This window comes from Balaenoptera acutorostrata, chromosome 17 (assembly GCF_949987535.1).
Source record: "Balaenoptera acutorostrata chromosome 17, mBalAcu1.1, whole genome shotgun sequence".
Taxonomy (NCBI): Eukaryota; Metazoa; Chordata; class Mammalia; order Artiodactyla; family Balaenopteridae; genus Balaenoptera; species Balaenoptera acutorostrata.
The window spans coordinates 485,529-991,886 of NC_080080.1; the positions used below are offsets into that span (position 1 = coordinate 485,529).

Below are 506,358 nucleotides of genomic sequence, written 5' to 3' on the forward strand. Positions count from 1 at the left end.
GCTGAGGGCTCCCGAGAGGACCCTCTCCTGCGTCCGACCTCCCTTGGGATCAGTACTCAGAAAGGCCTAGCTCCCCCTGGCTCAGGTCTGCCTAGGAACAGACGAACGTTCTTGGACACTGGATAGGAGACGGGGCTGGTCCTGACCCACCGAGGCTGGGCCATGTGGGCATGCGGGAGGGGTTCTGGCGCCCAGTGAGGGCGGCCCCTTTAGCAGGCTACTCGAAAACACCTGCAAGGTAGCCTCAGCCTGCCAGGAAGGGATGCCAGGCTAGTATCAGCCGCAAATGGTCCGGTGGCAGAAGAACGTGTCACCAGGGGGCCCAGGTGCCTGTCCGTGGAGGTGATGGATCCAGAGCAAGCCCGGCGGGAAGGAGGGCTGACCTCAGGCTGAGCCTCTGGGTTTATTTGCTTTCAGAGAGGTGATCTTCTCAGCCTTGCTTACCTCAGGGGAGTGAATGGAGTGGGTTCTGCGGCTAGGGGTGTTTCTTGGGTAAACCAGGCCTGAGCCCCCCGTGAACCCTCGCATCCGGAAATCCAGGATGCTCACGCTTCATGCTCTTTGCAAAATGCAGGTCAAGCCAAGTGGGACCGGACTTGCCCGCCCACGGTTCTCACCGTGCAGTTGTTATGGTGTATCAGTTGCTTCATTTAACGACTGGATGACTGCAGACTGTGCAATGACACAGAAGCCTCTGGGCCCCCGCGAATTGGCACTTCAGGATCCCCCCGCCCTGGCAAACCTGGCCCGGGTGCGAAACGCGGGAAGCTCTGCAAGTCTGCGGACGAGGGCAGAAGGGGGCCGGGTGGAGAGGCGGGCCGGGCGTGCCCATTGTGGGGGCGAGGGCAGCACCCTTGCCCCGCCCCGTCCTGGGCCTGCAGGGGAGAGGTGCTGCCCTGGGAGTAGGTGGGCCAGGCGGTGGTACCCGGGACGCGGGGCCTGGGGCCTTTCTCTCGCTCCATCCTTTGGCCTGGTGCTTGTCTGAACAACCTAAGCGGAGGAAAAGCGGGGGCCTACGGTAGTAACTAGAGGGCTCGTGGAGCATCAACGCGCTAGGTGTCTGTCTGACAGTAACGCACGAGGCATTTCATAAATAACCTACAACCCCACACCCCGCGCCTGGGCTGAGGCATGAGGAAACCCTGTGTTTAAAGAGCGGGACAAGGGTCAGGCAGCGGTCAGGAGGGGCTTCCAGCTGCCAGGAAGCCGCGCGTTTTCCGCCCCTGGCTGCGCGCCCGCCTGCCTCCGCGCTCCGGCTCGCGCCATGAGACTACAACTCCCAGCGTGCCCCGCGCACCAGCGGACTACAAATGGACGGGCGCCGCGGCCACGGGCCAGTTAGCAGCTCCGGGAGCGACGCTGCCGCGGGCTCGGGGAGGACCCGGCAGGTGCGCGCTGATTGGCGGCGCGGGCTACGGCGGCCGACAGGGGGCGGTGGCGGCCGCTGGCCGAGAGTCCGGAGGCGGGGCCTCAGGGCCTCGGGCGCTGCGAGCCCGGTGGGCCACGACTCCGCCGCGGCAGGGTGCGGGCTGAGGCCATGGGCGACCGCAGCGGCGCGAGCGGCTCCCGGCGCCGGAGGACGGGGTCGCGGCCCTCGAGCCAGGGCGGCAGCGGGCCCGCGGCGGCGGCGGAAGAGGAGGTACGGGACGTGGGCGCCGGGGGGGACGCGCCTGCCCCGGAGAAGGACAAGGACGGAGACGTCGACGTGGGCAGCGGCCAGTGGGATTTGAGGTAGCGGTGCGCCTGACCCCTAACCTTTGACCCCGACGGGGGGCCTGCGCGACCCTCGCTGTTCCCCCAGGCGTGTCCGCCGCAGCTCGGATTCCGAGCCCGAGAGCCTGGCTTCCGGACTTTGCGTGGATAGGTGTGCCCCTTGGGCCTCGGCGGGGAAACTTAGGGGGAGGTTAGGGGTGGAGGGTCGCCTGACAAGGTCACACAGTTGGGGGCGCCGAGGGGAGCCGGCAGCGGCCCAGCTTCCAGACGCCCCTCCCTCTGCACATCTTTAGGTGGGTCCTGAGGCTCTTTCCCAGGGTGAGCCCAGAGCCTGGAGCCCTAGGTGGGCTGGTTCCAGCCACCCATACTGTTCTCTTCCTGGAAAGAGATGGATGGCGTCTGGCGGTGTGTGATGAAGGGGGTCCCTCCTGAGGGCTGTGAGGGGTGCCTTGTGGGTAGATAAGGCTCCCAGAGGAGGGTGGGCTGGCTGGGGAGTGGGCCAGCAGGAGCTTGGGACTGCCTGAGGAAAGGGGCAGGGGGCAGTGCGAGAGGATTTCTCATCCCTTGCAGACCCTCCCAAGAATGGTCTTCACAAAGGTCTCTCATCCTTTACCCAGTGATTGACTGGCCTGGGGTCCTGCTTATATTACCAGCACAAATGCCTGCTCTAGGGTCAGAGATGGGTCCTGTATTGGGACTCTCACCCCTGGCTGGGGTACAGGAGAGGGGTTTGAAGTGGGCACACCCACAGGTGGTCTCCCTGCTTAGCTGAAGGACTGATGGGAAGGGGGTGGGGAGCAAGCTGTGGCTGATGGGGAGGACCTGGCCCACCTGGGCACTGGCTAAGTCCTGCAGCTGTGCCCCCTCCGCCCACCGTAGCCTTCATCCTGGCCAAGGGGCCCTCAGGGACTCTGGCTTTGGAAGCAGCTCCAGAGCTAGAGATTATCAAGGAGGAAGTGGGCAGTCTGTCAGTGGGTTGGCAAGGATTTGCTCTCTCATTAAAGAAGAACCGAGGCTTTCTTCACTGGGTACTGTGGGGAGGGGATGGGCAGGGGCAGCTGCCGCCCAGGCCCTGTCCTTGCCCTTGGGGTGCGCGCAGTTCACCTGGGAGATAAGGTAATCTCAGCACTGAGCGTTGTGAGCAAAGGTCTGGCGCAGAGTTCATGTCGGCACCGTGGGGGAGGAGGGCGGCTGTACTGGGGGGTGCTGGCTTCCGGTGGGCCTGAGGTGGGACTGAGGGAGGATGCGAAGGATAGGAGTGTCCTAGAGTCCCCTCTGCTAACTCCCCACGTTGTCCTCTCCGGGAGGCCGGGGCGTGGCTGGCTCGATCTCCCTCTGGAGGGCGTGGGATTCGGGGTCATTTTGTATGAGATGGGGGGGTACCAGCTTTGGGCCAAGCGGTCACCCTGGGTGGGCAGTCGCTTTCCTGCTCCACACAGGCCAGGTGGCCAGCAGCCTCTCCTGTGCTCCCGCTCGTTGGGCTGAGTGAGCAGCAGCGCTGACTCGCCACCCTCGAGGCCTGGACCCTTGGGAAGAGGAGCCGGTGGCAGGGATGGGCCACAGGAGTCCCCTCTGATCCACAGGACACGCAGGCTACGTGTGCTTGTCCCTCATGCCAGACGCCGCAGGGTTTGGGGTCTCCTGGGGCAGAACCAGGCCTTGCTGTGTCTGCCCTCTTGGCGTCTGGCCTCTGCCGCCGCCCCTCCTCCCCGTCATCATCCTCTCACCTGCCGCCTCTCCTCCCTGCTTGTTCCGCCGCCTTCTTCCTCCCTCCCCTCCCGACACTTCCTGCTCACCTTGGCCTGGCAGGCCCGGTCAGGCTCTGGGTGGGGCCGGAAGGAGGGAGGGCCGCCCCTTGTGCCCTGCCTGTCGGCTCCTTCCTTTCAGGGGCACCGCACTGCCCTGTGCGCCCTCCAGGTTCCTGGGCCCTCCAGGCAGCGCCTTCTTGTCGTGGGGCTCTCCCAGGGCCTTGTCTCTGGGGTGTCCTCTGTTTCTCCCTCTCTAGCAGGGACTGAGGACACGGGGAGCCCACCCAACTGCCCACCCAACTGGAGGAAGCGCCAAGGGGGTGGCAGCTGGGAGGCGAGCTGGCACCCTGCCCCCTCCTTGTTCTAACTGGCCCGGGAGCTGGACCATGTGGTCCTGCATGCGTGGTCCGCACTTGGGGCTGTGCCTCTGGGCAAGCTTTGAACCTCGGTGAGCCTCAGTTTCCCCGTGTGCCCGCCTTCCAGTGCTGGTGTGAGGTGGTGAAAGAGGTGGTACCTGTGATGAGTTAGAATGGCCCTGCTGGCTGGGTGGGACTTGGGAGCAGGTGGGCGGGCCGCTGGAGGGCACAGAGGCGTGGGCAGCGCCTGCAGTAGGGGAGAGGGTGACAGAGCTCTGGGCAAGGCGGCCAGGCCCCGCGTCCATGCCAACCATGCCTGGTGCCCTCTGGTCCACTGCAGCTGACTGCATCGGCAAGGCTGGACTTCTGGGGGGATTGGTGGGTGGTGGGCTTCCTTCCCTGGGTTGGGCCCTCCGACCTCGGGGCAGGGAGCTGCCTGGGTTGGGGATGGTCAGAAGGCTGGTGGAGGGACCTGAGGGGCGGGTGTGGGTGGCTTGGGGAAGGCCTAGGAACCTGACAGGAGGAATCTGGAAGAGCTTTTATAATGTTATTTGTTGTCAGGTTTGGAAAACGCTGCCCTTCCCCCACCCCCATTTTCATCTTAGAGATTGCTGCAAATAAAGTCAGTGTGGTCTTCTCAGTGGCCCAAAGCGGGCAGGGGTCACGCCGTTGTGAAACAGTCCCCTGGGCGTGTCGAGCCGGGCGTGGACATGCAGATGGCGGTTGGCAGGTTGTGGCATGAGGTGGCTTTGGGACGATTCCAGTAAAAGTGAATGGGCTTGAATTTGGGGGAGGGTTCTGGGCAAGCCCATCCAGTGGAGAGGCCCAGAGACTGTCCTTTCTGGGGAGCTGGGCCTTGGAGCTCTGCTTGCCTCTCCGAAAGGCAGGTACAGAAACTCAGGAAGAAGAGGGCCTGGGGTGGAGCGCACAGCCCCACTGTGCGCGGTCCGGCATGGCGCTGGAGGGCAGGTGCAAGGAGGCCAGGCCTGTGACTGGGAGAGGCGGGTGGGCCAGGTGTGGGCAGACCTCGGCCTGGGAAGGCAGAGGTCAGACTGTCAGCACTGCCCTGGCTGAAGATGCTGATTGGCGTCTCGTCCTCCCTGGCCCTTCATCTCCTGGGTGCGGCTGTCTGAGTGCTGACCCCGGCCATAGCCAGGCCTGCCACAGAGGCAGGGCCACCCCCGGAGGCCCTCTCTTCTCCTGTGCCCCAGCTGCCTCTTGAGGTGGAGCTGTGTCCAGGGGAGGGAAGGGGAGGCCCTGGCTTCTCCTCTTGCAAAACCGGAGGCCTTGCTCAACGCCGTGGAAGGCCTCCTGGTGGCAGGGCACTTGGGGTGAGGCGGGGCTGCAGCCAAGGACCAGCACCAGGGCTGAGCCTTGCCCCGCCGTGCTGTGGCCCTTCCACCTCTGCCTCGCCCTGAGGATCAGGCAGGGACGTGAGGCTCTGCGTCTGTGCCCCCCAACCCTGGCACTGGGTGCGAGAGCTCATGGGCGGGGGGCACCGAAAGTGCCTCTGCTGGCTTCTACTGTAGACCTCCCTGCCATCAGGCGCCCAGCGCCTGGGTGCCGGTGCCCGCTGGGACCTGTGTGGGCCAAATGGAGGGAGGAGGCGGTTGGAGTGGGGCCCTTGGCTCACTGGGTAGTGGGCTGGGCCGACTGCAAAGGCAGATTCGCTCCCCCCCGCATCATCTGTCCAGCATTGCCGGATGGGCCCCCGGACCCCTGGGGTGGACTCTTCCTGTGGGCTCATCACCACTCCTTAGCCAGCGAGTGTGGCGGCAGCCAGAGGCATCTGCGGAGGGAGGTGGGCTCCCAGCCTGGGGGACTCCGGCCCCGCGTAGCCAGCTCCTGTCTGTGGCGTGCCCCCGCCCACCTGCAGCGTGGAGCGTCAGGCCTCTGGGTGTTCCTGAGAGCTTGGCATGGCCTGGCCCCTCTTTGGTGATACATGGGGAGTAGGATGTGTGGGCAGATGGGTGCGAGCTGCCCGGAGTGAGGGGCTGGGCGTGGCCAGGTTCCCAGGTGTCTGCCAGGGCTGGGAGGCGTGGGCCTGCTTTTGGCCTTGCCTGAGGTTCTCACTGCCTGGGGCTCTGCGGGTGCCCACTCCTGCTTTCCAGGTGCCACCGCCTGCAGGACTCTCTGTTCAGCTCCGACAGTGGCTTCAACAACTACCGTGGCATCCTGAATTGGTGTGTGGTGATGCTGGTAAGTAGGGTGGCGTCTTGGAGCAGGTGTCGCTGTGACCAGGTGGGGCACGGGCTCTGCCCCCTGGGGCGGGTGGCCAGAGCTTTTGTGGCTGGGCTGAGTGGAGCGGGATCGCGGTGGTGGTCCCTGCAGCGGCTGTATACTGGGCTCCCAGAGGGCACACTCTCAACCCTTGTCCCTGTTGAATCCCAGGAGACGCCTGCAGGGCTAGCGTGGGAGCCTTTGTGCCGTGGGCTGTGCCCGAGGGGCACTGGGGTCTCCTGAGGGGCTTCTGTGGCTTGACGTGGGGGCAGGAAGGAGTAGACAGGCTGATGGGCGGGTGGGCCTTGGGGCTGTGGAAGGGGCGCTGTGGGTGCAGGGCCTCCTGGCAGCACGTGTGAGTGGTCTTGGGGGTCCGTGAAGAGTTTCCTCTTCTGTTCCAAATGGCCCTCGTGGGCGTGGAGCCCCCAGGCAGGCCCGGACTTGGGGGAGCAGGGGTGAGAATACGGTTCCTTGGCTCAGCCCTGCAGCCCCGGGCCCCAGCTCTGCGGGCCGCTGGCCCCCCTCCCCCAGTCTCAGGAGGGTGAGTGCGGGGAGCCCTGCGCCTGCCTCGCGCTGCGGCCTGGTCGAGGCCGCTGCTTCAGGGGGCCCCGCTCCCCCGGCACTTGGCGGGGCTGGGCCAGCAGCTCTGGCCCACAAGCAGCTGGAGTCCAGAGCTCCAGGACGCAGCCTTCGGGCGGGGCAGGGGCCTCTCTGGGCCCTGCCCCCGCCACTCAGGGCCATGTGGCGCGACGCCCTTGACCCTCCACCCAACGTGTCTGCCTGTCTTGGGTGTGGCTCCTGCGGCTGCCCGTGTACGAGGGGCTCCCACACCGTCCCCGTCTGTGGCCCCAGGAGGCTCCCTGGGGAGCTGTGGGGTGCTATGCAGCCTGGTGGGTGAGAAGCTGGCTGGGCAAGGCGAGAGCGGGCCGTAGGCCAGCCCAGACCCAGGAGATGACGTGTCCCTGGTCTCTGGAGGCCATTGCTGGCCGAGGCTGGGTTTGTGAAGAGGGGGTCGTGTGGGGCGGGCCCTCAGCTGCCTGGGCGGCACTGTCTGCTCTCCTGCAGCCCCTGGGCCTGCCTGGCCCTTTGGTGCTGCCCCAAAGCCTTCCCCCTGCTTCTGGTACCTCTGCCACACCCTCCCTGTAGGAGACGCGCATCCCGAGCTGCGTTCCCTCTGCAGCCTGGGCCTCCAGGTGGGTGCTGCCTATTTGCAGCTCCAGCTCTCGCCTGCTGTGAGCTCTCAGGACAGGCCACCGCCAGGTGGGGTGACATTGTAGGACCGCGTGTGTCCTGGTAAGCTGGCCGGTCAGGCGTTTGACTGGGAGAGGGTGTGGCAGGTGGCCCCTGCATCTCTGAGCTTGTCACCTCCTCGTGAAACTTGCCAGGTAAGGGACCCCACTAGTGTCCCCTGGAGAAGCATCACTTTTCTGCAGAACCTTCCGTACCCTGCCTGGGGCCTGTGCCTTGTGGGCTGGGGCAGGAGGTCCCTGTGCCTGCAGAGGAAGGCCAGGCACCCAGCCACCGGCTAAAGGCAAGAGCTTGTCGTGACGGGGGCTCCATCCTCGGCTGCTGGTGCTGCAGGAACGGCCGAGGCGGGCAGGGGCGTGAGTTACAGCGTGACGCTCCAGGCCCAGCTTTCCCCGGCCCCTCAGCGCCCTGGCCTGCTTCTTCCCACCACCCCACACAGGGCGTGGGCGCTCCCGGTGCAGCGCCTGCCACACAGCCCGGCGCTGCGAGGACTGGCCTGACTGGCAGGGCGGTGCCCTGGACGTGGGTGGCAGCTCCGTCTGGCAGGCTTGGACTTTGGGACTGTTGCTGTGGCCTCGGGGCCCTCACCAGCTCAGTGGGATGGAGGCGGGCTGCTGGACGGCGCGGGTCTCTTTCTGCTGCCGAAGACACAGGCATCTGGGAAGTGCCTGGTGTCGGGGTCGGCTCCTTCTCACTGGCGTGCCGGGGGCAGCGCCGAGGGGCTTCCCGTCCCTGCACTGGTGCCTGCGGGGTGGGTTGCGAGTCTCGGAGCTTGGCGTGAGGTCAGACAGGGTGGGGCCTGCAGGACGGAGGTCGCTGCTCGGACCTGCGGGTGCCGGGAGGAGCTGGGGTGGCTGCTCCGGGGCCAGAGGTGACAGGGTTGTGTCCCTCTCTCTTTCTTGCAGATCTTGAGCAATGCACGGTTATTTTTAGAGAACCTCATCAAGTGAGTGGGCCCTGGCCCTGCCCCACCCACTGCCAGCTCAGGCCCCGCCCCTCACCCACTCAGACCCTCATCCCCCACCTGCCCATCCGCAGGTACGGCATCCTGGTGGATCCCATCCAGGTGGTGTCTCTGTTTCTGAAGGATCCCTACAGCTGGCCCGCTCTGTGCCTGGTTATTGGTGAGCTGAGTGCCCAGGAGGCCTCGGGTGGGGACAGGGCTGACCCGGGCCTGAACCTGCCCTGTGGCGCTTCTGTCCTCAGTGGCCAACGTCTTCGCTGTGGCTGCGTTCCAGGTGGAGAAGCGCCTGGCTGTGGTAAGCAGCGCCCTCACGCCCACCCTCGCCCTGCCCGGAGGTCTGCGCCTCACCAGCCGAACTTAGGGCGGGCCAGCAGCCCGTCCCACTGTGTTTCATTCAGGGTGTGGGGCTGTGTGCGGCTTTCCCGGGAGGGGCTGCACCTCGGGGCCTGACGGCCATGCCCTAGGGAGACCCTCTGGCCAGGGAGTGGGGGCCCCCGGCTGAGCGGTGTGCTCCCCCACCCACCCCAGGGCGCCCTGACGGAGCAGGCGGGGCTGCTGCTGCACGTGGTCAACTTGGCCACCATTCTCTGCTTCCCGGCGGCTGTGGCCTTCCTGCTTGCATCCATCACTCCAGGTGGGCCACCCGTCTCACCCCCGTCCCAACCTGTCTCTGAGCCCGTGGGAGAGACCTAGGCGAGCCACAGGGGCTGCCCCTGTGGCCGTGGCTCTCCTGTGGGCAGTGTGGGAGGCGCATGGCCTGAGCTTGCCTCTCCTGCAGTGGGCTCCGTGCTGGCTCTGATGGTGTACACCATCCTCTTCCTCAAGCTGTGCTCCTACCGGGATGTCAACCTGTGGTGCCGAGAGCGCAGGGCTAGGGCCAAGGCCAAGGCTGGTGAGGGGCTGCCTGGGGCTGGGACCACCCGGGGCTGCCACCTGCTGTGGGGCTGGACCCGGGCAGCATCGCAGCCTCACCCCGCCCTGCCACTTGCTCGTAGCTCCTGCGGGTAAGAAGGCCAATGGGGGAGCTGCCCAGTGCACCGTGAGCTACCCTGACAACCTGACCTACCGTGGTGAGAACCCTGCTGGGGCCTGGGGGAGGGGGGCTGCTGGGGGCCGGGCCTCCTCCGCCTGCTAGCCCCACCCTCCCGTTGCAGATTTGTACTACTTCCTCTTTGCCCCCACCCTGTGTTACGAGCTCAACTTCCCCCGCTCTGCCCGCATCCGAAAGCGTTTCCTGCTGCGGCGGCTCCTTGAGATGGTGAGGCTGGAGGCTGGGGGCCTCGCGGGCTGGGGGGCCACCGGGCACTGGGGGGCTCAGCCCGCTGTTCTCTGCTTCCTCCTCCAGCTGTTCCTCACGCAGCTCATGGTGGGGCTGATTCAGCAGGTACGCGGGCTGGGCTGGGGGCTGTGCTGGGCGGGGGTGGGGGGGGGAGTTGCTGGAGGACGGTAGCTCGGGCGGCCGGGGAGCTGACGCCCTGCCCTCTTTGCAGTGGATGGTCCCCACCATCCAGAACTCCATGAAGCCCTTCAAGGTGAGCAGGCAGGCCCTGGCGGGGTGGGGTCTGAGGGCGGGACCGAGGGAGCCAGCTGCACCCTGTCTCTGCAGGACATGGACTACTCGCGCATCATCGAGCGCCTCCTGAAGCTGGCGGTGAGCAGCCTGGTGGGTGGGGGCACGTGGGGGGGTGGTGGTGGTGGTGGTCTGGAACCTGGCACACGCCTCCCCGCAGGTCCCCAACCACCTCATCTGGCTCATCTTCTTCTACTGGCTGTTCCACTCCTGCCTGAATGCCGTGGCCGAGCTCATGCACTTCGGAGACCGCGAGTTCTATCGGGACTGGTGGTGGGTGGCCTTGGGTGTGGGGCCGGGGGCTGGTGGGGGGAGGGCCGTGGCACAGCCCGGTCACCCGCCGTCTCCCGACCCCCAGGAACTCTGAGTCCGTCACCTACTTTTGGCAGAACTGGAACATCCCCGTACACAAGTGGTGCCTAAGGTGGGTGTGGGTGCTGCAGCCGGCGGGCGGGCGGCCGGGCGGCCGGCACGTGGCCCGGGCGCCCGCCCCATGGCCGCTTCCTTCTGCAGACACTTCTACAAGCCCATGCTCCGGAGAGGCAGCAGCAAGTGGGCAGCCAGGATGGGGGTGTTCCTGGCTTCGGCCTTCTTCCACGAGGTCAGTGCCCTGTGGGTGCGTCCTGTCCCACCTCGGATGGGGGTTGCCAAGGGGTCAGCTGACGCCCCTCTCACCCCCACCCAGTACCTGGTGAGCATCCCTCTGCGCATGTTCCGCCTCTGGGCCTTCACGGGCATGATGGCTCAGGTGAGCACCCCACGTGGCCTGGCATCCTCCCCGGGCCCGGGAGCCAGCCCCGTGGTCGCTGAGGCCTGCTAACCGGGCCCCTCCCGTGTCCCCAGATCCCCCTGGCCTGGATAGTGGGCCGCTTCTTCCGTGGCAACTACGGGAACGCGGCCGTGTGGCTGACGCTCATCATCGGGCAGCCTGTGGCGGTGCTCATGTATGTCCACGACTACTACGTGCTCAACTACGAGGCCCCGACGGCCGGGGCCTGAGCCGCTCCAGGCCCGCCCTCCTTGCTGCGGCTGCCTGCCTTGCCTCACTGCCCGCGGCTGGAGCCGGCCCCCGACCTGTGTGCTGGGGAGAGGCCTGACTGGTCGATGCTGCCTCTCTGCCCCTATGGGGCACCCTCCTGCCCCCTCAGGGATGGCAGACTGGGCCCGTGGAGGTGCCAGCACTCCGGGAGCTGTGCCAATCCTGCCCAGGGGTCTGAATGTGTCAATAAAGCGCTGTCCACAGTGAGCTCCCTCAGCCTCCAGGGCACGGGGCTGCTGGGAGGTGGTGGCCGTCCCAGTCCCGCGGGGGCGGCCTCCCTTGGGGTGGACCGTGGGAGGGGGATCGGGGTCCCAGGGCCGGGAGCAGCTGCCCGGCTGTGGCTGGGCTGGGGGGCTGGGGGGGCGGGGGGGCGGGGCGGGCCGTGGCGTAGGAGGCAACCTCCCTGCCTCCCAAGACTTCTTGTTCTGCAAGGTGGGGCCTCAGAACTCCCAGACCCCGTGTGCCTGAGGGCTGCCCAGAAGTGGACTTCAGCTTGGGGTGGGGCCCGAGGCCGAGAGGGTCGAGAATCAGGACTGACTCGAGGGGCCAACAAACAGACTCCAAGGCAAGGCTGCGGAGGACACAAAGGCCGAGCCCACAGGCCGCTGGGGAGGGGCAGCCATGTGCTGGGGTGCCCACCTGGGGTGGGCCCTGGGCCTCTGGGATGAGGCAGGTGGCCTGACCCAACCCTCATCCAGAGCCTCCCTCTCAGTGCCCCCCCTGATACTGCTGGCTTGAGGCCTCCCTGGCCCCTTCCCAGCCCTGCCCTGTTTTCCTGGCACTGACTGGGCTGGATGGTCCACTTGATACATCCTGAGTGTGGCCCTCGGGATACCTTGCTCCCAGAGCTTGCCGCTCAGAGCTTGCCAGGGAGGTGGGGGCACCCCTGGGCTCCTGTTCCCACCTCTGGTGGAACCCCGAGGCTGTGCCGGGCCAGGTGTGCCCTGATGTACAGCCACAGCCCAACAAGGTGGGTGTGTGAGGAGGTGACTGGGCGCTGGTCTCAGAGCCACGCTGCCCCTGCCCCAGCCAGAAGCTGCTCAGCCCCAAGTCCTCACCGCCTCTGGGTCACGGTGGTGGTTTTGGGAGAGGGAGGCCTCCTGGGGGTGCCCTTTGAGTCCAAGGGGTTACAGGCCGCCATCTCCCTGCCCCCTGGGCGGCTGCCAGGAGAATGGCAAGCAGCGCGTGAGCCAGGTGGGGCAGGACAGCGGGTGGGCTGCCCTGGCCTGCCCCCCGTACCGCGCATGTGCTCACCAGCGGCCGCCTGCCCCAGGGGCAGTGCTGTGCTCCCACTCCCTCCCTCCTCTGCCAGACCCCACGCCTCCCTTTTGCCAAAGCCAGCCCGGCCCCTCGTGACATGAGCGCAGTAGAGGTGGCTCTGCTGGGCAGATACACAACGGCGCACCCACCTGTGTGTCCCACCTGGCGCAGACCTGGCAGTGGCGTTCCTAGGGGCCCTCTGACCCCTCCCCGGTCCTTTAACAAGAGACTTCTGCGTGCACATGGCCCAGTGGAGCCAGGCAGGCTCAGGCGTGCTGTGCCCATCTACCCTCCCTCCGGCCCCTTCTGAGACCCCTGTGCCCCTCCTCACCACCCCCCGCCCACCCCAGGACCCCCGCGGGAGGAAACAGACAGGGAGGCCACACGCACAGCCCGTCGTTTATAGATCTCTGTCTCTTCTGTCCGTCCGTGTATATGCCTGTATATCTCTACAGAAGGGGAAAGGGGGGACTCCTCTCGTGTAAAAATTCAAAATACACTTCTATGAGCACCCGTGTACTGGTCAGTCCGAGGCCACTGCTCGTGGGGCTGGGCCCTCGCTGCTGACTGGGGCCATGCCCGCCCAGCCGGCCCGGTACTACTGAGACCAGCCCTGCACTGGGCGGGGGGAAGGGGGGGGGCGCAGGCCGGCCATCCTCCTGGGGCCTCTAGGAGACAGTGGGGTCCTTGGCTTTGGGGGGCTCAGAGCCCGTCAGCAGGGAGATGGTGGGGTCGTCTGTGTAGTCATCTCCCTCGGAGAAGTAGGAGCCCTCTCCCAGCTCGAAGAGCACCGGCAGGTCGCTGCCCCCGACGTCCACGGAGCCCGGGTCCAGCAGGAGCAGGGGCTGGGCCGTGTAGTGCACCAGCTGCTTCCCTGGGGGCGGGGACCGAGCAGGTCAGGGTGCTGGCGCGAGGGCACGGGGCAGGGGCGGGGGTGGGGGCGGGCAGGCTCAGCTCACCTGAGTCAGGGCTGCTGCTCTCTGCTTCAAGAGGCCTGGGGGGCTCCTGGGGAGAGAGGAGCTCCTGGATCTGCTGGGGCAGAGGGAGCGTGGTGAGGGCTCCCGGATCCTCTCCCCCGCCACCCCGCCACCCTGCCACCCCCACACCCTACGCACGCTGGCCAGGCTGCTGTCAAGGTCGGGCAGGCTCATGTCAGGCACTGTCACCGAAGGGCTGAACAACTGCAGGGAAGGGAGGGCGGTCAGGCCGTGCCTGTGGGCGGGGCGGGCGGGGCGGGGCGGGGCCGGGACTCACGTCCAGCAGGGTGCTGGTGTCCACACTGAAGCCGTGGCTCGTCAGCATGGTCTGCAAGCTGTCCAGGTTCGAGTCCATGGCATCCAGGTGGTCGCTGAGCTCGGTCCTGGCCAGAGGGAGGCAATCGGATGAAGCGGCACTCTGGCGTCCCCACCCAGGCGCCTTCCTGCCAGCGCTCACGCCCACCTGCCAGCGCTCACGGCCACCACCCACCCTGCTCGGGCTCACGGGAGGCCCTCCAAGGTAGGGCCCCTCTGCGCTGCCAGCCCGGGCCCGGTGGGGCAGTGTGCGAGCCAGGATCCTTGGCCACCAGGGGGAGTGGCTCAGGCCCCGCCGTCACCAGTCACCGTGAGGCCCCGTAAGGCCTCTGGCAGCATTTTAGGCTGGGCCAAGATGGCAGGAGGGCCAAGGAGGAGTTCAGTGCTCAGAATGGGGCGGGGGCCCAGATTTTCAGGCTCGATAAGCTTGGGCCTTTGCACCGGAAGACCGCAGGAGGAGGAGAGGAGCCGTGCTCGGCGTTGGGTGGGCCAGCCTCTCCCCTGTGCCTACCAGGAAAGAGACCGGGCCTGGCGGCTGCGAACAAAAACACCCTGCCCTCTCCTTAGAGGAGGCCAGTCAGCACAGCACCTGGGCCGTCCTCTGTCAGTCAGCAACTCGGGGTGCCGGCTTGGGCCCCGGAGCCCGGGGGCCAGTCCCTGCTGCAGAGGGCCCGGGGTGCCCGTTCACCAGGCAGGGCTGAGTGCTCCCAGCCGGGCTGGGCTCCGGTCCGCGGCTGGGGAGGGGCCCGAGCTCCGCAGAGCCCTCCTCCCTCCCCGGTGGGAGAGCGCTAACCCTGGCGGGACTCGGCCATGCAGAGAGGAGGAGGGGCAGGGAAAGAGGCGGGCGACCCCAGACATCTGTGGAGCGCGAGCCAAACTGCAAGATAGAAAGACAAGAGCCCCCCGATTGCAGGTGGGGGCCAGGCAGACTCCCAGCCCCCACCCTCGCCTGCCCACCTCTGGGGCGACAGGACGGACACAGAGACCCAGCAGCCTGCTGCAGGAGAGGGCGGCCTGGCCACACGCCTGGGCTCCTGCGGCGGAAGGGCCGTGGGATCACCTGGTTGGCATCTCCCTCCCTCCCCAGCCCTGAGCTTTGTGCTCAGGGCCAGGTCCGAGAGCTCATGCCCAGCAAGCCCGAAGCCGCAGGCCTGAGGGCCGCCCGTGTCCAGCCCTGCAGACGGCCCCCGTCAGAGGCCCGGCCGTGCTTCCAGCGGCCGGCGGGTGAGTGGACGGCACTCACTTGTCCAGGCAGGCTACGCTGAGGCACTTCTCGGGGGCCGAGGCAGGCCGGGGTGACGGGGGGCGGCCCCCGGCATCAGCGAGGGCCGGGGCCGAGGCGGCCGGCGTAGGCTCGCTCTCCCGCAGGATGGAATCAATGAGGGCGGTCGGGGACAGGGGCGTCTCCACCATGGAGGACGGCTGGCTGGGACTGGCATCCTCTGCCTGGGGGCTCCGAGGTGGGCTGGGGGGCTCCTCCTTGACTCGAACCAGGGGGCTGCTGGACAGGGGCCTGCACAGGGGGCGCACGTGTCAGCAGGCGCCTCCGCCAGCCCCACCCGCTCCCGCCTGCCGGGAAGGCGCCTGGCCCACCTCTCAGCTACGCTCCCGCCCGCGGAGGCCAAGGGGCTGCCGGGGGCCAGCTCGGTGATGTCGGAGATGATGGGTCCGGAGCTGGCAACAGCGTCTGGGGGGTAGAGGCTGGAGCCGCTATAGGCCGGGGACGGAGCCTGCCACCAGAGGGAGGTGACCACATGCAGCGCCTGCCGCCGCATCGACCCCCCGCCCCCCCGCGGCGCCCGCCGCTCACCGAGTAGGGCCCCGAGCCGTGGATGTGCTCCAGGGAGTACTGCCGGCCGTACTTGGGCATGGAATGTGCAGAGCTGCCGTCATTCAGCATCAGCGGGCTGTGGGGAGGGGCAGGTTAGCTGCGTCCCCGGCCTCGGCGGCCCCCAGGACGCAGCCAACAGGAGGTGGGCATGCCCAGCGCCTCACATCTTTCTCTTCACCCCCAGGATCCGGTTTGACTGCACCAGCGAGATGAGGAACTGGATGAGCTGCAGGGGGAGAGGTGGTCAGCCTGGCTGCGGACAGGGACCCCGCACCCAGCCGGCCGGCGTCGCACCTTGTTGACGACTTTCTGCTGTTGGGCGTGTTTCTGCCGCAGGCTGGCCACCTCCCGCCACAGGGCCTCGTTCTCGCTGCGACAGACCAGGCGCCGTCAGGACACTCCACCCAACCCGGGCAGGAGCGGGGCGGTGGGGGACTGCGTCTCGCCACAAGCCCAGCTGCCGGCCCATCCCCACCCCACCCGAGCACAGGCTGTGGGACGGTCTGGGGGCCAGGCCAGGGCCCCCGCCCCTCCTCATGCTGTTGTGCTGCGGGGGGAGGACGCGCGGGGGTGTCAGGTGCGGGGGCAGCGGGGCTGCGGTGGAGACCTGGGCAGGGCCGGCTGGTGCGCCCCAGGATCTGGGCCGAGACCCCCGGGCCTTCTCGGTCACGGTCGAGGTGGCAGAGCCTTGAGGGCAGCCCCCACCCTTGGCCGTCTCTCCCTAGACTGAGGCTGAGAATGGGAGGGGAGCCCAGGGGAAGGGGGCAGTACGGCTTTCAGGCCACAGGGAGGCATATGGGGGGTTGTCCTGTGCCTTTACGGGATCAGAGGTGGCCTCGAGGGGCAGAAAGGGCCACCGGAGCAGCCCACGGTCTGCCGCTCCAGGGGGCCAGCCCTGCTCAGCCCCCGGCATGTCCCGTTGACGTGCGAGAGATCCTCCTGGCTTCACCCTGAGAGGTGTCCCTGTCCTGGAGGCCACGTTCGCCTGGTCCCATCTCCAGGTGTCACCCAGCCAGGGGCTTCTGCTGGGCCCTGATGTGAGTAGTCGGGGCCCAGGAGCAACCTCCATGGTCTGGGGGGCACGACGGCTGGCCCTCTGAGCGGCTTTGAGGCCACACCGAGACATGGACAGCCACCCCGGGCTGGGGTTCCTGAGGTCCCCAGGGCCCCAAGTACATGGGAGGAGACCTAAGCCAGCCTCCACAGGGGTCCTGGCTGAGGAAGAGAGGCCTTATTACACATTCTCTGTGATCAATTATGATGATTGGCATTGGGTGAGGAGGGTGATGGAGTTTGAAGGAATCCAATATATAGCATCCTTTCCCCCAACATTTGGAGCACAATCCGGGTAGCATGAGAGACAGACAAACAGCTGAATTTGCAACTTGGGGAGCCAGAAACATGTGAGGCTGGGGGGAGCCTAGAGCTGGTTCTGCAGTGGCCACACATGCCCCAGGGGCAGGGGTTCCAGAAAGAACCCAAAGTGCTTCCTGCTTCCCAGGCCTGAGGAGAGGCGACACCCGTGCCGAGTGATGCCAGGCGCCCGCTCGGGGGTTGTGTGAGGAGCCCGAGGGCGTGGCCGCTGCTCCGGGCCCAGCTCTGCTTGCTGCCGTGGGAACCGGGTCCCACCCCACCTTCTGGAAATGAGTTCAACCTGGCAGGGTGGGAGGCTGTGCAAGCCGGAACCTAGTCCTGTCTGGAGAGTGGAAGACCTGAAGCATCTGTCTCGGAGCCTGCGGGGCAGGACTGGGGGCAGAGGCCCTCCGCTGGCGCCCCCTCCCCCTCCCGCGCTCGCTCCCCAGGAGGCCTCCTGGTCCCAGCAGCCCCCCTGCCTGGCGCCCCGGCACCTACTGCTTCATGGCCAGCAGCTTGGAGTCCATGCTCTCCTGCTTCCCCTTCATCAGCTGCACGTCGGTCAGCAGCTTGGTGACACTGTCCTGGTGAATCTTTATGTCCTCGCTCCTCAGGGTGGACACCTGGGTCCCCAGGGGAGCAGTCACTGAGATGGCCTGGGGGGGGGTGGGATACAGCAGAAAGGGCCAAGGGGCTGCCGGTCTGGAGGGGCCTTCGCTGTGGTGGCCGATGGAGGAGGGGCTGCCAGCAGGAAGAGGGCTCGGTGCAGCCAGGCCAGGCCAGCAGGGCAGGGAGTGGGCGCCGCTCCTGCTGACGGCCTGGAGGGAGGTCCGAGGACGTGGGGGAGGGAGGATGGCTACTCACGCTGGTCACTTTCCTCTTGATGTTCTCGAGGAGCTGCTCCTGGCCGCGCAAGAAGCACGGGTGCTGGAACTCGGTGTCGTCCCTCTCTGGCTTGACCAGGCCGCCCTGCTCAATGTGGACCACCTTCCGGAAGCCATCTGCGTGCGACGGGGTGGGGGCAGTGCTGCCTCAGGGCTGGGGACCCAGCCCCTCACTCCAGCACGGCCACCGCCCCGCTGGAGGACGAGGGAGGCTGGGGGAGCGGGGAAATGCCCAGCACTGCCCTCTTGGGAGCCCTGCCTGAGGTGGCTGGGTGGTCTCGGTCTCAGGGAGACTCCACACCCCCCATGACACCCCCTCCCCCCGCAGGTGCGCGGGCTCCGGGCCATGCCCCCGGGCTACCCAGGGGTCAGAGCCTGGGGGCTGCACCAGGCCAGCGAGCGGGGCCCCGGGGCAGCGCACTCACACATGTTGAGCTGCCGCACAAAGCTGGCCATGTTGCTGTGCTTGAAGTACTTGGGCAGCACCTCCTTGGCGAACTGGCCCTGGTCCAGCACGTGGAAGCTGTTCCCACTCTGCCAGGAGACGCAGGGGTCATGCAGCCGCCTCCGTGCAGGGGCTGTGCCCCCACCCAGGGTGGAGGTCGCCCTGGGACCCAGCACCCTTGCCGAGGCCCGCTCACCCGGGCTGCAGAGGGCCTTTCAGGAAGCACCTCAGAGCACTGCAGGCCCCTCCCTCAGGGGGCCTCGTGCTAGCTTTAATCAGCAAATTTCCCCTAAGAACAGCCAAGACCCCAAACGGAGGCAGCCAAGAAAACAGGAACCTGATTTCAGTTACTCTGGAGGAAAACAACACAGTCACGTTCAGAAACGCAGCTTTGTTTTTCTTTTGGCAACAGAGACAAAAAACAGAGATGAAAAAACTGCTACGCTGCTCTTCCATTTCTTTCCTGACCTCAGTCCAAAAGCTACTGGGAGGGCGACAAGGCAGCCCTCTGTGCTGGCAGGGCCCGGGGGCGGGCGCAGTCCTCCCCTGGGACGAGGGACAGGGAAGAGCCGGAAGATCCCTATGGCAGTGACCAGGACGCAGCAACGCTTCTCAACACAGACACAGACATGACAATAAACAGATGTAAGTGTGAGGTGAGGAGAAATGGTGGAAGAGAGACCTCTATAGCTTTTTTCCTCCAAAGAAGCAATAAGAAAACTAGCAAAAAATGTTTAGTCAACTTCTTCAGAACCCTGAAACTCACCCAAAGGACTGCAGCAACATGGGGAGAATTTATTCAAGAAATGGTTGAATCTCAGTAAGATCAGTGAGCTGTGGCATTCAAACTCGCCCTGTTCCCACCTCCGTTCCCGTAGCTGTGAAAACCAGCAGCTGAAATCGTGGGGGAGCCAGCATTCCGGCAGCCGCAGGGCGAGAATGGGGCTGGGGCTCCTTCAAGGCCTGTATGGCAACTCCCTGGAAGGTTCCACTTGCAAGGCTGTTTTTGTTTGATTTGACTGGAAGCTCTCTTAGTAAAAAAAGCCTTTCCCTAGGGATGTTTGTTGAAAACATCTAGAGGCAATTTTAAAACTTGTGGCTGCCTAAGAAGTGGACAACAGACGGGGAAAAACAAGCTAACCAGAAAACTTAAAAGGAAGAGCTGGGGAATGAGATATCAAGAGGAGCTTTGAAAAGCTCCAAAATATTCCAGGGGATCTAGAAGTCACATGCACATGTAGAGCTGTGTGCACACCTGAGAGAGACCTGAGAAGGCCCTCTCACCTCTGGCTGACTGAGGCTCTGCATAAGCAGGAAGTGGAGGAGAAAGTCAAGGTGTCAACTACCTGGCTGGGAGATGAAGGCACGCCCAGCACATACAGAGTCCCCTGCAGAGGCTGGGAGGGTTATTGTCTCCAGGCATTGAAGGACATTCCTGCTCCCTTTACTCCCTGACCAATGAGCTAACTGGGCAGAGAACTCAGTGACCACACACAACAAAGAACACAAACTGCCCAGAATTAGTTCAGAAAAGTCACTAAAACAGCAACGACAAGAAAACAGTGACAAATCCTGGCGAGCGGAAAAAATCTGATACTGAGTTTAACACATGCCAAATTATATTAATGGAAAGTCCAACATTCAACAAAAAATTACGAAACATGCAAAGAAACAAGGTATGACCCATACATGGGAAAAAAGCAACCGAAAGAAACTGTCCCTAAGGAAGCTCAGATGTTGGACTTACTAGACAAAGACTTTAAAATCAGGTATTTGAAATATGTTCAAAGAACAAAACAAAGTGGCATCTAAAGAAATAAAGGAAAGCATAAGAATGATATCTCTTAGAACAAAGAATAACAATAAAAATAGAAGTTATAAATATGCACAAAAAAAAATCCTGGAGTTGAAAAGTGTAACAACTCAGATTTAAAATTCACTAGAGGGCTCAAGAACAGATCCAAGCAGGAATAAGAAAGAATCAGCAAACGTGAAGGAAGATATTCAACTGAGATTACCTAGGCTGAGAGACAGAAAGAGAAAAGAATGAAGAAAGTGAACAGGCCTCAGAGACAATGTGGTACACCACCAAAGACCAACATATGCATAAAGGAGAGGAGAGAAAGGGACAGAAAGAATATCTGAAGAAATAATGGCAGAAAACTTCCCAAATTTGATGAAAAATATCCAAGAAGCTAAACAAATTCCAAGGATAAACTCAAAGAGATTCACATCTAGATATCCATAATCAAACTGAAGAAAGCAAAAGACTAAGGAAGAATCTTGAAAGCAGTAAGAGAGAATAGACCCATCATTTACAAGGAATCCCTAATAACAGCTAATTTGTCATCAGAAACCATGCAGGCCAGAAGCCAGTGGGACGACATACCAAAAGTGCTGAAAGAAAAAAAACCTGTCAGCCAAGAATTCTATATCCAGCAAAACTATCCTTTGAAGATAAAGGCAAGGTTTCTCTGTCTGTGAAGGCAGCTAAGGAGATCCAGCGAACCACTCCAAGAAGAAAAAAACGAAGCTTATTTAAGTCATCTAAAGTCTCTGGAAATTGTCCTAAAGGCATATAACAAATGAAGAGACATTTATTCAAGAAAACCTAAAACTCAGTATGAACAGTGAGTCTGTAACATTTTAGCCATAACTTATTCCGTCCTCCTCACACCAGTTCACCTGGATTGATATGACACTCTGGGAGGCTATGGCCTAGAGGTGGGGATTCCTCTCCCCTCAGTTTACAACCAAGGCTTTCTGTATCTTACTGAGGGGCAAGCCACCAGCATTTCTCATCTTGTCCAACTTGAAGGTGAAGAGGCTAAATTCCTGGTGATTGCAGCCAAGAGGTTGAGGGTCCTCTTCTCCATTTTGCCCCCACCTATAGAATGGAGGCTCTACCCCAGGCATGGCAGGCTGAGAATACTGGGGCTTCAATTACCCTCACCCCAGTTAGCCTTTAATTTCTTTTTCTTGTCTTAATGTACTGGGTAGGACTTCCAGTACACTATTAGCTAGAACTGGTGAAAACAGACTTTGTGCTTTGTTCTGATCTTATGAGCAAAGCATTCAGTGTCTTACCAATATGTATGATATTAGGTGTAGAATTTTTTTGTGTGTGTGTTGTTTTTTTTTAAAGATCCTTTTGTATCAAGCTGAGGAAGGTCCCTGCTAGCCCTAGTTTTCCTAGTTTCTGGAAGGATTTTTTTTTTTTTTAATATCACGAACATCAAATTTTGTCAAATGCTTTTTCTGAATCAAATAATATGATCATGTGGTTATTCTTCTTTAGACTGTTAACATGGTGGATTATATTGATTTAAAAATCTTGAACCATCCTTGTATTCCTGGGATAAATCCCATTTGTTGTGACATTATTCTTTTTATGTACTGCCAAATTTGATTTGCTAAAATTTTATAGAAGACATTATGAAGGATATTGGTCTGTAATTTTCTTGGACTGTTTTTGTCTAATCATTTGGGCCTGAAAATCTCTTTTTAGGAAGGTTTATGACTAGGAATTCTATTTCTTTAATAGACTCAGGACCACTAATAGTTATGTTTCACCTTGGGTGAGTTTTGGCCGCTTGTGCTTTTCAAGGAATTGGTCCATTTTATCAACTTTACATGCATAGAGTTGTTTGTAGTACTTCCTTATTATCCTCTTGCCACCTGTGGCATCTGTAGTGATATATCCTCTGTGATTCCTGATATTAGTAATTTACCTTTTTTCTTCTGTCAGTCATTCCACAAGTTACCGATCTCAATCTTTTGAAACATTCAGCTTTTGAATTCATTTATCATGTTTTACTGTTTTCCATTTCATTGATTTTTGTTGTCTTTATTATTTCTTTCCTTCTGCTTGCTTTGGGCTTACTTTGCTCTTTTTTACTTTAATGTGGAAGCTCAGAAGCCATTCTTATTTCCCTTTTAGCACTGCTTTATGTGGATCTCACATATTTTCAGACAGGAAGAGTTTGGTGGGCTGCTGGGGAATGCCTGTGGCACAGGAGATGGATATCCTGTCAGATGGAAAATGAGGGAAGAAAACAGGGCTCCTCTGGAGGCTGCACTCTTGCGAGTCTTGGTGGCATCTGCAGGCTGCCACTGTGCCTCAGTCTCCCCACGTGGCATCTACCATTCACCCACACGACCTCAAGCACATCCTGTCTCACCCCACGCCAGACTGCTTGCTGAGCTCTACCCTTGCTGACTGATTGGGTGTCTCCACATGGCTGGCCGTCTGGGACGTACCTCCATATCTCTGAAAAGGAAGCTATAATCTATGTACAGTTTACCATTTTAAATGAACAGCTCTCCATTTCTGACACACAGCTGTTTACTCGCACAAGCGAGGAATAGAGAACATTTCCATCTACCCCCCAAATCACCCCTACGTCCCTTTGCAGTCAACCCCCTCCTTCATCCCCAGGCAACCACTGATCTTTTGTCCCCATAGTTTTGCCTTTTCTGGAATGTCATATAAATGGAATCACAGGGTATGTAGCCTTTTGTGTTTGTATGTAGTCTTTCACTTAGCATAATGCCTTTGAGATGCAGCCATAGTATTGCAAGGGTAAGCTATTTGTTCCTTTTAAATGCTGAGTAGTATTCCATTGTAGGGATGTCCCACAGTTTGTCTTCCACTCACCAGTTAATGGACATTTGGGTTGTGTCCTGTTTTTGGCTATTATAAATAAGTGCTATGAACATTTGTGTCCGGGTTTTTTCCTTCTAGAAGTTATATAGTTTTAGCTCTTATATTTCAATCTATGTTTAATTTTTGTATATAGTATTAAGCACAGGACAGGCTCACATTTGTGCTTGTGGAAGTCCAATTATTCCAGCGTCATTTGTTGAAAAGACAGTTCTTCCTCTATTGAATTACAGTGGCATCTTTGTCAAAAATCAAATAACCTTGAATGGGTGGGCCTACTTCTGGACTCTCTAGTCTGTTCCACTTATTTGTATGTTTATAGTTATGCCAATATCACTCAGTACTGATTATTATAGCTTTTCAGTATGTCTTGATATCGGATAGTGTGAGTCTTCTAACTTTGTTCTCCTTAAAAAAAAAAAAAAAAAGTTTGACTATTCTCTGTCCTTTGCTTTTTCATATAAACTGAAGGTTAGTGCACACAAAAATTTCTGCTTGGATTTCACTGGGATTGTGTGGAACCTACTTACGTCTTTTTCTCAGCCATGTTTTATAGTTTTCAATGAATAAATTATACACGTATATATATGTGTTTGTGTGTGTATGTGTGTGTGTGTATATATATATATATATATACACACACACACATTTTCCAAGATTTACCCCATGATAACTAGCCTACAGATGGCCTCCAAGGATCTCCACCTCCAGGAGTTCACAGCTTGTGCTGTCCCCTTCCATGATCTACCAGGAATGTTCTCTATGACCAACAGCATCCAACAGACATGATGGTATTTGAGAACACATTACAAGCCCACCTTGGGCTCTTGCTCTCTCAGATCGCTTGCCCTGGGAGAGGCAAGGTGACATGCTGAAAGCAGCCCTAAGGAGAGGTCCACATGGTGAGGAACTGAGGCTGCCAGCACCCAGCTGAGTCTTTTTTTTTTTTAAGATTTTTTTGATGTGGACCACTTTCAAGGTCTTCATTGAATTTGTTACAGTATTAATTCTGTTTTATCTTTTGGTTTTTTGGCTGAGAGGCATGTGGGACCTTGGCTCCCTGACCAGGGATCGAACCCACACCCCCTGCATTGGAAGGCGAAGTCTTAACCACTGGACCACCAAGAAAGTCCCCCCAGCTGAGTCTTGAGATGGCTGCACCCTCACAAGAGATCCTGAGGCAGCCAGCTCAGGGCTCTCAGACACTGGGAGGTAACAAGGGTTTGTTGTTTTAGGCAGTTAGTTTGGAGGTGACTGGTTACACAGCCATAGATAATACAACCAGTAAGTGTTCTGTGGTTTTTGTAGCACTGTAAATATTTCCATTTTCAACAGTTCGTTACTAGTACATAGAAATATATTCCATTTCTGTATATTGGCCTTGAATCCTGTGACCTCACTAAACTCATTAGTTCTAATAACTTTTCTGTAGATTCTTTGGGATTTGCTAAGTAAACAATAATGTTTTCTATGAATAGAGAGTTTTATTTCTTGCATTTCAATCTTGATGTCCTTTATTTATGTATTTGCCATATTGCCTGACCAGGGCATCCAATAGGTATTAAGGAAAAGCAGTAAGAGCAGACATCCTTGCCTTCTTTTCCAGTCTTGGGGGAAAGTATTCAGTTTTTCACCATTAAGTATAATGTTAGCAGTAGGGTTTTTTTGGTAGAAGCTTTTTATGAGATCGACGAATTTCCCTTCCTAGTTTGCTGAGCTTTTTAAAAAAAATTATTTATTTATTTATTTATTTATTTTGGGCTGCGTTGGGTCTTCGTTGCTGCACACAGGCTTTCTCTAGTTGTGGCGAGTGAGGGCTACTCTTCGTTGCGCTGTGTGGGCGTCTCATTGTGGTGGCTTCTCTTGTTGCGGAGCACGGGCTCTAGGCGCGCGGGCTTCAGTAGTTGTGGCTTGTGGGCTCTAGAGCGCAGGCTCAGTAGTTGTGGCACACGGACTTAGTTGCTCCGCAGCATGTGGGATCTTCCCAGACCAGGGATCGAACCCGTGTCCCCTGCACTGGCAGGTGGATTCTTAACCACTGCGCCACTCAGGGAAGTCCCTTGCTGAGTTTTTATCATGAAATGGATATTGAATTTTGTCAAATGCTTCTGCCTCTGTTGAGAAGATCATGTGGCTTTTCTTCCCTGTTCTGTTGATGTGGTGAGTTACACTAGGTCTTGAGTGTTGACCAGACTTCCACCTACAGGGCCCCTTCCAGTCCCAGGCCTCATGCTGTCTCTGATCAGAAGTCAGTCTCATTCTTATCCTATTCTTCCGTGTGCAATTTCCTTTCTTTTTCTGGCTGCTTTTAAGATTTTCTCTTCACCACTTGCTTTCAGCAATTTGATTGTGATGTGCATTGGGTATCATTTTTTTTTGTGCTTTATCCTCCTTGGGAATCATTGAAATTCTTGGATCTGTGGGTTTACAGCTTTCAAAGAAAAAAAAAAACTGGGGAAAATTTCAACGAGTATTTCTAAAATTCTCCTCCCTCCTTTACTCTGGAACTTAAATTGTGTGTCAGACCACGTGACATTATCCCCGTAAGGCTCTGCTCACTTTTTTCAGTCTTTTTTTCCTCTCTGTGATCACTGCATAGTTTCTTTTGCTAGTCTAGTGTTCGGTGATCTTTTCTTCTGCAGTTTCTAATCTGCTGTTTAATCCCCTCCAGTGACTTATAAAAACAAGCTTTAAATTTTAGAAAGTTAGATTTACAGAAAAGCTACAGTACAGAGTTCCCACACATCCCATGCCCAGTTTCCCTATTATTAACACCCTGCATTAGTGCATATGCCACAAGTAACGAATCAATATACTGATAGTTTATTTTTAACCAAAGTCCCCATTTTGTTCAGATTTCCTTAGTTTTTTTTTTTTTTTTTTTAAATATTTATTTATTTATTTATTTATTTATTTTTGGCTGTGTTGGGTCTTCGTTTCTGTGCTAGGGCTTTCTCTAGTTGCGGCAAGCGGGGGCCACTCTTCATCGCGGTGTGCGGGCCTCTCACTATCGCAGCCTCTCTTGTTGCGGAGCACAGGCTCCAGATGCGCAGGCTCAGTAATTGTGGCGCACGGGCTTAGTTGCTCCGCGGCATGTGGGATCTTCCCAGACCAGGGCTCGAACCCGTGTCCCCTGCATTGGCAGGCGGATTCTCAACCACTGCGCCACCAGGGAAGCCCAGATTTCCTTAGTTTTTACCTAATGTCTTTCTATTCCAGGACATCATCCGAGACATTACATTCTCGTCTTCTTACGTCATTCTTGACAGTCTCAGACTTTCCTGGTTTCTGATGCCCTTGACAGTTCTGAGGAGGACTAGGCTGGTATTGTGTAGACTGTTGCTCAACTTGGATTCGTCGGATGTTTCTCCCTCATGATGAGTTGGGGTTACATAAGTTTTTGGAGAGGAAGACCACAGAGGTGGCTTGCCCTGCCCATCACAGCACGTCAGGGCACACCCGTCAACGTGACTCATCACTGCTGGCGGAGGCCTGTCTGTCAGGCATCTCCACTGTACAGTCTCTCCCCCCACCCGCTCCTGTACTCCTCAGAAGGAAGTCTGTGTGCAGCCAACACTGAAGGGTGGGAATTATGTGTTACCTCTTTGAAGGGAGTCAACAGAAATAATTTGGAATTCTTCTGCATGGGACACTTGTTCCAGAGATATTTTGTTCAATTTCCTTCCTTTTTATATCTTCCATTTCTCTGTCTTAATGTTTTCTCTCTACTTCTTTGAGCACACAGAGCATTTTAATAACTCTTTTAATGTCCTTGCTCGCCACTTCCATCACACCTGGATCTGTTACTATGACTTTTCTCTTCTTTGTTACAGGTCACATTCTCATGCCAAGTGGATCATCTATTAGTTTTGACTAGATCCTGGACACGAAGAAGTTTACTACATTGTGTCTGAGTTTAGTTGTCTTCCTTTCAAGAGTACTGCACCCTCAGTTCTGCAGGAAAGGATCAGCCAGATCCTTTTAAGGCTTGTTTTTAAGCTCGTTTACACCGCATTTGGGTAGCCTTTTTCTCTGGGGCTAATCCAGCCCCGCGTTCAAGCCGTGGCTGTTCTGAGGTCCGTGAAGGGCTCTGTATGTTAGAGTGGTCTCTCCGCTCTGGCTGTGAGGAATCGATGACTCGGCCAACTCTAGGTGAGCCTGGAGGTCGCGCACCACACGGCTCCTCAGTGGCTGCTCCTTCCCTGGAAGTTCTCGGGCGGCTTCCCAGGCTCCCCACACGGACGGGCGAAGCAGCACTCGACCAAGATCCGCAGGGGCTCACGTGCGGCTCCTCCTCTCTGGTACCAGGCCTTGCAAATTCTGGCTGTCTCAGCTTCTCCGAAGGCCAGGCTCTCGGAGTCTGAACGCTGCCTCCGGATAGAAAGCCTAGGCACCTGGAGGGCTCACCTGTCCCTCCTGTTTAACAATCCTGAACACTGTTGGTGGGTTGAGTCCATGTTGAATGTGTCCTGCCAGCCTGACCTTAAGGTCTGTTAGAAGTCTGAGAGGGCCTTCTGGTGAGTCCATCGCAGAACCCGATGTCTCCTCCTCCTCTGCTGACCACGTGCAATTCTTGCAGGAAGTCTTGGCTTACCCTTGGATATAACGGAAACCAGTGATGGGAAATACGGCAGGACCGGGGAGAAGATGTTGCCCAGCTGCTGGCTGGTGAGCAATGCCCTTGCCCCTGAGATGCAGTTCTTAGTAAATATCAAGTCTTACTGTAAATTCAGAGACTGTGGCCCTATTTCCTACACAACTGTGAACAACCTGAAACGTATACGAAGTTTTGCACGTAAGTACATTTTTACAGAGGGAGGATCTCTGTCTTTGAATATTTTCTCAAAGCACCCACAACTCAACAGGATTAACATCCATGGTAATTCCATGAGAGGCCTACCTGTACTTTTCAAGTATATTCCCAGAAGAAAAGGCCCGTTTTAGTCGCCCAGCCCAAGAGACTGGTGCGTGTGACGTGCTCCGGGAGCAGCGGGCGTGCGGCTGGCACCCATGTGCAGTGTGACCACTAGAGCCGCGTGGACGTGGCAGCAGAGAAACGCAGCCTGGCGGGAGGACACGGGAGGCATAAGGCGGGGTGCAGAGGGGAGCTCGCTTTCGGTCCCCTCCCCGGCCCTCGTCTTGTCCGCAACCGAGAAGAGGACCATCTGCACTGTCTTCATGTCATTTTCTTATTTCTGCTCAGGGTCGCAGCACAGGCCCCAGGACCAAAGCATCCCCGCTCATGTCCAGCCGCTGGCCCCATGCTCGGGTCCCCAGGCCCAGCTGAACATCTGCACACGGGTGACTGCTGACTCAGTAACTGCCGGGGCCTCCCAGTGGCAGGAGACTGTGGGGCAGCTGCCAGCACCTCCAGGATCGGGAAGCATTCAGGGAGCCGGCCTCCCTCCTTCCACGGCCTGCGAGGCCAGCCTCTGCTAGCCCTGCAGATCTCAAGGAAACCCTGCAGCCAAAGGTGCAGGCTCTGGGGTCTTTAGCCCGGCGCCTGTGATATCTGATGGGAGCTGACCGCTCATTCCAGGGTGGGTCCTGTGGACCCTGCTGACCCCTTCCTGGTCCTTTAATAAAGAATTCTGAGCACACATGGCCCAGTGGAGCCAGGCAGGCTCAGGCTCAGGTGTGCTGTGCCCATCTACCCTCCCTCCAGCCCCTTCTGAGACCCCTGTGCCCCTCCTCACCACCCCTCGCCCACCCCAGGACCGCGGAGGTAGGAAATAGACAGGAGGCCACACACATAGCCTGCCGTTTATAGATCTCTGCCCGACTTGTCCATCCATCCATCCATCTATACATATACCTATACATCTCTACGGAAGAGGAAAGGGGGGACTCTCGTGTAAAAATACAAACTACAATTCTATGAGGACCAAGTACTGGTCAGTCCGAGTGTGGCTGAGGTCAAGCTAAGAAAGCAGGTAGGGGCTTCCCCGGCGGCGCAGTGGTTAAGAATCCACCTGCCGATGCAGGGGACACAAGTTCGAGCCCTGGTCCAGGAAGATCCCACATGCCGCGGAGCAACTAAGCCCGTGCACCACAACTACTGAGCCTGTGCTCTAGAGCCCGCGAGCCACAACTACTGAGCCCGTGTGCCTAGAGCCTGTGCTCCCTAACAAGAGAAGCCACGACAATGAGAAGCCCGTGCACCACAACAAAGAGTAGCCCCCGCTCGCCACAACTAGAGAAAGCCCGCACGCAGCAACGAAGACCCAAGGCAGCCAAAAATAAATAAATAAATAAATAAATTTATTTATTAAAAAAAAAAAAAAAAAAAAGCAAGCAAGGAAGCAGGTGGGGTGGAGCCGGAGCCCGGACCCCACAGGTGGAGGCCTCGTGCTGCCCTCTACCCGGGAGACGTGGAATGTGGCGAGGGCAGGCGTGAGCCAGAGCTGGACGCCTCTGGCTCCAGAGGTGAGCGAGAGACCATGGACTTCGGGTCCTGCTCAGCCGTCCCCCAGCTCTTCGTCTGTTTCCTGATGTCTCTGGGACTCAGTTCCTGTGTCTCTAAAAGGCCGGCTGTCACCTCCACGTGGGGCTGTGGAAGGAGGGGAACCGATACCCAAGGGGCTGGGCCTCCCGCTGCGCACAGGGACTGGATAGGGACGGCCATGTCCTGTTTGGCAGGTGCAGGGGGCACCAGGAGCCTCCAGGCCCCCAGTGCCCCTCACAGCCTGCACCGGGTACGCCTCCGGCCTTTCGGGGCCACTGCCCATCCCCGAGGGCGGGCCGGAGGGCCTGCTGGGGCCCACCTGGCTCCCGGGCCGGGAGGAGGAGCAGCCCTGCCTGTCGCAGGAGCCCCGAAAACGGTCCTCGGCCAGCTCGGAGTGGCCAGGTGTGACCAGGACCCTCCTTGAAGGGTCCCACAGGGAGCTGGCGACCTGACTGCAGGCACTGCTCTCCAGCCAGCCCCTCCAGTGGGACCCTCTGACCCTCTGACTGCCGGTGCTCACACGGGCCATCCTAGGCGAAGGAGGCCCTCGCTCTTAGGGCCTCGAAGCGCCTGCAGCCTAAAAAGAAGAGCCTCCTTCACCTACGCACTCCCTCCCCCCATCCCTGTCCCGTGGGAGTGGGGTCAGGAGAGCCGCTGCGTTCGCCAGCTTCCCTCCCGAGGGCGGCGGGGCCTCGGGTCCTGCAGGGCAGCCCCGGCCTCTTCAGCAGTGGCTCCACCCCAAGCGCATCGGTAACCGGCAAGGGGTCTGGAAGGGGGGGAAGCCAACACGACTCTCCGAGCAGCGACCTGCTGGCCGTCCCCTGGGCTGTGCAGAGGACGCACGACACTGCCGGACTGGCCCCCCGGCCAGAGTTTCTGGGGCTGGAAGCCACCCCCCACCCCCCCTATTACTCAGCCTTGAGGGTCAGCCACCCCACTACCGCCTTTCCCTGGTCCCCCGGGTCAAACGCAGGGTCCTCTTGGCAGAATGGGGAGAAAACTTCCAGCACAAGGGGGAAGGCACCGAGAGCACAGACGCCAGAACCTTCCAAGGTCTCTGGAAGTTGGACTTTGGGCTGCAAGTCTGCAGAAGTCTCCATGAGGACTTTCTGACACAGGCCTGGGGCTTGTGTGGGCATCACTGAGGCAGGGGGCTGTCTCCTTTCTCAGGGCTGGGCAGCTCTGCAGCCCCTGCCCAACCCAGCAAAGGGCTCCGTTTCTGTCCTGCCTGGCAGTGCCAGCCCGCCCACTGCCTCCTGCACCAAGCACGCCCTGCTCGGCCTGTGGACAGACCAGGGGGGCTCAAATGCACAGGCTCCAGCCAGCACCCCTCCACCCCCCGGGGAGAAAGTGCCAGCAGGGCCGGCAGGTGGTGCAGCCACTGTGAGCGAGGCTGTCTCAGGCTTGATGGTTCCCGCTTTCCTGCTCCAAGGCCTTGCCCAGAGCACAGGCAGTGGGACCTGGAGAGCTCGCTGGTGGGGCTTCACCCGCTGCCTCATGATCTTTAAGCAGAAGCAGTGAGCAGGTCAAGAGGTGGGGCGATCACCCCAGTAGGACTAAGCTCGGAACATCCCAAAAGATCTCTGATGCCCCTCCCCAAACCGGGTAAGAGTGCTGCCTGGGAGTTAAGGGAAAGGGGAAAGAGAAAGAAGGAAGGATAATGACAGAAGCATGGGGTCATTTCCTTGGCTCAGCAAAGTTCAAGTCCTGCAACGAAGGGATGGTGGTAACAGGACAGGCTGCAGGAAAGCACGGCCCCCTCTTTGGGAATGCTGCCCACCATTACAGAAACAAGCAGTGGGAATGGAGAGTGCCACATGGATGTGTGACTGGGACCAACACAAAGTGTCCCCCACAAGGACGCTGCGGGATTTCTAGTCTCTTTACTCCCTCTCCCCGTCTTGAGGCAGAACTTCAGCAAACAGCCAACCCAGGAACGAGAGGACCCAGCCTCCAGTTCAGGGCTCGCTTCAGCCCTGACTGTTCTTCGTTCCTAAGGGCTTAAGACTGTGAAAGAGAAGTACTTAGGAGAGTCTGAGAAAGCTAGCGTCTGGGCCCTCAAGAGAGCAAGCATGTCTGGAGGCGCCCAGAGCGGCCTAGGCCACCCATCTGCCGGGCCTGAGCTATGGCTCCGGCCTTCCCCGGACACGACGTCACAGTCCGGACGTGAACGGCAGATTCTCAGCCGCAACTCCAGACAGTCTCTGCTGTACCTCTGCAAGCCTGAATTGTCCGGTCTGCAAGGTCAGAGCACGGAAACGAGCCTGCTGCCAGGCAACTGGAGGCAGGGACGCGAATGAAGACGTCCCGAGAGGAACGAAAAACAAAGTCGCTCTTGGGAAACCCAGCTCTGGTCTCCGGACACGGGCTCGAGACCCACCGGAACTTTATGACGTTTTGCTTTCTGTTTTCGCTCCTTTTCCTTTTCCACTAGAGTAACGCTCTCCAATTCCTGCGCCAAGTCCTGATTTCTTCCCAAAGGCTGCTGACCCCACCACCCTGGTAACTCATCTGAGAAGCTACGGGGGCCACCTGGGCACAACGCTCGCCAGCGAAACTGGGCGCTGCCCTAAGGCCAGACGCGCTTCCGCAGTTGTCCCGCACATAGTCGGCGCGAGACCGAGGAGGAGAGGCCCTTCCTGCCCAGCCCAGGGGAGCGCGCGGCAGGAGCGACGAGGGGCGGCCTCGGACGCTCTTTCCCGACGCCCTGCTGCCCGCCCCCAAAAGCCCCGGGCCGGCGCGCCCAGCCCCTCACCGGGCTCCAGCAGATAAGCGCGTCCGTGTCCGGGTCGCTCACGAGGGTCCACAGCTTGGTCAGGAAGGCCGGGACGTTGCTGGGCCCCGCCGCGCCCGGGCCCACGGGCAGATCCATAGCGGGCGAGGCGGGAGAAACGGAGGTGGCGATCGCGAGGAGGGGCTGAGGGCCGGGCTAACGCCGCCGCCGCGCCTCCCGCGCGGGCCGCGCCGCCGCCGCTCGCTGCGCACACACGGCCCCAAGCCCTAGCATGGCCGCCGCCATCTTGCGACGGGCGCGCTCCCGCCGGCGCCGCCCGCCCGCGTCCCCACGGCGCGCGCACGCCGGCCCCGCCCCTCCCAGGGCCGCCCCGCGCCCTCTGACCCTGCGGGCCCCGCCCCCAGGCCCACGCGGTCGTGTCGCTGCCGGAAGTGGCGGCGCGGGTCGGGGCTGGCCTGGAGCATGGCGGGCACGCGGGGCGTGGGGCGCGAGGCGGCGGCGGCGAGGGCGCTGCAGGGGAAGCGGCCGCCGGAGCCGGAGCTGGAGCCGGAGGAGGTGACCGCGGGCTGCGCGAGCGGGACGGGGAGGTGCATCTGGGCCGCACGTGGCGGCTCCTCGGCCGCCGGCCCCGGGGAGCCAGGCCGGGGAAAGCGGGGAGGAGGGTCGCCTGTCCTCTGCTAGCGGTGGCCTTGTGGGGGCGTCCTGGGCAGGGAGTACCCTCTGCGCGAGGGGTAGCCTGTGTGGGGCTGGGCTGTTCTGCGGTTGGAAGAACGTCTGGGCCGGAGAGAGCTAGGAAGGAGGGCTGGCATCCTGTGCGACAGCCTCCCTAGCCCTTTGAATTGTGCTTCCTGCGTTAAAGGGGTTTGAGCGTGCAGTAACTACTTGCCTGTTGATACGTTACTAATACGTCGCATACATTGTAAAAGAGGGTACGAGAATAGTAAGGCAGTGCCTGCTGCACTGGATGCATCGTTTCAACTGGACTTATGGCCACTCCTGCTTTCCAGCTGGACCCCACCTGGGTTGTGGGGTGTCATCAAATCTCCGTGGTAGAAAGCCGCTGAAGGCTTGTACAGTCGCGCCTCTCTGAGCCGGGACTCCACGTTCCTGGGTTGTCAGGCTGCGCGCTCAATTTGCGACAAGTCCTCTTGGCTCTGTACCCATCAGCAGCCATTTGTGCTTGTGCCCAAATCATTTATGCCATTTTCATTTGCTGTTTTAATTGTGTGGCTTACTAAGTGTTGGAGTAGTTAGTGGGTGTCAGAGTCGTTTCTGTGGAAGCTGAGTTGAGTGCTGCCAAGAAATTGGTGAGTGCAGGCTGTCCAATTAGGTGAGAGACTTGTTAACAATTGAGAAGCAGGGAATTCTCCATTCAAATAAATGCTTGTTAGAAGTCTGCACGTTCTTGTTCCACTTCTAAAAGGTCCACACAGTGTGCACTGCGTCCTGTAGACTTAGGGACCGGGTAGTGTCTGGTCAGCAGAGCTCTGCTCGGAGGAAGCTCTGGTCCTACCCCTTGAGGGGGTGAATGGAAACACTTGCTTTTAAGTAAAGCTTGTGCAGTTTTTATGTCTTTTCAACCAACCTTTACAATTTACTGATCAATTGTCGGTCCCAATCTGGTTGGATACAGAGTCTTCTGCTTCAGGTGGGAAAAGCCCCTCAGGTTGTGGTCCTCTGCCTGCCCCAGACCCCGCCCTAGTGCCCTCATAGCTCTGGGGCTGTGAGTGCCAGGGTGGGGTGTGGAGGATAGGGGGCCGGTGTGGGTGATGTGATGGGAACTGAGCTCCTTGAAAAGTCCTTCCCTTGTGAGATGCTAGGAGTTGAATGTCTCTTCCGAGGGCACGCGGCCTGCTGGCGGAGGTGGGTGGTGAGCGAGGCCTGGGTCGGGTGGGTGGTTCTGGTGGAGGTGGAGGCTTGTGGCCTGAGGGCTGTAGCCTTGGAGGCTGGCCACACAGAGCTGTGGGTCAGCGCACGGTGCCTGGTGGGTGGGCTGTGGGCTCATTGACGCCGTGCTTCTTTTAGCCTTCTCTCCTCGGCGCTCCTGCTCCCAGCCTCGGGCCTGGCAGCGATCCTGGCCTCTCCGACAGCGAGGAGAGTGTGTTCTCAGGCCTGGAAGATTCCGGCAGTGACAGTAGTGAGGCCGACACTGCGGCTGAGGAGGAGGATGGGGCCAGCGGCGCTGAGCAGCACAGCAGGACGGAGAAGACCCCCGGGCAGCAGGTGGGTAAGCAAGGAGCCTCCTGGTGGGCTCTCCCCCTGGATGACCATGGCCAGGAAAGTGCCTGCCAGGCATCGGGCTCTCTGGGGGCAGTGCTTTCTCCCGTTCCTTGGGAACCCCAAGGCCCTCGTCCCTCCTCCGGTGCAGCGGGGCGGGGGAGCGGGGTGGGTGTTGCCGCTGGGGGCTGGGTAGGGCGCTTACGTGGAGCTGAGGTGCTCTGAGCTCTAGGGCACCAGTTTTCAAGCACAGTCATGTGCTCTGTTCACAGGAACCCCAAAAATCTACCTGCCTGGGCCCCCCCCACCCCAGTGATTCTCATGTCACTTCTCTTGAGGCTCAGGCCACTTTGCTAGACTCAGCTGTAGGCTGGGTTTCCTAGGGGCAAAGCCCAAGGTGGGATTTGTTTGCAGGGGCCTGCCTGGGGGGAGCTGGTGGCCCCGCACTTACGGGAGCGAGTGGAGCTCCATCCACCTGGCCTGGTTCTGGGGGGGGGGGGGCGCAGGAGCCAGCTGGCCGCCGCGTCAGGCTTTGCCGTCCTGCCTGTTGCTGTGACAATGGGGAAAGGCAAACCCCGCTCTTAAGTGAGGAAAATGACAGAAACGCTTAATTTAGCTAAAGCACAACACTGGTTGTTCAGACCATCCTAAAAACGCTCTTGTAACTATTTATACTTTCAATGGCCGTGGTGTTCTGGAGGTTAGGACCGTGATGGAAACCAAAAGCCGCACTTATTTGATCTGTTTCCTAGGAAGAAAAGATTTTAAATCAGATTTAAACCCTCACCCATTCAAGTTTTAGTTGTAGCGCTGGTGCACAAAGAGAAGATGGTCCACAGACTGCCTTGCCCGTGGTTTGTGGGCTTACGGGCAGATATTTTTCTCCTTTTTAACTTTTTTTTTTTTAAGATTCATTATCTATTTATTTATTTAGTTAGTTAGTTATTTTATTTTTGGCTGCATCGGGTCTTAGTTGCGGCACACGGGCTCTTTCGTTGTGGCGCACAGGCTTCTCTCTAGTTGTGCCGTGCGGGTTTTCTCTCTCTAGTTGTGGCGCGTGGGCTCCAGAGCACTGGGCTCTGTAGTTTGCAGCACGTGGGCTTAGTTGCCCCGCAGCACGTGGGATCTTAGTTCCCTGACCGGGGATCGGACCTGCGTCCCCTTCATTGCAAGGCGGATTCTTTACCACTGGACCACCAGGGAAGTCCCTTAACTTTTTAAATTTACAAAATATTCCCTCCTTGACAAAAAGTTAAATCTTAGATCAACACTGTTCAGTAAAGGACGTTTCCATTCGCTGCCTTCACTCTCCTTGGTGAGCACAGTTCATGGTTAAATTATCTTCCTGGATCTTTTCCTCTTCTTTTAAAATTAAGGATCCACATGCTTAAGTTTTTTCCTTTAGAATAGGATTTTTATCCTCTTTTATAAACAAAATTTTAGGAATGATTTTTAAAAGTTAAATAACTTTTTTTAATAAAAAGAATTTTTAGTTGAAATTCTCTAGGGGAGGTACTGCATACAGGCATCTCGAGGCTGACCACCTGTGCCCCGCGAGCCGCTGGGCTCATGCTGCTCCGCGGAGGTACCTGTGCCGCCGTCCTGGGTCTGCTGTCGGCCGGCTCAGCGGGTGCCGAGCTGCAGCTCAGGAGAGACTCCACGCCCACCCTCTCCAGAGGGCGGGGAGCCGTCCTCGCCCCTGGCCCTTGGCCCTCCGGGGTGCCCTCTGAACCCTCTGTCTGAGGAAGTCGGCCCAGGCCACCTGGGTGGGGGCGTCCTCAGAGGGGGTGAGGCGGCCTGTGGCTCTGCACCCTCCCCAGGTGTCCCCCACTGGCAGCCAGGCCCTCGGTCCCTCCCTTCCGTGCTCCGCTGGGCTCCGCTGGGCTCCGCTCCCCGTGCGTGTGCGGGCTCTTAGGGCCCATCCGCATCTCCTGTGGGTCGTCCTGGAGCCCTGCCAGCTTCCCCGGAACCTGCTTGGCCTGGGCACTCACGTCTCTGGCTTCTTCGTGCTTTAGCTGAGGGGTGTTGGAGTATTTTCTTCTAAAGCGGGGACCTCAGTACGGCTTGGAATTCGTCCAGACCAAGAGAGGGAATTGAAGAGGTGGGTGTACTCCTGACTCCTGGTGGAAATGCCCCGATCTCCCCTTTTCTTCCACCCATTCCTCCAAAGCCATCCACCGCTCCGCCTGGTGGAGCCGGCGATTCTCCACGTCTTCTGTTCACAAACAGGCCAGTCAGTGCTTCCTGCGTGTTCTCCTGTCTCCCCCCGAGCCTGGCCACACGAGGCACCCAGGAGTGGCCCCCCGTGACAGCCCCGTCATGCTGTGCATCGGGGCCCCCCGAGTCAGCCTGTTCCTCTCATCCTGCGGCTACTGCAGGGCTTTCCTACCACGCTGGGGGTTCCGCTAGTTCAGGGCCCTCTCGAGGGTCTGCCGACCCGCCTTCACCTGCCGCAGCCCGTGGGTGGTCCCGTGTCACACCAGGAAGCCCTGCGAGCAAGCTGGAGAGGAGCCCCGGGCCCCGCTCGCGCTCCCCCACTGGCCGCCCACACCCCTCCTGTTTCCACCCTCAGGTGGTGGCTCCTGCCGCCGGGCACCCCAGTCACCCAGGGCCTCTTGCTTCCCTGTGTCCCCCCAGTAGCACTTGGTGTGGTGCTTTTGGGCGGGCTTTTCCGGTCCCATAGGTCTCGCGTCGCTGGGCCTCCCCTTGATTTCTCACCTTGAGTGGATTTAGGTGCTGACGGCCATTTCTTCCTTTTTTTGCTTGCTTAGATCCGTTTTTTTCCTGCTTGTCCTGTTTGGTTTGGTCCTTTCTCATTTGTGTGGGTTTTCCCGTATTTTGTTTTCTTATTCTTTTGTACAGAAGTTCCCATCTTCACTAGTTCAATCTGCTGGCCACGTTCAAGAATGTTAACAAAAGACCTAGGAGCGATGCCTAATGTGCAACCAGCATCTCCCAGATAACTTAAGAGTCCTGCCTGTACCGTCTGTGCACGGAGCTTACCGCAAACCCTTGGGCAGGAGGAGCCCATCTGGGTCTCAGCTCAGCTCTGGGGAGTGGTGGGCAGGGCCGCCAGGAGACCGGTGGTGGCTGTGAGTCCCAGGCCTGTGCACTGTGGGGTCTGGGCGTTGGCTCCTGGGGAGGGAGCGGGCCCACTCAGTGGAGGCCACCTCAGGCAGGACGTGCCCGGGCCTGTCCCAGAGAGCCCCAGCCGTGGCCCAGCGTCAGACACTCTTATTTCTGGGGATCAGAGTTCAGGGCAGGTGGGTGGTGTCGCATCTGGGGTGACATGATCAGTGGGTTTGGGAGATCCCACAGCCCCCCTCAGCTGTGAAGCACATCAGCTTCTCCTGTACCCTCCCCAGGTTTCTGGTATGTTCTGCCCTCGGAGGGTGGTCCCTCGGATCACACCCCGTGTTCTGGGGTTTACTCACACGTCTGGGTGGGGTGACCTGAGTGGCTGGCTCTCACTGGGCAGCTCACCTCTGCCTGCCTGTGCCCTCTCTCGGGACTCGGGGCTCCAAGAGCAAGCCGTGCAGCAGCAGCCTGGCTGTGGGGCTGCTGGTCAGGATGCGAGGCTGCAGCCCCTCCCAGGAGAGGCCCGTCCTGCCTCCCTCGGTCCCCTGGTCTGGGACATTTGCCTACAGAACCCCACTTCCCTCTGGTCCTGCCTGTGGGCCCCCAGCCGTCCACACGGGCACGTTTGGGAGCCCGCAGCACGTGGTGTTGAGCCCGTCTTGGGGTGGGTGCTGGTGGCTCTGGGCAGCCCCTCGCCAGCTGATGCCTGTGCCTGAGGGTGTCGGGCGCCGGCGCTGGGCCGCGTGAGAAAGAGGAGAGAGAGGGCGGCGCCGTGCGAGTTCTGCCTTTTTTCCGGTGGCCACTGCCCAGCTACAGTGCCTCTAAACTTTGAAGGGGCGGGGTTTGTTAGGTCCTCCTGGTCCCAGGAGCTGGGCCACGCCCCGCATCACGGCAGCCCCCTGGTGGCCACCGCCTGCCTTGCCGCGTCACCTCTGGAGGGAGGATGTGGCTTCAGAGCCCTGGTGCGGTGAGGGAGGGCACTCCTTGCCGGCGTCCAGCTCTTTTGCCCAGGAACTCACAGCCCCGCTGCTGGGTGTCCCCTCCCCTCGCTGAGGTCCCGCCTGTGTCTGGCTCCCCAGGCATCGCTGGGGCTGGCCAGGGCCCTGGGACGGTGGCCTGTCGTGCAGGTGGTGCGGGGCTCCCGGGGTCCGGTGCCTGGTGGGGGTCATCAGACTGGCTGGCGGTTGGCAGCCTTGGAGCACCATGGCCTGCACTGCCGACCCTGCTTCAACCAGTGGCCCGTCAGCCACGGGCTGGCATCAGGGGGCTGTTGAGAGACTTGCAAGTGGCCTGGACTGGGGTCCTGCCAGCCCAGGGCCTGGGGCAGGTGTGTCTGCTGGTTGCTGCCATGGGTGAGGACGGCAGGAAAGGTTTGGGCCCCAGGCTGGCCCTCTGCGCCCCCCGCTTGCCCCTGCCCCCAGGCAGTGCTGACCCACTTTCAGCGGGCAGGGCTCCCGCAGCGCACAGCTCGGGGAGCAAGGGGTGGGAGACACGTGGAAACCGAATCTCGCCTTTTCCTGGCCTGGAAAAAAAGTTACTCTCCCACCCTCCTTACACCGAGGGAAAAACAGGCGGGAGGGAGAGCTGCCTTGCGGGCCTTTGGCTCTTGCCCGGGCAGGGGGAGCGGGGCTCTGGGCGGGGCGCCCGTGCTTGGGGTGGGGGGCCCCTGCTACACTTTACTGCCTCTGGAGCCGGGGGGGAGAGGCGGGCTGTTCTCCGCATCAATCCCAGTTCCGGTACACCAGGTCCCCCCGCCCCGCAAGGGGAGAATCCGGTGTCCGGGCTGGGGTGTGAATGCCCAGTGGCGCCACTCACTGGCCCGGTGGGCGGGCTCAGCCTGGGGGCGGGGCCTCCGGCATTCTGAGAGTGGGTGCCTCTCCGGGCCCTTGGCCAGCTGCGCTGAACGTGGCCTCCTCGGGGCAAGGGTCTTGCCCTAGGAGTGGGTCGGCTGTGGCCCCTCTGCCGGTGGCCAAGAGCGAGTACCACGGCCTTCCCCTCGGGGGACCAGCCCTCACCTGCGGCTGCTGAGGCACCTTGCCCCCTGACCCCAGGCTGGCTCTGGGCTCGGCTGGGCCTTTGGGCCAGGAGCCCGGCAGCCGTTTTTTTCATTAAGGAGTGCGGGGGTGGCTAAGTGCTCCTTTTCCAGGTGTCAGCCCCTCCCTGGGGTCCTCCCCCGGAGCTTGGACGTTACGATGGGTCCAGCCCTTGACAGAGGATGACCCTGGGTGGGACCCCCCTCCCTGAAAGGCCCACTTAGACCTGCGGTGTCCCCAGTCTTGTCCTGGCGCCGGGACCAGGTTGGAGCCGCTTAGAGACTGGGGTGTGGGAACCTAGGCCTCCGCGTTGGCAGGAGGGGGCGGGCGTCCTGGACCCGCGATCTGCCCCAGGCACAGGGCGTCAGTGTCCTGACATAACTGCTCTCCCCTTCCCTTCCCAGGCCGGGACCCCTTCCCCGAGGACGGAGGTGGCGAGCGTGCCGGACGAGGACGAGTACGTGGAGGACAGCTCTGACGAGGAGGTAGGGCTGGGGCCGTGGCCTGCTCGCTTGCAGGGTGGGCTGCACTGCCTGGGCAGAGGTGGGTCAGTCCACAGCGAGGCCTGAGTGGGCGTCCTGGCCTGGGGCCCCAGTCCCCGTCTGGAAGAGCGATTTCAGGGTGGGGGACATGTGACTGCAGGAGTGTGTGTCATCGCGGGGAGGGGAGGGCACTGGGCACCTCGCAGCCACCCCTGGGCCCTGAGGGGTGGGCGGCGGGGCTGGCAGGCACCGACAGGCCCGGGGAGGCTTCCCCGACACCAGCCGGCCTGGGCTGGTCTCCAGGGGTGAGGGTGCAGTGACAGGCCCCGCTGGCACCTGTGCTGGGCACTGAGGGCAGGAGACGGGCAGCCCTGGTTCTCTGCCCCTTTCCTCCCTGGCATCCTGGAGGCCTGGGCCGCTGGGGCCCTCAGTGAATCTGGTCGTCCTTCCCACATTTACGCTCTCAAGGGGAAAGCTTGCTGCCAGGCCAGGCGTGCTCGGTCTGGCCAGAGGCTGCCGTGGCTCAGCTGCCCGGAGCTGCCCATGGGTTCTGGGGGGCGCTGGGGCTGAGGAGCTCCCAGGTAGACGTGGCCGCGCTGCTCGCCCCGCCGCCGCCTCCCTGATGTGTCCTGGCCACTGGCCGGGGCTGCGGCCCCCATGCCCACTGCCCTGGCGTGAGCCCTCCGGGTGAGTGCCTCCTCGGGCTGGGGGGGCCTGCAGAGACAGCGGTCCCCGCCCCCCGGTGGCTCTTCCTGCCGCCTGCCAGGGGCTGTCCCCGGCTGGGGAGACACGCGCCCCCTCCCCTGCACAGCTTCCACCCCCATCCTCCGCTCTCTTGGCAGCGGCTGCAGGAGCCTTGGCTGCCCGCCCGATCCGGTCTCTGTGCGTTCAGAGAACAGAGACAAAACAAAATAAATTGGTTTCCTGGCCGGAGCAGCGGGCGTGCTCGGTGAAGGGGGGCCGGTGCAGCGCGGCTCCCGGCCTGTCTCCCCCCCTCCCAGGGGCTCTGGCTGTCGGCAGCCACATCCTGTCGGCTACTTTTTTATATTCGGTATTTTGAGAAATCGATGATGATTGTAAATGGAGTGCAGAGGCCGGGGGAGGGGCTTCGGCCCGCCCGCGGGGAGGCGCTCCTCCCAGCCCGGGCTGTGCTGGAGCCGCCGGGGTGGGGGCTGCTTCCTCCGGCGATGACTATCCCATATGTCGCCTGACTGACAGGGAGCCGTGCTTCTGCCAGCACAGCCGGCTGTGGCTCGAGGGGGCGGCAGAGCTCGGCTTTCAGGGACCAGGCTGGCCTGACAGATGCTCTCCTCCCTGAGAAGTGCTGCCCCCGCCCCCCCCCCCCGACACACACACACTTGTCGCCGCGTCTCTGTCGTCTGTGCAAAGCAGGGTGGGCTTCAGGGAAGAGGCTTGAGAGGTGGGGTGGCGAGCCATCCTGTCGGGGGCCCAAGGGGTGAGAGCACGCGAGGGGCACAGGAGCCTCCCCCACCCCGGGGCTGTGCCCTGGGTGGTTGGCACCTGGGAGGGGCCACCGTCCGCGAACACTTGGTCGCATCGTGTCGGGCAGCGCCTCCTCCACGCAGCGTCCTTGGAGGTGGCCAGTGGTGCCAGGACTCCACTCAGGCCTTGGCCAGCTTCCAGCAGTGGTGTCCTGACAAGGCGTGCTCCCGGGGGAGAACCTGCGGTGTGGCAGTGTCCAGCCTCCCCCTCCCCAGTCCCTGTCCTGCCCACCCCTCAGGCCTGGGCTTGAGGTCCCGGGGGGGGGGTTTAGGCCCTCTGACCGCTGGCCTCTGCCGGGCCTGGCTTTGGGGGACCCCCGCCCCAGGCACTGACTGGTGGGCGACGGTTCTCCTTCTCGGGAGACCTGGGTCCTGTTTCCGTACCTTGGCCTTCTCCGTACCTTCCCCCCAGCTCCCATCCCAGGCAGCAACAGGGCTGCAGCCCCTGGACGTGCTGCCAGGCCACGCGTGGCGGGGGTCCTGGCCACCGTGAGTGGGGGGAGCCCCTCTCCCACAAGTCCACTGCACCCCTCCCCCACAGACGTGATCTCATCCAGCTGCCGCCCCGGGAGGAGGGGCGGGGGCGGGGGGTGGGCGGCCTTCGCAGCAGCGGGGTTCCCCCACCCTGTCTCTGGCCTGGGAGAAGCTGGGAGAAGCTGAGGCCTTGGGCGGGTGGGGTGGGGTGGGGGCGGGGCTGCGAGCCCCGGGGTCCCGGCCCTGCAAGGGTGGGCGGGCGGCGGGCGCATCTGCGTCCGGGCTGCGGTCCTCTCAGCTCTCCCGCCAGGCGCCGCTAATGGCCTCCCGGCTACTGAGCGGCAGCCGCCTCCTCCGGGCCCCGCCCCCGGCCCCGGCCCCCGGCGCGGCCCTCGGCCCTCGGCGCTCGCTCGCTGCTGGCAGCGCAGCCGCGGCTCGGGTTTCGAGCTGTTGTGCAGAGCGTGCGTCTCGGCCTCGCGGGCCGCCGGCCTCCCTGGCGGGCCCCCATCCCCGCGGCCAGGCTCCGACAGCCCCTCGGGTCGCCCCGGCCGCCTGGCCTGGGAGGGGCCCGATGACACCGTGGCCCGTGGCCTCGCAGGTGGCCGTGGGGGGCGGTGGGTGCGGCGACTGTGACCTCAGGGCGCCCCTGGCTGCCTGTGCCAGGCACCACCTCTCAGCCAGGCCCGCTGCGTTTGGGTGTGTGGGGGGTGCCCTCCCGCCAGCGCCGCCCGCCCTGGGTCCACTTGTCACACTTGGGAGACAGGGTTCCCCGTGGGGAGGGCGGGGTGGGCGGCGGAGAGTGTTGGAGGGTAGCAGGGCCTGGGGGCTCAGGAGCTGTGCCGCGGCAGCAGCGGGTGATGGGGGGGCTCCTTCACAGCAGCACCCTGCCTTTCACTGGGGCACGTGGGAGGTAGAGGCCCTGGCCTGCCCTGTGCCCAGTGGAGCCAGTGTCCCAGGCAGCAGGAACCCAGGTGGACGGGCAGGCGGGTGGGAGGGAGGGTGCTGGGCCTGGGGCGGGGCGGGGGTGGGGTGGGTGTCGCCCTAGGGCTGGAGGTGTGGCGGTAGACCCCGGGCTGGCTGGGCAGGCTTGTGGGGCGCAAATTCTGTAGGAAAGGTGGTTGAGGGGCTGGCTGCTGAGCAGGGCCAGTACGTGTCCCGGCCCAGGCCGGGGCTGTCTTGCTGAGGACAGGGGTCAGGGGGTGGGGGGCTGGCCGTGTATGGGCAGGGGCTCGGGGCGAGTCCTCCCGAATGAGGTCTTGGAGGGGCTGGGGCTGGGATGTGAAGCAGCATAGTGGGCCTTTGGCACTTAGCAATGGGGTCCCAGGCCTGTGCCTACCTCCAGCATTCCCAGAGGAGTTTCTGGGAGCCCTTGCCTGCAGGGAGCCGAGATTCGGGTGTCCCACGTGGGAGTGCCCACTGGACCCTGGCCAACCCCAGGAGGGGGAGGGGCAGATGGGTGGGGGGTCTTGGGTATCTGAGGACCCAGGAGCAGGGGCAAGCAACCTCGGTGCTCTCTCCCCCTCCCCCATGGGCCCCTTGGCCGGGGAGTGGACTTGCTTCCCTCTACCCCAGCAGCCGTGGAGGTACTGGTCAGGGGTCAAGGAGTGGCCTTGGAGGGGCCCTGTGCCCACACAACGTCCGATGGCTCAGGGGTGGGTCGGGCCAGCAGCGCTTTTGTGAGGATGGCAACTGGAAGGGACAGTCTGATGGAGAAGGTTTGGGAAGGGGGTTCCGAGTTTCTCGCCCGCCCCACCCTGGCCTGCCTGGCTACAGCTGGTGGGCCCTGCTCCTGACCCCGAGCCCTGCCGGGATCCCCTCAGCTGGCTTTGGCCTTTGGGGCAGGAAGAGGCCGAGCGGGACCTGGCTTTCTCCCCTTGGGCCCATCGACCAGGACTCATCCTGCCAGCACCTTGTGTGGGTTCAGCTGCAGCAGGTGGCCTGGGGCACGTGGCCTGTCCTCCTCCCGCCATGGAGCGCAGGAGAGAGGAGGCTCAGGAAGGCGGGGGGCGGGGGGGGCTCCGTGTCGGGGGAGCTGAGGGAACACTGCCGGCATTGTAATCGGAGAGGGGCAAGGGGAAGAGAGAGCCCGAGCGAGGGCGGCTGACCCCGCGCTCCCCGGGGACAGGTGGGAGAGGCGAACGAGGAGAGAGTGAAGGATTCCAGAGGTGGGCCGGCTTCCTTTCTCTCAGACAGACACGGGAGGGAGGTGGGCAGCGGGCCAGCGCCGTACCTGCAGTTCCAATCTGCGGTCCTGACAGCTGCAGCCACTTTGGGGAGGGGGAGGGGAGGGGGGGTCTGCGAGAGCGGAAAAATCCCAGCCGACACATCAGCCGGTGGCCGCCTGTGTCCGGTGCAGCCTGGGGGGTGGGGGACCCCTGCCGCCCGAAGGCTCGTCCTTGGGGCATGGCGGCCCCCTGGGAGAGCGCAGGCTGGGGGCTGTCTGGGCCCTGGAGGGGTCGGCGGGCTCCCGCCCCCACGGGGTCACATGTGCTTCCTGGCAGCCCGCAGGTGCCGCGCAGGGTGGGGGCCGGCTGGCCTGCGGGCGCAGGCGGCCTGGCGATGGATCACGTGGTGCCGACAGCAGCTCGTTCCCCAGGCTGGGGACAGGGAGCTGACAGCCTGGCCCTGATGGCCATCAGAGCATTTCCAGCCCTGCTTGGCCCGCAGAGGCGGCTGCTGGCCCAGGGTGCGGGCTGGGCCCTCCTTTCGGGCCGCCTCTGTGGGGCACTGGCACATGGAGGCTCGGTGGAGGGCGAGGCTGGCGTCCTGGGGAGGAAGTGGGGTTTGTGGTGGACGGGGGCCCAGCGGCGGCCGTGAGTAGCCGAGTGGACTCCCGTGGGGCCGCAAGGGCTCGGGCCGGCCCGCCACCCCCAGTCTGGTTTGAATTTCTGGAGCGGTGGAGGGTGACGGCGTGCTCCTCCCCGCCCCCTCCCCTCCCTCTCCTGCTGGCTGGCGGGCCAGGCCCTCAGCCTCTGCTGCTACCGGTGCAGCTCAGGGAGCGACCGGGCCCACTGCCCGGGCCCGAGGCTGGCCAAGCTGCAGCCGCTGTCGGAGTCACAGGCCCAGCAGCCGAGGGCCTGGCCCGCGCACCCTGTGCCAGGACCTGCGGCCCCTGGGGACCGTCCCAACGGCCTGTCCTCTCCTACCGACTTGGCATCTCCGAGGCTCCCTCAGCCCCTTCCCCTCTCCTGCACCGGCTCCAAGGGTCCCTGACACCCATGCCCCTCCGGCCTCGCCCTGCCTGTCCCCCTCGCCCCGCACTCTTCTCTCAGGCCTTTGTGCAGGGCATGCGGCCCCCTGCCCCCTGCCCACTGCCGCCCATCGTCTTCGGGAGGATTTGTGAGGGAGGGTGCACTCCCACCCAGCCCAGGTATGGAGAGGTGAGGCCGGTGGGTGAGCGGCAGGTGGGCCACAGACCGTCCCCACAGAACTGCACTGGTGCCCCGGGGAGCAGGGGAGGCAGGCCGGAGACCCTGGGGGGCGTCCCTGCTTGCCCGCGTGCCCCTCCGCGGGTTGCGTTCTCGCAGTGTCCTCAGTGCCCCGGGGCGGAAGGGGTGCCTTTCTCATCCCCCAGGTGGACCCCCACGTTCCTCCTGGGTCCTGGCTCTCCAGGCAGACGGGCGGGGGTGACCAAGCGTGCCCTCTCCCCCCCTTCGGCCGGCCAGCTGTAGGCTCTTGCAGGATTAAGGAGAGGAAATTTGGGGTTGGGTTTCTCTCTGAGTGGAACCTGCCGTTGTGACTTTTTATCCTGTTATATTTCTATCAGATTGGACACAGCCCCCTTCTAGTCCTTAATGGCTCTGGCTTTGAGAATTTCCTCCAAAATTACACCATCGCTTCCGGTTTCTCGGTTTCCTGGAGCCCGTCTGTTCAGAGGAGGGGGCAGCTCTAGCCCTGCCCTGTTGGGGTGCCCACGTGGGCCTCGGCACCTGCCCTCTCCCGGGGTCCCTGAGCCTGCGCTGAGGGCTAGCAGGGCCCGGGGCCGGCACCTGGCGTTCTTGGCCATTCCCCGCCCACTGGCCGGAAGTCAGGCTGCTGGCCAGCCTGGGGGTGCTGGGGTGGCCTGCACAGAGCCGCCCCCGTCTCTCTTCTCTGCTGTGCCCGTGGAGCTCACGCCACTAGTCTATAATTGTCACCTGCAAGATTTTAATGGCCCGCCAGCTGTGCACAGCTCGGGGAGAGGCCTGAATTGCCCTCCTCATGGGCAGGTGGGGCCTTTGGGGGAGTTGGGTGGGCAGGGCTGGGGGCAGGGGTGGGCCCCAGGGGTACACACAGGCAGCTGCCACCTGGTCCTTGCCCTCAGGCCTGGGGACTCACTCTGCCAGACAGTGCTCCTCGCTTACCCTCCCCTACATGCCCACTTCGTGGGGCTCCGTGGGCAGAGGCTGAGGTGCCGAGGCCCTGAAGACTGACGAGCAAGTTGCATGCCGCAAGCACAGAGGACCCTTCAGGGCACCGGGACACCTGCCAGGCTCTCGGAGCGGGGGTGGGGCGAGACTGCTCCCAGGCCCGGGCTGCCTGTGTCCTGCTCTGTCCCTCGCTCTCCTCTCCCCTCACAGCTGGTCGTGGGTGCTGGGTGCGCTGGCCCTGAGCCCTGGAAAGTGGGGGGCTTTCCCCGAGAACTGGGTACCTTGGCCCACGGAGCGCTGAGGGGTGGGAGGGTGGGCTCGGGCTCCGGCTCAGGGTGGATTCTGAACTGCTGGAGAGGACAGTGCGTCCGTGTTTAGAAGATAATTGTTTTGTTTTTAATTATACAAAGTTTCCAGACTTTATATTATCATATCAAAGACACAAGATGCCAGCACATAGTGACCAGAAGAAAACCAGGTTGGGAGCCAGCACGGAAAGTTCCAGTGGGGCTGGGCAAGTGCTGGGCCAGCTCCGAGTCCCACCGCCTGTCTGTCCATCGGCCCCGCTCACAGCTGGGGCAGGGCTGGCCTGGGGGGTGCCCTCAGGGAGGCCTGTGCCCGAGTCAGGTCCATGGGGGCTCTCCGTGGATGGCCCAGCAGCATCCGCCTCTAACTCCGAATCGCCGTCTTTCTGTCTCGGTCCTTGCTCTGCAGAGGGGAGGGCAGTGTCAGGGCCCGCGCAGAGACCAGTGCCAGCCTGCACCTCTGGGCTTCCCCACTGGGTGCTGTCTCGGGTGGTGGGTGCTGAAAGCACCCCCCCCTTCCACGCTCAGCCCAGCTTCCCCAAGCGGCTTGGGGAGGAGGGTACGCTGCTGCACAGCCGAAATTGTAAAATTAAATTTCCCAGATGTTCAGGCCCCAGGAGCTCGCGCGTGCCGTCTGGAGAGGAAATGGGGATTGGGGAAAGCCGCGCCGTATTTTCTCCCTGCTCACCCTGCTTTTCCGGTGCCACCAAGCGCAGCAGGAGCTGTAAATCACAGCCAGCCAGCGTGGGGCCTCTCCTCCAGCCCCCAAGTCTCCTGCCAGCGGGTCCCACAGCTGCACTGGTGTCTGAGTGGGCAGCCCCAGGGGCAGGGGCCAGGGGAGGGCAGGTAGGTGCCCGGTAAGCCTTAGGCCAGTGGCAGAGCAAGTGGATCCCAGAGGGGTCTCCTTACTGCCCCACTGCCCCTGAGTCTCCTTCCCCTGGGGGCAGGGTGGGTGGCCAGAGTTGCTTGGTCCAACCCTGGTTTGGTCCCCTCGCTTCCAGTTGGTGCCAGCCCTGCCTTGGTCTCTTCCCCCATCTGGCCCTGGGTGGGCTTCTCTGGTCCCCGTGGGAGCCTGTGTCCAGGGGACTCGTGGGGAGAATGTCCAGGGAAGGCCCAGCCCCGCCTGCTCCAGCTGCGCCCTCCTCCTCGTGCTCCTCCCTCCCTGGGCTCGGGGCTGCGCGTGGGTTAACAGGTGCTGCTGGGGAGCTCTGCCTGCCTCTGGCCCCGCCCTCTCTGCCAGGCAGGTGTGGGTTGCACGGATGGTTTGGAGGTGGGGGGCGCCCCATCCTCCTCGCCTCCCTTTCTGGGGACGACCCGCGGCCAACACTCACCAACTTTCTCTGGTTGCTGAGGCAGAAGGTGCAGATCTGTTTGGGCTGCGCGTTCTCGCCGTCGCGGGCGGGGGGCGGGGGCGGCGGCGGCGGAGGGCTGCCCGAGCGCGCCGCGTGGAAGAAGGCGGGCCCCGAGTGGCAGGGTTGCCCGTCGCCGCAGGCCTCACCCACCAGCAACACGTTGCCCAGGTGCGAGATGTAGCTGGAGGCCAGGCGCAGGGTCTCGATCTTGGAGAGCTTGCGGTCGGCCGGCTCGGTGGGGATGAGCGTGCGCAGCGCCGTGAAGGCCGTGTTCACGCTGTTCGTCCGGTCCCGCTCGCGCGCGTTCGCCGTGTGCCGCTGTCGGGGCTCGCGGCCCGGCCGCCCCCCAGGCCCCGGGCCTCCGCCCCCCGCCCGCCGGCCCCCGGCCCGTCTCCGGGCGCCCTGGAGGCCGCAGCGCGCCGCGTGCACGCGGCAGGGCTTCTCGTCGGAGCCCGAACTCTCGCTGCCGCGGTCCTCGTCCTCCGACAGCGGGCTCACCTCGGGGTACAGGTAGCGGCCGGGCGGTGCCGAGCGCAGCATCGCGAAAGACATGGGGCCGGCGGCCGCCGTCAGCTCCGCCGCGCGCCGTGCATGCCGCCGCCGCCGCCGCCGCCCAGGCCAGGGGGGCGCGGGGTCTCAGGGCTCCCGCGGTGGCGGCTGCGGCGCCGCGCGCACGTGTGCGTCCCGGGCTGGAGCAGGGCCGCGGGCCGGGCCTTTATAGCCGAGGCGGCCCCTCCCCCGCGCCGACCCGCCCTCCTCCCCGCCTCCCAGCCCCTGGAGGCCGCTTGGAGCAGGGGCCCTCCGTCCCTCTGCCTTCTCGCGCCACGGTGAAGGGGCCTGGAGCATCTTGCTGTCTTTGGGGGATGCGGGGGAAGTGGGAGCCCCCTTCTGGGTGGTACCAGGGCTGTGCCGCCTCCTCTCCTCCCTCTTTGCGGGGGGCAGGAGGGTCAAGCAGGACCCATGACCCGGGCCTTCTCGCTTGGCATGACCAAGTTAACCCAGCTGCCCTGGCCTCAGCGCCTGGCCACACCCTGTCTGTCTCTCCCTCCCATGTACACTTGGGCCTTCTGTGCCCGGAGGAGGGGGCAGAGAACAGCTTTGAGGGGCTGGAGTTCAGCCCCAGCTCCCTCGGCCGCCCCCCCCCAGCTTTGTGCCTGGGGTCGCCTGATGACACAGCCTGTCTCTCCTGCACCTGCCCCCTCCTGGCATCAGTCTCCAGGTCTGGCCCAGGCTGTGTGTGCCCTCTTTACCGGCTCCTGCCTGCGCTCCTGCTCTGGAGAACCCCCCACCAGCACCCCGTTCCCCTACTGAGTGCTCCCGTGGGCCTTTTCTCTGGGCCACCGACCCCCCAACTCCAGTCTGTCCAATTCAGGGATGGCTGTGTAGACTTGGGGGTCACAGGAGAAGGAAGGGCATTCCTAGCAACGGCAGGGACACGAGGGCACACCTGGAGGATGGGCAAGCTGGGAGAACTAAAGTTGGCAGGTTGGGGGTTGGGGGCAGGTGCAGAGGGGCAGCTCCCAGAGGGTCCTGTCCTGCTGTAAGGGGGAGGGGTTCCCAGGCTCCCGGCCGTGCTGTCTCATCGGGGCCACTCCTCCCGTGGCTACTGTTGCAGGAAGCGGCCGCCTGGGCAGCAGTCTCCGTGCTGGGTGGAGGGAGGGTGGCGGCTGGCAGGGGCCTCGACCAGGAATGTGTGTCCAGGAATGTGGCTGCTCTGCCCGCTGAGGGTGGGGTGGGGGACGGGGCTGGGGGGCTGGGGAGTCCCTGAACGCTTGCAGGTCACAATGCGGTGGGTTCGGCCTCCCTTTGTAGTGGGTTGGTGGGGTCTTCCCTGAGTCCCTGCCCGTGGCTACCCGGTTTTGCCTAAGGCCCCCCGCCAGGGGAGGGAGCCCACGGGCGATGAGGTCACCCTTGCCTGTGGCTGCCCAGAGCCCTGGCCAAGGAATCCAGGGGGGAGGCTCTGGGGTTGGCACCACTTCAGTGGAAAATGTGAAGGTACAGCTCCGGCGCCTCTGAGGGTCAGGGGGGTGGTGGGGGACAGTGCTGGCCGCCCTGCCACGTCACACCCCAGGGAGAAGGCACGAGTCAGGGTGCCCGGGTGCTGCCCCTGGCTAGCCTTGAAGCCAGTCCCTTTGCTCTCACCTTTCCCCCTCGTCTGTATCTTTTGGGGGGCTTGGAGGGACGGGTGGGCACAGTGGGTGTCCAGTGCCGATACGCTGGCCTCCTGCCCCAGGACATCCGGAACACGGTGGGCAATGTGCCCTTGGAGTGGTACGATGACTTCCCCCACGTGGGCTACGACCTGGACGGCAGGCGCATCTATAAGCCCCTGCGCACCCCTGACGAGCTGGACCAGTTTCTGGACAAGATGGACAACCCTGACTACTGGTGCGGGCGTGGGGCGGGGACTGTGGGGTGGGACAGGGCCGGTGGGCTGGGGCGGGGCGGGGTGGGGCGGGGCGGGGCCTCGGCTCTGACGGGCAGCCCCTAGGCGTACGGTGCAGGACCGGATGACGGGGCACAGCGTGCAGCTGACAGATGAACAGGTGGCCCTGGTGCGGCGACTGCAGAGGGGCCAGTTTGGGGATGTGAGCTTCAACCCGTACGAGGTAAGGGGCAGCCGCTGGCCCCAGGGTCTGGGGGCACCTGCAGGGCCCGGGCCCACACCCCTCTGCTCGTCCCCCCAGCCGGCTGTGGACTTCTTCAGTGGGGACCTCATGATCCACCCGGTGACCAACCGGCCTGCTGACAAGCGCAGCTTTATCCCGTCCCTGGTGGAGAAGGAGAAGGTGGGTGCGGCCCCATCCTCCGGTCCGCCCCCGGCCACCCGCCCCCGCCCCCACCCCCACCCTGACCCTGCGGCCTCTGCAGGTCTCCCGCATGGTGCACGCCATTAAGATGGGCTGGATCCAGCCTCGCCGTCCTCGGGACTCCACCCCCAGCTTCTACGACCTGTGGGCCCAAGAGGACCCCGACGCGGTGCTGGGCCGCCACAAAATGCACGTGCCTGCACCCAAGCTGGCCCTGCCGGGCCACGCGGAGTCCTACAACCCACCTCCCGAGTACCTGCCCAGCGAGGAGGAGGTGAGCCTGGTGCAGGCTGGGGTCTGCCTGCCCCCGCCCGCCCCGCGCTCCGGGCTCACTCCTGCCTTCACAGCGCATGGCTTGGGAGCAGCGGGAGCCCGACGAGAGGAAGCGCAACTTCCTGCCGCGCCGGTTCCCGAGCCTGCGGGCTGTGCCCGCATACGGCCGCTTCATCCAGGAGCGCTTCGAGCGCTGCCTTGACCTCTACCTGTGCCCACGGCAGCGCAAGATGAGGGTGTGCGGGGGCTGGGGGGGGGTTCCTGGGCGGGGGCGGGGAGTGGGGGGTGGACGCAGCTGACCCCGCGTGCTCCTCTCCCAGGTGAACGTGGACCCTGAGGACCTCATCCCCAGACTGCCCCGGCCACGCGACCTGCAGCCTTTTCCCACGTGCCAGGCCCTGGTGAGCAGACAGGGCGGGGCGGCCGGGAGCACACAGCTCCGGGGCTCCGTCCCTCACTGCCCCTTCTCTGCAGGTCTACAGGGGCCACAGCGACCTCGTCCGCTGCCTCAGTGTCTCCCCGGGTGGCCAGTGGCTGGCATCAGGTGGGCCTCGGGTGGGGCAGCCCTGCCATGGGGGCTGGGCGGGGGGCCGGGTGCTGAGAGCCCATCCGCTGTGCCCAGGCTCAGACGATGGCTCGGTGCGGCTCTGGGAGGTGGCCTCCGCCCGCTGCGTGAGGACTGTGCCCGTGGGGGGCGTGGTGAAGAGTGTCGCCTGGAACCCCCGCCCTACCGTCTGCCTGGTGGCCGTGGCAGTGTGAGTATGAGGCCCGGGGTGCCCGGGCTGGTGGGGGCGGTCCTGTGCCTGGGGGCCTTCACCGGGCTCTGGCCGCAGGGAGGACGCAGTGCTGCTGCTGAACCCGGCCCTGGGGGACCGGCTGGTGGTGGGCAGCACGGACCAGCTGCTGAGCGCCTTCACCCCGCCCGCGGAGCCCGCTGCGCAGCCCGCCCACTGGCTGGAAGCCTCAGAGGAGGAGCGCCGGGGCGGCCTGCGGCTGCGCATCTGCCACGGCAAGGTGTGGGGGCTATGGGGGAGGGCGGGGCGGAGGGGCGGCGGGGCGGGGTGGGGCGGCTCAGCCCACCTCGCCTTCCTGCAGCCAGTGACACAGGTGACCTGGCACGGTCGTGGCGACTACATGGCCGTGGTGCTGGCCACCCCGGGCCACACCCAGGTGCTAATCCACCAGTTGAGCCGGCGCCGCAGCCAGAGCCCTTTCCGCCGCGGCCGCGGTCAGGTGCAGTGCGTGGCCTTCCACCCCGTGCGGCCCTTTCTGCTCGTGGCTTCCCAGCGCAGTGTCCGCCTCTACCACCTGCTGCGCCAGGAGCTCACCAAGAAGCTGACGCCGAACTGCAAGTGGGTGTCCAGCCTGGCAGTGCACCCGGCAGGTGAGGGGCCGCCCTGGTTGGGGGGGGGCAGGTGAGGGGGCCACCAGGTCCCTACCACCGCCTCTTCCCCCAGGCGACAACGTCATCTGTGGCAGCTACGACAGCAAGCTGGTGTGGTTTGACTTGGATCTCTCCACCAAGCCGTACAGAGTGCTGAGGTGAGGTGCTGGCAGGTGGCGGGCTGCTGCCTACTCGCTGCCCCCCCCGCCCCCCTCAACCTGGTCCCCCCCCCCCTCAGGCACCACAAGAAGGCTCTCCGGGCCGTGGCCTTCCACCCCCGGTACCCGCTCTTTGCATCTGGCTCCGACGACGGCAGTGTCATCGTCTGCCACGGGATGGTGTACAAGTGAGTGCCGGTGCCCGCCCACCCGCACCCCGTGGGGCCCGTGCTGCCCACGTCCTGAGCCTCTCCCTTCCTCACAGCGACCTGCTGCAGAACCCGCTGCTGGTGCCTGTGAAGGTGCTCAAGGGGCACACCCTGACCAAGGACCTGGGGGTGCTGGACGTGGCCTTCCACCCCACCCAGCCGTGGGTCTTCTCCGCCGGGGCTGACGGCACCCTCTGCCTCTTCACCTAGGTGGCCCTGCTTCCCGGGCGGGGCAGGTGGGGCTGGGCTGTGTGTGTGCTCAGGACACTCAATAGAGGCGTTTCTCCTGCTGGCGTGACCTTCTCTGAGTCAGGATGCCTAACGGGGGAGGGGGCCTGCTGACCTGCCCAGAAGGAGAGGCCACGGCATGGCGGCACCTGCTGAGCGGCAAATGGCTTTATTGGGAAGGGGGGGACAGCGACTTGCCCACCCTCGCGGCCCCAGCCCTCCCTTGCTGTGTGGGCCCGGGGGCTCCCCTCGGGTAGGGGGCTCCTTAGGGCCCCATCTCGGAGGTTTGGTTCGGGCCGGCGAGGCCGGTATTGCGTGTAGGGGCAGCAGTGCCACGGGAGCCTCAGGCGAACTTCACCAGGCGGCCCAGAGTCTCAGCAGCTTTCACGCGCACCGCGGGGGCCGGGTCCTTGAGCAGGAGCTGGAGCGCTGGGGGACAGGGAGCCGCTGCGGGGGGCTCCTCTGCGGCCCTCTGAGAACTAAAAGTCTGAGCCCGTGGTCCCGCCCACACCCCGCTAGCAGCTGCGGCTAAGGCTGAACCCCCCTTCCTTGGCGCGCTGAGCCTGGGGGCCAGGACCCCGAGGCTCACACCCCACCCTGTGCGTGGGGGCCGCCCGCCCACCGCCCTCCTAAGACAGGCCTCTGCCGGGAGGGCTCAGGAGCCAACGGAAAGATAGTTTTTCCTTTTTTAGTGTTTTTTAAGCTCTTTTGGAACAGTTAAGAAGTTTCCGTGAATTACTAGAGACGATGAGGTCACCAGTGACAGGGAAAAAATCCTTGAAATCCAGGAAAATCACTTAGTCCCCCCAGTGCCCACAGGGTCAGCGCGGCCCAGCGCGCCGTGGGGGGCGGGGCCCCCAGGACTGGGGCTCACCCGCCAGGAGCTGCTCCAGGTCCACCTGCGGCCAGTGCTCAGCCTCCACGTGCAGCACCAGGAACCCTGCGGGGGCGGGGCCGGGGTCAGGGTCCGCGTGGCGGGCAGCGGGAGGGGGGCCCAGGGCAGCCTCACCTGTGAGCATGGGGGCCGCAGCGCGGATGTCCTCCCAGCTGCTCTTGAAGTAGAACAGGCTGGTGCTCAGCAGGCGGCCCAGCAGGTCGGGGAAGTGGTGCATCTGCAAGAGGCCCTCAGTCTCAGGGCCCGCCCCGGCCCTGCCGCCCCGCCCCGGCCCGGCCCTGCCGCCCCGCCCCTCACCAGGTGCTTGCAGGTGGTGTTGAGGAACTCTCCGAAGTGCAGGCCCCGGCCCTCCTGCAGGTGCTTCTGGAAGATGGCTGCCAGCTCCTCACACTCCAGGTTGGGGCCGCACATGCGCAAGGCGAACCTGCAGGCCTGCAGGGCACAGGCTGAGCTCTGAGTCCCTGAGTGAGTGAGTCTGGCCCGGCCTGCCCATCCCCCCTGGCTACTCACAGCAGCCACTGGGGGCTGGGGGTCCTGCAGGTGCAGCAGCAGGGGCGCCAGCCCGCCAACAACCTGCTCCAGGAAGACATCCTCGCAGTCCCCCTGGCAGGCTTTGTTGAGGTGCCCGAAGAGGCGGATGGACGCAGAACGGAACTCCATCTTCTCCTGGGGCGGGGTGGTGGGCGGCAGGTGTCACCCCATGGGGCCCTCCCCAGAACTGCCCATCCGTCGACCCAGGGGCCCGGCCCCGAGGGTGCGGTGGTGACACGGCTCGCGGGGCTCGGAGAGGAAGGGGCAGGAGCCAGGCTGGCATGGCCAGGGGCAGGGCTGGCGGGGCCTACACTGTCGAAGAAGGGCCGGATGCGGATGGCAACGTGCAGCAGCACCGCGCGCAGGTCCCAGGCCTCCACCAGGTCCAGCAGCCTCGCGAGGCCCAGCATGGCCTCCAGGGCCACCAGGCTGTGCGGGTCATCACCGTCGTCCAGCCCACCGATCATGGCCGTCAGGAGTTGGGGGCCATGGGCCCGTACCTGGGGATGCCACACACACCTGTGTGCCCAGGTCATGCCGTGGAATGGCCCAGCCCCCCACCCTCCCGGTGCCATCTCCATGCCCATGCCCACCGCCTGCACCGCGTCCATCTGGGTCTCCTCACTGGCTGCAGCTCTGCTGTCTCTCTCCCGGGGACAGGGCCCCAGAGGGCCTGGCCAGCCCCTCACCTTATCCGGGGAGCCCGAGGCAATGTTGGCCAGGCCCCGGAGCACCAGCCTTCGCACACAGGCGCACGTGTCCTTCTGCCGTGCCAGCAGGTTGTCCAGCAGGGACTCCAGGAGCATCAGGTCGTTCACCATGTTGCTGCTAAGCAGCTGGGGGCAGAGGTGCTCTGACTACCGTTGCCCCACTAACCCCAGGCTCGCCCCGCCCCCTCCCCTCCACTGCACTGGGCAGCCCTCCCAGTCGCAGGTCACTCTGAGTGGGCGTGGCAAAGGCCAGCTGAGGCCTGTATGCCAAGCCTGGGCTCCTGGCCTCCCCGGAACTCCTGACCCAGCCCCACCCTGGCCCCCGCTGCCATGGCCTGGGGCAGGTTTCCCAGGGGGAGGCCTGAGCCTGCCTGTGGGGGAGGGCTCCCCGCTGCCCCGCCAGGCCCCTATGCGTGATCCAGAGCACGTGGCTCCTACCTCGGCCAGGAAGGCTGTGGAGCTGACCCTCTGGATCTCGTACACACTGCTCTGTGTGGCGAAGAGCGCCTTCATCATCAGGGGCAGCCGGGGGCCCGCGAACTTGGCCATGGCGCTGGGAAGGAGGCTACACTGGGCAGGGCTGGGGCCTCAGGCCTCCCCCGAGCACGTCCCACTCCCATGTGGGCCTGGGGGCACTTCTGCCTCCCAACCTGCACTGTCTGTGCCCTCCAGCCCGTGAGCCCCCCACCCAGCTGCCGGGCCCTGCACGCCCTCCCCTTCCAGATGCGCCCCTCCCAGCCCGCCGCGCCTGGAGACCACAGCTGCCTTCACGGCCTCTCCGCTGCCCCCACGCACCTGCTCCTCATGCCGGGCCCCTCCCAGGTGCCACTGGGGGCCCCCGGATGGTACCTGAACGGGACCTGGCCTGTTAGAGCCCAGCCAGCACCAGAGCTGGGGTGCGTGAGCCCGGCCTGCTCACCTGGCCAGCCGGGTGACCCCCTCCTCGTGCCCGGCCGAGGTCCTGAGCAGCTGCCAGCCCCCCTCCAGCTCCATGTGTTGCACCACATCATCGTTGCCGCCTCGGAGCAGCACGGCCTGCAGCGCATCCACTGCGGAGCTGCGGAGACACGGGTGCGGCTGTGGCTGGCAGGGCTCCCAGCTCCGCACCCCACACGCGCAGACACGCACGCGTGCATACACACACACACACACACACCCCTCCCTCTGTGCTGTTGGCAGACACGTCCCGGGGCTACCCAGCCTGCTCCCTACCAGCAACATCCTATGGGGCGCAGGCTCTGGGCTCTCCCCTCCCCCTCATCTGGGCACCACTGTGGACCCTCTGGTCTCAGGCAGACTGCTCCTGTCTCCCCAACCCCCAAGAGGGGCAGTTGGGGGCTCTGCAGGTAGTGTCCCCAAGGCCCTCTGGAGCAGGCAAGGCCCTCAGATTAATTTTAGGATAACAATCAGCTGCTCTTTACACCTGCCTTAAAGACCTTCATTTAATAAAAAAAAAAAAAAAAAAACATGAAAAAGAAAATGGAGAAAACCCTTCATAAAAATGAACTCAGAAGGCAAATCAGGGTCTGACTCCTGCCTGGGCCAGGCAGCTCTGTCTGCCACGCCCAGCTGGCCCTCTCTCCTGTAGGAGGGGCCCAAGGAGGCAGAAACCAGCTGGAATTGCGCGTCCGGCCTCCTCATTTGATGAACCCTTCCCCAGCTCAGGCAGAGGGTGCAGGGCTGCCAGTGAGCAGGCAGCAGGGGCAGGACCCCACAGACAGGACTGGGGACAGCAGTGCTGGCCCAGCATGGACCTGGCAGAGACTCACACCACAGCCTGCAGCCCGGAGAGACAGCACATCAGGGTCCCCAGGGCCGCACAGGGAGGGCCTCAGGACCGCAGCCCCCACCCCTGTGCTGATCCCCTCTCTCCTGACATCGACCGCCTCACGTGTCAGGCCCCGCGTGGGCCCTCAGACGTGAGTGCGCGTCAATGTAGGAGCCGTCCCTGGGGCTCCTGGCCCAAGGGCACGTGCCCACCCCCAGGGCAGTGCGCTGGACCCTCCACAGGGCTGTCAGGCGTCAGCTGCACAGGGTCTTCCTGTGACCTCGATGGCTCAGCTGCTAGGGTGCAGGGGCAGCCGGGGGCCTAGGCGCTTGGAGCGTGAGGGCCAGGTCTTGCCAGCTGCACAGTACAGGCCTCACATCTGGGGAGGGGCGGGGTGAGCGTGGGGGAATCTGACGTGCTTTTGGAGGCCCCGTGACTGGTCCTGGTCCAGGGGTCCTGGCAGCCCAGGAAGCAGATGCTGGTAGACTCCCCCGAGCCCAGCAGTATGCACACAACCCACTGCCCCCACCTCGGCCCAGCTCCATCCTCATGGTCATCCCGGGGTGGAATGAGGGCTGTGGGGATGTCCCTGGTGGGGGGGGGGCGGGGTCTGGTGTCCACGACAGCTGGACAGGCTCCCTGGCTGTGTGTCCACAGACTGTACCCAGCTGGGTCCCGGCCCCAGGGAAGACACTAGAAGGTGGCTCCCACTGTCACAGGAGCTCTGCAATCCCAGCGGAGGCCCAGACACTGGGGGGCCCCTGGATGTGGGGCGCCCACACCGACTGCAGGCACAGAAAACCATTCCAGCCACGCGGTCACTGGGCAGATGCCCACGGTGCCCGCCAAGGAGTCCCGCACGGTGTGGGCCGGGCTGGGCCACAGCTAGGGCCCAGCAGCTCTGCCCCTGGCTCCACACCCTGCTCCAGGCCTCAAGGCCCAGAAGAGGTGCCACCTGGCTACAGCGAACGGGCAGTGGTGAGGGGCAGGTCTGGCCGAGGAGCAGGTCGACAATCCAGACGAGGTGCCTCCCCGGCCTGTCCGCCCTACTGCCCAGGCTTTCTGGGGGTGTGGCGTTTGCAAGGGTCTGACTTGCTGGCTAGCGGCCTCCGTCAGAGCCGAGGCCTGTGCCCGGCACTGCACACGTCCCAGCTCATGGGTGGCCCCCCCAGAACCCCTGGTTGGGCCATGGTGCTGTAGGCCCCACAGCTCAGACCACGGCGCTGGAGCCAGTGTGCTAGGCCCGGGGTTGCTTGGGCCACGTCAGCTGGGCCGTTCACATTTCCACCGGTCTGCGCAGTCAGGCCAGGCCTGACACACGGCCTTCGCTGGAGTGGACGCGTCAGTTCTGCGGTGGGGAGGCCCCGCAGTGGGGCGGGGCGAACTGACTGTCCCTCGGGTGTCCCCAGCCAGACACCGGGGAAGGGCGGGGAGGCGGCCAGGCCGACAGCCACTCAGGCTCCGGTGGCCCCAGACAGCTGTGTGGAGCCCTGAAGAGCCACCAGGGGGACCAGGAATGTCCCCAGGAGCGGAAACAGCTCCACCCCGCCGTCCCTGGCGGCTCCTGCCCCAGGACCCAGGGCCCCAAACCCCAACGAGAGGCAAGGGGACGGTGCCCGCATAGGCCAGTGGCACCAGGGGCCTGGCTCTGAGCCAACCCGGCATCACCCGCGTGGCAGCTGGGCCCTCCCCAACGGGGCTGGGGGCCGGGGCCAACCCGGGTGAGAGGCCGCTCAGGGGAGGCAGGGAGGCTGCTGCAGAGTTTCCGTCCGAAGGTGGGGGGCCCCAGTCACGTGTAGGAAGAGCTGGAACTTGGAGCTGAAGACTGAGGTTGCAAACACAGAGTGGGCTCACGCAGACCCTGCTGTACCCAAGCATTCCTCACGCTCCGCCCTCCCAAAGAAGGCGCAGTTCACGACCCGTCTGATGTCCCCAGGAAGCCCCGCCCTGACTGTCCCTATCCCTCCTGCCGCCCAGGGAAGCTGCACTCCCAGCAGGGACAACCGCCCACAGACGAGGGTGCCAGGGGCGCAGGGGGGGCCCGCTTACCTGCAGGGCTCGAGGCTCCGCGAGGCCAGGCCTGAGCTGGCGCTCTTCCTCTCCTTGGCCTGCAGGTTCCTGGGCAGCTGGACACCCACGGTGCAGCTGACCCGCAGCAGCAGCGCCGCAAACAGCTGGGGGTAGAGCTCCAGCACCGCCGGCCCAGACGCCGGGGCAGACGCGACCTCGTACAGCGCACAGGTGGCCTGGGGACGGTGCCACCTCAGCCTCAGCCCTCCCCGCCCCGGGCCAGGTCTAACGAGGCCGGCCACAGCGAAGGCTGGACCCTGCACCCCAGCACCCAAACTAGCCTGAAGCCCCACTTCCTTAGCAGGTACCCCATGTCCCCAGAGGTCTTGGGCCCTGGGAGGAGGAGGAGGTGCCTGAGGGGCGGCCGGGTGGGCGGGACGAGGAGCTCAGCCCTGCCCAGCTTGGTCCTCGGGGGCAGGAGGCAGGCCCAGGGCAGTGTGGCCGCCGGGGGACGGGCTCCCAGCATCTGCTCTCGGTGCTTTAGCGGGAGGAGGAGGAAACTCGCACAGCTGCTTTACTGTGGAAACGTTGCCAAGCTGGGTTTATTTTTTTTCCGCAGGATGAAACAGAGTGCGCTCCCTTGGGGACCAACACCTGCGGGGCCTTTACAAGCCTGGGCCCCAAGCTCGCCTGCTCCGGTGCCCCAGTCAGCCGCCAGGTGCCTGCGGGGCCCTCCCGCAGCGGCCACGCGGCCCCTTACCAGCCTCCTGGACCAGCAGGGGGAAGGGAGGGCGGGCCAGGCGTGCCGCCCCAGAGCCCACTCACCGCAAGGGGCGGCAGGGTGGCCACGCGGTCGGGCGTGCTGCTCAGCAGGAAGGCCCGGCTCTCCTTGAACGGCACGTCCCTGCTCATCTTCTCCAGGAGCAGCCCCAGGACCTGTGTGGCGAGGCCGGGCTCCACGGCCAGCGCCCTCCACAGGGTGCAGGTGTGGCTGGAGCGGGGCAGGAGGATGGTCACCCCGAGGCCACTGCTGGCCCCTGTCGTGCCCACCAGCCTCAGCTCCAGCCAGGCCACGAGTGGCACCCTGACGTCAGACCCGAACTCACCCCTTCCTCTGACCCAGTGGCCTGTAATCAGGCGGCCCGGGGGTGAGCAGAGCTGGCAATAAAGGGCAGAAGATCTCACTGGTACGGGGGCAGGGAGAGGAGGCATCCCCTGGGCGCTGCCAGAAGCAGACACTGGGCTTCCTTGGAGGGGGGCAGCGCCACCCCAGGCCTCGGGGGCACCTACAAGTCACTTTTCCCACAATGAGCAGCACGTGGCCAAGGCAGGCAGGCATGTGAGTGAGGTCAGGCGGAGGCTGCAGGAGGCCCGAGCAGCCTGCAGACCCCGGGTGCTCAGACACGGGGAGGCGGCTGTGCGTCACACGTTTACAGAGAGAAGTGACAGCCTCCAGATAGCTAACCGGACCCGGAAATTCTAAAAATGGAGCATATTTGGAAGCCGACCAACAGCCCTTTAGAAATGAGACACCGGGACGTCCCCGGCGGCCCAGTGGCCAAGATTCCGCGCTCCCAATGCAGGGGGCCTGGGGTCGATCCCTGGTCGGGGGACTAGATCCCACATGCTACGTGGTGTGGCCAAAAAGACAAAAAAAAAAAAAGAATTGAGACACCTAACCCTGCACTCAGTGACATATTTGGCACCAGCCTGGATACAGCAGGAGAGAGAAACGATGAACTGGAAGATAAACGGAGGGAGTTACCCAGAACCCAGCAGAGAACAATCACGGTGGAAATTCAGAACCAGACATGTAGGGGGTGGGACGAAAAGGTCTGGCAGACATTCGAGAGAGTGTCTGAAGAGGAGGGCTGAAAACCGGTCAGAGCTGATGACAGACACCAGCTCACAGGCTCAGGAAGCCCGGCAGCCGCCTGGCGGGACGAGGAATGGACACCCATGCCCCCCACCCCCCAAAGGTGCAGAGCGCCATAGACAAGGGGCACCTGGTGCGTGTCCCTCGCGACCTTGGCACCACCTGGACTCACAGGAGCCAGAAAAGGACACGTCCTCTTACTCAGACTCCAAGAAAGCATGCACCCAGCTCGAGTCCCAGACTCTGGCAAACAACCTCCGAGAAGGACAGCTGAATAAATGCGTGTTCAGACGCACAGAAGTGGGGCTTGTCGCCCCCAGGAGCCGCACGGGGCTCTGGAGGGTGCACTCCAGTGGGAGGGCGCCAGGGCCCTTCGCCGCCGGGTCTGTGCACACCAGGCAGCTCTGCTGTGACGCGGCGACGGCAGCCACGGGCACGGACGAGGAAACGAAGGTGTGCTCACTCCCGGAACGCCGCCACGGACACGGACATTCCAGTTGCATATGACTTTCCGGACATGAAATATAATTCTTTTGACTTTTCCCCAACCGTTTATAAGTGTAAAGCCCATCGTTGGCTCAGAGGCAGCGGGTGGTGGGCAGATTCGGCCCTGGCCGCACTGTGCCCACCCCGCCCTGACGACCCCGCTCCTATGAACACGCAAAGCGCTGGCACAGCAGGAGAGGAGGGGCAGCAGCGCCCGGCACCCCGAGGACAGCAAAAGCAGCAGGAGAAAGTCCCGAGGGCGCCACTGCCACCACGTTCACGATCAGGCAAAGCACACCTCTGGCAACAGCCGTCAGACGGCGGCGACCTTTCAGGGAGTTTCGACCGAGCGGGCAAGGAGCCTAGCGGGGGCTGGATGCCTGCCCCGTCTCCCTCTGCGCACGGCTGAGGCCCCCGGGCCTGCGGCAGTGTGCGTGCTCCTCTGCGTGAGCTGCACCCGTGAAAGGCAGGGACGCAGAGCCGAGGGGCGGGTGCGTGGGCAGACTCACTGCCTGCACAGAGCAGCCGTGACAATGACGGGCAGGGCGGGGGGCCGCCCCTGCAGAGGCCTGCACTGCCCAGGGACGCTGTGCCCACGCGGTTGTTCTCAGGGCCACCGTTGGAGAACACAGAGTGTGCAACTTCCAAACTAATTGATTGGAAGATGAAATTGTGAAAAAGACCCTGTCAATCTAAAAAGGACAATGAAGAAGATAAAGAAAAAAGACCCAGAGAAGACAAAAAATAAGACAGTGGGTTTAACCCCAACTATGTCAGCAACCAAGAGCGTCTATTTACCCTGGAAAAGGAACACACCTAAACTGCGAGGGCAAAGAAAGGCTGACAGTGACGGGCCAGGAGAGGCGACGGCGGCAAACGCTGACAGACATGACCTGGGGAGAAGCCGCACACGTTGGAAGCGGGGGCCCCGAGCGGCGCCGGCATCTAAGTGAGAGCAGAGCAGGCCGCGCGAGCCCGCGTCTTGACGGCAGGTGCAGGCGCGTCCGGCCACTCGGGCCGTGGCCACGGGGAAGGGCTGTGGTGCCTCCCCGCACGGGGGCCTCCAGGAGGCCACGGGTGCCGGCCTCCACCCGGGCCATGGACAGCAGAGGCAGGAGCGGCGGGCCCTGAGCTCTGGAAGCGCTGGGGCCCACAGCAACGGCCACCGAGGGGAGGGGACCCCAGGGGCTGCGGTGCACAGACAGGGCCGGGCACAGGCCCTGGCGCGGAGAAGTCCCGCCCTGAGAGCCCGAGGTTGGCAACTTGAGGGTCACTGATGGCAGCTCGGGGGCTGGGGTGCAAGTGTGGGACGGACCAGAGCTCCCATACGTCGCCCCGCCCCTGGCAACCACGAATCCCCCCTTCCCCCCACGAATCTCCCCCACCCAGGAGGGGGCCTGGCCCCAGGGGTCTGCTCACAGATGATGGTGGACGCCCTCCAGAGAACCAGCCCTGAGGACTGGCCAGCACAGCCCATGAGAGTGAGCCTGTCTCCACCCAGTCCGGGGCCGGGGTCTCCAGGCTCCCACGCAGAGGGGCTGGGGCCCGTGAACACCACACCAGGGTGGGAGTGACCCCGGAACGTGGAGCTCAGGTGGCTGGAGCCCCGTCCACCCCCACAGGCTAGTGGGCACCACGTACCTGTCAAAGGGCAGGGGGCTGCCCAGAAGGCTGGACACCACGGCGACGTGGTGCCGGGCCGCCAGGACGTACACGCTGTGCTGTGCGGCCTGCAGGACGTGCTCCCCGCGGGTCTCCTGCAGCTTGGAGCGCAGCACGCTCACGATCTCGGGCACCTGCGGGCGGGCAAGCAGCCGCGGTGAGGCCTGCAGCGGGGACACACCCTCACCAGGGGCCAGTCCCCCGTGGCCAGGGCGCAGGGGCCCCGGGGAGGCTGGCTGGCCGAGGGGAGGGGAGGGAAGTCCTGTGAGATCAGAGCTCCCTGCTGCCGGCGCCCGATGGAGAGCAGGAGCCCAGAGCCCTCGGGGCCGAGGGAGGCAATCCCACATTCCACACGGGAAGCGACAGGGACCCAAGAGGGGCCTGCTGGGAGGAGGCGCTGAGACAGACACAGGCGTGTGCAGGGCAGGGCGGCAGGGGAAGGCCACCGGGGTGCGCGCTGAGGCTGACAGGGGGACCCAGCCTGTCCCTGGAGGCAGGACACACGCGGGCTGCGCTGCTCCCACACCACCTCCCGTGCAGTGTGCTGGAACAGGGACAGGGGCGTGGAGCCCTGTGCCCAGACTGAGGCCACGGCTGGGCTGGGAGAGGGCCGGCAGCCTCAGGCAGGCTTCATGGGCTGCAGCTGCTGCAGAGGCCGCAGACGGGCAACCAGGGCACGGTCGCCATCGTGGGCCCCGCGCCACGGGGGTGCCGCCCACCACGGTGTGGGCTGCGCAGCTGGGAAGCACCCTGGTGCAAGGTGAAAGCTGATGACAGAGCACTGGACACGGCCCCAGGGACGGGCAGCTGGCAGTCCGTGGGCTCCGCCAACCCTGGGCTCCTGGGCAGGGCTGGTGAGGAACCCGCCCGGGGGCCTGGGCCGCAGGAGCAGCGGGAGGGACCGGTGCGGGGGCACGGGCCATGGCGCTCGGCAGGGGAGGTGGCGCTGCATGTCCAGTGCTGCCTGGGCCTCAGGGAGAGGCACTGCCGCCGCCATTTCTCAAAGGACTTGTAAGCATAATGAGGCTGTTTTCTTTTTATGACCTCGAGTCCAGAGGTTGATAGCCCAACTCACAGGCATCCGCACCTCCTTCTAAGGACCTGAACCTCTTTGCTTTGCCCCCGCCCGCCTGCCCAGACCCTCGGCCGGCCCAGCTGCGTCTCCCTGACAAGACAGGCCGCCACGCTAAATAGCCTCCCCGTGTTCCTGCCTGGGGACCTGGGCGGGAAGGTGGTGCTTTGCTGGAGCAGCCTTCGCAGCCGCTGGGCCAGTGCCGCCCGTTAGCCGTGGGCGCAGCGACATTCGCAGACAGACGCGCTGGGACCTTCTAGGCCACGGCTGCCACTGAAACGGGGCGAGGGGCACGGCTCCTCTCCAGTCTCCTGGGCTTTCTTGGCCACAAGGGGCACTGGTCCCCTGAAGGTGTGCAGGCCTGGCGGACTCAGGCACTTGTGTGCCTCCTGCACAGACACGGGTGAGAGCGGCCTTCCTGCGGAAGCCTGTCCCCGTCACCCCAGGTTCTCAGGTGCATTGGACCATAGTGGCCCGTAGATATGCTTCATCGTATGTCGAATCTCTTATGTATATGTTTTCCCCTTTCTCACTTTGCTTTCTTGGATGTTGGTTCTCTTTCTGTGGCTTGTCTTGGCAGAGCTTTATTCCTAATTGTTTCACTGGGCTTATCTATCTTCTTCTCTAATGTCGTCTTTGCTGTTGCATATTCTTTTCTTTTCAGCAGCTGTACCCGTTGGCGCCTGTGAGCAGCTTGAATCTGCTTCTGGCGAACCGTGATGGCAGCGCCCAGGCGCTCCGGCGTGGCGGGCTCTGGGGCTGCGTCGGCACCGGGTTCTAGGCTTCCCAGGACTGGTGAGCCGGGGCCGCACCCTAGGCCTGCAGGGCTGCTCCAGACTTACCTTCACCAGCCCTGCTCCCGCGCCTCTTGGTGGCGAGCCCCGCGGGGGCCCTTTAACCTTCCCTCACACCTGGTCTAGACTGTTTCCTCACAATAGCCTCACGGAGCTATAATTGCGCACCACATACTTCGCCCATTTTAAGTGTACAAGTCAGTGGTTTTTCGTATATTCACAGCGTTGTGCAGCCATCAATTTTAGAATATTTCCATCACCTGAAAAGAAACCTCATTTCCACGAGCAGTCACTCCCCAGTTCCCCCGCCCCACCCCTGGCAACCACGAATCCACTTTCTGTGTCTGGATTTGCCTCTTCTGAACATTTCAGAGAAATGGAATCACACTCTACGGGGCCTTTTGTGACCAGTTTCTTTCACTTTGCCAAGTGTTTTCCAGGCTCCTCCATGCTGCGGCAGGAATCAGCCCGTCACTCCTTCCTGCTGCTGAGTAGTGCTTCACTGAATGGACAGATCCAGCTACTAACTGATGGGCGTCTGCGTTGTTGCCATGGTTGGGCTGCCAGGCGCGTGTCCGTACAGGTTCCCATGGGCATGGGCCCGCCTCTCCCGGGTACACGCCTAGGAGTGGAACTGCCGGGTTGGGCGGCGCCTCTGTGTTTACCGCCTGCCGGGCGTCTCTGCAGCAGCGGCTTCACTTCCCATGCCCGCTGTTTATTGAGAGGGCTCTGGTCTTTCCCGGCATGCCCGTCCCGCCCTCCACCTGACCAGCCTGGCTTTGCTGGCAGAGGGGCTCGGCCCGGTCATGGGTCACCTGCTAGGACCACGTTTTCTGATTTAGTGTCAGACAAACTCAAAGTCCAACAGTGTCCAGGTGTCTCTAGGGGGTCCCCCTGCCAGGCTCTCAGGGTAGGAAAGAAAACGGTGGCCCGCCACGGCCCCCATGGGTACTGATGCCAGTGGCCATGTCACATGAGACAGAGGTGGCACGTTGCAGACAGGCTGAAGGTGTAAGTCAGGAACACAGCACCCGGGGTGGGTGTGCTGAGTGTGTCTGGGAGCCTGAGCCAGAAGGAGACAGCCCAGCAGCTCCCTGAGAGGACAGCAGCAGGCTCGGTGTGTTGGGCCCAGGGAGAGGCACCTGGATTTATCAAGGACGGGTGGGATCCGAAACTATTAAGGAACTCCTGGAAGAAAACGGGGAAATCTTCAGGACATTAGGCTTGGCAATGATTTCTTGGATGTGACACCCAAAGCACAGGCAACAAAAGCAAACACAGGCATGTGGAACTATATCAAACTTTAAAACTTTGATGCATCAAAGGACACAGTCAAGAGTGTGAAAAGACAACCTATGGAATGGGAAAAATATCTGCAAATCATATATCCGATAATGGGTTAATATCCAGAATATATAAAGAACTCCTACAATTCAACAACAACAAAAAAAATCAAATAACCTGATTTAAAAATGGGCAAAGGACGCAAACTTCTCCAAAGAAGACATACAAATGGCCAACAAGCATATCAAAAGATGCTCAACGACACTAATTACGTGGGAAGTGCAAGTCAAAACCAACATGACATACCACCTCACACCCATCAGGGTGGCTACTATTAAAAAAACAGGTATTTAAAGGAAACCATGATTAGAGAAACAGAATACAAGTTAACATGGTGACACTTGATATACAAAAATATTAAATGAAAGAATATTACCAATATTAATAATTATAGAGGTCTGTTAATTTCCTCTTTTAGCTAATTAAAATAATACGCCATATTGTACTTCTGAGGCTTAGGGGAAAATGTCCATTCCTGAAGAACTTTCATTATGTAAAATATATATATATATATATATATATATATATATATATATACACACACACATATAAAACATTAAAAAAAAGAAAACAGGTATTAACAAGTACTGGTGAGGATGTGGAGAAATTGGAACCCCTGTGTGCTGTTGGTGGAAATGTAAACTGGTGCAGCCACTAAGGAAAACAGTATGGCAGTTCCTCAAAAAATTCAAAATAGAACTACCATATGATCCTGCAAATCCACTTCTGGGTATTTACCCAAAAGAAAACAGGATCTTGAAGAGATATGTATTACACCCATGTTCATTGCAGCATTATTCACACTAGCCAAGAGGTGAAAGCAGCCCAAGTGTCCATCCACAGCTGAACAAGCAAACAAAATGTGCCGTGTGTATACACACACCAGGACCACCAGTGGCCACTGCCTGCGGCCTGGTCTGTCCCCTCCCCCCACACAGAGCCACCAGGGCACCTTTCTACCACTCCAATCTGACCTGGAAGCCCCACTGAATGCAAAATAAGATCCAAACCTTGGCCCATCAAACCGCGACTAGGACTCACTGCTGTGCCCCGCGCCTCCCTCCCCCTTCCCCAGCCCCCTTCCACTCCCAGGAGGAGTGGCCACGACGGCACATGTTCCCCTCCAGGCACCACACCACACACTGCTGCCTTGGCATGCGGCCCCTCCGCCGGCAACTCCTGCTCCTCCCACCCTCCCTGGGATGATATTTGTGATATATCCATCCAATACAGGACCTGTATCCAGAATATACAAAGTACTTCTGCAAATCAATAAGAAAAGCACAGACAACCCAGAAGAAAAATGGGTAAGACTGGGGTCCTCACAGAAGAGGACGTCTGAATAGCCAGGAAATGTGCAAAAGTGTTCCACTTCATAAGCCACCAGAGAAACGCAAACAAAACTCGACCATGAAGCCGTTACACACCCACTGGAAAGGACAGAAACGGCGTTGGCAGGGGCGTGGCATGCGGGAGCTGCAGGCGGTGCTGGTGGGAGCTGAACGGCCTGGAGCGCCATCTGACAGCCCTGGGACAGCTGCACGGGGGCCTCTCCTGCAGGCCCCAGTCGCTCTCCTGGGTGTGTCTCCAACCAAAATGTACCCTCAGGTCCGAAGGACCCGCACTCTGGCAGCACTCTCGCTGCTCAGACTGGGAGCTGCCCCAGCGCTCACGGAGGTGGGTGGGTGAGTGACGTGGCCCTCGCAGCGGGAAGGAGCAGTGCTCGGGCCAGGCCGGGAGACGCGCCGGCTCACAGGCTGCCGCCATGCGGGGCAGACACGCGGCCGCTCTACGTAAGGTGCGTGCCGAGGCGCGCTCTGTGCTGCAGGGCGTCTGCGGGGTATAAGGGACTCGAGTCGGAAGGCCCTCTGCTCCTGCCTGCGCGAGCCCCCAAGGCCGTGCGCTTAGGACAAACCCCCTTTTCTACTGCTATGCTTCACTTTAATGGGGAGCTTAACTCTCCCTCTAGGCACATGGGACCCTACCTGCCAGGCCATCGGCTCTCCAGGATTCACGGACACGCATTCTAGAAACCCCCTGACCCTTGGAGCCTGCCTCAGACCTACACCTACGAGGACCTGGGCACGTCTGTCATGGTGGTTGCCGATGCATGTCTGGGAACTACGTGGACAGCCACGTGCGCTCACGGCCAGAAGGACTCAGAGGCGATGGGCAAGGCAGCACCCGAGTGTCCCGGGCACCTCTGCTCTGGGCCAGACCCGCCGCGGAACCCTCTGTGCAGGCACCTGGGGACCCTCTGGACCTGCGTCTTCACCAGCAATGTGAGCAGGGAGCTCAGCCAGTGCTGGCTCGGTGCCAAGTGATAGCCCCTGGCACTGGCATTTCCCTCTCAATTGCCTTTCTACCCTTAAGTTCTCAGCAGTTACTTTCACTTAATTCTGTCTTCAAAGAGAAGAGAAAGATTTGTCCAAATCAGGCCCACAGGGAAAAGGAGCAGAGCACTGAGGGCCAAACCTCAACAGAGCAGGGGTTGGGGGTGAGGGAGTGGGGTGGGGTGCCCCAAGTTACCCAGCCCCGCCCACCCACACTCTTGGCCTGTCCCAGACAAGACCACGCCCACACCCGGCCCCTGGCGAGCCCCGCCCCAGCCCTGGCCACGCCCATGCCCGGCCCCTGCCAATCCCCGCCCCGGCCTCGCCCGGCCCCACCTTCTCCAGGAGCACGTTGGCCCGCTCCTTCAGCAGGCAGTTGATTATCACTGTAGCGGCTCGGGAGCAGTTCTTGTCGGGGTCTCCCAGGCCCTCAAACAGGGTGAGCAAGAGGCTGATGAGTTGATCTGGCGGGAGGCGCTTGCCAATAATCTAGGAGGACAGTTACGTCAGGAAGACTGAGAGCACAGGGTCAGCACACCTTCCAGGCGTAACATCCCAGGGGCTCGAGTTTCCGGGGAAGGGCTGACAACATTTCCGCCTCTCAAATCCCTCCTCCAGCCTTTCCCACCCTCTTGCAAGCCCTGTAAGACTTCGGGAGCTCCTGCCGGTGCAAGGGTGGGGTGGCCCATGCACAGGAGCCCCCATCCCCAGACTGAAGCCTGGCCGGGTCCAGGAGGCAGCCTCCAGGGCCTCCAGGCCCAGGCCCCTGGAAGGGGGGTTCCTGGGCAGCTGCAGGGCCCTGGTCAGTGTGCCCTCCCTGAGGTTCCTCCTGCCCAGTGGGGTGGGCTGGGAGTGGCCCTGGTGGTGCAGCCTCTCTAGAACTCTCTAGAATACAGAGAGTCAAGGGCAGATGGTGGCATGTTCTACCCTGGACAGCCTGGCCACCAAGACTCTATGGACCCTCAGCTCCCCCTGCAGCCCCTGTCCTTCCCTCCACATGAAAGAGCAACCAGAAGTTAAAGCAGGTAAACTTCGTACAAAGAAGAAATAAAAGTGCTTGAATATCCAAGCAGTCTGATCCCAAACATAAAGTTCCGCTCTGCCTGGACTCGCCCAGGGCGGGGTCTTTGCTTCCCAGTGTCTGAGCCCGCCACCCCCCAACCCCCACCCCCAACAAAGGGCCCTGTTGACCCCCTTCCCTTCCTTCTTCGGCAGGAGAGAAAGCCTCCTGACCCCTGAGGGCCATTTCCAGTCACCAAATGGAACAACAGCACCGCCCTGGCTTGGGGGCTCACGGGGTGGGCTAGGGGCAGCTTTCTCAACCCTTTGGAGCCAGGAGCTGAGCTCCCGCCCACACCCTCCCCACTGGGCCTCGGAGGGAGGGGGGAACCCAGCAAGCACAGGAGGGGGCGGGAGGCGGTGCTGACACCGAACTCTCTGAGTGAGACCCGTCCCGTGCCCAGCCCGGCCCAGCCCCCGTGGAGCCCATGCGTGAGAGGAGGTGCTGCAGAGGCCCTCTGGGCCCTGACGGTGCGGCCCCTCCTTCCCTCACAGAGGCCCTGGCAGGTACCTGGGCTACGCTGTGGCAGGTGTGGAAGAGGATGGAGGGCTCAGGGTGCCCCAGGCCGTCTCTGAGGGTGAGGAGCTGCTCAACCGCATCGTCCCGGTAATCGCGGGAGAAGCCTGCAGAGGCGGGAGGGAGCGCAGGGCTGGGGGGAGGCCTCCCCGGCCTCCGGAGGCCCCGACTCTGCTCCCTCACCACACCCCCTGCCCCTCTGCCCAGCCAGGGGCTCACCCTCGTAGCCCAGCTGGAGGTAGAGCAGGGAGTAGACACAGCTCACAGCCTCCTGGCGGGTGGCAGGCCGTAGGTCCGCGCACCGTGGGGAGAAGAGGCCGAGCAGGAGGCCCAGGTTGTGGAAGGGCACCAGGGCCTGGAGAGGCAGATGTGCGGGTGCTGTAGGGGCACGGGGGGCAGATGGCCAGAGATGGGGGCTGGAGCTCAGGAGATGCTGCGGTGGGCAGGTGCCACCTGCACCCAGATATGGGCAGGGGTGTGACTAGAAGGGCAGCCCCTGTCCATCCCTTTGGCCAGCATGGCCCCTTGTCAAGCTCCTCCTCCTGCATGGCGACCCTCACCCTCCAAGTGCGGGTCCCCAAGAGGGGAGGAGGGCTGGGCGAGTAGGTGTGTGCAGGCAGAGGGACGGTCAGGCTCTGCTGCCTCAGCAGACACATGGGAAGTCCCTGCCCCAGAAGGCAAACCCCCTATCAGGTAAGGGGGCTGCTGCATGAGACCCCTCTCCTCCTAATTGGGTCCTGGTCCCATCTTTCAGAGCCTTTTCTGCTCTCCTCAAATACTAAGCCTTCCCGACCCTGCTCTTAGCAAAGGGCCTTGCTTCCTACGCCCTGGACACGGGGACGTCAACTACCGCCCCCGCCGTCACACAGCCCTCGGCCTTTGTGGCTCCACCAGCGGGCTGTCAGCCCCCCACACGAGAGGCCTCCCCAGGGAAGCACCCCGCCCCGCCCCTGTCCTGCACAGGCTCCTCAAGGACGTGTAGGGCTCCCAGGCTGCTGGGAGTCACCAGAGGGGACTTCCGGAAGGCGGGAAGGTCGGACAGAGGACCGCCAGCTGCTGTTCCTCTTAGTGAGGGCAGAGCTCTGTCTCATCACAAACAAATGTGAACTCTGGTTGGACCAGGGTTACATGAAAAACAGGCCACAGGAGAACCTGGGTGGGAAAAGCCGTCTAAGCGAGCAAACAGACAGATGCTTCTGGAACACGACGAAAAATAAATACTGCCAACCAAATCAAACATCGTGCTTAAGAGTGAGACCGTAAAGGCTTGGGGCTGCCGCCAGCTTTCACCTTCCTGCTAACGGCAGCACGAACTAACATGCATCAATATCGGGGGAGAAAGGCCAAACTCGCGGCATTTGTAAACTATGATGACTGTATCTGAAGAGCACAGAGAATTAATCAAAAATTCATTAGAAGTAACAACGGAATCTTATAAACTACCCAGTTCCTAAATACCCAATAATCCATAGTTTTCCTGCCTACCAGCAATAAGCAAATTATTAAATACAGTGGGAGAAAAAGTCACGCTGACAACAGCAACAGAACCTGTGACCCAGAACCTGCTTCTGAGGGACCCAGAGGGACCTGGATGGAAAGGCCCATTATTAAAAGATGTTACTGCTCAACACACGAAAATGTGGGGTGCATGCCCCCATAAAGCCGTGCTGGGAGCATTTGAGGACTGTGTCCAATCTACCCTAAAACCACCTGATTAATGGCCTTGAAAGAACTGTGAAATTCTGAAAACGTGAAAAGGAGCTGCTTACTCTTAGCAAATATTAAAACGCATAATAACCGCACGGTTCTTGGACCAAGCTCCTTCCCACCCACTCCAACCACCGAATAATACTTGCCTTTTCCGCAGCATTTCGTGGGTTCAGGTCCCCCTGCCTTTGCCCAAACTGCTGCTTCTGCCGCGAACGCCCTCCTTTTCTCCTTTCACACCCAGGTCCCCGTCACCCTTTCCCTCCTCTGGGGAGCACATCATGCGTTAGTCCCGGCCCATGCTCCCGCTCCCAAGGACGAGGGTGCCCATCAGATCGACACAAAGGCCAGCCCTGAGGACAATTCCTGGCCCTCATGGTCCTCCGTCCACGGCCCAGAAAGAGGACGGTGGCACTCACTGGGATGCGGGATGAGCCCAGGCAGCAGCTGGGCGAAGGGCAGAGAGCGTGCTGGCACTCAGAGACGCAAGGGCCCCAGGCAGTGGTGCCCAAGCCGAGGGGCCAGGCATGGGGACAGGGCAAGGGAGTGGCCATGCGGGTCGCCACCTGGGTACTCACGCTGATGTGCAGGTGCTTCAGGAAGTACTGCAGCAGGCAGGCGCTCAGGCCAAGCGCCCGCACCCGCTCGTGGCCCCTCGGGGACTTGATCCATGGGCTCAGGTGCTGGGGAAGAGGGGGGCTTCATATAGGTGCCCTGCCTACAGCCACCCTTCTGGGTGTGGGGGCCAGTGTGCCAGGTCAGAGCAAGCCCCCTGTGCAGTGCACCCTGCCCCGTCACTCCGTCCTGCTGGCCTGGCTCACGGCCACGGCCACCCAGAGCAAGTCAGGCATACAGAGGGACAGGGTGTTCCTAGGAGTGGGTCGGTCCTGCCCCAGCCCACTGCGGTGCTGCAAGGGCAGGAAGCCATGCCGCAGGCCACCGCAGGCCAGTCTGCCATTGCGATGGCCCCAGAAGGTCAGGAGTGCATGTCTGGGGCACCTCAGGGTCTCTCCATCCCGGCACCATGTGATGGAGGGCAGGGGAGAACCAGCTCGGGGCCCCCATCTGGGTCGGGGACCGCACCCATCTGCATACCTGCCCAGGCAGGAGAGGGTCCCCCCGCCGCTCACAGACCGCCTCCCCCCCCCTTGCATAGTGCAGCACACTGTCCCCACGGCGTCCCTGCCCCGGGGAAGCGCACACCCACCGCACACCTCCACCATGACCTGCAGGCCCTGGGGGGTCATGTTTCGCTGAAGGAGGCTTGTCAGTAAGTCCTTGAGGGCCTGCACGGTGTCCAGGTACAGGGGCTGGAACGAGAGAAGCGGCCGGTCCCGCAGTGACCCTGCCACCCGCGCACGGGCACCCGCAGCCGGGGCCATGCTTTTACCTCCTGGTGGCCGTCCACCCCCTCGGGCTCAGGCAGCACGGCCATAACGCCATGCAGGCAGCTGTGGATCAGGTCCGCCTGCGCCTGCCCCTCCAGCGCCGGCTCCAGGGAGCTGAGCCTCGAGTTAAGGGCCCAGCGCTCACACAGAGGGGCCCCCCGGCCAGGCCCCCCAGCCGCCGGAGGAAAGGATACACCAGGTAAGTGCAGGCGAGCATGGCCTTTTTCCGAATGGGCGTCCTCAGGGAGTCCGGGGGCTCGGCCTTGATGAACTCCTGCGGGAGCAGCCGCCGGATGGCCCTTGGCCACAGCACCGGCTTGCCTCCCAGCCAGCCGCCCGCTCAGCCGCCGCCCCTCAGCCCGCTCGAGCACGCAGGCCCCTGCCCAGGCCCCGCCGGCACTCACCATCATCTGAGCCACCAGCTCCGGCTTCCTCAACAGCTGGAACGAGCTGCCGCGGGAGCTGCTGCAGATGGCCTGGCTGGCCATGCACACGCTCCGCGCGAGGCACAGCCTCAGGGCCGGGTCCTGCGGGGACGCGGGGCTGCGGGAAGGCACCAAGGCCCGAGGCGGCAGCCGCTCCCTCTAGGCCCGTGGGGCTGAGCCAGGACGGGGGCTGCCCACAGCAGCGAGACCAGACCACCGGCCCGCTCTTCCCGCCAAAGCCAGAAACGCCCCCCTCCACTCTGGGGCTCTTGGCCAGCCCTCCACGTGGGCCACGGGGGGTCTGTGAGGGAACCCGGGGCCCTCGGCTCTCTGCCCGGCCTGGGCCTGGGGGGCCCCGGGTCACGGCCCCGGGCAGACGCCGTAGGCAGACGCCCGCTCCATCCACCAGTGGGGTGGCTGGAGGTGCTCCCAAGGTGGAGGGGAACCTGCTGCCCAAGAAGAGCCCCGGCAGCAGGGGGCTGCCCCCCACTCAGTCAGAGCGACCCCTCTCAGCACAGCCCCGCCGCCCAGCTGGCTGCAGGGGAGCCGGGGCGGAGGGGCTGCTCCTTCAGGGGAGGCCCAGCCGCTCCAGAGGGGGCTGCCAGGTTAGTGCCGCAGAGTCCAGAGGGAAACACGTTAGTGAGGCCAGAGGCCACTGTCACTGGCTGCAGAACTCACCCCTCCCCGGCGCTGGCCAAGAGGGCAGCCGTGAGCGTCAGGGAGCAGAGCCAGGAGAGGGGCTGCAGCCGAGGCCCCGCGCCCAGCCTGCGAGCCCTCACCTCCCCCTCCTTCCCACCCGCCGTCCGGGGCCTGGGCCAGAGAAGGAGCTCCTGGGCCCCCGTTCTGCTCCGAGGTGGTGGGGACAGGCCCCGGAGGGGTGTCCCGAATGCTCTGCCCTTGGACTGGGACCAGGAAGCCCCAGTGAGCACCCCTGGCTGCCGCCCCGGAAGCTCACGGCCCCGCCCGAAGGCGAGAGGAAAGCAGAGCTCCCGCTCCACTCCTGCACACTGTACCTTGGTCTCTACCTTTATCCCCAGAACCTGAACGACAGAGGTGACATGAGTTAGCGCGTGAGGCCCCAGTGGCGGCACCCCTCCCTCTCTCCCTCCCCACGACACGGCCGGGCACCCACCTTGGTGCTGAAGCACTGGGACATGTTCCGGAAGATGTCCGACTCCACCCTGGCCAGCAGCAGCTCGCGGGGGGCCCGCGCTGCCACGTGCCCGTAGCACAGGATCAGCGTGCTCTTCACTTTCTCCACCTCGTTCTCACTCCGATCCTGAGAGGCCGGAGGCTTCAGCAGGGCTCTGTGACACAATCACCCCCCCACCCCCGCCAGCAGCCAAGCACTCCGACCCCACGTGCGTGGGAAGAAGGGCACAGCTGGTCGGGAGGAAGAGAACCCCAAGGTCGGGAACAGCAGGACGGGACAGGACTGGGCAGGCTCGGGCCTGCTGGGGACCAAGGGGTAGAGGGGAAAGGACGCAGTAGGGGACCAAGGTGGGAGGGGCAAGCAGGAGGAAGAGCTGGGGGGCTGAGAGCAATGGAAGGGCCAGAGGTGGGGTCCCTGCCTTCGCTTGGTGGCTGCCCAGGAGCCCCCCTCCGTCCTCAGGGCCTGTTCACACTACACAGCCCTGAGATTCTGTCACCGGCTGACCCAGGCACGGAGACTGAAAACCTAGGGGCAGGGCTGGGGTGGAGGCCTACAGCGGGGGTCCAGCCCCCAGTGGGGCTTCAGCGAGCACGCAGCCTCCACTGGCCACCAGGGGGCAGAGGACGCACAGATAGGCGGTGGGAGAGGAAGGTGGCCGCCCCCATCCCTGCTGCCCAGAGCCCCTCTCACTGCCCCAGTCACCAGCTGGGAGGGAGCCCTCATCCGCCAGCCCCGCCCACGACCGGATGCCAGCTCCCTGACCCACCCCCAACGTGCGAGGCACCAAAGCCCAGGAGGCGCCAGGACCAACCCTCCACCCCACAGAACCTCAAAATGCAGGGTACCACGGCTAAGACAAAATCACAGGCCAGGCCCACCCCAGACCTCCCCTTCAGCTGTCAGCCTGACCTTTGTACCTTAAAAATGTTGAAAATGCCGGCAGATTTTCTGAACACATCTGACTTTACAAAGTCCTCCAGCTGGGCCAGGGTGTCATCCAGGTGGGAGCTGGCACAGATCCCCAAGCAACAGGCAAGGCCCTGGGGAGGTACACAGGTGCACTCACACCTGGGCAAGGTCGGGGACGGAGAGGAGTACACATGCATGTGCACACCATCCAGTGCGTCTGTGCACACCACACACACATACACACAGGTACACACGCTGGCTGCACGTCTGAGAGGACAGAGAGTGACCACTGCCAGCAAGCCTGCGGGCATCCGGGCCTCCCGTGGGGAAGGGGCGGCCACCTCACGCTCGCTCTCCTCCTGGTATCTGGCGGTTTCCAGCAGCTCCTGCAGATGTTTTCTCACCACCTCCTTACTTGAAGCAGCACCCAGGGTAGTTCCTATGCATTTATACAGGAAGTTCTGCAACGAAGTCAGAGAACAGGGTTGTGCCTGGCTCCCGAGTAGAGGGACGCCCAGCACTACCAAAGCGCTGCCCCTGGCGGTGCCCGCGCTGCCAGCGGACGCGGGAGCCCACGATACTGACCACCGCAAGGACCAGAGGAGTCCTGGGCGGCGTGTGAGGAGCAGGAGGGGGTGCGGAGCCGCTGCACCGCCCCGCCGTCAGCCACTACGAGGGGGCTCGCAGGCCTTCTCGCCCAGCCTCTGCCAGGACCGCAGGGGCCACCAGAGACAGGCTCAGGGAGCAAGTGACACGGAACCAAGGAAAAGGAACTGAGGACCATGCCCACAACACCCCGGCAGGTTGTCCTCCCACACCTCCTCCTAGCAGGGGGTCCCCCTCCCCCTGCACCTCCTCCCGGGGCGTTCCCCCCTCGCCCTGCACCTTCTCCAGGGGCGTCCCGTTGTAGTTGGGTAGCTGCTTGCACATCTCCAGGCTCAGCTGGCAAATCCATGTGTTGTCAGACACAACAGCCAGAGTGTCTCGAAGGAACTGCGGGCAGGAGCTCTACCAATGAGGGGCCGGAGCTCGGCCTTTCACTGGGCTGGCTGGGGAGGGACCCAATGCCTGGGGGTGTCACAGGCAGGGACCTCAGGGTCCTGTGCCATGGCTCTGAATAGCTGTAGATCACTTTCGAGCCCAGACAAAACAAATTCTGGGTGGTCAGGCACGTACCACAAGGGGGCACAGACAGCTCTGAGCCAAGCAGGGGAGAGGAGAGAAGGCTCCAGTGGCCAGAGCAGCTCAAAGCCCCTGTAATGTGACTCTGTCACAGCAGGGTGACAATCTGTGAGGTCAGTAGGCAGTGCTCACCCCCAGAGACACCCACCTATCCCTCTGCCCCTCGCCCAGCCACACCGCTAGGTCAAGGCAAACATCGCAACCCTGGGGAGGTGCAGTTCCCCTAGCATCTGCTGCCCCAAGCTCTCCCCACCCGGGCCAGAAAAGGCCCCTGGGTCCAAGACAGGCTACGCTCTCGCCTCCTCTCCCTTCTCTCACCGTCAGCAGCTTCTCCTCCCATTCCTTCCGTGACAGGGTTTCCTCCGTATATCCTGAAACGACCAGTCATCCGCTCAGCCCACAGGCAGGAGTGCAGTGCTCAGAGCACCGCCCCCCGCACCGCCCCCCGCCTGGCCCCGTCAACTCTAGCACAGCGGAAGAAAGGGCTGCGTCCACGTCCAGTGTGCCCCCAGGTGACAACCAGCAGGGAGCATCTTGTCAGCCCTGCTGTCCAGGCCCTTTCCTGAACCACAGCAGAGGCCATTTCTTCCAACTTTCAAAACCCTGGTCCCCACTGCCCGGGCTTGGTGCCGACTGGCTGAAAACACGACATCAGAGGAGGACCAGCGCCGCCCACCTCTGGGCCTCACCGTCCAGGTGCTCCAGCAGCAGGGGGATGGCGGTCGCCCACCGCTGACCCAGCATTGGATGGATGTCCCGGTGAAGGGCGCTCAGGAGGCGCAGCGAGGCCGCCCCGCGACCGTCCCCCAGGTAGGGGCTGGAAGACACGGCCTGGAGGAGCCAGAAGCGGGTTCTCCACCGGCGCCCAGGGCCACAGCGCCCCAACGCCCCACACGAGGCCGAGCACGGCCACCCAGGTGGGGCAAGAAGCCCCCAGAGACGCAGCTCCCCAAAACCCCGCCTGGAGCACCTGACAGTCCCCACTGCGAGACGGTGTCCTTCTCACAGCAGTGACAGGGTGAGGACGGGGACAAAGGAGAGGGCCCACTCCTCCCCGACATCCCCAGCGTGCGCGGCTGCCCAGCGGCCACCTGCCTGGGGAGGTGGTGCTTCTGGGAAAGCAAGCCCCCCAGTGCACTGCTTACCAGGAGCCTGGTGGTCATGGCGTAGGGAGATGGAAGGGTCGCTGCGGGGGAGACAGACGTGCAACACTCAGGGCCGCCCGCGCCCTGGGGTCAAGGTGGGCTGGGGGTCCGGGCCAGGGCCGGGGGCGCACCGTTGCCGTTGTAGTGAATGAGGAGGGCGTGGGCCCCCGCCTCCTGCCTCTTCTGGGCCAGGTGCACGAGGCTCCTGCAGAGCGGGGTCAGCGCCCCGGTGAAGCGCACGGGGATGAGGAACTCGAGCAGGTATGGCCAGAGGACCTGGGGGCAGCAGCACAGGAGTCTGCAGGCACACGCAGCCTCCCTGCACCCGCTCCCGGGTGTGCGGGCAGCAGACCCCCGGGCCGAGGGCTCAGGAGGGGCGCGGTGGGTCCCAGGGGGTGGGCGGCACTCACGTCGCCCATCCTGTCCACGGTGGTGCTGACCAGGTAGAGGGTGCTGACACTGATGGCCCGCACGCTGTCTGCCTCCGGGGCCTCGCTGTCGGCGCCCAGCTTCTGAGGCTGCCGGAGGGGAGGGCAGAGTGTGTGCTCTCTGCTCTCCAGGTCACACCGTCGTGGGCTCCGGCCCTGAGGAGACGGCCTGAGCGAAGCAGGACAGACCCTGCCCAGCCCTCACTGAGGGGACGCCCATGTCACCCGTCACAGGCAGGAAGCTCACTCTGCACTAAAATCGCCCAAGGAAGCCGGCTCAGCAGGCTTGGTTCAGCCACCAGAACAGAGGGAACCGTGACTCTGTCCTGATGGGCAATGTCGATGTCCCCAGAAACCGGAGGCCCTTTGTGGACCTGATCATCGGCGAGAAAACGGCATTTTCTACAAAGAACAGAGACAAGCTCTGGAACCCGATGGGCCAGTGGCTTCTCTCAGACCTGAGGAGACAGTGCTCCAGGGCCCAGCTCCCTGGGAACCTTCCATGAGGGAAAGGACTCTGCTCTCCAAACACTCTGAGTCTTCAACTCATGCTTTGAAATACCAAAAAGCAAACACTGAAAACCAAGAGAAATTGGGAAAACTGCAATGACTGTAGGAGACATTTAACACCTCTCCCTGAGAAATCAAAGATGGAGTAGAAAAAATAGAGGTATTTAATAGGGCCTAAACAGCAATTTTTAAAGCATGCTCTAAAAATACAGATAAGTCTTAATACCAAATACACACAAACAACTTTTAAAGTCTGACCACCTATTAGGCTAAAAAGAAGATCTCAACAAACTCTTAGAAGCAAAAATAAACCTGGCCAGACTCAATGTAGAGAACGCAATAAAATTACAAACCCACAGTAGCCATGAAAAGCAAATCACCTAGAAAACTTTAAACATCCTAAAAGAAACTTTGGGTTAATAAAGAATCCACACAGAAACTGCAAACTATCCAATAGTAAACACTGAGGACACATACAAAGCCCAACAAAAGTAGAACTATTAGGACACATAGACCAAGAACATAAACTTAACCTGAAAAACATACTATAGGTGGGAAAATATTAATATGAACCAAGAACAAGAAAAACATGTGAAAGAGTATAACAGTTAAATACAGAATTTGATTCAAGAAATTAATAGTGAAATGGTTGCTGTTAAGAAAGAAATTACTGACTTGGAAGAACAGATTGAAGACTTCAAGGAAACGAAAAAGAAAGATATTAAAGAAGTGCTAACATTCAGATAACAGAAGTGCTGGAATGAGAGAGAAAAATGGAGAGCAAGAAAAAATTAAAGAGATAGAGGAGACAAATTCCCCTCAGAAATAAAAGATAAAAAGAGCTCATCTGAAAAGTGTCCACAGAGCTAGAGGTAAGGACAGGTCAGGTGAGCCTGGAACATCTTCTTGTGCCAGAAAACAAGGAAAGGCTCACTCAAAAAATGATGGAGACGTGCCTCGCCTCAAGGACACAGGAACCCCCTCCACAGGGGCTCCCACAGGCCAAACTCAGAACAATTTGACCACCAAAACCAATGACAGAAATGCATGAAAGAGTAACCCATGAATCCACACTGAGATGTTATATATGAACATAAAAATAGCAAAAAGCTCTTTGTCACAACAAAAGGCCAAAAAAATAAGTATAGAAAATTAATGGAGTTAGAAAATGAACAACTGATGCTAAAACTAGTAGAGAAAACTTTAATCAGCAAGTTATCAAAGTTTACACATGTTGTAACATGTGTCCAAATCTCCCTCCTTTTTAAGGTTGAGTAACATTCTACTATATAGGTAGAGCAGACTGTGTTTACCCAGTCATCCCTTGATGGACACTTGGGCTGCTTCTACCTCTTGGCTATCGTGAATGACGCTGCTACAAACATGGGTGTGCAAGTATCTCTTCAAGATCCCGTTTTCATTTCTTTTGGGTAAATACCCAGAAGTGGAATTGCCAGATCATATGGTAACTCTGTTTTTAATTGTTTGAAGACCCACCATACTCTCTTCCACAGCACCTGAAACATTTTACATCCGGGAACTCGTCTTTTGAAACTTCCCTAAGTGAGAAGTAAGACTGTTTTGGCTGCCTGAGCACTGAACACGGGCTCCCCTGGGAGTCTGGCATTTTGCTGGCTGTGGCAGAAGATGCCTACGTCCAGTAACAAGCTTGACTCAGGCTGTCAGATGGGCTTCCCTGGGCTGCATCTCTCTGATGCAGGAGGGAGTGTGCTCTGTGGGGCCCCTCCCAGGAGCACACAGGAAACGTGCACATGGATTTTAGCTGCGAGTACAGTTACCTCTGAGTCCTACAAGTCCTTCTAGTGAAGCACCAAGCATGTAGGTGGCCTTAGGACCCTTTACCCAGAGACAAACCATCAAAGCTTACTCAAGAAAACAGATAACCTAAAGAGTTCTTTGTCTATGAAACAATTCATGGTTAAAAGCTTTTCAACAAAGAAACCTCCAGGCCTATGTAGTTCCACTGACGGATTCTACCAAAGATTTAAGGAAAAAATACCAAATCTTCACAAACTCTTCCATAAGTTAGAAGAGGAGGGGACATGTCCAAACTCACCTAAATGAAGGATCACCAGAGAGAGACATTACAGGAAAGTATAGGCCAATAACCCTCTTGAAGAGGTGCAAAATCTCTCAACAAAGAATCAGGAAATCAAATCCAGCAATATATTAAAAACATTATAAATCATGACCAAGTGTCGTTTATCTTGGCACTGCAAGGAATTCAATACCTAAAAAGCAATCATTTATGTCCATTTCAAATTCAAAAGAATTGAAAGCAGAATCTTTAATATTAAAAGACTGAATGTGTTCCCCTTAGAATGGAAACAAAGCAAGGATGTCTGCGCTCATCACTTGTACTCAGCATTGTAATGGAGATTCTAACCAAGGCAATAAGGCCAGAAAAAGAAATAAAAGGCATTCAGATTGGAAAGGAAGATTGAGCTGTCTATTGGAAAACATGGCATTCCATGTAGAAGATCTCAAAGAATCTATAAAAAGTAAGGCCACAGGATACAAGGTCAACATGTAAAAATCAACTGTATTTCTACACACTAGCAATGAACAATTGGAAATTGAAATTAACAAAACTATACTATTACAATAGCACTAAAAACATAGTTACAGATCTAACAAAATATGTGCAGAATCTATACGCTTAAAATTACGAAGTACTGACGAAAGAAATCAAAGATGACCTAAGTAAATGTAATGCACCATTTTCATAGATGGGAAGACAACATCAATTCATCAAAAGACATCAATTCTTCCCGAAGAGTCTACAGATTCAACACAATCCCAGTCAAAATTATAGTAGGTGGGCTTCCTTGGTGGCACAGTGGTTAAGAATCCGCCTGCCAATGCAGGGGACACGGGTTCAAGCCCTGGTCCGGGAAGATCCCACATGCCGCAAAGCAACTAAGCCCGTGCGCCACAGCTACTGAGCCTGCGCTTTAGAGCCTGTGAGCCACAACTCCTAAGCCCGTGCGCCACAACTACTGAAGCCCGCGCGCCTAGAGCCCGTGCTCTGCAATGAGAAGCCACTGCAATGAGAAGCCCGTGCACCGCAACGAAGAGTAGCTCCCACTCGCCGCAACTAGAGAAAGCCCGCGTGCAGCAATGAAGACCCAACGCAGCCAAAAATAAAAACAAATAAATAAAATTCTAATAGGTTTATTTTTGTAGAAATCAACAAGATGATTCTAAAATTTATATGGATAAGTGAAGGAACTATAATAGCCGAAAGAATTAGAAAAGAAGACTGAAGTTAGAGGACTCATGCTACTTTGCTCCAGAATTTACTGTAAAGCTTCAGGCAAGACAGTGTGGTCCCGACAAAAGGACAGATGCAGACCAGTGGAGCAAAAGAGAGTCCACAAAGTCACTTGATTTTGACAAAGATGCAAAGGCAACTCATCCACGTGGAAAGAAGAGTCTTTTCAGCAGATGGTGCTGGGACAACTGCACATCCACGTGCAAAGTAATGAGCCTGAACAAGCACACCTCACATTAAAGAAAATTAACTTAAAATGGATCACAAATCTACGTGTAAAACCTCGAAGTTAAAACTTCTAGAAGAAAACACAGGAAAACATCCTTGTGACCTTTGGTTAAGAGAGGATTTACTAGCTAGAACACCAAAAGCAAGAGCTATAAATAAAAACCTGATAAAGTGGACTTCTAAAATATTAAAACATCTGCTTTTTGAAAGACATTGTTAAGAAAATAAAAAGATAAGTATGACGCAACAGACTTGTCAGAAAATATTTACAAACCATAAATCTGATAAAGGACTTGCATCCAAAATATATAAAGAACACTCCGTACTCAATAATAAGAAAGTAAACAACTCAAAAATAGGCAAAAGCTGTGAACAGACACTTAAGGAAGACATGGGGATGGCAAACATTGGTCATTGGTGAGATGCCAGCCTGTCAGGACAGCTTGAGAAACAAACAGCCCGGACCCGAGCCTGCCAGTGCCCACAGGGCCTCTCATGCGCTGCTGCTGGGGCCATGAGACGGCACAGCCGCTTCAGAAAACCCTTTGGAGATTTCTTATGAAATTAAATGCACACTTTCCAATCGTGCTTGCCCAGGTGTACAAACGCATGCTCCCACAGAAACCTGTACCCACACGGTCACTGTGGCTTTTTTCGTAACTGCCACACTGCAGACAACTGGAGTCTCCTTCCTCTAGAGAGTGGATGACAGACTGGCATGTCCGCACCACGGAATGCTACTCAGCAGTAAGACAACAAATCACTGGCCCATGTGACAATGCCCCCGACGGAGGTGGGGGATCAGGGGCCCAGGAGCAGGAGGGTGAGGCGGCGCCCTTACCTCCGCCTCGGGGGGCAGCGCGCACTGCTGCACGATGTACTCGATCATGGCCTCGCCTCCAGGCTGCTCCAGGTAGCCGTGATGGGCCATGGCACTGATCACCTGCACCACGGCCCGCTTCACCTGCCCGGACCGAGGGAGAGCGGCAAGGGCCTCAGAGGAGCGCCGGACAGCACGACGGCCCAGCTGGGCGATGGAAATCTCACCCTTCCCTCTGCCTGCGCCTGTACCTGCCCCCACCTGCTCCCCAGAGCCCTGCTACGAAGGCCAGCCTGCGGCCACGCTCACATCCCCAGGGGAAGGCCTCTTCCTCCTCTTTCCCCCAGCCCCTCCCCTCCCGGGCGCCAGCCCTGCTGCTCTCTGGCTCCCGACACGGGCCGGCGCCTCCTTGGGCATCTCCCAACCCCGTTTTGCCCTTCTGGGCAAGGTCCCCAAGTCTGCACTTGTCACCCAAACACTCCTGAGAGTTCTGAGCCTGCTGTCCAGCCCCTTTGATAACTCTGTCTGGCGCTCCAAGGAATGGCTGGGCCGTCGTGGCCGGAAACAGCACCCTCTTCCCGGGGCGGGTGCCTCCTCCAGGGCCTCCTGCTCCCACACTGCATCCAGACAGCGGCCCGATGCCCCTCCCTGGGGACCCTCCCCTGTGTCCCGGTGACGCCTCTCCGCCCCCGGATCTCAGGTCGCACATCACTGCCCTGTGCCCCCAACTACACGTGTGTCCTGAGTGACCGTGGGGCTGACAGGTCTGGAGGGAGTGAGCGATGTGGGAGCATGAGGGCCGCTCAGGCTGAGTGCGTCTGGCCACTGACACTGTTGGCGGCACGCGGTGTGGCCCCTTGGGGGTGACCCAGGGCACGGGGGCCCTGAAACAGATGCAGGTGGTTTGGGGTCCATTTCAGTAGCTTCTGAAACTCTCACAGAAGGTCCCAAAGAACAGGGTGCCAGGATGGGCGCAAAGGCTGGGGCAGCCCCAGGACAGAGCTGAGGGGCCCTGCTGCCGCTGAGCCCGAGGAGGGAGGATCAGCCCTGCCCTCGGCTCTGGGCATCGCCCCCAAGCCCTTGGATGTCCCCCCTGAGCCCCGGGTCCTCGTTTCCCTGAGGCTTCGGCCACGCTGAGTCACCTAACAATGTGATGGTTGAGGGTGGGGGCTTCGGGCCAGGAGGGGCTGGACGCTGAGGTCTCCGTGACAGAGGACCAACAGAGACCCCAGACACAAGGCTGGGGGCTTCCCTGGGGGGCAGCCAGCACAGCACTGCCAGGGAGCCCAGGCTGCCCACGGCTCCGCAGGGAGAGGAGAACAGCGGTCCGACTTTGGAGCCTCCTGGGCCTGCCCCTTGTGCCTCTTCTGTGGCTGAGGTTAGTCTCCGTCTTTTTGGTGTAATAAACCATAACGTGGGTATGACGACTCTTGTGCGCTTGGGGGTTCTTCTAGAGAACGATTGAACCCCAAGGTGGTTTTGGGGACCGCTTCCTAACTTCATACTTGGTTAACTGCATCAGGAGGAAGCTGGGGGTCCCAGACACACAGCTTGGCAGGTGCCCAGGCCTGCACGCGCCCACTGAGGTCTGGCCTGGCTGAGAGGTGGCCGCCGGGTCAGTGGCGGCCACACTGCCCGCAGCTGCTCACGGCGGAGCTAGGGCTGCCCGCTGACTTACCTTGCTATTGGTATCCAGAAGAGGAAGCTTCATGGAGGAGAGAATAAAGGGTTGCTTGACTTCCATCTGAGCAGCTGCAGGAAACAGACAGATGGCTCAGTCTGCCCCCCACCACAAGGCCCAAGACCACATTGCCGGGGTTCTGGCCTCAGTGTGGCCCTCCACGTGGCAGGAGGAGGAGACCGCACACGCACAAGCCCACCCATTTCTCTCCGGCAGGCGGGAGGGGGAAATGACCTTTTTCAGCAAGTAACATTACTTCACCCAATTAAAAAGCTAGGAGGTTGGTGGTTTAGGGCAGCAGAGAAAGAGCGGGCTGAGCAGGTATCCCAGTTCAAGTGCAAGGGTCAGGGGGTCTCCTGGGGCATCAGAATCACAGCAGGCTCGTTAAGCACCACCAGCCGCCGTCCCCTCTCCCCACTCCAACCTGCAGGCCCGGGCGGGCTCAGGCATTCATTTTTCACACATTCCCCGGTGAGCTGACACTGCCGGTCTGAGGACCCCACTTTGAGAACCAGCAGTATAACCCTTCCCTTCCTGATATTTATTTATTTTAATTTTTTTTGAGGGGGGGGCCTGCACCACACCACATGTGGGATCTTGGTTCCCCGACCAGGGATCGAACCTGGACCCTCGGCAGTGAGAGCGCAGAGTCCTAACCACTGGACCGCCGGGGAAGTCTCATTCTGATATTTAAATGGGGGTAAAAAGTGACTATCAAGAAGTGGTCATGAGATTAATAAAACTAAAAACAAAGAGGGACCTCCCTGGCGGACCAGCGGTTAGGACTCCATGCTCTCACTGCTGAGGGCCCGGGTTTGATCCCTGGTTGGGAACTAAGATCCTGCAAGCCACATGGCGTGGTCAAAAAAAAATTTTTTTAATGAAAACAGAGACTGGGAGCACAGTGATGGCGCTGTCATTCCAAGGCCAGCCCCAGGGGAGGGGTGTGTCCTGATCCCACCTCTCACGGGGAACTGGAGGCTGGGGCAAGAAATATACACCATGAGCTTAGTTCATCATCAAAGGACTCAGAACTTGAAGAAGTCTCCCCACTCCCCGGAGATGACACAATTTGAGCTCCAATAATGGTAATAACTATAGATAACAAATAAGGACCTACTGTCTAGCACAGGGAACTCTACTCAGTGCTCTGTGGTGACCTGGATGGGAATATAATCTAAAAAACAGGGGATATACGGATACGTGCGGCTGATTCACTTTGCTGTACAGCAGAATCTAAAATGACACTGTAAATCAACTATACTCCAATAAAAATTAATTTAAAAAATAATGGTAAAAACTGCAATGAACTGAAATTTCTCGAACATGTTTGAATTCATGAGTCCCTATGATATTTTTAAAGAGCAATGATCACCTTTAGAAGATGATAGGGGACCAGTGTATTATCTTGAAAACTGACAAAACAAAGGAGCCAACAGCTGAGCCTGCAGTTCCCCCATGAGCCACACTTCTGCGTGGCTGAGTGGCAGGTGAAGAGCATCTCTTCATCAAGGCACCCAGCGAACCGGCGCAGCGCCAGCCGTGCCCCAGGCGGCGAGCGCCAGTGCTGCCGAGGCCGCCCGGTACACACTGTGCCCCCTACAGCCTTGCCAAAGGGACTCGACTGGAGTCTGAGTTCTTGCCAATTTGCAAGAAATCCAGACGGACGAGAAAACCTCAATCTGCACCTCAAGAACACAGCCCGCCAAGCTGACCGTGTGAAACTCCACAGGTCCAATGGCCTAGGCTCTTCCACGGACAAATTACAAGAGAAAGAAAAGAGCACAGGAAACCTGCGGTTTAAAAGGGACTGAAATGTGGGGAGTGTTGTTTAGTGGGGACAGAGTTTCAGGTTTGCAGGATGAAAAGGGTCCTGGAGGCGGCTGCACAGCGATGTGAATGTACTTAACGCTGCTGAGTGCACACCTACAACGATGAGCATGGAAAATTTTATGTTATGTGTATTTTACCACAATTGTAAACAAGCAAATTAAACCACCAAGGGCCAAGCCCCCCAAAAGGGAGAGATTTAAATATGTATATATATATAATTTTTAAAAATTTTACTTTTTTCCTGAAGTAGAGTTTACTTACAGTGTTGCTGGTGTTCAGCAAAGTGACTCAGTTACACATATACGTATCTTTTTTTTTTTTTTTGACTGCATTGCATTTGTTGCTGCGCGCAGGCTTTCTTTAGCTGTGGTGATCAGGGGCTACTCTTCCCTGCGGTGCACAGGTTTCTCATTGCGGTGGCTTCTCTTGTTGTGGAGCACGGGCTCTAGGTGTGTGGACTTCAGTAGTTGTGGCTCCCGGGCTCTAGAGCACAGGCTCAGTAGTTGTGGTGCACAGGCTTAGTTGCTCCACAGCACGTGGGATCTTCCCGGACCAGGGCTCGAACCCGTGTCCCCTGCATCGGCAGGCGGGTTCTTAACCACTGTGCCACCAGGGAAGCCCTATGTATCTATTCTTTTTCAGATTGTTTTCCATTATAGTTTATGACAAGATACTGAGTATAGTTCCCTGTGCTATACAGTAGGACCTTGTTGTTTATCTATTTTATATATAGTAGTATGTATCTGTTAATCCCAAACTCCTAATTTATCTCTTCCCCCCAATTTTCCCCTTTGGTAACAAGTTTATTTTCTGTCTGTATGTTTCTATTTTGTAAATAAGTTCATTTGTGTCATATTTTAGATTCCACATAAAAGTGATATATTGCATATGTCTTCTTCTTTCTGACTTACTTCACTTAATATAATAATCTCTAGGTCCATCCATGTTGCTGCAATGGCATTATTTCATTCTTTTTATGGCCGAGTAGCATTCCATTTTTTATATGTACCACGTCTTTCTTTTGGCCACGCCGCGTGGCTTGCAGCATCTTAGTTCCCTGAGCAGGGATTGAACCCGGGGCCTGGGCAGTGAGAGCACCGAGTCCTAACCATATATACGTATCTACACTTATGGCCAGAGAAATAACTTAAAGGAAAAAATGAAAGACAAGTGGATACGAAGTGACTTTGGAACATCATCGCGAGAGAAGAATTAACAAAGGAAAGGCAAGCGAGGCTGACTGCGCAAAAAACGTTCAGCACCACTAATGACCACGAACAGCAGATCAGAGAGGAAGCGAGGGCCCGGCCGAGGCCCAGACAAGGCCCGCAGGCAGCTGGGCTCCCGAGGGCGCTGTGGCGGGTGACAGGCCTTGCTCTCGGTCCCAGCACCACCCTTCCCCAGGGAGCCAGCCGGCCACCAGCCACGCGCTCCTGGGCTCACGGCAGGACCCGGCCCCGCCCACCAAGTGCTGCCCCCTCACTCCCCAAACCCGAGAGCTGCCAAGTGCACAGGCGCCACCTGGTCCACACGCTTGTTCCACAGAGGGTCAGACAGAGAACACTTAGGCTTCCAGGGCCACAAGTGGTCTCCGTCACATATTCTTCTTTGTTTGCTTGTACAACCCGTTGCCATGTGAAAACCACTCTCGGCTCACGGGCTGTACAAAAGCAGGCTGCAGGCCTGATGTGGCCCACGGCCATGGCCACTGTTTAGCAACCAAGACTCACCGGAAAAAAACAGACTTAAGTGTGAAAACTGTTCAAGCTTATTGCTGATTAAATTAGCCTTAAAAGCAAGAAACCTGAATTCTTCCATCCAATTGTGAGGAAATCATCAGACACATGGAAATCGAGGGACTGTCTACAGAACTGGCCTCAGCTCTTCTCAAAGGTCCACATCTAAGACACAACTAAGCAACATATGCCTGGGCACAGACCCCACACTGAGCGGCAGCCGCGGCAGACAGCGTGACAGGTCAGCGGGACCCTGAGCCACCAGAGCAGCGGGCACGTGGCAGCTGCCGGGCCCAGATCAGGGGCGCTGTGCCCCACTGCCTGCAGCCAGCTGGCCAGGGCAAATGTCAGTGACGGACACCTGCTGGGGGGCAGATGAGCACTATTGCTGCAACTTTGCAAAAAGTTTGGAGTTTTACAAAATAGAAAGTTGGGGAAAATATTTAAAGAATTCAAAGCAAGATGTTCCTTTTCACCTAAAAGCTGGACAATGTCTGCCTTTTCCATCTCTGCGCCACCGAGGGCACTTACCGGCCGAGTTGATGACGTGCCTCACGACCTGGAGGGTGCCCACACGGGTCCTCTCGTTGCTGGTGTCCAGCTTGGGCAGCAGGAAGGCCAGCAGGCGGTCAGGCGAACAGCAGGCTGTAGGGCAAGCGCTCGTCAAAAACTGTTTGTAACGCGCTGTCCTTCGCCCCCTGCTGGCTGTCTGCACCTCCAAGACAAGCAAGGCCCGGTGGCCAGCGAGGCCGGACGCTCGGGGCTGCGGCCCAGCCAGGCCTTGGCTGTATGCTCCCCAGAGACACAGGCGGGCAGCACACTAGACAAGGGGCCCCCCGCCCCCCAGAGCAGCCAGGCCGCGGCCTCATACCCAGCACCGTGAAGCAGCGCAGTACCTCCTTCTGGTTGCTCACCACCAGAGGGCTCGAGGACTCGACGGGCACGCAGACCTGCTCCGGGAACAGAGGGCACAGTCACAGGGGCCCAGCAAGGCCGCGGGAGGGACAGGTCCCCTGAAGATGCTGGGCCCAGGCCCCACCCCAGCCACCGCGCAGGTGCAGGTCCCTCAGGTGCTCTCTCACCTGGGTGCAGGAGCCCCTTGCCTGTGACCGGAAGCGCCCTGGGGACCTCAGCCCACAGCTTATAGTTGGCCCTCTCAAGGGAAAAGAGTCCTGGCTCCTTCTACACCCCACCCTTCCCACCACCAGCCAGGAAACAAATTCCCAAGACACATTCCTTGATGAGAAAGGAGACAGTTTCCCGCTTTCCTGGGCATGACACCCTGGGCTGGAAACCACGGACCTCTAGAATACAGAAAGCACTGGAAACCAAAATACCTGGAGTCCATTCGTTCAAAATTGTAAAAGAAAAAGAAGCTGCACTAGTAAAAGCAAAAACAGAGGCTGTTGGCAGATGTGTCTCTGGGCTCCACTGCACCTCAGCGGGTGACACTCACCGGGGGCTGAGCCCTGGGTGGCACCCCAGTACCCACTCAACCCCTCAAGGTCACAACAAAGGACACCCGCAGGGCCTCCGGGCACAGGGCTCTAAGGTGAGAAGTGACCAGCGGTGCAGGACCAGGTGAATGCCAGGCGGCTGGGCTCTGCTCCAGGCCCCCAGGGTGCTCCTTGTCACTTCCACTGCAAAGACCTAACCTGGCCATAAAAGGCACCGCGGCTTCCTGCCTGCTCCCGGGCTCACTCAGCTGCCAGCCCTGAGGACGCTCAAGCAGCCCAGGAGCAGGGAGCCGGCTTGGAAGCAGAACCCCCCACCCCCCCGGGAGCCTTCGGAAGATGCGTGACGTGACCACGTGCGAGCCTGAGCTGCTCAGGACTCCGCAGTGACTCGGAGAGAGTAAACCACTGCTGTTTTCACATGCTAAGTTTTGGAGTGATCGGTCAAAGGGCAATAGGTAACTAGTGCAAATGGGTAGTCATCTGGAAAAAAGATAAAACTAGATTCTCACTCTTTCCCTAAAATAAACTCCAGACGGATTAAACAGTAAAAGTATAGGGGAAAATGAGAGAAGCTAAAAATTAATTGCAGAACTCGAAAGCCTTTTCCAAGTATAGCAAAAGCTGAACTGTAACATAAAAGATGGATAAATGATGGTGTAAAAACTAAATAATTTTGCATGGCAAAAAATACCATAAACAGAGCCACAGATAACGGACAAAGTAGAAACAAACATTTATACATACATGATATGAGACTATAAATAACTGCTAAAGATCAATATGAAAAAAAAACCCTAAAAACCAATAGAAAAACAAAAGACATGAATGGAAAGCTCTAAGAAAAGGAAATATCACATTTTTTCTGCCTTTTCAGCTTTTATATATTTATATTTCCCGTTTAAACCCCACCCCCATCCCATAGATAATCATTGTTTGTTTTTACAGTTTTATGCAATCACTTTTATATTAAGTAAATGATATTGTGCTACATCTCTCATTTTTTTCCTCACTTTTTTCAGAGTTGTAAACTTTTTCTCCATAGAGATCTTAGGCATTCTTCGTTAGGTGAATTCCCAGATACCTTACGATAAGTTTCTGTTGCTATTGTAAATGGTCATTTTTTTGTACTTTCTAGTTGGTCACTACTGATGGAAAAGAATGCTCCTGATTTTTACAGGGTGGTCTTGTAACTGGCAACCTTGCTGAACTTAGTTCTAGTATTTGTGAACCGATTCAGTTCATATATGAGTGCATTTCTGGATGAATAAATCAACCATCCATAAAACAAACATCTACTGAGTGCTCATGAGTTAACACGGACCGGTGCTGGGACAGCAGGGAACAGAACAGAGCAGACTCTCCCCCCCACGCCTGTGCCTTCTTGCTGGGGAGACCCGAGTGGCAACCCACCCGTTGCTGAGTGTATTAAGAGGAGCTCGGGGACTCGGGAAAGGCAAAGCGGGGACTGGGACGGAGGGTGGGTGGCCGGGAGAAGAGGAACGACAGGTTTGTCCTCGCTCCCCCCATTTCTGTTCCTTTCCCCATTAAAACTGAGAGTGGGGCTCCTTCCTGCTCCTGACACTAGAGGAAACGTACCTGTCTCCCATTCACTATGATGTATGCGGAGGGTTTGGGTATTTAAACTTCATCAAATTAGAGAAGTTCCTTTCTGATCCTGGTTGCTAAGAGCTTTAACGACAAATAGGTGTTGAACTTTATCAAAAGCTTTTTCTGCATTGATTGGTATCAGAGAATATTTTCAGGAATCTCGTTCCATGATGAGGTGAGCTGACAGGCCTCAGTGCTGTGCAGCCCCCCTGGCTGGGCCCTACACCCCTCGTGTACTGGGAGAGCAGTGCTGAGGGTGCAGTGCTGAGGGTGAAGTGCTGGGAGCGCAGTGCTGAGGGTGCAGTGCTGAGGGTACAGTGCTGGGAGAGCAGTGCTGAGGGTACAGTGCTGAGGGTGCAGTGCTGAGGGTGCAGTGCTGGGAGAGCAGTGCTGAGGGTGCAGTGCTGAGGGTGTAGTGCTGGGAGAGCAGTGCTGAGGGTGCAGTGCTGGGAGAGCAGTGCTGAGGGTGAACTGCTGGGAGCGCAGTGCTGAGGGTGCAGTGCTGAGGGTGCAGTGCTGGGAGAGCAGTGCTGAGGGTGCAGTGCTGGGAGAGCAGTGCTGAGGGTGCAGTGCTGAGGATACGGTGCTGAGGGTGCAGTGCTGGGAGCACAGTTCAGGGCAACTCCCTTCACTGAGCACACGATCCTCACATCTAGCCTCACAGTAGTAGACCTAGATTTTTCTGTGTGGTCCTGATTTGGATTTGGAATCAAGACCAGCCTCAAAGAATCATCAGGCAGCTCTGGATATCCTTTTCTCATTTCCAAGCCCACCTGTGTAGGGTGGAAATTAGCTGTCCCTCAAAAGTTTGGAAGAACGCAACCTTCAAACCACGTGGGTCCTGGGTTTGCTTTCAGAAAGGAAGGGCTTGGTATGTTGTTTCCATTTCTTTCTTGGTTTAGTCAAGTTTTCTATTTCTTCTCTGCCAATTTTGACATTTTTAAGACTTTTCTAGGAATCTATCCACTTCATACAGTTTTTCAGGTTCATTACCATTGCTCACACACTAAAATTACTATTTAATCTCTCTACCATAGCCAGACCCCCGGCCCTCGCTGGGAGCCGTCCGTGTGTGTGGCAGGTGAGGGCTCAGGCCAGCGGGTCCGGGGGGCCAGGCTGGCATCCCAGCAGGTGTGGGAGTGGAGCAGGCCCAGAGATGCCCCAGGGGGTGGGGGAGCAAAGAAGTAAGTCCACTCTCCCTGCTTCTCTTTCTCAAAGAGCCGCCTGCCCACGCTCTCTCTAGTTTTCCGCCCCTCTTCTCTCCCACTCAGAAAGTCCCATGGACGCAACGTCCCCACCAGAGCTCCCCGTGACCTCCACGCTCCTCATCTGACCTGGGGGGGCAGGGTGTGCACGGCTGAGGAGCCTCCTCGAAGCCCTTTCGCCATCAGAGCCTTCAGGACCCCTGAAGGGGGTCTCCACCTGAGCCCGGGTCCTCGGGACGCACGGCCAGTGCAGATGGCCCCAGAGCTGCCCCTGGCCTGCTGGCTGCCTGCTCCGGTCCCCGCACACCGGGGCTGTCCTGTGTCACGCGGCCCGAGCCCCAGCGTTGGGCAGACAACAGGGGGCCTAGCCCCGAGGGAAGCCTGCACTTCAGCCCCGCCTCCTGCTCCCTAACCCTCAGCAGGCACCTCCCCAGCGTGCTCCCACCCCTCCCTGGGCCCCCAGCCCACCTGAGCGTGCAGGGCAGCCAGGAGTGAGTCAAGCTGAACGTCCAGCGTGCGGCTGCCCACGCTCGCGGCCGCCTCGAGGATCTGGCCCAGGCTCTGCTCGAGGAGGGAGGAGAGGGGCCGTCAGGGCCTCCTCCTGTCCCAGCCCCACCCCTGCTGGCTGCAGGAGTCTCCCAGCCCTCCGCCCTAGCGCTCGCAGGGGAGGGCCGGGACGGGGGCGCGTGGCGAGGCCAGGTGGGCCTGGCTCCCCGGCTCCCGTCCGCGCCCCCCGCTGAGGCTGACTGCCTCGGGGGCTTCCCACCCCGACCCCGCGCCCCCTGCAGCTAAACTCCTGAACGCACCTTGGACACGTGGACGGTCTCGGCGTGCTTCTTGTAGAGGCCGAGGAGTCCAGGCAGGAGCTTGGGGAGCTGCTCCTCCAGCTTCTCGCTGGGCAGCAGGTGGCTCATGGGCCCCAGGGCCTCCACCACAGCGAGCCGCAGCTGGGGGGACACAGGGACAGGCGCTCACGTGCAGAACGGCCGGCAATGCCCGTCAGCCCGGGGCAGAGGTGTGCAAAGAGCCCTCCACCAAGGACCCCACAGCCGGACTCGAAGACCCGGGTTACCACGAGCGGGGGTCCTAAAGGGGCGGAGGGAGTGGGCCCAGGGGGAGAGGTCCAGCGCTGGGGCCGCAGAAAACTAGCCCTACTCTGTGAGGACCTGCGGGGCGGGGGAGGGAGGGGCACGTGTAGACAGATCTACCCCCCCCCCCACCCCCAGAGAACCCGCAGGACAGCAGAAGAGGCCCAGGTGACTGGAGCAGTACCTCCAGGCTGGGGGTGGGAGAGGAAAGCCAGCTAGGCGAGGGCACAGGTCCCTACAGGCCGCGCATACCTTGGCTTCCCGGCTCTGCAGCCAGTGGTGGAAGAGGATGTCGTAGGCGCTGAAGATGTCAGTGGCGAAGGCATCCTTCCTGACCGTGGGGTCGGGGGCCTGGTCCAGGTCGGCCAGGTACTCCAGGGTGCTCTCGCTGAAGCGCTGCAGAGCTGTGGCGACCCACGCGGTAAGCGGCGGCCGGCCGATGGCCGCACAGGCTCTGCGCAACACCTGCCCCTTCTAACATGCCACACCGCCCGCGAGACACCCTCCGAGCACCCGGCCAAGCTCGGGACCAAAGCGCTGTGCGGGCGTGAAGGGTCCCCCAACTCGTGTGCTTCGCAGAAGCTCAGAACGTGACCTTTTTCGGAAATAGGGTCTTTGCAGATGCAATGAGTCAAGATGAGGTCACAGTGTGGGGGGTGCCACTACAACAGGACCGTGTCCTCACAAGAAGAGAGACAGACGCGCGGGGACAACGGAGGCAGAGCTGCACTGCTGCAGCCTCGAGCCAACGCGCCAGGATGCACGGGCACCTCCAGACGCCAGGGGGCCTGGAAGGTTTCTCTCCAGAGCTGCAGAGGGCGCACGGCCCTGCCAACACCCTGCTCTCGGAATCCTGGCCTCCTGAGCCTTAGAGAACACATTTCTGTTGTTTTAACCCCCCAATTTGTGGTCCTTCGTTAAGGTGGTCCAAGGAAACCAGTACAGGCACCAACCTCCCCAAAATGCCCCCAGGCCACCACGCCTGGCCCACTCCAGTCTGCTGTGCCCACCTCTCCCCTCACAGAGACGCATGCCACGCGCTTTCAAGGGCCGCTGTGCCGGGCAGGCGTGGGCCCCCAGGACATGTGTAGGAAGAAGACCCGGGGGCACGGTGGCGGGGTGCCGAGAGTGGGGAGCGCTGGCCTGGGGGGCTGTGTCCGTGGAAGGGACTGTGCCTGGGCCACCAGGCGGGGCAGCCTGGGGACTCGCTTTGGTGCAGACCTGCGAGTGGTCAGCAGGGCCTGGACCCTGGGTCAAGGGAGACGATGGGGCCACAAAGGAGAGTCGGAGGCCAGGACCTGGCCACGGGGCCTGGGCAGTGGAGGGGGAGATGAGGACGGAATGGCCCAGAGAGGTGGCGGCTCCCGGCCGGGGATCCCGAGGGCAGAGCCCGGCGCCCAGGCAGGGGCTGCAGCAGCTGCCCCGGGGGTCTTTACTTGCCCCAGCTCACAACCTCAAACCTGGCCCACTTGTAAGGCTAATTTCTTACCTTGGGCTTTGCAGCCCAGCAGAAAGACTAACCCTAACCCTCCATCTACAGGAGGGCAGCCATGGTCACACGTGCTCAAGAGAGAACATAAAGAAATCCTGAAAGAAAACTACCTCCTGGGGGAAGGTTTCTGTGTCATGGGCAGCCTTTCCACTGAGGATGGGCCCCTGGAGGGTCTGGTGAGGTGGGCTCTGGTCCCCTACCCGCCACATGGCTGCTAAAACCAAGGCTTCCGGTGCCCCGAGAACCCTCAGCTCCTCTCTCAACCCCCCGCTCCTCCACGCCCCCTTCGTCCCCCCTCCTCTTTTGCCTCCTTGAGCTGTTCAGTCAGGCTGTTGGTCAAACTGATCAGGGATCCTAGGTATTTTGCATGGGAAGGTCTTTCAGGATAACAGGCTACTATATGGCCAGAAGCAGAAACCCACCCTTGAATCTGTTACTAGGTTTGAGTTTTTCATCAGGTATACACACAGGCATAAGGTAAAAGAGCAATTCTCATACACCCTCTGCCAGCCCAATTTCCCTTTCTCCAGAAGCAAACATGGGGTTTGGATCTATCTCTCGATAAATAACGCGTCCACGATGTTCCTCACCTACTCCCCCCAAGGCCAGGGCCAGTCCTTTCCATCCATCCCTCCAGACCCGCGCTGCCAGAGCCCACCCACTCCCTCCATGAGCAGCTTTGTTTCCCAGAGTAACCGACCACCTGCGGTTTGAGTCTCCTTGGCTCTCCAGGCACGAGTCACTAAGGCAACCTCCACATCTCTTGCCGCACACCCTGGGGCTCCCTTGGCCCCGCCATGGGGGACCGCACCCTTCCTGATCCTTGCTTCTCCAAAAGAGTCTTTACCCTCCTGCTCAAGTAGCATCTGGGCAGGGTTCTGATTCTCAGAGGGTGCCTTCCACTGGAGCTTTCTGACGCTCTCCCTTGAACGGGAGAAGGCAAGGACACCTATTTCCTCAGCTTCCCCTTGGACCATCCCTGCCCCACCCCCCCGCAAAGTCTTCCTGGTGTGGTGCTTGGAGGGCCTCTCCATCAGGAACAGCTCCTGCTCCAGGGCGGGTTCGGGGAGTACTGCACGACTCCCTCACTCCACTCTCTCTGTTCGTTCTTTCCAGGGTGTCTTATTCGAATGCTGGCTTCATGGCCTAGCCTGCTAATTCTTTTCTTTCTCTCTTATTTTCCATATATTTGCATTTTTGCTCTATTTTCTGGAGGATTTCCTCAACTTTCTCTTCCATTTCTGCCTTCCATTTTCATCATGTTTTTAATTCCCAAAAGCTTAATTTTATTCTCCGAACGTAGCTTCTTCATAGCAACATGCTCGTTTCCTGAATGCATCTTCTCTTAACTCCCTGAGAATGTTAACCCCAGATTTCCTTTCCTGCCTGTTTTCTCCTTCCTGAACTGTCTGCTTTCCCCAAGTCTCGGTTTCTGTTTATTCTGCTGCCACCTTTCCTATCAGAGACTTTCCTTGTGGGCAGTGATTTTTGGCCGCCTATTGGTGCTGGACAGTGTGGCCAGGCCAGCCGTGCACCCTGCTATCTGGGACATGTCAACGCGGTCTCTGGGTCTCCCTCCCCACTCTTCCCCTGCCTGGCCACAGCCTCCTGCAAACTGGACAAGCACCTTCAAGTGTGCACGTGCTCCTGTTCTTGGCCCAGCACCGCTGCCCACTTGTGCCGCCTTCCTGCAGTGGACACAGACATCTGCCCAGAACCAGAGGCTGTCTGGAAGGACAGGAGGCCCCAGCCCTCTCGTGGCCCACCCAGGCCACTGATGGGCTCATGTGGACCCTCCTGGCCCGACTGAGGCCACTCCAGTAGGCAGGGCCACTCTTCCCTCCAACTGCAGACCCTGAACGTCCTATCTGTGGTGAGGAGCGCACACCTCAGCAGGAGGGCGGCCTGCGGGCAGGTCTCTTGGCCCATGCACTTGCTTCATACTCGACATACCAACAAGGTGAGAACTGCAGGGGCCTTTGGCCTGGGAAGGGCAGGGACCAGAGCTCTTGAGAACTGCGAGTCAGCTCTCTGTGCAGGGCCCCGCGCTTCCCGGAGCGAGGCCAGTACTTCCCAGAGGAGCTGTCCAGGGCCAGTAACTAAGCCCTCGGCTCCGACACGGGCTCTTCTTGTTCCCCCACCGGCCTGGACGCGGGCTGTCCTAGGCTGGTCTTCTCCCCGTGTGCAGCGCCCCCGAGGTACAGCCCCAGCCCCTCAGCTCTGCCTCGGTCCCTTCTGTGTCCTGCTCCTGCATTCCCAGCTCAGCGGTGATTCCCGGCCCAGCTGCTCGGGGATCCTGTCACAAATTCCCTTTTCAGCCAAAACTAGGTCAAGGAGGGTTTCTGCCCTTCAGCCCAAGCAGCCTGCCAATCACACACAGGTGGGAGGAGCCTGCAAGAGGAAGGCACCAAAGAGACCGTGGCAGGGAACGGAGAGAATGGGGAACGCGGGGGCTGTGAGGAGGGCTGGCAGGGGCTGGAGCCCCTCCTAGGGCCCCCTGAAAGCAGGGGAACGCTGAACCCAAAGCCACTGTGAACAGCGAGGGCTGGGGCCCAAAGCTCTAGGCCCCGGCTAGGAAAGTCCCCAGGTGTGTGCAAGATACGCAGCTTCCCTAGGAACCCTCCCCAAACACCAATGCTCTAGCTACCAGCCCCCAACCCCAACCCTGAGCCCTGCCCAGTGTGGCCACGCCCTCACCACATGCTCCCTAGCTGGCAGCCTGGGGAGGAAGCCCAGCACCTGCTAACAGGCTGGGCTGCGGATTAAAAAGGGTCCTGTCCTCGTGGGGGCCTCAGATGGCCCAGGCGCTCCCTCTCCCTCCCCTCAGTACCAGCCAGCAGTCTTCCTGAGACTGGTGGGGACACTAGGGTCACCAGGAAGCTGAAGGACAAGGGCAACGTGGTGGCTGCTAGAAGAGGCCCAGGCCCCCTCAGTCCCCGTGTTTCAGGACCCTCTGCTTCCCTCCCACATGAGTGCCCTCCCCTCCCATCAAGAGTCATGCCGCGAGGCGCCGTTCCCCTGCCCAGGCACGCAGAGGGCTGCACACAGAAGGTGGGAGAGTGAATACCCCATCCCAAGATGCCCATGGAATGGTCACTCTCCCAGCACGGAGCAGGGAGAGAAATGGGAAGCAGCTGCAGCTTTGGGTAAGTCTCTTCCCGCCCCGCATCAAGCGTCCAGGGCTCAGGGACTGCAGTGTAAAGTCCTGGGCAGGGGGGTCCCCAGCAGCAGAGAAAAGCAGTCAGATGGCAGAGGCCAGGTCTCTACCTGCAGCAGTGCCCACCCAGCCCACGCCTGCAGTCACCCTTCCTCTAAATGTCCCGCCCTCCTCCTGCAGCCTGGAGGACCCGCAGCCCCACAAAGGGGCACTGGAGACAAAAGGTCCAGGAGTGGACAGGCTGCGCCCAGCCCCTGCCCCGCAGAGACCCACCCGCCCGCAGAGGCCCCCCCCCGCCCGCAGAGGCCCCCCCGCCCGCAGAGGCCCCACCTTACCACAGCAGAGCCCCACCCGCCCGCAGAGGCCCCCCCGCCCGCAGAGCCCCACCTTACCACAGCAGAGGCCCACCCGCCCGCAGAGGCCCACCCGCCCCGCAGAGGCCCCCCTGCCCGCAGAGGCCCCACCTTACCACAGCAGAACGCCACCCTCATCGAGTCGGGCTTGGCTGCACTCAGCATGGGCAGCATGGTGTTCAGGATGGGCGTCAGGAAGGGCACCATGCCGAACACTGCAAGAGGGGTACGTCACGGGGGCCCCACTGCCATCCCCACCCAGCCTGTCCTTCCCTCGGGCCCTGTGCCCCAGGGGAGGCAGAGGGCACTCCGGCCACATGCCTTGAGCTCCTTCTGCACAGCCTGGGGCTCACGGTGGAGCTGCTGGGACACAAGGAACCGAGGCCGGCGGGCTTTCAGAGGTCCTCACGACCGCTGAGAGCACGGGCCGAAGGGGGCCGGGCCGCCACCTACCATTGGAAACTGAGAGGTTGGCGAGCGTCTGCACGACAAAATGGTGCGGCAGGACCCCGGGCTGGAACTTGCTCAGCATCTCCTCCATCACGCTGCTGATGAAACGCTTTCCCACGGCCACCAGGACGTTGCTGGCAGCCTGCTGCCAATCACAGACCAACTCCTACCCCACAGAAGATCTGAACTGGCACCCAGACCGGAGGAGGCTGAAACCGCCCAGGAAGCGAAACGAGACACTCTGCCCTCCGTCACGCCAGGGGACAGGCTGCCCGTCTTTGGGACGCGGTGCTGCTGCGAGCAGGGCTCCCTGCTGAGCCCAGCGCCCCCACACACCGGGCACCACTGCCCCTACGTTTGCCCTGAGGGTTTGGGAAGTTTGCTCTCTGCTTCAGTTTCCATCGGAGATTGTGGGGTGACCCTGCCCACCCCAGGAGGGCAGTCAGTGCACAGGACCCAGGGGCCAAGCCCGAGGCAGCCGGGCACAAACCCACACCCTAAAGGCACGTGGGAGGAAAGGCCTCGGAAAGCAGCTTCCCTCCCAAGCCGGGGCCTGGTCAGCCCCACAGACCTTCACTCTGGTCATCTCGCTGGAGGCCAGGAGGATGCTGGCCCTGGCCACGTCCTCGCCCAGCTCGCCGACGTGACCGCTCACGACCGTCTCCATGACCCTCAGGATCATCGTCCGGTACGGACGCGCCAGCTGCGGAGGGACGACCAGGACTTGCTTGTCGCTCACGGCTCCTCCCTGAGCTTGAGAAAGCCCCGGTCTCCTGACAGCATCGCTCTGGGTGGCCCGCCTCCTGGGGAGCTCTCCGTATGTCCTGGCGCAGCCCCCTCCTCAGCCACCTCCCTGCAGCGCCCCCGTCCAGCACGCGTCGTCCTCGCCTTCAGTGAGGACACGCAGACCACAGCGGAGGCTGTGACAGGTGGAGGGCATGTCACGGTGATGACAGAAAACCCCGCGACATGAGCAGAGCCCAGCCAAGGGAAGGGCTTCATCCTGCCGGAGTCCCGGGCGTCACGGAGACCGCCGGTGAGGGCAGGAAATACTCAGGGAGCCAGGAAAGACCAAGAGCCGCCGCTCCCTGAGGACCCTCCCCCCTCCCCCCGCGAACGCAGCATCCAGACAGGGGGTGCAGACCAGGGGGCACAACCTCAGTGCAGCTGGAGTGCCCAGGCCACGTGACGGGAGGAAAGAGGGCAAGAAAGGGTGCGACTCAGGCTGGCTGCACTCTGCAGAGCTGCTCAGGCCTGAGAAAAGGCGCTCGTGACCCTCGGGCGAGAGCCCCCCGCCAACGACGTCCCCACCACGCTCCCTCCTGCAGAGGCCGCTGGCAGCCCTCACGGGGGTGGCCCACACTACCCAGTCACTCAGCCCTGCAGGCGAGAGGGGAGGGCAGGAACCCTTCTATTTCAAGTAGAAACATACAGCTTATATCTGGGGAAAGTACCAGTGTCCTACTGATGGGGTCATTCACAGCTGCTGGGTTTTTAAATTTTATTTATTTATTTATCTTTGGCTGCGTTGGGTCTTCGTTGCTGTGCGCGGGCTTTCTCTAGTTGCGGCGAGCGGGGGCTCCTCTTTGTTGCGGTGCATGGGCTTCTCATTGCGGTGGCTTCTCTTGTTGCGGAGCACGGGCTCTAGGCACGCGGGCTTCAGTAGTTGTGGCTCGCGGGCTCTAGAGCGCAGGCTCAGTAGTTGTGGCGCACGGGCTTAGTTGCTCCACAGCATGTGGGATCTTCCCGGACCAGGGCTCGAACCTGTGTCCCCTGCATTGGCAGGCGGATTCTCAACCACTGTGCCACCAGGGAAGCCCTACTGGTTTGTTTTGTTCTGTTTTTCGCTTTTTTAAATTGTGTTAAAATACACATAACAAAGTTTACCATCTTAACCATTCTCAAGCATGCAGTGCAGTGGTATTAAATACATTCAGCTGGTGGTGTGGCCGTCAGCACCATCCCTCCCCATAGCTCTTTCCATCTTATAAAACTGAAACCCTGTCCCCATTAAACCCTAACTCTCCATTCTCATCCCCCCAGCCCCTGCCACCCACCTTTCTACTTTCTGTATCTGAATTTGACTATTCTAGACACTTCATATAAGTAGAAGTATACAGTATTTGTCCTTTTGTGACTGGCTTATTTCACTGAGCAAAATGTCCTCAAGGAGGTTCATCCAGGGGCTTCCCTGGTGGCGCAGTGGTTGGGAATCTGCCTGCCAATGCAGGGGACACGGGTTCAAGCCCTGGTCCGGGAAGATCCCACATGCCGCGGAGCACCTAAGCCCGTGCGCCACAACTACTGAGCCTGTGCTCTAGAGCCCACGAGCCACAACTACTGAAGCCCGCGTGCCTAGAGCCCATGCTCCGCAACAAGAGAAGCCACCGCAATGAGAAGCCCGCACACCACAACAAAGAGTAGCCCCCGCTCGCCACAACTAGAGAAAGCCTGCACACAGCAACAAAGACCCAACGCAGCCAAAAACAATAAATAAAATAAAATAAATTTATTTTTTTAAAGTCCTATGTATCCTTAGATCAAAATATTAAAAAAAAAAAAAAAGAGGTTCATCCATGTTGTAGCATGTGTCAGAATTCCCTTTTTCTTTTTTTTGGCAGCACCACGGCCTGTGGGATCTTAGTTCCCCAACCAGGGATTGAACCTGGGCGCTTGGCAGTGACAGGGCTGAGTCCTAACCACAGGACCGCCAAGGAATTTCCAGAATTCACTTCCTTTTTAAGGCTGAATATTCCGTTGTGTGGATGGACCACATCTAGCTTATCCATCATCCACTGATGGGCACTTGGGTTGCCTCCACCTTTTGACTAATGTGATTAATACTGCTATGAACAAAGGTGTGCAAATATCTCTTTGAGACTCTGCTTTCAATCTTTTGGGTATATACCCAGAAGTGGAACTGCTGGGTCATATGATAATTCTATTTTTATTTTTTGAGGAACCTCCATAATGTTTTCCATAGCCACTGCACCATTTAACACTCCCACCACCACTGCACAAGGTTTCCAGTTTCTGCACATTTTCACCAACACTTGTTTTCTTTTTTTGATAGTATCCATTGTGATGGATGTGAGGTGGTATTTCACTGTAGTTTTTTTTTTTTTTCTTTCTTTTTTTTTAAAGAAATTCACTTTCTTTTATTTATTTATTTATTTATTTATGACTGTGTTGAGTCTTCGTTTCTGTGCGAGGGCTTTCTCTAGTTGCGGCAAGTGGGGACCACTCTTCATCACGGTGCGCGGGCCTCTCACCATCGCGGCCTCTCTTGTTGCGGAGCACAGGCTCCAGATGCGCAGGCTCAGTAATTGTGGCTCACGGGCCCAGTTGCTCCGCGGCATGTGGGATCTTCCCAGACCAGGGCTCGAACCCGTGTCCCCTGCATTGGCAGGCAGATTCTCAACCACTGCGCCACCAGGGAAGCCCCTCACTGTAGTTTTGACTTGCATTTCCCTAATGATTAGTGATGCTGACCATCTTTTCATGTTCTTATTGGCCATTTGTATATCTTTTTTGGAGAAATGTCTATTCAAGTCCTTTGCCCATTTTTGAATTGAGTAGTTTGGTATTTTGTTGTTCAGTTTTCAGAGTTCTCTATATATCCTGGATATTAATTCCTTATTGGATATATGATTTGCAAACATTTTCTCCCATGCAGTGGGTTGCCTTTTTACTCTGTGGATAGTGTCTTTTGATGTACAAATTATTAAAATTTTCATGAAGTCCAATTCGTCTATTTTTTCTTCTGGTTGCCTGTTCCTTTGGTGTCACATCCAAGAAATCATTGCTAAGTCCAATGTCCAGGAGCTTCTGTCCTATGTTTTCTTCTAAGAGTTTTACAGTTTTAGGTTTTACGTTTAGGTCTCTGACCTCTTGAGTTAATTTTTGTGTATGATGTGAGGTAGGGGTCCAACTTCATTCTTTTGCAAATGGATATCCAGTTTTCCCAGCATCATTTGTTGAAAAGACTATCCTTTCCGCATTCAATTGTCTTGGCACCCCTGTTGAAAATCATTTGACCATATATGTGAGAGTTTATTGCTAGGCTCTATTCTACTCCATTGGTCTATGTGTCTGTCTCTATGCCAGTGCCACACTGGCTTGGTTATTGTAGCTTTCTAGTAAATTCTGAAATCAGGAATTGTGAGTCCTCCAGCTTTGTTCTTCTTTTTTAGGAATGTTTTGGCTATTCAGGACCCCTTGAGATTCCCTATGAATTTTAGGATGGGTTTTTCTATTTCTACAAAGTTGCAACAGCTGCTTATTTTTCAAGATTTTATTTCCACTTTATGTTGCTCTTGAGAGTTCAATGAGCAGAACAGTAAGCACAGCAAAAGAAGACGTGGAGCACTCCCTCTGAGGGCGGGGTTTTCACCCAGGCCCTCATGCAGAACGATGTAGCCTCAGCCCCTGGCAGGGAGCACACTGGGAACGGAACGGGGTTGGGGGGGCAGCTTGCTGATGATACCTGCCCTTGGCAGGTGTGTGTGAGATTTCCGGCTCAACCGTTCTGACGTGTTGGTGGGTGGCCAATGAGCCCATCACCCCTGCTGCCCTTCCCCCACCCCCAGAACTGACTGAGTCCACTAAATGGATGAACTGGATGACCAGGCTATCTGCGGGCAGGACGACGTTAGGAGGCAGGGCCTTTGGGATGTGATTAGGCCACGAGGGTGGAGCCCTCATGAATGGAATTTGTGCCCCTATAAAAGAGACCCCAGGGCTTCCCTGGTGGCGCAGTGGTTGAGAATCTGCCTGCCAATGCAGGGGACACGGGTTCGTGCCCTGGTCTGGGAAGATCCCACATGCCGCAGAGCAACTGGGCCCGTGAGCCGCAATTACTGAGCCTGCGCGTCTGGAGCCTGTGCCCCGCAACAAGAGAGGCCGCGATAGTGAGAGGCCCGCGCACCGCGATGAAGAGTGGCCCCCGCTTGCCGCAACTAGAGAAAGCCCTCGCACAGAAACGAAGACCCAACACAGCCATAAATAAATTTAAAAATAAAAAAAAAAAGAGACCCCAGAGAGCTCCCTCATCCCTTCTGCCAGGTGAGGACAAAGGGAGGAAACATCCGTCTATAAACCAAGAAGCAAGCGCTCACCAGGCACTGAATCTGCCAGCACCTTGATCTTAAGACCTCCAGCCTCCAGAACTGTGGGAGACACAAGTCTGCTGTCTAAAAGCCACCTAGTCTGTGGCATTTTGTCATAGGAGCCAGAGGGGACTAAGACAACTATTCTTGCCTCTCTTCCCCAAATCACTTCCCTGCCCACTGGCCTGACAGCCCTTGTGAAGGAGCCTGCTTGTCCCTGGGTTCACCTTTCCTATGCTGAGACTTGGTCAACAGGAAGGAGACTGGATCTGTCTAAAACTGTGCGGCCCACCACCGTCCAGGAACACAGACCAGGACCAGCTGGTGGAGCGGCAAACATGCCCCAGTGCCCCCGGCACACTGAAGCCTCTAGAAGCTGATATCTACAAAGTATTGCATGCATCTCAAAATGCTGCACTGACCTACGATGACTCGATAGTGCTGTACACCTTTCTTCTGCTATCCCACATCTTTTTGGAGAGAGAATCAAGGGGATTCGAAATGTACATGCTAAGATGCAGCCCAATAAAGTCTGATTGTGAAGAAACACGAGTGAGTGGCACAAAGCTGCTAGCAGCACGGTGTGGACGAGGCAATGGTGGTGGCTGGGGGTGGAGAGGCACTAGGAAGGGCTCCACTGCGAGGGGCAGAGCTTCCAACTTCAGACACGCTTACTATAAAGGGCCACTGTGAAGGAAGTTGGTTTTTAAAGTTGGTTGAAGAAACTAAAAAGGCTAGAAAAGGGGTAAAATCGTAAGTGTGCTAGAAAATGACAGGTATGAAGCACACTTAAATTTTGCTATGAATTGTTAAAAATAACAAAGCCTTTTTAGCCACCTTTAGTACTCTTTGGCCATTTCCTCAAATAGCCAGGGCAGCCCTAATCTTTGTCTAACAATCAGACACTGAATTCAGCAGGTCACGATGATGGAGCCTCTCGGCCACGAAGAGAAGGGTCCTGACACCCAGCATGCACCACCGTGAAGCTCCATGAGCCGAAGAGCCTGGGTAGACACACACGTGCCCAAGCATGAGGGTGCCCTTGCCGTCCTATCTGCCCCCAGTCCCAACAGCAGTGCACGAACACGTAAAAGGCCCAGGACAGCTAGGACAGCGGGGCAGGGGCAGGGGACCCTCCCCACGAGAGGAGAGGTCATCAGGCCGCAGCACAAGCCGCCCAGCGGCCACTCAGCAGGACGCGGCTATTTCCCCCAGGAAACGGCAGTTGACAGATGAGAGAGAAATAACTCATATTGTATAGGGATCCTCTTTTACTGATCAAATGTCAAAAACAAAAAGAAAAATGGTCTTTTGAGACCGAAAGTCTAACTCCCAGGAATGAGCCTAAAACACGCACTGGGGAAAACTGAAAGAACTTCCCACCGCAGGGAGCCGAGAACGTCACAGAACCGTGCAGCCGAGACCCAGGAGAGGGGGAGCCGGCAGACCCCCTTCTGTTGTAGTCGGCGGGCCTTGAGCCATCTCTGCAGAGTCCAGTCGGCACGCCCACCCAGCCACAGCCCCTCTCCAAGGCCCGTCCACGTGTTCCCGTTACCGCGGTGGACGCGAGCTGCCCTCTCTCGTTGGCGAGGACGGCTGTCCAGGCTCCAGCGGGTCAGCGAAAGGGGACGGCGGCACCGGGCCTGCGAGTGAGCGGCTGGACGCTGCAGTGCTTACCACCCCGGCCCTCCACGACAGGATCAACCCACAGGCCACGAGGCAAAGAGGGTCGGACTTGCAGGTATGATTTTCTACCCACAGCAGCACGGCTCTGCACTCCGGACCCAGCCGGCCAGCCGGCAGATCCCTGGCACAGACCCCGCCCCACAGGCCCCTTCCCTCAGGCCCCATCCTGCAGCCCGGCCCCCGCAGACCCCGCCCCATCCCGCAGGCCCCGCTCCGCAGGCCCCATCCCGCAGCCCGGCCCCCGCAGACCCCGCCCCATCCCGCAGGCCCCGCCCCGCAGGAGCAGCAATACCTTCTCGTGCAGCCGCAGGTGCTCCTCGCAGGCGCGGAGAGCCTCCACGGGCTGCGACTCTCCGAGGGCACACAGGGCGCCACACACCTGCTCCTGCACCTGAGGGTCCTTGTCGGTGACAGCGTCCAGCAGAATGGCGAACAGCCCTGCCGTGACAAAGCCCAGTGGCGTGGTCAGGCCCGGCCCCGACCCCACCGCCGCTGCGCTCAGCCTCTGAGGACTCGGCCCCGGAGCTGGAGGAGACCGCCGCACCGGCCTGGCCGCTCTGCAGCCTCCACTGCGCTGGCCGGGATCTCTGGGACCCACTGGCCGCCTGCTCTGAGGTCACTCTGGCCACCTGTACCTCGACCTTCCAGCCCAGGCCGTGTCTGCTCCACGTCTCCGGCCCCGCTGGATCCAAGCTCCTATAAAAGGCAGGCGGTGCAGGCTCAGGGCCCCTTCGGAAGCTGCCCCAGGCGGCCCTCTGGCCCACACTGTGCCCTGTGCTTGCCGGGCGGCACCCCAGTCCCACCAGCTGCTCTCGCTGACTCCTCACCCTGGCAATTCCCCACACTCAGATCCAGGCCTCCACCCCACGGACAGGACCCCCATCCTCAGTGCCCCGAGAGCTCCGTGTGCCTGCCAGCGGTTCGCAGACCCTCACCCCGGGGATGGAACCTGTGGGGCAGGAACACCATTCCCAGCCTCTGCCCCGCCCTGGGCCATGCCCTCAGCAAACAGCCGGCCCTGGCGGCAGGCAGAGTAGCCAGCCAGAGCGGATGCTGGCCCTGGGGCTTTTGTAGGAAGGGACGAAGGCACAGGGACCCTCCCACACGGAGCACGAAGCCCTCTGTGCCAGGCAAACGCCGTCCCCCACACCAGACTGAGCCTGTGGCCAAATCTGGACCTCTGCGTCAGCATCTGCAGAGACAAGAGCTTTGTTTTCTTTTTTTTTTTTTAATGAAAACTTAGAGAAAGTGTGTTCGTGCGTCATTCCTTTCAAGCACGTTTACTCAATGCCACGGGCTCCTCTGTGTCCCAAACTCAGAAACCGGCAGGCATGACACGGAGGCCTGCCAGGAGCCCCACACACTCACTCTTCACGTATGCCTCGCTCATTGCTGCGGCTGTGGCTTCCTCTCGCCCGGTGTGCACAGGGACAGCTCTCTTCAAACCTGGAGCAACCAGACGTGCAGCATTTAAGTCACAAGCCTCCTCAGTTTACGAGCAGTTACTGTGCTTGTGTAAAACACAAGATTTAAACAATTTCGTCCTGGGGGAACTGTCTCTGCCACAGTTTGGCTGAAAGGCGTGCGGAGGACAGGAGGCACCGTCCCCTCAATGGTACCGGCTCTCCTCCACCCCAGCAGCTGTCAGCCCCGCCGACGCATGGCCGGCCCGCCAGGGCTCGTCCTGATTGGCCCACGGTGGCCCGGGCAAGTGTGTGACCACCTCCAGCTACAGCATCTCCCTTCACCCCGTGCGCGTCAGGCCTGGTGTCGCTGGCGGTCTGTGCGGAGCAGGCACACCCTCCCCGAGAGCCGAGAGCAACTGCCTTGGTGGCTGCGGGGCCGGGACTCGCCACGCCTGAGATCCTAGCACGGTGTTAAATGAGCCTCCTGCTGGCCGAGAGACTGGGCGGGCAGCACAGGGATCTGGTGGGCTCCCTGGCACCTGAAACCAACCATCCAAACAGCACACGGGATCCAAACAGCACACGCCTCGAAGCACCGCTTGCAGCAGGTGGACCCAAAGGATAAAGCCCATGAAATACGCGAGCAGCTCCCCACTTCACCACGTGGCCACGTGCTCTGCCCTACGGCGCACTCTCCGAGGACCTGTGCGGTGCTTTCTCACACTAGTGTCCTCGACTTGCTGGTCACCACCCTTCATTCCCCAGTCACCACCCATCCAGAAAAGGGTGAAGGTGGAGGTAGCAAAGGAGAGATGCCTTGACCTGCTCCCGAGCAGGGAGGATATGCTCATTTGGCTGTGGCCACACGGGAAGGGGGCAGTGAGAAGTCACCTAATGCGGGGACGGGGTTAGGGGGTGGAATTAAAAATGAGTGAGAATTCTAGGGCTTCTCTGGTGGCGCAGTGGTTAAGAATCTGCCTGCCAATGCAGGGGACACAGGTTCGATCCCTGGTCTGGGAAGATCCCACATGCCGCAGAGCAACTAAGCCCGTGTGCCACAACTACTGAGCCTGCGCTCTAGAGCCCATGAGCCACAACTACTGAGCCTGCATGCTGCAACTACTTAGCCTGCGCACCTAGAGCCCGTGCTCCGCAAGGAGAGAAGCCACTGCAATGAGAAGCCCATGAACCACAATGAAGAGTAGCCCCTGCTCTCTGCAACTAGAGAAATCCCGTGCACAGCAACGAAGACCCAACGCAACCAAAAATTAATTAATTAATTAATTAATTTTAAAAAAATAAGTGAGAATTCTAGATCAAGAAGGCACACTGGTCCTAAGCATTCACCCATCCCACCAAAACCTCAGTGAAATGACAGAAAAGATGCATGTTTTAAAAGAACAAACCCACAAGAGCACTAGAAAATAAGAAAAGATAAAATTAGCAGACCAGAAGCTTCCAGGAATCCCAGGCAGACAGAAAGCAGATGGAGAGGACTGGTTTGAAGCCCGTGGCATCAGCAAGGTGTTTCCCCTTTCTTCCTGGAAAGCATCTGAAAATAACAAGGAAAACAAGAAATAAAAACACATATTCCATTGGCAGCAGAGCAAGAAGGTGGCAGAGAAACCCCACACCCCGAAAAGCTGAAAGGCGGAAAGCGCCACAGCTGGCAGGCAGGTATGAGGTGCACTGGCCATGGGCTTCAGAAAGCCCACAGGACACTTCTCAGAGGCAGGCACCCCCGCACATGGAACCCACATCCTGAGTTCCCAGAGCCGGTCTGAGTTTACAAGGCAAGCAGCCAGTTCCTGGGGCAGAGGCTTTGCCCTGTGAAAAGCTACAGCTATGTCCACGCCTCAGAGAAAAGGGGCTAACCAGCTCCAGCTGGAACATCCTTCACACAAGTGCAGACAGATGTGCTCACTCGACTCAAGCAGCAGCAAACGCAAACAAGCATAAAAGACGTCAGCCCCTGGCCCACCTGGGAGGGATGGACCAGTTTGCCATCTCAACCAAAACAACTAAGAAACTGAACAAAACACGTGAAGCCATAGTTCTCAGGCTGTTGGGCAACAGGAAACGAAGGGCAGGGAACCCCGAGTCACTCCAGCTCATCACCTACAGGGCACATGCAGCTGAGGACACTCAGGAAGGCCCAGAGTTAGGACGGGGAGCATCTTGAGAGGCCTGAGTCTTGCTGGAGTTTGCAGGTCTAGTACTAGAGAGAAGTCCAGCGACCTGCAGAGGGTCTCCTGGTCACTCAGTTGACTTACTGGCCAGCACAGGGGCAACAGAATAATGTCCCCAAAGATGCCCATGCCCTCATCCCCAGAATGTAAATATGTTACCTTATCTGGCAAAGGGACTTAGCAGATGGGATTAAGGGTACAGACCTTGAGGTGGAGAAATTACCCTGGATTATGTGGGTGAGACCAGCCTAAGTTCTTAAAAGCAGAGAACCTTTCCCAGCTGTGTCAGAGAGATGAGATGGAAAAAGGGGGAGAAAATCAAAGCATGGGAAGAAAACCCACCATGGCTGGCTTTGAAGATGGAGGAAGGAGGCTCTGAGCCAACGAATGTGGGCACCTATAGAAGCTGGGAACAACCCTCAGCTTACAGTCAGCAAGAAGACACGGCCTTTGGTCCTACAGCCATACAGAACCAAATTCTGCCAACAATCTGAAACAGCAGGAAACAGATCCTCCCCAGAGTCCCCAGAAAGGAGCACAGCCCTAGCAACCCAATTTTAGCCCCATGAGATCCATGTCAGCCTTCTGACCTTAAGAACTTTAAGATAATGAATATGTGTTGTTTAAGCCACTAAGTTTGTAGTAATTTGTTACAACAGCAATAGAAAACCAATACAAGCACCATGTTTAAGAAGAAATTACGGGGGCTTCCCTGGTGGCGCAGTGGTTAAGAATCCGCCTGCCAATGCAGGGGACACGGGTTCGAGCCCTGGTCCGGGAAGATCCCACGTGCCGCAGAGCAACTAAGCCCGTGCGCCACAACTACTGAAGCCCGCGCGCCTAGAGCCCGTGCTCCGCAACAAGAGAAGCCACCGCAATGAGAAGCCCATGCACCGCAACGAAGAGGAGCCCCCGCTCGCTGCAACTAGAGAAAGCCTGCGCAGAGCAATGCAGACCCAACACAGCCAAAAGTAAATAAATAAATAAATTTATTTAAAAAAAAAAATTACCAGGCATGCAAACAGGCAAGAAAACTCAACCCATAATGAGGATGAATCAATCAATAGACACTGACCCAGAAATGATGCAGAGGAAAGAATTAGTAGTTAAGGACATTTAGATTATAATTGCAATTCATATATTCAAGAAACCACAGGAAACACTGAATATGTTAACACAAAGAGGCTAAAGTAAAAGAATGGGAAAAGAAAAACAAGGCTGAAAACTAGTCATAAAAACGCTGGAGTGACTATATTAATATTAGACAAAGTGGATTACAGAGACATAACAATTCTCAACATTTATGCACCTAATAACAGAGCTTCAAAATACACAAAATCAAACCTAATAAAAATGCAAGGAGAAATAGACAAATCCAAAATATAGTAGAAATTCAGCACCCCTCTATCTGTAATTGTTAGAACAAGTGTACAGAAAATCGCTAAAGATACAGAAGACCTGAACAATACCATCAACCAACTTAAGTAGTATTTATAGAACACTCTATTCATTAACAGTAGAATATGTATTTTTTCCAAAATCACATGAAACATTTACCAAGACTGACCATATTCTGAGCAATAAAACAAGTCTCAATAAACCTAAAAGAATTCGAGTCATACGAAGTACGTTCTCTGACCACATGGAGTTAAATTTGAAATCAATAAGAGAAAGCTATCTGAGAAATCCCCAAGTATTTAGAAACTACTTAATATGCTTCAAAATAATGCATGAGTCAAAAAAGAAATCAAAAATGAAATTAGAAAGCATTTTGAAGTGAATGAAAATGAAGACATCAAAATTTGTGGGAAATGTATAGCACTAAATGTCTGTATTAGAAAAGAAGAATGACTTTGTGATTTTGAATAAAAGAAACCTCATTTAGCAGGGAGTGCGGAGGCCAGAGTGGGAGCTCCTGTGCACTACCACTCCAGGTGAATCACAGACCCAACAGGAACAGTCACGACTTGCATTCCCAGCAGGAAGATGTCTCTACTTTAGGACCCCGGCAAGAGGAAGGAAGATCTCTCCTTGCCCAGCAACAAGCCCAGCAGATGGGAACCCTCTCTGCTCAGGCAGTGGAAAGCCATCACCATCCTGAACTCTCCCTTCCCTCCTGGGGACTTTCCTTCAGAGCAGCCCCTCCCAAATTCCTCCTTTTTCTCTGTAAAGTAACTTCCTCTCCTTTGTTTGCTGGACTAGCCTATAGTTTTTGCTATAGCATGGTTGCAATTCTCTGTTATTCCCAAATAAACATATTTTGCTGGTGAAATAACTGGCTGTTTTAGTTTTAAGGTCAACAACATCAAATTCCACCTTAAGGGACTCCCCTGGTGGCGAAGTGGTTGAGAATCTGCCTGCCAATGCAGGGGACACGAGTTCGAGCCCTGGTCCGGGAAGATCCCACATGCCATGGAGCAACTAAGCCCGTGCGCCACAACTACTGAGCCTGCGCTCTAGAGCCAGCGAGTCACAACTACTAAGCCCGCGTGCTGCAACTACTGAAGCCCGTGTGCCTAGACCCTGTGCTCCACAAGAGAAGCCACTGCAATGAGAAGCCTGTGTGCAGTAACAAAGAGTAGCCCCCGCTCACCGCAACTAGAGAAAACCCACGTGCAGCAACGAAGACACAACACAGCCAAATAAATAAATAAATAAATTTATTTTAAAAAAAAATTCCACCTTAAGAAACTAGACACTCAAAAGAAGCAAAAGGAAATAATAAGTATCAGTATATAAATCAAAGAAATAAAAACAGAGAATAGAAAAAAAATCAAAGTACCAAAGGCTAGTTATTTGAGAAGATCAATAAATTTGATAACCTCCAGCCTGACTGATCAGGAAAAAGAGAGAAAACACAAATTACCAATCTTAAGAATGAGAACAGTGACATCACTACAGATTCTATAGATATTAAAAGGATAGTAAGAATATATTCTGAATAACTTTTTGCCAGTAAATTGGACAACTTAAAAGAACTAGACAAGTCAATTATACCTCAATAAAAAATTATAAAAATTTAAAAAATAAGAGAAATAGACAAGTTCCTTGAAAGACAGACTATCAAAGCTCACTCAAGAAAAAACAGATAACCTAAATAGCCCTATATCTAATAAAGAAATTGAACTTGTAGTTAAAAGCCTTCCCACAGAGAAAACTCTAGGCCTAGATGACTCCCCTGGGGAATTCTGTCAAACATTTAAGGAAGAAACAATACCAACTATACACAAATTCTTCCAGGAAAACTGAAAATAAAAAGCTCTTACCAGGACTTCCCTGGTGGCACAGTGGTTAAGAATCCACCTGCCAATGCAGGGCACACGGGTTCGAGCCCTGGTCCGGGAAGATCCCACATGCCACAGAGCAACTAAGCCCGTGCACCACAACTACTGAGCCTGCGCTCTAGAGCCCACGAGCCACAACTACTGAGCCCACGCACCTAGGGCTCGTGCTCTACAACAAGAGAAGCCACTGCAATGAGAAGCCCGTGCACCGCAACAAAGAGTAGCCCCCGCTCTCCGCAACTAAAGAAAAGCCCACGCCCAGCAACGAAGACTCAATGCAGCCAAAACTAACTAACTAAATAAGTAAATAAAAACACTTACCAACTGATCCTCTGAGGCCAGCATAACTCTGATAACAAAACCAGACACAGATACTACAAATAATGAAAACTATAGACCAATATCCCTCATAGACACAAAATTTCTTGACAATATTTTATCAAATCATATCCAACATGTAAAAAGGATAATACATCATGACTAAATTGGGTTTATCCTATGAATGCAAGGTTGGTTGAGTATTTTTAAGTGCAGCCAATGTAAGTCACATTAACAGACCAAAAAATAAAAACCATATAATCATCTCAATAAATGCAGAAAAAGCATTTGCCACAATCCAACATCCACTTATAATAAAAATTATCAACAAACAGGAGTAGAAGGGAACTTCCACAACCTGACAAAGAGCACCTAAGGGAAACCTATAAGAACATCCTTAATGGTAAAAGACTAAATGCGATCCCCGTAAGATGGGGGACAAGGCAAGGATGTCTGCTCTCACCCATTCTATTCACTATCAGGCTTTAGCCTATGCAACAAGGCAAGGAAAAAAACAATATAAGGCATCCAAATTGAAAAAGAAGTAAAACTGTTTTTATTCACAGATGATGTGGCCGTCTATGCAGAAAATCCTACAGAATCTACAAGTGGAACCAGATCAATAAGTCAGCTAGCAAGATCACAGGATATAAAATTAACATTAAGAAAGCAACCGTATGGGGCTTCCTTGGTGGCGCAGTGGTTAAGAATCCCCCTGCCAATGCAGGGGACACGGCTTTGAACCCTGGTCCGGGAAGATCCCACATGTCACAGAGTAACTAAGCCTGTGCACCTCAACTACTGAGCCTGCATTCTAGAGTCCACAAGCCACAACTACTGAGCCCATGAGCCACAACTACTGAGCCCACGTGCCACAACTACTGAGCCCACGTGCCACAACTACTGAGCCCACGTGCCACAACTACTGAAGCGCACGCACCTAGAGCCCGTGCTCCGCAACAAGAAAAGCCACCGCAGTGAGGAGCCTGCGCACCATAATGAAGAGTAGCCCCCGCTCGTCTCAACTAGAGAAAGCCCACGCGCAGCAACGAGGACCCAACACAGCCAAAAATAAATAAATTTTTAAAAAATTAACAAAAAAAAAGCAACTGTATTTCCATATACTAACAATAAACAAAAATTGAAAAAGCCACACCATTTGCCACTGAGCAAAAATTATATGAAACATTTAGGGATAAATTTGACAAAAGATGGACCTGCTGAGAGATATTAAAGAAAACTTAAATAAATGGAGAGAAATACGGTACAAGGATATCAATTTTTTGCAAATGGATCTACGGATTGAAGGCATTCCCAATCAAAATCCCAGAATGCTTTCTGTAGAAATTGACAGACTGATTCTAAATTCATATGGAAATGCAAAGGACCTAGAATAGCCAAGACAACTCTGAAAAAAACAAAACCAAAACAAAATTGGAGAACTTACACTACCTGACTTCAAGACTTATATGTCCAGTTTTCAACAAAGGTACAAAGGTACAAAGGCAACTGAGTGGAGAAGAGATAGTCTTTCAACAAACAGTACTGAACAACTGGACACCCACATACAATAAGTAAACTCCAATCTATACCTCACACCACACACAAAAACTCCAAATGACTCACAGACCTAAATGTGAAACTTAAAACTATAAAACTTCTGGAAAGAAACAGAAGAAAATCTCCATGACTGACACCAAAAGCAAAATCTATAAAAGAAAAACTTGATAAACTGAAATTGTCCAAGCATTGCTCTTTGAATATGCTGCTAAGGGAGTGGCAACTGAACGGGCGAACACCTCTAAGGCCGCCACTCAGTGACAGACATGCCATGATCAACGTCAGCAGCCCCCCCCAACCTCCTCACTCCACCCCCACCCTGCACATCAGGCAGCAGGTGCCCTGCTCCTTCTCTGAGAGCTGATCCCTGGTGGCCGCCTCACCTAACCCTGCCTTTGGCCACTTCCTCCACGCTGAGTGCTGGCCTTTGTCAAACGCAGGTCACATCACGTCACACCGCTTCTCACTGATCTTCACTGTTGCCCACAGAATCAAACCAACACCTTCAACGAGGGCTGTCGCAACCTAGACCCAAGCCCCTCTCTACTTCTCTCTCGCCCCTCACGCTGCAGGTGTCCAGCACCTGAACACCGTGGGCCAGGGCTTCGGCTCTCGTGCCTCTGCTTCTGCTGGTCCCTACAAGCACCCTGCCCCGCCCTGCCCCCTCCACCCCGGGAAACCCACTCATTCCTCAAGGGCCAGTCCCTTAGCACACCCCTCCAGCGGGTGACCCAGTGTTCCTGCAGTCCTGGCTCCTACGGGGACTGTGGCATCAGTTCCAAACAGTGACAGTTGTGTGTGCCAGTCTGCTCCAGCACACTGTGAGTGGGGAGAAGAGTTGTGGTTTATATCCTTAGTATGCATGCAATTTCAAAAAACAAACAAAAGCTGTTCATTGAAGGAAAAGACCCAAAATCCTCCCATAAGACTCAATATTATAAAACTGTCAATTTTCCTTCATCTACAAATATGTGATTCAGGCTACTGGAGGGTGCTTGATAAAATGGTTCCAAAGTTCATATGGAAGAATCAACATACAAGAGTAGCCAACTAAATTTTGAAAAGTATGTGAAAAGGATTTGTCCTATGTTATGTTAAAACGTATTAAAAGGCTACCGTAATTAAAACTATGCTATTGTTCTAAGAAGAGGTGCACAAATCAACAGAACTGTATAGAAAGTCCAGAAATAAACACCAATAAGGAAGAAAAAGAAAGGGAGGATTTTAAATAATGAAGACAGATTAGCCAATAGCGTTGGAACATCTAGTTGGGCACTTAGGGAAAAAAATGAGTCTTCCCTACATCTTTCCTTACCCCAAAATAAATGCTAGATGGATACAAGTGTTACATGTAAAAATGACATGTTAAGTCCTAAGTAGAAAATACAAGTACACATTTTATAGTCTTGGAGTAGGAAAGGACTTTCTAAGCCAGACACAAAAACCCACACACCTTGATGAATGTTGTTCAGCTGACTATATAAAATTTTTTAATTTCTGAAAGTCAAAAACATACATAAATTGAAGACCATATCCATATCCATACACCTATGCCCACAACCCTACACTCTCACAACTCACCCCATCCTCAGTGGAGCATAAAGTAAATACAAGACGAAACAAGTCAAACCATTCATAACAGGTATGACAAGAGGCTAATCTGTCTAATATTAACATGCAAAGGAGCTCATCCGCATCAACAAGACAAACAAGAAGGCGGGCGGCAGGCAGACGGCCAGTCCAGCACTGGGCTCTCCCCGCGTCACGAGTGAGCGGCTGGGAGTGAGGCCTGCACACAGCTGCGCTCCGCCAGCACCAGACGTTGTCAGTGCTGTGGCCACCACACAGGTGCGTACAACCAGCAGAGCCCGTGGAGTGTCCCCCACAAGCCCAAACGGTCGCACTGCGTGACGGGATCACCCACCTCTCGACATCCGTCTACAGAAGCCCTCCCGTGAGTACAGAGTGTTAGAAAACACACATATGTCAATCAGGGATCTGGTTAGACTTTTTAAAAAACAAGCACTGGAAAAAGGTGGTAGCCAAGTAAGTATAAACTACCTGGCTGGTGGATGAGCCGGGCTTGACCGGTTTTGTGAGTTTCCACCTGCTGCCCCTGCCCCAAGGCCAGGAGGTTTGTGCAGCAGACAGACCTGTGAGCACAGAGCTGATGGCAAATCAAGGTGAACACGCTGCAGGGGAAGGGGGTGCAGAGACAGGGAAGGGTCTGGGAGGCTTCCTGCGTCCCACAGGATGCAACGACGAGGCACCATCTCCTTTAATCTGCACGGCCAAGCAGGTCTGCGAGGGACGTGCTGTCAGCAGCTGGTCAGCAATGGGGCGGGACTCCGCCAGGACTGGCTCCTGCACTGCCCTCCACACCTGCCCAGATGCTCCCAGCACAGGGCACGGAGCAGGGCCAACAGGGTCCTCCTTCCCATGCTGGACACGCTGTGGGTGAGTGCAGAAGCAGCTCCCTCCTCCCCCTCCCACCCCTCCTCCTCGCTCACCTGTACTCAGCATTCATTCAATGGCATTTAGTAATGCCCACCAGGTGCTGCCCCCACCCACAGAGCCCCTGGCCTGAAAGATGCCCACTTGTATCATGGCTGCCACATGAACTGGCACACGCTAACAGAGGTGCTGGTCCAACTTTGCTGAGCCGGAGGGGGTTTAGAAGTGGGTGTGGGAGGCCAAGGAGGCCACACACAGCCCAGCCCAGAGGCAGCCAGGAGCTGGTCTGGAGGATAGGTGTGTGAGGGGAGACTGGGAAATCAGGAGGCCCTGGGGGGTCACGGGAACACCCCACCCCCACCCACGCACAAGGCCCAGGGTCTTCCCCTCTTAGCACAGGAGCTAGAGAAGGAATCAACTTCCACAGTCACCGACAAGAACCCGGGCAGATGACCCAGGAAACAGTCCCTTGAGAACACTGTTTCGCAGCACAAGCCATGCCCGGCAGTGTCACCCCCGAAACTGGGCGGCCCTCCAGCTCAGTGGAGAAAGCGCATTTCTCATGACGCCCAGTAGCCAACATTCCTTGAGCGCTGAGCAGGAGCTTTCCTGGAGGCCCTACCTCAAGAAGATCAAGTAACTCGGCTCCATGAAGGGGCTCACGAGGTCTGGGGCTGCTGATCACAGACCAGCAGCGACCCGGCTGTTCACCTGGGCCTGGGGGGACCCTGGGTCTGAACTAAGCACAGACACCTGCTTCCAGGCACAGGCGACAGCTGTGAAGGCGAGGGAGCAGGCAAGCACCCACGGGTTCCACCTCTGATCCACTGAGGGCCCTCAGCAGGCAGCAAACAGCCTTGGAGGAGTGAGAAACAGCAAGACGCAGGTCCAAACAATCCACCGCAGCGTGGACGTCGGTTTCAAGGTAACCAAGACAGCTCAACTCCAGGTGATGCTATTCTGACACCAAAGAGAGACGAGAGACGCGTGCTCACTTGACCCTGCTGACAACAGCATCCCCAGGCCCTTTGGCTGCCAGGACCATAGGGGCAACCACGTCACAATCATGCCACCACTCAAGTGTCCCACACTGATGATTCCCGCTTGGGTCTCCTGGGGCCCAGCGCCTGCTGGCCATCTCCATCTGGACCACCATCGCCACGCACACTCAACAGCTCTAACACCATCGTCACCCCGACTTCTCCCCGACCCCCACCTCACCTGCCTCTTTTCCTGTGTCATCATGCACTCAGCTACATGGGTCAGAGGTCAGCATCACCCCCTCCTGTTCCTCCATCTCCCTCCCCACACCCTTCGGTGACTCACTGACCACCTTCTTCCCCACCTCTACCACCATCCCTTTCCAGAGTGGTCCCCTCAAGCCAGCCTCCACCCCAACCCCACCTGCCCCCCCACCAGGCAGCCGCCCCCGCTTACATCCCCACACCCGCCCCCTCTGCCCCCCACACCCCTTTGTGCCTCACTGCCCTTGAGCTTACCAGTCAGCCCCGCCCCCACCCCGGCTGGGCCGGCAAAGGGGAACCTCAGGCCTTAGCTGTGCTGGCGCTCCAGGAAAACCAGAACCCCAAACTGGGCCTAAGAGCCCAGGGACTGGGAGCCAGCCCTGGCCTAGCACCACCTAGCTCTCACCCGGATTGCCAGCGGGACTTCCTGCAGCCCTCCAGCTTCACGCCTACCTTACATGGCCAGTAATCCTCAGGACTGTGGACAAAGTACCTCCCTGCTCGACAGTCAAAGACAAAATGGAACGAATACAACGGCCCCTGCGCGTTGGGACTCTTCGGGTTTAGGCTTAGCTTCCCACAGAGAGGACCCCGTTTTCCCCCCCGGGGGAGCAAGGACGTGGACCACACGCCTCAGGAGCGACAGGCGCTAGGACTGGGGACCGAGCGCCCCCCAGGGAGGAGACGGGCACAGAGACCAGGTACCCCGAGTCCCACCCTGGGAGGGGACGGGCACGGGGGCCGGGCTCCCCATGCCGTTGCGAGGAAGAATGTGAGCGGCTCGGCTCCCAGGGCGCTCTTCCGGGTTGTGACGCGGCAAATCCGGCTCCGCGCGGGGCTGGGCGCACCTGAGCCCGGGGAAGGGGGTGGTCTCGGCCCCGCGACGCCCGGGACCCTTTCCGCGCTCGCCCGGTGACCTTGGAGAGGCTCCCCCTGACTCGGTTTCCCGCGGCGGGCTGGCCCAGGGGGCGGCCCGAGAGTGCGCAGCCCAGGCTTCCCCGAGGGGCGCCTCGCCGAGTGACCGCCGCCAGCCCCGATCCCCGGCCCCGACCCCGTTTACCTGAGGAGCCGCGGCAGCCGCAGCCCGGGCGCCGCCCTCCCGCCTGCCGCTGACCGGAGTGGGCGGGGCCACGCGGCGAGCCCACCGCCCCCCCCCGCCAACCGTGGCCTGGCGCGCGGCAGCCCGGCTCCGCCCCCAAGCGACCTCTGCGCTCACTGGTCGGAGGTGCGTCCCTCTCGCCCTCTCCACCCGGCCCCCCCGAACCCCAGAGAGTCAGAGTGCGCAAACTCCGCCTCCCGCTCGGCCCCGCCCCCGGCCGCCCCGTGACCGCCACACCTGACTGTTGGGCGCCAGTAGGGCCGCCCTGTCGGCCTCAGGGCGTGCCGCCGGCCACTGCGCAGGCGCGGGACCCGGCTCCCTTCCCACTCTGCTGTGTCCTCGTACGACGTTTACACCGCGATGATCTCGGCACACAGACACCGCCCCACATACTGGGAGAGGCATCGGCGACGCCGGCTCGGCGCGTCAGTGCGCCCAAAGCCGGTCTTCTCACAACCACATACCTGTCCGGGTACACACGCCACGTGGGCCTGACCTGGACACACACAGGCACTGTCATGCCGTATATCTCTCACACATGAACACACACTGAAAACCCAACCAACACCCCAGAGACCCCAGGGCCGAGGAACCCTCCGCAAACAGGTACACACACGCAAACTGGAGGCGCACGTCCAGTATGCCCACAGACCGTGGGAATCAAGATGAGCAGGCATCAGTGAAACTCCTAGGGACTTCCCCGGTGGCCCAGTGGTTAAGAACCCACCTGCCAGTGCAGGAGACACGGGTTCCGGGTTTGAGCCCTGATCCGGGAAGATCCCACATGCCGCGGAGCAACTAAGCCCGTGCACCACAACTACTGAGCCTGCGCTCCAGAGCCCGCGAGTCACAACTACTGAGCCCGCGAGCTGCAACTACTGAAGCCCACGCACCTAGAGCCTGTGCTCCGCAACAAAGAGAAGCCACCACAGTGAGAAGAAGCCTGCGCACCACAACCAAGAGTAGCCCTCGCTCCCCACAACTAGAGAAAAGCCCAGGCCCAGCAACAAAGACCCAGCGCAGCCAAAAATAAATAAATAAATTTAAATAAATAAATAAATTTATTAAAAAATAAAATAAATTTTAAAAATAAATAAAACTCCTAAAAAAAAAAAAAAAACTCCTATAAGAGAACATAGGCAAAACATTCTCTGACATAAATCGTACCAATGTTTTCTTAGGTCAGTCTTCCAAGGCAATAAAAGTAAAAGCAAAAATAAATAAATGGGACCTAATCAAACTTAAAAGCTTTAGCACAGAAAAGGAAACCATAAACAAAACAAAAAGACAACCTATGGAATGGGAGAAAATATTTGCAAATGATGCGACCAACAAGGGCTTTATTTCCAAAACATACAAACAGCTCATAGAACTCAATAAAAAAAAAAAACCAATCGAAAAATGCACAGAAGGGACATCCCTGGTGGCACAGTGGTTAAGAATCCGCCTGCCATTGCAGGGGACACGGGTTTGAGCCTTGATCCGGGAAGATCCCACATGCTGCGGAGCAACTAAGCCTGTGCGCCACAACTACTGAGCCTGCGCTCTAGAGTCCGCAAGCCACAACTACTGAGCCCACGTGCCACAACTACTGAAGCCAGCATGCCTAGAGCCCATGCTCTGCAATAAGAGAAGCCACTGCAATGAGAAGCCCATGCACTGCAACGAAGAGTAGCCCCGGCTCACCACAACTAGAGAAAGCCTGCATGCAGCAATGAAGACCCAACTCAGTCAAAAATAAAATAAATAAAATAAACAAATTTATTTTTTTAAAAATGCACACGGGGCTTCCCTGGTGGCGCAGTGGTTGAGAGTCTGCCTGCCGATGCAGGGGACACGGGTTCGAGTCCTGGTCTGGGAAGATCCCACATGCCGCGGAGTGACTGGGCCCGTGAGCCACAATTACTGAGCCTGCGCGTCTGGAGCCTGTGCTCCGCAACAAGAGAGGCCGCGACAGTGAGAGGCCCGCGCACCGCGATGAAGAGAGGCCCCCACTTGCCACAACCAGAGAAAGCCCTCGCACAGAAACGAAGACCCAACACAGACCAAAAAAAAAAAAAAAAAATGCACAGAAGACGTTTCTCCAAAGAAGACATACAGATGGCCAATAGGCACATGAAAAGATACTCAACATTGCTAATTATTAGAGAAATGCAAATCAAAACTATAATAAGGTACCACCTGACACCAGTCAGAATGGCCATCATTAAAAAGTCTACAAATAACAAATGCTGGAGAGGGTGTGAAGAAAAGGGAACCCTCCTACACTGTTGGTGTGAATGTGAAGTGGTGCAGCCACTATGGCAAACAGTATGGGGGTTCCTCAAAAAACCCAAAATAGAGTTGCCATATGAGCCAGCAATCCCACTCTTGGGCATATACCTGGAGTAAACTATAAGTTGAAAAGATACACGCACCCCAGTGTTAACAGCAGCACTATTTACAACAGCCAAGACATGGAAGCATCCTAAGTGTCCACTGACAGATGAATGGATAAAGAAGATGTGGCACATATATACAATGGAATACTACTCAACCATAAAAAAGAATGAAATAATGCCATTTGCAGGGACATGGATGGACCTAGAGATTATGATGTTAAGTGAAGTTAAGTCAGAAAGAGAAAGACAAATATAACGTTACCTTCCCCTTGAAATACCTGGAGCAGCTTCTCTTTTCCTAACCCCCAGGTCAGTAGCAAACCAGTTAGTTTGTCCATATTTTCTATACTCCAGGCAGTTTGCTAGACAAGGGTTGTGGGTGAGCAAGGGAATGTCAAACACCAGCCTTGTTCTCAAGCAGCTCACAGTCCGACAGGGATGACAAAATGTGTCGCAGCAGTTCAATTCCAAGCATTCTAAGGCTCTTCCTGCAGCGGGAGCACCCCATGGACTGGATCCCAGTGGGGACAAGTCCAGTCCACAGACACTGCCAGGACGGCAGCCCCCAGCCACTGTGCCATCCAGCTCACAGAAGAGAGACGACGACTTGGGCCTCAGCTGTGTCGTCTGGAAAGGGGGCATTGCTTGGTGGTGCTCAGATTTGAAATCCTGGCTGTGAACTGCCTACCACAGGACAGGCACGTTGGGCGTGGTCTGTGCACAGGAGCAGGACTCTGGGAGCTGGTAGTTGCAGCTTAGAACAGCACCTGGCTCACAGCAGGCACTCAGGAAACACTGGCTGCTACTCCCCATGGTAAAAGCACTCACAGAAGACGCCAGGGGCCAGGAGAAGGGAGGGACCGTGTTGGCTCATCTCTCCTGGAGCTGGGGGTTTGAGGTGGACCCAGGCGGGGGCGAGGGTTACTTGCTTGCTTGGGAACGTGTCATCAAGTGTGTAGAGAGCTCTGGGGGAAAGGCCTCTGCAGCAGGTCTTGGCCTGAGCAGAAGCTTCCAGGCCTCAGCAGAGGAAGGTTGGGTGGCTTTGGGAATTCTCTGGCTGGCCAGTGTTTTGTTTGTTTGTTTATGTTTTTTGGCTGCGTTGGGTCTTCACTGTTGTGCGTGAGCTTTCTCTAGGTGCGGCAAGCAGGGACTACTCTTCGTTGCAGTGCGTGGGCTTCTCATTCCGGTAGCTTCGCTAATTGTGGAACAGACTCTAGGCGCGTGGGCTTCAGTAGTTGTGGCTCATGGGCTCTAGAACACAGGCTCAGTAGTTATGGCGCACGGGCTTAGTTGCTCCATGGCATGTGGGATCTTCCTGGACCAGGGATTGAACCGGGGTCTCCTGCATTGGCAGGCGGATTCTTAACCGCTGTGCCACCAGAGAAGTCCCCAGGCCAGTGGATGTGACTTGGCACTTTCACTGCCAAAGGCCTGGGTTCAATCCCTGGTCAGGGAAATAAGATCCTGCAAGCCTCACAGCACCGCCAAAAAAAGGCCTCTGGTTCTCACCCCAGAGAATGGGCCTCACGCAGGGCAGGGCTGGTTCCAGCAAGATGTTCTTAGGGCAAGCAAGTCCTGGGGGATAGGACACCCCCTTCGAGGGCACAATGCAGGTACAGCTCTAGAACCTTCCATTCTAGAATCTGCCCCTGCTATCCCAGAGCCTGCCTTCCCCCATGCCAGTCCATGGTTGTGCAGCTGTGTAAGCCTCCCACCCTGGGCTCTTAGCCCTGGTCCCTCCCCTGTCTCTGCCCCAGTCTCAGCAAGACTTCAGAAACTTGGCTGCAGCCTTGAGGGGGCGCAGGTCCCAGCTGGCCTCCTGCAGCCCCATCACCCCTATCCCGCTAACACATGTCAGGCCTCAGCCATGCCTCCTGTCCCCCATCCCCAAGGCCCTGCGGTGAGCTGGATGGCCCCAACCCCTTCCGCAGTGCCCTGACCTCCAGAAGGTCCGACCAGACCTTCATGGACCAGAGAGCCTTCATGGAGCAGGTGTGCGAATGCAAGGACGATGGCTACCTGCCTTCCTCCAAGAAGATCGGCTCTGGGGCCTTCTCCAAAGTCTACCTGGCCTATGCCATGCAGGAGCGCATACAGCACAACTCCAAGCTGGCCTCTGACCCGCGGGGCAAGCGCCACACCACGGTGAGGCAGGCCGCCTCCTCCCCATGGGGTGGGGGATCCGTGGTTCACCCTCCAGCCCAGCCCTGAGGCCCCTGTCCTGACCCCACTCAGGCACTTCCCAGGTGCTCTGGCTCCCTCCTGGTCCTGCATCCTCCCTGAAGGCCAAAGCTCAGGCAGGCTGATCGCTCCCAGTTCCTGGACCCCTTGAACACCTAAGTGCCTGGGACAGGAGTGGGCAGGAAGACCAGAGCTGCCCCCCGAGGACGCTGCTCACCGCGCCTTGCCCCGGCCAAGTTCAGCAATGTGCACAAAGGCCACAGGGTCTGTTCTGCCACATCCCGCCCCCGAGGAGCTGTGGGCTTCGCACGGTGGCCACCCGCCATCCCCGCAGGTGGCTATCAAGATGGTCTCCACCTCTGAGGCCTCTGTGGAGTTCTCCTGCAAGTTCCTGCCCCGTGAGATCTCGTCACTCAATGCTACCTACAAGCACCTGAACGTGGTGGGCAGAGACCCCAAGACATCCTGGCCCCCTCCTGCCCAGCGCAGGCCTGCCCCCTTCCCCTCCTGGGACCCTTCCGCTTGAGCCCAGCCCCATCCTGAGACCCCAATCCAGTGTGCCTGACGGCCCCTCCTCGGGCTGATGGCAGGCAGGCGGGACCCAGTAGGTGCAGCTCTACGAGACCTACCAGAAGAGCTGGCGCGCCTACTTGGTGCTGGAGCTGGCGGCCCGTGGTGACCTGCTGGAGCACATCAATGCCGTGTCTGACCACTGCCGCTGCCCGGGGCTGGAGCAGGAGGAGGCCCACAGGCTGTTCTGGCAGCTGGTCAGTGCCGTGGCGCACTGCCACAACTCAGGCATGGCAGTTGAGGGCGCCGCCCAGCCCACCCGCCCACCGCATGGAGAGACCCGCCTGAGCTCAGGCCCAGCCTCACCTCCGCTTCCCCATGCAGGGACCTAAAGTGTGAGAGCATCCTGCTAGATGACCGAGGCTTCCTAAAGCTGAGCGGCGAGCCTGCGGCCCAGCCCCCAACCCTGCCCCCAGCCTGCGCCAACTCTGACCGAGGTCGTCAACTTCTGCGGGTCACACATACCCGACTCTTGCCCCAGCCAGGCACCCAGCGTCTACACTGGCTTGCTCCAGACTTCTGACCCCAGTCTGCCTTGTCCTTCAATCCCCCTAGGAGGCCTACACCCCACCCTCGCCCAGAGCCACACTTGCAGTCACCCACACGCCCCATGTCCACCACACAGCCATCCCGCAGGAGCCCACTCTCTTACACCCTGCCCCTCACCCGCCACCCCGCCCTCCCTGTATGCGCCCTGCAGACTTCGGCTCTGCCAATCGGTCGGGGCTATAGAACTCGCTGCTGAGCACCTTCTGCGGCTCTGTGGCCTACACAGCCCTGGAGGTCCTCACGAGCAAGAAGTACAGCGGGGGGCAGGCTGCCCCGTGGAGCCTGTGAGCGCCACCTCACGGGCTCCAGGACCCCTAGGGAGGGGCAGGGAGTGGCGGGGTGGGGAGGGGGCACGCCCTGAGAAGCCCATGCCCCCAGGGGTGTCATCCTCTACGCCACGGTGACCAGGAAGCTGCCCTTCAAGGAGCATCAGCCCCACCGCATGCTGTACCTGATGCGCTGGGGCCCCACCTTACGGCCAGGCCTGTCCCCAGGTGAGCGCCTCCACCCTGCGTCCCTCCCCCGTCCCAGCCCGCACCCAGGTGGGCGGCAAGGGAGAGCTAGGTCCGGAGAGGGGGAGATGGGTTGGCGGCCCCGCTAAGCTTGAACCCTGCACTAGCCCAGGGCAGGCCGCCTCACCTCTCTCTGCCTGTCTCCCCACGTGTGAAACACGGACACCCTCCGGCCGTTTGGGAAGACAGAATGGGACGACCCCTCCGAGCTGCCGGCATTGTTGGCCGTGATGGCCGCGGGCTGGGGTGCGAGAGGGGCGGGGGGGCAGTGGCATCTGTAGGCCGCATCCTTGAGCCCTCACCCGCAGAGCGCCAGGACCTGATCCGAGGCCTGCTCCAGCTGCGCCCGCGAGCGCACCTGCGCCTGCAGCAGGTGGCCGCGCACCACTGGATGCTGCCTGCCGCGCATGCGCTCTTCCCGCACAGTGCTCAGCGGCGTCACTCCAGGTGCTGCATGCCCACCAGTGTGTGCAGGTGGGCGGCTCCTCAGCGCCCCACGTGACCCTCCCACCGCGGTCGGTTGCAGAGAAGACTGAGGAGTCCCAGCTCCCAACGTCCCCAGACAACGTGCAGCCCAGCGCGGACTCAGATCCCCCAAGGCCGCTCCTGCACCTGCAGCGACCCCAGCAACAGGGCACCCACCCCTTGAGAGCGCCTGTGGTCCGGCGCCCGAGCCCAGGGAGTCTCCCCTGAGATGAGGTGCGATTCTGCCGCGCTGGGACTCTGGAGCACGGAGACGGCCAGTCGCGCGGTGGGCCCCTCCAGGCGTCCGCTGTCGCTATGCTCCGTGTCTGCCATCCGGAGCGTGCCTGGGCACTACTTGGTTAACTGAGGGCGGGTGGGAGGGTGGGGGCAAGGTCAAATAGAGCGTTTATTCTGTGGAGCCAACGGTGTGGACTTCTCAATGCAGGAAGAGGGCCGCGAGCCTTGGGGCATCTGGAAAACAGTCCACATACCTCCAGGCCAGAGCTTTAATTTGTTTGGGGGGAGCAGGGGAATAGAGAGGGGACCGCAGAGGAGGGAGACACCCGGCACCCATGAAGAAGCCAGCCTTGATGGGCGCGCCAGTGGAGCTGCCTCCAGCTTTGGAGGGTGGTCAGGGGAAAGACGAGCCAAGGGCAAGGCTGCAGGCACATTTGGGAGGCTCTCAGCTTGGTAGGCGAGAGGTTCTGGGGAGCTGAGGCTCAGGCAAGCCGACCAGGGAGAGGGCCTAGCTAGTGGGGGAGAGCGAGGGCATCAGGTCAGTCCAGGACTGGGAAACGGGACTTGAGGAGCGTGCAAAGAACTGAGGGTAGGTTTAGGCACAGGTGGAAAGGTGGGGAGCATGAAGGGGAGGCGACACCCAGCAAGTGCTCCGAGGACAGGGTGTGGCTGGTGAAAATCTCAACAGGTGAGCCCTTTGAGGCTGGGTCTCAGGCAGGGCCCCAGGATGGAGGGGCCTGGGGTGGGACTGGTACCAAGGGGCACTGCAAGCACCTGGGTGCCCCCCTATGCCCAGACCCCTGTAGCACCCTTGGGACTGGGAAGCTCCAGCTAGCCCCTCGGGCTTGCAGTGTTTTTCTGTCCAGCCCTGCTGGCCATCCCCCTGGAGATACCTGAGCAAGTCATAGGGTTGGGCCAGCTCTGGCTGAACAGTCCTCCTCTGAGCAACCAGCATTCTTGCTGGAGCCAACAGGGCACAGGGAGGTGCCCTCAACCCTCAGCAAAGACCTGGCGCTTAAGAACAGCTCTGCTTCTCAGCAGAGCAAGGGGACCCAGAGCAAGGGGACCCAGAGGCCTGCCAGCGGCTGCAGGCAGACCTGGTCGGGGAGGCCTGGACGGATGGCGAGCAAAGGTGGGCCTGGAGCTGGTGGCAGGCACCTCAGGTGGGTGCGGCTACCTCTGCCTGTGTCTCTGGGGCCAGCTCCAGCGCCTGCTGCACCCGCTCGCACTGTTCCTGCTCCTGGCGGTCCTGCTGCTGCAGCTGTCGCTCAACATCCTCAGGTACTTGCACCTCCAGCAGGTTTTCCATGCCATGCTCTGGCTCATCCCCAATAAGAACCTGCCAGCAGGGCAGAGGCAGGGGAAGCAGGTGAGCAGCTGGCTGGCACGCTGTGGATATCCACCACTCCCCCAACCCTGCACCCACCTGGATGAGTTTCTCACAAGTCACCCGCACATCGGGCTCTGGCTCCCAGTTGTGCAGCTCGCGCAGGATCAAGTAGGCTCCCTGGTCCCTCACCTGCTTCCGACCAGGTGCCGTGGCCGTCAGCTGGGAGAGGGCAGAGGTTATCCAGACATCAGTGTGCTAATATATAAGTGTGTGTGTGTGGGGGGGGTGACGTTAATGTAGCAGTACTCCTGCTCACCAGCATGATGGCCTCAATGAGCATCTTGCGGATGTCGGCATCAGGATCTCGCTGCTTGTCTTGTGGCAGGTATTGCAGGTCAACGGGCAGCCCTAGGGGTGAATTCACTGGGTCCCTATGCTGGCCCCTGGACTGCTAGGCAAGACCCTGCCATTGTAAGGCCCATCTGTGCTCAGCAACTCCCTGCTAAAAGGTTTCAGAAGGGGCCCTGATCTGGACACCTCCTTCTGCCTCTCCCCCCACTGGCCTCCCCTCCTGCCAGACCAACCCTGAGGCTCGACCCAAGCCACTCACGCTCCATCTCCTCCTCGGAGAAGTCCTCAGGCCCAGCCAGGGGCAGTAGCAAGAAGGGGAGAATGTCCACCTCAGGCCCAAGCAACCACTCATGGTGTCCTGGGGAGAAACAGGAACGGAGGCCAGTCCAGAGGGGTCCCAGGGTCCAGTCTATTCCTCCCATTCCCCGACACGACAACTTCTCCACCACCACTCACGGTGCTCGAAGCAGCAGTTTCGCAGTGTCCCCACCACCCCGCCCCTCCGCACCGAGGAGTCCGGGTATTGGGTAAGGGGCAGCAGCCGCTGGACCACGCACCTGGAAGGAAAGACCACTCAGTGCCGTCCCTGCTCACTTCCACCCCCTCCCCGCGAGCGCCCTGGGCTTCACCTGTCGGGGTCCAGCAGGAAAGCGCGCGTCGCAGGACGCTGGCTGAGGTTGGAGAGCATTGGCCCCAAGTAGTGCAGGGGCGCGCGGGCGTTGTAGCCGGGAGTGCACAGCGCGCGCACCAGCCGCTCCAGGCCCGACTCCCCGGGCTCAGCGGCCGCCAGCGCCGCCATCAGCGCAGTACATGGCACCGGCTCGCGGCTGAGGTTAGCCAGCACGGCGGCCGCCTCCTCGGCCCAGGGCCACTGTGGGTCCAACGCGCAGCCCAGCAGGCGGGCAGGTAGTCCGGGCTCGGCCGCCAGCAGCGGCTCGTGCAGGCCGGGGTAGGCGGACAGATTGACTAGCGCGCGAGCGGCGTCTCGGGCCGGGGCGGGAGCAGGGGCCACCGCCAGCTCGACCAGAGCCCGCAGCAGTGCCGCCTGGCCGGCCAGCAGCGTGCGGCCGGGCCCCGAGCCGGTCAGCGCCAGCACATGCTGCGCCGCCGCCGCCTGCAGGTCAGCCCGCGCCCCGAGCGCCAGGAAGGGCAGCAGCTTCGCCGCCTCCGCCTTCGGGCCGGCTTCCAGCATCGGCGACCCTACGGAGACGAGGCCACCGGCTGACCCGCCCACGTCCCCTTCGTCCTCCCGCATGCCGCTCGGCGTGCTCCGCTACGCAAGCCCAGCTATGCGGTCCGCCTACAGGTGGGCAGCGGCCCCGCCCACCAGGGTACCGGAAGCCACGGCGACCAACCCGAGGCTACCGACTCTGCGCAAGGGGCGGGACCGGCGCGCGGAGGCGGGGCCACGCCAAGGCCCGGGGGATTGTGGGATTGGGTGCCGCCCGGAAGCTGGGGACCTCGGGCTCTGCGCGGTGGTGGGGGTCGTGCAGGGACAAGCTTTGGGCCCCGGCATGGCACCGTCCCTTGGGGGTCCTGCCAGCCGCTGATAGCGGACCGATTACATTCCCTCTTCCTTCGTGATTGGCAGACATCCGTCTTCGCGGGAGGAAAAGCAGGATCAATTACAGTGATTGACTTTCTAGTGTATTCCTGGCATAATCTCAGTTTGATCGTGATATATTTTCGTTTTTATATATGGTTGTATTCAGTTTGCGAAATTTTTTTTTTTTTTTATATTTTTGGCTGTGTTGGGTCTTTGTTGCTGCGCGCGGGCTCTCTCTAGTTGCGGCGAGCGGGGGCTACTCTTCGTCCCGGTGCGCGGGCTTCTCATTGCGATGGCTTCTCCTTGCGGAGCACGGGCTCTAGGCGCGCGGGCTCAGTAGTTGCGGCTCGCGGGCTCTAGAGCGCAGGCTCAGTAGTTGTGGCGCACGGGCTTAGTTGCTCTGCAGCATGTGGGATCTTCCCGGACCAGGGCTCGAACCCGTGTCCCCTGCATTGGCAGGCGGATTCTTAACTTCTGCGCCACCAGGGGAGTCCCGGTTTGTGAAAGTTTTGTTTAGAATTTTTGCATCTCAGTCTATGAGGAATATTGGTCTGTAGTTTTCTTTCCTCATGATGTCTTTGTCTGGAGTTGGGTAGTATTGGCTTCAGAGGATTGGGGAAAGTATTCTTTCCTTATGAATTTTCTGGAAGAGTTTGTAAAACTAGTACTACTTCTAAGACCCTGCACAGCCTAAATTAATTAATTAATTAATTAATTTAAAAAAGAACATCTGGGTCTGAAATTTTCTTTCTGGGAAGGTTTTTCAATTACAAATTTAGTTCCTGTAATAGAAACATGGCTATTCAGGTTGTCATTTTCTTCTTGGGCTACTTTTGGTAGTTTGTGTCTTTTAAGGAATTAGTCCATTTCTTCTAAATTGTTGAGTTAATTGTTATAAAGTTGTTCATAATATTCCCTTATTATCCTTTTACTAAATGTAGAATCTGTCGGGGTGTCAGCTCTCTTGTCTCTGATATTGGTAATTTGCGTTCTCCTTTTGTCTTGCCAGAGGTTTGTCAGTTTTATTGATTTTTTTTTTTTAATAAATTTATTTATTTATTTTTGGCTGAGTTGGGTTTTTGTTGCTGCGCACAGGCTTTCTCTAGTTGTGGCGAGCGGGGCTACTCTTCGTTGCGGTGCGCGGGCTTCTCACTGCGGTGGCTTCTCTTGTTGCGGAGCACGGGCTCTAGGTGCGTGGGCTTCAGTAGTTGTGGCTCGCGGGCTCTAGAACGCAGGCTCAGTAGTGGTGGCGCATGGGCTTAGTTGCTCTGTGACATGTGGGATCTTCCCGGACCAGGGCTTGAACCCGTGTCCCCTGCGTTGGCAGGCAGATTCTTAACCACTGCGCCACCACGGAAGCCCTTATTGGTCTTCTTAAAGAACCACCTTTTGGATTCATTTCTTTATTGTTTTCTTTTTCAAGTTTATTGATTACTACTTTGACCTTGCTGTTTCCTTTCTTCTGCTTACTTTGAGTTTAATTTGCTGTTCTATTTCTAGTTTCTTAAGGTAGAAGCTGAGGTCATTGATTTGAGACCTTTCTTCTTTTCTAATATAGGGGTTTCCCCCCACTTATTACCTGACTCATGGGTTATTTGTTATGTACTTTACTTTTACATAGGTTATAAGCCCCTTAATAGATTGATACTATTTTTGTTTCACACTAAGGGCTAGGACGAAGCCTCTAGGGGCAGTGATGCCCAGAAGAGCCACTTACAGGGAAAAATATGCCCCTGAAGTCAGGAGGTCATAAGGTCCAAGAGCCAGGATTTGCCCCGCCTGAGACCCAGAGCCTCAATCCCAATCTAAACTTTCCTGAAAGTCCCATGGAAATTGAGGAAGAGGATGGATTAGTCCAAGCACGTGCCACCTCTCCAAGGCAACCACATGCTCAGGACACACAGATCCCGGCCAGGCCGTAAGAGCTGAAAATTCCTCAAGGTATGGAATTAGAATATTGTGGATAACCTAGGGAAATGATGCCCTCTGGTGGGTACTTTTGACTGAGACAAAAACGTGCACCTTCAGGGCCCACTGGCATGAGCAGAGGACTGATGAGCAGGCCCGTGATTTGACTGGATCAAGGAAGTGTTTACAGTAATCACCAGCTAGGGAGCCTTAAATATGCCCACGGTGAGTTAAAAGATCCAAAGTGTTTGGAAGTGATTTCAAAGTTAAAGGTACAAGAACTGTACAAAGAACCCCCATATAGCCTTGACCCAGAGACCTCAGTCAAATTCCCAGGTCACCCCAGTAATGACCTTTGTCTCACCTCTTGTGTCCTTCAGGTGGGAACAGCTCTTCATGCCCTTGATACAGACCACCAGCCAGCTATTGTGTAGCATGTTCCTCGATTTGCATTTGTCTGGTTGTCTCCTGATTAGATTCAGGTTGTGCATTTTTGGCATGAATGCTCTGGAGGAAATCCTGGGTTCTTTTCATCCTGTCTGATCAGGTGGCACAATGTCAGTTTGTCTCAGTGCGAGAGAGGCTTATTTTGATAACTTAATTAAGGTCGAGTGGCCCAAGCTTCTTCCCTGTCAGGTTACTCTTTTTCTTTTTGTATTTAATAAGTATTTTATGGGGGGATACTTTGAGGCTATGTTAGCACTCCATTCCTCATCCACCTTTCACTCCCTAGTTTTTGCATGTATTGTTTTTTTCTCTGAATTAGTTATTACCGTGTTGGTTACCAAATGGCTATTTTCTAATTTTATCATTTATTGTACGGAAAAAAGCTTTCTCTTTACCTATTTATGTCAATGACATCTCATGGATTCCTAGTTTATTCAAAGAAATATAATACTTTACTGTCATTATTTTGATCCTCAATTTGGTCAGTGGAAGCCCCTTTAAGGAGGCTCCCATGTGTTTTTATTTATTTATTTATTTTTAAAATTTATTTATTTATTTATTTTTGGCTGTGTTGGGTCTTCGTTGCTGTGCGTGGGCTTTCTCTAGTTGTGGTGAGCAGGGGCTACTCTTTGTTGCGGTGTGCAGCCTTCTCATTGCGGTGGCTTCTCTTGTTGCGGAACACGGGCTCTAGGCACACAGGCTTCAGTAGTTGTGGCACGTGGGCTCAGTAGTTGTGGCTTGCGGGCTCTAGAGCTCAGGCTCAGTAGTTGTGGCGCATGGGCTTAGTGGCTCCACGGCATGTGGGATCTTCCCAGACCAGGGCTGGAACCTGTGTTCCTTGTATTGGCAGAAAGATTCTTAACCACTGTGCCACCAGGGAAGCCCTTCTGTGGTTTTTCTTTTTTTAATTTTATTTTTATTTATTTTTGGCTGCATTGGGTCTTCGTTGCTGCACGCGGGCTTTCTCTAGTTGTGGCGAGCGGGGGCTACTCTTTGTTGTGGTGCATGGGTTTCTCATTGTGGTGGCTTCTCTTGTTGCAGAGCATGGGCTCTAGGCACACGGGCTTCAGTAGTTGTGGCATGTGGACTCAGTAGTTGTGGCTTGTGGGCTCTAGAGCGCAGGCTCAGTAGTTGTGGTGCACAGGCTTAGCTGCAATGCGGCATGTAGGATCTTCCGGGACCAGGGCTCAAACCCGTGTCCCCTGCATTGGCAGGCGGATTCTTAACCACGGCGCCACCAGGGAAGTCCCTTCTGTGTGTTTTTAAAAATAGCTTTATTTGAAACCAAACAGGACCCTGCAGGGCCTTCCTGGGGACAGACACCCCCTCCCACCGCCACGTCCCCCACCTCTTGTTTGTAGAAGAGCTTTAGCCTCCTAGGCCGTCCCTGAGTTCCAAAGAGCAAATTGAATCAGAGAAGTGGGAAAACGTAGCAAAAACGGGAGAGCAGTCTAGACAAAGTAATAATAGTTTATCCATAAAACAAAGTCAAGGACCTTTAGTTCTACTTGAAGGCTATAGATAATATCCTGAGCCATATCCTTGAGTGGTTTTGCAGATACTAAAGCCCCCAGCAGGTGGAAGAAGTTAACTGCATGCTGACCACCAGCACTTAGACCCCAGAAAACTGATAATTGAGATTTCCGAAATACCTAGTACCCTGTTACCTCACCATCAACCAACCAGAGAACTGTGCACGAGATGATCACGAAACCCATGACCCTCTCCCTCACACTGTCTTTAAAAGCCATTCCCTGAAAGCCACTGGGGAGTTCAGGTCTTTTGAATATGAGCTGCCAGTTCTTCTTGATTGGCGCCTGCAATAAACGCTGTACCCTCCTTCACTACAGCCAGGTGTCAGCAGATTGGCTTCGCTGTGCATCAGGCGAGCAGACCCAAGTTCCGTTTGGTAACATATTGAGATATAATCCACATACAGTACAGATCATCCATTTAAATTCAGTGGTTTCTGGTGTGTTACATTAACTGTTATAAATGGTTGTAAAATACATGTAACAAAATTGACCATTTTTTTGGCTGCGTTGCGCAGCTTGTGGGATCTTAGTTCCCCAACCAGGGATTGAACCCTTGCCCTCGGCAGTGAGAGCGCCAAGTCCTAACCACTGGACCAACAGGGAATTCCCCCATTTAATTATTATTAAGTGTATAATTAGTGGCATTAATCACACCCACAACATTCTGCCACCATCCCCACTGTGTATTTCCAAAACATTTTCACCCCCCGCAGCAGAAACTCTAACCTCCCAACCCCCCCCCAGTGACCTCATGGCTATTTTCTGTCTCTACAAAGCTGCCTGTTACAGGTTCTTCAGTGGTTACTCTTATGAGGCTATAATACAGTGTCAAAATGAAATTGTGTGTGTAGATCCGTGCCTCTTTTTTTTTTTTTTAAGATTTATTATTTAATTATTTTATTTATTTTTGGCTGCATCAGGTCTTAGTTGCGGCACGCGGGCCCTTTTATCGTGGCACACGGGCTGTTCGTTGTGGTGTGCTGGCTTCTCTCTAGTTGTGGCATGTGGGTTTTCTCTTCTCTAGTTGTGGCACGCAGGCTCCAGGGTGCACGGGCTCTGTAGTTTGAGGCACGCGGGCTCTAGTTGAGGCGCGCGAGCTCAGTAGTTGTGGTGCACGGGCTTAGCTGCCCTGCGGCATGTGGGATCTTAGTTCCCTGACCAGGGGTCAAACCCACGTTCCCCGCATTGTAAGGCGGATTCTTTACCACTGGACCACCAGGGAAGTCCTTCCATGCCTCTTTATCCCCTGTGTAGATTCGTGTAACCAATATCACAGTCAAAATAGAGAAGAGTTTCATCACCACAAAGATCTCCCTCCTGCTCTGCCTTCTCCTGCCCATCCTTAACCCCAGGCAACCACTAATCTGTTCTTCACCTCTATAATTTTGTCACCTCAAGAATGTTATTTAAATGGAATGTTTTGAGATTGGCTTTTTTCACTCAGCATAATTATCTGGAGATTCATCCAGGTTGTTGTGTTAATAATTTATTTTTATTGCTGAGAAGTATTCCATGGTGTGTCTGTGCCACAGTTTGATTAGCCATTCACCTGTTGAAGGACCTTTGTGTCATTGCCAGTTTGGGGCTGTTAAAAATAAAGCTGCTATAAACATTGGTGCATAGTATGGTTTTGTGTGGACATAAGTCCTCATTTCTCTGGGATAAATGCCCAGCAGTATGATTGCTGAGTCCTGGTTTTCAAGAAATTGCCAAATTGCTTTCCAGTGTCTGGACCATTTACATTCCCGCCAGCATCGTACACAGATCCAGTTGCTCCACATCTTCTCCAGCATTTGGTGGCGTCACTTTTTAAATTTGAGCCATTCTTAATTTACACTACCCTAATGGATGGTGATGTGGAGCATCTTCTCATGTGCTCATTTGCCATCTTCATCTCCTCTTGGGTGAAATGTCTGTTTTGTTTCTTTTGCCTGTTTTCTAATGAGATTGTTTGGTTTTTACAGTTAATTTTGAGAGTTGCCTATATATTCTGGGTATGTGTCCTTTGTGGATATGTCATCTGCAGATATTTTTCTCCCAGTCTGTAGATTGTCTTTTCATCTTATTAACAAGGCCTTTCCTTAAAATTTGATAAAGTCCAATTTATTGATTTGTTTTCTTTTACATATGGTTCCGTGGGCGTTATGTCTAAGACTCTTCTTCGTCAATTGCTAGGTCCAAAGGATTTATGTTTTCTTCCTAAATTTTTATAATTTTACATTTACATGTATGATCTGCTTTGAGTTTTGTCTTTAATTTTATGGTGTCTTTTGCCATAGTTTTTTTTTTTAAATCAGCAAATATATGTCTTTTCTGAGTTTTCTAAGTTAATTATTTTTCTAAATTACCTTCTGATATATTTATAGTTTTATTTTCTACATTCCAATCTTCAACTCATCTGAAAATTACTCTCATAAATGATGTGAGGAAGGGTTCCGGCTTTGTTTTCTATCTACCTATGCTGTGCTCAGCACTGTTCCTAAGTGCTTTAGATATAACAATTCAGTTAATCCTCACAGCAGTCCTGTGAGGTATCATAGCATTATTATCCACATTTCATAGATTGGAAACTGAGGCTTAGAGAACTTAGATAACTTGCTTAATGTCACACAATCAGGAAGTGGACAAATATATATATTTATGTTTGCTATATATATATTTGGTATTTCAACATCTATAGTGGAAATCCCATTCTAGCTTTTTGTACACTTAATTGGGTTGTGTGATTTTTTAATTGTTATTAATTTGTAGAACTTCTTTATATATTTTGGAGATAAGCCATTTTTAGTTACATGTATTTCAAATATGTTCTCCCACTCTGTGGCCTGACTTTTTACTCTCTTAATGGTATATTTTGATTAATATATTTACTAATTTTAAAATAGTTATATATTAATATGTATTAATAAATATATTAGTGTTTTCCTTTATGATTAGTGGGGATTTTGACCTGTTTAAACTTTTGCCCTACTTTCTCATGTTTGTATGTTCGTGTTTTTTTTTGGCCGCACCACATGGCTTGCGGAATCTTAGTTCCCCAACCAGGGATCGAACCTGAACTCTCGGCAGTAAAAGCGTGGAGTCCTAACCACTGGACTGCCAGGGAATTCCCATGTCTGTATTTTTTAAAGCATTTATTGCTTCTGTAATTCGAAACATAGAAATACCAGTAGGTGCAGACTACTACGGGCCTCACGGTCCTTGTTTTAGCAGGTGCAGTTCCTTTTATAAAAATGTCAAGTCTTTCAGTTATCTGGACCTGGCACTTCTGGCCCTCCTTGGCCTAGGAAAGAGCTGACCACTCAGCAGCCCTGTAACAAGAGCCCCTGCACAGGTTAGGGGCTGTGGGAAAGGTGTGGGAGACCAATTTTAACCACAAAGCCATTGAGCAGAAATGTCTAAAGTCAGAGGCTGAAAATACAGGAAAGAAATTGCTGCTCAGGCAACCCAGCAGCAGGATATAGAAAGCTAGAACAGGCCCGTCACAAAAGCCATCCTAATAGCCAGTGCGCACGTGGGCTCCACGTGTGGTTGGGTCAGTGCCCTTTGAGGTCATGGCAGTTCAGAAGAAGGCCGAGGCCCCGAGACCCTGTGCTTCACAGGCAAGGTCAATCTCCCGGTGACTTTTAGGTTGAAAGGTCCAGAGAACACTGCCCCTTTACTGCTTCTTGGATAAAGCACACGGGGCCTCTTCATTAATTTTTCTCCTTTCCAGCCTAAAGGTAGCAAAGCTCCGACGGACTCCTGGTTTCACCTGCATCAAATGACTGCAAGTTCCCCCACACACACCTGCGACCACCCAGACCCTCCCCTCTCCCCAGCCCACCCGTTAGTCTCCCCCTCCCCTCCTGACCCCAGTAATTAACTGAGCACCGTGGCTGAGTGCCTGAGCAGGGCCACGCCCATGCAGCGGGTTCCCTCTCTGGGCAGACAGGCCCTCCCCCACCGAGAACACTGCCCCACCACGTGCTGACCCGAGCCCAGACCCTGTCCCATCCCAGACCCCACCGGTCCCCCAGCTCCTGCCTCACACATGCAGCTGGCCACCAGCAGGTTCGTGACACACCAGCCAGACCCCCCTGCCCACATCAGTGGCCCCCAAAGGTGAAGGTGGCATCCAGTGTGCTGGCCGTGGCCTCTGGACTTTATTCCAGCCCTGGGCCTTGGCTGGGGTGAACAGCCGGCTGGAGAGCCATGTCCTGACTCCATGCTGGAGGGAAGAGGGGGAGGCAGGGTCAGGCCAGGGTCACCAGCCAGGTCAGCTGTAGCTGTCAGGGTCCGTGTCGTCTGGCAGAAAATAGCGTTGCAGGGCAGGCTGCAGGAGCTGCGGGGGCAGCGGATGGGCAGGCCTGGGCCGGTCTGGGGGGAAAGGCTGCAGCTCCACCCGGGGCAGTGGCAGCTTCCGCCTCCGGACAGCACCATCCAGGGTGCGGCCCGCCCAGAGCCGGGACAGCATTCGGCCTGGGGGCCAGCAGTATAGTGAGGCCTTGGGGTGGGGTGAACGCTCCGCGGGAACTGGGGTGGGGTGGACGTCAGGGTCCGATTTCTACCCCTGCCCCTACTCACCCCTCAGTTTCATTGGAGACCTCTGGACCTTGGCCTCCTGAAGCCGGAGGATGGAGTAGTGCCTGGAGGATAAGGAGGCAGGTTTGGCTGGGCCCGCGCCTCAGCTGTTCCACACAGGCTCTGCCCCAGCCTCTTCCAGGGACGCGTGGCGTGCTCACCGGGGTTCCCGGGGCTGTAGCACCACCATGCCGGGCCTCCGTGGGGGCGGGCAAGGGGGCAGGGTCTTGGGCTCCTCCTGCAGGGGGCCCTGCTGCCGAGCCCGCTGCTGCTCGCAGAAGAAGTTGAGTGCGTCGATGGGCCCCAGGTCCAGCATTTTTGACTGTGACCAGTTCGTCTGCTCCAGAGGCAGCAGCTCATCAGGCAGTGCGGCTGGCGCGGAGGATCGCAAGTGGGCCTCAGGCAAGGGGCAGAAGTGCGTCAGTGTTTCAGACAGTGCACGTCGGGTCCGCCCAAAGCGCATCTGTGCGAGCGTCTGCTGGGCCTGTGACTCCAGGGCGGCCGAGTCCGGCTCTCCGGGTGAGACCACCGGTGAGGGCGTCCGGGAGATGCTTGAGGGCATCACAGAGATATGAACAGTTGCCCCAGAGACCATGGAAATCTGCGACAGGGCCTCCTTCGAAGGAGGGTGAAGTGCTGAGGTCTCTGAGACCTCGGGCAGCATCTCTGACAACTTGGCTACCGGCGGCGGCGGCACAGTTTCCATCTGCTGGGGAGTTGGCCAGTGGAGGCCGGAGAGGTGCTGCCCTTGGCTCCAAGCCTGAGACCCCACCCCAGGCTCCCTCCTGGGGAGGCGCAGGAAGATCCCAGGAGATGGGGAAGGGGTGAGGGATGGGGGAGGATGGAAGAGGCGCAGAGCCAGAGCGGGGCAAGGAGACTTTTGGCCTCACCTGGCTCTCCGCTCTGCACTTGGGAAAAGCCTGGGGAGAAGGCGAGAGGCTCTGCGGGCAGGTGGCCCGCCCCCGCCCCGCCCCGCCCAGACCTTCAGCTGCCAGATCATTTCCTCCAGCTTCTGGCAGCAGCACTTGCGCAGTGCGGCCTTGGAGTCGAGGTCCGGGCCCTGGACCCAGGTCATCATCTCCTTGAACAGGAAGCCCTGCGGGTCCTGAAGGCCGAGTCCATCCAGCAGCTTCCTGAGCTCCGGCCTGGGACAGGTGTGGGAGGCTTCTGGGCGGCCTCCCCGGCAGCAGCGGGGAGGGGGGAGGGGAAGGGAGCAGGACTCACCGGCAGGAGGCTGGCGAGTAAAGGAAGTAGCACAGGAGCTCCAGCACCACCTCGCGGGACTCCAGGGAGCAGGCCAGGAGCAGCTGCAGCGCCAGCATCACAAACCGCTTCTGCATCCCGTCCTGAGCGCAGGGGGAGCGACACTGCGGCCCGAGGCCTGGGGCGGGGCGGGGCCGCTCGCGGGACTAGGGGCTCACCTGGAGGCTGGGGGGCCGGTCCAGGTTGAGCAAGCGCACGAGGATGCCCTGCAGCCGGCTACAGAGGTCTCTGCTGACGTCGGGCAGCAGCCTCAGCAGCGCGTGCAGGATGTGCACGCGGTCTGCCCAAGAGGCCTCGTCCAGCAGGTCCATGAACAGCAAGGCCAGGCCCTCCACCGTGCCCACCTCGGGGTATGCCTGCAGGGATCTGGTGCTGAGGCCTGGCCCCCTGCGCCGCACCCGGGCGCTCCAGCCTCCCCCTCCCATACCTGAGCCTGTGCTTCCAAAACTCCCCCGAACCTGCAGAGTGAAGATGGGGAAGAGCTTTTTGAACCAGTTCTGGCCGATGAAAACATGCAGGAACCTAGGCAGATGCCCGTAGCGCTCTTCCCAGAGCGAGTGCCCATAGTGGAACTGGGGGCAGTGAAGACCGGTCTCGGCCCTGGCGGTGTCCTCGCGGGAGCCCATGGGCTTCGGGATGAGACACTCGGGGCTCTAGGGGCAGCGGCAGCAGCTGCAGACCCTGCCCTCCCCAGGCAGCTCCTGCGCCGCTGCCCAGCCCAGCCCCGGACGCCCACCTGCGCCTCCTGCTCCTCGGACTCCAGCAGCTGGTCAGAGAGCTGCCTGTGGGGGCCCAGCGAATCCGAGGCCCCGTCCAGATCCTCCTCCCCCTCCTCTCCCAACGACTGGATCAGCTTCTCCCGCCGCTTGGCGCGCTGCCGCGGCAGCCACAGGTCGTCCTGGCTCCCGCCTGGCTGCGAAGTGGAGAGCGAGGCCGTGGCCACGGGCGCGGCTTGGAGCCGGCCCCGCCCCCCGCAGACCCCGCCCCGCCCCTTGCCTTGCTCTCGCAGTGGCGCCTGAGCGGGCCTAGGGCTCCGAGGCCGCTGACCTCCACAGGCTGCCACATCTGCTGCAGCACCACGGAGTTGGGCACGCAGCCCGGGAAGCGGATGGGCCGCTGCCAGTACTGCAGGTGGAGCACAGCGGGGCAGGTTGAGGGCCTGGACTCCACCTGCCCCAGAGACCACGCTGGCAGGGCACCCCGGCCCCCAGCCCAGCTCTGCCCGCCCGATGTCCAAGAGCTGAGTTGGGCTCACACGCCCTGCCCATGACACACAGACAGGAAGAGAGAATCTCTAGAAATCAGGCCGAAGGGCAGGCAGTGAGTGTGGCATCAGCTGTGGTAACTGAGGAGGGAAATCTGGGTTAACAGCTGGCCTTTGGGGAGCCCTGACACCCACATGGTCTCCACAGGACTCAGCCCCGGTCCTGGAGCAGAGACGCTGATAAGAAGGGGGCAGTAGGAGGGACTTCCCTGGCGGTCCAATGGTTAGGACTCCGTGCTTTCGCTGCTGGGCCGGGGTTCAATCCCCGGTCGGGGAACTAAGATTCCACAAGCCGCGCAGCGCGGCCAAAAAAAAAAAAAAAAAGGGGACAATAGGAGCTCGAGGGGGGCTATTGGTGGCTTGGGTAGATGGAGTAGCAGCTGGAAGGCTCCGTTACCCACCTGGGAAGGTAAGAGTGCCAGATGTGTGGGGAGAAGGGGCTGGGCCTGTCTGGGCATCTGGAGGGGGAGAGAGTGGGAAGGCTGGCTCCCACTGACTCTGCTCCCCTCAAGGGAGGGGACTCTGGTCTCCCAAAGTCCACAGAGGCCCCAGCCTCCCAACCCTTGCGCCAGGGAGCGGCTGCGGGAGCGAGCGCTGGCAGAGGCTCTGGCTTTGCCTGGCTCCTGCTCTGAAGTCCCTGGCCCTCTGGCAGCCAGTTCCCAGGGAGCGAGGGGTCAGGGCACACAGAGAGCAGCCGCAGCAAAACTGGGCCCAGGGGTGAGGGGCGCAGGTGGGCCTGGCCCTTGGGCCAGAGTTGGGCACAAAGGCTTACAGCAAAGGGAAGGTGGGGTGCATAAGAAGGGCCCCCCCGGGGAGGGAAGGGCCTCAGGACAGCGAGAGGCTCTCACCTTATAGGGCTGAACAGCGGCAGGGAAGAAGCCCCTGAGGTGGGAGGAACGCTCCTGGGGCCGCCTCTTCAGCAGCAGGGGGATCTGGGGATGGGACAGGGCTCAGAGCCAAGTTTGGACTCCAGTGTCCCTGTAGTAATGCCTTCGGGCGGCAGCCTCCACCCGCCTGGGCCCCTCACCCTGCGCTGCAGGTGGGAGGACAGTGGATCCGGGGCCACAGGCTTCTCCCCATGGAGCCGCTCCAACTGCAGCTGCAGGTGCAAACTGAGGCCCAGTTCGTGGCTCGGGGAGGAGCGGGCCAGCAGCTGGGGTGGAAGGAGGAGTCAGGGGGTGGGGCAGGAACCATGAGGTGAAGGCAGAGGGGTGGGAGTGGTGGTAAGCCTCACCTGGGATGCTCTGCTGGGCAACCTCCGGTGGGTGGTGGGGGGAGGCAAGGGGACTCGGGGAGGGCGGGCAAAGCGCTGGCCCAGGGTCCCAAGGTCCTGTGGTGGCGAAGCTTCAATGCCCCCAAAATCGGGGACATCTGTGGGCAGGGCGCACACGTCCCAGGTCTGTCTCTCCACTGTCAGGGTCACGGTGCTCCACTGCTGGGACTCTCCTCCGGAATACTTGCCTTGGCAGGGAGGGCAGGGCAGACGGGCAGTGTCAGCGGCCCCGGGTGAAGGGAGGGACTGGGGAGGCCCCACACTCACCAGCAGACCAGGGCCGTAAATCAGACGGAGGTACTTATCAAAGGCCTCCTGGCACTGCTGCCAGGAGGGTGGGGGCCGGGCGGCAGGGCCCCCCAGCCCCAGTTTCAGCTGCTGAAGGTCTTGGTCCCGGGCAATGAAGGCTTCCAAGTCCTGGGGTGAGGGTCAGGGGTCAGCGCATTCTTCCTTGAGCCTTGCTGCATGTCCCTAGACAAGCACAGGGATCCCAGGCCTGCCCCAGGGACTGAAGGGGAAGGGCCTGAGCCGGGGTTGGGGGGCAGGGCTGGGGCACTGCAGTGGAGAGGGGGTCAGGAGCCACCCCACCTTCTCCACCACTGGCTGCTGAGGTGTGGCCGTCTGGCGATGGATGAAGGACGAGGCTGCGCTGCAGACAGGGAGGGACACGGGTGGGACGCTGGGTGGCATTACCAGTGGGACAGGGCAGAGGCTGAGACAGGGACCCAGGGGTGGTGGCCAGGCCCCTGGTGGGGAACCACGAACAGCCAGGAGTGGGAAGGCCGGGACTGGGACAGGATTGCGGTGGGTGGCCAAGGGGCCTGGGAGCGCTGGGGTCTCAGGCTGGGAGCACTCGGCCAGGCCCTGACCCAGGGGAGCCAGGCCGGGGCCTCCGGGACGGCTCGGCTGGGCCTGCCGGCAGACCTGAGGCTGGCCACCGCACGCAGGTTGGCGAGCCTCTGCAGCTGGGCTGAGGTCAGCGACTCCTGGCTGGTCAGCGGCAGTGCAGGGGCATCCACCACGTCAGGGGCATCCTGGCACAGCTTCTGAGCAGGGGAAGGGAGCCTGGAGCCCTGGCCTCGGTGGCTTGTCTGCCCACCACAGCCCCAGCCCGCCTACCTGTGCTCAGTGCACACCTTAATCAGGTAAGACGTGGGCAGGTAGAGCCTGTGGGCCACCAGGCAGAGGCAGGAGCCCAGGGCCAGCACCAGGTCCCCACTGTTACTACAAGAGCTCAGGGCCTGAGGGGCACCGTTCAGCTGCAGGAGCCTGGAGAGTTGTTCAGACCGACAGTCCGGCCCTGCTCCTCGGAACAGAACACGGAGGCAGCAGCAGAGGCACCCCACCCCTCCCCTACCCCCAGCCCACCGCAGCAGGCGGTTCTCCGCGGTCCAGATGCGGATAGTGCCGTCCAGGCTGGAGCAGGCGTACAGCTTGAGCGTGGGACAGCAGCACAGGCCTGGGGGGCGAGGACTCAGGGTCAGGGGCCAGAGCCATCTGGTGGCCCGGACTTCACCTCTGCCCTGCGCGCTCACCGGTGATGTGGTCCGTGGGGTCGTCCTGGGGCCGGTGATCAAAGCGTGGGCTGTTGCCCAGGCCAAACTGCACCAAGCCATAGGTGGCACTGTTCCGGTCCTCGAAGCCCACGGTGATGCGATTCCCGAGGGCGCAGAGCACCACCGCCGCGTGGCAGCAGGAGAAGGTGCGCAGGAGGCTCAGGCTCTCCTCGGCATACGGGAAGACGCGCCACATCCTCACGGTCAAGTCTGCCCCTGTGGGGGCGGGAGCCACGGTGGGGCCTCTGGGGAGGGAAGGGGTTCCCAGGCCGGCCGTGGAGGGAGGAGAGGTACCCACCCGAGGACACGATGCTGTTCCAGGTGGACGCAATGGCGGTGACGGGGCCTGGGCCGTGCGCCTCCGTACGGAAGACCGTCTTCGAGGAGCGCAACTCGAGTACGGACAGGGTGCCATCAGTGTGCCCCACCACGAGCAGGTACCTATGGGTGACCACAGCCTGTTGGTGTGGGCTCGGCCGCCTTGCCCAGCCCTGACTGGCTCCGGCACCAACCGGTTCTTGTCCTTCCAGGCCCAGGCCACGTCGCTGCGGCACAGCTCGCCCTTGTACTGGCGCACTATCTCCCAGGTGGCGAACGCACTACCGGGGTCCGTGAGGTGGCTGTAGAGGTGCAGGCAGCAGGGCCGGGGCGCCGGGGGCGGCGGCGGGCACAGGCGGCGCAGCACGCGCATGGGGCAGCATGCTGCGTTGGCGCAGAGCAGGTGCCCGGCGCGCGTCAGCAGCCACAGCACCTCGCGGGGCAGGCAGTAGGCCACGGCGGCCACGCAGTCCTCGGGCTCCAGCAGAAGCACGCTCACGGTGCGTCCGCTGGAGACCGACACCAGGTAGACCGAGCCGTCGGCGCAGGCGCACACGAGGTGCGTGGGCAGCTGCGCTTGCGGGGCTGTGGGCGAGGGCAGCGCCGGCGCCACCTGCAGGTGGAGCACCGGCGCCGACAGCTGGGCCAATGGCGAGTAGAGCTCCCGCATGCGCCACAGCTCCACGCTGCGGGCGCGCAAGGAGAGCAAGGGCCAGCCGGGGCCGGCGGGAGCCAGCAGATGGCTCACGGTCTCCGACGGCATGCTCGGGCCCCAGCGGCTCAGCGCCACCTCACCCACCTGCGCCGCTGCCTGCAGGTCCCACGTGCGCAGCGTCCCGTCTTGCGAGGCCGACAGCACAAGGGCAGTGTTCGGGAGCACGGCCACCGCAGTCACCGGGCCTGCGGGAGGGGCGCGGGTCACTCCTGCGCACCAGGGACTGAGGGAAGGGGAGCCGTCGGTCAGGGTCATGACCAGGGTGGAGAAGCTTGGCCAGGAGCCCGTGGAGATCCTGTGCCCGGAGCTCTCGAAGGCAGGGCTGTGCCCAGGGTGAGGGGAGACCAGGCCTCAATAGCCACCGTGGCACGGCGCACCTGTGTGTCCCACGAACACCATCCGGATCTGCCAGTCAGCCTCCCACACCTTCACTGTGCTGTCCCGGGAAGCTGTCACCATGGCCCCCACCTCTCTACAGTACGCCAGGTCGGAGATGGTGCTGAGGGGTGAGAGGGAGGCCCGTGGACTCAGGACTGCAGTGTGTATGTGCGTGTGTGTGTGTGTGTGTGTGTGTGTGTGCACGCGCCGGCACCCCTGCCACGACCGGATTTCTGTCGTGGACTTACCTCATGATTCCCCCCCCTCTCCCACCAGCCCCTGGGCCCCTCCTCACGTTTTGTGCAGATCCCGACGCACATCTGTGAGAGCCCAGGTGTGCAGATCAAAGGTGAGCACGGCCGAGCCGTAGGCTGCGCAGCAGCGTGGGACGTGAGGGGGATGCCGAGGCCCCAGAGCCAGGCGCGCAAGCGCACCTGAGAGGCTTGGCGGCAGCCGCAGAGGGGACCCATGGGGAACCAGGCAGCGACCCCCTGCACGGAACTTCCAGAGCGCCAGGCTTCCGCCCGCCTCCGCCACCAGCAGCAGCCCGGGGTCGGGCACCGGCAGGCAGCAGACTGGCTCGCGGCCCGGCACCCTGCGCTCCACTGGCTTACTCTGCCACAGCAGGCTGAGGTCGGACCTTAGGATGGCCAGCCCCGCTGGGCCCCAGCCCACAAAGCGGCCCACAGTGCCCAGCTCGCCCAGCACTGCCACCAGCCCTGTAAGCGCGACCGGAGCCAGCAGCTTCTCTTGCGCCCAGCCATCCTCTCTGCGCACGTGCAGGCGGCCCGCACCGTCCAGCACCACGAAGCGTCTGCCCACGGGGTCCTGTGCCACCGAACACAGCCCGGCTGCCACCTCCAGGCGGCGCAGCGGCTCTAGCCCGTGCGTCAAGCGCGCCGCGCGCAGCTCAGCTCTCTTTTCCTGCGGACCGGGACCAGCGGTTGGGGCGGGGGGCGGGGGGCGGGGTTGTAGGCAGCACCCACCTAGGGGAGCCAAGAGGATCCGGGCTGGGGTCCTGCAGGGGACCCCTAGGGGAAGAGCCAGGCCGGAAAGAGGCCTTGAGACAGATGCCATGGGCAAGCCGCACCTTTTCCACAGAAGTCTGGAGGCCTGTACGCAGGAGCAGCCATAGCTGGCGGGCACGGGCGCTCGGGGTCACGTTCTGCCACCGAGAGTTGCCGGTAAAAAGCCGTGGGGCCGGCTCCTTAAACGATGACTCTGCGAACCGGCAGCGGAAACCCTGTCACTGTGGCCTTGGGCCCCTAACCCTGGAGGTCATGGGCAGCCAAGGCCCCTCCTGAGGGCCCTGCCAAGTTAGGGGACTGCCCGGGGAGTGCTGCATTCCCAGAGGACAGAACCAGCGCTTGAGTGAGGCCTGCGGCCAAGCGGGCCGTCTGGGGGTCGAGGCCCGGCCACCTCACCATCCTCTTCGTTGAGCAGTCCCGGGTCCGGGACGTCGTAGATGTCGGCATCATACAGGTCCAGGTCTGGAATCAGGTGGTCGCCTTCTACGGTAAAGGGGTTGCTTGCATCCAACACTTCTGGCTCCATTTCAGGAGCTGCGGGGTCCAGGCGGCTCAACAGCCCGCTAGGACCGTTGCTAGGATACCGGACGCAACAGGCCCCGCCCGACACAGGCCCCGCCCTCACACCTCGTGAGCCTCCGTCCACACTGAGTCACAGAAACTTTTATTGGAAGCAAACCAGCTGCAGCAAAGTGACACTCAGTGCACGCTGCCCGATGGGCAAGGTGGGGAGTACAGGTGGGCGGATGACCCCTGGGGACCGCCTGCTGGGTCTCCGGCCCTTTGGGCTGGAGTGTGCAGGTCCAGGCCTGACCCTGCACAAAATACAAAAATAAACTCTGTGGTCCAGCTGTCCCTGCCCGTGTCAGTTCGTTTGGGCGGGGCAGTGGCTCTTCCCACCAGGCCCTGTGCCGTTGCTGTCCAGTCCAGCCACAGCGTGGGCAGCGGGAGTCTGTGGGGCTGAGGGGACATCCACAGGCTACAGCCAAAGGGCTAGGCAGGTGTGGCCTGGAGTGGCGCTGGTGCTGTGGCAGCGCCAGGATCTGGCCAGCAGCTGTGGAGGCCCTGGGGCCCCTCAGGTGGGCAGGTCCAGGCACTGTTTGAAGCTGGGTGAAGCTAGGGCCTCTGTTCCGCCTCTTCACATACAGATCACCGGGACCCTGGGCAAAGGGTGGCACATGGTGAGTTCTGAGGAGCCCACACTCAGGAGACCAGGGAGAGGGGGCCCCACCCTGCCCTGCACACCCCAGGCTCCAGGGAGGGAGGCCGCTGCAACCGTCACACACCTGTCCTCTTCCATGGTGCTGGTCTCCTCGGGGCCGCCCTCGCGGCCTCCACCTCCACTCTCTTCCTCCTCCTCCTCCTCCTCTTCCCCGAGCTCCATGTCCAGCTCATTGCCTGCCTCCGAGGGAGTGTAGGTGGATCCACTGGGGGTGGGGGGGGACCAGTCTTAAAACCGCCTACCCCCAGCCTGCTGCTAACCCCAGGGAGGGTGTCCGGGGAGAACAAAGTTAGGAATGGGGTGGGCCAAGCTGGGGAAACGGTGTGTGGGCCAAACAGGGAGGTAAAGGAAGGGAGGTGGACAGGTGCCAGCCAACCTGATAGAGCGGCAGCTGAAAAACACAATCCGTTTCAGCCGTTTGTTGTAGAAAAAGTAGTTGAAGGACCAGAGGCTGCCATCTTCCCCAAAGGGGTCTGAGTCCAAGTCTGGGTTATAGCTGGGGAGTGCGGGGCGAGATGTGGTGTGAGGTCCCAAGTGCCACACAGACCCAGGACCCACCTGCAGGGATGCCAGCTCACCTGTAGATGTCGCACTCAGCCAAGCAGATCTCCTCATCCACCGCGTTCCACAGCTGTGGCTTCAGGGCCTTGAAGTCCTCGCGGACAGCCGAGAACAGACTGCAGTTGACTGCGTTCACCACCTAGGATGGTCACAGTCGGGGCTGACTAGGACCCAGGACAGCAGGCGTGAACTGGGCCGAGCCCCAGTAAGTTAGGGAGGACACTGGGGATGGTTGTGGGCCTGCAGGTCCCTTCCCCGACCCGACCCTCACCCAGCTGAGGCTGGGCTCCCGGCTGAACTCGTGGCTCCGGGCTGTGCTGAAGTCATAGTCCGGCCGGAAGGACTCGTTGAGCGTGGCAATCAGGTAGAAGAGGGTCTTGCGGCTGCACTTGTCGCTGAGAGGGCCCTCATCCTCGCCGCCTTGGCTCTTACTCAGTCTGCACAGAGAGAAGCGTCAGCCTGGCACTGCCCCGCTTGCCAGTCCACAGTGGGCAGGCCCTGCCCGGCTCACCTGCTGGGGCTGAGGCCCGAGGTCTGGGGTGGGGACAGTGCCTCCAGGACATGTGGCTGGCCCTCCTGGCAGAACTGCTTGAACATGTGCTTGTCGTCGCCCGCCATCTTACACGAGTAGCTCTCAATCCTAGAGACGCAGGCAGGACCATGAAGATGCCACCCGCCCCAGGCTCAACCCAGAGACAGGGCAGAGTGACCTCTGAGACGCCAGCCCCAGAGCCCCGGCCTCACCTGCCAATGATGTGGGCATCTCCTGTCTCCACGGTCAGCTGCGAGTTGATGGCCTCGAAGCTGGAGTTCTCCAACAGCTTCATGTCCTCGGGGAGGAGGTCCTGTGCTCCGAAAGGCTAGTGCTGCCTGAGGATGGAGATCAGTCCATGGGTGTCTGGCCCTTGGGTCTCCACCTTCAGCCCTCCTCCCAGTAAGTGGCGCCGCTGTAAACAACCTGGGTCCCTCCTGCAGCCTGCTCCCAGGCCTTGAGCACTGGCGGGAGAGGTGATGAGAGCGGCATGTCCAGGCCCCAGATCAGCCACACCTCTTGCACCTCACAGGAGTTCTTGGGCCAGGCTGGGGGACCCACCGGGGATCCTGCTAACCCCGGGGCTGCTGGGTTAGTCTCTCCCTCAACAACCCCCATCCCGACACAAGAGCCCTACCCACCAAGGGGGGCCCCGTGAGCCCGCGCAGGGACGTGACTCCTGCAGTGCCCCTCCGGCCGGGATCCTCAGCCCGGCTAAGAACCCGCACCCAGTTAGGAACCAGGGAACCCGGGGCTCGGCCCTGCCGTCACCTGGAGGCGGCGCTCTTTCCTGTTCTACAGGCTGCTTTCTAGTGAGCTCCTCCGTTTTTCTCCGAAAGTACGACAGGGAGCGGAGGGAGGCCCCGCGACCCCCGAAGGGCCTGTCAGCCGGGCAACTAGGGCGCTGCAGCGTCCGCCGAGTCTAAGGGGAACCCCAGCCAAGCCGCGCGAACTACAAGTCCCAGGAAGCCGTGCGCCTTCGGAGGCGCGCGTGCGCTCCAGCGCGGAGCCTGCTGGGGGTTGTAGTTCTGGAGGGCCCGAGTCGGCGCCGGGCACAGGGCGTACACCTACCTACCTGCTTACTCTGCGCTCAATCGGGCCGGGCCGGACCAGGCAGGGTCAGGTCGATTGGCGTCGGTGCGAGTGAGAAGGCAGTGCAGGCCCCGGGCAGCGCGGACGCCTCAGGACCGGAGTGCGGCGCCGCGGCCTCCGCTCGGGCCGCACTGTATCCGGGGAAAGAAGCTCCGCAGCGACGTCCCGTTACTCCCGGCCCCGCCGGCCCATCCGGGCTGCCACCGCGACATAGCCTCGCCCGTGCACGGCGCCCGACTATCGCGACCGACCTGCCCGCCGACCGCCACAGAAGGCCCGAGCAAGCGAGCGAACGACCTCTACCTCCCCGGGCCGGACAACAACAAGCGTCCGCCAGGCCCGGCCCCACGCGTCTGAATGGCCCGCTCCAGCCGCCGGGACCGGGAGCTCGCAGAGCAATTGGGGACAGTATCCGCCGCTCAGTCCTGTCTTCCACTCCTACTGGCTGTGGCGCCTGTCCGTCATCTTCTCGGCCGTGCGAACCCGCCTTCCTCCCTGGCGCTCATTGGTCGCGGCCCCTCGCCGGCTCCGCCCCGGGTGCTGTCCGGGTTCCCCGGAGGGAGTAGCGGACTATCGAGGTGTGGGCTGGAGGGGGTAACAGAGTGTTCGGTGGGCGGCGAGAGGCGGGCGGCGGCCCAGAAGGAGCCTGGGGGCGCGTCCGGCTCCCGCTGGACGCGGGGGTCGACAAGGGCCGCTGGGCTGCAGCCCCCACCCGAGCCTCTAGGGCCTTCCAGTCGTGGCCGGTGCTTCACTCCCTGACGCTTTGCCCAGAGTACAGGCCTCAAAGCCCAGCCTCGCCCGCCGGAGTCCGAAGACCCTCTGGCCATGTCCATCGTGGGCGAAGTGGGAGGGTCAGACGGCTCCAACGCTAGGGCGGCGTCCGGAACCCCAGGCTCGCGGCTCCAGTTTCCGGCCGGTGGAGGCGCTCAGCGGCCCGAGGCCACGGAAGCGGGCTCGTGGGGCCGGGCCGGGACCGGACCGGAGATGGCGCCGCCGGCGGGCGGCGCGGCTGCGGCCTCGGACTCCGGCTCGGCCGCGGTGCTCCTGGCCGTGCACGCCGCGGTGAGGCCGCTGGGCGCGGGGCCGGACGCAGAGGCGCAGCTGCGGAGGCTGCAGCTGAGCGCGGACCCCGAGCGACCAGGGCGCTTCCGGCTGGAGCTGCTTGGCGCGGGGCCCGGGGCGGTGAGTGGGGGCGGCGGGGGCGCGCGGCCTGGCCGCTGAACCCGAGGCCATGCCCTTCCATTCGCCAGCTGCGTGCTCTTGAGCAGTTACCTTTTCTTTGCTTCTGTTTCCTCGTGTGTAAAATGGGGATAATGCTGGTACCTCCCTTCGTAGGACTAGTGTGAGGGTTTCATAAGGTAATACGTGTAAAGGGCTTAGGACAGTGTAAGTGGTCTACAAATGTTACCTCGTGTTCCTTTGATCTTCTTCATGCAGCATGTGCTGGGGGGAGGCACTGAGCCCGGACTCTCCCCTTCCTCAGGTCAGTTTGGAGTGGCCCCTGGAGTCCGTCTCCTACACCGTCCGAGGCCCCAGCCAGCATGAGCTGCAGCCTCCACCGGGAGGGCCTGGGACTCTCAGCCTGCACTTCGCCAACCCTCAGGAAGCTCAGCGGTGGGCAGCCCTGGTCCGAGGTGCCACCGTGGAAGGACAGAATGGTCAGTGCCCTGGAGTGAAGGTTCACTGTGACTGGGGCAGTGTTAGTTCTGCGAGAGAACAGGGGTAGCCCCACCCCCCAGGTCTGGATGGGGGGAGTAGTGGGGAAAGCTGAGCCCACCTTACCCACTGTTGGGGTTCTGGGAGGACTCCCAGGAGGGAGGAAGTAGAGAAAAGGAACAGAGACCGAAGAGCTGGAGCCTGGAGTGCCAGACAAGTGCGGAGGGGCAGAGCACGCAGGCCCTCAGGACCTGGGTGAGAAGACGGACTCTATGGAAAGCTATGGGAAGGTATTCAGTGCGAGAGTGACAGGCTCAGATTCGAGCTACTGAAGACTGGTTGAGACCTGCATTCGTGTGGGTGGTGCAGATAGGGCCGGAGAGAAGAAGGATGTTTCCAGAGATGCTTAAGAGATGGAATTGGCTGATTTCCTTGAGGTTTAAATGGAAGAGTGAGTGGTTGAGACAGAAAGCTGCAAGGAACAGACACTGGGGAGCTCCCAGATAGAGGGCCTTTTTGGGAGGGCATAGAGGTGGTCAAGTTCTTAAACATGTGGGAGGGAAGGGAGGGAGGTGGATCCGGACTGGAGCTGGGGCTCTAAAGAGGTAAAGGTTGGGGGTAGAAAAGGTCAACCAAGGTCACCAGGAGAGAGAAGTGGGAAGAGAAGAGGGTCCGGAAGGCAGACACACACAGTGCATCAGGGAGAGTCCACAGATGCATCAGAACAGCTGTCAGAGGGGTGAGAAGAAAACCACACACTGAGATGAAAGAGAGGTCCAGACAACAGCATCTGCAGAGAAAGAAAGCCCTTTTTCTTTCGTTCATTCGTTTGTCCGTTGGTTCACCAAATGTGTGTTCAGCACCTGTAGTAAGCACTCTTTTAACGTCTTAGAGATTTAGCATGAATAAAACTTTAAATCTCTGCTCTCTTGGAGCTGGCATTTCCAGAGAAGAGACAGACGTATAAAATAAGTAAAATAAATTCTGTGAGATGGTGGAAAGGATGGGAGCGCTGGAAGGGAAGGGTTTGCAATTTAAAATAGGGTGGCAGGGAACTTCTCATTAAGGTGACCCTTGAGTGAAATTTAAAGATCATGGGGTGAACGATGTGGCCTGGGAGCAGCAGGTACAAAAGCCCCAAGGCAAGAGTATGCATGAGATCTTTCGGGCTCAGCTGAGGCCAGGCCAGGCCTGGTGCTGGGTGCTCGGGAGCCCTGCTTATCTCAGTGGGAGGACAGCTCAGGATACTGAGGCCACCACAGGAGCTGCATCAGCACCGCATGGGCAGGGCCTCAAGTGGGTGGTAAGAAGCAGAGACGGCAGCATGCCCAGGGCAGGCATCGGCTGGAGAGGGTTTGTTTGGCATGGGAGCAGCCCAAGGTGTTCTGTGATGATGGTAGAGCCAAGAGAGAGGATGGAGGTCCCCAAGGACAACAAAAGGAGGCTATCTTGACTGCAGGGTTCCTGGTGAGCAGGATGGGGTGGGCTCCTTCTGAGGACCTCCTTTGGTTCTGTTGCGAGGCCAGGGAGCCTCCTGGCCGGCTGAGAGGGCCTGTACAGGCCAAGAGAAGTGGCCTGGCCTCTGTGGAGGAGGGGCACGGGTGGGACTGGGCAGCAGAAGGGACCAAAAGGACTCCAGAGCCCAAGGAAGAGCCAAGTGCAGCTCTGAGTGGAGTCAGCCGGGACCTCTGGGGTTTGCAAGGGCCAAGGCTGGGGAAAAGGCCTGGCTTGAAGTGTGGCCAAGACGGGACCCAGGCAGGGGCTGAGGTGAGGAGGGAGGAGACGAAGGTACCGGAAACCTGAGGTCAGAGAGCAGAGGCCTGGGTGAGTACTCAGCTGGGGGCTAGATCTCAGAGGAGACCACCAGCCCACCCCACATCTTCCCTCCTAGGCAGTGACAGCCAGACCCCAGCCCTAGGCTCAGAAACGTGCCCTGTTTCCCCGCCCAGTCTCCTTGAAGTGCCTGCAACCAAGGCCCCCCAGCCCAAGGTGGATCTTCCTTGGCGCCCCGGAGACTTGATGGAGAAAGGTAAAGGCAGGGGGCTGGAGGGGCTGGGGGGGCAGCCCGTGGGGGGCTGTGACGGCCCTCTCTCCCCTGCAGAGGACCTAGCAGGGCACCTGACCCGGGCCATAGAGAGTGGGGATGAGAAGCGGGCAGCCCAAGCAGCAGCCATCCTGGCTCAGCATCACGTGGCCCTCAGCATCCAGCTCCAGGAGGCCTGCTTCCCTCCTGGCCCCATCAGGTAAGGCCTGGGACTTCTGTCTCTCCCTGACCTCCCAGCCCTCTCCGGTCCCCGGTCCTTACCGCTGACCTACATTCTGGCCCAGGCTGCAGGTTACAGTTGAAGACGCTGCATCCTCCGCCCACGTCTCGCTGCCAGCCCACCCCCACTCCACCATCGCGGCCCTCCAGGAGCAGGTGAGCACGGGGTCTGGGGACCCTGCTGGGGGGACCTGGGTGACATTCCGACACTCTGGCCCCAGGTATTCTCGGAGTTTGGCTTCCCGCCGGCTGTGCAGCGCTGGGTCATCGGGAGGTGCCTGTGTGTCCCCGAATACAGCCTTGCTTTCTATGGGGTCCAGCGGGATGGGGACCCTGCTTTCCTCTACCTGCTCTCAGCCCCTCGAGAGGCCCCAGGTCAGTCCTTGATTGCAGTGGGATGAGGAAGGTGGGGTGCAGCCTGACATGGTCCTGAGTCTCATCCCCTCTATGGCAGGACGCAATCCTCAGCGCCCCCAGAAGATGGATGGGGAACTAGGCCGCCTGTTTCCTCAGTCACTGGGGCTGCCCCAAGCCCCTCAGCCAGCTGGCTCCAACCTGCCCAACCCCCTTCAGGTGGGCAAGGGACTGGGCAGGGAGGGCCTAGGAGGCTGTGGGCATCGAAGGAATGGGTAAGCAGTAACTGTGTCCTCACCTCTCCAGCCCGGCTGGCCCTGCCCTTCCTGCACCTTCATCAATGCCCCAAGCCGACCCGGCTGTGAGATGTGCAGCACCCAGAGGCCCTGTGCTTGGGACCCCCTTCCCACAGCCTCCACCCAGCAGCTACCAAAGGTACCAGGAGCAGAGGCAGAGGCAGGGGAGGGGATGGGGGCAGGGGGGCAAAACAAGCAGAACGACCCATCTTCTCCCCCTGCCGCCAGGTCACAAGAAGAGAGGATGGCCCTTCTCTTCCAGGCCCAAGGTCCCTGGACCCCCTCCTGAACCTCTCAGGGAACCTCTGCTGACTGACCGCTCGCTGGAGACAAAGCCGGGGTTGCTGGGGAGGGGCTGTGAGCTGGAGTCATTAAATACACTTGTGAGCCAGCTGGGTGCCCCTTCACTGTGCCCTTGTGCAGACTGGGCTGCTGGCAGAATGGAGAGCAGGGCACAGCCCCACTCAGATGAAACTTGGCAGAGAGGCAGGGGTGGCGGCTCCCCAGCTGGGCCCAGTTGGCTCCTGAAGAGCATACTTGGGACGCAAGTCCCCTGAAATCCCCCAGGCCCCAAGGGTGCTTAGGACACCCCCTGCCTGCTGACCACTGGGCTGGGCCCTCTGAGCCCCACCCAGCCCTCAGCTGACTGGTCCTCGTTTTCCAACCAGAGCCTTTCAGGTACACACTCTCCCTCTGCCTTTCTCCTCTCTGCTCTTGCCCTCCCCACGCTGGTCCCCACTCCTCTGGGCTATTCCCGCCAGGCTGCCTCTTACATTCCCTGCTTGGGAACAAAAACAGCTCAAGATAAGAGCCCTGAGCCAGGGCCCAGGGCTACTACTAAGAAAACACCACCATGGGCCTCCTGCCACTGACAGGTCCACGGCTGTGTGAGCCTGGCCACTGTCTGGCCGTGTGGCCTGAACCCACTCCCAGCCGCCCTGTAGACTGCGAGGAGGTACCATCCCCTCACAAAGACCGTGACCCTTGAGTCAACAGCGCCTCTAGCTGCCCAGCCAAGAGACCAGAAGCACCTTCCGGGTGGCCTCCGCCTGCCTCTCTGCTTTCTTGGAGAGGTTGAGCACTGCCCCTCCTCTCCCGGCCACCGCCCAGCCCTGCCTGCCCCTGAGCCCCAGGAACAGCTCCTGCAGCTCCTACTTTAGGCCAGCCTCTCCCTGGTTGAAATGCTACACAGGGCTCTCTGCCGCCTTCAGGATGAAGGCCAAGTGGTTCAATACATGGACACGGGTGGGTTACTGCAGCAGGGCCCTGGGCCCCTGGGCTGTGTCCAGCCAAGCGAAGCCTTTTCCACCTGTAACCAGGTTCTCCACTCCAGTCAGTGTTGCCACTTTCTCTAATAGCTAGGTCTCTGCTTCCTGTCCCACATTCAGTGCTGACTGGACTCCCAGCATGCAGGGCAATGTTGGCCACACTGCACTGGACACCCCTGGGAGCTCTGAGGGCAAGGGTCTTAGTCCCAGAGTCCTCTGCAAACCTGTATTCCCATCACACAATAGCTCAAATGGGTATGTTGAGAAACTTAATTTATTTCCATGATGGGCGCTGAACGATCTGGAGCTGGAACCCCGTCTCCTGCCCCTTCCCCTCTTGTCCCAGAGGAAGAGGGGCTTGGCCAGGAGGGCCAGCTGGGACCTGAACAGGCCCAGGGTGGCTCCTTGGCTTGAGGACCCATTCAGGCAGGACAGCAAGCAGACACTGGGCAGGGTCACTTAGGTGGCCGATATGCCAGCTTCCGGCTCTTCAGGACTGACCACTTATGCCGCTTCATGGCATAAACCAGGGGCAAAAGCAAGCCCATCATCATCAACATCTGGGGAGGAGGCAGGCTCAGAGGAGGGAGGCGGAAAGGACCCCTGCCCAGCTCCCAGCCCCTCCCCCAGGCCCACTGTGCCCCTCCGCCCAGCCCTTTCACCTTGAGCCCCATGCGTTTGCGATGGTCGTGTTCTGGTTCAGATGTCCAGCGCAGGAAGGTACACACGTCCTTGGCTACCTGGGACATGGTAGCTGGGGTGCCTGGGCCAAGGACAAGTGGTACGAGCTGCCCGTGGGTGTCCCTGCCCAACGTGGGGTAGCCCGAAGACCATCCTCCACCATGGGGCAGAGACGGGTTCCTGCCCACAGCTTCAAAAGGGATGGGACCCACCCCTACCACCACCCAGCACACAGATGGCCTCAAGGCTGCCCATGAGCCTCCTCAGAAACAGACAGACAGTGTCCCAGCCAAGGAAGGTGCAGGCACTCTTGGGCCAAGAACACAAGGAGCGCATCCCTAGCAGTGGGGAAAGCAGGACCCAGCTTGCCCACCCCCAGCGTGGGGGCCTCTCACCGTCGTCAAACTCCAAGACTTCGTTGTAGATGGGAGGCGCCATGCCAATGGCCTGGCCCGGAAAATAGGGGTTGAAGTGGAGGCCTTCTCGCAGCGGCACCCCAGTGGGTGGCTCACAGTAGCCCGTGAGTAGGGAGAAGACGTAGTCCTCACCACCGTGCCTGGGACCAGATCGGGGTCTCCTCAGCCCCTGGCATGAGGCAGCCCTTCCTCCCCCAGCACCCACCCCCCCACCGCAGGCCAGTACCTAGCTCGCACGACGTAGCTGAGGTCAGGGGGCAGTGCTCCGTTGTTGGCCGCTCGCGCAGCCTCAGGGTTGGGGTATGGTTTGGGGAAGTAGTCAGACAGCTTACCCGGCCGCATGAACATCTCCCCGTTCTCGTTGGGGCCGTCCTGAACCTCCACCTGCCACCAAGAGCCCCATCACAACCCTGCTGTCCAGCACAGCAGGAGCCCCCATCTGTGGGGTCCTCCGCGTCCCCACGTCCCCACCTCCTCAGCCAGCGCCTTAGCTTCATCCTCTGTGTAGCACACGCCCACCAGGTGGCGGTAAGCCACGTAGTCCATGCTGTGGCAGGAGGAGCACACCTGCTTGTACACCTGGAAACCCCTCCGGATGCTAGAGACATAGAAAGGGTTAAGGGCGCCGAGGATTCCACCCCACCCGGCCCACCCAGAAACTCCCCCAGCCGGCCACACACCTGGTGTGGTCCAGGGAGGAGAGGAGGCCGCGGTGGGACCACGGATAGCTGGGGGGGTGCAACTCCAGGTCACTGGCACTCACCGCAGAATGCAGAGCCACAGCCAGCCCTGCACCCCCTGCCGCCAGCATGCCCAGCGCTGACAGAATCACTTTCCGGCCCCGGGACGGGCCAGACTTCGACGACAGGGACACTGCCTGCAAGAGTCCCGCTCAGCGCCTGCCAGAACACCACCCAGCCCTACCTGGGGATCTGACTCTCAGCGCCTACCTCTCCCAACTCAGGCACCCAGCACCGGCCACCTCTCGCGCCACTGCCCTCCCCACCCTCCCCGCTGCGGACCCCTTGACCGGAATTCGGCCCTGAAGGGGGGAGTTTGTGAGGCGTGTTCTTAGATCCTGGGCCAGGAATCGGGCCGAAGTGAGCAAGGGTGCTGGGGCAGGCCAAGGTCACAAGCAGCTGGCCGAGATCAGGCTGAGGTCACTTTAGGACGCGGGCCCAGTCTGGAAGGCCGCAGCGGGAGCGGGCCTGGGCGCGCCCCCCGGGGAAGCGCCCAGTCCCGAGCCGGCAGCGAGCCCGCCCCGCCGCCCCCCACGCTCGGCACCAGGTGCCTGTGCTGCTCGGAGGGGTGGGAGCCCAGCCCTGCTCCCAAGGTCGGCAGGCAGCGGGGGTCCGGCCGGGGCGGGGGCCCGGGTGCGGAGGCTGCTCTCGCGCTGCCTGGCCCGCGCCCGGAGCCTCCCAGCAGTGACCTTCACTGGGCTGCGGGGCCGCGCGGCGGCCAGGGTTAGGACCAGCTCTCACCTGGGGTGTCCGCAGTGGGAGCTGCCCGGGCCGCGCACCGCTCAGCAGACCCCGGGCCCGCGCGCCCGGCAGCCCCGCGCCCCGCGGGCCCAGCACCAACCCGCGAAGCGAAGCCACCGCCGCTGCCGCCATATTAGCCCTCTTCAGCGCGGCCACCGCTACCGTGGGCCTCTGCGCCGCCAAAAGAGCTTAATTCTCGCGAGAACCGGGGAGTGAGGGAGGGGGGCGGGGGCGGGGGAGAGGCGGGGCTCTGTCCTTCAGGGCCGCGCACCGCCTCGCCGCGCTTCTCCGGTCGTCGTGGAAACCAGCGGTTGGGCGGGTCCTCGTTGCGTCTCTCTGTTGCCATGACAACTCCCAACACCCTGGTTTTCCTGATCCCGCCGCTGGTCTCCGGGGCTCAGCGGTGCTGCGCCCCCCACGCCCGGACGCCCCCAACCCGGGATCCACCGCTTTTCGAAGCCATCGCACGCTTTCGTCCAGCAACATTTCCAGACCTGGCGCGGTGGCAGAACACCCTCACTGCAAAGCGTTGATATTATTTAACCAGTCAGATGACCCCCTGGAAGTCCCCTCTTGCCGAGCCCACTCAACTTGCCCAGTCCTAGTAGCCTATTCCCTGAGGCTGTTGAAGGCAATTACGGGCAAGTGTTGTAGTTTCAAAGCTGTAATCTCCCTGAAGCAATGGAGAACAGCTGGGGCAAATAACAGACTAACCAAAAAGCTTAAAAGGAAGAACTGGGGATTACACTGTCCACAGGGGCGTTGAAAAGCCCTACAAATTTCCGGAATACAGATGGTCAAAAACATAAGTAGGGCTGTGCATATACTCATGAAAGACCTGAAAAAGCCCTAAGTGCTCACTTCTGGCTGACCTTGAGTCTCTGTGCACAGGTGAAGCCTAAAGTAGAGTTGTAAACTGCCTGGCTGAATTCCGAAAGCATGTCCCACATACACACAGAGCCACCTGGGAATGACAGAGATTTATTGGTTCCAGACACGTAAGGAAATTTCTGTCCAATCATTTATCTGACCACTAAGCTAACCAGGTAGAGACTTCAGTGGCTACCCATGACAAATAATAGACTTGACAGAATTAGTTCAGAAAAGCCAATACACAAATACAACTACCATAGCAGCAACAGCAACAAAACCTGGAATCTGATTTCCAGAAATGCCACATTATATCATTTAAAATGTCTAGTTTTCAACAAAAAATTATGAGACATACAAAGAAACAAGAAGGTCTGGCCTATAAATAGGGAAAAAAAGAACCAATCAATAGAAACTATCCCTGGGGAATCTTAACTATTTAAATATGTTTGGGGGGGATAAATTGGAAGATTGAAATTGACATATACATACTACTATGTATAAAATAGATAATTAATGAGGACTGAGGACCTACTGTATAGCACAGGGAACTCTACTCAATACTCTGTAATGACCTATATGGGAAAAGAATCTAAAAAAGAATGGATATGTGTATATGTATAACTGATTCACTTTGCTGTGCAGCAGAAACTAACACAATATTGTAAATCAACTATACTCCAATAAAAATTTTAAAGTAATAAAACATTTTAATAAAAAACTAAATTAAATTTTAAAATATGTTCAAAGAGCTAAAGGAAACCATTATGTCTAAAGAACTAGAGGAAAGTATGAGAATAATATCTCATCAAATACAGACTGTCAGTAAAAAAAAATTATAAACAGGCTCCAAATGGAAATTATGGAGTTGAAATGTACAATAATGGAATTGAAAATTTTTACTTACAGGGTTCTACTGCAGATTTGAGCAGGTAGAAGAAGGGATTAGCAAACTTGTAGTTAGGTCAGTTGAGATTGTCTGGTCTGCAAAACAGAAAAAAAAAATAGAGAGAGAGAAAAATTAACAGAGCCTCAGAGACCTGTGGGACACCATTAAGCATACCAACCTATACATAATTCTCAGGAGCAGAGGAGAAAGAGGGGCAAAAAGAATATTTGAAGAAATTGTGACTGAAAACTTTCCAAATTTGATGAAAAACATGGATCTACACATCCAGGAAGTTAAAAAACTCCAAGCAGGATGAAGTAAAAGAGGTCCACACCTGTACACATTATACATTGTTGAAAAGCAAAGAAAAGGAATCTTGAAAGCAGCAAGAGAGAAGTGACTCATCACATATAAGTGGTCCTCAATAAAATTAACAGAAGATTTCATACCAGAAGCCATGGAGGCCAGAAGGCAGTGGTATGACATATTCCAAGTGCTGAAAGAATAAACTTGCCAACCACGAATTCTATATCTGGCAAAATCATCTCTCAAAACAAGGGGGCAGGGACTTCCTTGGTGGCGCAGTGATTAAGGATCTGCCTGCCAATCCAGGGGACATGGGTTCAAGCCCTGGTCCAGGAAGATCTCACTTGCCACGGGGCAACTAAGCCCATGTGCCACAACTAGGATCTCATAAGCTGTGTGGTGGGGCCAAAAAAAAAAAAAATCTATGGGTATAGACACAGAATATATGAGGTGGAATAGGTGGCAATAAATAAGGGGGAAACAGCTATACAGGAGCAACATCTTTTAATACAGTTAAAATTAATGTAATGTTAATCTAAATCAGATTGTTAACAAATTAAGATGTCAGTTGCAATCCCAAGGGTAACCACTAAGAAAATAACTCAAAAAATATAGTCAAAGAAATAACAAAGGAATTAAAGTTGTACACTGGAAAATAACACACACACACACAAAGACAATAATGAAGAAATTGGGGGGGGGAAAAAGATATAAGAAACATAGAGAGCAAATATCAAGAGAGCAGATATAAATTGTACTGTATCATTAATTACATTAAATGTAAATGGATTAAAGTCTCCAGTTAAAGGGCAGAGATTGGCACAGTGGATTTTTCTTTTTAAAGTCATGATCCAACTATATAATGCCTATAAGAAACACACTTTATATTCAAAGACACAAATAGAAAGTAAAATTTGGAAAAAAGGACACCACACCAACAGTAACCAAAACAGAGCTGGAGGGGCTATACTAATATCAGACAATATAAACTTTACGACAAATGTTTATATTAGAGTTAAAGAAGGACATTTTATAATGAAAAAAGGATCAATTCATCAAGAAGAAATGACAGCTATAAAGATATATTTGCCTAACAGAGCCCCAAAATACATGAAGCAAAACTGGACAGAATTGAAAGGAGAAATAGAAAATTTAACATAAGAGTTGGAGACTTCAGTACCCCACTTTCAGTAATGGATAGAACAGCTAGACAGAATATCAGCAGGGAAAGAGAAGACTTGAACAACACAATAAGCCAACTAGACGTAATGGGCAGCAATGAAACACTCCAACAACAGAAGAGTACATATTCTTCCCAAGTGCACATGGAATATTCTTCAGGATAGATCATATGTTAGGCAATAAAACAAGTCTCAATAAATTTAAGAGTAGTAAAAGCATACAAAGTATGTTTTCTGACTACAACAGAATGAAATTAGAAATCAATAACAGAAGGAGAGTAGGGAAATTCATAAGTATGTGAAAATTAAATGACATACTCCTAAATAAACAATTAGTCAAAGAAGAAATAACAGGGAGGGACTTCCCTGGTGGCTCAGTGGTTTAGAATCTGCCTGCCAATGCAGAGGACATGGGTTCGATCCCTGGCCCAGGAAGATTCCACATGCTGCAGAGCAACTAAGCCCGTGAGCCACAACTACTGAGCCTGTGCTCTAGAGCCCGTGGGTCACAACAACTGAAGCCCACGCGCCTAGAGCCTGTGCTCTGCAACAAGAAAAGCCAAGGCAATGAGAAACCGCGCACTGCAATGAAGAGTAGCCCCTGCTCACAACAACTAGAGAAAAGCCCGTGTGCAGCAATGAAGACCCAACACAGCCAAAAGTAAAAATTAAATTAAAAAAAAAAGAAATCACAGGGAAAATTAGAAAATACTCTGAGATGAAGAAAAACAAAAACACAACATACTAAAACTTAGCACCATCAAGAGAGCTGCTAAGAGGGAAATTTAGAGCTTTAAAAAAATAATAAGATCTTAAATAAATAACCTAACATTCTAACTTTAAAAACTACAAAAAGTAGACAACCTAAACCCAAAGTAAGCAGAAGGAAGGAAATAATAAAGATTAGAGCAGAAACAATTGAAATAGAGAATAGAAAAACAACAGAGAAAATAAACTAAAAGTTGATTCTTTAAAAAGATCAACAAAAATGACACACCTGTAGCTTGACTCACTACGATAAAAAGAGAAGACTCAAATTGCTAAAATTAGAAATGAAAAAAGTGACATTACTACCAACCTTACTGAAATAAAAATGATTATAAGGGAACACCATAAATAATTTATGCCCCCAAATTAGATGACCTATATGAAATGGCCAGATTCCTAGAAAGACACAAACTGCCAAAACTGACTCAAGAAGAAGTAGAAAATCTAAATAGACCGATAACAAGTAAAGAAACTGAACTAGTAATTAAATAACAACAACAACAACAACAACAAAAACTTCCCAGAAAGAAAAGCCCAGGATGAGATGGCTTCACTGGCGAATTCTACCAAAATTAAGGAAGACTTAACTCCAATACTTCACAAACTCTTCCAAAAAATAGAAGATGAGGGAATACTTCCCAACTCATTATTTGAGATCAGTATTACCCCGACACTAAAACTAGACAAAATATCATAAGAAAGAAAGCTACAGGCCAATATCCTATATGAATATAGATACAAAAATCCTCAACAAAATATTAGCAAACTCAACCCAATGCTTGAAAAATGCAGTACATCTTTTTCCCGGTGGGATTTATCTCAGTAATGTAAAGATAAATCAATGCAAACATCAATCAATGTATAAAAAAACACTCAATATAACACATAATAGTAATAAAGGGAAAAGGACCACATTTTATCATTACAATAGACACAGAAAAAGCTTTTGAAAAAAAATTCAACACATTTTCGTGATAAAAACCTCAAAAAAGCAGGAATACAGGGCAACTTCCTCAACCTGATAAAGGACATCTATGAAAACCTCATGGCTAATATACTCAATGGTGCAAGACTGAAAGCTTTCTTAGTAAGATTAGAAGGAAGAGAAGGATGTTGGTTCTTGCCACTTCTATTCAGCATTATATAGGAGGGTCTATCCAGGGCAATTAGGCAGGAATATGAAATAAAAAGCATCTAAATTTGAAAGGAAGAAATGAAATTATATTTGCAGATAACATGAATTACATACAATTGACCCATGAACAACATGGGTTTGAACTGCGCAGGTCCACTTATACTCAGATTTTTTTGCTAAATACACACTACAGTACTACACCATCTGCAGTTGGTTGAATCTGAGGATTCAGAACTGCAGATACGGAGGGCTGACTGTAGTGTTATAGGTGGATTTTCAACTTTGCAGAGGGTCGGCGCCCCTAACCCCTGCATTGTTCAAGGGTCAACTGTGAAATCCTAAGGAACACACAAACTATTGATATTAGAGGTAATGGATGAGTTCATCAAGTTTGATTGAAGATCAATATACAGAAATCAGTTGTGTTTCTATACACCAGCAATGAACAAACTGAAAATGAAATTAAGAAACTAATTATATTTACAATAGCATCAAAAAATTAAATACTTAGGGGACTTCCCTGGTGGCGCAGTGGTTAAGAATCCGCCTGCCAATGCAGGGGACATGGGTTCGATCCCTGGTCTGGGAAGATCCCACACGCTGCGGAGCAACTAAGCCTGCAAGCCACAACTACTGAGCCCGCGTACCACAACTACTGTTTCACAGCTGACCCTTGAACAATGCAGGGGTTAGGGGCGCCCGACCCTCTGCAAAGTTGAAAATCCACCTATAACTCTACAGTCAGCCCTCTGTATCTGCAGTTCCGCATGCTGCAACTACTGAACCCCGTGCGCCTAGAGCCCGTGCTCCACAACAAGAGAAGCCACCGCAATGAGCAGCCCACGCACCACAACAAAGAGTAGCCCCCTCTCGCTACAACTAGAGAAAGCCTGCGTGCAGCAACGAAGACCCAATGCAGCCAAAAATAAATTAAAAGAAAAAATTAAATACTTAAGAATAAATTTAACAACCTTTGTACACTGAAAATTATAAAACATTACTGAAAGAAATTAAAGAAGATCTAAATAAATGTAAGGACATCCTGTGTTCACAGGTTGGAAGTCTTAATATTGCTCACATGTTAATACTTCCCATACTGAGTAGAGTGATGAAATCTTGCACCCGCCCCTCTGTCTTGCCTGGGACACAAATGATCCCTTTGTCCAGTATATCCTGCCAATTAATCACTTAGTAGCCATCTGGGTCATCAGATCAACTGTGGAGGCATCACAGTGTATAAGTGACCCTTTTATTTTATTTATTTGTTTTTTCACATCTTTATTGGAGTATAATTGCTTTACAATGTTGTGTCAGTTTCTGCTGTATAACAAAGTAAATCAGCTATACGCACACATATATCCCCATATCCCTTCCCCCTTGCATCACCCTCCCACACTCCCTATCCCACCCCTCTAGGTGGTCACACAGCACGGAGCTGATCTCCCTGTGCAATGCGGCTGCTTCCCACTAGCTAGCTGTTTTACATTTAGTGACCCTTATTTTACTTAAGAATGGCTTCAGAGTGCAAGAGTAGGGATGCTTGTGATTCAGGTACACCAAAGAGAAGCCTTTAAGTGAAATGAAATGCTTCCTTTAAGCGAAAAGGTGAAAGTCCTCAACTTAATAAGGAAAGGAAAAAAATTGTATGCTGAGGTTGCTAAGATCTATGCTAGGAACCAATCTTCTATCCGTGAAACTGTGAAGGAAAAAGAAATTCGTGCTAGTTTTGCTGGTGCACCTCAAAAACTGCAAAAGTTATGGCCGCAGTGCATGATAAGAATTTGGTTAAAATGGAAAAAGCATTAAGTTTGTGGGTGGAAGACACGAACAGATAGGATTCAGTACTATCCAGGGTTTCAGGCATCCCCTGGGAGTCTTGGAACACAAGCCCTGAAGGTAAGGGGTACTACTGTACTGCATGAATCCATTCATTTGAAAGTCCAGATTCGGCAAATCTATAGCAGCAGAAAGTAGGTTAACGGTGCCAGGGGCTGGAAGGGGAGGGGGAAGTGGGGTACAGGGTTCCTTCTGGGGGGCAATAAAAATGTTCTGAAGAACAAGGCAGGAGTTGGCCAGGCAGGCCTTGGAGACCAAGGTAAGGAGGCTTGATTTTATCCTGGAGGCGATAGGCATCTCCTGAAGAGAGACAAGGTGGACCGCAGGGCCAGGATTGGGTGAGGGCACCAGGGGAGGAGATGCACGCGGGGTGGGAGGTGTTCAGGTTGGGAAGAGATGACTTAAAGGTGACCATAGCACATCCAGGAGGCGGAGGTGACAGGACGTGGCCTCAGGGAAGAGGTCTAGAGGAAAGACAGGATCTGAGTGCAGGCATGAGGGCAGCTGGAGCCTGCAGGGGCGGCTCACAGAGAAAGGCCCCCAGGGCAGCCCTGGAGCCCCACCTTGAAGCCCGAGGTGGCATGGGGTGACTTGGCAAAGGGTCTGAGAGAAGCACAGAGGAAACCTGGGACAGCCAGCCAATTGCAGGAGGACGTCTGCAGAGGGTCTGGTCGTGAGGAAGCTGCTGGGTGTCCTGAGGTGGGTCCTGCCTGGCTCAGGACCTCCCCAGTCTTGCACCCTAAACTCCCGGGCCCTCACCCCATACCATAAGACAGGAGTCCCTGTGGAAGCCAAAAGGTCTGCCCCCTGGACTTCCTTCTGGACCTCCAGAAGGGCTCCCTCTGATTCTTTCCTTCTTTCATTCAAGAAATACGTATGAATATTCCACCACGTCCCTGGCTCTGTGCTGGAAAAGAGGCAGGAAGAAAGACAAAGCCTTAGGACTGCTCTTCTGGGGCATGGGAGGCAAGCGACCAAGGAATGAGCACTTACTACCAACACAATAGACACACACACTTCTAGATGCACCCGGCTGCTCACCGCCCGAGAGCCCCATGTGAGCTGGGCTCAGCAATAGTCCCTCTTGCATGAACTAGACTGAGGTGTCAGAAAACTCCAATAACAACGACTTAAGCACAGTAGAAGTTTGTTTCTTTCTTGCAAATGAAGCCCAGTTTAGCAACCCTGGGCGACGGCTAACCCCAGTTTAGCAAGGGCTTTGGAGGGTCAGGGAGCCCCTCCTCATCTCCACCCCAAGCCTGGGCTGGAGCTCACGTCCCAGATGTGCTTCTGGTTCCACGTGGCCCCGGGCAGGAGAGAGAAGTGGCTCAGAGGGCCATCCTCTGTTTGAAGTCTCTGCATGGAATTCACCCTCGAAGCTTCTGCTCAGGTCCTGTGGGCCACAGCCGTCACACGACCACACCAAGCTGCACAGAGTCTGGCAGTGTGCCTGTGCTCATGTCAAAAGTAGGGTGCCCTGACTAAGGAGAAGGGACATGGGGGCCAGCAGCAAGCACCCTCAGAGTAAAGCCTGCGGGGCCTTATACTCACCCCCTGTACGTCTCATCTGTACCTTTACAGCCTGACGTTTCCTTTCGTTTTAAAATGTATTGCACAAGCGACATCAATGAAAATCAGAGCAGAAATTCCACTTCCCCGACATATCAGCTTCAAAACTCCCAAGGCTCCCCTCCACCTCTTGTGTGTGGGTAAGCTCAAAACAACTGATGATCGGATAGCTTTTGTCCCCACTTGTATGTTTCATGATGTAAGGTATCTTCATGATTTGCGTTTTAAGTGGCTGCCTAAGTCCAGTTAAAAATGACTGACTGGCGCCAAAGGGCAGGTAAAACGTGTGGAAGGGATTTTGTATTAGACGCCAGTCCACCAAGACAGAGACGACAGGAGACCACAGCAGAGCAGAGGCCTCTATGCGCCTTGGAAGACGGGAAGCCACAGGCAGGCGGTGCCTGCCGTATCAGGGGAGGCTTCCGAGAGAGGCCAGCCTGGAGGTACTTCTGGGGGTGCAGGGTGTGGGGCTGCAAGTCCTCCTCTGGCCTCAAAATGCCTAGAAGACAAGCAGACCAAAGACAGGCTGCTAGTCACGGTGGGCCTCCAGCACCCTTGCCCCACCCCATCCCTAACACTCTGGACACAGAGCACACGTGCCCTCAGCAGTGAGAGGCCCCAAAGTGAAGCCCTCCAGGTGCTGCCCCCCACTGTGGAGTCAGGGAGCCCCAGCTGTTAAGAGCCCCCCAGGAAGATGAGCCCCACCACAGAGGCGGGCCTGGGCGGGGGCCGGGGGCGAAGCTTCCTGCCTGAGACTTTCCGGCCACCCCGTCCCGGGACGCGGTCCCGAAGGGAGGGAGGCTGGTCCTGAGCTGATGCTCCAGGCACTGCACCTCTGCCTCCCTTCCAGCTCTGAGGCCTGCAGGAGGTGGTACCGGCCTCGCTGCCCTGTGGGGCGCTGGCAGGGCCACCTTGGCCCTCCCGTGAGATCTCTTAGCCACATGTGGCCGTGGCATCACCAGAGGGCTACACTTTGCTTTTCTCCCCTCCCAAATGGACACTGGACACCCCAGTCCCTTTCAGGGGTCTTGGTACAACCAGTGACCTCTCTGTGTACCAGCCCATCAGTGCCCCCCCCAACCCCTGGGGCTCAGGTGGTCCCTGTTCCGTGGCCTGTCTGCTCTGGGTGGTGCTGGGTGGGCATCCGGCCTGGGCTGGTTTGGCCCCCAGGAAGCTGGGCCGGGGGTCCTCCTACTCCATCCCAAGCCCACACAAGGCTCTGGCCTTGGCTGGGGTGCCATTCTCCTCCTCTGGAGGGAGCCAGCTCCAGCTCCTTTGCCCTCTCAGCTCCAGCGCTGAAGACCGTGCTGTGTGGTCTCTGGGTGTCTCAGCTCCTGTCAGGCCCCCAGCCCTGCCTGTTGTGTCTCCTCTCGCACAGCACTGGACCACGACGCGCAGAGACCTCCGAGGCTGGGCGAGCGCGCCTGGGGCTGCGGCCAGGCCTGCCTGTGCCACTTCCACACCCCGAGCATCCATCCAAGGGCCTCTTCCCAAGGCTGATGCAGCTGCGGCCCTCCCTCCTGCCATCAGGAAGTAGACCAGAAGGAGCTGAGCAGGGTGTCTAATCCTGCAGGCAGAGCCTCCTGCTACAGGCCCCGGGGCCCCACATACACAGCAGACAATGTGACCAGGAGCCCGAAGGGCAGCTAAACAGAACTGTTTATTTCCCAGGAAAGAAAGAACGTGGGACGCGTGGGGGATTCCCACCTGCCTTCATCACTTCCAGAAGAGCACATTCCAGAAGAGCAGCCAGCAGGGGTAGAGGCCCAGCGCCAGCAGCGGGAAGAGCAGGGCACCGTATGTGTGGTGTTCCAGCACGCCCTGAGCCAGCGCGGCCAGGAAGAGCCGCCAGCCCTCGGCCGGGGAAAGCGGGGCCTCCTGCAGCTGCTGCCACAGGAACAGGCCGCCCAGGAGTGTGGCTGCTGGGCTTGTCAGCACCAGCAGGGCAGCACACAGCGGCCTGGGTGGAGAAGCAAGGTCAAGGGGGCCTCTGAGGTGGGGGAGGGGGAGGACTGACGCGTGAGGGGGAGTCTGTGGCGAGGGGCAGAGGCCCTGGACGGGGTGGGCACGTCACGGCGGGCTCTGTGATGGGGACTGACCAGCACATACCGGGGCCCGGAGGGCTTGGTGAGTGCAGCGCCGGGCACCATGGTGGCAGCCAGCAGAAAGCCCAGGGAGAAGTTGGTGAGGGTGATGCAGGCCAGCTGTAGTGCCAGGTAGATCAGGGCCACCAGCTTCAGCGCCATCCAGCTCCTGTCCGGGGCCTGTGTGCTCGCCACCCTGCAAGGCAAGGGGCTCAGGGGCAGCCGCCTGCGTGTCCAGGGTGCACCCTGCCCATACCCATCCAGCCCAGCTCCTCACCAGTGGGTGCTGTGTGGAAGGGCCAGGCCGGCTGCATAGACGGCCAGCAGCGTCAGCACCACGGCCTCCGCCTCAGCCACGGGGAAGTGCTGGGCAGCCACGTGTTGACCCAGCACTGGGAGGACGTAGAGGGCCAGGCCCACAGCCTGGGAGATCAGCAAGGGTGCCACGAGCGAGGCCAGCCCCACGCGCTGCAGGGCACACGGGCACTTGGAGACAGATCCCGGGCCAGGGGCGTCCCAGGGATCCTCACCATCCCTCCACCAGCTGAGACTGAGCGGCAGCAGTAACCACCACCCGGGGCCCCAACAGCAGGAGTGGGGGCCCGTCACCTGTGTTGCAGGGAGGGGAGGACTGGACCCAGAGGTCCCCCCAGCCTGCTCAGGACCCACTCCAGCCTCATGCAGCTGCATCCACAGTTCCAGAGCGTGGCTGAGTCAAGGACCCTGACGAGGGGTGTGATGGGCTCTGCCCAGTGGGGGACCCAGGGCTCACTCCCACTCCCCCGCCCCGAGGTTGGAGAGCTCTCCCCAGCCTAGAGTGGGGGGGACCTGAGGCTGGCCACAAACGGACAGCGGGCAGCAGAGGATATCTTGAGACCGAGGACCAGGAGCAAAAAGCCGGCGGCAGGCATGTAGAGGCCGATGGAGACGAAGCGGGAGAGCGCAGGGAGCAGGTAGAAGAAGAAGGACTGGTGCAGGCGCTCCAGGAGGTGGTTGAGTTTGCGGAACATGCCCTCCAGAGCCCTGCCGGGCATGGGCTGGGGTCACGGCTGGCCAGACACCCCCAGGCACCCACAACCCCGCCCCAAGTATGCAAAGGGGAGGCCAGAAGACACTTACTTGCCTACTGCCACCAGGTCATACTTATACTGGCGAAAGCTATTGATGCCACGGAGCGTTAGGGCTTCCACGCGGTAGCGCAGAAAGAGGCCATGGGCGCCGTGGGGGTGGCCAGAAGCCTGCTGCAGAACCATGAGCAGCAGCGTTTGCACACCCTGCAGTGGCCCGTCCACTGACGGCCAGTCCTGGGGCTGCAGCTTAGAGAGTTTGAGACAAGGTCAGACAAACCCTGCACACAGGCCCTGTGCTCCCCAGGCAGGTGGCCCTACCTTGCCCTGCAGCGTGCACAGGAGCCCCCCTTTCTGGCAGAAGGTCTGGCAGAGGTTGAGCAGGTCCAGGTTGGGCAGCTGTCCGTTGAGTCCCTCCACGGCCACGTCAAGGCTAGTGACCACATCACTGCTCAGCTCCAGGGCCACGGCTGCCTGGATGGCCCCAGCCCGGCCCTGCAGAGGGGATGACTGCATACCTGCAGAAGCAGGTGAATGAGCTGCCAATACGGGGCTAGTGAGGACAGGGGCCCTGTGGGGGCCAGGGCAGGGCAAGAACACCCACCAGTGACATTGACGTCGTGGTAGGCTTCAAGCCAAGCCTCAGAGCCCAAAAGGTCGTGTTCTGTCACCAAGAAGATGATGTCTTTGGCCCAGTAAATCTGCCCTAAAGACCAAAAGCAGGGTCAGCAAAGCCTGAGGCGGTGGCCAAACCCTCCCTTGCCAGCAGTAGCCCCTGAGCCTCACCCCGGAAGTGGGCAGCAAGTGCCAGCATCAGCCCCACAGCCTGGCTGTTGGTAGACTCAGGGCCACAGGGCACGGTGAGCACCAGGGACTCAGTGCTGGCAGCGCGCGGTGCCCGAAGGATGCCGTACACGTTGATGCCCGACACCATCTGCATGCGGTATTGGGGAAGCCTCAGCACGGCCCCACTCTAGATGGCTGAAACCCCTCCCTTTCAGCCCTAGAACGCCCACCAGTGACTTCTCTGGCCCCAAGACATCCCCCCGCCCCCAATGAGCTTCCTGGCCCCAAGGCCACCCCCTTAAAGTGCTTTTTGGTCGCAGGCACACCCCCCTCCCACCCTCCTAACCCCCCACCCCCCCAGTACATAGCGCTCGTGAGTCTCATCTGGAAAGGGCAGTTTCCGGGAGAAACTCTGTGTGTAGACCTCCAGCCCCACTGACCGCATCGTCCGCTCCAGCCAAGCTACTGGCAGAGCCCTGGAAACACAAAAAGAGCTTCTGAGCAGAGCTCTCTGGCCTTGACTGGCATTGCTTCCCCCATACCCACGGCTCTGTCGCTCACCCCGACTTCCTGCGGTGGGCAGCGAAGTCCCGGGCAAAGCTTCGGGCACGGTCTCCGCCCGCAAACTGCTCCTCCACCATGGTGGAGCCCATGGCGTTCTCCGACATGTAAGTGCGCTGGGTCAGCGGCGGGAAAGCCAGCGCCAGGAACCAGGCGATGCCCGCCACGTAGCTCAGCACGCTGCGGGGAGAGGGACGGAGGGACCACCAGAGCGTTAGCGGGCCGTGGCACCCCGGCCCGCAGCCTCTACCTCTGCACTGGGGGTGGAGGAGGTATGTCTGCGGGCGGATTCTGGGACCTGGACCCAGAGTCCCGGTACCCGGGACGCCGGACGGGAGAGCTGAGCCCCAGGCCTGAGGCCCCGAGTGATGCCGGAGGAGACCGGCACGCGCTGCCGTAGGGGGGCCCCCTTCCCCGCCGCCCGGGCCCCGCCCTCACCAGAGCGGCGCGTTGAGGCGCAGCACGAGGCGGGCAAGCGCGCGCCGGCGCACCGGGTCCGACAGGAGGCCCATCCCAGGGCCGGGCGGCTCCGGGACCGCGCTCCCGCTGTCAGGTACGGCCGCCGGCCGGGCACGCCTCTCCTGTCAGACCCGGGGCTGCACGCCGGCCCCCACTTCCGGTCCCGACAGCCCTCACGCCGCTGCGCCTGCGCCGTCCCCCTAGTCACCCCGCACCGCCGCCGCGCATGCCCAGAGCAGAGCCGCTGTGGAGGGACCGGGACCCGGGTCTGGGTTTCCCCGCCTGCGGAGGGCGTCCTCCAGGCAGGCCGACGGCATTGTGCAACGCCGGAGGGCAATGAAGACGACGGGCCGCTCGAGAAAGCTCGGCTCGAAGGGGAATCAGAGTAGGATGATGAGTAGGGCAGGTGGGAGGAAATCCAGAAGCGGCGACCAGAGCATAGACGCCGGAAGATTCCCGAAGGTGCTGCCACTGGCAGTGACAGGTCTGAATGCCGTGGTGGGAAGTGAGGGGGCTTCCGTGGACTGAGAGACCAAGGCATTGGCGTACCCTTTCCTATGGGTGTCGGTCACCAAAAACAGCCGAGTGGAATCACAGCGCGTGCCCAGAACCGAGGTCGTTGGGGTCAGATGACCACAGGGAGGAAGGTGCGTGATACTACTGGCCAAAGGGGTGTCAAAGGAGCTGGGGTGTGTTAAGTAGAAAGTGGGGTGCATCCCTGTCCAGGCCAGGAGGTGCCTGGGATATTGGAGGAGAAGCAGCCCCTGGGTAGGCTGCAGGGGCTCGGGCAGGTCTGAGGGCAGGAGGTGGGAGAAGGGGAGTCTGAAGAGGGAGTGGCAGTGGTGGGGCAGCAGGCAGTGTCTGTGTCTGACTGAGAAAGGATCAGAGCTGAGAAGACTGCAGGCTAGATCATGTGTCTGTTGTACTTTTGGAGCCCAAGGTAAGTAGCAGGACAGGCCCAGGGGATTCCTCGGGGGAAAGACAGCATTCAGTCTAAGCCATAATCCAGAGGATGTGGGATATGGGCCCCTACATCACCACGGGGGATACCACAGCCAGCTGAGTTCTCCCTCAGCACTTGTGCTCAGGGCCCTGGATGTGCCGGGGTGAGAATGACAGTCTCCACGGTCTCAGGACTTGGCTCATTACACCAGGCCATGTCTCACTGCTCAGCTGCCTTGATCCCTTCCTGGCCCAAGCTGCTCTCCTCACCCAGGGACATCCCCTCCTTCTTCAGGCTTTGACTCCTGAGGCTGCAAGGGGTACGCAGTTCATGTGTGGGGGAGCATCCTTAGTCATCCCTGGAGCCAGCACCAGGCCAGGCTCTGAGGGCATGCAAGTGCTGCGGGGAGAGATCAAAGTACAGTGGAGTGTGCGTGGGTTTTATTCTGGCCCTGGGTGGCCATGTGCTCAGTCCCCCAGCAAGATAGAGGCCTCTTGGACGTGCTGCCGGACCACACGGTCCAGTAGGGTATGTACGTCTCGGGCAGCGTGGGCAGCAGCCTCTAGCACCTGCTCCAGGTGGTCCTCGTGCAGCCTGGCATCCATCTCAAGCAGTGCAATCTGGCCTGAGGACGGTAGCAGGGCCAGGGCCAGCTGGGGGCCACCAGCTGCTTCCTCCACGTGGCTGAGGTCTGCCAGGGCTGTTCCATCCACAAAGCCAGCTGAGCAGGCACACACAAAGTCCCGCATGGGAATCCCTGCATCCAACACTGCCAGCGTGGCTGCATTCACACAAGCCGCGTAGGTCCCACCATCTGCCTGCAGCACCTGCAGGGACCCCCCCAAGTGGCATCAGTCCATTAGGCTGCTGACCCCATCCCCACCCCCACCCCCCACACACCCTCCTCCTCTCTCCCCTCCTTGGGTTGAGGGCTGCTGTCTGCTCACCTGCACATAGATATCAATCTGGGAGCGTGGATGCAGCTGCGTAAGGACGGCTGCCTCGAAGGTTTGACGCAGCTGCAGGCCCATCTCGCAGGATTTACGGTCCCCATGTGGCCGCCGCTTGCGCTCGCCTGTGCTGAAGGTCGCAGAACTGTACTGACAGTTCACCAGGGCCCTGTCAGGCAGGGCTCGTGCCCGGGAGCCCCGGATCTGGGGGAGGGTTGGGGTAGGACACGTGAGCCAGGCCCACTCCTCCCAGCTCACACTACCCACCCCTTCCTCTGGCTCTTGCCCTGAGCCTTGGCCTCCCTCCCTCCCCTCCCTCTATCTGCAGCATCTCAACAAGCAACTACTTTACCTCCAAAACATAGCCTGGGGGAGGGCCACCCAAGCTACCATCACCTCTGGATCTCATCTCTCTCCTAACAGGCCTCCCTGTTTCCATCCTTGACTCATCTTCTCCCAACCCACTCTCTGTTTGTATCAGAGTCTGTTTACAAATATCAAGTCTGATTCTGCCTTCTCTAGGCAATACATATACTACTTACCTTTAAAGGCTTCCCACCACGTATGAGACCAAAATCCTAAATCTTTTCCCTGTTCTACAAATCCCTCAATCTCATTTGGAAATACTCCCCATCCTCCCCACCGTCAGCCTTTCTGATCTGCAGGCGTGTCATGCTTACTCTTCCTCCCCTCCGGCCTTACGCCTCCAGCGCTGGGGTGCCAATATACCCAGGCGGCTTTATTTACAGTTCCTGTCCTCACGGAGTTTGTTCCAGTGGGGAGACAAACGGTGAGAAATAAGTTAAACTGATGTCTGAGGAGGCGGGTGCAGAAAAGCAGGGAAGTGTGTGGATGTAGGGGAGGGAATCTGACAGGTGAGTAAGGTGATCTGGGAAAGTGTCACCGGAGGGTGACGTCGGAGTAGAGCTGAGTGGTGAGGGAGCGAGTGGGAGCGCACCTGGCGGGTTTAGGAATAGCAAAGAGGAGCGGAGGGTGCAGGGGACAGTGGCCGATGAGAGAGGCAGGGACCATCGTGCATCACACTGTTAGGACTCTGGCCGCGGCCCCACACGGAGGCGCGCGCCGGCCTCACCTCCCGAGCCTCTGCTCAGCCTGGCGGCCCCACGCACCCCGCAGTTGCCGCCGCCGGATTTCTCTGCCCGCCCCGGAGGAAGCCCAGCTCGCGCGCGCCCACTCGCCTCGTGAGGCCCGTAGACCACCGCTAGCGCCTTGGTGTTGCCCTGCTCGATGTAGGCCGAGCCGTCGGCCTGCGCGAATACACCCATCCGCGCCTGGATCTTACGCAGCTCCCCGGCGCGGCGCCCGTCCACCCGGTAGCCCTGGTCCGACAGAAGCTCCAGCCCCGCCATGCCGCCCGGCCGCTAGCCCCGTTTCCGCTCTCTGGAGAACTACAGTTCCCGGCGGTCCGGATGCCCCACTTCCGACCTCCGGGGTCCTACGGTTTCCGGAGCGCCGCCTCCCATTTCCGGTGCCGGAGAACTACGGTTCTCCCAGGGTTCCCAGCGGCGCCACTTTCCGCACTTCCGGTCCGCGGGGAGGTGGGGCTGCGGCCGTTTGGGATGACTGTCCCGCGGCTGCCAGGGTTGGAGACCCGCTGGGCGTGGAATCCCTATGTCGTTTCCCCCCGGGTTTGTCGTGGGGGCGGTTCCCACGACCTTCGGGGCCTACCCGCCCTGCGTCGCCCTGGTCGCCGCCGGCGCGCGCCTTCTCCCGGACCCAGGGTCCTGGGCCTCCCAGTGCGCCCGCGACCCGCCGGCCCTGCCGCGCCTCCGCCTCTCCCTCTCCATCTGCGGCCGAGCCCCGCTCGGACTCCGCGCAGCCGGTGCGCCTCTGCTTCTCTTTGACGCCAGGCGTCTTCCTCGAGGTTCGCGGGTGAGAGCCGCGATGATAGATAGAATGATATCTAGATCATTGATATCTAGATATCTAGAATGATAGCATCGTTTTGTCTGACGGCTTCTGTTCTTCCGCGCTCGTAAATGCATTCGTTTTCCCAAGCTGAGACACATTCTCTGTTCTCTTGTTTTTTACCGTTTAGTTTTAACAATTGTCCATTAAAAAAAAAAACCCACATAGTTTATACTGTACATACACGTGGTTGTATTTTTTAGAGCAGTTTTAATTTCCTTTTCCATGTTGCTTTCGTTCTTCACTCCGTACGACCCCACGCCCCCCAGCATCTGCCGTAGCTTAAATACTGGTTTTATGTTTTTCTCCACACTCACATAATTACATACAAGTCACAACAAATGTGCAGTTGTACAGATATATAGGGGCTGTTGGAACTCTGGTTATGTTTTTAAATGGTATTTCATACACACTTTTCTGTTTCTCACTAAAAAATATGTAGTGAAATCTGTCCAGATAATCCTGTGGAACTCTAATTTTTTGCTTGATACTCATGGGGTGGATGTACCAGAATTTACCCATCTACTGCCCCACTGTGGGCAGTGGGTGTGTGTCCAGGGGCTTGGGAGATGGAACCCCAGGGTAGGGACTAACTGGGTGAAGGCTGTAAGTGTGGGTTACATTTTCCCTCCTTTCCCACCAAGAAAAAGTGTTACAGTTTTTACATAATCCTTGCCAACCTGCAGAGTGTTATTGACATGCTGTAATCACTCTTGCATTTCTTTGCCTGATGTATTCCAACATCTTGTGTCGGTCAAGTCCCCTGGAACTGTTGAGGGGTCTACAGAAGGGAGAAATAAGATGCTTTTCTCCCTAGCTGCCTCCTGTTTCCAGGTACCTCTGTTTCTCAGTGGTCAAGGTTACCATCAGGGAGTTCATCCCCCTCGCCACCGCTCCCCACTCCCACCAGCTGCATTATTCAGCCCCTCTGCAGTGCTTAGGAAGCCAGATTGCATTCTTCAGATTTGAACGTGGAAGGATGAACCAGCAGGGTTACAACACTCACCAAGAGGAGGTGACATTCACAGGGGCCTAGGAAAGGGCACAGGCCTGTGTCCCAGCACCACCTGCACGTAGTGTCTTTCAGGTCCTCTCATGCTCCCCCATTACATCCAGCTCCCACATGCAATAAAATGGGCCTCCTTTTTCCGTTTGAGAGTGAAGAGATCCTCACCCTTTCCAGAAGGGAATTGTATGGGATTGTGTGTCTGTCTGTCTCTTGATGCATGGCCTTAGTGCCTTCAAATAACAAAAAATAAATATATTATTGAGGTAGGAGGTAGATGGGCCCCTGGACTGAGCAGCTGGAATTTGTCAAGCTGAGTAAATTGGAGTTTGTCTTCCCCTGACATTTTCAAGGAAAAAGTTAATAGCAGGAGCAGAGAGGAGTTGAGCTCTGCTGGAGTAAAGAGACAAGATGACCACATCTATCATTCTTGAGGTCCAGGAGACCTCCCCAACTGCCCATGCACAGAAAGGCTCTTCAGGGGTCAGAAAGGGAGGGGGCACTATCCCATAATAGGTGCTGTCAATCTCCCAGAGACCCTCATGCTGGAATCCATCTTGGCTAAAAGATGCATGCATATGTTGGGGAGGGCCCTGGTCCAATCAGTTGTGGGAAATGAAGCAAGATGGTTGGCCAGAGGAAAAGAAAGACCCGGAAAAACCGCCCCTATAGAAATGATTTAACTGCCTCTTTGGTGCGCTCCTCATTAGGGAGGACACCCACACATCTTCTTCCCTGGACGTGTAACTTTGCTTTGCTTCTCTCTTAAAAAAACTGCTTCTCTGTGCGCTCTCCCACATGTGCTGTGCTTCTAATAAACTCTGTGTCTGTTTTATAGCCTTTGTCTATTTGTTTATTTATTTATTTGGCTGCGTTGGGTCTTTGTTGCTGCGTGCTAGCGTTCTCTAGTTGTGGCTACTCTTTTTTGTGGTGTGTGGGCTTCTCACTGCGGTGGCTTCTCTTGCTAAGGAGCATGGGCTCTAGGCGCGTGGGCTCAGTCGTTGTGGCACATGGGCTCTAGGGCACAGGCTCAGTAGCTGTTGCTCCGCGGCATGTGGGATCTTCCTGGACCAGGGATTGAATCTGTGTCCCGTGCATTGGCAGGTGGATTCTTTTTTTAATTAATTTATTTATTTTTTTTAAAATTTTTTTTAATTTTTATTTTTTTGGATGTGTTGGGTCTTAGTTTCTGTGCAAGGGCTTTCTCCAGTTGCGGCGAGCGGGGGCCACTCTTCATCGCAGTGCGCAGGCCTCTCACTGTCGTGGCCTCTCCCGTTGCGGAGCACAGGCTCCAGACGCGCAGGCTCAGTAGTTGTGGCTCATGGGCCTAGCCGTTCCGCGGCATGTGGGATCCTCCCGGACCGGGGCACGAACCCGTGTCCCCTGCATCGGCAGGTGGACTCCCAACCACTGCTCCACCAGGGAAGACCGGCAGGTGGATTCTTAACCACTGTGCCACCAGGGAAGTCCTGCATGGTGTTCTAAGACCTAGCCTCAGAAGTCACGTAGTGGCACTCTCGCCAAATTCTGGGTCAAGGCAGTCACAAAGGTCTGCCAGGCTCAAGGGGAGGGGACATGCCCACCCCCGCCATAGGAGCAGTTCAGCGTCAAGCCATGAGAAGAGCAGGTGGAATGGACATACTGTGGTGGGCTTGGGCCTAAGTCCTAGGCAGAGCGTCCCCTCCAAGGCGGTGGTCTCCTAGAATACTGGGGCATGAGGCCCTGCCACTGTGCCTGGTCGAAGGCCGTGAATGATGGCCGTCATTCTCTGCCACTAGCCATCCCCCATCCCCTCACCCTTGACTCTTCAGCTGGACTGAGCAGGCCTTCTTCCCTCAGCAGTGTGGGCTCTTACTCTCCCAGTTCTTACTAGGTCAAGATTGCTGTAGTCCATTGACGCAGGTGGAAGCCCCCCGGGTGCCCCGCCCTCATTGCATGGTTGGCCCTAGCAGCTCAGGATAATTAGGATAATGTTGGTTCTGGGCCTAAGGAGCCCAGAGTGACTGGGGGACGGCTTTTCCTTCCAGATCAGTGCAAACCTTACTGTGTCCCCTTGTGGAAGTGTCCCCCCACCCCAGGAACTAAGATCTCCAACCTGGCAGCATCTCTGGTTTAGGGGATGGGCTGTTCAGGAATGAGAACCGCTTGGTTCTCTGGCCCTTGTGTTCTAGCCACAGGGTACACACATGGGTGGATTCACGTTTGGGGGCCTAAAGCTTATACACATTTGGGAGCTGTGTTGAGGATCCCCAAGACCAGCCCTGGATTCAGTGATTTACTAGGACTCATAGAATTCGGCACATACAGTTGTACTCATGACCAAGATCCAAGGGAAAGGATGTTAATCAAAATCAGCAAAGGGAAAAGACGGGTGGGGCAAAGTAAGAGGAAACCAGGCCCCAGCTTCCAGAGTCCTCTCCCTGAGAAACCGCTCAGGACATACTCCATCCCCCCAGGAACAAGTTGCAACAATGTGTGTGAAATGCTGGCCACCAGGGAAGCTCACTGGAGACTCAGGGCCTACGGCTTTCATAGGGGGCTGGTCACGGTCATGTAGGCACCCCTGCCTGGTATGTACCCAGAGTCCTGGGAGGAAAGCAGGAGTTTAGCATAAACCATATTTGTTTGTACAAAGAGTTTAGGTTCAGTGAGCCACTCTTATTGGGGAATGGTAGGAACCCTTCTGAAACCTAGGTTCCCAGACGCCACAACTTTGCAAACATCGTCTGAAGGAGAGCAGTCTCAGGGCCCTCTTTAAGAAACAGAGGACAGGGGTTTCCCTGGTGGTCCAGTGGTTAAGACTCTGTGCTCCCAATGCAGGGGGCCCAGGTTCAATCCCTGGTGAGGGAACTAGATCCCGCATGCCACAGCTAAAGATCCCACATGCCACAATGAAGATCCCGTGTGCCGCAACTAATTTTATTAATAAATAAATAAATATTTTTTTAAAAAAAGAAACAGAGGACAAAATCATATATACAAAATTAAGTGAATAGAGGAAAGAAATCCCAACATGCAACACAAATTTTTAAAGTCGACTGATATCACAAACATCACAAAACACAGGAAACAAACATAATGTCATCAATTAACTTCCTGACGTATTTCTCTAACATGTTTCCCCTGTGCTTTTCAGACACAAAATCTGTCACCTCTTAAGATGATGACACTTTCATGATGTCACCTTCTATATAGAGAGGATAATTTAGTCTCCCCTCTAACAAACATGCTTAATCAAAGTTTACTTTATTTAATACATTTATTTTTATTTATTTATTTTGGCTGCGCCGGGTCTTTGTTGTGGCACATGGGATCTTTTCAGTTGCAGCATGCGGGCTTCTTAGTTGCAGCATGCTGACTTCTTAGTTGCAGCATGCATGCGGGATCTAGTTCCCCGACCAGGGATCGAACCTGGGCCCCCTGCACTGGGAGTGCAGAGTCTTACCCACTGGACCATCAAGGAAGTCCCATCAAAGTTTATTTTTATAACTTACAGCTTAGGAGAAAAGTTGTTTTCAGGTAACAGCACCTTTAGCTAATATTGTGTAAATAATTTTTAGAATTATTAAATTTGAGAAAACCTCTATCAAATTTCTTTTACATATGAGCCCTAAGATTTCAGGGCCTTTGGGGGCCCTTGTCTGTGACTAACTTAGATGGTTTTCGAACTGACGACACTCCTTAGCCAATTCCATTAGCTTGATGTGTAGTGACACAGAGCACAGAGGGCGGGTGTGTTCCTGGCAGCCACTTCTATACCAGAATGAGAGCAATAACTGAACTACACCAGGAAGTGAATGTTCCCCCAGAATCACACTAAAGCTCTCCCGACTCAGCCTCCCTGAGTGGAGCCCACGACGCTCCCCCCACCCCGTTCCGTGTGGCAGGGGAGGAAATGAACCAAAGCGGGTTGCATTGGGAAGAGACAGCATTAACCGACTGTGATTAAATTATGTACTTTTGCACATTTTACAAAATGTGCGACCCTGTGAACACTTTGCTGGGGCCCTGGTCTGGAAGAGTCCCGAGCTGAGCCTCATGACTTCGCAGTGAATCTGTCCCCAGACCCCAGACCCCTTAGGCAGCACAGATGCATCTCAGCAGCAAGCGTCCCATCCCAAGAGGGGTCAACAGCCAGTTGGAAGCATGGCAGGGCCTTCAACAGACTGTCTCCATTCTGTTAGGCCGATGGGGAACCTGGGAAGACCAGTGATTCCCGGGGTCATGAGCTCATTGCCAGGGGCCGTTGGCTCTCAGATGGGTCCTTGGTGTGCAGCAGCACCCAGCGGGAGGTAAGGCGTTTGGCAAGCCTGGGATGAAGGTGCTGGGAGAGGAGCTGTCAGGGAGGGCAAAGCCGTGTCCAGAATAGGGGCTGGTTTGGGGCAGAACAAATAACTGCCCCTCCAGGTGGAAGGGGTGCGAGTGAGGTTGTGGGTCTCTGCTGCTGCAGGCGGGGTATTTGCAGTGGCAGAGGGGCCCGCCGCCACCTGCCACTGCAGCCACCCCTTTCATGGGCCTTTGTGTAAGCGAAGCTTTGATGTCTCTGTCTACGAATCCAAAACCTGGCCCTTCAAGGGCAGTGACTGCTGCATCCCTCTCCTGTGCAACCATCACCCTGTCCTATTTCTCTGCACGTCTCAGGGTGTTTTGCTGAAAACTGGACGTTTTAAATGATCTGTTGTAGCAACTCTGGGTTACGTTTAGCTGGCCCCTCCTTGGGCTTGTTGCTGTTGCTGTTAATTAGTCCAGTGGCTTGTCTGCAGCAGTTCTGTGAAGTCTGTTTCTCCACAGTGTGCAGCTTATGACGTCACTACTCAGGCCCCCTCCCCCCCTTCCTTTTTTTAAAAAATTAATTAATTAATTTATTTATTTTTGGCTGCGCTGGGTCTTCGTTGCTGCGCACGGGCTTTCTCTAGTTGTGGCAAGCGGGGGCTACTCTTCGTTGTGCTGCGTGGGCTTCTCCTTGCGGTGGCTTCTCTTGTTGCGGAGCATGGGCTCTAGGTACGTGGGCTTCAGTAGTTGTGGCTCACAGGCTCCAGACGCGCAGGCTCAGTAGTTGTGGCACACAGGCTTAGTTGCTCCGCGGCATGTGGGATCTTCCCGGACCAGGGCTCGAACCCATGTCCCCTGCATTGGCAGGCGGATTCTTAACCACTGTGCCACAAGGGAAGTCCCCCCCCCCCTTCTTATATTTAAGCCTGGCTGCCCAGAAGTTGCATCTGAGTCAGCATAGCTTAGGGTTCAGCCACCGACTGGGCAAAGGTTGTGCTTCAGCTCCCAAGCCAGTGACGTGCTGCCCTTTGCTGATGAATCAGCGGCTGAGGAACACTTTCAAGTCTGCCCCACGTCCAGCCAATGTAACAGGCTGAAGAATAGCCAGGTCCTAATTCCCAAAGGCTGTGAATGTCACCTTCTATGGCAGGTATGATTAAGCTACGGGTCTTGAGAAGGAGAGAGTGTCCTAGAGTATCCAGGTGGGCCCTACATGTAATCATGAGTACCCTTTTAAGGTAGAAGCAGAGGGGTATTTGGCTGCAGAAGCAGAGGAGGAGGAGAGGTGGCCTTGGAGGCAGATTGGAGTGATGCAGCCACAAGCCACGGAGCGCTGACTGCTGGCCGCAGCAAGGAACGGATTCCCCCCGGACCCTCCAGAAGGAACTGTCCTGGCTGACATCTTGATTTTAGCCCAAATGACTCAGTTTGGACTTCTGGCCCTTAGAACTGGAAGAGAATAAATGTCTGTTGTTTTAAGCCTTCGGGTTTGTGGTAACGTGTTTGAGATTTTTTTTTTTTTTTTTGGCTGCTCAGTGCAGCATGTGGGATCTTAGCTCCCTGACCAGGGATTGAACCCACGCCCTCTGCATTGGAAGCAGGGAGTCTTAACCACTGGACGGCCAGGGAAGTCCCGTTTGGGCTCCTTAGTAATTCCTCACCACTAGGGTCTCCGCCGTCCTCCCCAACCCCACACTCAGCGTCCGAGGAAGCTGCTTGGCCACGAGTCCTTCCGCCTCACCTCCTCACCACTCGGCGGGGCCCGGGGGAGCTGGGGCGGGTGGGAGCCTGCCCCTCCCAGAGATGCCCCGACCCGCGGGTGTTGCGGGGGAGGCCTCGTCTTTCCCAGCTTCCTCTGCCCTCGGCTGGAGCTGAGCACAGGGTGCCCTGTGCTCTTGGCCACAGCCTCTCGGAGCCGAGCTGTCATGATGCAGAGCAGGGCGGGGAGGGGCAGGTCCCGCTCTTCTTACCAAGAAGTAGTAGACCTCCACGAATGACTGCTGCAAGCCCAGAGTGACAATCTCCAGAGTGACAGGGTCACTCCCGGAACTCCTGCCCCTGCCAGGCCTCTCAAGGTCACGGCTCCGCACGGGAACACTGTCACTTCCACCACGCTCTTCCGGTCAAAATAAGGCAGAAGGCCAGTTCAGAGTCCAAGGACTGAGAACTGGATGCACCTGTTGAGGGGAGACAGCACGTGCACTTGCAGTGGCAGCAGTGGTCGGCGGCCCCCTAGTGCCCAGGGGAGGCCACTGCCCGCTCCTCCAGCGAGGAAGGAGGGGCTGCTTCTGCCGGGAAGGGGCTCGTGGGAGTTTGGCAGCCTAAGATTCAAGTGTATCCGCTCAAAGTTCCCATCCCAGGTCTCAAGGCTGATTCTGCCCCGGGACAGCGCACATGCCATTTCCTTTGCAACCCAGCTACTTGTATAATCGGCTCCTGTGTTTCCTTCAACACAGGAGGCTATGCTAGTTTCCACTGCTATGTAATAGGTTGCCCCAAATGCAGTGGCTTAAAACTACATCCGCTTGTAAACTCACAGCTCTGTAGGTCACAAGTCTGGGTGCAGCATGGCTGCATTTGGGCAATTGGACTTGAATGACTATTTCATGTGACTTCCTTTCAGCTTGAAGAACTTTCTTTAGTATTTCTTGTAAGGTAGGTCTGCTAACAACAGATTCTCTGTTTATTTTGGACTGTCTTTATTTCATCTTAATTTACAAAAGATCATTTTCCAAAATATTGGATTCTTGCTTGAGTTTTTTAATGATTTGAGTTTGTCATCCCATTGTCTCCTGGCCTTCATTGTTTCTGATGAGAAGTTAGGTGTGAATTTTATGGTATTCACTTGTATGTGATGAGTTATTTTTATTTTGTGACTTTTGAAGTTTTCTTTTTGTCTTTCAATACTTTGGCTATGATATATCAGGTCCTAGGGGCTTCCCACATGTCCTGCCTCATGGCCCCCCAGCAGTGGAGAATCTCCCTTGCGTGAATCTCTCTGGAGCTTTGCATCCTTCCTCCAGGAAGAAAACTGTCCTTATCTGGGATCTCCTGATTAAGCCAGGTTCGCCCAGGATAATATCCCTTTATACCTCAGCTGTGTCATGTGACACGACACGATCATGGGTGTAAAAGCCATTGCACTCACAGTCCTGGAAGTATGCAGGGCGTGTGCGCCAGGGCAGGAAAACCTGGGGGCCTTCTTAGAATGCTGCCTACCACGGTCCACCCTCTGGCCTCCAGAGAGTGTCTGAGTTGGAAGTTGACTGCCCTGAGCCTGTCGTTGTTTGGGGGTAAGATCTCTAGTTCTGTCGTAAACACTCTACTTCATAATCCTTAGAATGAGGATTATTTCCCACTTACGGAAACTATTACAATTGACATCACTTCCATCGAGATTAAGTGTGGTTGCTCCCCAGTCTCCCGGAACACCGCTCTCAGGACTGTCCCCGGACGCTCAGCACCGGTGAGAACTTCCTGCCAGCGTGCCACCCTGGAGCAGTGGGGAAAGGACATGCAAATCCCAGGAAAACTACTGGTTAACAACTGGAAACAGCAGACCCGCAAAAAGGAAATGATGATGTGAAATAAACAATAATCATAATGGAAGAAATGACACAAAATAATGGCAACTGCACAGAGCCGTCCCATTAGAAGGCACACTGGGTGAAGGAAAGAAGTCCTTTGTATGATCTGAAGTGTCAACCCAATTGCTGTCCTTGAGGTGGCTCCTCTGTCCCCAGGAAGCTGCTGTCCTCAGTGTCTCCTGGGGCCTCCCTGCTCCCTGCCCTCCCCGCCACCATTCCCTGAGCTTGTGGCCCTGAGTGTGGCGCCTCGTCCTCCACGTGACAGTGACACTCCCTGCCACCCCAACAGCAGGACCACCTTTGCCTCCAGCCTTGCCCTAAGGTGCTCATTGGCTTACCCCACGCCCCCAAGCTCTGACCCACCTTAGTCTCTGCAGTCCAGCTCCCCCTTGCTGTTGGGCCAGACATGCCGCCTCCCTCAGGGCAGCTCAAACATCCACCCTCCTGACCCCTTCAGATGCTGTGCTGGCCACGACCGCCTCTGGGACTGTGCCCAGTCAGCCAGCCCCACAACCTGGCACGGGCAGCTGGTGGCCAGCGGGTGGCCAGATGGGTGGGGAAGGATGCCTGAATCTCGCACCCCGCTACCTGCAACACCGCCATCCTAGGCTGGGATGCAGAAGCTTCTGTCCTCCAGGAGGGGCTTCCTAGGGGGACTCCAGGCCTGGGGCAGGTCTGGGCTCCTCTAGTCATTCAACCCTCAGGGGGCCAGAGGTCAGAGGTCAAGTTCGCCCTGCTCCAGGTACTGGGAACCGCTGGGCCCTGGCTCTGAAGCCCTGGAATGCGGCTGAGGCGTGGGGGGAGGGGCAGCGCTGACCTCACAATGGCAGGGTCCGCTGCCCCTCGACAGCCCGCCGGCTGCCGGCAGCTGCCGCCCACCGCTGCCGGGCATGTCCCTCCTCAGCAGCTACGAGGGCCTGCGGCAGGAGATCCAGCGGCTGGCACAGGAGAACCAAGAGCTGCGGCGGCTGGTGCAGCTCATCCAGGAGAACCAGGAGCTGAAGCTGGTGCTCAGGAACCGGGGCAGCAGCCTGAGCTTCTGCAGCTCCGGGCTCCTGGACGAGGTGACCACCAGCCCCCGCTTGCCCCGGCGCAGAACCATCAAGTTCAAGGATGCTGAAAGAGGTGCGTGGGCCAGGGCCATGGGGGTCTCCTCAGGGACCCACAGGCTGCACTCGTTGAGCCGTGCAGGACAGCGAAAAGTGGGAGAAACCCCTGCTCCCGTGGGGCCGTGTCCTGTCAGGTGCTGACAGGTGCTGTGGAGGAAGGGGTGAGGAATGGAGTCGGGGGGCTCTTTTAGGGGTGCAGCAGGGAGAAGGTGACATCTCTGAGAGAGTGACCTCAGAGCAGCGCTGGACTGAAGTGAGGGAGCCGTGAGGCTGCTCTTTAATCCCCCATCATACAGAGGATGTGAGGCGGCCAGAGGCCACCAGTCCGTGGGGAGCCCTGCTGCAGCCTGGGTTGCGGCCCAGACACTGTGCTCTCACAGCAGCCCACCTCCCTCTCTCCTCCTGGGACCAAGCGGGCTTCAAGGGCCAGCAAGGCTCAAGGAAGCAGGAGAGCCTGGGGTGGGATGGGGCCAGGGCATGCACAGTGTCCCTGCCTGCCTGGCCATCTGTCTGCCTGGCCCGTGAGGTGAGGTGACCCCTTCACCTGCTGTTCCTCTGCTTGGGAAGCCCCCTGTCCCCCACCGTTCCTTTGCGGGAGCCCCTCACAGCTCCAGCCCACCTGAGGCCTGGGCAGGCACCCGGGCAGCTTTCAGCTCGCGGGGGAAACAGGCCGGGGAAGAGCAGCCACCCGCCCCGTGGTCCCGAGACTGACCACAGCGTCCGGCGATATCAGCCCGAGTGTCGCGCGGTCGGCCTGGGAGGGCGGTGTGGCGGGCCCCCAGCCCACGGCGCCTGGCGCGCCCACGGGGAGTGAGGGGTTTCTCCAGGGCGCCCCCTGCCGGGCCACTCAGTTCTGCCCTCCCGCGTCACCCACCCCCCACCCCGGGCCGTCACAACCGCCGCACGCTGGGGGGCGCGGTCCGAGGTCGTCTGGGCAGACGGCTCCGCCTGCCCCGCGGCACCTGGAGGAGGGTACCCGGGGCGCCCGCGCTCAGCGAGCTCCGGACCGGCGCAGGGCCGGGCGGCCGCAGAGCCCAGGTGCCCGGGGGCCAGGCCGCGGGGTGGGGCTGCGCCGGCACAGCGCCGCCCCGCCGGGGATCAGGATGGAGACGCCTGCCGCCCGCGGCCCAGCTCCGGCCCCGCCCCGCAGTCCTCCGGGCAGCTCGCGGCCGAGGGAGGGGGCGGCTCCGGGCCACCCGAGCCTGACGCAACCGGAGAGCCCGGCGCGCCGGGACCGGTCGCACTAGCTCCGGGGCGGGCGCCGCTTCCGGGCTGGGGGCGGGCGCGGGCAGGGCCCGGAGCTAGTGCGGCCGAAAGGACGGCGAGCGACCGGAGCCGACAGGCCAGGTGGGTCCCGCGCCAGGATCCTCCCCGCTCCCCTGTCCGCACCCACGGCCCCCACTCGCCCCCACCGCCCGCTCCCCTTCGCCTCCCGGCCCCGGCCCCGCCCCGTCGTCTGCACAGGCTCCTCCCCATCCCCGTGTCCCTCTCGGCCTATGCTCCAAGGTCGAGCCGTTGGGAAGTGGGCCTTTCCTCACCTGCCCCCAACCCACGTGCCTCTTCGTGCTTAAGGGCCCAGAAACCCCAGCCCGAGGGCTCCCGCCACGCCTCCTCCTTTGAAAGGCCTGCTCCAGGCCCTGGGGTCCCTTGCAAGCCTGCGCACTGAAACTGGGGAGTGGGGGTCATTAGGCCCTGCCGGACTTGCCCAGCTCTGGCTCCACCCAGGGCCCCTCATGGGCATGGAATCCCTGTCTTCTCCCCATCCCAGCTCTGCCCAGGGCTGCCCGCCTGTGGATGACCCCCAGGCCTCCCTGCTGACCCACTGCCTCTGTCCAGTGCTCCCAGGACTGCCGGCTGAAGAGTCGCTGCTGGACTCCAGCCCCATCACCATGGGCAGCCCGGAGGGGCGCTTCCATTTTGCCATCGACCGTGGAGGCACCTTCACAGATGTCTTTGCCCAGTGCCCAGGGGGGCACGTGAGGGTCTTAAAGCTGCTCTCAGAAGACCCCGCCAACTATGTGGACGCACCCACCGAGGGCATCCGCCGCATCCTGGAGCAGGTGGTCAGGGCAGAGTGGTGGGGTGGGGAGGAACCTTGGGGCCAGAGGCCTGATGGCTGACCACGTGGTTCCCAGGAAGGGGGCATGCTGTTGCCGCGGGACCGGCCGCTGGACACCAGTCGCATCGCCAGCATCCGCATGGGCACCACGGTAGCTACCAACGCACTGCTGGAACGGCGCGGGGAGCGGGTGGCACTGCTGGTGACTCGCGGCTTCCGAGACCTGCTGCATGTGGGCACCCAGGCCCGTGAAGACCTCTTTGACCTGGTGAGTTCATCTACGCCAGCAGGCGGCCAGCTCTGCAGCGCACGTTTTCCCTGGAGTGCCGTGGCCCCTCGGGAGAGCGGTCCTTGGAAGGGTCAGTGCCAGCCCAAGGCCACCAGCTGATAGAGAGGAGGCTCCGGGCACTCGTAGTGGGACGCTGCGTCCCCCTAGCCCTGACTGGTCACGTGTTGTCCTGTGCCTGTCTGCCGCTCCGCCCTGTCTTGGACCCTGACCCTCACCCCCACTGCTGGGTTCTGGGAAGGAGCTGCTTTTGTGGGGGTGGGGCAGTTGGCTGCACTCAGAGGCCTGGGGGCAGAGAGCCGCCCCCTGGGTGGGCCTTCCTGGGGCCACCCGCTCTGACTGTGTCACCCTGTCTCACTGTGTCTCCTGGGCCTGTGGACTGGCCTGTTGGGACACATCCCCTCGCTTGCATTGCCCCACCCATGCAGGGCCCCAGCAGGGACCCTCAGGCCTGGGCCTCCTCTGAGCCTCTGCTTGCCCTCAGGCCGTGCCCATGCCCGAGATGCTGTATGAGGAGGTGCTGGAAGTGGACGAGCGTGTGGTGCTGTATCGAGGGGAGCCAGGTGCTGGGACGCCCGTGAAAGGTACGGATGCCCGAGTGTTGGGGCGCAGGGCAGCAGGCCCAGATGGGCCTTTGACGGGGCAGCGGCGGGCTTCCCTGCAGGCCGCACAGGGGACCTGCTGGAGGTGCAGCAGCCTGTGGACCTGGGGGGCCTGCGAGGGAAGCTGGAGGGGCTCCTGTCCCGAGGCATCCGCAGCCTGGCCGTGGTGCTCATGCACTCATACACGTGAGTGTGGGCTGGCTGGGGGCACGGGCGGCGGGTGGGCCAGCGGGCGGGCGGGTAGCTCAGCGGCACTCGGACGTCATTGTAGGTGGGCCCAGCACGAGCAGCAGGTGGGTGCCCTGGCCCGGGAGCTGGGCTTCACACACGTGTCGCTGTCCTCGGAGGCCATGCCCATGGTGCGCATCGTGCCTCGGGGGCACACTGCCTGCGCTGACGCCTACCTCACACCCACCATCCAGCGCTATGTGCAGGGCTTCCGCCGTGGCTTCCAGGGTCAGCTCAAGGTGAGGCCCCCCGCCTGCCCGCCCCTGGCCATCCCCGCCCCGCGCCGCCCCGCCCCTCACTGCCCCCCTGCCCGCCCACAGGACGTGCAGGTGCTGTTCATGCGCTCCGATGGTGGCCTGGCGCCCGTGGACTCCTTCAGTGGCTCCCGCGCTGTGCTCTCGGGCCCTGCTGGCGGCGTGGTTGGTTACTCAGCCACCACCTACCGGGTGGAGGGTGGCCATCCTGTCATCGGCTTTGACATGGGAGGTATGAGGGCCCGAGGGTGGGGTCCGGGGGAGCCTCAGATGCCAGGCTGGGCCATGTCAGGCATCCAGGTCTGTGGGATGACTCCTTACCACCCCGTCTCCTACCAGGCACGTCTACCGACGTGAGCCGCTATGCTGGCGAATTTGAGCACGTCTTTGAGGCCAGCACAGCTGGTGTCACCCTCCAGGCCCCCCAGCTGGACATCAACACCGTGGCAGCTGGTGGGGGCTCCCGCCTCTTCTTCAGGTCAGCCCCATCCCGCACCTGGGCGGGACCCCCAGCCCTGCCTCCCAACCCGCCTCCACCTCCATTTCCCCTCTCCAAAGGTCAGGCCTCTTCGTGGTGGGGCCAGAGTCTGCAGGAGCCCACCCTGGCCCCGCCTGCTACCGCAAAGGTAAGAGCTGGCACGTGCTCTGCCAATCCCCTTCCCACACGGCCCAGGCCCAGCCGACCCCTCCAGCCCCACCCCCACTGCCCGCTCCCGGCGCTCACCTCCAGCCCCACACCGTGCACACCTCCCAGGAGGCCCTGTGACCGTGACGGATGCTAATCTGGTCCTGGGTCGCCTGCTGCCTGCCTCCTTCCCCCGCATTTTTGGGCCGGGAGAGGACCAGCCACTATCCCTGGAGGCGTCCCGAAAGGCCCTGGAGGCTGTGGCCACTGAGGTCAACAGCTTCCTGACCAACGGGCCTTGTCCGGCCTCCCCACTGAGCCTGGAGGAGGTGGCCATGGGGTTTGTGCGTGTGGCCAATGAGGCCATGTGCCGGCCCATCCGTGCGCTCACGCAGGTACAGCCGCCTTCGCCCTCGCCCGGGGGTGGGGGGCAGGATGGGGGAGGGCCGGGCGGGGCAGGGTAGGCCACTGATCCCCCTCTGGCTCTCCAGGCACGAGGCCACGACCCCTCGGCCCACGTGCTGGCTTGCTTTGGGGGAGCTGGTGGGCAGCACGCTTGCGCCATCGCCCGGGCCCTGGGCATGGACACCGTGCACATTCATAGGTGTGTCTGGGTGTGGTGCGTGTGTCCTGGGGCTGGGGGGCCACTTTGGGAGGCACCCCACCCTTTCGCTGTGCGGTCCCTGTCCCCCTAGGCATAGTGGGCTGCTGTCAGCACTGGGGCTGGCCCTGGCAGACGTGGTACACGAGGCGCAGGAGCCCTGCTCCCTGCCCTATGCTCCCGAGACCTTTGTGCAGCTGGACCAGAGGCTGAGCCGCCTGGAGGAGCAGTGTGTGGATGCCCTGCGGGCCCAGGGCTTCCCCAGGTGGGGCTCCGGGGGCTGCCGGGCCAGGTGGAGGGCCTGCCACGTCCTAGCCGCTTCACTTGGGGCCTCTTCGGCGGCAGTCAGGGAGGGCTGGACTAGGTGTCCTCAAGGGTACCCTGTGCGAGTGCCCTGCCTGTCACCGTTGCAGGGCCCAGATCAGCACTGAGAGCTTCCTGCACCTGCGCTACCAGGGCACGGACTGCGCCCTGATGGTGTCCGCCCACCAGCACCCAGCCACTGCCTGCTCACCCATAGCGGGCGACTTTGGGGCAGGCTTCGTCGAGAGGTATGTGAGCTCCGCGTCTTGGGCGCCCTGGCCGGGGTCCGCCGGCCTGGCTGCCCGCCCTGATGGCTCTCCGGGACCTCCGGGTGTGCAGGTACATGAGGGAGTTTGGCTTCACCATCCCTGAGCGGCCAGTGGTGGTGGACGACGTGCGGGTGAGGGGCACTGGCCACAGTGGCCTTCGCCTCGAGTTCGTCCCGAAAGCCCAGAGTGGGCCTCCCCGGGTAGACAAGGTTGGTGGCCCTGCCTGTGCCCGTCCGCCCACACCCACTGGGACACGGGGACAGGTGTGGAGGGGGAGACGCAGGGAGGCCCCGGCCCTAGGAACTTCGCTCACCTGACACCCTCCTCAGATGACCCGTTGCTACTTCGAGGGGGGCTACCAGGAGACCCCCGTGTACCTGTTGGGCGAGCTGGGCGATGGGCACAAGCTGCAGGGGCCCTGCCTCATCATTGACAGCAACAGGTGGGGTGAGGGCCAGGGCCATGGCTGCCGGGGCTGGGGTGACCTGTGGGGCCCTGGCGGGGGGTTCTCTGGCCCAGACTGCAGGAGTCTGAAGGACTCTGGGGTCCCTTCATGGCTGGGCTGTTTCTGGGCCTGGGCACAGGGGGTCCCTGGTTGGGAGGGGTGTGTGGCCTGGCTCCTGCAGCCCCTTTGCTCCCTGCCCCCAGTACCATCCTGGTGGAGCCAGGCTGCCAGGCAGAGGTGACTGAGACTGGGGACATCCGCATCTCCGTGGGGGCTGAGGTCCCCAGCACGGTGGGTGCCCAGCTCGACCCCATCCACCTGTCCATCTTCTCCCACCGCTTCATGAGCATCGCTGGTGAGTGGCTTCCACCATCCTGCTCCCCCGCCCTGCTCCCTGCGGCGTGCCCGGCAGGGGTGTGCAGAGAGAAAGCGTGACCCGGGGGAAGGGGCAGACGCGGAAGCCCTCCTGCGGTGGTGCAGGCAGTGTGGCCCTGGCCCTGGGATGGCACAGCCCCGCTGCACTGCAGGCCTTGGGCAGGGTGGGCGCTTTTCTCCTCCCAGCACCGTGTGATCTGGGCTCTGCACAGTGAACCCAGGCTCCGAAGCCTGTGCCTCACGCATCAGTTTCTTAACGTACGAAGCAGGGCGTAGGGTTGGTGGGGGCGCCGGGCAGGGCTGGGGGGGAAGGGGGTGTCCTTCACATGAGCAAGATGTGGCTTGGCCATGGCCTCACTGTGTCTAGGTGGACCATCACCCGCTTCGGGTCCTGGGTCCGGGACTCGGAGGCCTTGAAGGCGGTGGGCCCTGTCTCTCCGTACCCCGGGAATGCTCTGTGGATGGGGTGGGGCCAGCGGGCATCTGGTCACTCTGTGTCCCCAGAGCAGATGGGCCGCATCCTGCAGCGCACGGCCATCTCCACCAATATCAAGGAGCGCCTGGACTTCTCCTGTGCCCTCTTTGGGCCCGACGGAGGGCTGGTCTCCAACGCGCCTCACATCCCCGTGCACCTGGGTGCCATGCAGGAGACGGTGCAGTTCCAGGTTCGGCGGGCCCCTCTCCCTGCCCCCCACCCCTCGCGCCGGCCCCTCCCGACTCTGCACCTGTCTCCTGGCTTCAGACCCAGCACTTGGGGGCTGACCTCCGTCCCGGCGACGTGCTGCTGAGCAACCACCCCGGCGCGGGGGGCAGCCACCTGCCAGACCTGACCGTCGTCACACCGGTGAGGGTCGCTGCCCAGGTACCTTTGGTTGTAGGGCTGCCGGTGCCCCTGACCGTTGCCCTCACCCCTAGGTGTTTTGGCCGGGTCGGACGCGGCCTGTGTTCTACGTGGCCAGCCGCGGGCACCACGCGGACATTGGGGGCATCACACCGGGCTCCATGCCTCCCCACTCCACCACCCTGCAGCAGGAGGGCGCCGTCTTTCTGTCCTTCAGACTTGTCCAGGCGGGTGTCTTCCAGGAGGAGGGTGAGTGGGAACGGGTCTGGGGTGGGGCTGAAACACCTGGCCGCTTCCTGCAGCCAGGCTGGGCCGGACACGGGGATGCAGCCCCCACTGACCCCCTCCCCCCTGGCCTAGGCCGGCCTCCAGGCTGAGGGAGCCGGGCGGTGACCCCCCAGGGTGGTTGCAGATCGCCTCTCAGAGGTGATCAGACCAGCTGAGCTGAGCTCTGCCTGGGCCCAAGAAGGCCTGGAAGGTTTGGGGGTGGGGAGCTGGCCAGGATACCCAAGGGATTGGGTGCAGGAGGGGGAGGAGCCTATTTTAAGGTGGGCGGCTGCTCATGGCGTTTATGATTTGCACTGGGTTTGCACTGGGTCTGGGGGCTGCAGAGACACGGCAGCACCAGCGGCCAGGGGCTGCATGCTCTCGGAGAGCTTTCCTGGGCCTGGGTCAGTCACTGGGCAGTGGGGCGGCCGGGCAGCTGTGAAGGGCTTCAGCTGGGCCTGAGCTGCCTGTGCACCAGGCAAGTCCCCTGCCTACGTGCAGGGCGCATGGAGGGTCCCGGGCATGGAGGGTCCTGCAGGCCAGGCAGGGGGAGTGGGGTGGGGGCAGCTACGCTCGCCCCGGATGATGCTGAGCCTCACACCGGGAAGCAACGGCGAGGGTGCTTTGGAGGTGAGGTTGGTAACTGGTGGGAGTTGGGCAGCTGTAGGATGAAGGTTCTGGCACTGCAGTTGCCAGGAAGGTGGGGCAGAAGCTGCAGTTGGACCTGGGGGTCAGGGTCAGCTGGTGTGAGGCTGCAGGCGTCTGAGAGCCTTGGGGGCATCCCAGAGTGAGAATAGGTGATGTGGGCGGGGTGGAAGGTGGGGGAGCAGAGCCATGGGCTGCTGTGGGTGCTGAGAACACGAAGAGAGTGACTGAGGCCTGGCTGCTCCCTTGGTCAGTATGGGGTGGGGGCAGAGGGCAGGGATCACTGAGGGACCTGTGCAGGCATGTGGCAGAGGACCCAGTGGCCAGGGAGCCTGAGAGGACCCTGATCCAGACTCAGGAGGGGAGCTTTCCCGAAGCAGGGAGTGGTCCATGGGTCCAGAACCTGTACTGCTTGCCCGAGGTGGAGGCCTTGTCCAGATCTTTTGGGGGCGGTGGCGGGGCGCACAGGCAGCCATGCTGGCGCTCTTTCAAAACGACTGGCTGTGGCGGTGAGTTCGGGGCCCCAAGGCTGAGGGCAGTGTGAGTGTGGGAGGGTTAAGGGAAGTGGTTTTTCCTGCTGGGAGAGGGGAGGGGGGCCCAGAAAAGGCTGGAGAGTGTGGGCCAGGTGGTGGGGAGGTAGGGCAGGAGGAATGAAGGAGGGAGGAGAGTTTGCTGAGGGAACCTGCCCCCTGCCCTGCCCCCTGCCCCAGGTACCTCCAGCCCACGTGAGATCATGGTCATGGTCAAAGCTGCTTGTCCCGTCCTAGGGTGCCCTGGGGGATTGGGGTGTGGGAAGAAGGTTCAGTAGCTGATGGGGGGAAGCTGGGGGTTTTCAGGGACCTGGGAGAGCCATCAGGGTAGTGGGGAGCCAGTGATCGGCCAACATGTGGTCCCTGCAGTGCCCCAGCAGAAGTACAGCAGGTGTGGAGCAGGGCACCAGGTGGCCCTGGGACTTTGAGAGTGGCTCAGTGGCAATCCCATTCATTCAGCGGTAACTGAAGCCCTGCGGGCACCAGGCAAGATTCCAGGCTGCAGCGGAACACGGAACCTGCATGACAACCTGTCAGATCTGCGTGCCCAGGTGGCAGCCAACCAGAAGGGCATCCAGCTGGTGGGCGAGCTCATTGGGCAGTATGGTCTGGATGTGGTGCAGGCCTACATGGGCCATATTCAGGTGGGCCTGGGGGAAGGAGCAAGCGGGCAGCTCTGTGCCTGCCCCAGGCAGGTGGACGGAGGTGGGGGGCACCTGGCCCACCTGGAAGGTGGCGTGGCCGTTACTGAACGTACTTCCTACCAGGCAAACGCTGAGCTAGCTGTGCGAGACATGCTTCGGGCCTTTGGAACCTCCCGGCAGGCCCGAGGCCTGCCCCTGGAGGTGTCTGCAGAGGACCACATGGACGACGGTTCTCCCATCCGACTCCGAGTGCAGATCAACCTGAGTCAGGTCAGTCTTGGGAGGAAGGATCTCCCCAGGCATCAGGGCCGTGGCCACCTGGCTGCTGACTTCTCCCCTCCTCTCTGGCGGGCAGGGTAGCGCGGTGTTTGATTTCAGCGGCACGGGGCCCGAGGTGTTCGGCAACCTCAACGCGCCTCGGGCCATCACGCTGTCTGCGCTCATCTACTGCCTTCGTTGTCTGGTCGGCTGCGACATCCCACTCAACCAGGTGCGCAAGGGTGTGCTGTGCACACGGACAGCAGGTCAACCCCAAGCCCCATGTCACCCTGAGGGAGCCTGGGGCTAGGTCAGCCCAAGGTCGGACTGATCCTAGGGACTGATGGGCCTGGGGGAAGCGGGTGGTGTACCTCCCAACTGTTCTTGAGCGCTGGCCCCTCTCCCCACAGGGCTGCCTGGCACCGGTGCGTGTTGTGATCCCTAAGGGCTCCATCCTGGACCCGTCCCCAGAGGCGGCGGTGGTGGGCGGCAACGTGCTTACGTCGCAGCGGGTGGTGGACGTCATCCTGGGGGCCTTTGGGGCCTGCGCAGCTTCCCAGGTGTGGTGGGCCGGTGGGCACAGCTCTGGGGCTGCTGGGGGCAGGGGGCGGGGGGAGGGCTGCGGGCTGCGACCGGCAGAGAGGGGACGCACCCCCAGCCAGCGCAGCGGCCACTTGCCCCTGCCAGGGCTGCATGAACAACGTGACCTTGGGCAACGCCCACATGGGCTACTACGAGACGGTGGCGGGCGGCGCGGGCGCGGGCCCCGGCTGGCATGGGCGCAGCGGCGTGCACAGCCACATGACCAACACGCGCATCACCGACCCCGAGATCCTGGAGAGCAGGTGAGCGGTGCAGGAAGGGGTGGGGCTGAGGAGCGGGGCCTGGGGTGGAGCGGGGGCGGGGCGGGCTGGGCTGAGCCCCTGGCCCCGCGCAGGTACCCAGTTATCCTGCGCCGCTTCGAGCTGAGACTGGGGTCTGGGGGGCGCGGCCGCTTCCGGGGCGGCGATGGTGTTATCCGCGAGCTGCTTTTTCGTGAGGAGGCGCTACTGTCGGTGCTGACCGAGCGCCGCGCCTTCCAGCCTTACGGCCTTATGGGTAAGCGGCTCCCGTCCCCTCTCCCCCCAGCCCAGTCTCCCCCATCACGGCCATCAGTTCCCCACCCACCTCCTGTCCCATCTACCCCCCTGTTCCCCCACCAACCCCCCATGTCTCTCACTTCCTTGCCTCCTGGGCCACCCCCACCTTGCCTCTCCTTGCAGGGGGTGAGCCCGGAACCCGTGGCCTAAACCTACTGATCCGGAAGGACGGCCGGACAGTGAATCTGGGTGGGAAGACCTCGGTGCCCGTGTGCCCCGGGGTAAGGATTGCGGCCTGGCCTGTCCCATCCCCGCCCCCACCCCCAGCTGCCCTCATCCCACAGAGTGAATGGAGTTGCAGAAATAACTAGAGACGGAGTTTAATTTGGCTCCTGAAGGATGGGGGCCGCAGACCGGCTCTCTGGGGTCCCAGCTGGCTGCTGTGGATGCACTGCCCCACCGGGGGTGGGATTGCGGCAGCGGACAGGCAGAGCCCACTCCCAGGCTGAACCTCCCCTCTGCCCCACAGGATGTGTTCTGTCTCCACACACCAGGCGGCGGGGGCTATGGGGACCCAGAGGATCCCGCCCCACTGCTGGCGTCGCTGCTGCAGCCCAAAGCCTTCCCTGAGCGGGGCAGCGTCTATGAGTACCGCAGGGCCCAGGAGACTGTGTGAGGGAGGGCCCCGTACAATAAAGATCCCTGAAGACGTCCTGTTCCAGTGGCGGCTGGCCAGGCTCACGTTCTGCGTCCCTGTCTGTCTTTCCACCCGTGCTGGCACCTGTCTCCTCCGTACCTGCCTTAGGAGGGCTTGGAAGTCCCACAGCCAGGTGGTCCGTAAGCCCCGCCAGGGCGGTGCTGAAAGTCACCTGTTCCACCTCTTGGGGGCAGGAGTCAGACTGAGGAGTCGCCCCAGCGCCAGCAGGCCCAGCACCCTGAGCTCTGGCACTTCCTGGGCTCAGAATGCCCCCGGGTCCTCCCCGGTAGGTGACGTAGTCCAGGCGCCGGCGGCGCCCTTCCCCCTGCTCCAAGGCCCTGAGGAGGGTGGCGGCGTCGGCAAGGTCAGGGCAGCCCTCCTTCCGGGCGTTGCCTGGCCCCCAGGTGGCCACACCCCTCAGCATCTCCGCGGAGCAGGCCACGGAGTGGCGGAGATTGGAGGTGCTCAGCCGCGTTCCTGGGGAGGGCGGGCAAGGGCGGTATCAGTGGGAGCCTCGGCCCGCGAGCCCGCCCTAGGTCCGCCCGCCCCCAGCCCCGACGCGTCCCCAGCCGGCAGGGGTCCCGGAAGCGGCTGAACTGCTGGTGCGCCGGCTCCTGCGCGTGGTCTGCGGAGAGGCCGGCGCTCGGTGGGCGGGGCCGCCCGCCCCCCCGCCCCCCCGCCCGCCCCCCCGCCCCCCCCGCTGCAGCCTCCTCTCAGCTAAGCGAGCTGGTGTCGAAGTTTAGGTCACCCAGGCGCACACTGAAGGCCACGGCCTCGTCACTTTGGCCGCTCTCAACCTCGGACCGCTCGGCCCAGTCCAGCAACAGCGTCAGCTGTTTGCGGCGCAGGAGCCCGTCCTCTGCGGGGCGGGGTGGGTTGGAGGGGAGGGACGGGGAGGGAAGGAAGGCTCAGTCCGAGGTGCCATTCTGCCTCCTGGACACCCAGCTGCGCCCGCACCTTCCCCCGGCCCGCCCAGTCCCGATCTGTGAGCCCACCGGCACTCGAAGGGACTGGCGGCGCCTGGGGCAGTGAATAAACGGTGGGGGGAGGGGAGGCGCAGACAAGGGTTGGGACTCTGCGCAGAGAGAGTGAGAGGGGGCGGCCCGCCCACGAGCCTACGAGCAGCCAGTCGGGCTCACTGCTCGGCGCCCGCAAATGCATGCAGTGCAGGAAGCCCACGATGCGGCGCCCGTCCGGGATGCCCAGCTGCGCTTGGGGATCTTCGCGCGTTCGACCCCATGCCCCGCCCCCTCCCGGGAGCCGAAGCGCCGCGGCCGGTGGGCGGGCACCTGTGCAGAAAGTAGTCCCTTGGAGGCCAGCGCATCCTCGCGACGTGCGTGAGGAAGGACTGCAAGGCCGCGCGTAGCAGCGGGTAGCGCGAGGCCAGCAGCAGCCCGCTGCCCAGCAGCTTCAGGTGTAGCCCGGGCTGCAGGCCGAATGTGCCCACGTCGTACGACACCGGGCCCAGATTGGGTGCCAGGCGGCTCACCAGGCGTCGCTCTGCGCGAAGATCGAACAGCTCCTGCAGGCACGTGAAGTCCAGACTCGCTGGCATGGCGCCTATCAGCACCCCGCACGGCATCCCCTGCACTGGCGAACTGCAGCCGGTAGCCCCATAGGGCGAATGCCGCAGGCCGGCGAGCAGCACGGCGCCCACGGTCTCGGCCCGCCGCTGGCTGTGCGGCAAGTTGCTGAAGCGCGCCAGCCCGTAGGGGAGCAGGCACAGGTTGGCGCTGAAGAAGCTGAAGCTGCGCGCGGGCTCAGTTGGGGGGCGCCAGGGCGTGGGGGGCGCCCCGCACTGCGGAGGGGGCTGGTAGCAGAAGGGACGGCGCCAGGCTTGCAGCAGCAGCCAGAGCAGCAGGTCCGGCAGCGCCAGAGGCGGGCCGACAAGAAGCAGCAGCAGCAGAGCCGCTCCGGCGCCCGCTGCGGCGCTCAGCCAGATCTGGTCGCTTGGGCGTGCGGCCGGCGCCCAGCAGCCCAGCAGCTGGTCCAGGGCCCAGTAGGCCGGGAAAAGTAGCGCGCGGGCCAGGCCGGGGAGAGCGTGCAGCACAGGGTGCGGGAAGGGCGAGGGCCGTAGGGCACAGGGCGTCGGGGGCCAGTCGGGCGGGGATGGCGTGGCGCGCGGGGCTCTTGGTAGCAAGTCTCTCCGACGACTCACTGGCTTCCAGCGTGCGAGTCGACTCGTTCGTGCGTGCCCGGGAGCTGCAGGGGAGTCACAGGGGTCAGGGCCACGTGGCACAACTTGTGCGCGGAGCCGGCAAGGTGCTGAGCCCCCGCGAGCGTGGGGGTATGGGCACAGGCGGAGCCACCCGGCAAGCCTCCCTCTCCTCACCCGCGCGGAATCTCGGCGGCGGTTGGAGAACAAAAGGGAAAGCGAAAGAGACCCTGGTCCCGCCCCAGATCCTTCTCGCCCCGCCCTCCTCTGAGAGCCGCTGGGAGAACCCCCAGACCCACCCGATGGGAGCAACTTCTGGGTGCAGCCCACACCAAGTGGAGGGCGACACTTTTTATTGCGGGCCGGCGCAACGACAGGGAGTGGAGCGCGCTGCGCGCTGCGCGCTGCATCCGCCTCTCCCTCCTCCCGCAAGTCAGAGTGAAATGGCCCCGGCGCTCCCGCTGCCCAGACTGCGGGATCTACCCAACCCCGACCTGCTTCCCCCAGTCCGAGGAAGGGGCGGACTCGGAGAGGCCTAACCAGCCACCGGCTCAGCGCCCGGCAGAGCCCACAGTGGAGGCGGCTCTGTGACCCTTCCCCAAGAAGCTTCCAATCTGGGGGAAGGGCCGTTGGTTCGGCTCTGCGCAGCAGGCCGGGCCACCGGGGCACGCGAGCCAGGTGGAAGCCAGCTCCCCATCCGCGGATCCCTCTTGCACCCGCTCTGTTGCATCCCAGGACCGAGCTGCCTCGCGCTTGCTCAGGCGCTGCCCTGCCCTCCACCTTCCTAATTCGAGCTGTGAACCAGTTCCTAGAGCTCTTAAGGTTGTCTCTTAAATTGTCCTGAAGTTTGGGCCAGGGCTGCCCTTCACACCTACAGACATGGAGGAGAAGGGGCTTCTGCTCTCCCCCACCAGCCCCCAGTTTTCCAGAAATCCCTGATCCCCTTTACAAATCAAGATCTGGTGCTGGGTGTGCTCGTTGCTATGGGTTTGTCGTATTGCTAAGCCTTCTCAGCAGACAGAGCTAGAAGGTCTGTATGTATAGCTCTCTAACATATCTATACGCAGAGGCCTTCCCTGCCTTTCCCAGGGGTCTGGCTTCATCTCCTGAAGTAGCAGGCCTGGGAGTGAGGGGGGCAAGAAGGCAGGGAGCTCTGGGGCCAGAGCACCCCAGCACGCCCTACACCCCCTCTCCTCTGCACCCCTTGCTGGTTGCTGACATGATTCCCCTGTTTGAACCCAGACCCAGGGGCTCCTCTGTTCACTTGCGGTCCTCAGGCTGGCAGGCAGCGGTGCTTCCAGAGCCTCCTTGGCTGGGGTCCGCATCCCCACCACCTCCTCCCCTTCTTCAGGCAGGCCCTCTGCTCTGCCCCACACTGCTCTCCTCTCCTCATGCACGTCCTGAAGGGACAAGCATCCTGGCCTACACCCCTCTGCATCCCGCACTCTCCACGAGCGCTTCCCCCTCCGAGTCTACAGGTCACCTCCAGGTATCCCATCCCACCCCACCCCCACTCCAGCTCTCCCCTGCTCTGTTCGGTTTTCCATCCGGCCTGTGCTCCTCAGCTCTGCCCCTGCAGTAGGTGGGATCTGCCCTCGCCAGCTCTGGCTCTCCCAGTCCGGTCCCTTCCTGCGGGTGCCTTTGGCAGGGACCCCGTCTCCCTGGGCTGCCCGGTGCCCAGGTTCCTCCTGGCTCCCCTCCCTTTAATGTCCTCCTGCCCTCAGTGAGGTTCCAGAAACACTTGTCCGCACCCTCCTTGTCGCTGCCTTGTGCAGAGGGAGGAGCTCCCAGGCCCACATCCTTCTCTTGACCCCGCCTCTGCCTCCTGCTCTGTGCCCAGGCCTCAGTTCCATGCTCATCACCAGGCCTGCTGGCATACCCACGACCCTTCTCCGCCAGCTCGGCTCCTTCCTGCTTCCTGCTCTTCCCCCTCCAGGACTCAGGGGCTCCTGTGCTCCCACTGCCAGGCCAGCTTTGGGGCCTTTGGAACATCCCCCTTGGTAAGACAGCTGCTGAGCTTTGGTCTTGGGGCTCTCTCCAGGGGCCCCGGAAGGGGCATGAACCCACAGGGCAGGCAGGACTGAAGGGGAGCTGGGGAGGGGGTGCTGGCGAGCCCCCCAGAGGAGGCAGCACCACCCAGGAGTACCAGCGCAGGCCCAGAGGCCAGCGTCTGAGGTGGGCTTTAATGGCTGTGCGCCCAGGTGCGGGCCATGGCGAGCCAGCGTCACCAGATGAACATGGGCTTGCCGTCGTCGTGCGCCAGCTGGCTGAGGCAGGAGAGCAGCAGCAGTGCGTCAGTGAGCATGCTGGGGTGCACGGTCTCCACCAGCACACGCTGCAGGAAATCCACGGTGTAGGAGCCGCCCTCGGACGCAGCCAGCTCGGGCCGCTCCCGCAGGATGCCGTAGGCGTTCACCAGCTGCTCGGTCAGTGCCGGGTGCACCCGCCCGTTGTAGCCCAGGCTCTGCAGCCGGTTCATGATGCTCGTGTAGCGCTGTGTGAGGGTCTGGCACAGCTCCTCGTCCAGCTTGTGGTCGCTGGGCTTCAGGGAGGCCTGAGGGGACAGCAGCCGTCAGGGACCCTCCCGCCCCACCGCAGCACAGAAGCAGGCAGGCCGGTGAGGGGCGATGGAGGCCCAGGGGCGTGGTTGTGGGAGGATCGCCATCAGAGGGAGTGTCCTCAAGGGAGGTGTCCTGGAGGCCCTGAGAGAGACGCCTGTGGGCTCTAAAGTGAGGGGAGCCCTGTGGGCTGAGCCTGAGCAGAGAGGTTCCAGACGCCCCATCACCTGCTCCATCCACCACCAGGGATTCGGACTGAGTGGGGGCCACAAGGAACTGGGGACAGAGAGCATGGCTGGGGGTGACGAAAGACGAGGGGGCCTCCCAAAGCCCCCAGGGTTGCCCGACCCAGAAGACACCGCCGCCTCCTGGGTCCTGCCCTGCTTCCTCTCAGTCTTTCCTCCTGGCCCCCCGTCCCAGCACCCCAGGCTGCCTCCTCAGCACCCCGTGGCCTGCACACCCCCCTGCGGGAGTCCCTTCCCACCCCTCATGCTGCACCTACGACCCCAGGCCCAGAGCCAGGGCCCTGAGTCCCAGCGCTGGGGGTCTGCTGCCACCAGGTGCCTGCTCCCAGCGCCTGGACCCGGGGTCTGCCAGCAACCGGGTTGTCTTTGCCTACGTCTTCATCACCTGTGACCTCCCTGCTGCATCCTGCAGCGTCAATCCCTCTTCCCAGTCCCTCCCTCCACTGCCTTCTGGGGCCCTCAGCTTAGTCTCTGCTGTAGCCATCTTGAAGTTCTTCATAATTTTGAACAAGGAGCCCTGTGTTTTTGTGTGCACTGGGTCCTGCAAATTAGGTATCTGTCACTGGTACCGCTGCCCCCAGGCCTGCAAAACGAAGGTCTGAAGTGTACGTAGTGGGACAGGGTCTTCCCCGCTAGAGCCCTCATGCAGTTTCCACTGCTCCAACTCCCAGGGCCAGGGCGCACCCGCAAGGCCCGGATCTGGCCCTGCTCACCCTCTTCCCGCAGTTCCCTAGACGTCCACCAGGCTGGCTCCCAACCTGCTAGGGATGCCGGGACAGCCTGCTCAGACATCGCCTTCTCCAGGAAGGCCGCCCTGTCTGCTCCCTGGATGGTCATGTGAGCAGAGCATCAGGCTGATGCTTGGGCTCAGCCGAAGTGAGCCCTGACCTCTGGCAGGGGCACCCCGAGCTCTAGGCTCAGCACCTTTGCTGTCTGGTGACACTAGGACAGGCCTGTCTTCCTGACCTGGGCACCTGAGTCTTCTTCTTCCATTTGCCTGTTTCCAGGCCCCGGTGGGACAGACTGCAGGAGCTCAGCCAGCATCTGTGGGTGAGCAAGCGGACCCACAGCTGCTCACACCAGGGCGACCCAGGGAGCAAACCGGTGGAGAGCATTAAGCCTTGGCCCCCGCGGGGGCATCGACAGCCGTCACCTGCTCACCCCCGGCCGTGGCTGGGCTCCTGCTGTGTGCCAGGCTGGGCACATGGAGCTTAAGACATGAGCAGGGGTCTGACGGGGGCACATTTACGCTGAGAGACAAGGCCAGGGCTGCCCCCAGGAAGTGACCCGTGAGAGTGGAGGGCGACAAGGGGGAGGGAGGGGGGAAGAGCAGGACGAGCACCCCCACAGCACGGGAGCAGCGGGTGTGGGTCCCCGGCCCCAGTCCCCTCAGGCTTCCCCTGAGAAGCTGCAGGCCTGAGCAGAGCACGGGGCTGGGGTGGGTGGGCGAGTGGAGTGCCCTGTCCAAAAGGGTCAGAGACGCCTGGTGGGCTTTGTGGTTTTAAGCGATCATGCTGACCGCTGGCAGGGGATGGACAGAAGCCGGCAAGAGAGGGTGAAGGGTTCCGTCCATCCATCCTCACTCTGCACATCTCCTCCGAGCCCTCCCGGTTCAAGTGTGAGCAAAAGGCCCTCAGAGTTTACAGTGAGGACGCGGCCCAGGAGAGGGATGGTACTGTGAGCGCTGCCACTGGGGAGGGGGTCCTGGAGGGAGAGGTCGCTGGACCGAGGCCTGAAGGACAAGGACAATGGAGGGAAGAAACTTCCAGGCTGAGGAGCAGCATGCATGGCATGGAAGGTGCCAGGACGCCGGGTGCAGAGCAGGGCCCCGGGGAGAGTCGGGTTCAACGGCCGCCACCACCCTGAGTGCGAGCCTCGTGTTCCCTGCTGGGACTGCAGGAAGCACAGCACCGCCCGACAGCGCTGCTGTGAGGACAAAGGAAACGTCTCCGGGGGCGTCGAGCACAGCACCCGGGCCGGTCAGCTCTGCTGCATGGGGGTCACGTCTACAGGCGTAGGAGTAGGGAAGGAGGGGCGCCCAGGGGTGACAGCAGTTTGGACCACGGGGTAGGAGTGGAGGAGAAGAGAACGTAGATGTGGATGTGGACGTGGAGAAAATCAGAGTGGATGGGAAGAATCTTTACAGTGCGAAGCCGCAGGACCTGGTGTTGGAGGGGATACGGCGGGGGGCGGGGGCGGGGGGAGGCACAGAGACTCACACCTGCGAGACCCAGCACACGTGCTCGTCACGCAGTCTTTCCATCCTGGACCACATGCAGCATCGACCATGTGCTCAGTGAAAGGGGAAATGGCGGCAAATGTCAGAGAATCAGTGTGGCACGGCCCTCATTCTCCAAACACAGGGCAGGTGTGTTAGAAGCCAACACTCACATGCAGCCAAACGCCCCTCAGATGGTGGTCCTGACTGACTCAGGGGTTAGAGAGGAAATGCAATGCAGTTCGTGAGATATTCAGACCTGAACAGCCCCACACCCACCCCTCTAGCCTGCAGGGCTGCAGCCAGAGTGCCACCAGAGTCAGGCTGGAGCCTTGGCAGACATAGCCGGGGCTGCCAGGAGGCTGTTGCTTTTCCCAACCAGCCTTAAACAGCAGAAGCCTCCCGCTCTGCCTGGACCCTGGAACAGGATCCACGCTGGCTGGTGCTCCCCTGGTACCGGTTGCTGAATATTTTGAATATCTCCCTGACTAGAAGGAACTTCCTTGTCCTAAATGTAGAAACAAAAGAGATGTAAAATAAAATGATTTAAGAGCTCAACCCAAGAAAGAAAAATAAAGCAAAGCTAAAGGAAGGAGAAGGAAAGAAATAATAAAGAGCAGAGATGAGGAAACACAGTCTGAAGGACCAACAGGACGAGCAGAGCCCACACCCTCCGCTGAACAGGGCACCGCCTCCCCCTTCTTTTAGGTAATGAAATGCCCAGCTGAGACCACCATGTGTCCCACCATCCTGCAGGGGGACCTGACATCACTAAGCCTCGGACTTTGAGCACCACCCCCCAGGCCGAGTCCCGGGACGCGGGGACCCTGGGGACCCTGACGTGTGCGAGGGGCCGGTCAGCAGGGCCCGACACCCCTGTGGAGAGATAAACCTCTGGCTTATTGAAGCCATGTATTTCTGTCACAGAAACTTGGCACGATCTCTAAAAAAGTAGCGAAGCTGCAGAAGTCATAAACAGCAAACAGAGCAGCCCAGCGCATTTATAAACACAGGGATGCGGCGTGGTTTATGAGCGGAGCATCTTCTCGTGTGTATCAATATGTTACCAGAAAAGGGAGGGGGAAGAAAACTGTGTGATCATCTCAGTGAGAGAGAGAAACAGCATTCTAAAAAAATCAGTATTTGTTCATTAGTAAGAAAAAACCCAACTCTGAACAAAGGAGGAAGAGGGAACTTCTTCACCTGATGTGGCAGATGCTGAATGTGGCTCACCTGGCTTCTGTCCTAGTGCGTTCCAGCACCTTCCTGAACTCTAAGAGGCTGGACACTAAACATCACCTATCCCAGACTCCCCTGTGGCTTAGGTACCCCTCTGACCTGGGTTTCTGCCCAGCAAGTGCAGGTGGGTGGACCTTGTCTCCTGGAGGAGACAGTGCATGCAGGGGACTGTGCTCTCTGGAGAGTGCACTGGCTGTGGCGCTGGTTCTTCGGGGCAGCTGTAGCAAACTGCAGGCATCCGACTAGGTGTCTGCATGCTGTTCCTGGGGCAGCATGACAATGGCGTGTTCACTAGGAGACTCCCTTGCTGTGCTGGCATTTTTACTGGCTGTATAGCAGGCAAGCCCAATTTGGTGTCCTTCCTGGAGCCTGTCTGAACACCTAAACATTTATAATAAACCCCTTTCTGCTTATATCAGCTTGTGTGGATTCTGTTATGTGCAGCCAAGGACTCTGACTGATTTGTCGAAAGAAGATCTGGCAAAAAGCCTGGAACACACATCATACTTAACCGGAAGACTAGAAGTGTGTGTTTGTAATCAAGTCAGAAACAAGATGAGGTTGCCTTACGATCTGCTTTTAAAAAGTGCTATATGGGACTTCCCTGATGGTCCAGTGGGTAAGACTCTGAGCTCCCAATGCAGGGGGCCCGGGTTCGATCCCTGGCCGGGGAACTAGATCCCACATGCATGCCGCAACTGAGTTCGAATGCCGCAACTAAGAAGTCCACATGCCGCAACTAAAAGATCCCGCGTGCCGCAACTAAGACCCAGCGCAGCCAAAATAAAAAAAAATTTTTTAAGTGCTATATGATATGATTGTCTACAGAGGAAAGCCAAAATGATATGCAGGCTATCAGAACTAGCGAGGGCGTTTGGCAAGGTAGCTAAATAACAAATCATTACACAGAAATCAAAAATGTTCTGGGCAGGCCAATGAGTTGGACTCCAGAGAGCATCCGGGGGGGACCATGGGCAGGACTGAGGTACCACCCTCAGTCACCCTCACACTGATGCAGCTGGACTCAGGGTCTCCTAGGACAAGGGTGCAGAAAGGAAGGGAGCCAGAGCATCTCCCATGGAGCAGAGCTTTGTGTTTGGGTAGAACTGACAGGCATGAGCACTGGGGTAACTTTCAGTTGGGCTTAAAAGGTGGCATAACTGTCTGCGAACTTACAAAAAAGTAGATAGCCACGTTCTATGCAAAAAGTCCGCGAGTCCTTATCGAATATCGGGTTCCATTACAGTTTTCAGCGTTAAAGCTGTACGCCATTCGGGAAGCAAAGGACCCCGGTTGGACGACACTAGGTTTCACCTGGTTTGGTGAATCTAGGTAGAACTTAGGGGTTCTAGCAACCACCAACACTGGAGTTCAATGTGCAGAGAAATAAACAAGATGCCTTGATGAAGGGAAGTAAAAGGCTGGGCAAAGTGGAATTAAATGCAGATAGGAATCAACAGATGATCCAGCCAAGTAGGCAGGATGGCTCGAGACCAGGAAGCATCTTTAGGATCCTCAGGTGGGACCAGACCTCAGTCAACCTGCAGTGGGCCCTACAGAAGGCCAGCCGGGGGGTATCCTGAAGACAACTTCTGTGCGGGTGGGCTGCAGTGGAGCAGCTTCCTGGGAACAAGGGCAGCAAGTGTATGATCCTGGCAGCTCTGGTCATTGCTGGATGGAAGGTGAGTGGGGCCAGAGGCTGTGGAATTGGTGACGGTGGCCGATGGGCAGAATGACCAGATGAGTGTTGTGGTGAGAACCGCCAGCTCCCCAGAGGCTGCCAAGGTGAAGGCTGAAGCACAGGCTCAGGGGCACCAAGCTCCTCGACCTCCTTAAATACCAAAAAATTTGCCTTACGTACATTCTGCTTCCTTTTCCTGCCTCTTCTCTAAAGAGTCGCCGTTTAGTGCCGTGACTTAAATTCTCTGGCCTAAGCAGTAACTCGCAGGCAAGGGGAAGAGCAGCGTGGAAGGGGAGGGCTTGCACAGCCCACGCCCTCCCGGAAGGTGTGTCTTATCCTCCGAATAAACAGCAGATTCAAACAACCAGAAACCTCTCGCCACAGTTTGATGTCTAACTTCTATGTGGGCAACTAGACTTTCACTTATGATTAAGTGTAGTCTTTGCCAACTAGATATCGGATGCAACATTTCAGAGACATAAATATTGTGCTTCTCCCGCGTCATCTGCCAATTTTTAAATAGCCGCTGCCAGGCTGCGCTCATGGCACAGGAGTGGTGGCGGTGGTCCAGGATAAGAGTCAAGGGTCGTAAAACCCAACATGGCCAAAGTTGGCCCCGCTGACACGAGCAACACAGGGATAGCCAACATGGCAAAGATGGGAAACTTCCCCAGTTCAACCTATAAACCAATGAAAAACTAAAAATTTGAATTAGGTTTTTCTTGGAACTTGACAGACTGATCCTAAAATTCATATTGAAGAGTGAAGGGCCAAGAGGAGCGATGACGACCTGGAAGGAGAGACGCCCAGGCTCCCTGGGCCTCCCAGGATTAGGACACTGTCACCTGGGCAGGGCCAGACCTGCAGACCTGGAGCCCACACTCGTGGGACTGGGAGAGGGGACCGAGGCGGGGCTGGCAGCTCCAGCCTTAAATGGGACTCGAAGAGTACAAACAAAAAAGGAAAACGTGGGACTTCCCTGGCGGTCCAGTGGTTAAGACTCCGCGCTTCCACTGCAGGGGACGCGGGTTCCATCCCTAGTCGGGAAACTAAGATTCTGCATGCCGCGTGGCGCGGCCAAAAAAAAGAAGAAGAAGAAGAAAAAAGGAAAAGGTGGATAAAAAAGGTGGATAATTTCGGTCTCATTAAAATTAAAAACCTAACCAAAGGACACCTTAACAAAAGGAGAAGGCAAGCTCAAACCGGGACACAGATGAGCCCACTGTAACTGGACGTGACTCCTGCCCACTCACAGACCCAGAGCCACAGTCTATCCACGGATAAGGACGGCCAGAGAGGAAGGGGCCGGGAGCACCGAGGGCTACTTCGCGAGGGAAGAGTAAACGGCTGAAGGGCCAGGGCGCAGACGCCCGCCCCCTGTCCCCCCTCCCCCGCTCGACCCGAGTGGGCGTGTCGGTGGGGAAGGGCGCGCCCCAGCTCATCCTGCCCCTGCGCAGCCCAAGCCCCCGACGGATCCCACTCCTCCGTGCCTCCTACACGTGGTGGCGAGGAGACGCGCTCAAGCGTGTTTGGGAAACACCGCCCTCCGTGTCCCTCAGTGGGAGCGGGCTCAGTGGACGGCATGCTGGGAACACGGAACGAGCCCGGCCTGAAGACCCCGGCCACCTGGCGGCCAGCTGCTCAGAGGCTCTGAGACCTGCCTCCCCTGCGCCCCCCAGTGACACTTGAGGACTTGGACAGGGTGAGGGAGAAGCATAAGGCGTCAGCTCTGCCAGTCTGGGGAGGGCCCGTGGGAGCGGGGCCTGGCAGACCCGAGGCCATTGCAGTGGCAAAGTGGGAGCTCACAGGCCTGGCAGTGCTGGGGCCCCTCTGCTGCTCTGCCCTCTGGGAAGGCCGCCCGTGTGGCTGGGACCACAGACTCCTACTGCCAGATGCCGTGGACACCTGCTGGCCACTTGGACTGAGCGCGGTGCTTCCTCCGTCCCAGGGTGCCCGCAGATTCTGATGTGCTCTGCCTAGCGGGAGTGCAGGGGCGCCCAGAAGGCCGTCCCCATCCCTGCAGGTGGCGGGGCAGGCCCTCAGGCGGTGAGTGGCAGATAGGCACAACACACCTGGATGATCTTCTCCGGAATGTTGGAGACCGTGAAGCCGTAGAGCCGGACACGCTCGGGGAAGATGCTGGACAGGATCCTGCGGTCCAGCTGGAAGGCGATCTCCCCCACCAGCCTCTCCCAGGCCAGCTGCTTCGACTCTGGGGACAGCAAGGGGTGGAGGGAGTGGTCACTGACCGTGGTCAGCAGCCCAGGGGGGTGCCTGGGAGGTCTCCAAGGGCAGCCGAGGAGACCCCAGACTCGTGCTGACCTCGGGAGCTGTCAGGGAGCTTGCCGCTCTTCCGGGGGGCTAGCTTCCGCTCCAACTCCAGGATGCCTTTCCGAAACGGCTCTGCCACGCGTGGAGACCGGGTGTCGTTGACTGAAGCCGGGGACGACGAGACTCGAGGCGGGGAGTGGGGGTTGTGTGCAGGGCAGTGGAGGGTGGGCGAGGGCCGGGTCGGGGAGCGGTGCGTGCGGGCGGAGGGGTGCGGGGTGCTTGAGGGCCTGTAGCTGGTGGCAGCTTGGGGGGTGGGAGTGGGGGCAGAGGCGAGGACGGTGATGCTGTGGGAGGTGGCCGAGGCAGGGACAGAGGCAGAGACCGCTTGTCCCTGGGGGCCACCAGGCTGTGTCCGGGCGTCTGGGGTGCCATAGGAGAAGGCTGTCGCGGGGCCGGGTGTGCCCGTGGGACCGACGGGCGTGGAGGTCTGGATGGGCGCACCCACAGACGTCATGCTGAGGGGCTCCGGCTCCTGGGCGGGCTGGGGGTGCTCAGCGGAGGGTGGGACTAGCGACGTGGGGGAGGGGCAGAAAGGAGAGGAGGAGGATTAGAGCGAGGCAGGGCCAGGGCCTACTAGCCTGGCAGGAGCCCCCTCCCCCTGGGCCCCCCGCTGCCCCTCCCCCCCGCACCGGTTACCTTCGGCGGTGGCAGCAGGTCCCCCACCCGCTGAGGGATGGGATCCAGAGGGGCATCCTTGGAGCGGCTCTGCCAGCCACACCCTTGGGGCCTCCGACAGCACCAGATTGCTCATGGGATTGGCCGGAAGGTTCTGAGAGACACCTAGGGGAGCAGCCGTGGAGGGGAGCAGGGGGCTGCTCAGAGAGAGGACCACCGAGCCTGTTATAGGGGCCGTAAGGGGGCTGCTTGGAGCCAGGGAGCCAGTCGAGGGCAGGCCCAGGGAGCTGGCCGGTGTGCCCGCCAGGGGCACTGCCACGGGGCTGGCCAGGTGGCTGCTTGGATTCAGGGGGCCAGTCGAGGGCAGGCCCAGGGAGCTGGCCGGTGTGCCCGCCGGGGGCACTGCCACGGGGCTGGCCAGCTGGCTGCTCGGGGGGCCAGTCAGGAGGCTGGTGAGTGGGCCGCTCTGTGAGGTGGGCCCCGGGCCGGGCAGCAGCGTGTTGAGAGGGCCCATCAGGGCGCTCACGACGGGGCCTGCCGCGGGGCTGGGCTGCGGGCTGTTTAGCACGTCGGCCAGGGGCGCCAGAGCCACAATCCCCACTTCTTCCAGGACGGGTTCGTTTGCTGCTGCCGGGGACGGGGGCAGGAAGACACCTGGGGGACACAGAGAAAGCACTGAGACCCCAGGCTCTCTCCGCACCGTGGCAGGGCCTGGACCGAGATGCCCACGCGCCTCTGATGAGCTGACTGAGTCTCTGAGCCTCACCTGTAGGCGGGCGTCTGTGGGGCTGCTCAGTGGACCCCACGTGAGGGTCTGGCCCCTCATCCCTGTCCTCCGAGGGAGCCCGGTCCCTCCCAGGATCGCCTCTGTAAACACCGGCCCCCCAGCCACCAGGACCTTCCACGCTGCCTGTCCCTCAGACGGGCCCACTGCCTTGAGCCGCTGGCCCCTCGCTGAGGAGAGGAGGGTCTGAACACGTAGGTCGCCAAGTGGACCCCTCTGTTCCCAGGTGGTGGGGGAGTGGGCCCGGGCCTCCTGACTGCCGTCCTCTTGGGGACAGCCGAGCCTCACCACGTGGGGGACCCTCAGGGAGGCCAGAGCTCAAAGCTGCTGGGAGCCTCCCGTGGAGCCCAGGGTGTGCCCGGCCCCGGTACAGCGCCCCCACCTGCCTGTCGCCGGGGATGCAGGCGCAGGAGGGGGTGTTGCTTCTCCCCTGCGTGGGGCCTGGGAGCCCGTTTGCCCTTGGGTTCCTGAGGAGACCCCTCGGATGACTGAGTGACCGCTGTTTGGGGGAGAAGTCCCCTAGGGAGGGTGCAGGAAAGGTTTCTGTGAGTGTGCAGTTTGACTGAAAACGTCCACATTAAAAAAAATAAAAGCAGTACACGCTTATTATAGGGAAAGAATGGAAATACAGAAAAGTCAGAAAAGATGAAAACCACTGGTGGTCCTGTTATCCCACCGTCTGTCACATAGCAAAGCTCCGCAAAGGCTTGAAGACTTTCTCCACGTGTTTATGTCGCTCAGGGGCTGGCAAACCCCTCTGTAAAGAGCTGGTGAAAAGAGCTCCAGCTTTCCTGGCCATCCGGCCTCCACTGCAGCTGCTCCGCTCTGCTGTCACGGCTCCAAAACAGCCGCAGACAGCGCGGAAACAAATACACGTGGATGCTTGGCGACAAAACTTTACTTATGGATGCTGATATTTGAATTTCATGGACTTAGTGCATGTCGTGAAATAGCACTCTCCTTTTGATTTTCTCTCAGCTGTTTAAAAAGGTAAAATCCATTCCTAGCTCCCAGGCCATGCACACACGTGTGGTGACTGTGTATGTTGCCCGTGTCCTTATGTGCCCCGCCTCTTCGTACTGGGCCTGCACCATGGCTACCTGCGGCATTACCGTTCTTGGAAAACAGCGCTTATTGTGGCTGCGGTGGTGTCCGTCTTGTGCACGTGCCATTGTTTATGGAGCCTATTTCAGCTGTTGGGCGAATCGATTGTTTCCAGTTTTCCCAGTGACAAATATTCTACTATATAAATCTTTATTATCTTTCCCCCCGAAAACAGACATTTTAGAGGTTCTTAATGCACACTGCTAAATCTATCCACTTTAAGGCCCCTCAGAAACATCTGACATTCCCTGAGAAGTCCGGGACTTGTTACACTGACGCTGCCCTGCACAGTGTGTGCCAGGATGTCCTGCCATTTATTTTTGTTTTAAGTTTCGTTATTTTTTCCCAAACAAATAACTTAAAATTTCAGAATCAAATCAACCAGTCTTGTATGATTTCTTAACTTGGCTTTTTTGGATTTTTGCTTTAGGATTGAAGAGACAGTGAAGCCTGTGGCCCAGAGGGAAGTGTCCCACGGAGAGGACCAGCGTGAGGCAAGGAGCAGCCGGCGTGGCACAGAGGGGCGACGGGGCACGGAGAGCCGCCCGGGCCGTTTGTCCTTCTCAGCCTGTCTCCTCTTGGCGGAGCCTAGGGTCCGGATGACATGGGAAAGGACCACTCGGGCAGCGTCTTCAGGACTTGGGAGAGAAGACGGTCCCTGCATGGCCAGGTGTTCATGGTCTCTGAGACCCAGGGGATCTGGTTTCCATCTCACTGATGTCCCCACCTCCACTGGTGTCCTCAGTGTCCCTCGAAGACGTCCCTGGGCATTGTACCAGCTCACCATCTCAGGCCATTTTCTCCTCCTCCGTCCCTCCACCCAAACACCAGTCGAGGGGCCGGTGACCCCGCGTTGCAGAACCCAGCGCACGCTCCACGGGGCTCTTCTCGCAGGTGGCGGGTGGTGTCCACGCGGCGGGACGTTCCTCCCTGTTGAAATCCCGTCTTGGTTTGGCATCCAGGTTCCCGGTCACCCGGCTTCCTCCAGGTGCTTCTGGGCCCACATCCTCTGGCCCTGGGGGCAGCCCCAAGGCCCACCTAGAGTCTGCTTCTCAGGAGCTGATGCAGCTCAGACGCTCGGGACCGGCGCAGCCTGCTCCGTCTCCGGCTGCGCTCCGACTCACATCCCAGCGGCCTGACCCCCTTCTTCCCGGGGCTCTGCTGGGGACTCTGCCGCCCTGGCGTGCCGGCCGCCGACATCTTTGCTCTTTCAGTGGCTCAGGCTTCAAATGGTGCAGCCTCAACACTTCTCTTTCAGGAGCCCCGAGCGTCCCATCCGTCTGCAACACCTTCAAGTACGTATATCCAGAATTCAGCACGTGTGCTCCCCCCAACTCCGGTGCATACCAACATTACCCTGCCTGGATTATTGCAGGAGCCCCCTGGCTTGCCGCCTGTTTCTGGCCTTTCCCCTCAAACATCAGCCAGACTGTTCCAGTTAAAATGTCCCCCTCTGGTTAAAATGCCCACCAGCTAGCTCACCGTCTCATTCTGAGCGCTAGGCTGTTCCGTGTCCCCCGTGGCCTGGCTTGTCATCTCTCTGTCTTTGTTCTCCCCCTGGCACCTTCTGCTTCAGCCCCTCGGACCTCCTTGCTGTTCCTCAAATGCTCCGGCACGCTCTTGCCTCTGTCTTTGCGTTGCTGTTCCTTCTGCCTGGAACATTCTTCCCATGTGCACAGCTGGTCGCGTACTTCCACCCGTCCTTTCAGTTGTGACCTCTTCAATGAGCTCTTCCATCCCAAATCACCAGTTTCCTTCACCCCACCTGTTCCTTCCCCTTCTTCTGGACTATTTCCTCCTTAGCACTTATCTCTCTCCAAGATACTCTCCATTGACTTATTGGTTTGTCCTGTTTCCCTCAATTAGAATGGAAGCTCCGTGAGGGCAGGGCTTTGTCTGTTTGCTGCTGTTTCCCAGTGCCTAGAACAGTACTTGGGCCACAGAAAGTGTTCAATAAATATGAAGAACATGATGTATATATGAGCACAGATAAAACTTGATGATTAAAAAAGGTCAGTATAGGATTATCCATAGAATGACCTTATAAACTGTGACCACTGAGACAGCCATGTGAGATCCAAAACTCAATCAGGTAACAGGTAACTATCTGAAGGAGTTGCGTGGTCCTTAGAATACAAAGAGTGCAAGATTCATCGGCGGGGTCTACAAAAATCAATTGTATTTCCATACACTTGCAATGAACAATCTAAAAATGAAATTAATAGCATCAAAAAGAGTAAAATATTTAGGAATAAATTTAACAAAAGATATGCAAAACTTATGCTCTGAAAACTATAAGCATTGTTGAAAGAAATGAAAGAAGATCTAAATAAATGGAAAAACATCCTGTGTTTATGGATTGGAAGACTTAATATTGTGAAGATGGCAATACTCCCCTAGTGATCTACAGATTCAGTGAACTCCCTATCAGAATCCAAGCTGGCATCTTTGTAGAAACTGGCAAGCCAATCCTAAAATTCGTAGAGAATTGCAAGGGACCCAGAATTGCCAAAGCAATATTGAAAAAGAAGAAAGAAAACTCTCACCAAAGTGTACACCAGAAATTAACACAACACTGAAAATCAACTATACTTCAATTTTAAAAAAAAGCAAGAAAAGAAAAAGAAGAAAGTTGGAGAACTAACTTTCAGATTTCAATACTTACTACAAAGCGACAGTAATCAAGACTGTTTGGCACTGGGATAAGGAGAGACAGACAGACCGATGGACTAGAATAGGGAGTCCAGAAACAAACTCATGTATTTACAGTCAACTGATTTTCGACAAGGGTGCCAAGAAAACTCAATGGGGAAAGAGTAACCTTTTTAAAAAATTGTGCTGAGACTACTGGGTATCCACATGCAAAAGAATGAAATTGAATCCTTACCTCACACCTTATACAAAAGTTAACTAAACAGATCAAAGGCCAAAATGTAAGAGCTAAAACTATAAAATTCTTAGAAGAAAACATAGGGATAAATCTCCATGACCTTGGATTTAGCAGTGGATTCTTAGATATGACATCAAAACCATGAGCAACAAAAGAAACAATAAGTTGGATTTCATCAAAATTAAAAGTTTCTGTGTTTCAAAGGACACTATCAAGAAAATGAAAAGACAGAATGGGAGAAAATATTTGCAAATCATATATTTGATGAGGGACTTATATCCAGAATATATAAAGAACTCTTACAACTCAATAATAAAAAAAAGACAAATAGTCCAATTAAAAAATGGACCAGGGACTTCCTTGGTGGCGCAGTGGTTAAGAATCCGCCTGCCAATGCAGGGGACACAGGTTCGAGCCCTGGTCTGGGAAGATCCCACATGCCACGGAGCAACTAAGCACGTGGGCCACAACTACTGAGCCTGCGCTGTAGAGCCCACGAGCCACAACTAATGAAGCTTGAGTGCCTAGAGCTCGTGCTCCACAACAAGAGAAGCCACTGCAATGAGAAGCCCATGTACCCCAATGAAGAGTAACCCCCGCTCACTGCAACTAGAGAAAGCCCGTGCACAGCAGCGATGACCCAACGCAGCCAAAAATAAATTTTTTTAAAAAATGGACCAAAGGTCTGAACATACATTTCTCAAAGATGATATACAAATGTCCAAAAAACACATGAAAATTTGCTCAGCCTCATTAGTCATCAGGGAAATACAAATCAACACCACAATGATATACCACTTCACATCCACTAGGATGGCTATAATCAAAAAGTCAGCTAATAAGTATTGGCAAGGGGTGGGAGGGAGGCTCAAGAGGGAGGGGATATATTTATATATATAGCTGATTCACTTTGTTCTACAGCAGAAACTAACACAACATTGTAAAGCAATTATGCGCTAATAAAATAAAAAAAAAAATAAGTATTGGCAAGGATGTGGAGAAATTGGAATGCTCATACATTGCCGGTGGCAGCGTAAAGTTGTGTAGCCCCACTGGAAAACAATCTGGCAGCTCCTCAAACAGGTAAACATAGAGTTAGCATATGATGCAGCACTTCCTCTCCTAGATATATAGTCAAGAGAAATAGAAACATACGTCCACACAAAAACTGATACATGAATGCTTATGGCATCATTATTCATAATAGCTGAAAGGAGGAAACAAAAGTCCAAGAACCAATGAATGGATAAACAAAATGTGGTAATCCGTTAACAGAATATTATTCAGCCATAAAAACAACCTTCCCCACATCCCGCGTACACGCACTGACTCATCTACAGCATGGATACACCTTGAAGACATTATGCTAAATGAAAGAAGCCAGCCACAAAAGCCACTTATATATGAATCCAATTATATGGACTGTCCAGAACAAACGAATACATAAAAATAGAAAGTAAATTAGTGGTTGCTTAGAGTTGAGGAGGGTTGGGCAGTAGGAGTGTGATTGCTAGAGGGTTTGTTTTGGGGGTGATGAAAGAGTTCTAAAATTGATTGCGGTGGTGTTTGTACATATCTGTGAATATACCAAAAAACGTAAAATTGTACACTTTAAAGGAGCGAATTTATGGTATTTGAATTATATCTTAATAAAGTTGTTAATTAAAAAGAGATTCAGGGCTTCCCTGGTGGTGCAGTGGTTAAGAATCCATCTGCCAATGAAGGGGACACAGGTTTGAGCCCTGGTCCGGGAAGATCCCACGTGACACGGAGCAACTAAGCACGTTCGCCACAACTACTGAGCCTGCGCTCTAGAGCCCACGAGCCACAGCCCAACCACTGGACCTCCAGGGAATTCTCATGAACAGGAGTGTTCTGAGCCAACAGGAGCCCCAGGTCGAGCCTCGGTTTAAGAGATTTCAGTCCTATAGCTTTGTATTGTAATGCAAAATGTGCAAGTGATTGTTTTAACCTTATAATTTATATTTTGCTGATTTAGATTTATGAGTTGAAATGTTCCTACGTACTTTACTACATACAGTATTAGAAACTTAAAAGAGAACTTAGATTCACTGCATCTATATGGGTTTTTTTTAGCTTTTTAAAATAATTAATTAATTATTTTTTTGGCTGCGTTGGGTCTTCGTTGCTGCGCGTGGGCTTCCGCTATTTGCAGTGAGTGGGGGCCACTCTTCCGTGTGGTGGCTTCTCTTGTGGAGCATGGACTCTAGGCGCGCGGGCTTCAGTAGTTGTGGCTCACAGGCTCTAGAGCGCAGGCTCAGTAGTTGTGGCGCACCGGCTTAGTTGCTCCGCGGCATGTGCGATCTTTCCGGACCAGGGCTCGAACCCGTGTACCCTGCATTGGCAGGCGGATTCTTAACCACTGCGCCACCAGGGAAGCCCTATATGTTTACTTTATGCATAAGAATTATTTGGGTCCAGGAAGGTTTGTTTGTTACATCAGACTATTGAAGCTAAAAAGAAAAGCAAATGTCTTAGATCTACAAATGCAGTTTACAATGTTTTAACCGTTTAAGTGAACTTGTGATTTCCTCCCGCCTGCTCCTCACAGGGGCAGCTCCATCCTTCCCGCCGAGGCCGAGGGCGGGACTCTGGAGGGGCCCCACTCTGGTCTCCCGCCCCTCGTCGCGTCGGTCAGGACGTGGCCGCCACACTGTCCTGCACTCGGCCGCGCCCTCGCGCCTTCTCCCTGGCCGGCCCTCGGGCTCCGGGCTGCAGAGCCTCCCCAGCGGTCCCTTCCGGGCCTGCCCACCGCCCGTGACCCCTCCGGCCTCGGAACCCTCCCTCCGCGAGGACGTCGGCCCCGCGAGGGACAGGCCGGGCCCACACCCGGGCAAGGGCGGCCCGGCCACCGAGACCCCCCGGTCCACGCGGGGACGAAGGCTAGGGACAGTCAATGTGGCGGGGGTCGAACCTGGCGGTCGGAGGAGGCGGGGCGCCAGGAAGGGCCCTGACGGGGCGGAGCCCGAGCGTAGGGGCGGGGCCAGAGTTGCGGCGCCGCTCAAGGGGCGGAGCTAGCGTAACGGGGCTGCCCTGAGGGGCGGGGCCTGAGGGTCTGGGCGGGAAGGTGTTGCTTAAGGCCGGGCTCGAGGAGGCGAGACGGGTGAGCAAAGGCCGCTAGAACCCAGGGTTCCAAGAGGTCTGGGGCGGCGGGAGGTGAGAAAGAGAGGGGGGATGGTGACAGGTACTGAGGAGGGGACTGGCCCTGAGGTGGGGGCGGGTTCTGAGGGGGGACAGAGGTCCCAAAAGGAAGGTGGGTCCTGAGGGGGGATGGGGTCCCCGGGGGGGTGCGTTCTGAGGGGGGAGCAGGGTCCTAAGAGGAAGGCAAGTCCTGAGGGAGGGCTGGGGTCCCACGAGGGATGGATCCAGGGGGCTTAGGGTCAGTCCCTGGGGCGGGGTGTAGGGTCCGGGGTGGGGGTTGGGACTTGGGGGAGGATGGGTCCTGAGGCGGGGACAGTTCCTGAGGGGAGGAAGGAGGCCCTGATGGGGTAACAGACCCTGGGGTAATGAAGGCTCTGGGACTGGGGGGAGGGGGAGGGAGGCGGTGAGGCGCAGGGCTGGCAAAAGCCCTTCGGAAAAGAGGAAGAAGGCTGCTCCCCGCCTGAGGAAGCTTCCACCAGCCTGCAGCCCCCAAGAGGAGACAGAGCGGGCAGCAGGGCTGGCGGCCTGGGAGGGGGGTGGGCTTCGGTGAGGAAGGAGGGGGCAGCGGGGGAGGGTGCCCAGCAGAAAGGGCAACAGAAGCCCTGCTGCCCACCTGCCCTGACAGCCTTTCCCAGCCTGGCCGCCTCTGCAGGGAGGAGCCAGCGTGGGGGGCGGTCCCTGTTTTAGTGGCTTGAGCCCTCAGCGCAGCCCTCCTTTCCTCTCTGCCCCAACGGCCCCGACTCCCCACGCATCTTCCGTCTGCGAGACTTCCCGGCACGGGCCGAGTGAGTCCCTGAGCCCTCAGGAACAGGAGGCCCTACAGCCCTAAGCCATCCTGGCTCCACCTGCCACCTGCCGTGTTCACAGGGCCAGCGCCTGAACCTCATGGCCTTTCTCCCCTGTGAAATGAATCCAGCCAACAGCCAATGTTTGCCGATTTCCTGCCGCGCAGGTCTCCCGCTCTGACCACAGAGGGGTGCCGTCTGCCATCACTGCCAGCCTCTCCAGATCTCTGGTACGCTGGCCTCTGTATTTTCTTCTCATGTGACAGCCCGGCTGGCATCCACTTCCTTCTTCGATGTGCCCAGGCTCTTGCTGACTGGCCCTTAGCTCCCCCTGCCTGCCTTCCCCATGTCGGTCCCCACCCCCGCCAGCCAAATGCTGCTGGAGACGGTTGGTGGCTGCTGCCTTCATGGTCCACACATGCCGGCTTCATTTGGGCCCGTTACACACCTCCCCGGTTCCCCTCTCAGTTCCTCCTGCCATCGTCACTCTATTTCAGACTTTCCCCATCTTTTTCTCTCCACCCTGACTCTCAGAGCATGACGTTTTCCCAGAGAAAACTGAAGCCATGGTTCTGGAGTTTTTTTAGCTTCCCACCTGGCATTCTCACTCACCCTTCCTTCCTCCTTCCTTTCCCAGACAGTGGAGGAGATGTTCTTCCTTCAGTCAAGGCAGCCTCTGCTCTATAAAGTATTCCTTTTCTCTTTCGTATCTTCCCTTTCCATAGAAATAAACTCAGGTCTCTGCCATCAGGAAAAGCAGCTCTGGATGCCAAGCCCCTCTCCAGCTAGTGCCCCCCTCCAAGCCCTACTTCATGAACGAAGTGTCAGCCATCTATTCTCTCCATTTTCTCACTCACTCTTCACCTCACTCCGCGGGCCTTTCCTACTTACAGTCGGGTTGAAGCTGCTCTAGCCAAGGTTACTAACGCCAGGTCATTAGCACTTTGCTTGCTCGACCTCTCAGGCAGCTTTTATTTTGCTGACACTCTGTCCCCTTCGAAGCTGCCTCGGCTTCTGTGACATTACACTTTTGAGGTGTCCCTTGTCTCTCTGAGTGCCCCTTTGCCAGCTTCTCTGCCTGTCTTGACTCAGGACTTGTCCCCAGTCTCTTCTCACTGTTCCTCTCTCTTTCCAGATCGTCTCACCCTTCCTGCGGCTTCAGTTATCAATGACTCTTCGATCTTTTCTCTCTAGCCCTGACCTCTCCTTTGAGCCTCAGGCTCATACCTCCACTGCCTCCTGGATGCTCCAGGTGGATGTCGTGAGAACGTCTTAGAGTCAGTTTGTCCAAAGTACAACTTGTTCTCTTCCTCCAAGACTGAATTTCCTTCTCCCAGGTTCACCCTGGCCAAGAGCACAAGTGGAGGCTTACATATGATATGTCAGTTAAAAGTTATCAGTCAAGCTAACGAACTGTTAAATTATGTTCTATCTGCTTACCTGACAAATAAACCTTTGTAACAACCTGGAAGGTCAGGTTTGATTTTAGGACTCTTGTACTCCCTGGCGTTCTGTGCCAGAATGTGGTGGCTTGGGGAGCGCTGGTCCCTGGCCAGCTTCTGTGTGAACGCCTCTAACTTCTTTGCCCACTCTTCTGTCTCACCCTGCCCCATACCTCCTCTCCAGCCCCAGGGCTGTCACACACTAATGATTTCAAACCTCAAGCTTCAGTCCTGGTTTCTCTCCTTGGTTTCTAGACTCCGGCGGTCAATTGCCTTCTGGCCACCTCTGAGTGGAGAGGGACGGGGCAGGGTGCTGAGGGGGGGATGGGGGGGAAGCTGAGGATGGGTGCCGTATTGGGTCCAGTGGGGCAGCACCTTTGGATTCCAGGGCTGGGAAATTCTCAGTCTGTGGAGCTGCTTGGAAGTTCACCTGAGGGGAGGCGTGCGTGGGTGGGCAGGGACTCCTGCCATCAGGTGAATGGGGCTGGTGCCTAGTTTTGTCCTTTTATCCTGGTTGTCCTATGTCCTCGCCCTCCCCTCACCCCGTGTTTGTTGCTATCTCCACCCTTCTCTCCACGATTTCCCGAGACCCCAGCACAGAGTCTCTCCTCTCGGGTGCAGCCTCACCCTTCCCTCCCCGCTTTTCTTGAACTCAGGCCTCTTGCAGTTACCCTGGTGTTGAGGAGGGCCGGTCACTGCCTCGCCCAGCCTGCTGCTGAACCCGCTGATGCCCAGGCCACCCGCCTGCATCTTGATTGCCGACTTGAGCTCGTGATTCTCCCGAATGAGCCACACCAGCTTCTTCAGTTCCTCGTTTTCCCGCACCAGCCTCTCGATCTGATGCCGAAGCCCCTCATAATTGGTGAGTAGAGACATGCCCCAGGGCAGCGGGAAGGGTGCGGCCCTCAGCAGGGCGCTGCACCTGGAGGCTGCCCAGGGCCCGGGGCCTCGCCTGGGCTGGAAGAGGGCACCAGAGTTTGCAAGTTGCAAGGCTGGCCCGTGGGCCTGGGTATTGTGAGGTCAGAGGCTGCACCTCCTCCAGGCCTCTCTGCTCTACCAGGCTCAGCTCTCCGTGCCTCCAGGCCTGAGCGCAGGCCCTGCTTCAGCCTGGAACATTCCCACCCCTTCTCTGTCCAGCCGGCTTTCCTCTGTGGAGCTTCGCAACCGCCGCCCTCTAGGCTTCCCCGCAGGCGTGTCCTCCATCACAGCACTTACCTGGCTCTGTGCAGTTAGCTCTCTAGCACTGTTTCACTCACTTCACATCCCGGGCAAGGATTGTGCGACTTGCCAGCATCCAGCAAAGGGCCGGGTGCCGTGTAGGTAGGTAACCAGTGAACATCTGCTGAATGAAGGGTCATCACCTGCCTTCCTGGAGAGGGTGCCCTTTCCTTGGGATCTTGGGCACACCTGGATTTAGCTGTCAGCCTTCTCCTGGGGACTAACATCTTGGACAGCGGGACACTGGGCTATGCCTTCTTCTGACCCCAGGTGCTCAGAGCCTTTCTCTGGCTGCTGGCCCAGGGGCTCCCTTGTCTAAGCAATAGGCTCCCTATAGCTTGGAGTTTCCATTTCTGATGACTCAGGTTCCCCTATTCCAAATTCCCCAGCGGTGCCCCCTCTGTGCCCACTATTCTCTGGCTTCTTGAATTTTCCTGACTGTAGTCCTTCAAGAACCCAAGACTGCATTCCTCATCAGGTTCCGAGAACTCATATCTCTGAGTCCTTATCGCACGCCCCCTTTTTAGAGCCGTCTACACAGAGAAATTCGCAGGCCTGACCTTGGGAGTTGAGTGAGGCCATGTCCTTGTGACCTCCACTGGCTCTGTGGGCATCTGCTCTTGAACAGGAGAGGGTGGTGACGTCCTGGTATAAGGCAGAGGGCACCCTCCTGGCAGGAGGGTGGGGGTGAGGATGGAGTCGAAGATCAGCCAGGGCTGGGGCCAGTCTGAGTCGAGCATTCTACCTGGACCTCACAATGGGGGGCCTGCCCTCACCTTCCTCTGACGCCCCAGACTGTAATCCTGGCTGAGTCACTCTGGCCCTGGGGACCAGGGCTGAGATTTCTTCAGTGGAGGAGATCCCCTCTCCACACCCTCTGCTCTTCATAGAACATCTCTGCTGGGTTTTCCTCCAGCATGTGAAAACAAGCTTGTTGCGGCCCTCTCAGTCCTCTTCCACTGTCCAGTCTTACCTCGCTGTTGGCCTCTCCTTGGGTTGATGCCCTCCTTGCCATCTGTGATGGTTACATTTTCTGTGTCAGCTTGGCTGGGCTATGGTGCTGCCCAGGCATTTGGTCAAACACTAGCGTAGCCATTGCTCTGAAGGTTGACTTTAAGTAAAGCAGATTATTCTCAGTCATGTGGGTGGTCTTCATACAATCATTTGAAAGCCTTAAGAATAGAAAACTGACGTTTTCCAGGGAAGAAGGAATTGTGCCTCAACGCTGTCCTAGAAATTCTGCCTGAGTTTCCAGTCTCCTGGTCTGCTCCACAGACTTCGGACGTGCTATTTCCCACAATTGTGTGAGCCAATTCCTTAAAATAAATCTCTTAATATACAGGAACGCTGACTGATACACCATCTGTATTTCCCATTGTACCAGTGCTGCTTTCCTCCAAAAATATATATATTGAGCACCAACCATATGGCAGGCGTTGTGCTAGGAATTGGGGGTTCTGTGCTGGGAACTGGGGGTTCAATCCTAGTCGTAATCAGGCATTGTCCCTGCCGTATCGGCCATATCAAGTACAGTGGGGAGCAGCCGTGAATCGAACAATCACACATAAAAGTCGAACTACCACCGTGACGAATGCTGTGCGTCGTGCCGGGAGAAGGTGCGGCGGGCAGGGTGGACCCAGTCAGCTCAGGGCAGCCTTCCCTGAGGAAGTGATGGCTGAGGTGACACGAAGGAGGAGTCTCTGGTGGGAGAAGAGCTGCCAGCCGGAAGAACAGCCCGTGCAGAGGCCCCAGGTGATGGCCCGTGTGATGGACCCGGGGGCGGGGCGCGGGGCGCGGAGGACAGAGGGCCCAGGTTGTGATGGGGCCTGGCGGCCGCAGGGCTCATACTAATCTTCATCCTAAAGGCCTTGGGAAGCCTTAAAGGAAGGGCTTTAAGAAGGGCGCGAATGGATTGGATGGATTGGAGAGAAAGAGCCGCTGAATGGAGCGCAGTAAGGAGGCCGCCACAGTCACGCAGCAAGCGGCGCGGGTGCCTTGGACGCAGTGGTGCCGAGGAGGTGGAGAGAAGTTCAGTGGGCACCCGGTGGCCTGGGCTTGGGCACGGGCGTCAGCAGGGACAGCCTCACAGCTGCTGGTGACCCCAGCCCAGCAGGAAGCAAGACCAAGTTTAGAGCAAAGACCCTGAGTCAGGTTTGGATGCGCTGCTGAGAGCGGGTGCCATGAAGCCTCTGAGGAGAGAGTTCAAGGAGGCCGTGGCTACCGCTCGGGTCCCCGGGGAGAGCCCGCTGCGTGGACTGGCAAGATACCACTTGGGGTCATCAGCTTCTAGACGGCAGATGAAGCCACAGCGGTGGGTGAGGTCACCAGGAACCAGTAGGTCACGAAAGACAATAGGCTTTAGGCCTCCTGGGCCTTGAAGAGCAGGACAAGCCTGCAGAGAACACAGGATGGAAATGCCACAGGGACACGATGAGGAGCCCGAGGGGGCTGGGCTGGCACAGCCACAGGCTGAGGGAAAAGAATGGCGCCGAGAGGCCAGATGACAGGAGGGCAAAGTGTGCATCGGCCTTAGGGACTTGGAAGTCGCTGGGGACTTAGGGAGGGCTGTTTGGCTGGAGCCATTTGGCCAATGCCGGGTTCCTGAGTGTGAGAAGTGAGTGGGAAGGTCACGAGGAGATGCGGGCACCACAGCTCCCAGGAGGAGGTGGTGCGGAGGGCGGGGTGCAGCGGAGGGCTCCCCAGCCCCTTCCAGCTCTGGAAGCCCGGGGCCGGGCCAGATGCTGTCCCCACTGCCTGGCTGCAGATCACTGTACCTCTGCTGCCACCAGCCTCTCCTCAGAAGACCCGGCTCCCCCAGGCGCTGAGCTGCAGCCTCCTGCCCTTTCCTTGTACTCACCCTCTTCAGGCTTCATTCGCTCTCTTTAATTTTCTCATCTTTTTTTTTTTTTTTTTTTTTGCTGTTATATCACATAGACAGTGTCCTTTGGTATCCAAATCTGTTAGGTTTGAGCTTGGGATTGAGAGTAGCAAAAATCTGGCGAGCAAGGGATTCATCCAAAAATTGACCCGCGTTAATTTGGATCATGTGTTTGGGGGCAAGAGTTTGGGGTGTGCACGCATGGGGCCACCCCTCGATGTCTTCTGTCCTGCTCTTCCGTCTGAGCTCCTGGCCAGTGTCACTGTGGAATGGTTCTCAGGTCCTGCTACAGGGAGGCCAGGGCTGCAGGAGTGACGGGAACCTCCACGCCTCTACTCTGGCTTTGCATTCCCCGCGGGCTCATCAGGGATTCACTGCAGACAGACCTTCAGTGTTTTCCCGCTTGCTTATGCTGAGTCAGACCCCCCCCGTCTGGTCTCGGGTCACTGGCTTTTGCACAGTTTGTCCCCATTCAGATTTGCCTCATTAGATTCAGCTCGGCGTGCCAACTTGGCAAGGCCTTCAGGGATCTTTGCTCCTGTCTTGGCTAGGGATTCTTTGTAGGTTTAGCAAACTTCGTTTTAAAGCCATCTTCTCAAGGCACTAAGTTGCTGAAGAACAGGGACCTTCAACCTGGAGCCCTCCGTCCACACCCCGTTTTACTTCCCATCCCCTCCTGAGGAGGGGCCAGTCTGCATGTGGCTAACGCACATTCTCGCAACACCGGCCCTGTGATCATTTCAGTCCTGTTTAACCTCAGGGTCTGCGGGCTCGCAGTCACATCCTGGTGCTGGCAAGGCGCTCCTGGGGGGCTTTGCCCAGTCTGCGCTCCCACGGAGTCGGCCAGCACCCTCCAGGCGCTGCTGTGACAGTCCCAGCACCCGCCACCCCAGGCGGATGTACAGTCACCTCCTCCTATGGGGGGGGCACCGAGACACAGCCATGCCAAGTGCCTGGGCTTTCCAGGTCCCCACAACTGGCCCATGCTTCCTGCGTCTTCCCGGCTGTCAAGGTTGGGGCTCGGGGCGGGCTGCCTGGTCTCTGGTCTGCTCTTCCTGCGTCCAGCCTCACCCTTTCTGCTGCAGCCTCTCTGCACAGCTGCCAAGGGGTCGTTCTGACCCACTGCTGGATCCAGGCTCCACTCAGAGGGAGGACTCAGGGTGGCGTCCCGGAGAGGACAAGGACCACAGCACACTCTGCATCCCAGAGCCCAGTACAGGCCCTGGCACACAGTAGGTGCTCAAGAAAAGTATCAGTCAGCGCATCTTTATTCAACCTTTTCTTCTCTTTTCTGAAAGAATTCCCACCATGAAGCTGGAGAAGACGCGTTGGCTAGCGGTAGAAACAGGCCAGGTGCTAGTTGGCCTTCTGAGTGTCTGAGGAGGACGTGCCTCTGGGTTTCTGAGGGGCCGGCTGTGCCCTCCCTGAGTCTGGAGGGCCGTGGGGAGGCAGCCGGCCCTGGGGGCAGCAGGGGCACCTGCTCACCTGCCTGGGGCCCTGCCAGCCAGAGTCGGGAAGAGCAGCCTCAGAGGAAAGACTGTCCAGGTCTCGGCTAGAGGCGGAATGTTCTAGGAGTGAGACCTTGGTCACCAACCCCGGGGCTCGTCCATCACCCCTCGTGAAGGGCTCGGGGACTAGAGGCCAGGGCAGAGGCCAGGAGGGCTCTGGCAGGCTCTGGAGCCTTGGCCACGTCTCCGTGTTGGTAGCAGGGCCCTCTCGGCTTTTTGAGAAGTGTTATCTGGAGGACAGCAAGGAGGAGGAGGGCTGGTCAGCCCGAGAGAGGGGAGGGGGCTAGGAGCCAGGGCTGCTGGGCATGTGTGGTTGGGGTTCAGGGCCCCAGGCTCCACAGACCCCACGTCAGACCCGTGTGCCCCCTACCCTGACCCTCAGTTGATTCCTGCTCCCACTTCACGCCCCAGCTTGGGAGACCCCCTCAGGGTTCCCCTTCAGCAGCATCAGAGGGGTCACGCGTCTGGTCTCCAGCTTTGCTGTGTGGGCCCGGGGCAGCCCGCATCCTCTGTGCCTCTGTTCCTTTGTCTGTCAAGTGGGGTAATAACGCTCCCTTCTTCTACTGTTGTTGTGAGGCTTAGATGAGGTAATGTGTGTAAAATAGCGAGGCAACGTCTGGCACAGAGGGAGAGCTAAATGCGTTTTCTCATCAGCCCAGAGATCTTGAAAGCCTGCCAGGCCCCGTTGCGGGGGACAGCAGGGAACAAACAAGGAACCTCTGCCCTCTCTGGCTCCATTTCTATGGCCAGGAGCTGCCCAGAGCAGGCTGGAAGCTGTTGGCGGGAACCCCAGGCTCCCCAGCCCCATTCCTTGACTGGAGGGTGTTCTCAAAGTCTGGGTCGGGGGCACAGAGGGGCGTGGAGGTGGGGGGGGCCTGAGATCTGATGGGCCCGAGCCAAGGACCGCCCTGCCAGCGAGGGCTAGGGTTAGGCCAGAGGACACGTGGCCCTCTGATGCCTCAGTCTCCCCCTCTTCCATGTGGGCTTGCGATGCGCTCTCGTGGCTTCTGTAAGGACCGTACGTTTGGTCGTTTGCTCCACGGCAGCCACCGACGCCATCTCTCCCTGGTGCAGGGAACACAGCAAAGGCCTGCTGCCTCGGAGCTGATGTCCCGGCGGGACCATGGGCAGTCGACAGAGAGAAGGATGACGAGGGTGGTGGTGATGCAGGCCGTGGGGAGGCGTAACGCGGGCAAAGGGCGAGCAAGCGGAGGTGAAGGCCTTCAGTACAGAGTGGTCGGAGGGCGTCCCTGACAAGGCGACACTTGGGAGGGGACTCGAGGCGGGGGCAGGACAAGAAATGAGGATGTTGAGGAGCAAGCCTTCTAGATAGAGGGCCAGCCAGTGCAAAGGCCCTGGGCACATGAGCAGGCCTGCCGCACTTTTGAAGACCATCCAGGAGGCCTATGAGATGGAGGGGAATGAGCCGCAGAGAGAGAGGTGGCAACCGAGTCAGAGAGGCAGAGGGCGGTGTGTGGAGGTCACACAGGGGTTTGGATTTTACCCCCGGTGGGACGTTAAGGCTCGGAGGCTTTGGAGTGAAGGGAGGAGCTTTAACCACCCGTTCACGTGATTGCATGACCTGTGACCCCAGGGCTGCAGGACTCTCGTCTCTGTTGGGTCCTCGAGTCCACTCCCAGCGCTTCACGGGCTCTGGGTGAACCCCGCAGGGCAAGTGCATGGGCCCCGCCTGGCCCTGCCACTGCCCCTGCTCCTCGGCTCCAGGTAGGGTCCAGACGTCCCTGCCGGCCCCCTCCCCTCCGCACCTGCAGCTCCTCAAAGCGCACGCCGACTTCACGCCTGATGATGCCGGCCCTTCCACTGCACGCTTCCCTGGTCCTCACACGTCTCCCATGAGCCGGGCGCTCTGCCATCCCGCCTGCCACACCAGCCTGCCCACCCCCCGGCTCCGGCTCCCGGTGCCTCTGTGTCAGACCCTTGCCGGCGCTGCGGCCAAGGGCAGACCTGCCTTCCCAGCTCTCAGCGCAGCCCAATCCGAATAGAACCTTCACGAGGGATTTTCATCAGGAATCTCTGTGCACACAGAGGGAAGTGGCAGGGGACAGAGGGGCCTGGTTTTAGGCCTGAATCTGGAGAGCGGTGGGAGAGGGACTGTGAGGTCACGGCAGGCTGGGCTGTGTCATCTGGGGAGTGGGTTTGTCTTGAAGGTCAGATGACCCTGAGGGTGAGAGCTGAGGTCCGGTAGGGGCCTGCACGTGGCGCTCAGCACCTGATTGTAGTGACAGACTTCCGACACTTGGGGTCCCATCTGCCCACGCTCAGGGCTGGCAGAGGGAGAGCTGCTAGAAGGGGAGCAGCTCAAGGCCAACAGGCACACGCTAGGTTGGCCTGATAAGGTCACCAAGACCGGGGGTGTCAGATATTGGGATTGGCACAGGATTAGAGCCCAACCTGGGGGCATTGGCCACCCCCATCAGCAGCCACTCAGGCCTTCCTGCCCTTGGCCCTGAGGCCGCCCCGGTCCCCATGCCTGCAAGTGAGCCCTGGGTGGGGCTCTGGGCTCCGGTTGGATCAGGGGGGCAGAGTTGCCCCCACTTCTTCCTGTGACATACTTGGCCAGCCTTTTCTGCCTGGTCCTAGGAAAGTGTCTCTTGTCTCCTCCCTTCTTCAGCAGATCAGAAGTAAAGACGTTCCCCAACCCAGTCTCCTTAGAATCTGCCGTTTGTGCCCTGGGTTTGTGACCCGAGGACTCTCTAGAGCTAAGCTCATTTGCTTGCTGGTGCTGATGGACACCTGCTTGGGCTGACCAACGCTTAGACTCCCCGTGACGATCCTCTCTTTCTAGTGTCTTGCACCACAGTGCTTAGGCTGACGTCCCGCAGGTGGGAGACTCTGACCCCAGAAGCCCTCTTCGGCCAGTCTGGGTCCTTGAGCCCCAGCTTGAGGAATTTCGTGCTACAATTTATGACGTAGATGAGTACGCTTCTCTGGTGCGGTCTCTTAATTTGTCGTGTTACTGAAAACTCTGGTTATAGGAGGGAATCCGAAAAAAATACAGTTTGCTAAAATGCTTGTTTTGAAAATGTGAATTTGTTTCAACATGGTTGATATATTTAGGAACAATTTGAACATAAGGCAAATTCCGTTTGTTTACTTGCAGTTTTGTTTATGAGAAATGGGTGAAAACAGAAAGCAAAAACCGCACCCAGATGAATGGACCACAACAACATAGGACCGTGCAAAGCGCACACACCTCGGACACCTGCCAGCACCGCAGCTCGCTGCACCTCCCTGTGCTGAGCCACGCCTCGCCACATCCGTGTCCCAACCTCCCATCCGCTTTCAGGCGACTCGCTTCACAGTAACCCACAAGCCACGGCCCTTCCCCCGCCACTTCTATAAACTGGCTTCAGGTCTTCTTCAAGGTAAATGCCATATTTATTGTAGTATTTTTGGTGTTTCTTAACCATGTAACATATGTAACACTGTGCTATCGCTTTTATTAGGTTGTTGAGACTTCTTAAATGTTTCACTGGTGCCGTTTTGAGTACTGTGCCTCTAGCCTCATTTTCCTCGAAAGCCTTGTGGCTTTCCTAGTGCTGCTCGGACACACCTGAGCTGCCGCTGGACTCTGGTAGTTACTGAACCTCCGAGAGCCACGGGCTCCTCATCGGTGAAGCCTCCCGAATGTTCATGTGTCCATTCGGCACCCGAGGACTCGGGCACGTCTGTCTGTGTGCAGATGCATGCCAAGCTCTGGGCACGTGGTGTGGACGAGACCGGGGGTGCTGCTCTAGCAGAGACGCATCGAGCAAGGGCCACAGAGGCATCAGAGCAGGTGGTGGGATGGGGGATGGGTGGCCAGGGAGGACTACAGGGCCTCTGAGGGGACATCGTGGCTGAGAGCTGGGATGAGGGGCAGAGCAAAGGTCCTGAGGCAGGAACCGGCGGGCCACGTGGAAGAAGAGCCAGAAGACTGGGGGGCAGGACAGCGTGAACCAGGGGAGGGGGCCGGTGGCACGCATGGGGCCTGTACACGGGATGTAGGCAGAGCAGGTGACTGGGGAGCCATGTGACAGGAGGTGTGTAAGCTCATACCCACCGCTCTCTAGGCGTCAGCCGCTGTTTGACCCTGTGCTGAGAGCAGGGTGAGGCGGAGAGCCAGGACTGGGGAGAGTGGAGGACAGGCTGGTAGCAGGGCTGCTTGGTCACGCCGAGGTCCATGAAGTGTCCCTGGGAGGACACCAGGCCACCTTGCCCTGTGACTGTCCTCCAACCTCGGACTGCCTCAGGATGGGCTGGGAAAGGCCCGTCAGAGGGGGCTGAGCCAGGGTGCGAAGTGGTGGGACAAGTGGCGTGGAGCAGGCCCTGTGCACCTGGGGGAGGGAGGGCAGACAGGCCTAGGAGGCGGGAGGGAAGCAGGGTGGGGTGGGAGGGGTGAAGGGCTTGAGGGCTTGCCAGTTTGCACCTGGCCGGACAGGAGGAGCAGGGTGAGAGGTGTGTGGCCGGGATGCAGTGGTGGGACGGTCAGTGCCCCAAACGGTGAGGTCCCTAAGTGGGAGGCTGGTCTGGTCCATTCCCAGAGCACCCGGGCTGCGGGGAGCCTCAGTGGGCCTTGGTTTGGGAGCCTGCCGTCAGGAGGTGAGCTCACTGTTGGGGGAGGAGGGTGAAATCCTGCGGGGAAGTGAGCATGCAGTGCCGCAGGCTCCGGCACTCAGCGGCTGAGAAGCAGGGCAGGGCTGGGGAGGGCTGGGTGACTGCTGCCGGCAGCACGGAAGTGGGGAGAATGAAGGAAAAGAAGGGTTAGCGGAGACTCGGTGAGTGGGACCTTCCAAGAAGCACGTTGAAGGGCCTGCGCCCGCAGAAGTGGCAACGGATGACAGACAGACACTTGGAGACGATGTCAGAAATGGCAAATTCAGAGGGAAGTGAGAGCAGGGCACAGTCAGCGGGGAGGTGTCTCGCCCACCGACACAGTGCGGGGGATGGAGTGCACTTCCGGGTGGCCCGGACGCTCCCCGAGGCCCCTCGAGGGAACCACCCATGGGAGGGCTAATCCTTTTTCTTCCTGCGTCACCTGCGCCTCGAGGGAGCCCTCCCATTCCCACATTACCTCCACGTTGGACTCGGGCAGTGCTGTGTGCTCTTTGACACACAAGGCGATTCAACAGGGACTAGATTTATTGGGCACCAGTTGTGTGCCATGCACCGTGCTGGGTCTCCAGGTGGCCATGGCGGCACCACAGCATTACAGAGAATTACAGTAAGTGGGGCACACAGATCGACAAACAGACAGCGACCACACAGTGGGCGAGGGCTTTGCTGGGGAAGCCGAGGCAAAGGGCATCTAGCCCTGGCTGGGGGTCAGGGGCGCGTCCCAGGGGAATGACTTCTGAAGATCTAACCCCTGGAAGGAGCCAGCCAGGTTAGAGGAATGTCCAGTGGGGACAGGGAGGGGAAGGTGCAAAGACCCGGAGTCGAGGGAGTTTGGGGCAGCTGAAGTGTACAGAGCAGGGACAAGAGAGGGGGAAGCCAGGCAATCATCAGGGCCCTGAGGCCCCATCAGAGAGCCTGGACTTTATCCTGGGTGCTGGGTGGTGGGTGGAGGGGCGGGCAGTGGTTGTCACCCAAGGGGGCTGTCCATTTGGAAGTGCGTGTGGGCTTTCTCGTGTCACACGGACGGTGGGGTGTCAGTACCAAAAATGCTAAGCTCTCCTGTGCTGCGCAGGGCAGTCCAGCACCACATTTTTTCTGCCCAAACGCAGGAGTGTCTCTATGAGAAACACTGCGTCTTCAATGGGCAGCCAACAAAGAGTATTTTAGTTTCCAAACGTACATTTTTAATCTTGTTGTTAATTTAAAATTTTGTTACCTTGTGGTCAGAGAACAAATTTGTTACAATATTGTTCCATGTAGCTGCCATTCTTTCATTTCGACTGTTGGACACTCTTCCCTTCTGTGCATGTACCACAGTTTATACATCCATAATCTTGTCTGTGGACGTCTGGGTTGCTTACAGGTTTTCGCTAATATGAACAAAGACACTGTGAACATTCTTATACATGTCTCCAGGCATACAAGTGCAAAAATTTATGTTGGGCATACCTAGGAGTAGAATTCTGGGTTGTAGAAATGTAAGTTTCCAACTTCACAAGATAATGTCAAATTGATTTGCTAATTGACTTGCTCACCAGCAAAGCGTCAAGTGATCCTGTTGCTATATATCTTCTCCAACACTTGATATTGTCAGAATTCTTGATTTTTTTCCCATTGGATGGATATTAGCTGGTATCTCATTGTAGTCTTGATTTCATTCAGCCAGTGCCAGCCACTGCTTTAGGACTAGACTTGCATCCCCTTGATAATTTATAAATTCATTTAATTTATTTTTGGCTGCGTTGGGTCTTCGTTGCTGTGCGCGGGCTTTCTCTAGTTGCAGCGAGCGGGGGCTACTCTTCGTTGCAGGGCGCCAGCTTCTCATTGCGGTGGCTTCTCTTGTTGCGGAGCACGGGCTCTAGGCGCGCGGGCTTCAGTAGTTGTGGCGCACGGGCCCAGTTGTTCCGCGGTCAGTGGGATCTTCCCGGACCAGGGCTCGAACCCGTGTCCCCTGCATTGGCAGGCGGACTCTCAACCACTGCACCACTGGGGAATCCCCCCTTGATAATTTATGAGGTTAACAGGTCATCCGTCATACGTTTCACGGCCATTTGTCTTACTCTTCCGTGAGATACACACTGCAGTGTCCATCGGGGGATCTTCTTAGTCTACTAAACACCCAGCCCCATCTGTAAGATGACCAAGGGCCACCCTTGGCAACCATCTGCTGAGACGTGCAGGAAATACAGCTGGCCAGCAGGGGAGCTACATCTTCTTTTTCTGAAGGAATCATGGAGTGATTTATATAGCCATCAAGGCTACATCTTTGGACCCACAGGTGACAGCCCACACGCAAGGGGATGAGATTCACGCTGGGCAGGGCTTCCAAACCTTACGCCTCACAGGAACCATACATCTTGCGACAATTGCATAGGTGTAGCTTCCAGGGTCTCCACAAGAGACATGCTCTGCTTCAAGAATCACTGTCCTCCAGGAAGCTCAGAGTTATGGCTTCTCTCATGCATTCACAGTTCATTTCTAGTTCCTCCCTGCCCACATGCATCTTCCAATAGGGGTGATTGTTACCATACGCAGTGTTGCCTAGTTCACTCGTTGACACTCTACCTTTATCTGGTTACCAGGGAAACATAGCTAGAGAATTAACCAAAGGGCAAATTCTCAAGCAGAAGAGGAAGGGGTTTTGTTATACTTTTGCCTACATTCATTAAAAAATTCAACTTTATCAAGGTGTAATTCTCATGCAATAAAATGTACCCATTTTAAGCAAACAATCTGATGAGTTTTGATGAACCTGTATACCATGTGAGCACCACTGCAGCAAGGTATAGAATTTTTCTATTACCCCGAAGTTTCCCTGTGCCTCTTCCTAGCAATTCCCACCTCCCATCCCTGGTCCTAATAGATTAGTCTTCTCTGGAGTAGTAATCATACAGTATATATTCTTTTGTGTTTGCTTTCATTTGTTCGGCATGGTGTTTTTGAGATCTGCCCTTGTAGTTGTGTGTATTACTAGTTTGTTCCTTTTTTATGGCTAAGTAGTATTCTGTTACATGACTATCACAATTAGTTTATTCCTTCACCCGTCGATGGACATTTCAGTCATTCCCATTTTTGGTTATTATGAATAAAGCTGCTATGAACACTTGCGTATAAATCTTTGTTAAAAATCTAGGAGTAGAACTGCTAGGCCATATAGTAAATATGTATTATAAACTGCCAGATTGTTTTCCAAAGTGGTTATACCATTTCACTTTTTCACCAGCAGTAAATGAGAGTTCCAGTTGCTCTACATCCTTGCCAGTATGTTAATATAAATCTTTAAATTTTAGCTATTCTAGTGAATGTAGAGTGGTATCTCATTGTGGTTTTAATTTGCATGTCCTTGATGGCTAATGATTTTGAAAATAATTCATGTGCTTACTGGCCATTTGTATATCTTCTTTTATGAGGTTCCTGAAATCTTTTGCCCATTTTAAAAACTTAGGTTGTGTGTCTTCTAATTATGAAGTTGTAAAAGCACTTGTATGTCTGGATACAAATCCTTTGCCAAATATATGTATTGCAAATATTTTCTCCAAGTTGTGGCTTGTCTTTTCATTTCCTTTTTATTTATTTATTTACTTATTTATTTGGTTGCGTTGGGTCTTAGTTGCAGCAAGCGGGCTCCTTATTTGGGGTTTGAGGGCTCCTTAGTTGTGGCAGACGGGCTCCTTAGTTGCAGCATGCATGTGGGATCTAGTTCCCAGACCAGCGATCGAACCTGGGCCCCCTGCATTGGGAGTGTGGAGTCTTAACCACTGCGCCACCAGGGCATTTCCTTTTGAAGAGCAAAAGGTTTTAAGTTTATCGAAAAAAATTTGTTAAATGGTCTGTGCTTTTTGTGTCCTATCTAAGAAATCTGCCTGCTCTAGGGCCATGAAGATATTCACCTACATTTTCATCTAGAAGTTTTTGTAATTTTAGTTTTTACGTTTAGGTCTATGATCCATTTCAAGTTAATTTTTGTGTATGACATGAGGTAAGGGTTGAGGTTGTTTTTCTTTAATATTGATATCTAATTTTTCCATTACCATTTTATTAAAAAATTATTTATTTATTTATTATTTTTGGCTGTGTTGGGTCTTCGTTTCTGTGCGAGGGCTTTCTCTAGTTGCGGCGAGTGGGGGCCACTCTTCATCACGGTGTGTGTGCCTCTCACTGTCGCGGCCTCTCTTGTTGCGGAGCACAGGCTCCAGACGTGCAGGCTCAGTAGTTGTGGCTCACGGGTCCAGTTGCTCCGCGGCATGTGGGATCTTCCCAGACCAGGGCTCAAACCCATGTCCCCTGCATTGGCAGGCAGATTCTCAACCACTGAGCCACCAGGGAAGCTGCCCATTACCATTTTTAAAAGAAATATGTGTAGGTCTATTTCTGGATTCTCTATTCTGTTCCACTGATCTACATGTCCCTCCTTAGGACAGTATCACACTGTCTTGATTATTACAGCCTTAGAGTAAATTTTGAAATCAGGTCTTCCAACTTTTTTCTTCTTTTTCAAAATTCTTTTGGCTTTTCTAATTCTTCTGTATTTCCATATAAATTTTTTTAAAAGGATTTTTCATTTACCTTTGCATTAGCACTTAAAATACACAGGTCTATTTCAAAATGCCATTTAAAAATTATTCTGATATAACAGCAGCAAACTATAATTCTGCAATTACAAAAGAGCTAAATGGGGATCTACAGTTAAGTTATTCTCATGTTTACAACTATGATTCTAAAACAGATACTACTTCAAAGCAGCTGTTACCAGCTCTTTAGGTTTGGTTTAAAAACACACACATAGTTGCCGGGAGGTTTATAATGTTGTATTCCGTGCACTATTCTGAAAGGGTTCTTCAAGAGCCAAGCAGACCTTAAAAACAGTACTCAGTCCACAAGGCAGTCAGAAAGAGTTAAATTAACTGGGGTAAATAGGATTCCTACATTACATCAAAAGCATATGATATTCTGCAGCAACTGGGAGCATTTTCAGGTTTGGCATGTTGTCCTCTTTACAACTAATTTTATCAGAAGAGTTTAAGAAGGTGGACATTGTACTACTATCAAGTGCATTTAAAAGTGACATGTTTTTGTGCTAATCTGACTCCCCTGAATGACCTAGCTAGTGAACTAGTCACTAGGCAAATCAAGCCTGCAAGAAAGGAAGCCAATATTCAAATTACCATGTTATTGTCCGACCCACAGAATTTATTTTCAACATAAACACATAACCTCAATATGAGATGTCTAACTAAAGCAAGCACCACCAAGACCAAGACAGCGTCTCCTCTTCTAAGGTTTAGGTTTTGCCCAGAATTCTTGCTACATGGAATAGCCCATACCAAGAGTCATTGCTCCCACAACAAAGCCTTGGGCCGCCACGCGCATGTGGATCAGGTGAACAGACATTTTAGTATCGCCCCTGCTCTTCCATTTATGTAATCCATATGCAACGATTGCTGCAAAACCTGCCGTTCCAATGGGGACAAATGGTGCCTCTCTAGCTTTTCGGATAAGTTTAGATCCCTGATCTTCATCATATGAAGAAAGAGAAACATCTGTGTCACTTGACATAGTGATTGAAGAATAGACAACTGCATGACGTCGCAGGCTCCAACCAGCTTCTCTCCATATAAATTTAAGGTGTTTGTCAATGTCTACGATAAAGCCTGCTAGGATTTTGACTGGGATTGTGTTGAACTTCTAGATCAATTTGTAAAGAATTGCCATCACTATTGAGTCTGAGGCACGAATTTGGTACATCCCTCTATTTATTTAGGTCTTTTAAAATTTCTCTCAGAAGTGTTTTGTAGTTTTCAGTAGACAGGCATTGTACATATTTGTTAAGTTTATCACTGTGAAGAAAAGAGTTAACACAGCAGGCCTGAGACTGCTGTCCTTAGAAAGGTCTGCTTGGAACAGAGGCAGGAGTGGCAGCTGCCCCCTCTCCCCTGGGTATGCAACCCTTAGAGATTGCCTCAGAGCCCCCTCCCAGCCAGCGGGGAGATGGACCCCTCCCTTGCTCAGTGCCTCCTGGGTGGGGCCCCTCACCCCAGGGGGTCTATATATACATTTGGTGAGCCCACCCCTCCCTTGTTGCATGCATGCTATACTCTAGAGCCAAAGTATAGCCCCTCCCCCTGTAGCCTCTGCCCTGCCTCCCCCTGCTGGGGTGGTGAGGGGATGACTGAAGTGTCCTCCTAGGTGGATTTTGTGGAGGTGGGAACCGGGGCATTGAGACTCTAAAGCAGTAGACAATTCCCAGATACCATCAGTAGATTTGGAACTGCATTTATTTTTAATTTTATATGCATATATTTTAGGGCTGTAGATTTACTTTCCTAATTTGTTTTCCATAGCTTATTCCTGAGCACAAAATGATAGTAATCGATTTATACATCACCTTTTTGACTTTTCAAAGCCCTTTTACAACTATCGGCATTTTCCTCACCCCGGCCTTTGCCGGTAGCGTTATCTTTTCTGAGAGACCAGAGGCCGAGAGAGTTCGAGTGTGAGCTAGGACTAGAGAAACTTGGACCTCCCACGCAAGGCTGGGAGGCAGAAGTTTGGCTGAATGAGTGTTAGTTCCACACGGGGCGGGTGGGCGGGCGGGACACTTAAAACCTGCAGTTACTGAATCCCTTCTCCAGGCGGGTCCTGCCGCAGCTACAGGGGTGCCGGCCCTGCTCTGTCCTTAGGCCTTGTGGATAAGGGAGCGTGGACTATCGAAATCCTCACGTCCTTTTTTTTCTTTTCTTTTTGTTTGGATGTTTTCACAGGTCTCACTTATACCAAAGGGAAAGAATCTTCATTAAAGTCCGTATTTCTTCAAAAAAAAAAAGAAAAGTCTGCTTGGCCTTGGTTGTCATCTGGACATTTGACTTCGGGAGAGTTCCCATAATTCTCAGAACTGATAAACTGATAAGAATGGCTCACTGTGCCTAAACTGTTGGTTCAAACAACGTGGCTTATGCTGAGCTTCCGAGTTCCTTCTGAGAGTCTGGAATTTTGGTACCTGCTAGGCAGAGGGTGCCTGTATGATCAGCCCCCTATGAGAACCTTGGGTGCTGAGTCTCTAATAATCTTCCTTGACAGACAACATTGCACGTGTGTGGCCCCAACTCATTGCTCAAGGAATTAAGTTCGTCCTGTGTGACTCCACAGGGAAAAGACTCTTGAAAGCTTGTGCCGGGTTGCCTTCACATTTTGCCCCACATCTATTTTCTGTGCTGATCTTGCTTTATATCCTTTCTCTGTAATAAATCGTAGCTGTAAGCAGGAGTATATGCTGAATCCCCTGAATTGTCAAACCTGGGAGTGGTCTTAGGGAGCCTCTGCCATAATCCCTAAGCATTTAAAAAAATTTATTTATTTATTTATTTTTATTTTGGGCTGTGTTGGGTCTTCATTGCTGCGCACGGGCTTTCTCTAGTTGCAGTGAGCGGGGGCTACTCTTCATTGCGGTGCACAGGCTTCTCATTGCAGTGGCTTCTCTTGTTGCGGCTTCTAGGCGCGCAGACTTCAGTAGTTGTGGCACATGAGCTCAGTAGTAGTTGTGGCTTGCGGCTTCTAGAGCACAGGCTCAGTAGTTGTGGCGCACGGGCTTAGTTCCTCCGCGGCATGTGAGATCTTCCTGGGCCAGGGCTCGAACCCATGTGCCCCGCATTGGCAGGCGGATTCTTAACCACTGTGCCACCAGGGAAGCCCTATTTATCCATTCTAAATGTAATAGTTTGCATCTACCAACCCCAAACTCCCAGCCTATCCCTCCCCCCACCACCACTTGGCAACCACAAGTCTGTCCTCTATGTCTGTGAGTCTGTTTCTGTTTTGTAGATAAGTTCATTTGTGTCATATTTTAGATTCCACATATAAGTGATATCATATGGTATTTGTCGTTCTCTGTCTGACTTCACTTAGAATGATAATCTCTAGGTCCACCCATGTTGCTACAAATGACATTATTTCATTCTTTTTTATGGCTGAGTGATATTCCACTGTATAAGTGTATCACATCTTCTTTATCCATTCATCTGTCAGTGGACACAGGTTGCTTCCATGTCTTGGCTATTGTGAATAGTGCTGCTATGAATGTTGGGGTGCACGTATCTTTTCGAATTAGAGTTTTCTCTGGATATATGCCCAAGAGTGGGATTGCTGGATCGTATGATAACTCTGTTTTTAGTTTTTTAAGGAACTTCCCGTACTGTTTTCCATAGTCACTGCACCAATTTACAGTCCCATCAACAGTGTAGGAAGGTTCTCTATTCTCCACACCCTTTCCAGCATTTATTATTTGTAGACTTTTTAATGATGGCCATTCTGACTGGTGTGAGATGATACCTCACTGTAGTTTTGATTTGCATTTCTCTAATAATTAGCAATGTTGAGCATCTTTTCCTGTGCCTACTGGCCATCTATATGTCTTCTTTTTTGTTAAGTGGTTTTTTTTTTTAGAAATTTATTTATTTTTTATTTATTTATTTTTGGCTGCGTTGGGTCTTTGTTGCTGTGTGTAGGCTGTCTCTAGTTGTGGCGAGCGGGGGCTACTCTTCTCTGGGGTGTGCGGGCTTCTCACTGTGGTGGCTTCTCTTGTTGTGGAGCACGGGCTTTAGGCGCATGGGCTTCAGTAGTTGTGGCATGCCAGCTCAGTAGTTGTGGCTCAAGGGCTCTAGAGCACAGGCTCAGTAGTTGTGGCGCACAGGCTTAGCTGCTCCTCGGCATGTGGGATCTTCCTGGACCAGGGCTCAAACCCATGTCCCCTGCACTGGCAGGTGGATTCTTAATCACTGCACCACCAGGGAAGCCCCCTATATGTCCTCTTTGGATAAATGTCTGTTTAGATCTTCTGCCCATTTTTTGACCGGATTGTTTGAGTTGTATGAGCTGTTTGTATATTTTGGAAGTTAAGCCCTTGTCGGTCGCATCATTTGCAAATGTTTTCTCCCGTGCCGTAGGTTGTCTTTTTGTTTTGTTTATGGTTTCCTATGCTGTGCAGAAGCTTATAAGTTTGATTAGGTCCCATTTGTTTATTTTTGCTTTTATTTATTTGGCCTTGGGAGACTGACCTAAGAAAACATTACTATGATTTATGTCAGAGAACGTTTTGCCTATGTTCTCTTCTAGGAGTTTTATGGCGTCATGTCTTATATTTAAGTCTTTAAGCCATTTTGAGTTTATTTTTGTGTATGGTGTGAAGGACTGTTCTAACTTCATTGATTTACATACAGCTGTCCAGCTCTCCCAGCACCACTTGCTGAAGAGACTGTCTTTTTCCCATTGTATATTCTTGCCTCCTTTCTCTAAGATTAATTGACTGTAGGTGTGTGTGTTTCTTTCTGGGCTGTCTATTCTGTTCCATTGATCCATACATCTGTTTTTGTCCCAATACCACTCTGTTTTGATCACTGTTGCTTTGTAGTATGGTCTGAAGTCTGGGAGGCTTATGCCTCCTGCTTTGTTCTTTTTCCTCAGGATTGCTTTGGCAATTCTGGGTCTTTTATGGTTCCATATAAATTTTAGGATTGTTTTTTCTAGTTCTGTGAAAAATGTCATGGGTAATTTGATAGGGATCACATTAAATCTGTAGATTGCTTTGAGTAGTATGGCCATTTTAACAATATTAATTCTTCCAGTCCAAGAACATGGGATATCTTCCCATTTCTTTGAATCATCTTCAGTTTCCTTTATCAGTGATTTATAGTTCTCAGCATATAAGTCTTTTGCATCCTTGGTCAGGTTTATTCCTAAGTTTTTTTTTTTTTTTTATGGGATTTTTAAAGTGATTGCTTTTTTACTTTCTCTTTCTGATATTTCATTGTTAGTATAAGGAATACAATAGATTTCTGTATGTTAATCTTGTATCCTGCTACCTTGCTGAATTTGTTTATCAGTTCTAGTAGTTTTTGCGTGGAGTCTTTAGGGTTTTCTATATATAGTGTCATGTCATCTGCATATAATGACAATTTTACCTCTTCCCTTCCAATTTGGATACCTTTTATTTCTTTTTCTTGTCTGATTGCTGTTGCTATGACTTCTAATACTATGTTGAATAGAAGTGGTGAGAGTGGGCATCCTTGTCTTGTTCCAGATTTTGGCAGGAAGGCTTTCAGCTTTTCGCCATTGAGTATTATGTTGGCTGTGGGTTTGTCATAAATAGCTTTTATTATGTTGAGATATGTTCCCTGTACAGTAAGTCTCCTACATACAAACCTTCAAGTTGTGAACTTTCAAAGATGCGAACGTGCATTCACATGTCCAGTCGCGTAAGTTAGTTCACATGTTTGGCATACTTTGTCATGCGTGTGCATCCTCTACAAATGGTTGTGCTTTTGTGCACTTTACTGTACAGTACTGTATAAATTATAGTAGTACAGTAGCTTTATTTCAAGCCCAGGATGTCTGGAAGCAACCGTAAAAACGACGGTGTGTAGCTGGTACTGCTATGAAGTGCCAAGCGATAACGATGGAAACAAAAGTGAAAATAATTGAGAGGGTGGAGTGACAAGAGGAAGAAGAAGTAACTGAAGAACCAAAGAGATTCACAATGCAGGAAATGGCAAGGGCATTTTCTTTATTTGAGGAGACACTGTTAGTTTTTGAGGCACAGGACCCGAACGTAGAATGGTACACGAAGGTTGTAGCAGCCGTTCAGAATGCAATCCAGTGCTACCGTGTCATCTATGATGAGAAAAAAAGAGCTGGATCACTGGATCGTTTTTTCAAGAGGGTAGATAGAATTGAATCCAGCAAGGAACCAGAGCCTGTGCCATCAATGTCAGGTGTGAGTGAAATTGCAGCTTGCCTTCCATCTCCTATTGCTGACGATCCTTCGGCTCTACCATCTCCCACCTCCTCTCCCTCCTCCAGTCAGTAACTCTTCTTGCCTGTTCACTTGATGCCAGCCCCTGTATGCCAGCTGTTGTACTGTACTACTGTACTTTTCAAGGTACTGTACTGTAAGATTAAAAATGTTTTCTTTATTTTTTGTTTGTTTTTTAATGTATTATTTGTGTGAAAAGTATTATAAACCTATTACAGTACAGTACTATATAGCCAATTGTGTTAGTTGGGTACCTAGGCTAACTTTGTTGGACTTACAAACAAATTGGACTTAAGAAGGCGCTCTCGGAATGGAACTCGTTCGTATGTAGGAGACTTACTGTGTACCCACTTTGGTAAGAGTTTCTACCATTAATCGATGTTGAATTCTATCAGAAGCTTTTTCTGCATCTATTGAGATGATCATGTGGTTTTTGTCTTTTCTTTTGTTGATGTGGTGTATCACATTGATTGATTTGCGTATGTTGAACCATCCTTGTGACCCTGGGATGAATCCATCTTGATCGTGGTGTATGATCTTCTTTATGTGTTGTTGGATTCAGTTTGCTAATATTTTGTTGAGAATTTTTGCATCTATATTCATCAAAGATATTGGCCTATAATTTTGGTAATGTCTTTGGTTTTAGTATCAGGGTGATGGTGGCTTCACAGAATGACTTTGGGAATGTTCCTTCCTCTTCAATCTTTTGGAATAGTTTGAGAAAGATAGGTATAAGTTCTTCTTTGTATGTTTGGTAGAATTCCCCAGTGAACCATGTGGTCCTGGACTTTTATTCGCAGGGAGTTTTTTGTTTCTTGGTTTTTTTAAATTACAGATTCTATTTCACTTCTAGTGATTGGTCTGTTCAAATGATCTATTTCTTCTTGATTCAGTTTTCATGGGATGTATGCTCCTAGAAACTTGTTCATTTCTTCTAGGTTGTCCAATTTGTTGGCATATAATTGCTTATAGTATTCTCTTATGTTTTTTTGTATTTCTGCAGTATTGGTTGTTATTTCTCCTCCTTCATTTCTTATTGTGTTTATTTGGGTCCTCTCTCTTTTCTTCTTGGTGAGCCTGGCCAGAGGTTTGTAAATTTTGTTTACCCTTTCAAAGAACCAGTTCTTGATGTTATTGATTTTTTTCTGTTGTTTCTTAAATCTCTATTTTATTTATTTCCTCTCTGATTGTTATTATTTCCTTCCTTCTGCTGACTTTTATTTGTTTTTGTTTTTCTAATTCTTTTAGGTGGTAGGTTAGGTTGTTTATTTGAGATTTTTCCTGTTTTTTGAGGAAGGCCTATATTGCAATGAGCTTCCCTCTAAGGACTGCTTTTGCTGCATCCCATAGATTTTGTATGGTTGTGTTTTCATTGTCATTTGTCTCAAGGTATTTTTAAATTTCTTCTTTGATTTCATCATTGACCCATTGGTTTTTTAGTAGCATGTTGTTTAGTCTCCATGTAATCGTTTATTTCTTGTTTCTCTTTCTATGGTTGATTTCTAGTTTCACGCTGTTGGGGTCAGAAAAGATGCTTGAAATAATTTCTATCCTCTTAAATTTGTTGAGGCTTGCTTTGTGTCCTAGTATGAGGAAGTATGACCATATCTTAATTAATTATATCTGCAATGACCTCATTTCCAAGTAAGGTCACATAATGAGGTACTGGGGATTGGGACTTCAACATTTGAATTTTTAGGGGACACAATTCAATTCATGACAGTGGGCTCTTAAAAAATTGGAAAATTTTAGAAGTAAGCATAACCTTTTTGTGTCAGTTTTGGTAGATTGTGGGTTGATGTCCTATTGCTTGGGGAAATTTTCAGGCGTTATCTCTTCAGACATTACTTCTCCATTCTTTCTCTTTTCTCCTCTGGGACTCTACATATGTGTATTTTTTACTTATCTCCCACCTATTCTACTATTTCCTCTATCCATTCTTTTTTTCCCTTTGTAAGTTTGGATATTTTCTATTGACCTTTCAGTTCACTAATCCTTTCTTCTGACTTGTCTAATTGGCTCTTAAACCCATCTATTGAATTTTTAGTTTCAGTTAATTGTATTTTTCCATTCAAGATGCTCAGTTTGATTCTTTTTATAGAATTCAATTCTCTGGGAAATCTCCATATTATCTTCCATGTTTCTCCATTTCCCCCTGCATTTTGCTTAACATATCAATCATATTTATTTTAAAGTCCTTTTTTGCTATCTCCCGTCTTTGAGTCACTTTTAGGTCTGTTTCTGTCATCTCATTTTTCCTCTTGGTTTTCAGTCATATAGTTCTGTCTTTTGAAATGCCTAGCAATTTCTAACTGACAGTTTGTGTATTAAAAGACTGTAGAGGTTCTGGGTGATGTTATCTTCTTACAGGAAGATAGAGTCCGCAGATAAAGTGGGGCCAATTACGTTCAACCCTTGGGGCAGAGCTGAGGCAAGTCCGGGTTATGGCTTTGGTAAGGCTGTTCTGAAGGCTCCCTGATAGTTGAGAGCCTGCGGTTTCACCAAGGCTCCTTCCCCTGGTAGGTCCTAAATGCTAATTCTTGTTTCCTCAGCACAACCTCTCTAAATCCCATAGCTGTAACTCTTCCCTCACAGCCGCAGGGTCTCCCTTCACATTTATTTCTGCTTTCCGGCTCAGTTATTTAAAAGTTTAAAAGTATTTTATCTGGCAGTTTTATGTGTTAAGAGTAGGAGTCAGGATCCTGGGTCAGTCAGTCCGCCATCCTGATGGGAAGTCCTCTGAAGGTATTTAAGCAGGGACATGCCATCATCTCTTTGTCTGTGGTGCTGAGGATGGTTTGGGTCTGCTCAGAGGTGGTCATGGCCTTGACTCGAGAGAAGGGCATAGGTGAGAGAGGCACTTGGAAGATACCACCCAAAATGCCCCAAAATGCCCCAGGGTCGTCATAGCAGTTGCGGTGGAGAGGAGGATTCTGAACCTGGTGCTAGAGCCCTCCCATGTCCAGGAAGCTGCTGGATACCAGCAAAAAGCAGACTGGAGTGGGATGAAGGAGAGGAGAGGGCGCAGGTTTCAAAGGAGGAAGTTGCTGCACAAGAGCCCGAAGGTTTGCGGGGGTGGACATGTGGGTGACCTTGTGAACTGGGTCCCGGGGGATGAGGGCCCACGGGGAGAAGAGGCCTTTTTTAGCAGTGAAGGTGAGAGTTGAGAAGTTGTGGGTGTGCATGTGTGTGTGTGTTTGCGGTGGGTGTTGTTTGCATCTGGGGCGTTCTGAAAGGTCTCCAGTGCCTGACAAGCCTGAGACGAAGAAGACACTCAGGAACACAGAACGTTTGGTGGCAGATGGGCCAAGCCATGCTGCTGCCCGGGATGCAGCGTCTAGGCCCCGATGGGGAAGGGCCGCCTTGGGAGCTACAGCCCCGGGACCAGGCCTGCACCCATGCCTCCCCTCCCAAGCGCCCTCTGCTCCCCAGGCCCGGCCCTCCCTGCCGCCCCATCACTGTGGTCCTCGCCGATTTTCCTGCCTTTATTCAAGCCACTTCTGGGCTCTTCCCTGGAAAACTCCAGTGGCTTGTCACTGCCTGAGAAAGAGTTCAGACTCGAGCTTTACATCCACAGCTGTCACACCCGACCTCGACCCCTCAACTCTCCCACATCCTCTTTCCTCCACCTGGCTCCCCCAAGTGGGCCTCCATGCATGTCCTGGGCTTTCAGTTTTGCTGCCTGCACTCCTGAAGTGCCTCCTGCTGATGCTGATGCTGAGCCAGAGTCCAGAAGTCTGCAGCGTTCTCTGCCCCGCTCTTGGGGCAGTTGGTGGCTGTGCGGCTCGTGCCACGTAGAGTTCATCCGCTCGTTCCACGGTCGACACCAATGGCACACCCACTCTGGACTGGATGCTGGCCTGGGTGTTAAAAGGCGCAGGTCACAGTCCCCGTCCTGAAGGCACGTCCAGCTCTGAGATGCCGACGGTAGCCCTGGTGAGCAGGGCAGGTGGCACAAGGCATCTGTGGGCGTGCTGAGTGAGCTGGGGTCCTGGGCTGGCCTCTCACCGTGGTTTTCAGCAGGCACCAGTGATGGTGTTGCTTTTTTGCAGGGCAGGGAATGTGACGGAGACCTTGTGCCGTTTAAACTTTTTTTTCTTTATAAATTCATTTATTTTATTTTATTTATTTTTGGCTGCGTTGGGTCTTCGTTGCTGCGTGCGGGCTTTCTCTAGTTGTGGTGAGCGGGGGCTACTCTTTGTTGTGGTGCGCGGGCTTCTCATTGTGGTGGCTTTTCTTTTTTGTGGAGCACGGGCTCTAGGCGCGCGGGCTTCAGTACTTGCAGCACGTGAGCTCAGCAGTTGTGGCTCACGGGCTCTAGAGCGCAGGCTTAGAAGCTGTGGCGCATGGGCTTAGTTGCTTCACGGCATGTGGGATCTTCCTGGCCCAGGGCTTGAACCCGTATCCCCTGCATTGGCAGGCGGATTTTTAACCACTGTTCTACAAGGGAAGTCATGTGTCGTTTAATCTTGAAAACAAGAATGGACTTAATGATTACTCATGTAAATAAACATTTTTGATTGAAGAATAAATTAGTCCACCTCATATAGTGGCCTTAGTATAGCGAGCTGTGTCAAGGCTCCAGAGGAAGCCCACTGGACAACCTGTGGCTGAACAGGTCAGGCTTACTGCTCACTGCGGCAAGGTGGGGGGACCACAGGAAGGGCGATTGGAAGGACTTCCTGTGGGACTTGGCTTGTTTGGGTGAATTGGGGTGGGCTTAAAGAAGCAGTGCTTTGCTTGGGATTCCATGCTGTCCGGAAGGGGAGTCATCCTGTGACTGGGTATCTCAACACCTCTTCTTTGGAAGGGGGATGGACTAGGGCCCTGCTAAAGCTGTCCATTCTGAAGAGCCAGCGGCTGCTCAGATTAGGCAGGACAGGATGCACGCAGTAGGTCTTCTTTATGGCTTGGACAATGCCTGCCTCTGGTCTGTGTTCAGACATGATTACAGAAGAGTCCTCTCCTCTTGACCCAATCCGGCACAGAGGGGCCTTGCCTGATGCAGATCTGCATGTGAAACTGCATATTCTAAACAGGAGGCCACCAGGGCCTGTATCTGAGTGTGCCAGGCTGGCCCCCACGACACCAGGGCCTCGCTGATAGGACCAGGGCAGCTCCTGGGTGTTGGGGGCTGTTTCTTTCCTCATCTGAACAGTCGCCCCTGCTGACCTCACAACTGCTGTGGCCCCTTCTACCCGCTCACCCGCCGGTCAGATCACACGCTGCCCCTTGTCTCCTTCCCGGGGGACACAGCAGGCAGCAGGCCAAACTCCACTGGCAGAGATGCCCTGCCCGCCTCGACCGGGCCCATCCTGAGCCCTCTGTGGCACTGCCGGCTGCCCCAGCCCCGAGCCCCACCTGATCTGCTCCTATCTGCACATCTCATCTGCTTCCTCCCTGCTTTCTTCTGTTGGCACCCACCCCTTCTCGGGGACATTCTCTTGCCGGACGCATCTTCCTGAACCCACAGCCAGCTGTGGATCCCGCCGGAGGCCCCTTCACCGGCAGGACAGGTCCAGGCCCTCACCCGTGTGCAGCCCTGGCCTCCCCTCCCACGGCAGCCTCCGCTCTGCGTGCGTCCCCCAGCTTCCCGGCCCCGCCCTGGCCCACACCTCCAGCCCCTGGTCGTCCCCAGGGAGCCTCCCCCAAGGATTAGCTCAGCCAAGAGTTTGTCCCCCTTGAATTCCCTGAGAAAACACTGTCCCTGCACATTTCGCTTGGCATTTGTCCTGAGCTGCTTCTCTTGCCTCTACTGGTGTTTTCTTCAACCACATGACTGCTCCGTGTTTTCTCCCCTGCGTGAAATCCTCACGGTCTGTGAGCTACCACGGAGCGGGGTCCCGTGCGCTTGGAGCGCCTGCAGGCAGGGCACCTTGGATGAGGAGCCGCACCTGCTCGAGGAGAGGTGGGGGAGGGGAGCCGCGTCGCCTGCCCGGCGCTCTGGCAGGCGAACAAAGCAGAGTGACTAGGGGTAGCCGTGTAGCATGAGGTGGTCTCCAGGAAGGGCCCAGGTGGCTGGGAAGGCGGTGTGCGTCGGGCCTGGGGAAGTGGGGCCCGCTTGTGGCTCAGGCCGAGCAAGGTCAGGCCTTGGGTTGAGGAGCTCGGGGACAGCGGAAGGCCATCAGGGAAGGTGGACTTCATCCCGCTGGTAACCATCAGGCGGGTGGTGTGATCAGTGTGTCGGAAGCACACCTGGCAGCTGGGCAGAGGCTTGGTGGAGGTGAGTTGACAGGTGAGCACGAGGAGGGTGGGGCAGGATGAGCGAGGGCAGAGAGGACAGACCCGTTTCCGGCCCGGGGGTCAGGTGGACGCCGACGGAGCTCACGCAGGAGCAGCAGGTACGGGGCAGGCCACAGCCGAGGTGCCCGCGGGCACTGGCTCGCAGTGTGGGGTCCCTTCAGAGATGCTGGGGCGCCCGCACCAGTTAAAGGAGTGGGTTGATGGGCTGGCGGGGAGGAGGTGGGAGAGCCCTGGATAGCGGGCCCTGTGGGGGAAGGCCACAGTCAGGAGTGTCCACTGGGGGGCTAGGAGCTCAGGAGAGCTCAGGGCAGGGAGGTGCTCAGAGCGACTGAGCCCCGGGCAGCGGAGGGACCCCTGTGTGGGAGGATGAGGATAAGGACAGCTGGCTGACCTCCGAGTGCACATCCCAGGGCCGGGGGCGGGGCCGGGGGGCGGGGCCGGGGGGCGGGGCTCCGGAGTTGGCACAGCAAGAGCCACAGGGGAGGACGCGCGCAGGACCAGCTGAGGCTGAGGGCCACGGGAGGGTGGGGCCTGCAGAGCTGCGGAAGGTGCCAGGGGCAGGCCAGGGGCCCTCAGAGTCTCCAGCCCGCTCTCCCCTGGGGACTCCGGTGTGCAGGTTTCTCAGGGGGAGGGGGGAGGGGTGCGGAGGGCCTTCATCTGAGCCAGGCCTGGGCCACGCGTCAGGTGCCCGCTGATGGGCTCCCTGGGGGCCCTTTAGAGCCAGAGGAGCAGGACAGGCCTGCCTGGGGGCGGTCAGTGACCTGTGCCGCTGCCCATCAGGCCCGAGGCGAGATGATGAGGGTGTCGCGGCCCCCGCCCCATCATGCCGTGCAGTTCCCAGGCACGAGTGGCAGACGTCGTGTGACCCAGGCACCACGCGTAACCACCGGGAGCCTTGGGGTCCCCGTCCGTCAGCTGCGAATCCCGGCATACAGCTCCTGACGTGGCTGGGAAGATTGCAGCAACGGAGGTGGAAGCGCGGCGAGAGGAAGATTAGCTGCTGTCGTTAACCTCCACCACCTCCACCCGGAGCCAAGCCCCACCGTCGACGCCGGTCCTGCTCACTGCCTCACTCTGGCAGTGCCCAGACCCCTCCCCACCTTGTGGAGGAAGTGGCAGTGACGAGAGAGTGACGAAGGGAACACAGAGTGCGGCAGGTCCCATTTATTGTAATTTTAAAGACAGCAGAATGAGAGGAAGGCGTCCTCCTCCCCTGAAACATACCCGTCCTCTCTGCCCTCAGGGCCCAGCACAGGGACGAGACCCTCACACCCCGCAGGTCCCCCGAGGGCAACACTCCAGTGTGGGGCTGGGGAGGGGAAAGGGATACTTTATGCCAGGCGGGGGAGCTGGGACAGGAGGGGAGACGTGCACCCTCACCTCTTGGCTCCACCCCTCTCCCCTGGGACCTGGTGTTGCCCCCAGACCTGGGGTGGGCTGGCAGACAGGGCTCATGCAACACTGAGTGGGCAGGAGGTGGCACGGAAACCGGGCCCCACTGCCCTTTGGCAGGGCGGGAGGGCTAGAAGGGGCCATGCTGGCCACAGCGGGTCCAAACAGAAGTGTCTGCAGTGTACACACAGGAGGGTTGGAGAGGGGCTCCCTCTGTCCCAGGCTGCGCACAGGGATGAGAGAGGGGAGGTACAGGGGAACTGCCACGCTGGGGGCAGGGTCCAGGCCAGCCATGCCACCTGAGTGGGGCCCCGCGTGTGCCAGGCGCTCGGGCTACTCCTTGGCACGGCCGATGAGGGTCAGGATGTACAGGAAGATGTTGATGATGTCCGTGTACAAGTTCAGCGCGGCAAACACGTACTCCTCCGGGCTCAGGGACAGCTGCTTGTTCCCCAGCAGCAGCTGGGTGTCCACTGCCAGGAACTGCGGGTGGCAGCACGGTCACGTGGAGAGACATCCCCCCCGCCCAGCCGCCCGCCCCCACCGCCCGCCCCTGCCACTCACGCAGGTGAAGAGCAGAGCGCCGAGCGAGGCGTACACGATCTCCAGGATGCGGTTCCGGACAAAGATGCAGAGGACGGCGAAGACGACGAGCACCACCATGCTCACCAGGAGCACGCCCATGCACGAGGTGAAGTCGTAGCGGGTCTGAGGGCACAGGGGCGGACAGGAGGCCCTGCGTGCCGCAGCCCCGCAAGGCCTCTGGGCCCCCGGGGCCGGCGGCCCTGCCCTGGGGGGCCCCTTACCTGCATGGAGAAGATGACCACCGTGAAGCAGACGGTCGTGGTGATGCCTACGGCCATGATGACCGCCTCAGTATTGTAGAAGCTGGCGATCATGCCCACCATGTAGGACAGGCTGACGGTCAGTATCGACTGAGGGGAGACGGAGCCTTGAGCACGTGGAGCCGCTGCCGCACTCCCACCCCCACCCCCGTCCCCCTCTGTCGCTCCGAAGCGTGAGTCATGGGGTGTGAAGGCCTGGCCCTGGGGGCCAGGGACTCAGGGTCTGGGGGTTACCAGTGCAACGAGGTTCCAGGGGTGCTTTCGCCGGAAGTCCCCACAGCAGCTGAGGACAATGAGGGAGATGAAGAAGACGGCGTAGGAGACGTAGTAGGTCCAGACGTTCTCCCGGACAAAGCCCTTCACCTCCCCGACGAAGGTGAACACGGCCACGGTGGACAGAGTCACAGACAGCTGCAGCGTCAGCACCAGGAACACCTGGGGAGGGAGGCGGCTCAGAGCTCCGGCCAGCACAGCTGCCCACGCCCTCCCCAGCCCCTGTGGCCCACCTTCCGGATGAAGGCCTGCCGGATGCTCTTGTCATCCCAGTTGGTGGCAGGGAAGTCCTGGTTGTCGTAGTAAGATGGGGGACCCTCCTCGTGATAGTTCCCATGCTGAGGTGCTGAGGAGCAGGACGGGCTGGGTCAGCGCCCCTTACTGGTGCCAGGAGCCCCTGCCCTCCCCCTGCCCTCCCCTGCCCCTGCCCCTGCCCCACTACTCACAGCCAGAATCCTGTGCCGGGAAGGCCTGTGGTTGTCCATAGGGGTTGGGGGGAAAGGGGCTCTGTGGATACGGCCCCTGAGGGTAGCCCCCTTGGGGGTAGGGGCCCTGAGGGTAGCCTCCTGGGGGATAGGGGCCCTGGGGGTAGCCTCCTGGGGGGTAGGGACCCTGAGGGTAGCCCCCCTGGGGGTAGGAGCTGGGGCCCTGGGGATACCCTGGCTGGCCATAGGGGGAAGGCTGGAATGGGGGCTGTGGGTAAGGGGCCCCTGGGTAGGGAGGCAAGGAGGGCTGTGGCCCCCCAGGGTATCCAGGGTTGGGGGGAGGATAGCTGTCCCCGGACACCAAGAAACTCTTTTCATGGGACATGGCCTCAGGTTCTGTGGTCTCCCCCTAGAGGACAGAGAGAGAACAGTTAGCCCTGAGGTGACAGGAACCAGCCAGGGGCCTCTCCACCTGCTACCAGGAAACGGGACGGAAGGAGGGGGTTTCGTGACCTTTGCCCCAGGGCTGTCTGGAACCCAAGCTGGGGGGCCAGGAGAGGCGGGTGGGTATCGGGTGGCTGGGCGTGCGGCTTCAGGAGGGGCCAATACAGGCCGACCCCAAAGATGGAGGAGGGGATGGACGAGGGGATGACTTTGGCAGCCTCGGGATTTTGGGCTTCTGCCGTTTCCTGCAAGCAACTGGAGGGGCCGTCTCACCGCGGCTGGCCTCTCCGGGTCAGAGCTCAGCGCGGGTCGGTGCCGGGGGCGCGGTCGGGGAGGTGCGGGGGTGTGCCCGGACCCTCCCCTTCACATCCCGCCCCTTAAGCAGCTTTAAGGGGCCAGAGCCGGCGGCTATTTCTATCCCAGGAAATCCCCACGCCATCTGTGACCAGCCAGAACCCTGACCCCCCTCCAAGAGCAGGGCCCGAGCGTCCCTCGCTCCCGGGGTGGGGGCAGCAGGCCTGGATCGGCTGACGGGGTGCCTGCCAGCGGGGTACGCCAGGAACAGCGGGTTGCGGGGGGGTGGGGGATGGAAGCGACCAGAGGGCGTGCGGGGGAACAAAGCGGACGTGGGGGCGAGGCGGGCGGTGGTGGCGGCCACGGAACCCGCACCGAGGGCGGGGTGGGCCCTCCTGCCCGTTCGGGGAGCGCTCGGACCGCCCGTCCGCCTGTCGCCGCAGTGCGCCGCCCCCGCCCGCCCTGGGCCCTCCGGCTCCCCGGCCCCGCCGCCACCGCCCCCCGGCCCCCGCGGGCCGCGCGCCCGGCCGGACCGACCGACTGACCCACCGCAACGCCTGTCTGCTGCGCAGGGCCCGCGCGGGGGCGGCAGCGGCCGGCCGGCTGAGCGAGTAGAACCGCTGCTGGGCTTGGGCCGGGGACTCACCAGTCGCGCGAGTCGCCTCAGGCCTGGGCGCCGGGTGTCCGCTGCGCGGCCGCGCGGTCGACGGCCGCTGTGCCCGCGCCCGCACCCGCACCCGCTCCGCGGCCGGCTGGGCTGGGCCTGCGCCTGCGGCTCGGGAGACGCAGCGGGGCCTTGTGACGGGGCGGGGCCGGCGGCGCGGGGGCGGGGCCGTGGGCTGGGCTCCGCGGGGAACGCGGGGGCTTCTCCCGGATGGACCCTGCCCGACTGGGTCGCCCTGCTGGCTTCTTTCCGAGCCCTAGGCCCGAGACCCGCGTCCCGTACTGTCCGCTGAGGGGTGGCCTTGGGCCGTGAGGTCTGTAGACCTCTGGAGGCTGAGACCTAGCCTCTCCAATTTGGGTCAGGGAATTTTGAGAAATTTATTCTTAAATCTAGGATTTGCTAAGTCTGACAAGCACTCTCCATCCCTCCTTGGCCTTAAAACTCCGCTTCCCCTTTCATCCAAGTCTATTCCAAATCAAGAGGCCTAATTGTTTAAATGCTCTATCCTCTCTATGAAACCAGTCCAGGTCCCTACTAGACCGGTTATCCTTACTTGTCTTTATCACAGAACCACAAAGCTGTAAGGGTGGCATTCTTAGCCCTGTTTCGCTGCTAAGGGGCTGAGGCTTAGAGATGCCCCAGGACTGGAGGCCAAGTTAAATTCCCTCGGCTTCAGCCGTCTTGAGGAAGTGCTGCCTGCCACCGCCAGGGACATCCCTGCAACGTGGTCTCCTGGAGCCCTCTGCAGGAGTGCCTCTCCACCTGGGGCCTGGGGATCTTACTGTACTTTCCGGCCTTTCGGATAGTGGCCTCTCCCAGGCCCAGCAGTGATTGGGAAGAGGCTCTGTCCTGTGCAGCTGGTGTGTGCTGGTTCGTTGTTGAACAGCAGGCCCCAGGGAGGGGAAGCCCTGATCTGTACCTTTGCACTTGTCCCTCACATAAATACCCCATCCTGGCTGATTTCAAGCGACCCCCAGTTTAACAACTGATTCACAAAGATTCCTGAAAATTGAACAATGTAGTCATGATGTGAGTTGCTCCAGCACACTGCCGCCTGTGGTAGCAGGGATTGGTGTAATAAGTAAATTATACAGTATGTTAGAAGATGATGAGTTCTGTGAGAGGAGAAAATATAGAGCAGGCAGGGGTGACTTCAGGTTTTGTAGAACTAGATGCTCATACAATCTGAGGGGTCTTTTTTAAGAAAAATAATTTAAGATGACAAATGTGAAGTTGAGGCCAGGGCCCTAGGAGGGGCCCGTGCAAGTCACAGTTCCTTGAAGAATTTTAGGTTCAACTTGAATCTGCCACCAAGAACCTGGTAAGGCGAATCAGGGGGAGGGGTGGCCAGGTGGCTCTGTAGGAGAGGCTGGTCTGGGAAGAGGGAAGGGTCAGTGCAAGGGCATTGGGGTGGGAGGGTCTGCTGCACTGGATGACGGCGGACGGGGGATGCAGGAGGGATGCGGCAGAAGGGACTGGGGCCCGGTCAGTCCAGCCTGGCAGGTCCTCCAAAGGACTTTGGCTTTACTGTGGACCCAGCTGTAGCAGCTGTCGGTGCCACTTATAAGGCTCACCCTGCCCTCTGTTGAGGATGGACAGTGTGAGTGGGCAGGAGTGGCAGAGAGAGATCAGTTAAGAGGTCAGAGTAGTGACCCAGGCAAGAGATGATGGAGGCTCAGATCAGGGTGGGGGCAGCCAGTGTGCTGGGTGTACAGCTCGGGGCACAGACTGCACAGGTCCTCAATTCCTTGGAGAAGTAGCAGGGGCAGAGGCTGGGTTTTAGGGGCTGAGGGATAAGTGGGAGGTGTGAGATGGAGAGCAGTGGGGGGCACAACTCTCTGAGAGGCTGGAAGCCAATGGAGCACAGGCAAGGGGGGTACTTGGCGGCGGGAGGGATTGTGGATTGTAAAGGTGCAGCCGAGCATGAGGCTCCGCGTCCCCTCTGTCCCCTCTGTCACGGGGATGCGCTGCAGCAAGGCCCGTGAGCACAGCATCAGCCCCTTCTGGGGTCAGCCTTGGTGCCGCCGCCACCTCTGAGGACAGCGTAGGCTGGGGAGGCGGGGGTGGGGGTGGTGGTGGTGCGGTGGGGGCGGGAAGGAAGGCTGTGCTGGGATGGAAGCTCTCATAGATCAGGAGTGGGAGCTGCCGACCCACCCTTGCGGGGTGGGAGGTCGGTCACCTGTATGTTGTTTAAGGGTGAGTGCGGTGCAGTTGCCCAGGTTGCTGGGGAGAGTTGAAAGCCAGTCTTAGCCGGGCCGGCCAGGGCCCCAAGGTGCTCGTGCAGTGGGGGAGGGTAACACGGAGGCTTGAGGTCTTGAGTGGAGGGCGATGATTCGAGTCCCCCGTGTGGATATACTAGGGAGGGCCGTACTGAGGTTCACAGGGAAGGGCCGGTGGGAGTGGAGGACCGCGAGCGGACATTCCCCCCACCCTACCAGCCGCTGGGCTGAGGTCAGACAGATGGGGCGGGTGGGCTGGGCAGAGGGCTGAGGAGCTGGGGGTGGGGCTGGAAAGTTCTGCAGGAGGGGCCTGAGAAGGGAAGCACCTGAGAGGCAGCCACTCGGCCCCAGCACTGCGGGCCCCTCCCTCCCTCCGACGGTTTCACTTTTGTTTTCTTGTCCCAGCCCTTCGGCTTCAGGGCGAAGGGGAAGGAGTCCGGCGGAAGGCCTGGGCTGCGGCGGCCCAGGCAGCCGGGGGAGCGTGAGTGCGGGATGTGGGCCAGCCCCACAGTGAGGGGGGTGCCAGGGAACGCTGCCCAGGGGCCTGCGAGGGGTGAGGCGGGGCTGTGGGCTGCTACCCCACCTGCTCCTCCGGCCCAGGCTGTGATGATGGACGAGGAAGAGGCGGAGCTGAGGGTAGCAGTGGAGCTCAGAGGCCTGCCCCCCGACGTCCCAGATGAGCTGCTCACACTCTACTTCGAGAACCCTCGAAGCTCTGGGGGTGGCCCGGTGTCGAGTTGGCAGAGACTTGGCCGCGGGGGCATCCTCACCTTCCAGGAGGCTGCAGGTGAAGGGACCCACGCAAAGGGGCAGCCTGGGCCCCCATCGGCCGCTGGCCCTGACACCCCTCCCCCTGCCTGCAGATGCAGCGAGGGTCTTGGCCCAGGAGGAGCACATTCTGCACGGCGCTCGGCTGAGCCTGCGGCCAGCCCCACCACGCGCCCCTGCGCGCCTGCTGCTCCAGGGGCTGTCTGCTGGCACGGGACCCCGGCGCCTGGAGCAGTACGTCCAAGCCCTGCTTTGTGCCGCAGGGCAGCCAGTGCAGCCGTGCCGTGCCCTGGCCAGTCCCCGACCAGACCGGTCCCTGGTGCAGCTGCCCAAGCCCCTTTCAGAGGCAGGTGAGAGGCGGGATTGGGGCGGACGTGCCTTTCAGGGGAGATGCCCCGAGCTGACTTGCACCCTCCCCACAGAAGCCCGCGTCCTGGAGGAGCACGCCCAGGCCCTGAGCCTGGAGGGGGCCGAGGTCTCCCTGGCCTGGGTGCCCCAGGCCCGGGCGGTGCGTGTCGTGGGGGGCAGCCCCCCTGCAGACCTGCTGCTGCTGGAGCTGTACCTGGAGAATGAGCGCCGCAGTGGCGGGGGGCCCCTGGAGGGCGTGCGCAGCCTGCCAGGGCACCTGGGCACCATCGCTTCCTTCCAGCAGTGGCAGGGTGAGTGGGGCTGGGCAGGGCAGCCCACCCTCCCTATGCCTTGGAGCCCTGACGACTTCTGTCCTTTCCCTTCCTCCAAGTGGCCGAACGGGTGCTGCAGCGGGCCCACCAGCTGCAGGGTTCAGAGCTGAGCCTTGTCCCGCACTACGATGTCCTGGAGCCCGAGGAGCTCAGCGAGCACACCAGTGGAGGGAACCGCTTGGCCGAGTTGGGGCCTGGGGCCCCCAAGCATGCTCTCCTGGAGGCTGGAGGGCCAGCAGGGGCACAGAATTGTGCAGGGAATGTGACATTGGGCTCTGAGGAGGCACCGGGGCAAACAGGAGCCTCTCTGAGGACAGGTCCTCTCTGGGACAGGTCCTCGCTGGGACAGGCCAGGCCAGTCAGCTCAGGGCCCGTGGGGTCTTCAGAACAGGAGGGGCTGGTGAGCCCAGGGCCTACGGGGTCTCCAGGCCCAGTGGAGATCGCCATGGAGTCTCTGGAGCAGGTGGCGTCGATGAGCCTGGGCCCTGTGGGGTCCCCGGGGCAGGAGGGCCTGGTGGAGACAGTGCTGCCGATGGAGCTGGGAGCAATGCGCTTCATTCAACTCTATCATGAGGACCTTCTTGCTGGCCTGGGAGACGTCGCCCTCTTCCCGCTCGAGGGATCAGATATGACTGGATTTCGGGTACGCGACCCCTGAGGATTCCTCACCTCTACTACTGGGGGCTCTGGCTGCCTTTCCTGTGCCCTAAACCTGCCAACTGCTCCTCCTCACCCTGCCCCATGGTCCTGCAGCTCTGCGGAGCCCTCGCCCCATGCCAGGCAGCCGAGGAGTTTCTGCAAAGTCTGCTGGGCAGCGTTAGCTGTCACGTGCTGAGCCTGAAGCACCCAGGCAGCGCCAGGTTCCTGCTGAGCCCAGAGGGGCAGCACCTTCTGCGGGGGCTGGAGGCTCAGTTCCAGTGCGTCTTTGGGACAGAGCGTCTGGCCAGGGCTGCCCTGGACACAGACCTGGGAGAGGTAGACATGGAGCCCTCCCCTCCCCTCCCCTCCCCTCCCCTCTTTCACACCTCAGTCCCCCGTACCTCCTCCACCCTTGCTCAGAGGCCTGGGAGGGGTATGTGTCCAGGGGGTACTGGCATTCTTTCCCAACAGGTGGACCCCACTGAGGCCCTACAGGCCCTCCCTGGCCGCTCCCACACCCTGTGGCCTCCAGACAATACGGACGGTGCCCAGGAGAATATGAGCCTAGGTAGGGCTCCCTGGGGACCCTGGCACATCCTGCGGCCCTTTCTTGACCTCACCCTCCGCTGCTCTGCCCTGTGACCATATACCCTCTAACCCCCCTCCACCTTCCACGCGTCCCCTGACTAGTCCTCTCCTCAGCCCCATTCTGGCTGGACTTGACCCCTGACCCGGTGCCTCTCCCTGTCCCCAGAGGAGGTCCGAGAGCTGCTGGCCGCCCTGGAGGGCCTGGACGGGGAAGACCGGCTGCCCCTGGAGCTGGGGGAGGAGGAGCCTGAGGGGCAGCCGGAGGAGGAGAAGACTCCCAGGGCTGGGGAGGGGCCCGTGGCCCCCAGCACCGGGGCGCCCGGGCGGCTGGAGGAGGAGGCCGAGCTGCAGCTGGCTCTCTACCGGTCACTGGAGCCACAGGGCCAGGCGGCCGAGCGGGAGGAGGCGGTGGCGCTGCAGCGGGCCCTGGCCCTCTCCCTGCTGGAGCCGCCCCCGCTGCAGGAAGAACAGGAGCTCCGGCGTGGGGGGCCTGGTAGCTGGGCCCAGCTGGAGGTGCATGCGGCCTTTGAGCAGGATATGGATGAGCTGGACCGGGCCCTAGAGGCGGCCTTGGAGGTGCACCTCCGGGAGGAGACGGTGGGGCCCCAGGGCTGCGTGCTGCCCGCGGAGCTGTGCGCCCGCCTGGAGCGGCGCCACGGCGTGAGTGTTGCCCTTCGTGGTGACCGCGCCGTCCTCCGTGGCTTTGGGACCCAGCCCACCCGTGCGGCCCGCCACTTAGCAGCGCTGCAGGCTGGCCCCTGGGATCAGAGCTTGGCCTTTCCCTTGGCGGCTTCGGGCCCCACTCGTGAGTCTGCAGCCCGCGCAGGGGAGGGCAGGGTGGACCGGTGCCCCGGGCATGGCGCGCACCCCCTTTCTCTCTGTGTGTCAGTGCCACAGCAGAGGCCGAGGGAGCCCTTGGGCAGGCTGGAGTGCGTGGCCGAGAGCAGCAGTGAGTTCCAGACGGTAGTGCAGGCCTTCTGCGACACACTGGACGCTGCCCACGGCAGGATCCGTGTTGTCCGGGTGAGTCCACGCCCTGCCTTGCCAGCCCCTGGCCTCCTGGGCTCCTGGCACCATTTTTGCCTTGCAGAGCCTGTGGGCTATCACTCTTGCCTACGTCAGGATCGGCTGGCCAGAAGCTGCCCAGCAGGCTGAAAGCTGTCGGGGGCAGGGGAGCAGCAGGGCTCCGCAGCCCCGTTCCCTGCCCGAAGGGTGTTCACGAGAGTGCGGCCCGGGAGGCAGAAGGCTGTAGAGCTTAGGGGGTCCCAGTACAGGCCCCCACTTCGCCGGTTCCAGCCCGATGCCTCCACAGTTTCCTCCTCTAGAGCATGGGGTGGTGATGCCATCTCGTGGCTACTGTGAGGATGACTCATTCCAGCAGTTGTTCCGGGTGCTGTTCTGGGGCCCGTCTGCCTCCCAAGGGGTCTGCTCCAGCAGGAAGAGGGCTGGCTGCAGCGAGGCAGCCTCTTCGTACATTTTCACTTGTTGAATGTGGCAACTCTGAGCACGGTTGGGTTGCGGAAAGGGCTGGGCACCACGGGTGGGGGACCCGAATGAAGCTCTGGGAGCCCCAGGAGCCCTGGCCACCCAGGCAGGTGGGAAGCAGAGGCTGAGAAGGAGGGGCTCGGAGGCGGGGCGCTGGAGGCAGCGAGGGCCAGAGCGCCTGCAGGGCCAGAAGGAAGGACTGAGGAGGGGCCGTGTGCCAGGCAGGGGCGGAGAGTGACTGGGAGGTGAGAGCTGGGCTCACGGCGCGGGTAAAGCCAGGTGGCCCTCTTGACTGTTGATGCACCGACTTGTGGGTGGGTGGGCCTGGGGGCAGGGGGCGGTGAGCAGCAGTAGCAACCCGGATCTGGTCAGATACGCAGAACCTCAGGCCTTTCCCAGACCAGGCGCAGTCCGCCACCAGCACCGCCACCACCGCTTTCCTGGGGATGACCCCTGTAACTCTGGGTGGACTTAGCAGCTGTCACTTCTGCACTTGGCGAGAGGAGGACGCCCTGCACTCATGCCCCGTGCTCCTCCCGAGGCTCTGTTAGTCACGTGCGCTTGATTCTTCTAGCAGGACCTTTGTGACTTTACGTGGTACACTTGAGTCTTTTTTCCACTTAACGATTTTAGAGACTGTTTCTTGCCTCTCTGCACGGAAGATCAGGAGAATGGGCTTCCCTTCCCCCCTTTCACCTCCTCCTCCCTCTTCCATCTCACAGTTTGGCCAGTGACATTATTTTGAAGTTGGCAAGGTTGACAAACAAACGTCATCTTCTATTCTGCATGGCATGCTTCTATTCCAAGCATGAAGCTCCATGCTCGGGCCATAGGTTGATCGATATATAATGACAATGAAAAAATATTTACCACTGGACCAGAGAGGAAAGGGGGAAATGAAAAACCTAGTTATTTAAACCATGTTGCATGAAAGAGAATATTCTAGGATTCAAGGACTAATGGCTCTTTTTTTTTTTTAATAGCCTTATTTTATTTATTTATTTTTTAGGCTGCGTCGGGCCTTCGTTGCTGTGTGCGGGCTTTCTCTAGTTGCAGCGAGCTGGGGCTACTCTTCGTTGCAGTGCACGGGCTTTTCATTGAGGTGGCTTCTCTTGTTGCGGAGCACAGGCTCTAGGCCTGCAGGCTTCAGTAGTTGTGGCATGTGGGCTTCAGTAGTTGTGGCTGGCGGGCTCTAGAGCACAGGCTCAGTAGCTGTGGCGCACGGGCTTAGTTGCTCCGCGGCATGTGGGATCTTCCCGGACCGGGGCTTGAACCCGTGTCCCCTGCACTGGCAGGCGGATTCTTAACCACTGTGCCACCAGGGAAGCCCAACTAATGGCTCTTGATTTTGTTTACTTTCTTCCTTTTTCTCTGTGGTGCTTGGCTGCTGGCTTACTCTTGGTGACCCTGTCACCTTCTTGCATAGATTCCTTTTCTGTGTAGTAAAAGTATCTCCTTGAGTGAGTAGTCAACATTTTGAACTTTTAAATGGATTTTGCCTTTTGCAGTTAGAAGTAATTTGCAACTATAATTTGATATTGGTATTTTTTTCAAACAAAAGATGCTATGTGTTTATTAAGACATTTCTGTTAACTTAAGCACAGCTGGTTCTTGCATACCTTAATCTGTCCTTATTTTGTCCTCACCATTAATAGTTTGGCTGGATATAGGGTTCAAGATCAAAATATGTTTCCCTTCAGATCTTTGAAAGACTTAACTCTTTTTCTTTCCTCCTTAAAATTTTTTGTTCTTGGAAAGGCAAGAAAAAAAAAATCCTTCTATGGTCTCTTAGCATCCAGTATCGCTGGTGAGGACCCCAGTATGAAAACGTGAGGTTTTTTTCCATGTCTGTATGTCGACTTTGGGGTGTGCGTGTGTGTGTGTGCATGCGTGCGTCTGGACGCTTGTAGACTTTTCTTTCACTTTGAAGGTTGAAGTTTTCCCAGCAGGTAGGTGCCTTTCCACATTGTCTTTGGCATTTTATGGCAAGATCCTTTCCATCTGAAGATGCTGCCTTCAGCTCAAACTGTCTTCCATTAAGTCCTCACTTGCTCCCATCACCTGTTGGTTGTCTTCTTGTGGAGTTCCTACGACTCAGATCTTAGAGCTCCTCCCCCCTCCCTCATCTGTCCTCTCACAGTTCCCAACTCTTTTCTTTAGCTCTGCACTCTGAGTCCCTTCCTGAACTCCATCTTCATCATCTTATTATTATCCACACCCACTGGATGCAGTTCAGCAATTCCATTCTCAATGTAAGAACTCTCTAATTTTCAGACTGTTTCTTTTTCACAGTAGGTAGTCTTGTTTCCTGGATATAATATTCATTTGCATCCCTCTGAAGTGACTAGTTAGAATTTCTTTAGAAACTTTTTGGGTCCCTGAGCTGGCTCCTCTTCGGTTGACTACTGGGTTGGTCACCTTGATCTCCCATCACTGAGAGGTCCGGGGCATCTCCTGGCGTTGGGAGTGAAGTCCTGCAGGCAATGCAGGCGGGGGGCTCAGCTTTTCTCTGCAGAGGCCTGGCTGTGGGTGCAGGGTTCTGGTGAGTGGATGGGTTGCCTACCTGCAGACCCCCCTGGAAGCCCTCCAATGCCACTTGGGGCTCGGTGGAGGTGGCGAACGTCCGCCTAATGTCTGCTACTGGGCAGAGCATGACAGGAGCTGTGAGGTCTCCCCAGGCCCTGAACTCCTCCAGGAGAGGGCTCTTGATTTCCGGGCTCAGCCCTGCCCTGTGGCCCAGGGGATACAATAGCCTGGCTCTGACCAAGGCCGCCCGCAGGTGGAGCGTGTGTTGCACCCGCTGCTGCAGCAGCAGTACGAACTGCACCGGGAGCGCCTGGAGCAGTGCTGTGACCGGCGGCCGGCCGAGCAGGTCCTGTACCACGGCACGTCGGTGGCCGCCGTCCCAGACATCTGCGCGCACGGCTTCAACCGCAGCTTCTGCGGCCGCAACGGTGAGGCCTGGGGCCCCGAAGGGGCGCGGTCTCTGCCCACCGTAACCACCCTGACCCCCGTGCCTCCCTCCCCCCGCCGCAGGCACGCTCTACGGACAGGGCGTGTACTTCGCCAAGCGCGCCTCCCTGTCGGTGCTGGACCGCTACTCGCCCCCCGACGCCGAGGGCCACAAGGCGGTGTTCGTGGCGCGGGTGCTGACCGGCGACTACGGGCAGGGCCGCCGCGGGCTGCGGGCACCCCCCCCGCGGCCCCCCGGCCACGCGCTCCTGCGCTACGACAGCGCGGTGGACTGCCTCCCCCAGCCCAGCATCTTTGTCATCTTTCACGACACCCAGGCGCTGCCCACCCACCTCATCACTTGCAAGCACATGTCTCGGTCTCCCCCTGGAGACCCCCCTGGGCTCTTGAGCAACTCCCCAGCCACCTAACCCTAGAGGCCCCGCCCCCTCGGCCGAGCCGCTGGCCTCCTGCTCCCCAGGCTCCCCGCTCCGCACAGCCCCACCGCACCCTTCCCCGCCCGAGCTGCCCCCGGGGGCGCCCCTGCCTCCTGCAGTGGTGCCCATACGGGCGGCCGGACGAGGAGGGCTTGGGCAGGGTTCCCCGCCCCCCCACCCTCGGGCCGGCCCAACCACCAGGGGTCAGCAGAGCCCAGGAGGAGGAGGGGGGCCGGCCCTCGCCCGAGCGCGACTGTGTTGTTTAAATAAATGTGTACGTGAAACCAGGCGGGGGGATCTGCTGGAGCTTCGGGTCCGACCTGTTTGGGGGGTGGCTAGGGGCGGGGGCCGGGGCGCAGAGTCCGCTGGTGCTTTGGGGCAGCCCTGGTCAGTCGGCCGAGGCCAGACCCGGCCCGCACCCGAGCGACCCCGCGTCGCCTTAGTGTCACGCACGCTCCGCTCCCCTAACGACGTCTCCTTGCCGACCGGCCCGCCCTCTGCGCGCGGGGACGGGGCCGTGCCGGGCGGTGGGGGTGCGCGCGGGGGACGGTACCCGGGAGAAGCCGCGCTCGCGCTCCTGCCCCGCGCGCACTCGAGCTCAGGGGCCGCACGGGCGGCGCTCGGTTCGCGGCCGGGGCGGAGCTCCGGACTCGCCCCGCCCGCGCAGCCTGCGCAGCTCTCCCGGCACCAGCCGTCCGGCCGCACTGGCCGAGCCCAGCGGAGCTGAGCCACCGGGCACGTAAGACCGGGGCCGGGACAGAGAGGCGCGCGGCGGGTGGGAGCCGCGGGGTGGGGTAGGGGCTCTCCCTCCGCAGGCATCGCGGAACCAGAGGCTGCGTCGCGGCCCATCCTCCCTCGGGAGGACGCCACCTCCGCGCGCGGAGACTGCGGAACTGGACGGGCGGTGCCCGGGGTGTGGGCAGGAAAGGAGGCTGGGGTGGTGCGGCTGGCGGCGGGGCGCCGGGCGGGGGGCTGGAGCGGAGGCGCCCTGCGGACGGGCTGTAGGGGGCGGGGCAGGGTGGCCCCCAGCTCGGTGCCCGCCGTCTCCTCCCCAGCCCTTAGCCTAGGGGCGGAGGCACAGAGCCCACATTGTGCCCCTGCGCCAGCCCGGCCCCGCCGGGACAGAGCCCCATTCACCTCCTGCACGCCAGCGCTTGTGGGGCCCGGGAGCTGAGGGGCGTGCACGCGCGGGTGTGGGTGCCCTTCGGCAGCTCCGCGGTGCGGTGTGCGTGCCGCGCAGGGTGGGCCGCTGGAGGGGCAGCCCAGGCTGCCACCCAGCTTGCCGCAGCAGAGCTCCCGCGGCCCACGCTGATGCGGCTCCGGCTATTTATAGGCCTTCACTGCGGAGCCCGAGGTGGGACTGCGCTGGGGCTGGGCTGGGGTAAGGCGATGGCGAGCGCTATTGGCTCAGACAGCTTGGAGGTAGAGCCAGTGTGCGAGGTGCGGGGTCTGGGTCCTTCCCTGAAGGCCGCTGAGGGGAGGGGCAGCAGCTAGTGGTTCCTCATGGCCTGGCTTGCTTGCTGACTCGAGGAGTAGAGGAGATGGAGTCCAGGTTTGGGATGGAGGGATCGGAGGCCAGTGTCCGAGTGACGGGGTGGAGGGGGGGATCAGTGTCCTCTAATTGGGTGAACCCCTGGGTGACAGCGTGGAGGGGTCAGTGTTTGGGTGACTAAGAGAAGGGAGTGGCAGTGAATGTTGGGGGGTGGGGGGTATCAGTGTCCCAGTGATAGACTGGAGGGAGTGAGGTCAATGTGTTGGTGTGGGGGGGGTCACCGTGTGGGTATTGGAGGAATGAGCTGGAGGGGGTGAGGCCAGCTGTGGATGGCTGCAAACGGTTGTCCGTGTCTGGGTTGAGAGGGTCGGGGTTCAGTATGTAGATGAAGCGGGACATAGGAGTGGTGTGGGTGTCCGTGTCCAGATGACAGAGTGGATGGGGTGGGGTCCATGTTTAGGTTAAGAATGTGGTGGGTCAGTATGCAGTATCCCCCCCATACACGGTGGTGTGACATCCCCCTCCCTCTCCAGGAGGCCATGTCGGGCGAGGACCACGAGGTACGGGCAGTGGTTGAGGATGGCTCCAACGGAGGCAGCGGATCGCCCAGCCCTGGGGACACACTGCCCTGGAACCTGGAGAAAACACAGCGGAGCCGGCTAAGCGGAGGTGGCCCTGGGGGGAATGGGAGTGTCTTGGACCCTGCCGAGCGGGCAGTCATCCGCATTGCAGGTAACGACGCTGAAGAGCTTCGTCTGTCAAATTCATAAACATTTGCTTGTTGACTGAGCACGTGCTGTGTGCTCTGTACAGGTATAGGACTGGGATGAGAGACCTGAGGGTGATCTGCGGGTCCGAGGGGGCCTCTCCTGTCCCAGGTGATTGCATACCGCACAGCGCCACCTGCTGGCTCCACCCAGTCAGCTGCATGAGGCCTGAGGTTGAGCTTGCTGAGGTGGCACCATCATTGGTCTCAGGACAAGGGTCCAGTGCCCAGATGTGATGATGACACTTTCTTGGGATCCTGGGGCAAAGCCGCCTTCGAGGCCCCTGGTCTTGGCTGCCACCATGGGGGTGGGGTGGGTAGAAGCATATAGGAGCAGGAAAGGAGGGGCCACCTGTTTGGCGAGAGCCCCAGCGCCTCCCTGAGCCAGAGTCTGGCCGTGCCCTCTAGTAGCTGCCATTCTTGCGGGAGGATGGGGAAGGCCCAGTGCGAGGCCCCTGACAGTGTTGGGCTGGCAGCTGGACGATGGCTCCTCCCTTTGGGAAGTAGGTGACCTAGGGCTTGAGGCTATTGGGCAGGGCGTGCTGGGAAGGGAGGAGCCAGCTGAGGGTCTCTGGATCAGTCTGTGGACTACTGACCCTGTCTCGTCGGCTAGGACAGAATGATGATGAGGGTCTGGGGGACGGGCTGGCCCTGCAGGAGACCGGGAGGGTGGACCGAGGTGCGTGGGAAGAGGCCTGGAAGCCCAGTGCTGGGCGAGGATGGTGGTGTGGGCAGCGAGGAACTTTGTGGGTGGAAGCACAAGCAAGAGCTTGTGGGGACGCAGGGGAGCAGGACAGCGTGAAGGGAAACCTCACCGTCTGCCCCACCCCCGGGGGCCAGTGTGGACATGGCACGGGACCGCCAGTCCTTTTCACATGTCACATCCGGATGTTAAAGGACGAGGCTCTTTTTCACTCATATGAAAGTGAACCCTGAATGTCCTCCCGCAGCCCTGGACCCTCTTCACTATCAGCCCCTGGGGGCGCTCTTAGTGTGCGCGCCTGGTGACCCTCTTGGCCCTGAGCGCTGGAAGTGGGGCTTCTGGCCACAGGGTTTGCGGCATTTCCAGTTAGAGGAACATTGCCCGGGGCATTCTGGAGAGGGCATTTCTCAACACTGGGAGATAGGGGATTGCCAATCTGATGGGTGGCAAAGAATTTGTCTTTTTTTAACCAATCATTTTTTCCTTCTGTAAATTTCAGTCCTTTTATTCGTAGTTAAGTTTTTGTGTGTAAGGGTTTCATATTGAAGATACCCACTCTACCTCCCAGGTGGCAATAGAAGGATCCTAGGTAGCGGCGGTTGGAGCAGAAGTGGGGGGGGGGCGGCCAGGTGAGGTCGCTGGGTCTGGCAGGGTGGCGGAGAGCTCGCGGCTGGGGAGGGTGGGGGCCCCTGCAGGGCCGGGCGCGGAGAACTCGGGCTGTCGGCGGGCTGGCGACTGGGGCGGGGAGCGGGTGTGCGCCCGCCGGGACGGGCGCGGGACGCAGACTCGGAGCCTGCCAGCCCGCTCCGCTGCGGCTGCCGAGCCGACGCCGGGAGGCGCCCGGGCGCGCTGCCGCCTCTCCCCCGGGCCCCGCCCGCCCGTGGGGCATCCTGGGTGCTGGGCGGGGCGGGGGCGGCCCCTTTAAGAGGCGCGCGCGGCCGCAGGGACCGAGTGGCCGCCGGGGGCAGGAGGCCCGCTCTGCGCCGCAGCGCCCCGCCGTGTCCCGCGCCTGCCGCCGGCATGGCCGCCCTGCTGCCGCCCGGTCCGCCGCCCGACGAGCAGGACTTCATCCAGGCCTACGAGGAGGTGCGGGAGAAGTACAAAGGTACGGCGCCCCCGCCTCCCTGCGGGCTGCCTGCCGTCTGGCCGGCCCTGACAGGTCCTCCGGCCGGACAGTCCGGCCTCTGACACCTCGTCCGCGGTAGTCGTCCCGATCGGAGCCCAGCCCAGCCCCGCCCGCCGCCGCCAGCCTCGCTCGACCCGCGCGGCCGCCGGCGCCCGAGGAAGAGGCAGCGCGATCGGCGGAGCCCCATAGTCATGTCCTTAATAGGGCATCGTGTGGCGCGGGTGGGTGGCGCGGGTGGGTGGGGTGGGCCGCCCCGCCCTGGCCAATGTCCTGTGTCCGGAGTCTGTGCACAGCAGACACGTGGGTCAAGGCAGAGCTGTCCCCTGCCTCTCAGCTAGGTGCTTCCCCCAGGGGTGCGGGTGCCACTGTCTGGCAGTGGGTCGCATAGTTTCTGCCTTTCCTCACCTCCCCCAGTGGGTGAGCACCTAGGCCACCACCCGCCTTGGCAGGGACTCCTGTTACGCCCCTTTACTGTCCCCTGGGGAGCAGCTGTGGGCTGGGGAAGTCAGGGCAGCCCCTCCTCCTCTTTAGAGGAGCCACTCTGTGGCTTTGGCAGACCCCCCTGGCCCTGCTCCACACCCCCTGGGGCCTCTGGACCTGCCCAGGCCTTACTGCTGTCAGCTGCCCACAGCCCAGCTGCCTGGGGCGCTGGGCTCTGAGCAGGAGTGGACACAGCCCTGGCTCCTGGCCCGCAGAGGCTTAGAGAGGGTCGAGGTGGGGCCCTGGGCAGAGCTGACCCAGAGCAGGTCCCAGCTCCACATGGCTGGTTAGGCTGGCTCTGCCCCCAAGGGCAGGTCAGGGAGAGAGGTCCTGCTGGGACCTTGCCTGGAGCCTGGGCAGCCGCTGTCCATCCACTGACCTCGCCCAGGCAAGCAGGGGAGGTTTCACGGGGCCCAGGGCTCGCCTCCGCCAGGCAGTCCTCCACTCACAGCTTTCGTGGGTCCCGGGCGGGTGGATGTGCTGTGTGCTTCTCCTTGTCAGCTTCTCCTTGTCAGCACTGTGGTCGCCGATCCATTGCCTCTGTGACCAGTTCGCTGGGGCCCGGTAGAGACACTCGTGACAGTGGGCTCCTGAGCCTGACCGCCGCACCTGCAGGGAGGGAGGGTATGTCTCTGGAGGGCTGGCCTGGCCTGGGAGGGTCCATCTGGACAGGTCCAGGGCAAGGAAGCAGCTGCCCACTGGGCCACAGCTCTCCTGGCAAACCCCAGCACGGAACTGTTTATGAACTGGCCACTCTAGTGAAAGTGGGGACACCTACACAGAATAACTAGTGCTTTGTTCCAGCATCTTCCTCGGTCAGATCACGTCGCAGGGCCATGTGTGGTTCCAGGGGCTGTCAGGGCATCAAGCTGAAGCATCCCGGCCTGAGGAGCCGTGTCTCTCTGCTCCCGGGAGGCCGGCCCACCTCTCAGGAGTGAGTCCTCACAGGACCCTGCGGGCTTCCAGGGCTGCTGTGAGGGCACACAGGGCTGCCGTGGCCCGTGCCCCCTCTCGGGCTCGCCTGGTTCCTGCCTGCAGGTGCTGGGGCACGTGCCCAAAGTGGACCGGCCACCGCCACGGTGAAGCCCCCCTAGCGTGTGGCACTGGCCCGAGGGCGGCTGAGAGTTGCAAAGTGGGAGCGTAGGTGCCGGGGACTGCCGAGCGGGGCCGAGGGGAGGGGAGGCTTCTGGGGCACCCCGAGTCACCTCCCCTCCTGGCTTGAGGCAAGGGAATGGGGGGGCGGGGCTGTGCCTGTGGCTGGGCTGGGGCCAGTGCCAAGGCCCAGGGGTGGCCCAGAGGAGCAGAAGCGGTCAGGCTATGGGCCGCGGCCTGATCCTGTGAGCCCCTTGGGCCTACTGGAGGCCTGAGGCCCTGGCCCGTGCTGCCCCGGAGAGGAGGCCGCCCCTGGTGAGGGAGCAGGGCGAAGCCCCCGATCCCGCCGCCGTCGGGTGCCTGCTGGGGGCTGGGGGGGCGCAGCAGGCATTAGCAGGCTCTGCCCTCGGGGACCCCTGCCCGGCTCTGCACACCCACTCCTGGCCCGCCGCTGGGCCCACGAAGGGCTCTAGCTTCTGCCTCCTGACTTCTTCCCCGCACCGGCACTCGCCCCCAGCCCCACCTTCGCCCTGCTCTCGCTCGTGAGATGCACTTGCCCGTCTGCCTCCAAAATCCAGCTTCTTCGCCCCTCACCTTTACGTCCCCCCACCCCACAGCAGTGGAGGTGTCACTCCCCAGCTCTCCCTCCGGAAATCCCCAGTCCTCCCCACTGGGCCCTGCTCCTTCCAGAACAATCTCCACTTCCTGTCTGCCTGAACCCCTTGCCCCTCCCTGTCCTCCCTACCTTCGCTCCAGGACAAATTCCTGCGGGGCTGAGGCCACCTGGGCCTGTGGCTGGAGAGCTCCCTGTGGGCTGGCGGGGGTCTCCAGAGCCTGGCCTGCGACAGTTATGGAGGCGGGGCCGCCCGGGGGAGCCCGGAGGGGCCTGTCGTCCCGGTGCACGGGCAGGGCTGGGGGCGGGGGCGAGAATTCGGGTGCGGGGGAAGGGTGCGTGGGGAAGGAGCCCCCCAAGCTTCCGAGGCAGCTCTTTGCACGCGGGGCCAAAGGCCTGTCCAGGCGGACAGGGCATGAAGTACAGGGCAGGGCGTGGGGAGCGCCGGCCCGGAGGGTCTGGGCAGCTTGTGTAGAGACTTCAAGGTTGTGTCATCAGGGCTGGGAATAGAGTCAGTGTGGATGGAGGTGGGGAGGGGAGGGCTTGAGGGAGGGGCAGTGGGTGTGGAGAGGGGAGGGCAGAGGGGAGGAATGTTGGCGGGGGCGGGGGCTTGGGGGGGCAGGTGCTCCAGGCAGGGTTGGGGTAGGGAGCCTGCAGGAGGCACCCACCTGGAAGGCCTGCGTTGGTCTAGAGAAGGTGGGGCTGGAGAGGCGGGCGGGGTTGGGGAGTGTCAGCGCATCTGCAGGGCACGTGCTTTCTTTAAGGCTCAGCTGGAAGGGTTCCCCCACCTCCCTGTCAGGCCCTGGGCCTGCCTGGTGTCATTGCGCCTGACAGCCTCCTCACGTGTCCCACTGTCTCCCGTCCGGGACTCTGAGCTTGGTTATCTGTGTCCCTGGCACCAGCCCCAGGCCCTCAGCCAGCACTTGCGGGGTGCTTGCATGGGTGAGTGGATGAGAGCGTTGGGTGTCATCTTTGGTGGCCAGAGCTCAACTGGTAGGATCGGAGGCTGGCAGTTATTTGGGGCTCTTTGAAGAGGGCTTTTGGTCTGTGTTTATGGTCAAAAGCAAAATGTGCTGGGACTTCCCTGATGGTCCAGTGGCTAGGACTCTGCACTCCCAGTGCAGGGGGCCCAGGTTCAATCCCTGGTCAGGGAACTAGATCCCACATGCTGCAGCTAAGAGTTCGCATGCCCCAACTAGAGACCCCGCATGCCTCAACTAAGACCCAGTGCAGGCAAATAAAGAAGTAAATATTAAAAAAAAAAAAAAGAAAGCAAAATGTGTTAAAAACAAACAAACAAGCACTGTGGAAGTATATGAAGAAAAAAGGTGAAAGTCACACCTTGGGCCCCTAGTCTCGCTGGCTGGGGTGCCCATTGTGTGTGTGTGTATATGAGAGAGAGAGAGGGAGAGAGGGAAAGAGAGGGAGGGAGGGAAAGAATTCAGTGGGTTTTAGTGTATTAATAGACTTGTGAAATGGTCAGCACAATCCACTTCAGAGCATTTACATTCCCCAGACCCTGGCAAACACTGATCTACTTTAGGTCTCTATGGATTTGCCTATATTGGATATTTCATATAAATGGAATCATACAATTTTGTGTCTGGCTTCTTTCACGTAGCATAATGTTTTATCCATGTCACAGTGTGTACTGGTTCTTCATTCCTTTTTATGGAATAACATTCCATGGTATGGATAAACTACATTTTGTTTATCTCTGGATAGGTTGATGGCTATTTGTGTTGTTTCCACCTTTTGGCTATTATGAGTGTGCTGCTATGCACACTTGTGTGTCAGTTTTTGTGTGGATGTATGTTTTCATCTCTCTTGGGTATATACCAAGGAGTGGAATTGCTGGAACATGTGATAATTCTATATTTAACTGTTTGAAGAACTCTCAGATTGCTTTCCACAGCAGCTACACCATTCTGTGATCCCATGAGCAGTGGATGAAGCTTCCAATCTCTTCACATCCTCACCAGCACTTATTATCTGCCTTTTTGATTATAGACATTTAGTCCTAGTGGGTGTGAAGTGGTCTCTCTTGATTTTGATTTGCATTTCCTGATGACTAATGATGTTGAGCACCTTTTCTTTTGCATATTGGTTATTTCTATATCTTCTTTCCAGAAATGTCTATCCAGAGGCTTTGTCCATTTTTAAATTGGGTTTTTAGCTTTTTATTATTGAGTTGGAAGTGTTCTTCATGTATTCTAGATATAAGTCCCTTATCAGATAGATGATTTGCAAAAATATTTTCTGATTCTATGGGTTGTCTTTTTATTTTTTTGATGGTGTCCTTTGGAACACAAAAGATTTTAATGGTGAGTCCAATTTACCTATTTTTTTCTTGGTTGCTTGTGGTTTTGGTGTCATATCTAAGCACTATTGCCTATTCCAAAGTCATGAAGATTTATGGCGATGTTTTCTTCCAAGAGTTTTATAGTTTTAGCTCTTACATTTAGGTCTTTGATCTATTTTGAATTAATTTTTGAGTATGGTGTGAGGTAGGGGTCCAACTTTATTCTTTTTTTTTTTTTTTAACTGTGCCTTGAGGCTTGCTGGATCTTAGTTCCCTAACCAGGGATCAGACCCGGGACCCTCAGCAGTGAGAGTGCTTAGTCCTAACCACTGGACTGCCACATAATTACCCCAACTTTATTCTTTTGCACGAGGATACCCAGTTGTTCCTTCACCATTTGTTGAAAAGATTATTCTTTCCCCATTGAATGGTCTTGGCACCCTCATGCTTTTTAATGGGTACTAAGTGTTCCATTGCATGGAAGTACCTCCGCTTATTTATCTGGTTCCTTTACATGAACATGTGGGCTTATCATTAAAAATGATTGTATTTCTAAATTGTCCTCTGGCGTAGAGCCAGCAGATACAAGGCAGACTAGTTCCAATCCCTTGCCAATTGATTGATGAGAAAATTCTAATTTGTTTTAATTTGCATTCTTTGACTAAATGATCATCATTTCATAGTTTTTCACTCTTTGTATTGAAAAGCATTGTTCATTTCTCTGTAAGGTGTTTTGTTTTGAATTATAAGAGTTCTTTATTTATTATGACTATTAACTTCCTTGTGTGTTATCAGTGTTTCTAATTTTTCTTTCAGTTTGTTACTTTTTTTTATAAATTTATTTATAGCTGCATTGGGTCTTCATTGCTGCTCACGGGCTTTCTCTAGTTGCGGTGAGTGAGGACTACTCTTCATTGTGGTGCGCAGGCTTCTCACTGCGGTGGCTTCTCTTGTTGCAGAGCGCAGGCTCTAGGCGCACAGGCTTCAGTAGTTGTGGCACATGGGCTCAGTAGTTGTGGCGCAGGGGCTCTAGAGCGCAGGCTCAGTAGTTGTGGCGCATGGGCTTAGTTGCTGCGCGGCATGTGGGATCTTCCCGGACCAGGGCTCGAACACGTGTTCCCTGCATTGGCAGGCAGATTCTTAACCACTGCACCACCAGAGAAGCCCAACAAAGAGGATTTTAAATATCTTCTCTCCCACCTAACTCAGCTTCCCGAGGGCAGGGTTTGTGTCCTGTTGCACCTCGTTATGTGGTTTGAAAATAAGCAGGTGAATGGGAGGGAAAGTGGACCCCGAGCTGAACCCCTGCAGAAACCCAGACCCCAGACTGGGCTGCCATAGGGTGGGAGTGGAGGTGGGGGTGGGGAGCAGCGGGGGTGGGGGTGGGGGGGGCGTGTGGAGTGGCGCCTCTGCAGCAGGGGCGGTGGAAGAACAGGAGCTTAGCTTGGGGGCAAATAAACAGATGATCGTTGAGCTGGGCAACATGTGAAGACTCGAGTTGCTGGGGGGACCAGGCTGGGCACCGTGCTTGGGGCCCTCGCAGTGGAGGGGAAGAGCCTGGGGCAGAGGGGGAGCCTTCCCCAGGGGGTGGTCCGGGCAGCCCAGTGAAAGGGAGGGAGCGATGAACCAGGAGCCGGCTGCCCTTAGAGCGCCTGGCGTGGTCATAAGGGATATCGGGACCTTAGGGAGACCTGTTTGGGGGCGTGGTCAGATTGGGGGTGCCAAGGGGTGTATAGGAATTGAGAAGGGAGGTGGAAACGGTGAGGGGTCCAGCAGTGTGTGAGAGGGAGGCCGCCATCCAGGACGGGGCAGTGACACGGAGGCCGAGCTGTCAGCAGAATGCAGCCTGGGCAGAACACTGGCTGGCGGGGGCCTGGGTGGCCCGAGTGCTGTGTGACCCCTCTCATTTGCCCAACCGCACATGCTGGGTGTGGGCGTGACAGCCCCTTGCCACTCAGGGCCCTGTGGTTCAGAAGGGATAGAGGCTTCTACAGGTGTGGGGCTGAGAAGGTGTGGGGGATGGGAAGGTGTGGGGACGGGAAGGCCTGGGGGAGGAAAGGTGTGGGGGAGGGGGAGGCGTGGGGGAGGGGGAGGCGTGGGGGAGGGAAGGTGGCGATGGGAAGGTGTGGGGCTGGGAAGGTGTGGGCGATGTTGCCTCCTGGCCTCAGTTTCCCCAGTGAGACCTGAGGGGAGCCGGCAGCGGGGCGGGGGTTGGCGGCAGGATCTGGGCACCTTGGGAACAGATGCGATGAGGCTGGAGAGCGATGATGCAGGTGGGGAGCCAGGTGCCCCCGCCCGGCATGGGGCCAAGGGCAGTGGCCAGAAGCAGGCCCACACTGGACAGGGAGATGCAGGGCTGGGGGAGCTGGTGCTATGGCTGCCTGCAGGGGCTGTGGGTGGTGAGGTCGGGGACCTAAGAGGGGCCATGGGCTGGGTCATCTGGTGGTGGCCCCAGGTGATGGTGGCTGGGTGGAGGGGGAGTCAGGAACCCCTTCTCAGGTGATGGGAGGCGGGTGCCCGCTTGGAGGACTCAGGGCACGGCCTGCAGGGCTTCCTCCCCTCTCCCTTCCTCCCATCCTCCTCTGGGGGAGCTTGGGTCATGGTTTAGCTGCGGAAGGGTCTTCCCAGCTGGGTGGTCAGCTCTTGGCAGGGACCTTTCCTTTCCTGCTGCCCTGGGGTCAGGAAGAGGATGGGGGGACATCTGCTACCCACGCTGGTTCCTGAGGTAGGGGCGGGTCCGGGGCCAGTGCTGCAGGAAAGGAAGGCCCTAGAAGGACGTCCGGTGTGGCCGCCCTGGAGTCTGGGAGATCTCAGGCAGGCTGGTGGGTCAGGTGGGCTGGGGGCTGCATGGGTGCCCGGGACAGTGGGGTTTGGGAGGCCCTCCATGGCAGGCATGGTTGGGGAGCTGGGGGTACAAGACTGGAGGATGCAGGTGTGAGGCCGTTGGCAGCAAGCCAGAAAGAGGTGTCTGCATCAGGTGTCTCTGGCTGGGTGGATGGCTTGTATGGTCTTTATTCAGGTCTTTTTTTGTCTTTCAAGTGAGTGTGTATTTTGAACTTTTGAAATGTACCTTTCTTCTCCTTTCTTATTAAATGAATGGCTACGTGGGAAGCTTATAGAACAGGCACAGGGTTAAGCCTCAAGCGGCACGACTGAGCTTCACTGTTGTTATTACCACAGGATCTCATGGATGTTTTCAGAATACAAATAGCCCCCACTTGCCACACTCTGGGTGGCTTAAAACAGCAGAAATGTATTCTCTCACAGTTTAGGAGCCAGAAGTCTAAAATCAAGGTGTCAGCAGGGCCGAGGCTTCAGGGCAGATTCCGCCCCGCCCCTCCCGGCTTCCCGTGGCTGTCAGGTTCCTTGGTTTGCGGCTGCATCACTGCAGAATAGGCCTCCATCTTCAACACGCCTCTCCCCTGCGTCTTCTCTTCTGTCTCTGGTGAGGACGCTTCTGACTGCATTTTAGGGCCTTCCTCACAGTCCAGGATGATTCTCAGCTCAAGATTCTTCACTAAGTTACAACTACAAAGACCCTGTTTCCAAAAGAGGTAACTTTCCCGGGTTCTAGGGATTTGGAGGTAGACATGTATTTTCAGAGCTACCATTCAGCCCACTGCAATCTGCCCTCTGGCCTCCTAAAATTCATGTCTGTCACATGCAACGTGCATTTGCCCCAGCCCAGCATCCCCAAAAGTCTTACAGCAGCAACCCTCAGTCCAAAATCTCATCAGCTCAAAAGCCCAGTCTCATCTAAATTCTCTAAATCAGGTATGGGTAAGGTTCTGGGTATGGTCCACCCTGGGGCAAAATTGCTCTCCATTTGTGGACCAGTGAAACTAGAATGCATGTTGTATACTTCCAAAATACAATGGTGGGACAGGCATAGAGCAGACATCCCCTTTCTCAAAGGGAGAAAGGGAAAAGAATAAAGGGGTAACAAAGAGAAAAGAATAAAGGAGTCCCAAGCAAGTTTGAAATCCAGCAGGGCAAGTTCAATAGGTTTGAAGGCCTGAGAATACTCCTCTGGGGCTTGATGCTTTGCTCTGTACACCTTCAGCTCTGCCGGCCTCTGCCTCTGTGCCCATGGCTCCACCCTCTGGGCCCAAGGCTCTGCCCTTGGAGTCATTTTTCCTTTTTCTTGCCGGGCAGCATATGTTTGAAGCTGAGTAGCTCTGTCACCCCATTTCCTGCCTGCAGTATCCCAGAATTCCAACAGCTTTCCTTCCTTTCATCCTGTCTCTATCCTCTTGCATCCAAGCTGGCAGTGTTTCTGCTGATACAACATTCTCATACACCTTGTGGGTCTCCCATGTATGACACAGGGATCCATGCCATCAGGTTAGAGGCTTCTCCACAGAGCTTTCCTGGATGACCCTCTCTATCCCCAGCTTGTGCTGCGAGGTTTGAATGCATCTGTGAGTCAGAGATCAAATCTCTTCAGAGGAAGATTGTCCAGTTGCATCCTTGTCTTTCTCTCCAGAGCACTCTCTCCTAACAGTGAGTCTCCCCACATTAGCATCTTCTGCAATCTGAGCAGGCCATGAGTTTCCCAATCACCAGTGCTGGTTCTTTTTTTGCTTAACAGTTCCTTCCACAGTTTACGTCTTTCCTCCTGCACTTTACCGTAAGGAACAGGTTAAAACCAGGTCACACCCTCCACACTTTGCTTTGAAATCTCCTCAGCTAAAGATCCAAGTTCATCACTTATAAGTTCTGCTTTCCACCCAACAGTGGAACACAGTTCAGCCACATTTTTTGCACTGTTTAATCGGGATCACCTTTCCTCCAGCTTCTGGCAATATGTGCCTCATTTCCTTCTAAGTCATCACCAGCAGCATCTTTAACATCCATATTTCTTCCAACAGCCTGTTCAAGGCAATCTAGGCTTTTTCTATCATGCTCCTCAAAATTCTCCAGCCTCTGTCCATTACCCAATTCCAAAACCAGTGCCATGCTTTTAAATATTTGTCACTCCTGGTAAAAATATCTTCATTAGGGCTTCCCTGGTAGCGCAGTGGTTGAGAGTCTGCCTGCCAATGCAGGGCACACGGGTTCGAGCCCTGGTCTGGGAAGATCTCACATGCCGCGGAGCAACTGGGCCCGTGAGCCACAATTACTGAGCCTGCGCGTCTGGAGCCTGTGCTCCGCAACAAGAGAGGCCGCAATAGTGAGAGGCCCGCGCACCGCGATGAAGAGTGGCCCCCGCTTGCCGCAACTAGAGAAAGCCCTCGCACAGAAACGAAGACCCAACACAGCCGTAAATAAATAAATAAATTAATTAATTAAAAAAAAATCTTCATTAGTTTCCTGTGTCTGCCATAACAAATGACCACAAACAGGTGGTCTACAACAACACAAGTTTATTCTCTCATACTTCTGGAGGCCAGAAGGCCAAAATCAAGGTGTTGGCATGGCCGTAGTTTCTGTGAAGGCTCTAGAGAAGACCCTTCCTGCCCCTTCCAGCTTTTGGTGGCTGTTGGTGTTCCTCGGTTTGTGGCTGCACCATTCCAGTCTCTGCCCCATCTTCACATGGCTTCTCCTCTGTTTATCTCTCTTCTGTCTCTTATAAGGACACTTGTCATTAGATTTAGGTCCCACCCAGATAATCCAGGGTGATCTCATCGTGACATCCTTAACTTAATCACGTCTGCAAAGACCCTATTTCCCAATAAGGTCACAGTCACGGGTCCCAGGGATTTAGATGTGAACATATCTTCCAGGGGCCACCGTTCAGTGCTTTCCCCTCAAGCTGCCCTGCGGTGGTTGATTGGTGTTTTGTAAAACCTCCACATCTTTTTGTTTTATGCTTGTTGTTTTATTTTTTTTTATTTTTTAAAAAAATATTTATTTAGGATGTGCTGGGTCTTAGTTGCGGCAGGCGGGCTCCTTAGTTGTGGCAGGCGGGCTCCTTAGTTGTGGCTCACCAGCTCCTTAGTTGCAGCTTGCCAGCTCCTTAGTTGTGGCATGTGAACTCTTAGTTGCGGCATGTGAACTCTTAGTTGCGGCATGCATGTGGGATCTAGTTCCCTGACCAGGGATTGAACCTGGGCCCCCTGCATTGGGAGCATAGAGTCTTAACCACTGCACCACCAGGGAAGTCCCTATGCTTGTTTTAAAAAAATGTGCACAGTATTTTATAGTGTAATTTAATTTATTTATAACTTTATAATCTAATATTATGAAGTATTTTAGGCACGTGTAACTTCTTTTTACTTAATGTTACAACAAATACATCTTTCTATGACATCAATTTATAATATAATATTCTTTTATATGGTAATCATATCCAATTTAATCTCTTCCCATGGAACATTAGGTTTAGTTTTGTTTCGTTTTGTGGGTTTTTTTGGTGTTGTAAACTGCTACATAGAAGAGCTTTGTGGCTGGATCATTGTGTGTCTATGGCTATTGTTAGAAATAGAATTTCTGGGTCAAGTAGTATGCAAAATTTAAGCTCTAGCTACACCAGGGTGCCATGTGTTCACCTATCAGATCGGTAAAAATCCAGAAACCCAGAATTTCTGGATTGCATTAGTGAACCGGTGGAAACCAGGCCAATGAAAATGTCTATCAGGCCTAAGAACGCAGTGTGTGTGTGAGAGCCAAGGATGGCAGCCAGCGCCCTGAGGGAGGGCGGATGCAGGGGTGCAGCGGGAGACCTCCCAGGTGTGGGGTCAGATGGTGCAGGCGAGGTGTCACTTTTTTTTTATTTTTTTAATTAATTAATTTATTTATTTATTCATTTATTTATTTTTGGCTGCGTTGGGTCTTTGTTGCTGTGATCAGGCTTTCTCTAGTTGGGGCTACTCTTTGTTGCTGTGCAAGAGCTTCTCATTGCAGTGGCTTCTCTTGTTGCGGAGCACGGGCTCTAGGTATGCAGGCTTCAGTAGTTCTGGCACACGGGCATAGTTGCTCCGCAGCATGTGGGATCTTCCCGGATCAAGGCTCAAACCCGTGTCCCCTGCAATGACAGGCGGATTCTTAACCACTGTGCCACCAGGGAAGTCCCGAAGTGTCACTTTTGGTGTTAAAATGGGGAAAACCAAGGATCATGTTTGTATTTACGTGACTTTCCACATAAAGAAATTTCAGAGGGATAAAGAGGAAGCCAGTCCTGACAGTGATTTCCACACTGTGTGTGGGGTGGAGAGGGGACAATCTGGGGGGAGACTTTTCCCTGTATGGCCCATGTTTGCGTCTGGGGAATATTTTTAAGAAGTTCCTAAGGTGTTTGCTAGGTATTACAGCAGCGCCCGAAAGGGCTCGCTCCCTACACCTGCCCAGCACCCAGTAACAGGGTTTCAAACAGACAACAGAACCTCGCCGATCTGATATAAAATCATGTGAGTGTCTGAAGGAGGCAATTATTAAGAGTCGGGGCGGCGGGGCTTCCCTGGTGGCGCAGTGGTTAAGAATCCGCCTGACAATGCAGGGAACACGGGTTCGAGCTCTGGTCCGCGAAGATCCCACATGCCACAGAGCAACTAAGCCCGCGTGCCACAACTACTGAACCCGTGCGCCTAGAGCCCGTGCTCCGCAACAAGAGAAGCCACCGCAATGAGAAGCCCGCGCACCGCAACCAAGAGCAGCCCCCGCTCGCCGCAACTAGAGAAAGCCCGCGCGCAGCAACAAAGACCCAACGCAGCCAAAAATAAATAAATTAATTAATTAATTAATTTAAAAAAAAGAAAGAGTCGGCGCAGGGCTGGCAGGGCTGGCGGGGCCGGCGGGGCCGGCGATGGGGTGCGGGGGTGGGTCAGAAGTGCAGTTCTAGCTCAGGGCAAGGTGGTCCTGCGAGGTCGGACCTCTGCATTGGGAATGTGAGTCTCCCCATGGGTCTGGTTCTTGCTTTGTGCTTGTGGGGCTTTCTGAACTTAAGTTCTGACTAATTTTTATTTATCTTGTTCCAGAGTAGTTTATATCCTGCACTGTGAATGAAGGTTTTTCCCACCCTCTTTTTCCAACTCGTTATTATTGACCTGTAAGAAATCTCTTGGGTCTTTAGCAGGGTGTTGAAAGTCGGCCACTCTAGTGAGCGCCGTTGTTGCTTCTGGTGGGTGGTCAGTGGCACTGGTTCAGGTGCTGAGGAGGTGCAGACTCAACGCTTGTCAGTGCTCTGCATCCGGAGCCTGGGTTCTTCCCCCTCACACGCCCTGGGCCAGCCTTGCCCGCGGCTGAGCCTGGAGGCTTGCCCTGGCCGCCTGTCGGCGTGGCTTTGGGGGTGTCCCGGCCACCACGCTGAGCCTTTCAGCCCCGCTGCTCCTGCTCCCAGTACTTCCGAGAGGCCCCTGGGGCGGTGTCACGGTCAGATTTGGAGGGACGTCTGTTCTCATGTTAACGATATACAGCCAGCCCTCCCCATCCACGGTTCTGCAACTGGGGATTTAAGTAATAGATCAAAAGTACTACTGAGGTGGGACTTCCCTGGTGGTCCAGTGGTTAAGATTCCGTGCTCCCAATGTAGGGGGCCAGGGTTCGATCCCTGGTCAGGGAACTAGATCCCGCATGCTGCGACTACAGACCTGGTGCAGCCAAGTAAATAAATAAATAAATAAATAATTTTTTAAAAAAGAAGTACTATTGGCGGGGGGGGGGGGATTCCAGAAAGTTCCAAAAAGCAAAACTTGAATTTGCTGTGGGTGCTCAAAGACAGCTATTTACATTTACATTGTTTTTTTTAAAAAAATAAATTTATTTATTTATTTTTGGCTGCGTTGTGTCTTTGTTGCTGCGCGGGCTTTCTCTAGTTGTGGCGAGCGGGTGCTATTCTTTGTTGTGGTGCGCAGGTTTCTCATTGCTGTGGCTTCTCTTTTGCGGAGCACGGGCTCTAGGTGCACGGGCTTCAGTAGTTGTGGCATGCAGGCTCAGTAGTTGTGGCGCATGGGCTTAGTTGCTCCGTGGCATGTGGGATCTTCCTAGACCAGGGCTTGAACCCATGTCCCCTGCATTGGCAGGTGGATTCACTGCACCACCAGGGAAGTCCCTACATTGTGTTTACAACTATTTACATAGCATTTGCACTGTATTAGGTTATATGCAAATACTATTCCAGTTTTTATAAGGGACTTGAGCATCCGAGGATTTTGGTGTTGGCTGGGGTCCTGGAATCAATCCCCCTCAGATACTGAGGGTGCCTGGACCTCCTTTCCCAGTTTACTGGGTCACTTTGTAAAAATCAGAAATACTGGTGAGTTTTTATCAAATGAGTTATCAGCAGTTTTGAGATCAATATACAGGTTTTCTCTTTTAATCTATTAATGAAGTAAACCTCTATTAATAGCGTTCCTGGGAAGTACCTCATCCTTGAACTGCAAGCATCCACTGCTTGGTTTCCCTGCATGAACGCCTCTGACCAGGCCTGGGGTGCAGGGGTGCTGAGACAGGCGTCCCTGTGTGAGAGCACTGTCCCCACTGTCCCTGCTGGAGGAAACCACAGAGGGGTCTGTGCAGCAGGACGACACAGGGCAGGACAGGATCGGGAGCCTCTCTGTAGCCCTGAGATGGAGCAGGTGTGGCAGCGGGGCTGTAGCCGCTGAGCGCCTGGAGGTAGAAGGCAGCGAGGAGGCCAGGGCTGTCTCCAAGGGGAGGAGGGTGGCGGTGGAGACAGTGGGAAGAGGACAGGTTTGAGAGATATCTGGGGGGGCAGAATGATGGGACCTCCTGATGGATGGAACATGGGGGTGGGACCCAGGATCCCTGCCCGAGGTCTCTGGCGGACACCTGGTAACGGTGCAATTTTTGAACTGGGCTACAGGGAGAGAGAGCTGGGTGGGGCCCAAACGGGGACACTCTATGCCTCCTGGGCCATCACCAGGACCCCTGGGGCCCTGGCGGCACCCACCGCAGTGCTGTGGACCCGGCCCTGCGGGGTGGAGCCGCACGGGGTGGCTGGTCTAGCTGAGCTCCCGCCTTCATCACCCAGTGGCTGCCCACGTGGAGGAGCGTTCTCCTCCTGCCCAGCCTGGTAGCTTCCCCAGAGGTCAAGGCCAATGCCAGGCGACGGCTGTGGGGTGAGGCCCAGTGGTGCAGGTGAGATGGCCCCCTGTTCCCACTGCAGGGAACAGGCACAGTCCGTAGCAGGGTCTCACTGGGTGATGATGGGGGACCCTGTGTGGAAGGTGTCTGCCGGCAGGGCCAACAGCTGTCACATGTCACCCCTGCACAGGATCACCTGCCCACCAGTCACTAGTGAGCCCCGCTAGGGCAGGCTGCCCGGGGCTGGGCACAGGCGTGAAGCTGGGGAGCCCTGGTGAGGAACATGGACTGGAGGGCAGACAGGGCCTTGGGAGCAGTGGGGTGGTCTGGACGGCAGGTGGTGTGGCCTGGGGCCACACCTGCCAGCGTCTCAGGAGGCTTGTGAGGCGGGGTGCTTTGTCCCAGACAGAGGGGCTGGGAAGGAGGGGGCCTGGCTGTGGCGTGGGGGCTCAGCTTGGGTTGCAGGGACCACAGGGGTGTAAGCTGCCTCCTGGAATTTGCAGTAAAGCTTTAAGAGTGTTTGGCCTTGCATGATGCGAGTCCCTGGTGCAGGCGACCTGCCAGGGCCCCAGCTGGGCGTGGGGAAGCCGTGCTGGGTCAGACAGCCTGCTTTCTTGAGGACCCTGGGACTAGATCTCCTGGGCAGTGAGGCCGTGAAAGCTGAGGACTGTCGGGAGGGCCAGGGCCGTTGCATCTCACCCACCAGAGCCACGCTGCCCCCATCTCTTGCCCCCAGGCCCTTGTCCGCCGCAGTCTGAGGGGCCTCCCTGGCCCAGGGGAACCCCGCCTACAGCTCTGTGTCCAGGCGCCCTCCACGCACACGTTCTCTGGGGTTGGCCAGACTCCTCTTCTCTTGACCTGGGGCCTTCGTATGTGTGTCCGCCTCCTTTGCTGGCTAGCTGCAGCCTGTCTTTCCACGGCCCCACTTTAGCTGCCCCTTCCTCTGGGAAGAAACCAAGGAATGGGCTCAGTGTGTCCCGTGGACTCTATCCAGGGGCCGTGGCCACAGCCCACTTCCCAGGCCACACCATGTGGCTGCCGTTTGGGGCAGACTGGGCAGGGGCAGGCCGAAGGCATCTTCACTGGGCCTTCTGGCTGCCACCCCTTCTCTGCGAGCCCTTGTTTGCAAGTGGCTGCTGGTGACTGCAGTGGCCACTTTCGGGTGGGCAGCGTGACTTGAGGGGGCAGTTAAGGGCCTGGGACATTCCTTCTCTGTCCCCATGGTTCTGAAAAGTTAGGAAAAGCCACCTAATTGCACCTGATCCTTGTGTTACCCCATTACTTGCTTTCTCCCCTCATCTTTTCAGTAGCTTAAAATTATAATCTTATAAAATTCAATTATACGCAGTTTTGTTTGTTTTTTTGGCCGTGCCGGGTGGCTTGTGGGATCTTGGTTCCCCAACCAGGGATTGAACCCTGGCCCGCGAAAGCGCTGAGTCCTAATCACTGGACCGCCAGGGAACTCTCAATTATATGCAGTTTTAAAACTAGAACCAGCACTAATTTTGTGTGTGGGTGACTTTTCCTATAGTTTTTAGTTCTGTTTAAGTATCTATCAGTTTCATTTGAGATTTAGTTAGGAAGTACTCTTCAGTTACAGTTTGGATTTAGGTTCATCTGGACGTGGCTAATAAAAAAGTAATAGGAATTCAGGTGTAAGGAATCACAAAATCCTCTATTAATTTCTCATATTCCTGTTTACCCCAGGTCTGCCGCTGTTTTTTCCTGAGACCTGCCTGTGCCCCGCACTGGCTGAGTCCTGAGAGGGACAGGGATGGGGTTGTGAGGACCTAGAACATCAGGCCTTGAGCCAGTATAGGGCCGCACCCGCTTCTTTGCTCATCAGCCAGTACCTGTGGGCACCGCCGGCTTCCCAGCTCTGCCATCATCACGCGCTCGCCCCAGTCCTGACCCGACACACGGTGGGCCTGCCTGCAGGAAGAGTGGTCGCCTAAAGGCAGCGGCCTGGCTGGGCAAGGTGTGGGCCCCACGGGGCCAGGAGGGGCCTTGGGGTGAGGATGGAGGAAGAATCTGGATGCGGGCCTGGCAGGAGACGAAGGCTGTGTCTGTCCCCCACAGCCCAGCACAGAGGACCAGGGTGGGGCGGGAGGGCCCAATCCTGGGGTTTACGTTGAAGCCGCGCGTGCGCATGCCCAAGGTGTGGGCAAGGCTTGCGCATTTGTTTACGGCTTCCTGCGGCACCGTGAGGGGGGCAGAGCTGACCCCACCCCGGCAGTGCCAGTGCTGTCATTCTCCCCAGGGGGCAGGCAGTGACAGTGTCCAGGAGGCTGATCCTGTCAGCAGTAGGGGTGGTGGTGCGAGGAGACTGCTGGGCCGGACAGTTGGTGGCAGGTGGACAGCCTGGAAGGCGGAGCCACCAGGACCTGTGGGGCTGACCCTTGGGGGTGAGGACCCTAGGGTGTTGGCCTGAGCTGCTGGGTGGTAGATGGTGCTACATCCACAGAGCCGGGAAGACAGGAACTTCCCAAGACAAGCCTTGTGGGTATTTGCTGAGTTGGAGAGGCAGAGGCTGAATGTGTCACCTTGGGAGTCAGAGTGTCACAGGACCGGGTGAGGTGACCCAGAGGCACGTGTGGGTGGAGGAGGGCCCCCAGCTGAGGGGAGAAGGCGGAGGGCATGGAAGGGGGGGGAAGTGAATGGTGGTGACGAAGGAGCCTCCAGCCTCTGCCCAGGTGGGATCTACCTTCCCTCCTCACCCAGGGTGCTGGCTGGGGAGGTCGCCAGGAGGTCCAGACCGGTGGGTGTCTCCTGCAGGGAGTGAGTGGCCATGACTTCGAGGCCAGGAAAGCCATGTGCAGGAGCGGCTAGGAGGGCACTCTGAGGGTGGTCAGCGGCAGAGGCCCGGGGACTGGGGGGTGGGGTGGGCCGTCCAAGCACGCCTGGATCCAGCCTGATGGCCTGGCAGTCCGGCTGGAGTTACCGGGGTCACCTGACCCGGAGCAGGGGTCTGGAAGGGTGGGGGCGGTGTAGACGGGAGCAAGCTTGTGGCGGCCTTGCACTGCGCATTGATTAGTTGAGGCTCCGCCCCGGCTGGCAAGCCCCGCCCCGCGCCTCCCGGCTCCTCCCCCAGGCTGCGGCTCTGGCCTGGGCAGTGCAGTGCGGGGCTGGACTCTGCGTGGCGGCCCGCGCGCCGCCCTCAGCCCTGGCGGAGACATGGACCCCTCGAGAGCCATCCAGCATGAGATCAGCTCCCTCAAAGGTGCGGGCCGGGCTTGGGGACCGAGCCGGGGGGTGGGGAGTGTGGATCAGGCAGTGACCTCTGGCTGGGTGCAGCCCCCACAGGGCAGCGGTCGGGGTCTGCCGCCTTGGGAGCAGCTTTGTGGGTGGGGAGCCGGAGCCGCAGGAGACCCCATGTCCGTGTCCTGCCGGGACTCCACCTGGTGCGAGGTCCGCCCGGAGCTGGCGGGGGTGACTCCAGCCGCAGCCCCGCAGCCCTGCAGCCCTGCAACCCTGCAGCGAGTGTCGGGGGGCGGGGCGGGCTACTGCGGCGGCGGGGGCGGGGCGGAGGTGGGAGCCGGCCTCCGCCACCTCTCGGATCCGCACTTTTCTCTCCTCCCGAACTCGGCCGAATCCCCGCCCCGCTTGTCGGCCTGCCCCCCAGCGTCGAAGGGGACAGGGCAGGGCCTTGGGGATCGATCACTGGCGGGGGAGGCGCCAGGCGGGCTGGCCCCGGGCAAGTCCACACTGCGGTTCTTTGTTCCGGAATGGGGGGGGGGGTTCTGGGGGCTGCCCAAGGACCCCGACTGGTTGCCCTGGAGATCCGGAGGGGCCTGGAGTGGGGTGGAGGGGGCCGCCCTGTCTGTCCGCCCCAGTCCTTCCTGTGCTGAATCAGCAACTGCGGCTGCGGTTCCCGCAGCGTGGGGGCAGGGCAGAAAGGGGTGTTCTCTCAGCCCTGGGACCTGGGGGTCGCGGGGGTGGGGGGATGGGGTAGAGGGAGGCGTGCCGAGGCTGGCACCGCGGGCCAGACCGGGACGTCTCGTTCTAGGCTCCTGCCTGCTCCTCCCCTCAACCCCCGAGGGCGGGGCTGGTGGGAGGGAGGGGGATTCCCCTTCGTGCCCCGCCCGCCCCCCCTTTCTTCAGCGTCCCAAACTGCTGCCCTCTCCTGTGGGGATGGCGTGGGTTGTGACGGGGCTGAGGGGCTTGGCCAAAGACCCGTGCAAGTCTGTGTGGAAGGAGGAGAGACCTTAGGTCTGGGGGCTTTGTGTGTGGCTTGGAATCATTTTGGGAGGGGGCATGCTGTGGGGTCGGTTTGGTAGGAGGCTTGGGGGTTGGGGGGTTAGGTCGGGGAATCAAACCAGAGAAATGTGCGGTGGATGTATGGGGTGGTTAGGAGGGAGAGGAGGTCAGAGTGGGGCTGTGGGGTGGGCAAGGGGAGTGCACGGGAGATCGGGGTGGGGCAGGGGGAGCGCAGGAGGTCCGGGGGAGGGCTGAGGGTCAGGCCAGGAGTGGGTCTTCCGTGGGCACAGGGCCGGGCCGGGCCACTAGCCTGAGTGCTGGCCTGAAACCACAGCTGGTGTTGGTTCCCGAAGCCACAGCCGTGGTGCCCGGCAGGGTCCGCAGGCGCCGCTAGGCTGAGGGGGCGTGGCCGTTGCCCACTCCAGCGCCTGCTGGGCGTCCTCCCCGAGCCGGCGTCCCGCCCTCCCCGGCCGGTGTCCCGCGGGGCTGGCCCCCTTCCCGCCGGCGGAGGGAGAGCGGCGCCGCAGAGTTGGCTGTGCCTGCACTTTCCTCTGCCGCGCGCGCGCGTGCGTGCGTGCGTGCGTGCGTGTGTGTGTGTGTGTGTGTGTTGGGAGCCGGCTCTACACTGCCATGGCAACGGCCTCATAAACCCGCCCCCACGCGCCGCCTGTTGGCCTCCTGCCCGCGGGAGCCTCCCACCTCGGGATCCCCCCCCTTCCGCCCTATTTATAAACAGTTCCCGAGTTAGCAGTGCTGGGAATAGGTGTGTCCGCTTGGGGGAGGGGAGAAAGCGCAGGTCCAGGTGTGAGTGGTGCAGCACCAAGTGGGAGAGCGGGGTATTGGGTGGAATGGGGAGGCGCGCGATGTCCGTGGTTGGAGCCTCAGCTGTGAGGGCTTAGGGGTAACTGCTGGGCGTGGCCGGGCCAGGCTGCAGGGTGTTGGCATGGAGCACACAGCCCCTTCCCCCCCTGCTGCTGGTCCCCCTTTCACTGGGGCCCCCGACCCTCTTCTAGCCTGGTGCTACTCTCCCCTCATCTGTCCAGCTGGCTCAAAGGAGGCACTCAGGCTGCCAAGGGTGGGGTGTCTCCTGGCGGCAGGGGCGCTGGGCCGCGGGTGGCTTTGGGTCCCTGTGGCAGCTGAGAGCTTCTGGCCTCCAACAGCTGGCCTGGGGCGGTGGTGGATGGAGGCCACTCAGAGCCCCTACCCTGTGCCCTGCGGACAGTGCTTGGACTCTGAGCCGACTCCCTGTTCCTGGCCCACCCTTGATCTGGCCTGGCATGGCAAGGGTTAAAGAGGGTGGCCGCTCTGGGTCTGACACTTGGAGGTGGACGCTCTGTCCCTTTGCCCGCTTGATGGACAGCAGCCAATGGTGCCTACAGCCTGTCCATGTGCTGCAGCAGCTGCCCCTGCCATTCCCCTCAGACCTCTGCCCCCCCAAGACCCCAGCTCTCCCCTCAGCCCTTGAGTCCCCACAAGACCTCAGCTCTCCTCCCTTAGACCTAGAGGACCCCCTGCCCAGACGGCCCAGCCCTCCTCTTCAGGCCCTTGTGAATCCCTGAGGCTCTGAGACCACAACCCTGAGTTGGGTCCCCGGCCTGAGGACCCTCCTGCCCTCTCGGCTCCGGCTTCCCTTCTGCCAGCCTTTTAGATTCTGGGTCCACAGCCACTCCCGTCCACCCTCCCGCTAATCTTAGGAACCCTGAAGGAAGTGTTTAGAAACTGATGTAATTTCTGACGTGGAGCCGCGGGCCTGGGAGGGGAGGGGGCCTGCCTTGGGGATGGCCGCTGCTGCGAGGTGCCCCCGACTCTGCGAGGGGCCCTGTTAGCTGAGGGTGGGAGGGGCCGCCCTTGCCGCTGAGTCAGAGGGGGCCGGCCTGGGCGTCCTGAAGGGCGGGCAGGCGGGAGGCTCGCGCAAGCGGTGGGCAGGCCGCAGTGTCGGCAGGAATCGCACGGAGCCAGAGAGCCAGGCGCCGCGCGCCACAAGCCCGGAGCCCGCGCCCTCGAGCTCAGCGCCACGGCCTGCCTGCCCCTCGGCCCCGGTTGCACCTTGTGCCGAGGGCGTCTCCTGGACCTCCTCCCTGTGCCCCGCCCGCCGCCCTCGACTCGCCAGCGCCCTCGACTCACCGGCTCCGGCAGCCATGGTGGCCGGCATGCTCATGCCGCTGGACCAGCTGCGTACCATTTACGAGGTGCTCTTCCGCGAGGGTGTGATGGTGGCCAAGAAGGACCGGCGGCCCCGCAGCTTGCATCCCCACGTGCCCGGTGTCACCAACCTTCAGGTCACGCGCGCCATGGCCTCCCTTCGGGCGCGGGGCCTGGTGCGGGAGACCTTCGCCTGGCGCCACTTTTACTGGTACCTCACCAACGAGGGCATTGCCCACCTGCGCCAGTACCTGCACCTGCCGCCGGAGATCGTGCCCGCCTCTTTGCAGCGGGTGCGCCGCCCTGTCGCCATGGTGATGCCTGCTCGCCGCACCCCCCACGTGCAGGCCGTGCAGGGTCCCCTGGGCTGCGCGCCCAAGCGGGGGCCACTGCCAGCCGAGGACCCTACCCGTGAGGAGCGGTGGGTCTACCGCCGGAAGGAGCCTGAGGAGGGGGCACCTGAGCCCCCTGTGGTGCCCGCCACCACCCCAGGGACCCTGGCGAGGCCTGGCCCGGAGCCTGCCCCAGCCGCAGGTAGCTGTGTCCTGGCCCCAGGGTGGGGGATGGGAGGAGGTGCTGGGGCCGGGGCCTGGGCCTGGTGGGCAGGGGTGGGCAGCGAGTGTGCAAAAGCTTTGCTCCCGCCAGCAGGTGGCGCCGTTTCTGCCTGCGCGCTCTGGTCAGTGGACCCACAGGGCTCCTCCTCCTGGCTTGAGGACCTTGGGGTGGGTAGGCCAAGGAGGAGCCAGTAGGTTACTGCCAGCCCATCCCCAGGCACACCCCGGAGCTAGGGGTGGGGCTTGTGGTTCTTGGACTGGCAGGACCAGCTGTTAACACAGCCCTGGCTGGCACCCTCAGCCCTCTCCCCAGCTTGCCCTTGTCCTGGGCCCTGCTCGCCCCCCCCCACCCTGGTGACTTGTCTGCCCTGAGGCCCTCTCTGCAGGAGGTGGGGGCATGCAGAGGAGGTGCTGGGATGGGACAGCGGTGTAGCTTCTCTCCAACAGTGTGGGTGACTACCTGACCTTTCTGAGCCTTGAGTTTGTCCAGTGGGGGTGACAGCTGCCCCTGTGGTTGTGTGGCACAGATGTGATATTGTGACTGGCTGCTTGGTCGGCTTGGGGTTGGTGATGGCCTAGCGGGCAGCCCTGGGTTGGGGCGAGAAGAGCAGACCCTAGGTAGGAACATCTGCCGCTGGGCCTGAGGCCAAGGCATGGCGGGTGCAGGGCCCAGCCTGGGGTCTAGGCAGATCCTTCCCAGCGGGAGCCAGGTCTCAGAGGATGGAACAGGTCCTCTTGTCCCAGAGGTGGCCAGCAAGCCCTTGCTGTGTCCCTGCTCTGTGGCATCCCTCTGTCCCTAAGCACCTGTGCTGCAGGACCCAGGTGGGCAGAGGGTCCCGTGCAGCTCGAGGCTCACACGTGCGCTTCTGGAGCTCATTGGCCTTGGCGTTGAGGTGGGGCAGCCCGCACCTGCTTCCGTCTCTGTGTCTCACTACCTGAGGAGGAACTTGGTTTCTGAGGGGTGGACAGGGGGCCTGGGGTGAGGCTAGCAGGGTGGGTAGGAGTTTGCCAGGTAAATGACTGTGGTCTGGGGACCCAGGCGCAGGCCCAGGTGCTGAGCGGAAGCGCCGGCCCTGGCCTGGTCTGGGTTGGACCCGCTAACTCGGGCCTAGGGGTGGGAGCCCATCTGGGAGGATCAGTGAGGCTGTGGGCAGAGGGGCAGCCTCGGGCTCACCACACGGCCTCTCCAGCTCCTGTCAATGGGGTGACAGTGACACCCACAAAGAGACAGTAGTGCTTCGCTGGGTACTTGGTCAGCTGTGACCAAGCACCCGGTGGCCGGCTCTCAGCCTGGGCCTTCTCCCCCAACCTTCGCCTCGCTGCTGCCCCTACCCTGCTCAGTGGCTGGTGGACAAGCCTTCTCCCCCTTCTTGGGTCGGGGGTGTGGTGAGCGCAAGCCCCTCCCTCCCCTTCGCTCCTTCCTTCCCTGTCTGTGGCCTGGCTGGGCTGGGCAGGGTGGCTGGGCGGGCAGTTGGCCGTGGGCCAGGAGTGGGGGCTGGGTGTGGCTGCAGTGGGCAGAGTGGGGGTGGGGGGGTGGGGGGACCCCCAGCCCTGACGGAGGTGACTCAGTCTTCCCTTCCGGGCCGCAGTCGCCGGTGGCAGCTCAGAGTTTCCAACAGGAAATGAGCTCCAGCTCCAGGCTGAGTCAGGGCCGGCGGGTGTGGGCTCCCCTTCCCCTTGGTCCCTCAGGCCTAGCATGGGATCTGAGTGCCACTCTGGGTACAGGAGGACGCCTAGGGCGCCTTGGGTGCTGGGTGTGGCACGGGGCTACCTCCTGGTCTGCAGGGGTTCTGATGCTCCACACTCCGGCTAGGAAGGTTCTGATGACATTTAGAACCATCGACTTCCCAGAGTTTTAAAAATTACCAAGTGATGAGCCACACGGCCGCCTTCCTTCCTCACAGCCTCACCCTCCAGTCAGCTTGCAGAAGGACGAGGTCAACAGCCCCTGGGGCCAGCCGCCCTGCTCACCAGAGTGGCCTTGGTCAGGTGGGCTGCCTGTGCACGTCCAGCCCCGGCTGGGGAGTGACGGACGCTGCAGGGCAGTCAGCTGTGCCTGCCGCGCCACGGTCCCCACCCTGAGGCCACCCGCCCACCCGCGCCCTGCTGGTCTGCTCATCCGAGTGGGAAGGTGTCCACTCGCTTGTTCAGCCACTTACCAGCCAGACCCAGGCCGAGTCCCGGGCTGGGAGCCCCCAGCGGCTGGGGATGGGCTGGATGAAGAGCTAGCAGGGAGGGCCCCTGTGTGGAGTTGCCCTGAGCTGAGCCCTGGCTGATGAGGACCACGCTTGGCCAAGAGCCGCCTGGCGGAAGGAGGGACAGAGGGAGACCAGGTGGCGGGAGGGCGAGGAATTTGGGGTTACTTTGTGTGATAGAAAACTCGTGGAATGAATTTTTATATATGAATTTCGTTTATGTTTCAAGTGGTAATGCTTGGCGTGGCTTAAAATTCAGAGTGAACTGAAACTTCTGTAGAGAACAGGTACCATCTGAACGCCCTCAGCACCTGTGCTCCAACAGCATCTTACACGGCAGACGCAGGTGGCCTTCGGGGTCTTGCTTCTTCTGACCCCGCTGTGCACCTGGCTTTCCCACGCGGCTTGTCCCCCACGCAGGGGAAACAGAGTCAGCGCCCAGAGCTGCCATGCTCCTTTTCACGGCGCGTGGTGCCCCAGCCAGCCCTCCGTGAGTCTCCAGCTTTGTGTCTGGGCTGTCTTCGGAGAAACCTGCAGAACTCTGGCAGGTTTTCTAAGCAGGGTACAGCAGGATTAGATTTGTCTTTTACTGGGTCCTGCGGTGGCTGGGCAGGCCAGCGCCCGGGGAGGAGCGCAGAGGCTGGGACTCAGGGAAGAGATGTCACCTTTGTCAGGGCTGGAGGCTGCCGTGGCTGCGCCTGAGCTGGTCATGGGGGACATGGCGGGGAGGGTCCAGGAGGGGCCGGGGAGGTGCAGGCTGGTCGGGCCTGTGCAGCAAGGGGGAGGCTGCGGGGTGGGCCGGGCAGGCACAGGAGGGAGACCAGCGGCCCCTCCGGCCCCGGCCCCGCCTGAGGGCTCAGGGATTGCAGGCAGGCTGGTCCGACCTGTTGATCCGCTGGGCTTCGGCTCTCCTGGGCTTGCTGACTAAGGGGTGGCCGTGAGGAGGAGCCACGGCTCCCAGGGCTGGGTGGGGAGGCCAGGGCTCCAGTGAGCCTGCCCTCCGCCTCCCATCCTTTCCCTCCTTCCTGCCTTCCCTTCCTTTCCTGTCTGCCGGCTCTTGGAGCGGCCTGGCCCGTGGTGGCAGCCATGGACAGGTACAGCATGGACGAGCTGATTCAGCTGGGCCAAGGTAGGGCAGGGCTGGGTGGCGGCTGCAGGCCTCTCCCCTCCAGCCTAGGGCTTGGGCCCTGGAGGGGCAGGACTCGGGACTTGGGACTCGGGGACTTGGGACTCAGGACTCGGGGATGAGCACGGCTCCCTCTCAGAGGTGCCCGGGGGTGTGTGGTGTGGGATGGAGGCTCTGGGAGCTGCAGGGCCTGCCCCAGGTCCCTGGGGGGGCGGGGGGTGCTGCCCGCCACCCTCGAGGGAGGGACACCCTTGCCTCTGGGAGCTGGTTCTCCCCTGGCCGTTGACTCCTCTGAGAAGCTCGGTCCCAGTCCCAGCCTCCAGAGCTGGCCGCTGCAGGCCAGTTTCCTTCAGAAGTGAGTTTCGGAAGCACGGGGTTGATGGGCAGGAGGCTTGGGTGGCCTGGCCCTCCACCCCTTCACCCCTCCGGCCCTCTTCTCGTTGCCCCTGGCCTCCCCACGTGGACCAGGGGGCCCCTACCCCGGCGGCCAGAGGCCAAGTGTGGTTTGCTGTGCTTTGCTGCAGGCTGACCACGCACTCCAGGCAGACCGCCGGGGCTGACATCACAGCCTTGTGTGACCGAGGGTGAGCCCCTCACCCTTTCTGTGCCTCGGTTTCCTCATCTGTACGATGCAGTAATACACCGGGCTTACTCCGTAGCTTTCTCTGAGGATTGGAATAGAATGGTGCTGGACACAGGGGAAGCGCTACAAAATGGGGTACAAACCCCAGTGCTCTGTCTGCTCGGGCCTGAGGGGTCCAGGCTGCTGGGAGGAGAGGGGAAGGACCGTGACCCCCACGTCCTGTTTCCTGAGCGCGCTGAGGCCTGGGTCAGTCCAGGATGTGATGTGGGCCGGTACCTCAGCCCCAAGCGTTCTGCAGACCCGCCGCTGCTGGGGTCTGGGTGGGGTCAGCGTAGACACTGGGACTGTCCTGGGGTGGGGAGGCACGGCCCGAGCTGGGGGGCGGGCGCTCACGTGGCCCAGCCTGACTTGGCCTGAGATGTCACCTTGGGGAGGCCGTCCCGTCCCTCTGGGCCAGGTGTTGCGTCCTGTGACTTGTGCAGGGGGGTGGGGGGAGCCCTTGCCTGTGTGGCCTTTCCCAGTGCTCCCCCACTGCTGTCCCTACCCCGCGAGGCCGGCAGGGCGGGGCTGTGCCCCATTCAAGGGGGACGAGAGCCCCCAAGGCCCACGTGCCAGTGCTCGGCCTGTTCCAGGAGGCTTCTTATTATTAGAATCGCCCGTGGGAGCCTGGGGGGAGCGTCAGGTGGCGCTGCGCAGTCAGCCTGGGCAGTCAGCCTGGGCTCCAGCGAGGCTCTGGGCCCAGGTGCCCTCGCTCTGCACGTCATGTTCTAAGTCTGGACACATGACGGGCCTCGCTGGCCCTCCTTGGATATTTATATCCCCCGGGCCCCCTGCCCACCCCTCCCCTCCCCCACGGACACAGGCACTGCTGCTGTCAGCGGCACCACCGCCACTGCCGGGCTCACTGCTGCCTCCGAGGGGCCTGTGACCCTCCTCACACCCCGCACCCACTCCCTGTCGGACCCGTGGGCTCCCGCCGCTGTCCCCAATGAAGATTGTGCCGGGTAGGTGGGGCAGCCTTTGAAAGCCCGGCTGGGGCCGCGGGTGGGAGGCTCTGTCCTTACCTCTGTGCACGGTCTGCTCTCCAGGCCGGCACCTGGGCCCCTCCCCCACGCCCTGTCTGTTGCCCTGTGGGGGGGTAGGGGCGTCGGGGCTCTGGCCACTTGTCTTTGAGGGTGGTTGGGTCAGCTGCCAGCCTGGGAGGCCAGCGAGGGCTGGGGCGCTGGCAGCTGCCACCAGAGGGTACCCTCGGAGGCAGAGTGGGGTGCTCGGGCACCACGGTCGCCCGCCCGGTGGGGGTGGGGGCAGGACTGCGCTGAGGCCGCGCAGGGCCCAGGCTGGGGGGGGCTGCCGCTCGGCCTGGCTTCCCCGCAGGCCCCTCCTCCTGGCGGGTGTGGCCGAGGGTGGGCAGGGGTTAAGGCTCCCGCTAACCTTGAGCGTGACTACGTGATAGCTGCGCTGGGACAGCTGAGCCGGCGCCGCCGTGGGAGGGTGGGGAGCGCGGAGCGGCCGGGAGGGGGAGGGAGGGGGGCTGGAGGGAGGGGGAGGGAGGGGGAGGGAGGGGGAGGGAGGGGGGCTGGCGGGAGGGGGAGGGAGGGGGCTGGCGGCAGAACAGTTGGTGCAGCAGCAGCAGGAGCAGCAGCAGCGCCGGGGCTGGTCTCTGGGCGCCAGGCGGACGGCGGTAGGGCGGTCCTGCAGGGGGCGGTCCCTGGTCCCGGGGCACCCCCCGCCGTCCTCTCCGCTCGGGGAAGGGAGGGGGCTGCCCGGCCTCGAGCAGTCCTTCCGAAGGGCGATTCCGCCTGCTCTGCTCTCCAGAGCCATGGAGCCCTCGGGCAGCCTGTTCCCTTCCCTGGTGGTTGTGGGCCACGTTGTCACCCTGGCCGCTGTGTGGCACTGGCACAGGGGGCGCCGGCGGGTGCAGGATGAGCAAGGTAAGGCCGCTGGTGGCTACTGCCCGGGCTGCAGTCACCAGCCGCCACCCCGTCAGGGGGCTGAGGGCGGGGCAGGCAAGGGGCCGCCTCCCTCCCGCCCCTGCGTTTCCCTACGCCCTCCCCTTCCGTCCTGGGGGAAGCAGCACCGGCACGTGGTCAGAAGCGGTGTCGCCTCCGCCTCCTACCCTGCTTCTCTGGGCAGGGCCGGGGCTCTGTGGCTTCATTAGCCTGGAGCCCCCTACTGGGCGAGGGGGGCTCTGGACAGGTGGGGAGTGGGCGGCAGGGGCAGTGCAGGAGCGTCCAGTCCGGAAGGGAGGCCCCTCCCTAGCAGTCAGGGACAGGGTGAGCACAGGTGACTGTCAGCACAGAAACTGCAGCTGGCAGGTGCAGGTCGGGTGTCCTGGGGCAGGTCTTGGGAGAGCTCCCGCCCAGGACTGAGGTGGGGTTGGGCCTGGGCAGAGCCTCCCTGCCCTTGCACGGAGGTGAGGCAGGTGCCTGAGCGCCCTTGGCCAGGACCTAGGAACGCCTGGGACCGGCAGCCTGGCTGTGCTCTGCCCTCCCCCTGCTCCAGGTCACCCGCTCTGGGCTGTAGCCCTTGGCAGCAGCTGCGTGCAGCCCAGGAGGGTGGGGCCTCCACTCAAGTGAATGAGCTGGGGGGCGGGGGCATGGGGACTGGGGTTCTGGCCAGAGGGACTGCCCCAGCGGGGACCTGCCGGTCTGCACTGGGCATAGCCTGGAGTGTGGAGGCTTGCCCTCAGTGGGGGTGGCCAGGGCTGGCCCCTGGCAGGGGTGCTGGGCCCGCTGGGCCCTAGGTCTGAGTCCGGATGGGGCTTCTAGGCGTGGCTTTGGGGGCTGGGGAGCAGCTGGTGACTCAGCTGCGGGGACGGTCAATAAAACAAACGCTCGGGCCAGGACTTCCTTGCTGTGGTTTGGCCCCCCCTCCCTCAGCCTGCTTCTGTGCGCCGTCCCCACGTGGGGAAGGGGCTCCCCTCCGGCCGCTGTCCTGGCCGCTCCCGGTCCCTGCTGCCCTCGGTGCCCCTCGAGGCTGCGGTGCTCCTGCTGTGTTCTCAGCTGTTCTCAGCTCCCTGCTCCTCGCACTGCCCCCAGTCTCTCCCTCGAATCCTGCAGGGAGCGTCATCCCGGGAACAGTTATCTTAGGGAGTTCCCAGGCCTCTTTGTCCTCGAGGGCAGCCTCCCCCTGCCCCCAGTCCCCCAGGCCTAGCCGGGTCCTCTCCCTCCACGTAGGGGCGCGGCTTCCAGGCTCACATTGGGCGGGGCGCCCGCCAGGGGCAGATTCTCAGCGTCTGGCCCGCCGCCGCGGCGGGGGAGGGTGTGGAGAGAAGAGCTGGCGGCCCCGGCCTCACGGGTGGGCTGGGAAGCAGACGCTGCACTGTCCTGTTTGCTGTCCCCAGGGCGCCCAAGCTCATGGCTGCGCCTGGCACACAGGGGGCGGGAGTCGCTCTTGCCGCGCAGAAGGAGGTTGTGCTGGAACGGCCGTGCTGGCTGGATGGGGGCTGCGAGCAGGCCCGCAGGGGCTACCTCTACGGGCAGCTGTGCTGCGTAGGTGGGTGCGTGCGGCTGGAGGGTGGTGGTGCGGGGGGGGGGCACCTGCCTCTGTCTCTTTGTCATCTCCGCTGGGTGCTGCCCAGCCCAAGTGCAGCCCCACCCGCAGGCTCAGTTCCGGAAACACCTGGGGAGGAAGGCGGAGTGAGGTCCCCTCTGCCCCTTTGTTCCCTCTGGAGAAGGGGAAGGGGGAGGTGGGCGGGGCGGCTTGGGCCTGGGCCTCGGCTTCTGGGCACCAGGCAGTTGGCAGTGGGGCGCGTGAGGGGAGAGGGAGGAGCTGGGGGCGGGGCTGCAGGCCCTCTGCCTCCCGCCTCTCCTAGGCCGAGGTACCCTTCTCCGTCTGCAAGCTTCCTGTCCCAGGAACGGCTTCGCTAGTCGTGGGGGCTTCCAGCCTTAGTTTCTATATCTGTAGAAGGGGGCATCGATACTCTTCAGAGGCCATGGGCAGCTCTAGGGGACGCTGGGCTGGTGGACAGGACAGGGGTCAGGCAGATGTGCAGGCGCACCAGTGCTGGGGAATGTCCTGGGGAGGGCCGGCTGAGATGTGCTGCAGCCTGGCCTGTGGGGAGTCAGGAGGGGCAGGGCCGGCCTGGGAGGGGTTGTCTCTGGGTTTGAGGGCCCGAATAGGATGGACAGGGGAGGAAGCATCTACAGCTAGGGGCGAGGGGCTAGCAGGCAGGGCTGGAGGGAGGGGCTGTGGAGGGGGGAGAGGACAAGCCCTGAGACCCTGGGGGGAGCTCAGAGGCAGGAGGGCGTCCAGGGGGGCCGGGCGCTGGAGCCAGGCTTGGGAGGAGGAGGTGGAACCCCATCCCAGACGGTGAGACAGCATCCTTGGAGGCCCCTTGGTGGCAGAGAGAAATCTGGAGAAGGAGCTGGGGCTGGGGCCTGGGCTGGGGGCTCACCAAGTCCTGTGGGTCCTGCTTGTCCTGGATTCCCTGCTCCAGCTCCTGACTCATTCCCACGGGCCTCGTGTGTGTGCCCCTCCCCAGAATGACACCCCTACCCCTGCAGGCAGAGACCCCACCTCCCTGTTACTGCTGGACTAGCCCCGAGCCTGCATACAGCAGGTGCTCAGTACAGGCTTTTTGAAGTTGGGCTAGGACAAGCGGCTCTCTGAAGAAGGCGTTTCTGCAGGATCCAAACCTGGGGAGGAGCAGTGGGTGTGACACGTTCTCGGTGACCCTGTCCTGGGAGCGCTGGCCAGCGTGGGGTCAGATTTGGGATTGTGGAGCGCCTCTGGAGGGTGAAGAGCTGATGTCCTCGCCGCCTCTCCAGGCCCTGCACAGAAGGCTGCGGGGCGTGTAGAGCAGATTCAGAGTCTGGGCTTGGGGCCTGAGGGGCCTCTCCAAGGTGGGGGGGGATGTGACATTCGGCAGAGCCCCGGAAGTCTGGCTGTGCCCCTAGGGCCGGGGGTGGGGTGTAAGCAGCTCCACCTGGCTTGGGCACCCCCTACCCCATGGGGTTTGGGCGCCCTCCCGTGGTTACAGAAGGGCAAGCGGGGACGGGGTGGGGTGAGTTTTCCCTGGAGCCGAGGCTGGAGGTGCTGTGGGCATGGGGGGGCAGCGCTGACAGCTGGCTCGCATCCCATCTGACTGGAAAATTCTGTGGTTGGGGCGGTGCATTCTTTCCTGAGGTGGTCGGGCAGCCTGGGCAGTCCCCACGCTTCCAGGGGCAGCTGTGTGCGAGACCAGAGGAAGCAGGCTCAGGTGGCACCCCCGTGCCCTTTGTCCTCCCACCTTTACAGCCCAAATAGCTGCTATCTGTGCACCCCGCCCAACTGCAAACTGCCCCCCACCCGTCCTGCCCCCACTGCCCCCAGGTGCGGCTTCCTTTCCTGTGAGTCACCGTGCGGGGGGGGTCCCCTCCCCATCCCTGACTCACTGGCTGCCGCCCCCCGCCCCGTGCTCCCCTCTGGCCCCAGGCCCCCCCCCCCCCCCCGACCGTGGGGCAGAGTTCCTGTGGCTCAGGGCTGGGCAGTCCTGCCCGGTGAGTCAGCGCTCGGCTATGTGCCCCCTCCCGCCCTGCTGTGTACTCTGCCTTCAGATGGGGCACTGCTCCAGGACGTGCCTGGTGGGCAGCTCGGGAAGGGCCCACCTGGCACTGGACCATAGTGGCCCTGGAGCCAGGGGCACAGTGGAGCCTGGCTCCCACCCCACAGAGGGCATGTAGGTCTATGAGAAGGGATGATTTAGGGGGGCTGCAAGGAAGGCACGGGCACTTGGCCCCCCCAAGCCAGGTGTCACTCAGCTTGGGGGTCCCTCCTTAGAGCCCCTCCAGCAGGTAGTGTGGGCAGGCATGGGGGTAGCCCTGGGCTCGGCAGCCCTGAGCCGGTGCTTGCCCAAGAGGTGTGACCCGTGGGCTCCCTGGGCCCAGCCACACTCAGGTACCCTCCCTGTGGGGGGCCCTCCTTTAGAGTGGCCATGAGGAAGGCGTGTGGTTCCCTATGATCCCGGCGAGGTGCCAGGTCCCCTTGTACCCCCGGGTCCCGCCAGGGGCTGCAGCGGGCAGGGTGGGTGAGGAAACCCCAGGGTTTCCTGTTTCTGTCGGGCTGTGGGTGTGGCCATGGGGGAGGGGCCGCCTTCCTCCTTCCCGCAGGGACACTCCCTCTCTGGGGGGTGTGCAGGGCGGGGTGGGGCTCCGGGGGCGGGGACAGCAGCTGGGGAGTACTGCGGGCAGGGAGCGGCCCCACCGACTGGGCTCCGAGCTGAGCTGAGCTGAGCCACTGAGCGAGCACCTTCGCCTTCGCCGCTGTGTGCCGCCGCCTGCGCACAGCACCTGGGGACTGAGGGACAGAGCGCCGAAGGGGTGGGCGCGGCATCATGTCTCAGAACCGGCTCCGAGTGCCCGAGCCCAAGGGCCTGGGTCACAAAAGAACCAGCTCGGAGGACAACCTCTACCTGGCTGTGCTCAGGGCTTCAGAGGGCAAGAAAGGTAGCGGGCACTCCTCGCTCGGTGGGGCAGGAAGGGCCCAGTTCCTGCCGTGGGAAACGTGGCACTGGGTGGGGTGGGGCCCAGACTCTGAGGGCCTGAATTTGGGGGACAGACTCTGAGACGGGTGGCTGACGCCACGGGGAGCGTGCTGTGTTCTGGGCCGAGTGCAGAGCCGCCGGGGTCGGTGGGGGGGGCAGCCACCTGCGCCTAGCACAGAGAGGCCGGCAGTGGCCTGTGGGCCTCGGGTGTCGGGCAGCGTGTGGGGGGACAGCTCTCTGTGTCCTGGGAAAGGCCCACTGCCCCGTGGGGAGGACAGAGCTTCCCCCTCGCCGCATCCCTGCCCAGCCCGGGGCCCTGGGAGGCAGCCCGTGGGGGGGAGGGGCAGGCCAGGACCTGTGTGCTGCGGCTGGCTCCAGACCCTGCCAGCTTCAGGGGGAGACAGGAGGGAGATGCAGCAGTGGGCGCCGCGTGCCTGGCCCCTCCCCTCCTGTCCAGGGCTGAGGAGGGCGTCGTTGGGCAGGGGCGGGGAGGCTGGGTCGCCTTGTGAGGCTGAGGCCCTCTTCAGGCGCCAGCCACTGTATCTGCATGGTGGTCACCTCCTGGGGGCTCGCAGGGCTTCTCCCAGGCCCCAGGTAACCTGGCCTTGTCTCTCCCAGATGAGCGGGACCGTGTGCAGAAGAAAACCTTCACCAAGTGGGTCAACAAGCACCTCATCAAGGTTGGTGGCTTGCGCACACGTGGGTGTGTGTGCAGGAGTGCCTGCGTTGGCGTGCGCGTGGTCGCAGGGGCTGAGGAGACTGCAGGTGGGGGTGAAGGAGCGTGCCCCTGGCCCTCCAGCCCGAACAAGGGCCCGCGCCCCTCCTGCCACCCAGCCGCTCGGGGCCAACCCTCTCCGCCCTGGGAACTCACCTCCCACTTCTGAAACCTGTCCTTTTCTCTCTGCTTCCTCCCCTCGCTCGCTCCTGCCTCCCGTCTCCTCCTCCTCCTCCTCCTCCTCCTCCTCCTCCTCCTCCTCCTCCTCTTCGCCTCTCCTGGTCTCTCTGTGTAGCACTGGAGGGCAGAGGTAGGTGCCTCATCGGGGGTGGGTGTCTTCTGTGGGCCTCTGCCTCATGCCCTCTGGGCCTGTTGGTGGTTCTGGGGGCCTGCGGCCAGCCCAGCCCTCTGTCCCTGCAGGCACAGAGGCACATCAGTGACCTGTATGAAGACCTCCGTGATGGCCACAACCTCATCTCCCTCCTGGAGGTGCTCTCAGGGGACAGCCTGGTACGTGCGCCCTCCCGCCTGCCCCCTCCGAGGCCCCGCCTGCGTCCCCTCCTGGGGTCTTTCCTCGTGCCCTCTCCGTGTCCAGCCTGGCCTCGCCCCCCACTGCGCCTCCTGGTCCGGAGTGTCGGGCCGGGCCCGGGAGCGGCCCCACCCCTGTGCCGCGGCGGCGCACAGCCCTGCTGTCCTCCGTGCCGGAGCCTTGATACCGTAACCTCACGCTCTGCTCTGCTTTGGTTTCTCTGCTGCTTGGACTCTGAACTTTGACCTCTGCCCTTTACCCTTTGCCCTGCTCTGGCCGGGCAGCCAAGAGAGCGGGACGTAATCAGGAGCTCGCGCCTGGTGAGTGGTTGTGCCCGCTGGCCACGGCGGCACGTGGGCTCCCTGAGACCAGGAGCCCAGCTCACCCGGGGCCGATGGCACTTGGGCTGGCAAATGGCCCTGCATCCAGCTGCCTGCCATCCTGCCTGCCGCACTGCCTGGGGCCGGGCCTGAGACCCACCGGGGCTGCCACCGCCGGGCAGGAGGACCCCTCCCCCAAAGCCACTGCCCTCCACCCGTGGCTTCCTGGCTATTGTCTCCTCCCCTCCCCCTCCTTCCTTCCCGCAGCCTGGTCCCTGCTGGGCCTGGCCCCTGGGCCAGAGGCCCCCCCTTCCCAGCTGGGGCGGGTGGACCCGGGTCAGGGAAGGGCTGCTGCCCCGCTGGGGAAGACCCTCACTGTAGATGCCTTGGGGGTTCTGAGGGTGGGCAGACGCCGCAGCCACAGGACGGGCTGTGACCGGGGTCTGGGGCCGCTGACCGGCCCTGCTTCCCCTCCCAGCCGCGGGAGAAGGGCAGGATGCGCTTCCACAAGCTGCAGAACGTTCAGATCGCCCTGGACTATCTCCGGCACCGCCAGGTAATGCTGCCCACCTGGCCGCAGGCCCCGGCCCCCTTTTCCGGCCGTCTCGGGGGCATGACTGAGGGCAGCTTGCTCGTAGGTGAAGCTGGTGAACATCAGGAACGATGATATTGCCGATGGCAACCCCAAGCTGACCCTTGGCCTGATCTGGACCATCATCCTGCACTTCCAGGTAGCGTGGCCGCCCACTGACCCTCTGCCGCCCCCGGAGTCTCCGGGGCTGGCCTGGCACCTGGCTAGTTGTGCGGCCTGGGAGCTGGGGCCCTCGGCATCCTGGCACTTGGAGCCTTCCTGCCAGCCCGTGCCGCCGCCCTGTGCTAGCCCTGTGCTAGCTCCATGGCCTGAAGGCCCAGGCCTCTCTCCAAGGCCTGCCTATCCCGTGCCCTCTGGCCCTGACTGGGCAGGCCCCGCAGAGCCTCCCTGCAGAGGAATGCATTCTCTACTCTTGGTGTGGCCTCCTGCCCCAGGGAAGGTTCTAGAGAAGCACCCGCTGCACGGGCTGACTCACCCACTGCCTGCCCGGCCGCACAGGAAGCTGCAAATCTGAGAGCTGGGCAGGCAGAGCCTGGCTGGCACAGCAGCTGAGTCACACAGGCGGGCAGGCCGACAGACAGACAGATAACTAGGGCCAGGCAGGCGGGGGAGCAGACAGGCTGGCAGACCCAGGCCTGAAGCATTGGACCGAGTGCAGGGCCTGGCCCGTTGCTGTGGCCACGCATGCTCAGTCCCCGGGACCTAACCCTGGCCTGCAGCCAGGGAGGCCCTGCCCCGCCCCTTGCCCCGCCCCCTGCCCCTCGTGACAGCCTTTTCTAGGCCTGGGACTTTTGGGTGAGCTCCATGCACCCACCATCCACCAACTGATCCATGCCTGCCTTGCGGGGTGCAGGGTGTGCCCCAGGAGGAGGGAGCCCAGGGCACCCACCATGTGGCAATGGCAGGGGCTGGGGGCCTGACATTCTGTGGCAGCTGCCGCCTAGAGTGGCCTCGGCTTGTGACACTGAGGTGTGGCGGGTCCCTGCGGCCCCAGCCTGCCTCAGCTGGCCTGGCAGCTCCCGTGCACCTTGACTGGGCGCCGGGCAGGTCGCTGGCCGTGGCTGAGCTCCCGTCTCCCGCCCGCTGTGTGGGGCAGATCTCAGACATCCAGGTGAGCGGGCAGTCGGAGGACATGACCGCCAAGGAGAAGCTGCTGCTCTGGTCCCAGCGCATGGTAGAGGGCTGCCAGGGCCTGCGCTGTGACAACTTCACCACCAGCTGGCGGGATGGCCGCCTCTTCAACGCCATCATCCACCGGCACAAGTACGCGGCCCGGGGCAGGGAGGGCACTGTGGGTCGGGGGCGTCCCTGCAGCCCCTCAGCTGGGCAACTTCAAACGAGTGAGGGTGAAGACTATGGCAAGAGGCACCTGCCGCTCACGGGGACAGGCGCACCAGCGCCAGCCCGCCTCCCTGGGAGGCTGCAGGCGAGTAGGCCCAGCCCTACGCACGCCCTTCCCGCCTCCTCCTGGGCCCTTCCTGAGGCCTTGCCGGCTTCCTCGAGGCCAGAGGACAGCAGGCTGCTGGTTTTCACAGCCGTGAGCGCTGGCCCCACGTGGACACCCCAGAAGGGGCCTGTGTGGGGTCGGCCCTGCGGAGGGCCCAGGCCGACCGGCACCCCACCCTGTGCCTGTGCCCACCGTAGGCCCCTTGAGCTCCTGGGGGCAGGGCCCAATGTGCGCAGCACCTGCAGGTGGGCTGCCTGGGTGGGCGGGACTGGACGCTAGTGGGGTGGGGGTGTTTTTCAGGACGAGGGTGTGCTGGGGGTTCTGTGTCTCTGGGGGGCCTGTGGGGGGCGTGTCTGTGCACTGACCTGCCCGGTGGGCCTGGCTGCTCCTGTGTTCCCGCCTGCCTGCCCCACCCGCCCCTTTGCCCACAGGCCTACGCTCATCGACATGAGCAAGGTGTATCGTCAGACCAACCTGGAGAACCTGGACCAGGCCTTCTCCGTGGCGGAGCGGGACCTGGGGGTGACAAGGCTCCTGGACCCTGAGGGTACGTGCCGCAGCCCCTGCCTCACTCTCTCCTCCCCTGCCTCTCGCTGGGGCCCCTCTGACCCTCCTCCCCTGCAGATGTGGACGTCCCTCAGCCCGACGAGAAGTCCATCATCACCTATGTCTCATCCTTGTATGACGCCATGCCCCGGGTGCCCGACGTGCAGGACGGGGTGAAAGCTAATGTGAGTGCCGGCCGGCAGGCCCCGGGCGGGCGGGGGGTAGGCGGGCCCCTGACGGCCCGTCGTCCCCCTCCCCAGGAGCTGCAGCTGCGCTGGCAGGAGTACCGGGAGCTGGTGCTGCTGCTGCTGCAGTGGATCCGGGCACACACGGCTGGCTTCGAGGAGCGCCGCTTCCCCTCCAGCTTTGAAGAGATTGAGGTGGGTTTCCCTGCCTAGCCAGGGTCCTGTGCCCGCTGTGGGGCCCCAGGTTTGGCTACTGACACCTCTCGTCCCCAGATCCTGTGGTGCCAGTTCTTGAAGTTTAAGGAGACGGAGCTTCCAGCCAAGGAGGCGGACAAGAACCGGTCCAAGGGCATCTACCAGTCCTTGGAGGTGAGGGGGGTCCTGGAGGGAGGGGAGCGGAGCTGCCCGGGAGCCCGGGGCCTGTGGGGTCCCCTCCAGCAGGCTTGGCCCGGCCTTACCACGGAGCTGGGACCAGGGCTGTTCCAGGTCGGGTGGGCCGGGGGCCCGGGTGACCCCCAAGCCTCTGCTGGCCCCGGCCTGAGCTAGGCCCCTGCCCACAGGGGGCGGTGCAAGCTGGACAGCTCAAGGTGCCCCCCGGCTACCACCCGCTGGACGTGGAGAAGGAGTGGGGCAAGCTGCACGTGGCCATTCTGGAGCGGGAGAAGCAGCTCCGCAGCGAGTTTGAGAGGTGGGCGGGCGCTGGGGTGGACGAGGCAGCTGGTGGGCGGGTGGGGCCCTGCGGTGGTAGGGAAGCCACCCCGAGGGTGAGTCACTGCCTGGGGAGGAAATCCCCCCTCCCCCGAGGCTGGGAAACCCGCACTCGGGGCCAGCTCAGCTGTGGGCCGCAGGCTGGCGGGCAGGCCGGGAGCAGGAGGGGAGCTGCGCCCTGCGGTGGGGAGCCTGGTGGGCTGACACCACTCACCGCGGGTCCCGTGGCTGCTCTGGGCCGCAGACTAGAGCGTCTTCAGCGTGTCGTGAGCAAACTGCAGATGGAGGCCGGGTTGTGTGAAGAGCAGTTGAACCAGGCCGACGCCCTGCTGCAGTCGGTGAGGGGCGGGGACGAGGGTGGGCCTGGGCGGGGAGGCTTGGGGGAGGGAGGCGGGCCCTGAGCGCTCCTCCCTCTGGGTGTGGAGCCGACTCTGACTGCAAGCTTTGGGCAGAGCTGGCTTCTGGGCACCAGGCCCGCCCTGAGCTGCTGCAGTCTGGAGGGACCCAGACCCGCGGGGCCCAGAGTGGCAGGACTGTGTGGGCCTGGACAGGGGTCTCTTGGGGAGAACTTTCCAGGGGTGGGAGCTGGAGGGCAAGACCACGAACCGTCTGGCTCCTGGGCCCTAGCGGAGGCCTTTGGACCTGGTCCTGGGTCCCCCAGAGAGGTGGGGGCTGGGGGGTTTGGCCAGAAACATCAGAAGGACGTACCGTGGTGGATGGGGAGGAAAGGGAAAGGATGGGGGTGGACCCGGAGGCAGCGGGGGAGCCCCATGCAGGCAGGTGGGAGGCGGGGTGGCCAGGCTCTGAGTCGGGGCCACCACCTTGCAGGATGTCCGGCTGCTGGCCTCAGGCAAGGCACCGCAGCGGGCGGGCGAGGTGGAGCGGGACCTGGACAAGGCAGACGGCATGATCCGGATGCTCTTCAACGACGTGCAGACTCTCAAGGATGGGCGGCACCCGCAGGGCGAGCAGATGTACCGCAGGTGGGCCAGGCCCCCCCCCACCCCCAGGGCCTGGGGAGGGCACCCCAGTTCCGCTGACCCCTCCTGACCCCTGCCCCGCCCACAGGGTGTACCGCCTGCACGAGCGTCTGGTGGCCATCCGCACCGAGTACAACCTGCGTCTGCGGAGCGCGCCGAGGCGCCCCGAGCTCGAGGACTCCACCCTGCGCTACCTGCAGGACCTGCTGGCCTGGGTGGAGGAGAATCAGCGCCGGCTGGACAGCGCCGAGTGGGGCGTGGACCTGCCCAGCGTGGAGGCGCAGCTGGGCAGCCACCGAGGCCTGCACCAGTCGGTCGAGGAGTTCCGGACCAAGATCGAGCGGGCGCGCACCGACGAGGTGAGTGGGGGGGGGCGCGGGCGGCGGGCACACTGACGAGGTGGGCGGGGGCGGGCACTGGGCGCAGGCCAGGTCCCGGCCACCGCAGGCCTCACCCCTCCTCATCTCCCACAGGGCCAGCTCTCCCCGGCCACCCGGGGCGCCTACCGAGACTGCCTGGGTCGGCTGGACCTGCAGTACGCCAAGCTGCTCGTGAGTGGCGGCCGGCTGGGAGCCGGGGTGGGGGTGGGGGTGGGGGTGGGGGAGGGGGGCGCGGGGCTGACACACTCCCCGCCTGCCTGCTCACAGAGCTCCTCCAAGGCCCGCCTCCGGTCCCTGGAGAGCCTGCATGGCTTTGTGGCCGCCGCCACCAAGGAGCTGATGTGGCTGAGTGACAGGGAGGAGGAGGAGGTGGGCTTCGACTGGAGCGACCGCAACACCAACATGGCCGCCAAGAAGGAGGGCTACTCGGTGAGGCAGGTGGCCGGCCTCCGGGCCCTCCCCTCCCACGATTGCCCTCCCCAGTTCGGGTCCAGCTCCAGGCCCCGGGTGGTGCTTGGCGGGAGACGGGTGGACCCCGACGTGGCCCTGGCACCGCCCCTGAGACCCCTTGCCTCCGTGTCAGGCCCTGATGCATGAGCTAGAGCTAAAGGAAAAGAAAATCAAAGAGATCCAGAGCACCGGCGACCGCCTGCTTCGGGAAGACCACCCTGCCCGGCCCACAGCGGAGGTGGGGTGGGGATGCGGGGACCCCCCTGGGCCCCCCTGGTGTGGTGGGGCAGGGCTGCGGGGATCCCCCTGGGCCCCTGTGGTGGGGCAGGGCCCGACGGGGCCACGTGCTGTGCTGCAGTCCTTCCAGGCGGCCCTGCAGACCCAGTGGAGCTGGATGCTGCAGCTGTGCTGTTGTATCGAGGCGCACCTAAAGGAGAACACCGCCTACTTCCAGGTGAGAACTGGGCTCCCCAGCCCCCGCCTCTGCTGCAGTGACCTCGAGGAGCCCCTCGACCACCGCTGCAGATCTGGGGCCCCTCCCCGTGTCCATGGAGACGTGGATAACCAACCCCACGCGCTGTCCCGCTGACCTCGTGTCAGAATCCTCCCCAGTTGTTGGGCCCAGCCCCTCCGGCCCGTACTGGGGCAGCTGTGGCCGGGGGCTCTGGGCTGTTGGCCTAGCGTGACCCATTTCTGCCGCCCCAGTTCTTCTCAGACGTGCGGGAGGCTGAGGAGCAGCTGCGGAAGCTGCAGGAGACGCTGCGCCGGAAGTACACCTGTGACCGTTCTATCACCGCCACGCGGCTCGAGGACCTGCTGCAGGACGCCCAGGTGAGCCGACCACCCGGGCCCCCGCCGGGCCCAGGGCCGTGCAGCCCGGCTAGAGGCAGACGCTGAGGCCTGGCCTCTTGGCCTGCGGGGCTGGAGGGGCGCAGGCAACGGCAGGCATTGAGGTGGCAGGGTCCAGGGCCAGGGGAGGACAGGGAGAGGCTGGCCCGGTGTCTGGGCTGCATCGGTGCTCTGGAGAGGTTCCTCTGGAGGCGGAGAGTGGTGACTAGAGGTGCCAGCAGGGGTCAGGAGGCACGACAGGGGCTGGAGGTCAGCACAGTGGGGCGGGGGTATGGGTGAACCGAGAGCTTAGCGGCAGGGTCCTGGCCTGGGCGCAGGTGGCTGGCCAGAGCTGGTACGAGCCCCCCCACCCACAGAGCCCCTGGAGGGAGCAGAGGCCTGAGTCAGCTGCTCTGTTGCCAGCCATGTCACCACGGGCAGGTCCGTCAGCATCTCGGGCCTGACAGTCTGGGGCAGGCGCAGTCGGGAGGGCTGCGGAGGACACAGAGGCAGCTGGGTGTGCTGCCAGGTGCCCTGGGGCAGGGAGTGATGGAGGAGAGAGGGGGCCGGCAGGCCCTGCCGCCTGGAGCTCCTGCGGTCAAGAGCGGGGGTCAGCGAAGCCTGGGGTCCAGGAGGCCCCCTCAGCGGCAGCATCGGCCGGGGAGGGGGCGGGAGAGGTGCAGGCAGCTCCCGCGTGGACTCTTACCTGCAGCCTTGGACGGTCCCCCGTCCCTCGGAGCGGCTGGGTGGGAGGAGGGGGGCCACCTTCCACAGCAGGACAGGGGAGGGCAGAGGGGGGAGGACGCTGTGGGGCCCTCCGCTGAAGGACGCCACGTGTGACGGGGGCCGGGGAAGGCCGTTCGGTCCTGACTGGGAAGGAAGGAGTGTCGGTGGGACCGGGCGCCTGTCCTGGCTGAGTGCCCAGCCCCGCAGCATCCTGGGGGCAGTTGGAAGGACACCTGATCTCAGGGCATTGCGGGGGTCCAGGGGTGCTCGTGCATTTCCCGGGGTGGGCACGTGGGTCCTCACAGACCCTCGTCCGGGCGCTCGGTGTCCGACACCGGATGCTGGTCTCTGAGCTGCCCCTCCTCGGCAGGACGAGAAGGAGCAGCTAAGCGAGTACAGGGGGCACCTCTCAGGCCTGGCCAAGCGGGCCAAGGCCGTCGTGCAGCTGAAGCCCCGCAGCCCAGCGCACCCCATGCGGGGCCGCGTGCCGCTGCTGGCCGTGTGCGACTACAAGCAGGTGGAGGTGAGGGCTGGGCCGGGCAGGGTGGGCCGGGCAGGGTGGGGCGTGGGTGTGGGTGGGGCCACGCTGCGATACTCTGACTGCTTCAGGTGACCGTGCACAAGGGTGACGAGTGCCAGATGGTAGGCCCTGCACAGCCGTTCTACTGGAAGGTGCTGGGCAGCTCCTGCAGCGAGGCCGCCATGCCCTCCGTGTGCTTCCTTGTGCCCCCGCCCAACCAGGAGGCCCAGGAGGCCATCGCCAGGTGCGTGGTCCTGGGTATGCAGCTGGAGAGGGTGGTGTCGGGCAGGTCCCCAGACCCCTCTGACTGTGCCCCCGACCTGCCAGGCTGGAGGCCCAGCACCAGGCCTTGGTGGCGTTGTGGCACCAGCTGCACACGGAAATGAAGAGCCTGCTGGCGTGGCAGAGCCTCGGCCGCGACATGCAGCTCATCCGCTCCTGGTCCCTGGCCACGGTACGACTGCCCCGCTGGGCACTCTGGGTGGTGCCGGGCGGCAGGGGCCTTCCTGCGGCCGTGCTCAGCCCTCGTGCCGTCTGCAGTTCCGCACACTGAAACCAGAGGAGCAGCGCCAAGCCCTGCGAAGCCTGGAGCTGCACTACCAGGCCTTTCTGCGGGACAGCCAGGACGCTGGTGGCTTCGGGCCTGAGGACCGGCTACAGGCTGAGCGCGAGTACGGCTCCTGCAGCCGCCACTACCAGCAGCTGCTGCAGAGCCTGGAGCAGGGTAGGCAGGTGCCGCCCGGAGGTGGGGGGGGGCGGCAGGGGGGCAGTGGTGTGTGTGTGGTGGCGGGAGGGCGTGGCCGGGGCAGCCTGTGAGCAGGACGTGTCCTCAGGCGAGCAGGAGGAGTCCCGCTGTCAGCGCTGCATCTCAGAGCTCAAGGACATCCGGCTGCAGCTGGAGGCCTGCGAGACACGCACCGTGCACCGCCTGCGGCTGCCGCTGGACAAGGAGCCCGCGCGGGAGTGCGCCCAGCGCATCACCGAGCAGCAGGCAGGCCCCGTCCACTCCCCCGCCCCCGCCCCCGCCCCCTACTGCACCCCACCCCCGGCCTTCCATGCGGGCTGTGCGCTGGGCTCGCGGGCTCAGCTCGCCTCCTGCTCCGTCTCTCGTAGAAAGCGCAGGCTGAGGTGGACGGGCTGGGCAAGGGGGTTGCCCGGCTCTCTGCCGAGGCCGAGAAGGTCCTGGCCCTGCCCGAGCCGTCACCCGCTGCCCCCACTCTGCGTTCAGAGCTGGAGCTGACCCTGGGCAAGTTGGAGCAGGTCCGCAGCCTGTCCGCCATTTACCTGGAGAAGTGAGTGCACCCGACGGCGGCCGGGGGGCTGTGACCGAAGGGGCGTCTTGGGGAGTGTGGCAGGGCAACGGTGCCAACGAGGTGGGGTCCGCTGCGGGGTGTGGCCAGGGGATGGCCGGTGTGGACCAGGGTGGGGGTCGCAGAGGTGGCCGGAGGGGTTCAGTCCTGGTGTGCCTTGGAGGTAGGGCTCCCTGATGACTGGATGTGGGGTGAGAGGGGTTGAGGGGGCTATTGGAGGAGGACTTAGGGCCCCCCCACCCGCGGGAGGGTGGTAGGGGAGGGTCACCGATGTGGAAGGTGTGTGGGCAGAGGTGAGGGGCCGGGGCACATCGCGGGGTAGGTCAGGACCGGGCACCTGGGGGCACTGGCAACCTTGGGGGAGGGGTTTCTTGGCAGAAGGTGGGGATGAGGTCCTGCGGAGAGTAGGCAGGGTGGGCAGTGGATGAGAGAGCAGAGCGCCAGGGTGCTGAGAGGGTCCCGATCCCCTCTCCCACAGGCCCTTCCACCCCAGTGCCTCCCGGGGAACACGGAGTCCTCACCAGGGCCCCTGCCTCCTCCTTGCCCCCTGCCCCCAGACACGGGTACCTCTTTTTCCCTCACGGTTCATTTCAGGGTGTACACTCACGTGGCTCAAAGATCGCTTTCGGAAGCTTCGTGATAACCCTCCACTCCTCCACTCTCAGTCCCAACGTGATCCGCCCTCCAAGGCCCTGGTCTTGGTTTCTGTCTCTTACCCAGCCTTTCTGCACGCGCCCCACGTGCTGTTCGTGAGGAACGTCCCTGTCAGGCCCATGGCGTCCCCCTCACCCAGTCCGGGGGCTGGAAGGCTGACGGGGGCTCCCTTGGCCAGCACAACCTCCCTCCAGGCCTCAGGCTGGAGCTGGAGCATCCCCGGGTCCGAGGTCCCCAGCCACCTTCTGCCTACACCTCTCTCTCCCTGAAGCCCATGACCACAGGGGTCAGCTGGCCACCAGGTCTGGGGTTCCACCGTGGTGGCCTTGCTGCTCCCTCCAGCCCACGCCAGCCCCGCTCTGAGCCCTGCTCTCCCGCAGGCTCAAGACCATCAGCCTGGTGATCCGCAGCACACAGGAGGCCGAGGAGGTGCTCAGGGCCCACGAGGAGCAGCTCAAGGAGGCCCAGGCTGTGCCCGCCACCTTCCCAGAGCTCGAGGCCACCAAGGCTGCGCTGAAGGTACTGCCACAGGCCCGCGCCCTGCCGTGAGGGCCCAGAGACGCCGGGGCCAGTGGCAGGGGCCTCGGGCTGCAATGGCACCCTCTTCTCTGACCCAACAGAAGCTTCGGGCCCAGGCGGAGGCGCAGCAGCCCGTGTTCGATGCCCTGCGGGACGAGCTGCGGGGGGCGCAGGAGGTGGGCGAGCGGCTGCAACAGCGACACGGCGAGCGGGACGTGGAGGTGGAGCGCTGGCGTGAGCGGGTCACCCTGCTGCTGGAGCGCTGGCAGGCCGTGCTGGCCCAGACCGACGTGCGGCAGCGCGAGCTCGAGCAGCTGGGCCGCCAGCTGCGTTATTACCGTGAGAGCGCGGACCCGCTGGGCACCTGGCTGCGGGACGCCAAGCAGCGGCAGGAGCAGATCCAGGCCATGCCACTGGCCAACAGCCAGGCCGTGCGAGAGCAGCTGCGGCAGGAGAAGGTGGGCCCCGGCCAGGCGGGCAGGAGCGGGGCAGGGGGGGTGCTGCACCCTCTGGCTGCTGACCACCCTGCTCTCCCAGGCGCTGCTGGAAGATATCGAGCGCCACGGGGAGAAGGTGGAGGAGTGCCAGAGGTTCGCGAAGCAGTACATCAACGCCATCAAGGTGAGGCCTTTGCGGCCTCGCGTCCCAGGGGAGACATGCAGGTGGTGGGCCTGGGACCTCAGGGGGGCCCCCCAGACCAGGCCGTGCTGGGGAGAGCCTGTGGGCAGGTTCAGGGGCAGGGTGGGGAGGGCAGAGCTGGTGGCCAACCAGTGTGTCCCTGCAGGACTATGAGCTTCAGCTGGTCACGTACAAGGCACAGCTGGAGCCGGTGGCCTCGCCAGCCAAGAAGCCCAAGGTCCAGTCGGGGTCCGAGAGCATCATCCAGGAGGTGAGGCTGACGAGGGGCAGGGCTGGTGGGTGGGCTGAGCCTGAGTCAGCAGGGGCAGGGCTGACTCTGGGTGCCTCCTCCCTCCCGCCCCCCAGTACGTGGATCTGCGTACCCGCTACAGTGAGCTGAGCACGCTCACAAGCCAGTACATCAGGTTCATCAGTGAGACTCTGCGGCGTATGGAGGAGGAGGAGGTATGACCCGCCCGGGTGGGGAGGCCATCCTGCTGCCCACGTTGCCCCAGATGTGGCCCCTAGGAGCCTGCCTGAGCTCTCCCCACTCCCTCCTGCCTGGTGCTGCCGGCGCCCCCTCCCCCTGCAGCTCCCCGCAGCACGGCCTGTCCCCAGGCTCGCCTCACCTGCGGCCCAGCCCACCTTGGCCCGATGCTGCACTGCTCCTCTCCCTGTGGTGGCTGGCACCTTCTCTTTCTCTTCTGTGTTGGCACTTCCCCCCACCAGGCGTCCCACCAGCTCCCTTGTGTGTGTGCCTCCTCGGGACTCTGCATTGGCCTCTTTACTTGGCCACTTGCTCTGGAAGAACTTTGGGCTGTTGGGTCATGGGGGCTGGGGAGGGGTGCCCCGAAGTGCTTGGGTGAGGAAGGGTGCCTACCCCGTCTTGTTCCTCCTGCCTCCTGGGTGACCCCTCCGTCTGGCCTACCTGCAGCTTCCTCTCTGCTCAGCACCGCAGGCCATCGAGTCCCCCTTCCGAGCTGGCTCAGATCTGCACGATGTCCCACGCTGGCCACCCCACCCTGCCGGGTCAGGGAGAGGGGCCCCATGGCCAGAGCCAGGCCGCCGGGCATTCAGCGGTGCTCAGGCAGGGCTGCGTGGTGGGCGCGGCTCCCAGGCCCTGCGAGCCTCCTGCTTTGCTCTCTCTCTCTCTCTTCCTGTCTGTGTGTCTCCGTCGCCTGTCTGCGGGAAGAGGGGAGAACACCTGGGTCTCCTTCCCCGGGCTGGTGAGCACTCTGGGGCCAGGCTGCGCTCGCTGCCCCAAGTGCCCTGGGTGGGTGCATGCAGCCTCCCTAGGCTGGGCCGGGACCTCTGTCCCCTCCCAACCCCTGCACCGCGCTGTCAGGGTGAGCTGTGGTGGCACTGTGTCGCGTGCTGGGAGCACCTGCTCCGTGCTCACCCCTCTCTCTCCGGTTTTCTCCCTCTCTCTGCTGCGGCCACAGAGGCTGGCTGAGCAGCAGCGGGCAGAGGAGCGGGAGCGACTGGCTGAGGTGGAGGCCGCGCTGGAGAAGCAGCGGCAGCTGGCCGAGGCGCACGCACAGGCGAAGGCGCACGCAGAGCGCGAGGCCCAGGGGCTCCAGCGGCGCATGCAAGAGGAGGTGGCGCGCCGGGAGGAGGTGGCAGTGGAGGCGCAGGAGCAGAAGCGCAGCATCCAGGAGGAGCTGCAGCACCTGCGGCAGAGCTCGGAGGCGGAGATCCAGGCCAAGGCCCGGCAGGTGGAGGCGGCCGAGCGCAGCCGGCTGCGGATCGAAGAGGAAATCCGCGTGGTGCGCCTCCAGCTGGAGGCCACCGAGCGCCAGCGCGGCGGGGCGGAGGGTGAGCTGCAGGCACTGCGTGCGCGGGCGGAAGAGGCTGAGGCGCAGAAGCGGCAGGCCCAGGAGGAGGCGGAGCGCCTGCGGCGGCAGGTGCAAGACGAGACCCAGCGCAAGCGGCAGGCGGAGGCCGAGCTGGCCCTGCGCGTGCAGGCGGAGGCTGAGGCGGCTCGCGAGAAGCAGCGGGCCCTGCAGGCGCTGGAGGAGCTGCGGCTGCAGGCGGAGGAGGCAGAGCGGCGCCTGCGGCAGGCAGAGGCAGAGCGGGCACGCCAAGTGCAGGTGGCCCTGGAGACGGCGCAGCGCAGCGCCGAGGCAGAGCTGCAGAGCGAGCACGCCTCCTTCGCCGAGAAGACGGCGCAGCTGGAGCGCACCCTCAAGGAAGAGCACGTGGCCGTGGTGCAGCTGCGGGAGGAGGCCACGCGGCGGGCACAGCAGCAGGCCGAGGCCGAGCGCGCCCGCGCGGAGGCCGAGCGGGAGCTGGAGCGTTGGCAGCTGAAGGCCAACGAGGCGCTGCGGCTGCGGCTGCAGGCGGAGGAGGTGGCGCAGCAGAAGAGCCTGACGCAGGCCGAGGCGGAGAAGCAGAAGGAGGAGGCGGAGCGGGAGGCGCGGCGGCGCGGCAAGGCGGAGGAGCAGGCCGTGCGGCAGCGCGAGCTGGCCGAGCAGGAGCTGGAGAAGCAGCGGCAGCTGGCGGAGGGCACCGCGCAGCAGCGCCTGGCCGCGGAGCAGGAGCTGATCCGGCTGCGGGCCGAGACGGAGCAGGGGGAGCAGCAGCGGCAGCTGCTCGAGGAGGAGCTAGCGCGGCTGCAGCGGGAGGCGGCCGCGGCCACGCAGAAGCGCCGGGAGCTGGAGGCCGAGCTGGCCAAGGTACGGGCTGAGATGGAGGTGCTGCTGGCCAGCAAGGCGCGGGCCGAGGAGGAGTCACGCTCCACCAGCGAGAAGTCCAAGCAGCGGCTGGAAGCCGAGGCCGGCCGGTTCCGTGAGCTGGCGGAGGAGGCCGCCCGCCTGCGTGCCCTGGCGGAGGAGGCCAAGCGGCAGCGGCAGCTGGCCGAGGAGGACGCGGTGCGGCAGCGGGCGGAGGCAGAGCGGGTGCTGGCCGAGAAGCTGGCCGCCATCAGCGAGGCCACGCGGCTCAAGACGGAGGCGGAGATCGCGCTCAAGGAGAAGGAGGCTGAGAACGAGCGCCTGCGGCGGCTGGCAGAAGACGAGGCCTTCCAGCGGCGGCTTCTGGAGGAGCAGGCGGCCCAGCACAAGGCCGACATCGAGGCGCGGCTGGCGCAGCTGCGCAAGGCATCGGAGAGCGAGCTGGAGCGGCAGAAGGGGCTGGTGGAGGACACGCTGAGACAGCGGCGGCAGGTGGAGGAGGAGATCCTGGCGCTCAAGGGCAGCTTCGAGAAGGCGGCCGCCGGCAAGGCGGAGCTGGAGCTGGAGCTGGGGCGGATCCGTGGCACCGCCGAGGACACGCTGCGCAGCAAGGAGCAGGCAGAGCAGGAGGCCGCCCGGCAGCGGCAGCTGGCGGCAGAGGAGGAGCGGCGGCGCCGCGAGGCCGAGGAGCGGGTGCAGAAGAGCCTGGCGGCTGAGGAGGAGGCCGCGCGGCAACGGAAGGCCGCGCTGGAGGAGGTGGAGCGGCTCAAGGCCAAGGTGGAGGAGGCACGGCGCCTGCGCGAGCGAGCGGAGCAGGAGTCGGCTCGGCAGCTGCAGCTGGCCCAGGAGGCCGCCCAGAAGCGGCTGCAGGCGGAGGAGAAGGCGCACGCGTTCACGGTGCAGCAGAAGGAGCAGGAGCTGCAGCAGACGCTCCAGCAAGAGCAGAGCGTGCTGGAGCGTCTGCGCAGCGAGGCCGATGCGGCCCGGCGGGCGGCAGAGGAGGCGGAGGCGGCGCGGGAGCGGGCGGAGCGCGAGGCAGCGCAGTCCCGGCGGCAGGTAGAGGAAGCGGAGCGGCTGAAGCAGTCGGCGGAGGAGCAGGCGCAGGCACAGGCGCAGGCGCAGGCTGCCGCGGAGAAGCTGCGCAAGGAGGCCGAGCAGGAGGCGGCGCGGCGGGCGCAGGCCGAGCAGGCGGCCCTGCGGCAGAAGCAGGCGGCCGACGCTGAGATGGAGAAGCACAAGCAGTTCGCGGAGCAGGCGCTGCGGCAGAAGGCGCAGGTGGAGCAGGAGCTGACGGCTCTGCGGCTGCAGCTGGAGGAGACCGACCACCAGAAGAGCATCCTGGATGAGGAGCTGCAGCGACTGAAGGCGGAGGTTACGGAGGCGGCCCGGCAGCGCGGCCAGGTGGAGGAAGAGCTGTTCTCCTTGCGCGTGCAGATGGAGGAGCTGGGCAAGCTCAAGGCCCGCATCGAGGCGGAGAACCGCGCGCTCGTTCTGCGCGACAAGGACAGCGCACAGCGCCTCCTGCAGGAGGAGGCGGAGAAGATGAAACAGGTGGCGGAGGAGGCCGCGCGGCTGAGCGTGGCGGCCCAGGAGGCGGCGCGGCTGCGGCAGCTGGCGGAGGAAGACCTGGCTCAGCAGCGGGCCCTGGCAGAGAAGATGCTCAAGGAGAAGATGCAGGCGGTGCAGGAGGCCACGCGGCTCAAGGCGGAGGCGGAGCTGCTGCAGCAGCAGAAGGAGCTCGCCCAGGAGCAGGCCCGGCGGCTGCAGGAGGACAAGGAGCAGATGGCACAGCAGCTGGCACAGGAGACGCAGGGCTTCCAGAAGACTCTGGAGACGGAGCGGCAGCGGCAGCTGGAGATGAGTGCCGAGGCGGAGCGGCTCAGGCTGCGCGTGGCCGAGATGAGCCGGGCTCAGGCTCGGGCGGAGGAGGACGCCCGGCGCTTCCGGAAGCAGGCGGAGGACATAGGCGAGAGGCTGTACCGCACGGAGCTCGCCACGCAGGAGAAGGTGACGCTGGTGCAGACGCTCGAGACCCAGCGGCAGCAAAGTGACCGGGATGCCGAGCGCCTGCGGGAGGCCATCGCGGAGCTGGAGCACGAGAAGGACAAGCTCAAGCAGGAGGCTCAGTTGCTGCAGCTCAAGTCTGAGGAGGTATCTCCCCGCGCGCGGGCAGGGAGCTGGGGCGGGGTCTGCTCTCAGCCAGGTGCTCCCGGGGGCCCTCCTGCCCCTGACCGCCCCCTTCCCCCTTCGCAGATGCAGACGGTGCGGCAGGAGCAGCTGCTGCAGGAGACCCAGGCCCTGCAGCAGAGCTTCCTCTCCGAGAAGGACAGCCTACTGCAGCGCGAGCGCTGCATCGAGCAGGAGAAGGCCAAGCTGGAGCAGCTCTTCCAGGACGAGGTGGCCAAGGCGCAGGCGCTGCGTGAGGAGCAGCAGCGGCAGCAGCAGCAGATGCAGCAGGAGAAGCAGCAGCTGGTGGCCAGCATGGAGGAGGCCCGGCGGCGGCAGCACGAGGCCGAGGAGGGCGTGCGGCGCCAGCAGGAGGAGCTGCAGCGCCTGGCGCAGCAGCAGCAGCAGCAGGAGAAGCTGCTGGCGGAGGAGAACCAGAGGCTGCGTGAGCGGCTGCAGCACCTGGAGGAGGAGCGCCGGGCTGCGCTGGCACGCTCGGAGGAAATCGCCCCCTCTCGGGCCGCGGCCGCCAGAGCCCTGCCCAATGGCCAGGACGCGGCCGATGGCCCGGCCGCGGCGGCAGAGCCGGAGCACACCTTCGACGGCCTGCGGCAGAAGGTGCCAGCCCAGCGGCTGCAGGAGGTGGGCGTCCTGAGCGCAGAGGAGCTCCAGCAGCTGGCGCAGGGCCGCACCACCGTGGCTGAGCTCGCCCAGCGGGAGGACGTGCGCCACTACCTGCAGGGCCGCAGCAGCATTGCCGGGTTGCTGCTGAAGCCTGCTGACGAGAAGCTGACCATCTACGCGGCCCTGAGGAGGCAACTGCTGAGTCCGGGCACAGCCCTCATCCTGCTTGAGGCCCAGGCGGCCTCAGGCTTCCTGCTGGACCCCGTGCGCAACAGGCGGCTGGCCGTCAACGAGGCCGTGAAGGAGGGCATCGTGGGCCCTGAGCTGCATCACAAGCTGCTGTCGGCCGAGCGCGCCGTCACTGGCTACAAGGACCCCTACACCGGGGAGCAGATCTCCCTCTTCCAGGCCATGAAGAAGGACCTCATCGTCCGGGAGCACGGCATCCGCCTGCTGGAGGCTCAGATCGCCACGGGTGGCATCATCGACCCCGTGCACAGCCACCGCCTGCCCGTGGACGTGGCCTACCAGCGCGGCTACTTCGACGAGGAGATGAACCGCGTCCTGCAGGACCCGAGCGACGACACCAAGGGCTTCTTCGACCCCAACACGCACGAGAACCTCACCTACCTGCAGCTGCTGGAGCGCTGCGTGGAGGACCCCGAGACGGGCCTGCGGCTGCTGCCGCTCACAGATCAGGCTGCCAGGGGTGGTGAGCTGGTGTACACTGACTCGGAGGCCCGGGACGTGTTTGAGAAGGCCACCGTGTCCGCGCCGTTCGGCAAGTTCCAGGGCAGGATGGTGACCATCTGGGAGCTCATCAATTCCGAGTACTTCACGGCCGAGCAGCGGCGGGACCTGCTGCGGCAGTTCCGCACGGGCAAGGTCACCGTGGAGAAGATCATCAAGATCGTCATCACTGTGGTCGAGGAGCGCGAGCAGAAGGGCCAGCTTTGCTTTGAGGGCCTGCGTGCCCTGGTACCTGCTGCTGAGCTGCTCGAGGGCAGGGTCATCGACCGGGAGCTCTTCTGCCAGCTGCAGCGGGGCGAGCGCTCCGTGCAGGAGGTAGCCGAGGTGGAAGCCGTGCGGCGGGCCCTGCGGGGCTCCGGCGTCATCGCGGGTGTGTGGCTGGAGGAGGCAGGGCAGAAGCTGAGCATCTACGAGGCCCTGAGGAAAGATCTGCTGCAGCCAGAGGCGGCTGTGGCCCTGCTGGAGGCCCAGGCCGGCACCGGGCACATCATCGACCCCACCACCAGCGCACGGCTGACTGTGGACGAGGCGGTGCGCGCCGGCCTCGTGGGGCCCGAGCTACACGAGAAGCTGCTGTCGGCCGAGAAGGCTGTGACAGGCTACAAGGACCCGTACTCAGGGCAGAGCGTGTCCCTGTTCCAGGCCCTGAAGAAGGGCCTCATCCCCAGGGAGCAGGGCCTGCGTCTGATGGACGCCCAGCTGTCCACAGGTGGCATCGTGGACCCCAGCAAGAGCCACCGTGTGCCCCTGGACGTCGCCTGTGCCCGGGGCTACCTGGATAAGGAGACCAGCGCCGCCCTTTCAGCACCCGAGGACAGCGCCAAGACCTACCGTGAACCCCGCACGTGGCAGCCAGTCACCTACAGCCACCTCCAGCAGCAGTGCCGCCCCGACCCGCTGACGGGGCTGAGCCTGCTGCCGCTCTCGGAGGAGGCTGCCCGGGCCCGGCAGCAGGAGCTCTACTCCGAGCTCCAGGCCCATGAGGCCTTCCAGAAGGCCACCGTCGAGGTCCCCGTGGGCAGCTTCCAGGGCAGGACGGTGACGGTGTGGGAGCTCATCAGCTCCGAGTACTTCACGGCCGAGCAGCGGCAGGAACTGCTGCGGCAGTTCCGCACGGGCAAGGTCACCGTGGAGAAGATCATCAAGATCGTCATCACCATCGTGGAGGAAGTAGAGACCGTGCGGCGGGAGAGGCTCTCTTTCAGTGGCCTCCGAGCCCCTGTGCCGGCCAGTGAGCTCCTGGCCGCCGGGGTCCTTGACAGCATCCAGTATGAGCAGCTCAAGGACGGCAAGACATCGGTCAAGGACCTTTCGGAGCTGGACTCAGTGCGGACACTTCTCCAGGGCAGCGGCTGCCTTGCTGGCATCTACCTGGAGGACTCCAAGGAGAAGGTGACCATCTACGAGGCCATGCGACGCGGCCTGCTCAGGCCCAGCACAGCCACTCTCCTGCTTGAGGCCCAGGCAGCCACTGGCTTTCTGGTGGACCCTGTGCGGAACCAGCGTCTGTATGTGCATGAGGCCGTGAAGGCCGGTGTCGTGGGCCCTGAGCTGCACGAGAAGCTGCTGTCGGCTGAGAAGGCCGTGACGGGCTACAAGGACCCCTACTCAGGCAGCACCATCTCCCTCTTCCAGGCCATGAAAAAGGGCCTGGTTCTCAGGGAGCACGGCATCCGCCTGCTGGAGGCCCAGATCGCCACGGGCGGCATCATCGACCCCGTGCACAGCCACCGCGTGCCCGTGGACGTGGCCTACCAGCGCGGCTACTTCGACGAGGAGATGAACCGCGTCCTGCAGGACCCGAGCGACGACACCAAGGGCTTTTTCGACCCCAATACGCACGAGAACCTCACCTACCTGCAGCTGCTGGAGCGCTGCGTGGAGGACCCCGAGACGGGCCTGCGGCTCCTGCCGCTGAGGGGGGCAGAGAAGGCAGAGGTGGTGGAGACCACGCGGGTGTACACCGAGGAGGAGACCCGGAGGGCCTTCGAGGAGACACAGATCGACATCCCTGGGAGCGGTGGCCACAGTGGCTCCACCATGTCCCTGTGGGAGGTGATGCAGTCGGACCTGATCCCTCAGGAGCAGCGGGCCCAGCTGATGGCCGACTTCCAGGCCGGCCGCGTGACCAAGGAGCGTATGATCATCATTATCATCGAGATCATCGAGAAGACCGAGATAGTCCGCCAGCAGAACGTGGCTTCCTACGATTACGTCGGCCGCCGCCTCACCGCCGAGGACCTGTACGAGGCCCGGGTCATCTCCCGCGAGTCCTACAGCCTGCTCCGGGAGGGCACCAGGAGCCTCCAAGAGGTGCTGGAGGCCGAGTCCGCCTGGCGCTACCTCTACGGCACAGGCTGTGTGGCCGGCATCTACAAGCCCGGCTCCAGGCAGACGCTGACCATCTACCAGGCCCTCAAGAAGGGGCAGCTGAGTGCTGAGGTGGCCCGCCAGCTGCTAGAGGCACAAGCGGCCACGGGCTTCCTGCTGGACCCGGTGAAGGGCGAGCGGCTGGCCGTGGATGAGGCCGTGCGGAAGGGCCTGGTGGGCCCCGAGCTGCACGACCGGCTGCTGTCGGCTGAGCGGGCCGTGACCGGCTACCGTGACCCCTACACGGAGCAGACCATCTCGCTCTTCCAGGCCATGAAGAAGGACCTGATCCCCACCGAGGAGGCCCTGCGGCTGCTGGACGCTCAGCTGGCCACGGGCGGCATCGTCGACCCGCGCCTAGGCTTCCACCTCCCGCTGGACGTGGCCTACCAGCGCGGCTACCTCGACAAGGACACGCACGACCAGCTGTCAGAGCCCAGCGAGGTGCGCAGCTACGTGGACCCCTCCACGGACGAGCGCCTCAGCTACACGCAGCTGCTCCGGCGGTGCCGCCGCGACGAGGCCAGCGGCCTGCTCCTCCTGCCGCTCGCGGACGCCCGCAAGCTGACCTTCCGCGGCCTGCGCAAGCAGATCACGGTGGAGGAGCTGGTGCGCTCGCAGGTCATGGACGAGGCCACGGCGCTGCGGCTGCAGGAGGGCCTGACCTCCGTCGAGGAGGTCTCCAAGAGCCTGCAGAGGTTCCTCGAGGGCACCAGCAGCATTGCCGGCGTCCTCGTCGATGCCACCAAGGAGCGGCTGTCGGTGTACCAGGCCATGAAGAAGGGCATCATCCGCCCTGGCACGGCCTTCGAGCTCCTGGAGGCGCAGGCAGCCACCGGCTACGTCATCGACCCCATCAAGGGGCTCAAGCTAACCGTGGAGGAGGCTGTGCGCATGGGCATTGTGGGTCCCGAGTTTAAGGACAAGCTGCTGTCGGCCGAGCGTGCTGTTACCGGCTACAAGGACCCCTACTCCGGGAAGCTCATCTCCCTCTTCCAGGCCATGAAGAAGGGTCTGATCCTGAAGGACCACGGCATCCGGCTGCTGGAGGCCCAGATCGCCACGGGCGGCATCATCGACCCCGAGGAGAGCCACCGCCTGCCTGTGGACGTGGCCTACCAGCGCGGCCTCTTTGACGAGGAGATGAATGAGATCCTGACCGACCCCTCGGACGACACCAAGGGCTTCTTTGACCCCAACACGGAGGAGAACCTCACCTACCTGCAGCTGATGGAGCGCTGCGTCACTGACCCCCAGACGGGGCTGAGGCTCCTGCCGCTGAAGGAGAAGAAGCGGGAGCGGAAGACGTCCTCTAAGTCCTCAGTGCGCAAGCGGCGTGTGGTCATCGTGGACCCGGAGACGGGCAAGGAGATGTCGGTGTACGAGGCCTACCGCAAGGGCCTTATCGACCACCAGACCTACCTGGAGCTGTCCGAGCAGGAGTGCGAGTGGGAGGAGATCACCATCTCCTCCTCGGACGGCGTGGTCAAGTCCATGATCATCGACCGCCGCTCGGGCCGCCAGTACGACATCGACGAGGCCATCGCCAAGAGCCTCATTGACCGCTCGGCGCTGGACCAGTACCGCGCCGGCACGCTCTCCATCACCGAGTTCGCCGACATGCTCTCGGGCAACGCCGGCGGCTTCCGCTCACGCTCGTCCTCCGTGGGGTCCTCCTCTTCCTACCCTGTCAGCCCCGCCGTCTCCAGGACCCAGCTGGCCTCCTGGTCCGACCCCACCGAGGAGACGGGCCCCGTGGCTGGCATCCTGGACACGGAGACGCTGGAGAAGGTGTCCATCACGGAGGCCATGCACCGCAACCTGGTGGACAACATCACCGGGCAGCGTTTGCTGGAGGCGCAGGCCTGCACCGGGGGCATCATCGACCCCAGCACCGGCGAGCGCTTCCCCGTCACCGACGCCGTCAACAAGGGCCTGGTGGACAAGATCATGGTGGACCGCATCAACCTGGCCCAGAAGGCCTTCTGCGGCTTCGAGGACCCTCGCACCAAGACCAAGATGTCGGCCGCCCAGGCCCTGAAGAAGGGCTGGCTCTACTACGAGGCGGGGCAGCGCTTCCTAGAGGTGCAGTACCTGACGGGCGGCCTGATCGAGCCCGACACGCCAGGCCGCGTGGCCCTGGACGAGGCCCTGCAGCGCGGCACCGTGGATGCCCGCACCGCCCAGAAGCTGCGCGACGTTAGCGCCTACTCCAAGTACCTCACCTGCCCCAAGACCAAGCTCAAGATCTCCTACAAGGATGCGCTGGACCGCAGCATGGTGGAGGAGGGCACGGGCCTGCGGCTGCTGGAGGCTGCCGCCCAGTCCAGCAAGGGCTACTACAGCCCCTACAGCGTCAGTGGCTCTGGCTCCGCGGCCGGCTCACGCTCCAGCTCGCGCACCGGCTCCCGGGCTGGGTCCCGTCGCGGCAGCTTCGACGCCACCACCTCGGGCTTCTCCATGACCTTCTCTTCTTCGTCCTACTCCTCCTCGGGCTATGGCCGCCGCTACGTCTCGGGGCCCGCGCCCTCCCCGGGGGGCCCCGAGTCAGCGGCAGCCTGACCCCTTCCTGCACCCCGCCTCCCGCTCTGCATGTGGCCAGACTCCCCACCCAGGCGCTGGGGTCTTTAATGTTTCAAGGTGTCTTCCTCCCAAGCGGTGCCTAAAGTTTAACCAAAAAGTGCAGACTAACATGTTAATATATGTCTGTTGTCCAGACGGCCTGTCTCTCGGGGGCCGGGGCCAGTCCAGCCCCACTGACCACCTCGCCCGCCTCCCCCCAGGTCTCCCTGCTCCTCTTTACCTGCCACTCACCACAGCCAGGTGCCTTGGAGGGTCCAGAGCTGGGCCCCCAACTCAGCCCTCTCATCTCCCCAGGGGGGTTCCACCTGGGCGAGGTTCCCCCAGCCCTGTAGGGCGGCCCCACCCAACCCCCAGCCACCTGCTCGGGCAACGGGCATCGGCCCCGCCAGTAGCAGGGCCCTCAGCGCCAGCGTTTTCTCCTGTTTCCGGGACTGACCTGCTTGCTCGGTGGGCCTTGCTGGGGAGGGAGGGAGGGAGTCCTGGGTCAGCCATCTCTTCTAGGCTGCCCAGGGAAGCCCCTTCCCCATGGGAAGATGAGGGTCCAGTCTGCAGACCCAGCTGGCCCGGACCAGGCCCCAGCCTGTTCCCGGCTCCATTCCCAGCCCCCCACCTGCGCCCGAGACCCCACGCCTCTGGCTTCAGCCTTCCAGCCTCAGCTCCCTAGTAAGTGCCTTCTGTGTCCCCCTTCGCACCCCAGGCCCCAAGGACCCAGACCTGGGGTGGGAGACAGACCCTCCTGGTGAAAGGCTCACCACTGCCCAGCTCTCGGGCGTGCCGGCCGGGCGTGACTGGGCTTCTGCAGGCCTCTTCCCCTCCGTGGGCCCAGTGTCCCCTGGAACCTGTGGAACCCCACCCTGGGTGCTGCCTGCCTGCCTCTCCCAGGGCGCCTCCGCCCCTGTGTTGGGCCTGGGGACAAGGCAGCCCAGCCCCGGGCCCTGGTGGCTTCCGCCTCCGCCTCTGCTCTCCGACTGAGCTTCGCGTGTCCCACTAACCCAGGTAGGTGGCGGGTGGAGGCCCAGGCTTCGGCTGCCTCTGAGGACAGAACACTAACCCGACCACGGCGGGCCTGCGGCGCTCGCCCCAATAAAAGCAATTCCAACCTTCCCGCGGGTCCTGTCTCACTCTTTGTCCTGAGGTCAGCTTGTGTGTTGGGCTAAGGGGGTGCTGCAGCCCCAGGCTCTGAGCTTGGCCACTGGGTCCTGGCCTGGGGCAGAAGAGCGGGGCCTCGTGAAGATGCTGGCCGGGGACTGCATCCCTCAGAGAAACCCAGGCTGAGCGATCCAGAGCATAGTGCAGGGTGGAGGCCGGGCCAGCTGGGGCCTGCTCGGTCCAGGTGGTGACCTGTCCCTCGGGCCAGCCCCTCAGGCTGGGTTTGTGATTGGCGCTTACGTCTGAGACGGGGGTCTTACGTGCCCTTCAGTCGGTCGTTGACTGTGTGGAAGAGGCAGCGTGACCCCTGGGTAAGTTGGTCTGTGTCGGCCAAGGGTAACCCTCTGGAGAAGGATGCGGTCACGATCCTGAGCGGCGGCCGGTGGAAGAGGGTGAGTGGGGCAAACCACAGCCCCGGTGAGCCACTGGCTCTGAGGCCGTGAGGCCCTGACCGATGCCATCTCCCTGCTTTGCCCCAGAGGGTGGTCCCTCATCCTTGGGGGTCTAAAGTCCTGGTTACCGAGCCCTTGTTGGGCTCTGCTCTCTTGCCCACTTGCAGTTAAACCTGGGCGTGGAAATACCGAGGTGCCCGGGGCGGCAGCCCTGCCTCCATGGGTGGTCATGGTCCTCCCGGCCAGGATGGTGCCCGCCTGGCCTGCTGGTCTACTGCAACGAGGAGCCGCCTGGCCAGCTGGTAGCCGTGGCTGTGAGTTGAGTGGGACGCTCCCGCCACGCCCCGGGTGGCCGTGCTTTCCTTCGCTGACCAGGACCGCGAGGGTCTCACAGCCTGAAGTTGCAGGGACGAGAAGCGTCTGCGCCCCAGCAGGTCCCGGAGCCCGTTGGGGGTGGGCCGCTTCTGCTTCCACTCCTGGGTTCCCAGGCCTGGTGGGCCGCCTTCTGGGGTCATTGACTCAAGCTCACGCCCCCATCCGGAAGGACGGTGCTGCAGTCCCTCAGGGTGTCAGCTACTTCCTTATGAGGCCGTCCAACATTCTGCCAGGCCAGCAGCTTCTGGAGGGTGTGGTGTCCTGTAGGCCTGGACCCCTGCGGTGCCCCCTTGCCGGAAGAGGGGTCTGAGGTCCAAGGTGATGTTTTGCAGGAACCCATAGGGAGACTGAGAGGCAAAGGCAGCCGAGCTGAAGTGATCCATCTCCCTCTTGTTGCTGCTTGGCCTCGGGCCAGGCTGGGAGGGGACGTGTCGCCAGCCCGTGCTTACGGGGCCACCCCGGTTGTGAGCCCATGTGCTGGTCAAGTCCGTGGGTGGCTCAGCGGCTCCTCATGGCGCTCCCAGCAGACGTCAGCACGTGAGGCAAGACCTCACTCCCACGTCCCCCCAGCACCTCCTTCCCGTCTGGCACTCCTGCTGCTCTCAGGCCCTGCGCAGCCAGCCAGGCCACTCCTCCTGGCCGCCCGGGAGCCGCTGTCCTCTCCACTCCGGGGGCTACCCAGTGCACCGCAGAAGCTCCGGCCAGGGTTTCCCCGGCCGCTGTCGGCAGCCCCGAGTGGGGCTGTGCCTGCGTGCAGCCCGACACACCACGCGGGCCACGGCGCACCCGGCCAGGCCTCCTCCTCCGTGCCCTCGTGGGGACCCCCTGCAAGGCTGTGGTCTGGCAGCAGTGCGGGACGTGAGGGTGTGGGCCCCCTGCTCGTGTAGCCCTCTGGCTCTGCGTGAGCCAGAGCCTGGCGTCCACTCCCCCTTACCCTAAGCCCTCGCCCAGCCCGCCAACTGTGTGTCGGTGGGTCTCAGGGCACCAGCTCCTGACGGGAGCTGTGGTCGCCCGGTCACCCATGTCCTGTGGTCAGTTGTGCAGCCCCCCAGCCCCAGGAGCACTCTAGGAACAGCTCTGTGGAGTCCACACGTGCTCTGTCCTCACTTCAGAGCTGGGGCTGTCCTTCGGGGCCTCGCCGGAGACCCCGCATCACATTCTTGCTGCCAGGGCTGCCGCAACAAATACCACAGGATAGGGGCTTTTAAATGACAGAAATGTACTTCTTCTCGGTTCTGGAAGCCGAAGTCTGCGATCAACTTGTCAGCAGGGATGGGAATTCCCTGGTGGTCCAGTGGTTAGGACTCCACGCTCTCACTGCTGAGGGCCCGGGTTCGATCCCTGGTCGGGGAACTAAGATCCTACAAGCGGCGCAGAGCAACCAAAAAAAAAAAAGGCAGCAGGGCTGGTTCCTCCTGAGGCCTCTCTCCTTGGCATGTGGACGGCCGTCTTCTCTCTGTGTCCTCATGGGGCCGTCCTCTGTGCGTGTCTGTGTCCCGACCTCCTCTTCTTATGAGGACACCTGTGGGATTGGGTTGGGGCCACCCTCGTGACCTCATGTACCTTGATCACCTCTTTTAAAGATGCCACCTCCAGACACAGTCCCATCCTGAGGTCCAGGAGTCAGCCCTGCAGCACGTGGATTCGGGGCACACGGTTTGGGCCACGCCCCCGCCATGGTACCTGTGCCCTCCCCCCACCATACGCGGCACGTTTCACCACATACGGTCTGAGCACCAGTCCTGCTCTAGGTGCTGGGACTAACAACGTGCACCGCCGCCGGAGGTGAGCCGTGGGCGTCCAACCCCAAACCCCGCTGTGGAGGATGCTTCCGGGGGCCACGCCCGGCACCACCTGCCTCAGATCAGTTCCCCAGAAGCAGAGCCCACGACGGCGGTCCAGGTGCACCTGGTTGACGGGGCGTGTGCTCTCGGGAGAGGGTGGGAGAAAAGCACTGGGCGAAGGCGTGGCTTCGGCGAAGCCCACCACGCGTGGCCTGATCCGTGGGGTCTTGGGACTGTGAGTTTCACCTCAGAGGGCTGTTTCTCCAGCGACAAGGGGTCTAGGCTGCTATCGCCCCTCCAGCCGTGGACTACGGGCTGCCCTGGGTGGGGGCAGGCGGCTCCCAGGCACCTGTTAGCCGGGCAGCTCGGTCATCCCAGGGCGCCTCTCGCTGAGGGTGCTGGCGTGAGTCCACAGCAGCTGGGGATGGGCACACCCACCCCCCCGATGGGCTCTGAGTGGATCACCAACTGCACCTGCTGGAACGACGACACCCGCGCAGCGGCAGCAGCACGACAGACCCGGACGCCCCGGAAAACCCTCCCACTGTAAATCTCCCAGGTGAAAACTAACAAACACCTTCTCAGGTACCTGAGGTCACAAGAAAGAAAAGGAAATCCTCAGGGGTGAAAAATGAAGCAGAACCTCAGCGTGGGGGCTGACACTTCCCTGAGGAGCCTGCCGGCCCTAGGAACCCAAAACCTCGGGCTCCAGCAGATCCTCAGCAGCAAGAACGAGGGCCTGGGCTGCACAGGCAGGTACTACACGACACCTGTGTCCCCAGTGGGCTCTGCTTAGTGAGCACGTGCACTAGCGACACCCCAGCACAGGCAGATGCTGACAGAAGGAACCTCCCTGGATGCAAAAAAAAGTTTCCACTGGACATTTGTCACCTCAGGTCTTCTGCCTGTACGTTCTGGGGAAGCCCACGTGGAGAAACTAAGCCCGCATGGCCCCAGTTGGGCTGTGGCTGTGCCTGGCGTGAGCGAACACAACCTTCTCTGGGGGTCTTGCCCGCAAGGCCTCGCAGGATTCCCAGAGATAAAACCCAGTCTTTCAAACACGATCTCACAATTCAAAATTACAAGGCAAATGAAAACAAACCATTATGAATAAGTCAGCATAAACAAAAGCAGAATTAGAACCCAAGGGACTTAGGACATTGGAATTATTCAATATAGAATATATAGTAAGTTTGTTGAAAATGTTTATGAAGTGAAAGAATTTATAATATGAGAAATGAGACTCCATCTAAAAAACTCAAGAAGATTGTAAAGGAATTTAGTTGAACTTCCAGGAATAAGCCATATAATAATGTTTAAAACTCAGTGGATTGATTCAGCAGTGGATTAGACACAGTTGAAGAATAGTAAATTGGAAGACAGATCTGAATAAGTTACTCAGAATTCATTCCAGAGACACAGGGAGATATGAAAGAGGTTAACAGACAGCATATAACAAAATACTCTAACATTGGTCTAACTGTAGTTCTAGAAGAAGATCCTGAAGGAAATAGGGAGATAATTTTTGAAGGAATAATAGGTGATAATTATTTTCCAAATTGATGAATCATTATATCCAAGAAGCACAATAAAATCCAATCGTGGCAAATGAAGTATCCATATCAAAACACACTGTAGCAAAATTATAGAAAACCAAAGACAAAGATAAAAAATTTTATTTTATTATGATTATTTTTTTGGCTGCACTGCTTGGCTTTCGGGATCTTAGTTCCTCGACCAGCGACTGAACCTGGGCCACAGCAGCGAAAGCACAGAGTCCTAACCACTGGACCACCAGGGAAGTCCCTGAGAAAAAATTTTAAAGCGGTTAGAGAGAAAAAACAGATTACCTACGAAAGGATGACATTTAAACTCATTAGCAAAAGTGGAATCTTCTTAAAGTGTGGTCCATGCATCCTGGATCTTTTGGAAATGCAGGATCCTGGGGCCTGGCACAGGTCCACCGAATCACAATCTGCATTATAACAAATATGCACATTAATGCCATTTAAAAATAAACTTTAAATTTTAGAATAGTTCAAGAGTTACAGAAAAATAGTGAAAATACAGAAAGTTCCCATATACTCCATACTCAGTTTCTCCTATTAACATCTTATAGTAATACGGTACATAAAATCCCACTCCTGGACATGTATCCAGAGAAAACTCTAATTTGAAAGGATACATGCACCTCAATGTTCACTGCAGCACTATTTGCAATAGCCAGGACTTGGAAGCAACCTAAATGTCCATCCACAGATGAATGGATAAAGAAGATGTGGTACATATATACAATGGAATATTACTCAGCCATAAAAAAGAATGAAATAATGCCATTTGCAGCAACACGGATGGACCTAGAGATTATCATACTAAGTGAAGTAAGTCAGACAGAGAAAGACAAATATCATATGATATCACTCATACGTGGATTCTAATTTTTAAAAATGAAACCAATGAACTTATTTACAAAACAAAAACAAGGGGCTTCCCTGGTGGCGTGGTGGTTGAGAATCTGCCTGCTAATGCAGGGACACGGGTTCGAGCCCTGGTCTGGGAAGATCCCACATGCCGCAGAGCAACTAGGCCCGTGAGCCACAACTACTGAGCCTGCACGTCTGGAGCCTGTGCTCCGCAACAAGAGAGGCCGCGACAGTGAGAGGCCCGTGCACCACGATGAAGAGTGGACCCCGCTCGCCGCAACTAGAGAAAGCCCTCGCACAGAAATGAAGACCCAACACAGTCAAAAAATAATAATAATAATAATAAATAAATAAATTTTATTAAAAAAATACAAAAACAAAATAAAAACAAAAACAAACTTACAGATATTGAAAACAAACTTATGGTTACCAAAGGGGAAACATGGCATGGGGGGAGGGATAAATCAGGAGCTTGGGATGAACATACACACACTACTATATATAAGATAGATAATCAACAAGGACCTACTGTATAGCACAGGGAACTGTACTCAATATTCTGGGCTAACCTATATGAGAAAAGAATCTAAAAAAGAATGAATAGGGACTTCCCTTGTGGTCCAGTGGTTAGGACTCTGCACTCTCACTGCCAAGGGCCCGGGTTCAATCCCTGGTCAGGGAACTAAGATCTCACAAGCTGTGCAGTGTTCCCCCACCCCCCCCAAAAAAGAATAAATGTATGTATATGTATAACTGAATCACTTTGCTGTACACCTGAAACTAACACAACATTGTAAATCAATTATACTCCAATAAAATTAAAATAAAAAAAGGAAATTTATAGCATTAAGCACCTATATTAGAAAAGAAGAAAGGTCTCAAAGCAATGACCTCAGCTACTATCTTATGGAACTAGAAAAAAAAAAAGAGGAAATGAAACTCACAGTAAGAAGAAGAACAGAAATAACAAAGATCAGAGCAGGAATCAATGAAATGGAAAACAGAAAAATAATAAGGAATAGGGAAAAATCAATGACACCGAAAGCTATTTTTTTTAGACAATAAAATTACTAAATATCTAGAAAAACTAACCAGGAAAAAAAGAGAGCAGATAAAAATTACCAATATCAGGAATGAGAGAAGTGACATCACCACAGATATTAAAAACATGAAAACGGAATGTTATGAACAAGTTTGTATCAATAAATTCCACAACCTAGATGAAAGACACAACTTTCTTAAAAGGTAAAAACTACTAAAGCTCACCCAAGAAATAGATAACCTGTATAGCTCTGTATCTGTGAAAGAAATTGAACTTGTGGTTTAAAATCCTTCCCACAAAACAAGCTCCAGTCACAGATGGCTTCACTGGGAAATTCTACCAAACATCTACGGAAAAAAATAATACCAATTCTATACAAACTCTCCCAGAAAACTGAAGAGGAAGGAACTTCCTTAACGGGAAAAAAGGCGTCTAGGAAATACCCACAGCTAATATCATATTTAATGATGAAAGACTGAATGCTTTTCCCCAAAGATCAGGAACAAGGCAACATTGTACTAGAGGTTCTAGCCAGTGTCAGTAAGGGGAAAACAATAATAAATAAATAAAAGACATCCATATTGGAAAGGAAGAAGTAAAACTGGTTTTATTCACCAGTGACATGATTGTCTATGTAGAAAATCTCAGAGACTCTACAAAAAAGCTGCTAGAATTAGTAAATGAGTTTAGCAAGACTGTGGGATATAAGATCAAGATACAAAAATCAATTGTACTTCTGTATTGTAATAATGAACAATTAGAAATGGAAATTTAAAAGATCATTTAAAAATAGCATCAAAAGCATGAAATAGGAGTAATTCTGACAAAAGACGTGTAAGACTTGAACACTGAAAACTACAAAACATTGCTGAGAGAAATTAAACAACTAAATTGATGGAGAGATAGACCTTGTTCATAGATGGGAAAACTCAATATTGTTGAGATATTTCTCTCCGAATCAAACTATAGAGTCAATGCAGCTCCGTCAAAATCCCAGCAGTTTCTTTTTTTTAAAGAAACTGACAAGCTAATTTTAAAATTATTATGAGAAAGCAAAGGACCAAGAATGACCAAAACAACCTTGAAAAGGAAAAGCAAATTTGAAGGACTTATACTCTCTGACTTGAAGACTTACTGTAAATATATAGTAATCAAGACAATGTGGTATTGATGTCAACATAGATCAATGAAGTCCAGAAATAGAACCATGCATGTATTGTCATTTGATTTGAAATAAAAGCACAAAAGTCATTCAGTGCAGCAAGGGTGATCTTTCAACAAATGGTGCTGGAACCACTGGATATCTCTATGTAGAAAATGAACTTCACACTGTTACAAAAATGAACTCAGAATGGATCAAACTGGAATCTTAAAACCATAAAAATCTAAAACAAAATAAATGAGAAAAGTATTTGTGATTTTTGAGTTAAGCAAAATTTCTTAGACCTAACACTAAAAGCATGATCAATAGAAGAAAAAATTGATAAGTTAGATTTCATCAAAATTAAGAATTTATGGGAATTCCCTGGCAGTCCAGTGCTTAGGAGCCTGTGCTTTCACTGTCGAGGGCCTGGGTTCGATTCCTGATCGGGGAACTAAGATCCCACAAGCCAAGAACTCTCAATACTCAGTAAAAGAAAACAGACCAGTTTGAAAATGGGCAAAAGTTTTGAACAGACACTTCACCGATGAAGATATAGGGATGGTGAATGGCCCATGGAAAGATGCTCAACTTCACTAGTCATCAGGGAATAAAAATTAAAACTATGATGAGAGAACATTGCACACCCACTAGAACACCTAAAATAAAAGCACTGACCACGTCAAGTGTTGGTGAAGATGTGGAACCACGGGAGCTCTTAGATGAAGCTGTTGGGAAGGTAAAATGGTTCAGCCACAGTCCTAGGTATTTACCCAGCAGAGAGCAATGTGTCCATGCAGAGACTTGGCTAGTCATAGCAGCTTTATTTGTAATAGCCAAAAACTGGAGGGTAACCGGATGTTTATCAACTAGTTGGTGGATAAACCAATTGTGGTCTAACCACACCATGTAAAACAGCTCAGCGATAAAAAGAAGTGAGCTACTGATGGCTGCAACGCCATGGATGAATCTCAAAATAATTATGCTGAATGAAAGAACCCGGACAACAAAAGAGCACACATTGTTTGATCCCATTTATATAAAGTTCTGGGCAATGCACAGTAACCTAGAGTGATGGAAAGCAGCTCATTGGATGCCTGGGGCTGAGGGGTTGGAGGGGGTCGAGGAGACTCAGGAGGGCCTGGGGAACCCATCAGCCAAAACCTATTTAAAATCAACCCCTGTGATCTGGCTTTTTCACAAATAGGTCTCTACAGTGAGAAATCTCACACGTGCCCAAGGAGACATGGCCAATTTGCGGCATTCTTGGACAGAGGGTAAAGTTGGAAGTAAACCACTATCGATGAAAAATTAATCAGTCGATCTGAGAAAGAAATGGAAAATTTTATTTGAGCCAAATCTGAGGATTATAACCCAGAAAGAACATCTCAGAAAACTCTGAGAACTGTTCCCTGGTTAGAAGTCAAGACACAGTTTATATAAATTTTTTGAGACAGAGGGCTGCACATCAAATGAGGTATTACTGACAGTTTACACAATCCAGGTCTAAGCGTCATGCTGGTGGGTCATGTGCCCCCTACCAGATGGAGGAGGAATGTTATCTTTCAGGAGTCGTCTTGCTGATGCTGGGAGAATGTCCTCTTCACGGTCGAGCAGGTATTTCTGCCTCTGGGGAGTTCTGGTCCGTGCGCAATGCAGATACATGATTCACGGTGGGGGGAGAGGGGGCCAAAGGGCAGAGACTTTTTGTTTACAATTTTCTTGTCTTGCCAGAAAATATGAGTTTTATTTCACACCACGTAACCCAAGTTACTTCCAACGGGTGAGATATTCACGTACTGTGATAAGTAGAGGTTAAAATGAGAAAGAAAAGGTGGATTTCAAATATCAGACATGAGTAACATGTAAAATAGAAGGCACGCCTGGTCTAAAACATTTTAATGCCTTAGTGTGTTTCAGGACGAGGATGTGGATTTTGATTGATTCTGCACTTTGTTAAATATTCATGTTAAAATTGACCCTTAAAAGAGTGGAAACACAGTGTGTCTGTGGTCCGGAGTCCTGACATGAAACAGGGGAGGTGACGAGCGTGGTGTAACAAAGGGGTCATTGACAAAGATGTGGGCGGGAAGGCCTCGGGCTGGGGCCTGGGTGGCCTCAGGCCGACCTGGGCTGGGAACTGCTGATACTGCTGTTGACTGAAAAGAGTGCACAACTGAGAACCATGAAAAAGCTGAGAACCATGTTTTCTCTGGCAGACAAAACCGAGGGCTTGCGCCCGGAGGACAGCCTCTCAGATGGCTCTGAGGTTCTGCTCCAAAGAGGTCACGGAGGGGCCGAGATACACAGCAGTTTCTGCGACAAAGATCAGGTAGTCGGCACTTCAAAAGATTACTGTTCATTAAAGAAAACCAGACATCTCAGGTTAAGGAATTTAGCGCTTTTCTATGTATGGGAAGATGCAAGAGCCTGGCTCACTGAAATTCCTTGGACGTACACCTCAGCTACCTGGGGGCTGTATCCTGTGCTTTCTCATCCTGAGTCTCCTCAGGACGCACCGTGGCAGGGTGTGGGTGGCCGCAACATCCTCTGTTTACTGATATGTCAGGGGATATTCTTCACCCACACTGTTATGGCAGAACGGGTTTCTCTTTCCCCTGTTTCTAAGGGGTCTGTCTGCTGTTTATTAGCCTGGTTCTGCAAGGTCCCTGGGTGACCACGTAATATTACAGATTTTATTGTCAAAACAGCTGACCCCAGTCAGGGAGCACAGGGGTGCCCAGAAGTTCTGGAAACCCAGTGACTGTCACACTCGTGCTGCCAGCAGGTACCTCCTGGTCAGGCTGCTGGGCCCTCTTCAGTCTAGGAATGGACTGAGGTGCAGCCAGACGGGGCCAGAGCCCCTGGCACACATGGGGGTCCACCCTCCAGGGACCGAGGCAGTGCTGCTCCCTGGCATGAAGCTGAGCCCTTTGGGGACCACGCACGCTGCTGGCAGAGGGCCTGGCATGGGGCGGGGGAGGCCTCCAGGCAGGAGGCAGTTTCCCACACCCCCTGTGTGAGGAGTGGACAGTCTTTTCAACAAACAGCCCTGGGGAAACTGGGTGTCCACATGCAAGGAAGGAAGTTGGATGCTTACCTCACACCGTATACAAAAATTAACTCAAAGTGGTTCAAAGATTTAATTTTAAGACCTAAAACTATAAAACCCTTAGAATAAATCATGGAATTAAAAAATGCATGACTTTTGATTTGGCACTGACTTCTCAGGTATGACACCAAAGGCACAGGCAACAAAAGAAGAAAAAAGACAAATAAGACTTTATGAAAATTTGAAAATTTTGTTTATCCAAAGACACTGTCCTCAGAGTAAAAAGGCAACCCACAGAATGGGAGAAAACATTTGCAAATCATATACCTGATTATTATTCAGAATATATAGAGAATTCCTAAAAACAACAACAAAACAAACAACCCAGTTCAATAATGGGCAAAGGACTTGAACAGACATTTCTCCAAAGAAGATATTCAAATGGCCAATAAGTACACAAAAATATGCTCAACACCACTAATCATTAGGGATATGCAAATCAAAACTACGAGGTACCTCCCCACATCCATCTGGACGGCTACTATGAGAAAAACAGAAAATAACAAGTGCTGGTGAGGATGTGGAGTAATGGAACCCTTGTGCCCTGTTGGTGGGGATGTAAAATGGTACAACTGCTGTGGAAAACAGTATGGAGGGTCCTCAAAAAGTTAAAAATATAATTACCATATGATCCGGCAATTCCACTTCTGGGTGTATACACAAAACAATTGAAAGCAAGGATTCAAATAGATGTTTGTACACCCATGTTCAATGCAGCATTATTCAGAATAGCTAAAACATGAGAGCAACCCAAGTGTCCACGTATGGATGTGTGAATAAGCAAACTGTGGTCTGTACATACGACGGGACATTATTCAGCCTTAAAAAGGAAGGCAGTTAAGACATGTGCTACCACCATGGATGAAACTAGATGACATTATGCTCAGTGAAGTCAGCCAGTCACAAAAAGACAAGACTGCAGGATTCCACTCGTATGAGGCACCTGGAGTCGTCAAAATTATAAAGACAGAAAGTAGAAGGGTGGTGTCAGGGCTGGGGGCGGGGGAGAGTTATGGCTCCATGGGTACTGTTTCTGTTTACAAGATGAAGGGCTATGGTCATGAATGCACCTAATGCCACATAACTGTGCTCTTCAAGACATGGTTCAGGTGATAACTTTTATGGCATTTGTATTTTACCTCAATAGCAAAAAAAGGAAAGAAGGGAATAATTGTGAAAAATTGGAAACGACTTAAGTATCCAAGATTTGGAGAATTATTAAATTGAAAAAAAAAAAAAGAATCAAGCATTTATCCTGTTTTTGCTACACAAACAGGGACACTGGGTAACCAAACAGTAGGAGACAGGAGTTTCTCTCTGCAGAGACACTCCAGCCAGTGAGCATGGATGGGCAGCAGGCGGGAACGTCTGCATGGGACAGTTACCACCCTGAGCCTCCTGACAGGAGCCCAGACCACGAGCAGACCTGCCAGAATCCCAGCTGATTTCACCCGTGTCCCACCCTGAGACATTTCAGAGCCGGGGGGTTCCCAGGGGGCACCGAGGGGCCGTGACTGGTGCTGGACAAGGGCCCTGCAAAGAGGGGAGTGGGCTGATGGGTTGGGGTCCTGAGCGCCCGCTCCCCCCCCCAGGGGCAGCCGCACCCTGAGGGACCACAGCCAAGGGGAGAAGGAGGGCAGAGGCTGGGAAATGCCACCCCCCCATCCTGGAGAGGACAGGGGCTTCTCCGATGGCCTGACCTGAGGCCACTGGACAGAGACGGTGCAAACACGGGTTTGCCCTGACCCTCTCTGGGCAGCGGCGCTTCCCTCCCTCGGACCGCCTTCGCGGCCCGTCGGGGAACCAGGGCGTGGCGGTGTCTACATCTGGGTGCTGGTTTCACTCCGTCTGGTCCTCCTTGGTCCGACTCCTTCTTTCTTCATGATTGGTCCAGGCCGGGCGGGAGGAGCGGGGAGACTTACGGGCTCCCTGACCACGAGAACGTCCGCTCTAAGGAGGCACCGGCACCTTCTTGATTCAGACGAGCGCTTCTCATTCTCATTGTAACATACTTCAGTTATGGCTTCGTGGCCTCCAACAATTGGTGGCAAAAGTGGATATTTATTATGAGAGTTTTCCAGCAGATGGCAGCAAAGTGTCTTGTTCTAACAAAAAGTAGTATTTTACTCCAGCTTTCTCTTTTTTAATCTTTCTCTTTCAGTTACCATCCTATGTTACTTAAGAATATATATATTGAAATACAGTTGATTTACAATGTTGTGTTAGTTTAAAGTATACAGCAAAGTGTCTCAGTTATACAAACATACACAATTTACCCCAGCTTTCTGACAGAGAAAGGGGGTGTGGTGTTTGGTCTGGAAGGCTCCACACCAACGCCTGAGGAAGAAACAGTCCAGTCGCCGAAGGGGCCGACGCTCTGACGTCGTCCGGAGCAACCTGTGCTTCTTAACAGGCAGGGGCTGCTCAGCTGGAGGACCGACCAGCAAGCCAGGGGCTCCTCAGCTACAGGACCGACCAGCAAGCGTCTTCAAGGAAATCCCCCACTGAGAATATCAAACACGGGACACTGGTCTTGAAACCTGTCTTCCGCAAATACAGATTTCTAATCTCCAAAACAGCAGCCACAGGTAGGACGTTTTTGGAAACTTATTAAACATGTATTCTTCCAAAAGGTGACATTTTTAAAAATCTAGAGCCTGGTTTCTTTATAATATATGACACTCAAAAGATTATGTATTGGGCTTCCCTGGTGGCACAGTGGTTGAGAGTCTGCCTGCCAATGCAGGGGACACGGGTTCGAGCCCTGGTCTGGGAAGATCCCACATGCCACGGAGCAACTATGCCCGTGAGCCACAACTACTGAGCCTGCGCGTCTGGAGCCTGTGCTCTGCAACGGGAGAGGCCGCGACAGTGAGAGGCCTGCTCTCCGCAACTGGAGAAAGCCCTTGCACAGAAACGAAGACCCAACACAGCCAAAAATAAATTAAAAAAAAAAAAATCTAATTCTAAAATAATATTTTTAAAAAATTATGTATTTTGCTTTGATTTCAACCTCTTTTGGCATGAAAAAAATGAACTGATGAGTGAGGATGGGGACAAAGCATTTATCCACAATCTTAGTAAATGTGAAAATGTGATTTGCACATCACTAATAATAACGAGTGTGAAAAGTTTTTTTAGAGTTTGAAAAAGATAAGCTATGCTATGGAATAGACATTATATGAAAAAAATTTAGGCCGTGTACTGTGACTGACTGATCACACACAGGCCTCTTCCCTTTAATGGCAGAGAATATTCCCAAGAATTAGACATTCTCCACAAAAATATCAGTTGGACATCTACGTGGGAAAAATTATAATGCAACTAAAAGCCAGTCAGTACACATACATATAAGTGAGTGTGAAGTGCTAAACACACTGCTTCCCAAACACAGCAACGAACACGGACGCTAACAAGTCCACCTGCAGGGACGTGGCTTCTTTTCGCCCCACCCCATCCCACCACGCACACGAACACTTGCTGACCCCCGAGCTTTGCACACACCCTCGGGTGGTGATGATCATCTAGCCATCGTATCTGAGGTTTCATTCAAGATTTCCCCTGCACACTGTTCGATTAAAGTTCGTTTATTGATTTGGGGTGATGTGAATATCAAATGTTCCTGTATAAATATTGCTAGAAAGAGAACTGAGTGATACACATGTTCTATGAAGTTCAGGTATTAAACCCCAAGTTGTTCAATGGCAGAAATGTTACCTTGTAGGTGATCTCCGGGCTGTGCCTGTAGTAGGTTCAGCTTTGGGCGAGGCACTATCTAGGGGTCAGAAGAGCATCCAAACAACTGCACGCATGAGATAAAGTCAATAGTTTTCACTCAGCAGAAATCATAGGAAACTGTCATAGCGTGACGCCAGGTCACTTAAGAGGAAAGCAACCATCAGTGTCAAACAATGCCACTCATTATTTAGAGTAGGGGTCCCCAAGCCCCAGGCCGCGGACAGGTAGTGGGCACGCGAGTGATGATGCTTCACCGGCCACTCCCCATGCCCCCCATCGCTCGCATTACCCCCTGAACCATTCTTCCCCCTCCATCCCCGCATCCGTGGAAAAACTGTCTTCCACAAAACCGGTCCCTGGTGCCAAAAAGCTGGGGACCGCTGATTTAGAGGATGAACTACAAAACTGAATGACTAAATCATGACCGGTGGGATAAGTGTGATGGTTTTGAATGAGGGGTTGTGTGGTCACGAGTACTGTTCACCAGCGCTACGCCATCCACTGCACAGGAGGACTGCATTGCCACCCGTTGTGGTCAGGGGGACCATGTGACCAGTGCTGGCCAGTGGGGTACGAGAGGAAGTGGCACGTGGCCCCTTCACACCAGAGCATTTAGCTGCCAGTATAAGACCTTCCCAAGTTCTCACTCCTTAAGCCAGGAGGACCAGCGATATTCCAGATAATGGTAATTTCATCAGCCTGGGTCCTGAAGTGAAGGTGGCAGAGCGGAGCCTCAGCCAGCCCCTGACGTGCAACATGAGTGAGGGTAAGCTTTCAGAAAGGAAAGACGAAGCAACCCAAGTATCCTCCAACAGATGAAAGCATAAACAACATTGGGTATATACATACAAGGGAATATTGGGCAGCCTTTAAAAAGAATGAAATCCTGATGTATGATACAGCCTGGATGAAGTTTAAAGTTACTACGCTATGTGAAATAAGCTGGACACAAGAGGACGAACATGGCATGATTCCACTTATATGCGGTCCCTAGAGCAGTTATTCATAGAACAGTGGTAACCAGAGCTCCAAGGAAGGCACCAGCTCTGGCTGGCCAGGGACAGCCCAAGGGCCTCGGGAGCAGGACAGTCACCCAGGCTTGCCCCCCGGGAGGGCTCCTGGAAGATCTGAGCTGGAGGTCACCACAGGGAGCTAGAGCCACAGGGCGAGTAGCCGGAGGCATGAGGACCAGTGGGCGCGGCTGGGGCAGGGGCGGCCACACGCAGCCTGCCCACGCCTGCAGGTGAGGCACGGGCAGGCATGCTGCCCACCCCTGGGCACAGAGAGACCCAGGCCCGGGCAGCCTCACGCCTCCTTCCCACGGCGAGGAGCCGGCCCACACCTGGGTCTCGCGGCCTGGCAGCAGGGCTGCCTGCAGCGCCTGGGCCCCGTGGGGAAGAGGCTCCGGGCTGCACTCCCGGCCACAAGCCGCAGCCAGCTCGGGCACGTTTGCCAGCGGGACCTCGTGGGCGGTGTCCTGGCGTTTGGTGAGCAGGGACGGGACGAAGGCAGCTGGCCTGACACGCCTTGGGGGGATAGGGGCCCAGGCCGGAGCTCACTTCTCTATCAGGTCAGGCCTCTCCAGCGGCCAGCAGCAACCACGTAGCATAGCCAGTGTGGGGTACGCAGACAGGGACAAGGACACAGGCGGCCAAAGGTCGGCCCAGGGTCCAGGAAGCCTTGGTGAGCAGGTGTGAGCGTGGGCCTGGGGGGTGGGAGTGAGGACAGAGCCACGGGAACCAACCCTGGCACCCTCTACCCTGGAAGCCCGGCCCCCCAGCCCCTGTGCCTGCGCAGGTGTCTCGTGGTGCCCTCACGGTCCGTGTTGGAGGTGGCTGGGTGGCCCTGGATGAGTATCTGGTCGAGAACGACCCGGAAAGAGGTGAGGCCTGGGGAAGGGGAAAGACTAAGTCCTCAGGGCCGGGACTGGGGACAGAGGAGGACAGGCCTTGGGTCCTGACCCTGGGGGTCAAGGGGCACCTGCCCCTCCCCGTCCATCTGGGACCTCTGGGCAGCAGAGGGGAGGACCAGCCAGAAGATCCAGGAGTGGTTCCCGTCCTGGGCTGTGGCCCCAGGCTGCCAGGCTCTGGGCCTTGTCCCTCAGCACCTCCAGGAGTCCCCGCCCCGGAAGGTGGGTGCTGGGACGGGCGTCTGAGAAGGGGCCCAGGTCCTCCTGGTGGACAGAACACCTGCTCCGATCCCAGGTGGAGGTGCTGAACCCATGGGGCAAGGCCTGGTCATCCCTTCCAGACACACTGGAAGCCTGCTGGGGACAGAGACCCCATCTCTTCCACGGTCAAGGCAGGGAAGCCACTCGGTCATGGAGGCAGCCTCTGAGGACAGCCTGGCCCGGCAGCCCCAGGACCGAGCAGCAGCGCAGGCAGCCGGCCCCGAGGCGGTGAGCAAGGCCTGGACGACCAAGGACACCGGACAAGAGGGGCACCTGGGTCGAGGTCAACGCCTGCACCAGCGGCCCCATGGCCCCCCTCGTGCAATAAAGTCACGTTTGTAAAGCGAAACTGCTCGCGCGGCTGGCGGGGCCGCATTTACCTTGCAAACTCCGTTCAAAGGCCGTCAGGGCGGCGCGGGACGCACCCTGCTCCCTGCGGCCGCCCGCGTTCCTTCGCGGTGACTCTGGGGGAGCTGACGAAAGGGGCTGGGTAGGAGCGAGAGGACCTTGCTCCTCGGCAGCCGCCCTCCTCCCCGCCTAGGGGTGTTCACAGACCTTGCGGCCGAGGGGCGCGCGCGGGGGCGTCGACCCGGCTCCGCGTGTGCTTCCCGGTCCCGCGCCCGCGCCCCTCCCGGCTTCAGGGCGCCCGCAGCCGTCGGAAGCACCACGTGCCGCCCCCAGACCTGGGCGGGGCCGCCGAGGGGAGGGGCCTGAGCGGGTTTAAACCGGGAGGCGCCGGTCGCAGGCACAGCAGCGGACGGAGGGACTGTGTACGGAGTGTTGCGGGAACTGTCCGGGCAAGTGGGACAGCCAGGCCGGCGCGGGCGGGGCGGCCGCCGAGCGAAACCGAGACACCTACGGGGGCTCTCGGCCCGGGGCCTGCAGAGGCTGGGGCGGGGGCGCCACGCCCCCGGAGGTGGCCCGGAGTTCTGGGCTCCGCTCCGGGCGAGCGGGGCGCTGAGGCCCGGTTCCCTCCCAACTAGCCCTGGTGCGCGGGAGTCCTGGCAGTCGCCCCCGAGCCTGGTTCCCCGCACGGGCGTGGGAGACGTGGCAGGGGTCTCGCCTGCCCAGCGGTTTCGGGGCAAGACTGGTGCGCGCCTGGGTGGGGCCGTGCAGGTCCGATTCCTTCCTGCCCCGCCCGCTGCTTTGCAGCTGGAGCCGGTCCGAGCGCCCAGGGCGCGAGGCAATTAGGCTGACAAATTGAGAGGGTGGGACGGCTCCTGGCCCGGTGCTGGGGTGAGGGAGGCCAGTGCTTACCGACGGAGGGAGCTACCTGCCGTCGGGGGTGGATGGGCACCAGGGACCCCTGCGTGGGGCCATCTCGAGACCCTTGGGAGGTAGAGGCGGGAGGGGCTCTGCCACGGGTTCCAGCCTGCGTGACTCTGCTCTCTCCCTTAGCCACCCATCGTGCCGAGCTTCTGTGTGGCCTTGACCTCTGCAGTCTGCACCCAGTGCGGGCGGGCGGGATCTTTCTGCAGCTGCTCAAAGTGGGCCAAAGGCCAAGGTCACTGCCTCCATGTGTGAGCCTGAGGCAGCCTGGCCATCCGGTTCTGTTCTGATTTGGCTCAGATGGACAGCCAGAGAGGCCCCTCCGCAACCCCCAGACCAGCCTGGCGTGTGCGGGCTGCCCTTCAGGGTACTGATAGGTGACGCCCCCTCCCAGGGATGTGGACCCACCCTCCTCAGGAATTGCCCTCCCACCGCTTGTCCCCTTGGGCCACCTGAAGTGGGGCTGCTCCCAGGAAGCCGCAGGAGGGGCCTCTTCTCAGAGCCCCTTTCCAGTCCTGGGAAATCCGTTCGGTCCCTCCCCCCAGCCACGAGGCCACCCTCCCCTCTGGCCACATGCCACTGCCACTTCTGCTGGTAGCCGCCTCTCTGGGACACCTGTCTTTTGGCTTCTGTGCGATTGGGCTCGTCTGTGTCTCCCACTCCCCAGGCCCTGGACACCCCTCACATGCCCTGGTCTGTCTCTCCCGAGCTCCAGACCCCTCTGTCCAGCTGCTTCCCCAAGGTCCCCACTTCAGACTCAAGGCACCCACTCCCAGGCCCCTCTTCATGTCCTGCCTGGTCAGGGACCAGGGAGGCTCATACCAGGCCCAAGGTCGCTGCTGACCAAACAGGCCATGGCCCAGCCACGGTTACCCAGCTGCGTCAGGCAGACCCGCAGGCACAGGGCCTCTCCCAGCCCCTCACGCCCTCCCCCCACAATGGCCCTCAGGGCCCCAGCACCCTCCCTCCTACGAATCCCTTCTGTGCAGGAAACTGGAGCCTCCTGCTCAGGAGTTTGTCCTGCTCCTCTGGTTTTCCTTGCTGGGCTCCCCGGCCCGGCACAGCCTGCAGGGCGCCCCCCCCCGCCCCGGCTGCTCCTGACCCTGTGGCCCAGAAAGCCCTCCCGCCTTTGCTGGGTAGCGAAGTGCCTTTTTTCTTTCCCACGCTGGTCCCCTGCCACACTTCAGGTGATCGGCTCACTGCTCCAGCCACCCCGGTAGCCCTGTTACCTGAGGCTTCCTCTGGCTCACAAACCCTCTGAAGGCCGTCCTGGGACGAGGCACACCATACGAAGGAAGCAGGCTGGTCACTGGGCAGGCGGGCAGCACAGCACGCGTCCAGGTCAGCTCGCGGAAGCGGAGGCTGACACGGTTTCAGGGAGTGGCCTCGGGAAGGCTCCTGGGGAAGGAGGGGAGGAAGCAGATGGCAGGGAGACAAGCTGGCTGGTGGTGCGGTCTCAGCCGCCCCTAGAAGGAGATCAGGGCAGCCTTGCGTCCACCACGGTCACACCGAGTCCTGGAACCCCGCTCAGGCGTCCAGCTGGTCACTCGAACAAAGCCTTTTGTGTTCTTTCCCAAGGCCTGGATCTTAACAACGCTCCTCTCTCCCCACCCCACGTCCTCTTCCCATCTTCTCAAGGGCCTGATGATGTACCCTGCGCGCCCGCACTGCATGGCCTGCTCGCTTCGGGAGAGCTGAACAAGTGCCATGCTTCCTGGAACCTGGCCGGGGGCGGGGGCGGGGCCGGGGCGGGGCGGGGCGGGGGCGGGTGAGCGCCAAGCCACCACCTCCACGTCTGCCCGGGCCTGGGACGCACTCCGAGACTCTGAGCAGCAGACTAGCTGCAGGCGCCCCCGGGGGTCTGGGCCCAGCATCCGGGCAGGGAAAGGGGGCAACAGGATTTTGCCCAGGGGTCTCAGCAGGCACAAAGGAGCACCTCTTGGGCCCGGCTATGGGGAGAGAGGGGCCGTGGGGGGATTTAGGGTTCAGGCTCTGCAGAGCGGGTGACGGAGAGCTGCTCACAGCCAGCGCCTCTGGGGGCACCATGGAACTTGAGGCTCCTTGCGAGGCCGCTGGGCGTAGGTGTCCGGGAGGCAGCTGGACACGCGGTTCCACGACCCCAGGACAGGCTGGGCTCCAGCTGCCGTCAGGGGAGCTCTCCGGCTGAACGGGGAAATGTCACCAGGGAGGAGGGTCCCCCATGCCCCGTGACCCAGAGGTCGGGAGGTCAAATCGGAAATGCGTTTGTGGGGTTTGGCAGTTGGAGTCCGAGGTCACCTCAGCAAGAGCTGCGGAGCGGGGGCGAGGGCGCGTGGGGCCGAGCCTTCTCCCGAGACCCCGTGTGAGGCTTTGGGGAGCTGCGGGAGGCGAGGACAGGTGTGGAAGCAGGACGTGGACTGGCTCCTGAGGCCGGGAGGGAACAGTTACCGCAGCCTGGGAGGCTTCAAACAACAGACCCTTATTCTTCCACAGTTGAGGGGCCAGAATCTGGAATCAGTGCTTTTGGCGTTTGGTGGCGATGCTGGGTTTTGGGACCTGAAGCTGCATGCCTCCAGTCTGCTTCTGTTGGCTGGGCATCCTCCCCTGTCTGTCTTCCTGTGAGGACACAGTCGTGTTGGAATAAGGGCCTCTCTACACCAGTGTGACCTCACCTTAACCTTAACTTAATTACATCTGCAAAGACCCTATTTCCAGAGGCCATGGCCCAGAGGACACGGGGCCAGGGTGGGCAGAGGGGGACACAGCCGGGCTGAGGTGGGAGACTTAGGACAGAGGGCAGGGATCTGGCTGAAGCCCGGTGGGGAGCCAGGAGGGAGCAGAGGCCAGGGCAGCAGTGGGTTAAGGTGGGGGAGGATTTGGAGGGGTCACTGGGAAGGGGGAGGGAGAAGAACACGAATACATGGAGACCGCCCAAGGGCAGGGTAGGGACGGGGCCTTTGGGGGGCCAGGAGGAGGGCCGGTCGTCGGTGTGGGTACTGAGGCCAAGGGTGGGTGGAGGCCGAGCCTCTGCACCAGGACTCTGGGGGGAGGGGCGAGGGTGCGGGGTTGAGATGGAGGCCAGGGGATGGCCTATAGGAGAAAGCAGAGCCCGCACCCCCCAAGGCTACCGTGGGGTCCCTGTGCTCACATGGTCCCTCCTGGGAGCCGCAGGGCAAGGGGAGGGACCGAAGCTGGATGTGACACCCCTTCCCCAGGAGGGCCGGCCGCACTGGAGGTGGGTCCAGGGTGCGGGGTTGACCTCCTGGCCGTGTCTGCCCTCCCACCCGCCTGGGCCGTCTCGGGCCCCTCACAGAGCCTCTCCGTCCCCACAGGGAGCACAGTGGACCCTGGCTGAGCACGTTCTGCGCGATGAGCAGCCACACCTCTCCTCTCCACCTCCTGGTCACCAGTGGCACTGAGACGGCTGTCGTCCCCGAGACCGTGACGGCCGTGCTGGGCACCGGCACCCCGTCCGGGCCCCAGGCCAAGGCAGCCACGTCCACGCAGGCCAGGAGCATCACGGGGTGTACGTGGAGGCCTCGGGCCAGGCCCAGCGTCTCTGCGCTGTCATGAGGCAGGGTCTCCTGCCCTTTGGGCTCGGGCTGGCTCTGCTGGAGGCCCAGGCGGCCACCGGGGGCCGCACGGACCCCGGGCAGGGCCAGCTGCTCCTCGTGTCTGAGGCCCTGCAGCAGGCCTGGTGGGCCTGGAGCGGAAGGAGAAGCTGCTGGCCGCTGAGCGCGCCGTCACCGGGTACCCTGACCCTCTGGGGGTGGGAAGCTGGCCCTCTTCCAGGCCATAGGGAAGGAGGTTGTGGACAGGGCACTGGGCTGGAGCTGCGGAGGCCCAGCTGGCCACGGGGGGCCTGGTGGACCCCATCCAGGGCGTGCGCGTGGCCCCTGAGCTGGCCTGCCAGCAAAGCCTCTTGGCCCAGGAGACATGGTGTGGGTTGCTGGAGCTTGGGCCCGGCTCAAGTGCCCCAGGCTTCCTGGACCCCAACACGCTGGAGCAGCTGCCATACCGGGAGCTGCTAGGCAGGTGTGTGCGGGCCCCCAGCACGGGGCTGGGCCTGCTGCCCCTCAAGGTCACTTTCCGTGCGCTGAGTGGGGCACTGAGCTTGGCCGAGCTGCTGGAGGCGGGGGTCCTGGACGGGGAGACGGCCCGAGGCCTGCGGGAGGGCAGGCTGGCGGTGCCGGATGTGGGTGCACGCACCGAGGTGCAGCGCCACCTGCAGGGCACCGGCGGTGTGGCAGGGGTCGTCCTGCTGCCTGCAGGGCACAAGAAGAGCTTCTTCCAGGCCACGGCCGAGCACCTGCTCCCCATGGGCGCCACGCTTCCGGTCCTGGAGGCTCAGGATGCCACCTGCATGCTGGTGGACCCAGCCACCGGCCGGCAGCTGTGGGTGGACGAGGCGGTCAGGGCAGGCCTGTTTGGACCAGAGCTCCACAGGCAGCTCCTGGCAGCAGAGCAGGTGGTGACGGGGTATCATGACCCCTTCAGTGGCACCCGAATCCCCCTATTCCAGGCCATGAAGAGGGAGCTGGTGGACCGGCCTCTGGCGCTGAGGCTCCTGGTTGCCCAGCTGGCCACAGGCGGGCTAGTGTGTCCTGCCCACAGGCTCCGGCTGCCCTTGGAGGCCACCCTGCACGTCGGCTGCCCGGACAGAGACTCGGCAGCATCTCTCGCAGGCGGCTGGCTTCTCGGACCCCGGCATGCAGGAGAGCCTCAGCTACGGGCAGCTGCTGGCCCACTGTGTCACCGACCCAGAGACGGGACTGGCCTTCCCGCCCAGCTCAGTGGGGAGCCCTGGAGAGGAGCCACAGGGGCCCCCGTTCACTGAGCACAGCACCCGGCAGGCCTGAGAGCCGCCGTGGCCACCGTCTCCACGGGCACGTTCCAGGGCCGGCCCGTGTCGCTCTGGGAGCCGCTGTTCTCCGAGGCAGTCCCCGTGGAGCAGAGGGTGACGCTGAGCCAGCAGCACAAGGACGGGGCCCTCTTGGCGGAGGAGCTGGCGGCTGCGCTGAGGGCCGCCCACAAGCAGGCTGCCGCCACTGCCAGGACCACCTTTGCTGGGTGAGGATCCCCGTGACTCCAGGAGAGCTGCTGAGAGCGGAGATCATCAACCAGGGCGTGTACGAGCAGCTGGAACGAGGCCGGACCATGGCCCAGGACGTGGGCAGCCTGGCCTCGGTGCAGAGGTACTTGCGAGGCACCGGCTGCATCGCCGGCTTGCTGCTGCCCGGCTCCCAGGAGCCCCTCAGCATCCACGAGGCTTGTAGGAAGGGGCTTCTCAGGCCTGGCACGGCCCTCACCCTCCTGGAGGCGCAAGCAGCCACTGGTTTCATCACTGAAAGAAAACGAGGGGTATTCGGTGGAGGAGGCACTGAGGGCTGGTGTCATTGGGCCCGACGTGTTCGCGAGGCTGCTGTCGGCTGAGCGCACCGTGACCGGCTACACCGACCCCTACACCGGGGAGCAGATCTCTCTCTCTTCCAGGCCGTGAAGAAGGACCTCACCGTCCGGGAGCACGGCATCTGCCTGCTGGAGGCCCAGATCGCCACGGGCGGCGTCATTGACCCCGTGCACAGCCGCCGCCTGCCCGTGGACGTGGCCTACCGGCGCGGCTACTTCGATGAGGAGATGAACCACGTCCTGGAGGACCCGAGCGACGACACCAAGGGCTTCTTCGACCCCAACCTGCAGCTGCTGGAGTGCTGTGTGCGCGACCCCAACACAGGGCTCTACGTGCTGCAAGTCGTAAAGAAAGGAGAAACCTACATGTATGTCGATGAAGCCACAAGGCAAGCCCTGCAATCCAAAACTACCAGAATGCACGTGGGGAGGTTTGCCGATCAGAGGGTCTCCTTCTGGGACCTGCTGTCCTCTCCATACTTCACAGAGAAAAGGAAGAGAGGGCTTGTCCAGGAGTACAGAGCCTGGAACTCAGCCTAGAGCGGTTGCTGGAGATCATCCCCATAACAGTCAAAGAAACAGAAAAGCAAAACCAGGTCATCAAGGTGGCAGCCATCGGAGTGGGGGGTGACAGCTGCAGAGCTGTTCAGCTCGGGAATCATCGGTAAGAAGGCACTGGATACACTGCACAGCGGGGGGGGGGGGTGGCTGAGGGGCAGGGCCTCCAGCAACTGCAGCACGTGAAGACCTACAGCCGGAAGGCAGCAGCTGTATTGCAGGGGTGGCCACACCCTCCACCCAGGAGGTGATGAGCATCTATGAGGCCAGCAGGAAAGGACTCATCCCCGCGGGGTTTGCGGCCCAGCTGCTGGAGGCTCAGGTGGCCACAGGGTTCATGCTGGACCCCCATGGCCACCAGAGGCTCTCTGTGGACGAGGCCATGGCTGCCGGCCTGGTGGGCGAAGAGCTGCAGGAAAGGCTCCTGAACGCTGAGAACGCCGCCAAAGGCTACACAGATCTGGCTACAGGACACACAATCTCGTTCCAGGCGATGAAGAAAAAGCTATTGAAACAGGACTTGGCACTCAGACTGCTCGAGGTGCAGGTGGCCACGGGGGCATCGTGGACCCGCTGCACCACCACCGGCTTCCGCTGGACACGGCCTACAGACGCGGCTCTCTGGACCAGAACACGTACCCACTCGCTGAGGAGCAGAAGTGCATGCATAAAAGGTTTGTGGATCCCAACACGCAGGAGAAGGGGACTTACCAGGAGCTGCAGGAGAGGGGCCACCGGGAAGAGGGCACGGACTGGGCCCTGTTCCCCAGGGTCAGCGGCAGATGGGACTCCAACTTCATCAACAAGGCAACCAGAAGGGCCCTCAAAGCCGAGCAGGTGGATGTCACAGTGGGAAGGTTCAAGGGCCAGAGACCATCGGTCTGGGAACTGCTGAACTCAGAATACTTGACAGAGGACAAAAAACGTGAGTTAGTAGTAAAATACAAGAAGAACACGACACGTGCACTAGAGAAGGTAGTAAAAGTTATTTTCGAGACAACTGATGAGAAGGAAAAGAGCAATAGACAGTTATGGTTCAGAGGGGTCAGGAGGCAGATCACAGCCTCTGAACTCTTCCAATCAGGCATCATCACTGAGGAGGACCGGAGGGAGGGCGGGCCACCGTGGAGGACGCCAAAAATGCCAGGGGGTAAAGCGCTACCTGGAGGGCACCAGCTGCATCGCGGGCATGCTGGTGCCTGCCAAGGACGAGCCCGGGCGCCAGGAGAAGAGCATCTACCAGGCCATGTGGAAGGTCGTCCTGAGGCCGGGCACAGCCCTGGTGCTGCTGGAGGCACAGGCAGCCACGGGCTTCGTCATCAACCCCGTGGAGAACCGGAGGCTGACTGTGCAGGAGGCGTTTGCAGCCGGGATGTTCAGCAGTGAAACCTACCAGAAGCTGCTGTCAGCCAAGCGCAGCGTCACCGGCTACACCGACCCCTACACCGGGGAGCAGATCTCCCTCTTCCAGGCCGTGAAGAAGGACCTCATCGTCCGGGAGCATGGTATCCGCCTGCTGCAGGCCCAGATCGCCACGGGCAGCGTCATCGACCCCATGCACAGCCGCCGCCTGCCCGTGGACGTGGCCTACCGGCACGGCTACTTCAACAAGGGGATGAACCGCGTCCTGGAGGACCCCAGCGACAACACCAAGGGCTTCTTCAACCCCAACACACACGAGAACTTCACCTATGTGCAGCTGCTCCAGAGGGCTACTCCTGACCCAGAAACAGGCCTCTTGTTTCTTCTCTGTCTGGAAAGTGAGTGGGTATTCTTTCTAATTGGTTGTTTTTTCCAACCCTGAAAAACATATGACAATATTTTTAAACACTTTTTAGTGTGCCAGTATCTGTGTGCAATGTGTTCAACTTACGTGTACAGTGACATTCTACTCTCTTCCATCCTTTTTTGCTTCTGGTTCCTCATTGCATTAAAGGAAAGGCATTGTCCTTTATGATTTTTTTCTTTTCACCCTTGGTGTTATCAGTTGTGAATTTTCAATTAAAATTTCACAAGTGGCCATTTCTGATAGACTCTGATGCATTTAGAGTGAAGGACTTTCCTTTGTTTCCTTGGCCTATCACACTGAAGTGTATGCATCAATTTGTTATATTCCCATTTTAATTAAATCCGTTCTTTTCAGTTATCGATTTTTCTCCTGTTTGTTGAGTAAACCATTTCCCATCAATTTCTCGCTGTAGTAAGTGCCTTTTGGGTCTCAGTTTGAGGTCCACCTGCCATTATTTTCCATCCTATGGCTGTGCTTTGAGGAGGCAGAGGCTGATTCTGTCCCCTGGTGCAGCTCTCCCAGTTGGTATGACCCCCTTGGTTTGCGTCACCAGCTTTGTTCTGGAGGTATGGCCTTTACAACGTACAAAGAATTGTTAGTATGTCAACAAAGCTTTTTTCTTTGATTTCAGTGTTTTGAAGGTTCATCCACAGAACTCTTTATCCTTATTGTAGATATGAGGTTAATCACGGGAGATAAGCATTGACAACCTAGGTTGGCATACAGTCGTATCCAGAATGGTCTCTGCTTACACTGCAGTTCAGGTGTCAGACGCTCGGATGAGCCTGGAACTTCAGACACTCATTGCACAGTGTCTGGCTGGGGCAGGTGACAGAGGGCCAAGTCTTGCTGGTCCCTCCTTTGCGACACAGAGCGTTCTGAGCAGTGTGAGTGATGGTTTCACAGGATCGCCTGAGGTGGGTGGAGTGGGGAGTGCGGGGGCTATGCTGGTCCACCAGGATGACGGCAGTGGAGTTATGTCTATGCAGAAGGTTGGGAGGAAGAGAGGTGTGCAGGGGACTCTGAGAGACCAACAGGCTGAAGGCCTTTGAACCCGGGGGGAGGAGCAGGAGGTCAGGGTTGTGGTTTAAGTTTGAGAGAAGGCACACACGTGTCCACTACTTTTCTCTCCAGAAAGACATAGTGAAGGGAGGGTGAGTGCTCAGCAGGTGTGAGCGGGAGGAGACTATTGAAAGGTAGAGGGGGTTGGGGATAAAGGGGGTTTTAGACAAGAATTCTAAAGCACATCCCCTGTTGACATGGCTGGAGAGTGTGGGGGGCCTCTGGGGTCGGGGCTCCCTTCTGATGGCTCCACTGTTCCTGAAGAGCCATCAGCAGAAAGCGGAGAGAAGGCCATCCCGGAATGTGGGAAGGTGGGTGTGTGGACGTGAAGGGGAAACACCGAATTGCAGGCCAGTGGGAGGTCTGTGGTCACTAATTAAAGTCCACCTGCTTGCGTATTTTTGTCTCCTTCGGGGACCCTCCCACGTGTTCCTTAGGGGAGGGGGGACGTGCCGGGAGAGCTGGCCTCCCCGACGCCCATCCCTGGCCTTCCCCCAGACCCTCGCGGTGATCCCCGGGCCGAGCGGGCTGCGCCCGGCCCGCTCCACGCTGGGTTCACCCCAACGCGGGCGCCCGGGGACTGGGCCGGGTTTCAGGATGTGTGTGGCAGGAGTGTGGTGGGGAATCGGTGCAGGAAGTACCAGCGGCTCCCAGGGCTGGGCAGGGCCAGTCGGCGCAGGCCTCTGCGCGCCCGGGGAGGCCCCGACGGACCCGGCTCCGGGCCGCCACGGAAACCCCTGCGCCCGGGCCGCTCGCCTCAAGCTGGTGCCGGGGCAGCCGAGAGCAGCGAGTCCCGGGAGGAGCCTGGCTGGGACCAGGCAGCTCCGCCGGGAGGGGGCCTCGGGAGGGGCGGGGCCCTAGACGGGGAGGGCGGGGCCTCTGACGGGGCGGGGTCCGCGAGGCGGGGCCTTCGTGGGTGTGGGCGGGGATCGTGGGCGGGGCCTCGGCCGGGGTGGGGCTCCACGCGGTGGGCCCCTGGGCGGGGGACAGGTGGGGACTCCGCCGGGCGCCGCAAGGGCTCTACCTTCTACGGGGAATCTCCGCTCGGGCTCCGGCCAGGGGAGGCGGCTCCGGCGGGGCAGGCGGGCTCCACCCCCCGGCTGGCCGCGCGCCCGCGCCTCCCAGTTCCCGGAGCCCGAGTAGGGGCTCGAGGTGGTGGCGGCGGCGGCTCCGCTCCCAGCTGGGCGTCTGGGCGCGGGGCCAGGACGGGAGGGGAGCGGCGGCGGCGGCGGCGGCGCTGGGCGGCGGATAGCGCGGAGGGCGGTGGCCTGGACCCGCCGAGCCATGGCGGCCCCGGAGCCGGTGCCGAGGCGGGGCCGGGAGCGGGAGCGGGAGGACGAGAGTGAGGACGAGAGCGACATCCTGGAAGAGAGCCCGTGCGGCCGCTGGCAGAAGCGGCGGGAGCAGGTGGGCACGGCGGGGAGGGGCGGGTCGCCACCCACCTCCGGCGGAGGGGCCCTTGAGACCACGCGGGGCCGTGCGGACTCTCGGGGAGCCAGAAAGCCGGAAACCTCTCCGAAGCGTCGCGCAGGCGGCCCCCTTCTTGACGGGCCCTTGCACTCCTTTAGCCTGGCGCCCACGCCCTGGTGAGGAACCCCCGATTCCCTAAGTCTCCTCCCGAGACCACCTCCCCATGCCTCTGGGACCAGCTGTTAGTCCTCTGGGGACCAGCCTCAAAAACACCCGGAGCATGCCCCAGATCCCCTCAGCCCAGCCCAGGATACCAAGCCTCTGCTCCTGGGTGCCCAGCTTCCCCCCAGAGCAGGCCAGCGCCTGCCTCACATGCTCGGGCTGCTGGAAGGGAGGTGAGCGGAGACCTAGCCCACACCCTCTTCCTCTCCCCCACGCACCAGCTCACTCGTGCCCCCCCCCACCAGGTGAACCAGGGGAACATGCCCGGCGTCCAGAGCACCTTCCTGGCCATGGACACGGAGGAGGGGGTGGAGGTGGTGTGGAACGAGCTGCACTTCGCTGACAGGAAGGCCTTTTCGGCCCACGAGGTAAGGCCTGCTGCCCCCCACCCCGCCCACCCCTCCCCAGCCTGGTGACCGCCCCCCCTTCCCAGGAGAAGATCCAGATCATGTTTGAGCAGCTGGTGCTGGTGGACCACCCCAACATTGTCAAGCTGCACAAGTACTGGCTGGACGCCTCGGAGGCCCGAGCACGGGTGAGCCCTGGGCACACCACGGGGAGGGGGCCGCCAGTGGGTGGGGCGGCTGTGGGCACCCACCGTTGGTGGAGCCCGTGAGCCTGCCGCCTCGCAGGTCATCTTCATCACAGAGTACGTGTCATCGGGCAGCCTCAAGCAGTTCCTCAAAAAGACCAAGAAGAACCACAAGGCCATGAATGCCAGGGTACAGGGAGTGGGCTGGGTCAGCGTCAGGGACAGGGTGGGGTCGGGGTGCACTGGGGACAGAGGTGGTGAGGGGGTGCTGGGCGGCCCTGGGCACAGGAGCGGGGCTGGGCCGGGGCACCTCGGGCCCAGCTGCCTTTCCTGCGCTCATCCCACGGAGTCCGTCCGCCGCCAGGCCTGGAAGCGCTGGTGCACGCAGATCCTGTCCGCGCTCAGGTGAGGGCCTGGGCTTGCCCGAGCACCTGCCCTCGGCGCCCCCACCTCCCTGGCACCCCTGACCCAGCTCCGCCTGCTCTCTCCTCCTCCCCAGCTTTCTGCACGCCTGCAGTCCCCCCATCATCCACGGGAACCTGACCAGCGACACCATCTTCATACAGCACAACGGCCTCATCAAGATCGGCTCTGGTGCTGGCGGAGCGGGGCTGGGCAGGGGCGGGGGGTGGGGCTGGGGGACCTGTCTGGGCCGGAGGTGGACGACGCCCAGTGCCCCATCACGCTGACGCCTGCTCTTCCTCCCCGCGGTGACCGGCTCAGTGTGGCACCGGATCTTCTCCAATGGTGAGTGGGGACCCTGGGGGGACGGAGCGTGGGAGAGAGGTCCGGTCTGCTCATCCCGCGCTCTCGCCATAGCGCTCCCAGACGATCTTCGAAGCCCCATCCGTGCTGAGCGGGAGGAACCTCGGAACCTGCACTTCTTCCCGCCAGAGTACGGAGGTGAGTCTGGGAGGTCCCCCCTCACCCCCGGCATCCGCCTTACCTGCCCTGACCTGCTCTCCCCTTTCAGAGGTTGCCGACGGCACTGCCGTGGACATCTTCTCTTTTGGGATGTGCGCACTGGAGGTACTAACCCCGTGGTCTCTGGGCCCCTCCCAGCTAACTCCTCCCATCCCACCTGTACTGTCCCTTCCCCATGCCTGACCTTGCCCCGCCCCCCAGATGGCTGTGCTGGAGATCCAGGCCAACGGGGACACCCAGGTCACAGAGGAGGCCATCGCTCGCGCCAGGCATTCTCTGAGTGACCCCAACATGCGGGTAAGCAGCTGGCCCTGCCCCTACCGGCTGGCTCTCAGTGTTCCAAGGAGGGCCGGTGCGGTGCTTTGGGCAGGCCTGGAGGTGCAGCAGGTCAGGGCCAGGCCCGCTGCGCAAGCCTCCACCCCACCACCCCCGCAAGGAGGGCCTTACTGGGCGTGCATGTTGAGTTGCAGACGTGAAGGCTCTGAGGGCACATTCTCAGCACAGCGAGACCGGAGAGATACTTGCCGTGTGGGCACAATTTTTATGCCTATTTTATAGATAAAGAAACAGGTTTAGAGAGGCTTTAGAGCGAGTGGTGGAGCCGATGTTTGCATCCAGGTCTGCCCGATTCCACATCCCAGCGTGTAAGCCTTCAGGAGACCACTTAGAAAGGGCGTGGTCCTAGCCTGTGTTGGGGGCAAGGTGGGTGGGGAGCCGGCAAAGGGCATGCGGACGGACAGAAGCTGCAGCTGCAACCTCTCTGGCCAGAGTCTGGCGACTGTCTGGCTTCAGCGCATGACCTCTGGGGATGGGGGAGGGAAGTGACGGGGCCTGGACAGGACTGACGAGGAGGTGGAGCCAGGATGGACCGGAGAGGCAGTGGAGGGCATGGATGTGGGGCAGGGCAGGGACACTTCAAGGTCATCTCCGGAATCGGGCCTGACCTGAGGCAACCAGAAGAGGGGCAGGCGGTAGGTAGGCGGGCTCTGGCTGGGCTGCACTGACCTCGAGGCCCGTGCTGATCTTTCAGCACTCTGCCCAGCCCCAGGGCTGCGAGGCGGGGGCTGGTGTCCTCCCCGAGCAGTGCAGCTTCACCTGTGAATTGGGGACGACAGTGCCAACTCTCCACGATTTTTGTGAGGGGAGCTGGAAGTAGAGCACGGGCAGGTCTGGGCCCGGGGGCAGACTCAACTGCCCTGTTTGAAGAATCAGGTCCTGGCTTGGCTGCGAACGGGCTGCCTCTTCTGTGCACGTTGCTCCACGAAGGCTCCCACGGGGCTGGACCCTGCAGGGGCCCCTACGCCTCACTCAGTGGGGCCAGAGTGGAGGGGCTCCACCGACTGCAGCCCCCTCTCCACACCCCAGGAGTTCATCCTCTCCTGCCTGGCCCGGGACCCTGCCCACCGGCCCTCCGCCCACAGCCTCCTCTTCCACCGTGTGCTGTTTGAGGTGCACTCGCTGAAGCTCCTGGCCGCTCACTGCTTCATCCAGCACCAGTGTGAGGGGCAGGCCGGCCTGGGGGTGGGCCAGGGCCTGGGGTCGGGATGCAGAAGGAGGCCCCGCAGGACCTCGTGCTTCAGGGCCCACTGCCCTGTGTGCTCCCACGGCCCGCAGACCTCATGCCTGAGAACATGGTGGAGGAGAAGGCCAAGGCGACGGACCCGCACACGGTCCTGGCAGAGATCCCCCGGCCGCCCCGGCCCCCGTTGCAGTGGCGGTGAGCGGCCTGCAGCCCAGAAGCCTCCCCTCTCCTCCCGGCCACGCCCCCCCAGCCCTGCTCCCCCACCCCCACCCCCCGGCAGGACCGCCGCCCTCATGTTCTCTTCACACCCATACTAGGTACTCAGAGGTCTCCTGCTTGGAGCTTGACAAGTTCCTGGAGGATGTCAGGTGAGGGCTGGAGTGAGGCTGGGGAGTGGGCGACTGTCAGGCCTGAGCCCTCAGCTGCCACCACCCCGCACTGTGTCCCTAGAAATGGGATCTACCCACTGATGAACTTCGCTGCTGCTCGGCCCCTGGGGCTGCCCCGTGTGCTGGCCCCACCCCCCGAGGAAGCCCCAAAGGCCAAGACCCCGACGCCAGAACCCTTTGACTCAGAGACCAGAAAGGTAAGCCTCTAGCCTCCACAGGCCTGCCCACTGCCCAGACGGGTGCCCTTATCGGGGGTTTCAAGTCCCCCAGCCCGGCTCTCCTCCAGGCTGCCAGGAGAGACCGGGTCCTGGCTGACCCCCTTTGTGGGGCTTGGGGGGCAGTCGTACAAGCTGGGATACCCCCTTTCCCAGAGGCTCCACAGGGGAAGACCCCTGCAGGCCCCTGTCCCATACACGCTGCCTCTCGGATCCCACCTCCTTGGCTTGCTGATTTGCTGACATCTGTGACCTGGTGTTTCCGCCAAGGCCCCCAGGCCCTGTGTTTCCCCCGTCCCCTCCTCCTGCTAGGCTCCCCACTGGCCAGGGGCCTCCCCGGCCACCCTCTCCCTTTCCTTGTCCACACCCACTGGGCTCCAGAGCCTCTGGCTTTGGCCTTGGGTGTGTCTCCATGGTTACCTCCCTGATCTGGGCCCCCTCTGTTCCCCACTTGGATGCTGCACCAGCCCCCAGCCTGGCCGCCTTCCCCGGCTTCCCAACCAGAATTTATGTTCTAATAGCCACAGCTGGGGGTCCTCAGCGCACGCCCCCAACCCCACCCCTGCCCGGCACACTGAGGCCTGGTTTTGCTGGCATCCTGTGCTTCTGCTGTCATATCCCTGCACACCTCGCTCCTCCCCCACCCCCTTCCCACAGCTCTCTCTTTGTTCAGGTGTTCTCTTCACCTGTGAAAACTCCTATTCATCCTTCAGTACCCAGCTTCAATGTCTACTCTGGAAGTTTCCCTCAACTCGCCAGGCTCCTAGCAGTGAGATGTGCTTCCTAGGCTCCCCTTGGAGACCGTCCTCATTTCCGGTCTTTACGACCCCTTTGTGTCTGGGCCCCTTCGACACAGCATCTGCTTTTGCTGCCCAGTTGCTGAGTTCCAGCCTTCGTGGGTGACCTTGGCCTCCCCCTTCCCCCAGGTGATCCAGATGCAGTGTAACCTGGAGAGAAGCGAGGACCAGACACGCTGGCATGTGAGGGGGGGCCCCGCCCACAGAGGCGCGGGAGCGCGGGAGGGGCGGGGCCGACTCCCGAGCCCACCTCGCCCTCCCGCCTCCCCAGCTCACGCTGCTCCTGGTGCTGGAGGACAGGCTGCACCGGCAGCTCACCTACGACCTGCTCCCAAGTAGGCCGCCGGGCGGGACCCCGAGCGGGCGCGGGGCGGGCGCGGGCGGGCGGCGCTGCGGCCTCACGCCCGGTCCCCACGCCCCTGCCACAGCCGACAGTGCCCAGGACCTGGCCGCCGAGCTGGTGCACTACGGCTTTGTCCACGAGGTGAGGTGCGCAGCCGGGTACGGCCAGCCTGGGAGGGCCGCAGGGTGGGCCGCGCCCCACCATCCCCCATGCCTTCCTCCCGCCCTGCAGGACGATCGGCCGAAGCTGGCCGCCTTCCTGGACAGCACCTTCCTCAAGTACCGTGGAGCTCAGCCGTGACCCTGATCCCGCCTCAGCGCTCCAGCTCTCCAGCCCCCCGGAACCAGACCTGGTGGCTCCCATGGGGAAGCTCGGCATTGGCCCAGGCGTCTGGGTGGGGGACCAGGGGCCCCCTCGGCCTGTGTGCCTGCTAGTGAGGACCCTCCCCCTTCCACAGCTCCCAGCAACCCTGCGGTGGGGCTGAGGGTGGTGGGGCCAGGCCCGTCAGGGGTGAGGGAGCCAGGGCTGGGGCTGGGGGGCTGGTTAGGCCCCGCATGTCCTTAGGGTCAGGATCCCCCCCCATCGGCCAGCTTCCACAACTCAGCATCCCTCCCGTACCCTTCATTTCCACCCCCGACGCCGTCTGGTCATGAGGGGCTGCCCTGCAGGGAAACACGGCACAGTGCTGGGGGGCTGAGGGGCGGGGGTCGGCCCTGGACGGATGTGTGCCCAGGGAAGCGCTCCATTCCAAGTTGCTACCGCAGAGCCACACGAGGCACCGGAATCGCCGCCTTAAACCCATGGTAAACCACCTGCAGGTGTCAGGCGTGGTGCTGGGCACTGGGCAGGGCCATGGCCCTGCAGCTCCATGTGGCTCTCGCACCCCGCCCCCCGGCCAGTGCAGACCCTCCAAAGGGCTATTTTCTGTCCTTGTTCCCTGGCCTCGAGTGGTCAGGGTCAGGCACCCTCCCTGCTCCTCCCAAGCTCACCACCCCTCCTGCTACCTCTCTTACCTCCTCCTGTGGCAGCTGCCTTCCTGGGTCCTAAGGCTACCAGCCCCGGCTCCCTGTCTCCTTCACCCCTACCCCCCATAACCCTAGCCTCCGTTCACTTGGACCACCTCCCTTCATTTTCAAATGTAGTTGATCACTCTTAAAGATTTTAAACTGCATGTATAAATTTAGCACATTCAGGTTTCTAAGCATCTCAAATGTCAAACAAGAAAAGCTCACCACTGTGTTAGTTCTCTGTTGCTGCTGTCAGGGTTTACCACAAACTCAGTGGCTTAAACCAGCACACTTAGATAGTTCTGTAGCTCAGAAGTCTGGCACAGATCCCACCAGACCAAAATCAAGGTGTTAACAAGACTGCGTGTCTTTCTGGAGGTTCTAGGGCAGAATCCATTTCCTGCTTCTTCAGGTTGTTGGCCTGCAGGTGTCAGGCGTGGCGCTGGGCACAGGGCACGGATTCATTTCCTCGCAGTGATGGGGCCGAGGTCCCCACTTCCTTGCCTGCTGTAAACTGAAGGCCACTCTCAGCTTCTAGAGGCAGCCACCTCCATTGGCTCACGGCCCCGTCCTCTGTGTTCAAAGTCAGAAACTTCGGGGGGAGTCTGTCTCATGAACTGTGTGTCTGGTTTTCTGCAGCCAGGAAAGCTTCGTGTGACTAGGTTGGGTCCACCCGGATAATCCAGGATGATCTCCCCATCTCAAGGTCCTTCATCCTAATCACACGTGCAAAATACCTTTCACCAAGTAAAGTAATATTCACAGGTTCTGGGGGTTGGGACACGGACATCTTTGCAAGGGGCAGGGGGCGGGTGTCATTATCCCACCTACCACATCACCCTAGCCAAAACCCTAAACCAAAACACCTTACCAAGATGTATCAAATGAAATAAATGCACCAATATGGTGAATCTCAAGTTATCTTAAACATTCCAATACTCTTTACAAAATTATTCAAGTTCTCACACCTTTCAATTTAAAATTACTATCTAAAATAACTTACACATCTAGTTGGAAACGCTGATGCTGTCTGATTCTGCGTCATCTTAAACAGTTTGAGTGTCCAATGCATAACAGATTGTACCAGTGATTAAACTGAACTCAAAAGGATCAATACTATCATTGCTTCATTTAATGCCTATATTGAGGTTTTCATTTTAACTTTTATCTTTTCAAAGTTATATACACATTATTTTAAAAGTGGAATTTTTTTAGGCCAATAATAAATAATAAATACTGTCTCTAACCCTGACCCTTTCCAAATTCAACTCTCTTAGCTGTTTCTTCAGGCATTTAAAATGCATGTTTCACAAAATCGAACGCATGCTTTTACTGTCTTTTTATTGGTTTTTGACATCACATGTCACCTGCTGGTGTCCTCTGGGGGGAAGGGGACCACTGGCCTCAATCCCCTGACCCAGCGTCATCCCCGTGTGATGGGTAGTATTACCGCTTCATTCCCACAGGTCTCAGCAGAGAACAAGGTGTCCTAGGATTATATTTGCTTTCTTGCACAACTTTTTGTCTCCCCTGGAGTTAATCATTGCCTTTTGGGGGGGCTTAGTTTTCTACGTGTCTCATTCATTCCTCCCTAGATTCTCCCGCAGAAGTGTGAACCTACTCTGTCTTGAGATTTGTTGCAGAGCTGCCTGCTGTGTCATCTTTTCCTGGAGCCCCCAACCTGCCCACTCTCTGCCCCAGGCTACTTGTTCTTGGGTTTGTGACCCAGCTGTCAGCATGGGCTACGCCTTCACCAGCACCTCCCTCCTCTGGTCTCTGGAACCCATGCTTTCTTCTTCCTTCCTTCAGTGTCTGTTTGAGGAGGAACGTCCTGAGCGAGGATGCATGGAGAGTCACGGAGTCGTTCCTGTTTGCCCTCACTACTCTCACATCTGCTTGTTCGTGCAGCTAGGGACAGTGTTGGGCTGGTGGAAGATTACTTCTTGCCAGGACTTTGAGGGTATTCTGTCATTTTCTTCCAGTCCCAAGAACTCCCATGCCTTTCTGAGTTCTGACCCTTTGTGATTTCTTCTCTCTCTCTCTCTGGATCTTCTCTTTACCCAAGTGCTTTGGAAATTCTCAACGATGCGTCCTGATGTAGACCTCTTTCTTTTATTTTGTTATTTTTAACTGAAGTTAGTTGATTTACAATGTTGTGTTAATTACTGCTGTACAGCAATTTCCATTATGGTTTATCATAGTATATTGAATATAGTTCTCTGTGCTATACAGTAGGACCTTGTTGTTTTGTTTTTTAAATATTCATTTATTTATTTGGTTGCGCCAGGTGTTAGCTGCAGCTCGAGGGCTCCTTACTTGTGGCATGCGAACTCTTAGTTGCAGCATGCATGCAGGCTCTAGCTCCCTGACCAGGGATTGAACCCGGGCCCCCTGCATTGGGAGCGCAGAGCCTTACCCACTGTGCCACCAGGGAAGTCCCTGGACCTTGTTGTTTATGACCTCTTTCATCTATTGTCCAGAGATCCCAACCCTTCAGTTCTAGGAAATTTTCTTTGCTTTTCTGGTGGTTTCTCCCCTCTCCTTTTCTGGAATGCTTACTTAGATGTTGGACTTATTTTTTGACAGGTGCAATATGTGCTGGTTAAGGGCATAGGCTCTGGAGCCATTCTGCTGCTTCCTGCTGTGTGACAGTGGTCTGTGACTCCACTTTCTCACCTGTAAAGATGGGGATAATAATGGTCCCCACTTCATGGGGTGGTTGTGAGATCGCACAAGTTAACTGTGAAAAGTAACGAGAACAGTGCCCAGCACACAAGCACTCTGAACGCAGCAATGCCAGATTTTCACAGGGGAAGTTGCCACCAGGGGGTGGTGCTTTTGCCCCCCACAATGGTGGTGGCAAGTCCCAGCTCATCCACCCCTTTATCCACCCCCTCTGTTATGGAGGCCTCTAAGGCACCCGGCCAGCTCTAGCACTGGGGAGCACTGACAAGTGTGACAGTGACTCCATTGTCTGCTTTCTAGCTATATGGTTTTGTTGTTGTCATACATTCTGGAAAATTACAGCTTTATCTTTCAACCTTTCTGTTTAACTGTTCGTTTTCCTCTCATGCTTTTCATTTATAAGTGCTCTTTCTCGTTTGCTGAATGTTCTTTCTTTATGGCCTCTTGTTCATGTTTTCGGATGCAACAGCCTCTCTAATCTCCCTGAGGATACGGTTTTAGCTTTGCTTTTTTCCTCCTTCTTCTGCTCGCTTTATTGGCTGTGTTCCTTCTGAGTCCCTTTTCCTTTTGCTTTTTTGTTTTTTCCTCTCCCTCAGCTGTCTGGTGATCCTGGGTTGCCCAGTTGCATTTAATCTTAGTGGCTGGGGCTTATTGCCTGGTGAGCTTTGAGATCAAGGATCGAGTCAGGCCATTCTCCTGACCACCTCCCAACTGCCAGGCTTTTCTTCCGTGTTGGGAGCTACTGCAGAGATGAGCTCTTCTCTCTGAGGATTGTGGGTGCCACATGCTTGGGGCCGGACTCGGAGCCAGGGGTGGAGGTGGCAGAAAGGCAGGAATCTCACGTATTCCCCCACTTTCAGAACAGGGCCCTGCCCCCGACGGCCAACCCAACGGAGAGCGCCTCTGCTGGAGCTCACCTCCCAGCCACAGCTGGTAGGGGCTGAGCCCTGGAGTCTCTCTTCCTTTTCACAGTTGCACTTGCGTGAACGATCTCCTGGACCCCGACCTCCAAGATGCGAAAGCAGCTGCCGCTGTCCACCTTTCTTCAGCTCCACAACATTCCACCCCTTTGTCTTCATGGGTTGCTTCCTTTATAAAATCCTTTTCCTATCATTTTAGAGGGAAGGGAAATGAGGCAAATATTGTTGGGTTTAACCAGGGGTGTCTGTATTTCATGTCAAACTCTCCCAGGATGGAGAAGAGACCTGCCTAGTTGGGGAAGACACCTTGCTGCCTCAGGCAGGCTGAAGTTGCTAAGCTGACAACCTCAGGGCCTGAGCCTCACTGAGTGAGGGTCTTGGGACCGGGTGGGCATGCAGCAAGCGTCCAGGGTAGTTCAGCACCAGGGATGGACACCAGGAGCCTTTAAGAAACAGTTCAGAACTAAGGGGACTCTGAGTGCATACCCTTCCCACGGGATTGGTTCAGAAGCCTGTCTCTTGGGTTGCAGTTCTACCGACTGTATGTCAGTGACTCTACGACGCCATCAGCGCAAAAGATGCAGTGTTTCATGGGTCAGTAGGAAAGAGAAAATGCGGCCATTAGGTGACAGCACACCATGCATTGGTAGGCGCATTCGGAGATGTTATGACGCAAAGATGCATTTCGACATCTGAGTCCGAAATACAGCGATTCTTTGTCACTGCTTTCAACCGCAGCCCTGGAGAGGATCGGGCCGTCTGTGCCCTGCCTCGGGTTTTCCTGCAAAGCAGGCAGAAAACCGACCAGAGGCCGGAGGGCGGCAAAGGACGAAGCGAGCAGTGGACTGGGACGCACAGAGGCCGGCGGAGGGCGGGGCTGGCGGCGAGCGGAGGCCGGGCTGCAGCGCGCGCGCCCCCAACACGCCCCCGGCCCCGCCCCTTCTGTCCGCCCCTCCCGGAGCGTTAACTGTTTCTCCCCTCACCGGAAGCGCACTCCTTTTTCCTTCCACGTCGCCGGGGGAAAGGGTCTTAATCGCGAGAGTTCCGTCCTCTTGAGAGTTCCTCCGCCGGCACCCAGATCGCGCGAGACCGCGGAAGGAGCCGAAGCGTGCGGCGCGCGCGCGCGGCGGCCGCGACGGGCGCAAGATGGCGACGGCGACCATAGCTCTAGTAAGTGAGCACCCCGTGACCGCGGGCCGCCGCTCAGATGGCGAGAGCGGGTTGTCGGCCCGGCCAGGGCGCCGAGGGTCCCCCGGGGATGTGGCGGTCGCTCCGGGGCCCCGCGCGAGCTCCCGCGTCCTTTGGTCGCGCGAGGCGGGGGCGGGGCGGGCGCGAGGCGGGGGCCGGCCTGCGGCCGCAGCTTCCGGCCCGCAGATTGCAGCTTCCGGCGGCCGGCGCGGTAGGGCCTGGCGCGGTGGGGACCCGGGGCGCAGCTGGGGGCCGTGCCGCGCGCCGAGCCGGGTCCCTTCGCGGTGAGGCCGGTCGGACCCCGGCGGCGGTCATCCCTTTCTGTCGATGGGGTGCGCCTGTGTCCCCGACTTGAAGGCGGGGCTCCTGGGAACCGTGGCGTTTCTTCTCCCGCTAGTGTGAAAGGGGCCGCTGGGCGTGCGGGGGCCTGTAGGAAGCGATCGGGCCCGGTGAGGAGGGAGGCCTTGGCTTCTTGCGTACACAGCTGTGAATTTGTTCTCCGCTGATGCTCAGCGGGGGAAGAGGTTTCCAGCCAACAGGGACTCCGTCCTGCTATCCCCACTCAGGAAGGGAAGACAGGGTTTCTCATTGCATGTTTCCTGAGCAATCACATTGTCCCAAGCGCTGTGCGAGGACTTGGGGGAACAGTGGGGAACCAGAGGCAGTCTTGCCCTTTTCCGGGGTCTGGTGGGCACTGGAGACCAGTACCCACCCAGGGTGCTTGAAGTGCTAGGGGGGTGCGGGCACCTAGAGGAAGAAACTCCTCCTGCCCTGCTTAGTGCTCGCCTCCGTCAGCCACGTGGAGCAGTTAGCATAGATGGACAACCCCTCCTCACACAGCACTTCCGTGGTGAAGTCTCCCTTCACTCTTCTTGCTCCCAGGCGTGTGCGACTGACTCCCCTCCGGGACCCTTCACACAGCGCATCCCTTTCTTTACCTGCCACTCTCCCCCGACCTGTACTCAGACGGATGTGGTGAGGTCTGTCTAAGAAGGCAGCTTTTGCAGGTAGATGGAGGCTGGACTGATAGGGGAGATGTCTGAGGGTCAGGGGGTGTACTTAGACTGCCTTGGCCATGCTCTCAGCTGGGGGCTGATGCCCAGAGAGGGGACCGAACCTGTCGCACTGGGGAAGAAACTGACCCCTAGTGAGAGAGAGGCCCCAGGCTATGAGGGGGGCCCAGTGTGTGATTCTCAGGCCTAGCTAGCCTCACTGTCCTCTTTCTGCCATGTCCTGCTTCCTGTTGAAGCCAAGAGAGCAACTACCTTTGTGAGAGGGACGTTAGAGAGAAAAGAGGTGAAGGTGGAGGCTTGGAGGCCACCAGAACTCCTGGGAAGGTGTAGGAGCAGGAGAGGCCAGTGAGAGTCATGTCCCCAAGCGTCCACAGACCTGCGTCAACACCATGCCCCAGCCTTGCTCAGGGGGACTCAGCTGTGCTGTGGCAGAGGGCCAGACGCAGGTGGTGTCGTAGTAGAGGTGGGGGGGGGGGGCACTGAGTCTGAACCCTGTAAGCTGAGGTTTTCGATAAGGGTCTTCACTGGCCGTCTGACTCCTTTCAAGAGGTTAATATATGTATGTTAATAGGTGTATGTAAACTGTAAAGGCCCGGGCTTACCTTATCAGCTTGTGGGAGTGAAGTCCAGCTTGTGGTCCAACACCTTCCTCTTCCTACCTTTTGAATGGATGGGTTTCTAGAAGGGTTCCCTGTTTCCCTGCAGTCCTTTTGGGGCATATTGAGAGCTTGGTCTCTGTCTTCTGGTCCATGCATGCTGAGCAGTGCTGGTTTGCTGTCCTAAGCTGTGGCTTCAGCTCTTGTGGGAGGTGGAGTGGAGTGGCACAGTGATCTCGTGGGGAAGGACCCAGGAAGATACAGCAGTGCCTCTTCTGACTTGGGAGTGCCTTCCACCTGGTGGCTGCAGAAACGGGCCATAGCCCCTTCCTCTGACACTCGGACTCACTCCCACTTGGGACCATCATCCTTGGGTTCCATCTGGCAGGAGCGCTGGGACCCTCTCCCCTCCCCGGGGCACAGTTGCTTTTTTTCTCCTTCTGTGGGTCCCAGCCTGCATGTCAGTTCACAGAGAGGCCTTTTCCCTGGATGCTACGGCCCAGTGTGCCTCACGGCCCCTCTCTGCCCGCCCTGTGCTTGGTGTTCTTCTTAGCACTTGTTAACTGCAGAAATAATCTCACGTAGGTGCTGGCTGGCATGTCTCTTGTCTTGTCTTGCTGCATCTGCAGTGCCCTGCACAGAGCCTGGCCATGCAGTGGACAGCATGGGACCATGTGAAGGGGCACTGAGCGGAAGGCAGGCAGTGTCCTGCAGTGGCCCTGCTGTGGTGACTTGGCTCTGGATGTTGTGATAATACGAATGGTCGTTGAAACCTATGGATTGCTTGCCATGTGCAGGTGGATTGCCTGAAGTACTTTATGTGGAACCACTCACTGCCTCTTCCTGCCAGCCCCAGGAGACAGGCCTGAAGAGCCTGAAGCCTGGAGATGTTAAGTAATTATGTAACTTTTCTTTTTTTCTAGTGGAAATAATCCTTTTGCCCTGGGCTGTTGATCACTGGCAGTGCTGGGGTTTGGGTCCCAGAATCATGGGGCAGCACTGCGCCCCACCCCACCATACACACACGCCTGCCAGAGGGGGATTTGCACCCCTCAAGGCACTGCTGCCTGGTGGGGGCGGGGTGGGGGGCTTTGTGAGCGCAGGGCGTGCTGCATTCATTGCCAGAGGATGACAGCATGGGACTGGCTGTAATGATAAATGACAGTTTCCTTTAAGCTGTCTTAGCATCTGCTTAGAACAGAACCCTAGGCTCCGTGGGACTGGAAACTTTGTTTCTGCCATGAATGGGGTAGGATGTGCTTCCTAGAGTTCCTGGTGAACTGAATTTTCCTGGGAAGTCTCTTCTGAGCTGTGCTCTGATCTCAGCCCTGTCCTGGTTCCTGTGTTGGCTATTACAGTAATTTGGGGGAGTGGTTTATAAGTGTGCCCTCAAGTTGACTCTGCTCACAGGGGTCTAAAGGTTGGATTGTATCCCCAGACCTGAAGTGATCTCTTGCTGTGGGTCTTAAGAGGCAGCCTCTGCTCTGGGTGTGTTCTGGGGGCTGCCAGGGAACTTGGGGCAAAGCCAGACTCTAACCCTGTCCCCAGATGCCATGTACCCACTGGGTGGGGCCTGTGTCAGCAGGTCCCCCCTTTCCTTTGTCTCTCTCTGGGGCACAGTTTCTAAGCAGCAGTGGTGCCGAGTTCAGAGGGGTTCCAGGGAGGCAGCAGGGCTGGGTCGGCCACAGCTTCTGTGCCCACTGGCCACGTCTCTAGTGCAGTCAGGTTTGTGCTGCTGTCTCTCCTTTGAGGCTGGAACTCCTGAGACATGCTCTGGCCAGGTCGGCCCAGCCTTTGGCTTTGTTTGTGCACGGACCCTCGAGGGTGGGCATGGCTGTCGCCTGTGTTCAAGATATCTGTGGGTCTCGTCCTTGATCTGGGAGCGGGTTCCTGCTGTGCGGCATCTGAGAAGGTGGGGAAGTCTCAGGGCCCTTCCACTAAGACCCTCACCCCTGTGACGTTGCCCACCTTCTGCCCTTGGCCTGCCACCCTTCTAAGCCTGGTCGGGAGCTTCTCCTTCCATTGGGCTGGCTCTGCACGGCAGTGCTTCTCGGCCCCTCTAGGCGTGGCCAAGCTCTCATCTGCCCTGAGTTAGACAGCCGTGGACAGTTTGCTGGGGGAGGGAGGCTTACACTTACACATGCAGACCCCCTGCCCGGCCCTGCCACTCAGAGGGCAGCCCTCCTCAGAGCTGTCTTCAGGAGGGGCCTGGGACCTGCCCCAGGGGCTTGGCCAGAGACTGTTGAAGGCATTGGGGCTGGTGCTGAGCTGTGGGCTGGCCCAGGCATGTGTACAGGGTGCTAAAGAGGTGCCTCTGTTTGCCTCAGGAGGGAGACGGCCATCTGTCCTCCTTGTCGTCTTGTCCTGCGCGGCCTGGCCCAGCCTGCCAGTAGGAAAGGAAGTGATCTTTAGGACCTCAGCTGTGTGGCCAGAGGGCAGCTCTCGACCCACTCCTGCCTTTTGTTGGCCTGGGGCAGGAGCACAGCTCAGCTCTCTGCCGTGTCTCTTTCTGGGGACTCGTTGCCAGCTCGGGGCTGCCCCAGATTCTGCTCTGGTTTCTGCCAGGCCAGCCCCTTGTGCTGGGCTCTGGGCAGCTGCAGGTGTGCTGGAGGAGTGGGCAGGGTGAGGTGCAGTGAGGCAGTGTCAGGAGTGTTCAGGGGCCATGTCACAGCTGGCTCCTTCCTGGGCCCCTGCCGGCCTCCCTTCTTGGTCCGTGCGGAGCTCAGCTCTTAACCAGGAAAGACGAGAGAGGGCCTGGGTGGCTGGGTCTTGTGAATGTCCGTCACATCATCTCCTTCCTGCCTGCAGCAGGTCAATGGCCAGCAAGGAGGGGGGTCCGAGCCGGCGGCGGCGGCGGCGGCGGCGGCGGCGGCGGCAGTGGTGGCAGCGGGAGACAAATGGAAACCTTCACAGGTACTGACCTTAAGCATCCTCGCCCTCAGGCCCGCCTGCCCGCCCGCCCGCCCGCCCGCCCGCCTGCCTGCCTTCTCGTCCCTGGGCCCAGAGAGACCTGGCAGGGGGTGGGGCGGGAGGAGCCCGAGGGACTCTTCTCTGCCTTCTGGGCAGAGATGCCTGTCCTGCCCTCTCGCCACCCAGCCTCCAGCCTGGCTCTAGCCTCCTCCTCCCTGCCTCTACTTGGCGTCCTCCCTGCTTCTGTGGTGGGTTGAAGCCTCATGTGTCTTCAGACACCAGGCAGATGGTGGCTGTGGTCAGGTGGGGTGTGAACCTCAGCCGGTGGGAGCCCTTCACCGTCGGGGTCATACAGAAGGGCAAACGTGTTGTTCCAGAACGTGCAGAGTATTCTTAAGAGCCAGAGATACAGAGTTTCACTTTAGATCTCTGATTTAAGTAAAACGTGAAAGCAGAACCATGTGTAAGTCAAAGTACAAGTCTGGGGGCCTCGGGCAGGGCTTCAGGGTAGGCGTGGGAGATCTGGCCAGTTCTGGTCACCGAGCCGGTGGGAGTGTGGGAGGGGGAGCCGGGTAAGAAGTTTCTTCACGCTTCTCCACGGCAACGCCTGCGTCCAGAGGGTTGGGCGGCTGTTCGGCTGGGCCCCCAGCACGCTCGGGGGAGGGCCATGGCACTCAGCCTGGACCCTAGGAAGTTACGGGGACTGAAGCTGGTGGGCCCCTCTAGCCAGCCCTCCCCGACCCTGGCTGGCTGTCTAGCCAGCCATTGGTTGGTAGGAGAAGGGCTTTTTGTTTATCAAGACAAAGAGGAGATTGAAAAGTTTCTAAGGGGCTGAAAGGGGGTAGCATTGGTTACCATGGTGACAGCCTGCTCTGGAGTCATAGCCCCAGGCTCTCGGGCCTCTCTCCCTCTATGGAGAACTGGGCTTGGAGCCAGCGGGAAGGAGGACAGCCTCGCAGGGGCCAGACTCGGTCGCCAGGGGAGGGGCTTCCAGGGCTTCCTGCCCTTTGACCCTGTGCTGGAAACCCCGCACGCCAGCTGGTCAGGATGGTGGTTCTTGGGGTTTGGGTCATCCAGCCCCTTCCTGCCCCCTTTGTACCTCTGTCCTTGCTCGTCACTCCTGTGCTGGCGACCTGCCTCTCTTCTCTGCTGTCCCTCCCGAGGCTTCATGCTGGGGGCTGCAGAATACCCCCTCTGGAGCGGTTGCTGGCCACCCAGCAACTGGTGGATAGGCAGGTGTGTTCTAACTCCCGACACACATGCTCTTCTGGGTCTGGTGGCCGTGCTTCTCTTCCAGCTTACACAACTGTTTTCTTCCCCCTGCAAACAGCTTAGAAATGAGTTTTGATAGAGGGCATGTAAACAATCGTAGTAGCATCCACTGTGGTCTGCAGCAGGCTGGGACACCGCCACCGCCACCAAAGCGTCTCCTCGTCCCTGTGCTCGCCTAGGGTGCTGGTGGGTGTCCGCTTCTGTCCCCCTGTGGCTGGCCTGCTTCTGGCTTCTCTTGCCAGGGTGCTATGCACAGCCCAGGGAGGAGTTTGGTGGAGGCGGGTTGGAGCCCTCCTCGGGGCTGCGGTGGCCTGGGAGAACAACTCTGGGCTCTCCGGGCAGTGTGCACAGCGTGCAGGGATGGGTTACCGCCTGGAGCTGTGCTGGGAGGGAGCCCTTGCCCATACTTTTCTTTGAGTGGCCCCTGGATCTCGTCCCGAGCAGGGAAGCCGAGTCTGTGGCCATGGCTGGGGCCATGAGAAAGTGTGGGTGCCAGGCAGTGTGGGAGCGAGGAGTCCCAGGACCTCCAGAGAGCCCTGGCCCCTCCCCTTGTCTTAGAGGACAGCTGAGGCCGGCTCTCTTGTGCAGCATGGGACGGGGGTTCTGGGGTCAGGCTTGCCATGAGGGCTGGGCCCTTCTTACTACTTGCTACCTGTCTTGGTGACTCCTGCAAGCCTGGGTCCTGCAGCTGCTCTGGGTTGGCCAAGGGCCCCCAAGGTGTCTGTCTGCCTCGGTGTGTGTCCTCCCAGTGGGTCCTGGAGGAGACCGGCCTGGGACAGGCATAGGGATGTCAGGTGGGCAGACCCACGTCCAGGCCAGGTGGGAGACAGTCTGTGTGAGGACCTGTCTGCCCCTGGGAGCGGGCTGAGCTGCAGGCCACGTGCGGTTGTCGGGGCAGAAGGTGGGGTGGGCTCCTGGGGCCGTGTGAGGGAGGTCTTGAACTCGTTCTTAATGATTTCCCTGCTCCCCATCACCAGGGGACAGACTCCATCAAGATGGAGAACGGGCAGAGCACAGCCGCAAAGCTGGGACTGCCTCCCCTGACGCCTGAGCAGCAAGAGGCCCTCCAGAAGGTGAGCGTGTGCGTCCTTCCCCGGGGCGCTGCGGCAGGGAAAGCCGCTGGGCGGGGGAAGGCCCGTCTCCCCGCGGGCCGGGCGCCCCGTTGCTCCTCAGCACCTTCTCCCGCAGGCCAAGAAGTACGCCATGGAGCAGAGCATCAAGAGCGTGCTGGTGAAGCAGACCATCGCCCACCAGCAGCAGCAGCTCACCAACCTGCAGGTGAGCTGCCCCCCCTCCGCCGCCGCCTCTGCCTTCTCTTCCTCCTCTCGTGCCTGCGGCTGTCCCCGCAGGGTGGCGTGCTGCTCGGTTTCTCAAAGACTCCTTGGGACACCCAGGTTCCTCCCTGAGGCACGAGTGGCCCAGCCTGACCCACCTGTTGAGAGCCCACGGCCCCCCCCCAACCCTCCTCTGCGCCCCACCGCCCTTCCCGAATCGGCTCCTCTTCTTGGACTTCAGACTGTGGCCCTGAGCCCATGTGCCCCCAGGCGGCGTGGCTGGTGTTGCAGCCCCTAGGAATGTTCCTCCCCGCCCCCATGGCCTCGGATGAGAGCAGTCAGGGCCCCCTGCAGGGAGTTCAGTCCTCGGCTTGGGGCCCAGGACTGAGAGGACAGGCTGGGGACGCCTCCACGGGGCCCTGCTCTAGGCCTGTGGCCAGAGGCTGCCTCGGCTCTGGGGAAGAGGACAGGGTGAGGCTGACAGGTGCCTGGGCCTCGAGCCCCACCCCCACCCCCCCGCCCCCTGCCCCCCGCCCCCTCCCTCTCAGATGTTCACGCTGCCAGGAGATGCCCTGGCTCTTCACTGTGCTCCATCAGTTCCTCCCCTCCCCCCTCCCCTTCCCCCCCCTCCTCCCCCTCCTCCTCCTCCTCCTCCTCCTTCTCCTCCTCCTCCTCCCCCCCTTCCTTCTGCCCCGCCAGCCAGGCTGCGGGGCGGGGCACCTGGGGCTCTGAGGCCCCCCTGGGCAGGTGCCGGCGGCTGGCCGCTTGGCTGGCAGTGTGGGAAGGCAGGCGGGCCTCCTGGCAGGGCGGGGACTCCGGGCCTTGCCGCTGTCTGCGTGAGGTGTGACGAGAGCGGAGACTGCTCGGCTCCAACAGACTGAACTCTGTCTTTACTGTCTTTCAGATGGCAGCAGTGACAATGGGCTTTGGAGATCCTCTCTCACCTTTGCAATCGGTCAATAGACATGCTCACTTCTTCCGGGGCTCATGTCCTTAGTCAGGGCTAGAGGGGGGCAGTGCGGCCTGCGTGCTGGGGACCTTGCTCCCCGTAGCCGGCCCTGCCCGCCAGCTCGGGACGAGCGCAACAGAGCGCCAGGCGTGGCGGGGCCAGTGGTGTGGGGGGCACCCACCCCGGGACCGCCCCTGGGGAGGCCTACATCTGCTCTGAGGGCCCGCCTTAAAACTAACCGGCCAGGTAACTGCGGAGGGCAGCCGGCCAGGAGGGTAGCTGCCCACGCCAGGCCCGCCTGCACCCATGCCGCCTGCACGCACGGGGTGCACCGCCGGGCCTCCAGCTCCGCCGGTCTCCAGGCTGCTCGGGCTCCTGGCTTGGGGTCAGGCCCCCGAGGAGAGAAGGCTCTTAACTCATGGCCCCATCAAACCCTGGAGGGAGGACGGATGGATGGGGTGGGGGGCTGGGGGGACCCAAGCGAATGAGAGAGGGAAGGACAAGGACCGGGCCTCGGGCCTGGCTGTCAGCAGGGGGCGGAGGCCACGCGGCCGGGGAGCAGGCAGAGGCGGTGGCCGTGGCCCTGGCTGCTGTCAGCAGGAGTCTGGGAAGGAGAAGGCCCTCCATCGCCCAGAGGCAGGCTGAGGAGGAGGCCAGGCCCCTCTGGGGAGTCTGAGGGGGAAACGCGGCCTTCTCGGGGGGTCGTCCCTGGGCGTGCCGCTCTCGCAGGGGAGACGCAGTCCTGAGCTCGGGGGCCAGACAGTCGCTGTGTCCTCTCTAGGAAGCGTCTGTCTGTGGGGACAGGTCAGGGAGAGGGCTCTTGGCACACCTGCTGTTGGGGAGCCCACACTGAAGAGGAGACGTGCTCCTATCTTGGAGAACTTTGACCTGAGGGGCAGCTGGTTTCATGTCTGGGGCGCCTGGTGCGAGAGGGGACATAATTCTACTTTTTTGGGGGGGGTCCTTGGTCTCAGCAGGGAGCCTGAGGCCTGTTTGTTGAGAGCATAGTTTGAGGAGGGGAGTCCCATTTGGGGGGGGAATTCTAGTCTGGGGGAGATGTGGGCCTCGTTTGTAGGCCCCTTTCTGAGGGACGGGGGCCCGGCCTGTTCTAGGCCAGTCGCTGTATCTAAAAGAAGCTGGCCTCTTGGTTATGGGGAACCTCGTGAAGGTGTGGGGCTCCCCTCTTGAGGGGCTAGAGCCAGGGCCCCGTCTCCTTTGCCTGCCCTGGGCCTGTGGTCTCCTCCCTGGGCCCAGCTCCTCCCGGTGGCCCATGGCGTGAGGCGCTAGGACCCTCCCTACCAGGCATGTCATACGTGAGGTGGCAGGGGGGGAGCTGTCTCCTTGCGGGAATGGGGAGGTCCCCCGGCACAACTGCCAGGCTCGCCCCAGCGTGGAGGCGGTGTGTCTGCCCAAGCAGAGCCCAGGGGCTTCTCCTTTCGGCGGCTCTGCCACCTCTTGCTGTTCCCGGGGAGTAGCAGCCCTTTTTTGTGAGGGTTCAGGCCCTGGGGCCCTGCGCGAGCGGCTGCTGGTCGTCTTCTCTCCGGGGAGCCCCGTCTGGGCTCCTCACCTCCTCCCCGGGGGCTCTTCTGGGCGGTAGCTGCCCTGTCTTCTGTCCCCTCTCTCGCCTCCACACCAGTGGGTCCCTGCAGCCTGGCGGCTCCCCCTTCCCTCTCTGTCGGAGTGCACGGCCAGGGCCCTGGGAGGACCTCTCAGCCCACCCGGGTGCCCGGCCCCAGACTGGAGGGCTTGCGGCCCTGCCTTGCGACCACCTGTCAGCTTCGCTGTCAGTCTGCCCGGGACCTGGGTGGGCCGGGGTGCGTCCGTTTCCTGCCTCCAGGCCTGCCTTTCCTTCCTGGGGGTGGGGTCCTGCCGACCCCCACCACCCTGACTGCAGGGGCTGAGCCTGCACCACGCTGCCGTGTGGGGAGCCCTCCCCAAGCGGAGCCGGGTGGGTGGGCCAGGAGGGGAATGGGCTGCCCAGCCTCCCACCACCCCCTCACAAGGCAGTGGCTCTCTCTCCCCTTGTGTCCTGCTCCAGATGGCAGCTCAGCGACAGCGGGCACTGGCCATCATGTGCCGGGTCTACGTGGGCTCCATCTACTACGAGCTGGGGGAGGACACCATTCGCCAGGCCTTTGCCCCCTTTGGACCCATCAAGAGCATTGACATGTCCTGGGACTCCGTCACCATGAAGCACAAGGTGAGGTTCCACCTGCCCTGCCTTGCCCCACCCCCGGGCTCTCCAGGCCTAACAGCGTGTTCCTGCGTCCAGGGCTTTGCATTTGTGGAGTACGAGGTCCCAGAGGCCGCCCAGCTGGCCTTGGAGCAGATGAACTCCGTGATGCTGGGAGGCAGGAACATCAAGGTGAGGCCGGGGGTGGACCTTGGGGTCAGCGTGTGGCACGGGTGTGCTCTGTGCTCAGTCCCCCCGAGATGCAGAGCAGCCCCTCCAGGAGCCTGCAGCGACCCGGCCTAGGCTGACTGGGCACTCTTCATCCCTGCCTCTCCCCCAGGTGGGCAGACCCAGCAACATAGGGCAGGCCCAGCCCATCATAGACCAGCTGGCCGAGGAGGCGCGAGCCTTCAACCGCATCTACGTGGCTTCTGTGCACCAGGACCTCTCGGACGACGACATCAAGAGTGTGTTTGAGGCCTTCGGCAAGATCAAATCTTGCACACTGGCTCGGGACCCCACGACTGGCAAGCACAAGGGCTATGGCTTCATTGGTGAGCTTGGGGAGGCGGGGTGGCGGTGAAGCCCACCCGACACCGTGGCTGGCCCTCACTGCCGCTCCTGCTCTGCAGAATATGAGAAGGCCCAGTCGTCCCAGGATGCCGTGTCTTCCATGAACCTTTTTGACCTGGGTGGCCAGTACTTGCGGGTGGGCAAGGCTGTCACACCCCCTATGCCCCTGCTTACGCCGGCCACACCTGGAGGCCTCCCGCCTGCTGCTGCTGTGGCCGCAGCTGCCGCCACAGCCAAGATTACGGCTCAGGTGAGGGCTGGTGGGATTGCGTGGGTTTGGTGGTGGGCACCAGGCCCCCCTGATCCTGTGCGGACTGGCTCTTTGGTCTTGAGTGGAGGCAGCCAGACCGGGGACTAAGCACAGTGGCCTTGGTTGCAGGAAGCAGTGGCTGGAGCAGCGGTACTGGGTACTCTAGCCACACCTGGACTGGTGTCCCCTGCCCTGACTCTGGCCCAGCCCCTGGGGGCGCTACCCCAGGCTGTCATGGCCGCCCAGGCCCCGGGAGTTATCACAGGTGAGCCTGGGTGGGTCGAGGTTTCCCTCCTTCCCCTGCCCCCTCCTCTGGGCTTGATGCCTTCAGCTGCCCTTAATGAGCTTCCTTAGTCCCCTGTGCCCCGGGCAGTTCAGCCATGCTCAGCGGTGCTGTGCTCCTTCCTGGGAATGGTGGAGGTGGGGGGAGTGACTGCTGGACCTGGTGGGTTTGCTGCAGGTGTGACCCCGGCCCGGCCTCCCATTCCGGTCACCATCCCCTCTGTGGGAGTGGTGAACCCCATCCTGGCCAGCCCTCCGACACTCGGTCTCCTGGAGCCCAAGAAAGAGAAGGAGGAGGAGGAGCTGTTTCCCGAGTCGGAGCGGCCAGAGATGCTGAGCGAGCAGGAGCACATGAGCATCTCTGGCAGCAGCGCCCGCCACATGGTGATGCAGAAGCTGCTCCGCAAACAGGAGGTGGGCAGCCGGGACCGGTGGGGCGGGGCGGGGCAGGGCGGGCCAGCCAGCCACAGCTCTCAGCTGTCCCCCCCCCACAGTCCACAGTGATGGTTCTGCGCAACATGGTGGACCCCAAGGACATCGATGACGACCTGGAGGGGGAGGTGACCGAGGAGTGTGGCAAGTTTGGTGCTGTCAACCGTGTCATCATCTACCAGGAGAAGCAGGGCGAGGAGGAGGATGCGGAGATCATTGTCAAGATTTTTGTGGAGTTTTCCGTAGCCTCTGAGACTCACAAGGCCATCCAGGCCCTCAATGGGCGCTGGTTTGCTGGCCGCAAGGTGGTGGCTGAAGTGTATGACCAGGAGCGTTTTGATAACAGTGACCTCTCTGCGTGACCTTAGACCCACTCCCTGGACTTGCACTTTCTCCTTGTTTCCTCTGGGTTTTATAGAGTGATTCGGTGGTATCTTGGGCCCAGCCGCCCAGCCTGTGGATAAAGGTGCAGATGCTGCTGGCCCTGAACGTTCCCGTCTGACAGTGGTCTTGTGCTTATTGGCTCCCGTTGGGGCGCGGGCGCGGGCGCGGCTCAGGGCAAGCACCCGGGTCGTGTGGAGGCACTGGGCCTTGGCGGCCGAGACCTGAGTGCCGGGAGGAGGGCATTCGCCGGGGTCAGCAGGGGCTGCTTGGTTACTTGGTGACCGCATGGGGCCGCGGAGGAACGTGGGGGTGGCTTTCCTGCTCTGTGGGGCTTCACTGTCACCTGCACAGGCAGTGCTGCGAGAAGGCTGGCCCAGAGCCCCTAAGTCCCGGGACAAGTTTAGTCTGTCAGGCAAATGAGCGCCGCCTTGGCCCGGCGCCCTACCCTCCGGGAGCCCACGTCCCTGTGAGAGGGGCGGCGGGCAGGATCGTGGGGTCTTGAAGCCAAGCCTGGGGAGGGGGCCTGGCGGGCGGGAGGGGCGGCAGGAAGCCTCGGTCCCGGGAACGGTTGGGGCGCTGGCGTGCGGGAGCTCAGGCTTTGAACGGACTTCAGCTCCCACCATGCCTTGCGCCAGGGGGAGGGAACCGAGCTTCCCGACAGACCGTGCGTGGTGCCGCTACGAGTCTTCGAAGGCACCGGCGCCGCGAGGCCTTGTGGGGGTTGCAGTTCGGGGCGGCGGGGAGCGGCGAGGGCGGGCCTCGGCTTCCCGGCGGGCTGCGCGGCTGCCGGCGGTTGTCGGCGGGGCAGTCCGGCGGGTAGTGGCGGCGGTTCCGGCTGCGGCACAGCGGCGGGCAAGCGGACGGGCCGGGTCAAGTGGGCCGGGCGGGATGCGGGGCCGCCGCCGCCTCCTGAGAGTCTGAGCGTCGGTCGGGCCGCGCCCCCCGCCCAGGCCGCCGCGGTCCGAGCGTTCCGAGCGCGGGCCGGGCCCAGCGCCACCGCCGCCGCCGCCCCGGGCCGCCCCCGGCTCCTCCCCCGCCCGGGCCGGCCCGGCGCTCATGCGGGCCGAGCCCCGCCCCCCGCCCGCCGCCTGAGCCCGCGCCCGCCCGCACCATGCTCAAGTGCATCCCGCTGTGGCGCTGCAACCGGCACGTGGAGTCGGTGGACAAGCGGCACTGCTCGCTGCAGGCCGTGCCCGAGGAGATCTACCGCTACAGCCGCAGCCTGGAGGAGCTGCTCCTCGACGCCAACCAGCTGCGTGAGCTGCCCAAGGTGAGTGGCCGCTGGACCTGCCGCCGGCCCAGCCCTCGCACCGGGTCGGCGGGGTCGGCCTGGCTGCGACAGTCCGCTCCTCTGAGCCCTCAGCAGGCGCTGGCCCGGGCGGGACACTGCAGTCTCCAGTCGGCCCTGATGGTTCTTACTGGCCAGAGCCCCACCCCGGCCAGCCCCACCCTCCTCACCCACCGCCGGCGCTGGCACCAGGTGGCAGCGGTCATCAGGTGCCTGCCTGGGGGCGGGGATGGTCACAGCCTAGAGGAGGAGCTGCAGATTGAAAGCCGTGGGGGAAGGTGGATGGGGTTGGAGTGCATCAGGGTGGAAGGTGAACCCGGCGTGACTGACGGATAGGAACTTGCTGGACTGCTCTGGAGGTGGGGAGGCCAGCTTTCTGTCCGGACTGCTCTTCTCTTCCTCCTGGGTGCTGGGGTGCAGTCGGGGGTAGCCGTCTTGAGGTGTTTGTTCCTGGCAGGTCTGTAGTGCGTCTACTTCCCGCTGCCTTGTTCCTTCTGGACAACTTATTTTTCTTCTCTTAAGGCCACTTGGGAGAGGAGGTTAAAGGAAGCAGGCCACAAAAGGATTTCCGTTTTGGAGATGGGGTGCAAAGTGGCCTAATGCTTGGGGGCTGCATGCCACAAAGGGTGCGGCTCCGCTCTGGGCTTGGACCAGGGCTCCTCGCGGTCATCTCCAGGTCCCACCACACGCTGCCGGCAGCCCCTGCACGCATGCGGCCCGTATCTGTGGCCCTCTCCTATTTCCATTATGCTTTGTTTTGGTAGTTGCCAAATACTTGTCACGGGCTCAGGCTGGGGTGGTTGCTGGGGTGCAGTAGCAGAAACCACCACAGGCCTTGGAGGGCCCACTTGCTGGGTGGGTGGAAGAGGTGATTCAGGTGGTGGGTGGAGCCTTGAGGGAACACAGGGAACAGGGACTCATCAGGTCAGAAAAAAAAAGTGACTTTTCAGCTAAGACTTGAACGCGTAAGGTAAGTCACGTGGCAGCGTTGTATGGGGTGGGGGGATGACTGTGAGGTGACACAAGTCAGAAGTGCGGGAAGATGTGTGTGCATCTGTTTTTGTTTTCTTGTATTTCTCACTGCAGACCAGGGTGATGGGACAGGATCCGGGGTTCCTGTGTGGCCTGGAGCAGGGAGGGGCCTTCTGCTACAGGGCCCATCACCCCTGACCCTACCCCCTTGCCCACAGCCCTTTTTTCGGCTGCTGAACCTGCGCAAGCTGGGCCTGAGTGACAACGAGATCCAGCGGTTGCCCCCTGAGGTGGCCAACTTCATGCAACTGGTGGAGCTGGACGTGTCTCGGAATGGTGTGGAGCCTGGGGCGGGTCTCGGGTGGAATCTGAAGGTGGCAGGAAGGGCTTTGAGCTCCTGGAGGCTGTGGGCATCTCTCCACGGTGACCCCTCTCTCCTCACAGACATCCCTGAGATTCCCGAGAGCATCAAGTTCTGCAAAGCCCTGGAGATTGCAGACTTCAGTGGGAATCCTTTGTCCAGGTGGGTGGTGGCCATGGCAGGGGTGGTAGTGGGGCTTGGGAGGTCCTGCAGCCTCTGCCTGGGCATCTGAGGACCCCTTGCTCCACTTAGGCTCCCCGAAGGTTTCACTCAGCTACGCAGCCTGGCTCATCTGGCCCTGAATGATGTGTCCTTGCAGGCGCTACCTGGGGACGTGGGCAAGTGAGTGCATTCTTGGGGGGTGGGGGGGCTCAGTAGAGCCCTGTTCCTGCACCTCTCCCCACCGTCCTGCCTTTCTCACGCCCGACCGTGATCTTTTTCAGTCTCGCCAACCTGGTGACCTTGGAGCTCCGGGAGAATCTGCTCAAGTCCTTGCCTGCGTGAGTGGGCTTGGCCCTGCCAGCGGCCGGCCTAGGCCTCTTGGCCCCAGGGACCACGGGCCGTGTGGCCACGACAGAACTTGCTCTGTTTTCTTTGCAGGTCCTTGTCTTTCCTGGTCAAGCTGGAACAGCTGGATCTGGGAGGCAACGATCTGGAAGTGCTGGTGTGGAGAGGGCGGGGCTGTCGTGGGTGGGGCTGGGCCAGGCAGGGTAGTGAGCCTTGGCCATCACTCTGTCCCTGTCTCTTCTTGCAGCCTGACACCCTGGGGGCCCTGCCCAACCTGCGTGAGCTGTGGCTGGACCGGAACCAGCTGTCGGCCCTGCCCCCGGTGAGTGAGGGTGTGGCTGCGCCCGCTTCACGCTTGTCCGTCCCCTGACTCTCTGCACCTCCCTCCAGGAACTCGGGAATCTGCGGCGCCTGGTGTGCCTGGATGTGTCAGAGAACCGGCTGGAGGAGCTGCCTGCGGAACTCGGGGGGCTGGTGCTGCTCACCGACCTGCTGCTCTCCCAGAACTTGCTGCAGCGGCTTCCTGACGGCATTGGTTAGTGCTGGGAGGGGTGTGGCTGGTGGTGAACCCAGGTCTAGAGAGGGGTCCTGGGGTAAGGACCCTGATTTTGCTGGGTCCTGGGACACAGCCCTGAGGAGGGGGAGACTGGCTTGAGGCCGGAGTGGGATGGCTGGTGCTGTTCCTGAGGAGCCGAGGCAGTTTGTGGTGGCAAGTGGGGATGGTGAGCTCGTGAGGGCACGATGGCAGGTCGGGGGCAGCGGGTGCGTGGGAGCTGGTGGGCATGGTCAGGTTGGCAGCAGGATGGCAAGGGTTGGGGGGTGAGCTCTCAGTGTTCTCGAGGCACAGGAGGCAGGGTGAGGGGCAGGCTGTTTCAGTCGTGTGGGTGGCTGGGCTCCCTGCCTTACTGAGCCCCGTCACTGTGTTTTCCTAATGCCAGGTCAGCTGAAGCAGCTGTCCATCTTGAAGGTAGACCAGAATCGCCTCTGCGAGGTGACGGAGGCCATTGGAGACTGTGAGAACTTGTCAGAGCTGATCCTCACGGAGAACCTGCTGACGGTGGGGCCCAGCCCCGCTGGTGGCTGGTTTCAGAGTTAGCATGGGACGCAGAGGGGGGGACGTCTGGAGGCGTGCAGAGTGGCGGGAGACCAGCGGCTGGAGGGGTCGGGGCCCCGGAGCAGGGGCAGAAACCGCCCCCCGAGAGCATTCATCTCCCTCCTCACGCTACCTGGGGGCTTCTGCTATCTCTGACCCTCCCTCCTCCCGGCCAGGCCCTGCCCCGCTCCTTGGGGAAGCTGAGCAAGCTGACCAACCTCAACGTGGACCGGAACCGCCTGGAGGCACTGCCGCCTGAGATTGGGGGCTGCGTGGCACTCAGCGTCCTCTCTTTGAGGGACAACCGCCTGGCTGTCCTGCCGCCGGAGCTCGCCCACACGGCCGAGCTGCATGTGCTGGATGTGGCAGGGAACCGGTGAGTAGCCCCCATGCCCGCCCGGCCGGGCTCCCACTGAGCTGACCGTGCCCGCTGTGCCCCCCCCACCCGGAGCTAACCGTGCCCCCGGCCCCCAGTCTGCAGAGTCTGCCGTTCGCACTCACACACCTCAACCTGAAGGCCCTGTGGCTGGCGGAGAACCAGGCGCAGCCCATGCTTCGGTTCCAGACCGAGGACGATGCCCAGACCGGCGAGAAGGTGCTCACCTGCTACCTGCTGCCCCAGCAGCCCCTGCCCAGCCTCGGTAGGTTGCTGGGGGGCGGGATGGGGCGTGGCCTCGGGCGGGGCGGGGCTTCCCCTTGATGCGCGCTTCCGCAGAGGACCCGGGGCCGCGGAGCAGCCCTTCGGAGAGCTGGGGTGACGCCCCGCTCAGCCGCGTCAGCGTCATCCAGTTCCTGGAGGCCCCCGCGGGCGACGAGGACGCAGAGGAAGCCGCTGCCGAGAAACGGGTATGGGGGGGGTGGGGTCCCCGGGGGGCTCCCTCCTCCCCACCCCCGCCTGACCCCGGCCCCGCCCCGCCCCTCACCCCTGTGCCCACTGCAGGGCCTGCAGCGTCGGGCTACGCCTCACCCCAGCGAGCTCAAGGTGATGAAGAGGGGTGTGGAGCGTCGAAGCGAAGCCGCCTCCTGCAGGCCCGACTCCGCACAGCGCTCACCCTCACCCCCACCCTCGGAGGAGGTGCCTGGGGGGACCCGCGGGGCGTGGGAGGGATGCCCGCCTTACGGGCTCTCCTGCTCGGGAGCCCCAGGCTGGGTGCAGGGTTCCGGGTTCCGGGTCCCGGTGTGGGCATGGGGAGCCGGCCAGGAGAGGGTCCAGGTTGCAGTGGGGCGGCTCAGGGCCAAGCGCCCACACCCTCCCGCAGAGCAGACCGCCTCCGCCGAGGGCTGCCGGGCAGACACGGGGGGTCGTGTGGCGTGGACGTGCGGGCAGCTACAAGAGAGGAGCCAGAGGCAGCTGGGTCCTTGGCAGAGGGGACCGAGTAGTGGGCCCATTCCCTGTGGCATTTTTCTTGGGCGCCTATGTTGTCAGCTTTTGTGAAGGGGGCTGGGGCCAGAACCAGGCAGGCCTAACTCCACTCATTCAGGAGTTTTGGTAGCAGGGTCAGGGGAGGCTTCAGGGCCCCTGGGGTACAGCAGGGCAGCTGGTGCCTGGGGAACAAGTGGCACGGCCTGTGTCTGTGACACAGAGCCTTCCCCCCTGGGAAGCTGCCACAGCTCGTCTGCAGAGGCGCGCTCACGTGGGGGTGCCTGCCCTTCCCCGTGCTGGTGTCATCGTGGGTACTCGCAAGACCTTCGAGGGTCCGCGACACAGAACAGTGGCTTTGTGTGCCCATAGCTGTTTGGTGGAGCGTGGCTTCCCTGGGGGTGGGACAGTGGGCACCCCAGAGGGCTGAGCACAGGTTCCACTCCCTGCAGGGGAGGGAGAGCCCACGAGGTGCTGTGGTCAGGCAGCAGGGAGCCCCGGGGTGAGTGGCCTGCACTGTGGGGTCCCCCGGTAGGCGGCCTGACCCACCACCTGACCCCGCCACAGGAGAAGAGGCTGAGCACCGAGTCTGGCCTGAGTGCGGACTCGCACCTGTCTGCCAGCACAGCCTCCCAGGGTGAGCCCGAGGGCCCGCTGGCCGAGGTGGCGGGGCCGAGCCAGCAGGAATCCACGCCAACCACCCAGGAGGAGGTCGTAGAGGAGATCTATGAGGAGGTGAGACTGGCCTTGGAGACTGCTTGCCCAGGGGTGGGCCTGCCTCCCCCTGCCCCCCCCGCCCCTCCTCCTTCCCGAGCAGGTTGCTGTCAGGACCAGTCGAGGTGCAGGTGGGTCCCGCAGGTGTGCTCTTTCCTACGTGGAGCCCAGCAGGGGCCGTGCTGCCCCAGGCAGGGGTGAGGGCCTGGGGATGAGGGCCTCCACCCCATGGCCAAGTTTGGCATGGGCCCTGCCCTCCCACATCCGTCACCGCCTCACATCCCCCTTTTGGGTTGTTCCCAGACCCCCCAGGGACCTTTATCGTGGCCCTGACGGGAACCCCAGCGTCAGGCTGCTGAGAGCACAGTGCACGGGGTGGGCAGAGCCTTCTGGCGCCCCGATCCCCATCCTTCTCTGATCCGAGCGGCGGGGAGCCTCTCAGAGCCCCTGTCTGCTGCCACCTTCCCTGGGCCCGAGTGGGGTTGAGCCAAACCGACGTCCTCTCGCTCGGCCTCTCGCAGCCCACAGTGCGCTTCGCAGAGGACACGCTGCTCCTGCCCAGGGAGGATGGCGAGAGCGAGGAGGGGCAGCTGGAGGCCCCCTGGCCCCTGCCGGGTGAGAGACAGAGGCTGATCCGCAAGGACACGCCCCACTACAAGAAGCACTTCAAGATCTCCAAGCTGCCCCAGCCCGAGGCCGTGGTGGCCCTGCTGCAGGGGACACAGCCAGATAGTGAGGGCCCAGTAGGGTCTGGGGGCTGGCACAATGGCCCCCACGTGCCCTGGGCTCCTCGAGCCGAGGAGGAGGAGGAAGAGGAAGACGAGGAGGAGGAGGAAGCAGCGGCAGGAGCCGAGGAGGCGGACGAGGAGGAGGAGGAGAGGGAGGAGGCCGTGGTCTCTGCACCCTCTGTCAAGGTGGGTCTAACCCCACGCGCCAGCCCAAGCCGGGCCGGCCAGGCCCCTCGGTCTGCGCTGGCGGGATCTCAGGTGACACTCGAGGCCCGTGTCTTGAAACCAGCTGGTGAGGGAGGTGCCTGTCCCCACCTGCCCGCCCTCCTCCCCAGGCTGGCTGCTGACTCCACCCAGAGCTCCCTGCTGGCCTCGCAGCCCCATCCCAGGGCTCTGGCGGCCACTCTTTCTCTGCCCAGGCTCCTCTGCCTTCCCTGGCTCTCCTGAGGGCTGGCCTTCAGGCCAGCCGTGGGGCCCTCACCCGCCTCCTTGTCCTGGTCCTCAGGTGGCTCTCACGGGGCTCCTGGGGTCCGGTCTCCTCCGTGGGCTGCCCCTCTGCCGCAGCGCCCCTGTGTCTGCGGCGTCAGTGATTCTGCCCTGAGCACGGCGGCACGATGCCGTGAACAGCCGAGAGGGCCTTGGACAGTCAAAACCGGGACAGCCAGGCCTAGGCTCAGCCCGCGGTGATGCCCCCCTGTGACCCTGTTTGGCAGGTTGGCAGAAGCAGCCAGGCCTCCAGACTGGAGGGGACCCCGCGCCTGGGGGCAGCGCCAGGCACAGGCACAGGCACAGGCAGGAAGGGCCCGGCACTCAGGCTGTGGGAGCTTGGTGTGGTCTTTTCTCTCTTTCCTGCTCGCGGTGGGGCTGGGCAAGGCGGTGGCGGGGCTGGGCGTGGCTGACCTGCATGCCCTTGCTGGTCCTGTCCTGACAGGGGGTGTCGTTTGACCAGGCCAATAACCTGCTGATAGAGCCCGCTCGCGTTGAGGAAGAAGAGGTCTGTACTCGCTTGCCGCTCTGTGCTCTGTACCCCAGGCTGCCGCTGGCCTCGCTTCCCGGGCTGTGGGTTCTGCGTCTCCTTCCCCCGCTCCTGCGCAGGCCTCCTCCTGCCACCTCAGAGCCAGGGCCTGGGGCGCCTGACGGCCCTCTGGCACAGATGGGGGGGGCCAGGGCGCTGGCCTCCAGGTGAGGGTGGCCGATCTCGGGGGGGTGCTGGGCGTCTCCCACCTCCCTGCCTGCGGCAGCCCGGCCCTGGCACTGTTAGGCAGCCTCGTCACCCTCAGGCGAGGGCTCTCTCCGGGTTGTACTCCCTCAAGCTCCGGCATCACCCGCCCCGTCCAGCTCCTCTGTGGCCCGAGCCAGCCCTGGGAGAGGTGGTCGGTGGCTGGAGGGGACTGGGCCCTCCCCGCCTCCCACTGAGTCCACCGGCAGCCCCGCTCCCTCGGCCCTCTTTGGACACCGTGTGTCTGTTCTGCTTCCAGCTGACGCTCACCATTGTGCGGCAGACGGGGGGCCTGGGCATCAGCATCGCGGGCGGCAAGGGCTCCACCCCCTACAAGGGCGACGACGAGGTGAGGAGCCGCTGCTGCCCTGCCCACTCCGTCCTGCTTGCACCGCTTGGTGGCCCTGAGGACTGTGGGGTCCCCGTCCCCCAGAGAACGAACGGGGATCTGGAGGTCGGGGCTGCCCCGCCTGCCCGCAGTCTTCTTCAGCCTCGCCTTCTTTCGCTAGTTGCCGCTGTGCTGCTAGGCATGGGGTCAAAATTCTCTGGAAGCTTTTGACCGGCACTTTCTCGCTCCCTGACACCTGGGACCTCGCGATGGCCCGCACCCAGCCCCTCTGACCACCCCAGGCCCACTTCTGCTTCTCCCGCACCCTTGGGCGTCTCTGCAGCCCAGACTGGGGGGCCTCTGGGCCTCGCAAAGCTGCCAAGGGCCCCTCCCCCAGAAGGGCAGGGTGGAGGCCCCTCCGTGGTCTCTGCCAATGCTCTCGGGCTCAGTTCTTATTTATTCTCCAGGGCATATTCATCTCCCGGGTATCTGAGGAGGGCCCTGCGGCTCAGGCTGGGGTCCGAGTAGGCGACAAGCTCCTCGAGGTGAGTTGGCAGCCCCCGGCCCCTGTCTGAGTGAAGTACTGGGCTCTCGGGGCCTCACATCCTGGCTGTCGGGTGCTCGGCTGCTTCTCCCGCAGCCAGCTCTTCTCCTGAGAGCCCCAAGCACAGGACCCCTGGTGAGGCGTGCAGCTCATTAGCCAGAGCTTCAGGGGGCCCAGATGCCAGCCCCTGAGGCAGAGACCCCCGTCTGGGCGGGAGGCCTGGTGGGGTGGGGCTCTGGTCATGCCAGGAGCAGAGATCTCAAGGAGGGATCCGCTCCTGAGGGCTGGTCTAGGAGGGGCTCAGACTTCTAACACGTCTGGGTGGCGCGTTGGTTCCTGCCCCTGGAGCCCCTGCCTGTGCACCTGGCCACCCAGCCCTGGCAGGTGAGCTCATCATGGGAGGCCACGTGCCGGTGCTCACAGCTGCCACGACAGGGCAGGGTCTGGGGGCAGTGTGCCCGGCCCACGGGGCAGGGGGGCCAGTGGACAGAAGGCTGCAGGGCCAGGCGGGGCTGCTCCTACACCCGAATTTTATGGAGGAACTGCTGTACCCCGATGTCTGGGAGAGCCTGAGTCAGGGTCAGGGTGGAGGCAAGGGGCCAGAAGCCCAGAAACCACGGGCACGCTTGGCTGTGGGATCGCTCAGACGAGAACGTGGCAGGGGTTTCCAGATCTGGGAAGCCAGGTGTGGACCAGCAGGAGGGGCCTCCGCCTGCTCTTCTCGGCCTGCTGGCGCCCTGGCCCTGGGCTTGCACAGGTGGTGGGCTCGTAGATAGCCAGTGCCCACAAGCAGGGGCAGTGACGGCCCACCACTTGCCTTGTGGCCTGTCCCCTGCTCTGCCTGCCCGCCCGTAGAGGGGCCTGCCCTGACGAGCGCTGTGGCCTGCAGGTGAACGGCGTGGCCTTGCAGGACGCCGAGCACCAGCAGGCCGTGGAGGCGCTGCGTGGGGCGGGCACCACGGTGCACATGCGGCTGTGGCGGGAGCGTATGGTGGAGCCCGAGAACGCGGTCACCGTCACGCCTCTGCGGCCTGAGGACGACTACAGCCCCCGGGAGCGGTGGGGAGGCGGCCTGCGCCTGCCCCTGCTCCAGCCGGAGCCCCCCGGGCCCCTCCGCCAGCGCCACGTGGCCTGCCTCGTGCGCAGCGAGAAGGGGTTGGGCTTCAGCATCGCTGGGGGGAAAGGCTCCACACCCTACCGGGCTGGAGACCCGGTGAGGCGGGTGGGCGGGGCCAGGGAGGGGTGCTGGGGGGCAGGGCCAGGCCAGCCTGCAGTAAAGAGCTCTCCTTCCCTCTCTCCTGCAGGGTATCTTCATCTCCCGCATTGCTGAGGGGGGCGCCGCCCACCGGGCGGGCACCCTGCAGGTCGGCGATCGCGTCCTCTCCGTGAGTGGGGGCAGAGGGGCCCTCCCAGTACCCAGCTGCCTCACTCACCCCATGGGGCCCCCTGACTGGCCACACTCTTGCAGATCAACGGGGTGGACATGACGGAGGCCAGGCACGACCACGCTGTCTCCCTGCTGACCGCTGCCTCTCCCACCATCGCCCTGCTGCTGGAACGGGAGGCCGGGGGGCCATTCGCCCCCGGTCCTCCGCCACACTCCCCCCCACCCCCGGCTGCTACCACCACCACCGTGGCCACTGCCACCCCTGGGGAGCCCGGGCCGCTAAGGCTGGCCCCCAGTTTGCTGGCCGCTGCCCTGGAGGGGCCGTACCCAGTGGAGGTGAGACCCCAGTCCCCACCCTTAACCACCCACCGGCCCCCTCCTCCACGTCCACACGGCTTTAGGTATGGGGTGCTAGCCGCACCGGTGGGAAAACAAGTACTTAGGCCCTCTGCGGCTCCAGGACACCGGGGCATCGTTCAGTGGCGGGTCTCCTCCTCCTGTGGTCTCTTGTGCACTGCAAAACGGCCTCCCTGCAGTGGAGCGCCCTGATCCCACACACTCTCTGGGCTTGGAAAGCGCCCCTTTGGTACTTTGCCAGGCCTGTTCCAGCCACCCCTCCCACCCCTCCATGTCCCCAGGAGATCTGTCTGCCGAGAGCTGGGGGCCCCTTGGGGCTCAGCATTGTCGGGGGCTCCGACCACTCCAGCCACCCATTTGGTGTCCAGGAGCCCGGCGTGTTCATCTCTAAGGTAGAGCGGACCTCGCAGGCATCTTTGTGCACAGGGGGCCCAGCCCAAGCACAGGCTGGCCAGAGCCCCAGCCCACTGCGCATCACCCTCCCCCAACAGGTGCTCCCCCGGGGCCTGGCTGCACGCAGTGGCCTGCGGGTTGGGGACCGCATCCTGGGAGTGAATGGGCAGGATGTGAGGGACGCCACCCACCAGGAAGCGGTCAGCGCCCTGCTCCGGCCCTGCCTGGAGCTGGTCCTGCTCGTGCGGAGGGACCCGCCGCCCCCGGGCATGCGGGAGCTCTGTATCCAGAAGGCCCCTGGAGAGAAGCTGGGCATCAGCATCCGTGGGGGCGCCAAGGGCCACGCAGGGAACCCCTGTGACCCCACAGACGAGGGCATCTTCATCTCCAAGGTGAGCGCCCTGCCTCGTCGGCCCCGCTCCACTGCATTCCTCGGGGCAGAAGGGGGCTCCGGCATGGGCTGGTCCTGAGCTCTGGGGCCGGGTCTCCCCACAGGTGAGCCCCACAGGAGCAGCCGGGCGAGATGGCCGCCTGCGGGTGGGGCTGCGGCTGCTGGAGGTGAACCAGCAGAGCTTGCTGGGCCTGACGCACGGCGAAGCCGTGCAGCTGCTACGCAGCGTGGGCGACAGCCTGACTGTGCTTGTCTGTGACGGCTTCGACACCAGCGCCCCTGAGGTCAGTGCCCCCGCCCGGCCGGTGCTCTGCCACGGGGACTGGGTCCTTCCCTGGAGGGGTCCCGGTGACCTGACCCTGTGCGGGCCGGGAGAGCTGACCCTTTCCGCCTCCAAGCCTGGGAGGCGCTCGGCCATTGTGAGTCAGCCCCAGGGGTGACGAGGGCGGTGCCGGGCCCTGGTCTTGGCCACCGCTCATGGCCTGTGGCGGCTCTGGCCCAGGTTGGACGAAGCATGTGCACAGACGGCCTGGTCGTGTCTTGAAAGAAAAGGCTGAGTCACCTGCCTCCAGGTGAGCAGTACCTGTACCGTGTGGCCGCTGGGCCAGGGCAGGATGGCGCAGAGCCGGGCACACGGCCTCCCTGCGGACTCGCACAGGACCCCATCCTGCTGGCCCGGGTGCCGTCCTGCTCTTCCTGGCAGCGCCTCAGCAGGGAGCTCGGCGCCCAGGATCCCCCCATCCCAGGTGGGCCTGTGGCGGAACCCAGCTGTCCTCCCTCCTAGCCCCCTGGAGAGTGTCTGGGCTCTGGAGGCCTGGTGCCTGGCCCGGTCTGTGTCCTGGACAGGCCTGGCTTCCGAGCCTCAGCGTCCCCTCTGCTCGGGAGGGTCCCGCTGTCCTGCTCTTTTCCGTTTTGTTTTCTCCACGGCTGTCCCCGGGCCCCCGGCATAAGCTGATGCCTGCCTGGGCCTCCGAAGGCTCATCACCTGCAGTGGCTGCCAGCTCCACCCTGAGGGTGCCCTTGCTGGCACGACCTCTGGGATGGGGCAGTCACCTTGGTTTGGCCTGCAGTGGATCTTTGGGATGGTGACTTACTGCCCCACTTTCCCTGCGCTGCCAGGGAGGGGTCACCCTCATTCTGTGTGTTGTCTCCTGAACGGGGAAGGACTCTGCATTCGTGTTCTTTGCTCCAGCGCTGGATGCTGGGCTGGAGGCCCCACTCCCGGGGTTCTGGGGCTACCCTCTGCGGGCTTCCGTGCCCACATCTCTTGTGTAGTCACTGGGACCCTGTCGTTTCTGGGGAGCAGTCTCTCTCAGGTTTCCAGAGAAGGCTTTGCCTTCCATTTACTTAATTAAAACGTGTATTTAAGTGTTTTAGTCCATACGTTTACTTATTTTAAAGCTTTTTGTACAAAGAAAGAGAATAAATACAGCTTCATGGTAAAGGGTAGGGGCTGGCGTGTTCCAGACTTTACAGGGGGCCTTCACTGTGTTCTGCCGGTTGTTCTTTGACTTCCTGCATCTGGCCTTCTCTCCAGTGTTGCTGTATCTGTGCTGTTACCAGCCAGAGCGCCCAGGAGCCCATCTTTATGCTTCGGGGGGAGTTTCTGCAGGAAAGAGTCCTGGAAGAGTGGGTGCTGGGCCAGAGGCCACAGGCTTGCCCCGCCCCCCCCCTCCCCCCCCCCCCCAGCCTCAGGCAGCACCAGCTTCTGTTTCTGTGGGACCTGGCAGGCAGTGCCATCTCGTTTTCTCATCCTTTTCCTTTTGGGAGTTTGTCTTTAGTCACTAATTCATGTAACTCGTGTAACTTGCAGTTGCTCCTTTGTGTTGTAAGTTTCAGTCTTTTATTACATAGGGCATGAGTGGTTTTGTCTTTTGCTGTTTAGGAACGGCCTCTCTGGGGTTACAGAAATGGAGACTTCTATGAATTAAGTCTTCCAGACTTCTTTATGATCTCTGGGTTTGGTTTTTGCTTAGGAAAATCTCTGTTGCAAGATTGTCAAAGCACTTTTGTAGAAAACATACAGCTCTGTAATCCACCTGGAATTGCTTTTCAAGCAAATGGATCTTTTGTCCCAATGGTATGCACTAAAACATCTGTCATTCTCCCACTGATTTGGGGAAATCTGACTTCCCTGTGGGTCAGATCCGCATTCCTGTGGCCCAGGATGGGGCCCTGGGGAGCCGGACGCGCTCTTGGGCCAATGCTGCTGTCCTCAGTGTAGCCACTTTAGACTGTGCTTCAAGACCTAACCGGTGAAGTCACCCACTTTTTTTTCTTCTTTTGAAAAGTTTTAGTCTGTTTTCATGTGTTTCCTAAATGGACCTGCCAAGTTCCCTAACAAAAGTTGGTTGGGACTCAGGGATTAGCTTTGATCTCTGACTGTGTAAGTTTTCCCCAAGCACATTCATAGGTTGCTCGTTTCCTTATCCTCGTCAGTGACTTTCTTTCATCCCCTAGCGGAAGCCCTGCGTGCGGCCCGATTGGTGGCTGCGGGTCCCCTTTTCCTGGGAGGTCAGGCCCCTCCGTTCCCCCGGGACCCGGTGGTGGTGGTGGCCAGTAGCCTTCCCTTGTGCCGACTTCCAGGCTGTAGTTTATATAACATTTTTTTTAATATGGAGGGCTGTTTCCATTTATAACCTGTAAGAATTATTCTCTGAAGTGGATGTTGAGTTTTCTGAAGTCCCTTCATTGATGGTTTTTATAGCCCTGTGCCAACTGGGGTTGAGGCTCAGCGCACAGGTTTCCTCTGGCTGGCTTGGTGCTTGAAAGGAAAAGGGGTAACACCATTCGTCCCCCCACCCCCATTTCTCTTAACCTCGGCCCACCTGACTCATCTGCATTGACCCGTTCAACCCCTGTAGGAATCAGAGTTTGCAGCCATTTCCTCGAACTTTGATTGGATTCTGCAGACCCACCTTTGTGTCAGCCCGCGCCCTGCCCCTCCTCCGCGGCGCTCTGCATGGTGTGGGGCGGACTGTTGTCAGTACCTGCCTGTCTTGCTCTTGGGCCGCAGCCCCTGGGGGCTCCTGTACAGCGGGCCGGTCTCCGGCTGCAGGGCCTCGGGGGCCGCTGTGCGCTTTCCAGGACACCTCCTCGCTGTAGTGCTCAGCACGTTGGTGCAAGGTTGGGGATGTTCTCTCTCCTCCGCCTCTTCTCTTCTGTGGTCCTGTCACCTTTTTGATCTGATTTCTGTTGCCTCTTCCTTTTCATCATACTCACCAAAGTCCTGTGTATTTGAACGGACTTTTCAAGTAACCAGCTTTAGGATTTTGATCAAGACTGCCTTTCTTTTTCAGTATTTCCTCGATTACTGCTCTAAGGAAGAATGCTTCAGTTACTCCTTCTACATCTGTTGCTTTTAGTTATTCTACTGACCTTTCTGTAAGGAAGAAATTTTCTTTATCAGCTATTTTTTTAATCCTAAAATAAGATTTTATACAGGAGAGGTGTGATAAATACTTTCTTTCCTTTCATTTGTTGATTTTTTAAATAACAAGCTGGTGCCTTGGAAAACGCCAAAGACGGCTACAGAGGTGTTTTTCTGTCTTTGTTTTTAGGGTCTGTGTATTCTCGGTGTGCCGTCCTCGTTGGGCAGTGTGGCTCCCGGGTCCTTTGAGTGTGACACCTGTCGTTCGTTAGCGCCCTGCTCTCTGGTGTGACCAGGTGTCCATGTATTTCCTGCCCCAGCCCTGGGCGTGGGGTTCAGAGCTGTCATGGGCCTGGTGCTGTGGCTCTGAGCTGTCGTTGCTTCTGGGCCTCTGCGGCACATGAATCCTGGGAAGTGGATATTTTTGGAAGGAGAAAAATCATGAATTTGTACTGTTACTTTCAATTCATATTTAAGGTTACAGCGTTTTGACTTTTTTGATTTTATATTTGTATTTCTTTTTCTCATCTTAAAAACTGTTTCAGTAAATTAAATAACATTACCATAATTATAATTTCAAAAAGCAATATCAATATTATTACTAATAATGAAACCATTAATAGCATCTTTTTTTTTTTTTTTTTTTTAATTTATTTGGCTACACCGGGTCTCAGTTGCAGTTGCATGTGGGATCTTCGTTGTGGAACGCAGGCTCTTAGTTGCAGCATGCGGGATCTAGTTCCCTGACCAGGGGTGGAACCTGGGCCCCCTGCATTAGGAGCATGGAGTCCCAACCACTGGACCTCCAGGGAAGTCCCCATTAATAGCATCTTAAATTTCTTCATGTCCTTAGGGTTTATCCACCGAGGAGGCACAGTCAAAATACTGTGTGTTTAAGTCACTTTAAATAATTCTCTGAATTGTTCTACTGCTAACTTGACATACAGTTAGGCTTACTTGTTTTCCGTTTTTAGAGATGACTTTAAAAGATGTTTCTTATTATAAGTCTTATGTGGCCCCAAAGCCAAAACTACGGACACGCACCTTGAGGAATCAGTCCCGTCTCCGCCCCACAGGCCATCATCTGCCTTAGTGTTGCTTTCTCCTGCCATTCTTTCTTTCTGAAAGATATAAGCAAGTATATAAAATAATTTTAAAGTTGTAGGAAAGCGTCAAGAACACTCACTCAGAGGCCCCATGTGCGTCCCACCAGCGGTCTTGGGGCAACGCCAAAGGCCACGGTCGGGGGCATGCGGGTGTCTGGTTGCCACACCTGCTCACGTCTCCCTGACTCTGGCCTTGAACTTCGGACGAGCACAGGCCACCACTGTGTGCAACAGCCCTCGCTGTGGGTCTGTCCAGTGTTTCCTCAGGACGGGCTTCGGTGGATGCCTTTTTGGCAGGGTTATCACAGAGGTGACACTGTCTTCAAGGGCCTCCCACCAGGACGCATGGATGGTGGTGTCCTGTCAGTGACCCTCTCCACGGGGGCGTCTCCGGGTTGCTCCACCGCAAAGTGACTCTTTCCCCTTGAAATTAACAGGTGCTTTGTGGGGAGGTGCTGTGAGACTGTGTAACTGCCCTGCTCTTCGCTGGGCTCCCCCCAAGGATCAGCCCCGCTGCTGTCCATGCCTCGGTCCCTGGTGGTAGCTCGTGCGCCGTCCCCGTTGTTGCTTCCACGTGTATTGGGTGGCTTCCTGCCCTGACGAGGGGTTTTCCCTTCTTCCTTAGCATAGATTTGCCAGTTTCCATTTTACTTCACGGGTGATAGTTTGTCACTACTGCTGTTGACTTTGCTGCTCAAGCCACCCCAGACTTGGCTGATGAGAGAGGCTTCTGGCTGGCCCTGGCCCTGTTAGCATGACCCACCTTCCTTTAAGCAGCTTACTTTCTGGCACACGATGTCTGGGGTCATTTCATACTTTCCCACCCAGGAGCACTGGCTCCTTTAGTGGAAAGTGATACTTAGAAGCCAGAATCTGGGCCCTGGGCATGCCCACGGCTGTCGGGGTGTCATGGTCTCAGGACCTCTCAGTGGCTGGAATCACACCTGTGAATGTAGGCACGTTTGCATCCGCGATTATCTCTGTAGTTCTGGAAAAGCGTGTGTTCACATCATGCCTTTATCACTCATTCCAGTCAACACCACGGATCAGCTCTTCCATATTCGAACGGACTTTTCTGGTGTGAGAACCAGTGTTGGCCTCCTTGCCGCCTGGACTTCCACCTCAGTCCCTCTCTGTGCCGTCAGCCACGTTGCTGCTCCATGACCCACCCCCGCCATCTTGTTGTCGGTTCTTTGCTCCCCGGGCTGATTGTTACGTGGCCAGCCTTTTCCGCCCCATGGCCCAGCGTCACTGCCTGGGAATCCTGCCCCGCATCAGAACATCCTCTGGTGCACGCAGTGTACAGACGTGACTTGTGGGTGCCCCGAGTCACAGACAGGATGATGGCATGGTGTCCTGAGTGGGCGGCGGCGCTGCTCACAGAGCCCGCCCCCAGAGGCCACCTCAGGTACATGTGGTCACTCAGCCCGCTCCTCCCGCAGGTGTCCCCAGGCGTCATCGCCAACCCCTTTGCAGCGGGCATTGGCCGCCGGAACAGCCTGGAAAGCATCTCCTCCATCGACCGGGAGCTGAGCCCCGAGGGCCCCGGCAAGGTCAGAACCGCCTGCAGCCAGCAGCCCCAGGGCTCGGGAGCCTGAGGCCGTCAGTGCTGACCACTGTCTCTGCTCACAGGAGAAGGAGCTGCCTGGACAGACCCCACAGAGGGGGCCGGAGGCCGTGGTGAGTGTCCGGGTTGTCCCTGCCCTGCACGGTGGGCTTCTCCGCACGCGGGCCCGTGGCTCCGAGCTCTGGCTGCCCACCCCGCCCCCCTCGCAGCTGCGCGTCCCACACTCGGCGGCAGGCACAGCCCCTGGTAGCCCTGTGTCCACTCTGCTCCCCAGGGTCGGAGCCTGGAGAGCCTGAAGCTGGACTGCCGTGCCCTGGCCGCCACACCCAGCGCCGGCAATGTGCAGAGGGTCAGTCCCTGATTGTCACACCCCTGTCCTGGCCTCTGTCTGCTTACCTGTCCGTCAGTCCTGCCCCCGTCTTAACCTCCTTCCCTCCGCCTGAGACCCTTGCAGGGCAGGGGCAGCTTGAGGCCACCGGAGTGGTCAGGGTGGGATCGGGCCCCAGCCACGGTGGGGAGGACGGGCTGGAGCAGCTGCCGGAGCCCCGGAGACTGTGGCTGGCGAGGAGGCCCAGCGCTCCCAGCTGGGGGTGGGGACGCCGGACGGGCGGCGTGTGCTTCTCATTCCTCTTCCAAAAGCTAGAAATAACCCCTCCCGGAGGGTGTGCCCCACCAGCTGCTGCTGGGAGACCCCGCAGGACCGACCGTGAGTGGTCGGGAGGAGGCTCCAGGAGTTGCAGTGGGGAGGCTGCGCTGGGTGAGAGGCCGGGTGGGGCCTGGGGGCTGAGGGAGCCCGCTCAGGGGCTTTGTGAAGACCCTCCCTCCCTTGGCCACAAACAGGCAAGAGCAGGAAGTCCCCAGGATGGGTGGGAGCCCAGTGTCCTCTGACCAAGAAGGGGCACAGCTGCAGGGGCGGCTGGCAGCAGTCGGGGCCTCCCTGGCTCATGGATCTCTGCGGCTCACGGGGAGGGTGGGTGGCCCCGCTGTGGGGAAAGCCCGCCTGTCTCGGGATGTTCCCTGGGCTGGTCAGGTCAGGGAGCTGAGGACCAGCCTCTGCTACCAAAGCAAGCACCCCACCCCCCAGGTCCTCCTTGTGGGGCCCCAGCCCTGCCCAGCCCTCATCCCACCCACCACTTGGCTCCTCCAGGTGCCGTCTGGGGCAAGCGGCGGGAAGATGACTGAGGCCCCCTGTTCCCCTGGCCACCAGCAGGTGAGTGCACACGGGGTGGGAGGGTGGAGGACTCCAGAGGGGTGCTGCCTGCAGAGCCCCCTCCTCTGGGAAGGGGGTTGCCAGGGGACAGTGCCTCCCCCCAGCTGCCATCCGTCACTCTTGAGGACACAACCTGTGGGCCCCTTCCTGGCAGAGCTGGGTGGCGTGGGGCTGGGGAGCTCCTGTGGCTTCCCTGGGCAGATGGGCTGTGGGTGGTCAGGGCGGCCTCACCCCCATCTGTCCTCCCGTCTGGGAGCCCCTGGGGGCCAGCTTGGCCCTGCCCCCACCCCCACCTGCTTGCAGAGGCTCCCCGGTTCTGCTGTATGGGGAGGGCCAGGCCGTGGGCACCCCCGTCTCGCCTGGTGGCAGGGTCGGGGTGGGCACTGGAAGTGCCAGCTTGGAGCCCAGCTCCCAGCCTCTGCCCCTTCCCGACACGGCAGATGGGTGAGTGTTGGCCTCACACCCTGGACACCCACCCAGCTGCCCACCTTGGCTCCATCTCTCTTTTTTCCCCGCCCTCCCCCCCATCCTCGCATCCCCTCACCTGAACCGCTTCCTCCTTCTGGCCCCTGCATCTGCCCTTTGCAGACAAAGCCTGGGGTGATCCAGCCAGTGGCTCAGGCCTGGCCAAGGGGCTCCCCAGCTCTCAGGGGCAGAGGTGACCCCCAATCCGTGAGTGCCCTGACCCCTGGGGGCGGGGGTGGGGTGGGGGGGGCGGGAGGGGAGGCAGTCAGCAAGGACAGCTGGTGGTGGGACGGGTGGTGGCTGCAGCCAGGACAGCTGCCACCACACAGCTCACTGTGCCCCGTCTGCCAGCCCCCCTCCCCGCCCTCCCCGCCCTCCCCTGACGAGCTGCCTGCCAACGTGAAGCAGGCGTATAGGACCTTCGCTGCCGTGCCCGGCCTGCACCCGCCCCTGGAGGCCCCTGCCCAGGTAGGTGGTGGGCGGCCCACCGGTCCCCTGCTGCGTGTTCCTGCCGGGGTGCGAGACCCGAGGGACCGGCTCTCAGGGCGCGCTCTCCCCAGCCCCCCACGCCTGGGCCCACGGCCTCCCCGGAGCAGCTGTCCTTCCGCGAGCGGCAGAAGTACTTCGAGCTGGAGGTGCGGGTGCCCCACACGGGGGGTCCCCCTAAGCGCGTGTCGCTGGTGGGTGCCGACGACCTGCGGAAGATGCAGGAGGAGGAAGGTGAGCAGCCGACTGGGGGGGGGGGTCGGGGAGGGGAGCACCGGCTCGCGGCCTGACCCGCCCCTCCCCTACCCCCCCCCCCAAGCCCGAAAGCTGCAACAGAAGAGGACGCAGATGCTGCGCGAGGCGGCGGGGGACGCGGCGGACGCGGGGCGCACGGAAGGCGAGGCCCCCGAGGACGAGGAGCCCGAGGAGGAGCTGCCCTGGGCCGGCCGGGGCCCCGCCGCAGGGTGAGCGGGGGGAGGGGCCGCCCCCCAGCGTCGCCCCCTCCCCGCTCTCCGCCCGCGCGGCGCTCCTCCACCCGGCTCTCCTGTCGCCCGGCCCAGGCTTGGCCCCGCGTCCCCCCCGCCGCAGGGAGGCGGCGCTCCGGTGCGGACGGCCAAGGCCGAGCGGCGCCACCAGGAGCGGCTGCGCGTGCAGAGCCCGGAGCTGCCGGCGCCTGAGCGGACCCTGTCCCCGGCGGAGCGCCGCGCCCTGGAGGCCGAGAAGCGCGCGCTGTGGAGGGCGGCCAGGTGAGGCCCCGCCCCGCGCTGCTCCCGCCCCGCCCCGCCCCGCCCCCTCCCCCGCCCTCCGACCCTGCCCAGCCCGCCCTCCGCTCCCCTGCCCGCAGGATGAAGTCTCTGGAACAGGACGCCCTCCGCGCACAGATGGTCCTCAGCAAGTCTCAGGAGGGCCGAAGCAAGCGGGGGCCTCTGGAGCGCCTGGCCGAGGCCCCCTCGCCCGCGCCCACCCCGTCACCCACCCCCTTGGAAGGTCTGTGCGTCGTGGGGAGGCGGGGGGCTCAGCCTGCGGCGCGGACCTCTCCCGACGTCCACTTCTTGTCCCTCCAGACCTCGGCCTCCAGACCGGCACCTCCCCGGGACGCTTGGTGAGGAACCAATGGCTGTCACCCTTCCCTGCACTCCTCCCCTGGTGGGGGGTAGGGATCCAGACTCCCCCACCCCTCTTTCTTCTTACGCTCTGTACCTCTCTCCGCACGCTGTCCTTTCAAGACCTTGTCTGGGAGGAAGTTTGACTACAGGGTGTTTGCAGCCCTCCCTTCTTCCAGACCTGTCTTTGACATGCAGGTACCGGGCCCTCCTGGCCCTTCTGCAAGACAGCCCAACCAGCTCTTGCCACCTTTCTGCTGTGCCTGTAACCCAGCCCTGTCCCCTCCTCTGGCACCCTCCCTGTCTCTCTGTGGCCCACCCCCCATCCTCCAGCCAGGGCTCAGCAGGGACCCACCCAGGCTCAGGTGGGTGGTTTCAGGCAGGTCCGGGGCGGAGCCCTGAGCAGCCCTTCTCCCCATGACAGTCCCCAGATTTTGCTGAGGAGCTGAGGTCCTTGGAACCGTCTCCGAGCTCTGGTGAGTCGGCAGGCGCGGCCCCGGGTGCCCCCAGGGTGCCCAGGGCCCATCAGCTCACTCCCTGCCCCCGTCGGCCAGGTCTGCCAGAGGAGGATGGAGAGGTGGCCATGGTGCTTCTGGGCAGGCCTTCTCCAGGCGCCGTGGGCCCCGAGGAGGTGGCCCTGTGCAGCAGCCGCCGCGCCGTCCGGCCGGGGCGCCGGGGCCTGGGCCCGGTGCCCTCCTAGAGGGTCAGGGTACCTCCCCCCGACTTGGGGTGGGGGCCCTGCCAGCTCCAACACCACCCTTGCCTCGAGTCTTTTAACCTGGTCATTAGCATTTTAAAGAGGTCCCCTCAGGAGTTCTGGCCGCTAACTGCCCCCTCCCCAGCCGGGACCTCCTGGCGAGACTGTAACTAGTGATGTTTGTACAACCAAAGACTCTATTTTGTGGTTTAAGGAGAATAAAATTGACTACGTTTTACCTCTAGTCTGTCTGTCTGTCCACCCGCCGGCACAACCAACGCCCACCCCTTCTGCTCCTCCAAATGTGGGGCCGGTGCGGGGACCACGAACTCCCACGTCGTCCCGACTGTGCACTGCCTCACAGCGGGAGGAACTGATTGGGCCCACCGGCCGGGGTCCCCCAGCTGGGGCTCCCGGCCGGCCCCCTCCCCTGCACGGCGCACGCCCAGAGCCCTGATGCGGACGCGTGCATGTTCGCGGACCTGGCGCCCTGGGGCGCAGCGGCCACCGAACCTTGGTGCCGGAGAAGAGGCGGAAGTGCCCCAGGCGCGCCTCCTGGCACTGGCTGGGGCTGTACTCGGGCCGGTCGGTCGGCGACAGGTTCCTCTCCCGCTCCAGCAGCCCGAGGCCCAGCAGCTCCTGCGCCAGGCCCAGCTGCACCGCCTCCAGCTGCCGCTGCGCCGCCGGGAACAGGTCCACTTCACGCAGGTCGGACACCCGCGGCTTCCCGAACCTGCGGGGAGGGCGGAGGGCGGGGGGCGGGGGCGGGGAGGGCCGGGGCGCCCCGCCTTCCGCCAGCCTCACCCGAGCGCCCCCAGCAGCGCCAGCCTGATCCTCTCCTGCCTCAGGTGGTCTGGGTTCACGGTGTCCACATAGTTGGTGTCCTAGCAGCGCAGGAAGGTGGCCGCCTGGCCCGAAGGGTCGATGACAAGAGGCCACCTGGGGGTGGCCGCTAGGTCACCGCCGTCGGCCCGAAGCCTCGGCTCACCCTTCGCCCCTCGCCGGCCGGGACCAATGACCTGCCGTCAGCGCGGATGCGATCACCCACGTCCTTCAACAGCACGTCGTGGAGCTCGGTGACCTGACACTTCAGCCGGGGCGCCTCCTCCTCCCCTGTGGGGATGTAAGTGGGGGGCCAACCGGAGGGCTCGGCGCCCGATCCCCCTCCCTGGGCCCCTCTGGCCCCCAGCCCGAGCCCCGCCCACCCTCCTGGGCCCGCCCCCCGCACTCCAGCCTGGCCAGGGCCGGGGTCTCCTCCGCCTTTTGGGACTCCTACCGGAGCCTGTCCACTCGGGCCTCCGCGTCCTTGACGGCCTGGAGGAGGGGCCCTACGCTCCGCTCAGGGCAAGGCCGGACCCCCACCCCCGCCTGCCGGGCGCAGCCGGGACCCCTAAGGAAGGGACTGGGAGGGGGGCCGCCCCGCCCCCGCTACGCGGCTGCGGGAAGGTGACACCCCGGGTTTGGGAGTCTGGGCCGAGGGGGAGTAGCCAACCTGCTGAGTGAGCTCAGCCATGCCCGTGCCCCTCCGTTAACCCTTGTTGTGCTCGTCGATCCTCGATCCTCGATCCTCGGGTTGAGCTCGCGGTAGGCCTGCTGCTGGTTGGGGCGGGGGGTGGGGGCCGGGGCCGGCTGAAGCCCTCCGGACAAGGTTGGGGGCTCGAGGGGCGCCTCTCAGCACCCAGCTCTCCCTCCTCCCACCGGCTCCTTCCGGGGGGCTGGCTGCACACGTGTTGGTGACACTTGCTGCTCCTTGGGCAGCTGTTGCACTTTGAGGTTCATGCTGGGGTGGGGGGAGGCGGGTCAGAGGAGCTCCTGGCCGCCTCCCCCCACCCCCACCCCCCTCTTCAGCACCACTTGGCCTCTGCCCCCCTGTGCTGCTTTGTCTCCTGGCCCCGGCGCTGCCGCTGGGCCTCCATGTTCTGGAGCATGGCATCTGTGAGGCTCGGGTCCCAGCACTGCAGCATGCTGACCACTGCGTCCAGCGAGGCCACCTAGCGACAGAGGACAGTGGTCAAAAGCCCAGGGTGTGTTCTGTGTCCTCCCTGACCTGGGGAGATGCTGTTACACTCCCACTTCAGAGAAAAGGACACCGACTCACAGAAATGTGGCCCTCACAGCTGGCCAGGGATGAGCCCCGAAGCGCTGACCATCATGGTGCTGCGCCCCCCAAAGCCAAGCCCCCGAGGTCCTTGCAGTCCCCCTGCCAAGACCACACAGGCCTCCACCTTCCTCTCCTGCCCTCCTCCCTCCACACCCCTGCCACCGGCCCCCGGGGCTCCCTGCTTGTGTCCACTGCATGCAGGTCCCTGGCTGCAGTTCCCTGCCTTCGTGGTCTCCCTACAGACCTCAATCTGCAGGACACAGCCCTTGGGGCCACACTTATCCCAAATCTCACCACTCCTGTTCCTCTGAAGTCCCCCCACCCCGGAGTGATAAAGGGGCCACAGGAAGCAGGGTTCTCAGCAGGGAGGGATAGGGTTCTCCAATATTTTATTTCTTGACTCAGGAGGTTAATCCAGGAGTATTTCCTTTGTCATTTAATCGAGCCACACAACTTTGATTTGTACAATGTTCAGTATGTGGTTTGTATTTTAGAAAGGAAAGTTCAAAGATGTGTAAAATCAAGGATGAGAGAGGAATGGATGGATGGAGCAGATAAATGAATGGAAGAGTGAACATAGGAATGGGTCCATGAATTATTAACTTAAGGAACTGTGAATACCTACTTAAAAGAATAACAGCTACCATTTATTGAGCACCGTGTGCCAGGAATTGTGCTAAAGAACTCCATTCATTGTCTCATTCGTCTTCAAAATATAGGAACTGTTATTAGCCCCATTTATGAATATATGGAAGCTGATATTCAAATAAGTTTAAAAACCTGCCAAAGGTTAGTTTGCAAGTAGAAGAACTGGAATAAATGGAAAACTAAATGAGTGAACAGATAAAATAATAATGTAATGGGTGAATTTATGAATGAGTTAATGAATGGACAAATAATGAGTAGATGAATAAGTTGATGAATGAATTAAATGATAAAAGAATGAAGGATTCTTGGATTAATTGAATGAATGGATGAAATATGAATTGATACATGAAAAATTAATAGATGAAGGGATTTAATGGATGAATAACTTAGATAAGTAGATGGTTGGTTGAGCAAATGGATAGATGAATTGATGGGTGAGTTCAATCATTCACAACTTTTGAGTGCCTTTCATGTGACAACCAAAATGTATGACATTGGAGAATACAACTGTGGAGTGAACTAACATAGTCCCTGCTTTCTCGAAATTTTTTCTCAAGTAAACAGCATGAAATGTGTATATGAAAGCACGGATGAAGAGATGTGTGAATTAACAGTAGTTAAATAAATGAATACATGAGGATGACTTACGATGGTAGTAAGGCTAAAGTGGATACAGTAATGAGGGGATAGACTGGCAAGTTTATCAATAAATGATTCATAAGTTAATGAGAAAATGTGTGAACTGATGAAACAGTAAGTCAAGTACTGGGAAAAAAGATTGTATTCAATGGATAAACTTATGAAAACAATGATAGATGGGTAGATGAACGATAAAGGGATGATGGAGGGAGGGACAGATAATGATTGATAGTTATTTAATTCTTCTACATCATTACTGATTTTTCTGTCTACTTGTTTCACCAATTATTGAGATAGGGATGTTGAAATCTGCTACTATCATTGTGGGGTTAGTTCTCTTTGTAGTTCTATCAGTTTTTGCTTCATGTATTTGGAAGCTCTGTTAGTAGCTGCAAAAACATTTAGGATTCTTACGACCTCTTGATGAAATGATCCCTTTGTCCTTACGAAATGATTCTTTTATTCTCAGTAATATTTTTTGTTCTGAAGTCTACTTTTTCAGATGTTAATATAGTCATTTCAGCTTTCTTATATTTAGTGTTATACTGGCATATTTGTTCTATCCTTTTAATTTTCACCTATCTGTATCTATTTTATTTTTTTTTTTTACTTTTTGGCCACATGGCACGGCACGTGGGATCTTAGTTCTCCGACCAGGGATCGAACCCATGCCCCCTGCAGTGGAAGCACAGAGTCTTAACTGCTGGACCACCAGGGAAGTCCCATATTTTAAGTTTGTTTCTTATAGGCAGAATATAGTTGGATTTTTAAAAAATTTATCTTTTTTTTTTTTGGCTGCGTCGAGTCTTAGTTGCAGCACGCAGGATCTTTCATTGAGGCACATGGGATCTTTTTCGTTGTGGTGCGTGGGCTCTTTGCTGCAGCACTCGGGCTTCCCTCTAGCTGTGGCCTGCAGGTTTTCTCTCTCTAGTTGTGGCATGCAGGCTCCAAGGTGCATGGGCTCTGTAGTTTGCGGCTCTGCGGGCTCTCTTGTTGAGGCGCGCAGGCTTAGTTGCCCTGCGGCCTGTGGGATCTTAGTTCCCCAACCAGGGATGGAACCCGCGTCCCCTGCACTGGAAGGTGGATTCTTTACCACTGGACCACCGAGTAAGTCCCTATAGTTGGACTTTTTAAATCCGAATGACAATCTCTGCCTTTTAATTGGGGTGTTTAGACCATCTACATTTAATGAGATTATTGATATAGTTGAGTTAAAAATTACCCTTTGCTATTGTTTTCTACTGGTTCCATCTGTTCTTTTTTTCTTTTCTTTTTCTTTTTTTTAAAATATTTATTTATTTATTTATTTATTTGGCTGTGCCAGGTCTTAGTTGCAGCACGTGGGATCTTCGTTGCCACGTTCGGGATCTCTGTTGTGGCATGCAGGATCTTTAGTTGCAGCATGCAGGATCTTTAGCTGTGGCATGCAGGATTTTTAGTTGCGGCATGTGGGATCTTTTAGCTGTGGCATGCAGGATCTAGTTCCCTGACCACGGATCAATCTGGGGCCCCCTGCACTGGGAGCGTGGAGTCTTAACCACTGGACCACCAGGGAAGTCCCTGTTCTTTATTTTCCTTTTCTTCTTTTTTTGCCTCCTTTCTGATTGCATATTTTTTAGAATTCCATTGTATCTCCTTTATTATCTTATTAACTGTAACTGTTGATATTTAGTGCTTACTTTAGGGTTTACAGTACATATACACTTATAACTTATTACAATCTACTTTCAGATGATATTGTACCACTTCACATATAGTATAAGAACCTTCCACAGTATATTTCCATTTCCCCCTGCCAACCTTTATAATATTTTTGTCACACATTCAAGCCAAACAACTATAATTTGTGCAGTTTTCAGTATGTGTATCTACATGTGTTATAAAATCCCATGACATATTGCCATTATTTTTGTTTCTTCAATTACCTTTTCAATAAATTTAAGTAATAAGTCCCTATCTCATATATTTACCTAGGTAGTTACCCTTTCTAGTGGTCCTCACGTCTTTTGAGTGGATCCATATTTACATCTGGCATCCCTTTCCTTCTATCGGTAGGGCTTCCATTAACATTTCTTATAGTGTGAGTCTGCTGGTGATTGATTCAGCTTTTGTATGTCTGGAAAGGTATGTCTTTATTTTGCCTTCAGTTATGAAAGATATATGCACTGGGTATAGAACTCAAGGTTGACAAGATTTTTTTCCCCCTTCAGTACCATTAAAGGTGCTCTCCACTGTCTCCTCACTTGCACTGTTTCCAACAGGAAATCTGCCATAATCCTTATCTTTGTTCTTCTGTCTGTAACATGTCTTTTTTTCCTCTGGCTGCTCTTAAGATTTTCTCTTTATCACTGGCTTTGAGAAATTTTATCAAATTGTGCCTTAGCCTGATTTTTCTTCCTGCTTCTTGCTGAAATTTGATGTTTGTTGAGATTTTGGGAATGTGGTTTATACTTTTCATCAAATTTGGAAACCTTAAGGTTATTATTTCTTCAAATATATATTTTTTTCTGTTTCCTTTTTTTAAAAAATAAATTTATTTATTTTCAGCTGCATTGGGTCTTCATTGCGGTGCACGGGCTTCTCATTGCGGTGGTTTCTCTTGCTGCGGAGCACGGGCTCTAGGCGCACAGGCTTCAGTAGTTGTGGCGCATGGGCTCAGTAGTTGTGGTGCATAGGCTTGGTTGTTCCACGGCATGTGGGATCTTCCCGGACCAGAGCTCGAACCTGTGTCCCCTGCATTGGCAGGCAGATTCTTAACCACAGCACCACCAGGGAAGTCCGTCCTTTCTTTCTTCTCTCCTCTGGAGACTCCAATTACATATATATGAGGCCTCTTGAAATTGTCCCACGGCTCGTTGATCCTCTTTTCGTTTGGAGGAATTCCTTTTTCTCTGTGTAGTTTTATTTGGAGTAGTTTCTATTGTTTAGCCTTCAAATTCACTAATCTTTACCTCTGTTCTGTCTAATGTGACATTAATCCCATCCATAGTTTTTTGTTTGTTTTTCATCTCAGACACTGTCATTTTTACCTCTAGAATTTAAGTTTTTTATACCTTCCATGTCTCTATTCAATTTTTCAAGCATCTGGAATACAGTTATAATAGCTGTTTAAATGTCTTTTATGCTAATTCTAATATCCACATCAGTTCTGGGTTTGTCTTGATTGGTTGAGTTTCTCGTTATGGTCATATTTGTATACATCTTTGTATGTCTGATAATATTTAATTGGATGCCAGACAATGTACATTTTGCCTTGTTAGGAGCTGTATATTTTGTATCTCTATATGTATTCTTGAATTTTGTTTTGGGGTACAGTTAAATTACCTGGAAAGTTTTATCCTTTGGGTCTCGCTTTAAGGTGAGGCTGTACCAGAGCGGCATTTACTCTAGGACTAGTTATTCCTCTGAGGCAAGGTCCTTCTAAGTGCCCTACCCAGTGCCACGTGGATTGTGAGGTTTCCTGCTTGGGCTGGTGGGAAAAGGCTAGGCACTGCTTCCTTCCCTCCTGACAGATGCCTCTGTCCCCAACCTTGAGACATTCCGTCACACACATGCGCCATTGAGTACTCACCTGAATCCCCAAAGGGGTCCCTACACACCTCTGGAATGCTCTTTATCTTTTTTTTTTTTTAATTTTATTGGAGTATAGTTGATTTACAATGTTGTGTTAGTTTTATGTGTATAGCAAAGTACATCAATTATACATATACATATAACCACTCTTTTCTAGATTCTTTTTCCATATAGTCCATTACAGAGTATTGAGTAGAGTTCCCTGTGCTATACAGCAGGTCCTTATTAGTTATGTATTTTATATATAGTAGTGTGTATATGTCCATCCCAATCTCCCACTTTATTCCTCCCCCCATTTCCCCACTGGTAACCATAAGAAGTTTGTTGAATACATCTGTGACTCTATTTCTGTTCTGTAAATAAGTTCATTTGTACTATTTTTTTAGATTCCACATATAAGCGATATCATATATTTGTCTTTCTCTGTCTGACTTACTTCACTCTGTGACAATCTCTAGGTCCATCCATGTTGCTGCAAATGGCATTATTTCTGAAACGGTGTTTCCCTTTGCAGCTCTCTCCTCTCTGGCACTTGCAGTCTGACTGCCTTGGAATCCCTGGACTCTGAACCCTGTCTCCTTAACTCAGGGAATTGACCAGGCTCTGCCTGGATTCCCCCTTCCTGCACCACAGCCTGGAAGTGCTCTCAAGGTGGTTAGCTGGGCAATCAAAGGGCTCATGTAGTTTATTTCCAGCCTCTTGGGGATCACTGATTATTCCCTGATGCCCAGTGTCTTGAAAACCATTGTTTCATGTATTCTGTCTGGGTTTTGTTGTCGTATTTCAGGTGGAAGGATAAATCAGGTTGCATTTACTCCATCCTAGAAGCAGAAATCTCTGTTCATTTTTTTTCAACCTTCTTTCTGTGTTTCATTTTGGGTAATTTCTATTTCTATGTCTTCTAATTAATTTTTCTTTCAATGTCTAATCAGCCATTAATCACATCCAGTGTGTTTTTCACCTCCAACACTGCAGTTTTCAGAAGTTTAGGAGTATGTACTAAAAAATACAGACAGATGGATGTAGAGGTGTGCTGTGTGAGATACAGCTGTAAGTTTTAATGCCCTTGTCCACTTATTCTGTGATCTGTGTCATTTCTCAGTCAGTTTTGATTGATTTTGCTCTTCACTATGGGTTATATTTTCCTGTTTCCTTGCATGACTGGTAATTTTATTAAGCTTTTATTTGCAAACAATTACAGATTTACAGGAATTTGCACGTACCCTTAACAAGTTTTCCCCAATGATGGCATCTTATACAACTATAGTGCAAAATACAAAGCAGGATATGGACATAGTACAATCCACAGACCCCACTTACTTTGTTTCAACAATTTTACATGTATCCCTTTGTATGTCTACAGTTACATGCAGTTTTATCGTATGTGTAGATTTGTGTACCCGCCACCACAGTCAAGATGCGACCTGTCCCATCACCACAACGCTCCTCTGTGTCACCACTTCTAGTCACATCACCTCTCTCCCCTTTCCTTCCCTGCCCCTATTCCCACCCCACAAAGCACTGATCTGGCCTCCATCTCCATAATTTCATCGTTTTGAAAATGTTATGTGAATGGAATCAGACAGTATGTAACCCTGTGAGATGCGCTCTTTTTTCACTTGGCAAAAGGCCCTTGAGACCCGTCCAGGTGTTGCTGTATCACTAGTTCCTTCCTTCTCACAGCTGAGGAGTGTTCTGAGGTGTGGACTGGCCTGAGTTGGCTTAACCTTTCACCTACTGAAGAACATCCAGGCTGCTTCCAGTTTGGGGCTGTTACAAGCAGAGCTGCTGTGAACATGCGTGTGCACACTTTTATGTGGACACAGTCCTCGTTTTGCTGGAATAGAACGCCCAGCAGTGTGTGCTGAGTCCCATGGGAAATGTATGTTCAGTTTCTTAAGACACAGCCCCACTGTGTTCCAGAGCAGCTGCACCCCTTTACGCTCCCACGAGCACTGGGTGAGATCTGGCTTCTCTGCACCCTGTGCCATCCTCAGTGGTTTCCATTTCAGCATTTCTACCAGGTGTGATGGTGTTGAACAGCTTGTGTTTATTGACATCATTATATCCTCTTCAGTGAAATTTCTCTCCATGCCCTTTGCTCACTTTATAACTGGATCGTATCACTTACCATTGAGTTTTGAGAGTTGTTTGTATATTATAAATATGGGTCCTCTGTCAGATATGTGGTCTGCAAGGATTTTCTCCCTCTCTGTGGCTTGTCTTTTCATCCTGTTAACAGGGGCTTCAGCAGAGCAAAAGTTTTACATTTTTAGGAAGTTCAATTTGTTGGGGTTTTTTTTTTCTTTTATCGATTGATTGTGCTCTTTGTCTAAGAACCCTTTACCAAATCATAGGTCCCAAAGATTTTCTCCTGTGTTCTTCTAAAGGTTTTACAGTTTACATTTTGCATTTAAATCCTAATCCATTTTGAGTTCGTTTTTTATAGGGTGTGAGGTTTAGGTGAAGGTTCATTCCTTCGCCTGTGGACGTCCAATTGCTCCAGCACCAGACTGTCCCTCCTGCAGCCAGTGGCCTCCCGCCCCCCCCCCGCCCCGCCACCAGTGTGCTGTCCTCTCAGTGCCCCCTGCCCCACCCTCAGGCACCGGCGGGCTGGACATCCTCCTCAGCACCCCTCAGAAGGCCGCCTGCATGCTTCTCCAGCCTTCATGCCCCGTGCCCACCACCCGGGCCTGCCCCAACACGACCCGCGGAGAGGTGGGCCTCCCTGTGCCCCATCCTCGCTCCAGCCCCTCTGAGGCCATGGCCAGGCCCTTTGGTCCTCCTAGCCTCACATTTTGCTCCTTTGAGGAGGAAGCAGGAGGAGTTTGAAGCCAAAGGCTCTGCTGGTATTTTAAAACTTGCCCTGTTGCTTATTAAAGAGGAGAAGCCAAGAAGAGCAGAGGGGATGCCTTCCAGGACAAGGGGGCAGCACCCTGAGGAGGCAGCTGGGGGTGAAGGTGGCGCCCGGGACACGGGGTCCCCAGGTGGCAAAGGCCCTGGCACCCCACAGGTGGAAGCAGGGGCTCAGCAGCAGACCCGGGCCAGTCCCACATGTTCCAGCCAACACCTCGGCTCTACAGGCTGGGGTGGAAGGATGCACGGCTGAGATGGGCGAGGGCCTGAGATTCCAGCCAGACTCATTTAAAGAAATTAAGGCCGTGGCATTAGGTGATCCAGCTTCACGGCTGCTCCCACAGGCCCTGGGTCAGCCTCATCTGACCTGGCCTCCTGGGCCGGGGAGAAGGCCAAGCACCCGTGTCCCCAGCCTGGCCCAGGGCCTGGGAAAAGGCCCCTTGACATCGTTCCCGGGCGCCATGGAGGAACTGCCAGGCCGAGCCGCCTTGCAGGGTCATGGCTCCGAGCCCTAGGGCTCAATTTTCTCAGAGACGTGGAAATTCTGAGTGAGGGGCCAGGTGGGCGGGCCTAGTGCTGCCCTCAATGCCCCAGAGCTCCCGCACTGGCTCGCGAGGAGCCAGTCTGTTTCTCCACCTCCCATGGTAACACTGCTTCCAAGGTGGGCTGAGGGTCCAGGGACGTGAGTAGAACCCCGGCCACAGGAGGCCCCCAGAAACCGGGAGCTGTGGTCTTGATCGCATGTGCCCGGTAAGGCTCATAGCGAGGACTTCGGGAAGGGAAGGGCCTGCAAAGGCCTTGCTGGTGGTTCTGGGTCCTGGAAGGTTCGGGACCAGCCGGGGCGGGCCCCCCAGGCTCCTGACAGCTTTGCGGGTGAGGGAGCAAGCGCCCCGGGGGCTTCTGCCCACGCCCGCGCACCTGCTCGGGGGTGCTTCCGTCATCCGCATACACCTGGGGGTCAGCTCCGAGCTTCAGAAGCACCTCCACGGCTTCCAGGTGGCCCCCGAAGGCCGCTCGGTACAGTGGCGTCCGGCCGAAGGCGCCCTGCTGGACGCGCTCACTGAGCACGGCCCGCCCGGGCGAGGCGCGGGCCCCAGTCCTCGCCCGGCGCCCACCTTGCTGTTGCGACTGGCGCCCTGCTCGGCTAGCAGCTGGATGGCCAGGGACTGCCCGCCCGCCGCCGCTGTCCTCGAAGTCCACCAGGGCCAGGCGCCGCTGCAGCCGCCGCGCCGCCCGCGCCGCGTCGCAGCTCACGCCCTCGCGGTTCAGCAGCGCGTCCACCTGCTCCGGGCGGCACTCAGCGGCGCCGCGAGCTCAGGGCCCGCCGCCCCGCCGCCCACCTCCCGCAGGATCGCCTGGATCTCGCCCAGGTTCCCGTCGAAGGCCGCCTCCAGCAGGCGCGCCCCGCGCTGCCGCTCCTCCTGCCGCCGCCGCTTCTTCCCACTGCCGCCGGGCCGCCTCCTGCTCCCGCCGCAACAGGGCCACGAAGGCCTAAGGGCGGCCCAAAGCGGTCACCGCCCCAGCCCTGAGCCCCCAGCCCCGGTCCAGACCCGGGAGCCCTGCAGTTCCCGCCCCTGAGCCCTCCTTCCCCGCCCCCAGCCCTGCGTCACCCCGCCCTAACCCTGCGTCCCCGCCCCCAGCTCTGCGTCCCCGCCCCCAGCCCTGCGCCCCCGCCCCCAACCCTGCAGTCCCCGCCCCCAGCCCTGCGTCCCCGCCCCCAGCCTTGCGTCCCCGCCCACAGCCCTGCAGTTTCCGCCCCCCAGCCCTCCTTCCTCGCCCCCAGCCCTGCGTCCCCGCCCCCAGCCTTGCGTCCCCCACAGCGCTGCGTCCCCCACCCCCCCCGCCCTAGCCCCGCAGTCCTGACCCCACTCCGACACCCACCCCCGTAGATCTCACCTCCCTCTGCAGCTTCTCCATCAGCTCCAGGTAGTCCTGGCGGTCCTGATCACGTGGGCCTGCTCCTTTCTCGCCAGGAGCTTCGGGAAGGCTCACTGGATGGTGGTGGCTGCTTGGTCCTCCGCGGCTGGCCCTGCTAGTGGGGAGAGGGCTTATGGATCACAGTGCTCCCCTCCACGCTGCGGTCCACGCGGCTGCAGGACCAACACCAGGTGTGCCCGAGCTCCAGGTTAACAAGGCGAGCGGAGCAGGCGCACTCCCTCCTGACCTGACGAAAGGATCAAAAATGTTCTAAAATCCACAAACACGACTAAACCAGAGTAATCCACCGGCGGAGAGCAAGTGAGGAGGTACAAGGAGTGGCAGCCGAGAGCGGAGAGAGGAGCTGGGTCTCGGCACAAAGTCTCCTGCCCTTCCCCACCCCAGATACAGCTGGGACCCTGCGAATACCTTCTGAACCCCCAGCCTGGGAAGATGGTCTGGAGATGTTGGTGGGAAACCCGAGGAAGTCTGAGAAAAAAGGCTTCTGGCAGAGAAGCCCCTTGTGGATCCCCACAAGACCCCTTCCCTCTGAAAGCCAGAAGGACCTCTTCCGAATTCAGGCACCCGCATCCATAGGCGGGGCTGACTGGGCTGAACTGGGGGTGTCTCAACCCACAAGCCCACTGGAACTCAGAATAGGGAGCCCAAGGCCCCTGAGAGCTGTGATCCACTGGCGGCACACGCGGCCTCGCCCCAGCAGCGCCCTTGGCTACAGGGAGGGTCCGAACGCCTGCCCTAGGAGAGACGTCCACACCCACCTGCCACTCTCTGCCCATGTGATGAGGCGACCAGTTAGCCTCTCTGGGCCTCAGTGTCCCTTTCTCTAAAATGGGGTGATGGTAGCTGCACCCCACAGGGCTTTCCAACACTCCAATAATAGAACACTGTGAGTCCTGAAAGTAACTGCTCAACCTATGTTTCCGTAATTGAGACTCCAAGCAGAGGTGAGCCAGACCCAGTGGCCATGCTCACCATGAAAGAACTGGCAGGCGAGAAGGTGCAGACATGCCATAGGGAAGGGATGACATGGCTTTCAGAAGACGCTGGAAGAAAACAAGCAGAAAAGCCAGCTGTCCAAAAGCACCGCAAGCTAGGGAGGAACTTAATAAAAACAGAAATTCAATAGAACAAGGGATCAAAGACAAGATGGGAAAAACAGAATGAGGAGGTAAAAGAGTCATCACAGAAAAGAAGACAAATGGAAAACAATACTCAGTTCTGCAGACCAACAACTAAAGCAGGACCAGCTGAAAATAGAGCCGATGTGGTGCAGAGTGGAGCTCGGCGCAGGAGAGAAGGGTTTGGGAGGGTCACAGTGAATGCTAGCAAGGAGATGGAAACCGGAAGGAGGAGACACAGATGATGACAATAAAACGTGACAATAATTAGTGTCTCTAGAATGCGGAGACTAGTGATGGGGAAAGTATTTAGAGATAAAATACAAAAAAATTTTCCTGAAATGAATCTTAAGACAAAAGGGACAAAGAATATACCAGGAAACAAAACAACTGGCAGGTTGTTTTTAAGGTTGCTGACTCTTAAAAAAAAAAAAAATGTTATTGGGATTTCCCTGGTGGTCCAGTGGTTAAGACTCTGTGCTCCCAATGCAGGGGGCCCGGGTTCGATCCCTGGTCAGGGAACTAGATCTGGCATGCCACAACTAAGAACCCGCTTGCCACAACTAAAAAAGATCCCACATGCGGAAATGAAGATCTCACATGCAGCAATGAAGACCCCGCATGCTGCAGCTAAGACTCGGCACAGCCAAATAAATAAATAAATATTATATATATATATAAAGTTACTCGAGGACCCAAGCAGAAAAGAAATCAAACTACGCTCTCCTAGGACTTTTTTTTTTTTTGATAAATTTATTTATTTATTTATTTATTTATTTATTGGCTGTGTGGGGTCTTCATTGCTGCGTGCAGGCTTTCTCTAGTTGTGGCGAGCAGGGGCTACTCTTCATTGTGGCATGCGGGCTTCTCATTGTGGTGGCTTCTCTTATTGTGGAGCACGGGCTCTAGGCATGCGGGCTTCAGTAGTTGTGGCACGCAGGCTCAGTAGTTGTGGCTCGCGGGCTCTAGAGCACAGGCTCAATAGTTGTGGCGCACGGGCTTAGTTGCTCCGTGGCATGTGGGATCTTCCTGGACCAGGGCTGGAACCTGTGTCCCCTGCATTGGCAGGTGGATTCTTAACAACTGCACCACCAGGGAAGTCCCTCTCCTAGGACTTTTTATAGCAGCATCAAATGTAGAAGTCGATGAATCAGTATTCACAGAATTCCAAAGGGAAAAGAGTAGCTCCAGAAGCTCCTGCACGTGGTTCTGCTTCTGCCATGTCAATGAAGGAGGTTAGGACCAGTCTTCCCAATGACAGCAATAGAAAGGACGGACAGAATGAATATGCTGTAAAACGTGTCTGAAGGCACTGCAAAGACGAAGGAGGTGAGCTCAGGGCAGGAGAGCGCAGGAGTGGCCCCAGACCAGCAGACAGGTTTCCCCTGGCAGCAGCCACCAGCACCAGAAGCACAGCGCCGGGGGGGGGGGCAGGGGCACAATGTGAGCAGGGCTTCTGCAGGTCTCAGCAACAAGGGGACAAAATCTGTATTCCAGAGCACTGGGTAAGGGCTTAGGGTTGCCAGGTTTAGCTAATAAAAATACAGAACATAATCCTGAGGACATACAGTAAGAAAGGATTTATTGTTTATCTGAAATTCAAATTTAAATGAGTGTCCTGTATTTTATCTGGCAATTCTATTGAGTAAGAATCCTGAAGAACTCCATCCTTTGGGAAATAAAGCAACCCTCGTGGGAACGGAATCCTCAGCTTCAAATCACTCAACCCCCTGACTAGATTAAGGTAATCTGAGTTGCCTCTAGCCTTGGTGCCTACCAGAAACTAAATAAGTCTCCTCTGGAGGAAGATGTCATTGTCCAGGACTTTAGCATACCTCCAACATTTTTAATAGGCAATGTACAGCAACCAAAAAATATCAGGCTAATGAGGAACCAAGATATGAGTGAAAAACAAGAAAAAAGATGAACAATAGAAACAGACCCAGATGCAGCCAATAATGGAGTTCTTGGACATAGACTTTAAAATAATTATGAGTGACATATTCAAGGAATTAAAAGACAAGACTGAAAAGTTTGGGCAGAGAACTGGAAACAATAATAAAGAACCAAATGGAAATTCTAGAATGTAAAAATACAAAACATAAATTGAGAGTTCAATGGCTAAGTTTAACAGCATAATAGACATAGCTGGAAATAGAATTAGTAACCTGGAATACAGTACAAATGAAAATATCCAGATTAAAGACATAGAGACAAAAGGAAAGGTCTGAGGCCGATGTCATGGGAGTTGCAGGCATGAGGGAAAGAGAGGATGGTAGCAACGTTCAAAGAGAATTTTTCAAAACAAACAAGAGATCAAGTCAGAGCTTTGATACGCATGAAGAATCCCAAGTAGGATGAGTACAAAAACAAGCAAGCACACACAAAAACCAGAGCACACCATAGTATAATTGCCAAAACCTAATGAAATGAGAACAATCTTCTTTACCCCTTCAAAGGGGTAAAAAAACAGTTTTTAATGCAAAATAAACACACCTTTGGACAAACAAAACTTTAGGAGGATTCAGTAGCAGCAGACCAACAATGAAGAGAAAGACAAAAGAGAAAGAAAAAAGGCAGAAGAGACAAAGCCAAATGGGACATAGAGGTGCAGGTAGGGAGGGTGCATTGGAAAGAATACACATAAGAGTTGTGCAGAACAGTAGCACCAACATCACAGATATATGAGAGCTAAAACACACACAAAATAATAGCATATCTATTGGAAGAGGGTAAGTGTAGTTAAAAAGGGCTAAGATTCTTGCATTGTCAGAAAAGTAGAGAGTTATAGTAGACTTGAGAATTCGAAGATATGTTGTAAACTCTAGGGTAACTACTAAAGATTAGTAAGAGAACGTTGTGGCAGACACACACTAAGGTAATGCCCTGTGGCTTATGCCCTGTGTGAGCCCTCTCCTTGAGTGTGGGTAGAATCTGTGAAGTAGCTTTAATAAGGCAAAGGTGATAGGCTGTCACTCCCATGGTTATGTTACATTCTGGAAGATTCCATCTTAGCAGACTGACTCTCCTGCTGGCCTTAAAGAAGCAAATGGCTGTGTTGAGAGCTGGCTGCAGAGGGGCCATGTTATGGGGAGCTGTGGGCGGCCTCCAGGCCTGCAGAGCACCTCCAGCCAATGGCCAGAGAGAAGCCAGGACCCAGTCCTCCAAGGAGACGGATACTGCCAACAACCCAAATGAACTTGGAGGTGGAGCCTTCCCCACTCAAGCCTCCAGTGAGACCACAGCCCCAGCTGACACCTCGACTGCAGCCTGTGAGGTCCTGAGGGGCACCAGGTGGGTCACCCTTAGATGCCCGACCCACGGAAACAGTGAGATAGTAAATATGTGTTGTTTTAAGGTGCTAAGTTTGTGGTAATTTGTTATGCAGCACAGAAAATACAAATTTATACCTAACTGCTAAGAGTAGAAAAAATTGGAATAATAAAACATTTTTTTTTTAAACTTTAGTCTTTTTTTTTTTTAATGTATTTTTTTAAACGCATTGTTTACTTTGTTTATTTATTTATTTATTTTTGGCTGTGTTGGGTCTTCGTCTCTGTGCGAGGGCTTTCTCTAGTTGCGGCAAGCGGGGGCCACTCCTCATCGCGGTGCGCGGGCCTCTCACTATCGCGGCCTCTCTTGTTGCGGAGCACAGGCTCCAGACGCGCAGGCTCAGTAATTGTGGCTCACGGGCCCAGCCGCTCCGTGGCATGTGGGATCTTCCCAGACCAGGGCTCGAACCCGTGTGCCCTGCATTGGCAGGCAGACTCTCAACCACCGCGCCACCAGGGAAGCCATAATAAAACATTTTAACAGATTAAAAGAAGGCCAAGAAGGAGAGTAAAAAGGGACACCAAGTAAATTGAAAATTATGAAGTAAACACTAAGATGAGATTTAAACACACATATGTAATTGATTACATTACATGTATTGGGTTGGCCAAAAAGTTTGTTCCGGTTCAATATCTGCAAAGCAATCAGTGTGCTACACCACATTAACAAATTGAAGAATAAAGATCATATGCTCATCTCAATAATGCAGAAAAAGCTTTTGACAAAATTCAACATACATTTATGACAAAAACTCTCCACAAAGTGGGTATAGAGGGAAGATACCTCGACATAATAAAGGCCATATATGATAAGCCCACATCATACTCAATGGTGAAAAATTGAAAGTGTTTCCTCTAAGATCAGGATCAAGACAAGGATGCCCACTCTCACCACTTCTATTTAACATAGTTTTGGAAGTCCTAGCCACAGTAATCAGATAAGAAAAAGAAATAAAAGGAATCTAAATAGGAAAGGAAGAACTATCACTATTTGCAGATGACATGGTAATGTATGACTTTAGGATAGAAAATCCTAAAGATGCCACCAGAAAACTACTAGAGCTCATCATTGAATTTGGTAAAGTTGCAGGATATGAAATCAATATACAGAAATCCGTTGCATTTCTATACATTAACTATGAACTACTGGAAAAAGAAATTAAGGAAACAATCCCATTTACCATTGCATCAAAAATAATAAAATACCTAGGAATAAACTTACTAAGGAATTAAAAGAACTGTACTAGGAAAACGATAAGACACTGATAAAAAAAAAATTGAAGATGACACAAACAGATGGTAAGATATACTGTGTTCCTGAATTGGAAGAACTGAAATTATTAAAATGACCATACTACCCAAAGCAATCTGTAGATTCAATGTAATGCCTATCAAATACCATGGATATTTTCCACCAAACTAGAACAAATAATTTTAAAATTTGTATGGAAACACAAAAGACCCCAAATAGCCAAAGCAATCTTGAGAAAGAAGAACAAAATTGGAAGAATCACACTCCCTGACTTCAGACTATACTACAAAGCTACAGTAATCAAAACAGTATGGTACTGACACAAAAACAGAAGTGGAGATCAATGGAACAGGATAGAAAGCCCTGAAATAAACCCATGCACCTGCAGTTAATTAATCTATGACAAGGGAGGCAAGAATATACAATGGAGACAAGACAGTTTCTTTAATAAGTGGTGTGGGAAAACTGGACAGCTACATGTAAAACAATGAAATTAGAACATTCTCTAACACCATCTACAAAAATAAACTCAAATGGATTAAAGACCTAAATGTAAGACCGGATACCATAAAACTCCTAGAGGAAAACATAAGCAGAACACTCTTTGACATAAATCACAGCAATAACTTTTTTGAATCTGTCTCCTAAAACAAAGAAAATAAAAGCAAAAATAAATAAATGGGACCTAATTAGACTTAGAAGCTTTTGCACAGCAAAGGAAACCATCAACAAAACAAAAAAACAGCTTACAGAATGGGAGAAAGTATTTGCTAATGATATGACCAATAAGGGGTTAATATCCAAAATATAATAAACAGGTCATACAACATCAAAAAAATTTAAAAATGGGCAGAGAACCTGAATAGACATTTTTCCAAAGAAGATATACAGATAGCCAAGAGGCACATGAAAAGATGCACACTATTGTTAATCATCAGAGAAATGCAAATTAAAACCACAATGAGATATCACCTCACACCTGTCAGAATGGCTATCATCAAAAAGACCACAAATAACAAACGTTGGTGAGCATGTGGAGAAAAGGGAACCCTGGTCCACTGTTAGTGGGAATGTAAGTTGGTGCAGCCACTGTGGAAAACATTATGGCAGTTTCTCAAATAACTAAAAACAGAACTACCACATGACCCAGCAATTTCACTCCTGGGTATATATCTGAAAAAAATGAAAACACTAATTGGAAAAGATACATGCACCCCTATCTTCAGAGCAGCATTATTTATGATTGCCAAGATATGGAAACAACCTAAGTGTCTATCAACAGATGAATGGATAAAGAAGATGTTCATCTATATATATAACAATGGAACAATACTTAGCCATTAAAAAAGAATGAAACTTCATCATTTACCACAAAAAGGTTGGACATGTCCAGTATTATGCTTAGTGAAATAAATCAGAGAGAGAAAGACAAATGCTCTGTTATCACTCATATTCAGGATCAAAAAAAATAAAACAAAGAAATGAATATAGCAAAACAGAAACAGACAAACAGATATAGAGAACTAGCAGTTACCAGTGGGGAGAGGGAAGGGGAGGAACAAGATAGGAGTAGGGAATTAAGAGGTAAAAACTACTGTGTATAAAATAAATAAGCTACAAGGCTATATTGTACAACACAGGGAATACGGTCAACATTTTATAACTATAAATGTTTTATGGGACTTCCCTGGTGGTGCAGAGGTTAAGAATCCGCCTGCCAATGAAGGGGACACGGGTTCCAGCCCTGGTCCAGGAAGATCCCACATGCCGCGGACCAACTAAGCCCGTGTGCCACAACTACTGAGCCTGCGCTCTAGAGCCCGCAAGCCACAACTACTGAGCCCACGTGCCACAACTACCGAGCCTGCTCCTCTAGAGCCCGTGCTCCACAACAAGAGAAGCGACCACAATGAGAAGCCTGCGCACCGCAACGAAGAGTAGCTCCCACTCGCCGCAACTAAAGAAAGCCCGTGCGCAGCAACAAAGAGCCAACACAGCCAAAAATAAAAATAATTAATTAATTAAAATAAATCAATAAATAAAAATAAATGTTTTATAATCTATAAAAATTGTGAATCACTGTTATACACTTGAAAGTAATATAAATATTGTAAATCAACTATACCTCAATTAATTTTTTAATTAATTAAATTTTTTAATTTAAAAATAAATAAAATAAAAATGCAAAACTATGTACCTCCTACAAATGTTATTTATTTATTTATTGCCATGCCCCACGGCATGTGGGATCTTGGTTCCCTGACCAGGGATCAAACCCAGGCCCCCAGCAGTGGAAGCGGGGAGTCTTAACCACTGGACCACCAGGGAAGTCCCCCTCCTTGCAAAATTTAAAGTTGACATCTAAGATTTTTCATAATAAGTTTAAATAGTTGCAAAAGATCAAATTTGTGGTATATGATAAAAATTTAAAATAAAACTTTTACTTTGTCAATGGATTACATATACCATAACCATTTCATACCCCTCATCACCCTTTTTAAAATATACACAAGCAACTTCTTTTATAATTAGAAATGGCACCTAGTGACTTTCTCCTTGAAATTTTATATCTATCCCACTTTCTTCAAAGATTTATATCCTAATATATTTCATGCCTTTTACTGATAATCCTGTAATATTTCCTATAATATATAGTCATAATAAATTCTTTTGAAATTCAGTTTTAAAGTTTTCCCTGTAAGTACAAGGCTCTACATTTAAAAAAAAAAAAAATTCTCCTGTATTGAGTTGTCATTACTGTTAGTGTTAGCACACAATTGTTCAAAATGACTAATATATTACAAAATTTGGCTGTGTAATCATTGAACATAAAGAATGAACGCTGTGCAGGAAAGGCATACTGTAGTGAAACGAGTGGGATTTGTATCCGACGCACCTAGCAGCCCGGCCGCCCCCCCGCTCCTGCCTGCGCCCCTCTGCGCCCCCTTCCTGCTCCCTGACTCCCCGCTTGGCGCGGACACCTGTCAATCACGCTCGGACTGCTGAGCCCACGTGGCTCCGGACAGCTCCCACGGCCGTGAGGTCCACCTGCCCTCTGGCTCTGCGCGACCCCACCTCTGCGCTCTGCTCGTGCGCCCACCGCCCCTTCACCGTCAGGCACCTGCCCTTCTGGACCGTGCCCGGACGGCTCAGGAGAGGTCAGGCCCCCGGCGACCCGTCCTCTCTGCCCGCTCGGAGGTCAGAACAGCCGGGTGAAGTTCCAGCAGCCCGGGCTGCGCTGAGCTGACCGCCCTTCAGAGCACGTTCCCGGCCCCCACGGGCTCCCCGACAAGCTTCTGGATTCTGATCTCCCCAACAGCTTCTCTTTCTTCCCGTGGTAAAGGAGATGGCTGTTTCTGAAAGGGTCCCTGTGCCTCTGTGTCCCCTTCTTGGTTTTTTTAGACTTCCAACAGCTGTTCAGCCAACTCTCATATTAAAATCCGTCTTTTAAATTTCGTTAGTCTCTTGTTTTCCTGACTGCACTCTGACAGGTACCAGAAGGTGCCAGGAAACAGACCCTAAGAGGTACTAGCATGCAGTCTACTCAGCCATGTTTTTGTCCTTGACCTGGCACCGCGCTCCCTACCAATGGGAAATGAGATGCCCGTAATCCAGGCGAGAAGTGGTAGGTGTCACAGCAAACCAAATTCGCACCTGCATCCCTCCGGGAGGGAGCCCACAACCCACCCCGGTGTGAACAGATCTGCCTCCCAGCCTCCCAAAGGGCCCTGTCCACTTACTAGAGTGACCATGCCCTGGAGGAAGGGCAACAGCCAGACTTCTCAGGGACTAACCTCCGGTTCTGAATCAATTCCAGGGGCCCCCAAACACCACTGTGGTCCACTAGTCAAAGTGGGGACTTACCATGCGCAGGAGAAAATGGAATTTGGCTCCAAGTTCACATTGTATTGGTCCTGGTAGTTCTGCAGACCCACCCTATGGTTGTTTCCCCGGTTCCTAAATGTGTAAGTAAAAGATACATTGTCAGATGCCCTCTGGAGAGGCCCACGTAACAAGACCGAAAGCCAGCAAGAAACTGAGTCCCTCATCCAAGGTCCCCAAGGGAGCGAACCCTTCCCCAGTCGAGCCCCGAGGTGAGACCACAGCCCCAGCCAACGCCTGGTAGCAGCCCGTGAGACACTGAACAGAGGGCCCCGCTGAGCTGTGCCTGGATTCCTGACCCACAGAGACCACGCGGTAACACCACAGCCACTAAATCTGTGATCTGTGAATCAGCGCTAGGTAACTGACACTGGTGCTCCCCCAGCCGAAGGACTTGCCAGGAGCCAGCAGGCAGAGCGGAAGCGGCTTCTCTCGCTGTTACGTCTAATGACCCACTGAAGGTATTTTTGTTTCCTCTCTCCATGACTCTGAGGTCTGCTGGTTGAGAAGTCTTAGTTCCCAGGATAGGAACACTTCCACCAGGTGACATGAGGATGGTTTGAGTTGAACACTGAGACCTCTGCCTGACCACTAAATTAGCAAAGAAGGGAGTCACTGCGCTGACTGGGGTAATAGATTCTGACTACGCAGGAAGGTCAGTTCACTGCCCCTCACGCGGGTAAGGAGGACTGTCTGGAACCCAAGGTATTCCCTGGGGAGCCTGTCACTCACACATCTGATAGTAGACGTCAACGCAAAACTAAAGCAACTGAAAACAAACAAACAAATAAGCACCGATGACGATTCAAATCCTTCAGGTAAAGAGCCCAGACCAGCAGGTGTCCTAGCTGAGGGCAAAGGGCACATGGAATGGGCAGTGGAGGGAGGGAGCCCATGGTCAGTTACGGAGATGAGAACAGCAGTGGCTGTGTCTGTTTGTTCCATGTATTTGTATATATTGACTAATTTCCTTTTCCACTCTGTTTTATTCTCCTATATTTTATGTCAGGTTTGTTGGTGTTGGTAAGCTTTACAATTTTGTGTTTAAGTTTCAGGAAATCCAGGTTCCAGGTGAGACGTGAATGAATTTAAGGCGCAATTAATATCACCCAGGGATGTAGAGGCCCCAGGGACACTGTTTTCACTTTTTGGAAAGACACTGAGACCATCTTCATCCACACCCAGGACATTTGCACCCTGTCAGGCAGAAGCACACGCTGCCGCGTGGAAGCTCACACGCGTGGGAAGGGCGTGTGTGGAGGTCACAGCCCAGGGCCGAGAGCGTCGGTCAGCACGCCTTCCCTCTCAGCATCAAGCCCACCCTTCCATGGTCCGCTTTGTGCTGCTGGGGCCGCAGCAAACCACGCAGCTCCTGTGCCAGCAGGGGGCACGAGAGGGGACCTGCAGGCAGGAGGTAGCAGAAGGACTCCGCTCTTCTGTCTCCTTGACGCTCTCGTGCTGCCCCGGCAGTGGCCACGCTCGCCAGCATTAGCTGCTGGCTCCGCACCAGAAAACGTCTCCTGCCCCTTTGCCAGAGGAGAGAGGTCTTTGTGAACCACGATGACCTCGCCTGAAGTCCCTAGGTCCCCCTTTGCTGCACGCAGGCCAGCAGTCAGTCAGGGGTCGGAGCAGGCGGAGTGGGGAAGTGCAGGTCGGCTGCAGAAAGAGGTGGACTACTTCCAAACAACGTTTGTTTGTTTGTTCTTACAGGAAATGGCTAATGTTAGCCTTGAAGCCTCCACCTGACTAGGACCCCTGGGAAGGTTCAGAGGGCACCCCTTCATCAAAACAATGAAAAAACACACCCGTGAGCTCAGTGGTGGCTCTCCTCTGGAGGCTGGGCTGGTACTGGGGAGGCCAGATTCACTGCCCTAACATCAATGGGGTGACGGGATTCCAGAACAGAAGAGGCTAAGCAGCAGCACTGAACTCTCGGAGGTAAGATGGTATCGCGATAGGCAGCAGGCAGGGTGGTGGTCAGGAGGCCTTGACCCGGGGCGAGATGCAGGGCAGTCTACGGGATATTGCTCAGTTTGTGTAGTCAGAGAAACACCAGGCTCTGCCAACCAGAAATCTGACATCAGCCACTAGTGTCTAGTTCCCAGACATAAGTCAAGGTCAAAGATTCACAGCTCCTAGATTGAAGAAGAGGCCAGATGCCCTTGGAGAAGGACCGTGCGATGCTTCTACAAGTGCTCTCCCAATGATGACTGTTCTCCCAAGCCTTCCCTGGAGGGGTCGGTGGCCTCTGCCAGCATCCATTGTGCACTGGGAGATTGGGATTGACATATATACACTATTGATACTATGTATAAAATAGATAACTAATGAAAACCTGCTGTAGGGCACAGCGAACTCTACTCAATGCTCTGTGGTGACCTAAATCGGAAGGAAAGACAAAAAAGAGGGGATATATGTATTCATATAGCCGATTCACTTTGTTGTACAGTAGAAACTAACACAACGTTGTAAAGCAACTACACTCCAATAAAAATAAAAATAAAAAGTCCATTAAAAGTATTAAAGAACAAATAAAAATAGCAAGGAATTCCTGGGACAACATCTAGGATAAGGCAGAACCCAAAGAGATAAGCCCAACATTCAAAAGTTGCTTAATCCTAAGGGCATTTGCCAAATATCAAGCAAAAGCTATAAATCCAAAAAAAAAAAAAAAAAAGAAGAAGAAACAATTGATAAGCGGGACTTCATTAAAATTAAAAGTTTCAGGACTTCCCTGGTGGCGCAGTGGTTAAGAATCCGCCTGCCAATGCAGGGGACACGGGTTCGAGCCCTGGTCCGGGAAGATCCCACATGCCGCGGAGCAACTAAGCCCGTGCGCCACAACTACTGAGCCTGCGCTCTAGAGCCCATGAGCCACAACTACTGAAGCCCACGTGCCTAGAGCCCGTGCTCCGCAACAAGAGAAGCCACCACAATGAGAAGCCCGCACACCACAACGAAGAGTAGCCCCCGCTCGCTGCAACTAGAGAAAGCCCACGAGCAGCAACGAAGACCCAACGCGGCCATAAATAAATAAATAAATATTTATTTTTAAAAAAAATTAAAAATTTCTGCTCCGCGAAAGACTGGGAGAAAACATTTGCAAAAGATACAAATGATAAAGGACTGTTATCTGAAAGATAGAAAGAACTCTTAAAGCCCAACAGGAAGAAAACAACCTGATTTTAAAATGGGCCAAACACCTGAACAGACACCTCACCAGAGAACATACACCGATGGCACATAAGCGTATGAAAGCTGCTCCATATCATCTGTCATCAGGGAAATGCAAATCAAATCAACAGCGAGATACCACTCCACACCTATTCCAGACACTGACGACGCCAGATGCAGGAGAGGGTGTGGAGCTGCAAGAACTCGCATTCATTGCTGGCGGGAACGCAGGGTGGCGCAGCCACTTTGGAAGACAGGCAGTTTCCTATAAAACTGAATATACTCTAATGATTCGGCAGTTGTGCTCCTTGGTATTTACCGAAAGGAGCTGAAATTTTATGTTCACATCAAATCCAACACACGGATGTTTATAGCAGCTTTATTCATAATTGCCAAAACTTGGAAGCGACCAAGATGTCCTTCAGTAGGTGAGTGGATAAATAAACTGTGGTCCATCCAGACAATGGAATGTTACTTAGCACTAAAAAGAAATGAGCTATCAAGACACAAAAAGACATGGAGGAACCTTAAATGCAGATTACTAAGTGAAAGAAGCCAATTTGAGAAGGCTATAATACTGTATGATTCCAACTATTTCACATTCTGGAAAAGGCAAAACTATGGAGACAATAAAAAAGATTGGTGGGGACTTCCCTGGTGGTGCAGTGGTTAAGAATCCGCCTGCCAGTGCAGGGGACATGGGTTCGATCCCTGGTCTGGGAAGATCCCACATGCCACAGAGCAACTAAGCCCGTGTGCCACAACTACTGAGCCTGCGCTGTAGAGCCTGCGAGCCACAACTACTGAAGCCCACGCTCCTAGAGCCCGTGCTCCGCAACAAGAGAAGCCACTGGGGCTTCCCTGGTGGCGCAGTGGTTGAGAATCTGCCTGCTAATGCAGGGGACACGGGTTCACGCCCTGGACTGGGAAGATCCCACATGCCGCGGAGCAACTAGGCCCGTGAGCCACAACTACTGAGCCTGCGCGTCTGGAGCCTGTGCTCCGCAACAGGAGAGGCCCGCGCACCGCAATGAAGAGTGGCCCCCACTTGCCGCAACTACAGAAAGCCCTAGCACAGAAACGAAGACCCAACATAGCAATCAATCAATCAATAAATAAATAAATCTTAAAAAAAAAAAAACTGGTATTATTAATATTTAAAAAAAAAAAAAAAAAAAAAGAGAAGCCACTGAAATGAGAAGCCCGCACACAGCAACAAAGACCCAACACAGCCATAAATAAATAAATTAATTAATTTAAAAAAAAAAGATTGGTGGTTGTGAGGGATTGAAGGGGGTAGGAGGAACAGACAGAACACGGGAGAATTTTAGGGCAGTGAAAATACTGATACCACAGTGATGGATACATGTCATTATACATTTGTCCAAATCCACAGAATGTACGACACCGAGAGCCCTAATGTAAACTATGGACTCTGGGTGATGACGGTGTGTCTGTGTAGGCTCATTACTTGTCACCAGTGTCCCACTCTGGTGAGGGATGTTGATAATGGGGGAGGCTATGCATGTGTGGGGACTGGGTATCTATGGGAAAGCTCTGTGCCTTCCCCTCAATTTTGCTCTAAAAAAATAAAGCCTAAATTTAAAAAAACGAACAAAAAAAAAAAGATTTGAGGAAAACAGGTGTGGTGAGGCCCATCACATCTCCATTAAACTCACCTGTCTGGCCTTTGCGAGAAACAAATAACCGTGGAAGATGGTGGATGACAGGAAACTTACACAGGCAGCAGAAGCAATCAGGGCTGCCAGGCTGGAAGTGGCGTCTCCACTGCAGCAGATCCACACAGCCTCTGGCACTGTGGCGTGTAACGGCTGACTGGCCATGGCTTTCTCCTCCTGTCCGTGCCTGCAGAGTGTCCAAGCAGCAGGCCTTCCCTGTCCTGTCTCAGGACCACGGTTACTCTCTGGCTTCCTGTCACAATACAGTTCATAGGGACCGCGGTGGGCAGAATGGCAGCCCCCCGACGACATCCTTGTCCTGTTCCCGGGAGCCGGTGAATCCACTGTGTTACATGGCAAAAGGCAATCAAGATTGGAGATGGAACTAAGGTTGCCAATCAGCTGACCTTAAGATATGGAACCCCCCCGGGATTATCTGAGTAGGTGCAATGTGATCACAAGGGACCTTACAAGTGGAAGAGGGGGACGGGAGAGACGCAGAGGGAGCTGTGACTTTGGAAGAAGGTTGCTGATTTTGAAGGTGGCGGAAGAAGCCACCAGCCAAGGAATGCGGGCGCCTCTAGGAGCTTGCAGAGGACAAAGACACAGATGGTCCTCTAGAGCCTGCAGGAGGCATGGCCGGCTTGCCGAGACCTCGATTTTAGCCCACTGAAGCCCATGTCGGACTTCTAACCCACAGACCCGCAAGATAATACATTTGTGCTCTTATAAGACGCTAAATGTGCGTTCATTGTTCTTATAGCAGCTACAGGAACTAATACAGGAACCTGGGCCATCCTGACAGTTCACTGATCCGGAAGTTCCAGAGGGTGGGAGATAAAGCCACGCTAATGAAGTTTTTAGGGTTCATAGATCTGGGACATGCCAGGGCACCTTAAAGGAAAAGATAAATTGCTACGCCTTGGACCTCCTTCCGTCAAGAAAGAGGCCCAGTGCTTGGCAGGCCTCTCAAGACCCTGGAGCAGCAAGTGCCGTATTCGGGAATAGCACCCCACCCACGTCCTGGGAGACCCAGAAGGCTAACGCTCAAGCCCAGAGGTCATGGCAGAGGCGTGGGCTGCCAGGCTGCCGGGCCAAGTGGCCAGCAGGTCTGATAAGCTGGAGGTATTTGTGGGGAGAAGGATGCTGTGTGGGACCTCCGGCCAACCCGGCTGGAGGGCCGCGGCGCAGACTTCAGGCTCCAGAGCAAAGCTGTGCCTTCCCTGGTAGAACACAGTTCTGGGTCTGGAGAACAGCTCCCGGGATGCCATCGGCCCCAGTGGAGCCTGGAAGTCCAAGGGAGGCACCGGAGGCGGTTCGGAGCCGGGGTCAGCGGCCAGCAAGGCGGGAGGGAGAGAAGGAAGCCGGAGCACAGAGAGCCGGCCCTGGGGGTGGGGGCTTGGGCACAGGCTCAGCAGCGAGCAGTCGCGGGAGACCAGGCACGCGAGAGGAAGGCCGCGACGGGTGTGCGCTTTGGATGCGCTGTGGAGCTTGAGGACACGCAGGGGAGGGCTGGGATGCACCTGAATGTGGGTCTGGGCCGCAGGAGGAAAGACTTGGGTAAAGATTTTTGGGTAAAGATTCGGCTCTGGAGGCCGCTGCCGAGAAGCCACAGCGGAGGCTGCGCGCTGAGAGGACAGGGCCTGGGATGCAGGGTGCCCACCGCCGTCCCCGGGGTGCCCGCGCCCCGAGGTTGGCTCCCGCCGCGGCACGCAGAGCGGCCGGCGGGGCGGACCGGGCGATCACCTGGAGCTGGAGGCGTCGGGGAGAGGGGCTCCGCACACACGGCCCGGGCGCCCCCTCCCGCCGGCCGGCCCGAGAGCGCAGCCGGGGCCCGCGGGCTCTCACCTGTCGGGGCCTCGGGGCGCTCCTGGGGTGCGGGCCCCGTCGCCAGCTGGCGCCTCTCTCCCGGCTTCCCGGGGGCCGGGGGGCGGTCAGCGCGGCCGAGGTGCGGACGTGCACGGGCCACCGGAAGAGGGGCCGCGTCCCGGCTGTGCAGGAGCGGCCGCCTGCAGCCGCATCGCGAAGCCACCCCGACAGGGCCACGGCCTCCGCAGCAAACACGGCCTCCGCGGGGCGCCGCAGGGGGCGCCCGCGAGCGCCCGCGGGCAGGACCGCCCCGCACCTGGGGCCCGAAGCCCAGGCTCGCGAGCCGAGGTGTGGAGAGGCCTCCGGCGGGCGGACCCTCTGCCCGCCCTACCCCACCCCTAACACTGCCCCCCTCCCCGTGCCACTCCCTTGCGGGGCGCCCACCCTGCTCCCCGGGGATGCTGGCTGTCGACCTCCCCGCCAAGCCTCTGGGGAAAGGGCTGAGCGGGAGGGGGTGCAGCAGGCAGGGCTGGGCCAGGCAAACCAGTCGAGCCAGTGTGACAGAGCTGGCTGGGATGGGGCCCTGGGCGTGGGTGTGAGTCAGCGGCCCCGGGCTGGGGAAATGCTGGGGAGGAGTCGGTCCCAAGCCTCCCTCCCACCAGGAAGCGGGAGGTGGGGGGCACCAGCACTCAGGCTGGCCCTGCCCCTCCTCCCCCACTTGCGTCCCCAGGGCTCCAAAGGCTGGCCGGGTGGGGTCTCCTTGGGCCCCTGCAGGCTGAGCAGCCGGACCCCCCAACCAGGGCGTCCCCAAGAGCCCTGCCCCACCTCAGGGCAGGCCGGCTCTTCCTACCCCCCCATCTCAGTCCACAAAATGCCACCTGGGCCTTTCAGGGTCCAGTTTCTTCCACCAGCCCCCGGCGCAGCCTGGCCCCCAGCAGGAGTCCACCACGAGGGGGCGAGTGGGTCCATCAACGCCACAGAATGCCCCAGACAAGCTTGGGCGCCCCAGGCTCCTCCGAGCACGCTGGCTGGGGGCTGAGGTGCTCAGCGTGGGCTGGGCCAGGGGCTCCTGTGGTAGTTGGGTTAGGATTGTCTGTGGCTGGTGAGCGTCTTGTCTGGATGGCCAGTGAGGCTGGGGAGGCGGCTCCTAGCCCTGTGGGCTGCAGTTGGAGTTTCCTGCGACCGGGGGTGGACGGGGTGGGACAGGGGTGGTGGGGCACTGGTGCCCGCCCAGGGCAAGACCAGACTCGTCGCTACACACAGCCGGCGGTCTGGCTGCCGAGAGTCACCTCCTCCAGTTTCTCTCAGTCTCCCTCCCAGTCTGGCCAAAGAGGCCCGTGCCCATACAGTCCTGCGCTGTGTCAGCCCATCAGTCAGCCTTCACGCCGGGTGAGCCACCGCGACGCCGAGTCCCTATAAACTGTCTGGCGTGGCCCAGCCTGCGTGCAGAGTGGGGCTGTGAGGCCCACAGACAGATCCCAGGCCAGAGCCTCGGCGCTGTGGGCACCAGCCAAGGGGAAGGGCAGACACGAGGGGCTGCAGGAGCAGAGGGCCCACCGTCGTGGCCTCCCAGGGATGCCCTCTGAGCCCGCCTGATCGAGGCCAGCCAGCCGATGAGCCTGGGCCCCCGGGGAGCAGACACCTGGTAACACAGGCGCCAGATCAGGGCCATGTCTGGCAGACGAAGTCGAGCTCGCAAACCCCGGGCCAGGAGGACGGGCAGGGCACAGAAGACCACGGGCCAGCAGGGCCCTGAGGCCAAGCCGCCGCCCCCTGCCCCAAGGGGCCCTCGGGACGAGGCAGGGGTGGCCCCTGCGGGGCACGTGACCGGCAGCAAGCTGGCTCCCCAGGGACACACCAGAGTGGCCAGACCAGAGCGGCCACAGGTAGCCAAGAGGCCGGAGAAGGCCACCGCTCTGGGGTCCGAGCTGGTGCCGGTCCCCGCTGCGGACGTGGAAGGCTGCGGGGCGGGCGGCCTCACGCTGGGCTGGGGCCCCGAGCCGCTGAGGCTCCGCGAGGTCCAGCTGTGCCTGGCCCAGGAGCAGCTGCTGCTGGAGGACCGGCGGCGGCGGGTCCAGCTGCAGATGCAGCCGTGGCCGCAGCAGCTCCGGGAGGAGCAGGCCTGGGTGCAAGTGGAGGGGCTGGAGCTGGCCATGGCCTTGGAGCAACTGCAGAGCGAGGGCCTTGAGGCGCTTCGGACCCAGGACCGGGTAAGGCCTGGAGGGGGTGTGAAGGTGCGGGAGGCTCCGGACAAGCCCCAGGGGCGTGGTGACCCTGCGAGCCACCTACAGGTCCTGCAGGGCTCCAGGAGGCCACAGCCCGGTGGATGTGTACCGCGGCACACCTGTGGGCCCGCTTTCACGTCTGCGCAGTGAGGCTGGTGCCCACCACACAGGGCATGGCAAAGACCGCTGCACAGGAAGCCCTCTCGGGCTGGCCCAATGCTTGACAGGTAGAGGGAGCCCAAGGAGGGAGCTTGTTTAGGGAAACTGAGGCAGAGGTGTCTCTGCAGAGAACCCAGGCATCCTGGCCAGGTGGGCCGGGGCGGGAGCTACCCAGCACAGTGCTCGGAATGTGTGGGGTGAGGGCTGGGTCCAGGGCCCAGGTGGACAGTCAGCAGGTAGCAGAACTGAGGTCCGTCATCCCCCCTCCCTCCCCGACACAGTTTCCTGGCCCACCGGCCGGGCCTCCTGTCTACTGCACAGCCTGTTCCTAGGGCTTGAAATGGCGGAAGCCGCACGTGGCGCCTGAGCCTGTCATCCTCATTCCTGGACAGCTGCCGCCTCAGATGCAGCTGGGGCTATTTTGGGGAGCTAGGGGCTAATCTGGCTTGGTGTGAAGAGCAGTCGCCACCCTCCCTCCAGATCTTGGGATCTGGGAGGCCTCTGGGGTCCAGGCCCACTCCAAGCAGAGGGGCTGCAGCAGAGCAACAGGGTGTGGGGCTCTCTTAGCAAGCACAGACCCCAGTACAGGCCTGGGCGCTGGGAGGACCTGGAGCCGCAGCCTGGAAGGTGCTGGCAGCTTAGCAAAGAACTCGGATGAGTGTCGTGACGGAGAAGAAATGGGACTCAGAGAAGAAGAGTAACAATGGGTAGGAGTGGACATGGGACGAGATGCCCTTCCTGGCCCATAGCAGGACCAGGAGGCCAAGGACAAGCTGTCACGTTTCAGCCTGGAAGTGGCTAAAGAAAGGATGGCCTTAGGGAGCGGCAGCAGACAAGAAAAAGCACAGGATAGACTAGGTGGAGCAGAGGGTCAGAGTGGACCACATGCTTAGTCTGAGAATTCCCAACATGAACTCAAGCCCTGCCCTGTTTCAGAACCTATATTCAGTCCACACGGGCCTGCTTCCCATCTCCATGTGTCCTAAAGCCACGTTCCTCTGAACACTGTCCCCGGGACCCCAACCCCAGTCCCAGCCCCAGGGGTACAAGACTCAGGGTCAGAGTCTGGAATGGACATCTGAGCTCTGAATTCTCAGTCTACCACACTCAAGCCTGACTCAGAGATCCCCTGAAGGCCATTCTCAGAGAGAAAGGTCTTCCCGGAAGGACTGTCCCTGGGTGGCTGCATAGCATGTGTCACAAGTCAGAGTTTGAGCAGGGTTGGACGTCAGAGGGCTCACACTCACCAGCAGCGGCTCTTGGCTTGGCTCTGCGGAGGGACGTCTGCCACTTCCCTGACGCAGCTTTGGGTCCCGGCTTCTTACTGCTCCTTCTCCTGGGGGTGAGTAGGAAAGGTCAGGGAGGGGGTGGTCAGAGTGGCAGCGGCTGTAGGGCCAGCATCACACACTGGCTTGGACCTGTGTGGACGGACAGCAGGTGCCGAACTGGGGAACACAGGATCACCCCGACAACACAGCTTCCTGCCGGCTTCCTGGCCCACCCGCCTGCCCCTGGTTCTTGGGGTGTGTGTGCCCAGCAGCCTGAGTGGGAATGCCTGTCAAGAACATCTGGCCACAGCTTGTCCCTCTTGCCCTCATTCCCCTGGCCCCTCCACCCTGGCTCACCCATCCTCACCCCAGGGTCGATGTCGGGTACCCATCTCCCTGCTCCAAACTACTGGGCTGCCAGCTGGACCAGCTTCATCCTAAACACAAGCCTGAGCCAACCCTGCCTTGCTGAAGCCTCCATGCCCCCACTGTCCCCAGCACCGCCGCCAGACACTGACAAACACCCCCCCCCGCCCCCCGCCCACACCAGGCATGCCCAACCCTCTCTCGTCTTGGCCTCAGCAGGTGGTGTTGTCAGGGCCTGGAAGCAACACCCCTCTCCCTAGTCCACTCAGTTGACCCCAGAATTCATTTCCTCAGGAGGCCAGCCCCAGGCGGTGGGTTCTGAGTAGGGATCTGAAGTGTTTGCGGGGGACGCTGGGGGGACCGAGGCACCTAGGGGCAGCTGAGGGCTTCCGTGTGTGTCTGTGCATGTGTGTGCACACATGCACACGGAAGGAGCATGTGGGGCTCAGAGTGCTTGCAGGGTCCCACGTCTGTGTGGGGGTCGGTAATGCAGGGTCCCTGGTTCGTGAAGGACTCTCAGTGCTCATGTAGTGTCCTGTATGTTGCAGGGTTCTGTGGGGGTCAGTGCATGAGGGAACCCCCGTGCATGCAGAGCATCCTGTATGTGTGGAAACTGGCATGTGCCCGAGTATGGCAGGCACAGGACTTGGTGTGCTTGTAGGGTCCTGTATGGATGCAGGGTTCTATGTGCACGGGGGGGTCCTATGTATGTGGGCGCTCAGTGTGCGTGTGGCATCCCTTGTGTGTGCAGGTCACTGTGTGCCTGTAGAGTCCCCTGCCCACAGGTGTGTGCAGAGGACCCCGTGCAGTCAGTGTCTGTTACGCGTGAGCGTGGGCGTGCCAGTGGGGTCCAATTATGTGGAGGGGGCTCGGTGCCGGGATTGGTCTGGGAGGGGACTGGTGTGGGGTGGTGTCCACACGTGTGGGAAGGAAGGTCCCTTGGGTGCAGTGCTTTTCCTACACGTGTGTGAGGTCGGCGTGTGTCGGGGATCTGCGGTCAGGGTCCCTGTGTGCCCGGGGCGGGTCCCAGGTACTTATGGGCATCCGAGTATGGGGGCGTGTCTGCGCGGGCGTCGGGGTGGGGGACGTCCGGGTATGGTGCGGGGCCCCTGTGCTCACAGGTCCCCAGGCCCTGCCCTGCCCGGGGCTCGGCGCCGCCTCCACCGTCTCACCTGCTTCACCTGCCTTCCGCAGCCAGTAGGCGAGGCCAGAAGCGCCGCCCCCCGCGTGGGGCTGGCCCGTTTCTTAGCGACTGAGCCGGAACTTCCGAGTCACCCTGACTTCCGGGGCGAGGGTTCAGGGGTCGGGCTCAGGGACCTTAAGCCTTCGGCGAACAGATGGGCGTCTGGGGGCGCGGGGCCCTGGAAGTCGGGGCCTTAGCGGTCTCCGGGGGTAGCGGGCCGGGGTGCCGGGGTGCGCCGCCGGGGGGCACGGCCGGGGCCGGGGCGCGGGCGGGGGTCCGGGGGAGCCGGGGCGCGGGCGGGGGTCCCGGGGGCGGCGGCGGGCGGGCGGCCGGCGGAGGAATGCGGGCGCGCCGCGGGTGGGGCCGCTCCGCCCCCAGGTGCTGCCCGGGCAGGCAGACAGCAGGGACGGCGGGCGGGGCGGGGGCGGGAGCGTGAATCAGGCCGCGCGGCGGGCGGACCGCGGCAGGGAGTGGCTGCCGGACCGACCGGACCGCGAGGCCGCTGGGCGGCGGTCGGCTCCTGCTGCCCTTGTCCCGAGACCCCGCGCACCTGGCCAGGTAGGGCCCCCTCCCCGGGCTCCAGCCGGGCGGGGCGCGCGGGAGGGGGAGGCCGCGGCCGGGCCGGCAGGGTGGGGCGGGGTCGGCGCCACCGGCGCCCCCCCGCGCGGCCTCACCTGGGCGGCCCGCCGGCCCGCACCTGGGCCGGGTCCTCGCAACCCAGAGCGGGGCGGTGGGAGCGCAAGCGCGGCCGCGTGCACGGGGGTCGGGCGGGTCTGCCCGAGCTGGGGGCGAGGGGGCGCCGCGGCCGCGTGTGCCGGTGTGGACGCGGGCGCCCTCGCTCGACGCCGGCCCAGGAGGAGCCGAGCGGGGAAGAGGCGCCGGGCCCGGGTCGAGCCAGCCCCGGCTGGCCCGACTTGCTCCCGCCCTCGCGGCCTAGCTGGAGTCTGGAGAGTCTGCTGGGCCTGACCGGGACCCTTCCCTGGGGCGCCCCTTCTAGGCCGCCATGGCCTGTGGGTGGCCCGAGTGGCCAGGGCTCGGTCTGGTTCACACCGTAGGGTGCAGGGGAGAGCGGAAGGCCCCTATTCCCTGGCGCCCAAGTCCCTGGACTGGGGTGGGTGGATGGGACACCCGGCCCAGTCAGCCTAACTCCCTGGGGTTCAGTAACTCCCTTTGGCCCTGCAGTGTGCACCGGAAAACTGCAGCTCACCCACTTCCAGACCATGAGCCTCCCCTGCCGGGATCTCACCCCCATCCTCCTCCCCTCAGCCTAATGCCTCTGTCTCCGTGGCGCAGGGTCCGTTCACCTTGTGCGCTCGCCCCAGATCCTTCCCTCCGGATGAAACCCCAGGCCTGCCCTGTGGGAAAGACTTCCGGTGGAGGCCCCTGGTAAGGGAGCCCACTAGAGCCCTGAGGGCCGTGCCTGGAGGCTTTGACGCTGTGTCAGAGGTCAGAGGTCAGCTGCCAAAGCGCGGGATTCCTGCTGAGTCATCGGCCTGGGTGGGATAAGCGCCCCTCCCTCCCTTAGGGCAGGCATTTGGTAGGCAAATGTGAGGGGAGGCACGCTGGTGGCTTCTCCACAGCTGGCTGGGAGTGGCCACTGCCCGGTCCACAGTTCAGGGGTGTGCAGACCCATGAAAGGAAACAGGCAAAGGAATAAAGTCTTCGGGATCATGGGTATAGCTGTGTGGGCCAGGGCCACCTGGCGGGCTCACTCACGACGGGCGCCCCTTCCTGACCAGTCCTGTCGGATGAGAAGGTTCCTTGCCCACCCTGGGATCCCCTGTCCCCCCACTGCATGCAGCCTGGGCAGTTCGTATTGATTCCCTTCCCCAGTGAAGTAGGAGGGGATGACCTCCCTTCTAGCAGGTCTCCCCGGCTTGGGAAGCGGCACCCTCAAAGGCTGTCAGCGGGATAGCGCCCCCCCCCCACCAGTCACATACAGTTGGAGATCACACGCACACCCTGCTGTCAGATACGGGGGTCCCCCGCAGTGTGGGGGGAGGTGGGAGGAATTGGGAGTTTGGGATTGACACATATATACTACTGATGCTATGTATAAAATAGAAAACTGATGGGAACATATCTATAGCACAGGGAGCACTGCCTAACGCACTGTAGTGTCCTAAATGGAGGGGATGTGTGTATACGTGTGGCTGGTTCATTTTGCTGTGCAGTAGAAGCTAACACAACATAGTAAAGCAACTATACTCCAATAAAAATTAAATTTAAAAAAAAGACAGTGTGAGACACCCCCCCCCCCCGAAAAAGTGTCATCAGGTACAGGGTGAAAACCTAGTACAAACAGGCCCACAACTCATACCCGCGTGTGCTCAGCCGCAGTCTGGTCCTGGTACAATGAGGCCATGTGTAACCAGATACAGTCAGGGTACGGTGCCCCCTCTAAGAATGGCAGAGCAGCTTTTCCTCAGACAGACCAAGTAACATCTCCGCCAGGTGTGACTGAATGACACACGGGTATGTCCCATCCCCACCTCCATGTCACATTCAGTAGCCTGTCACCTCCCAGGGAAGGCAGGCAGGAGAGGTTCCCCAGGTCCTCCTGACCCCCCAACTTTATCAGGCAACAGTTTGCAGCGGGCTATGGACCCCATCCAGTCAGCTTTGTCCAGCGGCACCTGCAGGGCGCGGGGGGGCGGGGGGCACTCTGGGTTGTCTGGCAGAACCGCCTCCCCCGCCAGGACCGACGTTCAGGGAGCCGCAGGCTAGGCAGGATTGGCTTCCTGCGGACCCTCCTTCCGGGCCACGGGGAGGAGCATCCGGGTAGTTCAGGGATCCTGGGGAGATGGGCCCTGGGAGCCAAATAAAGACGCGCACCTGGCCTTCCAGGACCGATGACCGCTTTTACCCAGGCCAGGCCCCCATGCAGGCCCTTTGGAGGCAGGTGGGCTGGAGTGGAGCCAGTGGGGCGTGGCTGATGTGAAGTTGAGGTGAGCGGTGAAGGTGGAAAGGCACCTTTGGAGCCCAGGGCGAGCCCAGTGGCCACAGCAAAGGGCTCTGACTTCCTCCGGGGTGCGGCAGGGAGCCAGGCAGTGACCAGAAACTTGGAAAGGTTGCTGCTGCCACACAGGGCCGGGCTTGGCAGGGACAGGCCTCTAAGCTCCTGCCAGGATTACAGGCCTCGGGGAGGGCTGGTGCCTGGGGTGTGGCCCAGGGAGGTGTCTGAGATGGGATGGTGGACAGGGGCAGAGAGCAGGGGTCAGGGTTCGGAGGGCTGAGAGGTCAGCAAGTGGATTGTGGGGCTCAGAGTGTGTGACCCTGTAGGGCAGGTGCAGGAGTGGCCAGGGTCTGTGGATGGGGCTTAACGCTGCGTCCCAGGACAAGCTCTGTGTCCTGGGCCAGGTGTGCTATCAGGTCAACCCTGACAGCTGCATTGAAAAAAAAATGTTTTAATACAATTTTTAAAGGTTACATTCCACTTACAGTTACTACAAAATATTGGCTCTATTCCCCCTGTTGTACAAGGCATCCTTGGGCCCATCTTACACCCAATACTTTGTACCTCCCCCTCCCCCACATCTGAGTCTGCTTCTTTTTTATTATATTCACTAGTTTGTTGTATTTCTTTTAGGTTCTACATACAAGTGATATCATACAGTATTTGTTTCTCTCTGACTTGCATTGTACAGTGGAGGTAGCAGGCCAGAGAGGCACGGGGCGCAGGCCAGAGAGGCACGGGGCGCAGCCCAGGTTCCCCCGGCACTGGGGGCAGAGACACACAGGCAGCGGCCCAGCTTGTCCAGCACTCACAGTGCCAGGGGCCACGAAAATGCATTCAGGTCATAAAATCAGAAGAAAAAAGTAAATTTAACAGTAAAGCCTGGATTATATTTTCTTCATTCCAACTATCATAAAATATCATTACTGTTTTCTTTTTTTTTAATGGAGGAAGGGGTCCACAGAGGCCATAAAGTGACCTGAGTGGGGTTTGTGTGGAGCCAGAGCCCCTGGCAGGAAGCTGGGGCACCAGATGCTCCCTGGCTCCTGGTGAAACCAGGGGCCTGGCCAGTACAGCCAGAGCGACGAGAGACAGCTGGGATGCCTGTGTCGGGGCGTTCTTCTGATGTTCCCCCAGCTAGGGGGCATGCTAGGTTCTGGGGGTGCCCTGGAAGACCTCCAGGCACGGGCTGAACTCCACAGCCCACGCAAGGTCACTGACAGCCCCTTCTATGATGCGTATCCACGTGGGGGGGGGGCGCCCAGAGCCCCTGCCCCTGTAACGCGTCTCCCTGCCCTTCCCCCAGCTCCCTGGCCCCGACATGGCCCGTCGCTCCCAGAGCTCCTCGCAGGGGGATAACCCCCTGGCACCCGGGTACCTGCCACCCCACTACAAAGAATATTACCGCCTGGCAGTGGACGCACTGGCTGAGGGCGGGCCAGAGGCCTATAGCCGCTTCCTAGCGTCCGAGGGAGCACCTGCCTTCCTGTGCCCTGAGGAGCTGGAGCACGTGAGCCGCCACCTGCGGGCCCCGCAGCACGTTGCCCTCGAGCCCCCCGAAGGCAGCCCTCCCAACATGGACTTCGATGGCTCCTCGGGCACCTACTGGCCTGTGAACTCAGACCAGGCAGTGCCTGAACTCGACCTGGGCTGGCCCCTGACCTTCGGCTTCCAGGGCACTGAGGTTACCACACTGGTGCAGCCGCCGCCACCTGACAGCCCCTGCATCAAGGATGAGGCTCGAAGGATGATCCGCTCTGCCCAGCAGGTGTGCTGTCAGGCTCAGCGGGCAGTGGGGAAGGGCAGCCTGAGCTGGACCTTGAAGCATGAGTAGGAGTGTGAGGGTGAAGGAGAAATAGCATGCCCAGCTTAGGGGGCAAGGGTGGGGCCAGGGCTGGTTGGCCAGGCCTCTCCAGGCTTCACGCTGCAATGAGGCCTCCCTGGCAGACTTGCCGGGTCATCAGGGGTTTGATTATTGCAAGCTGCAGACTGCACAGGTTTGCTTGCCCAGGGTCATGGCCAGTGCCCAGAAACTCAGGGGCTCTGGGGTGGTTGGGGTTCCTCCTTGCCTGGCTTTACTGTTCAGAGAATTCTCTCTAGTTCTGCCCTTGACCTAGCTGATGGCTTCTTACCCCTGTGCCCTCAGCACCCCAAACAGTTGGCAAATAGCAATGGGAGCCTGTTAAACCATGGACCCTAAGGCAGCAGGTTCAGACGCTAAAGACCCCTGCCCCTGCCCACTGCCCCCCGCCCCCCACGTGGGAACCCTCTCCCAGGGGCAGAAATGGAGCCTGGGGCTCAGCCCCGATACCTGCCCTGGGATCCTGGGAGCTCAGCCGTCTGTAAGGCAGTGGGGTTTGGGGGCCTCATCTGCCTTGCCCCCTGCGCCATCAGGGCTCTCTGCCCTGGGCTGAACACGCACCCCTAGCTGAAGGACAGCCCGCCCCTAATAAGCTGCAGGCCCTGTGCCTGCCTCAGGCTCCATCATGGGCCACCTAGCAGACCAGCAGCCCCATATCCCCTCTGACAGCCCCCTTCCTTCTGACCCCCATTCCATGACAGGACCCCACTCTCCCCTGGGATGGGCTAGTGGCCATTGTTGACATCCAGAGACAACCTGCCCTGGGGGCGGGGGCGTGGAGGTATGGCTAGAGAATGGTGGGGACCGCGGAGGGGTCTGTCCTCCGTCCCTGATTCAACCCCCCGCAGGTGGTGGCCGTGGTGATGGACATGTTCACCGACGTGGACCTTCTCAGTGAAGTGCTGGAGGCCGCTGCGCGCCGCGTCCCGGTCTACATCCTCCTAGATGAGATGAACGCACAGCACTTCCTGGACATGGCCGACAAGTGCCACATCAACCTGCACCACGTGGACGTGAGTGACCGGAGGGCGGGGAGGGGATGGCTGGGAGGGAAGGGGTAAAATCCCTCTTCAGAGACGTAACGCCTCTCCTGCCCCAGTTCCTACGCGTGCGCACTGTGGCGGGCCCCACCTACTACTGCCGTACTGGGAAGTCCTTCAAGGGCCACGTGAAGGAGAAGTTCCTCCTAGTGGATTGTGCCGTGGTGATGAGTGGGAGCTACAGGTGCGCCCAGCCCCGTTGCCCCCCCCACCCCAGCCCCAGCACCTCCCCATTAAAGGGCCTCCTCTCCAGAAGCCCTCCTCCTGGAGCCCCTGACACAGCTCCACCCGGTCCTGCCGGGCCTGGGTCATTACTCGGCCCCGCCCCTTCCCCCTAACCCTGGCCCCGCCCTTTCCCCTGACTGGTCACGCCCCCTCCCTCTGACTGGCCCCACCCTACTCCCAGCTTTATGTGGTCCTTCGAGAAGATCCACCGGAGCCTGGCACACGTGTTCCAGGGCGAGCTGGTCTCCAGCTTCGATGAGGAATTCCGCATCCTCTTCGCACAGTCCGAGCCGCTGGTACCCTCCGCCGGGGCGCTAGCCCGCATGGACGCCTACGCCCTGGCTCCATACACGGGGGCTGGGCCCCTCATGGGTGGCCACGTGACCGGGGCGGTGACCCCTTTCTCCTTACCCAAACGAGCCCACCTGTTCCCACCGCCTCGGGAAGAAGGCCTGGGCTTCCCCTCATTCCTCGACCCCGACCGCCACTTCCTGTCGGCCCTCCGTCGAGAGGAGTCACCGCGGATGCCAGGGGGCGCCCTGGAGCCGCACGCGGGGCTGTGGCCACTGTCGCGGCATCTGGACGCCGAGGCCGGACCAGGCGGGGAGCTCTTGGGCCCGCGGGGCTTCTTTCAGGCGCGGCACCCAGAGATGGACGCCTTCAAAAGGCACAGCTACGCGGCTGCCGACGGCGCGGGAGCCGTGGAGAATTTCGCCGCTGCGCGACAGGTGTCGCGGCAGACGTTCCTCAGCCACGGCGATGACTTCCGCTTGCAGACCAGCCACTTCCACCGCGACCAGCTCTACCAGCAGCGCTACCAGTGGGATCCGCAGCTTGCACCGGCGCGCCCACAGGGCCTGTTCGAGAAGCTGCGCGCCGGACGCCCTGGCTTCGCGGACCATGACGACTTCGCGCCGGGCGCCGGGCAGCGCTTTCCGGAGCTCGGCCCGGACGGACACCAGCGGCTGGACTACGTGCCATCCAGTGCCTCACGGGAGGTGCGCCATGGCTCGGACCCTGCCCTCGGGCCCGGGCCCCGCGCTCTGGAACCGGCCGGGGCCCCACGCCCCAACCTGGGCCAGCGCTTCCCTTGCCAAGCGGTGACGAGGCTAGGCCCAGAGACTGTGCCCAAGCCAGAGCCCGAGCGCAGAGGCCGGCCCGAGGGGCGGGCGGGACTGCGGCACTGGCGCCTCGCCTCCTACCTGAGCGGCTGTCACGGTGAGGACGCTGGCGACGAGGGCCTGCCCGCACCCATGGAGGCCGAGGCCTATGAAGACGACGTGTTGGTTTCTGGGGGCCGGGTGGCCGCCGGGGACCTGCTGACCTCGAGCTTCCGTGCGCCCGCGTCCTTCCCGAGCTCCGGCAGCGGTGGTGGTGACGGCCCCGAGCCCGAGGGCCTGGAGGCAGGCCTGGCCAAGCAGGACTCTTTCCGCTTGCGCCCGAACCCGTTGATCCAGCGCAGCTCGCGGCTGCGCTCCTCGCTCATCTTCAGCGCGTCCCAGGCGGAGGGCACGGGCGGAGCCGCTGCGGCCACCACGGAGAAGGGGCAGCTGCCGCCCAAGGAGCAGGTGGCGAGCGAGATGCCGGCGTCCGGTGGCGAGGCCATGCGCTCTGCTGTCTCCACCAAGGTGGCCGAGCTCCTGGAGAAATACAAGGGCCCGACTCGAGACGCCGGCGGCGTGGGGGCAGCAGTCACGGTCGCCAGCCACAGCAAGGCTGTCCTGTCCCAGGCGTGGCGGGAGGAGGTGTCGGCCCCTGGGGGCGGTGGCAGCGAGCGCCGCAGCCTCGAAAGCTGCCTGCTAGACCTGCGCGACTCCTTCACGCAGCAGCTGCACCAGGAGGTGGAGCGGCAGCCGGGAGCCGCCGCTCTCACCGCCACGCAGCTGCTGGACACACTGGGCGGGAGCAGCGGCGGCGCTGAGCGGCTGCCCTCCCGCCTCCCCTCCGCCCGGGGCCGCTCCGCCTCCCCGCGAGGGCGGGACAGCCCCCCACCCGAGCGGCCCGGGGCGCACCAGACGCCCCACTCTGAGCCAAAAGGGAACCCCACCTCAGCTTACCCCGAGCGGAAGGGAAGTCCCACGGCAGGGCTTCCCGGCCACAGAGACAGGCCCACCACGGGATTCACCGAGCAGAAGGGAAGTCCCGCTTCCGCCTGCCCTGAGCGCAGGGGGAGCCCGGGGCCCCCGGGGCCCCCTGTGCCGGAGCGCATGGGCAGCCTCACCCTCCCCTTCTCCGGGGAGTCTCCAAAGACCGGGCCCACGGAGGAGGCGCCTGGTGGCCCCATGGAGATCCTACGCAAGGGCTCTGTGCGGCTGCGGCAGCTGCTAAGCCCCAAGGGTGAGCGGCGCGCAGAGGATGAGGGCAGCTTCCCGGTGCCACAGGAGAACGGGCAACCTGAGAGCCCCCGGCGGCCATCGCCAAGCCGGGCTGACAGCACCGAGGCTGCCACAGGAGATGAGCGGGGCCCGCAGGCGCGCGTGGCCTCGGCCACGGCCAATGCCTTGTACAGCAGCAACCTGCGGGATGATACGAAAGCCATTCTGGAGCAGATCAGCGCCCACTGCCAGAAGCATCGCGGAGTCCCCGCGCCGACCCTGACCCAGAGCAGCCCTGAGCTGGGCCACCCACCAGCTGCCGGCGGCCTGGCCCCTGACATGTCCGAGAAGAACAAATGTTCTGCCATCATCCTCTCAGACAGCCTGGAGACCCAAGGCCGGCTGAACCGCGCGCTGCCAGCCAGCGCGGAGGAGCGCGACCGACTGCTGCGCCGCATGGAGAGCATGCGCAAAGAGAAGCGCGTCTACAGCCGCTTCGAGGTCTTCTGCAAAAAGGAGGAGCCCGGGGGCCCGGGGGCCGGGGAGGGCCCGGCAGAGGACACCAGGGACAGCAAGGTGGGCAAGTTCATGCCCAAGCTCCTGGGTACGTTCAAAAGCAAGAAGTGAGTCTCCTGGCCCACCAGCCCGGGTCGGGGTGCCGGCATCACGGTCAGGCAGAACACCTGTTCCTCAGCCAAAGCCTTCGGAACCTGGTTGAGCCAGAGCTTGGCTCCACTTGAGGCTCACCTGGTGGTCCTCCCTGCCTCTTGCCCCTTGGTCTCTCCTCCCTAGGGGCTCCAGCCCCTAGCTGCCCCCTGCCCTACTTCCCCAGTTCCCACTCTTCTCACACCTCAGTCTCTGGACCCTCAGCACCACCCGCCCTTCTTCTGCATCTGACTCCACCATTTCTTTGGGCTTCAGGTCCCCTTTGGATCACCTCAGGGACCCATCTCTCTGTGCCTCAGTCCCCCAACTTTCTGGGGGCCCGCCTCTGTGCCTCAGTCCCCCATCTTTCAGGGGGCCCTCCTCTGTGCCTCAGTCCCCCGTTCTCTGGGGTCCTTGTGTCTCAGGGTGTCTGTGTCTCAGGGGTCCCCTCTGCTCATAGCCTTCTGGCTGTGCTGCGGCCTCTCCTCTGTGCCTGGCAGCCCCATTCTCTCTCAAGGCCTCCCACCTTCTCAGGACCTGTCCTCCCCACCTGCATCCTAGGTCGCCGGGTTCACTTCCTGCCCTGCCTCTCTCCACCCTCCTGGCACCTTTCCTGGCGGCCCATCCCTTCAGCGTGGGGAGGGGGCCCCTGAGGGGCTGCCCTGTCGAGGACCGTGGCGCTGCTCCCACGGGGCGCCGGCGAGGAGCGAGCGCGCCAGGCTTTGCGGCACAGTAGTCAGGTGGGTGCTACCCTCACAAAAGGTCCCTGGCAGACGCGTGTTCACAGGTGCCATCCCCAGCCGCGCCGCAGAAAGGGGCTGGATGCGGAGCTCCTGTTCTGTGAGGGCAGAGGACAAGGCGCAGTGGCACCTGAGCCCCAGCCCACCGCTCCGAGGGGTCTCCGTGCCCCGTGAGGTGGGAGTGGTCCTTGCCCTGCAGGTGCCCAGCAGACCCCAACTCCACCTTGTTCTGCATTCTTTCCACCTTTGTCACCAACCCCCCAAAAATCTGTCCAACGTTCCCCACTTAGCTTTCTTGTATCTTTTTTTTATCTCCGGACAGTAGATCTGGAATGACACGTTTGGGCACCAAATGCTTAGAAAGCCTCCCACAGTAGGTGCTAGTACTGTTAAATTAGTGTTTGCGCTATTTCTTTTTAAATAGTTTTTTTTTTTTTTTTAAGTATAAGGAACCCCAATTGCTCTGGCTGGGAAAGGATTTAAGGAACAAGACTGCTGAATGAGGCAGCAGTTCTGACTGAGCAGCTGGAAAAGGGAGGGGAGGTGGGGTAGGGGGACACCTGCTCCCTGGCGGCTCGCAGTCCGGTTACCAAAGCCACCACCCAGGGACCACAGCAGAGACTTTGGTTCGAATGGAAAAGGTCACTGGGGAGCCGGACAAGCTGGAGCATTTCTGGGCCTTGACGTGCTTGTTGACGAGTTTGGTTTTACCTGGCCTGGTGCACAGCTGTTCTCAGCAGACCTGGCCGAGCCTATCGCTGAGGGAGGCCCTCGCAGGAAGTGGAGGTTCTGCCCAGGGAGAGGCCAGAGGCCTTCAGAGCCTCCCGTCTGCATCCTCCACATCGTGCTCAATAAGACATCTCCTCAAATGTGATTCTGCACATTTTGGTGTTAATAATAAAACAATGCACAAAATATTCCAGCATGTTCCCAAATATATGTGTGTGTGTGTGTGTGTGTGTGTGTGTATATATAATTATATGTATACAATCACCCAGTTATATATTGCCAACTTTAGACTTATGAACTTCTCAGATTCCCTCTGGACACCACCACCCATCCCTGTGGAGTGTACTAAAGACCCCTCCCCCTCTATACTGCCATACCTCTACCCGCATCTTCTAACCAACACAGACCCCTTCCACCTCTCAGCCCCTTCCTGTGCAGGCCTCACTTCACTGCCACACTTAGCTGCCTACTGCCCATCCTCGCCGCCACCTGGCCCTCTGTGTAGGCACAGCCCCTGGTTGCCTAGCCCAGCAGACACTTCCCAGCCTCGTCTCGAAGCTCCCGTTGACCTGGGGCTTCCGCTGTCCTGGGTGCCAAGCAGCCACTTGCCCAGTTGTTTGGGCCTCCCTAGCGCTCCAGCCCCAGCAGCACTGCCTCTGCGCTCAGGGCTGGACTTCTTGGGCCCCCTGCCCCTTTCTGGGCAGTGGCACTCATCCTACAGTCTCATTTGTCCCCCTTGTTTATCACTTGGGGCTATGCCTCAGGCTCTAGAAATGCAAACAACTGCCCCTTGGGCAGTCCCCATCTCGTGAATAGCTCACCTCCAAGCCAGAACTGTGGTGGCCCCATCCTTGGCCTTCCCCCAAGCCCTGTTCTCTCTGTCTTTGAATCTCTCTTGTAGCTGCCAGGTCTGGGTCCACCCTCTGCCCAGCTCTCCTTGCCCAAGCCTCGCCCTTCCCCCTCAGCAGCCCGTGTCTTTTACAGTAGGGCAGAGCTTCCTGCTCCTGGCTTCACCGCACAGGCCGAAACCCTTAGGCTGTGAGCTCCTCCTGCCAGGCAGCCGAGAAGTGGCCTCCCTGTGTCCTGACCGCTACCCAGGGTCAGATGCGGTGTGAGGCATGCATGGGACCAGGAGACACCTCAGCGCCCACTGGGCCCCTCCCACCTCCTTGCCACCCCCCACCACCCCCCTCCCCGGCCTGGGCTCACACCAGGCCCTTTGCCTGGTGATGACCAGAGGAGGGAGCCTTGAGCCCCGCAAGACATTTCCAGCTGTTCTCCCCCTCCCCCAACCAAGGCCTGGAGACAAACTGGGTGCCAGTCACTGTGTTGCTGGGGCACGGGCTGGGCTCGCTGACAGTGACTCCAGTCAGGGCCGCTGCCCCATCTTGTCCCTTTTCCCGCTCTGGCTCAAGACCACAAATGTGGTCACACGGTAGCTTGCACCCAGGCAACAGATGCACTGCACAAGACCCTCTCCTGCCAGGACCACCCTGGGCACAGCCTGCAGCAGCCCCAGCTGGGATCTGATGTGCTCAAGCACCAGGCAGGCCTGCTGGGGACAAAGGTGACCAGACAGGAGCCCAGGGTGACAGCATACGGTGCCCACAAGGCTTCTCAAGGGCTCTGTCCTCGGAAAGGGGTGGGCTGCAGGGAGCCGAGGAGGAGAGTTGGGTAGGCAGGCTGGCACAGACCATACTTTATCGGAGAAGGTGATTGAGGCTGGAGTGCGAGCCTCATCTACTCCCCCAGAGGCCTGGACAAGCTCCAGAACTCAAACGTGGCCAGGAGAGGGCGGGTTGGGGAAAAGGTGGGTGGAGAGCACTGGGGTCTCGGGCGGGGGGGCGGGGGAGGGGGGCGCGGCCTGGAGGAGGGGCAATCCAGGGACTGGGGGAGGGGCGCGAGGCTGGGCTCCGGGGATGGCCGGTTGAAGACCCGTAGGGCGGCTCAGGCGCGGGGTCCAGGGAGCAGAGGCAGGCAGCCCAGCGCCGAGTGGCAGACGGTCCCGTAGGCTTGGGAGTAGCCCCCGAGCGCGGCCCGCGCGCCCCCCTGGCCCCCTGCGAGGCCGAGGCGCTGAACATCCTCCGGCCGGGCCGGGCCTCCCAGGGAGGCCAGGTAGGAACCTGCAAGCAGACGAGGATCATCGTAGGAGGCGTGGAGGGAGCGCCCTGAGGCGAGGGAAGCGGACGGGGGAGGGGGAAGGAAGGGGGAAGGGGGGGAGGGGGAAGGAAGGGGGAAGGGAGGGGAGGGCGGGAGGGGCGCGGGCTCACCGGTCGCGCGCCGGCCGCGTTGCCACCACGGCCCGGTTCCGGTCACTCCGGATCAAGGCCTGGACGGCCACCTGGGCGGCGGCCTGCGAGGGCAAGGAGGGCGCCGCCCCCCTCCCGCTGGGCTTCACCTGGGAAGGGGCGTGTCGCAGGATCACTGGCACCGTCGCGAAGGATCTGCGGGAGGGGTCCTCCCGTGCCCCCCTTCCCGCGACCTACCCAGCAGGATGCCGAGGGGAGCCCTGCCGTCGCCCAGCGGGGCCCTTTCCCTCTCCCAAGACCTCCTGGGGGCGGAGGCTGGTGCAGGGGGGCCGAGCTCTGCCTGGGAGGGTCCTTGGCTCCGCCGGGGACATCTGTGGGGTCGGAAGATCAAGTCCCGGAGTTAGGGGTCCCGCGCTGCTGACGGTTGGTGGTCCCACACAGCAGGGACCCCAGCAGCTCCGCGCGGGCGGCCGCCAGACCACACACCGTGCGCGGGGCCGTGACCGGGGTTACTTCGAGGCTGGCGTCCGGGCTTCCGCGCAGGCGAGCCCGAGGGCAGCTTGGCCGCGGCTCTGGGTTTGCGAGGGGCCGCCGGGGGCGGGGGGACGCCGCCCAGGCCCGTCTCCCTCGGGACGCGGCCGTTACCCCTGCGCTCCAGGATCATCTGCGAGAGGCGAGGGGGCGCTCGGAGGTGCGCGGGGTGGGCGTCAGGGGGTTGGGGGTCGCTGGGGCAGGGGAGGCTTCGAGGGTGCGTGCACGGGGGATGATGGGGGTCGCGGGCCGGAGCACCTGATAGAGGCGGCTGCGATACTCGGTGGCCGAGACCTGGGCTCCTTCGTACACCGGGGGCCGCACGTCCGCCTCCAGGGCGCACTCCCGGGCCGGGCAGTGGAACCTGCGGGGGGCCGGCGAGGCGGGTGCTGGGGAGATAAGACCTGGGCTGCCGGCGGGCGAGGCCCTGCGACCTCTCCGGCCCACGGCAACCCCTGCCCGGCCGCCGGGCCTCCCCTACCTCTGCACGTAGGGGTGCTGCCGGGCCTGGGCCGCGCTGAGCCGCTTGTCGGGGGCAAACACCAGGAGTCGCTTGCGGAGGTCCAGGGCCTCTGCGGGGGTGTCGGGGGGCAGGAAGGTGTCCAGTGTCTGCCCCGGCCTGTGGGCAGCCGGCCTATCCGCCGCTCCAGGGTCCGCCCCCCCCCCTTCCTGCTCCGTGCTCCCTCCGGAGCACCACCCTCAGGCAGCGGGCAGGTTCGCCAGACCCCTGCTTCCCTTCAGGTCCCCTCCTCTCCAAGGCCCGGTGCAGCTCCTGCCGCCGGCCCAGGGCGAACTGCGCCCACACTGGGGCCTCCTCGTTTTTAGCCTGACCAACAGTTTCTGGGCTGGGGAGCCTGAAGGTTGCGGGAAGGGCGCTGGGGCCGGCTCCGAAGCCCCCGCACTCACCGGGACCCCAGGCGCTGCACAGCCGAGGAGCCGGAGCCAGAGCCGAGAGCCAGGAAGTCTGGGAGTGGGCGCAGAAGGCGGGGCAGCTCAGGGGGGTCGCCGGCCACCGCTTCTGACCCGTTGAGCGACCTCCTCTCTGCAGGGCCTCGGCTCTCTGGCAGGGCTCAAACCCCGAATACCGGGTCGTGTGCCGCCACTCGTGCATAAGCACACCCACACGTGCGCCAGTCCTTACACACTCCTGCACCCTCCGTAGGCTGCACGCTCACACGTGCACACGTGTCCCCCATACCCTGTGCTCCCACCTCCACAGGGGAGCCCCTTGCCTTCTCCATCAGCGCAGAAACCCGGGGAGAGGACAGGGCTCCTCCAACGCTGTCCTTCGTCCCCCTCCCCCAGGGAGAAGGAAGGACCCCTGCGGCACCCCACCCAGCCGCCTCCCTCCACCTCGTTGCCAACATCCCTGTCTGGCTTCCAGCACAGTGTGGGTCGCTCCTGTCACCCCTCCGCCGAGCTACTGCCCTTGTCCTGACCCGGATGGACCCTTCATGAGCACTCTTTGACCCTCGTGGACCCTGTGGCCCTGGTGGACTCTGTCCAGTTGCTCCCCGAAGCCCCCAGCAGCTCCTCTCTGGGCCCACCCTCGGCAGGGCCTGCCCTTTCCATTCTTCCCAAGGCTTCCGGACGCTCCTCGTCCCTCCACCTTCACGTTACCACCCCCATCCCCTCCCGGCTGTCCTGCATTCTCAGTCCTGGTCCGGCAGGTGCTGTCCCTCCCACAGCTGTGTGCTCTGACCCTCAGTGTCCCTGGTGCCCGGCGGACCCCCGCACACATGCTCACCCTCCTCAGAGGGTGGTGGGATGGCCTCCAGAATCAGCTCCAGCTGGTGGAGCGTGGAGGCGCCGGGGAACAGGGGCCGCCCTGCTAGCATCTCCCCCAGGATGCAGCCCAGACTCCACATGTCCACCCCGGGGGTGTACCTGGGGCAGGGAGGGGTGGAGCTGTGGGGGGAGCCCCAGAGGCAGAGGGGGGGGTGGGAGGAGGTACTTCTGGGGGGTCTCGGACACTGGGGGCATAAGAAGGCCCAAGGGCCCTGGCGGGGCAGGAGAGCACAGGGGGACTTGCAGGGGGAGGTGGCGGCGGGGTGGGGGTAGGTCACCGTTACCAGCTCGAGGACAGCAACACCTCCAGAGCCCGGTACCATCGCGTGGCCACGTACTCCATCAGGGCATGGCCCTCGGGCCCCTCAGGGAGGCCGCTGAGGGAGTGGGCGAGGCCAAAGTCACAGAGCTTCACCAAACAGCTGGCGTCCAGGAGAACGTTGGATGGCTGGGGAAAAGAGGTGGGCTGAGGGCTGACATGGGTGGCGGCTTGAGGACCCTGGAGTAGGGGTGCGGGCCGTGGAGCTCAGTGGATGGGGCTTGGGCGGCACCTTCTGGTCCTGGTGGATAACTCGTCCTGAATGAATGAACTTGGTGGCCCGCAGGAGCTGGTAGAAGATGTAGCGCTTGTGGGTGTCCTTTAGCAATGTGCCCTTGCAGATGACGGCATTCCGGTCGGTGTCTGGGGGGGTGTGCAGGTCAGTCTGGTGGGCCTGGGGAGAGCGGGCCAGTCTGGCCCACTTTGAGCCCTCATGGGGGCGCCTCAGCCTGCCCAATGCCCACAGACCCCAGGTCCCACCGGCCAACCTCAGAGCCGTGTCCTGGATGCGCGCACTGCCCAGGAGCCCCTGATGGCTTCTCAAGCTTGCCCACTGTCTTTGTTGGCACAGCAATAAAAGTTTGTGGAATTATTTTTATACTTTATTTCATGTTGCCTTTGCTTTATCAAATGAGTAGAAAAAAGAAAATGCAGGGCTTCCCTGGTGGTGCAGTGGTTAAGAATCCGCCTGCCAATGCAGGGGACACGGGTTCGAGCCCTGGTCCGGGAAGATCCCACATGCCGCGGAGCAACTAAGCCCGTGTGCCACAACTACTGAGCCTGCGCTCTAGAGCCCAGGAGCCACAACTACTGAGCCCGTGTGCCACAACTACTGAAGCCCACATGCCTAGAGCCCGTGCTCTGCAACAAGAGAAGCCACCGCGATGAGAAGCCCGCGCACCGCAACAAAGGGTAGCCCCCGCTCGCCGCAACTAGAGAAAGCCCACATGCAGCAGCAAAGACCCGATGCGGCCAGAAGTTAAATAAATGAATAAAAATTTTTTTAATTAAAAAAAGAAAAGAAAATGTAGCTGCAAACAGTGGACAAAGCAGAAGCCTCATAGACAGGGTTCAAGATATTTGCCACCAGGCCTTGGGGGCTGACACTCTCCAGCTCCACAGGGACATTGCCCAAGCTGAGTGCACTGGCTACTGCAGGGACCCAAGCAGCAAAGGAACATACAGAGGGAGCCAGGCCACTGGGATGTGGGTGGGAGGATCCTGGGCCAGGACAAAGGTGGGGCTGGGGTCTGAGGAAGGCCTCACTCACCCATAGACTCAAACAGCAGGTAAATGTCCCTATCATTCTCTGCCCGGATCACATCCAGGAGGTGGACGATGTTGGGATGGTCCCCAAATTCCTGGGGAGAGAGCGGGGGCTGTGCCCTGGGGGTCAAGGGGCCAGACTTCCCCTTATTTGGAGAGACTACACCTGGAGAAGCAGGCAGACGGCCTTGGCCACTCACCTGGAGCAGCATGATTTCCCGGAACGTCCTCTGGAAGGAGACAGAAATGTGAGTGTGGGTGCAGAGCAAGAAGGAAGCCCGTGTCTGGAGAGGATGTGAAGGGACTGATGCTCGCCACCTGCACACCCGCTGGACCATGAGGTCACAGGGGGCGGTGCTCTGAGAAATGCCAGAAACCTGCTGTGATTGGGCTTCAAGTTGTGCCTTCCAGACACAAGGCAGCAGGGGGGCCACCCCACAACCCTGCCTCATCCTTTCCCACACCGCTTTCCTATTCACTTACTTGGGCATCCGTCTTATCCTTGAAGGCATCAAAGATTTTCTTGATGGCTACAACCTCGCCACTCCTCTGACCCACCGCCTTCCACACGATGCCGTAGGCCTGGGGAGGAGGGCGGTCAGCCTGCTGGGCACAGGGCCATCCCCTGCCCGCCAGACCGCCCCCTGCAGGCATGAGCCTCCTCCTTCCTGCTCTGGTTCCGGGGAAGGGATGCTGTGTGGTGAGGGGCGAGGCCCCCGAAGCTGCAGGCCTCCAGAGGAGGTTGATAGGAACAAAGGGGGGTTGGAGGCCAGAGAGCATCTGGGGAGGCCCCAGGAGGATATGAGGTCACAGATGGGAGGGAGCTCCTGGGCAGGATCTGAAGCCTGTCCCTTCTCCGACAGCCTTTCATCCTTTCAGTCACCCTGAGCCCTCTCTCGTATACCCCATCCAGCCTGTCAGCAAATCCTGTTGGTTCCACCTTCAGGATTCATCAGAATCCGAAGACTTTCTACCATCTCTGCTGCCCCCGCCCTGGTCTGAGCCCCTCGCACCTCCAGCCTGTATCACTACACTGACCTCTTAACTACTCTCTCTCACCCACTCCCACTGTTCATCCTCAACAGAGTGGGCAGGCTGAGCCTTGTAAAGTGGTACCAATGGCTGCTACCCTCCCCGTGTCACTCACAGTAAGAGCCAAAGTCCTTGCAGTTCCTCAAAGCCCCACCTGATAAGACTGTCCCCCCAGAACTCCTATCCAGTTACCTCAACTCTGCTGTTTCCCAACAGCCCAGCAGGTCCTTGCCTCAGGGCCTTTGCACGGCTGCTTGCACTTTCTTTTCTCCCCTCCCTCATCACACACTTGCACACACCCAGTGACACACCTTCACACATACACTCTCACACAGTCCCACATGCTCACACAATCACAATCACAAATGCACATGGGGGGCTTCCCTGGTGGCGCAGTGGTTGAGAATCTGCCTGCCAATGCAGGGGACACGGGTTCGAGCCCTGGTCTGGGAAGATCCCACATGCCACGGAGCAACTGGGCCCGTGAGCCACAATTACTGAGCCTGCGCGTCTGCAGCCTGTGCTCCGCAACAGGAGAGGCCGCGATGGTGAGAGGCCCGCGCACCGCGATGAAGAGTGGTCCCCACTTGCCGCAACTAGAGAAAGCCCTCGCACAGAAGCGAAGACTCAACACAGTCATAAATAAAGAAAGAAAGAAAGAAAGAAAGAACGTGAATTTCTCTAAAAAAAAAAAAAATGCACATGGGCTCACACAAGGTTCTGGCCTCCACTCTGCCCACTCCATTTACTGGGATAGTAAATGGAGTGGGCAGAGCCCTTCTTGGGCAGAGCCTGGGATCTGCCCTTCCCCCTTCTTGGGCAGAGCCTGGGATCTGCCCTTCCCCCTCAGCGACTGGATGACGTGTGCCCGGTCTCCCTAGAGCATTCTGTGGGCACGGGAGAGGCACCCCGGGAGCCGGGGGTGGTGGGTGGGGACGGTGGGTGGATGGGGCACCAGGGTCCGAACTGGGGCCTTAGGGGTCCTGGCTGTCACCTGTCTCCCAGAACCAGGTGACAAGTTCCCTGGGAACAGGCCACACCTCCAGCTCCTGGGGGAGGCAGGACCCAAGCCCAGGAGTCCCTGGCAGAGTGGAAGGCCACAGTCCTCCGACTGGCCCTGCCCACGCCCTGCAGGTGGCCTGGTCCGGCGGACGCCCGGGCGCCTCCCCGAGCTCACCCCGCTCCCGAGCCGCTGCTTGAGCAGGTATCGCTGAGCAACGTGACGGTCCATCTCGGCGGCGCACATGCCGGCTGGTCGGCGCCAGGAGGCCTCCAGACACGCGCTGGGCTCGAACTGTTGAAACCGGTTGCCTTGGGAACCGACGGCGAAGCCCTCCCTGCGCCTGCGCCGGGGCGGGGCAGAGCGGGGTCTGCAGCCCAAGCCCCGCCCAATCCGGGGCTGCCGTGGAGCCCCACCCCGCAGTCCCGCCCCCTGGGCACCGCCCCCGGACCCTCGCCGCCTTGGCGACTGCACTTCCGCGTGGCGCAGGCCAGAGCCCAGAAGGTGCCCCTCTCCGCCCTCCACCCCCCGCCCCACCTGCGCCCAAGGAGCCTGCTGCAGCCTCCAGAACCTCTCCACCTATCCGTGCAGTGCCCACCGCCCGGGACGCTCTTTCCTCCCTCCGCCTTGCTTCGCCGGTCTCTGCTAAGGGGGTGCCGACGGTTAGGGTGTCATTCGCAGACAGCCCCTCCACTCCTTGGGTATTTGGCAGCAGGGACCGGGCCATCCCCAGCGGGTGCGGGCGCTTGAACTGGGCAGGTGCTGAGGCACCGCCAGGAAACTGGGGGTCAGTTCCAGGGCGGGGGTCCCGGCAAGCGGCTGGGAGAGCAAAGCTGGAGGGGGTGAGAGTCTATGAGACTGGCTGAGAGGGGGCTGCAGTGCGCAGAGGTCAAGCGCCAGACGGTGACCAGAGCCTTGCAGAAAAAGGAAGCCACGTAAGGGGGCTGACGGGCGGGGGTAGCCAGGGAAGGAAGTGGGAGCACAGCCCCTTGGACGCTGGAAGAAGAGCATCGAGGGGACAGCTAGGCAAAAGCCCCGAGTGGGAGTGTGCCTGGCGCGTTGGAACCACAAGGAGGCCCCGTGTGGCTGGAGCCCTGGGATGGAGACCAAGGTATCAGCAGAGGGCGGTGGGCAAAGCTGGAGGGGAGGGCCGTGATTGTGAATGAGACCCGGGCTGTGGCAGGGTCTGATCACGCCGGGGCGGGGAGGAAAAAGGGGAGAGGAGGACACGGTGGAGGTGAGAAAGAGTGGTTCTGGCTGCAGTGGAGCCCCTGGATTTGCTGTGGTGGGGGGCTGTGGGTGTGAGAGAAAGAGGAATCGCAGATGACAGTCAAGTTCATGGTGGGGGGGGGGTTGTCTGCAAGAACAGGGCTGAGATGGGAAGGCAGCTGATAGACCAGGTTTAGAGAGACGAGGAATTGGGACACTTTAAGAGGCTGATAGGACATCCAAGTGAAAATCATAGAAAGACCTGACTGTGGAGTTGAGGGATGAAGTGACATGCACTGGGGGTGTGGATGCAGGAGGTGCTGATGATTTAAAGCAGTGGCGAGGCAAGACCGCTGGGCCGAGCCCTGGGCCCTCCAGCACTCAGGGTGAGCTCCCAAACTGTCTGGGGACCAGAAGTTTTAAAATCTTTCAATCTGTTGTGGACCCATAATTATGTAAAATACAATAAAAATGAATTACTAGAAAAAATTTTAACCATAGATATACATAAAAGTCCAACATTTTTATTAGGTTCAACAGTCATAAAATTACTCTGTCCTATAGCTAGCTATGTTTCTCAACTCTTCCTTGTTATTTCTGAGTTACTTCATTGTAGACCTGTCACAGTTTGTGAGATGACGCTATAGACCGAGGAGGCATCTGGGCGGTGGGATGAAGGCCAGGGACACGTGTGCTGTCGAGTGGCCACGTGAGGACATAATGTCTGAAATGGAAAGAGAATGCAAATTAGGACTTGAGATACACTACATCCTAATGGAATGGCTGCCCTTAAGAAGACTGGCCCCACCAAATGTTGGTGAGGGTGTGTAGAGACTGGAACACTCATACTCTGTCGATGGGCGTATAAAATGCTACAGCCACTTTGGGAAACCATTTGGTAGTTTCTTAAAATGTTTAACAGAAATTTACTGTGACCCAGGCATTCTACCCCGAAGTAGTGCAGGCTCAGTAGTTGTGGTGCACGGGCTTAGTTGCTCCGTGGCATATGGGATCTTCCCGGACCAGGGTTCGAACCCGTGTCCCCTGCATTGGCAGGTGGATTCTTGACCGCTGTGCCACCAGGGAAGCCCAATAAGCATTTGTTAAGTTAATGAATATTATGTGCAGAACTAAATTCGCAAGTTCTTTGAAGGAAAAAACTACTTTCTGTATCTTTCAGCATCTCCTATAGCATTCATAGAGTGCCCTATTCTTAGGTCCCAATAAATATTTTTGATAGATATAGGGAAGAAGATGCTTCGTCATATGATTTTATATAGCATGCTGAATGATCTTTCTAGAGGATATAATGTTTTACAAGAATAATTTCCCAGTGATATGTAATAGAGCACTGAGTCAACAACTAGTAGTCAAGAAATGGAGCCTCTAATCCCAATTCTGGAACGGTGTCACTGTGTGACAATGGACAAGTGACATAACTTTGCAACTCGGCAGCATCCTCATCTGTAAACAGGAATACGAAAAAAATCAGAGCTAGAAGGACCTGAAAGCTTTTAGTCACATAGAAATACTAGCACATTGTCCAAAATATACAAGAAAGTTCATGGCAGTATTGCTTGCAATAGTGAAAAACTGGAAACAACCTATGAGTACATCAAGAGGAGACTACATAAATGAGGTCATGAAAAACAAAGGAAGACAGAAATTGTCACAGACCAGAGAACACTAAGGAGATACGATAACTAAATGCACCGTGGATTGGATTCTGGAACTGAAAAAGGACAGCAGTGGGAAAACTGGTGAAATTTGAATCAAGTCTGGAGTTTAGTTTATACACAGGCTATACAATGTCCCAAGAGGACTTATGATGAGAAAAATGTCAATCACAGCTTTAAGCCCTTGGTTTGGAAGGAGCCAATGAGAAAGCGGATTGGAAGGGGATGTATGTACAATTTCATTCACAGGAAATCGGTAAAGGATGATACTTTCCTTGCACTATGCACCCCAACAATAACTTTGTGCTCCTGGTGCTTGAAGAGTCTCCATATCCTGGTGAAGAGAATTCCCATGCTTGGGCAGCTGACCCCCTTTCCAGCCACCTGGGTGACCTGGACACCCCCAGCTCAGGCTGAAGCAGGGGAGGAAGACGTGCTGGAGCCGACACCCCTGCTCTGCTGCTCCTGCACTGGCTGCTGGCCAGCCTGCTAGGAACCAGAGGGAGGCGAAAGGCCAGGCCTCCCTGCCACACACGTGGCCCCGACACTGCCTCTGGGGCGCCCTTCTGGCTTGCGGACGTTGCCTCCATGTTATCTGCAATGAGCCTCACAGACCACTGTCCTCCTCTAGCTCAAGTGACTTGGCTTGAAATTCAGTAATTCATTTTTCTGATTGATCAAGTCTGCTGTTGAAGTTCTCCACTGGGTTTTTAATTCTTCATTTCTATTGTATTCTTCAGCACCACAATTTCTGTTTGGTTCTTTTTTATGATTTCTGTCTCATTGTTGAAATTCTTGTTTTGTTCATGTGTTGTTTTCTTGGTATTGTTATCTATCTTTGTTCTCTTGTAGCTCACTAACAATTTGGCAATCTCTATAAAAAATGTATAATGCATGTATCGTTTGATACAAAAGGAATTTGTCATACAAAAATCTCACAAGCAGGCAAAAATAGTTTTCAGTAGCATTGTCTTAGTAGGGAAAAGTTGGTGACAAGGTAAGTGTTCATCAGTATCAGACTGGTTAAATTAATCATACTTCAATTATGCTATACAGCTATTATTATATATAGAATACCACATAGCTAGTAATGTGTTTTATAATATTATATCTATATATACTGCCCTGAAAAAGTTACTGAAGATATATTGTTAAGCAAATAAAACATTTACAACAAAAAAATAAATAAATAAAAATAAATAAAATTATGGACAAAGGATTTGAATAGACATATCTCCAAAGAAGATACACAAATGGTCAGCACCACAGGAAAAGATGCTCAACGTCATTAGCAATCAGGGAAATGCAATCAAGACACATGAGGTCACACTCAGTCACTAGGATGACTTTAAAAAAAAAGTCTTGGCAAGGATGGAGAGAAATCAGAACTCTCATACAGTGCTGGTGGGATGTAAAATGGTGCAGCTGCTGTGGAAAACTGTTTGGCAATTCCTCGAAAAGTTAAAGATAGAATTACCATATGATCCGGCAATTCCACTTCTGGGTATATATCCAAAATAACTGAAAACAGATATTCAAACAAATACTTGTACACAAGTGTTCACAACAGCCTATTCACAAAAGCCAAAAGGTGAAAACAACCCAAATGTCCATCAACTGATGAATGGATAAAGAAAATATTATCTATACAGACAATGGAATATAATTCAGCCATAAAAAGGAATGAAGTACTGATATGTGCTACAATGTGGATGAGTCTTGGAAACATGCTAAGTGAAGTAAGTCAGATACAAGAAGTCGCATATTATATGAGTCCACTTAAATGAAATATTCAGAATAAGTACCTCCATAGACACAGAAAGCAGGTTGGTGGTTCCCAGGGGTTGGGGGGAGGGGAGATGGGTAGTGACTGCTTAATGGGTACAGGGTTCCTTTTTGGGCTGATGAAAATGTTTTGTAACTACATAGAAGTGATGGTTATACAACATTGTGAAAGTACCAAATGCCACTAATGTGTATGCTTCAATATGGTTAATTTTATGTTATGTGATTTCACCTAAAAAAAAAAAAAAAAGTTACAAGGCTTGGGAGGAAGCAGGAGAATGGAAGCCGTATCCAGGAGAAAAATAAGCTGATAGAAGCAGACCCATAAATGACAGAGATGATGGAATTGGCAATGACTTTAAAAACAGCTACTATAAATATGCTCATGGATATAAAGAAAGCATGAATATAGTGAAATAAAAAAGGCAAATTATTTAAAAGAACCAAATGGAATTTCTAGAGCTGAAAAATAAAATATCTGAAATGAAAAACTCATTGGATGGACACAGCATAAAAAATGATCAGTGGGGCTTCCCTGGTGGCGCAGTGGTTGAGAATCTGCCTGCCAATGCAGGGGACACGGGTTCGAGCCCTGGTCTGGGAAGATCCCACATGCCACGGAGCAACTAGGCCCGTGAGCCACAATTGCTGAGCCTGCGCGTCTGGAGCCTGTGCTCCACAACAAGAGAGGCCGCGATAGTGAGAGGCCCGCGCACCGCGATGAAGAGTGGCCCCCACTTGCCACAGCTGGAGAAAGCCCTCGCACAGAAACGAAGACCCAACACAGCCAAAAAAAAAAAAAATCCCTATCTTTAAAAAAAAAAAAAAAAAAATGATCAGTGAACTCAAATACACAGCAATAAAAACTATCCAAATTGAAACCCACAGGAAAAAAAACACCTCACTGACCTGTGGGACAGTGTCAACAAAAGGGGGGTGCAGAAAGTATGTTTGAGAAAGTAATGGCTGAAATTTTTGCAAATTTAAAGAAAAAATGATATATTCACAGATCCAGGAATTTAAATGAAGCCCAAGTAGGAAAAACACAAAGGAACTCATAACTAAATTGCTGAAAAACAGTGATAAAGAAAAAATACTAAAAGTAACCAAAGAAATTTACATGCAGAGGAACAAAAATAAGCATAACTGCAGAGTTTTTATCAGAAAAAAAATTAAAGCCAGAAGAAAAAGCAATGACATCATTAATGTACTCAAAGGGAAAAAAATGTGAATCTAGAGTTCTTGAACCAGTCCCTAAAAATGTAGTGTATAGAAAGCATACAGAACAGATTACAAATGAGAAGCTGGGTATGGTTAAAGTGGAACCCAGTGTTAAAAAATTAGAAGAGTGGCCAAACAGAAGAGGTGATTCTTCAGGCTGGAAATGAACTAAATCTGGTGAGAAACATGGTACCATGGAAACCACTGGAGCCTTTAGTGGAAAAGCCTCCTGCCAATGGAAATGGCTGATATAATCATCATTAAATGACTCGTGCATTGATGGGAAGAGGATGTAATTAAACGTTCTGTTATATTAAAAATGTTTTCATATTATTGACATCTTGTAATCAAGAAGACTGATACAGAACATAAAAAATAAACATAAAATTAGAAAACTAACACAGGAATTACTAGTGTCAGGAATGAAAGACTACATTCCTACCAAATCCTTCAAACATTGAAAATAAGGGTTTATTGTCAACAACCTCCCACCAATACATTTGATAACTTAGATGAGATGGCAAGTCCATTGAATGAGTGGGAGTATTCCCCAAATATAATCAATAATAAACATGAAGATAAACTGAAAAGCTCTATGCCCACAAGGACGGAGAGAACAGAAGGCCCACCGATGGAAATGGAGGAAGGACTGATAACCACTTGGGCCGAAAGGGATGACAGCTGGACTCACCACGGAGGGTCCGAGGTGAGGAGCGGGGCTGAGAGGCCAGGAAGGTCAGCACACTTGACTCGGAAGGCACAGCCGGGCGTTCCCCCAGCTGCAGGCAGCAGCAACGGCAAGTGGGAGCCTTAGTAAACTCAGTCGACAAGAGCGGGGCCTGGTGGGGGCGGGCGCGGAGCAGTCCAACGCAGCGGCTGAGGGCAGTGGGACCTCTGGCCTGTGGAGCAGCAGGGACGAGTGACAGCTAGCAGGCCAGCCCCTCTTCTCCCTGCCTTCCCCCAGGAACCCGCAGCCAAAGGAGGTCTCAACCCTGCCATTCTGCCACCAAGAACGTGGCCCTAAGCAGAATTATCCCCAAATCAGTGAATTTCAGCAAAAAAGGAATTCTGCAGCATGAACTTCATTACATTTACTTAATTATTAAATCAAATTTTCAGTGGACATTTGATTCATCCATTAGTTATTTCTAAATCTGCTATTATGTGTTTTCTCTTGGGGCCGTTATTTCTACCCAGTCCAACTTTCCCTTGTCCAAATATCCTTGCAGATATAAATTTTGTCAAGAGGTTTTTATTTTCTCATCAGTTGTCAGTTGACAGTCAGTTTTATTGTGTGCAGCTGTAACCTTCACCTTAGTTTTGAGTGCATTATTGACTCGGGGTATTTATTATGCATTGAGAAGAAGTGAACTGTGCCTTTTATTTTTAGCTGACCCGTGGGGAGATCATGTGCAGTTTGGGGGGCCTCATCCAGGAGGCCCAGAGTTAGGGGGAGCGGGCATGTGGCAGGTCAAACCCCCCAGGTTGAAACGATTTGGCCTAAACCTCCTGCTTCATCCATCACCAGCCTCCTTATGACCAGGAAGACCAACTCACAGGGATCCCACCTCCCAGACTGCAGAGTGTCACAGTCTGAGTGTGGGCCCTGCCCCTCCCTGTGTGTCACAGTCTGAGTGTGGGCCGTGCCCCTCCCTGTGTGTCACAGTCTGAGTGTGGGCCCTGCCCCTCCCTGTGTGTCACAGTCTGAGTGTGGGCCCTGCCCCTCCCTTCCCCTCAGTGTCCAAGTCTGAGTAGATATCAGCTGTGTTCCCATGTGTGTCACAGTGTAGCCCACCGCCCACCCTGTGTCCGGTGCAGCCCCCGACCCTGTGGGGTGGACCTGCTGTGCTCCCCTGCACCTGGGTCTCCGAAGTTGGGCTCTCCTCTCTCCTGCTCCCAGCGTGGGCTATGGACCCAGGTACCCCAGGTCACTCCGGGCACCTGCCTGCGCCCCTCCCAGGAGAGCACCTTGGGGCTGTAGCTGTGGTTGTCTCTGGATCATGTGCCCAGACTTGGAAACGGGGGCCCCCGAGGAGGCGCGCCCCCCAGCTGGGCGCCTCGTCGTGGCTGTCTCTCAGGGGCATCTCTGAGCCAGCCTGTGGAGGGGGGCGCTGGCATCGCCACCGGGGCCTGCGCAGGGCTCTGGACTCTGGGCGTCCTTCTGTTTGTCATCCTCGTCCTCACGAACAGAGGTAGGTGAGCACCCCTGGGAGGGGGGGGCATGCAGACCAACCTGGACCACACCCCGAGGCCCAGCTGCCCCAGTCTGGCCACTCAGGGAGGACCAGGGAGCCGAACCCACAGGCCCTGAGCTCCAACGAAGCCTCTCCGGAAGCTGCGGCCCCGCTGACCCTGAGCAGGCCAGGGCCCGGGTCACCACGGCAGCACCACCGCAGAGCCCCAGCCGGCCCTCACGTGCTCCGCACATAACACGCACCCCGGGGCTCCCGCCGGCTCCCACCTGCCTTGGCTCATGGGACTCGGGTGGTGGTGCCGCCGTGTCCCTCGCTGCACCGCGTGTCTGGAGAGGGCACTTCCTCCAGGGGCAGCCATGGCTGTGGGAACTGACGCACATCGTGGTCTGGATCTGGTCCTTCCACCTGGGGCTGACCGTGAGCCTGGTGTGGGTCTGGCACCGATTCCAAGGTACTTGGCTGCGGAGGGGCCGCCACTTGAGGAAGGGTCCTCTCTGAATGCCCAGCCCAGGGCCAGCTTAGGTTGGGGTGAGGGGAGGGGGTGGGGCAGGTCTGCAGGCAGCACACAAGCTGGGATATAGGGGAGGGGACAGACTTGGGTCCTGCCCAGGGCACAGAGAACAGCCAGGTCTGGGCTTTCCAGGTCTGACCTCAGCCAGAGGACGCACTGGATAGACAGGCTCTCCTGGACCTCACTCACATTCCTGCCCATCCTCCCCTTTGCCATGGTGATCGCCATCAGCGCTTCGCTTCTGATCAAGGGACAAGGTACTGGGGTGGGCTGAGGCAGCCCGACTGCCAGGCCCCCAGGGTACCTTTGTCTGACCTCTGTTCAGCATCTGGCCGCCTCTGTGGGTCTCAGGCTCCCACCAGGGCTGAGCTCCAAGGACAGGGTCTCTGGCATCACCTGAACCCACCCCCACCTCCACAGGTCCACTTGGCCTTGGCAGGTGGAAGGGTCATAGGCACTGGCCATGTGGCCTCAGGCTGCCATGGAGTGGGATCCAATAAACGCAGCTGGCTCCTCCCTTTGCCCCAGGGCACAGGGCAGGGACAGGAGAGGACTCACCCAGAGAGGCAGCGGACACGGTGGGAAGAGCCCACCAAGGTCCAAGTCACAGACCCAGTGATTTCAGGAGTCCTTGGGCAACTCACTCTGTGCCTGTTTCTCTGTCTGTGAAATGGGAGCAGAGGCCGCTGAAGTGCTCACCCCCCGGGGTCAGACACACAGCCCAACCCCACTGGGACTCCTGAGAAGGGGCGCAAACCCCGAGTCTCCGGAGCTCAGCAGGGAGGGCTCCGAGGCAGAAGGAACCGCAAGCGAGGGCGGCAAGGTGTGCCCTCCGGCGGCCTGCCCAGGGTTGGGGGCAGGGCTGAGTGGTGAGAGCAGCATCCCAGGAACAAGCCGGCGCGACATTCTGCCGCAGCCTTCAAGGTCCTCGCAGGCCCCTAGCGGAGCCCGCTGCGGGGAAGGGGCCGGGGTGGGAGGAGAAGGGGGACGGGAGGGGGGCAGCCTTGCCAGAAGCTGAGCAGACTGCTGGCCCTCTCCCTGCCGGTGTCTTTCCAGCTCGGTGTCCCTGCCAAGAGATGAGTGACCCTCCAGACGCCTCCCTGCCGGAGTCTGAGGGAAATGTAGCCTTGGCCCCGGGAGGGACAAAGACCCCCACGCCATTCACGAAGGGAGGGGGGAAGGACCCCAAGGGTGGGGAGAAGCATCAAGAGTAACACTTGGCTTTGAATCTGGGCCCTTGGAGGTGAGTTCCGTCTCCCGTGGGCGGCGGTGGGACCTGGTGGACACCAGGCACCGCTTTCCCAACACAGAGAAAGCCACCAGACGTCCGGAGTGGCGGGCATCTCAGCCCGCTTGCAGGCCGGGCGCCCCCCTCTTCCCTGGGAGAGGGGCTGCCCTCGGAGACACCCACGCGCCCCGTGGCTGTCGGCGGGGAGCGAGCCCGAGGAAACGGAGGGGACAAGGTCCCGTTCTGCCCCCAATCGCCGCGGGGCAGAGGCAAAGTGCAGCCTCTGCGGCCGGGCTGGGCTGGGAGCGCAGAGGCGGACGCTTGCGGCTGGTGGCGGGGGTGGGGGGGGGTGGGGGGGGCGGACCGGGCCAGGGGCGAGGGACCGGGAGGGAGCCGAGCCCGGGTTGGGCGTGGTTTGGAGGTCTTCCGGGCAGGACCGGGGCTGGGGGCGGGGCGGGGGCGCGGCTTCCCTCAGGGCTCCACCTTCGATTCCATCCGGATTGCGTAATCGGGAATTGCAGCGCCGGGAAGAACCCGGTCTCGAGGAATCCGGAGACAGAGGAGAACGAAACGCTCGCCAACCTCTTCTGGGAGGAGGCGTTTATGAGCTTTAACGCGAGGACACATCGCCGGGGAATCGGGAGGCCCGGACGACTTAAAATTTAAAAACCTCTGCCCATCGATTGCCTTGCTTCGAAACAGAAATTAAAAGACCCAGGTCGACCTAGACACTCCCGCGACAGATGTGTGCGGCGCAGAAGCCCGGGAGGGGCAGGGGCGGCCCACGGTGCGGTGTGGTCTGGTTAGGAACAGGGTCCGAGACTGCAGAGGACCGGCCGGGCCTTGAGAGCAGGCCCCGACCTCTCGCAGTCTGTTTCGCAATCTGTCAGATAGGGACAGTGGGCCCAGGAGGGCCTGAGGGTGGCGAGGTGGAGAGCGTTGGTGGCTGCCCCGGCAGGCAGAGAGACCCTGTCTGGAATGCCAGGCCAGGAGAAGGAGCGGTACCAAATGGTCCCAAATGGGACTACGGGATCATGGCTGATTCTTCCCCTGGTTCTACTTGGGCTTTGCCCTGTTTTCTGTAAAAAGCCCACATCATTTAAGGCCAACACTCAGATGCTGTTTTAGGAGTTTATGATTCAGCGTTTCTTTAAAAATGTTTAATGTGAAAACAAATGGAAATTCTGCATTGTCTTGAAGTTTATGTCATTTTATTTTTATTTACAAAATACATTTTTATAAGGAGGAAAATGCCTCAAATGTGTTCCTAATTTTAAGAGGCTCTGCCACATCTTCGGTGCAGGTGTAGCTAGCTAGACCAAGTCCAGCCAGACCTCCTAAGATAGTTTTCAACACAAGCCTTCCCACACATGTGGTTTCCTAAACCGTGCTCCTCACAAAGTTAAAAGTCAACAATTCTTGAATCTGTCCATATTGCAGCAAATGTGGACAGACCTGGATAGAAACCCAACTATACGATGACAGGACCGAAATAGGTATAGATTTAAGTTACTTGTCAAAGGCATCAGACAGGATGGGAGGCTGGACCAGCCATACTGGCCGGCTGGGAAGCGAAGCCGATCAAGCCCAGGTCGCTGGGGTGAACTGAACAGGTGCCTCACGGGCGGGCTTAGAAGCCTCAGAGAGGAAATCCCAGAGAGAAACTCGCTGGACTAGGGGATGGCATCCGAATGGGCTTGACCTTCCCAGTCACCCTAACTCCCATGAGGGCTCCAGAAGGAGAAAAAGGAATCACAAAGTGCTTCGAGGAAAACTAGGTTTCCCAAGCGATGAAAAGCTGTGGGGAAGCGCTCTGTCCTGACAAGATATACGGGGATTTCACACGTGTGTGTGTGTGTGTGTGTGTGTGTGTGTGTGTTTGCGCGTGTGGTGGAGGAGGCCAGGAACTTGGCGAAGCCTCTCCCCTTATGGGGACACCTGGGGGAAAAGCCCGCCGGTGGAGAGGCTTCAAAGGGCCCAAGTCTGGCACGTGGAGAGTGGGGGCTACTCCGGCTGCTGCTGGGTGTGTTAGATTCGGAAGCCAGCCCAGCATCGTCCTCCGGGGAAAGCCGAAGTGCTGCCCGTCTGGGGTCCGACCTCTGCCGGACGCGCACACAGGCCGTCACACACAGACTTCCAGTGAGGGAGTTGTGGGGAACGGAGGAAGGGGAGTCGGGCCGTTGCGCAAGCAACGGGGCGGGAGTTGTGGAGGGCGACTAAGTTCTGTTTCCAGGGAGACCGTTCGGGCTGACTGCCAACACAGCTAAAGGTGGACAAACCCCGACGCACGGCCAAGGTCTGAAAGGAGCCCTCTAGTAAAGGTTGGCGACGATGCCCTGACCCTTGATTGACCCCAAACTCCTGATTCTGCCTCTCCCAACCTCGTGACCCTGAGACGCGTCGAACCCCGCCAGAATCTTCGGGCTGGTCGACGGGAAGGGCTGAGCTGGAGGAGCGGGCTGGAGGCCTCGACCCATGGTGCCCAAGAGGAAGCGCGGGCCGAGCGCCGGGCGCCGGTCTGGCGCGGCGGGAGAGGGCACCGAGCCGCCGCTGTCGGAGAGCGCTCAGTCCTTGCAGCGAAAATACAAACTGCTCTCGGAGCAGCTGGACGCCTGCGAGGAGCGCGTCGACCAGGCGCTGCAGGAGAACGCCTTCCTGGAGTGCGAGGCGCAGCGCCTGCGCGAGGAGAGCCGGCTCTACGCCAGCTACGTGAGCACGCGCGCGCAGCGCTGCGCCAACGCCATCGTCCGGCTGGAGGAGCAGAACCGCGCGGACCTGACGCAGATCCACCTGCAGCGCGCAGAGCTGGCGTCGCTCTACCGCGGGCGTGAGGAGGGGGTGCGCGCGCAGCTGCTGGAGATGGAGGCGCGCGCGGCGCAGGTGGCGCGACAGGTGCAGGAGCTGCAGCCCTACAAGGCCAGTGCGCGCCCCCGCGGGAGGGCCGGGCGCGGGCAGGGCGAGGTGGGTGCACGCCGCGGCCCGGCGCTAACCCGCGGCCCCGCCGCAGGAGCTGCAGCTGGAGCAGCTGGCCCGGATCCGGGCGCTGGAGCGCGAGCTGCTGCGTATGCGCGTGGAGCACATGCAGCTGCTCCACCGCGAGAAGCGGCGTTTCCTGGAGGACAAAGCAGCCTTCGAGCGCGAGGCGCGCCAGCGCGTGCAGTCCCTCGCGCGGCGCGCGGAGCGGGAGGCGGCGCGCGCGCTCATCGCGCACACACAGGCCATCAGAGGGGACAATGGGCGCCTGCGGCAGGAGCTGCTGCGGCTGCTCCGCCGGGCCCAGGTGCTGCACGAAACGCGGCGCCAGTTGCTGGAGCAGCGTGAGCAGCTGCGGCGCGAGCACGAGGACATGCGGGACCTGGCGCGCGTGCACAGCTGGCTGCGCCGGGGCCCCGAGGGCCCGCCGCTTTGGCAACCGCCGCTGGCCTCCTCGCACCCCGAGTCCTTCGCCTCCACCACGATCCAGTCGCGCGCGACCTCCCGGGTCGCATCAGTCTCGGCCTCCCGGAACCCGTCTCAGGTCTCGTGGCACGCGGCCTCTTGGGCCCCATCGTTGCTGTCGAAGCTCGCGGTTCCCTGGGTCCCGTCATTGGTCCCATCGCGTGTTGGCTCCAGGGTCCTGTCGCTGGCCCCTTCGAAGGCGGGATCACGGGTCCCATGCCAGGACCCATCGCGCGGGAGCTCCAGGGTCCCGTCCTTGACCCTCTCGCGCCCAGGCTCCCGAGTCCCGTCCCTGACCCCGTCACGCCTGGATTCCTGGGCCCCTTCTCGGTCCTCATTGTGTGCCGCCTCACAGAACACCACCCTCTCTGGGAAGTCCGTCCCCGGGTCGGGCTCTTCCCGTCTCCCAGTCGAAGGAGACCGTGAATGTGACGCTGCAGGCGAAGGCGCCTTGGGGAGATCCTGAACCTACCTGGAGGAAGGCCAATGAGGCCAGACGGTGCGGGGGAGACGGGGGTGCGCAGGACGCGGATTTGGTGAGTGGATTATCAATAAAGGTGTGACCCCTTCCACCCCTCTCCGCTCTGGCGCCGCCTGCTTCGCTGTCTAGCATTTCCGGCCGGCGCAGGGACCACTCATTATGGCTCCCAGTTTCCAAGCTGCAAGGTAGCTTGATCGTCCTGTGCCCCGTGTGTCTGCCAGGGTTGAGCATCCCTCAACCCCACAGCTGACCTCTGGCTCCTCTGGCAGGGGCAGAGGGAGTCGGCCACGCCATCGTCCTGCCCATGAGGGCTGACAGTCTGGTGGCGGAGATGGACATCACGGGCATAGACAGGTAGTATGAGAGCAGGAAGGGAGTCTGGCGGGCCAGGGAGGAGGTGGTCCACTGCGTGTGGCGGCCGGGAGGGCCAGCGTGGTTTGAGCTGCTCAAGAGAGCCATTGGGGGGGGGGGCGTGGGCTTTGTTCTGGCGCCATGGGGAGCCACGGGCGTTTTTATGTTTAACCTATTGGCTTTTTGTGTTTTTGTTTGTTTGTTTTTGCCACGCCCTGCGGCTTGTGGGATCCTAGTTCCCCGACCAGGGATTGAACCCTGGCCCTGGCAGTGAAAGTCCTAACCACTGGACCTCCAGGGAGTTCCGGGGGGGAGGGTAATTTTAAATTTTGATTTAGCTGTCAGTCCAAGCACACGGAGGCCGGTTAGTACGCTCTCCCTCACCTGTGGTTTGCATTCATCAACGGCTGCATTGGGGAGGTGGAGCGTGGGGGAGGCCAGGGCTGACACGCCACCGTGGCCCATGGACCTGGGCCCTGTGGAATGAGGAGTTCAGACCGCAGCTTTCAAACAGAGCCCCCCCAGCCCCCACCAACCTTGCCGTGGAAATTTAGTTAAATGTTCTGGTTCTGGGTTGGAAGTGCTGGTGGGCGGCTGGCAGCATCAAACACAAATTCTCTGAGAAGAGTTCACTTGAGGGACTTCCCTGGTGGCGCTGTGGTTAAGAATCCGCCTGCCAATGGAGGGGACACCAGTCAGAGCCCTGGTCCGGGAAGATCCCACATGCCGCGGAGCAACTAAGCCTGTGCGCCACAACTACTGAGCCCGTGAGCCACAACTACTGAAGTCTGCGTGCCTAGAGCCCGTGCTCTGCAACAAGAGAAGCCACCGTAACGAGAAGCCCGCACACTGCAACGAAGAGTAGCCCCACTCGCCCCAACTAGAGAAAGCCTGTGCGCAGCAACGAAGACCTAATGCAGCCAAAAATAAATAAATAAATCTATTTTAAAAAAATAAAATCTTGTTACCAATAGGTTCTTTTTTTTTTTTTTTTTACTCCATTGCGGTGTGTGGGCTTCTCATTGCGGTGGCTTCTCTTGTTGCGGAGCACAGGCTGTAGGCGCTCGGGCTTCAGTAGTTGTGGCACGTGGGCTCAGTAGTTGTGGCTCGCGGGCTCTAGAGCGCATGCTCAATAGTTGTGGCGCACAGGCTTAGTTGCTCCGTGGCATGTGGGATCTTCCCGGACCAGGGCTCGAACCCATGTCCCCTGCACTGGCAAGTGGATTCTTAACCACTGCACCACCAGGGAAGGCTTATAACAACATTTTAGTTTTGCCTGGACTTTTGTTAAACCACAAATTAGACATTGTTACTCTTTGTGAAAATTCATCCACTTGCATACTTACCATTTGGGACATATCTGTATGTACGTTATGCTTTGATAAAAAGTTCACTTTAAGAATCCTGTTGGGCTAGTTCTGGTAGTTTCTTCTTCCTTGCACAGCTTTCCAGCATCTCCCTCTTAACAAGCTGCTCAAACTCAGCCCTAGTCTGCCCAGCAGGCTGCCACCTGACGGTGCCTGTGGGGATGGAGGAGAGCGCCACCCCCTAGGCCCCGAGGCCTTGTTCATAATTGCCAAAACTTGGGAGCAACCCAGATGTCCTTCAGTAGGTGAGTAGATAAATACATGGTGGTCCATCCAGAAAATGAAATATTAATCAGCACTAAAAAGAAATGAGCCATCAGCCATGGAAAGACATGGAGGAACCTTAAATGCAAATCACTAAATGAAAGAAGCCAACCTAAAGAGGCTGCACATTGCATGATTCCGACTCTGTGACATTCTGGGAAAGGCAGAACCATGGCGACATTTAAAAGATCAGTGGTTGGACTTCCCTAGTGGCGCAGTGGTTAAGAATCCGCCTGCCAGTGCAGGGGACACGGGTTCCAGCCTTGGTCTGGGAAGATCCCACATGCTGTGGAGCAACTAACCCCGTGCGCTGCAACTGCTGAGCCTGCGAGCCACAACTACTGAAGCCCACGGGCCTAGAGCCCATGCTCCACAACAAGACAAGCCACTGCAATGAGGAGCCCACACACCGCAACGAAGAGTAGCCCCCGCTCGTCACAACTAGAGAAAGCCCGCACGCAGCAACGGAGACCCATTGCAGCCCAAAATAAATTTATTTTATTAAAAAAGTATTTAAAAAAAAAAAGAAAGAAGACAGAGACACAGAGGACCACACCTGTGTCAGCAGAGCCGAGGCTGGAGCCCTGTGGCCACGAGCCAAGGGGCGCCAAGGATGGCCAGCGCCACGGGGAGCTGGAGAGAGGGAGGCTTCAGAGGCAGCAAGGCCCGGCTGGTGCCTTGACCTCACACTCTGGCCTGTAGAGCTGAGACAGTAAGTTCTGTTGTCTTCAGCCACCCAGGTTGTGGCGCGTTGTTACGGCCGTCCCAGGAGACCGATAGAGCCCATGCGTGCACAGACATCAGGGCAGGAGGTGGCCTCCCATGGGACACGTGTCACGATGCTGTTAGAAGACTAGGGACGCGGAAGGGCCACAAGAGATGGACAAAAGCACCCGTAGAAGGACGTGGAGAGTACGAGTCCATTATTTTGAGGACAAGAAACCAAAACCATGTGCTTATTTTCACAGCACAGGACAGGCGCTTGAGGACACACTCTGCCATCAGCAGACTATCCCTCGGGCCAGGTGAGGGGATCTTTCGCTCTTTGCTGTTTCCCAAAGGGATATACTTCATTTAGTGTGAGGCTCATGTTGACCCCTAACTTGGAATAAATCTCACTAAAACAATACGACTTGGCTCGCTTTTCTAGACAAAAGTTGCCTGATTTATCGGTCAAGGGAGCCAGGACCTCACCCCTCTCCCCAGGGTGAACGTCCACAGGAACTCCTGGGGAGGGGGTCCAGCGGGTCATGAAGGACAGGGACGAAGCAGCCACGGCCCACCAGCTTGGGTTTTCTGGGCCCAAATGGGAGGTGTGGGGTGCTCTGCTCTGCGGGCCAGGTCCCGCGGCAGCTGCTCAGGGACAGATCGCACGTGGTGGGCGCACCGGGGAGAAGCTGGGCGGAGAGGGTGGGCGCCTCGGGCACCGGGGGCACATCCGCCCCCCTCCACCAGCCATGGGACAGCCCGCTGCTGAGAAGGCTGGTGCTTCCTAAGGACACCTGCCCCTGGGGACGTGGGGACAGGGAGCTGAGGTGCAGACCTTACTGTGCCTTCACGTTACTTCACCACCACGCTTCTCCCCCCAGCGTGCCGCATCCAGCAAAGGGTTCTCAGGGAGCCGCGCACAAGGACACAAGGAAGCAGCTGTGTCCCTGCCGTCTGCCCGCTGCCACTCCCTCAAAGGGTTCGCCGCCAGGGCCTGCCCAGCCGGGCACAGAGGGAACTGCAGGCTGGGACAAACCAGCCAGCAAGGGGAGCCGGATGTACCACTGTTCAGCAGCCACTAAGCGCAGGGTGACCCACTGGTACCACTCGATAATCGTCATCAGATGGAATGTAGTTAATTGCACAGTTCTGTGTCGTTCACACTTAATTCCACACAATGGCATCACGAGGTGAAAGCATCACAAAGGAGTAAAAACCAGAAACAGGTGACCCGGACGCATGGCCAGCTGGCCCGCAGGACAAGGCTCGAGTCTTTGTAGCGCTTATTGCCCAAAGACCCAAGACAGGCCATCCCAACTTGCACTCAGAGGCCATCTGAAGGCCTCCACAACTCCACACGTGGGGTGGGAACAAACCGGGCACTTCCCTGCTCACAGCTCTGAGCTGGAAGAAAAATATAAGCACGGGCACAAAAGTTTGGATTTTATAAATAAGAAAAGCCACTTGGATGTTCCAAAGGGCACATTTCTATTTATTCCAGGGGCCGTGGGCCCCGTGCCCTTAAGGCCTCACTGGCCGTGACGGGGCCAGCCTGAAGGAGCAAGGCCCTTCCCCAGCTGCTCTGTGGGCAGGACTGACCCAGAGAAGCTTCTGCTGTAAACTGAATTGTATCCCCCCTCCCGAATCCTGTGTTGAAACCCTAACCCCAGTGTGGTGCTGTTTGGAGGTGGGGCCTCTGGGAGGTGATGAGGTGAGATGAGGTTGTCGGGTGGGGCCGTGTCGTGGGATTAGAGCCCTTATAAAAGGAAGAGACACCAGCGCGCTCTCTCCCTTCCCCACGTGAGCGCACAGTGCGAGGGCGCCCATCTGCAAGCTGGGAGGTGGGTCCTTGTCAGAACCGGCCACCTGATCTCCGACTTCCAGCCTCCACAACTGTGAGAAATAAACTTCCACCGTTTCAGCCTCCTGGTCTGTGGTGTGTTGCTATGGCAGCCCGAGCAGACTGACACAGCTTCGTACCTTGATAACTTAATGGCTGTTTTCACCCATCTTCAGTATGTATTGATGAACTTAGAATATAAATATCCTGTAAAATAAGAAAAACAATGTGGGAAAGTTCCAAACATACTCATCGCTTAGCTTCAACAACTCATTTTGCCGATACTGTTTTGTCTTTCTTCTTTTTATTCGAATTTTAAAGCAAATCCCATACATGATGCCATTTCACCCATAAATTTGTCAGAATGCATCCTTCTTGAGGACTTTTAAAAACAGAACCGCCCTGTCATTATCACAGCAAACTCCTAATACCACCTAATACCCTGTCCATGTTCAAATTTCCATGATTGTCTCAAAAAAGCCTTTTTACAACTGGCTTGCTCAAATCGGGGTCAGGTGGTCCCTCAGTGCAATGCCTCTGGGGCTCTGCTAGCTCCTCACAGCCCCCCACGTTTTCCTCTCTGGAATTCAGACAAAAATTAAAATCCTTCACCAAGCCTTTGGATAACCTGAAATAGCGTTCCCACGAGCAAGGGGCACTGGTGTTCTGCCCAGTGACCAAGTCTCCAAGAGCGAACCGGTGCCCTAGAGAAGCCCACTCCGCGGTTTTTACTTCGGGGCTGGGCAAGCAAAGGCGCCTGGAGTCTGGAACAAAGAGGTCGCCTCTCCCCCCAAGTCTCCCTGATGTGAACATGGCCAGAGGAACCCCACGCACGCCTCCACTTCCCCTCTCCTGTGGGTCCCCCGATGCCTCGTCAGGAAGCCCAGGTGGCGGACGCCCTTCCCGCAGCGGCTCCGGTGGGTGCTGAGGCCCTCGGGCCCGCAGAGCCTTGCCGCACAGGGTGCACGTGGGCGGGAGGCCTTCCCGCCGCCGTCGCCACGCGGGTGAGGCTTGCGCTCCGAGCAGACCTGGCGATGCGGGCCCAGGCGGCCTCTCAGGCTGAAGGCCTGTCCGCACACCTCGCAGCCGAAGGGCTGCTCGCTTCTGTAGTTCCTCTGGTGTCGCAGAAGGTCCGGGACCCGCCTGAAGGTCCGGCCGCATTGGAAACGCTCGAAGACCTTGGTTCCCGTGTGACCGTCTGGGGAGCAGCGAGCAGCTGTGACAGCTCAGGACTGTCCCACACGTGTCGTAGATGCCGGCGGCCCCTGCGCCCCACACGCCCTGCACCCGACTCCCGGCCCAGAGCAAAGCCCCTCGGAAGCCAGCTCCCGCCACTCCCCACCCCACCCCTGGCTCGAGGGCTGCCAGAAGCGATTACAGTGTCTCCCCCGGTAAAGGGCCTCCCTTGCCCGGTGGAGGAAACAGGCACTTATACAGGCTGGCGGTGAGACAGGAGAAAAGCCACACAACATGTCTTATCAGCTCACTCCCATCTAATTAGGGATTCACTCCGAGAAAGTGGCCCAGCAGTGAGAAAGCAGCACACAGATGAGCTAAAACTATAAATGGTGGAAAGCTGAAAATGAACTCAAATGCTCACCCAGATGAGGTCACGGCTAGGTCAACGCTGGTGTTATCCACAGGAGGGAAGGCTGTAACACTGGGCGTTGACCTAAACAGCCGGCTAGTACCTTACATACTTGTGTTTACACAGGAACAAAGACACCAGTCAGGATAGAGACTGTGCTCTCTGTTCTCCTAACCAGGCCCGGCTCCTGGGTTGGGGGAGGGTGCCGGGGACAGAGACCCACGTCCTTCAGAACCACTCACCCTCGGCTTCCCTCCAACCTGGCACCCGAGACCCTCTCTGTCTTGGGGCTCCACACAACCCAGTGTCTGCCCAGCTGGTCTCATTTCCACACGTCTGCGTGATCTCACTTCTGAGGGAATCTGAAATGAAAAACGAAAGACCACCACCACAGTCACCACCTCACGTAAGGGAGGGAGGCGCCCTCACCGTCCCTGGGACGAGCACAAGGAATAAGGCACCTGCCCACGGCCACGCACGAAGCCCCTCAGAGCAGGGCTCAGGCCCTGTGACCTCATCCCGGGCGTGCGCCTGCCGGGGCGGCCGCGAGGTTGGAGCACCCACACCCTCTCAGGCCCCCCGCCGCGCACACCCACGGCGCCCGCCGGCTCGGCACTCAGCAGAGCAGCGCCCCGTGCAGGGGTGGGGTGCCAGCCCGGGTTTCCAGGGTCCGATCACACAGCAGCTCCTGCCCACGGTCCCAATGGGAGAGGAGAACGCCATTGGTGGGTGCTGGGCGCTGAGCTCACCTGGGAGCTGAGGGAGGCCCTGGGGGCCCCTCCGCACTTCCTGAAACGCGGGTCTCTCCCGCCCCGCAACCCGCGGCTCACCCCACTGTTCCAGGCGAGAGACGCGGCCAGGCACGTGGCCACAAAATCCTCCAAGGAGAGAAAAGGTGCGGTTTTCTGTACAGAAGACAAAGCGAGGGTGCAGGCCAGCCCTTGGGGCAACGTCCAGGAAACCCCCCCAAAGCAGAGAAGACAGACAGGGAGGAGGGAGCCAGGGCCAAACCGTGACAGGCTCTCCCCACCCTCCTTGCTGGCGGGGCCAGGTCTAACAGTGGACGGGTCTGAGGAAGGAAGAGTGGGCTGCCTCCAGGGCAGCACGAAGAATGCCCTTGGCCAGACTTGGTGCAGGACGGCCCCTCCACAGCCACAGGACAAGAGCTCCAGCTCCCACACCCCATTAGCCTGAACTCGAGGCCCTGGCGCCGTCGAGGGACTGGACAGGCTCTGCAGGCCGAATTCAGCCGAGCTCCTGAAATGGCCAGCATCACATCCCGGCCCAGCACCCTCTGGCCGGGGTCCGCACACTGCCACTCTTCCCTTGAGAAGTGTATGGCCACCTGCAACACAAACAGCTCCCCGCCAGGAGCAGGACGTCAGACCTGGCCGCTCCTGAGGCTGCAGGGCAGTGGGAAATGGAGAGAAGCTGAAACGCACGTGTCTGGAAGAAAAGGCGGGGGGCCAGGGGGTCTCAAAGGAGGAAAAACCTCAAAAGGCCTGAAGCTGAGGCTCAAGGGAAGGCTCCTGTCATGGACTGAATGTCTGTGTCCCTCAGATTCATCTGCAGGAGCCCTAACTCCCAGTATGGCTGCAGTTGAAGGTGGGGCCTCTAGGGAAGTATTTAAGGTTAAAATAGGTCATAGGGTGGGGCCCTGATCCGATAGGATTAGTGTCCTCGTAAGAAGAGACACCAGAGCGTTCTTGCACCCTCTTCCTCTCTCTCTCCTTCTACAAGCCAGGAAGTGGGCCCTCACCAGAACCAACCATGCCAGCACCCTGATCTGGGACTTCCAGCCTCCAGACTGTGAGAAATCAACCAATAAATGCGTGTGTGCTGAGTTATGGCAGCTTTAGCAGACTAAGTACCTAGAGAAGCAAGTGTATTTTCATGTTTTCTATAACATCCACTACGGTCTTAATGTAAATGAATCACATTCCCCCCACTCCATAAGACAGATCTGGCAGGCAGGCAGGCAGTCACAGACCTCTGAAGCCACCATAGTGGACCAGTCTCATGGGTGGGCTGGGGGCTGGGGCCCTGGTCAGCCTGCAGGGCACAGGGAGGTGGTGCTCACCTGGGACACATCCGCGGGAACAGCAGAGGCCTCTGGGGAGGCGTGTGGGCCCCTCCGGGGAAAGGCAGGTGCTGAGGGCTGATCTGTGAGACAAAGAAAGTGAGTGAGAGCTGCAGCCCAGAAGCCCCCACCTGACCCCAAGAGCCCTGAACCTTCTCAGTGGACCAAGGGGGATTCAGGAAAAACCAGTGACACAAGCCCATGCACGCTCCATAATGGAAGGGGAATTTGGGGGTCAGGTGGGGGCCAGCATCACTGTAAGGAAACCACTGGGTGCCCTGCATCCCCCACCCCCAGACACATGGACCCTGACATTCCAGAGAGCAAGCCACAGGCTGTCACCAAATGGTGGCGAGACCATCATTTATGGCTGAAAACCAGCAGCTTAGCCGCAGACAAGTGACTGGACAGTTGGGGGCTAAACCCCACCCTAGGTGCTTCCCCAGGAGACAGGACCAGGATGGCCCATGCCTGCAGCAGTGCACACATGAACGTTCTCGGGCACATTCCCCTGAATCAAATTCTTCCACCAGAGCTTCATTATTCTTCACCAAGTTTTGGGAATAAGCCGCAAGCTCCCCTAAACTGTGCAGACATGGTCTGCTCAGATCCTACTTCTGCCCCCAGGTTTGTTCACAACCACCCTCCTCAGGATCCCAAAGTCTCCGGCCACAGTGAGTGCCTGTGTCTTTCCTGGGTGAAGTGCGGAGCCCCGAGATGCAGAAGAGGACAGTTCCCAAGACACCCAGAGAAAGGGGCCTGCTGGACAAAGATGCCTAGTTCCCCACATCAGAGATGAAAGAACAAGGTCACACTATAGATCCTACAGATGTGAAAAGTATCATTACTTCCACTATGACCAACTCTATGCCAACAAGTTCTGCAACTGAGATGAAATTGACAAATTCCCTTATAAACACAACGTTATGAAACTTACAAAAAACAGGAAAAAACCCTGTCACAGAGAAAATACCAGACCCAGCTGATTCAGTGGTCAACTCCACCAAATCCTTAAGGAAGCCTATACCAATCTCAGAAGCCTGTAGGAGAATGACGAAGAGCAAACCTTTTCCAGCCTGTGTCAAGAAGCCAGCAAAGCCTCGACACAAAAACCTGATAAAGACATCATAAGATAAGAAGCGTACAGGCCAGTATCTCTCATAAGCAGACACAGAAATGCTTAACAAAACATTAGGAAGCCCAGTACAGCAATTTACTGAAAGAGCTCTGTGTCATGACCAAGTTTATGCCCAGAACACAAGGTTGGTTTGCTCTCCATTCCCGGGAGTGAGGGACGCCAGGGCTGGAAAGATTCAGAGAGCTTCCAGGTTGGTGAACACGTGGAGATTTGAGAAGAGTGCAGTGTTTAGAGAGACCTTGGAAGCTCCGGGCCCTTTCCCCATACTTTTCCTATGCAACTTCCCCCTGCTGTTCCTAAGCCTTATCCTTTTATCATGAACCAGTGATCCAGTAAGTAAAATGTTTCTCTGAGTCTGTGAACTGCTCTAGCAAACCAATCAAACCCAAGGCAGAGGCTGTGGGAACCTGCAGATCTATAGCCAGTCAGTCAGAATCACTGGTGGCAACCTGGACTTGAGATTGGTGTCTGAAGTGTGGGGAGAGGGGCAGTCTTGTGGGACTGAGCCCTTAACCTGTGGGATCTGATATTATCTCCAGGTAGAGATGGTCATAATTCAGTTCGCTGCTTGGTGGTGTGGGAACAAACCACACATCCGACCTAGGAATATATTTAACAAAGGATGTACAAGTCTTCTACTCTCAGAATTAAAAAACAATGCTGAGCAAACTAAGTTGGAAATAAATTGAGCGATATCCCCTGTTTATGGGTATTAAGTTTTCAATTCTCCCTAAACTGATCTAGAAATTCAACACCACTCCAAGCAAAATCACAGCAGTTGTTTTGGGGTTTTGTTTGTTTGTTTGTAGAAACAGACAGGGTGATAATAAAATTTATATGGAAAAGCAAATGACCTCAAATAACCCACCTTGAAGAACAAAGTTGGAAGACTTACACTCCTTGATTCTAAGACTAACTACAGTAAGGCAGTGTAGTACTGGCACAAGCATAGACATATAGATCAATGGAACAGCAGAGATTGCAGAAACAGACCCACACATACAGTTCAGTGTTTCATGACAAGGGCATCAATGTAATTCAAAGGGTAAAAGTTGTTATTTTTTTTCAATTAATGGTGCCAGAACAATAAGGGGAAAAATTAACCTTAACACGCCCTACCTAACACCATACCCAAAACTAATTCAAGGTCGATCTTGGGCCTAAATGTGAACACTGAAACTATAAAGCTTCTAGAAGAAAAAAATTGAAGAATATTTTCATAATCTTGGGGTAAGCAGAGATTTCATTGGTGAGACCCCAAAAGCACTCACCTTAAAATTTTTAAATTCATAAATTGGACTTTATCAAAATTAAAAGTTTCTGCTTGTCAAAAGACAGTTAAGAAATAAAAAGGCAAGCCACGGACTGGGAGAAAATATTCCCAATATATATATCTGACAAAAGACTCATATCCAGAACTAGAACTCTCACAAACCAATAAGAAAAAGAAAAATGAAGCTCAAAATGGGAAGAATGTTTGGACTCTTCCACTAATAGATATACATGGTCTACAAACACATGAACAGGTGCACTGGGCACAGGTGTCATGGGCAGCGCTTAGCATGAGAGCCTGAGCTCCTCCACCCACTAATAATGATCACAGCGATAAATAAGAAGAGCTCCCTGCACTGGGCATCCACTATGGACTATAAATGGGCTGGAGTTGGCCAGCTGGAAAGCAGAGAGTAAGGGGGAGAACTGTATGAGATATTGCTACCGAACCAGACTTGGGTCTGTTCGCCTGTGCGCAGTAAAGCCAATCTACTGACACTGGGTTGCGGGGAAGGAAAGTACAGCATTTATTGCAGGCACCAAGCAATGAGAACGGACAGCTCATGCTCAAAAGACCTGAACTCTCTGACGGCTTTCAGGGAAGGGGTCTTAAAAGCAGTGTGAGAGAGGGGGGCTGCAGGGTGTGTGATCAGCTTGTGCATAATTCTTGGATTGGTTGGCATCCAGGTGAAGTTTCAAGCATCATCAACCTTCTGGTTTCAAGCAGTCTAGGGTCTATGTTCTTGCAATCAGCAGTTTTCATCTGGTGGGTTGGCTTCCTGTAAATACAACTTAGGAATGCGTGTCAGGCCTTTATCGCTTTCAGGGAACTGGGAGTTTGGTGATTCTGCTACGTGGCAGATTTATAGTCTAAATTGTTACCAGCGCCCCAGCCCAACAGCTATTCCTTGTTTCTACATCTTCACATTTCCCAATCATTAACTCTTGAGCCAGCCTTTTACTTCAAAAGACAAGGACACAGGGGCTTGTATACCATTTCAATATGGCCAGAGAAGCGGGCAAGGGCTGGAGTACCCAAGGCATCCTGGGCCATGGCTATACAAGAAAGGCAGGGACGGTCTAATACCTCACCTCTGTGATCTGGTACACTTCTGAAAGACCCCCCCACTGCGGTGAGCCAATCAGAAGGCGGCAGGACAAGACCGGGTCGGGGAGACAGGGAGACGACCACCGACCACTGAGGTGGTCGAGGGGAGAGATGAAGGGGGCCGGGACGTACACGTGGAGGGTGGGAACGGAGAGGCGGGAATGACTCAAGGCCACCACGGAGCTAGAACGCCAAACAATTTGCGTGATGGTCTGGGGCAGGAGGACGCGGCTCCCACCTGCGGAGGAGCCCCGAGCGGGATGTTTTTGATACTAAGCCGGCAGCTGGGCACAGTGTCTGGCTCCCACCGGAGCGATCCAGGCTGGACTCGCAGACGTGGAGGGCGCCCACGACCACGGACGGGGCCGCGCGGGGAGGGCGCAGCCGGAAGAGGAAACGGGTCCGAGGCGGAGGACGCGCTGGGAGGGGCCTGAGGCGGGCGGGCGCGCCCACGCTGACCGGCAGGTGGGCCCCTGCAGGTAAGCCTAACCGTACCTCCACGAGCACGGGATCGGGAACAGCCGCGGCGGGAGAGCGAGAAGAAAACTTCCCAGCGGAAGTGCTTCTCCTGCCGCCGGAAGCTGCGCTTCCGCCCCTCTAGGAGTTCGTCTCGGTGGCGGAGGGCCCTGGGGCCGCCCGGCCCGACCCCGCCCACACTCCCGGGCCGCAGGAATAATAATAAAAACACAATACGTCAGTCTGTGGAATGCAGCTAAAGCAGTGTTTAGAGGAAAATTACTGGCTTTAAATGTTTACATCAGAAAAGAAGTAAGGTCTAAAACTAATAACCTAAGCTTCCACTTCAATAAACCAGAAAAGGGAAGGGAATCTAGCTCAAAGTAGAAGGAAAGGAATAAAATGGTTCAATTTCAGTGAAATAAGAAACAAACAATAGAGAAAATCAAGGAAAACGAAAGCTGCTTCTTTGAAAGGACTAATAACCTTGGTAAATCTGTAGCTAGACTGATCAGAAAAGCAGAAGGAAGACACAAATCACCAATACCAGGAAGAAAAGAGGAGACATCATTTTAAATATAACTCATTAAGATAGAATGTAAAATACAATGCACAAAAGCAATGAAATGTTTCAACAACCTTATGCCAACGCCTCAGTTATATTAGATGAAATAAGTAATTCCTTGAAAGATACAAGTTACCAAATTGGCACAAGAAGAAATAGAAAAATCTGAGTAGTGCTATATCTATTACAGAAATTGAATTTGTAATTTTCCCACAAAGAACTCCCCAGGGTTTCACTGGTGAAATGTATCAAAGGTCTAAGGAAGAAATAATGTCGTTATACAAACAACTTCAGAAAATAGACGTGGGGAGACTAATTCACAACTCTTTGAGAGCAATGCTACCATGATATCAAAACAAGACGAGACGTCCTCTCACTTCTAATGAAAATTGTATAAGATGCCCAGCAATAAAGCAAGAAAAAGGAGCAAAGTCTATACAAACTAGAAAGGCAGAAGTAAAATTCTTTGATTATCTACATAGAAAATGCTGAAGAATCTAGAAAAAAGCTACTGGAACCAATAAGTGAATTCATCTAGGTTGCTAGATACAAGGTCAATTAACAAAAATCAAATGTATTTCTACACACTGGCAATGACAATTGGAAAAGACTTTAAAAAAACCAAGACAGAAATCAAAAAGCGTAAAATATAAAAATTTTTGGTAAATTAGACTTAATCAAAAAAATTTTTAATCTGATCTTCAAAAGACATCATTAAGAAAATTAAAAGGTAAGCCAGGAACTTGCTGTCGGCCTTTGGCTGCTTCATCACCGCCGCCTTCAAAGACCGCAGCGAGTCTCGTGCATCACGCTGAAAAACGTAGAAGACGTCACGTTTTTGAAAGATATGAAAAAAATATTTTTTCTTTGACAATGGAAATGGTCTCAAGGGGAACAAGAATGTCACTTTAACCCTATCTTGGAAAGTTGTACCAAATGCTGGCTGGAACTCTACCTCGTTTGACAGGATCAGGACATGTATCTGTCCCATTTCCAGATACATATGAAATAACAAAGTTATTAAATTCTTCTGAATTTGAAACAACATATTTTTACACCTAAGGAATTGTATCTCATTTATCTCTTCCCTTGCAGCATCTTCATCTGTTTTTTGGTTGTTAATTTCTTTCTTTTCTTTTTGGTGTAATAATGAACATCAAAAGGCATATTTGAGGGGAAAGGTTAATGTGCTACTTAAACTTAATTTTACAAGCAAAAACAAAGGCCACCAGAGTGGAGTATTACAAGAATAAGACAACCACATAGTAAGGATTTATAAAATATTTATATTTCAAGTATTCCCCATATTTCCATTATTCTTTATGTAATATGAAGTGAGCACAAAGGGTAGTTAAAACTTTCAGGTGCCTGTGGAGTTATAAGAACTCTATTTATGCTTTGCATTTATGCAAGTTCACATTGGATGTGATTTAGAAGCAGACATTCTCTTTTATCTTTTAGGGTATGTCTGAATACTGGAAAAATTAATACAGTTATTGGTGAGAAGCCTGGTTATAGCCAAAAGTGATGAGATTTTATGCCATTTGTCTTAGGAATGCCCACAATGCTTGTTTTTCTTACAGGTGACTAGCAACTTTCTCCACTAAAGACTAAATACCACATTGTATGCTGTAAACCACTCCAAATCATTTTAAAGTCTCTTAAGTCCAAAAAAAAAAAAAAAGTTAAGCGCAAGACTAAAAGGAAGTATTCATAATAAGTATATGTTTTGGGGAATTCCCTGGCGGTCCAGTGGTTAGGACTCAGCGCTTTCACTGCCGAGGGTCCGAGTTCAATCCCTGGTCGGGGAACTAAGATCCCACAGCCATGTGGTGCGACCATAAATATATAAATAAATACATGTTTGGGAAGGGACTTTGACCTAGAATATAAAAAAGACTCTCATAAGTAAATAAGACAAACCACCCAATTTTAAAATGGGCAAAAGATGTGAACAGACACATCACAAAAAATGATACAGATGCTCAGCATCATCATCCAGCAGGAAAATATAAATTAGAAGCATAAAGAGACATTGCTATATGCCACTGGAGCGGATTAGGGTTTGGGGCCGTGACAATACCACATGTTGGTATGGATGTGGACCAATGGAACCCTGCCAGTGCAGGAGTGTAAAAGTCTACAATCACGATGAAGAACTTTTTGGCAATTTCTCATAAAGTTAAAATTCACGTATCTTATAATCCAGCAATTAAATTCCTAGGCATTTACCCAAGTGAAATAAAGAGGCACGTCCAAATAAATACTTTTACAGAAATGCTCATAGCAGTTTTATTCATAACAGCCAAAGCTGGAAACCCAAATTTCCATCAACAGATGAATGAATAAATGATGCTTACCCATACAATGGAACACTACTCACAAAGAAAAAGAGCTATGGAAACACAGAACTACTCAGCTGAGTCTTTAAAACATGCCAAAGTGAAAGAAGTTTGGATTACACAGGATTACATGCCATATGAATCCATTTATATGAAGTCCTGGAACAGGCAAAATGAATCCACACTAACAGAAAGTTGTTACTTGGGCCTGAGGTGGGACTAACTGGGTAAGGACAAAAGGGAACATTTTTGGGTGACAGAAATGTTATTCTTGATCATGATGATGGTTACACAGGCGTATGGATTTGTCAAAATTGTGTACACTTAAAATAGGTGTTTTACTGTATGGCAACTGGACCTCAACTAAACAAAGTTGGTTAAAATGGTCTGGTAATATCTGCTTCTATACCATTTGAAACATCTCCAGTAATGGTGAGTTTTCCAAAAGATGGAGTACTGTATGCTCTTTTTGAATTATTTACCCCCTCAAGGCTTCTAGGGTTGCTGGAGTTTAAGAACTCAAGATATGCCCTCATGGGCAATCCATTATCACAGCATTTCAAAACTGGTTGTTTTGTTAATGTTCAGATAAAAGAAATTCAGAGGGAACAACTAACAGTTCTGCTGTGTAATGAAACTGGCCTGCTTTTGAACAGCCCTACCCAGAGAGGGATCTGCCAGTCCTCCCGTTTCTCCAGATTCCCTCCCAGATCATCCTCTGCTCTAGCTGACAAATGTCTACTTATCTCTGTAAACCAGTTTGCTGTCACCTCCTCTGTGAAGCCGTCCCAGATGCCCCATGCCAAATTAATCACCTCCTTACCTATGCTCCTGCACAACTGGGAACACACTTCTCTTTCAACACTTAACTCAGCGTACCGTGACCTTCCTGCCTCCCCCATCAGACTCTGGACGACTTCAGGACAGATGGTGTCTCATTCATCTCGGTTTCCCAGTATTTAGCACTGGTCCTTTTAGATAATTACATTTTCAAATCAATGACAAAGTGAGCCAGAGAGCAGGGAAAGGGGAAGAAGTTGGGCTCAATCATGGAATGGCTGAGACAGGAAAAGTCATGTAGCGTACCAGGACTGTGTGCCCTTTGAATGAATTCGAAAGATACACAGATGACTGAGGACAAGCCTCCCCCAGAGCAAGTGGACAGTCATGGACAAGCTGTGAAGGCAAAAACACAAGGGGCGCCATCTTACTCTGGCTACTGCCTGCAAGTGCTGAACGCAGTATGACCCGAAGACGCCAGCAGGGCCGAGAGGAGGTATTTCTGACAGACCAGCAGATTAGACAAAACAGCAACAACAAAAAGAGCATCCAAAAACATATTTTAAACAGCAGTATAGAGAGGACAAACCAAGTACTCAAGGACTGGGGTGTGCTTTTTACCGCCTTGCTCTAGACGCCAGGGACACATAAATCAGTCAGATACGCTCACTGTGCTCTAGGAATTAACACTGTAACAAGGAAAGAGAGAGGATCTGAAACACGATTTTGCCATATCAGAGTAAGCGCAGTAACAGAGGTGAAGGACCACGGAGGAACGGAAGCAGAGGGGTAACGGGCTGAGCCGAGAGTCAGCCGGGTGAGGAGAGGGGGCATTCCAACCAGGACAGAGGCAAGGAGGCAGGAGAGGCCTGGGTAAGTGGAGACGTCCAGCAGTTAGTGCTGCCGCAGTGCCAACGGTGCGGCAGGGAGTTAAGCGGTGGGAGAAGAGGCCCCAGGGAGCAAAAGGCCTTCGGATGCAGGATGGGGAGATTGGAACTTATCCTAAGGACGACAGGGAACCAATTTGTGGTTTTAGATAAGAAAGGATGTTTCTCCAACTTGCCTTTCTGATAGATCAAAATATGCTAAGGAATACTCTTTTAAAGTGATACGATTAGATACATAATTCTACTTTAGAAGGGATTTAACTCTGGGGTGAATTGTAATTGTGCAATGAAACAGAAGAACCTTCTCCCGAGGCCGAGCTCCTCCCCCCAAGCTGGTCCAGCTCCAAGTCAGCTGTCCAGTCACGTGGCTCTCCCGCGGGCACGTGTTCCCAGTGGAGGAGGAAGACGGCTGGCCGGCTGGGCAGCCAAGTGGGAGGTGGCAGCCCACTCCAGAGGCAGCCCTGCCGGTGACTCTGGGAAATGCTGACACGTCCAAAGCCGCATGACTTCGGGCTCACACCAGTCGCTTCGAGTATCACTCAGTGAGTTGGAGAATAGTTACAAGTCTGTGTGTTCCCCCTGACCTACATACTTCTCACCCAAATGTATGGGGGTCTGACTCAAGGGAAGTCCCTCTTGGTGAACCTCTTGACTACCTTTAAAGTTCGGAGTTGAGGTGAACTCTGTCCCATACTGACTACATTCATAGAGTTTGTCTTCAGCATGAATTTTCTGGTGCTGAAGGAAGTTTGACCTCTGAATAAAGCCTTTCCCACAGTAACTACATACATAGGGCTTCTCTCCAGTGTGAATAACCTGGTGTAGGAGGAGCTTGGAGCTCTGAATGAAGGCTTTCCCACAGTCCTTACACGCAAAGGGCCTGTCCCCAGTGTGGATCTTCTGATGCTCAGTGAGATGGGCTTTCTGGAGAAAAGCTTTCCCACATTCCTTACACTCATACACCCTCTCTCCAGTGTGGATCTTCTGGTGTCGAATAAGGTATGAACTCAGAAAGAACGCTTTCCCGCACTCGTTACATTCATAGAGCTTCTCTCCAGTGTGGATCCTCTGATGCTGAGTGAAGTTCGACGTCTGGCTGAAACGCTTCCCGCACTCGTTGCACACGTAAGGCCTCTCTCCAGTGTGGATCCTCTGGTGCTGGATGAGCTTCGAGCTCCGGATGAAGGCCTTCCCGCACTCGTTGCACTCGTAGGGCCTCTCCCCAGTGTGGATCCTCTGGTGCTCGATGAGGTCCGAGCGGTGGCGGAAGGCCTTCCTGCACTCCTCACACTCGTACTGCCTCACCTCCGTGTGGACCTGGTAATGTCGGATGAGGCTGGAGCTCCGGATGAAGGCCTTGCCGCACTCGTTACACTCGTAGGGCCTCTCCCCTGTGTGGATCCTCTGGTGCCGGATGAGCAGCGAGCTCTGACTGAAGCCTTTCCCGCATTCCTTGCACTCGAAAGGTCGCTCCCGGGTGTGGACGCGCTGGTGGCGGATGAGGTCTGAGCTGTGACAGAACGCCTTCCCACACTGAGCGCACTTGAAGGGCCTTTCTCCCGCGTGCGCTTTCTGATGCGCCACAAGGTCCGCGTAGAGAACGAAGTCTTTCCCACACGCGTTACATACGTAGAGTCGGTCTCCGCCGTGAGCGCGCGGATGCTCCCCGAGGCGGGAGCTCTGGCCGAAGCCCTTCCCACACTCGTCACGTCTGTGAGATTTCTCTCCAGCCTGAGAAACCTGATGTCTGACCAGGTCCGAATTAAACGGGAAGCTTCCGCAAGCCTCGCGCTGGTGGGCCTCCCCTTCGATCAGCTCTCTCTGAAGCAGGAGGTTTGAGCTCAGGACGGGGCTTCCTCCTGACCTCCTGCCCACCTGCGCTGCCTCTCCTGTTTGGATCTTCCAGTGGGTAACTGTCACCTGCTTGAAACCTCCCTCCTGGGAGGGGCAGCTCCGCACGCTCTGCCCGTCCAGGTTTCCCAACAGCCCCCCTAATCTGGGTTCAGGGCCCCCGCCAGGCGCAGGGGCGGCGAGCTCCATCACTGTGAGGGCCTCGGACACTGTCTTCTGCAGATTTCCATGCTCAGAAATTCAGGCTCCGGAGTCACCTTCTAGTCACCAGTCTGCAATCAAAGAGAGTACGGTTATCTTTCCCCTTCCTTAACAGACGGGAATCTGCTGGAGCGGGCGGGCGGGTGGGCAGCAAAACGCATATCCAAGGAGTGGGAGAGAGGAAAACGTTCCCTCTGCCCTCCCTCCCGGCCCAGCACCGTGCTCGGCTCACCCCGCCGGCCTCTCCGCTGGCGAAGGCCCCTTTGGGCTCCACCGCTAACAGCAACTCCAGGGGACAGACTGGCCGATGGCAGATGGGCGGGATGTGGCTTGGACTCCATTCAAAAATCAAGACATATTCCAAAGAAACACAGATGGATCGCTCTTACCACCTCTGCGCTGCCCCTCCTTCCCCAGCTTAGATGGTCGATGGGATTATACCCATTTGGGGTACGTATCACACTCATTCTCTTGCATATTAACCCTAACTCCCCTGCCCTTCCCCTCCTCTGCCATACTTGTGTGGGAAAACCCCAACTCGAGTAAAATTCAGCTTGCTTCCTGATCGGTGTCTGCACCGCTGCCGACTCAGTTCTCTCTACATTTATAACCACTTGCGTAACGGACCCTGAGAGCTGCCGGCAATTTCTACACTTGGCTAACTCCCCTGTAAGATCACCTCCCGGTTTCTCCTCTCCTCTCAAATGTCCAACACCCCGTCCTTCCTCTCAGGGACGAGGACCTTGCGTCTTCCTTCAGTGAGAAAATAGAAGCAATGAGACGAGAATGCCCACTTTCTCCCACATTTACCAACCTACCTGTGTTTGCGCCCACACCACACCCTCCCTCTTTATGGGGTTAAATGTCCTTGATCGAATCCAAGGTAAAGACGTCCTCCTGTGCACCCCCGGCCCCGCCCTGCAGAAGTCTGGGGTCGGAATGTTCACCACAGCCCTGTTCATAATCACCAAAATATCCATCAACAGAAGAAAGGGTAAACTGAGGAGTCCTCCAACAAGGGAGGAATGCATAGCAGTGAAAAGACCTGCCCCACACAAAAGCACAGGTGAACCTCACAGATGTAACGCTGAGCCAGAGTTCATATCGTATGATCCTACTTATACAAAGTTCAGAAACAGACAAAACCAACCATGGCGGGAGACTCGAGTTGATGATGGTCTCTAGGGAGATCATGGTTGGCAGGGGGTGCAGGGAGCCCTCGGGGTTCTGGTGACCTGCACGTGGGCCTCGCTCCACAGGTGTGTTTGCTTTGGAAAAGCCTGTGCTTATTTAACCTCCCACGGTCTCTGGGACGCTGTGCCCAGCTCCCTTCTCCAGCTCTGGAATTCTCGCACCCGGAGCTCCGTTGCAGTCACGCCCTCTCCGTTGCGAGCCATCCACCGCTATGTAACAGTTCACCTCAGACTTCCAGCAGAAAAGGGACCCAGCTCCCATCTCACAGGGCCGTAGGTCGGAAGCCCAGCCTGGTACGACTGGGGCCCCTGAGAAGGGTCGCACAAGGTGTCAGCCAGGCTGAGGTCTCCTCTGGAAGCTCTGGGAAAACGTATTTCCACACGCTCAGGTTGTTGGCAGAATGTGGTCCCCTGCGCTTGTGGAACTGTCCCGATCACCGGCTGGTGGCCCCTCGGGAGCACCCGCACCTTCCAGGCAGGAGCAGCTCAGACGCCCTCTCTGATTCTCTTCCGTGACCAGCTGCAGAAACCCTGCTTTCCGTGGGCTCCCTGACTAGCCCTACCTTATGTCAACTTACCGCCAGAGCCCTCCCTGGCAGCCGGGAGGGGTGCACAGTCGGGGCCATCTCAGGACCCTGCCTGCCACACCCCAGCTGGGGCCCAGCCCACGACGGAGCCCAGAGCACCCCCGTCTCCACCTGGGGCAACTCCGAAGGGCCACCCAGCCCCAAAGCTCCACTGGGATGTGTCTGGGCCCGTTTCAGAGCCACTGCCCAATCCCTCCTTCCTCACAGGTGCATCCGCGAGCGCGCCCCCCAGCTGCGCCCACTTCCCAGGAGCTCCGTCCAAGACGACCCCGCATGATTGCCTCTCACCCCAAATCTGCACCAGTGGGAAGCAGACCAGTTGCTATGCAGCCCCACAAAGCGATGCCCTCCAAAACCCCCTTCCAACGTGGCTGCCAAGGACAAGGATGTGTGCCCCCAGGACGGAGCCAGGCGGAGGGGAGCAGCCGGGGCAGGAAAGCCGCGTAGGCAGGTAACACGAGCTCTACGGCCGCAGGGCTTCCTCCCAACAGGCTGCTCTTTCTTCTTGGCGAGGGACGTGCACACATCTCGATGAACTCCTGGCGAACACCGGCCTAACCACCGCCACTTCCATAGCCCAGAGGCTCCCCCTCCAAGGGGAACCATCTCTATTATTACAGGTGAATTCTGCAGGTTTTCAATTTCAATCAAATGGAATCATACAGGTATGGTTTGTGTCTGCTTTTTATTCAACACGTACCCACTTTTTATGGAGATAGAATTCACACACCATAAAATTCACCATTTTAAAGTGCACAATTCAGTGCTTTTTAGAACACCCCTGAGGTTGTAGAACGTTCCACACTATCTAATTAACTCCCGAGCAGGGTCATGACCCCACCACGTGTCTGCTGACGCTGAGCGCCGCGCCGGGGAGGCTGCCTGTGTGGCACAGACCTCACGGTGGGCGGCCTCCACCGCGTGAACACACCGCCGCGCGCCCTCCTCTCTCCTACCCACCAACACCGAGGGGCTGGCAGCTCGGGCTTGGGGACAGAGCTGCCACAACCGGTCCTCTGCTTGTCTTCTGGTCGACAGAGGTCCTCATTTCCGCTGGGTCCTGGGCCTCCTTCGCTTCAGTGGCCACCAGTTCAGGCCGCGCTCGCAGACTCCACTGGGAACTGCGGCCGCTGTGGACCAGCGACTGCTGTGGTTTTGGGGTTCTTCCCCTTCCTGAGTGGGGGCATCTATGTGGTGGGTGAGGAGACAGCATGTGGGGAGGCCGGGACTTGTCTGAGTTTAGACTGTGACCACGTGAAGAGGCCCTGGTGCCGGGAGAAGGCCCCCCACAGGTCCGGGCTCTGGGCGGAAGCAGTAACTGAGCATGACCTGGTGTGGGACCCAGGGTGGCCCACGGGGTAAACTGTGGCAGAGACACACTGCTCGGCGCCCCTGCTTCCTCTGAGGGATAGAAACCCCGCCAGAAACTTTAGTGGACACACAGCAGCGAATGACTTCATTTCCTGAAGTCCCCTGAAGTGAGGTGTGACCCTGTGACTGATTCCAGCTGTGAGACAGGAACGGAAGGGATGTGCGTGTGCCACCCGCCTCCCACCCTCTCGCCCACCTGCGGTGACATGCACGAGACAGCACGGCAGGCTCCAGGGCGCTGGAGGGGCAGAGCCGCCCACCTGCCTGTGAGATGGAACACGAGAAACCAAGTTTCCTGTTGGAAACACTATTTTTGAATCTCTGTTACAGCAAAATGAACCCATGCTTAAATACTGCTATTAGACAACCTGAATATTCAGATGCAACGCTCCCTGTGATGATGAAGAAGCTGAACCCGCACACCGAGAGCTGACAAGGGGGGTGAGAAGCTGGGCACCAGACTACGCGAGGCATTCCTCTCCGTGTGAGACGTGCAACACAGCTTCCTGCAGCAGCAGCCCTCTTGGGGTGCCTGTGACACAGCATTTGCGACCACTGCCTGGTGACGTCCGCTGAGAATGTTCTTCTGAGTTAAAGGCCCACTAACTTGGTTTAAAATCTTTTCTGCTTATAAAAATTACTTTTAACTAGTTATTTTTTCAAGGTATAAAGGTAGATTATGCTATTTAAGAAAAACTTTAAAAATAACGATAAAATTACCTTTAACCCCACCACTCAGATTACACATGGACATTTTTCCTCTAGTGCTTTTCTGCACCGATGTATTATGAAATCAGGACCACACTCCTCAGTCTCATATCCTGTTTTACTTTACTTTTATATCTTGTTAATTCTTAGCGATTAAAAACATAAGATACACCTTATAAAAATATTTCAAGTGGTAAACATAAAATATAGACTATGATAACCCCCAGCAATCCAACAGAGAACCAGTTAGCTGTTCAGTTTATACACATTCATCCAGACCTCTGATTAAACAAAAACAATGATACATTTACTTAGGTACACACGATTTTCAGATATAAACAAGGGCTCACACTATACCCATCTGTCTGCAACACTTTCTGGCGTTCTTCAAGCTCATTCGCACAGAGGCACCCGGTGTTCTGAGCACCAACACCCTCGCAGGCGCCCAGAGGCCCCCCGACACATCAGGCGCTGGGGGGAGCAGCCAGCCCTGTGCCTCCGGCGCCAAGAGGAACGATGCTCCCTGACGCACTCCGCCCACTTCTCTTCCCCAGACAGGTGGAAGGAGTTCGCCAAGTGAAAGGTTTGAGAGAACAAGTGGCATGCAGCACCCAACCTCTTCGACAGGGTGTCCAGCAGGCAGGACAGTGTCTAACCAGCACTCGCCTGAGGAGTCCAATGTCACTCCAACCTAGGCTTTGACCAGTAGTGAGGTGACCTTTCGCTCATGGGCCTCACTGGTGCAGACCTGGGAGGGCAGGAGGGGTGTTACTGATCAGGGCCCCTCAAACCCCAACCAGGCGGTGCTGAACCGGCCTGCATGGTCTCAGGGACACCGCCAAACCCTGTGAGACAGCTATGGCCTCTATTATTTACTCTATTTCACGGAGGCTGAGAAAGTCAATCACCCAGGGCTGCTAAGTGGCAGAGCTCAGGTTCAGAGGCAGGCCTGTCTACCTCCACTGCCCATTTCCTGCTGTCGAAGATTTTTTCCCTTCCCAACTATGATGTCACTTTTACAGGATATTTTGCTTAGATCAGCTGGGATTAGTATTACAAAAGTAAGCTTATATTTTAAATCTTGTTATTTATCTTAATTCAAAAAAAGGGGGGGAAGACTTGGTTTTTTGTTTTGGAGGTGATATTTTCTGATTTTTTTGTTTAAAATGACTGTTCTACCACCTGAAAACAGGCTTGCATATATTTACAAGAATATAGCTTTAAAAATGTATGCCTTTTCATGATTTTCATAACTTTTTTTTAACTTTAGAGGAAGTTTTAAAAATTAAATATACCTTGCTTTGAATAAACATTTATCTTAAATTCAGCAATCTTTCAGTTTCTGCTTAGTTCCTTTTTCTTCTGTGAATTCAAGCAAAATTAAATTGATACTCTTTCATTTAAAGAAACCTGAATGGAGCGAACAAAGGAAGTAAAAATACGCCAGACTTCTGGTTCCATAACATCCGAGGCTAACGTGGCCCACTCTTCTGTTATAACATATAGAATTTGCTGGACAAAATATAACATGAAACTGTCTAAATACACAGTTGATGCTGAGAGATGGGGCAAGCCTCAGTGCTGGGAATGAAGTGGAAGCTCAGCCTGGCAGTGCAGCCTGCGAGCAGCCCAGAGGGGCTCAGAGATGGTGAGGTGGCAGTGCCCGCTGCAGGCACTAGAAGCTGTCTGCACTGGTGAAAGGGTGTTACAGCCTTGGGCTCACAAGTTAGCCAAGGTCGCTGTCTGCTGCTTACAGCCTAAAGGAAGCAGGAAGGTTTGCAAAGCTTCACCCTTGGGAATAATGGGAAAAGGAGAGTAAAAAGACACACGAGATAGACACGGACTAGAGCTCCAGGAGAAGCTGCACCTCTGCGCTGCCTCGCGGCCGCCACTGTCACCAACCTAAGCTTCTGCCACTGCAGCCGTGTTGGGGGCGGAGTGCCTGGCGGGTGCTTTTCTTCTTTCCTCACAACCATCCATGAGGCTCGGGGAGGTGACTCGCTTAAGGCTGAGCCAGATGCTAGCTGCTATCTCCCCCTCCCACCCCACCGCACGGCCATTTGGTTTTTGCTCCCAGGACTCTGCCCGACGATGCCAACGGTCTTCTCCTTTCCTGACAAGTTCAGTGTCCTTTCAACAATCATGTCCCACAACCCGAGGCAGCACTGGACACGCCTGACAGCTCCCTGAACTGGTTCAAGGCCTCGCCCTGTTCTGGGTCGGCTGCTTCCCTGAGCACCCCTTCCATCACCGGCTTGTGAATGCGGTCTGGGCCTTCTCAGCTCAGCCTTGCAAGCCCCATCGTCCCCAGGACCTTTCCGGGAGAGTCAGGAATCCATCACTATCACTCCAGGAAGGGCTGGCGCCACCAAGTTAGGCTTGTGAAAATATAGAGTCCGCCCCCCTCATTTCTCTCTGTATTCTCCGTAAGAGGGATGCTGCAGTTACCACCATTATTAAGATACCGTTACAATGTTACATCTACAGAAAGTCCCACCTCTGTGGACAGGAGCAAGGTATCGCCTGAAGACTCGGTTAGATTGGCATCTCTCAGACCCTAGGTGGGCAAAAGACATTTCTGTCATTCATTGGGGCTGGAGCTCGGGGAAAGGACGCGCTGCAGAAGGCTGCAGCATGATGAGCTCTACAGACAAACTGCCTGAGTTCAAACTGGCCTCCAGCTAACACTCCTGGGAACCCACAGACATGCTACTCAGGCCCTGAAGATCCCATGACCACCATGCAGCCACTGCATGAGGGGGTAAGACGTCCAGGACATCAGCAGAGACGGCCACCGGGTTCGGATACGACTCTAGAATGGAGCCTTCAGGGAAGAGCTGGGACAGCGCAGCCCATCACCTCTCCCCACCTGGGAGTTCTCCTTCGGGACCAGGGCTGGAGGGGATCCTGTTCATCACCTCTACCCCCGCCAGGGCAGCGGTGCCGGCTCTGCATCTCCTCCAGCACAAAGAGGCTCGAGGCCCCGGCCACTTTCCCAGCATCATTTGGAGAGCTCCCTTGGGCTCCTGGGAGAGGAGGCAGGCTTAGAGCAAAACAGTAGTACTAGCCGCACCTGTGCCCCCCCACCCCCCGCCAGGCCACCTCGGAAGGGTTGGTGGGCTTGAGAACTGCGACACAGACGCTGAAGCTGGAGGCTCTACGGCTTGGGTGTGTGACCCCTGGAGCCAGGGAAAGGAACCAAGAGAGTGGAACCGGGTATTTACCCACACGACGTTCCTTAGGGAGAGAAGCTGCGGGCCCCGGGCAGGACTGCAGCCCAGCGGGGGCGGCCGTGACGGCTGCCAGGAGCCGGGCTCACCGTGGCCCAGGCTCCGGGACCCCCGTGCGGGGCCGACCGCGCTCAGCCCGCCCGTCCGCCCGACCGGAGGACCCTGCCGCCCCCACCCGCGGCCCGGAACGCGCCACTCACCCGGCGCCCAGCGGCGAGAGGACGGCGCGCGCCCCGCACGCGGACCGCTGGCCGCCCGCCCCGCTGACCTGCTGACAAAGCCCGCACGACCGCCCGCACGCCGCGGCCGGAAATCGGCCCGAGGCCCCGCCCGGGGAGCTTCCGGTGCCGCTCTAGGCGCGCAGAGAGCAGCCGGCCTCTCTGTGGTGCGGACCTCCGGCCGGCCGCGGGCGGCAGGGAGTCGGGCAGCGGGCAGAGCTGGACGGCAGCTCCCCCGCCCCCGCAGCCTTGAGCGCCGCCTGCCCGCCAAGTGTGAATGGCTGCCAGGGGTTGTGTCTCTCGGGAGCTGTAAATGCTGGCGTTGAGAACCAGGCGGAGCTCCCGGCGCCCAGCGGCCCCGGGCCCCAGGGCGTGCGCCCCCCCCTCCGCCTTCGGGCACGGGCCGAGGGCCGCTCCTCAGAGAGGCGAGGCCTGGTGTGGCGCGGGCCGCCGAGGGCTTCCGCCTCCTTCCCGCGGCGGGCAGCGCTTCCCGAGCCTTCCCGCAGAGGCTCGCTCCAAGCCCACGAGGAATGTCCTCCAACATCTTCCTTCTACGGACCAGGGACTGAAGCTGGAAAAGCCAGATCACTTCCTCGAGGTCACACAGCTAGTGAGTGGCCAGGCCGACCGCCTCGAGGGCCACGCTCCTGCCCTGGCTGTGCGTTTGGTCCTGCGGGAGCAGGAATGGCCGCTGGGGACAGTCGCGGGAAATCCCGCTGATTCCCGCCCCCCCCACGTCCGGGTGGAGGAGCATGCATCCAATTTCTAAACCCAAAGCCGAGCAAAACATAATCCATGCCGCAACTAAAGGTCACGCATGCCGCAGCTAAGACCCGGCACAGCCAAAATAAATAAATAAATATATTTTAAAAAAATTCTCTTAAGGGGATGAAAAGGCAAGCTGCAGACTGGGAGAAAATATTTGCAAATCACATATCTGACAAAGTATTTGTATCTGGAATATATGAAGAATTCTCTAAACTTAACAGTAAGAAAAAATAATTCAATTAGAAAATGGATAAAAGATTTGAACACACACTTCACCAAAATATATATATACAGATGGCAAATAAGCACATTAAAAGATATTCAACATCATTAGCCATAAAGCAAAATGCAAGTTAAACCCATAATGAAGTATCTATCAGAATGGCTAAAATTAAATAAAAATAGTGACAACACTAAATGCTGATAAGGGAGTGGATCACTCCTACGTTGCTGGTGGGAACATAAAAAAGAACTCTGGAAAAGAGTTCAGCAGTTTCTTGTAAAGTTAATCATATACTTGCCACATGACCCAGCAATTGCATTAACTGAGTATTTATCCTACAAAAATAAAAAAGGTATGTTCACACAAAAGCCTGCACCTGAATGTTCACAGCAGCTTTATTCACAACTGCCAACTGTCCTTCAACAGGTGAATGAACAAACAAACCCAGGTCCATCCACAGCATGGGAAACAACTCTGCAACCAAAAGGAACAAACTTTTGATGCAACGTGGGCGGATTACAGGGCATTATACTGAGTGGAAAAGCCAGTCTCAAAACGCTGCATACTGTATGGTTCCAGTTATACGACACTCTTGCGTTGACGACATCATAGTGATGGAGACTCAGGGTGGTTCCCAGGAGTTGGAGTTGTGGGGAGGTGTGACTATACAGAAGTACCATAAGGGTGTTTCTTTGTGGTGATGGAGCAGGGCTGTGTCCTGATTGTGGTGGTGGTTACAAGAATCCATACATGTGACAAAATTTCAAAAAACTATACACCCCCTCCCAAAATAAAGAGTGCGTGCAAAACTGATGAAATCGGTTAAGGTCTGTACATGAGTTAATACCATCCTCAATTTCCTGGTTTTGACAATGTAAGATGTTTTTATTGGGAAAAGCTGAATGAAAAGAACATGGGACTTCTCTGTAGTATTTTGCAAATTCTTGTGAGTCTAAAATTATTTCAAAATAAAAAGTTGAAGTTAAAAAAACAAAACATAAGTTATAGTTAATTAGTATAAAGATGTACAATAAAAAATTATAGGGCTTCCCTGGTGGCGCAGTGGTTGAGAATCTGCCTGCCAATGCAGGGGACACGGGTTCGAGCCCTGGGCTAGGAAGATCCCACATGCCGCGGAGCAACTAGGCCCGTGAGCCACAATTACTGAGCCTGCACATCTGGAGCCTGTGCTCCGCAACAAGAGAGGCCGTGATAGTGAGAGGCCCGCGCACCGCGATGAAGAGTGGCCCCCACTTGCCGCAACTGGAGAAAGCCCTCGCACAGAAACGAAGACCCAACACAGCCATAAATAAATTAATTTAAAAAAAAAAATTATATAGGGCTTCCCTGGTGGCGCAGTGGTTAAGTATCCACCTGCCAGTTCAGGGGACACGGGTTCGATCCCTGGTCCGGGAAGATCCCACATGCCACGGAGCAACTAAGCCCATGCGCCACAACTACTGAGCCTGTGAGCCACAACCTCTGAAGCCCGCGTGCCTACTAGAGCCCATGCTCTGCAACAAGAGAAGGCACTGCAATGAGAAGCCCACACACCGCAACGAAGAGCAACCCCCGCTCACCACAACTAGAGAAAGCCCGCACGCAGCAACAAAGACCCACTCAGCCAAAAATAAAATAAATAAATTTTTAAAAATTATATAAATGAAAAATGTCAATATTTAATTATGACTATTTTTAAAAATACATTTGAAAAAATTGTACAGTGACCACTCACGTACCCAGTATCCCGTTTCTACTGTTACTGTCTTGCTATATTTCTTTATCATGCATTTATTCATCTGCCTATCTATTCTGTCTACACATTCATCTTATTTTTTGGTGCATTTCAAAGTAAGTTGCAGACATTAGTACAATTCACTCCTAAATAGTTCAGCATGCAAATCACTAACTAGAGTTCAATATAATTAGAGGAGATATTTCTAGGTAAAATTTATACAGTGAAATGCACATGTCTTATGTGTACCCTTGCGTGAACTTTGACATACGCAGACCCTTGTGTTACTCAAACCCCGATGTACATAAGGAGCATCGCCATCACCCCAGAAAATTCCCTCAAGGCTCTGCCCAGCTGATGCCCCCCAAATCCTAAAGACACAAACACTGCTCTCATTATCTTCACCATATCTTCACCACTTTTCCCTGCTCTTGAGATTTAAAGCTGAAATGTTGAAATTTAATTTTTTGAAAATTTAATTTTCATTAAATATGTTTATAAAAATAAAACATTTGCAATTCGAGGATTCAGTGTCCGTCTAGTTGCCAAGGTAAAAAATCAGTATCAGGCTGAGTGCATGCAATGTCTAAACCTACAAATGTACATGCTTATGAGGAACATGAATTCCTTGATAATGCAAAATGTACAAATATTGTGAATACTACAGGAATTTGTGAGGATCTCTGAAGCCACGAATTGCAGCATGAAGATGTAACAGTCTGCATTCTTAGACCTTTGAGTGCTGGCAGCTTTTAAGCCTCACCTCCCCTCTTCCCTTTGCCCCACATCTGGGCAAGCGGATGGGAACGCCTGGGTGCCCCCTCCAAGTCCCTGCCTGCAAGTGGGAACCCTCAACCTGGCTCACCCCCTAACCATGATCAAACCCCAATCTAGTCTTCTTTGCCTGCTTTCTCAAGCCATTTTCAGAGGGCTGCCTTGCTGTCCCCAGAAAAGCCTCCTTATGTAAGTAGTAAATCTTTTCATACCTTCTTGGTGTGTGTGTGGCATCATAAGTCCACATCACAAACACATTTTTTGTGGGGTCTATTCTGTTCCTGCAGCGTGATTGCTACAGAAGAGAAGCAAGAGTAGGGATGGTCCTCACTACTACCAACTGCCGCTTCCTTATGCTGGATCAGTTGCGTGCCAAGGATTTAACTAACTCATCTGTATTTCCTCTCACCTAAGCAGCACCTCCGCTGCTCCAATCCTCCTTGTACCTGGAAGCAGTACTTTTCCAACACCAGCTGGTCACAACAATAAACCTTCCTGGTATCTGGACCAATCGCTTTTTTTTTTAAAGACAGAGCTGTGGGACTTCCCTGGTGGCGCAGTGGTTAAGAATCCGCCTACCAATGCAGGGGACACGGGTTCACATGCCGCAGAACAACTAAACCCGTGCGCCACAACTTACTGAGCCTGTGCTCTATAGTCCTCAAGCTACGACTACTGAGCCCGAGAGCCACAATGACTGAAGCCCGCGCACCTAGAGCCCATGCTGGGCAACAAGGAGAAGCCACCGCAATGAGAAGTCCCCGCACCGAAACGAAGAGTAGCCCCTGCTCGCCGCAACTAGAGAAAGCCCGTGTGCAGCAACGAAGACCCAATGCAGCCAAAAATAAATAGATTAATTTATTAAAAAAAAAAAAAAAAAAAGACAGAGCTGTGTCAGCGCTAAGCCCAGATCCTGGGAGACACAGGTGCCCGTGTGTGTGACTATCAGGCCTTCCGAAGTCGCAGCCCAGGGCGGCACCCGCCAGGCGGTGGAGGGGATGCGGACTGTCCTAGGAACAGGAGGGTCCAGAACAGGTTCCTAAGTCTGCCTTAGAGTCTCAAGTTGATTCCCAAGTTCATTCAGATCCACGGAACCAGAACTCCCTCGGCAAAGGCCCGAAACCTGTGCCTTCCACAAGCGTCCCAGGTGACCCAGCGCAAGTAACCGAAGGAGGCGGGCCCTGGGCGCGCACGCGCGGAGGTGTTGCAGGGGGCGGTGCCTGTGGAGCAAACCGGGAGGAGGAAGGGGGCCTGAAGGAGGCGGGGCCTGAGAACCTGTCCGGGGGCGGGGCGGGGCGGGCCTGCAGAGACAAAGAGGGGGAGGAGCCGGGCGAGGGCCGTCCCGCCCACCGTGCGCGGGCTGGGGCGGCCCGGTTCGGGGTTTGGGCTTCGGCGGTGAGTCCGGCGCGGCGCCGCTCTGACCCCGCTGAACCGCGGAGCCCGGGAGCTGTAGCCTCGCCCCAGGCAGGCCGGGCGGAGTGGTGGGTGGGCTTTTTCCGCTTGCCCGCGCGGCGCCCATCCAGCTCCCCTGCTTTATTATGGATTGACCCGCGCGCCCGGGTCCTCAAGTCAAAGCAGAGCGTCGGCGTCCCCGGGAGGCCCCCGTCCCGGCCAGCCTCGTAGCTGACGCCGCTGAAGGGCCGGGGCTGGGTCCGGATCCCCCGGGCCCGCCACCCTCCCCTGCCGGCTCTCCTCTCCGCAGCCCTCTGCCCTCGCCTCGGAGGGACCGGGAGCCGGTATGGCGGGCAGCTCCCCGGCCGCCGGGCCCCAGGTGAGCGCGCCTGCCCCCTGGACCTGGGCTCCTTGCCCCCCGGAAGATCTTTCCGCGGAGCCCGCCGCACCCGGGACCCTGAGTCCCAGGTCCTCTCCAGGACGAGGGGACTCACTGGGGCGTCCCTCGCCCCTCCCCCTTTTTCCCCCCGGGGCCTCCCTGGGGCTGGGAGGGACACTCAGCAAGGAAGACGGTAGGGAGCAGGTTGGGGGATGGAGGGTGGAGAGAAATAGGGCCAGCTGGACAGGTGGGGTTGAGGGTTGTCATTAGGGGTCCCCTGGCAGGCAGGGTACCTGGGACGGGGTCCAGGGGTCCCACACGCCTGCTAGTGAGCCATCTGCCTCCCCCACCTTGAATTCCCCCACCCCGTCCTGAGGTGGTGACCCCACGGGCAGCACCAGTGTTGTTTCAGGGCCTGCTGACCTTTGGGGACGTGGCTGTGCACTTCACCCAGGAAGAAGGGGCACGTCTGGACCCGGGGCAGAGGGCCCTGTATAGAGACGTGATGCTGGAGACATACAGGAACCTGGCCTCCCTGGGTGAGGGGTCTCAGCCCCACGCCTTCCCTCCTCCCCACCCCCAGCCCCCACTCAGAGCCCAGGTGGGATCCCAGAGGGGCCAGGCTGGCTGTGACCCCAGGACCAGAGCCAGGAGCTTCTGCTCCCAGGCCCAGGGGGCAGCTGGGCTTTCTGGACCAATCCCCGGGGCAGGGCCTTTCCCAGCACTTTGCTGCTGGGTGACGGGAGTGTCCACTTCTCTCACAGCTGTGGACCTCGGCTGAGCCCACGTCCCTGCCCTGCTCCCCGTGCCCCTCGACCTCCTGGGGAGACCCCCCGTTTCCAGGCCTGCATCCTGGGTCCAGCTAAACCCCAGTCCCAGGCTACCCCTGGGGCGGGAAGCCAAGGGTGCCGCAGCGCTTCAGTTCACCCGTTTCCTCTCGGGCAGGAGTTCCAGGATCCAAACCAGATCTGATCTCCCAGCTGGAGCAAGGAAAGGAGCCCTGGGGCTCGGACCTGCTGGGGGCCCAGGAAGGAGAGACCGCGGGAGACCCCAGCACAGGTGAATGAGGGATGCCGCGGGCCTCAGGTTGTTCAGTATATACGCTCAGTACACACAGCCAGTGTCATGAACGGTCAGACAGAAGGACAGTCACATGGTCGTCCCCGTGGGACGAGCTATCAGTCAGAACCCTCAATTGCAAGGAACCGAAAACCCAACCCAACCGGCCAAAGTTGCGGGGAGGCTCTTGGCTCAAGTCCTGAAAGTTGGGGGTGGGGTTGGTTCTTTGCGCTGTGGTCTCAGGCTCCAAATGATGCCGTTGGCACAGGGGTGAAAGCCAGAATATTTAACGTTGGTTGGGTCAGACATCCAGCCTCCAAGAACGGCTGCTGGCCACGTGTGGTAGTGGCCCGCTGGTGACCATCGCACCGTCAGGACATGTCTGTCCACCTGCTGTTAAACAGAAACTTCTGTTCTCTATTTCTCACGGCAACACTTCTGACACCAAATGTAGGGGGTTCCTCACACCAACCAGTCTCCACCGCTCTGCACATCAACTGGGTGTCCTACAATTTAGTTCTGACACTGACCACCCGGAGTTAGCGCAGACCCTGCCCGTGAAGGGCTCAGTCCCACAAGACCGCCCCCACTTCAGGTGCCAATCACAAGTCCAGGCTGGCACCTGTGCTTCTGATTGACCAGCTGTAGATTGGAGGTTCCCACGACCCCATCCTTGGGCTTGATTAATACGCTAGAACAGCTCAGAACTCAAGGAAACACTGTACTTAACAGTTACTGGTGAGTTACCGGTTTATTATAAAGGACACAACTCAGGAACAGCCCAGTGGAAGCGAGGCACAGGGCAAGGTCTGGGGAAGGGGTGCGGAGCTCCCACACCCTCTCTAGGCGTGCTCACTCCCCAGCACCTCCACGTGGTCACCAACCCAGAAGCTCTCCGAACCCCTTTGCGTAGGGTTGTTATGGAGGCTCCACTGCATGCGTGCGATTGATCAAATCACTGGCCACTGGGGATTGAACTCAGTCACTAGCCCTTCTCCCCTCCTGGGAGGTCGGGGGGTAGGACAGAAAGTGTTTCAGGTTTTGCAGGCCACGCAGCCTCTGTCGCACAGCCAAAGGTGCTAGTAAGCGGAAGCAAAAATGCTGCATGTGGGTCCCGGGGCAGATGGCCCTGGTTCCTTGTACACCTGCCGTTGGTTGAGTGCCTGTGCACCCCAGGGAGGGCCACAGCTGGCTCCTCAGCAGAACCTTGCCATGTTGCATCAGGCTGCTGCCTCTAGTGGTGCATATATGGGAGGACCAGTGTTTCTGGAGGCCCTGTACCTCCTGTTTTATCTCCTTTGCCACAAAGTGGATCCCTTGATCTAAAGCTATGAGCTGTGGCTCTGACGTCCAGAAACCCGGGGTGGGCCCTAGAAGCAGGGTGCCGGCAAAGGTGCTTCAGGCGGACCTGTGTCTGGAGTAGGTATCAGTGTTGGTTGGGACCAGCCACTGTCTCCTCCAGGATGGAAGGTCCTGTGTGATTAACTTGCCCACAAGCACTGGTCAGTCTCCTGCAGGTTTCACACTGAGGATTCGGCCTTTGCTGCTGACAGGTCACCCGTTCAGTGGGGCCAGCAGCTAGAGGGGCCTCCACAGGAGGGAACTATGTATGTCCCCTCCCTGCACTGGGGTTCCTCTTCCCATGGGCTCACCTGTTCAAGCTCCGGTGACCAAGGACAGACGCTACCTGATATCCACAGGACAGGCCGCCCTGTCCCCTGGTCCCTCAGTGCCTTCCCCACAATGGATCTGTACACCGTCCATCGCACGCCTCTCCCCAGGTGTGACCTTGCCCTGGGATTCACCTGCGTCCTCACCTCGGAGCTGCTGAGCAGGCACCCTGCCCTGAGCTCTGCCCCTGGGAGATTGCCCCACCCCTGGCCAGGTTTGGAGCCCGCCCAGGCAGGTAGTGGGACCTGGACCACCTGGTTGTTGGGGTCCCAGGGAGGCCCCGGGGACAAGCTGAGACAGCTGCTGGTGTCAAAGAGATGAGTGACATGAGGACCCGGGCCCTCACTCCGATGACTAATTGTGTCTTCTGGACCTGCCAGGCCTGTTTACATGCATCTGCCTGTAACCTGTCTGCTGGTGGCCGCTCTGACCACATGGTCATTTTCTGTCCCTTGTCCGGTCTCTGCAGAGCCCAGCAGCACATCACACACCACTTTTGAAATGGCAAGTGTGTCCTTGCCTGGAATCTAAGGGCTCTGCGTGGCACAGCTGGCCAGGGACTCCACGCAGGGCCCCGTGGCTCCCGTCCCCGCGCAGCCGGGACCTGAGGCAGAGCCCTGGCTTTTTTCCAGGCCCTGCTCGACACTGGCAGCCTCTGGGTCACTCAGCGACAGGTAGGGGCAGTCTCCCCCGTGTGGCGTGTGCTGCTCTCCCGGAGGGAGGAGGGCGAGGTCACCTGGGCCTCTCGCCATAGACTCGACGTGGCCCTGGCCCTTTGTAGGTTCTGCCCCACCCTCTGCCGTGCAGGCATCTTTCTAGGGTATCCGGAGTACGTAACACTTCAGTGCGTTCACTGCATCCAGTTGGCATGAGGTCATCAACACAGTGACCGCCGGCCCGCTGTGGATGAACACATTTGCCAAATTGACAGCCCCTTCCCGAGTGCGAGGGGCTGCTGCTCTGGCCACCACAGGCACCGCGTCTGGCCCAGCAGCTGAAGCCAAGCCTACACTTGGGCAAGCTCCCGGTGGTTCCCAGCAGCAGGCATGAGCCGTCGGGTGGTTCATGGGCCACACGGGTGGACCGAATGGGGCTGTGGTGGAGCCTCCGTCCCTGCGTCCCTCCACTCTGAGGTGGCCATGTGCACACAGCCCAGCTGCTGGTTGAGGACCTTGGCCGGGGCTGGGGGCAGTTTCTGGGGCTCCCACTTGGCCCTTCCCAACGTAATGGCTCTTACTCCTCAGGTCAGGAGACTATGAGAGGGTTCTCCCCGCTGCTAAGTGCGTCCATCCCGATGAGGCCCTGCAAGTGGGTCCGTGACTTGGTTCCCCACCCCTTTTGTCACGCAGCTTCCATATGCCCAACTCTCACGGGGCCCTGTTTTCAGTGTAGGCTCAAATCCTGCATCCAGCAGCCTTCCGGGTGTGGGCATCCCTCTTTTCCCAGCGTTCAGCTCTTTGGGGAGGAGAGTATCCATTGTGCTAACTTGCAGGAGGTTTGTCTCAAGGGCACCCAGCCTCCCCTTCGTCAGCGGGCCCCAGGTCTGAGCACTGCCCAGATCTGGGTGAGGGATTGGGCTCTCCAGCATGGCGGCTGATCTTAGCCTTCCCCTCCCCACCTCTTGGCCTTTTCTGGTTCTACAAGTCAAGCAGCAGCCCGGCCAGCTGCTCACTGTCTGGCACACTGTGATCGATTACCCATCGCCAAGTATCCCCCACCCCGGGCCCCGGGGTGCTGCTCCTCCCCTCTCCGGGCCTTAATCTCCACCAAGGCGACGGGCCAGCCTGTGTCTTCAGAGGCCTTGGTGTTTGGCCTTATGGCTAAGCGTGTGCCCCGCACTCAGCACAGCCACCGCGGGGACCTGAGGCTCCATGATGGCTACGGGGGCCTCTGGCTCTTGGCCTCCCCTGGGGGTGGCTGTGTGAGCCTGTCATCCTCAGTGCCGTCCAGGACATTTACAAAGGACAGGTGACCCCATGGGCCTCCCGAAGACCACTGCCCCACACGGCTAGAGGGCAAGAACGACCACGTAACGCTGCACTCCCCTTCTGCGGCCCTGTCTCCAGCTCCCGCCGCGAAGGCCCTGGCCTCCTGATGCTGCGTCGGCTTTCCCTGCCCAGCCCTGCACTAGAGGCGTGTGGGCCTCCGAGCAGCGGGGCCTGGTCGCAGTGCCCCCCCACCCAGTACCAGTCACTGTAGTTTGGGTCGCCCTGAGCACAGAGCCTGAGAGTTTGGGGTATACGTGGTGTATTTGGAAGGCAGCAATTTTGGAAGCAGGCGAGAGGGAGCAGGAAGAGAGACAGGAGAGCGAAGTCAGTATAGAGTCGCCACTGCAAGTGTGTGGAGCTCGATAGCTCCAGGACCGTGACCGCTGAGAGGCTGCAGGAGGCGTCTGGGATTGTCCATCAGAGTGAGGGAGATGGGACACTTGTCCTCTGTTCCTACCCCCGGGGTGGTACCTGTCACGCAGCGTGGGCTGGCAGCACAGAGCTCTGGAGAAGGACTGAGGTGCGCCTGTGCCCCAGAGGACGCTGGCAGCCAGAGCTCTGCACAGCTGTCTGCTGCAGCGAGGCCGACATCCGAGAGAGGCAGGGGGCCTGGCGTAGTGTGCTGGCAGCATCAGCTACAAGCTTCCACTAAAAAAAGGTGGGGAGGAAACGGGACATAGGAGGGGAAGGTCCGTGGAGGAGGTGAGCACATGAGCACAGCCAGTGAACCTGGGGTCACCTGTGAGACACCCCACGGAGAGGGCCGGCGTGTGGAGCCTGTGCTCCCGGGCACAGAGGGGGCCCCAGGTGGACCTTCTCAAACGAGTAACACATAGGCCCTTTCTCTTCATTTCAGATTCCAGCTGGGGGTCTTTGCGTAAGCAGGTGACTGCGAGGGCGAAAATGACTCAAGCTTCAGAGCCTCCAGAAGCATCTGGAAGCTTCTCAGGGGTTGGGCCTCCAACACTGGTCTGCAGAGAAGCCGCCGGGTGCGAGGGCAGGCTAGGGAGCCTTGAGAACTTCCTTTTCCAGGAGAGACAACCACACAGAACCTACTGGACCATCTCCAAAGCAGAAGGTGCCCAGAAAGGAGGTAAGTGGGGACCCGAACTTTTCCATAGCCCGCGCCCCGGGACCCGTGAGAGAAACACGAAACGGCAGCGAGCCCACACGTGCGAAACATGCGCCAAGAGCTTCCGGTACCTCTCGCGCCTGGTGAGACACCGGGCCACGCACAGCGGCGAGAAGCCGCACGTGTGCGGGGAGTGCGGCCGCGCGTTCAGCCAGCGCTCGCACCTGGTGCAGCACCGCAGCGCGCACGCGGGCCAGAAGCCACACACCTGCGGACAGTGCGGCCGCGCGTTCACGCGGCTCTCCACGCTGCACCGCCACCAGCGCGTCCACAGCGGCGAGAAGCCCTTCGGGTGCCAGTGGTGCGGGAAGCCCTTCAGTTACAGCACCCTCCTCGCCCAGCACCAGCGGATCCACACCCGAGAGAGGCCGTTCCGGTGCGCGAGGTGCGGGAAGAGCTTCATCTGGAAGTCCAGCTTTCGGAACCACCAGAAATCACACCTGTGCAGCGAGGCAGCGTGGACCTCTGTAAGCTAAGCTCTGGAAGCAGCCGCTGGAGGGGAGAGCTTGGGACTCACTGCTACTCCAAGGAGCGCCTCGGAAGGATGTCCCCGGGCACGTGGAGCAAGCAGTGCCAGAGCGAGACCGGCACGAGGGACCCGATTGTTTCTCCACCCGCGATCAACTTGTGCATTTCGGGTCCTTCCCACGACCGGGGGCTGGCCCAGGCCTGCCTGCCCCGGCGGGCACCACCCGGTAGCCTGCTGGATTCCGCGTGGCTGTGGCACTTCTTGGACAAATTGATGGTTTGAAAGTCACTATTTTCAAGTGCATCCAGATTTTATTTTTAAAACTTAAAACGTAGGTCTTTGTCTCTATTTGCATCATAGGTGAGTTCTAAACGCCTTTGAAATCCAGATAGGCTACAGAGCTTTTGGATAATCAATCTTTCTTCACACAGCAGCCCTGAGCACCTGGCGAAGGGCATGGGTAGGTCACATAACTCTAGTCATCATTTGGTTCTGGCTTGTTGTTTTCGGATGCTGATTTGTTGCAGGAGGATGTGATCCACCTAGGGCAGCTCAGCCCTTGCGCTGTTGGCACTGTAGCTTTCCTCACTCAGCTTCACTTTCCTGTATGCTCACTCTTTGCTTGTGTCAGGCCATATGAAACACTGAGTGTGCATGTCATTTGAACTGTTCTTTTTTTCCAGCCAGTTCTTCCATACAGAATAGGTTTGCATAGTATGAATGTTTTCTATACAATAATAACATTAAAAACTATTAAAACACATGGTGGAAATATGAGACAACAGGTATAAAAGAAGCCACTGGTCATGAAACACAGAAGATCCATAGGAAAGTTATTTTGCAAATGCTGCCCAAGCATCAGGGGGCAGGGGGGAGGCTGTGCCTTTGTGTCCTGTGACCACCCACTGAATTCTTGTCATTCCCGGATACATCATACCACCACTTACAGGCTGAGCGTCACCATGTCTAATGAAACTCCAGCCATTTTCCTGCAGACATATTCAATAACTTAATTACAGAAGCAATACATGATCATTTGAGGAAATATACAAATATACAGATATAAAATAAAGTAAAATACGGGACTTCCCTGGCGGTCCAGTGGTTAAGACTCCGTGCTTCCACTGTAGAGGAATCTCCAGTCCCTGGTTGGGGAGCCAAGATCCCACATGCCATGCAGTGTGGCCTAAATTAATTAATTAATTAATTAATTAAATTAAGTAAAATATAACAGGAAGTTTTATTTTGACTCATATTGGTGCTGTAGGAACCCAGTAAACCGACAATGAAAAGGGGGGATTTGGGTGTTGCCCACAGTGTTTCACCCAAACTATGTAGATTCAAAGCTGTAACAGAAGAAAACTTTCCTGAACTAAAGGAATATCTGATTTCAATACTGAAAGACCTGATTGTGCACTAAGAAAAAAATAGAGAACACAGAGTCTAATGAAATTACTGAACCACAAAGATAAAATACTATACAAACATCCAGGAAAAAGAAGTAGATCACCAACAGAGGAAAAAAATCAGTTTGCCCCAGACTTTAATTAACAAAGACTGTAGCTCTTTCCATATTTATTTCCTTAATGTGTCGTAGTCATATTTTATTTAATTAATTAATTTATTTATTTATTTTGGCCGCGTGTGGGGCATGCAGGATCTTAGTTCCTGGTGCCCCCTGCAGTGGAAACTGAGTCTTAACCACTGGACCACCAGAGAAGTCCTACAGTCATATTTTAAAGCTTATTTCCTTTCTCTTCCCTTTACCTCTTTCCTACTAGTGTGTGATAGCAATAGTTAAATTCAAATTAAGTTCATAAGATGCAAAAAATATGATGGAATCTTGCCAGAAATAAAGGAGACGACATGGCTCCGAAACACTAGGTGAAACAGGATGCAATTAATGAACCAGACACTGGATTATCTTCCTTTGGGGAGGGGGAGGGAGTAGTTTCAGAGCTATGTAATAATTGCATTATGTTGGAATGGTTTGAGAGGAAGTTTTGAAATTGCTTTTTCAGAAAATGTGCTTATGTGGATATCAGGTTTTCAAGGGGTGGATTGTAATGAACATCTCTTGTTTCAGCCCATGCCACATCCATCCCCTCCTCCTTTCTTTTTGTAAGAGCACCTCACCTTTGGTTTGCAGCACTTCCTAGGATCTGTTGTGGGAGGTCACAGTGGTGGTCTCAGTCTGGGTGCACCCCCTCCCGTGGCCACTGGTCAACCCAGGAGGAAGCTAAGGCAATCAGACCCTCCCCTCCAGTCCATCACTGAAGGAGAAGGTGTGTATATATCTCATGTCATCTGTGAATAGTGATAGATTTACTTCTTTCCAATTTGGATGCCTTTTCTTTTTGTTGCCCAGTTACTCTGGCTAGAAATTCCAGTACAATGTTGAACAGAAGTGGCAAAAATGGATATTCTTGTCTAATTTCTTACCTTAGGGGGAAAGCTTTCAGTCTTTCATTCATTGAGTATGATGTTAGCTGTGGGTTTTTCATAAATGCCCTTTATTAAGTTGAGGAAGTTCTCTTCTATTCCTAGTTTGTTGAGTGTTCTTATCATGAAAGGGTGTTAGATTTTGTCAAATGCTTTATCTGCATCAGCTGAGATGATCATGTATTTTTTTCTTTGTCCTTGTTTTTTAAAACAATTACAAGGCGTTGTTTTATTTTATTTTTTTATTATTATTTATTTTAAAAATTTTTGGCTGCATTGGGTCTTTGTTGCTGCACGCGGGCTTTCCTCTGGTTGCAGCGAGCGGGGGCTACTCTTCATTGTGGTGCGCGGGCTTCTCATTGCGGTGGCTTCCCCTGTTGCAGAGCAAGGGCTCTAGGCACACGGGCTTCAGTAGTTGTGGCATGCGGGCTCAGTAGTTGTGGCTCACGGGATTAGTTGCTCCGTGACATGTAGGATCTTCCCGGACCAGGGCTCGAACCCGTGTCCCCTGCATTGGCAGGCGGATTCTTCACCACTGCGCCACCAGGGAAGCCCTCTTTGTCCTTTTAATGTGGTATATTACGTTGATTTTTTAATTTGAATATTGAACCATCCCTTGCATTGCAGAAATAAATCCCACTTAGTCATGGTGTATAATCCTTTTACTATGCTGCTGGATTCAGTTTACAGTTGTTTTTATTCCAGCTCTTTACCTCCCTTGGTGAAAACTCCACTCACCGTACTTACAGTGACCTAGTTAGAAACCCAGGCATATAGATATAGATATAGATTTATCTCAAGGAATTGATTTACGTGACTGTGGGGCTGGCAGGTCTGAAGTCTGTAGGACAGGCTAGCAGGCTGGTGCTCACAGGCAGCTCATGCTCCAGTCAGTCTTGAGGCAGAATTTCCTCTCCTTCAGTGAAACCTCAGTTTTGCCCTTAAGGCTTTTCAGCTGAATGGATGACACCCTCATTAAGGAGAAAGTCTCGTTTTCTTAAAGTCACCTGATTGAAGATGTTACCATCTACAAAATCTCTTCACTGGCAACACCTAGATTTGTGTTTGAATCACTGGGTGCTACAGCCTGGCCAAGTTGACACCTAACACCAACCATCACACCAGGAGTCATTCCTAACTTCCTCCCCATAACTTGCATAGCTAGTGAAGCATGAGTCCCGTTAATTCTACCACCTCGATGTTGCTTATGTCAGTAAACTTCTTTTGAGTTCTCATTACCTGAACTACAGCAGTGGCCCCTAAGTGGTCTCCTGCTTTTAATAATCTCCTGAAACGTGTTTGTCTTTTTAATGTATTTATTAAAGTATATTTTATATACTGCCCCCTCAGTGTCCCGAATATAGTAACAGAGTTGCAGTTGTTTCTCACAAATGCACAGTGTTTGCCCTAGGAAAGCACTGAGGAGTTGCAGCTCCTCCATTTTTCGAATGGTGTTTGGTTCCTGCCGCCTCTCCTCGGTGCACAGCTTGCGGGCTTTCGGAGACGCGCCGCCCCTCCTCCTCTCCCACGCCCCCACGCTCCCCAGCAGGGGCCTGCGCCCAGAGCCAGGCTGGGTTAAGGGCGGGTCGGGGTCGGCCCAGGGGAGGCGGAGCCGGAAAGAACTACATTTCCCAGGCTGCTGCGCGGTGCCGGACTCCACTTCCCAGCAACGCCCGGGGCGCCCCTCCAGGACTCCATTCCCCAGAGTTCCGCGGGAGGGCCCGACCTGGTCCCGCTTCCTTCACCTAGCCCCAGCGCGTGGCAGGACTCAGCCGGCCCCTGAAGCTGCTCTCCGGGCAGGTCGGGTAAGGCGCAGGTGAGACAGCGCGAGGCACGAGGGGACCCTGGTGGGGGGCGTGGTGTGGCGAGCCGGGGCCTGGGCCTTGGGTGCCCAGCCAGAGGGACCTGAGGGGTGCCAGGAACTGAGGACGTAGGAGGGGCCTGGAAGCGTGGGAGGGGGCCCAGCTGCAAGACGCGGTGGGTTCGGAGGTGGGGCCAGGAAGGGGACCCGGGGGCGTGGGAAGCGCCTGGGGGACGCGGAGGGGCCCGGCCGTGGTGGGGTCTACCCCAAAGCCTGCTGCCGCGCTGCGCGCGCTCTCGAGAGCAGCGGGATTTCTGGGCAGCGTCCCCTCCGGTCGGGGCTGCCCGTGGGGCCCTGCAGCGGGGTCAGGGCCGTCCTGTAGCGGCCCGAGCAGATTTCCAGCCCCCAGGAAGGGTCCTCAGAGGTGGTGGTGCCCCGAGGCCTGTCCATTTCTTAGCCAGAAGCGCAACCTGCCCAGAAGGAACCAGGCTCTCGAAGGCTAGCTGGGACCAGCTGGCCGCTGGTGGGCACCGGGCTGCATACACAGGCGCCGCCCCTTCCCCCTCTGTAGCATATGGACTTTGGCTGGGAGCAGCCCAAACGACCTGGGCCAGGAGCCCCCAGCCCCAAGGTTGGCTGCCTCCCCTCTTGTCAGCCAGAGGGGAGCCGAATGTTCCTTTTCTTGGCCCAGTGGGGGTCAGGGTTGGGCCTGCAGGGCAGAGCCTGGCTCTCCCAGCTGGGTGGTAGCCCTAGGGCCCCTGTGCAACTCTAGACAGAGGGCTCCCTGGGGAACAGGGCTGAGAGGAGGGGTTGACTCAGGCTAGATGGATCTGTCTGGTCCCCAGTGGGCAGTCTCCCTGCCCTGCTGACCTTATACTGTGCCAGTTGCCCCAAGCCAGCCCTTGGAAGTCACAGTGGGGCCCAGTGCTAAGGGCAGTGACCCTAGGCTGGGGCATCTCAGGGGAGTGGGGTTCTGTTTCGTGGGAGCGGGATGGCCTCACCCTCACACCATTTGGCCCTGCAGGTGCAGCCAACATGGGTGAGCCCCAGGGGTCCATGCGGATCCTAGTGACTGGGGGCTCTGGGCTGGTGGGCAGAGCCATCCAGAAGGTGGTAGCAGATGGGGCCAGGCTGCCCGGAGAGGACTGGGTGTTTGTTTCTTCCAAGGATGCTGATCTTACGTGAGTGGGCTCATCCCTGGAGCAACCCCACCATGCCCTCTCTAGACTGAGAGCTCTGGGCCAGGCCTGTTCCTGGGCCTGGCAGCCTCATGTGTGGGCCGTCCCTGCCAGGTGGCTGGCCTGGCCTGGGTGTGTGCGGTTTTGCTCCTGGGCAAACTTCCTCCCATCTCTTCCGGTAAGCCCACACCCTCATACCAGCCAAGGCCTGACCCGGCACACTTTCCCTTTTGGCAGCCCCTCCCACCTTCGGCCCTGCCTGGCTCCTGCCCGCCAGTGCTTTGAGCCAGGGTGCTAGTTCCCTCGGACCTCCAAGCAGCCCCTGATGGCCCGGCTCCCCCTCAGGGACGCTGCACAGACCCGAGCGCTGTTTGAAAAAGTCCGGCCCACACGTGTCATCCATCTTGCTGCAATGGTGGGGGGCCTCTTCCGGAATATCAAATACAATTTGGACTTCTGGGTAAGTGAGGGGGCCCCAGTGAGCACTGGGCGCCAGGACCCCAGATTCTGGGAGCTTCCTGGCCAACTTCCCAAGCTCACGTTCCGGCCCCAGGAAGTCCCTGAGGGGCCCCCAGTGACCCACACTTGATTTGTAGGTAGAGGGGCACGCAGGTGGACCTGGGGGCATTTGGCCCAATAGGAAAAGCCTCAGAGCTAACCTGGGGGTTGGAGGAGCTGAGACAAGCCAGTGTTTGCCATGTGACCCCCGGCTGGTTCCTGCCCCCTGGGCCTTCAGACCCTCCTGGTCCCAGGAGGTCCAGCTGCACTGAGCCAGGCCCACGGTGCACTCAGGGGTGCAGAGGTGTGTGAGCTGGGCTCTGGGTCTGCAGCATGTGCCCGGAGGGATTGCACGTGTGGGGTAGGGGCAGGAGGAGAGCTGGGCCTCTGAGGGCTGGCCCCATCATCTCTAAAATTGGCCTTGGCCTGGTTTGGCCCTGCATCGGGCCTGGGATGGCAGAAGCTCAGACCACATTTTCCCTGGGGGCCCCTGTCTCAGTGACAGCCTTCCCAGCAGGCTGCCTGGCCACCACCTCTCCCCAGACCACCCAGATGCCCTGGCCAGCTCAAGTCCCCGGAAGGGGCCGGAGGAGGGGTGTGGCCGGCCAAGGCTTCACTGCTGCTGAGCTGTAGAGCAGGGTGAGCTCATGGGGGTGCGGGAGTGGAGGGGCCGCTTCTTCCTGCCCCACCGCCCCGCCGCGGGGCCAGGTTGGGCCCCCTGGGCTCCTGGCTCGTACTTCACCTGCCTAGCCCTCAGCAGCCCCTGTGGGCAGGCGCGGCCCTGAGCTTAGGGGTGTGGCCCCCTCCTCAGGGCCCTCCCCCAGCGTCAGGGGAGGCAGGCCTGGACCCTCCTACAGCCCTGGGGGTGGGACTAACAGGCTGGGAGGGGGCCATGGTTTCTGGACTGTGGGTCCTGGGAGCAGGTAGAACAGCTGGCTCAGGTACTGCCTGCAAGGGTGTGTCCGAACTTCTGTCCCTGGAAGGGCAGGTAAGGGCTGGGATCCTGCCTGGGGCCTGAACCCGCCCTGCCCCTGTCCCTTCCTCCTCAGAGGAAAAACATACACATCAACGACAACGTGCTGCACTCGGCCTTCGAGGTGGGGGCGCGAAAGGTGGTCTCCTGCCTGTCTACCTGCATCTTCCCCGACAAGACCAGCTACCCTATCGATGAGACCATGGTGAGGGGCGGGGCCGGGGCGGGACCTGGCCTGGGGGCAGGGGTGAGAAGCAGCAGCTCCTCTGCTCCCCCAGATTCACAACGGACCCCCGCACAGCAGCAATTTTGGCTACTCTTACGCCAAGAGGATGATCGACGTGCAGAACAGGTCCTCTTCCCGCGTGTGCCAGGCTGAAGCCAGCCAAGAATGGGGAAGGGGGCCCCAGATGCCCTGTGGTGGGTGGGCCCAGGGGGCAGCCCTGGCAGGGCTCCCAGATCTCGGCTCCCCTCCTCGCTAGCCTCGGCCGGGGTGGGGGCTCGCCCGTGATCCGAGGATGAGGGCCAGAGGAGATGCTGTGCCCCCGCAGGGCCTACTTCCAGCAGCACGGCTGCACCTTCACCGCTGTCATCCCCACCAACGTCTTTGGGCCCCATGACAACTTCAGCATCGAGGACGGCCACGTGCTGCCTGGCCTCATCCACAAGGTGCACCTGGCCAAGAGTGAGTGACCGCCACCCATTGCCCGGCTGGTTGCCTGCCTGATGGGGCCCCTGGAGCACAGCGGGGAGGAGGGGCGGTGCTGGTACATCCCCTCTGACACCTGCCCTCCCCAACCTGCAGGTCGCGGCTCAGCCTTGACAGTGTGGGGCACAGGGAGGCCTCGGAGGCAGTTCATCTACTCACTGGTTGGTGCCGCGAGGGGCACAGCTGTTCCCCAGAACGTCTCCTGGAGCTGCCGTGCTGGCTGTGGGGAGGCATGAGGGAGCCTAGGAAGGGCCGGGTGTCCAGGCTGAGCCCCCAGGGGAGCAGTCACTGGTCCTCGCTGGGTCCGTGTAGGTTCCTGTGCCCAGGGAAGTTGCTGGGTACAGCTCTGAGCTCATCAGGAGAAAGGACTTGGGGCGGAGCTGGCCAAGCACTGCCCACAGGGGGGTAACCCGGGCCCCAGCCAAGCCTGGGCTGCACCCCGCCGAGCAGGAGCACTTGGGAGAGGTGACCTGGGCCCATTTGGCCGTAATTTGTGGCCTTTGACCCTGGCTGTCTGACCTCCAGGACCTGGCCCGGCTCTTTATCTGGGTCCTGCGGGAGTACGATGAGGTGGAGCCCATCATCCTGTCAGGTGGGTGCCCTGCAGCCCCACCCCCATTGCATGGGGCAGGACACCCGTCTGTCCTGAGAGCCGCTGAGCAGGGCAGCGGGAACATCCGTGGGGCTGGGCGGCAGCGGGTCCAGGCAGAGGAGGCCTGACCTGGCCGTTGGCTCCTCGGTCCCCACAGTGGGCGAGGAGGATGAGCTGTCCATCCAGGAGGTGGCCGAGGCCGTGGTGGAGGCCATGGACTTCCATGGGGAGGTCACCGTATCCTTTGGTTCTAGGCAGGACACCGTGGGCCTCCCTGCAGGAGGCTGTGGGTCTGACGCACCCATGGCACTCACCCTGGCAGCCGGGGGTGAGGGGGTCTGCTGCTCTCTCCTGGAGGCTCCCCCTGGGAAGGCTAGACAAGGTTCAAGGGCAGGCTGGTGGGGGGGTGGGCTGCCCCTTCTGCTGTGTCCTTGACCAGGTGCCTAGTTTGATACAACCAAGTCGGACGGGCAGTTTAAGAAGACGGCCAGTAATGGCAAGCTGCGGGCCTACCTGCCCGACTTCCGGTTCACGCCCTTCAAGCAGGGTGAGCCCTCCCACCCCATCCCTCAGGACCGCCCGGCCCCTCCCCGGGCCTCAGCCTCCCTGCTGCCCGTTGGGGGTGGACGCCCTGCAGCTTTGGCCTCCACACCCTCACCGCGGAGGCAGGACACGGGGGTGACTGCCCTACGTCCCTGGGCCTCACCCGCCCGCCTCTGCAGCCGTGCAGGAGACCTGTGCCTGGTTCACTGACAACTACGAGCAGGCCCGGAAGTGAAGTGCGCGGCGGGAGCGGGTGCCGCCTTCTCCCCGGCGCTCAGCCAGCAGAGCCCAGTGGCGGCCACTCAGAACCTGCCGGGGCCGGCCTGGCTAACTGTCCGGTGAGGGCCACCGTTCACACCGCCCTCAGGGAAGCCGAGGCCTGGCCAGGCCCGGCACCCTGCTCCCCAGCGCCAGCCGCAGAGCATGCACACTTCTGATCCCTGGGAGCCAATAAAGTGCATTTCCGCAGGCCTGGCCCCGGCAGCTCTGTATCAGCCCCCCGTCTCCCCCGCCCCCAGCACCGCCTCCTGAGCCTGGCCCGCCCCCAGGAGCTGCTGGGCCACGGTGGCCAACTGGCCCTGCGGTGGAAGGGTAGCAGTGGCCTGAGACACGGAGAGTTGGGTGTGTGGGCAGGTGGCAGGAGAGGCTGGACCGTCAGCCGGTGGGGACAGAGGGCAGGCGCCTGCGGCAGTCCCCACGGGCTGCGGCCATAGCCGAGCCTCTCCACGCACAGCCAGGTGCAGGCCTGGGTAACCTGCACTCCCCGGGCTTACCCCCGCTCATCCCCAGGACTTTGGGGAAAGAGGCTGGGTCTGGATTTGGGCAGGCTGAGCGGGCACGCAGGTGGATCTGAGGAGAGCAGTGGCGATTGGCCAGTTCAGACCTGGCCCCTCATCTCCCTAGCCCTCAGGTGGCAGCTTGGGTGCTGGGGCCTGGCCTGCCCTTCTCCCATGGGCAGCAACAGGTGTCACGCAAGAGTGGGCCTGGCGGGCATGGAGGTGAGCGGCACAGGCCTCCCATCCTCAGTAGGAAAGTCTGGACCGGTTGACCCACCGGCCCCCGCCTAGCCAGTCAGTGCTGCGTGTGCTTCCCCCAGGACCCAGGCACCTTCCCTGGCTCCGGGGCCCACCGCTTCTCGGGTCCCCTCTCCCCTGGGGTACCCTTTGCTATCTTCACACCAGTGACTCCCAGCTTTCTTCTGGCGCCAGGTGCGCCTGCCACGTTCCTTACTTCCTTTGTTCATTCAGGCGCCATGGGCTGTCTTTCCTGTGCCAGGCACACAAGTCCCGACCTCCGTCCCTGTGTCCAGCTGATCCCTCACTGCATTTGTTACCACCACCCCCGCCCACGGGCCTCTCCAGGGGCCAGTCCTGCCCCTCTCACGTCAGTGCCTCCCCACCTTTTAGGTCTCTGCTGACGGGGTTCTTCCTCTCTGAGGCCCACCCCACCTGCTTGCTCCTCTGGAAACACCTCCCCTCCCCCACCCCCCAGGGCTTGGAGCTCCAGGACTGGGTCCGCCCTTCATGCTGTATCCGCTGGGTGCCAGCCCTTTGTGAATGTGAAGGGTCTGCCCCTGTGGGCGTTCAGGGAGAGGGGGAGCTGGTGGTCCCTGAGT

At 58.5% G+C, this 506,358-nt stretch overlaps 33 protein-coding genes, 3 long non-coding RNA genes and 1 other non-coding gene across 104 annotated transcripts; 19 read left to right on the forward strand and 18 right to left on the reverse strand.

Moving 5' to 3' along the window:
* Positions 1 to 1,429: 1,429 nt before the first annotated feature.
* Positions 1,430 to 11,065, forward strand: DGAT1 (diacylglycerol O-acyltransferase 1). 2 transcript variants are annotated; one of them, XM_057531868.1, is made up of 17 exons: positions 1,431 to 1,731; positions 5,929 to 6,016; positions 8,191 to 8,231; positions 8,324 to 8,409; positions 8,492 to 8,544; positions 8,778 to 8,883; positions 9,028 to 9,141; positions 9,245 to 9,319; positions 9,404 to 9,507; positions 9,595 to 9,633; positions 9,740 to 9,781; positions 9,856 to 9,900; positions 9,980 to 10,092; positions 10,178 to 10,243; positions 10,333 to 10,420; positions 10,505 to 10,567; positions 10,663 to 11,065. In XM_057531868.1, the coding sequence occupies exons 1-17, from the start codon at positions 1,538 to 1,540 to the stop codon at positions 10,816 to 10,818; spliced, it is 1,473 nt and encodes a 490-aa protein (XP_057387851.1). In that variant the 5' UTR covers positions 1,431 to 1,537; the 3' UTR covers positions 10,819 to 11,065. The 2 variants fall into 2 exon arrangements, with proteins under 2 accessions (XP_057387852.1, XP_057387851.1); XM_057531869.1 differs by lacking the exon at positions 10,505 to 10,567 and having other exon boundaries at positions 1,430 to 1,731.
* A 1,440-nt stretch (positions 11,066 to 12,505) lies between these two features.
* HSF1 (heat shock transcription factor 1) lies at positions 12,506 to 32,096 on the reverse strand. Of its 5 annotated transcripts, none has more exons than XM_057531861.1 (14): positions 31,787 to 32,096; positions 17,904 to 18,012; positions 17,459 to 17,595; positions 17,093 to 17,250; positions 15,536 to 15,611; positions 15,406 to 15,467; positions 15,221 to 15,317; positions 15,004 to 15,140; positions 14,654 to 14,923; positions 14,204 to 14,287; positions 13,373 to 13,478; positions 13,234 to 13,299; positions 13,078 to 13,147; positions 12,506 to 12,992 (listed from the first exon to the last, which is right to left on the reverse strand). In XM_057531861.1, exons 1-14 carry the CDS (start codon positions 31,901 to 31,903, stop codon positions 12,787 to 12,789), a joined length of 1,695 nt encoding a protein of 564 aa, XP_057387844.1. In that variant the 5' UTR covers positions 31,904 to 32,096; the 3' UTR covers positions 12,506 to 12,786. The 5 variants fall into 5 exon arrangements, with proteins under 5 accessions (XP_057387844.1, XP_057387845.1, XP_057387848.1 ...); XM_057531862.1 differs by having other exon boundaries at positions 17,093 to 17,217; positions 31,787 to 32,095; XM_057531865.1 differs by lacking the exon at positions 31,787 to 32,096 and adding an exon at positions 27,487 to 27,606.
* Positions 32,097 to 32,150: 54 nt separating this feature from the next.
* Positions 32,151 to 52,680, forward strand: BOP1 (BOP1 ribosomal biogenesis factor). The gene is made up of 16 exons (XM_057531845.1): positions 32,151 to 32,320; positions 33,791 to 33,988; positions 39,498 to 39,578; positions 49,791 to 49,945; positions 50,049 to 50,166; positions 50,245 to 50,346; positions 50,429 to 50,641; positions 50,715 to 50,876; positions 50,961 to 51,041; positions 51,115 to 51,184; positions 51,263 to 51,395; positions 51,474 to 51,654; positions 51,736 to 52,024; positions 52,098 to 52,182; positions 52,263 to 52,370; positions 52,448 to 52,680. Exons 1-16 carry the CDS (start codon positions 32,228 to 32,230, stop codon positions 52,599 to 52,601), a joined length of 2,223 nt encoding a protein of 740 aa, XP_057387828.1. The 5' UTR covers positions 32,151 to 32,227; the 3' UTR covers positions 52,602 to 52,680.
* SCX (scleraxis bHLH transcription factor) lies at positions 46,260 to 48,260 on the reverse strand. Its single transcript, XM_057531880.1, has 2 exons — positions 47,537 to 48,260; positions 46,260 to 46,608 (listed from the first exon to the last, which is right to left on the reverse strand). Exons 1-2 carry the CDS (start codon positions 48,107 to 48,109, stop codon positions 46,570 to 46,572), a joined length of 612 nt encoding a protein of 203 aa, XP_057387863.1. The 5' UTR covers positions 48,110 to 48,260; the 3' UTR covers positions 46,260 to 46,569.
* Positions 52,681 to 52,772: 92 nt separating the features above from the next.
* MROH1 (maestro heat like repeat family member 1) lies at positions 52,773 to 119,446 on the reverse strand. 17 transcript variants are annotated; one of them, XM_057531823.1, is made up of 44 exons: positions 119,236 to 119,443; positions 108,576 to 108,678; positions 107,089 to 107,166; positions 106,013 to 106,158; positions 99,498 to 99,629; positions 98,930 to 99,071; positions 98,593 to 98,691; positions 93,727 to 93,878; positions 93,193 to 93,333; positions 92,855 to 92,947; positions 88,988 to 89,066; positions 88,648 to 88,761; positions 84,545 to 84,618; positions 82,888 to 83,010; positions 77,996 to 78,103; positions 77,717 to 77,861; positions 77,586 to 77,626; positions 77,130 to 77,271; positions 76,759 to 76,811; positions 76,144 to 76,251; positions 75,600 to 75,719; positions 75,267 to 75,389; positions 74,329 to 74,475; positions 74,210 to 74,236; positions 73,176 to 73,298; positions 72,966 to 73,045; positions 72,774 to 72,885; positions 72,598 to 72,693; positions 71,962 to 72,066; positions 69,896 to 70,031; positions 69,671 to 69,783; positions 68,437 to 68,589; positions 62,537 to 62,691; positions 59,359 to 59,524; positions 58,573 to 58,769; positions 55,675 to 55,812; positions 55,194 to 55,308; positions 54,639 to 54,881; positions 54,357 to 54,545; positions 54,025 to 54,180; positions 53,812 to 53,946; positions 53,629 to 53,731; positions 53,494 to 53,559; positions 52,773 to 53,048 (listed from the first exon to the last, which is right to left on the reverse strand). In XM_057531823.1, exons 3-44 carry the CDS (start codon positions 107,108 to 107,110, stop codon positions 52,963 to 52,965), a joined length of 4,998 nt encoding a protein of 1,665 aa, XP_057387806.1. In that variant the 5' UTR covers positions 107,111 to 107,166; positions 108,576 to 108,678; positions 119,236 to 119,443; the 3' UTR covers positions 52,773 to 52,962. The 17 variants fall into 17 exon arrangements, 16 of the variants coding, with proteins under 16 accessions (XP_057387806.1, XP_057387800.1, XP_057387808.1 ...); XM_057531817.1 differs by having other exon boundaries at positions 98,930 to 99,092; XM_057531825.1 differs by having other exon boundaries at positions 54,735 to 54,881; positions 98,930 to 99,092; positions 119,236 to 119,442.
* Positions 119,447 to 123,506: 4,060 nt separating this feature from the next.
* On the forward strand, positions 123,507 to 126,160 carry LOC103002140 (testis-specific serine/threonine-protein kinase 5-like). The gene is given in 8 exon segments (XM_007166924.2): positions 123,507 to 123,800; positions 124,171 to 124,278; positions 124,445 to 124,638; positions 124,722 to 124,786; positions 125,107 to 125,239; positions 125,334 to 125,449; positions 125,776 to 125,892; positions 125,994 to 126,160. Coding segments are annotated over 8 exon segments (1,194 nt in total).
* A 1,068-nt stretch (positions 126,161 to 127,228) lies between these two features.
* HGH1 (HGH1 homolog) lies at positions 127,229 to 129,155 on the reverse strand. Its single transcript, XM_028161734.2, has 6 exons — positions 128,480 to 129,155; positions 128,307 to 128,407; positions 128,110 to 128,208; positions 127,816 to 127,907; positions 127,596 to 127,718; positions 127,229 to 127,508 (listed from the first exon to the last, which is right to left on the reverse strand). The coding sequence occupies exons 1-6, from the start codon at positions 129,103 to 129,105 to the stop codon at positions 127,329 to 127,331; spliced, it is 1,221 nt and encodes a 406-aa protein (XP_028017535.2). The 5' UTR covers positions 129,106 to 129,155; the 3' UTR covers positions 127,229 to 127,328.
* Positions 129,156 to 137,093: 7,938 nt separating this feature from the next.
* On the reverse strand, positions 137,094 to 146,187 carry WDR97 (WD repeat domain 97). The gene is made up of 23 exons (XM_057531882.1): positions 146,041 to 146,187; positions 145,707 to 145,837; positions 144,912 to 145,540; positions 144,616 to 144,737; positions 143,718 to 144,423; positions 143,504 to 143,646; positions 143,185 to 143,421; positions 143,018 to 143,108; positions 142,786 to 142,918; positions 142,574 to 142,695; positions 142,238 to 142,298; positions 141,611 to 142,066; positions 141,404 to 141,529; positions 141,225 to 141,308; positions 140,109 to 140,237; positions 139,849 to 140,025; positions 139,571 to 139,765; positions 139,271 to 139,468; positions 139,074 to 139,195; positions 138,832 to 138,994; positions 138,011 to 138,465; positions 137,853 to 137,914; positions 137,094 to 137,747 (listed from the first exon to the last, which is right to left on the reverse strand). Exons 1-23 carry the CDS (start codon positions 146,168 to 146,170, stop codon positions 137,545 to 137,547), a joined length of 4,875 nt encoding a protein of 1,624 aa, XP_057387865.1. The 5' UTR covers positions 146,171 to 146,187; the 3' UTR covers positions 137,094 to 137,544.
* Positions 146,188 to 146,287: 100 nt separating this feature from the next.
* Positions 146,288 to 149,416, reverse strand: MAF1 (MAF1 homolog, negative regulator of RNA polymerase III). Of its 4 annotated transcripts, none has more exons than XM_028161702.2 (8): positions 149,035 to 149,416; positions 148,172 to 148,297; positions 147,939 to 148,067; positions 147,699 to 147,864; positions 147,445 to 147,566; positions 147,243 to 147,257; positions 146,931 to 147,071; positions 146,288 to 146,804 (listed from the first exon to the last, which is right to left on the reverse strand). In XM_028161702.2, the coding sequence occupies exons 2-8, from the start codon at positions 148,252 to 148,254 to the stop codon at positions 146,783 to 146,785; spliced, it is 678 nt and encodes a 225-aa protein (XP_028017503.1). In that variant the 5' UTR covers positions 148,255 to 148,297; positions 149,035 to 149,416; the 3' UTR covers positions 146,288 to 146,782. The 4 variants fall into 4 exon arrangements, with proteins under 4 accessions (XP_028017503.1, XP_007166911.1, XP_007166910.1 ...); XM_007166849.3 differs by having other exon boundaries at positions 147,243 to 147,362; positions 149,031 to 149,414; XM_007166848.3 differs by having other exon boundaries at positions 147,243 to 147,362; positions 149,035 to 149,413.
* Positions 149,417 to 149,635: 219 nt separating this feature from the next.
* SHARPIN (SHANK associated RH domain interactor) lies at positions 149,636 to 154,011 on the forward strand. The gene is made up of 9 exons (XM_007166927.2): positions 149,636 to 150,233; positions 150,535 to 150,709; positions 152,599 to 152,736; positions 152,809 to 152,950; positions 153,036 to 153,126; positions 153,192 to 153,345; positions 153,425 to 153,543; positions 153,631 to 153,759; positions 153,849 to 154,011. The coding sequence occupies exons 1-9, from the start codon at positions 149,877 to 149,879 to the stop codon at positions 153,930 to 153,932; spliced, it is 1,389 nt and encodes a 462-aa protein (XP_007166989.2). The 5' UTR covers positions 149,636 to 149,876; the 3' UTR covers positions 153,933 to 154,011.
* A 1,133-nt stretch (positions 154,012 to 155,144) lies between these two features.
* Positions 155,145 to 157,649, reverse strand: LOC103003514 (cytochrome c1, heme protein, mitochondrial). The gene is made up of 7 exons (XM_057531876.1): positions 157,467 to 157,649; positions 156,666 to 156,862; positions 156,457 to 156,583; positions 156,212 to 156,369; positions 155,965 to 156,125; positions 155,551 to 155,651; positions 155,145 to 155,448 (listed from the first exon to the last, which is right to left on the reverse strand). Exons 1-7 carry the CDS (start codon positions 157,596 to 157,598, stop codon positions 155,344 to 155,346), a joined length of 981 nt encoding a protein of 326 aa, XP_057387859.1. The 5' UTR covers positions 157,599 to 157,649; the 3' UTR covers positions 155,145 to 155,343.
* A 10,012-nt stretch (positions 157,650 to 167,661) lies between these two features.
* Positions 167,662 to 171,160, reverse strand: GPAA1 (glycosylphosphatidylinositol anchor attachment 1). 2 transcript variants are annotated; one of them, XM_057531847.1, is made up of 12 exons: positions 170,957 to 171,160; positions 170,519 to 170,698; positions 170,322 to 170,433; positions 169,958 to 170,105; positions 169,776 to 169,877; positions 169,493 to 169,689; positions 169,224 to 169,345; positions 168,974 to 169,127; positions 168,714 to 168,809; positions 168,382 to 168,572; positions 168,130 to 168,300; positions 167,662 to 167,980 (listed from the first exon to the last, which is right to left on the reverse strand). In XM_057531847.1, the coding sequence occupies exons 1-12, from the start codon at positions 171,028 to 171,030 to the stop codon at positions 167,737 to 167,739; spliced, it is 1,791 nt and encodes a 596-aa protein (XP_057387830.1). In that variant the 5' UTR covers positions 171,031 to 171,160; the 3' UTR covers positions 167,662 to 167,736. The 2 variants fall into 2 exon arrangements, with proteins under 2 accessions (XP_057387830.1, XP_057387829.1); XM_057531846.1 differs by having other exon boundaries at positions 169,224 to 169,420.
* A 1,178-nt stretch (positions 171,161 to 172,338) lies between these two features.
* On the reverse strand, positions 172,339 to 174,315 carry EXOSC4 (exosome component 4). Its single transcript, XM_007166851.2, has 3 exons — positions 174,070 to 174,315; positions 172,868 to 173,074; positions 172,339 to 172,747 (listed from the first exon to the last, which is right to left on the reverse strand). The coding sequence occupies exons 1-3, from the start codon at positions 174,238 to 174,240 to the stop codon at positions 172,388 to 172,390; spliced, it is 738 nt and encodes a 245-aa protein (XP_007166913.1). The 5' UTR covers positions 174,241 to 174,315; the 3' UTR covers positions 172,339 to 172,387.
* Positions 174,316 to 178,697: 4,382 nt separating this feature from the next.
* Positions 178,698 to 183,801, reverse strand: LOC103001039 (uncharacterized). The gene is made up of 3 exons (XR_449716.2): positions 183,441 to 183,801; positions 182,048 to 182,254; positions 178,698 to 181,526 (listed from the first exon to the last, which is right to left on the reverse strand). It is a non-coding gene; the product is annotated as an uncharacterized LOC103001039 (long non-coding RNA).
* A 1,923-nt stretch (positions 183,802 to 185,724) lies between these two features.
* OPLAH (5-oxoprolinase, ATP-hydrolysing) lies at positions 185,725 to 195,825 on the forward strand. Of its 5 annotated transcripts, XM_057531834.1 has the most exons (28): positions 185,728 to 186,120; positions 186,610 to 186,833; positions 186,909 to 187,100; positions 187,603 to 187,702; positions 187,783 to 187,906; positions 187,992 to 188,187; positions 188,269 to 188,434; positions 188,542 to 188,680; positions 188,761 to 188,828; positions 188,957 to 189,222; positions 189,319 to 189,431; positions 189,523 to 189,693; positions 189,842 to 189,979; positions 190,071 to 190,209; positions 190,330 to 190,442; positions 190,649 to 190,800; positions 191,325 to 191,485; positions 191,563 to 191,664; positions 191,736 to 191,910; positions 192,954 to 193,082; positions 193,563 to 193,747; positions 193,871 to 194,017; positions 194,103 to 194,237; positions 194,416 to 194,565; positions 194,693 to 194,850; positions 194,943 to 195,103; positions 195,268 to 195,365; positions 195,614 to 195,825. In XM_057531834.1, exons 2-28 carry the CDS (start codon positions 186,663 to 186,665, stop codon positions 195,758 to 195,760), a joined length of 3,996 nt encoding a protein of 1,331 aa, XP_057387817.1. In that variant the 5' UTR covers positions 185,728 to 186,120; positions 186,610 to 186,662; the 3' UTR covers positions 195,761 to 195,825. The 5 variants fall into 5 exon arrangements, with proteins under 5 accessions (XP_057387816.1, XP_057387820.1, XP_057387817.1 ...); XM_057531833.1 differs by having other exon boundaries at positions 185,725 to 186,120; positions 191,330 to 191,664; XM_057531836.1 differs by lacking the exon at positions 192,954 to 193,082 and having other exon boundaries at positions 185,730 to 186,120.
* On the reverse strand, positions 195,812 to 199,928 carry LOC130705550 (uncharacterized). The gene is made up of 4 exons (XM_057532407.1): positions 199,816 to 199,928; positions 198,236 to 198,807; positions 197,071 to 197,983; positions 195,812 to 196,258 (listed from the first exon to the last, which is right to left on the reverse strand). The coding sequence occupies exons 1-4, from the start codon at positions 199,926 to 199,928 to the stop codon at positions 196,147 to 196,149; spliced, it is 1,710 nt and encodes a 569-aa protein (XP_057388390.1). The 3' UTR covers positions 195,812 to 196,146.
* Positions 199,929 to 200,160: 232 nt separating this feature from the next.
* Positions 200,161 to 219,866, reverse strand: SPATC1 (spermatogenesis and centriole associated 1). Its single transcript, XM_057531848.1, has 5 exons — positions 219,656 to 219,866; positions 208,845 to 209,477; positions 208,200 to 208,715; positions 207,950 to 208,089; positions 200,161 to 200,490 (listed from the first exon to the last, which is right to left on the reverse strand). The coding sequence occupies exons 1-5, from the start codon at positions 219,864 to 219,866 to the stop codon at positions 200,161 to 200,163; spliced, it is 1,830 nt and encodes a 609-aa protein (XP_057387831.1).
* Positions 216,685 to 236,329, forward strand: LOC130705509 (uncharacterized). Its single transcript, XR_009005776.1, has 5 exons — positions 216,685 to 216,725; positions 217,631 to 217,778; positions 219,647 to 219,852; positions 227,716 to 227,980; positions 235,973 to 236,329. It is a non-coding gene; the product is annotated as an uncharacterized LOC130705509 (long non-coding RNA).
* Positions 234,516 to 234,767, reverse strand: LOC103001768 (HIG1 domain family member 1A, mitochondrial-like). Its single transcript, XM_057531881.1, has one exon. The coding sequence runs from the start codon at positions 234,765 to 234,767 to the stop codon at positions 234,516 to 234,518; it is 252 nt and encodes an 83-aa protein (XP_057387864.1).
* Positions 236,330 to 247,776: 11,447 nt separating the features above from the next.
* On the reverse strand, positions 247,777 to 250,732 carry GRINA (glutamate ionotropic receptor NMDA type subunit associated protein 1). Its single transcript, XM_057531872.1, has 7 exons — positions 250,578 to 250,732; positions 249,215 to 249,602; positions 249,002 to 249,114; positions 248,730 to 248,930; positions 248,457 to 248,585; positions 248,215 to 248,358; positions 247,777 to 248,133 (listed from the first exon to the last, which is right to left on the reverse strand). Exons 2-7 carry the CDS (start codon positions 249,576 to 249,578, stop codon positions 247,984 to 247,986), a joined length of 1,101 nt encoding a protein of 366 aa, XP_057387855.1. The 5' UTR covers positions 249,579 to 249,602; positions 250,578 to 250,732; the 3' UTR covers positions 247,777 to 247,983.
* Positions 250,733 to 253,142: 2,410 nt separating this feature from the next.
* Positions 253,143 to 260,651, forward strand: PARP10 (poly(ADP-ribose) polymerase family member 10). 2 transcript variants are annotated; one of them, XM_057531844.1, is made up of 10 exons: positions 253,143 to 253,601; positions 253,678 to 253,932; positions 254,005 to 254,241; positions 254,322 to 254,905; positions 255,016 to 255,237; positions 255,373 to 255,469; positions 255,656 to 256,294; positions 256,379 to 256,512; positions 259,754 to 259,928; positions 260,011 to 260,651. In XM_057531844.1, the coding sequence occupies exons 1-10, from the start codon at positions 253,307 to 253,309 to the stop codon at positions 260,355 to 260,357; spliced, it is 2,985 nt and encodes a 994-aa protein (XP_057387827.1). In that variant the 5' UTR covers positions 253,143 to 253,306; the 3' UTR covers positions 260,358 to 260,651. The 2 variants fall into 2 exon arrangements, with proteins under 2 accessions (XP_057387827.1, XP_057387825.1); XM_057531842.1 differs by having other exon boundaries at positions 255,656 to 256,512.
* A 311-nt stretch (positions 260,652 to 260,962) lies between these two features.
* PLEC (plectin) lies at positions 260,963 to 320,473 on the forward strand. 9 transcript variants are annotated; one of them, XM_057531797.1, is made up of 33 exons: positions 260,963 to 261,102; positions 262,389 to 262,587; positions 296,797 to 296,858; positions 297,314 to 297,403; positions 298,221 to 298,298; positions 298,381 to 298,473; positions 299,431 to 299,597; positions 300,213 to 300,328; positions 300,406 to 300,512; positions 300,588 to 300,707; positions 300,786 to 300,881; positions 301,073 to 301,200; positions 301,465 to 301,558; positions 302,049 to 302,203; positions 302,289 to 302,559; positions 302,674 to 302,751; positions 302,848 to 303,009; positions 303,164 to 303,268; positions 303,389 to 303,484; positions 303,736 to 303,861; positions 304,955 to 305,107; positions 305,194 to 305,348; positions 305,432 to 305,558; positions 305,645 to 305,828; positions 305,938 to 306,095; positions 306,218 to 306,396; positions 307,449 to 307,587; positions 307,689 to 308,045; positions 308,125 to 308,208; positions 308,372 to 308,476; positions 308,572 to 308,670; positions 309,648 to 313,028; positions 313,131 to 320,473. In XM_057531797.1, exons 2-33 carry the CDS (start codon positions 262,395 to 262,397, stop codon positions 319,347 to 319,349), a joined length of 13,677 nt encoding a protein of 4,558 aa, XP_057387780.1. In that variant the 5' UTR covers positions 260,963 to 261,102; positions 262,389 to 262,394; the 3' UTR covers positions 319,350 to 320,473. The 9 variants fall into 9 exon arrangements, with proteins under 9 accessions (XP_057387780.1, XP_057387784.1, XP_057387785.1 ...); XM_057531801.1 differs by lacking the exons at positions 260,963 to 261,102; positions 262,389 to 262,587 and adding an exon at positions 264,260 to 264,429; XM_057531802.1 differs by lacking the exons at positions 260,963 to 261,102; positions 262,389 to 262,587 and adding an exon at positions 282,078 to 282,138.
* TRNAG-CCC (transfer RNA glycine (anticodon CCC)) lies at positions 267,717 to 267,789 on the forward strand. Its single transcript has one exon. It is a non-coding gene; the product is annotated as a tRNA-Gly (tRNA).
* A 14,473-nt stretch (positions 320,474 to 334,946) lies between the features above and the next one.
* Positions 334,947 to 337,039, forward strand: LOC103004914 (uncharacterized). Its single transcript, XM_007166931.2, has 5 exons — positions 334,947 to 334,953; positions 335,182 to 335,292; positions 335,775 to 336,013; positions 336,294 to 336,408; positions 336,731 to 337,039. Exons 1-5 carry the CDS (start codon positions 334,947 to 334,949, stop codon positions 337,036 to 337,038), a joined length of 780 nt encoding a protein of 259 aa, XP_007166993.2. The 3' UTR covers position 337,039.
* Positions 337,040 to 341,513: 4,474 nt separating this feature from the next.
* LOC103002593 (epiplakin-like) lies at positions 341,514 to 344,155 on the forward strand. Its single transcript, XM_057532408.1, is given in 5 exon segments — positions 341,514 to 341,694; positions 341,763 to 342,589; positions 342,709 to 343,307; positions 343,309 to 343,423; positions 343,426 to 344,155. Coding segments are annotated over 5 exon segments (2,190 nt in total). The 3' UTR covers positions 343,894 to 344,155.
* On the forward strand, positions 344,069 to 346,035 carry LOC103002040 (epiplakin-like; the record flags this gene model as incomplete). The annotated part of the gene is given in 3 exon segments (XM_028169265.2): positions 344,069 to 344,462; positions 344,465 to 345,044; positions 345,046 to 346,035. Coding segments are annotated over 3 exon segments (1,644 nt in total), but the record flags the coding sequence as incomplete, so codon positions are not given.
* Positions 346,036 to 347,720: 1,685 nt separating this feature from the next.
* On the forward strand, positions 347,721 to 355,237 carry NRBP2 (nuclear receptor binding protein 2). 4 transcript variants are annotated; one of them, XM_057531849.1, is made up of 18 exons: positions 347,721 to 348,169; positions 348,640 to 348,762; positions 348,828 to 348,929; positions 349,027 to 349,116; positions 349,276 to 349,331; positions 349,426 to 349,520; positions 349,650 to 349,673; positions 349,746 to 349,829; positions 349,900 to 349,955; positions 350,052 to 350,147; positions 351,216 to 351,348; positions 351,465 to 351,567; positions 351,690 to 351,740; positions 351,823 to 351,958; positions 352,903 to 352,956; positions 353,045 to 353,108; positions 353,202 to 353,262; positions 353,348 to 355,237. In XM_057531849.1, the coding sequence occupies exons 1-18, from the start codon at positions 348,047 to 348,049 to the stop codon at positions 353,598 to 353,600; spliced, it is 1,704 nt and encodes a 567-aa protein (XP_057387832.1). In that variant the 5' UTR covers positions 347,721 to 348,046; the 3' UTR covers positions 353,601 to 355,237. The 4 variants fall into 4 exon arrangements, with proteins under 4 accessions (XP_057387832.1, XP_057387833.1, XP_057387834.1 ...); XM_057531850.1 differs by having other exon boundaries at positions 349,291 to 349,331; XM_057531851.1 differs by having other exon boundaries at positions 353,202 to 353,257; positions 353,348 to 353,563.
* Positions 355,238 to 358,743: 3,506 nt separating this feature from the next.
* PUF60 (poly(U) binding splicing factor 60) lies at positions 358,744 to 371,129 on the forward strand. Of its 8 annotated transcripts, none has more exons than XM_057531853.1 (12): positions 358,746 to 358,898; positions 363,334 to 363,438; positions 365,685 to 365,780; positions 365,896 to 365,985; positions 366,886 to 366,936; positions 368,969 to 369,130; positions 369,203 to 369,295; positions 369,444 to 369,657; positions 369,736 to 369,926; positions 370,056 to 370,191; positions 370,387 to 370,622; positions 370,703 to 371,129. In XM_057531853.1, exons 1-12 carry the CDS (start codon positions 358,875 to 358,877, stop codon positions 371,000 to 371,002), a joined length of 1,698 nt encoding a protein of 565 aa, XP_057387836.1. In that variant the 5' UTR covers positions 358,746 to 358,874; the 3' UTR covers positions 371,003 to 371,129. The 8 variants fall into 8 exon arrangements, with proteins under 8 accessions (XP_057387840.1, XP_057387842.1, XP_057387836.1 ...); XM_057531854.1 differs by having other exon boundaries at positions 358,754 to 358,898; positions 363,337 to 363,438; XM_057531860.1 differs by lacking the exon at positions 358,746 to 358,898 and adding an exon at positions 359,152 to 359,365.
* A 449-nt stretch (positions 371,130 to 371,578) lies between these two features.
* Positions 371,579 to 392,908, forward strand: SCRIB (scribble planar cell polarity protein). Of its 12 annotated transcripts, none has more exons than XM_057531806.1 (38): positions 371,580 to 372,294; positions 373,503 to 373,620; positions 373,729 to 373,807; positions 373,898 to 373,987; positions 374,089 to 374,145; positions 374,246 to 374,309; positions 374,400 to 374,474; positions 374,543 to 374,687; positions 375,091 to 375,209; positions 375,422 to 375,621; positions 375,720 to 375,886; positions 375,961 to 376,091; positions 376,186 to 376,320; positions 377,173 to 377,340; positions 377,841 to 378,233; positions 378,997 to 379,041; positions 379,526 to 379,615; positions 380,062 to 380,139; positions 381,028 to 381,351; positions 381,443 to 381,523; positions 381,607 to 381,861; positions 382,164 to 382,274; positions 382,374 to 382,667; positions 382,771 to 382,950; positions 388,585 to 388,695; positions 388,775 to 388,822; positions 388,984 to 389,058; positions 389,857 to 389,919; positions 390,508 to 390,591; positions 390,736 to 390,852; positions 390,945 to 391,104; positions 391,190 to 391,334; positions 391,431 to 391,616; positions 391,715 to 391,857; positions 391,935 to 391,972; positions 392,097 to 392,171; positions 392,398 to 392,449; positions 392,528 to 392,908. In XM_057531806.1, the coding sequence occupies exons 1-38, from the start codon at positions 372,136 to 372,138 to the stop codon at positions 392,671 to 392,673; spliced, it is 5,001 nt and encodes a 1,666-aa protein (XP_057387789.1). In that variant the 5' UTR covers positions 371,580 to 372,135; the 3' UTR covers positions 392,674 to 392,908. The 12 variants fall into 12 exon arrangements, with proteins under 12 accessions (XP_057387799.1, XP_057387789.1, XP_057387798.1 ...); XM_057531807.1 differs by having other exon boundaries at positions 371,581 to 372,294; positions 378,979 to 379,041; positions 381,443 to 381,502; XM_057531805.1 differs by having other exon boundaries at positions 371,583 to 372,294; positions 378,979 to 379,041.
* LOC130705510 (uncharacterized) lies at positions 386,079 to 389,278 on the reverse strand. The gene is made up of 3 exons (XR_009005777.1): positions 389,106 to 389,278; positions 387,081 to 387,157; positions 386,079 to 386,443 (listed from the first exon to the last, which is right to left on the reverse strand). It is a non-coding gene; the product is annotated as an uncharacterized LOC130705510 (long non-coding RNA).
* IQANK1 (IQ motif and ankyrin repeat containing 1) lies at positions 392,899 to 422,343 on the reverse strand. The gene is given in 17 exon segments (XM_057532409.1): positions 392,899 to 393,403; positions 393,475 to 393,609; positions 393,690 to 393,783; positions 393,876 to 394,072; positions 394,163 to 394,266; positions 394,369 to 394,450; positions 394,522 to 394,661; positions 403,406 to 403,531; positions 403,603 to 403,672; positions 403,674 to 403,768; positions 403,828 to 403,915; positions 403,917 to 403,978; positions 404,384 to 404,439; positions 404,442 to 404,516; positions 418,923 to 419,083; positions 420,526 to 420,987; positions 422,264 to 422,343. Coding segments are annotated over 17 exon segments (2,532 nt in total).
* Positions 422,092 to 436,565, forward strand: FAM83H (family with sequence similarity 83 member H). 4 transcript variants are annotated; one of them, XM_057531841.1, is made up of 6 exons: positions 426,176 to 426,430; positions 427,166 to 428,820; positions 430,135 to 430,596; positions 431,538 to 431,702; positions 431,789 to 431,913; positions 432,136 to 436,565. In XM_057531841.1, exons 3-6 carry the CDS (start codon positions 430,150 to 430,152, stop codon positions 434,894 to 434,896), a joined length of 3,498 nt encoding a protein of 1,165 aa, XP_057387824.1. In that variant the 5' UTR covers positions 426,176 to 426,430; positions 427,166 to 428,820; positions 430,135 to 430,149; the 3' UTR covers positions 434,897 to 436,565. The 4 variants fall into 4 exon arrangements, with proteins under 4 accessions (XP_057387821.1, XP_057387824.1, XP_057387822.1 ...); XM_057531838.1 differs by lacking the exons at positions 426,176 to 426,430; positions 427,166 to 428,820 and adding an exon at positions 422,092 to 422,881; XM_057531839.1 differs by lacking the exon at positions 427,166 to 428,820.
* A 1,765-nt stretch (positions 436,566 to 438,330) lies between these two features.
* MAPK15 (mitogen-activated protein kinase 15) lies at positions 438,331 to 444,814 on the reverse strand. Its single transcript, XM_057531870.1, is given in 16 exon segments — positions 438,331 to 438,437; positions 438,440 to 438,506; positions 438,654 to 438,691; positions 438,694 to 438,781; positions 438,870 to 439,003; positions 439,119 to 439,296; positions 439,422 to 439,527; positions 439,645 to 439,782; positions 440,070 to 440,127; positions 440,911 to 441,050; positions 441,236 to 441,399; positions 441,503 to 441,633; positions 442,541 to 442,631; positions 442,737 to 442,766; positions 443,020 to 443,118; positions 444,746 to 444,814. Coding segments are annotated over 16 exon segments (1,638 nt in total).
* Positions 444,815 to 456,868: 12,054 nt separating this feature from the next.
* CCDC166 (coiled-coil domain containing 166) lies at positions 456,869 to 458,435 on the forward strand. The gene is made up of 2 exons (XM_057531871.1): positions 456,869 to 457,309; positions 457,401 to 458,435. The coding sequence occupies exons 1-2, from the start codon at positions 456,869 to 456,871 to the stop codon at positions 458,295 to 458,297; spliced, it is 1,338 nt and encodes a 445-aa protein (XP_057387854.1). The 3' UTR covers positions 458,298 to 458,435.
* Positions 458,436 to 473,313: 14,878 nt separating this feature from the next.
* Positions 473,314 to 484,542, reverse strand: ZNF623 (zinc finger protein 623). Its single transcript, XM_057531867.1, has 2 exons — positions 484,400 to 484,542; positions 473,314 to 477,181 (listed from the first exon to the last, which is right to left on the reverse strand). Exon 2 carries the CDS (start codon positions 477,096 to 477,098, stop codon positions 475,617 to 475,619), a length of 1,482 nt encoding a protein of 493 aa, XP_057387850.1. The 5' UTR covers positions 477,099 to 477,181; positions 484,400 to 484,542; the 3' UTR covers positions 473,314 to 475,616.
* Positions 484,543 to 489,266: 4,724 nt separating this feature from the next.
* LOC103005298 (zinc finger protein 250-like) lies at positions 489,267 to 496,673 on the forward strand. Of its 3 annotated transcripts, none has more exons than XM_057531874.1 (4): positions 489,267 to 489,688; positions 490,084 to 490,227; positions 490,634 to 490,747; positions 495,263 to 496,673. In XM_057531874.1, the coding sequence occupies exons 2-4, from the start codon at positions 490,194 to 490,196 to the stop codon at positions 496,012 to 496,014; spliced, it is 900 nt and encodes a 299-aa protein (XP_057387857.1). In that variant the 5' UTR covers positions 489,267 to 489,688; positions 490,084 to 490,193; the 3' UTR covers positions 496,015 to 496,673. The 3 variants fall into 3 exon arrangements, with proteins under 3 accessions (XP_057387857.1, XP_007166924.2, XP_057387856.1); XM_007166862.2 differs by having other exon boundaries at positions 490,101 to 490,227; XM_057531873.1 differs by having other exon boundaries at positions 490,101 to 490,227; positions 490,637 to 490,747.
* Positions 496,674 to 500,137: 3,464 nt separating this feature from the next.
* Positions 500,138 to 505,213, forward strand: GFUS (GDP-L-fucose synthase). 4 transcript variants are annotated; one of them, XM_007166864.2, is made up of 11 exons: positions 500,161 to 500,265; positions 501,275 to 501,431; positions 501,774 to 501,888; positions 502,976 to 503,104; positions 503,178 to 503,251; positions 503,451 to 503,584; positions 503,705 to 503,769; positions 504,134 to 504,200; positions 504,358 to 504,437; positions 504,648 to 504,747; positions 504,923 to 505,213. In XM_007166864.2, exons 2-11 carry the CDS (start codon positions 501,286 to 501,288, stop codon positions 504,976 to 504,978), a joined length of 966 nt encoding a protein of 321 aa, XP_007166926.1. In that variant the 5' UTR covers positions 500,161 to 500,265; positions 501,275 to 501,285; the 3' UTR covers positions 504,979 to 505,213. The 4 variants fall into 4 exon arrangements, with proteins under 4 accessions (XP_057387862.1, XP_057387860.1, XP_007166926.1 ...); XM_057531879.1 differs by lacking the exon at positions 501,275 to 501,431 and having other exon boundaries at positions 500,138 to 500,265; XM_057531877.1 differs by lacking the exon at positions 501,275 to 501,431 and having other exon boundaries at positions 500,152 to 500,265; positions 501,666 to 501,888.
* The last annotated feature ends 1,145 nt before the right edge of the window (positions 505,214 to 506,358 follow it).

What these genes read in the sequence shown, in the direction of transcription:
- DGAT1 (XM_057531868.1), top strand. Translation starts at nt 1,538, where the DNA reads ATGGGCGACCGCAGCGGCGCGAGCGGCTCCCGGCGCCGGAGGACGGGG. An exon ending in ATTGGTGTGTGGTGATGCTG is followed by an intron (nt 6,017 to 8,190) that starts GTAAGTAGGGTG and finishes TCTTTCTTGCAG; the next exon opens with ATCTTGAGCAATGCACGGTT. An exon ending in CGCTCTGTGCCTGGTTATTG is followed by an intron (nt 8,410 to 8,491) that starts GTGAGCTGAGTG and finishes TTCTGTCCTCAG; the next exon opens with TGGCCAACGTCTTCGCTGTG.
- HSF1 (XM_057531861.1), bottom strand. Translation starts at nt 31,903, where the DNA reads ATGGATCTGCCCGTGGGCCCGGGCGCGGCGGGGCCCAGCAACGTCCCG. An exon ending in TTGACAGCAGCCTGGCCAGC is followed by an intron (nt 13,148 to 13,233) that starts GTGCGTAGGGTG and finishes CTGCCCCAGCAG; the next exon opens with ATCCAGGAGCTCCTCTCTCC. An exon ending in GAGCAGCAGCCCTGACTCAG is followed by an intron (nt 12,993 to 13,077) that starts GTGAGCTGAGCC and finishes CCCCGCCCCCAG; the next exon opens with GGAAGCAGCTGGTGCACTAC.
- BOP1 (XM_057531845.1), top strand. Translation starts at nt 32,228, where the DNA reads ATGGCGGGCACGCGGGGCGTGGGGCGCGAGGCGGCGGCGGCGAGGGCG. An exon ending in AGGACAGCTCTGACGAGGAG is followed by an intron (nt 39,579 to 49,790) that starts GTAGGGCTGGGG and finishes CTCCTGCCCCAG; the next exon opens with GACATCCGGAACACGGTGGG. An exon ending in TGGCCAGTGGCTGGCATCAG is followed by an intron (nt 51,185 to 51,262) that starts GTGGGCCTCGGG and finishes CGCTGTGCCCAG; the next exon opens with GCTCAGACGATGGCTCGGTG.
- SCX (XM_057531880.1), bottom strand. Translation starts at nt 48,109, where the DNA reads ATGTCTTTCGCGATGCTGCGCTCGGCACCGCCCGGCCGCTACCTGTAC. An exon ending in TCAGCAACCAGAGAAAGTTG is followed by an intron (nt 46,609 to 47,536) that starts GTGAGTGTTGGC and finishes TCCCCTCTGCAG; the next exon opens with AGCAAGGACCGAGACAGAAA.
- MROH1 (XM_057531821.1), bottom strand. Translation starts at nt 107,110, where the DNA reads ATGAGCGAGGCATACGTGAAGA. An exon ending in GAGGGTGGCGTTCTGCTGTG is followed by an intron (nt 93,879 to 98,592) that starts GTAAGGTGGGGC and finishes GGGTCGCCACAG; the next exon opens with CTCTGCAGCGCTTCAGCGAG. An exon ending in AGATGGACGCGGTGCAGGCG is followed by an intron (nt 54,546 to 54,638) that starts GTGGGCATGGGC and finishes TGGCATCCCCAG; the next exon opens with GTACGGGCCCATGGCCCCCA.
- HGH1 (XM_028161734.2), bottom strand. Translation starts at nt 129,105, where the DNA reads ATGCGGGAGGACGAAGGGGACGTGGGCGGGTCAGCCGGTGGCCTCGTC. An exon ending in TTCCTGCTGGACCCCGACAG is followed by an intron (nt 128,408 to 128,479) that starts GTGAAGCCCAGG and finishes CTTTCCTTCCAG; the next exon opens with GTGCGTGGTCCAGCGGCTGC. An exon ending in CTCCGAGGAGGAGATGGAGC is followed by an intron (nt 127,908 to 128,109) that starts GTGAGTGGCTTG and finishes ATTCACCCCTAG; the next exon opens with GGCTGCCCGTTGACCTGCAA.
- WDR97 (XM_057531882.1), bottom strand. Translation starts at nt 146,170, where the DNA reads ATGGAGCCAGAAGTGTTGGATGCAAGCAACCCCTTTACCGTAGAAGGC. An exon ending in CGTGCGGTGGCCAGCCTCAG is followed by an intron (nt 142,299 to 142,573) that starts GTCTGCCGGCAG and finishes CCCTGTCTGCAG; the next exon opens with CGCAGCCTCGTCCTTCATCC. An exon ending in GTCTCCAATGAAACTGAGGG is followed by an intron (nt 137,748 to 137,852) that starts GTGAGTAGGGGC and finishes GCTGGCCCCCAG; the next exon opens with GCCGAATGCTGTCCCGGCTC.
- MAF1 (XM_007166849.3), bottom strand. Translation starts at nt 148,254, where the DNA reads ATGAAGCTGTTGGAGAACTCCAGCTTCGAGGCCATCAACTCGCAGCTG. An exon ending in TCGGGCCTCAGCCCCAGCAG is followed by an intron (nt 147,865 to 147,938) that starts GTGAGCCGGGCA and finishes CTCTCTGTGCAG; the next exon opens with ACTGAGTAAGAGCCAAGGCG. An exon ending in AGCACCATGGAAGAGGACAG is followed by an intron (nt 146,805 to 146,930) that starts GTGTGTGACGGT and finishes CCCTTTGCCCAG; the next exon opens with GGTCCCGGTGATCTGTATGT.
- SHARPIN (XM_007166927.2), top strand. Translation starts at nt 149,877, where the DNA reads ATGTCCATCGTGGGCGAAGTGGGAGGGTCAGACGGCTCCAACGCTAGG. An exon ending in CGGAGACTTGATGGAGAAAG is followed by an intron (nt 152,737 to 152,808) that starts GTAAAGGCAGGG and finishes TCTCCCCTGCAG; the next exon opens with AGGACCTAGCAGGGCACCTG. An exon ending in ACCTGCCCAACCCCCTTCAG is followed by an intron (nt 153,544 to 153,630) that starts GTGGGCAAGGGA and finishes TCACCTCTCCAG; the next exon opens with CCCGGCTGGCCCTGCCCTTC.
- LOC103003514 (XM_057531876.1), bottom strand. Translation starts at nt 157,598, where the DNA reads ATGGCGGCAGCGGCGGTGGCTTCGCTTCGCGGGTTGGTGCTGGGCCCG. An exon ending in CTAAGGCGCTGGCTGAGGAG is followed by an intron (nt 156,370 to 156,456) that starts GTGGGGACGTGG and finishes TCTTGGTGGCAG; the next exon opens with GTGGAGGTTCAGGACGGCCC. An exon ending in AGCTACGTCGTGCGAGCTAG is followed by an intron (nt 156,126 to 156,211) that starts GTACTGGCCTGC and finishes ATCTGGTCCCAG; the next exon opens with GCACGGTGGTGAGGACTACG.
- GPAA1 (XM_057531846.1), bottom strand. Translation starts at nt 171,030, where the DNA reads ATGGGCCTCCTGTCGGACCCGGTGCGCCGGCGCGCGCTTGCCCGCCTC. An exon ending in ACTTGCTGCCCACTTCCGGG is followed by an intron (nt 169,878 to 169,957) that starts GTGAGGCTCAGG and finishes TTTGGTCTTTAG; the next exon opens with GGCAGATTTACTGGGCCAAA. An exon ending in ACCAAGCCCTCCGGGCCCCG is followed by an intron (nt 167,981 to 168,129) that starts GTATGTGCTGGT and finishes TTCTCCACCCAG; the next exon opens with GCCGCTGTGTGCTGCCCTGC.
- EXOSC4 (XM_007166851.2), bottom strand. Translation starts at nt 174,240, where the DNA reads ATGGCGGGGCTGGAGCTTCTGTCGGACCAGGGCTACCGGGTGGACGGG. An exon ending in TGGTCTACGGGCCTCACGAG is followed by an intron (nt 173,075 to 174,069) that starts GCGAGTGGGCGC and finishes ACCCTCCCCCAG; the next exon opens with ATCCGGGGCTCCCGGGCACG. An exon ending in AGATTGATATCTATGTGCAG is followed by an intron (nt 172,748 to 172,867) that starts GTGAGCAGACAG and finishes GGGTCCCTGCAG; the next exon opens with GTGCTGCAGGCAGATGGTGG.
- OPLAH (XM_057531833.1), top strand. Translation starts at nt 186,663, where the DNA reads ATGGGCAGCCCGGAGGGGCGCTTCCATTTTGCCATCGACCGTGGAGGC. An exon ending in GCTTCCAGGGTCAGCTCAAG is followed by an intron (nt 188,188 to 188,268) that starts GTGAGGCCCCCC and finishes GCCCGCCCACAG; the next exon opens with GACGTGCAGGTGCTGTTCAT. An exon ending in CCCCGCCTGCTACCGCAAAG is followed by an intron (nt 188,829 to 188,956) that starts GTAAGAGCTGGC and finishes CACACCTCCCAG; the next exon opens with GAGGCCCTGTGACCGTGACG.
- LOC130705550 (XM_057532407.1), bottom strand. Translation starts at nt 199,928, where the DNA reads ATGTTCCAAAGGCCCCAAAGCTGGCCTGGCAGTGGGAGCACAGGAGCC. An exon ending in CTGGCGGAGAAGGGTCGTGG is followed by an intron (nt 198,808 to 199,815) that starts GTATGCCAGCAG and finishes CCATGTCTGTAG; the next exon opens with GTGTGAAGGGCAGCCCTGGC. An exon ending in CCAGAAGTTGCTCCCATCGG is followed by an intron (nt 197,984 to 198,235) that starts GTGGGTCTGGGG and finishes ACTCCCCTGCAG; the next exon opens with CTCCCGGGCACGCACGAACG.
- SPATC1 (XM_057531848.1), bottom strand. Translation starts at nt 219,866, where the DNA reads ATGTCTCTACTCACCAATTATGAGGGGCTTCGGCATCAGATCGAGAGG. An exon ending in ACCTGCTGCCACCGCCGAAG is followed by an intron (nt 208,716 to 208,844) that starts GTAACCGGTGCG and finishes CCACGTCGCTAG; the next exon opens with TCCCACCCTCCGCTGAGCAC. An exon ending in TTCCGGAGAAGATCATCCAG is followed by an intron (nt 200,491 to 207,949) that starts GTGTGTTGTGCC and finishes CTGTCCCCTCAG; the next exon opens with GCCTCCCTGAAGCCCAGCGA.
- LOC103001768 (XM_057531881.1), bottom strand. Translation starts at nt 234,767, where the DNA reads ATGTCAAGTGACACAGATGTTTCTCTTTCTTCATATGATGAAGATCAG.
- GRINA (XM_057531872.1), bottom strand. Translation starts at nt 249,578, where the DNA reads ATGTCCCATGAAAAGAGTTTCTTGGTGTCCGGGGACAGCTATCCTCCC. An exon ending in CCTGGAACCTCGTTGCACTG is followed by an intron (nt 248,586 to 248,729) that starts GTAACCCCCAGA and finishes GTCTCCCCTCAG; the next exon opens with TCGATACTGACCGTCAGCCT. An exon ending in TGGTCATCTTCTCCATGCAG is followed by an intron (nt 248,359 to 248,456) that starts GTAAGGGGCCCC and finishes CTGTGCCCTCAG; the next exon opens with ACCCGCTACGACTTCACCTC.
- PARP10 (XM_057531842.1), top strand. Translation starts at nt 253,307, where the DNA reads ATGTGGGCCAGCCCCACAGTGAGGGGGGTGCCAGGGAACGCTGCCCAG. An exon ending in CAAGCCCCTTTCAGAGGCAG is followed by an intron (nt 253,933 to 254,004) that starts GTGAGAGGCGGG and finishes CCCTCCCCACAG; the next exon opens with AAGCCCGCGTCCTGGAGGAG. An exon ending in CCAGGAGAATATGAGCCTAG is followed by an intron (nt 255,470 to 255,655) that starts GTAGGGCTCCCT and finishes CCCTGTCCCCAG; the next exon opens with AGGAGGTCCGAGAGCTGCTG.
- PLEC (XM_057531796.1), top strand. Translation starts at nt 285,254, where the DNA reads ATGGTGGCCGGCATGCTCATGCCGCTGGACCAGCTGCGTACCATTTAC. An exon ending in AGCAGCTGCGGCAGGAGAAG is followed by an intron (nt 308,046 to 308,124) that starts GTGGGCCCCGGC and finishes CTGCTCTCCCAG; the next exon opens with GCGCTGCTGGAAGATATCGA. An exon ending in TGCAGCTCAAGTCTGAGGAG is followed by an intron (nt 313,029 to 313,130) that starts GTATCTCCCCGC and finishes CCCCCTTCGCAG; the next exon opens with ATGCAGACGGTGCGGCAGGA.
- LOC103004914 (XM_007166931.2), top strand. An exon ending in GGGCGGTGTCCTGGCGTTTG is followed by an intron (nt 336,014 to 336,293) that starts GTGAGCAGGGAC and finishes CTACCCTGGAAG; the next exon opens with CCCGGCCCCCCAGCCCCTGT. An exon ending in CGAGAACGACCCGGAAAGAG is followed by an intron (nt 336,409 to 336,730) that starts GTGAGGCCTGGG and finishes CTCCGATCCCAG; the next exon opens with GTGGAGGTGCTGAACCCATG.
- NRBP2 (XM_057531849.1), top strand. Translation starts at nt 348,047, where the DNA reads ATGGCGGCCCCGGAGCCGGTGCCGAGGCGGGGCCGGGAGCGGGAGCGG. An exon ending in CACCTACGACCTGCTCCCAA is followed by an intron (nt 353,109 to 353,201) that starts GTAGGCCGCCGG and finishes CCCCTGCCACAG; the next exon opens with CCGACAGTGCCCAGGACCTG. An exon ending in GGCTTTGTCCACGAGGTGAG is followed by an intron (nt 353,263 to 353,347) that starts GTGCGCAGCCGG and finishes CCCGCCCTGCAG; the next exon opens with GACGATCGGCCGAAGCTGGC.
- PUF60 (XM_057531853.1), top strand. Translation starts at nt 358,875, where the DNA reads ATGGCGACGGCGACCATAGCTCTA. An exon ending in CTCTCTCACCTTTGCAATCG is followed by an intron (nt 366,937 to 368,968) that starts GTCAATAGACAT and finishes GTCCTGCTCCAG; the next exon opens with ATGGCAGCTCAGCGACAGCG. An exon ending in CAGCCAAGATTACGGCTCAG is followed by an intron (nt 369,927 to 370,055) that starts GTGAGGGCTGGT and finishes CCTTGGTTGCAG; the next exon opens with GAAGCAGTGGCTGGAGCAGC.
- SCRIB (XM_057531805.1), top strand. Translation starts at nt 372,136, where the DNA reads ATGCTCAAGTGCATCCCGCTGTGGCGCTGCAACCGGCACGTGGAGTCG. An exon ending in GCGGCTTCCTGACGGCATTG is followed by an intron (nt 374,688 to 375,090) that starts GTTAGTGCTGGG and finishes TCCTAATGCCAG; the next exon opens with GTCAGCTGAAGCAGCTGTCC. An exon ending in AGGGGCCGTACCCAGTGGAG is followed by an intron (nt 381,862 to 382,163) that starts GTGAGACCCCAG and finishes CCATGTCCCCAG; the next exon opens with GAGATCTGTCTGCCGAGAGC.
- FAM83H (XM_057531838.1), top strand. Translation starts at nt 422,342, where the DNA reads ATGTCTGGCAGACGAAGTCGAGCTCGCAAACCCCGGGCCAGGAGGACG. An exon ending in CGCTTCGGACCCAGGACCGG is followed by an intron (nt 422,882 to 430,134) that starts GTAAGGCCTGGA and finishes CCCTTCCCCCAG; the next exon opens with CTCCCTGGCCCCGACATGGC. An exon ending in TGATCCGCTCTGCCCAGCAG is followed by an intron (nt 430,597 to 431,537) that starts GTGTGCTGTCAG and finishes AACCCCCCGCAG; the next exon opens with GTGGTGGCCGTGGTGATGGA.
- CCDC166 (XM_057531871.1), top strand. Translation starts at nt 456,869, where the DNA reads ATGGTGCCCAAGAGGAAGCGCGGGCCGAGCGCCGGGCGCCGGTCTGGC. An exon ending in AGGAGCTGCAGCCCTACAAG is followed by an intron (nt 457,310 to 457,400) that starts GCCAGTGCGCGC and finishes GCCCCGCCGCAG; the next exon opens with GAGCTGCAGCTGGAGCAGCT.
- ZNF623 (XM_057531867.1), bottom strand. Translation starts at nt 477,098, where the DNA reads ATGGAGCTCGCCGCCCCTGCGCCTGGCGGGGGCCCTGAACCCAGATTA.
- LOC103005298 (XM_007166862.2), top strand. Translation starts at nt 489,656, where the DNA reads ATGGCGGGCAGCTCCCCGGCCGCCGGGCCCCAG. An exon ending in CAGGAACCTGGCCTCCCTGG is followed by an intron (nt 490,228 to 490,633) that starts GTGAGGGGTCTC and finishes CCTCTCGGGCAG; the next exon opens with GAGTTCCAGGATCCAAACCA. An exon ending in CGCGGGAGACCCCAGCACAG is followed by an intron (nt 490,748 to 495,262) that starts GTGAATGAGGGA and finishes TCTTCATTTCAG; the next exon opens with ATTCCAGCTGGGGGTCTTTG.
- GFUS (XM_007166864.2), top strand. Translation starts at nt 501,286, where the DNA reads ATGGGTGAGCCCCAGGGGTCCATGCGGATCCTAGTGACTGGGGGCTCT. An exon ending in TCCAAGGATGCTGATCTTAC is followed by an intron (nt 501,432 to 501,773) that starts GTGAGTGGGCTC and finishes GCTCCCCCTCAG; the next exon opens with GGACGCTGCACAGACCCGAG. An exon ending in AATACAATTTGGACTTCTGG is followed by an intron (nt 501,889 to 502,975) that starts GTAAGTGAGGGG and finishes CTTCCTCCTCAG; the next exon opens with AGGAAAAACATACACATCAA.